Here is a 576,716-nt window from a genome sequence, read left to right on the forward strand (position 1 = left end):
TCCAAAAACATTTCTTTTGATAAGAAAATAGACCTGTTTTTTTTAAAAAAAAAAAAAAGGCAGAAGCATGGTGCTATTTATCAATAGTCCCAACTACTGGAGAGGCTGAGGCTGTAGGATCATCTGAGCCCAGGAGTTAAAGCAAGCCACCCCTCTTGAAAAAAAAAAAAAAGGAGGAGGAGGAGGAGGAGGAGTTTGTTTGGTACAGGGATTGAACCCAGAGGGGGGGGCTTGCCCACTGAGCCATACCTCCAGCCCTTTTTATCTTTTATTTTAAGACTGGGTCTCACTAAATTGCTTAGGGCTTCACTAAATTGCTGAAACTGGCTTTGAACTTAATCCTCCCGCCTCAGCCTCATAATCTCAGTCTCTGGGATTATAGGCATGTACCACCACACCCCACCCTAAAAAAAAAATTGGGATGGGAGAGGGTGGGGGGATACCGGGGATTGAACTCAGAGGGACTCTACCACTGAGCCATATCTCAGCCCAATTTTGTGTTTTATTTAGAGACGGGGGTCTCAGTGAGTTGCTTAGTGTCTCACCATTGCTGAGGCTGGCTTTGAACTCGAGATCCTCCTGCCTCAGCCTCCCAAACTGCCATTACAGGTGTGCACCACCATGCCCAGCTTCAAAAAAAAAAAACTTTTTTAAAATACAAAACTTACCCAAGTTCACACCAAAAGTCAACACTAGAACCCACATCATTACACAGGTCATGTGCCTCCTCTATCTCCATACATCGTTTTTCTAAAGAATGCACACAATATTTTTCAAAATGACTTTCTCCCACAAGACTATACTCTAGCCACTGGGGTCATATAGTTTCATGTGTGAAAACTAGAGAGGAAAAAGGAAAAGAAAGGTGGAGGAATCTCATGAGAAAAGAGATGGGGGGGGGGCAGGGAATACTGGGGAATGATATTGACCGAATTATATTGTTACTCTATGTACATGTGCGAATATGTAAAAGATCCCACAGTTATCATTACTATAATGCACCAATTAAATAAAACGGAAAATTTTTTAAAAGACAAATTCCAGAAAAGAAGCCATTGGAAAAAAAAATCTGCCTTCTACAAAACTGGAAATTCCAGCATCAGCCCTGCCTATTTGCATCTCTTTTCCAAAAATTATCTTTTTAAATGCCATTTTACTAGGAAGAGTTGCACAAATCATCAAACCTTGGTGGTAAGTCCTAATACAAAGGGCAAAAAAAAATCGGTCCAGGGTTAAGTACTAATATAAAATGCATGTTAGAATATTTAATAAAGAGATATATAAAACTTCCAACCGAAATAGTTTTATTTTAATAAAAGCAGAAAACAAAACATCTCAAGAAGTAAAATTGATGGTTTCAAATATATTTTGGTGTTATGGTCAATTAAAATAAAAACCTAGGGCCAGGTGTAGTGGTGTATGCCTATAATCCCAGAGACTACAGAAGCTGAGGCAAGAGGATTCTGAGTTCAAAGTCAGCCTCAGCAATTTAGTGAGGCCCTAAGCAACTTAGTGAGAACCTGCCTCAAAATAAAAAAAATTAAAAAGGACTTGGGATGTGACTCAATGGGTAAGCACCCCTGGGTTCAATCCCCTAGGGGTCGGGGGTAGCAACAAAGACTAACTTAGTTGGAGAATTTGAACTTCAAAATCTCATCATCTTTGTATTTTCCATAGCTGTTAATACTTTCTTAGGAAAACTGGAAGACTATAGATTGTTTATTCTCTTCCTACTTTCCCAGTCATGCTCTGGTTTCCCTAAGAATGGCTCACCATTCTAACAAATGTTGAAAAGCAACCCACTTTATGTGACAGATACCAAACCTTGTTTTCCCCTGTGATCTCTACAAGAATAGACATGAGGTATAATAACCCTAACAGTCATATAGTGAGAGCAGGTGGAAGCTACAAAGCTTTTCAAAGCACTTAGGTATGAATTATCTCATTTAAACCTCACAGTAACACTCTAAGGCAGACCTCCATTTTGCAGATAAAAAAAATTGATTCAAAGATAGTATTCTTTGGACAACTGGATATTAGATTTGGAACCGATCTTCTTAATTACTCTCAGTTTAATAAGTTTGACAGATATTTGTAAGTACCAGAAGCCAAAATAATGGGTAGAAAATCTCACATCTGTGCCTATCTATCCATTAGTGAGGCAATAAATGTTTATTGATAGAATAGGAGGTTTTTACTGTGTCCCTACTGGAGTACTGTGAAAAAAAAATTTTTTAAATATTTATTTTTTAGTTGTAAGTGGACACAATATTTTATTTTAACATGATGCTGAGGATCCAACCCAGTGCTTCACACATGCTAGGTGAGCACTCTATCACTGAGCCACAATCCCAGCCAAAAAAAAAAAAAGTTTTTCAAATACAAGATGTGGTGCTTTCAAGGAGTCTTCAGCCTCACTAAAAAAGACAAAACTAACAACAAATAAAAATAAATAAGACACTATATAATTAACTGCTAAATTCTGTATCCTGGGCTAACTGGAGTGGAATTTTAGAAAAGAGAAAATCCATAAGCCAGAGCTCACCAAGGAAAGCCTGATGAGGGGGGATCAGCATGGGTGTTGTATTTGAAATTGGGTGGGATTGGGGAGATTGAAAGACAGGACAGACAGGGAGGATCATGGGAGAAGGAGGAGCCCCAGAGACTTGACAAAGGAAATGATAAGTGAGGGAGGGCCAACAAACTGATTCAGGCAGGAGGGCAGTCTTTGAAGGTTTCTAGGATGCAACAGAAAAACTACTCAACAAAGAAGAGGGGCACAGTCAGAAGGAGTCCCATAGCAGTAATACTTAAACCCAGACCACAGCAGGAAAAAAATGGCATTTATAAAAATGTTCTGGGCTGGGGGTTGTAGCTCAGTGGTATGAGCTAGCATATGTGAAGCACTGGGTTTGATTCTCAGCACCGCATATAAATAAATAAATTAAATAAAGGTCTATCAACAACTAAAAAAGTATTTTTTAAAATTTTTTAATATTTATTTTTCGGTTTTCAGTGGACACAACATCTTCATTTTATTTTTTTTAATATTTTTTTTCTTAGTTCTCGGTGGATGCAACATCTTTTGTCTTTTGTTTGTATGTGGTGCTGAGGATCGAACCCAGGCCGCACCTATATACCAGGTGAGCGCTACCGCTTGAGCCACATCCCCAACCCCTTCGTTTTATTTTTATATGGTGCTGAGCATCGAACCCACTGCTCCGCGCATGCCAGGCGAGTGTGCTACCGCTTGAGCCACATCCCTAGCCCCTAAAAAACTATTTTAAAAAAATGTTCTGCTGGGCACGGTGGCGTATACCTATAATCCCAGTAGCATGGAAGGCTTAGGCAGGAGAATCACAAGTTCAAAGCCAGCCTCAGCAATTTATCAAGGCCCTGAGCAATTCAGTGAGACCCTGTCTCTAAATAAAATATAAAAAGGGCTGGGGATATGGCTCATATTAAGCACCCCTAGGGTCAATCCCCAGTACTAAAAAAAAAATGTTCTAATATCTAAGGAATGCCAAGTACTGTTCTTCATTTCTGCAACAGTTTTCTAAAGAGAAGAAAAACTTATCAGACTTGAAAATAAACACAGATAAGAATGTAGAAAGTAGAAACACTCATAGCCCTTCAGGCTGACAGTAAACAAGAACCCTTTAGAAGAGAATTTCTGTATACTTTTTGTAGTTGTACATTTGTATACTTGTTTGGGCTCCATCATGACCAGACAAGCAGATATTTTAAGGAACAGTCAAGAGAAGCGTTTCTTTTCTTCCATACTGGGGATTGATCCCAGGGGCACTTGACCCTTGAGCCACATCCGCAGCCCTTTTTATTTTTTATTTTAAGACAGGATCTTGTAAGTTGCTTAGGGCCTCACTAAATTGCTAACGGGACCTTGAACTTGTGATCCTCCTGCCTCAGCCTCCTGAGCCACTGGGATATAGGTGTGCTCCAGGCTGGGCTTCAGAATTTTTATGTGTAATATTAAAATACTAAAGAATATATCTCAAATAGTGATGAAAATTAAGGGACTGATTCCTGCAAACACTAAGTAGTCACCTGTTTGAATGATTTCAATTTTTTTTTTATTTTGCTAGTAGTGAAGAAAGGTAGCTATTGTAGGTGGGTGTGGTGATACATGCCTGTAAATCCAGTGACTTAGGAGGCTGAGGACAGAAGGATCACAACTTCTAGACCAGCCTTGGCAAATTAGCAAGGCTTTAAACAACTCAAAAGATCCTGCCTCAAAATAAAAATGATAAAAAAGTCTGGAGATGTGTCTCAGTGGTAAAGCACACCTGGCTTCAATACCCTGTGGGGGAAAAAAAGAAAGGTAGATATTTGACAGTGTGAGAGGAAATCCTATTCCCCTGGCCACATTTTTTTTTTTGGTACCAGGGATTGAACCCAGAGCTGCTTAACCACTAAGCCACATCCCCAGCCCTTTTTTATTTTATTTACAGACAGGGTCTTCCTGAGTTGCTCAGGGCTGATTTTGAACTCTTGATCCTCCCCTCTCAGCCTCCTTCTGTGATTACAGGCAGGGGCCACCAGGCTGGGCTGACACTTTTTTCTTGATAAAGCTTCATCTTTATTCCCCAGGAAGGAATATTGATGAAGTAATATTGGTGCTGGCCTGTAATCCCAGGTCAAAGCCAGGATTGGGAGGCTGAGGCAGGGCGATCCAAAAGTGAGGTGCTAAGCAATTCAGTGATACCCTGTCTCTAAATAAAATACAAAATAGGGCTGAGAATATGGCTCAGTTGTCCAGTGCCCCTGAGTTCAATCCCCAGTACCAAAAAAAAAAAAACAAACAAACAAACAAAGGGTAACATTGGCACTTCTCCCAGAAACTCTCACTTCTAAGGAAAAAGTGATGGAAAAGAGTATTTTCATGGGGTGCACTTTCTCTCCCATTTCCTCCCTCCCTCCACCCACCCCACTGCCCCCTGAGTTCTGCTGCCCTCAAAGGGAACAATTCTCCTTCCTCTCTCTCTCTCTCTCTCTCTCTCTCTCTCTCTCTCTCTCTCTCTCTCTCTCTCTCTCTCTCTTCCCTGATTCCACATAGAAAGCACACATAATTTGGAACCTCTCACTTTCACAAGTGCAGGTCGTTCCTTGCAGCTTCCCATGTAAAGAGTCTGTTTTGGAGACTGTCTCTGAGGTGGGGAAAGCAGGGGGTATTTTTACTAAATAAGTAAAAAGTAGCCTGATTTTGGTGACAAATCCATCCTGCATCTCCAACCCAGCTCAAGAAACAATGGAGTTGATGTGATCCACATGGATCTCTCCCAATTAGTTCTAAACTCATGGAGAAAAAGATGGGTTAGAATTATTGAACTCCTATATGCCCTATAAACTACTAATGACAATGGAATCATAAGTTTCTGTCTCCCATTGTTATGATTTGGATATGATTTCTCCCTCAAAGGTTTATGTGCCAGAAGCTTGGTTTCTAGTGTGGCAGCATTGAGGTGGTAGAACCTTTATTTATTTTTTTATTTTTTTTAATATATATTTTTTAGTTTTCGGCGGACACAACATCTTTTGTTTGTATGTGGTGCTGAGGATCGAACCTGGGCCGCATGCATGCCAGGCGAGTGCGCTACCGCTTGAGCCACATCCCCAGCCCCATGGTAGAACCTTTAAAGAGGTGCAGCCTACTAGATTACAATTAAGTCATGGAGGCTCCACCCTCATTAATGGATTAATATTAGTGTCCCAGAGTGGATTGGCCTTGCAGGAATTGATTCATTCGCACAAAAGCAAGTTGTTATTAAAAAAAAAAAAAAAAAGCAAGTCTGGCCAAGTGCAATGGCTCACACCTATACTCCCAGTGGCTCAGGAGGCAGAGACAGGAGGATCACAAGTTCAAGGCCAGCCTCAGCAACTTAGCCAGGCCCTATGCAACTTAGTGAGACCCTGTCTCAAAATAAAACTTAGAATGGGCTGGGTTTGTGACTCAGTGGTTAAGTACCCCTGGGTTCACCTCCTGGGCTGGCTCTTCCCTTCTCTCTTGCTTCCTGTCTTGTCACATGACCGGTGACTCCCTCTCAAACACTCTCCTGCAAGGATGCCATCCACCATGTTGTGATGTAGCCAGAAGACCTTCACCAGAAGCTAAACAGATGGGGCCACCCAGTCTTTGACTTTCAGCCTCCAAAACTATAAGCTAAATAAATGTCTTTTCTCTTTTGTTTTATATTTTTATGGTGCTGGTGATCAAAATTAGGTCCTCATCCAGACTGGTCAAGGACTCCACCACTGAGCTACATTCTCAACCCTCTCTTTTCTGTATAAAACTTTGTTGTAATACAGCAAAACAAAATGAACTAAGATACCAATAAGCTGGGCACAATGGCACACGCCTGTAATCCCAGCAGCTCGGAGGCTGAGGCTGGAGGATCGCGAGTTCAAAGCCTGCCTCTGCAACAGCGAGGTGCTAAGCAACCCAGTGAGACCCTGCTTCTAAATAAAGTACAAAAATAGGGCTGGGGATGTGGCTCAGTGGTCAAATGCCTCTGAGTTCAATCCCTGGTACCAAAAAAGAAAAAAAAAAGATACCAATAAAATCAATTCAAAACACTTGAGGAAATTATATCCTGCACACCCACGTGTGTGTGTATGTGTGTGTGTATGTGTGTGTGTGTGTGTGTGTGTGTATGATCCTGTACCCTTTTCCTTCCTATGCTAACTCCATTCTCTGAAGCAAAAGCTTGGAAAATTGAAAAGGTGGTGGTTCTCAAGCAACAAACAGTTGTTCCCAGAAGTCCTGCTTCCCGTTTATGAATCAGATAGTTCACCTCTCTCCATTTTTTGGTGGCCCTAAGAATGACTGAGCAGAGGTGCTAAAATATTTCTCTGGTAAAGCCCCATAGTTAGGTCAGACCAACTGAAGCCAACGGTTCTCATTGCTTGTTAACAATACCAAGCTGTCTAAACTTGAGAAAGTGTTTCCTGCTTTGTTTCCCTTTACAGGATTTTGGATAATAATTATCCTAACCACATAGTTTCACTGTGCTGTTTTCGAGTACCTGTAATACTCATGTACCATCAGAGCTTTAGTTTTAGACCCTTTTTCTATCTTTTAAAGAACCATGAAAAATTCTTACCTCCGTGATTCAGCACTTCAGTCACTGCAGAGTTGAGCAAGGATTATGATTGATTAAATTGGTAATATTCTGAAAATCAAATTTTCTGAAACTGTTCATGTATCTAAAAAACAGGACATTCATGGGATGTCAGGTACACTAACTACTGTAACAAACAACCCCAAAATCTCAATGGATTAACATGATAACTTTCTCTTGGTCACAACAAGGGTTTGTGGAGGAAGTGGTTCTCTTTGAATTTATTCAGGATCACTAATTATTGGCACCTCCATCGCCTAAGACCTCAGCATCTTTAACTAGATCCTCTGCGTCTAGCATTTGGAAACAGAAAGCAAGAGTGAACTCAGCAGACCAGGAAGGAGAGGATGTGAAAGACTTTGCACAGGATATTTTATGGGCCAGACCCTAAGAAGGCACAAATCAATTCTCCCTACTTTCCATTGGGTAGAAACAAGTCAAATGACTGTACCAAACTGCACAGAAGGCTGGGAAATGTAGTCAAGCAGTATACACAAGAAGAAGAAATGGGATTGGAGACTTTCTAACCAGATTCTGCCCTAATTACCATGAGAACATTTCAGACCTAGCCAGGCAGAGTGGCACATGCCTATAAAAATCCTAGCAACTCAGGAGGCTGAGGCAGGAGAATCACAACTTCAGCAGCTTAGTGAGACCCTAAGCAACTTAAAAAGACCCTATCTCCAAATAAAACATAAAAAATGGCTGGGGATGTGATTCAATGGTTAAGCTGCCATGGGTTCAATCCCCATAGTAAAAACAAAAACTGGAAATTTCAGACTTAGAATAAACACTGTTAGTTCACTGCCAAGGTTTCCCTTCATCAGGATATGCACCCTTCAGTGAGTGTTGCATGCTACTGCCTCATAGCTGGTCCCTTCTTCGGACACTTGACCTCAGACAAACTAGAGCTGTTTCCAGGTTACACCTCCACCATAATCATCTCCCCAGAAAGAACCTACAGGTGATGACTATCATGAAAGGCTAAAAGGTCAACCCCTTGCTTTAAACTGGGACCAACTCTGTGGTGCCAATCATGCTCCACTGGGATCAGATTGAGGCAGATCTCCCTCCACCTGAAACCACTTCTTTTGCTTAATTCTTTTCTCCAGTCCCATCCTGTTTCCTTCCTGGCCCCTTTTCTGAGAGCTCTCCCCAATTAAGTACTCACACAAAAATCACCATCTTGCTGGGCGCAACGGTGCATGCCTGTAATAACAGCAGCTCGGGAGGCTGAGGCAGGAGGGGATCACAAGTTCAAAGCCAGCCTCAGCAAAAGCGAGGTGTTAAGCAACTCAGTGGGACCCTGTCTCTAAATAAAATACAAAATAGGACTGCGGATGTGGTAAAGTGCCCCCGAGTTCAATCCTGGTACCAAAAAAAAAAAATCTCAGTTTCTGCTTCAGAGAGCCAAGATTTTACATCAGAAAGTACTATGACCCCATCTCACAGAAAAAGCATGTGCAGCACAAGTCAATCTGTAAATATTTAAGCACTCTCTGTAGAGTCTAGATAATCTTATACTCAATAAACAAAGGCTGTTACCCCAGCACTGCAAACAGAATCCTTTTATAATGAATATACATATGGCCTCCTTCTTGATTTTTGTTTCCTACCCTCTTCTTCTTTGACCAAGTTGATGTGGTTGCTGGGTCATCTGGGATTTGATTCTCAGCCTTGCAAGGGCAGAAATGCACTTATCACTTCTTTGGATGTGTCACAACGCACAGGGGAGTGCAGGTACATAAATCACAATACCAGTGAACTGATTTACATCCACAGTGATGCCTGCTCTGTGAACCATAACTATTGTTCATATGGCATGCCTCTTCCTGGTTCTCTCTGGAGAAGAATTTTAAATGAGAAATGTGTTTCTTAAATACAGATCAATAGAAATAAAGGAACCAAATAAGGACAATGAGACCAAAACACCCTTTTTCATGGTCAAGGATATTTCCAAGTAGTGCTTTTTTTTAACCTTTATTTCACTTATTTATTTTTATGTGGTGCTGAGGATCGAACCCAGGGTCTCACAAGAGCAAAGCGAGTGCTCTACTGCTGAGGCACAACCCCAGCCCCCGCCCCAAGTAGTGCTTTAAGGACAATGAACATATCTTAATTATCTGATGCTCAATAAATGATTGTTGACTTAAAGGAGGAAACAGAATTAACAGAAAATACTAGAACAGTGATTTCCATGATTTCCTCTCAGAAGAGGTATCTGTTTTCCTAGGCCACTAAATCCCCTTCTAGTTGAAACCTGAAAACTTTCTTTTTTTTTTTTGTATGTATCATTATTTATTTATTTATTTAAATTTTTTTATTGGTTGTTCAAAACATTACAAAGCTCTTGACATATCATATTTCATACATTTGATTCAAGTGGGTTATGAACTCCCATTTTTACCCCGTATACAGATTGCAGAATCACATCGTTTACACATCCACGTTTTTACATATTGCCATACTAGTGACTGTTGTATTCTGCTATCTTTCCTATCCTCTACTATCCCCCCTCCCCTCCCCTCCCATCTTCTCTCTCTACCCCATCTACTGTAATGAAACCTGAAAACTTTCATGATGTGATTTAATTCTCAACTTCATATCTTATTCAAATTTTACCCCTTTCTTTTATTATCATCTTTAGGAGTTCCAGCCAGTCACTGAAAACTTAAATTTTAGTTTATCTGCCTCTTGATGACTTTCAACCATGTACCATAATCTCATGAGTAATAGTTTCCAAAATAACAATGTGGATTTGGTTGTGTCTTGGTAAATTTTCCTCTATACAACTACTCTCATTTACAGGTTGTATCAAAACCTGATGGAAAAGATCGGTTTTACATTTAGGCAGCTGTTCTAGCAGCACGACTTCAAGGTGCTCGAGGTATGAAATTGTATTTACTATCCATTGCTGCATGCATAATAACAGCTTAAATAACAAACATTCATTCTATCACAGTTTCTGAGCCTTAGGAATCCAGGAGTGATTTAGCTGAGTGATTCTGGCTCAGTGTCTCTCATGATGCTATAGTCTAGCTGTTGATTAGGGCTACAGTCATCTAAAGACCTGACTGGGGCTGGAGGCACCATTTTCAAGATGGGTTACTGAAATGGCTGTTGGCATTTCCGCCTTATGTGGGCCTCTCCACAGAATGCCTGAGTAGCTTCATGACATGGTACCTGGCTTCTGAACCCAGAGCTAATGATCCAAGAGACAGTATTTCTTCAACCTTACTGTCTTTTATGACATAGTCTCAGAATTCACTTCTGTTACATTTTATTTGTTAAAATCAACTAAGTACAACTCACACTCAAGGGAAGGGAATTGAACTCTGTCTCTTGAAAGGAATGTCAAGGAATTTATGGACACATTTTAAACCACCACATGACTGTTCACATGACTCTTTCCTAATTTCTTCTTCTTTACAGAGTCCCTCTCAATTTTGCAAAGTATTTTTTAATATGGTTTTGAGTTCAAATTGATGCCAATCTATTTATAATTTTACAGTGAGACAGGATTTTTTTAAATTAACAGATTTTTTTTGCAGTGCTGAAAATCAAACCCAGGGGCTCATATATACCAAGAAAATGCTCTACAGTACCCCATCCACATTATTTGTTTTTATTAACTTTTTGCAGTAATTTAAAATTTATAAAAAAATACAAAAATACCATAAAGAATTCCTGCATATATTTAACCCAAAATTCCCAAATGTTACCACATATGCTTTATCACATTCTTGGTTTCTCACCCTCTGTCTCTCTCTTCATGAATATTTTTGAGTCATCTGAGCATAAGTTACAGGGGCTGAGGATGTAACTCAGGGATAAAGTGCTTGCCTAGCATGTGTGAAGCCCTGGGTTCCATCACCAGCACCACAAAAGAAAAAAAAAAGAGAGAGAATAAATTATATAGTATCCCTTTACTCTCAGAGTATGTATTTTATAAACAAAAGGATCTTCTCTTGTATAATTACCATATGACTATCAAAATCAGGAAAGTAACTATCATTAATATGTAAACTTTTGGGGGCTGCAGCTATGGCTCTGTGGTAGAGTGCTTAACTTGCATGAGTGAGAAACTGAGTTTGATCCTCAGCATCACATAAAAATAAATAAATAAATAAATTGTGTCCATCTACAACTAAAAAAAATAAAATAGATATATATATATAAACTTTTCCCAAAATACTATTATATCAACATGCTCAATATAAAAATTATTAATGAGATAGTATATATACCTTTCTTCATACTAAGTCTTTGAAATCTGGTATGTATTTTATACTTAGAACACACCTCTATTTGGACTAGTCACATCTTGGGTGCTTAATAACCACATGAAACCAGTGGCCACCAAATAGAATAGTGCAGGTCTAGCCAGAACTATTAAAGTGAAGGAAATACAGGACAGGAATGTATTGGACATCACAACAGAGAAACACTCACAGCCAGACTGTGGGATTCTCTACAAGACAATTTGATTTCTTCAACAAATTTCAAGCAAGGAAAAGGAGATGGAAGGGGAAAATATGTACCAAAAAAAAAAGTCTAAAGGAAAGTGTTTCAAAGAAGATGCAAATACTACATTCCAGTTGTGCCCTGATTGTGGGTGAGGGAGGGATCTCAGGTACAACCTGAGGGTGTACTGAAACTCACTTATTAATTTGGGAGTTAGTCACTTCCTAGATCTTCCAGCCACATCTCCTTCCTGTGGTGCTGAAGAAAAATAAACCTATCTCCCTAATCCTGTTAGGGAGGGGGAGAGAGGAGGGAAAAAAGTCCTTTTATTTATTTAATTAATTTATGTTAATTGGTATATATATTTTATTTATTTATTTAAGTGCATTTTGATTCATTGTACACAATTACAGCACAACTTTTCATTTCTCTGGTTGTACATGGTGTAGCATTGCACCATATGTGCAGTCATACATGTACCTAGGGTAATGATGTCCATCTCATTCCACCATCTTTCCTGCTCCCATACCCCTTCCCAACCCCTCCCTTCCTTTTGCCCCATCAAAGCTCCTCCATTTTTCCCATGTTCCCCACATTATGGATCAGCATCCACTTATAAGAGAGAACATTCAGCCTTTGATACTGGGGGATTGACTTACTTCACTTAGCATCTTCACCATCCATTTACCTGCAAAGCCAATAATTTTATTCTTTTAATGCTGAGTAATATTCCATTGTGTATATATACCATAGTTTCTTTATACATTCATCTACTGAAGGGCATCTAGGTTGGTTCCACAGTTTAGCTATTGTGAATTGTGCTGCTATAAACATTGATGTGGCTGTGTCCCTGTAGTATGCTGTTTTTAAGTCCTTTGGGTAGAAACTGAGGAGTGGGATAGTTGGGTCAAATGGTGGTTCCATTCCCAGTTTTCCAAGAAATCTCTATACCGCTTTCCAGATTGGTTGCACTAGGCTGTGTATATAGCTCAGATGGTAGAGTGTTTGCTTTCCATGCACAAGGACCTGGATTCGATCCCCAGCACCACAAAATGAAACAAAACAAAACAAAACCAAAAAAACAGATTGGTTGCACCAATCTGCAGTCCCACCAGCAATGTATGAGCGTGCTTTCCCCCCACATCCTCGCCAATATTTATTGTTGTCAGATTTCATAATAACTGCCATTCTGACTGGCAGGAGATGAAATCTTAGAATAGTTTTGATTTGCATTTCTCTTACTAGAGATGTTGAACACTTTTTATATATTTGTTGATTGATTGTATATCCTCTTCTCAGAAGTGTCTGTTCAGCTCCTTAGCCCATTTATTGATTGGGTTGTTTATTTTTTTGGTATTAAGTTTTTTGAGTTATTTATATATACTTAATATTGTCACATAAATAATATTGTCATATAAATAATATACTTAATTGCCGCAGTCTGGCTGGGCACAAATCACGAGCCACTGAAGCAGGAACAAACTTTATTTTTAAACTGCAGGAAAACACTTCACACAGCTCCCGGGGAATCCTCCCGAACACCACGAGGCTTGTCCAGGAACCCCCAGCCGGAAATATCTCTCCTGGAAATCCCTCCTCCTGCACTTCCCCAACCAATGGGAACTCTCGGGGAATCCCCGGAAATCCCCACGAGAACTCCAAAATAGTGCGAGAACTCAAAAGTTGCGGCAGAGGCGGATAGTAATGCCTCGCCTGTCAATCAATACTATTGGCAAAATGCCAGGGGCCATACAGACTGGGCCGTGGCTCTCAGCATCTCCCCCTTTTTGTTTAATTAAACAACAAGCAATGTGGCTTAGGGACCGTGCCTGTTAGGCAGTCCAATTCAACATATGGTCCTTACCCGTCATCGGATGAACTGACCTCTAGGCGTCAGCCTCCTGTCTTAGGTTGGTACCACTGCAATTGGATCATACCCGTCACTGACTACCGGTCCAGCATACAGCCATACTTATGGATAGGCCTTTGCACCAGTGGGGGGGTGAGGTTCTTTGCCTCACCTCTGTTGGCCCCCAAATTTTAGACCATCACTAGTAGAAGGGAGGAGGATGCAAAATGCCATGACACTAAGCCAATTGAGGGCTCCTTTGAAAAATTGTACCACCGGTGACACCATCAGCAAAAATACTCCAGCACTACCACAATTCGCTGTACCAACAGATAGTTCACAATGCATACAAGTGATACATAGTCCAGGCAAGGTCTGCAAGCAATTCAAAGCAGAGGAATCTGTCAATATGTCCATTTCCTCCCAAAGTAAATCGACTCCTTAATTGAGCATTACTTGTTGAGTTATTATTCATTGATGCATCAGTTTTTACAGTTTGTTGTGATAACTATCGAAGAAGCTGTAGTTTGGTTTTATCTTTGTCTTCACCGGCACTGGGATGAAGATAGGATCCATTTATTCATGAGTGCTCCTCATATATGATATATGGACATACGCACATACAGACATACAACACAAAACAGAAGTGTGCACACATAACATACAACACACAAGACAATAGTAAAGGCCTTGTAGCTTTACCTAGGTGAAATCTCCATTGCAATGTTTAAAAACTCCACAGTCAAAAAATAAAACTGATCAGAAAAACATTAACCTAGGTCTGTATGAGCTCAAAAATAAAATAGAACTTTATGATGTGGGAAAAGGCAAATAATAAAATAAATATTGAAAAAAGCATCCTGGTTAATCACTGTCGCAGATGTAAGAATAGCCAAACTGGAGTTCTGGATATCAGCTGTTATGGATTTGAGTCAAATCATCTTCCTTTTGGCCTGTAGAAATTGTTTTAGTTAATCTCTCTGGAATCCAAATCGGCTGCTGTTCTCCCTGTAGAAAAACACAAACAGAACCCCGACTCCAGACAATCACTGGGTCAGGACCTTAGTTAATCTCTCTGGAATCCAAATCAGCTGCTGTTCTCCCTGTGGAAACACACAAACAGAACCCCGACTCCAGACAATCACTGGGTCAGGACCTTTCCATTGTCTGTTAGAATATCCTTCCAAAGTACCTTAGGCTTATGTACATTTTTTGGACACATATGCCTTTCCGCAGCACTAAGCCCTGAGGAATCCAAATTTAAAAAGTTTAGAGTAAAAAGGGTTATTTTAAGTTTATCTTTGGGTGACATATACCCCTTTCCAATTCCCTCTTTTTGCTTTAGTAAGTACATTTTAATAGTTTGATGAGCTCTTTCAACTATGCCTTGTCCCTGTGGATTGTATGGGATTCCTGTTATATGAGTAATGCCAAATGATGAGCAAAATTGTTTAAAAGAGGTAGAAGTATAACCAGGACCATTATCTGTTTTTAACTGTTTTGGAACGCCCACAGTGGCAAAATTTTGTAAGCAATGAGCTATAACATCTTTAGTTTTTTCTCCGGAATGAAGGGAGCCCATCAAAAATCCGGAAGAAGTATCAACTGTAACATGCAAATATTTTAATTTTCCAAATTGTGGCAAGTGTGTGACGTCCATCTGCCAAATATGGTTAGGTATCAGTCCTCTAGGATTGACTCCAAGATTAACTTCTGGTAAAAAGGTCACACAATTTTGGCATTGTTTTATTATTTGTCTAGCTTGTTCCTTAGTTATTTTAAAACGCTTTTGTAAAGTATTAGCATTGACATGGAACCTTTTATGAAAATGTGTAGCTTCTTCTAGTGTAGAGAAAATATGTATGTCATGTGTAGTTTTATCTGCTAAATCGTTGCCCAAACTAAGGGCTCCAGGTAATCCTGTATGTGCTCTGATATGTCCTATAAAGAATGGATCTTTTCTGTCCCAGATTAGACTTTGTATAGCAGAAAACAAAGAGAAAACAGTAGAGGAAGGGGAAATCCTGCCAGCATCTTCAAGAGATACTATAGCATTAACTACATACTGACTATCAGAAAATAAATTAAATACAGAATCTTTAAACATCAAAAAAGCTTGTAAAACTGCATTAAGCTCTACCTTTTGAGCTGATTGTTTGGGTACTAAAAATGTAAAAGTTTGATCAGGGGTAACTACTGCTGCTGTACCATTATTTGACCCATCAGTGAATACATTTGGAGCATTCATGATAGGGGTTTTTCTTGTCATTTTTGGAAAAACTACAGGATGCTTAGAACAAAAAGACAACAAAGGATTAGATGGTAAGTGATTATCAAATGAAACATTAGATTTACACATGATTATTGCCCAAGTATTTAACTCATTAGCTAACTCATCAATTTGATCCATAGTATATGGAGTAATAATTTTATTGGGAGAAATTCCAAACACTCCCTTTGCTGCTTTTATTCCTTTGAGTATTAATTGTCCTACAGCCTCAGGATACCTAGTAAGAATAGTGTTAGGAGAATAAGATAAATGTATCCACAATAATGGACCTTCTTGCCAAAATACTCCTGTAGGAATATTTTTTGTTGGTAGTACAATAAATAATAAAGGCAAACTTATATCAATTCTATCCAAATGCATATTTTCCATATATGTTTCAATAATTTTTAATGCCTTTCTTGCTTTAGGAGTTAACATGCGGGGTGAATTTGGATCTGATGGACCTTTTAGAATATCAAATAAAGGTCCCAACTCTCCTGTTGGTATACCTAGATAAGGCCTTATCCAATTTATGTCTCCCAATAACTTTTGAAAGTCGTTAAGTGATTTGAGTTGATCTACTCGTATTTGAATTTTTGGTGGACGGACCATGGTTGAGGATAATAGAACTCCTAAATAATTAATTGGAAAATTTAATTGTACTTTATCTATTGCTATCTCTAGATTATAATTTTTTAATAAGTTTGTAAGTGTGGCATAACATTCCAGCAATATGTTTTTATCTTTATGTGCCAATAATACATCATCCATATAGTGAAATATTTGTAGTTCAGGATTTTGATTTCTAAGTGGCTGGATTGCTTTGTTAACATAAATTTGACACATAGTTGGGCTGTTAGCCATCCCTTGAGGGAGTACTTTCCATTCATATCTCTGATCAGGACCTTCATGATTCAGTGCAGGGATAGTAAATGCAAAATGTGGACTATCCTCAGGATGAATTGGAATTGAAAAAAAACAATCTTTAATATCTATAGCTAAAACGTACCAGGTTTTTGGCAAAGCAGACAATTGAGGAATCCCCGATTGAGCAGGTCCCATAATAACCATCTCATTATTAATGGCTCTTAAATCTTGCAATAATCTCCATTTACCAGATTTCTTTTTAATGACAAAAATGGGAGTATTGTAAGGAGATATGGAAGGTTGTATATGTCCCTCTGCTAATTGTTGTTTGACAAGGTCATGGGCTGCTTGTATCTTTTCTTTAGTCAGGGGCCACTGAGGAACCCATACTGGTCTGATTTCCAAGTAATTTTTATTGCCTCAGTGACCCCTTCTGAAAACCCAGTCCATGTCTATTTATTCCCTGATCTATTTGAATTGGTGCTGCTATGCCTTGTTCTCCTAATCTTTTTTCTTTCCTGAAACCTTGTCTAGCCCTAATAGTGGGCGCATTTGGATTGATGTTATTTGTTAATGTCAAACCTAATTGATCTAGGACATCTCGTCCCCATAAATTTATAGGAAGATGATCCAATACATATGGCTGTATAGTTCCTTCACATCCTTCAGGATCCTTCCAATCTAATACCATTGCACTTCTATGGGGATTAGTTGCCACTCCTAGGCCTCGAAGCGTTTGAGTGGCTTGTTGTAACGGCCAATGTTTTGGCCATTCTTGACGAGATATGATGCTAAAGTCTGCACCTGTATCCAGTAGCCCATTAAATTCATGTCCTTGAATATTTAGTTTTAGCATGGGGCGAGAATCTAAATTTAAAGACAGCATAGCCCAATCTACACCTGTGGAGCCTAATCCCCTGGAACCTCTTTCTATAGTACTACTGGAAAATTTATCATGTAGGCTGGGTATTATTAATAACTGTGCTATTCTATCTCCTGGTGAAATTACTGATATACCCTTTGGAGAACTAGCTATAATTTTTATTTCACCTTCATAATCGGGATCAATTACCCCGGGACTTATCATAAGTCCTTTTAGCGTAGAAGAACTGCGTCCTAACAATAAGCCTACTGTTCCTTGGGGAAGAGGTCCTTTTACTCCTGTGGGAATGATTTGAACTCCCATCTCTGGAGTTAGTACTGCTCTGGCGGAGGCGCAGATGTCCAACCCTGCGCTCCCTCTGGTTCGTCTGATGAGAGATCTGATGGATAATGTGTCCTGGGCACTACCCTGATGGTGTTGCTGGGTTCCTCCATGGTGTTTCTGGGTTCCTCCAGTGCCCCGTACATTTGTGGTCATGGGCCCCGGAGCATTGGGCCCCCCTGTCCGTTTTTTGGCAATGGAGCCCGATGCCTTTCTCCACGATATCGTGGGTAAACACTTGGTCCTTGTCTGTTTTTTGATAATGGAATACCCTCTATGGTGGTTTGAGAACGGCATTCATTAGCCCAATGTTTCCCTCTACGGCATCGTGGGCAAATACCCGGTATTCTATTCGTTTGATATCTAGCTTTGTTAAACCCTCCTCCTATGGGGCAACTCCTTTTAAAATGTCCTGTTTGATCACAATTATAGCATGTTTTTGGCCTGGCATCTAAAGCCTGTTGTACTGCTGCTAAGACTTGCCCTTGTTCATTAATGTCTCTACATAATTTAATATATGTGTTTAAATCTTCATGTCTCCATGGTCTAATGACCTCTCTGCAACAACGATTTGCTTGGTCATAAGCCAGTTGTTTTATAAATGGCATTGCCTGTTCTGTATCCCCAAAAATTCTGGAAGCTGCTTGAATAAGCCTATCTACAAATTCAGCATAAGGTTCATTAGTTCCTTGTATTACCTTAGATAATTGACCTTGTAAACCTCCATGCCCCTGTAAAGTTTTCCATGCCCTAACCGCATCTACAGCAATTTGTGCGTATACGCCAGGATCATATTCAATTTGTTGCCGTTGACCCTCATAAGGTCCTTTTCCTAACAACATATCTAGATTTCTTTGAGGGTAACCGGCTGCTGCATTTCGTCTAGCTGTCTCCCTGCAAAATTCCTCATTGGCAACCTTCCATAACAAATATTGTCCTCCATTTAGCACAGATTTACACATACTAGCCCAATCTGCTGGCGTCATGTCCAAGTTGGTAATGGATTCGACCATGCTTACAGTGAACGGTGCTTGAGGACCATAGGTTGTTACAGCCTCCTTTAACTGCTTCACTGTTTTGAAATCTAAAGAACGGTGAATTCGCTGCCCTCCTGCCTGCTCAAGTACAGGGCATGCTAATCTTTGAGGTCCTGCTCAGGATCCCATCTATCAACTACGGGGTTTGAGGGCCACTCAGCTATCTCCATAGGGGGAGCTGTTGGTTGAATTACACCCTCTGGTGATAGAACGGTGTTAGTAGCAGCCTCCTGTTGTAGCTTTTTCCCTAATAGCTGTTTCTCCTCTAAGCTTTCTTCCTTTAAATTTTCTTCCTCTGTCTGACTAGCTTGAGAGACCTTCTCTTTTGCTTGATCTAAAATGTCTTTCTCCATGGTCTGAACCTCTAACAATTTACTTAACACTCTTTCAGTTTGTTTTTTACTAATTTCTAATCTGTTATAAAGATAACGCAACCCAATAAGATAACACAAAACAAAACCGAAACAGAATGAAACAAAAACGGATCAAAAAATCGTTGTATCAATTTTCCTATTTTCTTGACATGTGCATTTGTGGTCTATTTCTATCTCTTCCTCAGGGGCGAACAACTTCAAACCTTGAGCCAACCATTTTTCCCAATCTGCCTGAGAAAATTCTAGGGATAGGCAGCTTGAAACAAACACAAAACAAATCAAAACAAGAACACATTGTTTTTTAAAATGGTCACCCATTCTCTCGCCTTCCCTTAGGGGCAAGCAATTTCACTTACCCCGAAGCTTCAGACGTTCCCCGTACGGGCCACCAAATGCTGCAGTCTGGCTGGGCACAAATCACGAGCCACTGAAGCAGGAACAAACTTTATTTTTAAACTGCAGGAAAACACTTCACACAGCTCCCGGGGAATCCTCCCGAAAGCCACGAGGCTTGTCCAGGAACCCCCAGCCGGAAATATCTCTCCCGGAAATCCCTCCTCCTGCACTTCCCCAACCAATGGGAACTCTCGGGGAATCCCCGGAAATCCCCACGAGAACTCCAAAATAGTGCGAGAACTCAAAAGTTGCGGCAGAGGCGGATAGTAATGCCTCGCCTGTCAATCAATACTGTTGGCAAAATGCCAGGGGCCATACAGACTCGGCCGTGGCTCTCAGCACTTAATATTGTCAAAATGGCCATGCAACACATATACAGATTCAATGCAATTCCAATTAAAATCCCATTGTCATTGCTTATAGAAATAGAAAAAGCAATCATGAAATTCACTTGGAAAAATAAGAAACCCAGAAGAGCCAAAGCAATACTTAGTAAGAAGAGTGAAGCAAGAGACACCACAATAATAGACCTTAAACTACTACAAAGCTATAGTAACAAAAACAGCATGGTAATGGCACCAAAATAGACATGTAGACCAATGGTACAGAACAGAAGACACAGAGACAAACCCATATAAATCTCATACTAGGTTCCATCCTCAGCATCACATAAAAATAAATAAAATAAAGCTATTGTGTCTAACTACAACTAAAAAAAATATTTAAAAAATTGTTATAATAGCCAGGCATGGAGGATTGCAAGTTGGAAGCCAACCTCAACAACTTAGCAAGGCCCTAAGGGCTTAGGGAGACCCTGTCTCAAAATAAAACATAAAGGTGCTATGAAAAAAAAATCATTAAAAAATAAATGATATGAATGAAAGGAAAAAATCTGCTGGGTTCACTGGCCTGCAATCCCAGCAACTAGAGAGGCTGAAGCAGGAAGATCACAAGCTCAAGGTGATCCTCAGCAACCAAATGACACATTGACTCAAAATAAAAAAGCACTGAGAATGTTGCTCAGTGGTGGAGCACCCTGGATTCTATTATGCTCGAGTTCGGGACCCCCAAAAGACCACCAGAGACCAAGATCGATGTAAGCAGCAAAGAGGTGTTTATTGCGAGCTAGCTCAGTCCTCCGCGTGCACACAGCAACTGGTGATGCTGAGAGGCCCCAAGCCCAGGGTTTGCAGCAGTTTTATACACTCTTTGGGGAAGGCAGGGACTTCACATACATCATAGCATCTCTTAGCAAATCATCACACACCACGGGAAAGTCATAAAACAACTCTGAAACATGATTAGCACATTCACTGGCGGGAACAAGTTGGGTAGGGGTGATTGGTTAGTACAAGAGGGGGATTCGTTTGAACTGATTGGTTTAATCCATGAGGGGTGTACATGCTGAATTACATGGTTTCCCAACATGTTATCAACCACCATAAACTACTGGGAGGGTCATCTGGCATCCCAGGTATTTTCCCTGTCTCATGCTGATTGGTGGTTGCTAGGGAGTTGCTATGGGTCCTCACCTAGTCTGACTGAGTCAGGGACATCTGGTGCAGCAGATCTCTCCTGTTATTTGTAGATAAACAACTCAGCAGGGTGGGTATGTGCCAAGGGTCACGCCCCCTTCCTTGGACAGTCTTTGCTCTGAGGTAGAGGCTGGTTTTTCAGATTCCATCCCCAGTACCAAAAGAATAATAAAGGAAAACATAAATAGCATTAACCAAGCATAGTGGTGCATTCCTCTAATCTCAGCTACTGTCAGGGGGAATCTCAAGTTCAAGGCCAAATTCTGCAAGTTAGGGAGACCCTGTCACAAAATAAAAATTAAAAGGGCTGGGGTGAAACTCAGTGCTTGAGGACCTAAGTTCAACACCCAGTACAGCCAGAAAAGGAGGTGGGGATCTATAAGGAGTATAGGAGCACATGGGTTATAGATGGATCAGTGAGTTTGAGTTGGTAATTATTAAAGGTGGGTAATAGGTATGTGTATCAAGAAAGAAGAGATGTCTCTTGAGAAGGGTCCAAAGAATTCCTAGAGGAGAGTGGAAATCAATTCTAGACCAGCAGGATTCTTGGCATACATGATGGAAAAGAAGTTCAACAATGAGCCAGACAAAGGCATAGATAGAGGTGTATTTAGGAAGGTAGATTCACATTCAAGGGAGAATGTGGGCTATCTAGAGTGTGAGAAACAGAGCAGACTTGAGGGTCTGATATTTATAGAATTGCTGTTACAGGGACTGGACTAGAAGTGGATCCAGGACAGAGCTATACAATTTCAGGCCAATTTTCCCTGTGCTTGAGTATTTCCCTTATTTTACAAGGACATGGGCCAAGGGCATGTTGCTCAAAATTGACAACTATACTTTCTATATCTCAATGGCTTGTGGGTGTTTCCTTTAAGATTGAGTATCTCTTTATCCTAAATCCCTATCTCACATGGAGGTTCGTTTCATTGTTCTCCTTATGTATTGTTCTCTTTTGTGTTTGTCTAAAGTTTCCCATAACAAGAAAAAATTTAAAACAAAGTGTATCACATGACGGAAATGTGAATATGGACTGAGCATTCTGTGATGTTAAAGGATGTTGTTTATTTTTAATGTACAATAATGACATAGTGTTTATGGAAAAAAATACCTTAGTCACCCACCAACTGCCACCATGGACCTCAGGACTTCCCTAATGCTAAACACCTGCTCCAGTTAGCCCTCTTAAACAGGAAGCAGCTTGGAGATAACTTCACCCATTTTCTATAAAAATGAAAGGTAGAAAATCACAGTGGGACAATGTTACAGTGGTCCACTTCATTTTTTGAATAGAGTCCTTGAGGCTCTGCCACAGAGGCTCAGTTTTTAAAGGGCAAGTTTGTATGTTTTCCTCTTCTCCCTCTCCCCATCCCTACCCTTGGGTGAAACAGGATTACCCTCCCTCCCCATCCTAGGCCGGGTTATGTCTTTAAGCACAAACCCATCACAGCAAGGAGTAATTCAGACTTCAGGGAAGGCAATAGGAGATCTCTCAAATTAACAAGTGAGTTACCATCCCAGCCAGCACCAGGAATGAACAAATCAATTCACCTCTTTAAAAACCCTTTTTTTCCCCCCTACAGGCAGAATCATAGCCTCAGGGCACAGGAGTCCCAGGTGTTCACCTTTGCTAGTAAAGCAGTAAAACTTCCTTTACCTTTCACTCCTTTTTTTCTGGTTTGTTTTTTATTTTTATTTTTTAATGTGGTGCTGGGGATCTAACATTGCCTCACCTGTGCTAAGCAAGCACTCTACCACTGAGCTACAGCCCCAACTCTTTTCCTTTTCCTCAAAAAAGGAAAAAGAAAACCTTACCATTTACCAATACATTCTGTGTTATTTATAGGTGAAAAGACAGGATATCCTGAATTTGCACTAAAACTCTCAAACACACACACACATAAACACACACACGATTTAGAAAATGGTGTCAACTGTTTTAGTACAGTTTGGGGTACAAGAGAGACTATATTATACCACTCTGAAAACTCTCAAGTTTTTTTGCATTTGAAACTTTCCATAATAAGAAATATTTTAAATATATCAACCCTTATTAGCACCCCTTTTGTAGTCACATTCCTTCACTCCAATATGTAAGGCCTCACTGTGACTCCTATAAGGAGTTATAAGTGGAGGACATATAAGTGGTTTTGAACTTTAACATTTTTAACATGAAGCAGAAATTAAAGTAACAGTATTAAGGCATGCTTTATTCTTTGAAAATAGTGAAGTATCTGGAAACTAATCAAGTTTTTTTGTTGTTGTGTTAGAATATGACTACATAAGAAAGTTCAGCATATCTGCCTGACAATGCCTGCTTTCCTTTTTGTGCTGGAAGAAATAGACATGTATGTTATTTTTTAAGAGGATGTTTATTTCACATTTGGCATATTATCTTTTTGAGACCCCACCTCTTAACTCAAATGGGAGCCAGGAACAGGAGCACAGGCTAGGAAGTTTCAGAATGTCTTGGGTAAGATGTTTGCAAACAGTTTCCATATTATTACACATGCCAATTCAGTAACTATGAAAATAATAATACAATTTTAAAAAGTGAGAGTTGATCACCTCTGTAATTATTTCCATTTTGGAACCAGAGCACTGTACTTTGCGTTGATAGAAAAAAACACAATGAGGCTTTAATTCAAAAACTTGTGCAATAGAAAAGTTGGAAACATTTTTGAGTTCATGAAACTCACTCTCAATTTTGACCCAAACCAGCTGTTTCATTTAAGCCAACAGAGATTTAAAAATATATATATTTCTATCGCTTCTCGGCCTTTTGGCTAGGATCAAGTGTAAAAAATATATATTTCTAGAGCCAGATCCTACCTAGCAATGCCCTGACATAACATCTGATCCTTTAGGAAAACAGTATTACAATGCTTACTCAAGCACATGACATCCCTACAGATTATTCTTAATAATTGGCTTAAAATTCATATTTAGTTATGTGTATAAAAGTTCATCGAGGCTTTTTCATTTGTACAGACCAGGAGGCTTACCTATGGGAACATTCCATCCAACTCCTTTGTCCCAGGGTTAATGAAAACTCCATCCTTGTCCCGGATGCCAGTTCAATAAGGAGGACACGGTTTGAGAAAAAGGGAGAAGTTTTATTGCTTTCCATAGCAAAGGAGAAGCAGAGGGGGCTCCTGTCCCAGAAGCTGTGATTCTGCCCAGAAGCTGTGATTCAAAGGCTCCATTCCACAGAGTTCTCTGTTGGAGTTGTAATTCATTTGTTAATTTGGGAAGAAGTCATTTGTGAGATCTTCTGGTGCCATTCCTCAAATCTGAATTACCTCGTTCCTGTTCCTGTGTGTTCCAGGACAGAAATCTAGGCCCGGGATGGAGAAGAAAGGTAATCCTGTTTCCCCTGAGATTAGGGAGGGGGGGAGAGATTATGGAGAAACTGTGAGAAATGAAGAGAAACAAGTCCATTTAAAAAATTAGTTGCAGGCGTGGGTTGTGGCTCAGTGGCAGAGCGTTCACCTGGCACATATGAAGCACTGGGTTTGATCCTCAGCACCACATAAAAATAAATAAATAAAGTAAAGGTGTTAAAAATAAATAAATTGCAGTGTAGGAGCAGCAAGGGCTATAATCAAAGCATAAAGTTACAACTGAGTAATGGAAGGTGGGGATGAATCTTGATGGGAGTTTCTGGAAGGATTAAAACTCAAAAGACTAAAAGACACAGTCACTGACTTTGGTACTTTTTTCTTTTTTTTCTTTCTTTTTTGTATCAGAGTCACATCCCCAGCCCTTTTTTGTGCTTTTATTTCGAGAGAGGATCTTGCTGATATGCTTAGGGCCTCACTAACTGAGGCTGGTTTTGAACTCAGGATCCTTCTGCCTCAGCCTCCCAGGTAGCTGGGATTACAAGTGTGCTCCACTACACCAGTTTTGATACTTTTTCAATCCCTGTTTTGTTGTTGTTGTTGTTGTTGTCATCAATGGAACTTTATTTATTTATTTACATGCAGTGCTGAGAATCGAACCCAGTGTCTCATATATGCCAGGCAAGTGATCTACCACTGAGCCACAACCCCAGCTTCTCAATGCCTGTTTAACATAGATTTTGATCAATGCTCACAGGTACAAAAAACCAAAACTAGATAAACCCCAATGCTAGCCACTCCAAAAAGGATTGTCCTGCTATCAGTTCCCCTCCCCCATTGCTGGAGTTCTAGCTCTTTTTTTTCAGTTAAATAAATCCTACTCCCTTTACTATACCCTTCCCTTATTGTCTATAGATTTTATTCTTCACATTTGCGAGATAAGAACCCAGAAAGAAATTGGTGAAGCAGAGAATCTGGTTTCTTCTCAAAACTTCCTTCAGCATGACCCACCAGGAAGGCTGTAATTAAAAAGAAAGTCAAGAGGATGCACAGAAACTGGAACTCACAAAGGGAATGTAAAATGGTGTACCCACTTAGGAAAGCAGTCTGGCAGTTCCTCAGAAAGTTAAACATAGAGGTCAGGCGAGGTTTCACACACCTGAAATCCCAGCTACCAGGGAGGCTGAGGCAGGAGGATCCTGAGTTCAAAACCAGCCTCAGCAATTTAGCAAGGTCCTAAGTAACTCAGCGAGACCCTGTCGCTAAATAAAATATTAAAAGGAGCTGGGGATATGGCCCAGTGGTTAAGTGCCCCTGGGTTCAATCCCTGGTGCCAAAAGAAAAAAAAAAAAAGTTAAACATAGACTTACCATGTGACCCAGAATTCCACTCCTAGGTATATACCCAAGAGAAATAAAAACACACATTTATGTAAAACTTTTCCACAAAAGTTCATAGCAGCATTGTTCATAACCACAAGGTGGAAACAACACAAATATCCACCAGCTGACCAATGGATAAACAAAATCTGGTAAATCAATACAATGGAATATTATTCAATGAAATACTGATACATGCTACAGTGTGTATAAACATTGAAACTATGTGAGATGAATCAGACACAAAGACCACATATTGTATGAATTTATGGAGAAATGTCCAGTTAGGCATGGTAGCACACACTTCCAATCCCAGAGACTCTGGAGGCGGAGGCAAGAAGATTGCAAATTTGAAGCCAGCCTCAGCAACTTAGTGAGGCCTTAAGCAACATAATGAGACCCTGTCTCAAAATAAAAAATTAAAAGGGCTGGGGATATTGCTCAGTGGTAAATTACCTCTGGGTTCAATCCCCAGTCCAAAAAAAGAAAAGAAAGAAACATCAAGAACAAGCAAATCCAGAGGGGTATGTTTGGAAGAAATGGAGAGTGACTGCTAAAGTGTACAAGGTTTCTTTTTGGGGTGATGAAAAATGTTCTAGTGAAGGCTGCACAACTTAATGAATATTCTAAAAACCACTGAATTATACACTTTAAAATGGGGGCTTTCACCAGGAGAGGTGGCACATGCCTGTAATCCCAGTGGCTGGGGAGGCTGAGGAAGAAGGATCAAGAATTCAAAGCCAGCCTTAGCAAAAGCAAGGTGCTAAACAGCTCAGTGAGACCCTGTCTCTAAGTAAAATACAAAACAGGGCTGGGATGTGGCTCAGTGGCTGAGTGTCCCTGAGTTCAATCCTTGGTAGCCAAAAAATAAAATAGAATGGGGAATATCATGATAAATGTCAAGAAAAATGTTTTTAAGTGCTTAGAGTATCACTACCATATCCCTATATATTTCCTTGTAGAAGCAAATGAAGAACATGATGTAGTGAGTTAGATAACAATCTAGTTCCTCTCCATTGCCCAAGTCATGCTTGGAATTTAACTCTCCAGACATACCAATCTATTCTGATCCAAACAGGCAACACTTCACACCGGGTGTTCCCATACTCTTGACACTTCATTACATTGTGCAAATGCCATGTTCCTCTTGGACTATGTCAATTAAAAGCAAACATACAAACTCTGCAGTGAGTTTACTGGAACTGAACCTTCTCAAATGGTGCCCTTTCTAAAAACTGCCTTTCCCTACTTCTTTCAGGATCCCCAACAGAATTCCATGACTCCATGGGTCCAAAGAGTGGGTCTAAAAGATCAGTCCTTGTCCCTAATGCCAATCCAATAAGGAGGACAAAGTTTTAAGAAAAAGGAAAAACTGTTATGGCTTTGCTAGCAAAGGAGAAAAACATGGGACTCCTTCCTGTCTCAGAGGCTGTAATTCTCCCAATTAGGGGGAACAGAGGGTTTTTAAAGGAGGTGATTCTAAGGCTACATTCCAGGTGTACCCTGTATTGGTGTGTGTGTGGGTGGGGGGGGGGATGTTGAATTTCACTTGCTAATTTGGGAGAGGGAGAAAAGGAAAAAAACATCCATTTGGGGGGGGGGGCTGCTAGGGATTGAACTCAGGGGCACACAACCACTGAGCCACAATCCCAGCCCTATTTTATATTTTATTTAGAGACAGGGTCTCATTGAGTTGCTTAGCACCTCACAGTTTCTGCGACTGGCTTTGAACTCCCAATCCTCCTGTCTCAGCCTCCAGGGCCACTGGGATTACAAACGTGTGCCACCACACCTGGCCAAAAATGTCCATTTTTATTAGAGCTTTATAGTTATAGATAGTAGTTGGGCTCATCCTGACAAACTCACACAAGCATGGAATTGATTTCAGTTCATGATCCCCACCCCCAAACGTGTCCATTTTAAAAGTAAGTCTCAGTGCAGAGCAGCAAGGACTATATTCAAAGCATGAAGTGGATTCCACTGTAACAGGACCACATGAGGCAGCTCCATCTGGATATCCAGTTGGAGAGGGCAATTCTGCAACCTTTCCCCAGGTTTCCTGACAGCCATTTATCTTTTCCACTTTGTGGTGGAAAAACAGTTTAATAACACAGTTATTACACTCAGTTATCCACTTGACACAGTGAATGTTTCAGATCTGTTTCTGAAAATGTCTGAATAAACCTGATTTTTATAAAAATAGGTGAAATTTGCACAAATTCAGGACAGAATTAAATAATAAATTTTAGACAGGTGTGGTGATGCACGCCTGTAATCCCAGTGGCTCAGGAAGCTGAGATGAGGATCATGAGTTCAAAGCCAGCCTCAGCAATTTATTGAGGCACTAAGCAAATCAGTGAGATCCTATCTCTAAATAAAATACAAAATAGGGCTGGGAGTGTGGCTCAGTGGTTGAGTGCCCCTGAGTTCAATTCCCAGTCGAACAACAACAACAACAGCAACAAATATATATATATTTTGTATTTTATTTTATTTAGAGACAAGGTCTCACTGAGTTGCTTAGTGTCTTGCTAAATTGCTGAGGCTGGCTTTGAACTTGTGATCCTCCTCCTGCCTCAGTCTCCTGAGCCTCTGGGATTACAAGCATGTGCCACTGTGCCCACCCAGCTAAACAATCCTTTGGAGCTAAATTAGCATCATGACTAATGTAGCCATTGCTGTCAGTCACCTTCAGACAAATAAAAAAATAATTTATTATTTTATTAAATGACTAATTACCTCTATTTCTTTGTTTTATATGTAATTTACTCAAAGCCCAGCAGACATATAGATCCTGTTATGGACACAGACACATTTATTCATATCTGGGTGTTTATTTATATCTGTAATTCATCAGAGAAAAACTTCCCAAGCCCAGAAAACAGGTAGATTCAAATTTTTAATTTTTTTTTTTTTTTTTTTTTGGTGCTGGGGATCCCTTGGGCATGTGAGGCAAGCATTCTGCCAACTGAGCTATATCTGCAGCCCCAAATTTTAAATTTTAAAGGTAATTTCAAGCATTATTTTTAGAGAGTTTCAAAACATACATCCAAACTTTACAAAAGGTAGCTCTCAATATACTTTGTTTTTGTTTTTTGCATTTGTTTGTTTTATTTGGTTGTGTTTTGAGACAGGGTCTTACTATGTTGTCCAAGCTGGGCCCAAACTCTCTCTTTTTTTTTTTTTTTTAGTACTGGGGATTGATTGAACCCAGGGACACTGAACCACCGAGCCACATCCTCAGCCCTATTTATTTATTTATATATTATTTTGAGACAGGGTCTTCCTAATTGCTTAAGGCCTCACTAAGTTGCTGAGACTGGGTTTGAATTTGTAATCTTCCTGTCTCAGCCTCTGGAGCCACTGTCGTTATAGGCCTGTGCCATTGCACCCAGCCAATAAAACTGTTTTTAAACATACTTCCCACCCAACTTGTAGACTGCTGATATTTTAGAAAATAATACTGTTGATGCCAGTGGTTCTCCCTCTTGATGTCAAGATTTTACTATGCCCAACTACCCTTTTAGTCTCCCTCCAACAAGTATCCTCTGGGAAGTGTTGGCCAAGTGCACTCCTCAGACCATTAGTGTTGCCTGGAGTTTACAAAAAGGTTCCAAACAGCTCATGAGTCTCAAGTACAATGAAACAATTATAACCACATACATTTAATAAATATGAAAGCTAAGATAAATTATGATTTTTACAGAAACTTCGTTATATCCTCAACCATAGTGACAATCTGAAAGCTTGTGTGTTCCTGATAATGACTTGATTAGTCAATTCCTTTCCCTAATATTCAGTTGCTAAAGTGCATTTGATCTTGGTTAATATAATTTATGTCATTTGCATATTATTACTTGCATTTCTCCAATTTGAAATTTTATTGTAACCATAGTGGTTCATTATATTTAGAATTTGTAAAAGTGGATTAGCAGTTCATTAAAGTATAAAAGCAGTTAAGAGAAGGTTATCAAGGCAGGCACAGTAGTGCACGCCTGCAATCTCAGTGGCTCAGGAGGCTGAGGCAGAAGGCTGAAGCAAGTTCAAAGCCAGCCTCAGCAACTTAGCAAGGCCCCAAGCAACAGAGCGAGACCCTATCTCAAAACAAAAAATTAAAAAGGAATGGGGATGGGTCTCAGTGGTAATGCGCCCTTGGGTTCAATCCCCAGTATCAAAAACAAGAAAAGAAAATGTTATCAAAAATACTGCAGTACAGAGTAAGTTCATAAATGCAAACAGTACATAAGAAATCAGTGTGAATGAGTGTGACTCTGTATTACTGATATAAGAGAGTATGTAGGAATGATAGGCAGATGAAAAAGAATAAGAGTAAAAACACAATAATTATATGAAAATTAGATGTTCTTTGTCTGTAGACCCCCTGTCTTTTGCCTTTCTGAAACTGTCACTTAGTGGCAGGAAAACACCAGAGCCTTTTTGTTTGTTTTATTTTATTTATTCTAATTTGTTATATATGACAGCAGAATGCAATTCAATTTATATTACACAAACAGAGTACAATTTCATGTCTCTGGTTGTACACAAAGAAGAGTCACACCATTCGTGTTTTCATACATGTACCTAGGGTAATGATGTCCATCTCATTCTATCAGCTTTCCTACCCCCCACGCCCCTCCCTTCCCCTCCCTCCCCTTTGCCCTATCTAAAGTTCCTCCATTCCTCCCACACTGCCCCCATCATCCCCATTATGAATCAGGATCCTTATATCAGAGAAAACATTCGGCATTTTTTTGGGGGGGATTGGCTAACTTCACTTAGCATTATATTCTCCAACTCCATCCATTTACCTGCAAATGACATGATTTTATTCTCCTTTAATGCTGGGTAATATTCCATTGTGTATATATACCACATTTTCTTTATCCCATTCATCTACTGAAGGTCATCTAGGTCAGTTCCACAATTTAGCTATTGTGAATTGTGCCGCTATAAACATTGATGTGGCTGTGTCCCTGTAGTATGCTGTTTTTAAGTCCTTTGGGTATAAGCCAAGGAGTGGGATAGCTGGGTCAAATGGTGGTTCCATTCCAAGTTTTCCAAGGAATCTCCATACTGCTTTCCAGATTGGCTGTACCAATTTGCAGTCCCACCAACAATGTATGAGTGTGCCTTTTCCCCCACATTCTTGCCAACACTTATTGTTTGTATTCTTAATAGCTGCCATTCTGACTGGAATGAGATGAAAAGAGTAGTTTTGATTTGCATTTCTCTAATTGCTAGAGATGTTGAACATTTTTTCACATATTTGTTGATTGATTGTATATCTTCTTATGAGAAGTGTCTGTCCAATTCCTTGGCCCATTTATTGATTGGGTTATTTGTGGTTTTTTGGTGTTAAGGTTTTTGATTGCTTTATATACCCTAGAGATTAGTGCCGTATCTGATGTGCTTGTGGTAAAAATTTGCTCCCATTCTGTAGGTTCTCTATTCACTTCACTGATTGTTTCTTTTGCTGAGAAGAAGCTTTTTAGTTTGAATCCATCTCATTTTTGATTCTTGATTTTTTTAAGTTTTAGGTGGACACAATATCTTTACTTTACATTTATGTGGTGCTGAGGATTGAACCCAGTGCCTTGTGCATGCTAGGCGAGCATGCTACCATTGAGCCACGACCCCAGCCCTTTGATTCTTGATTTTAATTCTTGCTCTATGGGAGTCTTATTAAGGAAATTGGGGCCTAATCTGATGTGATGGAGATTTGGGCCTACTTTTTCTCCTATTAGGCACAGGGTCTCTGGTTTAATTCTTAGGTCCCTGATCCACTTTGAGTTGAGTTTTGTGCATGGTGAGAGATAGGGGCTTAATTTCATTTTGCTGCATATGGATTTCCGGTTCTCCAAGCACCAACACCAGAGCCTTTTAATTCCTTTAAAAAAAATAAAAGACAATGACCTTTCTGGTGAACCAACTGAGATTTTCCAGAATAAGCTAGAAATTGTACTTTCTAGGATGCTAAAGATTCAAATTGTACCACTGCCAGGAAGTTTGTAAAGTACTCACAAAAGTTAATAGAAACATGCTAGGAAGGAAAATGAAACAGTTTGTTTCACAAAATTCTTTTATCAAATGACAGTGTGCATATCACCTAATGTTGATGGCATTCTGCACAAAGATATACTTATTATGGTGTTTATGTGAATAGATATTTCACATTATGGGTGCTATATATTTGCTCTTGGCCTATGTTATAAGCCAACGCAATTTCTTCTTTAGGTTAAAATTATTGTGAGAGCCACTTCTGGCATAGCACCAGTTATGCAAGCAGCATTGTGAGACTTTTTGAGGTGAGTCAGATTGGTGGCAAGTGACAGAAAAATAATTGCAACTGCCTCAAGTCACACAGCATGTATTGGCTCATACAGCTGAATTTAGACACCTAAGTAAAATCTACACAAGTGTTTTTGTCTCCATCTCTCCTCTACCTTCTGCCATGTTAGCTTCATTTTCAGACTCTGCAGAGTGTATCCCATTTGTCCCAATCCCATAAACTCTCAGGTTAAAGTCCAGAATACCAGGACTAGGGCTGGGGCTCAGTGGTAGAGTGCTTGCCTAGAATGCATGAGGCAATGGGTTTGATCCTCAGCACCACATAAAAATGAAATAAAGGTATTGTGTCCATCTACAATTAAAAAATAAATATTAAAAAATAGTCCAACATACTAGTCTTCTCCTAGCACCAATTAAAGTCTACTTGAATGTATTGGCTAATTCTGACTGTGTCACATGCCCATCTGTGAATCAAATTCTGTGGCCAAGGGAAACCAGTGCTTTGGCCACAACTGAGTTACTATCCATCCCTTGAGCTAGGGATGAATTCCACTCTCCCCAAAGCACACAGCATGATACACAAGAAAAGCTGGTGTTCCAAAGGAAAATCAGAGAATCTTACCAAGAAAAGGTTGAATGGTCACGGAGACAGGGTTAATGATAGATGCCAACTATATAGCATGAGGAAAAAAAACTATGAAATTTTTCACACTCCTTTATCCACTCAGGACAGCTGGATGTCAGCAATATGCTTCTTCATTCAATGTGGAAGCAATCTGGCTAAATTGCCACCATTCAGTGAATGTTTCTTTAGTACCCTGTGAAAAGTCATAGGCATCCTGTAAAAGATGGCTTTTCCATGATGAATTCATTAAAACTATCAAAAAGAAAGAAAGATGCTCATGCAAACATAACACTGATAATGCCAGTAAAGACCACATCTGTATATTCCAGTGCTTGCTACTTTCCAAGGTACAATTCATCGATTCAGATAATACATTGAATAGCCTAAATGTATCACTCAGGATCCAAAATGCCATGATTCTAATGTTCAGCAATATTGGGCATAAATAATTTTAAAACATATATTTTAAAGAAGATCAAATTGAAGTACAAATGACTCAATCACCAGGAGTTTGACCCTCTCTCAACCTTGGATGAATTTCTTCCTTTGATGGAAAAAGAAACCACTGCTGCATTGGGGAGTATATTTTAAAATCACATCCAGTTCCTGTTAAACAAAGCAGATTGATCTCAAACATATATGGGCCCCTCTTCAAACCCCATTAGAAAGGACATTTTTAAGGCATAAACTCACAAAGAAACAGAAAGCCCCAAAAAATATGACAGCAAATGAGATAATGACAAATTTTGAAAAATTTTAAAAGCTAGAAAGTAGATGGCCAAGTGCCAAATGACATAATGAAGCAGAAAAAGCTAAGTGCCTGCCAGGTGGGAAGCTAATAAGAAGCAAGATGATTCATGTCACAGAACTCCAGAAAGGCTTAGGAATTGGAGGGAGAGAGCACTCTGAAGGTGAGGTGTGGGGTGGAGCCAAAACCAAAGTTCATGAACATTATTTTAAAGGAACAGCAAGATCCCAGATCTTTATTCTGCCCCCACATGGTCCTAAATATATAATAAAAGTATGTAAGAAAATGTACTTAATTAGCAAAGAAATCTGCATCACAGCAAAGCTGATTTAAAAATCATTTAAGAAACAAATTTGGGGCTGGAGATGTGGCTCAACCGGTAGCGCGCTCGCCTGGCATGCATGTGGCCCGGGTTCGATCCTCAGCACCACATACAAACAAAGATGTTGTGTCTGCCAAATAAATAAATAATTAAATATAATTAAAAAAAAAAAAAAGAAACAAATTTATAGCTGGACATGGTGGTATGCTTCTATGATCTTAGCTACTTGAAAGGCCAAAGAAGAAGGATCTTTTGAGTCCAGGAGTTCTGGACCAGCCTGGGCTACTTTTTTTTAATATTTCCTTTTTAGTTGTAGTTGGACACAATATCTCTATTTTATTTATTTATTTTTATGTGGTGTTAAGGATCGAACCCAGGGCCTCGCATGAGCAAAGGCAAGTGCTCTACCACTGAGCCACAACCCCAGCCCAGCCTGGGCTACTTTTTAAGAGTACTTTTTAAGTACTTTTTAAGAGACTCCCATCTCTTAAAAAGAAAAAGGAAAAAGGGTGAAATTTGTATATTCAAGCAGGAAAAACATGCCACAATAAGTTTAAGTTAGCAACAAAACTGTTAATATCTTACAGGACAACAACACCATAACCTGTGGGGTTATCCTTTCTATTAGACACCTCTTTGAGTAAAAATCCACAAGTTAACATGTGCTGGGTCAGGCCCCAAATGGCTGTAGTTAGGCTCCCTCACTGAGACTTTGGCGGGCTATGGTATGTTTTCAGTTTGTAGCCAGGGCTAGGAACCAACTATGTTAGGGTTAGTCAAGGCCAGAAACACTGTGATTCAAGGTCATAAACATTAACTTGTAAGCAAGAGCCCCTCTTCCCATTATGTAACCTGCTGGCAATGTGCCTTCTTTATTTGGCTTGCATATAAAAATGGCTTATTTAAATAAGCTAAGGTGGCAGGGCTAAAATGGAACTGGATGGGGCCTGAAGCTGAAGTTGGGGGCTGACTAATGCCTGTGGTCATCACTGAATAAAATATCTCTATGGAGCTAGGGTTGTGGCTCAGTGGTAGAGTGCTCGCCTGGCATGCATGAGGCACTGGGTTCAATCCTCAGCACCACATAAATGTAAAATAAAGATATTGTGTCCACCTAAAACTTAAGAATAAATATTTTTTTAAAAAATCCCTACTATCCTACCTGCACCTGGCATCTTCTTCCACCTACCACACCCTGAATCTGTTTCCTGGGCCAGAGCCCCCACATGGCAACATGTAAGTCATAAAGAATATGAACTCCAATAACAGAAACTAGTATGTCAAATAAGGGTACATTCTCCTAGAGAATGAAATAATCTTTGGACAGCACTTTTGGACAATGCTGCCATATGATATTGGAAGGACATTTACCCTTTTGCCTTGTTTATATGTTTTGGATAATTCTTTTTTTGGGGGGGTACCATAGTTGAACTCAGGGGCACTTAACCACTGAGCCACCTCCCCAGTGCCGCGTCCGGCCAAGGGAGCCGAGTCCGGCGAGGGACGGCGAGGTTAAAAGACACACAGGACACCAAGGTTCTTCATCCAGGAGTCAATAATCTTTATTGCTAACACACCTTTTTTTATACCCCAAGCAGCAGAAGTGGAAAACTACCCAAAAGCAGGAGGGAGGGGGGAGAAATTTAGTTTCAACATCTATTATTGTCAGGTACCGAAACCTCCCTTAACAATAAGTCCATCAGACCAGAAAAGGTCAAGGCATTCCCGTGGGATACATATGTCTCAGACGGATAAGCAGGAACAGAAAAACCGCAAGTTCGCCATGGCCTTGTGAGCTGGCCACACTGGCATGCAGAACAAACTAGTGGAGGTAGGGCTCCAGGGGCCAAGGTGGACCTGTTGCCAACAAGTCCCCCTCTTTTGTTTTTTGCATGCCAGTGGGAATCAAGTAGCCCCTGTCTTAGGTCGTTCACAGCCCTTGCGATGCTTACCCGTCTCTGGGAAGGCCCCGATTCCCTGGCTTAGGTCGCACAGCAAGCGTGAAAGTTGCCCGTCACTGGGTACTACAAGATCAGCTCAAGGTGTTATGACCTATCAAGACATTATTGCGGTGAACGCTTAACCGTCTCCACCTACGGGACCCACGACCGTCACCGCCGAATGGCAGATGTGATTGGACCGAGAGATTAGACAGCAAAGATCCTAATACAGGAAGGCAAGAGGGAGAGGTATGCATAGAGAAAAGATATGGCAGGAGTTCTTCTTTTAAGGAGGACACTCATCTTCGGATCGGTCTGAAGTATATCTCAGAGGGGCGATCATCCATCTTCAAGCTTTGATAGTGAACCTGTATTGGCTTAGAGGCTAAGATATTAATTTGATCCTTAATGAATTGTACTATCTTATTTACAATGCAGGGTCCTATTGCCACTACTAGAAGGAGGCCTAACAATGGTCCCAATAAGGGAAGAAGATAAGGCAAAAATCCATTAAGTCCAGTCCAGAGAGGGTTCTCAAATAATTCCCTCCTCCTTTTTTTTAGGTCTTCTTGGAGTTGTTTAATTTTTGTGCGAACTATGCCAGATTTGTTAGCATAAAAACAGCACCTCTCCCCAAGGGCTAAACAAATTCCCCCTTGATTGGCAGTAAGCAAGTCTAAACCCTGCCTGTTCTGAAGAACTACTTCTGCTAGGGAGTCTATCTGGTCTTGTAGGTCCTGAAGAAGTCTCCACTTCCCAGACCCCTTTTGTATAACAAAAATAGGGGTATTCCAAGGGGAGGTAGAGGGCACCACGTGTCCTAACTTAAGCTGGTCTTGAACTAATAGGGAAGCGGCCTGTAATTTGTCCTTAGTTAGGGGCCACTGTTCTACCCACACAGGGTCATCTGATAACCAAGTAATGGACAGTGGAGGTGGCCGCACTTCAGTGGCCCCTAGGATAAATTTCCCAGTCCTCTCCGGTCTCTTCCCCGCCGGGTAACCTGTTCTGCTGGATCCACGGGTGATATTCTGCCCTCATGTCTCTTTCCTAGTCCCCTTCCAGGGATCCATCCCATGTCTAGCATTGCATCATTAACAAAGTCATTATTTCCTTTCAAAGTCTGGGTAGTGAGAATAGCCCCCATTTGATGAAGCAAGTCCCTCCCCCAAAGGTTCGTGGGGAGTCCAGTCACCACATAGGGCTGGAAATGGCCACTATGTCCTTCACCATCTCTCCATTTTAAAAAGGAGGCACTTCTTTTTGGTCGGGTCTGTCCTATCCCCTGTAATAGGGCTGAGGGACTCTGGAGGGGCCAGGCAGGTGGCCATTGTTTTTCAGAAATGACAGAGACATCCGCCCCCGTATCTAGTATTCCCTTGAAAGCCTTGTCCTGTATCTCAATGGTCAGGTTGGGACGCGAATCCAAATGAGCTACCCAAAAGGCCTGGGGAGTTCCAGTGGAGCCAAAGCTGCCGTCGCCCTGGGACCCCGGAGGGTGTGCCCAGGAATGGAAGCTAAGGGCAGCAGCAGCAATTGAGCTATACGCTCCCCGGGGGGAAGAATAACAATTCCTTGGGTAGCTTCTACTACTATTTTTATTTCTCCCTGATAATCAGCATCAACAACCCCCGTAAGAATCTTCAAGCCCCACTGAGTTGCGCTACCTCGTCCCAACACTAGTCCCACCGTCCTCTCTGGCAGGGGTCCAAAAACCCCAGTAGGCAGCGTCTGAGGTCCCATTTGGGGAGTTAATACCGCTCGGGAGGTGGAACTGAGGTCCAGTCCTGCGCTTCCTGGTGTTCCCCTGGGGAGTTCCCAGATAGAAAGGGGTTGGTCAGTGGGAGGCGGCGGAGACGCCCACTCCCTGGGGCACTGTTCTGTCCCTGCACTGCCCCGTACACTTTGGCTTCCGGGGCCCGGGGCGGGCCCCTGCTCCCGTTTCCCGACGGTATTGGGTTACCCTGGATGTCAAATTTTGACCTGCACTCACTGCTCCAATGATTTCCTTTATGACATCTAGGACAAAGTCCAGGCATCCCTCTGCCAGCACCCTCGCTCCTTTCCGGGCAGTTTCTCCTTATATGTCCCTCTTTCCCACACTTAAAACACCCCTTAGAGCGGGTTCCCCTGTTATCAGCTTTTTGCATTCCAGTCTTAAGGGCAGCAGCCAAAACCTGACCAGTAATATGAGGCCCATCTATATCTTTGCATGCTCGAATCATGTCATCTATACTTTTGGCCCGGGAGGACTTAATGGCATTTTGGCAGTAAGTGTTAGCGTTTTCATATGCCAGTTGTCTAATAAGTGGCATAGCCTGTTCCAGATTAGGGAATATTTTTCCAGCAGCCTGCATTAGGCGGGCTATAAAGTCTGAATAAGGTTCAGAGGGCCCTTGAGAGATCTTGGAAATTTTTGCTTCAGTCTTAGAAATGGGCAGGGCTTTCCAGGCATGGACTGCAGCTGAGGCTATTTGAGCATAAACACCTGGGTCGTAATTAATTTGTTGGCCTATGGTGGCATACTGCCCAGTTCCTGTCAACATTTCAGCATTTCGCCGTTGATGGCCCGCATTCAGGTTAATCTGAGCCAGCTCGCGGCACCTTTCATGATATTCACTTTTCCACAATAAGAAATCCCCTCCAGATAACACAGCCCTGCAAAGTTGCTGCCAATCATTGGGTATCAGTTGACTGGCTGAGAAGGACTCGAAGAGGGTCAATGTGAAAGGGGCATGAGGTCCATAATTAATGACTGCCTCCTTAAGCTGTTTTATGTCCTTGAAGGCTAGGGGGACATGGGCTCTGGCCGGCTGTCCATCAGCATCGGTGTTTTCAATCATTGGAAAAACCTGAGCCGCTCTAGAACCCCAGTGGACCCCCGCCCGTCTAGTAGGGGCGTCCTCATTCCAATCAGGATTATAGGGAGGAGGTGCGGCAACTGAGGGGGCCCTAGGCACCCTCACATTTGCCCTTTTAAGGCGATGTTCTAATTCCTCTATCTCCCTTTCTAATCCCTCCTCTTCCTCAGAGAGAGAACTGAGGTCCTCAGGATCCTTTTTGGGCTTAGAAATCTGGAGGCGTTTCCTACCCTCCGAGCCCGAGTCCTCAAGGGGACCCTCATCCTTTAAGGATTCTGCCATTTGCTCTTCCTGCACCTGATTAAGGGCCTGTTCACATTCAGCAAGCTGATCCTTGATCTTTACTTTATCTGTTAATAAAGCATCCTTTACCAACCTCCATAAGGAAAAGGTGGCAACTGGGACACTGTCCGAGCCCCGGTCCCTCAATAATTTCTGAAGGTCATGCCTCACCAGGTCCCAGTCACTATTATTAAGAAATCCTCCTGTCAGAAACCAAGGACAAGCCTGGGCAATAATTTCAACGAATTCGGTTGCAGTCTTAGTTTTTATTCCTGTTCCTTGTGTATTTAACAGCTCTTTCAGTTCGTTGGCCAGACGAACCTTCGCTGTTGAGTTACCCATGGTACGTACCCTGTCTCTTTAAATTATCTTTAAACCAATCCTCCCCCTTCTTTCTTAGAAGGTGAGCCCCGTCCGCTTACCCCTGCTTTCCGGATCTCGGTGAGAACCTCCAATTGCCGCGTCCGGCCAAGGGAGCCGAGTCCGGCGAGGGACGGCGAGGTTAAAAGACACACAGGACACCAAGGTTCTTCATCCAGGAGTCAATAATCTTTATTGCTAACACACCTTTTTTTATACCCCAAGCAGCAGAAGTGGAAAACTACCCAAAAGCAGGAGGGAGGGGGGAGAAATTTAGTTTCAACATCTATTATTGTCAGGTACCGAAACCTCCCTTAACAATAAGTCCATCAGACCAGAAAAGGTCAAGGCATTCCCGTGGGATACATATGTCTCAGACGGATAAGCAGGAACAGAAAAACCGCAAGTTCGCCATGGCCTTGTGAGCTGGCCACACTGGCATGCAGAACAAACTAGTGGAGGTAGGGCTCCAGGGGCCAAGGTGGACCTGTTGCCAACACCCCAGCCCTATTTTGTATTTTATTTAGTAACAGAGTCTCACTGAGTTGCTTTGGGCCTCGCTAAATTGCTGAGGCTGGCTATCAGCAATCTTACTTGCTATCTTCCTGCGTCAGCCTCCCAAGATGCTGGGATTATAGGCGTGGGTCACCGCACCCAGTTGTTTTAGATAATTTTTAAGAGAAATAAATATCTCTTTAAAAAGTCATTCTAGGGGCTGGGGTTGTGGCTCAGTGGTAGAGCACTTGTCTAACATATGTGAGATACTGTGTTCAATTCTCAGCCCTGCATATAAATAAATTAATTAAATAAAGGTCCATCAACAACTAAAATTTTGTTTTTTAAACAGTCATTCTATGGGTCTGGGGTTGTGGCTCAGCAGTAGAGCACTCACCTAGCATGTGTGAGGCCCTGGGTTCAATCCTCAGCACCACATAAAAATAAATAAATAAAGGTATTGTGTCCAACTACAACTAAAAAAATTAAAAATAAATAAATAAAAAGTCATTCTAATCATAGCCACTCAGGAGACTGAGGCAGGAGGATTGCAAGTTAGAGGCCAGCCTCAACAATTTAGTGAGACCTTGTTTCCAAAATAAAAGGACTGGAGATGTAGTGCTGGGAGCCATTAGCCAAGTAGGTATGACAATTTCCTTGCCAGCGTACCCCATGTTGCTGACATGTTGCAGTGACATTGAATGTAAGTGACCTTGCTCAAGGACCAAGGCAGATTAGGGTGTTCCCGGTTTTAAGATAATCTTGTTTAGGGCGTTCCCAGTTTAGGTTCCAGGTTTAAGGTTTAAGATTATTCCTGCTGGGAATAGGGCGTATCCTGCTGCCTGAGTTCCCCTTGAGTTCTCACGGGATTCAGAGTATATTTTGGAGATAGAAGCCCAGTGGAGGTGGATTTGGGCAGAGAACGTGGATTTCCCCAGAACGTGTTGGTAGACGGCTGGTGTGAGTTCGGGAATAAAGAGTTGCTGTTTGAATCTACAAGCTGTGTGGTGGCTCGTGATTGTGTGCCCAGCCAGACTGCGGCATTTGTGCCCAGCCAGACTGCGGCAATGTAGCCCCTGGATTTAATCCCCAGAAGAAAGAAAGAGGAAGGGAGGAAGAAAGAAAGAAAGAGGGAAAGAGGTTGGGGACAGAATTCAGTGATATAGTTCCCCTGGATTCAAACCCAGCACTACAAAAAAAATTTTTTTTTAATTAAAAAATAAAAAGTAATTTTTTGGGCTGAGGATGCAGCTTAGTAGTAGACCACCTACCTAACATGCATGAGGTCCTGGGTTCAATCCCCAGCACTGCAAAAAGAAAAAAAACATTCCTTGATTCTTTTTTTTCCCCTGTAGTTCACTGCTAAACACAATGACAACTATTAAGCCCTCCCTGTCACAGGGAGCAGGGTTACTGAGAGCTCCTGGATTTTAAATTGGATGACTCCACCACAAGTGATGGATTGATTTGGGCTCTCTGTAATCCAGAATTTAACAATTCTAGGGAAGGTTCTGATTTAGCTGATATAGTGCCATCTCTGTACCAACTCCCCATAGCCAGGCAGGCAAGATCTTTAAGAACCAGGTGGCTCTCAGTTCAAGCACATATCTGGGTAGAAGTAGATGCTGGGTCATCAACTTCATCTACTTCAGATTAAGAGCACCAGGCTCATTCCAAGGCACTGATGTGAGAGCTCTGGATGGGAAAATGTTAGTGTGAGGCATGGGGTCACTTTTTATGAGGAGGAACATATTCGATATTTCCTGAAGCATACACACTCACAAATACAACAACTTTTTTTGTGTGGTGGTGGGGATTGAACCCAGGGCCTATAGTGCATGTGAGGCAAGCACTCTACCAACTGAGCTGAATCCCCAGCCCAAATTGGGTAGCTTTTAAAGGAAGTGATAAACATAAATCATGACCCTAATAGTGGAGAGGGAAACAAGATGGCAGAAGCAGGGAGCAAAGTCCCTGGGAAAGATCAACAAGAAACTGGGGTTGGAAGTTTCAGTCCCTGCTCTTTAGGAATCCTAGCAATCATTTAATAGCTGGGGTGTTAGTGTTAGTTTGTTCTGCAGTCCTGGTAACTGAACACAGAGTTTCATGCATAAGTACGCAAGCACTTATACCACCAACCCACACCAGGTTTTGTTGTTGTTGTTTTGATACTGAGGATTGAACCCAGAGGCACTTTACTACTGAGTCACATCACCAGCACCCCCCCACACACACATTTTTAAAAAACTTTTTTTGGGTACCAGGCATTGAACTCAGGACGAATCAGCCACTGAGTCACATTCCCCGCCCCATTTTGTATTTTATTTAGACACAGGGTCTGAGTTGCTTAGCACCTCACTTTTGCTGAAGCTGGCTTTGAACTTGCGATCCTCCTGTCTCAGCCTCCCAGGCCACACCTGGCTCTTTAATTTTGATTCAGGGTCTCACTAAGTTGCTTAGGGCCTCACTAAAACTTGCGATCCACCTGCCTCAGCCTCCCAAGTGACTGGAGTTACAGGTGTGCAACTCAAAGAGCTGGTTTTAATAATAGATGTCTGAAACCTGCAGTTGGTTTAGCATGCTATCAGTGAGTGGATCCTAACCAATTGCCTGGCCACTCCTGCCTAAGTGCCATAATTTGAATGTTTACAAGCATTCTCCATATTACAATAGTAAGAATAACATTATCTCACATGAGTTTTTAACCTTTTCTACTTTGCTTCTTCCGCTTAGAACACTTGTTCTTAAAACTGAATGTGTAAAACATAACCTCGAAGTATTTGTTTTAAAAAGGCAGATTCACAATAATGGGTTGGTATCAAACTAAAAAGCTTCTTCACAGCAAAGGAAACAATCAAGAATGTGAGGAGAGAGCCTACAGAAAGGGAGAAAATCTTGGTCACCTGAACCTCAGATAGAGCATATCTCCAGGATATATAAAGAACTCAAAAATCTCAACACCAAAAAGCAAATAACCCAATCAATAAATGGACAAAGGAGCTGAATAGACAGAAGAAGAAATACAATCAGTCAACAAATATATGAAAAAATGTTCAAAATCATTAGCAATTAGAGAAATGCAAGTTAAAACTACACTGAGATTTCATCTTACTGTATTCAGAATGACAACTATCAAGAATATAAGTATGGGGCTGGGGCTGTGGATCAGTAGTAGCACACTTGCCTGGCATATGTGAAGCACTGGGTTCAATTCTCAGCACCACATATAAATAAATAAAATAAAGGTCTATCCACTAAAAAATAACAAAATCATGGCATTTGCAGGGAAATGGATGGCATTAGAGCAGATTATGCTGAGTGAAGCTAGCCAATCCCTCAAAAAAAAATGCAGAATGTCTTCTTTGATATAAGGAGGGCGACTCAAAACAGAGCAGGGAGGAAGAGCATGAGAAGATTACCATTAAATAGGGATGAGAGGTGTGTGGGAATGGGAGAGAGAAGGGGAATTACACAGAAGATGGTAGGAGACCCTCATTGTTATGCAAAATTACATATAAGATGGTGTGAGGGGGAAGAAAAAAGAGAGAGAGAAACGTGTCACAGTAGATTGGGTAGAAAGAGGTGATGGGAGGAGAGGGGAGGGGGGATAGGAAGGGTAGCAGAATACAATAGACACTAATATGGCCCTATGTATAAACGTGGCTGTATAACCAATGTGATCCTGCAATCTGTACACGTGGAAAAATAAGATTATGTACCCTATTTGAATCAAATGTATGATATGTCAAGATCATTGTAATGTTTTGAGCAACTAATGAATTTTTTTTTAAATAAAATAAAGGTCTATCAACAACTAAAAAAAAATTTTTAAAGAATACAAGTATGGAGGGCTAGGGATATAGCTCAGTTGGTAGAGTGCTTTCCTCGCATGCACAAGGCCCTGGGTTCAATCACCAGCACCACAAAAAAAAAAAAAAAAAAAAAAAAAAGAATACAAGTAAAAATAAATGTTGGCAAGGATATGGGGAAAAAGGTTTACTCATACTGCAAACTGGTGCAACCACTCTGGAAAGCAGTATGGAGATTCCTCAGAAAACTTGCAGGTAAATGGATGGAGTTGGAGAAGATAATGCTAACTGAAATTAGCCAATCCCAAATAATCAGAGAATATTTTCTCTGATATAAAGAGTCGGATTCATAGTGGGGTAGGGAGGGGAAGCATGGGAGGAATAGATGAACTCTAAACAGGGCAGAGGGGTGGGAGGGATAGGGAGGGGGCAGGGGGTTAGCAATGATGGAGGAATGTGATGGACATCATTATCCAAAGCACATGTATGAAGACATGAATTGGTGTGACTGTACTTTATATACAACCAGAGATATGAAAAAATGTGCTCCATATGTGTAATATGAATTGTAATGCATTCTGCTGTCATATGTAAAAAAATCAATTAAAAAATAACAGCAATACTGGATGTTGGATGACAATGAAGTCATAGTTAAAAACTGTCAACCAGTTTAAAAGAAGAAAATGGAACCCTTTGGAAATATTCAAGGGTAAGAAAAGTAGTTCCATTTAGCATTTATCAAAAGTTTATTGAGGAAGTATGCAGTATATAGAGGAGAGGAGGATATAAGATTTTGATCTCAGAAAATATCAAAGAAAATTCACAGATGAAAGATGATCCACAGTAGGTGCAAATCTGCAGGACACATCCATGGTTCCTCCAAAACCCTAGGTAACAAAATCATCTGTTGGTCATTAGAAGGACAAATGTAAAACTTGAAGGAAATATTCACTACTTGTCAGTGTTAAATATGCTTAATAAAGACCATGTTTGGGCTGGGGTTGTGGCTCAGCGGTAGAGCGTTTGCCTCACACGTGCAAGACCCTGGGTTTGATCCTCAGCACCACATAAAAATAAATAAGTGAAATAAAGGTATTGTGCACAACTACAACTAAAAGTAAATATTTTTTAAAAGACCATGTTTATTTTAATGTAAAAATAGAAGCAAACACCATCCAAGAAAAAAAAGACATAAATTGGGTTCACAAAAGAGGATATTCAAATGTTTACTAAATATGAAGTGTTAATGTTTATCAACTACTGAAAAAAACTTTAAATGAAACCACCATTTGACCCAGTTATCCCACTCCTTGGCATATACCCAGAGAACTTAAAATCAGCATACTATAGTGATACAGACACATCAATTTTTATAGCAGCTCAATTCACAATAGATAAGCTATGGAATCAATCTAGATGCCCTTCAACAGATGAATGTTGTATATATACACAATGGTATATATATGGTATATATACACAATGGTGTATTACTCAGCCATAAAGAAGAATGAAATTATGGCATTTGATGATAAATGGATGGAACTACAGACTATCACACTAAGTGAAATAAGCCAATTCCCCCAAAAACAAAGGCTCTGATATGCAGATGCTGACTCACAATAGGTGAGGGGTGTTGGGGGTGGTTATTCACCAGCTTAGACAGGGCAGAGTTGGGGGAAGGAAGGGGGTATGGGAATGGGGAAGACAGTAGAATGAATCAGACATAACTTTCCTATGTTCATATATGAATGCATGACCAGTATAACTCCACATCTGTACAACCACAAAAATAGGAAGTTATACTCCATATATGTATGATGTGTTAAAATACATTCTATTATCATGTGTAACTAAAAAGAACAACTTTTTTAAAAAAGGCAGATTCAGACCCAAATGATTCTGACCATATTCTTAGGAAACATGCTTTAGTGCAGAAAGGTTTCACAACTGCCCATGTGCTCCCTGACTCTGTCTGAAAGTCATCCAGACTCCCTTCTTCACATACACCTCCAGGGCCTCAAAGTCACACTATTGCCAAAAGCTCAGTCCTTGTCCCAGATGCCAATTCAATAACAAGGACAAGATTTTGAGAAAAACAATTTTTATCACTTTGCTCCTGTCCCTGAGGCTGTGATTCTGCCCATCAGAGTGTACAGATTTATTTTTGTTTTTGTTTTTTTTGGTACTGAGAATTGAACCCAGGGGCACTTAACCACTGAGCCACATCCCCAGCCCTTTTAATTTTTTAAATTTTGAGACAGGGTCTCACTAAGTTGCTGACACTAGCTTTGAACTTGGATCTTCCTGGGGCTGGGGTTGTGGCTCAGTAGTAGAGTGCTTGCCTAGCATGTATGAGGCCCTGGGTTCAATCCTCAGCACTGCTTATAAATACATAAAATAAAGATCCATCTACAACAACAAAAAATTTTTTTTTTAAATCTTGGATCTTCCTGCCTCCATCTCCTGAGACTATAATCCCAGTGGCTCAGGGGCTGAGGTAGGAGGATTGAAAGTACAAAGCCAGCCTCAGCAATTTAGCAAGGCTCCAAGCAACTTAGCGAGACCCTACCTAAATAAAAAATAAAAAGGGTTGGGGATGTGGCTCAGTGATTAAATACCCTTGAGTTCAATCCCTGCTACCGATAAATAAATAAATAAATAAAATTTTACAAAGGAATTTTCAGGCAGAATGAAAGATTATCCAGGAAGCACAACATCATAGAAGTCAACAAAAGAATTTTTAAAAGGAGGAAATGATCAATATTGTCAAATACAGCATGTAGATAAGGACCAAAAACCATGCTGTACTTTTTGGCAGGTAGGGGTTCATTTGTTTGGAGAGAAACTACAGCCACTTGGCATTGAACACTTCCTCCATGTTCTCCTTCTATCGTAGTTTCCATAATTCATCCATGGATTGTCACTGCAAATACAAGGAGGAGCCCACTCTCTGCACATCAAGGATAATGGTCATTATTATTGTTTTCTTGCTGATTCCAAGAAGTCTATATTAGTAGAACCTTGCTTCAAGTTATATTTAGTGTTGTTCTTGTTCTGTTATTTGCTTCCACCCTTCTGCTTTATATATATATATATATATATATATATTAGTTTTAGGAGGACACAATATCTTTATTTTTATGTGGTGCTGAGGATTGAACCCAGCGCCCCATGCATGCCAGGCGAGCGTGCTACCGCTTGAGCCACATCCCCAGCCCACTTCTGGGTTTTTTTTTTTTTTTTTTTTTTTGGTACCAGGGATTGAACCCAGGGACACTTAACCACTGAGCTGCATCCCTAGCCCTTTTTTGTTATTTTATTTAGAGACAGAGTGTCACTGAGTTGCTTAGGGCCTCACTAAATTGCTGAGGCTGGCTTTGAACTCACAATTCTCATGCCTTCAGCCTCCTAAGCCACTGGGATTAAAGGCGTGCACCACTTCACTTTCTGTATAGCAATATAACCATTGACTTTGTCAAAAACCCTCACAAAGTCCACCAGAGCCACTGTTTAATGACACAAAGATTGGGTCACTAAACTTGCTCAGTAAGGGAGAGGCCTGATTTTTAAAGTCTCCAAAATGACTTAAAAGAGAAAGTTAGGGAGGCTAAGGTTATAGCTCAGTTGGTAGAGTGCATGCACAAGTCACTGGGTTCAATCCACAGCATCACCAGAGAGAAAGAGAGAGAGAGAGAGAGAGAGAGAGAGAGAGAGAGAGAGAGAGAGAGAGAGAGAGAGAGAGAAAAGAGACAAAGTTACAGGGTTTAGCTCAGACTAGGGCTGGGCTAGGCAGGAATGAACACATGTCTGAATTTGTAAACCATATGAGTTGCTAAACCTTGCAACACATGGGTTGAATAGGCTGGTGCCAAAACTATTTGGGCTTAAGCAGTTTTTGTTGCAAGTTTGTGATCTGCCTTTCTGGGACAATTATGTTATTCATTATAGAAAATTATGCTATAAATAGTATTCTAATATGACATTGAAAGGATATGCAGCTGTTATTTTGTCAGTATCTAAGTTTTGTGTATTTTTGTCTTGAAAATAAGAGCTTCACATATAATGTCTGGGAGCAACATTATATGGTGCAGGGACAACAAATAGGTTTCAACCATTGATCCAACTCAGTGCCACTGATAGCACAGTACCACCAATGAGAAGGATTTTGAGGCTCTCAAGAGTCTTAAAGAAAGAATCCCAGGATGTATTGCAACATTCGTTGTGTGCTTCCTGTTCTACAGAAACAAGAAAGCTAAAAACAGCATTTCCTATATTCTAAAACTAAGGTTCCAGAGATGTTTGGGGTCTGCCAACCAATTGCCCTTGAGCCAGCATGACATGAAGCATCCCTTGATCATGTTCCCCAAACTGGAGCTGTATTGCTGGTGCCCTTTGGAGCATGGCTGTGCCTGTCTTCCTTGAATTCCATGAACCAAACCAAAACCCTGCCATCGAATCCCCTTTATTTATTTATTATGGGTACCAAGGATTGAACTCAGGGGCACTCAACCACTGAGACACATCCCCAGCCCAATTTTGTATTTTATGAAAGATAGGGTCTCAACTTCAGCCGTTGCTGAAGTTGGCTTTGAACTCGTGATCCTCCTGTCTCAGCCTCCCGAGCTGCTGGGATTACAGGCGTGTGCCACTGTGCCTGGCCAAATCTCCTTTCTTTCTTACTTAGGTAATTACTCTTATAATCAAGAGCCCTAGAGCCAGGTGTGGTGGTGCACACCTAAAAGCCCAGTAATTTGTGAGGCTGAGGCAGGAAAATTGCAAGTTCAAGGCCAACCTCAGCAATTTATCGAGGCCCTAAGCAATTTGGTGAGACTCTGTCTCAAAATTCAAAACAAAACAAAAAAAAAGGGCCTGGGGATGTGGCTCAGTTAGCTGAGTTCTGGATTCAATCCCCAGAACCCAAACAAAAAGAGTCCTGAATGATAAATCAATTTGTACACAAAATTTTGCATGAAATTTTAGGCCCTCACAAAACCCATCCATGAACTCTAGATTAAACAGGCTCTATTTTAAGAATGTACTAATATAGCAGGGTGTGGTGGTGCATGCCTATAATCCCAGTGGCTTGGAAGGCTGAGGCAGGAGGATCATGAGTTCAATTTAGTGAGGACCTAAGCAACTCAGTGAGACCCTGTCTCTAAATAAAACACAAAAATGGCTGCAGATGTGGCTCAGTGACTAAGCACCCCTGGGTTCAATCCCTAGTACCAAAACAAAAACAAAAACAAAAAAAGTCCTTACTAATTTACCATTCTACTCTGGGTGTGTCTTCTCAACACTGAAATATAACTTTGTGTGTGTGTGTGTGTGTGTGTGTGGTGCTGGGAATTGAACCCAGGGCCTTGTGCATGCAAGGCAAGCACTCTACCAACGGAATTATATCCCCAGCCATATAATATTGTTTTTTAAAGTTACTATTCATATACCTATAGTCAAGTGCTTATAATACCTTTCAAAGCTTTAGGAAAAAAAATAGTCTTTTTTCCTACTTTGGCTCACCAGAGTACCTGAAATCCAGTCTTAAAGATATATTTCTTTTTTTAATATTTATTTTTTAAGTGTACTTGGACACAATACCTTTATTTTATTTATTTTTATGTGGTGCTGAGGATTGAACCCAGGGTCTTGCACATGCTAGATGAGCGCTCTGCCGCTGAGCTACAACCCCAGCCCCTTAAAGATATATTTCTTGAGCCAGGTACAATGGTACACACCTGTAATCCCAGCAGCTTGGAAAACTGAGGCAGGAAAATGGCCAGGTTCAAGGGCAGCCTAGGCAACTAAGAGAGACCTTGTCTCAAGATAGAAAAATGAGCCCCGCATAGTGACACACCCATGTAATCCCAGCGATTCGGGAGGCTGAGGCAGGAGGATTGTGAGTTCAGAGCCAGCCTCAGCAATTTAATAAGGCCTTCTGCAACTCAATGAGACCCTGTCTCAAAATAAAACATTAAAAAGTGGGCTGGGGATGTGGCTAAGTGCCCCTGAATTCAGTCCCTGGTACCCCCACCAAAAAAAAAAAAAAAAAAAAAGAAGAGAAAAGAAAAGAAAGAAAAAAGATAAAAAATGAAAAGAGCTGGGGATGTTAGTAGTAGAGTGCTCCTGGGTTCAATCCCCAGTCTCTCTCTCTCTCTCTCTCTCTCTCTCTCTCTCTCTCTCTCTCTCTCTCTCACACACACACACACACCACACACACACACACACACACAAGATGTATTTCTCAGTGTTAAACTAAGACATCTCACTTTTACTTTTAGTTTCAACAAATAAGTTGAAATACCCTCCTACAACAGTTACTGGACTACATGAAAAAGAAAAAAAATGTGATTCATGACTTCATGGAGCTTGAAGTCAAGTATCTAAGAAAAAAAATAAGCAGGGAGGCTCTTATTTAAATGCCCTTGATGTGTCATTACCATGTATAAAACTACATAAAAAAATGTATTTCCAAATGCTCAATCAAGTTGGCCTTACCCACTAAAGCTAAACATATGTTGTCCCACGATCCAACAATTGCATTGCTAGGTAGAAACTCAAGAAAAATGGTGCATGTGCCCGCCAAAAGACTTAATGTTCAAAGCAACTTTGTTCATAATAGCCAAAACTGGAAACAACTCGCTGATTGACAGGACAATGGATAAACAAAATATGGTATATTCATACAAATAGAAAATTACATGGCAATAAAATAAAAATAAATTCCTGTTGCACTCAACCACATGGGTGAATCATAGGCATAATAAGTGAAAGAAGCCAGACACTAAGGAGTAAGTACCTGCCTGGCATAGTGGCAAATGCTTGAAATCCCCGAGACTCAGGAGGCTGAAGCAGAAGGATCACAAGTTTAAGGCCAACCTCAGCAACTTTAGCCAGACCCTGTCTTAAAATTAAAAAAAAAAAAAAGAGCCAGGTGCAGTGGTGCATACCTGTAATCCCAGCTGCTGGGGAGGCTGAGGCAGGGGATCGCGAGTTCAAAGCCAGCCTCAGCCAAAACAAGGCGCTAAGCAACTCAGTGAGATCCTATCTCTAAATAAAATACAAAATAGGGCTGGAGATGTGACTCAGTGATTGAGTGCCCTTGAGTTCAATTCCCAGCACTAAAATAAATAAATAAATAATAAAAAGAGAAGAGGATGTAGCTTAGTGGCAGAGTACTTACCTAGCATGCAGGGCCCTGTATTCAATCCTTACTACTGCAATATTATTATTATTATTACATAATTCTATTTATAAAAATTATTATTATTCTATTCTATAATTATTATTATTATTAATAATGCATAATTCTATTTAGCTGAGGTTCAAGAAGGGGCAAAACGAATTTGCAGTAATAGAATTCATGATAGTAGTTACCTCTGGGGTGAGCACCAATATTGCCTGAGAAAGGGATATGAGGGAACCTTCTAGGGTTGCTGAAAATGTTCTATAACTTGATCCAAGTGATCTTTATAGGTTTACATATGTAAACAAAATCATTGAGCTGTACACATCAATTAATGTATTTTGTACACTTTACTATTGTTTGGAGTATTTTTTGTTAATTTTTTTAGTTGTAGATGGACATAATACCTTTATTTTATTTTTTATGAGGTGCTGAGGATCGAACCCAGTGCCTCACATATGATAGGCAAGCGCTCTACCACTGAGCCACAATCACAGTCCCTATGTGGGTATCTATTATAGCATAACAAACCACCCAAAAACCTGTTAACTTGAACCAATGACAACCACTTATTATCACTCACAATTCTGTGGGTTGACTGAGCAGTCCATCATATGGCGGCTGTGCTGGAGTCATCTGGAGGCTCACCTGGGCTGCACGCTGGGCCTCAATCTTTCTCTATGTAGTCTCAGGACCTGTTGTCAACACATGGCCTCTCCAGTAGTAATATGTAGAATCCACACAAAGCATGCCACTTAGACCTCCCTTTAAGGGAGAACCTGCTGTGAAAAATGTAGTTACCTCACAACCTCTAAGTGCTGTAACTCTGGAATCCATTATAGCCTTTACTAAGGCCATATTCTCTCTGGCCTTCATATAGCCATTTATTTAACACAGTAGGGACACTAGAGACAAACCATTCCTGCCCATTAAGGGACTTCTCTGATGGGCAGTCTTTTTTCTGAAGCTCCTCATCAGCCTGGCCAAGAATTTTTCAGAGCTGCTTCCTATCCAACCCTCCTTTCTTCCTCTCACCCTTGGCAAGTATCAAATCCATAACAGAATCTGAATTCTTTCCCAGGGTACACCTGTTTTCTCTCTCCCCTTTTCCTTCATTAGCATTTCCCTTCATAAATCTCTCTCACATATAATTTGGTTTTAGTGTTTGCTTCTTGGAAGATCCAAACTGATGGGGCTCCCCAAAACAAATATTCCAAAAGAAAGGAAGAAAAACTAACCAGTGGTCATAAAAGCCAGGCCCAGTACTGACCCAGGGTTACTTCTGCTACATTCTATTATTTAACTCAAGTCACAAGTCAGCCTAACTTGATGTGGGAGGGGACTACCAGAGCATGAGTATTTGTGTCTGTGATGATGGGGATGGAACCCAGGGATTCAGGCACTCTGTCACTGAGCTACAGCCCGCCATGAATACTGAGGCCACCTTTAGAGACTAGCTACCTAAACTGTACATACGTTATACCTCAATTTTTAGTTTTTCTTAAAAAAATAAAGGCCTTGGGCTGGGGTTGTGGTTCAGTGGTAGAGCACTTGCTACCATGTGTGAGGTACTGGGTTTGATTATCAGCACCACATACAAATAAATAAAATAAAGGTCCATTGTCAACTAAAAAAATGTTTTAAAAAATAGAGGCCTTGCAGTCAAGCTGGAGATGAATGTACTGTGGAAGTCAACACCAGAGTGGAACTTCTGGAAAACACCACCTGGTTTGTGCCATGTGGTTGCATTAAAAAAGAGATTGGCGGTGGCTGGGGAAATAGCTCAGTTGGTAGAGTGCTTGCCTTGTGTGTACAAGGTCCTGGGTTCAATCTTTAGTACCGAGAGAGAGAGAGAGAGGGAGATTGGCAAGTAACACTGCTCATGTTTGGCTTTATATGTGGGCTCAGCTGTGAACTATATATACTTCATTCACTAGGGCCATTCATCTGTCAACTCATCCTGGTATACCTTTGGGTGATGGGAAAGCATACACAAAGACAGGTTAAGACAAGCATTGGCTGGTTTCCACTGATTTCACCTCTAAGCTCTTGTTATGAAATTTTTCAGTTTAATCAATACTTGAGTTTAATATAAACAGTAATCTGATCTAGTTAAGTAATTACACAGCATCAGACCTGAAAATTAGAAAAGTCAAACACTATTGTTTTTTCTTTAAAGAAAACAAGAGACTAAGATACAAAAGAAACAATTGTTTTCTTTTAATTTTCATACATATTGTGCCTCACCAACAAATGCTTGTACTCATAGGTCCAAGGAAAAGCTAAGACAAAGAAATAAAAATAAAAGTTGAGCTGGGCATGGTGGCGCACACCTGTAATCCCAGCGGCTCAGGAAGGTGAGGCAGGATTGTGAGTTCAAAGCCAGCCTTAGCAAAAGTGAGGTGCTAAACAACTCACTGAGACCCTGTCTCTAAATAAAATATGAAATAGGGCTGGGGATGTGGCTCAGTGATTGAGTGCCTGTGAGTTCAATCCCTCGTACCAAACAAAAACAAAAGTTGAGGTAGGCCAGGCATGGTGGTGCATGCCATCCCAGTAGCACTGGAGGCTAAGGCAGGAGGACTGCAAGTTCAAGGCCAGACTCAGCAATTTAGCAAGGCTCCAAGCAACTTAGTGAGAACATTTCAAAATAAAAAAATAAAAAATAACTGGTTCAGTGGGATGTGACTCAGTGGTTAGGCTCCCTTGGGTTCAATCCTTGGTACCAAAGGAGGGGAAAAAAGAATGTTTTTCATCAAAATGTTCATTCAGTTTTGCTTGTTCTAGAATTTCATTTATGGGATAGGGAGTTAGCTCAGGGGTAAAGCACTTGCCTCGAATGGCCCAGGATGTGGGTTCAATCCCCAGTACCACACTCAAAAAACAAAAAAAAAAGTTCTATATAGAATTTCATTTGGTATCCAAGAGAATAGCTCCTTCCATGCAACATAATGTTTCTGAGAGTCATTTATGTTGTTGCATGTGTCCTATTTGTTTCCTTTTTTATTACTCAACAGTATTCCACCGTACAATACACCTCAAGTCAATTATCCATTCTCTACTGATGGATATTTGGGTTGTTTCCAACTGGGGTTCTTATGAGGAAAGTTACTATTGAATACTTTTGTATAGTTTTTAGGTATGTGTGGACAAATGTTTTCATGACTCATAAGGAAATACCTAGACATGAGATTTGTGGCTACTAGGGCAGGTATATATGTAACTTGATAAGGAACTGACAAAAAGTTTTTCAAAGTTGTACCATTCCTACCACCAATTCAAGAAAATTATCCCACATTCTTGCCATTGTTGGTTTTTTAAAATTTCAGTTACCATAGTACTATTCTAATTGGGCTTTAATTCCCTTTCCATGATAACTTAATGATGTTGAGCACCTTTACATGTGCTGATTGGACATTCCTAAATCTTCTTTTGAGACTTGTCTGTTTTTAATGAATTAAGTATCCTCTTTTTACTGTCTGCTTTAATCTCCCTTAAAGAAGCTGTTATCCAAGTTTGCTGCCTAAAACAGTTCCATGATGAAACAGAACAATTCTAGCAGTATGCATAGCCAAAATAACTTTTTATACTGGTCCAGTTTCATGGTAAAAATTAAATGCCATTGGCCGGGCGTGGTGGCACACACCTGTAATCCCAGCGGCTTGGGAGGCTGAGACAGGAGGATCACAAGTTCAAAGCCAGCCTCAGCAAAAGCGAGGTGTTAGGGAGCTGAGGTTGTGACTCAGTGGTAAAGTGCTCACCTATCACATGTGGGGCACTGGGTTCAATCCTCAGTACCACATAAAAATAAACAAAGTAAGCATATTGTGTCTATCTATAACTAAAAAAAAAGAAAAACTTTTTTTTTTTTAAAGTGAGGTGCTAAACAACTCAGTGAGACCCTGTTTCTAAATAAAATACAAAAAACTAGGGCTGGTCAAGTACCTCTGAGTTCAATCCCCGGTATTACCCCCCCCAAAAAAAAAAAAAATAAATGCCCTTGCGGAAATAAATTTTGCATGTTACCTTCCCAAAGTAAAATGCTGACTCTAGCAGTTTTTTCCAACTTTAGTGTATAATCAGTTTTGCCACAAGCATGACAACTAGAGGCTATGATCTATTATAAATAAATTATGTTTTTCAAAAACTAATATATTTGCTTTTAAATGAACTCTGGCCTGGGGGAACACTGCAAATCATAGCCATTTCTATTCCCACAAAATGAGGCTGAGGTAACAAGTATATATATATTAATCAATGAATCTTCCAAATCTTTAGAATGGTTGTCATAAAATAAACTATACAATTTCATTAAAGGATGAGCAAGAAAACTTCATTTTGCCTACTACAAAGTATTTCAGTAAAGAATAAAACACTCATATATATTGCTGGGAGCCATTAGCCAAGTAGGTATGACAATTTCCTTGCCAGCGTACCCCATGTTGCTGACATGTTGCAGTGACATTGAATGTAGGTGACCTTGCTCAAGGACCAAGGCAGATTAGGGTGTTCCCGGTTTTAAGATAATCGTGTTTAGGGCGTTCCCAGTTTAGGTTCCAGGTTTAAGGTTTAAGATTATTCCTGCTGGGAATAGGGCGTATCCTGCTGCCTGAGTTCCCCTTGAGTTCTCACGGGATTCAGACAGTATATTTTGGAGATAGAAGCCCAGTGGAGGGGGATTTGGGCAGAGAACGTGGATTTGGGCAGAGAACGTGGATTTCCCCAGAACGTGATTGTAGACGGCTGGTGTGAGTTTGGGAATAAAGAGTTGCTGTTTGAATCTACAAGCTGTGTGGTGGCTCGTGATTGTGTGCCCAGCCAGACTGCGGCATTTGTGCCCAGCCAGACTGTGGCAATATATTTTGCAGTACAGAGATTGAACCCATGGATGCTCTACCACTAGATCTATATCCTGAGTTTTTTTTTTTTTTTAATTTTTTGATAGGTCTAGCTAAGTTGATCAGACTGGCCTCAAAATTGGGATTCTCCTACCTCAATCTCCCAAGTAGCTGAGATTACAAACATGCACTATCACAGGCAATAAGGATCAAAATCTTATACAAAGGAAGTCTTGGATTTCTGAGGTAGGATTATAGAAATTGAACTAACTTTAATGTTGGATCTCACTGGCTTCTCTGGATTCCTCTTCATACTTAAGGATTAGTCCGTTTGAATGCTTGATATTATTACATCTTTGCTGGTGATGGCTTATTAGTTGGTATTTCTATGTTCTGTAAGGAACTTAACATTACTGAATGTAGTCATAAATGTGATGCTAGAGGGTGGTATAGTGGCCATTAGATATGCCTGATTCCATTTAAACTTGACCCAAAAAAACTCTTATCTTCTTGTGTATCTATTGCATTATGCAGACATTATAACATTTCAACGTTTTCCAAGTTTTGCCTACCATTCTTATATTTGGACTTTCTGTTTGACTACTGATGACAATTCTTTCCTGCTTTACAGTAGCAACTTGTTTTTCTTAGTAGTTTAGGCAGATTTTACTGAGTCATCTAGACTAGTACGTCTTAAACCTTGAAATGTGCTGGGTGTGGTGGCACACACACCTGGAATTCCAAAGGCTCAGGAGGCTAAGGCAGGAAAATCACAAGTTCAAACCCAACCTTAGTAACTTAGTGAGGCCCTAAGCAACTTAGTGAGAGCCTGTCTCAAAATAAAAAATAAAAAGGGCTGGGGGTGTGGTTCGGTGGTTAAGTTGCCTTGGGTTCAAGCCCCAGTAAAAACAAAATAAAACAACAACAAAATACTTAAACTGTATAGAAATTACCTGGAGATCATGTTAAACTGCAAATTCTAATTCAGTAGATCTAAGGTAGAGCCTTAGAGTCTCCATTTTTAATAAATTTCTAGGGGATACCTAGTCTGCTTGCTCACAGATCCCACTTTAGTAGCAAGAGACTATAAAATAATCATTATCACCATTTCTATTGACATTCAAATGTAATTTATCATTCCATATTTTTAACTACATAAATATTACATTATGGCTGGAAAGAGTCTTTATCTACCTACAGTGCTGTGTTTTCCTTTACCTCCTTTACCCTCCCATCTTCTGTTTGTTAATAGACTCCTATTTTATTTTAGGCAGCAATAAAATGTGAGCTATTCTGCTTCTTTTTGCTAAGTATCCATTTTCCCAAACTTCTAGGCATCTAACAGTGGCCCTGTGACCCAACATTGCCCAATGGGATGGAAGGGAAGAAGTCTGCTAGGATGCTTCTGGGAAAGCTTTTATTTTCCTGCTAAGACTGTGATGCAAGCAACACTTATTGCTCCCTAACTCAAATTAAATCTCACAACCAAGCGCTTCATTGACACTGGTTGTACTAATTTCCTAGAGCTGCCATAACAAATTACCACAAATCTGGTAACAAACAAACAACAACAACAAAAACAAAAACACAGAAATTTATTCTCTCACAATTCTAGAAATCAGAAATTTGAAATCAATGTGCTGTCAGGCATGGTTTCTTTCTCCTAGTTTGTGGTGGTTTGCTGGTAATCCTGGGAATTCATTTGATTATAAACGTATCATCTCTGCCTCCAACTTCATATGGTCTTCTTTTGTGTGTGTCTTCTCCTTTTCTGTCTTCTATAAGGACATGGCTCTCATTGGATTTAGAACCCATGCTAGGCCAATATTTTAGTCAGCTTTTTAACCAGTGTGACCAAAAGACCTGACAAAAACAATTTTAGAGGAGGAAAAGTTTATTTGGGGCTCACTGTTTCGGAGGTCTCAGTCCATAGATGGCTGACTCCATTGCTCTGAGCCTAAGGTATAACAGAACATCAAGGCAGAAGAGTGTAAACAACTCAAAACATGGCAACCAGGAAGCAGAGAAATACAGACTCCCCTCAACACAGACATAACATATACCCCAAAGTCATTCCCCCAGTGACTCACCTCCTCCAGCCACACCCTATTGGTTTGCAGTTACCACCCAGTTAGGAGATTCATTCACTGATTAAGAGATTCATTCCCTGTTAGGAGATTCCTTCAGTGATTAGGTTAAAACTCTCATTAAACCAATCATTTCACCTCTTAGCTCTCTTGCACTGACACATGAACTTTTGGAAGATACCTCATATCTAAACCATAACAGGCAGTATAATCTCATTTTTATATTTCCATCTTAATTACATCTAAAAAGGGCAGGGCCAGGTGGTGCATGGCCGTAATCCCAGTGGTTCAAGAGGCTGAGGGAAGAGGATCTTAAGTTTAAAGCCAGCCTCAGCAATCTAATAAGGCTCCTATCAACTTATCAAGACCTTCTCTCTAAGTCAAAAAACAAAAAAGTCTGGGGATTAGGCTCAGTGTTTAAGTGCCCCTGGGTTCGATCTCTAGTACCAAAACCCAAAAAATTTAAAAGGCCATTATTCCAAATAAGGTCATATTTTGAGGGTCCAGGCAGACATATATTTGGGGGGGATCCCATTTCAAAAAGGCCTAATGTGTCTTTTTGAAGGGAGACCATCTTTTAGCTCACACTTGATCCCTGAAGCTTGTGAAATCTAGGACATTTAGGAAAGGGCTTCTTTTCAGTCCACCACAGTCACTATTCAAGCTCTTATGTCCCTATGAGAACAAGTAGTTCCTCTGGTCAATCTACTTTTCCATTACCCACCTGAGTTTTGGGGATCTTCACAGTGGATCCTAAGGCTGCATACACTATGAACTGTCCTCTAATATCCCATGGCCTCCCTATCAGAGAAGAAAGTCTTTACCACTGCTGTCTCTTACCATTTGGTCTTCCTAACAGTCTGGTGACATGATTTGTAGGTCCAGTGCAAAATGAAAATACAGGGCTCCTTATTTTAAAATTATGAAGAATTTCATGAGGGTAACAGCAGAGCATTAAATGAAGCATGGGGCCCTGTGCAACCACATGAATGACTCTCTCACAAAGCCAGCCTTTCTTCTCAAACCCCAAGAGGTTAACTAACCCTTTTGAGGTTTAGTCAAATCCATCCCCTCCACTCCTTGTCCCTCTGGAAAATGAACACAACATAGAAACCTTCACCTCCCTTTCGGGCTATTATAGTTTAGATCTGAAATGTCCCCCAAAGGATTCTAGCAAGCATGTCACCTCTAAAATGTGTTTACAGGTGAGGTTTTGGGAAGTGATTGGATAATGAGGACTCTGGTTTCATCAGTGGATTAGTTCACTGATGCCTAAATTGACTACTAGAATGTAGAACCTAGTTGAAAGAAGTAAGTCACCAGGGGGCATGCCTTGGAAAGGTCTATCTTCTCTCCATCTCCTTCTTCTCTCTCTCTCTCTTTCTCATTCCTTCTTTCTCTCTCTACTTCCTGGCTGCCATGAGCTGACAGCTTTTCCCTGCCATGCCCTTCCACCATGATGTTTCTGCCTTGGAACCAGCTGGCCATGGACTGAAAGCCCTGAAACTGCAGACCAAAATAAATCTTTCTTCCTTTAAGTTGTTCTCATCATGTATTTTGGTCACAGGGATGAAAACTAACATGGGAACCCAATGGTTGAAATTCAGACTGCAGAGCCCGGTTGGCCATAATGAGAGACAAGGAAAAGATCTTCCTAATCATATTTCTGAGGAGTCCACAGCATAAAAATCAGACAAAATAAAAATAAGCACATTTAAAATCTATCCATAAGTTACTTCATTACAAAAGAATGTTGTCAGTTATTTTAAAAACAAAAGGCCACTCTCACAAGTTCTGAGGATCCTAGAAAATATGAGGATAGGTCTAGAAGTAAAAAACAAACACACACACACAAAAACAAACAAACAAACAAACTAGCACTAAAATATCACATTACTTTTTCTTCTTACTCCAATTTAAATGCCATTATTTTAAGTTCTCAGATGTTCTATGGAATGAGGAAGCTACTGACCAAATTCTTCTGGCTTATGTTTTAAAAACTGACACCAAAAAAAAAAAAATGTTAGCTTTGCAAAGCCAACCACAGGCTGACATACAAAAAGAAATGAGAACTAAGCAATTTAGGGTGTTAAAAATAGAAATTAGAACTAGTAACAGTGTTATCCCGCTTCCTGGGTTTTTCAAATTTCTTTCTTTTAGAAATAAAAATATGAAAACTATTTAGGCTGTTTAATTTTTTCAAGATGACTGATTTTCTTAATTTAAGTATTGTAATAACTCTTTATTGGGGCGGGGAAGTAACCAGGGATTGAACCTCGAGGTGCATAGCCACTGAGCCACATCAACAGTTCTTTTTAATTAATTAATTAATTTATTTATTTTGGTACTCAGGGGTACTCAACCACTGAGGGGTACTCAACCACTGAGCCACATCCCTAGCCCTATTTTGTATTTTATTTAGAGACAGGGTCTCACTGAGTTGCTTAGTGCCTCACCATTGCTGAGGTTGCAATTCTCCTGTCTCAGCCTCCTAAGACACTGGGATTACAGGCATGTGCCAGTGTGCCTGGACTTTTTTTATTTTTGAGACAGGATCTTGCTAAGTTGCTGAGGCTGCATTTGAACTAGTGATCCTCCTGCCTCAGCCTCCTGAGTTGTTGGGAATACACGTGTTAGCCACAGAACCTGGCTAATAAATAAGTGCCCATTCTAAAGGAAATTGACAAAGTTTTTATTTTTTTCACCTAATGATTTCTACATTTAATCTTTTTGCATTTATTTATTTTTGGATACCGGGGATTTAACCCAAGGGCAATTTTACCACTGAGTCACATCCCCAGCCCAGTTGATTTTTTTTTTTTTACAGATAGGGTCTTACTAAGTTGCTGAGGGCCTTGCTACATTGCTGAGGCTGGCATCAATCTTGTGATCTTTCTGCCTCAACCTCCTGAGTTGCTGGGACTATAGGCATGTGCCACCACACCTGGATCACATTTAATATTTCATATCAAGCTCAATGTTCTTTTTTTTTTTTTTTGGTACTAGGGATTGAACTCAGGGGCACTCAACCACTAAGCCACATCCCCAGCCCTTTTTTATATTTTATTTAAGAGACAGGGTCTCACTGAGTTGCTTAGTGCCTCACCATTGCTGAGACTGGATTTGAACTTGAGATCCTCTTGCCTCAGCCTCCAGAGCCAATGGGATTACAGGTGTTTGCCACCATGCCCAACTTCAGTGTTCTTTCTGTTAGGGCTGCAGAGCTAATATATTTCTGTTTTCATCATAATAGCAGGTTTTTAAAATATTTTTATAGTAGATGGAATACCTTTATTTTATTTTTATGTGGTACTGAGGATTAAACCCAGTGCCTCCCATGTGATAGGCAAGCTCTCTACCAACTGAGCTACAGCCTCAGCCCAATAGCATGTTTTTTTCCAACAAAGTTTGCTATGTAGTTTTCATAATTTTAAGTCTGTTGTTTTACAAAGTAAATAAAACAAAATATATGTGATGTGAAAATGTAACACATACAATCCCACAATTATGTATAATTCAGTGAAATAAAAGTAAGCCTTCATCCCATGAGAAAGTATAGATATAAGTACATATATGAAAAAATGCTTCTCAAATTCATGAGTCATTAAATTATTTCATGGAAAGATGTACAAATAGTAAGTATGTATAAAAAATGCCTGATTTCACCAGAGATATAAAAATGTATATTAGCTGGGGATAGTGATGCACATCTGTAATCCCAGCTTCTTGGGAGACTGAGGCAGAAAGATTGCAAGTTCAAGGCCACACTGGGCAACTAACCAAGACTCTATCTCAAAATAAAATGGAAGGGCTGGGCACAGTGGTGCATGCTTGAAATCCCAGCTGCTCCGGAGACTGAGGCAGGAGAATCATGAGTTCAAAGCCAGCCTTTGCAACTTAGTAAGATCCTGTCTCTAAATAAAATATAAAAGGGCTGGGGGTATGACTCAAGGGCTAAGCAACCTGGGGTTCAATTTCCAGTACCAAAAAAAGAAGAAGAAGAAAAGAAAAGAAACGGAAGGGCTGGGAATGTAGCTCAGCCTGCATGAGACCAGTCGCTGCTACTCAGGAGGCTGAGGCAGGAAGCTCACTTGAGCCCAGGAATTGAAGGCTAGCATTGGCATCATAATGAGACCCAGCTAAAAAAATGGGGGTTGAGGAACTGTATCTCAGTGATACAACACTTGCCTAGCATGCTAAGGCCCTGAATTTGATCCCCAGGCTGCAAAAAAATGTATGTTATAATAACATCCCAATATTAACCATATAACAATTACCAACTGTCATACTCTAGAAATATAATTATAAGAAATATCCGTTCCATAACTATGGGAATCTTAGCATCTACAAAAAGGGAGAAGGGTGTGTTAGCAAATGAGTACTGATATTATTTAGGTGCTAATCAGAAATCTGTATGCAGTTCTACGTTCTAAAGAAAGGAATGTTCAGCCAGGTGCGGTGGTGTACACCTGATATCCCAGTGACTCAGGAGGCTGAGGCAGAAGGATCACAAGTTCAAATCCTATCTCAAGCAACTTAGCAAGACCCTGTCTCAAAATAAAAAATAAAAAGGGCTGGGGATATGACTCAGTGGCTAAGTGCCCCTGGGTTCAATTCCTGGTACAAAAACAAATAATCAAAGAAAGGAAGAAGAAGGGAATGTTTATTCTATCCAAACAGTAGGGTACGCTTCCTTCAGGAGGTAAACTTTGTTCTGTCTTGAAAAATGTTAAAAATATTCAATGGTCATTTGGTCTTTGGGACTTAGGATAGGTTACTATATTCCAAGTAAAGCAGCAGGAGCAGCCAGAATGCAGTGAAATGGTAAGGTGCAAAAAGCTCAGTATTCCTGGGATCTATGCGTTTGAGGCTGGGAAAGTAGTATCGTGAGATAGTATGTGTCAGACAGGCATTTGTAAGAACTAAGGACTTTGAACTTTATTTCATAAGGACTCAAAAGTCATGGAGTAGTCTTTTCTATTTATTTCCTACCCTGGATCATCCTGATTCAGAGAAGCTATTGTGATCAATGATTACTGTGACCAATTATTTGAAAAATGCTTTCTATCATTCATTTCCCTCTGTTCATGCCTTGGGTAGTCAGGCCCCTTCACTATGACTCTAGGCTTGGTCATGTGACTTGCTTTGGAGAATAGGACAATAATAAATAGGAGACTTGAGAAGTGCTTTCATGTTGAGGTTGTACCTGGGACCCGTGGAACCATCACCATGTAACCCAGTCACCTTCATCACCCCAGCCAACAGCCAGCTCCTATGCCAAATATGTGAGTAGTGCATACTAAACCAATCATTTCTATTAATGCATACTCATTAGGGAAAAGCAGAAAGATAGAAAGAAGGAAACATTTTATCCATAATCATACTATCTAATTATAACCATCATAAGCTTTTTTAGTTTATTTCCATTTTTCCCTCTGCAAAAATGTGTTTTCTTTAAGATTATAATCCTTCTAAAGGACACATTTATATCTTACTTTTCAATTTGTATTAAACAAGCATATTTTCTCATATATTACTCTTCAAATATTCCATGATTAATGGCTGAATAATAGTCTATCCAGTGAATGAAATATAATTTCTTTGCTGTTGTTGGGGAATGAGGTATATGATTCAATAAACCTTCATAAGCATAAAACTCTTTCTAAATTTAGGATTATTTCCTTATAATTTTCCCATCAAGCAGAGTAACTGGATCAAAAGGCATGAATATCTTGGGATTGGGGATTTGTTTCAGTGGCAGAGCACTTGCCTAGCACGTAAAAGGTTCTTCGATCCTGGAAAAGAAAAGACATGAATATCTTTCAGGATCAGTACATATTGGCAACTTTCATACAGGATTTCTTTCTTTCTTTCTTTTTTCCTTCCTCCCTCCCTCCCTTCCTTCCTTCCTTCCTTCCTTCCTTTTTTTGCTGCTGGGGATTGAACCCAGGGCTACTTAACCACTGAGCTACATCCCCAGCCCTTTTTAAATTTTTTATTTTGAGACAGGATCTCACTAAGCTGCTTGGGTCTTGCTAAATTGCTGAGGCTGGCTTTGTACTTGCCATCCTCCTGCCTTGGCCTCCCTAAATGCCGGGATTACAGGCCTGTACCACCACACCCAATTTGTTTTGTTATGTTTTAGTAGTATTGGGGATTGAACCCAGTGGTACTCTACCACTGAGCTACATCCCCAACCCTTTTTATTTTTTATTTTGAGATAGGATCTTGTCAAGTTGCTAAGGCTGACCTTAAAATTGTGATCCTCCTGCCTTAGCCTCCTAAATTGCTGGGATTTCAGGTACACCATGGCCCTGTGGGTTTTTCTGATGCTATTCATTTTGTTTTGTTTTTCATCTTGTTAATTTGTAAAAGAAGTAAATTCTGGTTCCCATTTCAATTGCTTCTCCAATATTAATGAGATTGATAGAATTGGAAAGTCACATATTCTCAGTCCCTATCAGAGTACCAGGCCAGTTGATCTCTTATATATCTCTTATATGTCTTTCTTCCTATAATCTACACAATAGCTTCCTCAAATCTTGTATACAGTAAGTGCCTAGAAATAGCTATCTATTTTATTCTGTGTTTGCACAGCAATTTACAAATACTGAGAAAACATCAGGGGCCAGGCATGGTGGCATATACTTGTAACCCAGTGGCTCAGCAGGGTGAGGCAGGAGGATTGCGAGTTCAAAGCCTGCCTCAATAAAAAGTGAGATGCTAAGCAACACAGAAAGACCCTGTCTCTAAATAAAATAGAAAATAGTACTGGGGATGTGGCTCAGTGGGAAAGTGCCCCTGAGTTCAATCCCTGGCACCCAAACAAAAATAAAAAGGAGAAAACATCAGCTGTCCATATCCAAGAATGGGCCTATCAACAAGAATTTTATTGCTAGGAGGCCCAAACTCCCCCAATACTACCCCTTGCCAGGAATCCATACCACAATATTTTTCTCACTTATAGATAAATACCCCAACTGTTGGCATTTTTAAGAATTTTGCTCAAAAAGTTCCATAGATATAAATATTAGATAATGTGAACAGACTCTTAGGGAGGAGGGAGGTTCTTGGTTCATAGAACAAAAAATCAAATGTAGTAGCAAGAATGGAAAAATGTTATTACCAGATTTTTCTTATACAATTATCTAAAAAAAAAAAAAAAAAAAAAAACCTTCCCACAACTTTACTGCCACCGTCCTATCTGAAACACATTTGTACTTACCTGAATTACTACAATGTCTTCTCAATTCCATCTGATCTCCTTTATAGTCAATGCTCCTGAAGACTTCAGAAATATTCCTTTCTCCTTTATTCATTTGACAGAGAAGGAAACTTGCATAGGTGACTTGGTCAGCCTCCTCTGACACATTTTTAGTTACACACCACCCCCTCAGTGGGAAAAATGTAAATGCATAAGCCCAAATCAACCCATTCCTTGTCTATAGGATTTGAGCCTTTCCCATGCCTAGATAGGAAAAGAACCTTGGTTATTGTCTAGGCAACCTTTAATAGCCTCCCTCACCTGTTCAATTCCCAGCCTACAACATGGAGGGAAAAAACCTTCCTTATATTTGTTCATTCCATAAATCTTGAATATCTGCTATGGGATGGGAAATGTGCTATGTACTAGGGAGAGGACAGTGAGGAGGAAATAAATGACCCTAGTATTTGGGCACTTACATTCTAGCCAGATATACTGACTAAAGTAAATAAACAAATGAAGAGAAAATTCATACAGTATGATAAGCGCTAGAAAGAAAACAGTGTTAGACTAGTCTAGAAAGTCATGGGAAGGGATAATTGACAAAGGCCTCCCTGAGAAAAATGACATTTAAACAGAGACTTGAAAAAAGAAAAGAAAAGGAAGGGTTGGGTATATAGAGAGGCTGAAAATGAACAATCAATTCAAAGGCTCTGAGGTGGAACAAAAAATTGGCAAATTGAGTGAACTGAAAAAAGACTAGAACATTCTTGGTGCACAGTGAGAAAGAGGAAGTTTAACATGAAATGTACCTGAGACGTAAGCAAGACTCCAACCATGCAAGGCCTTAGAGACTATGGTAAAAGACATTGGATTTTATTCATAGTAAATGAGAAAGCACTGATGAGTTAAATAAGGGAAGAGAAATCATTAAATATTCCTTGATGTTTTGTGGTAAATGAGTTGCAATGGGCAAGGGTGGTGGTGGAAAGCCCTGGTAGGAAGTTATGGCTCTAGTCAGGTGAAAGATTATGGTGATTGGGATTGGGTTGGTGGCATGAAGATGTTAAGAACTGAAGGGACCTAAGATACATTTTAAAGGAAAAATCAAAAGAAATGGCTTTGGTGTGGTGGTGCATGCCTGTAATCCCAGAGGATCAGGAGGCTGAGGCAGGAGGATCCTGAGTTCAAATTTATTGTTCATTTTCAGCCTCTCTATATACCCAACCCTTCCCCTTCTTTTCTTTTTTCAAGTCTCTGTTTAAATGTCATTTTTCTCAGGGAGGCCTTTGTCGACCATCCCTTCCCATGACTTTCTAAACTAGTCTAACACTGTTTTCTTTCTAACGCTTATCATACTGTATGAATTTTCTCTTCACTTGTTTTCCAGCCACAGCAGGAAAGCCCTAAGCAACTCATTGAGACCCTGTTTCTAAATAAATTATTTAAAAAAGGGCTGGGGAATGTGGCTCCCCTGGGTTCTATCTCCAGTACCAAAAGAAATGCTTTAAAAAATCTAATTTCACCAAATAGAAATAGACTGATTTGTTTCATGAATATTTTTTTTAAAAAAATTACATATATCATTAAATATCCCTAGATCAAAATTACAATAAGATAGGTGAAAATTTTCTAAAAGATAAGTTATACTGATGATATTTCTTAAATAATAAATTTCATTAAATATCTCTAGATTAAAATGGCAAAAAGATAGGTTAAAAGCATTCCAGAAATAAAAAGTAATTTATCCTGCCATTTGTGATTTACAGAAATTACTCTAAAAGACTTAGATGAAATTTATAATTGGATGACTGATGACTCACAGAATGTCTAATCTGGAAAAATAAACTTTTAAAAAGAAAATTGCTTATGGATTGAATGTAGAAAGTGGAATCGAGGATGACTCACCCAAGGTTTTGGTTGAGTAATTAGTTGATTGACACTGCCTTTTACTGGGATAAGGACAAGTGAGCAGGGCACAGGGTAAAGGCTGTGCACAGGGATTAAAGTTTCAGTTCTGGATAGGTTAGGTTTGAGATGGACTTAGTCTTCTTTACTCTGGATAAGGCAAACATAAGGTGGTTTTTATGAAAATAAATGTGGCCTAAATTGGCACAACAACAAGTTAATAACTAATAACAGTGGAGGAAGAGAGTGGAATTTGTAAAAGACCTCCCCAAAATAAAATCACCTGGAACTTGTTAATTAAACTGTGAGGTAGGCACAGGATTATTGCTCTATCGTAATAGATAAGTAAACAAAACTAGTAGAAACTTAAAAACTCATCCTAAACTACACAGGTAATTAAGAAAGAAGCTAGGGTTATATAAATTGCATAATTTATAATAAATGTGTATAAGATCACCTTATTTTCCTATGACCTTGTCTTCCAGCTCTGAATTGCTCCTTCTGTGTTTGGCTGATGAAGTCAGGGCTGAGAAACTACATTTTTGCTTTGCCAGCTGCTCGCTTTTAGGCTCTGCCACCAGAGGGAGCTAGACAGAAACTGTAAATATGGAGAAGAAATTTACTCTTACCCCTCTGCTTCCTACACCTTGGCTCTAGTAGTTCTTCCCAGAGAGAAAAATCTCCCACCCTTCCTCTGAGCTCTGGGTCCCAGGCCCCTCCTCTAAGTTTTGAAGTTTTAATAAGTAGAATCTTTTCTTTCTGTTCACTCAGCCATGACACTTTTGCATGCTTGTTTTATCCTTTCAGACTTAAAAGATATTTGGAGAGTCCTGGGAACTGAACCCAGCGGTGCTTTACTACTGGTGCTTTACCAACCCCAGCCCTTTTTATTTTTTATTTTGAGACAGGGTCTCTAAGTTTCCCAGGTTGCCTGTAACTTGTGATCTTCCTGCCTCAGCCTCCCAAGTACTTGGGATTACAGGTGTGCACCACCTGACTTGACTTCCTAAAGATTATATATATAATCTACATATATATATATATATATATATATATATATATATATATATATATATATATATCAGCAGTAGAGCACTAGCCCCCTAGCCCCGCACATGAGAGGCTCTGTGTTCGATCCTCAGCACCACATAAAAATAAATAAATACAATAAAGATATTGTGTCCAACTACAACTAAAAAAGTAAATATTTAAAAAAAGATTCTCTGCCCGGAGAACTGGCTGACCTGGTGCAGTCCGTGTGCCTTGTAGAGAGGGCACTGGGCTCTGCAATCAAGCAGCTGCTGCCCTGTGAGACGGCCTGCAATGAGAAGCTGGGCAAGTCAGTGGTGACCAAAGTGAAAATTCCAGAAGGCACCATTCTCACACTGGATATGCTTACTGTGAACGTTGGTGAGGCCAAATGGTATGTGCCCTTAATCTGGTGGGCAAGAAGGTTCTGGTCACTATTGAAGACAATGATACCATCTTGGATGAATCAATAGAAAATCATGGCAAAAAAATCAAGTCGTTAAAAAAAAGTGCCATTCTCTGAAGTTTTTTTAAAGAAGATTCTTTATATTAAATTCTATTTAAATGATAAATGTGTCATAAATGTGTCATCCATCTGATGACACCCATGGCTGATACAAGCCTGAAAAGTAGAAAATACCAGACAATATAACTTATAAATAGAGATGCTAAATCCTAAATAAAATTTTGTAAGCTCAGCAGCAAAATAGTTAAGGCACAGCCTGTGGCCATGACATAAACCATCCTGGTGGAGTAAGCCTAATTCACGAAATCGTTAATTTATTCACTAATTTAATATATTCCTATATATATATATATATATATGCATACCCATGTTTATAGCAGCACAATATAGCAGCCAGGAATAGGGAGGGTACCCTACCCCCCAAAATAAAATCAGAGTCTTTTCCTACTGGAGTTTACCATCTGAAAGGGAAATCTGATGTTGCTTAAACAATTACACGAGCACATACTCCATGACAGCTTTCAATAGGGTATGTGACAGGGTCAGGGAGGTCAGGGAAAGATTAACTGAAGAAGTAACACTTGAACTGAGATCTACAGCATGCACAGATAGTTTTCCAGGCAGAGAGAAGGGAAGAGAGGAAGTCATTTGCTAGGAAAGAGCATAGGTTAATAGGCGAAAGCGGAAGAGCCAAAGTGCCAAGAGTGGAAAGAGTGAAAGGGAGTGATCTGGAAGAGTCTGGAAAAGTAGGAAGGGGCCATGTCATGCCACAGTCTCTGGGCATGTCGAGGACTTTTACTTTCACTTGAAGCTATAGTAATCAAGGTAATGTGGCACTGGTATAAGGATAGGCATATATATCAATGGAAGAGAATCGAGACTCCAGAAATAAATCCAAACATCTGTGGCCAATTGATTTCTGACAAGATGTCAATACCACCAAATGGGGAAAGAATGGTCTCCATAATAAATGGTGCTGTGATAAATGGTGCTGTGACTGAAGTCAGGCCTTCACCTCACACCATATTAAAAAAATTAATACAAAATGGATCATGGACCTAAATGTTAAAGCTAAAACTTTAAAACTCTTACAAGAAAATAGAGGAGTGCATTTTTATGACCTTGAATTAGGCAAAGGGTTCTTAGACATAATACCAAAAGCACAAAAAACTATTAAACAAACAGTTGATCAACAAACTTTTCTCAAAAGAAGCACAAATGGCCAAAAACTATATGAAAAATAGTTTAACATCTTTAACTATCAGGGAAATGCAAATCAAAACCACACTGAGATTTCATCTCACTCTAGTTAGAAAGGCAAGCATTGAGAATACAAATAATATGCTGGGTGTGGTAGTGTATGCCTGTTATTCCATTGACTTGGGAGGCTGAGGCAGGAGGACCACAGGTTTGAGGCCAACCTGAGAAACTTAGCAAGACTCTGTCTCAAAATATTTTTTAATTAAAATTAAAGAATACAAATAAATGCTGGCAAATTGTGGGAAAAAGGAACTCATACACTATTGGTAGGGTTATAAATTATCACCACAATGGAAACCAGTCTGACATTTTCTTTTTTTATTTTAGTCTGGCATTTTCTTAAAAGACTAGGAATGAAACCAACATATGATCTAGCTATAACCACTCCTCAGTATTTATCCCAAAGTACTATAGTTAGCATACTTTAGCAATATATGCATACCCATGTTTATAGCAGCACAATTTGCAATAGTCAAGTTATGCAACCAAAGTATCTGTCAACAGATGAATAAAGAAAATGTTTTTTTATATATATTACACACATAACAGAGTTTTATTCAGCTATAAAGAAGAACAAAATTGTGTCATTTGCAGGAAACTGGCTAGAACTGGAGAACATCATGTTAAGTGATATAAGTCAGACTCAGAAAGTCAAAGGTCATGTTTTCTCTTACATGTAGAAGACAGGAAAAAAGGGAAAAAAGAAGATCCCATGAAAATAGAAGGGAGACCACTTGGGTAGAAGGACATTAGGGAGAGGGAGAAAGGAGGCAAGGGGAGTTACCGGGAAATGAAATTGCTCAAAGCATATCATGTGCCTGTACAAATACACCACAATGAAACCCACTATTCTATGTAACTATTATGGACCAATAAAAATTTTTATTATTTTTTTAGTTACAGATGGACACAATACCTTTATTTTATTTGTTTATTTTTATGTGATGCTGAGGATCTAACCCAGTGCCTCACATGTGTTAGGCAAGCGCTCTACCACTGAGCTACAACCCCAGCCCCACTAATAAAATTTTTTAAAATATTTATTTATTTTTAGTTGTAGTTGGACACAATACCTTTATTTCACTTATTTATTTTTATGTGGTGCTGAGGATGGAACCCAGGTTCTCGAACAATTGAGGTGAGCGCTCTACCGCTGAGCCACAACTCCAGCCCAATAAAAAAAATTTTAAGGGCTGGGGATGTGGCTCAAGCGGTAGCGAACTCACCTGGTATGCGTGCAGCCCGGCTTCGATCCTCAGCACCACATACAAACAAAGATGTTGTGTGCGCCGAAAACTAAAAAAATAAATAAATATTTAAAAAAAAGAAAGTAAGTGTATACCAAAATCAAACAACTAGAGTATCTACACTAAAAAAAAAAAAATTTTAAAGAATTGGCAAGTTGGACTTCATCAGAATTGAAAATTTTGCACTAAGGAAAGTGCAAAAGATAATCCAGACACAGGAAAAATATTTGCAAGTCATATATCAGAGAAAGAACTTATATCTAGAATATATAACTCTTTCAACTTAATATAACATGGAGCTGTAGCTCAGTAGTAGAGTGCTTGCCTAGCACGTGCGAGGCACTGGGTTCGGTCCTCAGTACCACATAAAAACAAATAAATAAATGAGATAAAGGTATTGTGTCCCTCTACAACTAAAAAAAATATTAAAAAATAATAATACAAAGTCACTGGGCGTGGAGTCCCATGCCTGTAATCCCAGCAACTCAGGAGGCTGAGGCAGGAGGATCAAGTTCTCATCAAGACTCCGCAACTTAGCCAGACGCTGTGTTAGTCAGCTTCATGTCACAGTGACCAAAACACCTGACAAGAACAACTTCGAGGAGGAAGAATTTATTTTTTATATTTGGTACTGGGTATTGAACTCAGGGGCACTTAACCACTGAGCCCCATCCTCAGCCCTTTTTTGTATTTTATTTAGACACAGGGTCTCACTGAATTGCTTAGGGCCTCACTAAATTGCTGAAGCAGGCTTTGAACTTGTGATTCCCCTGCTTCAGCCTCCTGAGCTGCTGGTATTACAGGTGTTCGCCACTACACTTAGTGGAATAGTTTATTTTGGCTCTTGGTTTCAGAGGTTCAGTTCATGGTCAGCCAACATCATTATCTTAGCCTGAGGTAAAGTAGAACATCATGGTGGAAAGGTGTGGCCTAGTAAAGCTGTATAGTTTTTCTGGGAAGCAGAGAGGGTTCAAGGTGCTAGGGACAAAATACAAACCCCAAAGGCATGCCCCCAGTGGCCTACTTCCTCCAGTCACACTCTACCTGCCTACTGTGACCACCCAGTTCAGTAATCCTTTCAAATTACTAATCTATCAAGTGAATTAGGTTATAGCTCTCATAATCTAATCATTTCACCTCTGAACATTGCTACATTGTATATGAGCTTTTAGGGGACACCTAAAACTCAAACCATAACCTTGTCTCAAAATAAAAATAAAAAGGCCTGGGGATATAGCTCAGTAGTAGAGCTCCCCTGTGCTCAATCCACAGTACCACAAAAAATGGAGGAGGGTAGTAGGTAGTCGGTGGTTAAGTGCCACTGGGTCCAATTCCCAGTACTGAAAGAAAAAAAAACAATGGAAGTATTGCTATGAATTAAAAAAAAAAGGGATGACAGCAAATTTTGGCAAGAATGTGAAGAAATTGGAAACCTCTTACTTTGCTGATGGGAAGATAAAGTGGTGCAGCTGCTTTGGAAAATGGTTTTCACTGTTTACTTTTAAATTAAACGAAAATTTACCATTCAACCTAGTGATTCCACTCCTAGATACATTCCCAAAGTGAAACAAAACATGTCACCAACTGGTGAATGGATAGACCAAATGCAGTATTTTGAAGTACCATTCACTGAGGAAAGCTGGATAAATGTTGTTTCTTTCCCTTTATTTTTACCAGCTTTAAAAATAATCATTTGGTTTCCCAACATCCACCAAAATGACCCATGGATTTAAAAAAAAATTTTTTTTCTGGTACTGGGGATTGAACCCAGGGGCACTTAACTACTGAGCCACATCCCTAGCTCTTTTTATTTTAAGACAGTGTCTCATTTGCTGCCTTTGAACTCAAGATCCTCCTGCCTCAGCTTCCCGAGATGCTGGGATTACAGGCTTGCACCACCACGCCCACCTCAATTGATTTTGAGTAATCATCATGACTTCATTAATTGAAGCATATTTAATTGTTGTGACCAGCATGGCCAAATTAGCAGGTTCCGACAAGGGGTGAGGGGAGATTAGAAAAAATAAAGAGTCACATACGCAGATCTTGAAGATAAAGCTGGGGTCAGGTACAGCACTGCTCTCTGATAGGGAAACAGGTCTAAAGAATTACACCAGCAATCTTTATTATTATATGTCTCATTAATTAGATTAAAGACTATGCAAGTATTATTCTTTGTATTCATGAAAGTTAGCAACAGTATGCAGGTATTTCCTCAGTTACATTCTACAGTTGCAATGTGCAACCTTAGGAGCATTGTGCAGCTCTCAAGAAGGCCCATTGTTTAAAGTTACTAATTCATGGGCAGATTCAGGAGCAGCGGAATTGGTGAAACATTGTGGTTATCTCAGCAAGGAAGTTCCTTCATTCCCAGGAACTGAGTGCCTGAGAGCAAGGTCAAAGCCGATAAAACTCTCCCAACAGAGTCACCCCATGGAGAGCATTGCCATAGCAACCGGGCATCCTACACCTTGGCACAGAAACTTTCCCAGTCACCAAGCATGCCACAGCCATGAAGTCATCAGGGACCCCAATCTCAGGCACTGGTCTCCCGATTAATCACTGTCACTGCTCTCCACATTTAATATTTAGCTTCTAGTCTTAAACACTTTTAAATTAATACATATTCATATAAAATGCTAAAATGAAAAAAAAAATCACCCATACTCCTATGCACCAGAGGTACCACTGTTAACATTTTGGTTTATTTTCTTCTAGTCTCTTGTAAACATTTTAGCATTTCTTCAACATATATGTGAACAACTACCGTGTACATGTACTCTAATATATTTTCAAGAAAAAGCTAAAAATGTACTAGAGAAAGAGCTAAAAGCCAGTGTCTGATCTCCCAAGACCTCAGAGTAGGGGTCCTTTTATCTTACTTAACAAAAATATAATTTTTCTATGAATACTGTGCTCCAGGAATGAGCAGTCTAGGAGGAAGAATGTATGAATAAAAAATAAATAAATTTCAAGGTAAAAAATAACATAAGAATTCTAATGCAAAAAAAGAGTCCATGTATAATGGCATAATTTGGCATGAACATTCTTTATATAGAGAGTTACAAAAATTGTACTGTGAATGGATAATTATGAATGTAGTGCATTCCACTATTGTCATGTATGTAAGAAATTTTTTAAAAGTACTAGGGAAATTGGGCTGGGGATGTGGCTCAAGCGGTAGCGCGCTCGCCTGGCATGCGTGCGGCCCGGGTTCGATCCTCAGCACCACATACAAAGATGTTGTGTCCGCTGAGAACTAAAAAAAATATTTAAAAAAAAAAAAAAAAAAGTACTAGGGAAAGAAAATTCTATGGAAGAGGAAGGAGAGGTGATCTTTGCTGACCATATCACCTTCCCAAGATGCTGCCTTCGCAGGCTGAGTCATCTCTGTTCTGCAACATCTTATGTTATTATGATTATCCAAAAAAGAAAAAGACTCTAGATCAGCTCTTCTCCTTGACCACACGTTAGAATCTCTGGGGTGCAATTCATGATCTTATGATGCACCATGGACCAATTAAGTAAAAATCTGGGAGCCAGGACTCAAGTGTCAGCATTTTTGAAACTTTCCTAGGTTTATGTTATATGCATATATGAATATGGCATAATGAATCCTGCTATTGTGTATAATTATAATGCACCAATAAAAAATAAATATAAAACATAAAAAGATGCACCAAACCTAACAGCAAAGAATTTCAGAAGATTGCCATGGCAACAGCAATAGGATTTGCTATAATGAGATTCACTGACTTCTTTGTGTAATTGATCCCTATCCCTATTAATAACATCATCTGTGTTGGCTGAATACTTTTCGGAAGCGTGTTTCATCTTGGGAATTACTGAGCAAGAGAGAGTTTGAGAAGCTCATAGAGCAAAAATTCACCTATAAGAAAAAAATCCCCCAGGTGATTCCAACAAGCAGCCATGGTTCAAAGTCAACCGACTACAATTGTATTCAAAGTCCTATGTATTCAGTGTCCTGGCATTGTGGCACACACCTGTAATCCCAGCAGCTTGGGAGGCTGAGACAGGAGGATCACGAGTTCAAAGCCAGCCTCAGCAAAAGTGAGGTGCTACGCAACTCAGTGACACCGTGTCTGTAAACAAAAAATACAAAATAGTGCTGGGGATGTGGCTCAGTGGTAAAGTGCCCATGAGTTCAATCCCTGGTACCAAAAAAAAAAAAAAAAAAAGTCCTATGCTAAATTCTAGCACTGTAAAAACACATAAATTGTGTGCCTGTATATGGAGGTACTTTGATTATTAATAACATGCTCCTCTTACATGAAGTAATTTTTCCTTGAAAATGTCTGTCCATTCAAACAATTAAACAGGTTGTTTGTCATTTGAACTTATAACTGTTTGTACCTTATTAATTGCCTACTCCATCAAAGCTAGTATATTTGAGATATAAATGGGAACTGCAAGTTCAAAGCAATCCAAAAGTTAATGATTTATTCTCCTCTTGTTATTGTAGAAAGATGACTATTTGATAACACTCATGTTTATTTCAAAAACAAAGGAGAGGGGGCCAGGGCTGTGGCTCAGTGGTAGAACGCTTGCCTAGCATGTGTGAGGCGTTGGGTTTGATCCCCGGCATCACATCAAAATAAACAAATAAATAAAGGTAAAAAAAAATCCTACTGTAAAAAAGAGTAAAGGAGATATCTGCTATAAAGATTCCAACTTCCATTTCCTTTATCTAGAATTCTAAAATTGTAGTTACCTTCTTCAGGGTTTTTATTTGTGAAATAATTTCAGACTTACAGAAAAGTTGTAAGAATAGTAGAAAGAATTCCCATATATCCCCTTTACTCAAATTCATTTAACATTTTGCCACATCTGCTTTATTATTCTCTAAGACAGATAGATAGTGTAGATCAAAGAGTATGGCATAATGAATCCTGCTATTGTGTATAATTATAATGCACCAATAAAAAAATAAATATAAAACATAAAAAGATGTCCCTTTACCCCCTAAATACCTCAGAGTGTACTTTTCAAAAATAAGAATCTTCTCTTACATAACCATAATTCAATTACAAGAATCAGGACATTTAATGTTGATATCATACTATTTAAAATCTACAGTTCATAGTCAACATTTTCCAACTATGCCAATAATGTCCGAGGCTGGACCCAATCCATTTGTATACATGGCATTTGGTTGTCATGTCTCTTCAATGTCTTTTCATCTGAAACAGTTTCTCAACCTTTCTGACCTTTCTTGACATTGATGGTTGTGAGGAATATGAGCCAGTTGTTCTACACTACAGAAGGTCCTTTAATATGGATTTGTATAATAATTTCTTTTGATCAGATTGAGTTGTGCATTTTTGATGGGGATATACATAAAAAACCTTGTATTCTTCTTGGGTTGTCACACGAGGAGGTTCTGGAAGTCAGAAGAAAATTCCTGGTGCTTTACAACCATCCAACGTACATACAGGCTTCTTAGCTTTGTCTGCTCCACCCCGCTAGAAATGTAAAGCCATGAGGATAGGCTTTTTTGTCAGTTTTGTTCACTTCTGGATCCCCAGTACCTAGAACACGCCTAGTACACAGAGCTCAGGAAATGTGTATATGTGTCTGTGTGATAGAGAACCAGCCAGACCCACAGAAGCAGAGGGTCAGAAACATAAATAAAAATGTATAAGGGTGAGATCAGATAAGGTTGAGAGGTAGGTTGAAACTAATTTCTCTCTGTGAAGCAGCTTTTTAGTTTTGATTACATTCCATTTATTGATTCTTGATTTTACTTCATGCACCTGGCTAAATTTTTTATATGTTCTTAAAGAGGGACCACAAACTTCATAAACTTCAGGGGCACTCGACCACTGAGCCACATCCACAGCCCTATTTTATTTAGAGACAGGGTCTCACTGAGTTGCTTAGCACCTTGCTTTTGCTGGCTTTGAACTCGTGATCCTCCTGCCTCAGCCTCCTGAGTTGCTGGGATTACAGGCGTGAGCCACTGAGGCTGGCTCAACCTCTGTTCTTTAATATCAAGATGGAGAAGTTGGATTTAACCTTGGAAACAACTAGGAACCATAATAGGATTCTGGTAGGAGAATGAAATAATCAGATCTGTACCAAGCGGTGGTTTGCTGGATGAAATAGGGGCATAACAACTCTTGAAAGCTAACTGAAATTTTAAGAAATTATACAAGGCTCTTGATGTTATGTCCATAGCTTGAAATCAGCCATTGTGGAACTATTTTTTTTTTCAACCCATGGGTGCTGTTCCACTGAGCTATATCCCCAGCCCTTTTATTTTTTATTTTGAGACAGGGTATAAATCACTCTCTGATAGATCAGAAGATGCTATATAGAACAGCAGAATAATGCATCTGCTAAAAAGTCCCCAAATCAAGCACTGGTTTCCATCATAGGTTTCCAGGGACTAGCTGATATATTTATTAGTAGTGTCAGTTCTCAATAAATGTTAGATGATTATATCTGGCTTAATGACTACCAGTGACTTTGGACCAGTTACTTCATCTCTCTGAGTTTGCTTCTTGGTTTACAAAGTGGGCATACTAATAACCATCTTTCAAGTACATCGTGCATTAAACAAGATGGGTATGTAAGTATGCCAGGCACGGAAACTAGCCAATAGTGGGAATATCAATGTTAGTCTCCTTCACGTCTTAAGTTATTGCTATTATTCATTTAGATGCCATCTTGGTAAAGCCTTTCAGAAAAACCACCTTGCTATAGAGTACAAAGTTCTAAGACTTGTGCAATTCAGTATGGTATCCACTAGTCTATGTGGCTATCTAAATTTGTAATAAAATTAAGTGAAATTAAAAATTTAGGGCTGGGGGTGTAGTTCAGTGGTAGGGAACTTGCTTAGCATGAGTGAGGTTCTGGGTTCTACCCCTAGCATGGAAAAAAAATTCATTTCCTCAGTCACAGTAGCTACATTTCAAGAGCTTAATATTCGGGCTAAGGTTGTAGCTCAGCAGTACAGCGCTTGCCTAGCACTAGGTTCAATTCTCATCACCACATATAAATAAAATAAAGGTACAGTGACAAATAAAAAATATTTTTAAAAAAGAACTTAATATTCATGCATGGCTGTGGCTAGTGATTGATATGCTGGGAAACAAAGGTACAGAACATTTCCATCGTCGCAGGAAGGTTCATTGGACAATGCTGCTCTAAACTAGTAAGAGTTTAACACTGCCCTTGTTTTTCTTTTCCTAGCTCAAGTATGTCCCAACATTTTATGCCACAAATACATCACTTGACTAATGTATTTGTGCGCCCTCCTGTGGCGAGAGGTAGGAACGAGTGTTCGTTTACTGGGGTGAAGCTGTACATTTATAAAAGGGACATCTTAGAAATCTTTAACAATCTCACACTGGAAAGAAAGGTGACATGATATAGTGTATGCATACCGAACTCTATAGAGATTACTAAGGAAAATATGTTTGAGAAGATTGTACCACGTAATGAAATTATTTCTATATCTCAATATTTTGTGAATTACCTACACTTGTACCGTAAAGACATTTAAACAAAGGATGGAACTATATAGCTCTTTAAAAGTGTGGCCAGACAAGGATTATTCAACAAATGACCCACGGTACCTGGTAGGTAGCTGATAAAAAAAAAACCCAAACGGGTACCTACGGCTCCCTCTATGGAGAGTAGAAGGGCTAAACTGAGACTCCACTTCCCGCTGCATGAAGGGGACCCCTGTTTTTTGGTGCTGGGCCCTCGGGCCTTACAGGCACTCCCTTAAACAGCTGACACCTAAACTCAGCCTGCCTGTTTTCTGAGCCCCAAGGTTTATGCTCCACCTCCCCCACCTCGTTTTCACGCCTGCGCAATAAAAATGGAGATCGTGGCGCAAGGCGGGGCTTCCCGCGGAGCAGTGGGCGCTGGAGTGCTGCTGTTGCCAAGCCTCTAGGCCACAGGATGCTGGGAGCCTGGGAGGCCCTGCGACAGCTGACGCTTCTGCCTGGCATTCCAGCCTCACTAAGGGCCCCTTGATATTGGCGGGGAGAGCTTAATCTCGTTGTAAAAGTTTATTTTCTTAAGACAATATCAATATGTCACTTACACATCCGCACACACACGCACGCGAAAAATCTTAAAACACAGAGAAATACAAAGAAAAAAAGATCACACATAATCCTGCACCCAAAGAGAAATCACTTAACTAATATAGCTAAATATCAGGCCCTCTTAAACATAGTGGTATTTCCGCCGACTCGGCTTCAAAAGACACGTAGTAATCAGTGCACATGGCCAAAAAGAAGCTTCCTCCTGGGGTCTGGCCCTGAGGTCAGGTGCAGCTTCCGGGTCCTTTCGTCACGCAGAGCTTGCTTAGTGCAACAGCTGGATTGAGCCCCTACGTGTGTACTAGGGTCAGTACATTGTCTGGGAGGAAGTGCCAAGTCACATCCCTCCTAATACAGCTGAAACTCATCAGTCAGGGGTTTCACAATGAATGTTTTTGGAAACCAGGTACACGCTGAACCACTAACTTTCTGAATTTATCTGAGCTCACTGCATTCCAGGGAGCAATTACAGTATTGCTTTTTCTCTCTTTTTTTTTTTCCCCTCTACTGAGCTATAATTCACATACTATACATTTCACCCATTTAAAGTGTAAAAGTGACTAGCTTTTTAGTATATTCAAAATCTAATTTTAAAACAGTTACATCCCCCTAAAAGAATCCTGGACAAATCACCAGTCACTGCCCAATTTCCCCCAAACCTCCCAACTCAGTCAATCACTTATCTACTTTGTGTCTCTGGATTTGATCTATTCTGGCCATTTCATATAAATGGAATCAGATAACGTGCTTTTTGTGTGCCTGGCTTCTTTCGTTTAGTATAACGTTTTCAAGATTCATCCAGGTTGTAGCATGTATTGGTACTTTCTTTTTATCACAAAATAATATTTCATTGTATGGATATACCACCTTTTATTTATCTGTTTATCAACTAATAGACACTTGGATTGTTTACAATTCTTAGCGACTGGGAACACTGCTGCTATAAACTTGTATAACTTTTTGTGTGAATTTGTTTTAGTTTCTCTTGGGAGAATTGCACTCAAAACTTTTTCAGGAATTGCTAAACTGTTTTCCAATTCTGCTACCCCATTTAACATTCCCATCAGCAAGGTATAAAGGTTCCAGTTTCTTCACATTCTCACCAAATTTATTATTGTCTGAATTTTCTTAAATATTTATTTTTTAGTTTTTAGGTGGACACAATATCTTTATTTCATTTTTTTATGTGGTGTTGAGGATCAAACCCAGCGCCCCGCGCATGCCAGGCGAGCGCACTACCGCTTGAGCCACAACCCCAGCCCTTGTCTGTATTTTTTAAATATATTTTTAGTTGTATTTGTACATAATACCTTTATTTTATTTATTTATTTTTATGTGGTGATGAGGATCATACCCATCGCCTTACATGTGCTAGGCGAGCACTCTACCACTGAGCCACAACCCAGCACTGTCTGTATTTTTTATTGTAGCTATCCTTGTGTGTGGGAAATAGCATCTCATTTTGGTTTGATTGACATTTTTCCTTTTTATGTGTTTTTTGGCCATTTGCATATCTTTTTTTCCACATTTTTAAACTGGCATATTACAGTTGTACACAATGGTGGATTTTGTTGTTATATCCATACATACACACATTATAACAATATAATTTCACTAATATATTTGTACACATTTATTGGAGAAATGTATATTCAGATCCTTTGCCCATTTTTATATTGAGTTATTGAAAATTTAGTTTGGTGACTGTCTTATATTATTGGGTATACAGAGATGAACCATATACATATTCACTTATACAAAACAGCTTTCACCTAGGAAGAGAATAAATCATGAATGTAAATTACTCCAAGTATGAGAGGTATAGATAAAATGTAGAGTGCTTGCGTTGCATGCAGGAGCCTTGGGAATTCAATCCCTAGTACCAAAAAGAAAAAAGAAAGAAAGAAAAAAGATTATTTACACATATAAAGCATGAGGCAAAGCTTCCACAGAGATATTGCCATTTGACCAAACTAAGGTTCTCAGCCTCAGCATTGTTGATATTTGGAGATTATTCTTTATCATGTATGTTGAAGGATATTTACTAGCATCCCTAACCTCTACCTCCTAGTTGCCAGTTGTTCCCAACCCCAGGTTATAACAACCCAAAATGTCTCCAGGCATTGCCAAATGTCCCCAGGGAAGCAAAATTTCCCCTAGTTGAGAACAATTGAGTTAAATCTTTATATGATTTTTTATACCAGTCTCACTAAATTGCTTTGACCTCAAATTTGCAATCCTCCTGCAACAGCCTCCTGAGTAGTTGGGATTACTGGTGTGAGCCACCACACCTGGCTCACATAGTCATTTTTATTGGTCACACAGTATATGCCATGAATAATTTACAAATTATGCACCTAATACCCTATAAATGCACATTCCTGCTATTCACAATTTTCACTATATTTTTATAAAACATAACTTTTAGAAGGGCTGGGGCTGTGGCTCAGTGGTAGAGAGCCTGCCTCTCACGTGTGGGGCACTGGGTTCAATCTTCAGCACCACATAAAAATGAATAAAGATATTGTGTCCATCTACAGCTAGAAAAATATTTTTTTAAAAACATAACTTTTAGAAAATACGACATCAGCTCCTTAAAGTAAATAGCTACATCCTGTTAGACTTTCTTTTTTTTTTTTAACTATAGAAGTTATACATGTGAAAAAAAATTCAAACAGCTTGGAATAAGCCTTTATCTTTCAATCCCACTACCCAGAAACAGTCTACGGTATACTGGTTTTAAATTTTTATATTGATGCAGAAGTGAAATGGCGAAAATCTCCTGTTAGTGCATTTTTATTCTACATGTGATAATTTGGTCTTTTTGCTGCAATATTTCATCTGGACCTCTTCAAGCCACATTTTTCAAACCACCAATATTGGCTCATTTGTGGAATCAAATTAAAAGGTCGTCATGGCAGCACTTTTAAAAAAATGAAATAGTACAAATCAGATCAGAGTGTATTAACATAAGGAAAAGTACTGCTTTATGAGAAATTTGTTTCAGTATCAGATAGATAGGATAGATAGGCAAATGTAAAATGTATGTTTACTGTGGTTTGCAACCAAGAAAACAATTTAAAACCCACTACTATAAGCTATCTATCTACACACACACACACACACACACACACCTCCTTTCTAGAATGGGAGTAAATTGGTACATGGGGAAGTCTCTTCTTTCTTGATTAAAATAGAAAAATTAATATAACATAAGCAAAAATACCTTATGTTAACAGTCACTCTGAGAAAAACAATACTAATTTTTATATAGTAATAAATAGTATTTAGTGTAAATTTAAGGTCAGTGTTCCATCTGAGCAAGTTGCCCTGACTCCTCATTAATTAATCTAAAAAGAATCAACCACAAGGGGCTGGGGGTGTATCTCAGCTGGTAGAGTGTTTGCCTTGCATGTGTGAGTCTCTGGGTTTGAACCTCAGTACCACGTAAAAGCAAACAAATAAAATAAAGGTATTGTGTCTGTCTACAACTAAAAAAATATTAAAAAAAAAAAAAAGAATCAAACACAAGCCAGGTAAGGTGGTGCACACCTATAATCCCAGCAGCTTGGGAGGCTGAGGCAGGAGGATTGCGAGTTCAAAGCCAGCCTTAGCAACTTAGTGAGACCCGGTCTCTAATAAAATACAAAAAGGAACTAGGGATGTGGCTCAGTGGTTAAGTGCCCCTGTGTTCAATTCCCGGTACCAAAAAAAAAAAAAAAAATCAACCACAATGCCTTTTCACATTTACAATTTAAAGAACATTTAAGTATACATTAAGGTATTTGCTAATGTGTTTCAGTCTATTGTCTTATACCTCTTTATCCACTCAGTTTTACTCATTAAACATCATCACCAAACATTTATGACTGTCAGGGGTCGAGGGCATAGCTCAGTGGTAGAATGTATGCCCAACATATACAAGGCCCTGGGTTCAATCCCCAGCACAGCAAAAATGAACAAACAAAAAACATTTATTATTATGACTATCTGTAGGGAACATTGGACATGGTGGCTTATAAAAATGTTGTACGTTCCCTCGCAACAGGAAGTTAGAGTGGCAGAGTTTATATGGCCATGATGCTCTTGAATAACTTTTTATTTCATATCAGGATAACACAACAAGGTCCCTGTGACCAATTTATATTATTATTTAAATTTGTGTTTTCAGTTAAGACTAAATTATTGAGCTGTTCAATTACAAGATATGGCTAATGAGTTCACTAAAATCATAATATAATTAAGATTTCCCCCAGAGTTAGCATATTTACTCTAACTTGAAATCATATTTTCTGGGCCACTGAAGCCCAAATCATAGATGAATATGCAAAATGACTTTCAAACTAACATGAACAGAAGCCATTTGATAGACATAAGAAACAGCTTTTCCCAAAAGTTTTTTACTTTTAAGAGCACCAAAAAGATTTGCTAAAGATAAAATGTTTTAAAATTTTGATTGAGTCTATTCTTTGCCAGAACACCCACAGCCAAATGATGCTAGCTTGGCCAATATATCAACGAAATCATTAAAAGTCTCATGGCAGGGACATAGAAAAATAATAAGGGATTGGGGTGGGGCTGTGTAGCTTAGTGGCAGAGCACTTGCCTTGTACGTGGGAGGCACTGGGTTCGATCCTTAGCACCACATTAAAAAATACACAAATAAAATAAAGGCATGCTGTTCATCTACAACTACAAAAAATTTTTAAAAAGAAAAATAACAAGAGATTAAAAGGCAATTTAAGGACTGGGGCAGTAGCTCAATGGCAGAACACTTGCCTCGCATGTGTGAGGCACTGGGTTTGATCCTTAGCACTACATAAAAATGAAACAAAATAAAGACATTCTGTCCATCTACTACTACAAAATTTTTTTAAAAAGACAATTTAATGCCTACTTTATAGGGAAAGGATTTCATTCCAAGATCTAGTCCTACTCCTCATTTCAGAGATGAGGAAAACAAGGCTTAGGCTTTTTATTTATTTATTTGTACCAGAGATTGAACCCAGAGGTGCTTAACCACTGAGCAAATCCCTAGCCCTTTTTTTGTATTTTATTTAGAGACAGGCTAAATTGCTTAATTCCTCGCTTTTGCAGAGGCTGGCTTTGAACTTGTGATCCTCTTGCCTTAGCCCTGCAAGTCACCAGGATTGCAGAGACATGCTAGCAGCCTGGCTTGGAGCATCTTTTCATATGCTTATTTGCCATCTCAATCTTCTTTAATAAGGCGTCTTTATCTTTTGTTTTTGGTTTTTGGTGCTGGGACTCTACCCCAGAGCCTTAGACAAGGTAGGTAAGCATTCTACCACTGAGCTATATCCCAGCCCCTCCTTTGCCCATTTTTTAAATAGGGTTGTTTATTTTCTTATTTAGTTATGAGAGTTGCTTATATATTTTGAACACCAGTCCTTTATTAGATAAGCGTTTTCCAAATATTTTTCCCAGTCTGTAGCTTGTTGTCTCATTCTCTCAACAATGTCTTTTGCAAAGCAAAAGTTTTTAACTTTGATGGAATCAAATTTATCAATTTTTTCATGGATTGTGCTTTTGTGTTATCTCTGAGGAGACATCATTGAACCCAAAGTCCTTCAGATTTTCTCCTATGTTATCTTCTAGGAATTTCATACTTTTAGGTTTTACATTCAGGTCTTTTATCCCTTTTGAGTTAATTTTGGTGAAAAGTTGTAAGGCCCACATCAAGATTCAACTTTTTAGTACTTGCCTAGCATACAGGAGGCCCCTGGCTGGATCCCCAGCAGTTGTATGTAAATGTGATTTGTTGAAAAAAAAAAAAACTTTCCTTCATTCATTGAGTTGTCTTTGCTTGCTTTTGTCAAAGAGGGTGATTTTTTTTTTTTTTTTTTTTTTTGTGGTGCTGGTGATTGAACCCAGGGCCTTATGCATGCAAGGCAAAACACTTTACCCAACAAAGCTATATCCCCAGTCCCAAAGAGGGTGAGCTTTTTAGCAACACATCCAGGTGTTCTTTTTTTTTTTTTAAAGAGAGAGAGAGAGAGAGAGAGAATTTTAATATTTATTTTTTAGTTTTTGGCAGACACAACATCTTTGTTTGTATGTGGTGCTGAAGATCGAACCCGGGCCGCACGCACGCCAGGCAAGCGCGCTACCGCTTGGGCCACATCCCCAGCCCAACATCCAGCTGTTCTTTTCATGTCAGTTCTTTCAGTTTAGTGTTAAAGGAAATTATCTCTGGAGTCACATGACCTGGTTGTTTAAGCATTTCAGAGACAGGCTATGAGATTGTGGGCAAGTTTCCAAGCCTCAATTCCCTCAACTGTATAATGGGTTTGATAATAATAATGATTAATAATGATCATATTATTATTAATATCCTGAGACAAATTAGTATAGTAAAGCATTTGGTACATAGTAAATGTTCAATAAATGTTAGCTCCCAAGTAGCTCAGACGACAGCCATGTGCCATGGTACCCAGCTTAAAGCATGTACCTTACCATGAAACTACATCCGCAGCCTAGCACACTTTTTTTTTTTCAGTACTAGGGATTGAACCAAGGGGTTCCCACATGCTAGGTAAGTACTCTAAAACTGAGCTATACCCCCACCCCGTTTTTATACTGATACAAGATCCTGCTAAATTGCCCACGCTGGCCTTGAACTTGTGGTCCTCCTGCTTCCCCAGTAGCTGGGATTACAGATGTGTGCCACCACACCTGGCCATACATACCATTTTTGGGGTGGGGGGAGGTTACCAGGGATTAAACTCAGGCACTCAACCACTGAGCCACATCCCCAGACCTATTCTGTATTTTACTTAGAGACAGGGTCTCCCTGAATTGCTTAGTGCCTTGCTTTTGCTGAGGCTGGCTTTGAACCTGAGATCTTCCTGCCTCAGCCTGGCATAACAGGTATGCACTACCACTCCTGGCTTAATCTTAATTTTGTGTGTGTGTGTGTGAAAAAGCTTTTTTATTCTAAATCAAATTAGTTCACCAATCTAATCATAACAATGCTCAACATTTCCCATTTTTGGCAATTTCTATCACTCTCAATTTTTGGTAAATCTGCCCTGTGTTCCCAGCATCATCGCACCCATGGCCCTCAGCAACCATTCCAGAAAACAAAGATGATCTAATTATACTACCTGTTCTTAATTTCATCTAGTAAGTTTAAAATTCTTTCTCTACTAAGAATCATTAATAAAGTGTTCATGCTTCTTATGAAAGGCTTGACATCATACAATGCTCCTGTTTGTTTGGAAGCAAGAACAGTTTTCCACTCTAGTCTTCATCATATAACTAATGTTAAAGGGGAAAAAAGGAAGATCCATATTTCTTGTTTTTTTTTTTTCCCAAACCCTGAATTTCTTCTCAATCTATAATGAATGAAACACAAATCCACATTTCTTAGTGGAACTATTTTTTCTTATTTGAGTTTTTTTTTTCAGATCCTGAATTTCTTCTAAATCTACAATGAAACAACCAGTGGATTGAAAACATTGGTTCTGAGATACACCCACTCGGTAATGAGAAAGTCCAATTCCAACTGGGGAAATTTACCTGAGTCCCAGCCTTTTCAGTTTAACATTACACCTACTACCTAGAAAAATAAATCCAAGTACCCATCTGGGTTGAGAAAAGAGTTACTTGTGAAATCTTAATTTTTAATTAAAAAATTTGAGGTGATTGTAGATTCATATGCAGTTTCAAGAAATATTATAGAGAAAGTATGCTTTCCACAGTTTCTCACAAGGTAACATCTTGCAAAACTATAGTATCATATAAAAATATTACAACCAGGTTATCAATATGATACAATCCATTTCATCTGATTCTGATTTCCCATTTTATTTGTACTCATTTGTGTGGGAGTGCTATACAATTTTACGACTTGTGTGGGTTCATGTATCTACCACAACAGGTCAAGATACTGAACAGTTCCAATACTAAAAGCAGAAGGATTTTTCAATTTTCCCTTTTATAACTACACCCACCTTACCACACTGTCCCAGCCAAACCCTAAAACCTGGCAGTACTAGTCTGTCCTCCATTTCTAAACTTTTGTCATTTCAGAAATGTTACATGGCCAGCAGTGGTGGCACACACCTGTAATCCCAGTGGCTCTGGAAACTGAGGCAGGAGGATCACAAGTACAAAGCCAGCCTCAGCAACTTAGTGCAACCCTGTCTCAAAATAAAACATGAAGAAAAGGGCTGGGGATGTGGCTCAGTGGTTAAGCACCCCTGGGTTCAATCCTGGTACCAAAAAAAAAAAAAAGTTGTATGAATGGAATCATAAAGTATATAAACCTTTGGAATCGGCTTTTTTTCTTACTTAGCATAATTCCTTGGAGTTGCATCCAAGTTGTTGTGTATCAAACAACAAAAAAGTTCCATCCTTTTAATTGTTGAGTAGTATTTTTGGCATATATGGATCACAGTTTGTTTAACCATTCACCAGTTGAAGGACAAGTTGATTTCACTTTTGGGCTACTACAAATAAAGGTGCTGTGAACATTCATAGATGTATTTGTCATTTTGTTTTGCTACTAGTATAATTTGCTATTAGTATAATTTTCCTTCTGATTGATTATTCTCATATGATTGGTAATTTTGCAAATTAAAAAAAATTAGTTGTAAGTGGACACAATACGTTTATTTTAATTATTTATATGTGGTGCTGAGGATTGAACCCAGAGCCTCACATGTGCTAGGTGAGCACTCTACTGCTGAGGCGCAACCCCAGCCCAATTTTGCAAATTTTTCAAATAAAATATGTTGGCTTAATAGATCTATACATTGGAAATATGTACAATTTCCCTTAAGAGATTTTGAAGTATTTTTTGAATTATATAATAAATTTCTAATTTCTCTTCTAATTCTTTTATTTTTGCACTGCTTGGAATTGAACTCAGGGCCTCACAGTACTCTCTCACTCAGCTATATCCTTAGCCCACTTCTAACTTACTCCAAAAAGCAATTCTCAGTAGGAATTTGTAAGTGACTTTACAATTACAGATCCTTTAATGACTATGATAGCTTTACATCAATGGCCATTTCCTCTTTGTAATAATCATACTGAACAATTTTGCTGTACCTCCTGTACCTCATAGATATGTACTGGGAGACAAATTTTCCAATCAATATACCCATATGCCATCACTAAGGGCCAGAGAACATGTTGTAGGTTTGAATTCTGTGCCTTTAGGTCTTTCAGCATAGTACAATAATGATGTAATTTACATTCAGCCATAGATACATTTAAATGTTCCAATTTACTAGGGAATTCTATTTTCAAAAACCATTCTTGAGGGCTGGGGATGTGGCTCAGTGGTTAAGCACCCCTGGGTTTATTCCCCAGTACCAAAATAAAAACAAAAAGCAAAAGACAAAATGTTGTTTCAAAAACCATTACTGATCCTCTTAAAAGTGAAGTGTGTTTTTGTGCTGGTTATTTACCTGCTGTCTATGCTGATCTTTTTTATTCCATTCTGTGGTGCTAAGGGTCACAAACTGCTTTTCCCAAACTCCCATGCAGAGAGTTTTCCTTTTAGGTCCTATCAATGGAGGGTTCTGTTGGGAGACTGGAAGAAGAGAGAAGGGACTACTTGTTGCCGGCTTCCCCCAACAGCCCCTGCCCTCATGGCTCCAGCCTCTACTTTTTTGCAGCCTTCCCAGCATTAGCACCAACCAGCTGTACCTTCCTTGGTGGTCTGAGCCTAAGCCTAACAGTATGGGCCTCAGACATGTGATCAGTGGCTATGGGGAGTGCCTCCAAAAGATTTATACACACCACCAGCCGGGTGAGGTAGCTGCTTTTTGCAGTTAGTATTAGTTCTAGGGGTATAGGAAGCAGTTACAAATGTCAAATATGTGAGTTTTCTATCTCTTCTTTCAGCTTTCTAATACCTAGGTACCCAATTCCTCATTCTCTTTGAAATACTTAGCATGGCTTCTGTTTCCCAGAGTAGCATAGTTTTTTTTATACAACTGCAAACCAAATTCTGCAATTTTTTAAAAATTTTATATTTTTTGGTACTGGAGATTGAACTCCAAGCACTTTACCTTGAGCTATATCCCCAGCCTATCTATCTATCTAGATATTTGAGATAGGGCCTCACTAAGTTGCTTAGGGCCTCACTAAATTGCTGAGGCTGGCCTGGAACTTTTGATCCTCCCGCATGAGCCTCCGGAATTGCTGGGATTACAGGCATGCAGCACCATGCCTGGCTGCAAATTTTTTTAGTATCTTATCTATATCCTCTCCAGCTAAGGGTCACGTCCCTTATTCAAGACTATCTGTGGCTGAGTTAATGACTTGGAGAGAGAATGGGATAAGGCTAGGCAAATATCAGAGTTATTTGGTAAAAAGCAACAAAGGGACTTGGGGTAACTTAAGCAAAATATGGCATCTTTGTAAGGATGTGATGAGCTTACAAAATCAAAGGAGCAAATTTGGAAAGTGTGGAAATCTGAATCATTCCAGAGGTCTAGGAAGCAGGAAACAGTGGGCTGCACCACTTGGGTGCTTCCCCAGCATACTTGTATGGAATCCATATTCCAGGAAAGGTGTGGCCTGCTGGGGTCAGGTCCCTACCCTTTGGCTGGCAGAGAGCAGGACATCCTGATGGACAGTGCTCCCAAACCATAACTGGTTGAAAAATAGTTCACCCAAAAGAAATGTAGCATACTGTTTCCTGGAGAAAGAAAAATTGGATGGTGACTAGGTATGATAACAAACTTTCACTATAGTGAACTTTAGAAGAGGTCTTCAGTTATAAATAAGAATGCATCAGGGCCTGGTACAGTGTTGCAGGCCTGTAATTCTGAGGGAAAGCTGAGGTAGGAGGATTGCATGTTCAAAGACAGCCTGGGCAATTTAGTGAGACTTTGTCTCAAAATAATAAATAAAAAGGGCTGAGGGTATAGCTTGGTAGTAGAGAGCCCCTGGGTTCAATCCTCAGTAATGCAAAAAAAAAGAATGAAAAGAATGCATTGGCCTGGGGGTGATGCTCTCAGTGGTAGAGTGTTTGCCTATCATACACAGAAGGTCTGGGTTTAATTCCCAGTCCCCCATACCCCACAAAAAAAGAGAAAACAGAGTGCAATGTAAATAATATGCTTAGGGTAAAGGCTCACAACAATGTTTTTAAAGGTTCTACAGTTAGGAGAAGTAAGCTTTAATGATATATTGCACAGAATAGTGACTAAAATAAATAATAATGCATCTTATATTTCAAAATTGCTATAAGAGCCAGATGTGGTGGCATATGCCTATAATCCCAGCAGCTTGGGAGGCTGAGACAGGAGAATCCTGAGTTCAAAGCTAGCCTCAGCAACTGCAAGATACTAAGCAACTTAGTGATACCTTGACTCTAAATAAAATACAAAATAGGGCTGGGGATGTGGCTCAGTGGTTGAGTACCCCTGAGTTCAATCCCCAGTACCAAAAAAAAAAAAAAAAGAAGAAGAAAAAATTGAAGAGTAGATTTTAAATGTTTTCATCATAAAAAAGGAAAGTATCTGATGTGATAAATTTGTTAACTAGCTTGATTTAAGCATAAACATATCAAAGCACCATGTTGTACTCCATGAATATATGAAATTATTTGTTAGTTAAAAATAAATTTAAGGAAGGTTTGTTTCAGAACTGGGAATTGAACTCAGGAGTGCCCTACCACTGAGTTACATTCCCAGCCCTTTTTATTTTTTATTTTGACACAGAGTCTCACTGAGTTACTGAAGGTGGCTTTGAATTTGCCATCTTCTTGCCTCAGCCTCAAGTAGCTGGGATTACAGGTGTACACCCACAGCAAAAGGAGGTTTTACATATAAAGCAATTTCATCTCTGCTTCTGGGTTGGGCCAAGCCCAAGAGGAGTTTCTTATTCATTAGATTTCATTTGACAAATATTTATTTACTACGCCCCAGTGACTCTAAGTCTAAGCCCCAGTGATTCTAGCCTAGGTCATTTCCTTTATTCACTGTCACCAATGTGGAGCTTGTGTGGCTTAACATTAACAGCTAGCACGAAGGGGTAAGTTGGCCTTTTAAAATCCAGAGGGACACTTCACAAAAGTTAAATATTAATGCATTTACAAATACAAAACAATTATTTCACTTTACTTAATATCACAATAGTAAATGAAAAAGTAAGTTCAAACAAGTACAGTGTATTTTCTATTATAGTATTTTCCTTTAACTCCTTGCACATTACATTAAACAGTATTTAAGTACTTAGTATTCAATCACACTAAGACAACTCTTCTCATTTGTATTACTCCTCTACCATTTCTTTATATATTTTTTTCTAAAATGTATGGCCATTTTGGTTTACAAAAGTAATGTGTTTCCACTGGATAAAAATTTAAATAGAGCAATATATGAAGAAATAATCATTTTCTATATATCAGTACCAAGAGACAATGGCTATTAACAATTTACTAAATTTTCATTTTCTCCTAATGATTTTGATGAAAAACAATTTGATAAGAAACAAAACTGATATTTTTTGGGTGGGGGGAGTACTGGGTATTGAACTCAAGGGCACTTGACTACTGAGCCACATCCCCAGCTCTATTTTGTACTTTATTTAGAGACAGGGTCTCACTGAGTTGCTAAGCACCTTGCCATTGCTGAGGCTGGCTTTGAACTCGCATTTCTCCTGTCTTAGCCTCCTGAGCTGCTGGGATTACAGGCACCACCATGCCTGGCTAAAACTGGTATTCTTTTTTAAAGTATTTTATTAGTTATTAATGGACCTTTATTTATTTATTTGTTTATATGCTGTGCTGAGAATCAGACCCAGTGCCTCATGCATGCGAGGCAAGCGCTCTACTACTGAGCTACAACCCCAGCCCCTAAAACTGGTATTCTTTATGCTCTTCTTTTGTGTGTATAATTTGCAGATTTTCTGTAATGAACTTTGTTTTTCTAGAAAAACAAAAAATAAAGAAATGTATCAGCTGGGCCTGGTGGCCCACGCCTGTAATCCTAGTGGCTCAGGAGGCTGAGGCAGGAGGATCAAAACTTCAAAGGCAGCCTCAGTAATTTAGCAACGCTCTAAACAACTTAGGGAGACTCTGTCTCTAAACAAAATATTTAAAAAGGGCTGGGAATGTGGCTCAAGGTTAAGCGCCCTGGGCTCAATCCCCACTATGAAAGAAAGAGAGAGAGAGAGAGAAAGAAAATGTATCCAATAGCAGGATCTCTGGATGTCTTATTCATCCATATGTCTCCAGTTCCCAGAACAGTGCTTAACACACAATAGATACTCCAGAAAAATCTTTTTTGAATGACAAAGATTTTTGCCCCAGAACTGGTGAGATATGGTTGCTAATGAACAGAGTCAATGTGCAGCTATGTACCAGTATTCTTTCTTTCTACAGTTAGGAGAAATAAGCTTTAATGATCCATTGCACAGAATAGTGACTAAAATAAATAATAGTAGTTTGTTCTAACACACATGCTATCTAAATACAAGACTGAATTCAAATTCCACTTCTAATACTCACTTGCTATGTGACGTTAGTAAGAAACATCACCACCCTGCCTCGGCTTCCTATCCGATAAGCACTGGTCCAGGCACTGTGGGCACAACAAAACTAAAATCTTGCCTGAAAACATTTGTAGTCCAGTATAGAGGAACAAACACTTGTCAGGTGGTGGTAAATGTTATGAAAAACAAAACAAAACAAAAATAACAAAATAAAGAGGATGGAAAGCAATTACGTGTAGAGGCAGATGAGGACATGTTATCTTATAAAGGGTGATGGGGGAGAGCTAGAGGTTTTAAAAATATCCTAATGTTTTTCGAACTAATGTTTTTCGAAGTTGTAACAAAATGTAATCATGAAATCAGTTTAGAGAATGGTCTGTATTTTTTAAAAATGGAATAAAATACCAGAGTGCATCACACAATTAAAGATCAGCACTTCTTTGTATAACTTGTTTCAATTTATATGCACTGTGCACTAATCTGCAAAACACCATCAGGCTTGGAACAAGCAACCTTGAGGTAAGCAGTCTTGGGCAAAGGTACCTCAACAGGGTTAAGGTACCTTGGTTAAGATAATCCATGCCTCTTGTGCACACATATTTGTGCCTTACTTAATAGACTTAGCAGAGTACAGGAGAGACAAAGAGACAAGCACAGAAAAAATGACCCCCCCCCAAAAAAAATAGAGAGACCAGAGCTGAAGAGAGAAATGCAAACAAAACTGAACCATTAAGTAATCCAAGAGAGAGATTTCTTATTATATTTTTACACAAAAAAGCACCTGATGGGGGCTGGAGCTGTAGCTCAGTGGGCAAAGTGCTTGCCTAGCCTATGTGAGGCACTGGGTTCAATCCTTAGCACCATATAAAAGTAAATAAAATAAAGGCATTCTGTCCATCTACAACTACAAATTTTTTTTAAAAAAGCACCTTAAGAGGAAAAAACTAAAAGTTATAGAAACAAAATTGACAAATTCAATAACAAAAAATCCAAAGCTAACAAAATATTCTGTACATGGTATTTTCAGATTAAGTATAAGACAGATAGTACATGAATCCTCTCATACATTCCCCAACTAGCTGGGCATGGTGGTGCATGCCTGTAATCCCAGTGGCTCAAGAGGCTGAGGCAGGAGGATCACAAACAAGTTCAAAGCTGGCTCCAGCAATTTAGAGTGCCCCTAAGCAACTTAGTGTGACCCTGTCTCTAGATAGATAAAATGTTAAAAGGGCTGGAGATGTGGCTCCATGCGGGTTCAATCCCTGGTATCCACCCCCGCCCTCCCTCTCCCCCCCAAAAAAAGAAATTCCCCAAATATCTGCTCCATGCATACTTTATTCTTTGGCCCTAAGTGAGGTAGACAATATAGAGAATCTAAAGCCATATTGTCTGGAATGATTTCTTTCTTCTCAGTCCTTTAAACGTTTAATATGTTTTGGAAATCATGTGTACCTATCAGAAATGAGTAAACTATATTAAAGGGAGACAGGAAATCATCTCCCAAGTCTTCTCTTGCTGAGTACATTAAGTTCTCTTTGAAGCAGAACTGTAGGACAATTATTCTAGAACAAGGTGGACAAACTGCAGAATTTCGGCCAAATTTAACCCACATGCTTTTGTATGGCCCTCGAGCTGAGAATGATTTGTACATTTTCAAGTGGTTGAAAAAAATCAAGAGAATATTTTGTGATCCGTGAAAAGTATATGAAGCTCAAATTTCAGTGTCTATACTTTTCCTGGAACAGGGCCAGGTTTTTCACATTGTCTATGGCTGCCTTTGCGCTATAACACAGCGGAATGAATTAGTTGCCCCCCAAACCTAAAATATTTCCTATCCAGTACCTTTTAGAAAAAGTTTGGCAACCAGTGTTCTAGAATATGAGGACTGTACGCTGAAACACCCTTGTAACTATTTTCCCTCTCCAGCCACCCCCTCAGCGTTAGTCACTAACAGGATTCCAGGACCTAACATGGAGGGAGGGTATTAGAATAATGAATTGTATTGAAGGGGAAACCAGAGACACAAGACAGTAAGGTTTCTTTGTTAAGGAACGTGACTAGTTGTGCCACAAACTAGGGAAAGGTCTAGGTTTGTTTCCCGATCACAAAAGTGGGCATCATAGCGGCATCTGCACAGCTGCTTTTATTTTTTTTTTTTTTTTTTTTTTTTTAATTTTATTGTGGGTTGTTCAAAACATTACAAATTTCTTGACATATCATATTCCACACTTTGATTCTAGTGGGTTATGTACTCCCACCTTCACCCCATACACAGATTGCAGATTCACATCAGTTACACATCCATTGATTTACAAATTGCCATACTAGTGTCTGTTGTGCTCCGCTGCCTTTCCCATCATCCCCCCTCCCCCCTCCCCACCTCTCCCCTCCCCTCCCCTCCTACAGCTGCTTTTAAAGAGCATGAAGGCACTTGGAAAAGTATCAAGGCAGCAAATGTTCCGGGGGTGCTTTTCCAAGGGGAGCCTGGATGCAGACTGCGGCTCCCTTTCCACGTAGACACCTCGGCCGCCTCCCACCACCTCATCCTGTATGGTCTGACCCTCGATTTCTTCTATTCCCCTTTTGGCCTTGCTGCCCCCTTTCTCCCCACCTCCCCCCACCCAGCCCCCCAGGAGCTAAGCTTCTGGGCTGAGCGGACTCAGGTAAACCGTCAGGGTCAGCCCAACCTTGTTCTTTCCAGCTTGGGGTGGGCTCGCCCTGGAACCCTTGCAGGTGACAAGAATGACTCAGCAGGGACCAGGGCCCTGGCCTACGGGAACACCAGTGCAGGAGCAAAATCCCTGAAGCCAAAAGGCCGCAAACCAACATTTTAAGGTCCAAACGTGAGAACAAATGAAAATGTAATTTAAGTCAGCTTCAGGCTATCAGCGGCCTGGAGGCCTGTACTATCATAGGCCTCACTTTGAGCCTAATGAGGGTGGCCAGGCGACCAAAGGCAGAAAACGCCCAAGGCCTCTGCAAAAGGTCCCCTTTGCCTCAGACAAACACGGCCTTGGCCTGACCGGGCCCCAGGAAAGGCTGGTCGTCTGGATGGGAACATTTGCGGGGTGCAGAGAGTTGCACGTCCGTGATTATGGGGAAGATTTTGAGAGCACAGTAATCTCTCGAGAATAGGAACCATTTTCCTCTCTTGCTTTGAGATTTTGCTTGGCTAAGCGGCTGCAGCCTCCCTGCCCCCTCCCAATCCCACCGCTGCTGTTGCTGCTTCGAGCAACCACGCCCCGCGGGCCCCAGGGCTCGCCAGCCCAGGGATAGCGGCCCCCGCGCAGCCTGCCCGCCGCGCCTCCATTCGCCCCACCCCCGCGCGCCCCCACCCGCCCCCGCGACCGGCCCTGGGAGCGCCGGGCGAGTCCTCGCGCCTGCGCCTCGCCAACTTCCTGCCGCGGAGCGCCCCACCTACCTCCGAAAGCCCACCTCCGAATGACGCGTGAAACCCGCCCGCCGCACACCATTGGTGGAGGCGGCCCAGCCGTTGGCTCCCAGGCCCGCCTCTCCACCGCCTCTCATTTTTCCCAGGGCGGATGCGCCTGCGCTCAGCTGCCTGGGCGGGCTGGGAGGCGCGGGTTGAAAAGTCTCGTTCCAAGTTTGGAGAGAGAGAGAAGAGCGCCTCAGACCTCGATACCCGCGAGCGGGGAAGAGGCGGGAGAGAGGGACGCAGCGTCTGGGGAGCACCCGGGCAGCAAGACGGAGCTCAGGCTTCCAGAGCTAGGAGTGCGTGACGCGCCTGGGAAAAGCAGGAGCGCCAGCAATCGGGCTGCTCTTGGCTAGCGAGAGGAGTCCGAGGAGGCAACGAGGGGCGAACGACCCGACGCAAGATGGCGAGTAAAGAGAGTAAGAGGCCCTGCGGGGCGGCGCGCGCCGTGGCTGCGGGGGACGGCGGGCGCGAGAGGCCGCTGCACGCGCCGGCGAAAGGCGCGAATTGGCGTGAGGAGCAGGGGGCGGGGCCGGGCGCGAGACTGGGCGCGCGCCTCGAGGGGCCTGCGCGGGACGGGGCCGCCATACGGAGGGCTCCGAGCACTTCCGGAGCCGGGCACGGGGACGAAGACTAGGCCCCCCTCTTTCCGCCCCCCCCCCAAGGCTTCGCTCCCTTCGGCGCTCTGGGTCTCGGGGCGGAGGCGGTCACCGCTGGGAAACGAGCGCGGCGGCTCCTTCCGTGCGTGCTCGTAGTCCGTCTTGGGGTCGCGGCCCTTATCCGGGGGGTTGTGGAGTCCGCCGGCCTATGGCTGCCAGAGATGGCGTTGTGTGAGCTGGGGCCTCTCCTGGAGGGGAATCCAGGAAGCGGGCCTATGGGTTTCTGCTACACGTGGATTTGTCCTTCCGAGTGGGTTGTGGAGCCCTCTGTACATACAGGTCGTCATCTTAGAACAGGTGTGAACAGCTGCAACATGCTAAACAATCTCGCAGTCCGTGCAATTAATGACCCAATTTGGTGTATGTCGTACGTATTGATCTCGAAAATGGAAAAAATGAGCTTCCTGGTTATTATTCTCTCCACATTGTGAAAGAGCAGTTAGTTGTCCACATTATAGGTAAAAAGGTAGAAGATAAGGTGTGGCCATCTCGAGGTGACCTCTAGTATTTGTGTATGGATTTGACTTCCATCCCTCTCAGCCACTTAATCGTGTGGGCTTTCTCCAAATTTCAGTGTTTGAAGATACTGTGGAGGAGCGTGTCATCAATGAAGAATATAAAATCTGGAAGAAGAATACACCGTTTCTGTATGACCTGGTTATGACCCATGCTCTTCAGTGGCCTAGTCTTACGGTTCAGTGGCTTCCTGAAGTGACTAAGTAAGGGTTTCTGGCAACTTTTGTTTTGCATAAATTTAACTGTCCTTTTGAATTTCCTAGTTTGGGCATTTTATACATAGAACATAAGCATACCCTTGGATAAGGTGGCAGGTGGTTTTTATTTTCAAAACTCTGATTTATTAGATGATTTCTAGCATAAAAGTGTGGTGTGGTAATGGGAGAGAAAACCTGTTGAGAGGAACATCTGAATATGGTTGACATTACTTGGACTTCAGTGATCAGCATCTCCCAATGCATTTCTTTAAAATTATTGAAAAATAGCGTACCTAATGAAAAGGGTTAGGGGTGTAGCTCAGAGGTAGAGCGCTTGCTTGGCATGTGAGCTATGGGGAAAAATAGCATAAAGTGCCCAAATTACAAGCATATGGCTTTCTAAATTTTTGCAAAATGAACACAAGTGTAAATGACACCTAAGGTGAATACATTTTAATTGGCAAAGGGAAAAACTTGACAGCAATTAACCAAAAGAAAATGTGTCATTGGCTTATAGCATGAAAGAGTTTAAGAATTGGTGATTTTTATTGAGCTCTTGGAACTGGACCAGATAAATTTTATGTTCTGTTATTTGGGTTTAATCTGCATAACAGTACTATGTGTATGTACTTTTTTCTTGGGGCGGGTTTACCTGGAATTGAACTCAGGGCAGGGGCACTCTGAGCCGCATCCCTAGCTCTGTTTTGTATTTTATTAGAGACAGGGTCTCCCTGAGTTGCTTGGCTCCTGGCTACATGGCTGAGGCTGCCTCCGCAGCTGCTGGGATTACAGGCATGCGCCACCACGCCCGGCTGTTAAGTACCATACCCCAAAACTTACAGCTAGTAAGTGGTTGCTCAGGCTTACAAACCTTGTTTTACACATCTGAGCCTAAAAACCTCCAGTTTACACTCTGGGCTTAACCAATCCAAACCGGTTGGCTCCAGAATTGAGGCAATGCCAGTATTTGACTACCTTTCTCATAGACTTGCAACTTTTCTAGTAGGAACTTGGACACATACCTTTAAAAGTGTATTGAATTGCGGGGTGTGGTGGCACACCCCTGTTATCCCAGCAACTCTGAGGCATGAGAAGACTAAAAGCTTGAGGCCAGCCTAAACAATTTAGCTAGACCTTGGATCAAAATAAAAAACAAAGGGCTGGACTGTAGCTCAGTGGTAAAGGGCCAGTACAAAAAAAAAGTATTGAATTTGGCATTGGGGGTGTGGCTCAGTGATAGAGTGCTGGCCTAGCATGTGGGAGGCCCTGGATTCTATCCCCAATGCTGGGGTGGGGAGATATTATTGGTTTGCATATTGTGAACCTATAATTTAATGAGGATTAAATCAGACTCTAATTCAAAAGAGGATTTTACGGCAAGTTATAAAAATAAGAGTAATCTAATTTTATATAAAATTACTCTTATAATGGCCAGATTCCATATGCAAACTTGACTTACATACAGATGGGCTTCCATTGGAGTTTTGAAAAATCTAAATGTACCTGTACAAATGTGGGAAGAGTCTTGAACTAAATAATGGAAACTTCTAGGCACTGATATTTTGGTGTTGGGCATCATACCCTGGGCCTTGTGCATGCCATGCTCTGCAGCTGAGCTATACCCCAGCACTGAGCATTGACTTTTACAACTGCTTGTTTGCTTGCTTGCTCGCTCTTTTTTTTTCTTTTTCCTCTTGGGGTACCAGGGATTGAATTCAGGTGTGCTTAACCACTGAGTCACATCGTTAGCCCTTTTTATGTTTTTTAATTTTGAGACAGGGTCTCCCTAAGTTGCTTAGGGCCTTGCTAGGTTCCTGAGACTAGCTTTGAACTTTGGATCCTCCTGCCTCAGCCTCCCAAGCTGCTGAGATTACAGGCCAGCGCCAGTATGCCTGGCTTTACAGCTACTTTAGAACAGATTTAAAAATAGATTAAAGTCCATTGCAGTGGTGTAGGCTTGTAATCCTAGCTACCTGGGAGATGGAGGCAGGAGGATTCCAACTCCCGAGGCCAGCAATTTAGTGAGATCCTATCTCAAAAAAAGAAAAGAGCTGGGGATGTAGTTCAGTGACAGAGCACCCCTGAGTTCAATCCCCAGACCTGAAGAGGTTGGGGGGGGGGGGGGGGCTGAGTATCTGATACTCGAGAGTATTCAGGTTCTGGTTTGGAAGTTTGTGTGTTTGCCTCTTTTTATCTTCCTGTTAAGTAGATTTAAAATTTGCTAGCAACTTGATTTATCTTTTTTTTTTAATCTTTTTTGACTTATTGTACCATAATAGAAAAAAACAGGAGCTTTGAAGTCAGACACCTGGGTTTGAATTCTGCCCCTACTTGTTACCTTTGTGAATTAGGGCAAGTTGTTCAGTCAATCTGTGAGTTGTCCGGTCTGTAAGTGGAGGTATTGATAGTACTGACTGCCTACACTAGAAGTAGTCAAATAAAATCTTGCATGTTAAAGTGCCTTCCACGGGCTGGGGATGTGGCTCAAGCGGTAGCACGCTCGCCTGGCATGCGTGCGGCCTGGGTTCGATCCTCAGCACCACATACAAAGATGTTGTGTCCGCCGAAAACTAAAAAAAAATAAATATTTAAAAAAATAAAACTAAAAAAATAAAGTGCCTTCCACAGCATAGGAACATTAAGTGGTGACTATTGATTCTCCCACCCCTTCCTGTTCAAAAATAATTTGTAAGAGTTGAAATAACTACTTGAATTTCAGTGAAAGGTGTTTACTGAAGTTTTTTTAAAGTATTTTTTTTAACATTTTTTTTTAGAAGTAGTTGGACACAATACCTTTGTTTTATTTATTTATTTTTATGTGGTGCTGAGGATTGAACCCAGGGCCTCACACGTGTTAGACGAGCACTCTACCACTGAGCCACAATCCCAGCCCTTTATTGAAGTTTTTTAAATGTGACCTAAAATATGTTGTACTTAAAGAATACTTGGCCTGCATTATCTTTTAAAACTTTATCTGAAATGCTTGGAACCAAAAATATTTGATTTTGGAATATTTGCATATATATTTAATGAGATACCCTGGGTGGGATCAAATCTGAACGTGAGATTGATTTGTATTTTATATACATGGAGCTGAAGATAATTTTTCTGACAATTTTTTTTGGTACCTGAGATTGAACTCAGGAGCACTCTACTACTGAGCCACATCCTCAGCCCTGTTTTGTATTTTATTTAGAGACAGGGTCTCACTGAGTTGCCTAACACCTTGCTTTTGCTGAGGCTGGCTTGGAATTTGGAATTCGGAATTCTTCAGTCTCAGCCTCCCAAGCCCGGCTCTTATTCTTTTTGTTGTTGTTGTTGTTGTTGTTTTGTTTTTAATGATAACAAGTTGTTCTTTATCTTCTTAGAGTGAATATTGAAGAGACTTTTCCCTGTCAACATGCTTAGCTATTACCTGTCCCCCCCAGCCTTTTTTTTTTTTTTGGTACTGGAGATTGAACCAGGGGCACTTAATCATTGTGCTACATCCCCAGCTCTTTTTATGTTTTGAGACAGGGTCTCCCTAAGTTGCTGAGGCCGGCTTTGAATTTGTGATCATACTGCCTCAGCCTCGTGAGCTGCTGGAATTACAGGCGAGTGCCACCATGCCCAGCTATACTCCCTTTATCTTTTTTTGTGGGGTGGGGTACTGGGGATTGAACTCAGAGAGGCACTCAGCCACTGAGCCACATCCCCAGCCCTATTTTGTATTTTATTTCGAGTTGCTTAGCACCTTGCTTTTGCTGAGGCTGGCTTTGAAATCACGATCTGCCTGCCTCAGCCTCCAGAGCTGCTGGGATTATAGGCATGGGCCAAAGCACCGGGCTACTCCCTTCTTCTTAAGGGCACCAAGAATTCTATTTATGGATATAGCTTTTGTCACTAGTTCCTTATTGATGTAGGTTGTTTTCAGTCTTTTGCTTCTCGAACAGTGCTGCTGAGAATAATCTTTTAAAAGAGCACATTTTTCTGATTATTGGGTGAATTTTCTAGTGGCAGTTACTGGGTCAAAGGATTCTAGTACTGGAGATGGATAAGATCTTTTACCATTAATGCTCCTGCAAACCTTTAAGGTATGTCCAGTATTAGAGAAAAATCATATCATTTTGATTATTTTAGGAAGGTAAGCTGTGTTTTAATAATAGAGGTGAAAAGGTTTGTAGTAAAAAGAAAAATTACTTATGATAAGTCAGGAGAAACTAGAATAATTGAGTAAAGAGGAATCTTTTAAAATCCTTCAGTCCACTTGAGACAGTGCTCCTTAGGTCCAATGATAAACTAGCCTATCTAGCTGACACTTTTACCTGTTGGTCTTAGTTTTCCTGCTTAAAATAACTTTTGTTATTTTCTCTCCTCACCCAATAAGTCATTTATGTCAGCCCTAACATTGCTCTGTGGTGCCTCCTGTCAAACATTCCTATTTCTTTTCAAATGTTTCTTAGGAGTTCTATATCTCCCTTTCATTTTAAACTGACATTCCTTGTAAAGGTTTCATTTTTGTCCAAGTCCTCCTAAAGTACTTTTTTAGAGCCTGATTTTCGGGCTTATGCACATTACCATCCCCCCCATATAATGACTATCTAAGATGGAATTAATTACCTTTGTTGATAGTCACATCATATTCTTGGCCTACTGTGCATGCATCAACTAAGTTCCATGTTGTTTGCCACCCCTCCCCCCCAAACAGATTGGTATTGCTTAGCCATGGCTACCTCTTTTGTTTTTGGTGCTGTGTGTGCTCTTTTTTTTTTTTTACCATAAGCCACATCATAACTTGGTAAAATTACATTTTGTAGTTCTTAACCTATTACTTTTTTTTCTCTCTTTTTTTTTTTTTGAGAGAGAATTTTTTTTTTAATATTTATTGTTTAGTTTTCAGCAGACACAACATCTTTGTTTGTATGTGGTGCTGAGGATCGAACCCGGGCCGCACGCCTGCTAGGCGAGCACGCTACCGCTTGAGCCACATCCCCAGCCCCTTAACCTATTACTAACTTACAGGCCTAGATGTAATCTCCAAACTTTTTTTTAAAAACTGTTTCCTTGTACAACTGAAATTAAGGACAGTAACTGGCTTGTCTAGTATTGGGGCCTAGAACCGTTGAAAGTTGCTATTCTAGATAATACAAATGGAAATGTATTATTGGTAGATACCAATGGAAAAATCACTGCTTGGACCAAGGTGCCAAGAGGCACTGGCAAGTTCTTCATCTTTAAGGTAAGTTTCCATAGAACAAGATAACAAAAACCTCTAGGTAAAACTGATAGAACTATAGGCATCATAAACACAAATGAGGGTTTTTTGACATACCATTTGCATTTATAACCTATTTTTTAGGTGAAGAAAGCAATTGTATGTTGCTAATTTTAGTATGACTCAGGATTTACACCCAGTTTTACTGACTCAACACTTTATTTTTTCTATTCTGCCTTGTTTCTTATTCGGAAATCAGAAACATTTAGTACATTAAAATAGGACTATAGGCAAGAAATCAGGATATAGAAGTATGGGGATCAGTGATGGACTACTATGTAGATATTTATTGTTGTTTACTGAATTGAAACTGCCTTCCCCAGAATGATGCTCTAAAAAAAGGTGGTATTCACCTTGACATTTGAGGAAGAGAAGGATGACTCTTTAAAAAAGAAGCAAGTCCAGTGCCGTGGTGCAAGCCTGTGATCCCAGCAACTTAGGAGGCTAAGGCAGGAGGGTTGCAAGTTTGAGGCCAGCCTTAGCAATTTTAGCCAGTCCCTAAACATCTTATGGAGACCCTGTCTCAAAATAAGGAAAAAAGAAAGAAAAGGAAAAAGAAACAAGTCCTGCTTGTTGTGGTTAGACTATTTCTTGCTAGGTTATGTGGCGCATGCCTGATAGGGAGGCTGAGACAGGAGGATCTTGAGTTCAAAGCCAGTCTTAGCAAAAAGCGAGGCACTAAACAACTCAGTGTAGATCCTGTTTCTAAATAAAATACAAAAAAATAGGGCTGGGGATGTGGCTCAGTGGTTGAGTGCCCCTGAGTCCTACGCTTAATCCCCAGGACCCAAATAAATAAATAAATAAAAGACTATTTCTTTACATTTGCAAATGTGGGGATTGTAAAGTTGATGTAGGGGGGAAGGAAGTACTTAGTGGATGTTTAGTGTATGTTCATTAAAGAAATTTTAATGTATTTTGTGGGAACTAGACTGAATTTCTTAGCAACTGAAGATTTCCTGTAGGATTAGTGTGATTAATTCTCTTTCTTGAACAGACCGGAAGGAAAAGATTATGCCCTTCATTGGCTAGTGTTGGGCACTCATACGTCTGATGAGCAGAATCATCTGGTGGTGGCTCGAGTTCATATTCCAAATGATGATGCACAATTTGATGCTTCCCATTGTGACAGTGACAAGGGTGGTAGGTATAACATTCTAATATTGTTGTCAAAGAGAGTTGTGCCTCTTTCAAAGCATGCTATTAAAAATTTATACTATCAGATTTTGTCTCAGCATTGTAATTTATATGACTTTGTCCTGTACAACCTAGCAAGCCAGATGTTGGTTTGTGGGAAACACATTATGGTATGTTTGAAATAATATTCAGCAATTAATAAGAGTAAGAAAAATTTACATACACTGGTATGGAATGTTATCTACGATAATAAAATGAATAACTGCTATGTGTAATTATACTATGTTGATGAAAGTAATGTGTTGATATGCGTAGGGAAAAAAAATCAGGCATATATACCAAAGAGTTAAAAGTGATGTTCTTTTTGTAGGGGGAGAGACACAGTAGTGGCAGGTTTAATTTGGGGTTCTTATAACCTTTTTTTTAAAGGAATGATTTATTTATTTTTTTTTTTTGTGCTGGGGTTCTAACGCAGGGGTCAGCTGTACTAGGTACACACTGTAACTTTCGCCCCTAACTTTTTTTGTTTTTAACAACACTTCCCTGTTTTGATATTCCCCCAACCACCTAAAGTTTGATAATTTTGCTGGAAGTACTCAGAAACCTCAATAGCACATTATACTTACTGCTGAAGTTTGTTACAGTAAAGAATACAGAACAAAAGCAGCAGGAACAAGATATGCATTGGTGAGTTCAAGGAGGTCTGGCACAAGTTTCATCCAAGGCCACACAGGATATGTTTTCTTTTTGGCAGCAAGCTATAGGGACATGTGTGGAATATCTCTGTCCGAGGAAGGCTATTTAGGTCTTGGTCTGAGGCTTTCTTGGAGGGCTGGTTGCATACGCATATCCTCCTGGCAACCAGCCATTACAACTAAAGGTCAGGACCCCGGTAATGAAAGCAAGTGTATATCATCAATCTTGACATTTGTGCAAAGTGTCCCTGACAAACTGGTACATCATGGTTCATTGCTCCAGGTGTACACCAAAAAAATCATCAATCTATCAATTACATAGAGAACATTCTGAGGTCCATGTTCCCAGGAGTTGGCCAAGGGTCAGTAATGGTCCTTGTGTCCCTCAGAGGTGTCCCTCAGGTGTGATGGCTAAGTAACCAAACCTGTTGGGTTAATTCTTCGATGCCTCAGACTTTTTATGATATAACATTTTTAAAATATTTGCTTTATGACTATTATTGAGCATAAAGTATTACATTATCTAGTATATTGAAATTGCTGGGTTGTGTGGCATATTCATTGTCAACTTAAAAGACTTTATTCTTTTAAGCTTTTACCCAGAATGATTTACCCAGGTTGTCTCACAATTGTAATTCATTCTCCTACACCCTCTGATGGATTATTATGTAAACAGCTAAAATCAGAAATTTTAATGTAGCTTTTACCCATGGAATACTAACTGGCCTTTCAGTTTAATCATTTGTCTCAGCCAGGCATGGTGGCACATACCTGTAATTGCAGCTATTCGAGAGGCCAAGACACGAGGATTGCAAGTCCAAGGCCAGCCTGGGTAACCTAGAGAGACCTTGTCTCAAAATAAAAGGTCTGGAGGTGAAGCTTAGGGTAGAGATTTAGCATGTGTTAAACCTTGGGTTCAATCATTATTTTTTAAATGGATATTATGATCATTGACAGTTTTTTAAAGCATGTTTATTGTTGTGGAAAACAAAGCTCTGTATTAAAAGAAAAACATACCTGAACACCTAAATTTATTTTATTTATATATATATATATATATTTTTTTTTTTTTTTTTTTTTTGAGACAGTCTTCTCTGTAGCCCAGGCTGATCTTCAACACGTGAGCTCAGGGGATCCTCCTGAGTGGCTTCCTGATTGGCTAGATATGCACCAATGTGTCCAGCTCTAATTTTTTTAAAGGAGAGTTGTTTTAAATAGGAATTGAGAGCCAGGCATGGTGGCATACACCTGTAATTCCAGTGACTAAAGCGTCTGAGACAGGAGCATCACCAAATGTAAGGCCAACCTCAGCAACTTAATGAGGCCTTAAGCAACTTAGGCCCCTTCTCAAAATTAAAAATGGGGGGGCTGGGGATGTAGCTCAGTGAATGGGGGAAGAGAAGAATTGGGGGACCTGAATGTCTTTGTAGCAGGAAGATTAAAGCCACTGGAATCCGTGTCGATGGGATGTTGAAAGTCAGGAAGGAGGGACATCTTTGGAGCAGAGACAGAGGAGGTAGGGATGGGGTTCATTGAATTCTCTTAATGGAGTTTCAAACTCCTAGGCTCAAGCAATTGTGCCTCAGCTTCCTGAATAGCTGGATTATGGGCGTGTATCACCATATCTATAAGTAGAAGGGGATAGTCAGGAAGGTTGAAGGACATTTCTTCCATTTACTGGGTGGAAGAGCTTTGGAGTAGTTGCCACTGAAGTAGCAAGCTGTGTTTGCCTCAGAGACAATTCACTAGATGCTGATATTAAGATGTAGGAGCCAGTGTTTATAAAGCATTCTCATAGCAAGAGCTGGCTAGCCAGGCACAGTGATGCACACCTGAAATCCCAGCTACTTGGGAGCCTAAGAGAGAATGATTGCAAGTTCAAGGCCAACCTGTGTAACTTAGCAAGACCCTGTCTCAAAATTAAATGTGAAAACAAGGACTGGGAATGTAGCTCTGGGGCAGAACAGTCCTGGGTTCAATCTCCAGTGCCAATGGGAAAAAAAAAGGAGAAGGAGAACTGGCTAGAACTGAGAAATGGCTTACTCCTTTTGTTTTTTTTCCCCAGGCCCCTGTCTCAATCCCCCCCCCCCACCCCCTGCCGTTGGGGTACCGGGGATTGAATTCAGAGGCACTCACCCACTGAGCCACGTCCCCAGCTCTGTTTTGCATTATATTTATAGACAGGGTCTCACTGAGTTGCTTAGCACTTTGCTTTAGATGAGGCTGGCTTTGAACTTGAAATCCTCCTGTCTCAGCCTCCTGAGCCATGGGGATTACGGGCGTGCACCACCACACCCAGCTGCCTTTCTCACTTCTTAACTGCATGATTCCATTAGACATTTGAGTTAGTGGTCCTTGACCCAAGACACAGGGTAAGCTAAAAAAGAATGTGCAAAGAAGCAATAACACCAGTCAGAAAGAAATAACAAAATTGTAATATAAAGCCTGCTAACTTTTGAAGTGTCAGCATGGAATTCAAGTTTTTATCTAGGAGCACAAAAAAGAAAATGTTCTTGTTATGCTTTATCTGCTTAGATGTCCTCTACTTGTATTCTTTCTGCTAACATCTTGCTACTTTTCAGAAGTTATCTTATTTTTTATGCAGTTTTGTTACTTTACAAGGCATTTTTCATGACTATAACACTAGTTCTATTTAAGTACTAGATGGAGAAGTTTACATGCTTTTTAAAAATATTTTTAACTTTATTTTTTATGTGGTGCTGAGGATCAAACCTATTGCCTCATACGTGCTAGGCAAGTGCTCTGCCACGGAGCCACAACCCCAGCCCTACCCCCTTGTTTTAATTTTGGCACTGCACGTGTAGATGAACCACATATATGTATGTGTCTTAAGGACAAGTGGGGATTAGTCAACATGGGTTTCTGATGTGAGAATGTTTCTGCCTTTAGATTGATTGAGTGTTCACATTCAGGTAAAACCTTTCCTGTTTTCTTTTTTGATTTAGTGCATTGTTATATGAAATACATTTTGACATTCATAAGTGCCTATGACATTTTGCTCCATTTCAGTTTTGTTTTGATGAATTGACAGTTCCAAGTGAGTTAAATTTGAATTAAAAAACTATTGGCCTGTTTAATATGTAGTTATTTAAAATTTTTGTGAATAACTATATAGTCTTCACAATTGAAAGAGGGTAGTTTTAATTGTTTTAAATCCAAGGTGGAACTGAATTAACTTACATCAGGCAGCTAGTGATATTTTCCAGTGTAAATGAACTTTCAGAATAAATTCAAGTAGCAAGTAGATGCATATTTTTGGGTTTTCTCTGTCTCATCAGTTTGCACTATAGTATTTTGTCATGGTAAAAATCTGTTGGGTTGATTAAACAGAGACTTGTGAGTTTTAATCCTAAGTGTATGTGTTTATTTCTCTCTATGCACATTAGAATTTGGTGGCTTTGGTTCTGTAACCGGAAAAATTGAATGTGAAATTAAAATTAATCATGAAGGAGAAGTAAACCGTGCTCGTTACATGCCACAGAACCCTCACATCATTGCTACAAAAACACCATCTTCTGATGTGTTGGTTTTTGACTATACAAAACATCCTGCTAAACCAGGTAAGTAATAACAAGGCCAGGCCATTACTTGAGCATTTTTCTTGATTCAAAATGATAATGTTTTTAAGATCAAAGTATTATGCTCTACAGTATTTATAAGGTTAAAAATTGTTTGAAGGTCCTGTAACCATCCTGAAGTTTGGTGATATGCCAAAAGGACCTAATAGCAAGTTATACTTACATCTAAGGTTTACTATGACAAAGGATCCAGAGCAAGGCAGGAATAAAAAGATACACATGAGGTGAAGTTCAGTGATCAAGGGCTTCTGAGTCCTTCCTCTCTGGGGCCACAAAGAACATGATTTTTCTTAGCAGCAAACCCCAATAACATATGTTAAATGACTGTGCCCAAGGAAGCCTGTTTTGAGCCTCAGAGTCTGGGGATTTTAATGGGGGTCTAGGCATATCGTGTTCTGTGACTGGCCATGGTAATGAAAATTCAGGACCCCAACAGTTAAGCCAGATACATCATGAATTCTTGCTGAACAGTCCTACAAGTTTTGACAAGTCACTACAGCATGCCCCAGTGCTCTGGGTATACACAACTTCATCACATTGACATAAAGAACTCTCCAAAGGTCACATTCTCAGGACTTAGCCAAGGGTCATTCATGGTTGCAGGGTACCATAGAGACATTCGAGGACTGAGTAACCAGACCTGCTGTGTTAGAAGTATTTCTAAAAATTGACTCAGATGCAAGGGGTGGGGTGTGGGTGTTGCCACTACACAAATTTATGGGCTAGATATACTACTATTCAGTATTTCCATGTTGGAGATAGTATCATATCAGGTAAGAAACTAGCCATTTAATTAACTGTCATGAGGCTCAGTTTGCATAGAATATTTAATATGAAGCAAGAGAGTAAATTTTCAAAGCAATTCCAGGTCAGACCAAGTCCTTGTTTATATGGAATTGCTATTATGGTTCACGAGCAAAAGAGCAAGAATTTGTTCTCACCACTTCTAATAAATAGATAATAATAATGTGGTTTTTTTTTTTGGTAGACCCAAGTGGAGAATGTAATCCTGATCTTAGGTTAAGAGGTCACCAAAAGGAAGGATATGGTCTATCCTGGAATTCAAATTTGAGTGGACATCTCCTAAGTGCATCTGATGACCATGTGAGAAATATATTCTTTCTAATCTGCTTATGTACAGAGAATTAGTGTCACAAGACACCTTTATACTGAAGGATCATTTTTTTTTTTTTTTTGGTGGAGCTGTGGTGAAGGATCACCTTTTTATAGATAAAAGATTTCCTAAGATAACACTTTATTATAACATTTCCCAGGTATTAAAGCATTGGTTTTCAGACATGAGCCTTAGGACTTCATAATCCCACCACCACTCAGACAGTGTCTTGCTAGCTGGTCCGAACTCCTGGGTACACACTGGCTAGTTCTTTTTTCTTTTTTCACTCCTGGGGATTAAACTCAGACCCTGACACATGCTACTCTACTACTAAGTTGAATCCCCAGCCCCTTGCAAAGCTCTTTTTTTAAAAAAATATTTTTAGATGTTGATGGACCTATATTTATTCATTTATTTGTATATGGTGCTGAGAATCAAACCCAATGCCTCACACATGCTAGGCAAGCACTGTACCACTGAGCCACAACCCCAGCCCCTGCAAAGCTCTTTTGAACTAGCCTTAGAATGGAGGAAAAATGGGAAGATCTCCCATTCTTTAAAAGAGGACCTCTAGGCCTTTATGATGGAAATTCTATTAGACATTTACAGGGTGGGATTAATGTAAGTATATTTAAACGTTGTGCAACCATTGACACTAATTTTCTGTGTCTATACTATGGTCTATTCTGTCTCCCAGCCCTGTTTGGTCTATTTTGAGTGATATGACCTTTTTTGTGCCAGTTCTGTGTGGATGTGCTTTCATTTTTCTTGGGTAATTACCTAGGAGTGGAATTGCTGGTTCTTATGGTAACACTATGTTTAACTTGGAAGAATTGCCAAACTTTTCCAGAATTGCTGCCCATTTTATATTTCCACCAACAACATATAAATGTCCCCTTTCTCCACATCCTTGCCAATACTTGGCTTTTGTTTTTCTTTCTTTCTTTATTTTTGTATGTGGTACCGAGGATTGAACTCAGTGCCTCATGCATGCGAGGCAAGCACTCGACCACTGAGCTGCAACCCCAGGCCCCCCCCCCCTTTTTTTTGTGGTGGTGGTGCTGGGGATTGAACCCAGGGCCTTGTGCATGTGAGGCAAGCACTCTACCAACTGAGCTATATCCCCAGACCCTATACTTTTTATTTATAGCCATCTCAGTAGATATGAAGTAGTATCTCATTTTGGTTTTGATTCGCATTTCTCTGATGACTAATGATGTTGAACATCTTTTCTTATGCTTATTGGCCATTTGTATCTCTCTTTTGGACAAAATGTTTTCAAATCCTTTTTTTTTTTTTTTTTGTACTGGGGATTGAACCCAGAGGTACTTACCACTGAGCAACATCCTCATCCCATTTTTATTTCTTATTTTGAGGCAGGATCTCACTAAGTTGCTGAGGCTGGCCTCTGACTTGCCATCTTCCTGCCTCCAGAGTCACTGAGATTACAGGTGTATGCCACGACACCTAGCTATAAAAGCTACTTTTTAATAATTAAAAGTATCACTCAAATGCAAAGTGATCTTGATAGTTTATCATAGATCAATGTATATAGCATTCTGAACACTAACAGCCCCCATATCTTTTCTGGTGGATCCCTGACAATAGGCAAAATGCATTTGGTATGATTCCAAGTAAGAGTTAAATTTCTGAGGCTTTTCAAAGTTCATATAACTTGGCCACACTTAGTGTTTTGTGTCAGCTTCAGGAGAGCAAGTTCTTTGCCACCTTCCTTAATACATCCCTGTGCCTAGAATGGCCTGTCATGTGTCAGACCTTTATATTTTTGTTGATCACCATTTTTCTCAAGCTGTTTTAAATATCAAAAATAGAGAATTGTCTCAAGTCAAGAGTTTTTAGTTTCATGCACCCAAAACCAACTGTGACTTTTTCAGCAGAAATGAATTTATCTAAAGAGCATTGGGTAGGGTAGCTCACAGAATTGCTGTAATAGCTAGAGAATGAGGTTTAGAAAGAGAGGAGAAGCCAGATCCACACTCTAAATCATGCCAGTAAGATCTCACTCTTGCTACCCTGGAAAGTGGCAGTTTCCACTTTCATCAGAACAGTGTCTTCATTGCTGTTCAAAGTCCTGGGGGACTGATGGCACCTGTGTCACATTCTTCCAGAAAAGCCACAAACAAGAATCTGCCTTAGTTTTCTGAAAGTAAGTTCTACTGCTTCCCTCTTAAGTGTATGTGGGGCAGTTCCCCAAATAGGAAAAGTGAGCCAAGTCAGTAATCTAATAACTAGTACTTTTTAAAGATACTGGACTGAGAATTTTTAGTAACAATAATAGTTTTCAATTACCAAGGGCTCCCCAAGTGCCTCACATAGTGTTAATCTTCATAGGCTCTTTCTGGTTTGGGGGTTTTTTTTGGTTAGGAATTGAACTCAGGGTTGCTTAGCCACTGAGCCACATCCCCAATCTTTTCTAGTTTTTATTTTAGGACAGGGTTCAGATTACCTAGGGCCTCATTAAGTTGCTGAAGGTGTCTTTGAATTTGCAGTCCTCCTGCCTCAGCCTCCCACGTCTCTGGGATTACAGGCATGTGCTACCACACCTGGCTTCCCAGGCTCTTTCTTAGGTAGGAAGCAGGAGTGGATGACAGGAGCTTTCTATACATTCCTTTTTCTTTGGTATATATAAATTATATGCTAGAGTACTCTAGTCTAGGTAACAGCAGATACTAAGGCACATGTATTATGTAAAGAAATGTTTTGTGGGGCTTGGGTTGTATCTCAGTGGTAGAGCACTTGCCTTGCATGCATGAGGCACTGGGTTCGATCCTCAGCACCACATAAAGATGAATAAAGAAAGATGTTGTGTTCATCTACAACTAAAAAAAATTTTTTTAATGTTTTTGTTAACTTTGAAAATACCTATGACTGGGAAACAGCTTTGTTACAGCAACCCTTTTATAAAAGAAGGTGGATTAAGAGGTTGGGGGCATAGCACAGTGGTAAAGCAATTACCTAGCATGCATGATTCTCAGCACTGCAAACCAAAACAATAAAAGCAGTTTAAAAAGGTGATGAAATGAAACTTAAAAAATAAATAAAATGAAATTTAAAAGATGAGATGCTGGATGCAGTGGCATGCACCAGTAATCCCAGAGACCCTGGAGGCTGAGGAAGGAGGATCTTAAGTTCAAGGCCAGCCTCAGCAACTTAGTAAGGCCCTAAGCAACTTAGTTTCTGTCTGTAAATAAAAAATTTATAAAAGGCCGGGGATGGGCCAGCACAGTGGCTCACGCCTATAATCTCAGTAGCTTGGGAAGCTGAGCAGGAGGATCGTGAGTTCAAAGCCAGTCTCAGCAATTTAGCAAGGCCCTAAGCAACTCAGTGAGATCCTGTCTCTAAATTTAAAAATATATATATAAAAATGGCTGGGGATGTGGTTTGGTGGTTAAGCACCTCTGGGTTCAATCCCCAGTGCCAAAAGACAGAGCATGCGTGCAATAGCAATAAGGCCTGCAGAGCTAGGTATTATACACCTGTAATCCCAGTTACACAGGAGGCTGAATTAAGAAGAGAATCACAAGTTGGAGGTCAGTTTGGGCAACCGTGCAAGACCTTATCTAAAAAAATCAAAAGGGATAGACATGGCTCAGAGGTAGTATACCCCTGGGTTCAATACCCAGTACAATAAAAAGAAAGAAAAAGAGATGAGGCCAATACCAGTATCAATAGAATTATAACTTAAAGGAATTACTTCTTGGGCTGGGGACTCGGTATGATAGTACTTGCCTAGCAGATGCTGAGATGATAGTTCTCCAGCACTGCAGAAAGAAAAAAAAATTACTTCCTATTTTAAACCATCAAGTGTGAATCATTGCCTTATAGCTTAAAATATTTTTTATAAAAACTGAATACATTGCTCTTAACTCTTTGTGATGAAATGTCAAGAGAAAACCTTGATCATGAAGACACAGAATTTTTGGGCTCTTGTGATCTTTAAGGCCTGAGGAAGGCCCCATGACTTCACTGTCACAACTCTTGATGCCTATGGTTGTTTCTGCCATGAAGTGAAAAACTTGTCCAAAAAGATTTATTTTTTGAGAGTCGTGTTTTAGTTTTAATTCTCAATCTTCCAATCCCAGTAGGAATTTTTAAGATGTGCACTCCTGCTCAACAGAACCATGTTCCTGGCTCTGATTTGTTGTGCCATTGCCATGAGTTGCAAATACTTGAATGTACATAGATAGAAACTACAACTTAAGTGTTCATTCCTTGCCTGCTATCATACTTAGCGCCCCCACCCCCAAATTCTTTAGTTTCTTTTCACTCAAACTCACATGGATTCTGCACCAACACACTCTTCTGTTTGTTTATTACCTCTCTCTTATGTGCATTTCTAACTTTTATTTATTAAGTAAATTTTGGTTTTAGTGAAGATTTTTAAATAAGATGTTAAACTTTAGAATCATTGTCTTATAGCTTTTCATTCCCCCTTTCTCCCTCAGACTGTCTGCCTGTGGGATATAAATGCAGGACCAAAGGAAGGCAAAATTGTGGATGCTAAAGCAATCTTTACTGGCCATTCAGCTGTTGTAGAGGATGTGGCCTGGCATCTCCTGCATGAGTCATTGTTTGGATCTGTCGCTGATGATCAGAAACTTATGATGTAAGATGGAAAGTTCAGTGGGACCTTGATAGGTGATCTGAATGACCATTAGTGATTGTGGTAGACTCATTTGGGTCTTTTTTTTTTTTTAAGCTTTAGGTGAGGTACAATAGATAATACAATGAATTACATGTCTATAATTGCCTTTTTAATAAGGTTTACTGTTCAATATGAATAAATAGCTTTTTGTTTAAATATGAAAGATAGTGTGAAAGAAAATGCTTATAGTAGTATTAGCACTACAAAAAATATATTAAAATTGGGACCCAGAATTACTTCAGTTGGAGGTCCGAGGAGAGAGTGATTCTGTGAGGGTTGTGGCCACAGGGCTGAATTCAACCACCTAGAATACCTTTATTTTATTTTATTTTATTTTTGGTGAGGGGCACAGTACTGGAGTTCGAACCCAAGGACTCACACATGATAGGAAAGTGCTTTTACCATTGATCTCTATCCTCAGTCCTAGAATACTGCTTGTCTCATGAACTGCTGTCATGAACTGAGACAAATATGGTAAAATACTGAAATTTGACAAGGCCAGTTGTAGGTATCAAATTATTATTCTTACAGTCTTATTTTGTGTGTGCTTGAAATAGTAATTAAGTCAGTAATCTAATAAAAGAAGATCCAGAAATAATAGCTCTAGGTTTAGAATGTGTGGTCAAAATCTAGATTGCCAGCTCTATGTAATGGTGTCTTTGCTCAGGATTGAGCAGATCTTACAGCAGAGTGGAATGGCTTTGACTGGATCTGGCATGAATGTGTGAGAGGTTTGGGAGGCTCAGCATACTCTTCGGGTGCTGTATGCCTTATACCTTTGTGTTTTAGATGGGACACCAGGTCCAATACCACTTCTAAACCGAGCCATTTGGTGGATGCGCATACCGCCGAGGTCAACTGCCTCTCATTCAATCCCTACAGCGAGTTCATTCTAGCAACCGGCTCTGCGGATAAGGTTTTAAAGTTTTTGTGTATTTGGTGTTTACAAAACTCAGTTGTTCTGTACATTAATCAGATATTTGAAAGGCCTTATGTAAAGCACAGAAATGAATTCACTTCTTTATTATTTTTTTAGACTGTAGCTTTGTGGGATCTGCGTAACTTAAAGTTAAAACTCCATACCTTCGAATCTCATAAGGATGAAATTTTCCAGGTATGTGATAGTTTTTTGGTGTCTGTATGTCAGGTTCTAGTGTTTGCATGCTTTGTAACATAAAAGTTTTCATTTTTTTCTTTTATATGGTGGGCGTGAGATACTTTTTCTTTTCAAAGCCACTTGATTCCACTGTATAATTATGTACACAAGTGGGAAATAACTGGGATATTTTTTTACAGGCCCTTAGTTCAGAAGTAGAAGAAAAAGGCTTGCAAGCAGGATTGGTTTAAAATGTGAAATCTGCTGGGTGCAGTGGTTCATGCCTGTAATCCCAGCAGCTTGGGAGGCTGAGATAGGAGGATCCCAGATTCAAAGCCAGCCTCATCAACAGGGAGGCGCTAAGCAACTCAGTGAGACCCTGTCTCTAAATAAAATACAAAATAGGGCTGGGGAGTTGGTTCAGTGTTTGAGTGCCCCTAAGTTCAATCCCTGGTACCAAAAAAAAAATGTGAAATCTAAGGATTTTCAGTTAGGTGTACTGGTATGGCAGGTCCAGTAGTAAAAAAAATATTATATACATGGTTTAACATAGAGATTTCCATAGCATACACTTTGTTGAAAAGTTTTAAGGCTTTTGGGGTGCTTCTGGAACTGAACAAGTTTAACGGGGCCCCCTAGCTGTGTTCTCAGTACTAAGGAAAGGCTGGGACAGGATGCAAGGGCTCTAGTCCAAGAAGTGGAAATATCATGAGATGGGAAAATACTGTGGATTAGAACAATAGCCACAAAACCAGGAACAGAGTGTCCTTTAAATACATTTTCATAATATCTATTTGTTAGGTCCACTGGTCTCCACATAATGAAACTATTCTGGCTTCAAGTGGTACTGATCGCCGCCTGAATGTGTGGGATTTAAGGTAATTTAGAATCTGGTGACAGGATACTGCATGACTGTGCTAATGTGGCAGGTTACAAAGTAACTTTTAAGTACTTTCCTGGTCTATAAAATAGAAGCAAAATCAGCAATTTATGATAAAGTAAATTTCTGTGAGTCATGTTATCAGCCATGAAGTGGTATTTTTTAAATATTTTTTTAGTTCTAGTCGGACACAGTACCTTTTATTTTATTATTTTTATGTGGTGCTGAGCATCGAACCCCGCGCCTTACATATGCTAGGTGAGTGCTCTACTGCTGAGCCACAATCCCAGCCTGTGCATCCAGATAATTTTATAAAACACTCTTACTATAGAAAGGAATAAAGGTGAGAGATAATCATTTCTCATTGGATTTCACAGTACACCAGCAAGGCTGTTCTTACAGTTGTGCCATTTTGCTCTTCTGAGCTTTTTTTTTTTATATTTTAGTTGTAGTTGGACACAACTACAACTGAGGATCAAACCCAGGGCCCCACCCGTGCCGACGAGCACTCTACTGCTGAGCCCACAACCCCAGCCCCTCTTCTGTGCTTTTTATTGACTCATTCCACAGATACGAGCTCCCAATGTAGGTTGTATAACCACTTGGGGAAACCTTTGTGAAGGAGACAGGGACAACCCTTGCTATCAGAGCTTATGTTCTCTTGGGACTCATTGTATAGTTTCTCCAGTTTTTAAGGTTTCTTGACTTCAGAGTTGCTTTCCTAAGAAATTTAGGCTGAACTCCATGTATATATGTCAAAATATACTCTACTGTCACGCATATCTAAAAAGAACAATAGAAATTTAAAAGGAGGGGCTGGGGGGATATATAGCTCAGTTGGTAGAGTACTTGCCTTGCGTGCACAAGCCCCTGGATTCAATTCCCAGTACCATTTTTTACACCATTTTATATGTTTCATAATGTTTTGTTGCTGATATCTTTAGACAGATCTGAAGTACTGATGTGTAATGTATTTCACTCCTAGAATGCAAAAGGTGTTAAGAATTCTGGCCATCCAGGCACTTGCTTGTAATCCTAGCACCTTGGGAGGCTGAGGCATGAAGATGGCAAGTTCAAAGTCAGCCTCAGCAACTTAGCAAGGCCCTATCTCAAAATAGATTAAAAGGGCTGGAGATGTAACTCAGTGGTAAAACGCCCTTGGCTTCAATCTCCATACAAAAAGAAGAATAAAGGGTTTAAGACCATAAAGAATGTGCATTCTTTGCTTGTAGATTTTTAAAACCTGTTTCACCTTTTAATTCTAATGTAGAGTCAAGTTTATTTTGAACAATTCCTCATTCTACAACTTCAGTTATGCATAGCTCTTACCTATTTCCAAAAGTAAACATTCTACCCTCCCACCAAAAATTAATATAAAATCCCTAATTGAGAGGGAGTGAGTAGTGTGTGCATGCTTTAAGATGAATTTTCTGGGCTGATACTGGTTTCATGTATATTTATGCTAAAAATTTTTCAATAATGAAAACATTATGTTCTTTTTTAATAGTAAAATTGGAGAAGAACAATCAGCAGAAGATGCAGAAGATGGGCCTCCAGAACTCCTGGTATGCATTAGCTTTCTTATACAAAATGTTATATACAGATTGGATTGTTTGTCTTTTATCCATTTATCTCATGGATAAAAGACAATTTCAGGGGCTGGGATTGTGGCTCAATGGTAAAGCGCTCACCTAGAACATGCGAGGCCATGGGTTTAATCCTCAGCACCACATACAAATAAATAAAACAAAGGTATTGTGTCCAGCTGCAACTTAAAAATATATTTTTAAAAAAGAATGAGTTCACAACTTCAAATTCTTGCTCTTGCAGATGATTTCAAAATGGAAGTCCTAGAGGTTATAGCCATTGAGCTTTGACATTTATTGAAAATAGTAAATAGAGGCCAGTAGGTTTTTATGAATATTTCAATGACATAGCAGTTTGAGCTCGTGTAAAATAGTGTATAGTAATTTCTCAATGGTTTAAGGTATATTTTCTAACAGTTTTTTGGGAGGGGTGATACCCCTGCTTTCCAGTTAGAAATACTTAATACTTTCTAAAAATATGGAAAAATTTTCCTGTGACGTATTGCCAGACTTAGCCATGGTACTTTGCCCTTGCTCTGAATTCAACATTTTTCTCCTCCAGTCATTTGGCAGATAATCATTCATCACTCTGTAGCATATGTTTTATTTAGTTCTTAAGCCAGTACTAATTTTTGGTATACTTGTGCTTCAACTTTGAAAAGTTAAAGCCCTTGAGAGTAAGCCTGACATACAGAAGATGCTCACTAAGTCCCAACTTACACCAATATCCCTTGCCCCTTTTCCTCCTCAACTAGCTGGTCCCCATGCCCTGGGATTCTGGGCAGAAATCAGCAAAGCACCAGAATAAGCCTCAGATGAACCAGTATATTTAGTGTTTGTACCACTGCTATATAACAAAGTATTTCTCAATAAATAAATTCCCTGGCCTGAGGGTAGCATCTAAATGCTTTATTCTATATGCGGTGACTTACTCTGAAAAGTCTTTTTTTTTTAAGGTATTGTCTTGAAAGAGCATTGTTCCCAATTATTTTTGTCTAGCAATTTTCACTTATTTGTTTTGGTAACAACTCTATTGAGATAATTCACATACTATACAATTCACATCTATAATGTATACTATTCACTGATTTTTTATATATTCAGAGTTGTACAACCACCACCACAAATCAATTCTAGAACATTTTTGTCCGTGAGCAAATAAAACAATGTAGCTGTCAACTTCCAATTCTTCCCCTGTCCCCCATCTGCCTTTTGTTGGTATAATTTTGGCTACATAAACAGAATATGGTCTTTTGTGACTGATTACTTAGCATGACCTTTTCAAGGTTTTAGCTTTTTTTTTTTGATACTGAGAGAAAAGTGTATTACTTTGTGTATTATGACTCTGCAACAGTTTTTCATGATCTTTTAAAGAAGTCTGCTAGGATTTTGCTCTTCTCAAGAAAGCCTGAATCACGGGGTACTTAAAAGTGATGTATTACATAAATATAATTTTAATATAACAGTATCTCTTATATATATTCCAAGTCAGTGGTCTTAAACTATTTTCACTTGTGTACCCCTTGAGTATTTTGAAAAGCTCTTTACCCTTTCACTTATGTGGATAAAATGAACAGGTAAAACAGTAGACAGAGATATCATTGTCAAAGTAGTCAATTTAAAAGTTTATCAGGGAAGACTGACTTCCCAGTTCAAAACATTGTATTTATATTTTTATCATTGCAAAGAACTGGTTCCTGTGAATCTTGTTTCAAAGATAATAAAAGGCACATTGCTTTCCCATAAGGTTGTCTCTTAAAGGAAATAAGACTTTGTTCCCCTTCAGCATTTTGTAGCAAAGCTGTTGTAGTTTGGACCTTTTGAGGGACCCTGGAGTTGGAAAGTGCCAAGAGTTTCTCTCCTTTGGCCCAGTGTACCTCGGGAAGATTGAGAAGGGTGAGAGCTATGCCTTTATTTTAGTTAAAGGAGAAGAGAGACAGGGAGCCGGAGAAGAATCAAGAGACTCTGGCAGGTGCGCTAGTATAGGAAAGAGTATGTGACCTGGCACACTGGAAAAATATCACCTTAGACATTTGCATTTAACTCTATATGCTGGATTTATGTTCATTGTATTTGGTATGAAAATGGCATTCTGGAAATGATATAGAAATGGTAATATAGAAAAATGTTCTTAGGGGACACATGCCAAAGAACATAGAAGTGAAGCATCCCGTCTACAACTTAGATATGCACACTATGCTGAGCCAGTTTGCAAAATATAGCTTATAAGGCCTGTACTGCCTACCCTCTAAACTGTGGGTCATTGCCCTTCCAAACTGGAAAGCTGGTGTTTTTGTTGTCGTTGTTCAGTGGTGCTGGTGATTGATCCCAGAACCTTGTGCATGCTAGGCAAGCTCTCTACCACTGAGCTGCATCTCTAGTGAAAGACTGTTAAAAATTATTTTAAAATCCAGTATTAGAATCAAAAGGAGAAGGTATGAAACCATGACACTTTTCTTATTAACAGTTCATTCATGGAGGACACACTGCCAAGATTTCGGACTTCAGTTGGAACCCCAATGAGCCTTGGGTCATTTGCTCAGTGTCTGAGGATAATATCATGCAGATATGGCAAATGGTAAGCTGAAATGTTTATTTTCCCTAGTGATGCAATGTAATAGAAATACTTCATATATTTAGGTGCATATTGTACAGTGATCTTGGTTCCATAGTGGTACTTTGTCTGCTACACCTGTCAGGTCAGGAGAAATCTCTGTATAAGATGCAGATGCAGACACATAAAGCATCTGTTGCTTTGCATTGTTGCTGTTTGTTTGTGCACTGGGGTCTTGGCATTGGCCTCACTGCTGTCTGCAGTGTCTGTGTGTCATGGGCATGAAGGATGTCAGAGAGAAATGTTGAGGTGTTCAAATGATACCAAGCTCTATGATGAGGAGTATTAAATATTTGCCATTTCTAAGATGCTGAGTTGTTAATCAAGCTTTTCATAAAAACATCAGGGTCATCACTCTTTAAGTGATGCTTAAAAGTGCTTTCAGAGGGCTGGGGATGTGGCTCAAGCGGTAGCGCGCTCGCCTGGCATGCGTGCGGCCCGGGTTCGATCCTCAGCACCACATACCAACGGAGATGTTGTGTCTGCCGAAAACTAAAAAAAGTAAATAAATAATTAAAAAAAGAAAAAAAAAGTGCTTTCAGAAAACACCTTTCATGAACAATGATTAAATAATGCCTGAGTGGCTAGTTGTGTTTTTGGAATTACCTACTGGTAATTAAGAATATTGGCCTGCCTTTTCCTTATCAGTCTTTTTGGAAAACACAAAAATGGAACTAATCAACAAATTACTATAAAAAAAGTGTCCTGTAATTTCCAACACTAAAACACATTGACAGTATATCCTAAAATTAGAATTGATGGATTAAATTCTATTTTTAGATGATTTTTGGAAACCCTTGGGGAGTTTTACCTGTGAATTTATTTGATTGTTATCCCCAGGCTGAAAATATTTACAATGACGAAGAGTCAGATGTCACAACATCGGAACTGGAGGGACAAGGATCTTAAACCCAAAGTATGAGAAATGTTTCTGTTGAATGTAATGCTACATGAATGCTTGATTTATCAAGCGCCAAAAAGGCATTGTATAGTAGGAAATGTTAAGTGGATGGCTTATGGCGTTCTTTACCTTCTGATTCTGATTCTAGCACTTTCAAGTGAGCTGTTGCGTACTGTATCATATTGTAGCTGTTAGGGAAGAAAAGAATGTTGCTTAAGAAAGAATATCACCATTGTTTTAAAATACAAGTAGCAGGGTACTGCCTTTGATTCAACTGTTTTAAGTCCTCATTTTCTCAACTAAGTGCTTGCTGTTCCTGAATATGCAAGGATAACTTTTACACTTTTTCCTTCCAACACTTCTTGATTGGCTTTGCAGAAATAAAGTTTTAAAATAAAAATTGTGTCATTCTTTTAGAAGCTTGAGGGTGGGTTCTTATGTATGCACATATCCCCTTCTTGAGTAGAAATGGGTAAGGTTGTATCTTTGGGATGTTCTTTAGAATGAAGAACATCCCAAACATTACAAAATTGGGTAACAGAATACACAGAAGCTGTTAAATTTATCATACATATTTACTTAATCTATACAGAATCGAGTAGATAAAATCAGATTCACATTAGTGAAAAATCTCTACAAAATGTCTTTGAAAAGCAAAACAAGACTGCCTCTTAACAATTCGTATCCTCATGAAAGACGTGGGCTGTAAAAATAAAGCAGTGTGTTTAGCACAAACTAGAAGATATCTGCATCATTTTTTCACAGTTATTTCCATCTACAGTCTGAAAGAGGTAGATTTTTCTGCAACACCTGAGAATTGAATTGTGATAACCAGGTGTAATAAAGGCAGTTGCATACATAACTAAAATACTGGTCTGAAGACCAAGAAATGTATTCCTACAAGTCTGAGGATGAAATGGTCCATTATCCAAGACCCAAGTTTTCGCTACACCTTGGGGTCTACTGCCACTATAAATAATATACATCAAGATTCCATGATGGTGCAACAAATGCAATTTAAGTGAATTCAACAGTTAAACCTTTTTCGGGCCAGCCTAGTAGCATTACAGTGTTCTAGAATATGATAGATACAGGGCGTGCTACAAAGCCACAACACTGGGCTGGTGAGGTGATCACTTTAGGGGAGGGTGTCCTCAGAGGGCCCCATTTTTTTATTCACAGGGTAATGGAAAGATTCTGAATGCATCCCAGACAGAATCCATATCCTTTAAACATAATGATAGCATCTAGCTAAATACATGTAAGCCAAAAGCAGCAGGCCAAGTACTGTTAATCACATTGCTTTATGAAGCCCTTGAAGATATGCAACAGGTCCAAGATTTACAGTCTTCCACACAGGACAAGCACCACAAAGAAACGTGGGCTACACACATGGCTTGATAAAATGTTAAGAGCTGTACATCCAGCGGAGTTCTTGTGAAATGTGATTGTTAGTACTAATTTTAAGTTAGATTATATTTCTGATATATGTCTTCATTTCCCCTGGGGGTAGGGGAATGAGTCCAGTATTTCACTTAACAGCTGAAGGGGGTATTTATAAGAGGCTGTTGTAGGGTGTTATTTGTACTTCGAACTCATTTTGACCACAGTAATTATAGATAACCTACTTGGTGGATTTCTTCTACTATATGGCCCCTTGATTAGCATAATTGATGGTAGAAGCTTATATGTAATTCTCTACTCCAGGCACCGTTTCGTATCTGTTGAACAATTTTCAATTCTTTCAACCCAGTTTAGACCACGAATGTGACAGGACTTTACAAGTAAAACTTTTAACAAAGAGAAAACCCTTTTAACTGGACAAAACGGAGTTTATTCAGTCCAGTAAGCAATTTAACAAGTGTCAGTTTGATAGTTTCACTCAGTGGAATGTGCTAACAGCAGTTCTAGTAGAACCTTTTTATTTCATAAAGTATTTCAATGCAAATTACACCAGTCAAGACTTGCGTCAGTGCAGCCTGATTAGTCATTTGCATAACTGAACCACATTCAACATTGAAGAAAACAAAGGGAAGTTAAAGAACTAAAGCAAAAGTTATGTGCTTAATTTCAAAATTTCCCCCATTCCAAGTGTAGATATCTTAATACTGTGTTTTTTTTTCTTTGGGAAAAAATGACAGTAACAAAGGAACAAGAAATGAGGGGAAGCATAAGTTACAGTCCTGACTATGTAACACTCTGCCAAGTTTTCCCAAGGTAAAAATGCTGGCTCCAGTGTTTGTTTTAGAAATAGAAATGGTGTTAGTTACTGCTATCCATTGTTTAAATTGTCTTTTAAAAAGACCTAGATAGAGTACCTTGCTGGTGGGACACCAACTTTCACATAGCCAGAAGGTAGTGAATGAACTTTTGCGTAGTGAAAGGACCACGTTAATTTACCCTTCTTGTCTTAGATCAATAAGGGCCTGTAAACGTGACCAGCAGTTTTCAAATAATTGGCTTTCTGAAGAAGTGGAGAATATGTACCTAAATCCCAAATCGAATAGAAACCACCATGCTCTATAGCGAGCACCAAGTGGTTCAAATCCACATGTGGGTTCTACCCTGAAATCAAAGCAGTATGACTTTAGTCACGTATACATTAAACCTGTTTGTCCGATGCTTTGCCTACATATTCTACTTTGTTCACAAATGATATCTCTATGTACATATTCTGCCAAAACCTAGAAGTAAAGGCTCACGGCCATCTCAGTTTGTCAAATGATATAAATATTATCAAAAAGCTAATCTCAATCAAGTATGCTATGCTTATTTCTGACCCAACACTAGTGATTTATTTTTTCACTTGGCATTTAAATGGGCTATTAGACAAAACTAATCATCTTGATATTTTTTAGTAGCATTAATGGGAGCCAAGATGTTTGAATGAATATTGTCTTCACATCAAGGAACCATTATCCAAATGGAGTTCCTTTGTAATGGTTGGCCCCGTCTTGAGTGAAATTTTAATTAGAAAAATTATGTGCAAGAAGCAGGGAAGAGAAAGGACAAGGCAATGAACACATGCATTCCAATGAAGGGGGAAAATGAGGCAGATGTGCAACACAGCTGAGGGAAATTTATAGAATAAAACTATTCAAAACTGCTAAGCAGCCTCCTGTACCACATAAGTCCAGTAGTTCTAAGAAAATACAGATATGGTAGAAAAAGTAAGAAAATTTTCACCACAAAACCAATAGTTACTACTAACAGAGAAAGTTATACACAAAATATATCTCTCAATACAGTAATCACACTTCACTTTAGTCAACTGACTCAATGCCTGGAGCAGAGCCTGGGGAAGAGGGCTTTTGTGCAGCGCTTCTCTCACTTGCCGCCTTGACCTCCACTTCCAGGCGCACTCTTGAGGAAGTGTTTGGCTCCTGGTGAGAATCGAGGGTGGTGCAAGGCTGCAGCACAGGTGGTACCAAGTCCCCGTCTGCAGCTCTGACAGAGACCTGCTCTTTCAGGACTTCCACCTTCTCGTTAAGCTCATTCCTTTCCGTCTGAAGAGCCCTACACAGCTTCTCTAAGCGTTCCAGTTTTATTTGAAAGGCCTTGTACTCTTTATCACGGACAGTTTTCTGTAAGGAAAAAAACAAATGAGAGTTCCATAACCTCATTAAATACAAATCAGGATATTGTATACACACACACACACACACCAAAAATGAACCGAGCCACACTGGAAACTGCCTGTTTTATCACCTATTAAACATGTTCACTTTCTTCAGGTACTTGCTGACATTCTAGCTGCTAACTTCACCGAATACATATCTAAGTATGTGAATTATATTTAGCAATACTGTTTTAAGATAAGCCTGTTTAGAATAGACAAAATCTCCTTTCTAAAACATTGATGAACTGTTAAAGAAATTTATGATATTCTTCACAAAGACTAGCAGAAAACTTAGGAGTCTAAGAACAGGAAATGCCTCACTTCTACTAATAAGACTTGTATTCATGTGCCAACATTCTATTTCCTCAGTCTAATGCTCTCCCCGCTGAGCTATCTTGGCCAACTCAACATTCAATTTCTTGTGAAATATTTTAAACTAGTCAAGTTTCTAAAATGTGAAATTTAGTGATTGCAAGCAATACGTTACCTTACAAAACTGGAAAAAAGTATTTTGTTACTTTTCTGAAAAGACTATATCAAGGCAGAAAGAGGCAGTTGGTGTTTTGCTTGCAGGCTCTCTACTGTTATTTCCCAAAGTGTAGGGTCCAGTCCCTAGACTGGCATCAGCATTGCCTAGATGCTTGTTAGAAAAACAGGTGTTCTGACCCACCAGAGACCTAGTAGGACAGGACCTCTGGCTGGGGCCTAGCCATCCTGATTTTATAACAGGGGTTTGTACAGGCTCAAGTTTAAGAAATCACTGCTATAGAAGAAAGCAAAAATCTAGATGCCTTGCAGCTATCTCTAACACAAGCCTTGGTGAATTAAATGCTGGTAAGAAGCTCAATCTCTCACTCAGGGCCCCATGTTTGTCCACCACTGTCAGGAAAGACAGAGTCTACTCAGCAAGTGTTCCAATATACGTCCCTTACCCTGATAGTCATTAAGTTCAGTTATCTAAGAATATACCTTAGTCACCAGATGTTGTGGTGCACACCTGTAATCCCATGGGCTTGGGAGGCTGAGGCAGAAGGATTGCCAGTTCAAAGCCAGCCTCAGCAACTTAATGAGGCCCTAAGAAACTCAGAGAGACCCTCTCTTCTAAATAAAATATAAAAAAGGGCTGGGGATGTGGCTCAGTGGTTAAGCACCAATGGATTCAATCATCCCCAGTACCAAAAAAAAAAAAAAACACCTTAGTCATAGGAAACCACCTCACCTCTTCAGCCATTTGCAGAAGTGCTTTATTATTGTTTTCCCATTTGGTACGCCATATTATTGTTTCTTTTTCCAGTTTTTTAATTTTCTTTGTCATCTGTGAATCAACACAATTGCAAATTTAAATTCTAAATTCCATTTCTTATATCTACTCCTTGTCACACAAGAAATGTTTTAATACTGCTCCCTCCCCCATCACTGCATCTGCCTTGCCCAGCAGACAGCTGTGTGTGCCTTTATAGAAATAGCTGTCAGTAGCAGAGCTGACCTCAGAAGCTCCTAGGATGGAAACAAAGTGGGGGTTTCATATGAGAAAAACAAACGTAATCTCCTAAATTTCAGAGGCAACAGCAAACTGAGGAAGTTGTTGAGCACCATGCTTTGAACTCTCAGTTCAGTACAACTTCCAATCCACTTCAGGAGAGCAAGAGACATGACTTCTTTTTCCCTAAGATATTTGTGTGTGGTGGGGGAGTCCATGTTTGTGGGTTTCCTGCCTTTAAATCAATTTCTCAGATTCTTGGAAGGACATAGATTTTTCAGCCCCACAAGAGGTTTAAGTATTGGTGCTCTGCTATAATATACAACATCACATCACTTTAGAACTATACCCAGCACAATTTAGGTAAGATTCCAGCAAAAACCAAAGTAATTCATCCTCACATCTTACAAGACTGTTTTACCTCAGATTTTGCTAAAGATAAATTGGGTCCAAAAATTAGAGGAATATTCTTAAACCTCTGCTACAAGAACTTGATATTCAGAAATAGAGAATGAAAATCTTTTCCTGTTAATCAGCCACATTCTCAATATTCCTTTACCTACTACTGACTGCACACCAGCTCCAATCCAAGTAAGGGCACTAAGCCAGGTGTTGTTAAGGGAAACAAGGATAAGACAGAGCCAGTGTGCTATGCCTTAGGTCATGACCCACAAAACAGTAACACAAGGCAAACTGGGACAAAGGCCATGGAAAGAGCTCATGGAAGATCTGGGTTAAGCACTGACTCACAGGATTCCCTATAGCCACTAACACTGCCAGAGTATTCTCCAGAAGGATAGCAAATTTGGGGAGTCTCTATTTTGAACTCTGTTCCACCTCAAGAGTGAACACGTGTTACAGCCCAAAAAATACTTTCACTTTGCCTGACAGGTCTCCCTCAATTAGAGCATCAACTGAAAGGACTGGCAGGCAGAACTTTGCTAGGTCTAAAAATATCTCAAGATGGTAATGTGAGCACCGTTAAGCTCAGGGTTACTAAGCACATGTTAATGCCAAACACTGTCTAAGATATTCTATTTTATGAAGGGCAGTATTATTTTTTTAACCATTTTTTTAAAAGTGAAGGAATAGAAAGGCAAAGGGTCAACTTGTCCACAGTTACACATTACATGATGCAACAGGAACATTAAGCCAGAGCACACCCACTCAACCCCGATGTAAGATCCAATAATCCTCATGACTAGCATCTGTTGAATGCTTACAAAGTGCCGTGTATCACTGTACTTCTAAATATTTTTAAAAATCCCCCAATGTAGGGGTTGGAGATGTAACTCAGTGGTAGAGCACTTGCATAGCATTTGCGAGGCCCTGGGTTCAATCCACAGCATCACAAAAATTTAAAAAATTAAAACCCCCCAAATTTAGCCGAGTATGGTAGTGTGCACTGGTAGCACCAGCTACCCAGAAGGTGGAGGCAGCAGGACTGTTTTCAGTTCAGGAATTCAAAGCTAGCCTGGGCTACATGGCAAACCATACCTTAAAAAAGAAAAATAACAAAAAACCCTCCCAATTTAAGGGAAACTTGCCAAAACGAGGATGTAGGGATATGGACATAGTTATTTAAATATACTAATCCTTAGTTTGATATCAAGGGTCTCTCTTTCCTTAATGCAGGCAGGACAATGCAATAGAAGCCAAAGAATTTGTTTGATCAGAGAAAGAATTAAAGTTAAGACAAAAAAAGAAGCTTAAAATAGAAAGACGTGTGTGTGTGTGTGTGTGTGTGTGAATTCTCAACAAACCAAAATACATAATTTCTTTTCTGGGCACAGATGTCTAATTTCTAAGGACAGAACTTTCCGCAAGGACCTGGGAGCAATCCTCTCAAGTGATAAAAACAAAGATCCCCCCTTATTTCTAATGACAAATTGTATTAATAGAGAAATTCATTGTAACCAAGAATTCCAAGAGTGGAGAGATCATTAGCTTCTTGGAGTACCACTGAGTGCAAAATGACCAAATATGCCACTGGAATATCAGGAAAGATAAAATGAAAAGAGTACCGCCGGGCATGGTGGCACACACCTGTAATGCCAGCAGCTTGGGAGGCTGAGACAGGAAGATTGGGAGTTCAAAGCCAGCCTCAACAATTTGGGGAGGCCCAAAGCAACTCAGTGAGACCCTGTCTTTAAATAAAATACAAAATAGGGCTGGGGATGTGGCTCAATGGTTGAGTGTCCCCGAGTTCAATCCCCAGTACCCCCGCCCCCCCTGCCAAAAGAGAGTACCATAATAACACAAACCCACCCAAGTAGTAGTACTCATGCTTCAAAGAGCTCATATAAATTCCATTTGATGTAACAGTCTACTAAAAATATACAAATACCTTTTCCATTTCCTGTCTGAAGGTTGTAAACAGTTCATTGCTTTTTGCCATAGTAGTCTGGAATTCTTCAAACTTATCCATATAAAGAGAAAGCTACAGAAAAATAAAATAAAATCAGGTAAATATGGTCCTAGGTAAAAAATACAAATCCTCAAACTTCTAAAACTATGTGGTTAAATGTCAAGTTACTTGTTACATGTGAATAAATGCACAGCCAATCCTTGGGTACTAGATATAGACAGCTAAAGCTCTAACAACTCTCAGAAATGCATTAAAACTCAAGAAATTGTGTTGACATTATTATAACTTGTTTAAAATACAGAAACATTTACTACCTCCATCCCATCAATGATAAAACCTACAGAATGTCATATAGCTATAAATTTCATACACCTGTAATGCTTTATGAATCCTCCTCTTCTGACATTTGAAAACTGTTTTTGAGAAAAGAGTCTTCTCTTAGAATACCACCTGCATAGTTTGTAGCTTGCTCTCAAGGATCTCTCTTTCCTGAATGCATGCAGGAAAATGCAACAAAAGTCCAAGAATTGGTTTGGTTGGAGTACAGTTAAGAGAAAAAGAAACCCAAGATTGAAACACCAATTTTTTTCTTTAACTCCTACCTTCAAAGAATTTGTATTCAAGCTGAGAAAAAGCAAGGAAGCAGAATATAAAATGCAGTCACCTTTTTCTCCCCCTAGAATAAGCATCCAGAGCTACGGGAAGGAAAGGTACACAGCAAACGTCAGAAAGAGAAGGAAAACCTCATGTGGAAGAGGCCTGGGCGAGGCCTCAAGGGTGCACTGAAGGACTTACTATAGACCAGAAGAGAACTCAAGACTGTCTAATGTCAATGCATCATTTTCAGGATGAGGAAACAGACCCAGAGGAATAGTGTTTTAATGAAGATCACAAAATACACATAAGAAAAGCAGAGAAATCAAAAAGTTCATCAGAGGCCAAGAAATCTCATAAGCAGCACTGTATTAGGAATACTAAAGAGCACCAACTCACAGGATGTGGGGGGCAGGCAGTAGAATATGACAGAACCCAGCACACCCACAGTTGCCAGGTAGGGTGGGCCACACGGGAAGCACTTGGAAGCAGGAGCTGCTGGATGTGGGAGGCAGCAGCAGACTTTGAAAACTTGGTTCTAGTATGGCTAAAGCTCCAAGAGGAAGACAAGCAAACCAGGCAGGCCTGTAAAAAGGCAAGTCCCTGGGCCCAGGAGGAGAGGAAGGAATGGAATGCAGAGCAGAGGTAAAAGAAGCAAACACTGAGACCTGGAGTCACAAATAACAGTGGTGCTCTTGCTAAGGAGCAGTACTGGCCTTGAAGGAGATTCAAAGCAGTATGGCCCATGATTTAAAGTGGAACATCCAGGTAATGGCTGTTCCAACCTAGAGTGCAATGCTGGCCCACAGTGAACAGTGAATAAACGGCAACTACCGTCACACCTGGGCTTACATGGCTAGATTCCAAAACAGTGGGCCAAAGCACAGCAACAAGACTGAGTGTCTTCAGCAAATGTCGTGAGATGACATGGTAAGAACAGAAAGACAGACGTGGGAAGGACAGTTATATTTAAGTAGCAAAAAGAAAAATGAAAAAGAAGGATGGCAAAAGAAAATAACAATTGGGAAAGAGGACTTCGAAACACAGATCACAGACAACAGAGGCTATACTGGTGACTATAAAAGAATCAGAGCTGGCCTATGGCCTTAGTGAAGGGGCCCTCAGGTGACTCAATATCTGTGACTCCTAAATTCAAGAACATCTTCGGAGGCCATACCTTTTCTCTACGTTACTTCTTGGCTCAATTTACAGACAACTAAAAGGACAGGGTTGGTAAATAAGGGGTTCCAATCTCTTGGCAGCATTCTGGCATGATCGTAACTGAGAACGAAATGTTCTAAAGACTTGTATCTGACACCTCTTGAATTTTTACTCTTAAAATATGTTAGCTTGCCGGGCACAGTGGCACACACCTGTAATCCCAGCAGCTTGGGAGGCTTAGACAGGAGGATCGTGAGTTCCAAGCCAGCCTCAGCATGGCAAGACGCTAAGCAACTCAGACCCTGTCTCTAAATAAAATACAAAATAGGGCTGGGGATATGGCTCACTGGTTGAGTGCCTCTGGGCTCAATCCCTGGTACCCCTCTCCCAAAAAAATGTTAGCTTGCTAGGTGCAGTGGCCCATATCTATAAACCTAGTGACTCAGGAAGCTGAACAGGAGGATCACCAAGTTTGAGGCTAACCTCATCAACTTTTAGTGGGGCCCTAAGCAGCTTGATGAGACCATGCTTCAAAATATGGCACTCCCCCCAAAAAATTTAGAGGAAGTTAATGCCACCAACATTATAAAATGTTCCCAAAGAAAAATACCACCTAAAAGAGATGGTCATGGACTTATCCCAGTTTTAATGATCAGTGTATTTTAGTACTAGAGTGTTACATCAAAGAAATCTATATAATAAACAATACTTTTTTCAACAGAATATAATCCAGTTAACAGAAAAGGGGTGAATTATAGATATACCTAATTTCAACTGTCTATGAAGACACAGAAAGCCTTACTTATTCCTCTTCTTGGGGTAAGGAGATGGCATCTGCTACTCTGATGCCACAAGACAACCACATAGAGTTTATAATAGAACACATTTACAGGGTCTGGACTGAAAAAGGAAGAAGGGCCCTGATTAAAACCACCACTGTAAGACTACCTGGGAGGGAACTACGTGGTTAGAAATGGTTTGTAAAACAGCATACATGCTCACTGCACAAAAAGATTAAAGTCTATGAAATTGACATTTTATAATTCAACTTGATACAAAAAAAGTAAAATATGGAAATTTATCAATATTTCTTTAGTGGGAAATTAGAAGGACACACATGGGAACAGACTGAGAAAGGGAGACAAGTATCTGGAATCTTGGAAAGGGGACACAAGATAGGGTGGCCAGCCATACCAGTTGACCTGAGATAGTGGGTATAGGTCAGGAGGTAATGAGACATGGGTTTTCAGGACTAAAACCAGGTAAGTCCTTAGTACTAGAGATGATCCTGGTAATCCTAAGTGAGGAGGAAAGTTTCAAGGACATGTGACCTCTTCCTCAGTTTTGGTAGCTCTGGCTAGGAACAAGCAAATGATCTTAGAGGAGATTCAAGGTATGTATGAAACAAACCACAGATTTTTCTTAGAAATCCTATCCCCTGCTGTCAAGTTACCTGCTGTTTCAGTTGTACTTCTTGCTGTTTCATTTGTTCATATTTGTGCCTCGATTCTGTTGCTTCTTTTAATAACTAGAAAACAGAAACATTCTGGCAAAACACTAATAGTAACTACAAATATAATTACAAATGACTATACTGGTCAGGCAGGTCTCATCCTTGTTCTCACATATTAGTACAAACCAACAAGGAACATTTTGTTCAATCAGTTGCCATTTACCTATATCTTCTATTTATTCCACTTGTTAGCTTTTACTGTATGAGTAGAAAAAGTACCTCAAGCCAGGCATGGTGGCATATGCCTGTAATCCCAGCAGCTTGGGAAGCTGAGGCAAGAGGATCACAAGTTCAAAGCCAGTCTTAGCAACAACAAGGCGCTGAACTACTCAGTGAGACCCTATCTCTAAATAAAACACAAAATAGAGCTGGGGCTGTGCCTCAGTGGCCGAGTGCCCCTTAGTTCAATCCCCAGTACCAAAAGAAAGAAAGAAAGAAAGAAAGAAAAAGTACCCTGGAGGCCTGAAAAGATTTACAAAACTCCAGGTTAAACTTTGTTTTAGGGGCTGGGGCTCAGTGGTGGAGCACTTGCCTAGCATGTGATAGAGACTGGGTTTGATCCTCAGCACCACATAAAAAATAAATAAAAATAAAGATACTGTGTCCATCTACAACTAAAAAAATATTATTAAAAAACCCTTTTGTTTTAGGTGAAAATAATTACATCTAATATTAGCAGAAAACACAACTAGGAGTTCTCAACATTATTCTCAAGATTAAGAAAGCCCACCTAATTCCAAGAGGAACAGATAGCACATACTTATAATATGTGTAAAATTTTACACTCCAACTTTGGAAACGATAAACATCTTCAACATAGAATTGGCTATACTATTGTCAATTAACATGGAAAAACCAAGCCATGTTAAAAATGTGTCTGTGAACCCTAGACTTGTGCTCAGCATTCCGTACTTAATGTCATGAGGGCCACTAGAGAAAGGTCTTCATAACACACTTACCTTTGGAGCCTGGGCTACTTGAGTGAATGCTGAATGCACAGTCCACATTTATTACTTTTTTGATAAGCACATTTTATTGAATTTGCATATGATCAATATACCCAATGAAATGCCACCATACTCAATATAAGTATTGACAGGCTACAATAATGTGAACATACACTCAGAATAATGGCAGGTCTATACTACTAAAATCTTATTTAAAATTTTTGGATGAGTAAGTAAACAAATGGTTTCTCTAGATTCAAACTGCTTATATAAAAACAAAATGTGACTGTAGACAGAAGACCTGTTTGATTTCAATAAAATTACAAATTTTCATGTGTTAAACATTACCACAATTCTTAAACCTGATAAGAAATGAAATAAAGGGGCTGGGGGTGTGGCTCAGGTGGTAGAGTGCTCATCTGGCATGGGTTCAATCTTCAACACCACATAAAAATAAAAATAAAGATATTGTGTCCACCTACAACTAAAAAATTTTTTTAAAAAATTTAAAAAAAGAAATGAAATAAATATTTTAAGTACAGAAAAATCAAACAAGTACAGGTCTTTCCAATAACTTAGTCTGATCTCTCTAGTATGTTTTTGGTATAAAAAGTGAAAAAGAAAGCAGATGCTTGTAATCCCACCTACTTGGAAGGTTGAGGCAAGAGAATCACAAGTTGGAGGCCAACCTCAGCAACTTAGTGAGATCTTTGCTCAAAATAAAAAATAAAAAGGGCTGGAGATGTGGCTCAGTGGTACAGCTCTTGCCTAGCATGTGTGAAGCCCTGGGTTAGAACCACAGTAACCACACACACACACACAAAATTTCTAGAAGAAAAAAAAAAAAAACAACTAGCATGGCCCAAGTACAACATTAAATGCATTGTTAAGTATAAATGTTTTAAATGGCTTTGGTTACAATTTTGGCAATGAGTTTTTTTAAGAAACAGAACTTACAAACTCTCTCTCTCTCTGATGCTTTTCATCAGCTTCTTTTATCAGCTGTGTTGTTTGCTGAAGTTTGGCGTCCACAAGCTGTTGTTGCAGTTCCTTATGTTTGAATACTTTATCAATATGCTACAGGAAAAGTAAAATTCCTTCTATCACTTCATGAAGAAATGAACACAATGAGGAGGACCTGTACCACCAGTTACAACACCCTGCTGTCTTCCTCATATGACCATAGAGGACTTTCAGTCCCTGTGCTTGAAGAAGCACTGCTCAACATACCTTGCAAATGGTCCCTCACCTACAGAAGCGCTGCCCCGTAGCCAGCCCTGTGGAACCTGGGCCATCCCCATCACCACCTTTGTACTTCCTGTTCTGCCCAACCCTGAAAATAAAACTTGGACTGCATCAAGACAAAGACAGATAAGGAGATCAAACTACTAAATCTATACATCATGCACATAATTCCTTTTTTATATCCATTAAGTTTTGCCAGATTTCTCAGCTGGAGGCAGCTGTATGGTCAAGGTCAAAGTCTGGGTGATGTGTGGCCCTGGGCAAATTCCTATTCCTCTGAATTTACCCACATCTGAGATTCAAGATAACCATGATCATCTTGCATAGCTGTGACAGTAACTGCAATGGTGAATCATATAACACGTTGGTGCCCAAAACATATTAGACATTTGGTTCAAGCTCATTAGCATTTCCAAACAGAACTGTCACTTAATATCATCTATCTACAACAAAGTCATCAAAAATAGTACTCTTTCAGTTGTAATACTCTATGCGAGAGAGGAAATGCTAGTTGGTAGTAAGGCAGCCTAAGTAATGAGAAGAGCACAGAAGATGATTTATCATCACCTACAAATGATTTAACCACTATTAATTATATCCCGAGCAAAGGAAGCATCTGATAATATTCAAAATAAATAAGACATAAAATATAATTTAAACATGTGATTTTAAAATTTTCTACAAGACTGTCATATTAAACAACAAAAAATTCATTTAAAATATATCATGGCATTCAGCAAGAGAAAATTTAACCTCTCAGACCAAAAAAAAATTATCTTCAATAAACACAATACATAAATAAAAAAGATATTTTAGAAACTTGAGACATATGAGCCAGTGAAATAGATGGACATTATTTAGATCTTGATTCAAATAATTTTGGGGGAATAATAAAAAAATAAGCAGAAAACTCTGAACAGTGACTAAATATATCGTATTAAATGACTGACAATTTTTTAGTTGTGAAAATAATATTGTGGCCAGGCGTGGTGGTACATGCCTATAATCCCAGTGGCTCAGGAGGCTGAGGCAGGAGGATCGTGAGTTCAAAGCCAGCCTCTGCAATGGCAAGGTACTCGGCAACTCAGTGAGACTCTGTCTCTAAATAAAATACAAAATAGGGCTGGGAATGTGGCTCAATGGGGCCCCTGAGTTCAATCCCTGGTACCAAAACAAAACAAAACAATATTGTGGTTATGCTTAAAAAGAATCCTAAGGTTGAGGATGTAGCTGAGTGGCAGAGTGCCTGCTCGGCATCACAAGACCCTCCCTGGGGCTGACCCCTAGTAGTCACACACACAAAATGAGCTACAAATAATGGTAAGACAACTTAGATTTGCTTCAGAACAACATAGGAGAGTAGTTCCATATGCTCAAGCCAGGTAATATATTCTGTCTTTTAAAGTTTTCAATTTTCCATAAGAGTATTTTTTTTAAAAAGTAAAATTTGGTGAGAATGATCAAAATGAAAATCTTTTTGTCAGATGTGGTAGTGCCTGCCTGTAATCCCAGATATGAGGGAGGATGAGGCAGGAAGATCACATGTTAAACACTAGCCTGGTCAAATAAGTGAGGCCCTGTCAAAAATAAAATGGGGGCCTGGGATTGTTGCTCAGTGGTAGAGCGTTGTCGGGCACTGGGTTCAAATCTCAGGACCACATATAAATAAATAAATAAATATCCATCAACAGTTAAAAATATATATGTTTTTAAAAAATGAGATGGGGACATAGCTTTAGTGTCAGAGTGCTTGCTTAGCATGTGCAAAGCCCTGGGTTCAATCCCTAATATGGCAAAACAATGAAAATAATAATAAAATCTTTTAACAAAACTAACAAGTTTTTGTGAGATTTTTTGTTTTGTTTCATTTGGTACTGGGATTTGAACTCAGGGGTACTTTACTGCTGAGCTACATCCCTAGCCCTATTTGTTTTATTTTAGATAAAGCAGCCAAGGCTGGCCTCGAACTTGTGATCCTTCTGCCTTCTGAGTCGCTGGGATAACAGGTGTGTGGCACCATGTCCAATTCCGCAACTAACAGTTTTTGAAAGGCTGAAGTAAAACTATAAATTAATATGAAATGTAGATCAAGACTGGAAAAAGTAACAGAGGTAACACAATCTTTATTTTTTCAATCTGAATCAGCTATTTGAATTTATTTGTGTAAAGGATATAACATATAAAGGCACATCATTTTACTAATTTTAAAAGCACAGAATGCACCATGAACTAATCTGGCTACCACCATGAACTTCTAGACTAACATAAAATGACTGCAAATGTCTTAAGTGGAAGTCAATGAGCAAGTTCTATAGCCTGGATCATTCCAGTAAACATTACTTCAATGAATGTATGTGTGAGGGCTTAGAAGTAGGTTCCCTTTTTCTCCCAAACAGTATAAAAACCCTCATTTAGGGGCTGGGGGTAGAGCTCTCGCCTACCATGTGTGAGGCACTAGGTTTGATCCTCAGCACCACATAAAAATAAATAAAGGTATATTGTGTCCAACTACTTATATATATAAAAACCCTCATTAAAAAAAATCATGAGGCTGGAGATAGAGATCAATGGTAAAGTACCTGCTTAGCATGCACAAAGCCCTGGGTAGGTCCTAGCACCAAAAATAAAAAAGTAAAATAAAGGGCTTGGGGGATAACTTAGTAGAAGAGTACTTCCCTAGTATATGCAAGGACTTGGGTTCAATCTCAAAAAAACACAAAAAAACAACCTAGAACTTTTTTTAAAAATCTGAAACTGGACATGGTGGTGCAGGCCTGTAGTCCCACCTAGTTGGGAGGCTAAGGAAGGAGGATCACTTGAGCCTGGGAGTTCAAGATCAGCCAAGCCAACATAGCAAGACCATGACTTGAAAAATAAAAAATCTGAAACGTGGGGCTGGGATTGTGGCTCAGGGGTAGAGCGCTCACCTAGCATACATGAGGCACTAGGTTCAATTCTCAGCACCACATACAAATAAATAAATAATTTTTTAAAAAAATTTCTGAAACATGGGACCACATACAGACAGTATACAGAATATCACAACTATCTGGGATACAGGCCATTTAGGGGGTCAAATATTTATTCATTATTCATTTGGATAAGGAAAATCATCTTTATGTGAAAATTGCCATCTTTCAGTATTATGTGGAAGATAAGTAGTATCTAATGTTTCCTTAAAAAAAAAAAAAATCACCAAATCCATGGGCTTCTGGGTATTGAGTAATCCCAATTAATCCTCCAGGCTGAATAATGCCTGATCTTTTACTAGTAAATAAATAACTTCCACTATAAGTCGTAAAACATTCTGTGACAGTAGTTTTGCTGTAGTTGTGAATGGTGATATTTGTGACAAGCTGTCTAAATAAACCAAGTGTGCCTTTTACCTCTTCCCTCAATGCGTACTGCTCAATGAGCTTCTTCAGCTTCTCTCCCAGTTCGATGTTCTCCTGGCGGAGTTTGGCATTGTGTATGTCATGTTGTTCCAGCTGGGCCTGGATTTCATTTAAAGTAATCTGGAAATGTGCCGTTGCTTCTTTACGTCGTTCTTCTTCCTCTCGTGCCTGCTGCATATTTTCCTCCTTAGTATTCAAAATAATTTCTGTTAATAGACTTATAGATAAAATACTCACAAAAAGCTGCTGATGTGGCTTCATTTTTGCTTCTCTGAAATGTTGCTACTGAGCTACAAGTCCACCCCCTTACTTATGACAAGAAGATTCTCATTTAAAAGCAAGATACACTGGGCACAGTGGAGCATGCCTGAAATCCCAGCAGCTTGAGAGGCTGAGGCAGGAAGATCACAAGTTCAAAACCAGCCTCAGCAACTTAGCAAAGCCCTAAAGCAACTTATCGAGACCCTGTCTCTAAATAAAATGTAAAAAAGGGCTGGGGACATGGCTCAGTGGTTAAGCACCCTGGGTTCTAAATCCCCACTACCCCCCCCCATAAAAAACAGGGCAAGATAATTTCACAAAGTAAATGGTAACATGAGATTCAAATCTGTCCTGTTATAAGTACAATATAACATCAAAAATCCACTGTGACAAAATATAAGAGAAGAGCTTCTCCTGCCTCACTGGGTATTTAGGGCATCATCTTACATCAACCTGGAGATAAGACCTCCTCTTGTAGCTTACTCACTGGGTCACACATTCTACTTCTGGAGGAGTTAAAAGGACAAATGGAATATTTTTAAAAGATTACTTATTGGGCTGGGGATGTGGCTTAAGCAGTAGCGTGCTCGCCTGGCATACGCGGGGTGCTGGGTTCGATCCTCAGCACCACATAAAAATAAAATAAAGATGTTGTGTCCACCAAAAACTAAAAAACAAATATTAAAAAACTCAAAAAAAGATTACTTATTGGGCTGGAGATGGGGCGCAGTGGTAGAGTGTGCAGGGCCCTGGGTTCAATCTCAACCATCAGCATAAAAAAAAAAAAAAAAAAAAGAGAAAAATGTGAAGAGAAAGCCTAGAGAATGGAAAAAACATCTTTGCCAGGACTCTTCTAAAAGGATTAATATCCAGAACATATAAAGAACTCAAGTTGAGCGTGGTAGCTTAGGAGGCAGGAGGATCACAAGTTTGAGCCACTATCAGCAACTAAGCAAGACCCTGTCTCAAAAAGGTGGGGGGCGGGGGTATACAGCTCAATGGTAAAGCATCCCTGGATTCAATCCCCACTACTCCACCTACACAAAAGTTAAAGCAAATAAAAAAAAGCCCAATCAATAAATGGGCAAATGAACCGAATCAACATTTCTCAAAAGAAATTCAAATGGCCAACAAATAAATGAAAAATGTTTGATCTCTCTAGGAATGAGGGAAATGCAAACAAAACTACACTAAGGTTTAATCTCACACCAGTAGAATGACAATCAACAAGAATACAAATAATCGCCAGGTGCTGTGGTCTATACCTGTAATCCCAGCAGCTAGGGATGCTGAAGCAGGAGGATCGCAAGTTCACAGCCAGCTTCAGCAACTTAGCAAGGCCCTAAGCAACTTAGTGAGACCCTGTTCCAATGTAAAAATATAAAATATAAAAAGGGCTCAGGGTGTGGCTCAGTAGTTTAGTGCCCCTGGGTTCAATGTCTGGTACCCTCTCCCCAAAAATAATACAAATAAATGCTGGTGAAGATGCAAGGGAAAAGAACATTTATACACTGCTGGTGGATTATAAATTAGTATAATTTATAAATTAGTATAACCACTATGGACTATAACCAGTATGGATGTTCCTCAAAATACTAGGCATGGTGTCATCATATGACCCAATTATACCACTCCTCAGTATTTACCCTAAATCTGAATTAAAGTCAGCATACTATAACATTACATGCATCCTGTGTTTACAGCAGCACAATTTACAATAGCTAAATTATGGAACCAAACTAGGTGCCCATCAACAGAAGACTGAATAAAGAAAATGTAGTACATATACACAGCTATAAAGAATGAAATGATGTTATTTGCAGGAAAATGGATGAAAGCAGAGAATATTATGCTAAGTGAGATTAGCCAGACTCGGAAAGCCAAGAGTTATAACTTTGTGTGTGAAAGCTAGCGAGAAAAAAGAAAAGGGACCTCATCAAAACAGCAAAGAGACTATTAGATGAGAAGAAGGGGATCTGGGGAAGGAGGAGGGGAGAGGAGAGGGGTAAGAAGGAATGAAATAGACCAAACTGTAAACTGTACATGTATAAATACATCACAATGAATCCTGTTATTATGTAAAACTATAATGAACACAAAAAATTAAAAATAAAGACTTCTTTAGAACTGGGGTTATGGTTCAGAGGTAGAGCACTTGTCTATCAACCCCAAGGCCCTGGGTTCAATCCCTCACACTGCAAAAAATAAAATAAAATAAAATAAAATAAATAATAGCTTACTTTCAACTCTTGGTAGGATACAAGTGTCAAAGACCTTTACATGCCTAAACAGTTACCAAAATGCTTTTGTTCTTTTTGTACTGGAGACTAAGCCCAGCGACCCTCTACCACTGAGCCACAGCCCCCATTTTAACTTTATTTTGAGACAAGGTCTTGCTAAGTTGCTGAGGCTGACCCCAACTCACCATTCTCCTGCTTCAGCCTCCCAGGTCACTGAGATTACAGGCAAACACCACCGTGCCCAGCTTCAAAATGATATGTTGTAGAGAAAAAGATACAACTTATCTTAATTAAGATCTAAATCCAGGGGTTTGAAAGCAAAGAAGAAATCAATGACTCCCACATCAGAAGATCCTCTCTTTTTTTTTTTTTTTTGGTACTGAGGATTGAACCCAGGGGCACTTAACCACTGAGCCACATCCCCAGCCCTTTTTTGTATTTTATTTAGAGACAGGGTCTCTTGAGTTGTTTAGGGCCTTGATAAGTTGCTGAGGCTGGCTTTGACCTTGGGATCCTCCTGCCTCAGCCTCCCAAGCCACTGGGATTACAGGCGTGCACCAAGGCCCCCAGTGGAAAGTCCATTTTTTGTGTGCTCCTATGCCTAGGGCCTTGGGGAGCTGCTGCAGAAAGGGGTATTTGACTGACCTCACACATGGCATCAGTCCAAGCAAAGCAGAAGGAAGGTAGTATTTCTATCTCCAAGCAGAAACCTGGACTTATTTCAAATAGGTACAATGTGATTATAAAACCAGCAGAGTTAAGTCCCTCCTGAAAGACAGGAAAATGAACCAACTAACCTTTAAGGTCTTATTGTGACGCTGAAGTTCCCTGCAAAGAGACTCCAGTTTGCTTCTTGCCAAGATAGCCTTGCTGTGTTCACTCTGCAAGTGAACTTTCTCTTTCACGATCTGGGCTTGCTTCTTCTGCAGAATCTTCATTTGCTTCTGAACATTCCTGCTTTCCTCCAGCTAAAATTAACAAAGACTTGATGTTTAGGAAGTATAGCAAAAAACCTTACCATTATGGCTTGGAGAATCATAGTGAGGGCTATATACTCTTCAAAAAGCCACATACGGGGGGCTGGGGATGTAGCTCAGCTGTAGAGCACCTGCCCAATGTGTGAAGCCCTAGGTTAGATCCCCAGTAATCCCCCACCCCAAAATGTCACAAACTGTAGTATAGTTATCTTATTTAAATTGTTTCATGCCACGCAACACTCCCAGCCTCATTTCTTTTCCAATTGCAATGGGAAAGTAAGCAAATTTAGATTGGTCAGAAAAAATGATCTTAATCTTTTTTTGCGGGGAGGAGGGCATTAGATATACTTAATTTTTACAATGACATTTTATTATCCTGTTCAGCTTTATTATCTAAGCTTTATAAAAAAATTACCTGAGCTGTCAGAGATATTAAATTGCCCCAAATTCCACCAGGCACAGTGGCACATACCTGTAATACCAGCAATTCTATAGAGGCTGAGGCAGGAGGATTGCAAGTCTTTTTTAAAATTTTTATTTCAGGGCAGGTAAGTTGGCCAGGCTGGCTTGGAACTTGCAATGTTTCTGCCTTAACCTCCTGAGTAGCCGGAATGACAGATGTGCAGCACCACACCAAGTTATCTCTTCATTCTTTTATTTTTTTTTAAAAAACTGATGTTTTAGGAACCAACACTGAGTTATTCTTCTAAAAGAATACCCACAGACTATTGTACTGAAATGATCATCAGAATTTAGAACTCGATAAAAGTGGCACTCTATGAGCGAGAAGAATTGCTGCAATTTTAGGTTTGAGGCAAATGAATCTATTTCAAGGTTAAATCAACACTAAGATGGCAGCCTCACTGACCTTTCTGTACAGCTTTTACTGAAGAAGGAAATGATGCTGAGTCACAATTTCAATGGCAAGAGTGCCATCTTGTGGTCTATCAAAACCTCTAGCATCTTCACCAGCATTAAGCTTACGGATATTAAAAACAACTTTGCTGAAATTTCTGTAGGAAAATCACTGCTCTTGAATAATAAAGGTGAAAAGTCATCTTCCCATGGACTGTGAGTGGAAGTGCAGGTTCAGCTCACAGTGCCTACAACGGCCCCTGGGTATGTAGCTCCCCAGCCCACCCTGAAAATGACACCCCAATCCTAAATACTATGTCATATTCCTTTGCTTCCTTTTTTTGTGGGGGGGATACTGGGGATTGAACTTAGGGGTACTCGACCACTGAGCCACATCCCCAGTCCTTTTTTTGTATGTTATTTAGAGACAGGGTCTCACTGAGTTGCTTAGCACCTCAAAATTGCTGAGGGCGTCTTTGAACTCACGATTCTCCTGTCTCAGCCTCCCAAGCCACTGGGATTTACAGGCGTGTGCCACAGCGCCGAGCTCCTTTGCTTCCCTTTTTAATGTTACTTCATTTTATCATATATACTATTAAAAAATATCTTTTTGGTTTTAGTTGTTTTGACTTTGTGGTGACTGGTAGAACTGAGGAACTGAATTTTATCATTCTTAATTTGTATTAAAGTTAAGTAGTCACACATGGCCAATGGTGACTGCCTTAGCACATGTCTCAACTACTTCTAAAACAGGTCCATATTGTTGGCATGTAGCTATAGACAGGGAATTAGCAATTTTTTTTACAAAGGGCCACAAAGCAAATATTTAAGGCAGGCCATATATTAAACACTTTAAAAATGCAAAATCAAGCCAGGCATAGTGGTGCACACCTATAATCCCAGTGACCTGGGAGGCTAAGACAGGAAGATTGCAAGTTCAAAGCCAGCCTCAGCAATTTAGCAAGGCCCTAAGCAATTCAGCAAAACCCTATCTCAAAACATAAAACCAGATGGGGATGTAGTTCAGTGATGGTTCAACACCCCTGGGTTCAACCTTCGATATCCCCCCCCAAATGTAAAACCATTCTTAACTTGTGGGTAGTGTAAAAACAGGCTTTGGGCTGGATTTGGCCCACAGGTTGTATAATCTCCACTTTTAGCTCATGGAAGAGCTCTTCCTAGAATGCACAAGGCCCTAGGTTCAATCCCCAGCACCACCACACACATATACACACAAAAAGCCACCCCCCCTCCCACCAGCACACACTTCATTACTTCATCGATCCTTCCTCTAATCAATGGGCATTAGTACTGTGTTCAGGTCACAGCAGTATGAACGCTCTCAGATGTGTTTCCTCATATACACATGCAGGAATTTCTTTTGGGTGCAAAACGAGAAGCAGGGTTGCTAGGCAATGATTTCTAAATGTTCAGTTTCACATGACATCACCAAATTATTTTCCAGAATGGCTGGCAAATTTATATTCCCCCAAGCAATATGTAAGATATCATGCAGATCTCTACATCCTATCCAAATCATAGTACCATCAGATTTTTAATTTATGCCACTACAATAAACATAAACTGGCATCTCATTGTGATCTTGATCTGCATCTCCCTGATCACTACAGAAGGTAAAACATTTCTTCATGTTTATTTGACTTTAAGTTATCTATGCATCTTTGTTTTTCCACTTTTATAAAATGCCTCTTTCATATCATCTGGGTTATTTGTGACTTTAATATTCATTTGTAGGTATCCTTTTGGGTATTCTTGATACTAAGTCTTCTGCTGGTATTATATTTATTGGAGATATGTTATCCTCACTTTGGAACTTCTTTATTAGGTGTCTTCTGATGAGAAGTCTTAATTTCTTTTTTTTTTTTCTGAGAAGTCTTAATTTCAATAAAGCCAATTTGTGCAATCTTTTCTCTGACAGTACTTTCCATGTAGTGAGGAATCATTTCCTTACCTAAGATTGGGAAAATATTTACCTACTAATAAATCTAAATAATATCTAAACTTTTAAAACCTTACTTTTAACATTTAAAATTGGAAATTGTAATATAGTACATAAGGAACCACTTTCATTTCCCCATAAGGATAATGCCTTTTAAATTTCTATTAACATCGTAAGGATCCCAGCTACTCAGGGGGCTAAGGAAGGAAGATCACAAGTTCAAAGACACCCTCAGCAATTTAGTGAGACCCCGTCTTGAAATTAAAAAGGGTTGGTTCAACCCCTACTACTGCCAATAAACAAAATAAAACAAACAAAAACCAGTTAGGGATGACAAGATTCCCCCAAAATGCATCTGCTGATCCCATGAAATGCTCTCCAAAATCCCAAATGGAAGATCACCTGAGCCCAGGAATTCAAAACAAGCCCCAGTCACATAGCAATACACCATCAGGAAAATAAAAATCCTCCAATGGAACTACTAAGATGAATTCAAACTTTACAGAGAGTAAAGGGCCAAGAATAGCAAAAATACTCTGACTAAAAGAGTAACAAAATGATATACCTACCCAATTTCATTTATTATTACACTATATTAATCTATATAAACTGTTGAATATAAAAGAATAGCATTACAAAGTACTTAGGGATCAAGTTAATGGTATCCACACTTAAAAGCAAAATAATGAGATTTCTGGAGCCCATGAAATCTGGTGAACATGGTTGGCCACCAGGTCCCCCCCCAATGGACTATCCCAATTATAGAGCAAAAACTCCATTTTAGCTGCTCCACAGAACAATTCTATGCACCAGTGTAATGAGCAGTGATGATACAAGATGACTCCATCACCAAAGGACAGGGATAGTCATGGCAAATGGGAAACTGTTGGAATAATCCTTGAGAAAAGGCTAATCCCTTAAGTGGTCTCACTACTATGTAACGTGTACACTCTACCTTTTAAATGAAGTGTTTTAAAAAATAAAGCTTTAGAGTTTTTCTGAAAATGGCACATATTCATCTTTCATACATTCAGCACAAACCTATGAGAAAAAGAAATTACTCACTAGGCAAGTCTTCAATGTGCCACATCCTAAAATGAATGCAGCAATTAATACCAGTGCTTAACAATAACCACATGCGCACAAATGATGACAACAGCCGAGCCGGTGGTGCATGCCTGTAATCTTACTGGCTTGGGAGGCTGAGGCAGGAAGATCACAAGTTCAAAGCCAGCCTCAGTAAAAGCAAGGCACTAAGCAACTCAGTGAGACTATGTCTCTAAATAAAATACAAAAAAGGGCTGGGAGCAGTCAGAGAAATGCAAATCAAAACCACCCTAAGATACCATCTCACTCCAGTTAGATTGGCAGCCATTATGAAGTCAAACAACAACAAGTGCTGGCAAGGATGTGGGGAAAAGGGTACACTTGTACATTGCTGGTGGGACTGCAAATTGGTGCAGCCAATTTGGAAAGCAGTATGGAGATTTCTTGGAAAGCTGGGAATGGAGCCACCATTTGACCCAGCTATTCCCCTTCTCGGTCTATTCCCTAAAGACCTAAAAAGAGCATGCTACAGGGACACTGCTACATCGATGTTCATAGCAGCACAATTCACAATAGCAAGACTGTGGAACCAACCTAGATGCCCTTCAATAGATGAATGGATAAAAAAATGTGGCATTTATACACAATGGAGTATTACTCTGCATTAAAAAATGACAAAATCATAGAATTTACAGGGAAATGGATGGCATTAGAGCAGATTATGCTAAGTGAAGCTAGCCAATCCCTAAAAAACAAATGCCAAATGTCTTCTTTGATATAAGGAGAGTAACTAAGAACAGAGTAGGGTCGAAGAGCATGAGAAGAAGATTAACATTAAACAGGGATGAGAGGTGGGAGGGAAAGGGAGAGAGACGGGAAATTGCATGGAAATGGAAGGAGACCCTCAGAGTTATACAAAAGTACATACAAGAGGAAGTGAGGGGAAAGGGAAAAATAATACAAGGGGGACAAATGAATGTCAGTAGAGGGGGCAGAGAGAGAAGAGGGGAGGGGAGGGGAGGGGGGATAGTAGAGGATAGGAAAGGCAGCAGAACACAACAGACACTAGTATGGCAATATGTAAATCAATGGATGTGTAACTGATGTGATTCTGCAATCTGTATATGGGGTAAAAATGGGAGCTCATAACCCACTTGAATCAAAGTGTGAAATATGATATATCAAGAACTATGTAATGTTTTGAACAACCAATAATAAAAAATTAAAAAAATAAATAAATTAAAAAAAAAAGGGCTGGGGATGGAGCTCAGGGGTCTGAGTGACCCTGAGTTCAATCCTTGGTACTTGCCCCCCTCCCAAAAAAAAGGGGTGACAACAAAAGCCACACACAAAAACACCCTAGGACCAGGATCTTGCTACTTAAGTTATGAGTCAAGGTCTGGCAGCATCACGTCACCCTGGAGCTTGTTACAGTGCAGATTCTCAGGCCTGACCCAGACCTAGTGAATCAGAGTGTGTATTTTAATGAAAATCCCAATGATTTGTGTGTATTGAAGGTGGTAAGGCTATAGACATTTGTGTGCACTTGCAAAGAAATATCCCAGCCAAGCATGGTGGTGCATACCTGTAATCTCAGTGGCTCAGGAGGCTGAGGCAGGAGGATCATGAGTTCAAAGCCAGCCTCAGTAACTTATCAACTCAGTGAGAACTTGCCTCTAGTTAAAATATTTTTTTAAATGGCTGGGGGTGTGGCTCAGTGCTTAAGTGCCCTGGGGTTCAATCCCTCATACTAAAAAGAAAAGAAATACCCTAGATGACTATCTGCTCTTTTTTCTCTGAATCCACTCATGGTTGTCTGCTACTCTCATGACAATGGGTCAAATAGCTACACTTCTATACTGCTTTTTCTGATTTTTATCCTTCTACCCATTTCTTTCTTTTGCCTTTTTTGTCTTTGCCTTTTTCTACCACTTCTTGCATGGTTCTTCTCATGTGAATGGTGATAATGGGGACTAGCTTCCACAGCAAATGGAAGCATTCCTTTCCTGAAGCCAGCAATCCACTACATTGTGTTTTCTGCCAACTTTGCAGGGTCACTTTCAATGATGCACAGGATTTCCTACTGCTCCAAATAGTAGAAGGTGCCAGACTACGGAATGTCAGCCAAGCAGAGTAGGCCTGGACCACTCTATAAACTAAGGGAAAGGAAGTCATTCTTTGAGTAATCAATAAACAGAATTCACTTCTTTAAGGTGGAAGGGGGAATCTCATGAAAATTGAAGGGAGACCAGTAGAATAGAGTAAAGGGACCAGGCGAGGGAGGAAGGAAGGAAAGGGGAAATATTGGGGAATGATGTTGGCCAAATCATATCATCATATGGTATGCATGTATGAATATATAACAACAAATCCCACCCTTATGTACAACTGTAATGTGCCAATAAAAAATAATTTCTTTGAGCTGGTCATTGACAAAAAGTAATAATTTATAATATGGAATAGCTGCTAACAAGAGATTAAAATACATAAAAATTTTTAATGATAATTCACCTAAATATTTCACAAAAGGCAACAATTTTACCATTTACATTCATTGTAAAAGTTTCCCACAACCCTTCTATCAAAGGACTCTATGCCTTTCCACTTCTTCAATTAAAATAGGATGGCAGGGTTTCCATGTTGAGACTGCTTTCACAATTCCAAAATGATATTAATGCTAATTAAAACAACATAAATGCAGAACAAACTCTTTGATGAGGTTGATTTCTTTGGAAGATGGAAAAATGAACAAGTGACACAGAGTAGATGCTAAATAAATTCCTTGAGATATTCCTGAGGCCATTTCATCTCAGAGATCATTTCATCTAACCCACAATTTCAATCCAAATGGTTATAGCCTTTGTCTCTAGAATTCCCTTAGGAAAAGTTAAATACAGGAACCACTATACCCCCAACTTCAACACAGCAATGAAAAGGCTGACTTAGAACTCTAAAACCGAGCTTTAAAAAATCTATGCCAGCTGGGTATGGTGACATAGATAGGCCTGTAGTCCCAGTTCTGTGGGAAGCTGAGGCAAAACAATCACTTAAGCCCAGGAATTTGAGACCCCCCCCCCCATCTCAACACAAACAAACAAACAAACCCCAGAAAATCTATGCCACAGCTCAGCACTATAATATTCTCCATCTATTACCTGGCAAATTGAAATTAAGCAATCAACAAAAAGCCCCAAGAAATCCAATTCTCCCCTTCCATTTTAGAATAAAATATAATTTAAAGCTAAAGCAAAATTATAGTTTAAAAATCGATATTATCAAGGCATACATTTTGCTGTATTTCATATGGCCCTCACATCCTTGATTTAATACTCACAAGATCAGCATATTTCTTACAGAGAGCTGCCAGCTTCTCCTCTGGGGTTGAAAGGGTGTTTAGGGCTTGCATCAGTAATAAAACTTCTTTTCCTGATAATTAACAAGATAAGAAATAAGTCCCAGAAGAAGAAGATGATTGAATCTAACCAGCTAATTCTAGTAACACTTGCCATGTTTTCATATTGAAAATAAAGTAACATATCTACAACTGGAAATAAGCTTAATTAAGAAAATTATTTTGGGGACTAGGGGTGTGGCTCAGTGGTTAAGCAATTGCCCAGCAAGCATGATACACTGGGTTTAAACCCTGGTACCAACACAAAAAGAAAAAGAAAGAAAAGCTATTTTTAAATTCTGGATTAGCAGGCTACCATCCACACCCCAAATTTCTTCACTCACTCATTAACACTGCTATTTCTAAGAACACTTGTTGAAAATTCCTTTGCCTACCATTGATGTCCAAGTTAAGATAAAGGGCAAATTACAAAGGGCACAGAATATTTTTAAAAGCTTCCTCCTAACCAAGTACAACTACAGAAACAAGTTCAAAGGGAGTTTCAGTTGGTACTATGCCTTGCCTATCCAAAATGTACACAATCACTGGTGACCTATATTTTTTCCTGTGAGCAATTAAATAACTTATCTTCTAGTGATGTACTAAGCATATTCCTTGTGTTAGCCAAGGTCAGTACAAATAAAAGCACAAGATAGCTCTTCCCTTGGGACAAAGAGCTTAACAAGAGTATTTTAAGGACTTTGGCAGGGAGAAGCAGTTAGCTGAGACAGGAGGGGACAAATGGTGTCTCAGAAGAGATCAGGCATGTTCAGGGTAGCATGGACACAGAAAAATGGTGCTTCAAGATAAGTGATAACATTTTATTTCTCAAGCTGAGTGGTAGGTACCATTTTCATTTTTTTAATGTTTATTTTTACATGTAATATATTTCATTAAAATATATATCTTAGGGCCAGGGTTGTGGCTCAGTGGTAGAGCGCTTGCCTAGCATGTATGAAGCACCAGGTTCAATCCCCGGCACCACATTAGAAAAATAAACAAAGTTAAAAAAAAAAAAAAAAAATATATATATATATATATATATATATATATATATATATATATCTTAAAATGACTTTGGTGCCATGCACAGTGGGGCACGCCTATAATCCCAGCAATTCCAGAGGCTGAGGAAGGAGGTTTGTAATAAGGCCAGCCTCAGCAATGTAGTGAGACCCTGTCTCCAAACAAAAAATGGGCTGGGGATGTAGATCAGCAATACACACTCATGGGTTCGATCCCCAGGACTGAGAAAGAAAGAACAAACAAACTAACTTTGGCATCTAGTATGGGGGAAAAGCAGGCTGATTTCAAGAAAGAATACTTCTGGGCTGGGGTATACATCAGTGGTATAGCACTGAACCACCATGCAGAAGTCCAGGTTTAATCCTCAGCATCACAAAAATAAATAAATAAATAAATAAATAAAGGGAAAGGAGGGGTTGGGGTTGTGGCTCAGAAGTAGAGTGCGTGAGGCGCTGGGTTCGATCCTCAGCACCACATAAAAATTAAATAAAGGTATTGTGTCCACTTACAACTAAAAAATAAATGTAAAAAAAAAAGAACGAATGAAAGGAAAAGGAAAAAAAGAATATTTTTCAGGCCAGGGGTGCTGGCAAGGGCTTATGATCCCAGCTAATCAGGAAGATGAGGTGGGAGGATTCCCTGAGCCCATTGAGGCAATAAAACATGACTATTGAGTATGATCAGAAATAATCATAATGTCATTTATACTATTATGAAGAATTGAAAATTCCATCTTTTTTAGATAAGTTGCATACCATAAAGTTCATTTTGTTTGTTTATTTATTTATTTTTAGAGATGAGATCTCTAAAGTTCCAGGCTAGCCTTGAACTCCCAGGCTTAAGCGATCCTCCTGCCTCGGCCTCCAGATTAGCTGGGACTACAGGCTCTTGCCACAGTGCCCAGATACAATTCACTTTTTAGGTGTACAATTTAATATATTCACAAGGTTGTATAACCATCTCCACTGTCTTAATTCCAGAACACTTTCATTACCCTAAAAAGAAACTTACACCTATTAGCAGTCACTCCTCATTCCTCTATCCTCCCTAGCTCTGGCAATCACAAATCTATTTTCCTGTCTCCATGGATTTGCCAATTCTGGACATTACATATAAAATGGAGTTACACAATTGTGGATTTTTTTGTGTGTCTGACTTACTTCACTTCACAAAATGTTTTTAAGTTCATTCGTGTAGTGTGATGTATCAATGCTTCATTCATTTTTATGGCTGAGTAATATTCCATAATGCAGACCAACCACATTTTGTTTATCTGTTTATTATTCGATATTTATTATTTATTTATATATTTATTATTCCCACTTCTTGGATGTTATGAATAATGCTGCTCTGAACATTTGTATAAAAGCTTGTATGCACGTTTTCAGTCCTCTTGGCTACATATCTAGATGCAGAATTGCTTGGTTATGATAACATTATCTGGAACTCTTACATGCTTTTACACATGTAATTAGGGCTATCAATTTAAGAAATTATGTCTTGTTTGTAAGGAATTAAAATTATTTTCATATTCCTGCCAGACAAAGTGGCACAAGCCTGTAATCCCAGCAACTCGGGAGTCTGAGGTAGGAGGATTCCAAGTTCAAGGCAAGACTTAGCAACTTAGCAAGACCCTTTGAGACTCTGTCTCAAAATAAAAAAGGACAAGGGATATAGGTCAGAGGTAAAGTACTCCTGGGTTCAAACAACAACAATAACTGAGGGACAACCAATAAGACTAAAATAAAATAGGTTTTCAAATTTCCTTCATGAGATTTAGCCTGTCACATTCTTGATCTAAACTGCAAGCTACATAGCAAAGGAGAGAAAATATACCCTGAAAGCTAGTCGACCAGCTTTCTGAACTACAAATAACATTATGTTGTCTCTTGAGTTTTGTTCCTTATCTTTAAAGAAACTGATCAAATAAATACATATTTTTGGTCGGACTACATTAAAGATGTAACAAGTCAAGTCAAATACCACTTCAGTCAAGGTGGCCCCTAATTTTTTCAAGAAAACTTTTTTATTGTTGTTGTTGTAGATGGACACAATACCTTCATTTTATTTATTTATTTTTATGTGGTGCTGAGGATGGAACCCAGTGCCTCACATGTGCTAGGCCAGCACTCTACCACTGAGCTACAACTGCAGCCCAAAAAAGTGAACTCTTGATTTTTTTTTTAATATTTTTTTTTAGTTGTAGTTGGACACAATACCTTTATTTATTTATTTTTATGTGGTGCTGAGGATCAAACTTGCTCGTGCTAGGTAAGCACCACAACCCAAGCCCGAACTCTTTGATTTTTTTAGAGAGAAATAACTACGCTTCCTCCTCTGCTATTTTTGCCTCCTAAACATAACTGCAGCAGACATGCAGACTGACCTCACCAGTAGGTATACTAGCTAAACACCCCCAAACAGGTCAAGTTCATGGCCACTGTGCTGCAGAAAATATGAGTAAAATGAGCAGTATGTGAAAATGTGCAACCACTGAGCAGAGATTATTACCTAAGGTTTTTTCTTTGTTCCTGGTGCACTCTGAATCTTGCTGACCATCAGGGGGATCTGTTCGAGCTTCTCGTCCAGGAATTTCCTCTCTTGACTCCTGGGCACGGTAGGCTGAGCTCACCAAATTCCTGTTCTTTGTTATAAAATCACTGCTACCTTCATCCTCTTCCAGTGAATGCTTGTTACTTGTGCCACCACATTTGGAGTCTTGATGTTGAAGAATATCATTTGATTGAGAGTTACACAACATATCAGGTTTCACCCCTAGCCCACAAATTCCAGTTTCTTCCATTGTGCTAATTTCAAACTAGAGGAAAGTGGACGGAGGAAAAAAAAGATGGAAAAAGTTAAATTAAATGCAATCCATATTTATAACCAATAACAGATACATCATAGCTTGACAGCTTTTTTTTTCTTAGTGGTTTATAAAATCAAAGTAAATAAGCACTTTCTAAGTTTCACTGAGATAAATTACAAGTTAAAAAAGGCCAGTTGTGGTGATACACAACTGTTATCCCAGTGACTCAGGAGACTGAGGCAGAAGAATCACAAGTTCAAGGCCAACCTTAGCAACTTAATGAGACCCTCAGTAAATGGTAAGAGACTGCTTCAAAATAAAAAAATAAAAAGGACTGGGCTAGGGTTGTGACTCAGTGCTAAGAATGCTTGCCTAGAATGCGTGAGGCCCTGGGTTTGATTCTCAGCACTGCATATAAATAAATAAATAAAAATAAAGGTTCATCGGGCTGGGGCTCAGTGGTAGAGTGCTTGCCTTAGCACCATATAAAAAAATAAAAATAAAGATATTGTGTCCATCTATAACTAAAATTAAAATATTTTTTTTAAAAAATTAAGGCTCATCCATAACTAAAAAATATTTTCTTTAAAAAAAAAAGGACTGAGGATGTAGCTCAGTGGTTAAGAGTCCCTGGGCTCAATCCTGAATATAAAAAATATTTAAAAAGGGATGGGGGTATATAGCTAAGTGATAAAGTGGATGTATAGCATGTCTTGGTTTGGATCCCTGACACCAGATTAAATTAAACAAAATAATAAAGTTAAAACAAATCATACAACTAAGTTGTACCAAAAGAGGTTTAAAAAATACCATTTGGTTATAAATCTTTAGTTATTTTACTATAAAAAGTCATTTAAAAATAACCAGAACAACAACAACAACAACAAAAACCAGAACACCTTAACAGAAGTGAAATTGTCTCCAAGTCAATGAACATTAATTATTCTGGTCTTATCCTTAAGACAGGATGGCAGAGATAACTAGCTAACTATCCACCAAAAGCTAGCTCCTATACCATCCTCTGGAGCTGCCACTGTGGGACACATACCAGCCACTCACATTCTAGATGGGGCTCCCGTGTGAAGCTCTCACTGAGAGAATGTGAACAAAGGCAATGACTGTCACTTGTGCCACCAGACTTTCATTCTCAAAAGCACATGTTCTTTCTCTACCATCCCTCCTTCCCTTCTCTGGCTGAATGCAGGTCTCCAACATGGTACAGGATGGCAGAGCCAGAAAATGAAAGCAGCGTGGACCCCTAAATCCCACACAGGAAAGTCAACCTCCCTGCAAAGAAAACCCACAACTGGACTAATAGGTGAACAAGTAATAAACTTCTCTCATGTTAAGCCATAGGAAAAAAATTGGGGGGGGGGTGTGCCAGGGATTGAACCCAGGGGCCCACAACCACTAAGCCACATTGCCAGCCTTTTTGGAGACAGATTCTCGCTAGATTGCTTAGGACTCCACTACATTGCTGAGGCTGGCTTTGAACTTGTGATCCTCCTGCCTCAGCCTCCTGAGTTGCTGGGATTACAGTTGTGCACCACTGTGCCTGGCCAGCCATAGAATTTTTGAGGCTGGTTGGGTGTGGTGCTGTGCACCTATAATCCTAGTTACTTGCAAGAGTATGGCAGGAGGACTGCAAATTCAAAGACAGCCTAGGCAACTTAGTGAGACCCTGTCTTAAAATTTTTTTAAAAAAAGGAGCTAGGTGTAGTAGCAGTGGCACACACCTGTAATCCCAGCAGATCAAGAGGCTGAGACAGAAAAATCACAAGTTCAAGACTAACCTCAGCAACTTAGCCAGGCCGTAAGCCGCTTAGTGAGATCCTGTCTCAAAACAAAAAGGGCTGGGGATGTGACTCAGTGGTAGAGTACACTGGGTTTAAACCCCACTATTTGGGATTAAAAACTGAAAGAAGGAAAAAATTTTAGGGGGTATTTCAATCCTCTTTCCCTGCCCTAAATAATACATACACATAATATGTAAAGATATCTTTATTCCAGTGGTTTTTTTCCCTCTTTGAATCAGTTATTTTACCTTATTCTCTAGTCTATCATATTGTCAACACTATTGGTTTATGTAGGCTTTCCCACTTGTTAGCACTCCTTGGTCATGTGATGTGGCACAAATGTAAATTCGGTACATTTCCTCCCTGAATGAGGGTTTCTTCCTTTCAGAATAATACCACTGAAGTAGTCGGTATCTAATATTCATCTCTTGCCAAAGCTGGACAAAAGTTATTTTCAACAATTAATGAGGGACTGGGGGGGGGGGTATAGCTCAGCTGGTAGAGTGCTTGCCTCACATGCACAAGGCCATGGGTTCAATGTCCAGCATCACAAATAAACAAAAATTAATGAGCTGGACATGGTGGTACACACCTGTAATCCAGCGGCTTAGGAGGTTGAGGCAGGAGGATCATGAGTTCAAAGCCAGCCTCAGCAATGGCGAGGTGCTAAGCAACTCGGTGAGACTCTGTCTCTAAGTAAAATACAAAATAGGGCTGGGGGTGTGGCTCAGTGGTTGAGTGTCCCTGAGTTCAATCCCCTGTACCAAAAATAATAATAGTAATAATAATAATAATAATAATAATAATAGCAGAGATTTGTTATTTCAAGTTGTAACATATCCAATTGAAGAACTAAAAATAATTTAAAGTATTAGAGTAGGAGGGGATAGAAAGAAGGGAGGGGTCAAAGAAACTAAAACCTTAACTTTCTTAGTTGATGAATCAAGTTCTATGCTTTTGGAAGAACAAACTGGCACCATCAACTGAAAAACTCTTAGGCAATATGAATACCTTCTAACCTATTTAACTTTACTCCCAGTATTCTACCCAAGTGTGTACATACGTGTGCCCAAAGGCCAACAATGTTTAAAGCAACACTATTCATAATGGCCCTAAGATGGAACCAACCCAAATTTCTATCAACAGAAAATGGATAAATTGCAATACATTTACACTATCCAGCAATGAGAATGAGCTTCAGTAACACATGAGTCTCACAGACCTAAAATTGTGAGAAAGGTAACAGAAGAGTACATTCTACAGAAAGCCACTTACATATAAAAATAGGCAGGGCCTTCTGGGTGCTTGGTAATATTCTATTTCTTTTTCTTTTCTTTTTTTTAAGTTGTCAATGGACCTTTATTTACTTATATGTGGTGCTGAGAATCGAACCCAGTGCCTCACACATGCTAGGCAAGCACTCCTCCACTGAACTACAACCCTGGCCCCCAATATTCGATTTCTTGATCTAGAGAGGAAACACACCTATTCAGCTATTCACATTATGAAAACTTATTAAGAAGCCCAAATATTTTTGATTTGTATGTTTTTCTGAATGTATGAATTGCAATTTACACACTAGTCAAGAGTACTACTGCCTACTTTTTAACTGGGTTATTATTTTGCTAGTGAGTTGTGAGAGTTCTTTATGTTACTAGTCTCTTATCAGACATATGGTTGGCAAATATTTTCTCCCATTACTGATTTTCCATCCCCTCAGAGAAAAGGCACGACATATACGCCTATCTCAAAATGTCTTAAGATTTAATTAAAAGCTACTCTTGATATCAGATTAAAGGTATATAAAGTTAGTTACTATTATCATATGGAGAATAAATAGTTTTAAAAGATTTGAGAAAGGCCCAAATGATCTAACTCAAAATTATACCTGGTGGCATTTAGCATAAATAAGAATATTAAGGGGTTGGGGTTATACCTCAGCAGTAGAGCACTTGCCTCACACATGTGAGGCACTGGCTTTGATCCTCAGCACCACATAAAAAATAAATTAAATAAATAAAGATATTGTGTCTATCTTTAAAAAAGGATATTAATCTGAACAGTGCACCAACATCACATTTCATGTTTTCTTTCTAACTTAATGTCACCATTTCCTGTTTATACTTAATATTTCTTACTGTTAAGTTTTTCCAGACATTCCTTCTACCTCTGAACCCCTAACACACATGTTATAGAAAACACCACTATTATTATTCTATCATTAATGCAAACAGTATTCTTTCCCATGCAACTAATTTTGATGCAGTAGTATTATGTGGTATTTTTTACATTTGCTAATGAAAGCCTTTGGCTCTATAAAAAAATCTTTGTTTTTGAATGAGCCCAATTCTAGCTGGGCTTGATTCAAACAGTAATGTACAAATATGTTTGAAATAGCAGGCCCCACCCAGGCATGGTGGTGCACACCTGTGATCATAGCAACTGTGAAGGCTGAGGCAGAAGAATCACAAGTTCAAGGCCAGCCTGGAAAACACACAAGACCCTGTCTCAAAATAAAAAATAAATAAATAAAAAAGACAGGGAAAGTGGTTCAGTGGTAAAGGACCCTTCAGTTCAATTCCTAGTACCAAGAAAGAAAGAAAGAAAGAAGGAAGGAAGGAAGGAACGAACGAACGAACGGGCTCCAATTTTTCTAATGCAAGGACTATTCATTTTTAATCTACTTGAGACCCTGTCCTGGGCTATTGGATATGAAGCAAATTTTTAGGCCAAAAACTTCATTAAATGTATTTAAATTAGAAATGATTTCTCAGCCCACATCTCTTCAGAGAATTCTGTGTCATATGGCCAATAAAATTTCCTACTTTGTCCTCCCTCTCCAATACGCATTCTATATGCCTTTTCTTCAGGACAATCTCATATGGACAACAGCAGTAGCAGCTAACGTTTGTGCAGCAAATACCACATACAGACAACCACTGTAAGCTTTTTCCTACATTAGCTAACGTAATTCTCAACGCCATGAAGTAGGTACTATTATGATCTCCACTTCACAAATAAACTATGGCAACATAAAGTGTACGGCCGAAGGTCACACTAAATTGTAGGGCAAAGATCTGAACCCTGACAATTTAAGCTTCCAAGTTCACACTCCTAACCACAACAATCTACTGCTTCATAACCACCCTTTGTCTACTTCTGTATAAACATCCTTGCCCTGGCCCAGCCATCTTATCAAAGTCTATTTAATAACAGGGAAAGATGCTTCCAAAATATGCATATAAGAATAAACACAATAGTATGTGTAATATATTTTATACACATACACAAGAAAAATGTTGGAAGGAAATATATCTAGATAATAATGGTTATCTTAAAATGGTATAATTTTATAGGTGGTACTTCCTTTTGCTTTGCTATATTTTCTAGTTTTATTACAATTAATTTTTATTATGCCTACAATAAAAAATCCAAAAGGAAAATTACTTGCACTAGTAACAAGCCACTTGAAAAGTATCATAGAACATATCATGTTTACATTTTATTGACAGTTCTAAGCATGTGGATAAAAATTAACCTTTTTATCCTAGTACTGAGGATTGAACCCAGGGCCTCATGTATCCTAGGCCTCATATATCCTAGGCCTCATGTATCCTACCACTGATATATACCTGCAGTCCTTCTTATTTTTTACTTTGAGACAGGATCTCTAAGTTGCCCATGCTGCTGCCTTCCAACTTGTGTTCCTTCTGCTTCAGCTTCCCCAGTGGCTGGGATTACAGGCATATGCCACTGTGTTCAGCTCTGAAATTAACTTTTTATTATCATAAATTGATACCCAAATGCAATAAAGAATGGTAATACCTACAACCTCCCCCAAATATGCAAAGGATATAAAGCAAGAATTCATAAAAATTAAATACAAACAACTTATAAACATGCCAAATTTTTCTCAAAATAAGAGAAATATCATTTTTCATACACCAAAAAAACTTGGGACAGTGTAGGCGAGGGTGTGCGACTCTCAAGCATTCCTGGTGGAAGGAAAAGTTGGCTTAACCACTTAAGGAGTCCAATAGGGGAGGGACTGTCTGGGAAAAGGCACAAGGGAATGTTCTGCGTTCTACAAGAGAATGTTCTATGTTCTACAAGGCAACGTTGGGTAATGATCTACATCTTTATAGTGGTATAGGTTACAGAACTCCATGTATTTGTAAACCTCAGCATTCATACACTTAAAATGTTTCTGGGTGAAGGGACAGACAGATGGATAACTGAAAAAGTACAGTAAAACATCAATGGTAGGGCTGGGGATGTGGCTCAAGTGGTAGTGCGCTTGCCTGGCATGCGCGCGGCGCTGGGTTCAATCCTCAGCACCACATACAAATAAAGATGTTGTGTCCGCCGAAAACTAAAAAATAAATATTAAAAAATTCTCTCTCTTTCTCTCAAAAAAAAAACATCAATGGTAGAATATGGGTGGTGGCAAAATGGATAATTACTATGGAATTCTTTCAACTTTGCTGTATGTCTGAAATTTTTTCATAATAATATGTTGTGGGAAAATCATCAAGTCACATATGCTTTGACAAAATAAATTCACTTCTTATCAATTTTTCCTACAGATTAGCCAGTATACTTGTAAAAGGATATAAGGATATATATGCAGCATTGTTTGTGATAGCAAAAAATCAGAAATACCCTAAATGTTAATTAATAATGTACTCAATGAGTAAATTGTGGTATATCCACCCAATGGAGTACTACAGCATCTGTTTAAAAAGAATGAAGCACTTGCGTAATTACTGGTGTGTAAGGACAGGATGAAAAGGAAAAAAGAAAAGTACCATAGGCACCATATGCCATGATTTTTGGGGTAGGTGCTGGTGGTGAACCAGCTGTATGTGGTTGTATGAATTTATGAGCAAAGAAGCACATAGAATCTCTTGCAGCGTACAAAGAGAAACATACTACTGGAGAGAAACTAAATGGGTGGCGGCCAGGAGCGGGAAGGACTTTCACAACATGCCTGACTTTACCTTTTAAGTTAGGTAATACCGGTTACCTTTACAAGAGCTTTTAAATTTTATTTACTTATTGTGTGGTACTGGGGATTAAGTCCAGAATCTTGAATACACCTGGTAAGCAATTCTGCCACAGAGCTGCATCCCCAGACCCTTTTTCTTAATTTTTTAAAAATTATTTTGGGCTGAGACTGTGGCTCAGTGGTAGAGCACTCGCCTAGCACGGGCGGGACCCAGGTTTGATCCTCAGCACCACATAAAAATAAAGGCATTGTGTTGTGTCCATCTACACCTAAAAAAATTATTTTATATTTTATTTATTCATTTATTTATTTTTATGTAGTACTAAGGATTGAACCCAGTGCCTCACACATGCTAGGCAAGTGCTCTGCCACTGAGCTATAGCCCCAACCTCCCCTTTTCTTAATTTTTATTTTGAGACAGGGTCTTGTCAAGTTGCTAAGGAAGACTTGCCATCCTCCTGCCTCAGTCTCCCGAGTAACTGGGATTATGGACAAGCAATGCCACAGTCCCCGGCCAGTTTGGATTTATTATAGAAACCTTTTGTAGACAAAATCATGAAACAGAACTATCAAATTTTTGTTTGTCAAGTCTGTACTTGTCAGTAGCAGAAGTTTTAAAAACACTAGAGAAAGACACCATTGCATTGTGTTTACTAGAGCCTTCAACACATCCCCAGCCCAGCTGCTACCTCTGGTCAAAGGATACATTTCACAATCTTCCTTCCACTCTCTCAATACTTGGAGGTAAAATGACTCACTATCTTACCAAGAAATGCCTTCAAAATGGGTAGCCACTAGTTTATCAACAATAAATTGTAGGAGCAAAGAGGAACTATCATGGAAACTTTTGCAAATAAACATAAAGAAGTATTCTATTCCTAGACTACTTGTAATATCTTCTCAAAACTAAGATTGCATGGAAATAAAAAGACTACAGGAGATAGATGTGGTGGCGCATGAATATAATCCCAGCAGCTTGGGAAGCTGATGCTGGAGGATTGCAAGTTCAAGGCCAACTTCAGCAATTTAGCAATGCTCTAAGCAACTTAGCAAGACCCTGTACCAAAATTAAAAAAATAAATAAATACATAAAAAGGGCTGGAAATGCAGGTTCAATCCCAGGTACCTGTTGAGAGCCACAGCCAAAGGGGCCCCAGCAAACTTCCAGCTGCCAGCAAACTTCCAGCTGCTGGCTGATGATTGGCTCACAGCGGCCCCAGCAACATCTAGCTGATTGGCTCCTCGGCCCCAGCAACATCTAGCTGATTGGCTCCTCTGCGGTGATGCTCATTGGGCTGTTTCCCTGCCCTTTCAGACCACGGAGCTGCTCATTGGGGGACTTTTTTGGCTCCGCCCACGTGACCCAGCCAATCGGCCTCAAGAGCAGGAGGATTGTGGGAGGTGAAGAGAAGCTTGTGTGGGAGAGAGAGGCTTGGGGAAAGCCGGTGGTGGCAGTTGAGGCTCTGAGGGTTTTTCCTGAGAGACTATTTTGTTTGGCGTGTGTGGTTCTAAAAATAAAGTTAGTTTCTTTTGACAAGTGGCTCCTGATTGTGCCCAGCCAGACTGCGGCATTTGGTGGCCCGTACGGGGGACGACTGAGGGTAAGTGAAACTGCTCGCCCCTGAGGGCAGGGCGAGAGGATGGGTAGCCATTTTAAGATTCCTCTTTTATTTTGCTTCACTTTTGTTTTAAGTTGCCTGTCCCTGGAGATGAGTGAGACGGAAGAAAAACCGCTCACATCTGAGGAAAAACTATTTACGTCTGAGGAACAGATAGGGAGAAAGGACGGATGCACATGTCAGGAGGATAGAAAGGCTATAATGACTTTTTGTTGTTCCCTTTTTATTTCATTCTGTCTCGGTTTTGTTTGGCGTCATCTTGTTGGGTTGTATTATAGTAGAAATATGGGATCAGAAATTAGTAAAAAACAAACTGAAAGAGTGTTAAGTAAATTGTTAGAGGAAGGAGGCATCCCAGTAAAATCAAGAGCAGTCAGGGCATACGTTGATACAATACAAAAATGTAGCCCATGGCTTTTTAAGGAGGAGTTGTTAAATATATCACAATGGAAGCATCATGGTGAAGATTTAGAAAGAATAGAAAAGAAAAGCCCAGGGACTCTGCCAGTTGGCACATTGCCATTGTGGACGTTCATATCTTGTTTGCTTAGTCCAAAGCCTTCAGTTCAGACAATGGTAGAGGAAGGAGAAGACATAATGATTCAAGTAAAAGAGAAGGTCTCTCAAGTTAGTCAGACAGAGGAAAATATTCAAGTAAAAGAGAAGGCCTCTCAAGCTAGTCAGACAGAGAAAGAAAGTGTAAAACAGAAAAAGCCATCAGGGGGAAAGTTACAACAGGAGACTGCTACTAACACCTTTCTATCACCAGAGGGCGTAAGTGTCCAACCAACAGCGCCACCTCCATATGCTGGGAGGCCCCCAACCCCCGCAGTTGATAGTTGGGATCCTGAGACAAGATCTCAAATATTAACATGCCCTGTATTTGAGGCAGGAGGGCAGCGATTTTACCAAGTTTTAAATTTCAAAACAGTGAAGCAGCTAAAAGAGGCTGTAACAACCTATGGTCCTCAAGCACCCTTCACTGTAAGCTTGGTCGAATCCATTAACAACTTGAACATGACGCCAGCAGATTGGGCTAATATGTGTAAAGCTGTGCTAAATGGAGGACAATACCTGTTATGGAAGGTTGCCAATGAGGAATTTTGCAAGGAGACGGCTAGGCGAAATGCAGCAGCTGGTTATCCTCAGAGAAATCTAGATATGTTGTTAGGAAAGGGACCTTATGAGGATCAGCAGCAACAAATTGCATATGATCCTGGCGTATACGCACAAATTGCTGCAGATGCAATTAAGGCATGGAAGACTTTACAAGGACATGGAGGTTTACAAGGTCAATTATCTAAGGTAATACAAGGAGCTAATGAACCTTATGCTGAATTTGTAGATAGGCTTATTCAAACAGCTACCAGAGTTTTTGGGAATACAGAACAAGCAATGCCATTACTAAAACACCTGGCTTATGAGCAAGCGAATCGTTGGTGCAGAGATATCATTAGACCATGGAAACATGAAGATTTAAACACATATATTAAATTATGTAGAGACATTAATGAACAAGAGCAAGTCGTGGCAGCTGCAGTAAAACAGGCTTTAGATGCCAGAGACATTAATGAACAAGGGCAAATTGTGGCAGCTGCAGTAAAACAGGCTTTAGATGCCAGGCCAAGAACATGCTACAATTGTGAACAAACAGGACATTTTAAAAGGAATTGCCCCATTGGAGGAGGGTTTAACAAAACTAGGTATCAAAGGAGTAGAATACCAGGTATTTGCCCACGATGCCGTAGAGGGAGACATTGGGCTAATGAATGCCGTTCTCAAACCACCATAGAGGGTACTCCATTATCAAAAAACGAACAAGAACCAGGTGTTTATCCACGATATCGTGGAGAAAGGCATCAGGCTCCATTGCCAAAAAATGGACAGGGGGGCCCAATGCTCCGGGGCCCAAAACCACAAATATACGGAGCACTGGAGGAACCCAGCAACCCCATCAGGGTAGTGCCCAGGACACATTGTCCATCAGATCCCTCATCAGACAAACCAGAGGGAGCGCAGGGTTGGACATCTGCGCCTCCGCCAGAGCAGTACTAACTCCAGAGATGGGAGTTCAAATCATTCCCACAGGGGTGAAAGGACCTCTTCCCAAAGGAACAGTAGGCTTATTATTGGGACGTAGCTCTTCTACTCTAAAAGGACTTATGATAAGTCCTGGGGTAATTGATCCCGATTATGAAGGTGAAATAAAAATTATAGCCAGTTCTCCAAAGGGTATATCAGTAATTTCACCAGGAGATAGAATAGCACAGTTACTAATAATACCCAGCCTACATGATAAATTTTCCAGTCGTACTGTAGAAAGAGGTTCCAAGGGATTAGGCTCCACAGGTGTAGATTGGGCTATGCTTTCTTTAAATTTAGATTCTCGCCCCATGCTAAAACTAAATATTCAAGGACATGAATTTAATGGGCTACTGGATACAGGTGCAGACCTTAGCATCATCTCTCGTCAAGAATGGCCAAAACATTGGCCATTACAACAAGCCACTCAAACGCTTCGAGGCCTAGGAGTGGCGACTAATCCCCATAGAAGTGCAATGGTATTAGATTGGAAGGATCCTGAAGGATGTGAAGGAACTATACAGCCATATGTATTGGATCATCTTCCCGTAAATTTATGGGGACGAGATGTCCTAGATCAATTAGGTTTGACATTAACAAATAACATCAACCAAAATGCACCCACTATTATGACTAGACAAGGTTTTAGGAAAGGAAAAAGATTAGAAAAACAAGAACAAGGTATAGCAGCACCAATACAAATAGATCAAGGAACAGACAGACATGGGTTGGATTTTCAGAAAGGGCCACTGAGACAATAAAAATTACTTGGAAATCAGAAAGACCAGTATGGGTTCCTCAGTGGCCCCTGAATAAAGAAAAGATACAAGCAGCCCATGACCTGGTCAAACAACAATTAGCAGAAGGACATATACAACCTTCTGTATCTCCCCATAATACTCCCATTTTTGTCATCAAAAAGAAATCTGGTAAATGGAGATTATTGCAAGATTTAAGAGCCATTAATAATGAGATGGTTATTATGGGACCTGCTCAATCAGGGATTCCTCAGTTGTCTGCTTTGCCAAAAACCTGGTATGTTTTAGTTATAGATATTAAAGATTGTTTTTTTTCAATTCCAATTCATCCTGAGGATAGTCCACGTTTTGTATTTACTATCCCTGCACTGAATCATGAAGGTCCTGATCAGAGATATGAATGGAAAGTACTCCCTCAAGGGATGGCTAACAGCCCAACTATGTGTCAAATTTATGTTAACAAAGTAATCCAGCCACTTAGAAATCAAAATCCTGAACTACAAATATTTCACTATATGGATGATGTATTATTAGCACACAAAGATAAAAACACATTGCTAGAATGTTATGCCACACTTACAAACTTATTAAAAAATTATAATCTAGAGATAGCAATAGATAAAGTACAATTAAATTTTCCAATTAATTATTTAGGAGTTCTATTATCCTCAACCATGGTCCGTCCACCAAAAATTCAAATACGAGTAGATCGACTCAAATCACTTAATGACTATCAAAAGTTATTAGGAGACATAAATTGGATAAGGCCTTATTTAGGTATACCAACAGGAGAGTTGGGACCTTTATTTGATATCCTAAAAGGCCCATCAGATCCAAATTCACCCCGAATGTTAACGCCTGAAGCAAGAAAGGCATTAAAAATCATTGAAACATATATGGAAAATATGCATTTGGATAGAATTGATATAAGTTTGCCTTTATTATTTATTGTACTACCAACAAAAAATATTCCTACAGGAGTATTTTGGCAAGAAGGTCCATTATTATGGATACATTTATCTTATTCTCCTAACACTATTCTTACTAGGTATCCTGAGGCTGTAGGACAATTAATACTCAAAGGAATAAAAGCAGCAAAGGGAGTGTTTGGAATTTCTCCCAATAAAATTATTACTCCGTATACTATGAATCAAATTGATGAGTTAGCTAATGAGTTAAATACTTGGGCAATAATCATGTGCAAATCTAATGTTTCATTTGATAACCACTTACCATCTAATCCTTTATTGTCTTTTTGGTCATCGCATCCTGTAATTTTTCCAAAAATGACAAGAAAAACACCTATCATGAATGCTCCAAATATATTCACTGATGGGTCAAATAATGGTACAGCAGCAGTAGTTACCCCTGATCAAACTTTTACATTTTTAGTACCCAAAAAATCAGCTCAAAAGGTAGAGCTTAATGCAGTTTTACAAGCTTTTGTGATGTTTAAAGATTCTGTATTTAATTTATTTTCTGATAGTCAGTATGTAGTTAATGCTATAGTATCTCTTGAAGATGCTGGTAGGATTTCCCCTTCTTCTACTGTTTTCTCTTTGCTTTCCACTATACAAAGTCTAATCTGGGACAGAAAAGATCCATTCTTTATAGGACATATCAGGGCACATACAGGATTGCCTGGAGCCCTTAGTTTGGGCAATGATTTAGCAGATAAAACTACACATGACATACATATTTTCTCTACACTAGAAGAAGCTATAAATTTTCATAAAAAGTTCCATGTCAATGCTAATACTTTACAAAAGCGTTTTAAAATAACTAAGGAACAAGCTAGACAAATAATAAAACAGTGTCAAAACTGTGTGACCTTTTTACCACAAGTTAATCTTGGAGTCAATCCTAGAGGATTGATACCTAACCATATTTGGCAGATGGACGTCACACACTTGCCAGAATTTGGAAAATTAAAATATTTGCATGTTACAGTTGATACTTCTTCTGGATTTTTGATGGGCTCCCTTCATGCCGGAGAAAAAACTAAAGATGTTATAGCTCATTGCTTACAAAATTTTGCCACTGTGGGTGTTCCAAAACAGTTAAAAACAGATAATGCCCCTGGTTATACTTCTACCTCTTTTAAACAATTTTGCTCAACATTTGGCATTACTCATATAACAGGAATCCCATACAATCCACAGGGACAAGGCATAGTTGAAAGAGCTCATCAAACTATTAAAATGTACTTATTAAAGCAAAAAGAAGGAATTGGAAAGGGGTATATATTCCCCAAAGATAAACTTAAAATAACCCTTTTTACTCTAAACTTTTTAAATTTGGATTCATCAGGACTTAGTGCTGCGGAAAGGCATATGTGTCCAAAAAATGTACATAAGCCCAAGGTACTTTGGAAGGATATTCTAACAGGACAATGGAAAGGTCCTGACCCAGTAATTGTCTGGAGTCGGGGGGCTGTTTGTGTGTTTCCACAGGGAGAACAGCAGCCGATTTGGATTCCAGAGAGATTAACCAAGGTCCTGACCCAGTGATTGTCTGGAGTCGGGGGTCTGTTTATGTGTTTCCACAGGGAGAACAGCAGCCGATTTGGATTCCAGAAAGATTAACTAAAGCGATTTCTACAGACCAAAAAGAAGATGATTTGGCTCAAATCCATAACAACTGATATCCAAAACTCCAGTTTGGCTATTCTTACATCTGCAACAGAACCAGGATGCTTTTTTCAATATCTATTTTATTATTGCCCTTTGCCATATCATGAAGTTCTATTTTGTTTTTTGAGCTCATACAGACCTAGGTTAATGTTTTGCTGATCAGTTCTATTTTTTGACTATAGAGTTTTTAAACATTGCAATGGAGATTTCACCTGTAAAAAGTTATAAGGCCTTTACTATAATGTTATGTGTTGTATGTATTATATTATGTGTGCACACTTGTGTTTTGTGTTATATGTTTGAATGTACGTATGTCCATATATCATATATGATGAGCGCTCATGATAAAATGGATCCAAATATTTTTTTTTTCACGTGATTTATATGGTTTAATTTAAATTGGGTAAACAACTGTTGAGGATTGTTTTAATATGTAAACAAAAAAGAAGGTTAACAGATCTGTTTGTTTACTTTCACCTTTCCTTTTCATTATATTTAATAATTCTCTTAAAGATAATGTAAATTGTTAAGAAAATTGTTTTCTTTTAGTGCCTTCTGTAGTGTTACATAATTTTTTCTTTAGCCATTATTGCCAGAATTCCTATCTTCATCCGAGTGCCGGTGAAGACAATGTAAATTGTTAAGAAAATTGTTTTCTTTTAGTGCCTTCTGGAATGTTACATAATTTTTTCTTTAGCCATTATTGCCAGAATTCCTATCTTCATCCCAGTGCTGGTGAAGTCAAAGATAAAACCAATCTACAGCTTCTACAATAGCCATCACTGAACTGCTTGCAAAACTTGCCTGGACACATTGTGAGCTCACCTGTATGCATTGTGAACTATCTGTTGGTGCAGCGACTTGTGGTAGTGTTGGGGTATTTTTGCTGATGATGTCACCGGTGGTACAATTTTTCAAAGGAGCCCTCAATTGGCTTAATGTCATGGCATTTTGCATCCTCCTCTACTAGTGATGGTCTAAAATTTGGGGGCCAACAGAGGTGAGGCAAAGAACCTCACCCCCCCCACAGGTGCAAAGGCCTATCCACAAGTATGGCTGTATGCTGGACCGGTAGTCAGTGACAGGTATGATCCAATTGCAGTGGTACCAACCTAAGACAGGAGGCTGACGCCTAGAGGTCAGTTCATCCGATGACGGGTAAGGACCATATGTTGAATTGGACTGCCTAACAGGCACGGTCCCTAAGCCACATGCTTGTTGTTTAAACAGAGAGGGGGAGATGTTGAGAGCCACAGCCAAAGGGGCCCCAGCAAACTTCCAGCTGCCAGCAAACTTCCAGCTGCTGGCTGATGATTGGCTCACAGCGGCCCCAGCAACATCTAGCTGATTGGCTCCTCGGCCCCAGCAACATCTAGCTGATTGGCTCCTCTGCGGTGATGCTCATTGGGCTGTTTCCCTGCCCTTTCAGACCACGGAGCTGCTCATTGGGGGACTTTTTTGGCTCCGCCCACGTGACCCAGCCAATCGGCCTCAAGAGCAGGAGGATTGTGGGAGGTGAAGAGAAGCTTGTGTGGGAGAGAGAGGCTTGGGGAAAGCCGGTGGTGGCAGTTGAGGCTCTGAGGGTTTTTCCTGAGAGACTATTTTGTTTGGCGTGTGTGGTTCTAAAAATAAAGTTAGTTTCTTTTGACAAGTGGCTCCTGATTGTGCCCAGCCAGACTGCGCCAGGTACCAAAAAAAAAAGCCTTGGAAAATGAAAGTACAAAGTCTAACAGATCACTCATGCAGTTACAAAATAAATCTAAGAAATGAAATGTCTAAAAATATATGGCATGCTATATATACCAGTATACATTTAGAAAATAATTGGGGAATTACTGTAGAATTTTTAGCAGTGATTAACTCTGGGAGATTTAAGGAGGCAAGACAGGCCTAATTTTGGGGTAGGAATGTCTTTAAATAATTTGAAGTAATTATTTAAAGGATTGAGGGGCTTTTTAAAAATTTGTGTTTTAGGATAAACTAAATTATCTCTAAAAACTCCTCCAACCCTGTTTCAAGTAATTTACCGTAACAGCTGTTAACAACTAACTGGGAAAGTAAAGACAAGAACATATGTGCAACCATATTTGCATGCCTGTTGTGGGCCAGAGAAGGCAGAACCAGACCAGGAAATAGTGAAAGATACCAAAAATACCCTATAATCCTCAGGTCTTATTATTTTTTTTTAATATTTTTTAGTTGTCAATGGACCTTTATTCAATTAATTTATTTATTTATATGTGGTGCTGAGAATTGAACCCAATGTCTCACACATGCTGAGTGCTCTACCGAGCCACAACCCCAGCCCTTATTACTATTATTTTTAATATAAACCTCCCCCCAAACTCTTCCAGAACGTTGAAAGTTTTATAAACAATCCTATTAAGAAAATTACATTCTCATGTACTTAAATTAGAAAAATGACTAGCTTTATATGTCATTTAGAAGTTTATATAATAAAGCTATTTTAATCTTACAAAGAATTATTCTAGACAGTAAAGTTTTCCCCAGTTAATACTTTATCAATCATTAATCTCAAAATCTTTTTTAACCATTTTAGATCAAAGTCTTTAAAATGCTTATTATGCATCCTTAAATAGTAGACTATTTTACTGTGTTAGAACAAAGGAATAAAACGAAATTAAAGGGTTTTTATTTTTAACAGATAAAATGATACATTACTGTAAAGTAACATATAATTAGATTCTGGTGTACATGTTTCTACAATATGCCTATATTCTTTAAGATAAATTCTTCATGTCTTAAAATATGAACTCCCAAAGGTGAGATCTTATTTATTCTCAGTCATGAAATACTTGTCTGAGACATCCTAATTATACAGCACTGTTTTCAAAAGCAGACCGCACAGACCCATTCATGGGAATTTTCTACATCAAAAATGGTGACATTTCAAATCTGTATAGGAAACAAATGATTTGCAGTATCTACTAAAGCATAGGAGAGAGGAAAAAATGGTACCCTATCTGTCTCACCCCTCCAAAATGTATCAAGATTGAAAAATGAAAATGAAAATCACAAAGAACTAGAAGTAATACTAAATAGACAGGCATGGTGGTACACACTGATAATTCCAGCTACTCAGGAGGCTGAGGCAGAAGGAAATGTCCCAAGGTCGAGGGCAGCCTCAGCAACTTAGTGAGGCTCTCCACTGTCTCAAAATTAAAAATAAAAAGGGCTGGGGATGTCACTCAGTAGTAAAGCACCCTTGGGTTCAATCCCCAGTACCTAAAAAAATAAATTAGAATTTTAAATGGGTTTGGGGTATAGCTCAGTGGTAGAGTGCTTCCTAGCATGTGGGAGGCCCTGGGTTCAATCCCCAGTATTGCAAAAAAAAAGAAAAAATAAATAAATTTTCCACAAACTTGGCATGGGAAGGGCCTCTCTAAGGAAAGCAAAATGTGAGGAACTATAATGAGAAAAAAGAAAAGGAGAGAAAGATCGATGGTAAATAATAACTGAAAACTCCAGACTAGCCCAAATAGCACAGGAAGCCCTGACAAATGAGACAGAGACCCCATTTTCAAGGGTTTGTGAACAAGCAAGTCACAATTAAAGAACTAAAGATGCCCAATATAGAAAAACATTTTCAACCTTGCTCATAATGAAAACAATACAAATTAAAATCAAATTAAGGTATCATCTTTTACCTGCCAGATTTTAAAAGAAATTAAAATAACAACCATAGCTGGGAGAAGTAGTGCACACCTGTAATCCCATCTACTGGAGAGGCAGGAGTATCACAAATTTGAGACAAGCCGTCACAGCTCTAAAGATGACATTATCTTTGGGGAAAAGGTGGGCTGCCTATAAATTAGTTAGCTGGCTGGGCACAGTGGCACGTGACTATAATCCCACTAAGTTGCTCAGGGCCTCTAAATTGCTGAGGCTGACCTCCAACTTGCAATTCTCCAGTCTCAGCCTCCTGAGTCACTGGGATTACAGGCATGAACCACCACACCTTGCACAAGACTGAGGTGGGTTTTTTTTCAATTTTATTTATTTTTTAAACTATTGATAGACCTTTATTTTTTTTTATTTATATGTGGTGCTGAGAATTGAACCCAGTGCCTCATACATTCAAGGCAAATGCTCTATCACTGAGCCACAACCCCAGCCCAAGACTTAAGCTTTGAGTGAAAGAAAAAAAGGAAAACAAAACCTAACATCACTAATTGCTATTTACCAGATATTTTAAATACATTAATTTAGCCTTACAATTCCAAGATGGTGAGAATATGACCTTGCTATGTAGACAAAGATACTAGGGGCTGAACGCAGTGGCACACGCCTGTAATACCAGCAGCTCGGGAGGCTGAGGCATGAAGATCACACGTTCAAAGCCAGCATCCGCAAAATCGAGTTACCAAGCCACTCGATCAGACCCTGTCTCTAAATAAAATACAAAATAGGGCTGGGAATGTGGCTCAGTGGTTGAGTGCCCCTGAGTTCAATCTCTAGTACCACCCCCCCAAAAAATAACTAGGGAGCAGAGTAGGAAATAAGAGGAAAAAGACATTGAGACCTATATTCATGGAGCCTTGCATGGAGATAGATGCTTCTACAGGGGATGTCCTAAAGAACCACATTTTAAAGTTAAAAACAAGTGTTGAATAGGTCCAAGAAAAATCAGCCTATTCTATAATAAAATAGCCTATGGAAGGAGAAAGCAGGGAAAAGCAGACCCCACTTCTGAAAAAACCTAGGGGACATGGGGACCTGACAGTGGTTCTCAAAGTATTGTTGCTGGACTCTTCCAGGTATTCTTCAAGATCAAAAACTATTTTTATAATAATAATAAAATGTGGGCTGGGGTTGTGGCTCAGTGGCAAAGCACTTGCCTAGCCCACGAGAGGTACTAGGTTCGATCCTTAGCACCACATAAAAATAAATAAATAAAGCAAAGGTATTGTGTCCACCTACAACTAATAATAGAATAATAATAATAAATATCACTTGTATTTTTCAGTGTTGAGAATTGCACTGATGGTACAAAAGTTGTAATGAGAAACCTGCCGGCTCCTTAGAACAAATCATGGCAGTGGCACTAAACTACAATAAAAGTACTGGTCTTCCCCACAACCATGTACTCACAGGGAGAAAAAGTCATTTTCACTTTAAAATGCCCATGATTAAGCCACATAAAAGTATTATGGATGATGGAGCACACCTATAATCCCAGCAACTCAGGACGCTGAGGCAAGAGGATTACAAGTTGGAGTCCAGCCTCAGCAACTTAGTGAAACCCTATCTCAAAATAAAAAACAAAAAGGACTGGGAATGTGGCTCAGTGCTCAAGTACCCCTGGGTTTAATCCCCAATGCTATAAATAAATACACACATAAATTAAAACCTCAGCCCTTAAGTAGCCATGTTTTAGTTCTGTGTGAAGGAATAGAAATACACACAAATTCTATTTTTTTAGAGAGAGAATTTTAATATTTATTTATTTTTTTAGTTTTTGGCGGACACAACATCTTTGTATGTGGTACTGAGGATCAAACCCAGGCTGCATGCATGCCAGGCGAGCACGCTACCGCTTGAGCCACATCCCAAGCCCCCCCACACACACACAAATTCTATTGTACACCAAAGTACGCTGGTGGTCTGTAGGAAAGGCACGAGTGCAATTGGTTGAATGAGGAGCCAACTAGCCACTCTTCACGTTAACATCTTGTGCTTTTGTTGTTATGTTTTAAAGACACACTATGGTTGTTTGTTCAGGCTTGGGCATTTGGCAGACATTTTCTCCAAAGTATACAAAGAGAGCCTATCACTTTGAGGCAACCAACCAACCATATTTGTTGCCAATAATAAAATTTTAGCTTTCAAGAAAAAAAAAACACAATTTTTGAAAACTATGTTCTACCAGGTGCTTGATGACATCCTTTATTTTTCATGGCAGTATAGGTTGAACCCAGGTATGCTCTACCACTGAGTTACACTGCCAGTCCTTTTCTTTAGTTTTATGTTGAGATAGGGTCTAAGTTGCTCAGACTGGCCTTTAATTTGTGATCCTCCTGCTTCAGCCTGCCACATCACTAGATTACAGGCCTGCACCACCATGCCTGGCTAGCTTCCCAATTCTTAAAAACACTTTTCTGATGAGATCAGTGATTAATGTGATTTTTTTAATACTGTTTAACAAAATGTGTTAACATTTGGAAGATCAACACAATTCAGTACACTAGTATTTTCCAAATGACTAATGAGTATTACAAAATAATACATGGAAAAAAAGACCCATTAAATGTACAAGACAGGGCTGGGGGTGTATCTCAGTGGTTGAGCACATGCTTGGCATACATGAGGTCCTGGGTTCCATCTCCAGCAATACAAAATAAGGAACTGTACAAGAGAAACCAATCAAAGAATTCCCACAATTATGAAAAAATGCTATTACAATAATGCTCCCTATTTCGACTACATATACACTTGAGTCTAGATTGTCTTCATATACTTTAATGGCATATTACAACAGATTAAATGCAGATACAGATATGAGAATTCAGCTATCTTCTATTAAAGAGAACTACAAAAATGTAAAAGAACACTACTTTTATTTTGGAATATTTGCTGTTTTATTTTTTTTTAAAATATTTATTTTTTAGGGGCTGGGGTTGTGGCTCAGTGGTAGAACGCTTGCCTAGCATGCGTGAGGCACTGGGTTCGATCCCTGGTACCACATAAAAATAAAACAAAATAAAGGTCTTCTGTTCATCTACAACTAAAAAAAATTTAAAAATAAATAAATAAAATAAAATAAAAATGTTTATTTTTTAGTTATAGGTGAATACAATATCTTTATTTTACTTTATGTGGTGCTGAGGATTGAACCCAGTGCCTCACACATGCTAGGTGAGCGCTCTACCTCTGAGCCACAACCCCAGCCCTTGCTGTTTTATTTTTAAAGTTACTTATGGTAACATGTATGGTAGGCAGCTTCTGTCATGGCACTCAATGATCTCAATGATCCTCCTTTCCCTTGAATGCGGTCTGAACATAATAAGTGTTTTCCAATGAAGAAAGAATTAGCTGGGTATGGTGACACATGCCTATAAATCCCAGCTACTTGGGAAGTTGAGGCAGAAGGATCACAAAATCCAGGCCAGCTTGTGCAACATGAGGAGGCTATCTCAAAAACAACAACAACAAATGAAAACAGAGAATTAGGCAAAAGTAAAGGGATATCATACTTTTGTGATTATAATATAAAAGACTGCCAGGTGCAATATTGCAGGCCTGTAATCCTAGCAGCTCTAAAGGCTGAGGTAGGAAGATCCCAAGTTCAAGGCCAGCCTGGGCAAACTTAACAAGACCCCCGTTTCAAAATAAAAAAAGGGCTGAGGAAGTAGCTCAGTGGTAAAGTCCTGGGTTCAATCCCAGTACGAAAAAAGAAAAGACTGTAACTTCCTCCTCTGTTCATGCTGGCGCTCTCTTGCTTACTCTATTGAAGTCATTTGCCATGTTGTGAGAGGCTTATGGAAAGGTCCATGTGGCAAAGAACCAAGGAAGGCCTCTGGCCAACAGCTCATGAAGAACTGAGGCCTCAGTCCAATAGACCACAGGGAACTGGATCCTGCCAACAACCACATGAGTGAGCTAGGAAGTGGATCCTTCCCAGACAAGCCTTCAGATGACTACAGCCCATGAGACCCCCCGAAGCAGAGAACCCAAGCAAGCCATACCCATATTCCTGAGCTATGGAAACTCAGATCACACATGTTTCAAGCCACTATGTTTTGGAGTGATTTGTTACATAGCAATAGATAACTATTCAACATCAGTTTCTTTTAAATATGAATAACAATTTTGAATTTTTTGCCTTGATTTCTAAAATGGCATACATTATTAGGCTTAGCCCACAGGAACAGAAGTTCCTCAGGATTCTCAATAATTTTTAGTTTATAAAATGATCCCCAAACCAAAAAGTTTGGGAATTGCTATCCTAGTTGTGGGGGGAACAAGGATGGAAACTAGAAGCCCAGCATGACCACAGAGGAGTCCTCATCATGACAGCAATAACCAGGCAGATCCATCCCTAGGGTATGTGCCCTAGGACCACTGTATACTTTAAATGGGAGAACAGGGAGAAGAGTGTCACTTCCTTACTCCCCAACTACATTTAATGAACAAACCTCCTTAAGTGACAGGTGTACCAATCAGTGTAATGAGGGAGAACTGGTATAAACATTATCCTCCACCTACATTTCTCTGGCTCATCCAGAAGCCTCTGTAACAAAGCTTGATATACTTCCTCGATCCTCAAAACTACCTTCTAGGCAAGTATGATAGCCTCAGCTGTCAGGTAGTTTTAAATACTATACTATGTCTCATCGTCATGGACCCAAAATAGGGAAAATAGAGACTGAATTTTCATCTTTCAGAGAATGATCTTCCACAAGTTACGTTAAAAATAAGTGTACCAGGTGTGGTGGTGCATTCCTGTAATCCCAGCTAGCTACTCAAGAGGCTAGGGCAGGAGGATTCCAACTTTGAAGCCAGCCTGGACATCTGGTCTTTTTTTTAATATTTTATTTATTTATATTTGGTGCCAAAAATCGAACCCAGTACCTCACACATGCTAGGCAAGCACTCTACCACTGAGCCACAGCCCCAGCCCCAACAAATGGTCTTTTTTTTATAGACCCTATCTTTAAAAAAAAATAACCAGGTGTGATGGCACATGCCTATAATCCCAGCGGCTGGGGAGGCTGAGATCACAAATTCAAGGCCAGCCTCAACAACTTAGCAAGGCCCTTAGTGAGACTCTGTCTCAAAATAAAACATAAAAAGGGTTGGGGATATAGCTCAGTGGTAAATTGCCCTTGGGTTAAATCCTCAGGAACCCCCACCCCAAAAAATAAAAAAATAAAAAATTTAAATTTGAAATGGCTGAGGAGGTAGAGCACCCCTGGGGTTTAATCCACAGTACAGAAAAAATAAAAATAAAAACCATTGAATGATATTCTTTCAGTGAGTCAACTGTATGGTATATGAATTATTTCTCAAAAAAAATTGTTACTATAAAAATAAACAAATGAATGAAGCCGGGATGGAGTTGTGGCTTAGCGGTAGAGCACTCACCTAGCATGTGCAAGACCCTGGGTTCAATCCCCAGCACCACACAAATAAATAAAATATTGTGTACAACTAAAAAATATATTTTAAAAAATGAGTGATGCCAACACAATGATGGAATTTCTGAGGAGGGGCCTAAACTGGAGGCAAGATAAGTTCTAGTGGTCCCAGAACTGTTGGCAGCAAAGGGTCCAAAAACATGGGAGGAAGTATTAACGGGTAAATAAGAAAAGAGGAGCAAATCAGTACTAAAGCAACGAATGAGGGAACCTAATTTCCCCTACTAGTGAAGAAGGCAAGAAGGAGCAACAGTCTGGAAAAGGTCTAGTCAGGACACTGCTTCTTGATTCTCATGATCTCTCTGGTAGTAGCAGGTGCTAATATTCTGGGTTTGCTGGTAATATCTATATTAGACTGCATACATCATTTGCCTTTTAATAAGAGGATGACTACATTAACTTCACATTTAACTTCTGTGGCTATTTCTTTTTTGAAATTAAGGGTGCTGGACTCTGTGAATTGAGAAATCACTTTCTAGCTCTAAAATTGTAATCTGATGATTCTCTGCAAACTGGGAGATAGCTGTTTTAGTCTAAACACCTATCCTGACAGCAAAAGGAACAGGAAATCCAAAGATTTGAATGTCCAAATATGCTTGGGCCTGACCTATTTTGCAGAGGGGCTGGGGCTGAGTCACACAAGTAGCATCTTCAAGTCACAGACTCCTAGATGTAAAATGGTCCTTTACTTTTATGGGTTACCTAAATGGAACATCCTTGTCCCAATGTTATGAAGTCACACTTCTCCAGCTCCACGTGGGCCAATCCCAATGCATGTTTGAAACAAACACCAAGCCTTCTTTTTTTTTAATATTTTTTAGTTGTAGATGGACACAATACCTTTATCTTATTTATTTATTTTTATGTGGTGCTGAGAATTGAACCCAGTGCCTTACACATGCCAGGCAAGCACTCTACCACTGAGCCATAACCCCCAGCTCCCAAACCTTCTTTTTACTTATTCTACTTACCCAGACCACTTCAACTCTTTGTTAACACCAGGCTATGTAGACTTTGGAGAGGTTAAAAAGGGTCTTTTAACCTTTTAATTTATCTAAATTACATTTGAAGGTACCTTTGCAGGAAGTTACCTGCAAAGCAGATCTGGTCAACCTAGGTTCTAGGTGAATGGAACAAGAGGTATGAAGCCTATTAGGCTCAAAATTTCCCTGGTCTCTGGATCACAACAGATGTTCCATACCCCCAATCACCCAACCCCACCCTTCATAATTTCTTTTCATTTACCAAAAACTTACTTGTTTTACCTACCACAAAGTTTTGCCCACATGAAAAAGTTTGACCTTTACTATCTTCAATAAATGTGTTGGGCTGGGGACACAGTTTAGTGGCAGACACACACACACACACACACACACACACACACACACAGGAGGCCCTGGGTTCCATCCCCAGCACCATTAAAAAAAAGTGTGAAGAGAGCATAAAATATAAGGAATATGGATGATACCTTTAAAGACCGAAGAACCCAAACTTTAATATATCACTTATCACTACCTGTGTAGCCACAGGAAGTCAACTTCTTAAGTTTCTTTACCCGTAAACTAGGGATATACAGTAGCTACGTTCTATAGTTGCAAGAAGATCAGACATAATGAATATACACTACAGCTGCACCAAAGATCTATTACGATATTTTAATACAGATATTTTTAAAAAGACATCTTTTTTTTAACTTTTAACATGGCCCACATTTCAGTCCAAAAGATCCTATTAAGGAAATGTCTATCTAGGGACTGGGGTTGTAGCTCAGTGCTAGAGCACCTGCCTGGCACGTGGGAAGCACTGAGTTTGATTCTCAGCACCACATTAAAATAAATAAATACAGGTATTGTGTTCATCTACAACTAAATTTTTTTTTAAAAAAGAAATGTTCATCTAAACTATTAGCATATCTTCTCACCAAGTCATTCTACCTTGACCTTTCTAAGAGTAGAGAAACAATAAAAATGAAAAAGTGGTGGTTTTAAAAGTAAACATTACCCATAGCAGACTAAAGGGTGTGAAGTGGAGGATAATGAAGGTCATTCTGGGGACACTTAGAAAATGAAACAGAATACAAATCAACAGGGACTGAGGGTGCTTAGCTCAGTGGCAGAGTGCTTGCCTAGCATGTACACAGCCCTGGGTTCAATCCTAGCACCGCCCAAAAGAGAAAATACAAATCAACACTCAAAGCAATAAAAGCTAATAAATTATTTTAATAGTATAGAAGGACATCACTGGTCATTTTATTTATCTTTTTCTTCAAGTAATAAAATTTAAGTAGTTCTAAGTGCCAAGAGAATTTCAACTAGTAAGTAAATAAAATCATAAAAATACACTCTCTGTGTCTGAATGGATCTTAAAGGTCACTGACCTATTTTTAGCTTCTTCTGGAAATGTCCCACCTGGAAAAACTTAAATGTATCTAATTCTCAATGTTGATGAATACTACATTAAACTTGGGCTGGGGGTGTGGCCCAGCGGTAGAGCCATGACCTACCATGTGCAAGGCTCTGGGTTCCATTCCCAGCACCACCAACAAATAAATAACTTATATATTATACTTGTATATATTACACATTTTTTGTTTGTTTTTGTGGGGCTGGGGATGGAACCCAGGCTTCATGGAAGCTAGCTAAGTACTCTACCACTGGGCCACATAGCCAGCTCAGTTTCACAAATTTTAAAATATGGACACATTCATTATATATCATATTAGAACCTAACAAAACAAGAAACTGGGAAAGAGTCAGGAAGAAAAAGAAGAGGCAAAGGGATTTCTTGGGACTATTTGATTGAAACTTACTAGGTAGGCAGAAACTGCCCTTGCAGGAGGGGCTGTCTATTGCACTATCAATTACACAATTATACATCAACTTCACTGACTATGAACTATTATTTTTTTTTAAAGAGAGAATTTTTTAATATTTATTTTTTAGTTTTCGGCAGACACAACATCTTTGTTTGTATGTGGTGTGCTACCGCTCGAGCCACATCCCCAGCCCTATGAACTATTATTTAAGCAAATCTGCTTTTGGCTGAGCTTCAAATGCCTTATCTATACCCGGAGTACCACCTACTCTGCCAAGTTAGGCACATTTAAATTGCCTAACAGTGCATGAAACAAATGAAATTTGAGCAAATTTCTTTCCTTTGAAATATAAATCTGAAAAGTATAAAACATGAACAGTATAACTATTTAAAAGAAACCTCTTATAGTGAATCCTGTAAAGAATCCCACAAAAGGGGCTGGGGATTTAGGTCAGTGATAGAGTAATTGCCCAGCATGTGCGACACCCTCAGTCCAATCTCCAGCGGGGAAGGGGGGGAAGACAAAGAAATTCCATAAAAGCAAATCATATACACCATTTTATGTCATCTGTATTTGGCATACAGTTTCCTAAATAAAACTTCTCTAGTCAAGTCCGATATTAATGATAAAAAATTTCCAATAACATAACAAATAAATATGACATTATTACAATACAAAGATGTTTTATTACTAGAAGACTTGCTGTATCTGGTCTCTTTGCTTTTCCAGTTGGAATCCTATAAAAAATGAAATTTACCAAAGCTTGGTAATACAGTTATAAACAATGTTGTAAATAGAAGGTCACTTTACTTCTTATTACTTAATATTTGTGCCAGAAAAGTGGAAGTTCATCAAGTTGACAAATGAGGAAAAAAACAAGATTAATAAAATGGTTTCTTCCTACCTCGTATTCTTGTCCAACCCTAATTTCTCCTCATTATGTTAATCATACAGAGATTCTAGGAAGAGGGAAGAATACAAAGGTTAGAAGATGAATTTACAAAATTAACAGCACCCTGAGAGAAAGAAACCTTTCATATATTTTCCCCTCCAAACCATGCAAAAGTCTACATGCCCTGCACTGTGCCAAATGTCAGATCAACTCTTATTATTCACAAAAAGGGGGCTGGGGTGTAGTTCCATAGATAGCACTTGCCTGCACAAGGCCCTGGGTTCAATCCCCAATACATGGGGGGTGGGGGAGATGACTTATTCTTTAAAATAATCTTAATGTGGGGGCTGGGGTTGTGACTCAGTGGTAGAGCGCTTGCCTGGCATGTGTAAGGCACTGGGTTCGATTCTCAGCACCACATAAAAAATAAATAAAGGGCCACCAACAACTAATAAAATATAAAAAAAAATCTTAATGTGGTAGATATTAGCATCATCCCCACTTTATAGATGATACAAATGAGGCTTACAGATTGAGCAACCTGCCCAAGGTTGCACAGCTAGTAAGTGGCAGAGAGCCAAGAGTCTTGACTCTAAAATCCATACTATTTACCCACTGCTACACTACTTATTACTGTGGTGTAGATGAAAGGGTATTGGGTTCCAGACTCGGCTTTACCCCTTGGGCAAATCACTTGACCTTGCTGAGCAGTTTGTCATCAGTAAATGAGGGCAATGACAGCTGCCCAGCCTTCTCCATAGCATCTGAGTGATGCTTAAAGAGTTAATGTGGTGCCGGACATGGTGGCACATGCCTGTAATCCCAGATACTCAGGAGACTGAGACAAGAGGACCATGAGTTCAAGGCCAGCCTGAGCAACTTGAGATCTTTTATCAAAATTTAAAAAAAATAAGAACAACTAAAAAAATAAAAACAGTTCAGGATGTAGTTCATTGGTACGATGCCCCTGGGTTCAATCCCCAGAACTGCAAAAAATAAAAACAATAAGCCAGGTGCATGCCTGTAATCCCAGTGTCTCAGGAGGCTGAGGCAGGAGGATCACAAGTTCAAAGTCAGCCTTAGCAAAAGCGAGGCACTAAGCAACTCAGTGAGACCCTATCTCTAAATAAAATACAAAATAGGGCTGGGGATGTGGCTTAGTGGTTAAGTGCCCCTGAGTTCAATCCCCAGTGCCAAAAAATAAAAATAAAAATAAAAATAAATTAAAACTAAATAAATAAAATGCCTGCAATGCTCGATAACGTACACCCATTCTTTTTACATCAATGCTGCCCAACAGAACTTAATTGGATGGAAATTATTCTAGATCTGCTCTAATACAATAGCTACTAGCCACACTGGCTACTGGAACACCTGAAATTTGACTAGTATGACTGAGGAACACAATTTTTAAATTTTATTTAACTAACAAATTTAAATAGTCACATGTGGCTAGCAGCTACCATACCAGCATAGTTTAAGACAATTCCTCAATAAACCCCTAGTTATATCAAGAGACCATTCAAATAGATGTAGTTATGAAACAATGCCAAAATTAACTGCCCGGGTCAAGAGTGAATAGGCACTGGAACCCAGCAGTTCAAGGCTGTCCTAGCAACACCAAACTGCCCCCACCACCACCACCAAAAAAAAGTGAGCAGGTAAAGGGTTCAAACTACCAGGAATCAATAAAGCCCATGTCCAATTTTTCTCATTTCAAGACGTAACCAAATAATGACAAAACAATCATTTTTCTTTTCATTTCTTCAGTGTTTTAAAACAACTCAATTCATTTCTGCTTCCTGAAAAAGAGGGTAGAGGTTAAATCAGAATTAAGGAATATTTTCCCAAGTTAGTGACCTAGAGAAAAATTTTTTAAAGGATCATAAGGACTAACTAAAAATGATTTCTGCAGACAAAAGATAGTCACACATTTTTTATGAAAATTAATATTTAACCATGAATCTCAATTCCACATTATAGTCAGATGAAAAAACGAAAAGGACAAGTTTCCCAGAAAAGCATGAGCAAAGAAAGGACTACGAGCAAAACAAAAATAAGACAGTAGAAATACATGACTTTTCATATCTAGCTGTTAACCAGAGCTCAGAACCTCAAAGAGTCATTACCTCCTATCTTTGTCGTTTAATAACGCTAGTTGATTAAGTCTCAGTTCCTAATTCAATGACTTTTTGTCCTTAACCTAGTGGTATAAAAGGGCACTTATGTCCTCAATTGCAGTGGCTTTTTATCAGAATTCTCCCCTGGGAACCTATGAAATCAAACACTGAGACTGGCTTCCCACCCTCAGGGAATAAATCAAGTGTCCAAAGTGACAGTGTAGAATCCCTAAAGTACACTGAATCCACAGCTTCATTCTCAATCCTACAAGCCAAGCACTGGATCTTTCTTTTAGAATACAAAGAGAGAGGAAATTGAGAAGGAGTAACACCCTCACGCAAAGACATGAAAATAACCGACCTTAGAAAACAGGTCCCAAAAAGCCAATCCTCGACACTCTGCTCAAATGTAAACCGGACCTTTGTTCTCCCTTTTGAAGTTCATGAATCGCATTAGAAAAATATTATTACGAAATTTCATAGAGGAGTGATTTTTAAGATTAGTCAAATACATAATTATGTCATATTAAATAGCCCTGAGTGATCAAGCAGGACGTCCAACAAGTTGAACGTTTCAATATGTTCACCTGCATAGAAAAAGAGACGGGGTTTCCACCTTCCCAGCCCCATTCCACGCAATTCTCCGTTCCTAGGTCCTGAAAGCCCTGTACCCTATTCGTTGTGCAATGTTTTTCAAACTCCACCCACTAAGCTCCAGAACAAGTGGAATTCTCCCATTCTGAAAGAGGTCTAGATTTTCTTGTATCCAGGGAGACATTGAAAACTCCTTGACGTGAGTCAAGTAAGGCAAGAACGGTCCAGCCTGTCTCCCAGATTAAGAAAGACCGAAGGCCAGGGTCAGGGAGGCGCTCAAGTTTCCGCTTACCAAATTAAAAGAAAAGAAAAAAAGAAACCGGGGTTGGGGGGGGGGGCGGAATAGCAGGGCTGGGAAGGCTATCAGACGATGCTTGCTTCCAACTCCGCAGGACCCAGGTCCTCTAGCATCATCTCCCCATTTTTGCCCCCACGTGCAGCCTCCAGGCCGGTGGTGCCCAGAGGCTAGCCCCGTGCCCTGGGTCCCAGAGACCAGACGCCCCCCTTCCTCACAAGCCCCGCGGTACTCACCGCCCGCCCGCCCGCCCGCGCAGTGGGGCGGGGGAAGGGGGGCGAAGCGCAGCCCCGGCTCCCGCGCGGTTATCTTACTGCGCAACAGCCTCGCTTGAGCGGCCCGAGAACACCCCGCAGCGCGCCCCTGCGCACCTGCCGGACGCAAAGAGGGCGAGCCCCGCAACCACACAGAGCCCCCGGACAGCGGCGCCCAGAGCTAGGAGCACTATGACCGCAAGGGCTGGGAGAGAAAACACCTGGCGCTTGGGGCCCCGGGGTGCCGGCCGCACGTGGCTGTCACACCTGGCGCGCCCCCGCCTCGCACCCCTTCCCCTTCAGACCCGGGTGAACCCTGTCCTCCCTCATCCCTCCCGCGGTGCGTCCCCAAATCCCAACCATCGTCTCTTCCCACCCCATCCATCCCGGTCCCACCCCCCCACCTGCTCCCACTGTCGTCACCCCCAAGAGGGAAAAGAGCCGGATGTTCGTCCCATGGCTAAAGGTAACCAAGGAGAGTGAAGCGGTAGACCCAAATAACCGAGGATCCCCCTGGCCCATCAACAACGAGGGCGTCCCCCTGACTGACCTTCTGCCGCGGGCTACGTCGCCGTCCGCCCCGTCCGGCCTCAATAGCCTCCTCGGCGCCTCCGCCTCTTCCCCGCGCTGCCTCCTCTAACCGCGTCGCCATGAGGTGACGGCAGCAGCCAAACAAGCGGCCCGACAACGGGCACGGAACCTCGCAGGGCCTTGAGCCCCGCCCCCGAACGCCACGGCCAATTGCCGCGTGGGAAGGTTGCCACGTGACCGGAGGAGGTTGGCCCCCGAGGGAAAGCGGTGAGATGGGGGTGGGGTGCACCGAATCCTGGGCTGGGCTTCTGCTAGGGCCGAAGGGCGGACGGAGGCCGCGCGCGTCTGCGCGGACTGGAAAAGGGACTTCGCAGCCGACTACGAGTCTTAGCAAGCTGCGCGGCCACGGCTGTCAGGCCTGGATCGCGATTGGAGCATAATGCGGTGTTCTGAGAAGAAAGGAACGCCCACTCTGCTCCATGTGCAGCCTCCTGGGACTTGTAGTTTCTAGGGGTAATGTCTCGGTACCGGAAAGTATACGTTATTATCCTACAGGAAAAGTTTTAAAATATTCCAGTGTTGAGAAGGGATAGAGTCAGGGACACCTGGTTGTGTTTTTTATTTTGTTGCTATTCTTCGAAATTGAGTGCGAATGATTTGGGGATAAGGGGGATACTTCGCGATTTTCAAGGCGGGAGATGTAATGGCTTCAGAATTAGAGGCTCTAGACTCGGATATTTGCTGCGAGCCCAGCCCCTCCACCAGAGTTCTCACGACGGTTTACCAGTACCGAGCTCCTTTGGGGTGGGAGCACGTTCTGTACACCTTGACTGAACCGCCCCTACTTCTAGCATAGTTCCTGTACTTCGATGCAGCTTAATTCATGTTGAATGCATTCTGCTTTCTCCGCCATTCGTTTCATTTCTTAATTTCTCAACAGACTCGGTTTGCTGAATCAGTTATTTTTATTGATATGATGGGGGGGGATGTACCTCAGGAATATTCCGTTTCCCTCTGATGGAACAAGGTCTCCAATGGCTGAGCTGAAAGTCACTGATCATCATGAGATCCTGACATATTGTCTCAAATAATTCATTATGAAAATTTGTGTAAATCCTATGCCATTTTTTATTAGAGTTGAACACAAGACAGTGGTAGCAGGCGTCAAAAATTTAATAACATGCATGAGAGTAAATGTAAATTTGGGAAAATTCCATTCATTAATTTAAATTGTTTTTTAATTTGAAATAAGGACCATTATTTCATTTCACGAGCAGAACAGCTCAGTTCAGCTTTGAGATTTCAAAACGAAAGCTTACTTTGAGACATAAGTGCCAGCTGAAAATGAACCCATTTTCAGACTATATAAAGCTGATGGCCTCAGCCACCCTGTCTCATCTTCTTAAGGAAAAAGCCCCAGGGAGAAACAGAATAAATGTATCAGCAGTGCAATTCTCCAGGGAACTGAGGGACAAATGCACTGTAGTTAAATTACAGTACAATAGAATACCGGGTAGCTACTAAAATTATAAGCATTATTTAAAATTACCTTAGAACGCTGGGCAGGCTAGCACATGACTGTAATCTCAGTTACCCAGGAGGCTGAGGTAGGAGGATAGCAAGTTCGAGGCCAGTCTCAGCAAGGTAGCAAGGCCCTGTCTCAAAATAAAAATTTTAAAAAGGACTAGGGATATGGCTCAGTGGTAAGTGCCTCTGGGTTCAATCCCCAGTACAAAAAAGAAAACAACACATAAGGAAGCAATTAGAAGGCCCAGGTATATACACAGAATACTATTTTCTGTAGTCCTTATAGTCATGGTTAAATTATTTTAACTGTATTCTGAGTGCAGAGATGTATGGACTCCGTCAGATTTGGGGAAACATTCTGCACCCTGTAAGCTAGATATTTTTCAGTTTTCACACATACACCATTTTGCTGCACCTTTCTGAACTATTTTGTTGTCCTGGAGTCAGCCTTTGCAATATGTTAGAGATGTGTTGTCTGCTGCATTTTGCACAACCTTTCCCTTTTCATTTTGGTTAATAATATGTATGAATTATTCCTTTTATTACCTATTTGTAAGACAAGAATATTTCATTCCAAATAAAGAATTCAGGGCTGGGGATATAGGTCAGTTGATAAAGTGTTTGCCTTGTAGTCACAAGGCCCTGGGTTCGATCCCCAGCACTACAAAAAAAAAAAAAAAAAGAATTCAGTCTTTAATTTCACATATATATGTATATGTATATAAGTATATGTATATATAATTTCACATATGTATATTATATGTATATATATAAACCTATGTCAGTGACCTCAAGTCTTAAGCAAAATTAAAAGTTTTTCATTGTTTCATTGTATTTATTTACACACATTCTCATCTCAGAAGGGATGTGGTGTGAATCACATGCATAATATACTATAACATATGTAGATGTATTGATAGAAATTCTGCCATATGTATGATGTGTAAATACACACACAGAAATGATACTAAAATGAAAGAATAGGAAAATAAGGTGAGGTCATAGTGAGTTGAATCTGTAAAACACATGCCAAACATCTTTGTTTCTTGCATTCCTTCCACAAAAGCCTGAGCCAGGTATAGTGGTACACATCTATAATCTCAGCAACTTGGGAGGCTGAGGCAGGAGGATCACAGGTTCAAGGCCAGCCTTTGCAACTTAGTGAGACCCCTGTCTCAAAAAATAAAAAAAGACTGGGAATGTAGCTCAAAGGTAAACCCACCCCTGGGTTCAATCACCAGTACAAAAAAAAAAAAAGACTTTTACACAAGTGGGAGGTGAGCCAAATTTTTATTTTGAGCTTCTCAACAGCTGAGAAAAACAAAATTTACAGATTGATTCACAACATCACAAAATGAAAACAAACTGGTTGCTCAAGAGAAACATAGCTATTACTGGTCCTGCCAGAAATATGAAGACTATTTCTCAAACATCTTTAACGTACGCTCTGGTGGTTTTTCGATCTGCCCACAAGTTTTTCCAACTTCCAAAGGTGCAATGTGAGTCTCTTCCTCTCTTGAATGTGGGTGGAACTTAGTGATTTTTCTTCTAAAGAATATTCAGGCAGAAATGAGATGTACCCTGGGTACTGCCTGGCTCTCTAGTCTTAGATCACTCTCTTCTTTCCCAGGACAGACTGTCAGACTAAACTGATTTTTGATAGACCAACCCACTTTTCTTTAGATTTTTTTGGGGGGTGGGTTATTTATTTATTTTTATGTGGTGCTGAGGATGGAACCCAGTGCCTCACACAGGCCAGGCAAGTGCTCTACAGCTGAGTTACAGACCCAGCCCTACATTTTTTGTGTGCACTGAGAATTTAATCACTTAATCCAGGGGCACTTTACCACTAAGCTACATCCTCAGCCCTTCTTTATTTTGAGACAAGGTCTCACTAATTTTCTTTAGATTTTTATCTCAAGTGCCTTCAGAGAGATTAGGCATTCTAACAAACTTTAGCCCAAGGCTTTGTAAAGCACTTTGTTTATCTATGCTGGGATCCATTGTTGGGGTTGCTTTTTAGGTCTTGAATGGCTACCACTTTAAAAAAATTTTTTTTTTAGTTGTTGATGGACCTTTATTTCATTTATTTGTTTTTATACGTGGTGCCTCAGCCACTGTGTCTCATCTTCTTAAGGAAAAAGACCCATCAAGAAACAGTATAAATCTATCAGCAGTGCAATTCTCCAGGGAACTGGAGCCACAACCCCAGCCCAAAAGGCTACCTTTTTTTAAAAAAAAAAAAAATTTCCAAGTCTTTAAAGGAAACTGTGTTCTGTCCACACTGATTATTCTCACCTTTGCTCCAGGAAGTCCTTATTATCTGTTAAGAATTGCCCTTGCCAGTAGGGTAAAGGCCACTAGAACAACAGTTCCTCATTGGGTAGCGGGCATTCTCTCCAGGCTCCCTAAGAGCTATGGGTAGGGGTCTGAATATCCGTTCATATGCTCAGATGTTTACTAAAGTCTTGAGCAAATAGGCACAAAGTAATTTGTGTGAATAAAAGCCCAGTGATGTCCCAGCTCTCTGGCCTTTTATTTATTTATTTGGTATTATGGATTGAACCCAGGGGCGCTTCACCACTCAGCCATATCCCCAGCCCCTTTTTTATATTTTATTAGAGACAGGGTCTCACTGAGTTGCTTAGGGCCTTGTTAAGTTGCTAAGGCTGGCTTTGAACTCAGATCCTCCTGCCTCCGCTTCCTGAGCCAATGGGATTACAGGTGTGCACCACCACACGGAGCTTCTTTGGCCTTTTAGATGGTCTAACCATCATTTTAATAAAATACAAGGCACTCATGAGAGACTCACCAATATTACAGAGAAAAGATTCTGTGGCCTTTTGGCCAGTATTGGGGAAATGTAAACCACAGAAATGAAACCTGGACACAGGACCATTGAAAGCTTTAGTTTAGAATATTAGCCCAAAGGGAACAGGCTTCAAACTTTCTAGGCTCTTACACCTTATTAAAGCAAGGGTAAGTGACATAATCTTGAATATCACCAATTTCATCAATATGAGCCCATTTCTTATGCCCAGTTTACTGGCCAACAAGCTAATTATTTCACCAATGAAAACCCATTTCTTCGCAGGCTTAGTGGAGCATACCTGTAATCCCAATGACTCAGTAGGCTGAAGCAGGAGGATGGCAAGTTTGAGGCCAGCCTCAGCAATGTGGTAAGACCCTGTTTCAAAATAAAAAGGACTGGGGGTACTGGGGCTGTAGCTCAGTGGCAGAGAACTTGCCAAGCATGTGTGAGGCACTGAGTTGCTAAGCACCTCACTGTTGCTAAGGCTGGCTTTGAACTCGCAATCCTCCTGCCTCCACCTCCCTGCTGGGATTGCAGGCTTGCACCACTTCGCCTGGCTATTTATATTATTTTGAGACAGGTACTTGCAAAATTACCCATGCTGTCCTCGATCTTGCAATCTCCTGCCTCAGCCTCCTGAGTAGCTGGGATTATGGGAGTGGGAGTGTGCCACCACACCAGGCTGTAACCCTCAACACAACACACTGCTCTTCACCCTCTTATTCTGTCTTTGCTGGCAGTAAATTATAGACCTCATCATATCCTAGAATATGATCAAAGAGTTTGGCATATCTAAAGAAGCAATATGGCCATCAAAAGAGAAGAAATCTAGAAACATACCAAGACAGGGAGGCCAGGCTGCCAGAGTCCATCCAAACATTGTTTGGAAAATAGATAACATTGGTCAAAAAGAGAACATCAAAAAATAATGGCCTCAACTGGTCACTGTGGGGCACACCTGTAATCCCAGTGCCTCAGGAGACTAAGGCAGTAGAATCCCAAATTCAAAGCCAGACTCAGCAAAAAGCAAGGTGCTAGGCAACTGAGTGAGACTCTGTTTCTAAGCAAAATACAAACAGGGCTAGGGATGTGCTCAGTGGTCGAGTGCCTCTAAATTCAATCCCCAGTACCCCCCCACAAAAAAATGGCCTCAACTAATTAGAACAATTTAAAAAAATAAAAAGGATAATAGTCATGGCCTCATTTGCAAAGGTATCCCTAGTGTCGGGGTGGGGGATCTGGTTATACTAATTGAATGCCTTTGATCAATAAAATTTGTTTTGATTTTGTACTTATCAATCTGTGCATTACCATCAGGCTCCCTGTGTGGATTTGACCATAGAAAATGTAGAGATGAGTGTGTTTATTTTGTGAGACAGTTACATTGATCATTGTTTTTGTTTGTTTGTTTGTTGTTTTTGTTTTTGTTTCTTTGGTACTGGGAATTGAACCCAGGGACATTTAACCACTGAGCCATATCCCCAGACCTTTTTATTTGTTATTTTGAGACAGGGTCTTACTAAGTTAGAGCCTCACTAAGTTGCTGAGGCTGGCCTTGAACTTGTGATCCTCCTGTTTCAGGGTCTCTGAGACCCTGGGACACTGGGATGCTGGGATTACAGGTGTGTACTGGCTACATTGCTCTTTGTTACTAAAGGAACATTTTGACTTTATATGTCAGGCCTGAGTGTGTGGGTAATGAACACCTGCTCTTGGGAGACAGCATAACCTGAATTTCTCCTCTAAGAAGCCCCACAGGCCCCCAAAGTACCCTATGTTATGCATACTGAGCATACTGTACTTCTTGTACCAGGCCAATCCCACTCCTCAATACAGTGGCTTGTCTAATTGACTCTGTCCCCAGCCATGTGGTAAACAAAGTGAGGACTGGAACACAGGTGCTTAGCAAAATGCCAGGCACAGAGAAAGCTCTGTGAAAGAGGAAAGATCCACCAAAGAGATAAAATGCACTGGTAATCTGTTTTCTGAGTCTGTTCAGGTGAGGACCAAACCCTCAATTCCCCAAGGTGATATCCCTTCCTGTGACCTCTTGAAGAACCTCCTGGAAGTGAAGTTGAGAGCAGGCTGTGCCCTGCCCTGAGTTACTCCATGATGAATAGAACAGCAGTTATCAGACTGTGCCTAGCTCTGAGTTATTTCATTCTGTGAAGCAGTAGTTTGCCATGACTTATTCCATTTTGAGTTCAAGTACCAAGGTTGAATGGCTCTATACCTTGTTTGTACAAGTAAACAACCACCATCTGCACAGAACAACCATAAGGCGCACATTGATAAATTAATTGTGCGCTTACCAAATTAAATCAGAAGCACGTGGCTGTGTGGGTGTGTTGGTCCATGTCAGAGAAACCAGGCTGGTGGTGGGTTTAGCAACCTCTCCGGATGTTCCCCCCTCATCTGAAACCCGTAAGAGGAGAAGCACCCCAAGACTTTACAGAGACACACCAACCTGTCATCAGACTATCCTGTGAAGGAGGTCATCAGACCATGCTGTGAAGGGGGTTGACAAGGGATGAACCTCTGAACTCTTCCAACTCTCTGTCTCCCCATTCTAGCCTAGAATAAATTCTGAGCTCTGACAACTGCACATCCTGAACAAGTTCTTTGACTGGTTCTTATTTTGTATGTGTGGTTCTGGGGACTGAACCCAGGGCGCTCTACCATTGAGCTACATCTCCAGCCCTTTTTGAGCAAGAATCTTCCTAAATTGCAGAGGCTGGTCTGGAACTCTATGCTCTTGCCTCAGCCTCCTGAGTCCCTGGGATTACAGGCCTGCTTCACAGCACCAGCACTTGGCAGGTTCTAAACCCTCATCTGACCACCTGCAGAGACTCTTTTGCATTTCTATCTGCTCTCCCCAGGGCTCTCCAATCAACCTTCAGAATCCCTCAGGCTTCCTTAACCCTTTCTTAGCCTTTCTATAATATATATACATAAATGTATAATATAAATAACAAACATATTATTTATAAATAATGTTAAGATATTATTTATATATAATAAATATATAAATATAAATGCATATATTACAGAAAGGCTAAGAAAGGGTTAATATATAATATGTATATATAGATATGCAAATATAAACTTATGTAAAGCAGGACCTGTGACTTGAGTATTATAGATATTAGTAGTTAAGACTGAAATAAAAGAACTTATGATTGCCCAGTTTATGATCCACCAGTACTCAAGTGATTTACAGCTGATGAAAGTGATACAGTTTGTAAATTTATTGTTAATTGATTAATCAATTCTAACATTGTGAAAAGACAAAAGTGTTTGGTCTGTGTTAATGTCATAGCTTGCTCAGGACAGATGGACCTCTGCAACACTGTGAAGAGTTCAGGCAGCCTGCGGACCAAGATTAACCCAGGTTAAACTTAGTGGAATCAGAGTTTTAGTTCATCAATTAAAGTTTTACTGAGCGCTGGGACATGGCTCAGGGGTTTAGCTTGCACAAGGTCCTTGGGACCATAAAAACAGAACATTTACTGAGCACCTACTGAGCATTTTATTAAAAATGGAGCATATAACTGGATGTGATAATGCATGCCTGTAATCCCAGCTACAGGGGAGATTGAAGCAAGAGGATGCCAAGTTCAAAGCCAATCTCAGCAATTTGGCAAGACCCTGTCTCAAAATTAAAAAATAAAATCAAAAAAGGGCTGGGGATATGGCTTAGTGGTTAAAAGGCCCTGGGTTGTAACCTCAGTACCAAAAAAAAAAAAAAAGTTGAATTTTATTTTTGTTATGTTATACTACTGGGGTTGTAGATAATGAAAGGACTATTAGCCTTTTCATACAACAAAGAGCTTATTGTTTGATTACCCAATGTTATTTTTCCTATTTTTACTCCTTATAGGAATTTGGCCAATTGCTATAGATGTCCACATTTCTGACAGACATGGAAAGATTTAGAAAATGATTGTACTTTATGCACAGATTACTTAGGCATATTGATTGCAGGCTGTGGAATACATTCCTAGATTGGCATACATTTGAGTGTATGCTCTAACAGGAAGAAAACATCTAAAAACTCTTTTCAGGTACAAATACTGGTACAAAGATATATATATATATATATATATATATATATATATATATATATATGATTTTAAAAAAAGAGAAAACATTCACTGCAAAAATTAAAATACCACACATATAGAGGGCTAGGGATGTAGTTCAGTGATACTTGCCTAGCATGCACAAGGCCTTGGGTTTGAGTCTCAGCACTGAAAAAAAAGAAGAAGCCGGTGCAGTGGTGAATGCCTGTAATCCCAGCCTCTTAGGAGGCCGAGGCAGGAAGATCACAAATTTGAGGCTAGCCTCAGAAATTTAGTGAGTCCCTAAACAATTTATTGAGACCCTGTCTCAAAATTTAAAAAACATAAAAAGGGGCCGAGGGATTGTGCTCATCTGTTAAGTGCCCCTGTGTTCAATCCCTGGTACCAAAAACAAAAAGTGAAAAGTAAAAATACTCCATATGTATTGCATATTTCAGAGTATTGGCATTGATTAATTTTGTTCTAGTTAATTCCCTCAAGCCTTGGCTGTAATTACCAACGTTTGAGGAAATGGAAACTATATTTGTATATAAAGACAATGACAGAGTGGCACAAATGTGTAATCCCAGTGACTTGGGAGGCTGAAGCAGGAGGATCACAATTCTTTAAAAATTTTTCCTTTAGTTGTAGATGGAAAGAATACCTTTATTTTATTTACTTATTGAAATGTGGTGGTGCTAAGGAGGTGAACCCAGAGCCTCACACAAGCTAGGTAAGCACTCTACCACTAAATAAAAACCTCAGTCCAGAAGGATCATAATTTTGAGGCCAGCCCCTGGACAATTCAGTGAGACCTGTCTCAAAAATAAAAAAGTAAAAAGAACTGGGAATATAACTCACTGGTGGAGCACCACTGAGTTCAATCGCCAATATTGTATAATGATAATAATGATTTTAAAATAATAAAAATAAAGATGTGGAAAAGAAATACACAAAATATTTTAGGCTTTATTGAAAATCACAATATAGAACATCCAAGTTTTCCTTGACAAAATATTTCCAACTTGAAATATTATCCTTCTTCAGTTTCTTTCTACAGTGGTCTGAGAACAATTTCAAATTATCCTTACAAAATACAGACTCCAGGGCCTGCCAGGTACAGGAGAGCATGCCTGTAACCTTAGGAACTCTGGAGGCTGAGGCAGGAGAAACCCAAGTTCAAGTCTGAGACCAGCCTCAGCAACTTAGTGAGCCCCTTCCTCAAAATAAAAAAGGGGCTGGGGAAGTAGCTCAGTGGTAAAGTGCCTCTGGTTCAATCCCCTGTATTGAAAAATAAAACAAAAAAACAGATTCCAGGACCTTTTCCAAGATCTCATTTGGAAAGAACTGGCATCTTTTTTTAATATTTATTTTTAGTTGTAGTTGGACACAATACCTTTGTTTTATTTGTTTATTTTTATGTGGTGGTGAGGCTCGAACCCAGGGCCTTGCCCACGCTAGGGGAGTACTTTACCGATGAGCCACAACCCCAGCCCAGAAAGAACTGGCATCTTGAGGGCTATTTTTTTCTTTCCATCAATGAATACAATATATATCTTTCCATTTATTTAGGTGCTTTTTAATGTCTCCGTACATTGCATATATATGTTTTGTCAGATTTATTCCTAGAAACACATTTTTGCTGGTAGATAAAATGATACAGGCAGGCATGGTGGTGCATGCCTGTAATCTCAGGGACTCAGGAGGTTGAGGCAGGAGGATCACAAGTTCAAAGCCAGCCTCAGAACTTTAGCAGACCTTAAGCAATTTATCGAGGCCTTGTCTCAAAATAAAAATAAAAACGGGGCTGAGATGTGGCTCAGTGGTTTAAGCACTGGGATTTAACCAGGGTTAAATCCCTGGTTATAAATATAAAAATAAATAAATAAATAAAATAAAAATGACGTAGCTCAGTGCTAGAATACTTACCTAGCATGTGAAAGGCCCTGGATTCCAACCCTAGCACCAAAAAAATTAAAGTGAATATATTAGAATGAAATATTTAAGACATACAAAAACTCATAAAGCAAATATAATGAATAACTCTCTCTATAGGAGATGCATCAGTCAAGGTCCTGTCAAAGGACAATGACAGGGCCTGAGGTTGAGGTTCAGTGGTGGAGCGCATGGGAGGCACTGGGTTCAATCCTCAGCACCACATAAAAATAATAAATAAAATAAAGTTAAGAAAAAAAGTACAAAACAAAACAAAAAAAAAGGGACAATGACACTTATTTTTACAGATAATATTTAGTACAAAAAAAATGCACAATGTCTATAATCCCAGGGACTCAGGAGGCTGAGGCAGGAGAATCACCAGTTTGAAGCCAGCCCCAGCAACTTAGCAAGACTGTAACTTAGTGAGACTCTGACTTAAAATAAAAAAAAAAATAAATAAAAACAAACTGGGATGTAGCTCAATAGTAAAAGTGCCCCTGTACCAAAGAAAAGGAAGGGCTGGGAATGTAGTTCAAGGTAGAGTGCCCCTGGGTTCAATCCCCAGTAGTGGGAAAAAATTAACTTATATATTGAAAAGGCAAACAGGAACACTAAAATAGCAATTGCTAGAAACAATTATCATCTTTAGGACTGGAGGAAAAATGAAGAGAAGTTGCAATGATTCAGACAGACAAGCTTGAAGGAGGAACCTGTCTGGGACCCAGACCTCTGAGAACAAGGTACTGTCAACTCTGGGGTCTCTGAGGACAGTAGGAGGTGGAGGGAAAGCTGCAAATGGGAATCCACTGCTACCACAGAAACCAACTATGGATAGCTGAAGACAGTTACTGAGTTGTGCTGAGGAAACCCAGAAACAAGTTCCATGTCCCTCTTCCTGCCTTCCTGTCTGTCTCTAGTGTCTCATAATAGCGGAACCTAAACTGGTAGCTGCTAACAAAGAGAGGAAGACAGTCCCAGTCCTGACTTTACAGGCAGAGCATGGAGAACAACAGCTAGCCTTTGAGGCCGAGACAGAAGCTTCCTGACCAGCACCTTCTATTCTAATCAGAGGAGGTCCTAGAATCTTCTCAGTCCAGGCCAGGCTTTAGTGTCAGTGGCTGGATCATGAAGTAATCTAGGGAGAAGTTCTAGTCTCTCTCTCTCTCTCATATTTTTTTAGTTGTCAGGGGACCTTCATTTTATTTATTTATTTATCTATCTATCTATTTATTTATTTATATGCGGTGCTGAGGATTGAACCCAGTGCCTCACCTGTGCAAAGCAAGCGCTCTACCACTGAGCTATAGCCCCAGTCCCCCAGAAGAGGTTTCTGAATGGCCCAAGTGAGAAAGGGACATATTTAAAATGTCACCATTGGCTGGGTGCAGTGGCGCACTCCTATAATCCCAGCCGGTCTGGAAGCTGAGACAGGAGGATCAAGAGTTCAAAGACAGCCTCAGCAACAGTGGGGCACTAAGCAATTCAGTGAGACCCTGTCTCTAAATAAAATACAAAATTGGGCTAAGGATGTGGCTCAGTGATGGAGTGTCCCTGAGTTCAATCCCCAGTACCCCCCACTAAATAAATAAATAAAATGTCAGCATCAATGCTGTTTCTTTTAACGTTTTTTTTCAGAGTGTGTGTGCGTGTGTGTGCGTGTGTGTGTGTGTGTGTGTGCGTGTGTATGTGTGCGTGTGCATGCGCTGGGGATGGAACCCAGGGTTTTGTACATGTTCTGTCGCTGGGCAACACCACATTCCACCAATGTTATTCAAAGAATAATTTCATAATATTATCCAATATCCAGTTCATTTTAAAATTTACCCTATTATCTCAAGAATATCTAGAGTATATACATATGTATTTATTTATGATTTTAGATATATACTTATATATGAAATATATATGAAATCATATCCAGTTTTAAATTTATTGAGTTGGAATTCATATAACACAAAACTAACCATTTTACAGTGAACAATTCGGTGGCATTTAGTACATTCAGAATGTGTCACTACCACCTCTGTCTAGTTCCAAAACATTTCCATCATTCCAAAATAAAACTCATTAAGCAGTTTCTTCCACTCCCCCTCCCCCCAGCCCCTGGCAACCACCAATCATCATTCTGTCTCTATGGATTTACCTATTCTGAATATTTCATATAAATGGAATCATGCAATATGTGACCTTTTGTGTCTGGCTTCTTTCACTCAGCATAATGTTATGGAGATATACAGAGATAATATCATTAATATTGGAAAGGCAGTCAGCAGTGACAGTGACATTTATTATTCCCAATATTATTAAACCTTCTTTCTCTTCTGTCTTGACCAGTCCTTCCTTGATTCACTGAGGCTAATTTTGGCTTCTGTTCATTAATTCATTTCTGCCATCATTTTTATTTTCTTCTGTCTACTTGTTTTTATCTGTCATAAAATTGCCTCACTAGCTGGTCGTGGTGGCATATGCCTATAACCCCAGTGACTCACGGAGGCTGAAGTAGTATGATCACAAGTTCAAGGCCAGCCTCGGCAATTTAGCAAAACTCTGTCTTAAAAAATTAAAGGGGTTGGGATGTGGCTCGATAGTAAATCACCCCTGTGTTCAATCCCCAGTGCCAGAAAAAAAAATGAACAAAATCAACCAAACAAAAAAATAACTGCCTTTCTGATGTTTCATATTATAAAAGTAATCTATTCTAAATAAAAATCTCTCAGATAGATATAAAAAGTCAAAAACGATCACCTAACCCACAAAGGCAGTCATTATTAACACTTCCTGGTATTACCTTGCAGTTTTGTTTGCTACATACACCAATGGATAGCATGTATGCATAAATATACATTTTTAATCTTTTCTTGTGGTAAAATTTATCATTTCATTTTATTTAAAAAAATTTTTTTGGTACTAGAAATTGAACCCAGAGGGACTTCATGACTAAGCCACATCCCCAGTCCTTTTTATTTTTTGAGACAGAGTCTCGTTAAATTGATTAGGGCCTCCCTTAGATTCTGTCGCGGGTCTCAAATTTGTGATCCTCCTGCCTCAGCCTCTGGAGTCGCTGGGATTATAGGCATGTACCACCATTCCTGGAAAATTTATCATTTTAACCACTTAGAATTAGAATATTTCAACATGGCTTTCCCCATAATCCAAGATAGTTGGGAGGTTGAGGCAGGAGTATATCAAGTTCAAAGCCAACCTCAGCATTTAGCGAGACCCTCAGCCACTTAGTGAAATTCTGGCTCTAAATAAAAAGTTAAAAGCACTGGAGATGTAGGTCAGTGGTAAAGCACCTCTGGGTTCAATCTTTGGTACCAATAAAAAAATAAAAGTGGCCGAGTGCTAGCGACTCGGGAGGCTGAGATAGGAGAATTGTGAGTTCAAAGCCTTATGGCTGGGGTTGTGGCTCAGCAGTAGAGCGATCACCTCCCATGTGTGAAGCCCTGGGTTCGATCCTCAGCACCACATAGAAATAAATAAATAAAATAAGTGTATTCAATCCAACTATAACTAAAAAATAAATATTTTTTAAGAAAGCCAGCCTTAGCAAAAGTGAGACCTCTAAATAAAATACAAAATAGGGCTGGGGATGTGGCTCAGTGGTTGAGTACCCTTGAGTTCAATCCCTAGTACCAAAATAAATAAATGAAAGTAAAAAGGACTGGGGATGTAGCTCAGTGCCTTCAGGTTCAATGCCCTCCCTGTACCAAAATAAATAGCTGGGCACAGTGGCCAGTCCTGAAATCCCAGCTATTTAGCCAGATTGTATTTCAAAATAACAACAACAAAAAATAAACTCTGGTATGCACACCTCTAATTCCAGGGACTGAGGAGGCTGAGGCAGGAGGATCAAAAGTTCTAGGCCAGCCACAGCAATTTAGTGAGGATCTAAGCAAGACCCTGTCTTAAAATAAAAAAAGGAGGGGGCTGCAGTTGTAGCTCCGTGGTAGAGTGCTTGCCTAGCATGTGTGAGGCACTGGCTTCAATCCTTAGCACCCCATAAAAATAAATAAATAAATAAATAAATAAATAAATAAAATAAAAGGTAGTGTGCCCATTTACAACAAAATTTTTTTAAATAAAAAGGGCTGGGGGTGTGGCTCAATGGTAAAGCAGTCCTGGGTTTAATCCCCAGTTCCAAATTTTTTTTTTAAATAAATATAATAAAAAGGGTTGGTTGTACAGTGCTTGCCTGGCATGTACAAGACTCTAGGCTCAATCCCCAGTACCACCAGAAAAAAAAATCAGATTATCACAATTTTCCAACCCTCAGCCCCCATGAATGAATGAATATGGAGCTGAGCAACAAAGTACCTGCTAGCATTCAAACAGGGAAACCAACTGCCATTTTATGTCTACAGATGGAGGAATTGTAGAGTCTAGCCTTGGACTACCACTCACATGTGCTTGTGCAGAAGCAATCAAAACTTGAGTTGGGGGGCGCTGGGGTTGTGGCTCAGTGGTAGAGTGCTCGCCTAGCATGCTTGAGGCACTGAGTTGGATCCTTAGCAACACATAAATGTGAAATAAAGATGTTTAAAAAAAAAGTGGGTTGGGGCTGGGCGCAGTGGTGCATGCCTATAATCCTAGTGGCTTGGGAGGCTGAGGCAGGAGGATTTTGAGTTCAAAGTCAGGCTCAGCAATTTAGCAAGGCCCTAAGCAACTCAGTTAAACCCTGTCTCTATATAAAATACAAAAAAAGGGGGTCTGGGGATGTGGCTCAGTGGTCAAGGGCCCCTGAGTTCAATTCCCAGTACCCCAAACTCCTGCAAAAAATACTGACTTGGTCAGGGTACAGTGGCCCACACCTATAATCTCAGTGGCTCTAGAGGCTGAGGCAGGAGGATTGTGATAAAAGCCAGCCTCAACAATTTAGCAAGACCCTAAACAACTTAGCAAGACCATGTCTCTAAATAAAATACAAAAAAAGGGCTGGGATGTGGCTCAGTGGTAGAGCACCCCTGGGTTCAATTTCTGGTAACCACCCCCCCAAAAAAAAGAAAGAGAAAAGGAAAACACAAGGAAGTGAGACTGTATAAATCAGGGTAGCCTTTGTGGGAAGTGAGGGAGCTGTGAGTGGGACAGACTTTGCAAGTGTGGGAATTCTGGGGATGACTGAGAAAGTTGTATTTTTCAGTACCGTGGCTAGAAGTCAGGTGGGCTCTACTACTGAATCACATTTTCAGGGTTTTTTGTTTGTTTGTTTGTTTTGCTGTCAGGATTGATCTCAGGGCCTTGCACATGAAAATATATTTCTAATTTTTATTACTTTGGTGCTGGGGATTGAACCCAGGGCACTTTACCACTGAGCCACATCCCCAGTTCTATTTATTTCTTTGAGTCAGGGTGTCCTAAATTGCTGAGGGTTCCGCTGAATTGTAGAGACTGGCTTTGAACTTGTGATCCTCCTGCCTAAACCCAGAGCTGCTGGGATTACAGGTGTGCACCATCACACCCTGGTAGAGACTTCTAGTTTTCAACTCCGAGATCAGTTCCTTAGTAAAAAGCTTCCAAAATATTACTTGGACACATGGATGTCCTGAATAAGACTATATTTCCCATTCTTCCCTGGCTGGAGCTGTATTAGCTAAGTGGCAAAGTCCTGGCCAAGGGGAGGCAAATGGAAGTATAGTGACTGCTTCCTCCTTACAGGACAGCAGATGGTGCCATTTGCCTCTTGGGCATTTCCTCCATTTTGCTGCTGGGTAGGCAGATAAATAGCACCCTTAGGGAGCTGAGGAAGAGAAGGCACCAGAATCCCTAGTTACTTCTTGGAGCAGCTCAATCAGGCCTGCTGCACCTTCCTCTGGACTTTATTAATGTGAGATGGAATAAGCATCCACTTTAGACCACTGTCATGTTAGATTTTCTGTCACACACCATCAAACTTATTCTGAAATCATAGAAAACTATTTATATAGCCAGGCATCCTGGTGCATGCCTATAATCCCAGCAATGTGGGAGACTGAGGCAGAAGGATTCCAAATTTGAGGCCAGCCTCAGCAATTTACCAGGGTCCAAAGCAATTTAGCGAGACACTGTCTGAAAATAAAAGCAAAACAAACAAATAAAAACAAAAAAGAAAGAAAGCAATGAGGAAAAAGCTCTGATGCTTTTATGTTGGCCCTCACATCACACCCATGTATGTGTACACACACACACACACACACACACACACTTCACCCTTGCTGTGATTCTTTTCTTTTTTTAATTACTTTTATTTGGTGCTAGGATTGAACCCAGGGTTTTGCACATGCAATCTACCACTGAGTTACATCCCAAACCCACACATTATTTCTGTGTCAATATTATCCACAACTTAGTCATATAGTGTCTTATGTATACATTCTTTTTCTTATTTAACTAGTGTGTGTATGTGTGGTGCTGGAGATGGAACCCAGGGCTTCATGCATGCTAGGCAACTGCTCTGCCACTGAGCTACATCCCCAGCCCAAGAATATACAGTTTAAAATAAGGCCAGACGTGGTGGTGCATGCCTGCAATCTCAGCGATTTGGGAAACTGATCACAAATTCCAGGCCAGTCTCAGCAATTTAGCGAGGGGCCCCAAGAAACTTGGCAAAACCCTGTCTCAAAAAATAAAAAGGGGCTGGGCGCAGTGGCGCAAGCCTGTAATCCCAGCGGCTTGGGAGACTGAGACAGGAGGATTTCAAGTTCAAAACCAGCCTCAGCAATGTCGAGGTGCTAAGCAACTCAGTAGGACCCTGTTTCCAAATAAAATACGAAATAGGGCTTGGGATGTGGCTCAGTGGTTGAGTGCCCCTGAGTCCCTGAGTTCAATCCCCAGTACCAAAAAAAAAAAAAAAGAAGAAAAAAAGATATAACTGCTGTTAACATTTTGGTGTAAGCCTTCCACATCTGTTTTTCTATGCATATACATGCCCAACACATGCATATATACATGTGCATATTTGGAGGAATAATATAATTAAGTATAATAATATTAAATATTTTCATAACTTGCCTTTTATATTTAATTCAACATTATGTGATGAATCTTCTCATGTCAAAAGAAGAGCTTCATCTTTTCATCTTTTCTTTTCTTTCTTTTTTTTTTTTGGTTGTGGGCATTGAACCAGGGGTCCTGTGCATGCTAAGCACATGCTCTGCCACTTAATGACACCCCCAGCCCCAGAGCCCCATCGTTTTAAGCGCTCAACAAAATCCCTTATTCAAAAGAAATCACAAGCAGGCCTGTGCAAAGAAACAAATCGACTCAGTTGCCCAGATAGACTCAGAACTAGGCCTTTCCCTTCCCCATAGGCCTCAGGCTTGCTGGGATCTACAGCGTTAATCTGAAGGGCAATGACTCAGCTTCTCATTTGCATAACCATGGAGCACTGCATGCAATTGATTTTCAAGTTAAAAGCTGTATGTTTCTTTTAATGTATTATTTTGAAGAATGAGACCTTTCTTTACACATGCCTCAAAGAACTGCTGCAAGCATTTGAGCTGGGATTCACCCTCAGTGTGCCAGTAGCCATCACCTGGCACTTGTCTTTCCAGAAGCATAGCTTTTTCTTTCTTTTCTTTTTTTCTGTTGCCAATTATTGCAGGTTTTTGTGGAAATGAATAAAAATTTGAAAGCCTTCTTTTTGGAGGGTTTATCTTTTCATTATTTTATGTCCCTGTTAGTTTTTTTTTTTTTTTTCTTTTCGTTTTCCTTGGTCTCTGATACAGTTTCTCCTATTTTTTTCCTAGCTATGTGGTATCACAGGTTGATGGTAATTTTCTCTTTTGGTTAAATTTTTCACGTAGCTTAGTTTACCCTGTATTTAAATTTTATGTAGGTGGGATCATTCTGTCTTACTTTTTCTGCTTAACCTTTTATTTGTGAGTCTTAGGTTCATTCACATCACTGTGTGTAGCTGGGTTTTTTTGTTTGTTTGTTGTTGTTTGTTTGTTTGTTTAGGTACCAGGAATTGAATCCAGGGGTGCTTAACTACCAAGTCACATCCCCAGCCCTTTTTATTTTTTATTTTGATACAGGGTCTCACTAAGTTGCTTAGGGCCTTCATAAATTGCTGAGGCTGGCTTTGAACTTGTGATCCTCCTGCCTCAGCCTCCCCCACCCCCAGCTGCTGGGATAACAGGCATTTGCCACTGCTCCTGGCTTAGCTGTTATTTTTTCATGCTCTTTGTTTCTCACTATGGTACCATAGTATAATTCCAATCTGCTGTTGTTGGACATTTGGGTTGGGTACAGCCTGAGGTCATTAGAACACCAGTATTATGGATATTATTGCACAGTTTACCTAATGGCCCATGACTTAGGATATATTTCTCTTCCTCTTTACTAAGTAACGGTAATTATTTTCATAAGTGGTTATTCCATTTTGTGCTCCCTAGGACAAGTCAGAGAGAGGGACATAGTCAACTTTTCATTTAAGTAATGTCAGTTTTGGCTTGTCCCAAAGAGACTGTGACTATGCCAGCCTACACTTTCTCCAACTTTTCTATTGTTTCACATGCTTAACTTTTGCTAGTTTTAGACTTTTATATGTTTGACCATTGGTGGGTATGAAATCCATTACTTAGGGGCTGGCATTGTGGCTCAGTGGTAGAGTGCTCGCCTAGCATAGAGCGGGGCCCAGGTTCCATCCTCAGTGTCAGATCAGGCGAGGCAGGCAGCGACCAAAGGAGGCAGATTTAAAAGGGCCACTGAACAGGCTTTATTGAGATATCACTCCGGGGTGGAACTCAGACCCACAGAGGGGACAGAGGAAGGGTCTGAGGAGAAACCGCGTGGAAGCTCGACCGGACTGGACTTTTATGGGGCTTACAGCAGGAAGGGAAGGGCTCAGGACAGGAAAAGATGTTTTTAGGGTCCCTTGCCCCCTTGGAGTTGGTCAGGGAAATTGGCTGAACTCCAGGATTGGCCAGAGGGTCCTGCTGATTGACAGGCGTTAGTCAGGAGATCTGGCTGATTGACAGGCATTTCCGCCAGCATCTGATTGATGTTCTTTTCCGGCGAGGGCTTCTTTGTTCTAAATTGCCACTAAATCGCCACCACCGACCTAACACTCAGCACCATATAAAAGTAAAAAAGGTATTGTGTTGTGTCCATCTACATCTAAAAAAATAAATATAAAAAAAGATATCCATTACTTAAAATATTTGTATACAATTTTATTATATGAGTCATCATTTGTTCAAATCAAGCTTATGGCAGCCAGGTGAGGTGGCATACACCTGTAATCCCGGCAGTCTGGGAGACTGATGCAGGAGGATCACAAGTTCAAAGCCAGCCTCAGTGACTTAGTGAGGCCTAAGCAATGTTGTGAGATCCTGTCTCTAAATAAAAACTAAAAAGAGCTGGGGATGTGGCTCAGTGGTTAAGTACCCCTGGATTCGATCCCTGGTACAAAAAAAAAATTATGGCATAAGATATGTGCTTAGTTCCCAATTTTTCTATTTTACAATCGAAGCAATGTTTGTTCAATTACTTCCTTTGAATAAATTCCAAGAGTAAAACTGCTGGATTAAATGTTCTCTGTATTTAAATTTTGATCCAAATTACCCAACTGCCATTTGGAAATATTTAACAATTTTACATCCCCGTGGACAATGTTTTATATACCATTTCCCCTACACACCTGTCAAAAGTAGGTATTCCTTCTCATGTGTGGTAGTACACTCCTGTAATCCTAGCAACTTGGGAGGCTGAAGCAGGAGAATCACAAGTTTAGGCCAGCTTGGGCAACTGAAGGAGACACTGTTTTAAAATACAAAATAAAAATGACTGGGGTGAGGGGCTGGGGTTGTGGCTCAGTGGTAGAGCGCTCGCCTAGCACGTATGAGGCCCTGACTTCGATCCTCAGCACCACACACAAAAAATAAAAAAGTAAAATAAAGGTCTTGTGTCCAACTACAAGTAAAAAAAAAATAATTAAAAAAAAGAAAACGGCTAGAGTGTAGTTCAGTGGTGGAGGACCCCTGGTTTCAATCTCCAGTACTGCCAAAAAAAAAAAAAAAAAAAGTTGATGTTTCTTCAAAAAACACCTGAGTGAGGCATGCATTTAGAAGTCAAATTACAAAGTTGGAGAATTCTAGCTGGGCCTGGTGGCACAGGCCTGCAATGAAAGTGGCTTCGGAGACTGAGTCAAGAGGATCGAGAGTTCAAAGCCAGCCTCAGCAATTTAGCGAGGCACTAAGTAACTCAGTGAGACCCTGTCTCTAGATAAAATACAAAATAGGGCTGGGGATGTGGTTCAGTGGTTAAGCATCCCTGAGTTCAATCCCTGGTACTAAAAGAAAAAAAAAATCAAATTACAGAAGGCTTTTAAAACAACAAAGATCCTATAATCTGCCCTTCCTTGGGTTTCCTACTTCCCAGGAATCACCATTTAAAACTCTTTGTCAGTTTCTTTTATTTGCTCCTATATCTTATAATAATATGCTTATACCATTCAACCTTGATTTTCATTTTTAGATAGTGGCAGAAACTGCAAGTTGCTTACCATGCTACCAGTTTTTCCTTAGGCTTCAGAAGTAGCTGCCTGTAGAATTCCCAAGCCTTTCCTGGCTTCTGAAGCATGAAAATGTTCTTGTCATCACTTGGCTGCTGTTGCAAGCTCTTCTATTTTTGTCATTTATGAATTTATACCTTTTCCTCTTCATCTTCCCCCCCACTCCCCCTTGTGTACTGGGGATTGAATGCAGATGTTCTTTACCATTACTGCAAAACAAACAAAAAATTGCAGAGTGACTTGGTCATTTTGGTGTATCCAGGTTTTGCATTGTCTAAGTGCAGCAATGGTAGAGGGTATTATATACTTAATGAGTATTATCAGGATTACAGTGTATTACTATAGTAGGAGTCAACAAAATCTTCTATTTTGATTAATTGATCCATTTTTTTCTATATAAATGTCATAGAAGAGGGTAAACTTTGGAGTTTTAGCTCTTGCTAGCAGAAAGCATAGTTACCCATAGCTCATCAAGATATCAGAAAAGAACAAGACAGAGCACTGCATATTATCATTGTTGACATGAGAAATCACACCATAGCCTTACAGTACAAGATCCATTGAGTCTGTGGGGTAGAATGATTTTTTTGGTAGGGAGGAGGTGATATTGGGTATTGAACCCAGGAAGAGACTTTCTGAGCCACATCCCTAGTCCTTTTTTTTTTTTTTAACTTTAAGACAGGGTCTTGCTTAATTTTAAGTTGTTAAGGGTGTTGAGGTTGGCCATAAACTTGGGATCCTCCTGCCTCTGCCTCCTGAGCTGCTTGGGATTACAGGTGTAAGCCAGATGTCTCTGTGTGTGTGTGTGTGTGTGCATTGCAGTACTGAGGATAACCTCAAGCAAGGCAAGTGGTCTGTCTACCACTGAGCTACATCCTCAGCCTAAGGATGATGTTTTATTATGAAGGACAATTCATTGGACTGGAGTAAAAGGCTACATTGAAAGTAAAATGTGTTATTAAAACTCCATATTATCTCAATCTAACATTGGAGCCTCCTGTGCACATCTGGCTGTGCCCTGCCCTGAGTTACTCCATGATGAATAGAACAGCAGTTATCAGACTGTGCCTAGCTCTGAGTTATTTCATTCTGTGAAGCAGTAGTTTGCCATGACTTATTCCATTTTGAGTTCAAGTACCAAGGTTGAATGGCTCTATACCTTGTTTGTACAAGTAAACAACCACCATCTGCACAGAACAACCATAAGGCGCACATTGATAAATTAATTGTGCGCTTACCAAATTAAATCAGAAGCACGTGGCTGTGTGGGTGTGTTGGTCCATGTCAGAGAAAACAGGCTGGTGGTGGGTTTAGCAACCTCTCCGGATGTTCCCCCCTCATCTGAAACCCGTAAGAGGAGAAGCACCCCAAGACTTTACAGAGACACACCAACCTGTCATCAGACTATCCTGTGAAGGAGGTCATCAGACCATGCTGTGAAGGGGGTTGACAAGGGATGAACCTCTGAACTCTTCCAACTCTCTGTCTCCCCATTCTAGCCTAGAATAAATTCTGAGCTCTGACAACTGCACATCCTGAACAAGTTCTTTGACTGGTTCTTATTTTGTATGTGTGGTTCTGGGGACTGAACCCAGGGCGCTCTACCTTTGAGCTACATCCCCAGCCCTTTTTGAGCAAGGGTCTCCCTAAATTGCAGAGGCTAGCCTGGAACTCTCTATGCTCCTGCCTCAGCCTCCAGACTCCCTGGAATTATAGGCAGGTACCACTGCTTTGGCAGGTTCTAAACCTTCATCTGACCATCTGTAGTGACTCTTTTGCATTTGTATTTGTTCTTGGCTTTGGCTCTCAGTGTGGCCTCCAAAACCCCTGTGACTGACTTAACCCTTACCTCACCTTTCTGTGTTAAAATATGTGTGTGTATGTGTATACACACAAACATAAGTATATATATATATATATACATTTGTGTAACATATGATATAGGACTTGAGTGTTATACATATTAGTGGTTACGATTAGAATAAAAGAACCTGTGATCACTGGCCTTATGATTATCAGGTAACCCATGAATATTTGCTAAGCTGTCACTGCATATGTAGCCTGTGAATTTATTGTTATCCCATAAATTCTTATATTGTGGAAAGACACAAATGTGTTTGGTCTATATTCATTGAATATCTCACCCATGATATCTGCCTACAAGGTACCTTTGAAATATATTTACAGGTTCTCTCTTCCAAAATAGAAGTTTTATCTATTCAGGAACAACCATTATAACTTACATTTACCACTAAAAGCAATGTTTGCTTATTCAGGACAAAGTGTAACATCATTTTCATTTTGAAAATAAATTAGGATTGAACAAATACTGTAAAAAATAATAATTTAACCACTGAAATTATACATGGCTTACTTCTTTAGTGTGAAAACCAGATAAATAATTTGGTGTGAGGCAGACAGTGGCTGAGGGTTGGGCTTGGAAAAAAATTCTTATTTTTCAGCCCAGGAGGAGTTTATTACATTTTTGTTGATTTCATTTTCTATGCTCACATCATTTTTACATAATTTTTCCTGCCTGACAGACATCTTCACATATTCACAGCAACCCATCAAGATAATGTTACAACAGCACAGGGAACCAGGTTAGCAGTTTACAAGTAATGGTGCTAATAAGTCAGATTTGTTCCTGAGATACAAAATCAAGGGTAAATGGTTTATCCATGCGTGTGTGAAGCACATCTATAGGAAAAAAAAATGTTATGATTGTTGAGAACTTCATAATGACTTGTGATTAAAGTTTCATATATGTATATCATCTGTCATGACTCTTTTTTTTTTTTTTGGTGGTACTAGGGATTGAACCCAGGGCCAATGCATGCAAGGCAAGAACTTTACCAACTGAGCCACATTCCCAGCCCTGTCATGACTCTTTAGTTTTCTTTTTTCAGTAATGGGGATTGAACCCAGGGATGTTTTATACTGAGCTATATCCCAAGCCCTTTTTATATGTTTTTGTGGTGCTGGGGATTGAATTTTGGGCCTCCTGAACACTAGGTAATTACTCTACCATTGAGCCATAATGCCCAGCCTGCCCTTTTCATTTTTGAGAAACGTACTCACTAAATTGTAAAGGGCCTTGCTAAATTGCTGAGGCTGTCCTTCAATTTGTGATCTTCCTGCCTCAGCCTCCTGAGTCGCTGGGATTTACAGGTGTGCACCAAGGCTCCCAGCTGCCTCCTCAGTTTTCTAAGCACCATCATTTTGTGGTACTATAACATATATTTTGAAATTTTCTATTTTGTTTTGTGGTTTTGGGAATGGAATCTTGGGCTTCAACATGCTAAGCTCTACCACTGAGCCATGTCTCCAGCCCTTATTTTTTTTTTTTTTATATAAACAGTTTGTGGAAGTAATCATTTACTAAAATGGCCCACGTTTCCCTTAACAAAACTGATTGTAGGGCTGGGGCTGCAGCTCAGTGGCAGAACACTTGCCTAGCATGTCTGAGGCCCTGGGTTCAATCCTTAGCACAACATGGAAGTACATAAAGGCCTGCTGTTCATATACAACTAGAAAAAAAATTGAAAAAAAATACCTGTAAACTATAAGCTGTATAAAAATTTCTACCAGTTTATATATATATAGAGGTCCTGGGGATTTAATCCCGGACTTTGGAAAATGCTAGGTAAATCCTGTACCATTGAGCTACATCACCACTCTTTTTTGTTTTTGAGACAGGATCCTGCTCAATCCATGACACTGGCCTTGGAATTTGTAATCCTTTTGCTTCAGTCTTCAGAGTAGCTGGGATAACAGCCCTGTGCCTCCATGCCTGCCTGGCTTCAGTTGTATTTTTAAAAGCTGAAAAGCAAATTTGCTAAGACTGAATATACCTCATTTTCATAATTGAAAAATGTTTCTTTACTTAAGAATGGGTGGGGAATCTCATTAACAGAAAGAACAACCACATCCAATTTAAATTATAGAAACACACTCAGAGCCCTGGTTTTAAAAATTCTTTTGGTACTAGGGATTGAACCCAGGGGCACTTAACCACTGAACCACATCCCCAGCCCTTTGAGACAGGGTCTTGTTAAGTTGCCCAGGCTGGCCTCAAATTTGTGATCTTCCTGCCCAGTCTCTGAAGTTACTTGGATTACTGGTATGCTGGGGTCAGAACCCTGTTTTGTTTTTTTTTTTTTTTGTTAGATGGACACAATACCCTTATTTTATTTTTCTGTGGTTCTGATTCGACCAGTGCCTCACCGTGGTAGGCAAGTGCTCTACCACTGAGTCACACCCGCAGCCCTATTTTGCATTTTATTTAGAGACTGAGTTGCTAAGCACCTGGCCATTGCTGAGGCTGGCTTTGAACTCGCGATCCTCCTGTCCCAGCCTCCTGAGCCCTAGGGATTATAGGCGTGCACCACCATGCCTGGCCTAGAGCCCTGGTTTTTTAATACCAAAGCAGTCAAAGGAGGCAAATCAAATATTCCTAGTTAGATATGATCTTATTTTTTTTGATAAGTGTCTTAACATTCATCAGTAAGCTTTTTTTAGTGTGTACACTAAGAGTCAGGCGGTGTCATGACCAGATGTGCTTGTATCTAGGATTTTTTTTCAGCTGCTTAAAAACATGTAACATGTTTCTTTTCTTCCAGTAAATTGTAAAAAAAAAAAAAAAATTAAAATTCTCCCTTCAATAGGGTTATTTCAGAAGTTGCCAGTCATCTATGAATCCAAACTCAGAAATAAACAACTGTGGCACTACAAGTAGAAATTTTTCTTTTTTTTTTTTTTTTTTGAAACCAGGGATTGAACTCAGGGGCACTCGACGAGTGAGCCACACCCCCAGCCCTATTTATCTATTTTTTTTAAATATATTTTTTAGGGGCTGGGGTTGTGGCTCAGTGGTGGGCGCTTGCCTCGCATGCCTGAGACACTGGATTCAATCCTTAGCACCACATTAAAAAAAATTAGATAAAATAAAGACATCATGTCTATCTACAACTAAAAAATTTTTTAAAAACACATTTTTAGATGTTTATGACCTTTACTTATTCATTTATTTATATGTGGTGCTGAGAAATGAACCCAGTGTCATCCATGTGCTAGGCAAGTGCTCTAACACTGAGCCACAACCCCAGCCCTGTTTTTTGTATTTTTATTTAGAGACACTTAAGGCCTCACTTTTGCTAAGGCTGGCTTTGAACTTGAGATCCTCCTGCCTCAGCCTCCTGAGTTGCTGGGTTTGCAGGAGTGTGCCACCATGCCTGGCAACAAGTGGAAATCTTTTGATAATGAGGCTGATGTTTCATAGCATACATGAGTTTATTGCTATAACCCAAATAACACTATCTGAAGCAGCCTGGCTCATTCACATGTGCCCATCTACAAACACAAGGGTTGACTTATTGACTATGACTTTGCCAGAGGACCAGAGACTAAGTTTTATGAGTCCAAGAATATCAATATGTACGTTTTTCTTATAAATAAATGTCTTGATTTTATTCCCCTTTATGAAATTAAAGGTTGCTTGAAAAATACAGAAGGTTTGGGAAAACAAATGCTTAGCAAGTTCCTAATGTTCAACCACCTTGCTCCTTTAAAAAAAATCATATTCTACAAACATGGGCCTGCTGGTATAGCAGAATACAAGTTTTAATCAATAAGTTCTAGAGTTGTACTCAAGAACACAATTCCATAAAGACTGACAGTTTAATTAAGACAAAGCTAGAACATGTACATGTAGTGACCATTAAAAGAACAATAGACATTAATAGGTGAATGGGCTTCTGAATGTGATTAATACAAAAAAGGACAGAGGAAAGAAGGCTCCACTGTCTACAAAAACTATGAAAACCATGAAGTGAAATTTGTGGTATAGTTTTTTTTTTTTTAAGAGGAGGCCCAAGGGAATTTTTTTTTTTTTTTGGTACCAGGGATTGAACCTGGAGATGCTTAATCATTGAGCCACATTCCCAGACCTTTTTCTTTTGAGACAGGGTCTCGATAAGTTGCTGAGGCTGGCTTTGAACTTATGATCCTCCTGTCTCAGACTTTCGAGTCGAGCCACTGAAATTACAGGTGTGCACCACAGTGCCACAGAAAGACACATTTTTTACAAACACGTTTGCACAGTTTTTTTTTTTTTTGTTGTTTTGGTTCTGGGTATTGAACCCAGGGACTCACACATGATAGGCAATCACTCCACCACTGAACTTACACCTCTAGTCCTTTTTATGTTGAGAGAAGATCTCACTAAGTTGCTCAGGCTGGCTTCAAACTTGCATCCCTATTATCTCAGTTTCCCAAGTAATTGGAATTACAGGGGCTCCCCACCATGCCCAGATATTTTTTTTAAAATTGCTTTGCTGGTGATCAAACTCAGAGCCTAGAGAGTCTATCACTGAGCTACATCCCCAGCCCTTTTTATTTTTTGAGACGGGGTATTGCTACATTGCCCAGGCTGGCCTCAAACTTGAGGTTCTCCTGGCTTGCTCTCCTCAGTTGCTGGAACTACAGGAGTGCCCCCTGTGCCAGGCTATAGCTTATCTTAATGTCAAATTGTGTGATGTTTATATAATTAAAATCAACTTCACTATTTTACCTTTTGGCTTTCAGATGGAATTTTAGAAAATACCTTGCAAGGAAATAGTCCTGAAAGTGCTTCCTCTTAAGTTCTTTGGTATAATTTGGTCATTTTGATAGTAATCAATCCATTAAGTACTTTAACATCATGTATCAACAAAAATGCAATGAGGAATATGAATGTTTTGAAAACCACGACTGAAAACATAACCTAAAATTTTACCTGTGTTTCTGTGGCAAAGATATTCCCTACTGCCTATAAGAACATCTCTAATTCAATTTATATTAAAGAAATGCTACCCATAAAACATCCCTTTTCTTGATTATTAGAATAACCGTTCTATATACTTTTTTAAAGTAGAAGAGGCAAGTTTTAGCTGGAAAAAAGAATAATTTGGAATTTCATAAAGTTACACTCTTGTGCCTTGTGACTCATCGAGCGAACGCTTAACATTTAGAATTTCATGTCACTTTGTAGAACGTTAAGGATTATTATTATTATTTTAATTTCAGGAGGCAGCTAGTTTTCTTCCTGGAGCATCTTCTCTATTTCTTTATCCCAATTTTCATCCCGCTTCTCTGATTCTGTCACCACTTCATATTCTTGAAGCTCCTGTTGCAGCTCCTTTTCCCAATCAGCAGAATCTTCTGCAAGGAACAAAGGAAAAGGAAAAGAAAGATTTTTCACTGAATTCAATGCTGGCAGTAGTAACAATTTAGGCAACTTTAATTACCTATGCAAGTCCTAGCCATGGTAATTTATTTTTGTGGCTCTGGGGATAGAACCCAAGGGCCTCACATAAGCTAAGCAAGCTCCCCACCACTGAGCTAGCTCCCCAAGCCCAATGTCTCAAGCTTCTTTATGCACTAAGAAAAAAAAAATAAAGTGATCAAGGAACAATATAATTAGAACAATTTATTAATATGGAAACAAAGATGTCAGCCCCTGCTTGCCTCCTCAGGGGTCTCTGCTACTAGTGTCATTACCCATTAAAGGAAGCCGTGGAAAGTTTTCTCTTGCTATTGCCTACAACACACGGGCTCATGCACTCCTTCCTTCTGTGGTGGCCAGAACCTACCCTTCTCTTATCAAAAAACAGACAGAAAGTGGGTGGGCTCTGGAGTGTAGGTTTTCACTTGCCCACTTATTTCTCTTGGCCATGCCCTACACCCTTCTTTCTTAATTCTGTCCTCAGAGGAACTCTGAGATGGTAAGCAAAATAGAGTTCAGGTTCACCTTTCTAGGCCACTTTTCTGAACAACTGTAGGAACTGCTGGTTTGCTGGATGTCCTGTAAATCTGAAAAAGGTTTCAGGAAACTGTTCACTCGCTTTTTTTTTTTTTTTCCTTTTGGGTATTGGAGATTGAACCCAGGGGCACTTTACCACCGAGCTACATTTAGTGTCCTTTTAATTTTTTTTTCCTTAAATATTTTTTTTAGGTGTAGATGGACACAACACAATGCCTTTATTTTTTTTTTTAATGTGGTGCTGAGGATCAAACCCGGGTCCCGCCCATGCTAGGTGAGCGCTCTACCGCTGAGCCACAATCCCAGCCTCTTAATTTTTTATTTTGAGAAAGGGTCTTGCTAAGTTGCTGAGGCTGGTCTTGAACTTACCATCCTCCGGTGTGAGCCAGTGACTTGGGATTATAGGTATGCAACACTGCACTCAGCTAAACTCTTCATTTGATAATGATTAACTCAATCTTTTTTTTTTTTTTGGTGGTACTGGGAATTGAATGCAGGAGGAGCACTTTACCACAGAGCTACATCTCCAGCCCTTTATGTTTTTTATTTTGAGATAGAGTTCAAAATAAGTTGACGAGCTGGGTGGCACATGCCTATAATCTCAGTGTCTCCGGAGACTGAGGCAGGAGGACTACGAATTCAAAGTCAACTCAGCAAAAGCTTCACACTCAGCAACTCAGTGAGACCCTGTCTCTAAATAAAATATAAAATAGGGCTGGGGTGTGGCTTAGTGATCAAGTGCCTCTGAGTTCAATCCCAAGTACCCCATCCCCAAAAATAAGTTGGCAAGCCTGGTCCTGAACTTGGGGGTTTTACCAGGGGAGCTTTAATATCAAACCAAACTCCCAAATCTTTTGGGAGTGCTTAAGATAGAGGAACATAAGGTCTGATCATGCTTGCTAGCATCTACCTTCTAGTAGGAACAGAAATATATACTTTTTTGCAGTGCTGGGCATTAAACCCAGGGCTTCATGCAAGCTAGGCAAGTGCTATACCCCTAACCTCTTTTCTGCAGATTTTAATTGGCTTTATTTACAATTCTTGAATTGGGGCAGCAAGTCCTGATGACAAGGGGTACAGAATGCCAATGAGAATCAAATTTTTTTTCTTTCTTTTTTTTTTTTTGTGGTGCTGGGAATGGAAGCCAGGGCTTTGCACATGCCAGGCAAGTGCTCTACCACTGAGCCACAGCCCCAGCCCTCCAAAAATCAACTTTGATGCCAAATTTACATTGCAATTTTATATACTGGCTTTCCCTCTCTCTTTCGGTTTCTTGTTTTTCCATTGTATTTTTGGTACCAAGGATTGAACCCAGAGGCTTTAACCACTGAGCTACATCATCAGCCCCCTTAATATATATAATATTATAATATATTATATAATTAACATAATATATAATCATATTATTATATAATTTTGTTACATTAATTATATATTACATTAATAATATATAATATAATATTATATATAATTAATATAATTTATATATACAATATGTATATAAATAATCTTTTTGAGATGGGGTATAACTATGTTACCCAGGCTGCCTGCCTTTGAACCAATTTTTCTGCCACGTATCTGGGATTACAAGTGCATGTCACCATACCTGGCTGTATATCAGCTTAAAGATAACATTTTTATGCAATCAATGTTGGATTTAAGGAAAAGAACAAGTTTTTTCTTTTTTATTCATTTTTTTTTTACCTTCGAGTCCAGCTGCCTCATTTTCCTTTTTGTCAAGCACAAGTTGCTCCATTTCCTTCCTTAAATCCTCCTGATTTAAGTTACAAGCATCGAAAGCATCACTGACAAACTCAGAAACGCCTGGGCTAGTAGAAATCTCCTCCTCATCCTGAAATGCAACACAAGAGTTCTTGACATGACTTCCTCGGTGACATTTATGCGCTAGAATTCTGGCCTACAGTTGTCTCAGTGGAATACAGCCTGGTTTTTGTTCTCTCCTCTGCTAGCTGGAAGACAGTGACCACTGCTCTCCAACCGTCTAACTTGCACAGTTGCTTGGTAACTAAATGAGTTACCACCCGAGGCTATTATTTGTTCTCACAGTCTGGATCACTCTCACCATTTCTTCTAATCCCTGCTGAGCACATCTACAATGATTTATGCCAGCAAGTCACCTAGTGGCTGTCGGTCCTTGACTATTCAAATACTGGACTCCTTATCTTAGAAACAGATAAGACCCACACTCCTAAGCAGTCTTAAGCGGTATCAGAGATTGTTAACTCAGTTACTTCATTTTCAGACATCAACTACTAGGTACAACATAAAACTGTATTACCTCTTGAGTTTTAAGCTGAGATTTGATTACGACAGGTGGCGTTTTGGGCCGTACTGCCTCTAAGAAGTGAGAATAAAAGAGAATAATTGCTTGATTCAGTTCTGAATACATATTACAATAACTGCTAAAATATCCACAAGTATAATGATACTAAATAATTTTCAGAAATGATATTCTATATTTTCAGCTTTTTGTTAAGTTATTACAAGAAACAGCCATGAGCAACCATCTCAAACTCTTGCTTTTGGGGATATTTTAATGTTACCATATTGAATGCCCCCCTTTTCTGAGGGGGGTACCAGGGATTATCTCAGGGGGCACTCAGCCACTGAGCCACATCCCCAACCCTATTTTGTATTTTATTTAGAGCCTCACTGTTGCTGAGGCTGCCTTTGAACTCACCATCCTCCTGCCTCAGCTTCCTGAGCTGCTGGGATTACAGGCATGCAGCACTATGCCCAGCTCTTGAATGCCCTTTATATAAAAATTTCTAGCAGGAAATAATTTTTGACTTCAGTGTTAGCAAAATTAATTCTGATCTTTGAGGATAATGAGAATGGAGTTGTTTAGCAAAGTTTCCCTGTTGTCAATACTCAGTCACAGTATTCTCTTTCTCATGGGCCTCATATTTCTATCTTAATAAACTTAAAGATTGACAGTCTTTACCAAATACTGTCTTAAGTCCATTTTGTTACACAGGCAGGATTTGGCAAAATGGTTATTTTTCAGTAAAAGTAATATTAAAAAAAAAGGATAGCCCATTGGGATGCAATATTAACATCTATAGGCCAAACGACAAATCACCCTGTGGGGAGGAACTTCATTATATTTACCTGACCCTAATGCAGTTTTGGAGTCTTTTCAACAGTCTATACAACCCTAATCTTAGGTCATGCTGTTTTCCTTAATCATCTAAAATTCTGCAAACTAAAATTACCCCACTTACTGTGGGATGAATGTCCAGGTGCAATTAGTACCTACCTATACACAGCGGGTACTCATACAAAATTAAAAATATTGCACAAAATACATTTTTTGGGGGCTGAGGATATAGCTCAGTTGGTAGAGTGCTTGCCTTTCATGCACAAGGCCCTGGGTTCAATTCCCAGTACCACAAACAAACAAACAAACAAATAAACAAACTACAGTTTATTTTGTATTACTCAATCAAACCCAAGGCCTCATGCATGCTAGGCAAGTGTTGTACCACTGAGCCACATCCCCAGCACCCACATTCCTTATTTTAATTAGTATAAGATATTTAATAGGTGCAAATAGTTGCTGATATCATAAAAGTCTTTCTCTCACAACCAGGGCTACCATATCACAAGAAGAAAGCATCAAATGTTTAACTGAATAGAACTGAGCTTGGAGCGGGACACTTGTAATTTGGGGCACAACGGAGCTTGCTCTACTCCACAGACCACACATACAGAGGAAACAAGGTTGAATGACAGTCCGAGAAACAAAGGGAAGGAGAGTGACTGAATGACAGTGGAGGTCAGGAAGTAGAACATGGTAAAGGGAAAGAATAGAGATGTGGGGAGGATGATTGGTGTTGGAGAAAGAAAAAAAAAAAAAAAAAAAACACCAAGAATAGCATAGTAATGGAAGGCCTGGGGAAGATATGGGTGAGCTGGGTCAGAGAGAGGGCAACAAGAATGAAAATTTCCTCTGGAAAGAAAAAGAATTTTTCTCTATAGTGATGTCAACATTTCTGGTACATACAAGATGACAAGCTCATTAGCATCTCTAAGAAATTTTTTTTTACAGTAATTCTCTTTTTCTGGAGTTGAAGTCTTATCCCCAGAACATACCTGTCAGAGGCAAATCATTCTCTCTATTGTTGCTTTTCTCCTCCTTTCCTGAGGCCTGCTGCTGGGCGGCCAGGGCAGTAAGCTGAGCTGACTGCTTAATCAGGGAGACACGGTAAAAGTAGTTCCTCCAAAACACTTCTTCTTTCACCCTTTTAAAGATAGACAAAGGTGCAGGTGAGAATGAATGTGCATGCAGGGGCTATCTGTTGCAGAGGAGACCTGAATAAATGATTTTTTTTTTTTTGCAGTACTAGGAGTTGAAGCTAGGGCCTTATGCATGCCTGGCAACTGCTCTACCGCTGAGTTACACCACAGATGCTGGAATAGATGAGTTTTAGGAGAATTTTTATTTTATTTTATTTGAAATTAGCTTTATATAGTTATATATAATATTTGGGTTCATCCTGACAAATTCATACATGCATGGAATTCGATTTCAGTTCATGACCCCCCCACTTCCTCCTCTCCCCCGTTCTCCTTCCTCTATTCTAATAGATTTTCTTTCACTCATCTATTTATATTTGATTGGTTCTCTCTACCTATACATAAAGTTGAAATTCCCTATGTATATTTATATATACACATGTTTTTTTAGATGTTGATGGACCTTTATTTTTTTATTTTTTTTTTTTTTAAACACTTCTATTTATTTATTTATTTTTAGTTTTTCGGCAGACACAACATCTTTGTTTGTATGTGGTGCTGAGGATCGAACCCGGGCCGCACGCATGCCAGGCGAGCGCGCTACCGCTTGAGCCACATCCCCAGCCCGGACCTTTATTTTTTTAAAAACATTTATTTTTTAGTTGGAGGTGGACCCAATACCATTATTATTTTTTTTTAATGTGGTGCTGAGGATCGAACCCAGTGCCTGACGCATGCTAGGCAAGCACTCTACTTCTGAGCCACAACTCCAGCCCCACATAACATGATTTTTAAGACTCCATTCTGAGCCGGGCGCGGTGGAGGACACCTGTAATCCTAGCGGCTCCGGAGGTGAAGGCAGGAGGATTGCAAGTTCAAAGCGGCCTCAGCAATTTAGTGAGACACTAAGCAACTCAGTAAGATCTTGTCTCTAATAAAGTACAAAATAAGGCTAGGGATGTGGCTCAGTGCTCAACTGTCCCTGAATTCAGTCCCTGGTACAAAAAAAAAAAAAAAAAAAAAAAAAAAAAAAGACTTCATCTGCATTGCCTTCCCTTCCTTATCCCTCCACTCTGTCTCTTGGTCTCCTTCTTCTATGTTTCTATGTTACTGATCCTCCCTTCATCTTTATGTTATCCTATCCTTCCCTCCCCCTCTTTAGGAGCATTTTTAAATCTGAATGTGGTTCAAAGGAAATTCTCATTTGCTTTACAACTCAAAGCTGAACAACAGAATAAACAGAACAGCTATCTCCTCCTTAGTGGCAAAAAAAAAAAAAAAAAAAAAAAACAAACAAACAAGTTATATAACACCAATGAAAGTGCAGCATTTTTAGCATTTTTTAGGTACTGGGGATGGAGCCCAGGGCCTAGTGCATGCTAGGCAAGTGTTCTACCACTGAGCTACATCATCCATCCATTTCATTTTTAAATTTTATTTTGAGACAGGGTCTTACGAAGTTGCCAAGGCTTGCCTTGAACTTATGATTCTCCTGAATCAGCTTTTCAAGTTGCTGAGATTACAGGCATGACCCATCATGCCTGACTTCTTGGTATTTTAGTCTATTCTGTCCCACTGTCCCAGATGTGCAACATGTACAAAAACTTAATTTGAGCAACACATATTAACCTATTTTAATGCACCTGTGCGGTTGAAACATTTACAGAGTTGAAATCTTGGGACTTAATGGGTTAAGGAGACCAACACTGGCCTTGGGAGAGGGAAACAGAATTGTTGTGAGGCAGTGTGACCAAGGCAGGGGACTGGAAGCAGAGCCAGGACTCCACCAATCATTAGCTGTTTCCTAGAGGATTAAATGCTTTCAAACAGTAAGAAAGCATTGTGGGTGTTGTTCCTTATGAAAGAAAGGGGTGGGCAGCTTGCTAATTAACTAGCAACTGGTAAGAGTTAGTGATGTGGCAGGGGATGATTACAGAGCTTACTGCCCCCCTTGCCAGCTCCTGGTGCTGGGGACCAAACCCAGGGCCTCACCCATGATAGGCAAATGCTCAACCACTGAACTATACCCCCAGGCCTTTCAGGAAGTGGTTGATAAAATGAGTGAAGTGCAGTTCAACTTGAGAACTGTCGCTGGTTCTCAAACTTGGCTGCATATGAGAACTGCCTGGCATGGGGTGTTGGCATCCAAGTGGGTTAAGCTAAGTGCCTATGATGAGTGACCTGGAATGGAGTAAGAACCAAGGAGAGGAGGGGGTGAAGGCGAAAATAGAAGCTTGGTCACATGCGGGATTTAGCTCGGTGGCAGAGTGCTTGCCTAGCATGTACAAACCCTGAGTTCAATCCTCAGCACTGAAAAAAAAAATTGCAATGATATCATGGTCATCACAACTGTAAATAGTGGAGCTGGGCCAGGAAACTAGTTTTTTTAGTGTCGGGGACAAAATGCAAATAATCTACACAAGCTAGGCCAGGCAACAAGATGGAATCTGCTGCAAGATATGGCCCATCTTTTCTTTTATGAATTCCACTAATATTTATAAAGTGTCACATGTGTCAAGCATCATGTTAGGTGCTGGAGGGATGCAGGGATGGATAAAACAAGTTGTCTGCCATCACAGATAGTCAGTCACAGGCATAGTAACCTCTCACTTGTTAAACTCTTTTTGGTACTGGAAATTGAACCCAGGGGCACTTTACACTGAGTTACACCCCTAGTCCTTTTTTTAATTTTTATTTTGAGACAGGGTCTTGCCAAGTTGCCCAGGCTGGCCTTGAACTTGCAATCTTCCTGCCTCAGCCTCCTAAGTCACTGGGTTATAAGCAAGCGCCACCCTGCCCAGCTTATTAAGTTCTTACTATGTACCAAGCATTTCCCGAACCCATGTGGTTACATGTCTCTTTTTCTCTTTCTCTGTTACTCTTTTGCAGTGTGGTGATTGAACCCAGGGCCTTATGCATGTTAGGGCAAGTGCTCTACCACTGAGCTATATCTCTAGTTTTATTTATTTATTTGGTACCAGGGATTGAACTCAGGAGCACTCAACCACCGAGGCACATCCCCAGTCCTATTTTGTATTTTATTTAGAGACTGGGTCTTGCTGAGTTGCTTAGTGCCTCACTTTTGCTGAGGCTGACTATTAACTCAGCAATCCTCCTGCCTCAGCCTCCCAAGCCGCTGGGATTACAGCCATATGTCACTGTGCCCGGCTATTCATTTATTTTTAAGAGAGGCTAGTCTCACTAAGTTGCCCAAGCTGGCCTTAAACTTTAAGCCATCAAACTGCCTCTATCTTTTGAGCAGCTAGGACGACAGGCATGTACCACAGTGCCTGGCTCACAATTCCCTTTTTCTCATAACATCTTTTGGAAGTAGTTTTGCAAAATGGAGAGCTGGCTTACCAGCAGTTTATAATTGGTTATAGCTGACCGCGAGTTTAACTGAGCAAGCAACAGTATATTACAGCTGCCAAAAGAGCTAATGAAGCAGGCACAGTGGTGCAGACCTGTAATCCCAGCAACTCACAAGGCTAAGGCTGAGACAGGAGGATCACAAGTATGAGGTCAGCCTGGGCAACTGAAAAAGATCCTGTCTGAAAATAAAAAAATAAAAGGGTTGGGGTATAGCTCAGTAGTAAAGTGTTCCTTAATCCTCAGAACCAAAGCAGGGGCAGGGTGTGGGGAGAGGTAATGAAATCTTCACCTACATTAAAAATTGCACAAGAGAAGTCTCCTGCAAGTAGGAAACATCACATTCACTCCTGAGAACTCATTTTAATGGGGACACTGACAATTCAAAAGGTATCTAGAGCTGGGTGTGGTGACACATGCCTGTAATCCCAGCAACTATAGAAGCTGAGGCAGGGGGATTGCAAGTTTGAGGCCAGCCTCAGCAACTTAATGAGGCCCTAAGCAACTTAGTGAGACCCTGTCTCAAAAATAAGAAGGGCTGGGGATGTGACTCAGTGGTAAAGCACCTCTGGGTTCAATCCCTAGTAGCAAAAAAACCCCTAAAAAACAAAACAATAACAACAAAAAAAATCAACAATGATATTTGGAGGCAAATCACCTATATAGTAAGGAGGATACAGAGGTAAAGAGAGGGGCTGGGTGTGATGGCACACACCTGTAATCCCCGTGACTTGAGAGGCTGAGGCAGGAGGATCACGAGTTCAAAGCCAGCCTCAGCAACTTAACGAGGCCTTAAGCACTCAACAAGACCTTGTCTCTAAATAAAACACAAAATAGGGCTGGAGATGTGGCTCAGTAGTCAAGTGCCCCTGAGTTCAATCCCTGATACCCCCACTCCAAAAGAAGACCCCCGAGGAACTAAGCATTGGGCCTGTTTAACCTGACAAGCTCTAGGATCTTAAACCATATAACATCGGAACCATACAAAAATGAACTGGCCCTTCCCAGGAGGTAGTGGGTTGCCTAAATCCCTCTTAATTCTAAGCTCCATGAAATGCCCAACATGAACCGTGGGTGTACTTATGTCTCCATGGTGACTCATGGGCACAGTTTGCTCTTCAGATTAACAAAAACAACCATTCAGCCAGGCATGTCTTTAATCCCAGCAACTTGAAGTCTGAGGCATGAGGATCACAAGTTCAAGACAAGCCTGGGCAACTTAGTGACACCCTGTTTCAAAATAAAAACTAAAAAGGGGCTTGGTGGTGGAGTACTCTTGGGTTCAATCCCCAGTACCATAAACAAAGAGAAAAATTAAAATTATCAGCAGAGAGGATCCAAAATAGTCAAGAACCAAAATTGTGGATATTCCTGCCCTAAGTACCTTGGGCTATAGGTACCACCAACTCAGTGCTTGATGATACTTGACATGAGTTATGGCAGGGAGCCTAGCACATGGCCCAGAGTGATTTGAATGATCCTGAGGTTGATGGAGTCTAAAGGTCATGAAGCCCACCTGGACCCCACAGCCTTGCTACTCTTCCCTCGGAGGCAGTTATACAGACTAGGCATGATCTCAAATTATAAGATGAAAGAGCTTCAAACAGATACGCACTCATACACACATTATATATATAAAGGGTTTAAAAGTCAATGCCTGGGGCTGGGGTTGTGGCTCAGTGGTAGAGTGCTTGCCTCATACATGTGAGGCACTGGGTTTGATCCTCAGCACCACGTAATGATAAACAAAATAAAAATTAAAAAACAGTCAATGCCTGCTGGGCGCAGTGGCACACGCCTGTAATGCCAGCTACTTGGGGGTCTGAGGCAAGAGTATTGCAAGTTCAAGGCCAGCCTGGGCAACACAGCAAGACCTTGTATCAAAATAAAATTAGAAAAGGGCTGGGCATATACTTTGGTGATAGAAGCCCTGGATTCAATCCCCAGAACCACAAAAACAAAAAAGCCCCCCCCCCAAAAAAAAGCAAATTTCTAAAGTTTTATGAGCATATGCAATGAAACATTAGATGGGGGCTGAAGTTGTGGCTCAGTGGTAGAGCACTTGCCTGGCATGTGTGAGGTCCTGGGTTCGATTCTCAGCACCATATAAAAAAAAATAAGTAAAATAAAGGTATTGTGTCCATCTACAACTAAAAGAAATATTTTTCAAAAATTAGATGGTACATTTTCTTTATATCATTGACTTTTAAAAGGAGCTATTTTTAGACAGATCTATAGATGAGATCTGTAATGAAATTTTAGCCATAAAACATGTTTTTGGGGGCTGGGGCTGGGGCTCAGTGGCAGAGTGCTTGCCTAGCATATGTGAGGCACTGGGTTCGATTCTCAGCACTGAATATCAATAAATAAAATAAAGGACAATTGACAAATTAAAAAAAAACATGTTTTTCTTTGGGGAGGGTAGGTAAAGCTGTAGAAATTTACCACCAATATGTTAATAATGGTGGAGAGAAGAGTTTCACTATAAAGAAAAAAAAACAGAAAGAAAGGATTCTATATAACTGGTTTTTCACGTCTGGTAGATCATTTCAAAAGAGGTGCTTTCATAGACACAAAGACCTGTGCTCCTGTGTGGACCCAAAGGCTAGGCAATATTTGTCAAAATCCCTATGTGGCCAGCTAAACATAGCAAAACAAACATGTGCTCATCTCAACTCCCTCGGAAAATGCCACGGAAATAACAGAAAAGGAATTAAACAGATTAATCCCACAAGGACGATGAGAACAGGAGAGCGAGGGACGGTGGAAGCTGAAAAGTCAACAGGCAAATAGTAACCTACTTTGTTGACCAGAGAAAGCTGCGCCGGGCTGCCTGCAGAAGTGGGGGTGTGCAGCCAGAGAGAAGCAGGCCCTTTTCTGTTTCCTATCTATAGCCAGCCAGGAGGCTGAGGAGACTTCTATGGGGAAGCTACTCTTTTTTTTAAATTTATACATGACAGTGAAATGCATTACAATTCTTATTACACATATGGAGCATGATCTTTCATATCTCTGGTTGTATATGGGAAGCTACTCTTTTATAGCTACTGAGCTACCACAATCCAAAAGGCCTGTCCCAACATGGAGTGTCCAAGTACCCTTTAAGCACAGCACCATTACTGCAGAAGAATGGGTAAGCAGGGTCTGCAACACAAACAACAGAGTCCAAAATAAACAAAGAGATTCTGAGAAAACCACATAGGAGGTAGGCGTGGTGGTGCATGCCTGTAATCCCAGCGGTTTGGGAGGCTGAGGCAAGAGGATCACAAGTGCAAGGTGAGCCTCAGCAACTTAGTGAGGCACTTAGCAACTCAGCAAGACCCTGTCTCTAAATAAAATATAAAAAAGGGCTGGGGATATGGCTCAGTGGTTAAGTACCCCAGGGTTCAATCCTCAGTGCCAAAGAAACAAAAAACCAAACAATCCACATAGGAAAAAAATGTATGTCAAGAAAATTATAATCCATGTCTCAGGGAAGAGGAAGATCATGTATCCAAGAACAAGAGTAAGAGTGCTAAAAGTGCCTGTGATGCCACCTACTCAGGAGACTGAAGTAGGAAGAGTGCAAGGTTCAAGGCCAGGCTCAGCAACTTAGTGATATCCTGTCTTCCTGTCTTAAAAAATGAAAAGAGCTGGAGGTGTTGCTCAGTGGTAGAGCATCCCTGGGTTCAATCCCAAGTATTCTCAAAATAAATAAATAAATAAATAAACAAATAAACAAACAACAAAAAACCCAGTATTATTAAACATGATAGAAACTGGGTGTGGTGGAGCATGTCTGAAATCTCAGTGGCACGGGAGGCTGAGACAGGAAAATCACAAGTTCAAAGTTAGCTTCAGCAACTTAGTGAGGCCCTAAGCAACTTAGTGAGACCCTGTCTCAAAAAATAAAAAAGGGCTGGGGATATGGCTCAGTGGTTAACTGCCCCTGGGTTTAATTTCTGATGCCAAAAACAAAAACAAAAACCCAAACAAACAAAAAAACAACAAATGCACACGACAAATTCAACACAAGGGAATGAACTAGAAAAGGATGAGGAAAGGAACACAAAAGCCAAAGGAAGCAGCAGAGGAGAAGGGTGCCCCCTGCTGGCAAAGCCAGGTCTGAGAGCACATGCTTATTTGTGATGGAGCTAAAGGGACAGCAGGGATTTTCTTTTTTCTTTTTTTTTTTTTTAAAGAGAGAGTGAGAGAGAGAGAGAGAGAGAATTTTTTTTAATATTTATTTTTTAGTTTTCAGCGGACACAACATCTTTGTTTGTATGTGGTGCTGAGGCTCGAACCCGGGCCGCACGCATGCCAGGAGAGCGTGCTACCGCTTCAGCCACATCCCCAGCCCCCAGCAGGGATTTTCTGAGTGGGGAAAGGCCTTCGGGTGGAGGAAAGACTACAAGAACAAGAACAAAACACAGCTGCTGGAGAGCACAGCCTGAATAGAGAACATCCTTGGCTTGAAAAAAGGCAGGAGCCTGTTCTAAAATGGCAATGGTCTTAATGAGCTCTGTAGGCCTGACTTTTATTTGAGGAGACACAGGAATATTTGTTGTTTCTGAAAGAAAACGTGTTCCACCTTCTAACTGGGATAAGAGCACATCCTATCCTCACCACAAACTTCCTGCCAAGTCGGTCCTGGGTTTGGAGTCGATGGCACCCTGCCAGCTGGGAACTGTGAAGGGCTGCAGGGCCCATTTTTATGGGTGGATAGTCTTGAGACTATTCTGGCCCTCTCTTTGATGATTCTTCCCTGTCACTGTGCACATAACCATGGCCATCAGGAAATGGAAGTCAGAGCTGTGTGAGCAGTGCCACTCCAGCTTGGGAACAGTGCTTACAGTTTAGGAACCAGGGCGAATCTCATCTTGCTCAGTAACTCGTCCTCTTGGAGCATGACCAGGGCAATGTGGTACATCTGGTCAAAGTCAAAATTAAATTGCACACCAGCCGGAGGGTCGCGAAGGAAATTCCGCTTGTCCTTTGATGAAAAGGGAGAAAAACATGGGGGGGGGGAACCACAAACTGCAATTAATAGGTCACAATGTTCATAGATTGGACAAGTATTGAATTCCACTTAGAGCCTTCAACCACAAAGTCCACTAAGCTATCACTGACCTACCCACTTTAAGAGAGACTAGAGAACAACAGATCCTTTCATGGATTTTTTAACACTCACCTGGAGAGAGCCTCTTGGGAGGCCAGGCAATTCAATCATGTGACTGGCTGAAAGCACATATTTTGAAATCATACAGATACACGTTTGTTTTAGTGGGCACCATTAGGTATGTGAAAAACGAATGTAAATCCTCTTAGAAACATTCTAACCCAAAGTTGAAGAGTCAGTGAGCCGTGTGGTCATGTGGGAAAAACCCATCTCATTTCTTTTTTCTTTTTTGCAGTGCTGTGGATCAAACCCAGGGCCTCACACATCCCAGAAAAGTGCTAGGTGCTTGCCTATCACTTTTGAGCTACACCCCCAACCCTTTTTCTTTCTTTCTTTCTTTTTTTTTGTATGGTGCTGGGGATTGAACCTTCTTGTGCATGCAAGGCAAGTACTCTACCAACTGAGCTATATCTATAGCCCTTTATTTCTTTTTTTAGAAAATGTTTTCATTTATTATTATTTTTTTAAATTTCCAGCCCTTTTTAACCAGTAAGGGAGACAGTGGTTCTTCTCAGAGTGGGTACAAATTATTGCTCAATACTTACCCACTATTCTGGCCTATTTGCTAAGGATTCCAGGAAGCAAACACCTCTATTCTTATTTTACACATGAGGAAAAAGGGTTAGGGAAGCAAAAATGGCCTGTCCAAGGTCAGGCATGTGGTCTATTGAGGGGCACAGCCAGAACTCCAAGTCTGCCCCTCCCAGGTACAGTTCTGCTTTAGCAGAGTTTCAAACTCAGTGTGCTATCTTACACATCATGTAGGTTTTCTGGACACTTTAATCCAGAACAATCACTTGACTCTGCAAGATGAACACTGCCACAGGGTGGGATACTACCCACAGGGATGGTGACACAGCAAGATCCTGCCACCTTAGGATTATGAACTTGAAAGTTAGTTGCTTCTAACTTTTTCACACAATCCTTTCAACAGATCACTCCTGCACACCTGGTGCCTCTTGCTAATTTCTTTTTATTTAAAATTTTTTGGTGCAGGCGATCAAACACAGGGCCTTGAGCATGCTAGGCACATGCTCTACCACCGAGCTACACCCCCAGCCCTCCTTTTGCAAGTTTCTGATGCAAAAGGCATTGTGCTAGGATGCATACAACAGAGAGAGGAGAGGAGAATAACTGGCTCCCCTCAACTTTCCCTTGCCCTGTTATAAACCAACCTTTTTTTCTTTTAGTACCCAGGGATTGAACTCAGGGGCAGTCGATCACTGACTCTGCAGCCCTATTTTATATTTTATTTAGAGACAAGTTCTCAATGAGTTGCTTAGCGCCTCAAAGTTGCTGAGGCTGGCTTTGAACTTGTGATTCTCCTGTCTCAGCCTCCCAAGCTGCTGGGATTACATGCCTATACCACTGGCCCAGCAATCTTTTTTTTTTTTTTTTAATTGGGGATTGAACCCAACCAGGGGTATTTAACCACTGAGCCACATCCCTAGCCCTTATTATTTTTTATTTTGAGACAGGGTCTTGCTTAGGACCCTTTCTAAATTGCCAAGGCTGGCTTTGAATTTGTGATCCTCTTGCCTCAGCTTCCCAAAATGCTCGGATTATAGGTGTGCACCACAGCATCTGGCCTAAATTACTTTTTATTTTGAGATAGGGTCTCATTAAGTCTTTGAGGCTGGTCTTAAACTTGGGATCCTCCTTGCATCAGTTTTCTAGTCACCGTCTCCCAAGTCACTGGGATTATAGGCATGTGCCACCATGCCTGGCCAAAAGTATCCTTTTAAGGCTGAAAGAATTTTCACATAATAGGCTATACTTTTACATTATGAAAAAAACAAAATACCTTAAGGATAAACTAATTGAAAATAAGAAGGGCTGACAATGTAGTTCAGTAGCAGAGCACTTATCTAGCATGTAGTAGCCCTGGATTCAATCCCAAGCATGGCCCAACAACAACTAAAAAGCCCAAATCTAGAAAGTTAATAAAAAATAACAATAACAGTTGATGTGGACATTTCTAACATCTCAAAATGTTTAAGAAAAACTATAGAAGAAAAAATTCAGTTAAGGACAAAGTTATATCTACAGAGATGTACAAGGATAGGAAGTAAGTACTTTATATTCAGGATATCTCAAGAAACTTACAGCAGATAAGGCCAAGATTTGTTGTTGAATTGTTTCTTCATCATGACTGTCGACCCACGGGGGCACAGCTGCTTCTGTATAGTTTTTAATGGCAAAGAAGAAAGGAGAATAAAATAGGTTATAATGGTTCCACTGTAATCTATGGTTTCAAAGAATGAGAAAGTTTCTACATGACCACTTAAAATGGCAATTTAGTAGTAAGTTCCCAGACATGAACATTCATTGTAATATCCAGACTTAATTTATGAATTTGATACATTTGGTAAAACTTTATGAATTTGGTAAAAAATAACTCTACTTGAATGATACGATGGAGAACTGGATAATACCTTAACCAGGTGATCAAAATCAATGTCACCGACAAGGTGGGAGAACAACACTGTAGACCTCCAGATGTGATATCCTGAGGACACACCACCACCTATATGATACACTGGCCAAGAATTCATAATATGAATCTAATGATGAGGAAGCATCAGACAAAGCCTGAATGTAAAAGGAGGAGGAGGAGTATTTTTCAAAAACATTAATGTCATAAAAGAAAAAGAAAGGCTACTGGAATGTTCCATATTAAAGGAAGTTAAGTAACATGTCCAATATCTTGTCCTTGATTAGATTCTGTACTCAGGGGGGAAATGTTATAAAGGCTGTCACTGGGTCAACTGACAAAATTAATGGATAAATGATACAGCATTATATGAATGTTAAGTTTCCTAATGCCATTAACTATATTATAATTATGAAAGAGAATAAGCCTAGGTTCTTTTGGAAGTGCATACTGAATGGATCAGGAGAAAAAGACACACAGACACAGCAAGAGCAAGGAGACACTACACAAATGAACAAAACTTTAATGTTCTAGGTACTGGCAATTGGGTGTTCTTTGTGTTATTTTTATTCTTGCAACCTTTCTGTAAATTGAAATAATTTTCCAAACAAAAATATTTTTAGGAAGTTACTGTAATTGATTTATGACAAAAGTGATGAGGATTGGTTCTAAGTGAGTGATCAGGCAGGGCAGTGCATGCCTGTTGTCCCAGATACTCAGAAAGCTGAGGCAGGAGGATCCAGGAGTTTGAGGCCAGCCTGGGCAACTTGGAAAAACCCCATCTCAAAATCAAAACCAAAACCAAAGCAAGATGTGTGACTGGGGGGCTGGGATTGTAGCTCAGTGATAGAGCACTTGCCTCACACTCATGAGGCCCTGGGTTCGATCCTTGGCACCACATAATAAAAATAAATAAAAATAAAGATATTGTATCCATCTACAACTAAAAAAAAATTTAAAAAAATATGTGTTGGGCTGGGATTGTGGCTCAGCGGTAGAGCACTCGCCTAGCATGGCGGGACCCGGGTTTGATTTTCAGCACCACATAAAAATAAAGGCATTGTTATTGTGTCCATCTACAAAAAAAAAAAAAGATTTTCTCTCTCTAAAAAAATTATAATAATTTATATATATATATGCCGGGGAATGAGAAAGGATTTTTGGGAGTGAATGTAAATGAAAAAAGACAAATCAAAGGCAATAAATAATAGGACTGGGATCAAATCCTCACTAAGCAGTTAGAACCTAAACACTGGGAATACCCAAATGACACAAATGTAGCCCAAGTGTTTTGGGGCCTACAAAACAGAGATGATTAGAATTCAGCTCTGTAAATTCCATGTCAGACAGCAAATGACAATCCCTTGGAGAGGTGTGTCCTGTAAGGTTTCCTGGGTGTTCCCTAAGGTGACCTGGTATTCTTTTTTTGTGGGGCGGGGGGAATTGAACTCAGGGGCACTTAACCACTGAGCCACATCCCCAGCCCTATTTTGTATTTTATTTAGAGACAGGTTCTCACTGAGTTGCTTAGTGCCTTGCCGTTGCTGAGGCTGGCTTTGAACTCGTGATCCTCCTGCCTCAGCCTGCCAAGCTGCTGGGATTACAGGTGTGCGCCACTGCACCTGGTCCATAAGGTGACCCGGGAGCCCTGTCTTAGACTAGGAGGAGAAGGAGGTCCATGATAGATGGGGTGGGGTATTCAGAGTGGAGAGGAAAGCAATGAGGGGGACGCTTTTTTCCCACCTGAGCAGTGTGCAGCTGGAGAAGGTCAGTATATACTACAAAGAAGTCAGGAGCAGGGCGAGGAGAAAGAGGGAATGGTGTGGAATTGGGAGACCAGAATAGAAGATATACATACAGGTGTTGGGGGGGAGTCTTTAATACTCTGCATTCAGCAGCCCCCAACAGCAAGACTAGGATGGGAACTGCTTAGAGCACAAATTCCACATAATCACCCCTCCAGCGGGTATCAGATTCTAGCACTACCAATTGCGTGACACGTGTCGGACCCAGGGAAATCCATTTCAAGGTGAAAAGGCAATTGTGCGCTGGAGTGCCTGCTTCTACTCTGCCCTCATTCTGCACTCCAATGAGGTGACCGTCATGGAGGATCGCTCAAAGCCCTCATTAAAGCAGCTGCTATAAATGTTGAACCTTTTCAGCCTGGCTTGTTTGCAAAGACTCTGGCCAATGTCAACATCAGGAGCCTCGTCTGCAATGCGGGGGCTGGCAGACCTGCTCCAGCAGCTGGTGCTGCAGCAACAGGAGGTCCCGCCCTTCTGCTGCTGCTGCTGCCTTTCTGGGCAGAAGCAAGAAGTAAAAAAGGAATCTGGTCTGATGATCCTTCTTTATTAAAGAAGGGGCTTTACTAAACCCCTACTGTAGCTGTTCAATAAAAAAGGTGAGCTTTTATTTTTTTTTAAAAAGTGGGGGGAGGGTAAATTTTGCAAAATGCACAGTCAGAAAAGTGACTCTGGAGAAAACTGCCTGCATTACCACAAAGCCACTAACAAAGAGGACCGGGCAGTTAGGGCAGCGATAGCTGAAGGAAACATAAGTCTGGTGACCTAGCAGATACTTCAAAAGAGCTTTTGAAGACCAAGGGGTGATCATGACAGGCTCTTGGGAGAATGAATACTGTCTTGGAATATTTTTGTAGAAATAACCCTTTTATCGCAATAGTCAAACGGAAGGCACATCCTTATCGTGTACCAAGTGTGAGAAAAGTTATGCGTAAGTGTGGATGGACACACGGATGGCTGGAGAGATAAGCACATAGTTCTTTCTTTGGTTCATCCTAAACCAGCAAATGGTAGCAATTATTGTGGGGAGCCACATTGAGTTACCACGCTTTCCAGCCCTGATGCACCATGGGGATCTGAAAGATCACTGTACTCTGGCGCAGTAGTGCCATGACTGGTCACTCGGTCTTTTCCCCCTGCTCAGATAGCAAGGTCAGTCTTCTGAGTAGGCATACCCCTAGGGGTGAGCTACACTCACTTATTCTTTTGTAATCCTAGCCCTTTGTCCTGTTTGGGATAGAGTGTTCCATGGAAACTCCCTTTGTATGTCCCCTTCTCTTGCTCTGCCTTTGGGTGTGGCCTTCCTAGATGTTAGTCAATCTGCGGACTGAAATCTGACCCCTTGCTTCATTTGAATGGCTTCTCCCCAATAAAAGGGTTCAGCATGTGCTCTCTCTCACTCTCTTTCTGCAGATCCCTAAGGTCAGAGGAGCGGTCACAGGACCCAAAGAAAAAGGTATCTCTGTCTCTGTGTGGTTATTTTATGTAGCCCAGTTCACCTGGAGTGACCCTGAGTGTTTAGTCGTGGAATGTGACACATTCTGCTAATTTTTTTGGTACCAGGGTTGGAACCCAGGGGCACTTAACAATGAAGCCACATTCCCAGCCCTTTTTATACTTTACTTAGAGACAGGATCTTGTTAAATTGTTCAGGGCCTCACTGTATTGTTGAGGCTGGCTTTGAACTCACAATCCTCCTGCCTCAACCTCCCAGGCCTCTGGGAATTACTGGTGTGCACCACCACACATGGCTACATTTTAATATAAACATATTTTCATACTTTAGAGAAAAAAATTAGAGTACAGCACCCCAAGACTTTTTCCCCCACACACTTTACTAAACATTTGGTGCCTATTTTAAGTCCTTTACCTTGGGTCACCTCTCCCAGCACTGCTTATCTTCAGATGAGGTCCCTCCCAAGGCCCAGGTTATTGGGTATGAAGGAGACTGCCCCTCCCACTCCTGATTCTTCTGAAATTGCTCTTTGTAGGGTGGCCAATAACCTCCTGGTTACCTAAACTCCTAAGGATACTTAATTCTTTTTTTTTTCTACAGCAGGTTTCCTTATTTGCAAATTGATAAGGAAAGTACTTCCCTGGGTGCTATGACCATGAGAACAAATGCAGGAGAAACATTCCTCCTGCCCCAGTGCTTTTTGTTGGTGGTGTTGGGGACAGAACCCAGGGCTTTTCCCATGCTAGACAAGTACTCTATCACTGAGCTACCTGCCAGCCCTGCACGGTGCCTTTTTTCATGGTCACTGTAACTGCACCTCTCAGCCTATTCCTGGAAATTCTCCCCCTCTGGGCTTTCATTATTTGTCTTGCCTAGGGGTCTTCTCTCTTGGGTAAATGGGCATTGGAATTATTTTTTGTAGTGCTGGGCAATCAGACCCAGGACTCTATGCATGCTAAGCATGCATCCAATCACTAAGCTACACCCCTAGCTCCTGGGATTGTTTTTTGTGAGGGGGGCAGTACTAGCGACTCAACCGAGGGGCACTTTGCCACTAAGCTGTATCCCTAGCCCTTTTAATTTTGAAACAAGAGTCTGGCAAAGTTCCTAAGGCTGGCCTTGAACTTGCAATCTTCCTGTCTTATCCTCTTTCAGTCACTCAGATTACAGGTGTGCACACCATCATGCCTGGTTGGGCACTGCTTTTTTTTTTTTTTAATATTTTTTAGTTGTTGATGGACCTTTATTTTATTTATTTATATGTGGTGCTGAGAATCGACTCCAGTGCCTCACATATGCTAGGCAAGCGCTACTCCACTGAGCCACAACTCCAGCCCCTTGGGCATTGGCTTTAATAGTAGATTTCAGTTTTGTCACTTATCAATTGGGTGACTTTCAGCAAATTTCTAATTTTGCTGACTGCATCTTTTATTAAATGAGATGCTGTATACAAAATGTCTGTTACTTAGCAGGCACCGGATAGCTGTCAATTCTTCCATTCCTCTGTTCCCTAAATACTGTGAATCTTCTCATCTCCCTTTATGCTTGACACACTCTTATGGAGGAGCTCATCTATTTTTATGTGACTTGACTATTAATCTGTATCACTACACTGAATTCTGTTATATGCTTTAGACAGGAGCAAATGACTACAGGAACCAGATAATTTATTTAAAGCTGAAGTGATGAACATGACTTTCTATAATGATGGAAATGACTTTCTATAATGATGGAAATGTTCTATAATGATGGAAATGTTCTATATGTGCAGGGTCTACACAGAAGTCATTAGCCTTCTGCTGGTTGGGGTGGTGCATGCTTGTAATTCCAGTGACTTGAGAGGCTGAGACAAGAAGATCTTAATTCAAGGCCAGCCTTACCAATTTAGTGAGACCCTATCTTTTTTTTTTTTTTAAAGAGAGAGAGAGGAGAGAGAGAGAGAGAGAGAGAAATTTTTTAAATATTTATTTTTCAGTTTTTGGTGGACACAACATTTTTATTTTATTTTATGTGGTGCTGAGGATCAAACCCAGTGCCCCATGCATGCCAGGTGAGCACGTTACCGCTTGAGCTACATCCCCAGCCCAAGACCCTATCTTAAAATTAAAAAAATAAAATAAAAAAGGGCTCAGTGGTAAAGTGCCCCTGGGTTAAAACTCTAGTACCAAAAATAAATGAATAAGTAAATAAATAAATTTTAAAATAATAATAATAATAAAAAGGAAGTCATTAACCATGTGTGGTTATTGAGCACTAAAAAAGGTGGCTAGTGCAACTAAGGGACTACATTTTCTCCAGATAAACCACCTGTGTTCCTTTCTGTCTCTGTACCCCCTCCTCTCACCAGGATGTCTAATGGGTACCTCAAAACTAAAATCGCCTCCAAGTTTTTCAGTCCCACTCCCTCACAATTCCTAACGCAGAGGCACCTACAGCAAGCAGCCCACCAGATCAGCTTTATTGCTTCCATTTAATCACAAAATTATGCTAACTTGTATAGTTTGTCCAAAAGAGCTCTTCATATTTTTTTTTTTTTTTTGGTCCTAGGGATTGAACCCAAGGGCATTTAACCAATGAGCCACATCCTCAGCCCTTTTTATGTTTTATTTAGGACAGGGTCTTGCTAAATTCATTAGGCCCTTGCTAAACTGCTGAGACTGGCTTTGAACTTATGATCCTCCTGCCTCAGTCTCCTGACCAATCCCAGGGATTATAGGTATGTGCCACTGTGCCCCCAGCTACTTCACACTTTTTAATTTTTTTTTTCTTTTTCTTTTTGGGTACTGGGTTGATTGAAGTCAGGGGCACTTGACCACTGAGCCCCATACCCAGCCCTATTTTGTATTTTATTTAGAGACAGGGTGTCATGGAGTTGCTTAGGCCTCACTTTTGCTGAAGCTGGCTTTGAACTCGAGAACCTCCTGCTTCAGCTTCCCGAGCTGCTGGGATTATAGGTGTGTGCCACAGTGCCTGGCTGCTTCACATTTTTAAAAGTTTTTTTTTTTAATATATATTTTTTAGTTGTAGATAGATACAATATCTTTATCACATTTAAAAAACTTTATTCTTCTTTTAATTATTTTTATGCAGTTCCGATGTTTGAACAGTGCCTCAGACATGCTAGGCAAGTGCTCTACCACTGAGCTACAGCCCCAGCCCCTGCTTCACACTTTTGAATTCACCTAGGCACAATAATACCTGGTGGGAACTTATCATTGGCTGAATTATGGCACAGCTCAAACTGAATCTATGCTACTTTTGCCAAATTCAAATACAGGAGGTTGGTTTTAGGTATGCATATCATCAAATGGTAAAAGTAGGCATTTTTGAGTCCTTATAACTGCAAACATTTAAGCAGGCATTTGTCAGTAAAGAAACCCCATGACTTTTCATGGTGATGTCACTTGCAGGTGTCCTGGCTCCCCCAGAAAGCTACTCCGTTTCTTTTAAAGAAAACAGGAAGGGCACTAAGACTTAATAAGTGCCCTTTAGGTACACAGTGTTCACTGCGCTGGGCATGTGGTATGAAATGAGCAATGAAAGCTTACTCGCCCTTTCAGAGCCAACTCCCTAGAGGGGCTGTTACAGGCTTGACCTACACACTGTCCCAGTCACTGGGAACAATTTACTCCCTTTCTTTAAACCACAAATGTTTATCAGTATGTCTTCCCCACTAGTCTTAGTGCAATCCGAAGGATGGGGGCTGTTACATACACTTTTTTTTTTTTTTTTAATGCTGGAATGGAACCCAGGGCACTGTATGTGCTAAGCACACATTTTACCACTGAGCTACATCCCCAGCCTCATACACGTTTAAAAAAAATTTTTTTAAGTTGTTGATGGACATTTATTTCATTTATTTTATTTATTTATATGTGGTGCTGAGGATCGAACCCAGTGCCTCACACATGCTAAGCAAGTGCTCTACCACTGAGCCACAACCCCAGCCCTCATACACATTTTTTTAAATATCATAGCCTGGGGCCCAGGATGTGGCTCAAGCGGTAACGCATTCGCCTGGCATGCGTGGGGCGCTGGGTTCGATCCTCAGCACCACATAAAAATAAAATAAAGATGTTGTGTCCACCGAAAACTAAAAAATAAATATTAAAAAATTCTCTCTCTTTAAAAAAAAAAAGCAGAGGGGGAAGCGGTGCCCTTCTGAGTTAAAAACAACTTTAATAAATACATAAATAAATATCATAGCCTTAGTATCATTCCAGCACATAACAGGTATTTAAGATAAAACTATACCGTACCAGACTTCTTTGTGTGCTGTTCCTCGACAAATTTTTTCTGCTCCTTCTGAAAATCTCCTATAATTGTCTGTTAAAAAGAATACATAAAGAATCAAATTACATTTCTTTCTTTCTTTCTTTTTGGTACTAGGGATTGAACCCAGAGGATCTTTACCACTGAGCCACAACCCAGCCCGTTTTTATTTTGAGAAAGGATCTCACTAGGGCATCTAGATTGCTGAGGTTGGCCTTGAACTTGCTATCCTCTTGCCTCAGCCTCCTGAATCCCTGGGATTACAGGTGTGCACCACTGCACCCGGCTCAAATTACTTTGAAAAGTTTACTACTAGATAACAATTTACATTCAAGATTTTGAAGTCTAATGGAGATATTTTATCCATTTCCTTTGAATAAAAAGGCTAAAAATGCGATACATCTCCATTTCCTCAACAAGAATGGATCCTTCAGTGTTTTTCAATTTTGAGTATAAAACTTCCTTTATGACACATGATCTTTTCAAATTCAAAAATGAAACCCAGGGCTGGGTGGCTCAGTGATGGAGCTCTTGCTAGCACATATGAGGCACTGGGTTCGATCCTCAGCACCACATATAAATAAACAATAAATAAAGTTATAAAAAGTGAAACCCAATTTTAAACAATAAAGGAAGCTGGGCACAGTGGTGCACACCTGTAATCCCAGCAGCTTGGGAGGCTGAGGCAGGAGGATCACAAGTTCAAAGCCAGCCTCAGCAAAAAGCGAGGCACTAAGCAACTCGGTGAGACCCTGTCTCTAAATAAAATACAAAACAGGGCTGGGGATGGGGCTCAGTAGTCGAGTGCCCCCGAGTTCAATTCCTGGGACCAAAACCAAAAACAATAAAGGACATGTTGAATCTCATTATCTAATAGAGTATACACAACAAAAACATCTAATAACATATCTAAGTCTGAACTAATGACCTCTTTAGTTCAAATCATTATCAACATAAATGAAATTCCCTAGGCTTGCACATTAACACTGGAAAAAAATGAACAAACTTTCTCCTTAAGAGTCTTAACAGAGTTGTTCCTAATGGGCTTGGACTTTAAAAAACTTAACCAAATTACACAAAGATATAAATAGACCCTGAGATAGCCATAGTTTATAACTAAACTCACAACATGAAAAGTTTACTTATATAATTCAACAGTATAAAGGCATTTCAACTATATTAAAATAAAAACCAAAGCTATTTATAACCAAAGTAATTAATATCTCAGTCACTTACTGTACAGGGAGAAGGAAAAAAAAACCCAAGAGTCTCAACAATCTAGATTTTTATTAGAATATGATACCCTACTTGCATTTTAAAAAAGTTCCTAAGAGGGGACTGATTGTATTAGCTGTTAATAAATTTCATATACTTCTACTTCCAAAAGATATTTAAGTGTACCTTTTCAATGATGTCATCTATTTTTCCTTCTTCTACAGATCTCTTTATTGTCTGTGCCGTTTCAGCAACTGATTCAGTTATCTTTTTTGTGGCAGCACTTGCGAAATTATATAGATAGTCTGTAAAGGATAAAGAGAATCAATGTTTCATTCCAGTATAATGACTACAGGTGTCCCTCGGTATCTGGGAGAGGGTTTGTTCCAGGACCTGCTTGGATATCAAAATCTGTGGATGATAAAGTCCCTCATATTGTTATAATTATTATTATTTTGGGTACTGAGGGTTGAACCCAGGGGTGCTAATAACTGAGCTACATTCCCAGCCCTTCTCTTACATTTAGAGACAGGGTCTCACTGAATTGCTTAGGGCCTTGCCAAGTTGCTGAGGTTGGCCTTGAACTTACAATCCTCCTGCCTCAGGCTCCTGAGCTGCTAGGATTACACATCATACATTTTTTTTTTCTTTCTTGGTGATACTGGGGGTTGAACCCAGGGCCTTGTGCACGCTAGGCAAGCACTCTACCAACTGAGCTATATCCCCAGCTGCTGCTGGAATTATATATAGTTGGGCACCACATGGCATTCACATGATAACTTATGCACATCCTTCTCCCATATAATTCTGTTATATCTCTAGATTACTTATAATACCTAATACAATATAAATGCTATATAAACAGTTGTTATACTATATTGTTTAGGGAATAATGACAAGAAAAGACTATACATGTTTAGTATAGACACAATTTCAAATATTTCAATCCATGGCTGGTTTAACCAACAGATATGGAACCCATGGATATTATGTTTCTCCCTTAAATAGAGATTTTATAAGAGCCAAGTGCAGTGGTGCATGCCTGTAATCCCAGCATCTTGGGAAGCTGAGACAGGAGGATCACAAGTTTGAGGCCAGCACTAGAAACTTAGTGAGAACCTAAGCAACTTAGCAATAAAAAATAAGATGGGGGCTGGGGATATAGCTTAGTTGGTAAAGTGCTTGCCTCACATGCACAAGGCCTTGGGTTCAATCCCTAGTACAACACATACACACATAAAAAAGAGATAGGGATATAGCTCAATTGTAAAGCACCCCGGGTTCCACCCTCAGTACAAAAAGAAAAAAAAAAAAAAGTAGATGCCCCTGAGATGTGTTCCGTTGGCATATTTTGGGGATGGGGACAACAATATCTATAATTCTCTACTGATAACTTGGTGAATGTCTTCTTAGCTAAAGGCCTATCCTAAGCCCCATTAGGGCAGGGATTAAAGCTGTCTGATTCACTACTATATCCCCACTGGGTGACCAGTAAGTATTTGTTGAATGGATGGACCTAATTAATGCTGAGTTTTAGAAAGAGCATCATTTCTTTAGTTATAACTATTCACTCCTTTGGTTACAAATAGTTTAATGTGCAATGTGGTATGATAAAATGTATAAACAAACAGTCATGCTATTATGTAAAACTATTCTTTGCAGATAAAGAAACAAAGTTTTGAAAGAAGAGTATTCCTTTTATGGTTTTCTCATAGCTGGGTGAGGTGGTGCATTCCTGTAATCCCAGCAATTTTGGAGGCTGAAGAAGGACGATTGCAAATTCAAGGTCAGCTTCAGCAATTTAGCCAGACCCTGTCTCAAAATAAAAAAGCTGGGGTTGTAGCTCAGTGGTAAAGCACCCCTGGATCCAATCCGCAGTATCAAAAAAAATTTTTTTTCCTTCAGAAATCCATTTTGAATTTAAACTGTCATTTTAATCTAAGGGAGAAATTTTAAAAATACCTTTATTTTATTTGTTTATATGTGGTGCTGAGGATTGAACCCAGGGCCTTGCGCATGCTAGGCAAGTGCTCTACTGCTGAGCCATAACCCCAGCCCCTAAGGGAGAAATTTCATTGAAAAAGTGGTCTTTTAGCATAATAATCTCAATTCTTACATTTTAGTGACTACCTGGGCATTTTACTGATCACACCGAGGCTTGAAAAAGCTTAATTCTCACCTTCTAGGAATTTATTAGCCTAAATAAATAAAGGAATCAAAGACAACAAGAGTATTCATTCAACTGGGCAGGCCCAAGACTGCTATCTTTGGAATGGCCTGTGTGTGTGTGTGTGTTTCTAGGGATCAAATCCAGCACCTTGCATGTGTTAGGTAAGTGCTCACTCTACCACTGAGTTATACCTCACCCCCTAAAAGGCCTGCTTTCAAGATTGGCTATTGGCTAGTGTTTGGCAACTTGGATTTCAGTAGGGTTTCTACCACTCCCCAAACTGTGAGAGTGGCTCACTAAACTGTGTGTGAATATTATGGTTCATAGTCAACACCTGCTTTCCTTCTGGAGTCTGGAATTACAGTACATTGTAGACATAGGGTGCCTGTGTGACCTGCCATCCATAAAAATCCTGGGCACTCATTTTCTAAAGAGCTTCCCTGGTAGAGAACATTTCACATGCATTGTCGCAACTCACTGCTGGACGAATTAAGCATGTCCTGTGACTCCACTGGCTTCCTCTGGACTTTGCCTCATGCACCTTTTCCTTTTGCTAACTTTGCCATCTTCATTGTGATAAATCAGAGCTGTGAGTCCTCCTAACCAATCATTGAACTGAGGTGGTTTTGGGGACTTTGAAGGGCAGAAAATTATTACTTTTACCCACATCTAATTAGAAATTTCTTTTCACTTCTCATATGACACTTTCACCTGTCAATTTTAGGTCTGACATCTCACAAAATGAAAATCATTTCTAAAGCAATGTCCCTAAGATATTTCTTTTTTGAACTAAAACCCCCAGTTCTAAAGGATATTGTGCATAAGCCATGGGATTCAAGCTCATGACCATTTGTACTGTGTATCTGACTCTGTCATCAAAACTGCGGTCACTGGAACTCAATTAGATAGTCTACTTCTACATGAAAGCAGACACATTACTTTTCCTATGTACACACTAATTTTTGGAGTCTTCTTAGTTTCTAAGTCAGGCATCTGGAACTTGAGATGGATTTTCTCTATAGGGAAAAAAAGGGAGGATGCCTTTATTCACAAAGTCCCACTGCAGTAGCAATCCTCAAAAGAGCAATTAGAAGAGGTGGCCAGACCTCTATTCCTGGGCACAGGCTGGTCTTATAGGGACTATGCTGAAAAAGCCATAACTTGAAAATATTGGCTACCTTCCCAAGAGTATAAACTGTGTGAATGGGCTGAAGTTGTGGCTCAGTGATAGAGGGTTGCCTAGCATGTGTGAGGAACTGGGTTTGAGTCTCAGCACCACATATAAATAAATAAATAAAATATAGGTCCATCAACAACTAAAAAAAAAAAAATTAAAAAGCTGTGTGAATGACTCAGAGTCTTAAAACTCCCAGAAATACAGGGTATTTTTTTGTTGTTTTGCTTTTTAAGAGTCCAGATAATGCTCTGATTTGGTTGACTAACAAACACCAACCGATCTGTAGTGAATAGAAGTTATTTTGGGGCATGGTGCCTTTAAGGGGAAAGGAGAATTTTTTTTTTTTTTTTGTATCAGGGATTGAACCCAGGGGCACTTAATCACTGAGCCACATCCTCAGCCCTTTTTATATTTTGTTTAGAGAGAGGGTCTCACTAAGTTGCTTAGTTGCTAAGTTGCTGAGGCTGGCTCTGAACTCAAGACTCTCCTGCCTCAGCATCCCAAGTCACTGGGTTTACAGGTGTGTGCCACCAGCAGAAAGGAGGAATTCTTGAGTTCCTGTACTATTCCCTCTTTGAAGACAGTGACCATAGGACATCATAAACTTATGGGGGTGGGAAAGATCCAAGGATCAGGTTTGGTTTTGGGTGAGAGAGAGGAATGTAGCCTGGATGTCCACCATTGGTAACTGGTGAAAGGCCTAAATTCATAAATAGATCACTATCAACAGAAAGCATCTAAGGTCCAGTTGAGGCAGGCACTCAACAAAGGTGTGCAGAACAAAGGAGGTTCCTAGGAGAATCCATGTAGATTTCAAAAAATTAAAGAAACCAATCTACTCACGGGGAATTAGACTCAGAGATGTTTAATTTCAGTTTTCAAACTATCTGATCATCTGTCTTATTTCTCTCAAAGTTTGTGTATATACCTGACCCTTTACACAGTCCTAGAACCACATAAATTTTAGAAGCAAGAGCTTTCATTTATTCTGAAACTTTCAAATTACAAACAATGTGTGAGTGGGCAGGAACTTCCGTCTAACCCCAGTCTCCTCAAATATCAAAAGAGAACCTGGTGAGGAAAGAAAGATGGCAACATTAGCTCCAAAGTAGTCAACCCTATCAAAACTACATTTTTTCCTCTTTGTGATGCTGGCGATTGACCTCATAACCCATGATGTCATAAATGCTAGGCATGTGCTCCACCCTAAGCCACACCCCCAGCCATCCAGAAGACATTTATTAAAAACTGTTCAGAGGTCTTTATTACTAAATTGAAATACAAGATTTCAAATCAACAGTAAAGCCCTAAGTTTTAAGAAACCAACTTTGATTCTCTCCTTATGACATGAAAATGGTTCTATTTAATCATGTAAATACCTACACGTTATAGTTCACAGTTCATAACTTTATCCCACTTTCATCTATCTCAACCACCTAATAGACCCTCTCTGCTTTAGCTAGGCCTATGTTTCTTGAAGGTTTCTTCAGAATCAGAATCACTACAGCATGCATTTATATTTTTCATGCGTATTGTACTGCCTGTGCCCCCATAACTAAACTGTAAATTCAAAACAGAGAGGTGGCACATGCCTGTAATCCCAGCAGCTCAAGAGGCTGACAGGAGGATTGCTAGTTCAAAGCCAGCCTCAGCATTTTATCGAGGTGCTCAGCAACTCAGAGAGACTCTGTCTCTAAATAAAATATAGGGTTGGGGATATGGGTCAGTGGTCAAGTGCCCCCAAGTTCAATCCCCAATACCGCCCTCTAAAAAAAAAAGCACCGCTTTGAAATTAGACAGATTAAAATACCACCTCTACCATTTACTATCAGCATAACTTCAATCCAGTAGCTCAGGCTTGTTCCCCCAAATCACGAGGATGTTAAACCCATTTTGTCCCACCATCCCAGATGTGGATCACCTGTAAAAACTTAAATTGAGAAACAAACATATCACTTATGGTAACTTCAAAATAGTATTTGAACATCTGTGTTCAAAGAATTGAAAACTGGGGACTTAACGGGTTAACAGATGAAATGAGACATGGTTCATAAAACATCTAAGTAATTTGACAATTGACCGCTCTTTTTCCACATCAAGAAAAAGGTCCTATTGCACTCAAGATGACCAACCAGGACTGAGGAATTCAGGAACTATCTATTTACTTGAGATAACACGTTCTACCCTAAGGGCAAAAAAGCATTTTTTCCAAGGACTCCAGCCCACTGTGGGGTGATTGGGTAAAGGTGACCTGTTGAACAAAGCAGATTATTTGTAAAACCCGAAGACAAATGGGACCAGACCCACTGTGGCCCTGCTGCCAATGATTAAAAAACTTTGCAGAGGGGCTGGGGTTGTGGCTCACTGGTAGAGCACTTGCCTTGAATGTGTGAGGCAATGGATTCCATTCTCAGCACCATATATAAATAAAAAGTAAAGGTTTGTCAACAACTAAAATGAATAAAATAAATAAAATTAAAAAAAAAAACTTTGCAGAGAGCTGGAGTTGCAGCTCAGTAGTAGAGTGCTTGCCTAGCTTGCACAAGGACAGATCTATGTTCGATGCCAAGCACAGCCAAAAAAAAAAAAAAAAAAAAAAAAAAAACCTACAACAAACAACAACAACAACAACAAAAAACTAAGTAAAAGAAAAGTGTGATTAAAAAAAAAAAAATTCAGGATGGCATGTCACCAGGAACTTCAGGGACAGGATTTGACTGCTAGACGAAACTTTGGCTTTGCTCAGATTCTCACCAATCTCTCATCTCTAGAGGACTGATCCGCAAGTCCACCTTCCTCCCAGGCCCCCGCTCCTGCCAGCCAGCCTGGCTCGCAATCCAGGGACACCCCCCACCCCCTTTCAATCCCGGATCGCGAGAGACTCACTGCTGAGGCCTCTGGCCTGGTGGAGGAACTCTTGGTCCTCCGTAGAGTGCTGCTCTTCCTCGGTGGACTCTGCCACCGTCTCCGAGGGCTGCTCAGGTGGACTGTCTCCCGCTGACTGCCCGTCTCCTTGGGATGGCTCGTCCACCGCCGCCGGCTGCTGAAAGCCAAACCAACTACTCAGCCCTCGGAACATCCCGCCCGCCGGGCCGCCGCCGCAGTCCGGATCCCCCTAGACCCCTGTGGGAACTGCCTAGTAGCTACTCGACTCTGCGAGACTCGGTAGGAAATGGCCGGAAGTAGCAGAGACGCTGGTGCCGCCCATCTACCATCTACCCCCTTCTGTGACGACGCTACCGGTGGACGCGCATGCCTCATTTCCGTCCAAAGGCTCCACCCCGCCCCCTCCGCAGCGATTGTGACAGATTGGTTGGTTGCAAGCGTGGAAAAAGGACAAAGGGCTTTCCCCAGAAGCTCAGCCCCACTCCGCCCCTTTCCCTCCTTCCCAGATTTGTAGGTGATTTACCTGAGTGTTTGGACAGCTTTTTTGTCACATTCATACCTAGTTTCATTTTATGATTGCCTCTAAGAGCTGGGCTGGTGACATAGCCTCACCTTTTTAGGTCCAGCTAGACCTGCCCCCCCCCCACCCCCGAGCGCGGAAATTAACCTCCACTGAGCCCAAGTCAAAACTAACCCAAGGCTGCGGCTGCTGCTGCTGCTTCTTTTTTAGCTTTTCAAAGATTTTTTTTTATTTTATTTTTTCTAAGCAGTTATACGTGGTAGTAGAATGTATTTTCACATATTATACATATATGGAGTATAACTTCTCATTCTTTTGATGGTACATGATGTACCACACATTGGTCGCATGGCAAATGGGAATAAAAGATAGTAGAATGAATTGGGGCATTACTATGCTAACCCAAGTCTTCTAAATCCAATTTACAGGTGAAGTGGCACCCCCTTTCTCCACAGAAAAGTCTTAACTGGGCTTCTCCAGAAGTCTGCACCATGGCTGATTTTAGGACTGCCAGCAAGAGTCTCTGCAAAAGAGTTTAATGTAGATAAACTTCCTATTTTCCTGTAGCCCTGCTTTATTTGGCCACTGGCCAAGAAGATACCAGCACTCCAGGTGCTGGACACCCCTTACTAGTTTTCACAAACGTATCTAGTATAGTACTTTGTAGAACTGTGCAAACAAGGCCTCTGGCCTTGAGCTGGGCTTCACAGAGATGTCTACATTTTTAAGATAAGTTAGCAATTGGACTCCATGGTAACAGCTGGCAGGGGGAGGAAAGAAAGGAAGAAGAAGCTCTCCCCTTCCCAGGTGTTGTCCTTGAAGGGTTAACTTGCTCAAAACAGTGAAAGAGAAAGCTGCTGCTTCTGCAGACTGTGAACTTGAGCCCCTCCCTTTACATGCTGGGTATAAAACTACCTGAACTCGGGGTTCAGGGGATTAATTGATTACAGCAAAAGCTATGCCCTCTGAACCTGGCTGCAGCCAAATAAAACTGTTCCTGCTGTCTTTGGTGCCTTGCCTCGTTTGTCCCTAGAACACAGGGAGAAAAGAGGCTACTTGTGCATTTTATTAGGATCCTAATTCAGCAGAAACTTTGAAAAAAATTATGATGCTTATAATTGGAAATTTGGACACTGAATAATTGTGAAATTAAGGAATTGTGAAAATTTGAAAAGTTTTAGTGGAGCACACCTGTAATCCCATCTACTCCAGAGGCTGGGGGAGGATGACAAATTCAAGGCCAGCCCCTCTACAACTTGGAGAGGTCCTCAGCAACTTAGACTCTGTCTTTTTTTTTTTTAAATTTTATTTATTTATTTTTATGTGGTGCTGAGGATCAAACCCAGCGCCTTATAAGTGCAAGGCGAGCGCCCTACCGCTGAGCCACAACCGCTGAGCCACAACCGCAGCCCCATAGACCCTGTCTTAAAATAAAAAATAAAAGGACCAAGATGTGTTAAATGCCCCTAAGTTCAATCCCCAGTACAAAAAAAAAGTGGTGATGGTATTATATATGTATGTTCTTAAAGTTTTATATTTTAAATATAAACTGTACTGTACTGAGGAATTGACCAAAGAAATGATACCATGTATGGAATTTGCTTCAAATTAATATAAGATGGGGGTAAATTGGGGGCAAATGGACAGGTAATAGATTAGACAACTCTGGCCATGTGTTGGTAATTATTGACGCTGGATGATTATGTCTATTACATATACACATATACATATATACACACACACACACACACACATATATACATACACACACAAACAACTCCAGCAATCTATTCTGGATGGTTGCCAATGATTCCAAACTGAACTATATTTACATTTTATTCAGGTTCAGGACTTTATCTTAACAAGCCTGACCTGTTTTTTTCCCCGTCTCAGCTTTACTGACATGTTTAAAAGTGTATAATTCAATGGTAAATGTGTGTATGTGTATATGTATATGTGTGTGTGTGTGTGTGTGTATGGCTTTTTTTTGGGGGGGGTACAGGGGATTGAACCCAGGGGCACTTAACCACTGAGCCACACCCTAGCCTTTTTGTATTTCTTGTTGAGAAGGTCTCACTGAGTCACGTAGTGCCTGGATAAATTGCTGAGGCAGGCTCTGAATTCACGATCCTCTTGCCTCAGTCTCCCAAGCAGCTGGGAATACAGGTGTGCCCCCCACGCCGGCTTCTTTTTTTTAAAAAAATCAGATTGAGGGTCCAGTACAATGTCATGTGGGTAGTAGTCCATGAATAGACACCTACTGAATGAGGACACATCTTTATCATGTACAATTCAGTCAATCTGCCCCCCCCCCATTTTTTTCCATCACTGGGAATTGAACCCAGGGGCACTCTGTCATTGAGCTACATCCCCAGCCCAGGCCTCGAGAGTCTCTGGTATTACAGGTGAGTGCCATTGTACCTGATCAATCTGCTCTTTCTTTTTTTTTCACCCTAACCAAGGCTTTTACCACTGAGCCACATCCCCAGCCCCTCAATATGCACTCTTATCAAAAATTTTTTTTCTGTTTATGTTTTTCATGAGCAGACGCTCATGAACTGTGCCCTGTGCCCAGGTCATAGTTAAATTTCCAAACTCCAGATGCAATATTTACCATAATAGCCCCCTTCCTTTGTATTTGCAAAATATGTTTCATCCACTAGCCTCATAGAATAATAGAATAAGATAACTGGATCAGGTCCTGTATCCCGTGATGAAGAGTCTGGCTGTGGGGCCAGACATTTGATATTGATGCCCCTGGCTTTGCTACTCATATTAACTAATTGTCTTTGGTCAAGACCTTTCCATCACTGGGAATTGAACCCAGGGGCACTCTATCATTGAGCTACATCCCCAGCCCGGGCCTCGAGAGTCTCTGGTATTACAGGTGAGTGTAATACCAGAGCCTCGGGTTCCTCATTCCAAAAAGGGTAAACGGAAAGTGAAGTTCTGAAATGTGCAAGGGAACCTTACAAACACCCCAGGTGTAAAGTATTATTATCTACATCAATCCCTTTAAAAGCATCCCTTCCACTCTGCCCTCTGTAAGAAGACTTGTTTCATTAACAAGCTTCTCTGTGCTTCCAGCCTTTTTACAAGGTAATCTTATTTTATTCTCCCCCACTGGGGCAGGATTGGGGGGAGACCTGGGGTCTTCTGCAAGGATACCCTGCTAAGTGATGTCTCTGCTTATTTTCCCAAAAGAACTCAGTATCCCCAGCTCCTCCTGTTTCTTCCATAACACTACTCTTTAATCTGTGGCGGGGAAAGATCTGCTTAGCTTAGAAATTCATTAGCTTTTCAGTATGGAGATTTCTTGGAAAATTGGGAATGGAACCACCATTTGACCCAGCTATCCCACTCCTTCGTCTATACCCAAAGGACTTAAAAACAGCATACTAGACAGGGTCTCACTGAGTTGCTTAGGGCCTTACTTTTTGCTTAGGCTGGCTTTGAACTGGTGATCTTCCTGACTCAGCCTCCCAAGCCACAGGGATTACAGGCATTAGCAACCCTCCCCCGGCACCAGGCAACCTTCTTAGTTGCAGTCATCTGTCAGCTTCGGGGACACTCCCCTGCTGGCAGCTGGAAGTTTGCTGGGGCCAAGCTGCCAGCACTCCCCCACATTCCCGGGAAGTTCCTTGGTCTCAATGGAGTAAGCTCTGTTCACCATCCTTCTGCCCCCTTCCACCATGTTCAAAAAGAGGGCTTCCAGGCACTAGACCCTAGTCCTGGCATCCCCATCTCACTTTTCTATTCCATTTCAGCAGCCATCTCTTTGTTTCATCTTCTGGAATTGCTTTGTGTGTGTGTGTGTGTGTGTGTGTGTAATTTTATTTTTTGTACCAGGGATTGAAACCAGGGGCACTCAATCACTGAGCTCCCCAGCCCTATTTTTTATTTTATTTAGACACAGGATCTCACAAGTTGCTTAGTACCTCGCTAAATTGCTGAGGCTGGCTTTGAACTCCCAATGCTACTGTCTCAGCCTCCTGAGCTGCTGGGATTACAGGCATGTGCCACAGTGCCCAGCCTTTTTATATCTTTTGGTACCAGGGATTGAACCCATGGGCGCTTTACCACTGAGCTACATCCCCAGCCCCATTTATCTATCTATCTCTCTCTCTCTCTCTATCTATATTTAAAGACAGGGTCTTGCAGTCAGGCGTGGCGGCACACGCCTATAATCCCAGCAGCTCGGGCGACTGAGACTGGAGGATCGTGAGTTCAAAGTGAGCTTCAGCAATTTAGTGAGGCGCTAAGCAAGTCAGTGAGACCGTCTCTAAATAAAATACAAAATAGGGCTAGGATGTGGCTCAGTGGTTGAGTGCCCCTGACTTCAATTCCCAGTGTGTATGGGGGAGACAGGGTCTTGCTCAAATGCTGAGGCTGGTTTGGAACTTGGGAGCCCCCTGAATTGCTGGGACTACAGGTCTGTGCTACCGCAACTAGCTCCTGAATTGCTTCAGCTTTGAAATCTTTGCCTCCAATATCACACTGCTGCCAACTGGCCAGTCCTCTAGTACTCTCTTTGGGCCTTTCTCTTTCCTTTCTCTCAGCCTATCAGTTCTCTGCTGGTTTCAGTTCCTGTCCTCTAGGACTAGACCGGTCATCCATTACTACAATTGCATCCTTCTAGCACTGTCCACTTCTGCACCTTCCTCTTGCCCTACTGGACTCCACCAGCAAACTCTGGTCTTACCAATCAGATCTTTATCTACTGATAGATATAGATATGTTGCAAAATTATAACTGGACAGCACTACACAATTATTATTCCTGTTGTGCCCTTGCTGGGGATAGAACCCAGGGGCTTGCAAGTAGGTCAGGTCTCTACCACTTAAGTATATGTCAAGTCCTATTTAAAGTTCATTTCTAGACAGGGTCTTGATGAGTTGTTCAGACTAGCCTGGAATTTGATCCTCTTGCCTCAGCCTCCCTACTTCAACCTCTGAGAGTTGCTGGGATTACAGGCATGCACCCCCACCTCGCCCCCCAACTCACAATTATAATGTCTAAACTCCACTAGGTGTAACTTGTCGCGCTAGTGTCTCACACTGGTAATTAAAAATTTTACGACTATCCTGAATCTTTGGTTTACTTCAACTCTTTCTATTCAGTTAGTCTTTCTCCTTCAGAGGTTTGTTTACAGTTTTGTGTTCGCCTAAACAACCTTCCAGGTCCCTTCCTAGTACCAACCATCCTACAAACCCTTTAAAAAAAAAAAGTCACTCTGTAAAGTCTTAGTTGCGCCCCCGCCCCGCGTCGTCCCTGATGCGCAGTAGCAAGTATTGTTCTATGGAAATTCACTGCTTCCCATAGATAGATATGTAAACCTCCCACCAGACCTGAGCTCAACTAGGGCAGAAATACCCTTTTGTTTTCCTCCTAAATCTTCTTAGGAGGAAAGAGAATCCCCGCATTCTAGTGATCCACAAACGACTGTGACGAGTGAAGTTCGCGGGGGACCCGATTGAAGGTCTCGGTTGGCCGGGAAACCAGATCTCGGCGGGAACCGTGGAATTCACTGCACACCCGAAGTGTCTGTGCAAAGTGAGCCACGAGAGGGAGGGAGGAGCAGGCCTGGGCTGAGCGAGGCCTGAGGCCAAGGGCGGCCAGAGCAGGGGGTGTCGGGAGCTGCCTGTGTCCGGAGGAATCACTTTTTAGGCGCTTGTTTTGGACGATCGCACAAAACACGGTTGCAAACCCAAGCTCACTAGCGTGAGTCAGCGAGGCCAGTAGCCAAGCGGAGAGGGGAAGGTGGGCGAGGAGGGCTCCGCGGTGCGGGCGGCAGGAAGGACCCGGTGGCGACTCCGGACAACCCCAGAGGCGGCCCCCTTCTCAGCTCGACAGGTGAGCGCCAGGCTGGCCGCGGGGCGGAGCCCGCACCAGCCTCCCTGCAAGGCGCCAGCACCACTGCGCAGGTAACTCCCCTGCTGGGCCTTCCCCCGACCCCCAGGGCCGCGGCGCCTGGGCCATCCCGAGCCCCCTGGGCCTCCCTGCCCCCGTCCTACTCCCCTAGTCCCTATGCACTGGAGAGCTAGGAGCCTTTGTCCCCTCGCGATGGCGCCCGCGCCTTCCCTGGCGCAGAGTCCGAGTCCCGCTGGCAGCGGAGTGCGTCCTGCACTTCGCGCTTGCAGACCTTCGCGGCCGGGCTGGACGCCCACTCTTGCCCAGGGCGATCAGAGACAGTCCTGAGGCTGCCGGTGGTCCGGGGTTGGGAGCGGCACGTCCCTGGGGCGCACTCCCGCGCCATCCGCGCCCCCAGCCCCATTTCTCCTGCCCCCCCCCCCCCCAGCGCCGAGATGGCGTTGGCGGAAGTGAAGCCCCGCGCGGGAATCCGGCGAGGCTGGTGATCAGCTTAAGGAACAAGGTCTTTCTGTTCTCTCCTGGCCCTACTGCCTCCGTTAAACAACGACCCTCGCATTCCTGGTGTATTAGCTGGTTACTGCTCAGAGTGCAGAACTACGCTATTGCTACAAAATAGCTTTTTTTTGGGAAAAATTAAACAACAAAAATCAATGCATAGTTTATATACAATAAAATGCCACGTTTTAAGTCTGCAGATCGATGGGACTGACAAATTATACATCCATTAACTACCACCCATCATAGACTTAAGACCATTTATATCACCCCAGAAAGTTCCCTTGTGCCCCTTTCCAGTAACTCCACCTTCCCACCCCCGCACTGTTTTGATTGCTGTTCTTGGCTTAGTTTTGCCTGTAAATTTTGAACTTCATAAAATGGGCTCTTTCAGAAAGTACTCTGTTGTGTTTGACTTACATTGGTTTGTAAATGGCGGTTATTGAGAAGGTGTACCTTGGTGCCTCTGGGTGCTTTTAGTTGCTCTTTGCTTTTCTGATCTAATGTAGGAATCACTGGCCACATGTGGCCATTGAACACCTGAAAGTTGGCAAATCTGAATAGAGATATGCTTAAGTAAAAGCACCTGATTAGTAAAAGGTGGTAACATGAGGGGCGCCGTGGTGCTGGCTTGTAAGCCCAGTGACTGGGGAGGCTGAGGCAGGAGGATTGCAAGTTCCAGGCCAGACCTGGCAACTTAATGTGACCCTGTCTCAAAAAAATAAAGAAAGGGTCAGAATTGTAGCTCAGTAATAAAGCACCATTGGATTGGATCCCCAGTGCTGCCAAACAAAACAAAAAAGGAACAATCTTACACCTGAATTATTTTATTAATTATAATTGTGAATACATTGAGTTAGATATGTTATTAAAATTAACCTAATTTCTCTTTATTTTTAAAATATATTTTTTTAGTTGTAGATGGACACAATATCTGTATTTTATTTATTTATTTTTATGTGATGCTAAGGATTGAACCCAGTGCCTCACACATGCCAGGCAAGTGCTCTACCACTGAGCCACAACCCCAGCCCTCTCTTTATTTTTTAAACGTGGCTACTAGAAAATTTTAAATTACTAACCTGACTTACTGTGTAGTATTTTTATCAGGCAGCTCTGCTAACACTGTTCTATTTCCTATTTTATAAACACTTGGTTGTGTTCACCACATTTGAGTAAATGAAAAACTTGGATCTTCAAACCAGAAATCATCCTTATTGGAGGAAGTGATTTCAAACAGCCTACCTTGCAGTTTTAAAACTTCTTTCAAACTTACTTGTTTGTTGAGATGAGGTAGAATTAGGCCCACCTTTTACTATTAAGTTATATTTTTCAAAAAGGACTCTTGTACCTTAAAAGGGAATCTTGTGTTTTTGAAATACTGAAAACTAATAATTGTCTAAAACCCAATCACCTAAGTATATTAAAATTTAACATGGTGTATTTTAAAAATTTTTTAATTTGTTCTAATTAGTTAGACATGACAGAATGCATTTTGACCCATCATACATAAATGGAGTATAACTTCTTGTTTGTCTGGTTGTACATGATGTAGAATTACACAGGAACATGGTGTATTATTTTCTATCAAATTAAGATCTTGACAGTTACGACTTTGATCTTAATTTTATGTGTGTGTGTGTATATATATAAATTTATTTATTTGGTACTGGGAATTGAACCTAGGGTCTCTCTACCACTGAGTTATATCCCCAGTGCTTTTATTTATTTATTTATTTTCTCTGTCTCTCCCCTTCCCCCTCCCCCTGTTGTTCTTTCCTTTTTGAGGTACTGAGGATTGAACCCATGGTGTACTGTACCTGAGCTACATCCCCAGCCCTTTTTATTTTATTTTGAGACAGGGTCTAACTAAATTTCCCAATCTAGCCTGGAACTTGCAATCCTCCTGCGTGGTGGGACTTACAGGCATGTGCTACCATGCCTGACTTATCTTAATTTTAAAAAGCATATTTGAGATATTTTTATTCAATTTTATACCTGCATTTTTTCCACATAAAATAAGCATTTTCTTATATGAAAAATTATCTGGCATCTTGTGACTTCACATGATTGTCTTCCAGTTTTCTTGACCATTACTTTCATGGCACACTTTGATTTTTGCTGACTTTAACAAACAGGAAGTCATTTGAACAGTATGACAGTTTACTTGCCCCTTAATCTCACAAGAAAAGTAAACTCCAAGAGGGCAGAACCTTGACTTTTTGTTCATCCCTCATCCCTAGGACCTGGGAACACATCAAGCATGAAATAAGTGTTCAATAAACACTTGTGAGCTCACTGATGGAATCAATAAATAGGTGGATGTGAAGAATAACAGCTGGACGCCATTTTGCCCTTAGGCACCCTGTTTGTAAATTCTTGCACAGCTCTCTAAGGTAGCTACTGTCTTTAGCCCTGTATATTGCATGAATTGAGGAAGATAAGGTTTTGAAAAGTTAAAGAATTTGTTTAGGATCAAAGATGTAAGTGAATCTAGTTTGTCTGACTATAGATCAATAGTGGGATAAGTAAGATATGGAGCAATAAAAGTGGAAAGATATGAATATCAATTACATTTGGGATCTACAAGAGAATTCTGGGTTTGGATTGAGAATCATTTAGGCTATAAATATATAGATCAGATTAGTAGGAAGAAATGTAGTGATTCTGAATGTGACCATACCATGGTAGAGTAAGGCAGGCCCAGGGATTTAGGGAGGACATTTGGGATGGAACAAGTATGTTGAGAGCCACAGCCGAAGGGGCCCCAGCAAACTTCCAGCTGCCGGCTGATGATTGGCTCACAGCGGCCCCAGCAACATCTAGCTGATTGGCTCCTCGGCCCCAGCAACATCTAGCTGATTGGCTCCTCTGCGGTGATGCTCATTGGGCTGTTTCCCTGCCCTTTCAGACCACGGAGCTGCTCATTGGGGGACTTTTTTGGCTCCGCCCACGTGACCCAGCCAATCGGCCTCAAGAGCAGGAGGATTGTGGGAGGTGGAGAGAAGCTTGTGTGGGAGAGAGAGGCTTGTGGAAAGCCGGTGGTGGCAGTTGAGGCTCTGAGGGTTTTTCCTGAGAGACTATTTTGTTTGTCGTGTGTGGTTCTACAAATAAAGTTACTTTCTTTTGACAAGTGGCTCCTGATTGTGCCCAGCCAGACTGCGGCATTTGGTGGCTCGCACGGGGAGCGACTGAGGGTAAGCGAAACTGCTCGCCCCTGAGGGCAGGGCGAGAGGATGGGTAGCCATTTTAAGATTCCTCTTTTATTTTGCTTCACTTTTGTTTTAAGTTGCCTGTCCCTGGAGATGAGTGAGACGGAAGAAAAACCACTCACATCTGAGGTAAAACTATTTACGTCTGAGGAACAGATAGGGAGAAAGGACGGATGCATATGTCAGGAGGATAGAAAGGCTATAATGACTTTTTGTTGTTCCCTTTTTATTTCATTCTGTCTCGGTTTTGTTTGGCGTCATCTTGTTGGGTTGTATTATAGTAGAAATACGGGATCAGAAATTAGTAAAAAACAAACTGAAAGAGTGTTAAGTAAATTGTTAGAGGAAGGAGGCATCCCAGTAAAATCAAGAGCAGTCAGGGCATACGTTGATACAATACAAAAATGTAGCCCATGGCTTTTTAAGGAGGAGTTGTTAAATATATCACAATGGAACCATCATGGTGAAGATTTAAAAAGAATAGAAAAGAAAAGCCCAGGGACTCTGCCAGATGGCACATTGCCATTGTGGACGTTCATATCTTGTTTGCTTAGTCCAAAGCCTTCAGTTCAGACAATGGTAGAGGAAGGAGAAGACATAATGATTCAAGTAAAAGAGAAGGTCTCTCAAGTTAGTCAGACAGAGGAAAAGATTCAAGTAAAAGAGAAGGCCTCTCAAGCTAGTCAGACAGAGAAAGAAAGTGTAAAACAGAAAAAGCCATCAGGGGGAAAGTTACAACAGGAGACTGCTACTAACACCTTTCTATCACCAGAGGGTGTAAGTGTCCAACCAACAGCACCACCTCTACAGGAGACTGCTACTAACGCCTTTCTATCACCAGAGGGCGTAAGTGTCCAACCAACAGCACCACCTCTACAGGAGACTGCTACTAACACCTTTCTATCACCAGAGGGCGTAAGTGTCCAACCAACAGCGCCACCTCCATATGCTGGGAGGCCCCCAACCCCCGCAGTTGATAGTTGGGATCCTGAGACAGGATCTCAAATATTAACATGCCCTGTATTTGAGGCAGGAGGGCAGCGAGTTTACCATGTTTTAAATTTCAAAACAGTGAAGCAGCTAAAAGAGGCTGTAACAACCTATGGTCCTCAAGCACCCTTCACTGTAAGCTTGGTCGAATCCATTAACAACTTGAACATGACGCCAGCAGATTGGGCTAATATGTGTAAAGCTGTGCTAAATGGAGGACAATACCTGTTATGGAAGGTTGCCAATGAGGAATTTTGCAAGGAGACGGCTAGGCGAAATGCAGCAGCTGGTTATCCTCAGAGAAATCTAGATATGTTGTTAGGAAAGGGACCTTATGAGGATCAGCAGCAACAAATTGCATATGATCCTGGCGTATACGCACAAATTGCTGCAGATGCAATTAAGGCATGGAAGACTTTACAAGGACATGGAGGTTTACAAGGTCAATTATCTAAGGTAATACAAGGAGCTAATGAACCTTATGCTGAATTTGTAGATAGGCTTATTCAAACAGCTACCAGAGTTTTTGGGAATACAGAACAAGCAATGCCATTACTAAAACACCTGGCTTATGAGCAAGCGAATCGTTGGTGCAGAGATATCATTAGACCATGGAAACATGAAGATTTAAACACATATATTAAATTATGTAGAGACATTAATGAACAAGAGCAAGTCGTGGCAGCTGCAGTAAAACAGGCTTTAGATGCCAGAGACATTAATGAACAAGGGCAAATTGTGGCAGCTGCAGTAAAACAGGCTTTAGATGCCAGGCCAAGAACATGCTACAATTGTGAACAAACAGGACATTTTAAAAGGAATTGCCCCATTGGAGGAGGGTTTAACAAAACTAGGTATCAAAGGAGTAGAATACCAGGTATTTGCCCACGATGCCGTAGAGGGAGACATTGGGCTAATGAATGCCGTTCTCAAACCACCATAGAGGGTACTCCATTATCAAAAAACGAACAAGGACCAGGTGTTTATCCACGATATCGTGGAGAAAGGCATCGGGCTCCATTGCCAAAAAATGGACAGGGGGGCCCAATGCTCCGGGGCCCAAAACCACAAATATACGGAGCACTGGAGGAACCCAGCAACCCCATCAGGGTAGTGCCCAGGACACATTGTCCATCAGATCCCTCATCAGACAAACCAGAGGGAGCGCAGGGTTGGACATCTGCGCCTCCGCCAGAGCAGTACTAACTCCAGAGATGGGAGTTCAAATCATTCCCACAGGGGTGAAAGGACCTCTTCCCAAAGGAACAGTAGGCTTATTATTAATGGGGTCTGGAATCAGGGGAGAGAGATTGGGCTCAACTCCAAATATAGCATGGAAAAGGGGGAATTTATACCTGAGGAGCAGGGTGTTGGGGCATAGTGGCCAGGGGATGGGAAAAAGAATATAACAGCAGTAAGAGGGACAGACTAGGATCACACATCACATGGGAGATGGCGCAGAATGAGGACTCTGATCAGATATCAATGATGATCAAATATTGAGGGTGCAGTGTTCTTGCTAAATGGACTTAGCAGGGTTCTTTGCTAAAACTGGCTTTACATGAAAGTGTACAGGATATTCAGAAGTTTGGCCAAGCAAAGAATCTTTGTCATGACAAATGTGTAATGCCATGTGTTCACCATTATCATATCATACAGAGAATAGTGTCACTGCCTTTAAAATCCCTCATGTTTTGCCTATTCATCCGTATCTCCCTCCTACTCCCTGGCAACCACTGATCTTTTTTACTGTTGCTGTAGTTCTGCCTGTTCCAAAATGTCATATAGTTGAAGTCATACAGTATGTAGCTTTTTTGATTGGCTTCTTTCACTTTGTAACATGCATTTAAAATTCCTCCATGTCTTCCTGGCTCATTTTTCTTTCTTTCTTTCTTTCTTTTTTTTTAAAAAAAAACCAGGATAAGTTTGCAAGAGAGAGAAGAATTATTCTATTTATTTATTTTAGTTGTAGGTAGATACAATATCTTTATTTTTATGTGGTGCTGAGGATCGAACCCATTGCCTCACACATGCAAGGCAAATGCTCTACCACTGAGCTACAGCCCCAGCCCAATAACTCATTTCTTTTTAGCATCAAATAATATTCCAAGCATTTGGTATCATTATTCCATTTTACAGATGAAGAAGCAGGCATGGGGGCTTGGGCTGTGGCTCAGTGGTAGAGCACTTGCCTGGCATGTGTGAGGCACTGGGTTCGGTCCTCAGCACCACATAAAAATATATTGTGTCCATATACAACTAATTTTTTTTTAAAAGAAGCAGGCATGGAAAGGACAAGTACTTGCCTATGTGTAGGTTGTATACATCTGTCTGACTTTAGAGTCTGAACTTGTAAACATTTTACTATGCCTCTGATTCCCAGGGAAATTTGATTTCTTGTGATACATTTGGCCAAGGTATAGAGCCAGCCACTTTGCTTTCTGACTTATTATTTTTTTTTAATTTTTAGGTGATACTGGGAATTGAACCCAGGGCTTTGTGCATGCAAGGCAAGCACTCTACCAACTGAGCTATATCCCCAGTCCTCAGCTTTCTGTATAGTGACAACAATTAAAAGCCCACTAGATTACACAAAAGTTTCGGGTATTTAGTTCAAGTAGAAAAATGCAATGCTATGTGTTTTTGAAATTCTAGTTTAATGCACTTTGATGCTTTGAGAAAATGTTTCTCTTCCTTGACTATTAATTTTATTGCCTGTCAGATTATACCTGGGTGCTGGCAACCAGCCACTCTTTCACCAATGAAGTATATCCTGGTTACTGGTGGGGTCATCTCCGGCATTGGTAAAGGAATCATTGCCAGCAGCATTGGGAGGATTCTCAAATCATGTGGACTCCGAGTTACTGCCATCAAAATCGACCCCTATATTAACATAGATGCCGGGACTTTTTCACCTTACGAACACGGTATGAAAGGATCATTTCCTTCTTTATAAAGCACTTCTCTAAACTGCATTTCTTTCTTGTATTTTGATCTGTTTCTTTAGGACAGAGTTCCAGAAGTAGGCTTGCTGGGTCAGGCCTTAGGAATGTGTCAATGTGCTTATGGTCATTGATAGTATTTCAGATTACTGATAACATTCCAAGTTAGCCAACCCTTTTAGAACATTGTGTCTTCTGCTATGGATTTTGTTTTGTTTTATTTTATCGTAAAGGTTATATATTTCTGTTAACATTTCCCACTGCTTGGGGTAACTATTATTAATGTTGACATTTTGATGTATATATTAATTACCAAAAAAGGTATGAGCCTTTACATAGTTTTTTTTTCATGTTTTCATTAGTGCATTATAGTTATACATAATATTTGAGTTCATTTTGACATAATCATACATGCATGGAATATAATTTGTTCCATTTCAGTCCCCACCATCTCTCCCTCCCCTCCTTCTCTTCCTCTGCTGTACTGGTATTCCTTATATTTATCTATTTATTTATTTATTTTGGCACTGGGATTGAACTCAGGGGCACTTGACCACTGAGCCCCAGCCCTATTTTGTATTTTTTTTTTTTTTTGGTGGTGCTAGGGATTGAACCCAGGGCCTTGTGCATGCGAGGCAAGCATTCTACCAACTGAGCTATATCCCCAGCCCCTCTATTTTGTATTTTATTTAGAGACAGGGGTCAGGGTCTCAATGAATTGCTTAGCACCTTGCTTTCTGCTGGCTTTGAACTCGCAGTCCTCCTGCCTCAGCCTCTTAAGCTGCTGGGATTACAGGTGTGTGCCACCACACCTGTCTTTATTCTACTGATCTCCTTTATTCCTTTATTCCACTGATCTCCCTTCTGTCTTCATGGGGTGCCCCGCCTTTTACCCCTTATTTTGCTCTAGTTTCTGCATATGAGAGAAAACATTTTTTTTTTTTTTTTAGGTGGTGCTGGGGACTGAACCCAGGGCCTTGTGAATGTTACTCAGGCACTCTACCAACTGGGCTATATCCCCAGCCCGAGAAAACATTTTTTAAAAAACGTTTTTTTACATATAAGCAGAAAAGTGCATAATCATAAGTCCTGATTTGATGAATATTCACTAAATGAACCTATTATATAACCAGCCTCTGATCAAGGAACAGAAATCCTGTTTGTGTCCTTTTTTTCTCAATCCCAAACTCCCAAGAAAACTGCTATCATGTCTTCTGACACTGTGCGTTAGTTTTGCTTTTTTGGGGGTGGGGTGGGGGCGGAGACAGGGTCTTGTTATGTTGTCCAGGTTGGTCTTGAACTCCTGGGTTGAAGCAATCTTCCTGCCTCAGCTTCCTAAATAGCTGGGGCTACAAGTGCACCACCACGCCCAGCTAATTTTACTTGGTTTTGAACTTTCATTTAAACTTTGAATTTAGTTGAATTTTACAGTTATAATATCTTTTTTGTGTCTTTTTTTTCTTTTTCTTGTGGTACTGGGGATTGAATCCAGGCCTCATGCATGCTAGGCAGTGTTCTACCGCTGGGCTACATCCCCAGCCCTTTTTATTTTACTTTGAGACAGGGTCTTGCTAAATTGCTTAGACTAACTTTGAGCTTGTGTTCTTCCTACCTTGGCCTTTCTAGTAGCTGGGATTAAAGGTGTGGGCTACTGTGCCCAGCCGCAATACTTTTTAATCTAATTTTTAAAATTTAATATACTATGGACATATTTATATATTCTACACTGCACAGAACCTATATAATAACAGAAAATGATTTCTAATTCATTGACATTGTAAACAACACCATGCTAGAAATCTATAAGATTTAATTTTTTAAGCATGAATTTCTAGGTGCATAAAGTTCTGATTTGAAAAGTAAGGATGTTTTTCAGTCTTTTAATACATAATGCCTATTTTGTTCTTTTTTCCAGTGCAGGGGATGGAACCCAGGGCCTCGTGCATGCTAGGCAAGTCTCCATCACTGAGTTACAGCCCCAGCCCACAGAATGTATATTGCTAAAGGTTTTTAGGTTCACTATCCCTTGTCTTCAACTCTGAAGTCTGAAAAGTTCTGAAAATTTAAAATACTTTGTAATTTTATGGATATTTGTAGTGGGTTTTTTTTTTTTATACCAGGGATTAAACCCAGAGCATTCAACCACTGAGCCATATCCCCAGCCCTTTTTTTGTGTTTTATTTAGAGACAGGGTCTTGCTGAGTTTCTTAGTGCCTTGCTAAGTTGCTGAGGCTGGCTTTGAACTTGTGATTCTCCTGCCTCAGCCTCTAGAGTGGCTGGGATTATAGGTATGCACTACCATGCCTGGCAGTCAAAATTTCTGAAAACTCTTTATTTGTTTGTGGCTATAGATTTTTTTCTTTTCTTTTTTTTTTTTTTTTGTGGTGCTGGGGTTCAAACCCAGGGCCTTGTTGCAATCGAGGCAAGCACTCTAACAACTGAGCTATATTACCAGCCTTATAGATTTTATTTCACTTTATTTCATTTGTAATGTATTTGATTATGGGGGTATTATTATTTTTTCTTTCTTTCTTTCTTTTTTGGCAGTGCCTGGGATGGAACTCAGGGCCTTGAGCATGGAGGCAAGCACTGTACCACTGAGCTACACCCATAGCCCATTGGGTATTTTTCTTTCTTTCTTTTTGGTACTAGGGATTGAATCTAGGGGCCCTTGACCACTGAGCCAAATCTCTGGCCCTTTTTACTTTTTTATTTTGAGACAGGGTCTCACTAAATTGCTGAAGACCTTGCTAAGTTGCTGAGGCTGGGTTTGAACTTGCAATTCTCCTGTCTCAGCCTCCTGAGTTGCTGGGATTTCAGGCATGTGCCACCACACTCAGCAACTATGGAGTATTTTCTAATATATGGGACATGTTCTATATTACATTCTATAATCCCAAAAAGTTCAAATTCCAACATCCATCTTGTTCCCAAGGATTTTCTGATGAGGACTGTGAATCTGCACCATACGTGAAACAATGTCAATTTCCTTATCTCCTTGCTGAATATTATTTTTAAACTTTATTAACCTGACAGTAAAACAAACAAAAAATATTTTGTTGTTTTAATTTAGATTTCTTTGATTTTGATCTTGTGAATGACTTACTCAAGTCTAGAGATTGTATTTTTGTTTGAATAGATCACCCAACATCCTTCTGTGGAGTATGTTCCCCACCTCTAGACGTTAGACTTTGGCCACTTGGGGTGGCTAGCTTCTCCTGTTTTGTTTGGAACCTTCCAGGCTTTAAAACTGAAACTCCCTTAGTCCTAGGCTAATGGAAGAGATTGGTCATTCTCTTTGGCAATGTGATTTATTTTGCCCTTTGAGACATTAGCAAATGTGACATGCCTTGTCGAAGGAGAAATGTTAAATGCAGATGCACGATTTGGTTCAGTTTCTCTTGTGCTTCTGCCATCTGCCATGAGAACAGCTTGCTCTGTATAGGGATTTCTTATTCATCAGGGGTCTTGGAAAGAGGAGACATAAAGAATAGACTCTCAACTAACCCACAGTCCCTCATGAGGGAGAAATAAATATGTTTTCTAAGTTGGGAGACTTGGAGGTTACTTGTTTTCTTTTTCTTTCTTTTTTTGGATACTGGGGATGGAACCCAGGGGTGCCCAATCACTGAGCAACAATTCCCCAAGGGGGGGCATTTTTAAGGGAATATCATACTTCAAACATTCTTTATTTTATTTATTTATTTATTTTGTGATGCTGAGGATTGAACACAGTGCCTCACACATGCTAGGCAAGTGATCTACCACTGAACTACAACCCCAGCCCAACGACCCTTTTTAATTTTTATTTAGAAAAAGGGCCTTGCTGCCATGACTGTGTGAGTAGATTAATGTAAAAAATAAGTAAGTAAATAAATAAATAAAAAAGAAAAAGCGTCTTGCTAAGTTGCTGAAGGCTGGCTTTGAATTTGGGATCCTCTTGCCTCAACCTCCCAAGTTGCTAGGATTATAGGAGTGAATCACCATGCCTGGTGCTTATTTTTAATTTTGAGACAGGATTTTGCTAAATGCCCAAGTTGGCCTAGAATTTTCCATCCTCCTGCCTCAGCTTCCTGAGCTGCTGGGATTACAGGTGTGTGCCACTTTGTCCATCCTCACTAGGATTCTTTATAGGGTATATTCATTTTTTTTTTTTTTGGTTTTGGTAATCTCACCTATTTTTCTTCCAAATTAACTTCAGTGTCTTTGTCAAGATAAAATCTACTGGAATTTTATTATATGACATATCTAAAAAACTGTTTTTATAGTTCATTTTTCTTTTCTAAGAATATAATATGTGCATATTTTTAACATTTGGTAATTTGGACATTTGAGACTTTGACATATACATGGAGTTTTGCCAACCTGGATTTAACGTGAAGTAATTGAAGAAATTTCAGAGGTTGTGCACTCCCACCCCCATCCCCCAAAGAATGTGTTGGAAGTTAAGAACACAGATCAAAGGGGGAATACTTTTCCATCGATTGGTGATTCCTGATGAATATGAGAGAGTAGAACTTGAATTTGAACTGGAATTTGGAAAATATAAAAATATTTAAATTTCATGTTGTGTTCTTTGATCCTTAAGTTCATCTTCCCAGTCACACTTATGTATTTTATGAAGAAGATGTAAATGAAGTTTTTGATTAGGTTCCTAAACTAGGCAGCCTTCATTTTTTGTTGTGAACATCTAGCAGTAGGAGTAAAGGAGAGTTTCTTGATTAGGGAGAGGTTCAGTTCTTACAAGATGGCTTTAGAACATCTAACTCCCAATTAGTACCCTCAAGTGACAGTGGAGATCCAGAGACTACCCAGTAGTAAAGGCAGTGTGACAAAGTCCATATCTAGATTCTTTGTCACAATGCTGTTGTGCAGGTGGCTTATTGTACACACACTGGTCTTTTTCCTAATTTCACAAAGTTTTCCCATGGGCTAGCCATGGACCTTTGTGAGTTTGTTGTCTACCATCTAATAGTGGCTTTAACCAGATGACAATCAAGGAGAATATCCTTATGCCAATTCCAGAGACCAGGATATGGTTGCCTTGAAGTAAATTGCTATTTGTTTTCAAAATTGCTGTTTTAAAATTCTCTTTTCAAGTGGTACCTGAGGAGTTTGGAAAAGCTAAATCTCGAAGACAGAATTTCAGTGCGACTAAAAAGATACTATGATAGAATACCAGAATTTTTCTAATGCATTTTCATAGATATAATTGAAATTTTAAATTTCCCCATCAAAATAAGAATATGATAGTAGAATACGGCTAATAAATACAGTTTTTACCAGCTTTTTAATAAAAATGTGTCCATCTTGGAAAAGTAATCAATTTCTACATTGCCTTTTATCCTAGGTGAAGTATTTGTCTTAAATGATGGTGGAGAAGTTGATTTAGATCTTGGAAATTATGAAAGATTCTTGGATATTAACCTTTATAAAGACAACAACATCACCACCGGGAAGATATATCAGCATGTGATCAATAAAGAGAGGCGTGGTGATTACTTGGGGAGAACAGTTCAAGGTATTCCATACACAATATGGAACCCTGTGTGTCAAGAACCAGCAGGCTGCTCAAAAATAGAGCAAAAATGTCTTGGGCCCCAAGCTCCATAAATTCAAATCCTTTTGAAGTCTCTATTTTTTTTCCCTTTTCCATAAAAATGTAGTTTACCCCTCCCCCCATGTTACTGATTTTATTTTCATCAGTGTTTCTTTTCTCCTCCTCCTCCTCTTTCTTCTTTTTTCAAAAATAATGTCATTGTTCCCCTTAGCCCATCCCTTCTTCCCTCTTTCAGCTTTGGTTCAGAAAATCTACAGAGAACCATTTAATTATTTTTTAATTGGAAAGCTTATTTTTGTCTTTTATTTAATGTATCTGTATTTAATATATTCTTCTTCATTTTTCTTATAATTTGCATGGGTGGTGATCACGCCTGTTTGAAGAGGAGTAGCACTGGGGAGGGATAGAAGGATTGAACTGGAGTGTCAGGCAGCACCATCTGCAGATTCCTGACATTTTTTTTCTACTAACCTTTTTCCTGGGTGGGATGATTCTATTTTGTCTTAGAAGGAACCCTTTTGGTACCGTCTAGAGTTTTTTTTTTTTTTTTAATCTTTATTTACTTATTTATATGCAGTGCGGAGAATCGAACCCAGTGCCTCACATGTGCTAGGCAAGCGCTCTATCACTGAGCCACAGCCCCAGCCCCCCTCTGGAGTTTTGTATCCTTATTTTCCTATGGAGGTGAAAATTCCCATCCCCTTTAAATCATCTTCAAGTTGGAGCCAGTTGAGCAGTAGACAGTTGGAGATCAGAAGATCAGCTGTGAAACAGGGCAGTGTGCTTAGACCTCAGCTAAATTGTGCTTCTGAGGTGATTTTTTTTTTTTTTCCTCAAGTGACGGTCTTGGGAAGATCCATTGGAGGTGGAGTTGCTGCCTCACACTTGCCACATCCCAAAGATGAGAGAGAGCAAGGCTCCTAACTTGGGCCCTGTGAGCTCTGACTTCTTAGCCCCCAGGTGGAGGCCCACTGCGCACGTGCGCAGTGGATGGTTCCGAGTTCACCAATCAGGCAACTTTCTCATTCAATGTAGCCTAAGGGCTAGTTGGAACTCCTTGTTCCTTCATTTCAGCCTCCCAGATTCCATCGTTTCTACTTCCTGCATCAAGTTAGGAGGTTGAGTCTCTGTGAACCTGTGCACAGGTCACCTTTTTGTTTCTTCAAAGCTGAGACCAGCAACTTTAGGCCTTTCACCTCCTATGGGACCCCTGGTTTTTAAGTGTAGGTGAACATGCACCCTTTGACCTCTTCCTCTGACATTAACAGTCATGGGCCTCTTCACCCCTGCAGGGGTTCCTGGTCAGTGGGTAGGCTTCCCTCATGCTCTTGAAGTGGACCTTGGTGGCCTCCCCTGGTGCCCCAGCTGGGTGTCCCTCCCAGTGGAGTATAGCGTTCAGCTTGCTTGGCATCCCTCCTTGCATGGTTCTTAGTAGGCATTATAGGTGTTTTCATCACAGATGCCACTTGTACTTTCTGTGTCTTGTTCTTTTGTGACTGGTCAGTTTCAAAAGAAAAGGCCTAACATTTAGGTGACTCAACCTAAATTACATCAGTACCTGCTCATTTCAGTAAAGGAAGCATGAGACCTGCAGCTTGTCTAATTTGACAGATGACTTTCAGATCACCTGAGAGTTCTAAAGTACTTCCCTTTCTCTTGAGTGTGAAATAAGCTGTTATTACTTCTTTTTGCAGTTGTCCCCCACATTACTGATGCTATCCAAGAATGGGTTATGAACCAAGCCAAGGTGCCTGTGGATGGTAATAAGGAAGAGCCCCAAATATGCGTTATTGAGGTAAGCATGGAACTTTTCTTTAAAAACTTACACCCTGCTGGGTCTTTAAGCATCTGATCTTTGTTCATTCAACATATGTGTACAGGTGGCTTCCTGGGTGCTGAACACTAGGCCAGGAGGTAGGGAGGAACAACATAGAGGGTCCCTGCCCTTGTGGTCACAAGTCAGTGCACAAGATTGTCATTAGACAAACAGTGGCATGCATTCCTGTGGTGGGTGTGCAGTGATCTGCATGTAGAGACAGATCTTTAACTGATCAAGTCAGTGTTAGGGCCAGGGCCTGGAATGGGCACAGTCTCTGTCCTTGAGGAGCTTGCAGACAGCCTGTTCCATGCACAACAGAATGTATCCTAGTACATATTATTTGAAAAAATATTTGTAAAGTGCTTTGGAAGTCGACTGAATTAGGCAAGCTAGACCGTAGAGGTGAGAAGTAAGTATCAACTGATAAAGAAAGAAAGGGAGGTAGAAGAAAGAAAGTAGTATCTGAATTGGGCACTTGGCATGGCTTTCACCTTCTTCCCCTCCTTTTCATGTGCAGAGTGAGAATTACATTTATGTCCATCTCATCTAAATGTCAGTTAATCTAATTATCAGGCATGGGAATAGAATGTTGGATAGTATTGTTCCTAGAGTCAGACTGCTCAGGTTCAAATTTCTGCTGTGACCCCCCTACCCCCCCAAGTGACGTTTTTTGGTGCTGGGGATTGAACCCAGGGGTGCTTTACCATTGAGCCACATCCCAGCCCTTTTTAGTTTGTATTTTGAGACAGTCTCACTAAGTTGCTTAGAGTCTTGCTAATTTGCTGAGGCTGGCCTCAAACTTGTGATCTTCTTGCTTCAGCCTCCTGAGTCACTGGGTTTACATGTGTGCACCACCACACCAGCCCCAGGTGATATATTCTAGTGGTTGAGAGTCTGGTGCTGGACTACTTGGGTTAGCCCAGGTGGGTCTTTTGCCAGCTGTGTGATCTTGGACAAGTTCGCTTAACTTCTCTGTCTCAGTTCACTCATTTCCTAAATGGGCATAATAATAAAAATAACACTTATTGTTTTCATAATTAAGTCACTATACCTAGTGCTTAGAATGGTGTCAGAGATATAGGAAGTGCTCAAAATTATTAGCTAGTATTAGGATGCCTATATAATTTTTAGCACATTACTTATTGATAATAATATGATAATATGTAATACTGTAATAGCAAGGTGATAATGAAAGGATTGTTGAAGATTAAATGCAATAGTATAAAGCACTTGGCCTTATCTGGCATTTAGGAAGTGCTCAGTAAACACACATTAACCAGGCCAGGTGCAATGGTACATACCTATAATCCTAGCTATTCAGGAGGCTGAGGCAGGAGGATTACAAACTTGAGGCCAGCCTGGACAACTTTGCAAGACCCTGTTTCAAAATGAAAAATAAAAAAAGGACTGGGGATGTAGCTCAGTGGTAGAACACTCCTGGTTTCAATCCCTAGTAACACATGCACACACACACACAAACACACACAGACACAAAATATTCTAGCCAGCTGGGCGCATGCTTATAATCTCAGCTACCTGAGATCTGAGGCAGGCTTGTGAGTTCAAGGTGAGCCTGAGCAACATTGTGAGATACCATCTCAGAAACAAAATATATATATGAATATATTGGCTGTTATTATCGTTATATAAGCCTTTGCAGATTGATAATACGCTATGTAGAAGATCCGCTGTTAGTAGTACAGCTGATAAACTTAATATATGACATAGTACATTCATTTATACTATCTATATATTATACTATTGTAATAATATGACTGATCAATATAATATGAATACATAATGTAGAGTGTTACACAAAATTTTCTCTCATTGGGTATTTCTTTCTTCCTAATTTTCCCTGAGGAAAGATAAAATTCTTCCTTTCTAATTTTATATTATTTATTTTGCAGTACTGGGGATAAACCCAGAGCCTTGTGAATGTTAGGCAAGCATGCTATCAATGAATAACAAACAATAGCATGAACAAACAATAGCCCGAACCCCTGGCTATTGTTTTTGAGAATCTTCTTTGAACTAAACTTTTATGTTTCATTCTGGGGCCAGTGTACCTCACTCTTTTTGTCATCTTTTTATAAAGAAGTATACTGTAGATTTAGACTTTTAATTGTTGACATTTCCACTTGCATAATAGAATTAAGAATTCTTGGGGGCTGGGGATGTGGCTCAAGCAGTAGCGCGCTCGCCTGGCACGTGTGTGGCCCGGGTTCGATCCTCAGCACCACATACCAACAAAGATGTTGTGTCTGCCGAGTACTAAAAATAAATAAATAAATAAATATTTAAAAAAAAAAAGAATTCTCAGTGACAGCTGGGTGCAGTGGTGCAGGCCTGTAACCCCAGTGTTTTGGGAGGCTGAGGCAGGAGGATTGCAAGCTCAAGGCCAGCCTCAGCAATTTAGTGAGGCCCTCAATAACTTAGACCCTGTCTCAAAATTAAAACTAAAAAGGCTTGGGGATGTGGCTCAGTGGTTAAGTTCCCCAGGGCTTAATCTCTAATATAAAAAAAAAATTAAAAATTAAAAGAAAGAATTCTTACTGACAAAGCTGGGTGTGGTGGCAAGTGCCTGTAATCCCAGCTGCTCTGGAGGCTAAGGCCAGAGGGTTGTCTGAGCTCAGTAGCTGGCGACCAGCCTAGGCAATATAGACAAACCCCATCCCTGCACCCACCCCAAAAGAATCCTCAGGGACATCTCAAATTAAACTGAAGTTTCCATCTCAACAAGCAGCAAGCATTTTTAGGCCTGTACCTGGCACATTATTCCTTTTTTTGTCATTTCTAGGTTCTTTATTATTTATTTTTTTCTTATTCTGCCCTTGAATTTACTTTTTCAGTTTAGCAACCATTCATTTAGCACGTAATATGTACTAGCCTGGTGACAGCTGCCAGGGATGCAAGGATGGATGTGACTTCTTCAATGAAGAGAAGACCAACCTTGCACATCCATAAATTTGCTGCTGCTTTGGTTTTTAATCTAAGAGCAGGGTGTGGTGGTGCATGCCTGTAATCCCAGCAACTTGGTAGGATGAGACGGGAGGACCACAAGTTTGAGGCCAGCCTCAGCAATTTAGTAAAATCCTAAGCAACTTAGCGAGTTCCTGCCTCAAAATGAAAAAATTAAAAAAAGGGCTGGGGTTGTGCTTAGTGGTGAAGCACCCCTAGGTTCAATCCCCAGTACCAAAAAAAAAAAAAAAAAAAACAACAACAATTTTTAATCTAGTAGTCTCCCTTTATGTGTGGCAGATTCTTAGCTTGGATGTGTAAAACCTCAGATAGTATCAACTCTGTATGTACTATGTATTTTCCTACACATATATACTTAAAGTTAAAGGTTCATCAACATCTAAAAAATTTTTTTATTTTATTCATTTATTTATATGCAGTGCTGAGAATTGAATTGAGTGCCTCACACATGCTACGCAATTGCTCTACCACTGAGCCACAGCATCAGCCCTATAATAAAGTTTTAATGTATAAATTAGATGCAGTAAAAGGTCGAGTGATAACTAATAATAAATAGAAAATTATAACAACATATTATAATAAAAATTTAAACTTACGAACTGTTTATTTCTGGAGTTTTTCATTTAATATTTTTGAGCTGTGGCTGACTAGAGGTAATAAACTGTGGAAAGTGAAACCCTGCAGAAGAGGAACTGAAGGTTTCTGAACAGTGGTGACCTTGACCCAGAGGCACAGGAAAGGGAACTGCCCAGTTGGTGGAGAGAATGCTGTACCAGCAATGGCCACTTGAGGGCAGGCGTGGATAATGTTTGAAGTTTTAAAGTTTTGGCCTCTTCGCATTCTCTCCTAGAGTACTCCCACTAACAATCAGAAAAGGGATGGGAGTGTAGCTTAGTGATAGAATTCTTGCCTAGCATATGTGAGGTCCCGGGTGCCTCCTCCAGCACTTCAGAAAAAAAGAAGAAAGAAGAAGAAAAAAACCCCCAAGATATCTGCACATGGTTTCAGTTCAAGTGCAGACCTCTTCTCAAAAAATATCGTTTTTATTAAAATCTGGTGTGTTGTAGTGAGTGAGCTCTTACACTCTCCATCCCCACCAAATTCTTGCCTGCATGTGATATGTTTTTGCTACTTGGAGTTTCATAATTGTGTGATTCTCTTACAGAAAGGTCATATCATATATTCCTATTCCTTTTTGTTTGTTTGTTTGGTACTGGGGATCTAATCCAGGGGTGCTTTGCCATTGAGCTACATCCTCAACCTTTTTTTTAATTTTAAAATATTGTTTTAGTTGTAGGTGGACGTAACACCTTTATTTTATTTATTATTTATTTTTATGTGGTGCTGAGGATCAAACCCAGTGCCTCACAGGTGCTAGGGAAGTGCTCTACCACTGAGCCACAACCCCAGCCCAATCCCCAACCATTTTTATTTTCTTTAATTCTGAGATAGGGTGTCACTAAGTTGCTTTAATGCCTTGCTAAGTTGCTGAGGCTGGCTTTGAACTTGTGGTCCTCCTGTCTCAGCCTCCTGAGTTGCTGGGATTACAGGTGTGTGCCATTGCACCTGACCATATATTCTTATTCTTTCCATACTCAGGAATTTTGAATTTTAATTATGTTTTGTTATTTGAATTAAAGTTAGTAAGGAATAATCTCTTCCACATCAGGGTGGTCTTAGACTTCTTAGTTTGATTCTGTTGTAGTTTTGGTAACAGTTCACTAGAACACTTACTTAGAATTTATGTTACATCTCAATCACTAATCTCTCAGTGCACCATGCTGGGTGCTAGGCATGTGGCCTTGTGGGGATGCAGGTTGCTTTTGGTGGGTGTTCAGGGTCAGCTTTACTGAGGGATGCATCTCTCTTCTGGCTGAAGAAAAAAAAAAGAGCAAGCTGTAGATGAAGAAGGACACTGGGGGACCTTAAGGGCAGAAAGAGTGTGGCTCATTTTGGAGCAGACAGTAGGGCTAGGGGAACAGGTAAGATTAGAGACTTGGGCCGGATCATGAAGGGCCTGGAGGTGTTGAGATTTTAAATATTTTTTGGTGTAGATGGACACAACACAATGCATTTCTTTTTATGTGGTGCTCAGGGTTGAACCCGGGTACCGCCCATGCTAGGCAAGCACTCTACCACTGAGCCACAACCCCAGCCCCAGGAGTTGAGATTTTATTTTTTAGTGAAGCAGCGAGCTGAGGTACTAATAAGCTCAGGAGAGACATTTTGAATCTTTTTTTTTTTTGCTGTGCTGGGAATGGAACCGAGGACCTTGCATATACTCTAATGGTGGGAGCTATACTCCTAGCTCCATATTTTAAATTTTTAAAAGTTTCTCTGGGGGCTGGGGTTTGGCTTAGTAGTAGAGTGCTTGCCTAGCATGTGTGAGGTACTGGGTTCGATTCTCAGCACCACATAAAAATAAATGGAATAAAGGTCCATTGACAACTAAAGAATATTTAAAAAAAATAGTTACTCTGCTGGTGTGAGACAAATGCTTTCATTGTAGGATGGGACAGGGTGGAAGTTGGAAGACCATTTAGATTGGAGGTCTGCAACCTTTTTCTATGAAGGACATGATACTAAATATTTACAGCTTTGCAGGTCAGAGAATCTGTGTCACAACCTCTCAATTCTGTCATTAAGTGTGAAACAGCCTTAGACAATATGTAAGGGAATGGGCAGGGATGGGGGTGTACTTGACTGACAAAGCATTTGTGTATTTGTAAGGATCTCTTGATCTCTAGCACTGCAAAAACAAAAATAATGGGCATAGCTGTGTGCCACTCAGGCTTTATTTATAAAAGCAGGCACTGGGCCTTAGTTTACCCATCCCCTGGTTTAGATTATTACAATTATCCTGGCAAAAGACAATACTAGCTGGGTGCATCTAGGATGGTAGTGGTAGAGAGATTCTCAGGAGATTTTGAACTATGACCCACTAGACTAGGTTGGGTGAAGAGAAGACCATTCAGTCAGTAGAGGGAGATGCTCTTTGCTGTGATGTAGAAGCACCAAGGAATGCAGGCTTTGGTGGGGGGGTTGATGGGGGACAAGAGTTTACTTTGGGAAGCATTAAGCTAGAGTAATTGTTGAGCCACCTAAGGTCTCAAGGACACAATGGCTCCAAAACTCAATGCTGTAGGGAGAGGGTAGGGTTACAAGATTTCAGATCCATCCAGGTAGCTGAAGCCAGAGACGATGGTGAAATCTGGAACTGGGCTCACTATGATCCCTCCTCCTTCAACATCTGCATCATTCCACTGAGTACTCAAGTTTATTATGATAATTTTTTTCTCTTTTGTGGTACTGGGGATTGAATCCAGAGGTGCCCTACCACTGAGCTACATCCACAGACTTCTAAATTTTATTTTGAGAAAGGTGCTAAGAGAGGCCTTGAACTTGCCATCCTCCTGCCTCAGCTTCCTGAGTTGCTGGGATTACAGGCGTGTGCCACTGCACCCAGCAAGTTTTACTCTTGAGCCCTGTCTTGCTTTTCTTGTTAAATTCTGATCTCCTTAGGAACATGTCTCAAATTCTTCCCAACACCTTGCTTATAGTGTTGAGCATGTAGTAGAGGCTCAAATACTGGAGAATACATTTTCAAATCCATGTGATAGTCTTTAAGTATTTAATATAAAGAGGATGAATGAGTTAATGTGAATTTTATCTTGGTCTAAGTGAAATGCTTTAAGTAACTTTATTGGAACCACATTGTAAATTAAGTTGACATTTATCAAAGGATTACACTGTAAGGAACATTCATAGGGCTTTTGGTACTATTTGTTTCAGAAAGCCAGCATGTTTTAATAAGATGATTCAATTTTTATAGGCAACACCGTAAGGAGTCGTGTAGGCATGTGTATGTGAGTGTGTATAGAATGTGGGAGAAAGAGAGAGAGGGAATGCTCATTTTTAAATTCAGACAGAACCAGGTGATTCTCACCTTTCTCATATTGTCACTGGATTTGAATTTTTCTTCCTATTGGAACCACTGGTAGAAAGTAGCTTACCTTGCCCCCTCTGTGGTCCTATTGCTCTTTCTTTTTTGGGGGGGGGGGTACCTGGGATTGAACCCAGGGGCACTTAACCACTGAGCCACATCCCCAGCCCTCCTTATTATATTTTATTTTATTTTGAGACCAGGCCTCACTAAGTTGCTGAGGCTGGCCTTGAACTTGTGATCTTCCTGCCTCAGCCTTATGAGCCGCTGGGTTAGGCACGCACCACCACACCCAGCATTGTGCTCAGATTATTAAGAATTATTCTGTTAGCTTCTGGACTAATGGAAAATGTTGAGTCCTTTGTGTCTTATTTTTGTTTTCCATTCCCAGCTGGGAGGCACCATCGGAGACATCGAGGGAATGCCATTTGTGGAAGCATTCAGACAATTCCAGTTTAAGGCAAAAAGAGAGAATTTCTATAATATCCATGTCAGTCTTGTCCCACAGGTAGGCTTTCCAGATAAGTATATGGACAGCAACTTTGCTCAATATTTCTATGATATATGTGTCCTATATTTGAAACTGGGGAGCCATTAATTGTCCAAAAGGCTACTTGTCTGGTGTATTGACAGACTCATTTCTTTTTAGCCCAGTGCTACTGGAGAACAAAAAACTAAACCCACACAAAACAGTGTCCGTGCGCTGAGGGGATTGGGTTTGTCTCCAGATCTGGTGAGTTAACCACAGTGGGTAAGTTTATCCCTAAAATCTCTTGGAGTAGGACCTCCATATCTTTTTTTTTTTCTGGTGCTGGGGATTGAACCCAGGACCTTGCACATGCTAAGCACGTGCTCTGTCTCTAAACTACACTCCCAGCCCTTAATCTGTTACCTCATCCAAGTTCTTTGTAGTTATCCAATGGTTCCTTATGACAATGAGCTTTTTGTATCTGGGAACCAGGAAAGGCTTATTTCCTTATGTTTAAATTGACCATTTATTCTTCTCCAGGCCCTCATTTGATTGGCCACATTGACAGCTGGGCAAGTGCAATGGTCTTGCCATTTGTGTGGTTCCTGGATCCTTTAGATTGAAGGTGGGATCCTGGGATTTTTCTGTGACCCTGATAAAGATGGACTATCACTGCAATTGTTATTATTATTACTATTTTTGGTGGTGCTGGGGATTGAACCCAGGGCCTTGTGAATGTGAGGCAAGCGCTCTACCAACTGAGCTGTATCCCCAGCCCCACTACTGTTATTTTAGTCTAAAGAGCGGTGTGGCCTTGTAGCACATAATCTGGTTATCACCAATAATCTAGATCAGGGATCTGCAAATAATAGTTCTCAATTTAGCTGCCTATTTTTGTAAATAAAGTTTTTTTTTTTTAATCAGGGATCCAACCCAGGGGTGCTTAACCACAGAGCCACATCCCCAACCCTTTTTATATTTTATTTATTTAATTTATTTTTTTTAAAGAGAGTGAGAGAGAGAGAATTTTTTTTAATATTTATTTTTTTTTAGTTTTCGGCGGACACAACATCTTTGTTTGTATGTGGTGCTGAGGATCGAACCCGGGCCGCACGCATGCCAGGCGAGCGCGCTACCGCTTGAGCCACATCCCCAGCCCTTTATATTTTATTTTGAGACGGGGTCTCACTAAGTTGCTGAGGCTGGCTTCTTTTTTTTTTTTTTTCATATGGGGGATTGAACTCGGGGGCACTGGACCACTGAGCCACATCCCCAGCCCTATTTTGTATTTTATTTAGAGACAGGGTCTCTCTGAGTTGCTTACTGCCTTGAAGTTGCTGAGGCGGCTTTCAACTTGTGATCCTCCTATCTCAGCCTCCCCAGCTGCTGGGATTACAAGCACGAGCTACTGCGCCCAACTTGGAGATAAAGTTTTATTGGCATGCACTCAGTTATTTCCATATTGTCTATAGCTCCTTCTGCACCGCAGCAGCACAGCTGAGGATCAGGACAGTGACTGACCTGTCAATTTAAAATAGTTCCCAACTGGGCTTTTGGAGAAAAGGTTCATCAACCCCTGATCTAGCTCTTTTCTTGTATTTAATGAAGCAACACTTGTGAGCCTTGCCTCTGTTCATCAGAGATGTGCTGACATTTTGAGCTCTTTCTGGTAGATTTGTATTGAATTTGATTGTTTCCTTATATTAGTGCTGAGCCCAATATGTAGTAGTCTAGTGGACTGCTTTAAACTGAGCAATCGCATACCTGGCCAAATCTCTTGTACTGTAAAGAAATGAATATAGTGTTATGCTAAAAATCAGTGCAACATGAACATCCCAGTTCCCACTTGCTGACCTGTGCATAACTGGCCTTGACAGATTGTCTGCCGAAGTTCAACACCCATTGAGATGGCCGTGAAGGAGAAGATTTCTATGTTCTGTCACGTAAACCCTGAACAGGTTGGTGCTGCCCTTCAGATTTTATTGTCTTGCACGAGCTTCTTCTGAAGCCAGAGTTTAGTACCTCTTCAATATTGTATTGTTTTGGGGGGCACTTACATAAGGTTTGGGGGCATCTTATCCAGCTATGGCTCCCTAACTCTTAAGTGAACAATCTTGAGTCTCCTGATTCCTTAGACATCATTCCTTAATTTATAGGCACAAACCCACTGTGAGCTTTTTAACTCACAAACTTCACATAGGTCTCTCACTATTTTGAGACAGGGTCAGCCAATAAACCTGAGAGACTTGCTAAATTACCGAGGCTGGCCTGGAACTTGTAATCCTCATGCCTCAGCCTCTTGAGTTTGTTGGGATTGCAGGTGTGTGGCACCACACCCAGCTTCTCCTAATTGTCTTTTTAATCATATCTTTCCTTCTGGACACTTAACTGCTTTCATTTGTTTCTCCTTTGTACAGCTTAACTCACCCCAAGCCACACCAGTACAGTAACACTTGTTCTCTCTCTGCTAATCACAACAGTGGCCTCAGTTCGTAGCATTACTATAGAAACTGTACTATGACTTGGGCTCAGGCCCTAAGTTCTGCAGAACTTTTCACCTGAGTATTGTGATAAATTAGTTTTTCTTTTTCTTTCCTTCTCCTATTTATTGTCTTTTGTTTCCAAGGGCTGGGACTTGGCTATAGTTTATAAAGTGGCATAATGGTGCTCAGGCAAAGGATGAGGTTTGGCAGAAACCTTTTCTACATATGAACCCTGAGTTCTCTGAAGTCTAAAAACCATTTAATGGGGTTTTTAATATCTTGGGAGGCAGGCTGATGAAGAGCCTCCTGCCTGATGCTTCAAAGTCAGTAAATGAGTTGGAACTACTTTGAAAAAATAGAGAACTCTTTTGTCTTTGTCTTTTGTCATACCATTTTTGTTTTCTTTCAGTCGTTTGGAGTACCCATCCTATTGGTGTAGATAGTACTTTGTGTATATATTTTGAGATAGGGTCTTGCTAAGTTGGTAAAGCTGGTCTCAAACTTGCAATCCTCCTGTCTCAGCCTCCTGAGGCCACTGGAATTATAGATGTATGTCACCACACCTAACTAGTCTCCCCACTTCTTAATTGCAGCCTTTTCATGAGTAGTGGTGAATCTGCATTTCAAGTTGTTTTCATCTGTATCTCTGAGGAGGTGATGAAGAGGGCCACAGGCATCTCTGTGGATGGCCCATCACCATATTTGAAAAATGTCTCTCTCTGGCCTGGAGGATAAATGAGTAAATAGTTCCACATTTCATGCCTTCCACTTTTGGGAGTTGCAGCTGGGCAGAGATTTCATTAGCAATTGGGGTGGAGCCCCATACTGGTGATATCTTGTGTCTTGGAATTGCATTGGTGCATGCACAAGAGAGGCTCTGTAATCTGAGTATCAAGTTGATGATATTCAAACAGCTTAAGAACACTTGACTTAGAGCTATGGGCTTGGGTAGACTGAACACAGAGTTGGCAGAACATTTCTTGGCATTTATTTAGGATGTGACAGATCCTTAAATGACTACAAGTAGCCCCTTGGATGTATTTGAGAGGCTGTTGAAAGCTCATTAGGGTAAATGTGAAAAACAACCACAGCCAGATATCAGCTGCTATTTAAAAGTATTCTTCTCTTCTAACAGGTATAATTAATTTTACTGTGGTCAATGTGCACCAGCAAATGTACCCAAATGAAGGGAGCAGGGGACAAGATTACAGACAGAAGCAACTATAGTAGCAGTGACAATAAACGAAGGGACAAATAAACTATATACTCACACTTAGAAGACAAGGTGCATGTGTTCAGTGCGACTGCTTTAACTCACACGTAAAAGATGGTGGCTTGGACAGTGCATCTTGGATATTGATCTATAAAGCATCTACATTCTAATACCAAGTCTCTGACAACAGTACAGGGTCACTTCTGATACTAATTACCCAGAGTGAGCATCCAATGCCACAGATTTAAGGACTCACTTTCTTATAAGACCCCCCCACCCCACTTCATGCAAGTTTCCATTGTTCCCAAGCCACCCGAGCTTCTGCCAGCTAACTACAAGTTTGGGGCTTCCGTGATCCCCTTCTTTGATAGTGCACTAGAATAACTCACAGAACTCAGAAAATGCTGTATTTATAGTTCCTATTTTATTATAAAAGTGCAAATGAACAGCTAGATGAAGAGATGCAAAGGGTAAGGTCTAGGAAAGTTCTAGGCACAGGACTTGCTGAATCAGGGTGTGTGTCCCTCTTGGTACCTTTATATAGTTTCCCACTGGGAAGTTCCCCTACAAGCTTTGCTCTTCCAAAGTTTTTATTGGGGTATTATATGTAGGCATGATTGAATATCTGGCCACGTGTTTGAACTCAATCCCCATCCCCCCACTTCTTCCCCCCCCCCACTTCTTCCCCCCCCCCCACTTCTTCCCTCCCCACAGGTTAGGCTGGTGGCTGAAAGTTCCAGTCCTCTAATCACTTGGTTTATTTTTCTGGTCACCATTCTCATCCTGAAGCTATCTAGGGGCACCGGGAGTCACCTCAGCTGCATAATAAAGATACTCTATTACTCAGGAAACTCTGAAGATTTTTCAAGTGCTGTACCAGGAACTGGGGACAAATATCAGTCAGTTGTCTTTCATCATTTTCAAGTGATTGGTTTTAGGACCCCTCTGGATACCAAATTCTGTGGGGCTCAAGTTCTATTTTAATATAAAATGGTGCCCATAACTTACATATATCCTCTTTTTTTAATTAAATTTTTTTTGTACCAGGGATTGAACCCAGGGATGCTTAACCACTGAGCTACATTCCCAGTTCTTTAAATTTTTTCTTTTGAGGCAGGGTCTTACTAAGTTGCTGAGGCTGGCTTTGAACTTCAGATCCTCCTGCCTCAGCCTCTGGAGCTGTTGGGATTATAGACATGAGCCACCTTTGTGCCTGGTCACATCCTCCTGTATACTTTTATTTATCTTTAGGTTGCTTATAATGTCAAATACAATGCAAATACTATGTAAATCGTTGTTATGCAATACTGTTTAGGAATAATGACAAGAAAAAAGTCTGTACGTGTTCAATACAGATGCAGATATTATTTTCTGAGTATTTTTGATCCATGGTTGGTTATATCCATCAGATATGTGGAATCCGTGGATATTGCTGTATATTTACTTTTTATTTTAACATGATACCCATTGTTCTGGAAGTAGAGTAATGAACTCAAAGAGTTTTGTTATTAAATCAAACTCACCTTGTATTAATTCTGACTCTCATTTAGGTTACTGCATTTTCTTATATCAATATAAATAAACTGCCAGTCTCTTGAGTTTTGTCTCATTTCTGTGGCACATTTGAGGCGATCTATCTAAGAGTGGTGTTTTATTATTATTGATTAGGTCATATGTATCCATGATGTTTCTTCTACCTACCGAGTGCCTGTGCTTTTGGAAGAACAAGGCATTGTTAAATACTTTAAAGAGCGATTGGACCTGCCCATTGGTGATTCTTCAAGCAATTTGCTTTTCAAGTGGAAGAATATGGCTGACAGGTATGTGAAAGGAATTACTTATAGAATCTTTAATAATTCCTGTACTCTGAAAATGTCTGGAGCCTTTGATTTTTGCATTACTTAAACCAAAGTGAATTGAAGGAATTTTTACCTAGAAGGAATATTTTTAATTCTGGAAGGATTTTAAAATTTTTATTTATTTTTATTTTTTAAATTTTTGTAGCTGTAGATGGGCAGCATGCCTTTATTTTATTAGTCTATTTTTATGTGGTGCTGAGGATCGAACCCAGTGCCTCATATGTGCAAGGCAAGTACTCTTCCACTGAGCTACAGCCCCAGGAAGGATTTTTTTTATATTTAATTTTTTTAGTTAGTGGTGGACACAGTGTCTTTATTTTACTTTATGTGGTGCTGAGGATTGAACCTAGTGCCTCACACATGCAAGGCAAGCACTCTACCTCTGAGCCACAACCCCACCCCTAGGATTTTATTTATTTGTTTTTCTCTCTCTTTCTCCCTTTTTTCTCTCTCTCTCTTTTCTCTCTTTCAGTACTGGTGATTGATCCCAAGAACACTCTACCACTGAGCCATATCCCCAGCCCATTTTTATTTTATATTTTGAGACAGGATCTTGCTAAATTGCTGAGGCTGGCCTTGAACTTGTGATCCTTTTGCCTCGCCTCCCCAATAGCTGGGATTACATGCATGTACCACCATGCCGGGCTAGTTTATTCCTTATGAAGTTTTACACTTTTTAAATGTTGCAAGCTTTTTGTTCTGTTTTGTTTGTTTTTAAGACTTGGCTAACATTTCCTGAAGAAAATCCTGTTGAGTGGGAAGTTTCAGCTATTACCATTAATGTTCAATTCTGCAGCTATTAACTAGTTAATATCATTATTAAAATTCCTGACAGGTTTTAGCTTTAATATAACTATTTTAATTTAAGCCAAGTTTGCTTAAATTTCAAGTCCTAAAAATAAATCCCAGAACCCTGTTTTCTTTTCTTCAATGCAGTTGAGGTGTGACTCTACAAGTCACAGGCTATCTGATTGCTTATGCAGCTTAGGTCAGTAGATTCTGGATTCAGACTCTGGCTGTCTTACTAACTGTAAATCTGGGTAGATTACTTCACTTCTCTTGGCTCATCATATTATCTATACATATCAGGGGCCTACCAGTACCCACCTAGTGGGAATTAACGAGAGAAAACACAGGACTTCACATTGAGTCAGGCACCAAGTATTGGTTGCTGATGTTGGCAACCATAATTAAAATTATTTGACTGTGACAAAATCACTGAGTATGGTAGACTGAAATACTCTTGCCCTTTCACTTAAATATTTTTTTTTTTCGTTTTTTGGTTCTGTGCTAAGCAGGTGCTCTGCCACTGAGTTATACCCCCACACCACTTTCACTTAAACAACAACAACAACAAACAGCCCCGAAACTGCTTTAGACTTTCTGGGGCAAGTAGAATCAAGAATAATGCAAAATTTCTGACTTAGGTACTCTAATAAATAATGATATAATCAAGCCTCTGCCCTCTAGAAAGCTTTAAAGAATCTGTCATTTTGTAGGAATTTTCTGAGTAGCTTGGAGCTGATCCTCTTTAGCACTAGGATTTTTAGTATTTAACTCTTTTATTGAAAATAGCTTTATGCTTCTAAACTTTCTTTTATTATTATTATAATATTTTTAAATATTTATTTTTCAGTTGTTGTTGGACACAATACTTTTATGTGGTGCTGAGTATCGAACCCAGGTCCTGACAAGTGCTAAGCGAGTGCTCTACAGCTGAGCCACAACCCCAGCCTGATTTCTATTATTATTACCATTATTATTATTGGTACTGGGGATTGAACTCAGCATTTCTTTCCCACTGAACTACACCCCCAGGCCAACCCCCACTTTAAAATCTTTTACTTTGAGAAAGGCTCTCACTAAGTTGCTGAGGCTGGCCTCAAACTTGTGATTCTCCTGCCTTAGCCTCCTGAGTTGCTGGGATTACAGGCATGTGCCACCATGCCTGGGTGCTTATATGCTTTCTAAAGCCAAATGTTTGGTCTTTGTATTAGTTTACTGTAGCTGCTGTAACAAAGTACCATAACCTGTGTGGCTTTAAACAATAGAAATTTATTCTCTCATAGTCCTGGAGACCAGAAGTTCCAAATCAAGATATCCATAGGGTTAGTTCCTTCTGGAAACTCTGGAGTATCTGTCCCATGCCCCTCTTCTACTTTCTAGTGGCTTCCTGCAATCCTTGATGTTCCTTGGCATATGGTCCTAACACTCTAATCTCTGCCTCTGTGTTTATATCACCCTTTCCCTTGTGTCTTCTCCCATTCTCTTCTTTTGGAAGTATGCTTGTCGTTGGATTTATGGCCCACCCTAATCCAAGATGATTTCATCTGGAGATCCCTAACTTAGTTGTATCAACAAAAACCCTTTTTCCACATAAGGGGGACATATTATTTAGGTGGGCACCATTAGCTTTATCATAGTCTTTACTCAAAGGAGATGTTGATAATTCCACATGGGCTGTGATATTGGTTAACTGATAATGGTGATGTAGGATATCCACTTTTTTTGTGGTGCTGGAGATGGAACCCAGGGCCTCACACATGCTAGGCAAGTGCTCTACCATTGAGTTCCACCACCAGTTCCTATTCTTTCTTTCTTTTTTTTTTTTTTTGGTACTGGGTATTGAACTCAGAGACACTTTACCACTGAGCCACATCCCCAGCCCTATTTTGTATTTTATTTAGAGACAGGGTCTCACTGAGTTGCTTAGCACCTTGATGTTGCTGAGGCTGGCTTTGTACTTGAGATCCTCCTGCCTCAGCCTCCCAAGCTGCTGGGATTACAGGCATGCGGCCCTGTGCCTAGCCATATTCTTTCTTTTTTTTTTTGAGAGATGGGTCTCACTATGTTGCCAGGCTGGCCCTGAACTCCTGGGCTCAAGTGATCCTCCTGCCTCAGCCTCCCAAGTAGCTGAGACTATAGGCATGAGCCAGTGCACCTGACTAGAATGTCCATTCTTTAGATGTTGTTCCCTGACTACTCTTATTCAAAGGAGCAGCCTCAATGATGGAAGCCTAGTGATGCCTGGTGCCAGGGGTCCTTGGTTAAACTGGAAGGAAAGCTCGTGGAGCACCCCTCTTGGCTTTGGGACCTGCCTGGGGATAGGCTTGCAAAGTGGATTCCCTCTTCTGTTCCTGCAGCAGCTTATAGTTTTACCCAAAGCTTGCCTGTACCCCCTGGTGTTAGCTTTGTGGAGCACACCAGGCTGTTCTGGGAAGGGCGAGTCAAGAGGGAAAAAGGGCACAAGGGATTGCCTGCACAGCAGCCCCCTTTCTGGGAGGTGTGACCCATGGACTCACCCGTTCCAGCCACCACTAAGTGATTCCTCCTTCTTTGGGAAGCCCAGACATGAAAGAGCCAAAGGAGGAGTCAGCTGGAGCAGCTTCCTTCCCAGGGCAGAGCTGATGCCCCTCCTCTCTTTGGAGGAGGGAGGAGGAGTAAGGCCCAGCCAACCTGCTGTGCAGAGGCAGCTGTGATTGCCAGGACCCAGGTGTGGGTCACCTGCCTCTGAAGTCATCATCATTGCTGATACTTGGCTTCCTATCAACTAGCTTTCTGTTATCTGAATCCCTTAGGGAGAGATGGCATGAGATGTGTGTAGCTATGGAATCTCCAGAGCAACATAAACTTTAGCAGGGAGGTCAAGGTTTAGCAGCTTTCTGTAGGTACTTCAGTCACCTTCCTAGAAAGTACTTTCCTAAATTGGGCACGGTGCCACATGCCTGTGATCCTGGCAGCTGTGGAACCTGAGGCAGCAGGATCACAGGTTCAAGGCTAGCCTTAGCAATTTAGCAAGGCCCCTAAGCAACTTAGTGAGGCCCTGTCTATAAATAAAAAATTAAAAAAAGGGCTGGAGATATGGCTCAGTGGTTAAGCACCCCCTGGGTTCAATCCCTGGTACCAAAAAACAAAACAAAAAACCCCCACCAAAACCAAAACAAACAAAAGGAAGTATTTTTCTGGAAGTTTTGACCTCTTATTGAGCATTTTTCTCCACCCAACCTGTTTTTGGCCCTGGTATTCTTGTATAGAAGAAAGATATTTCTCACCATGGAATTTTTGGGAGGTGTTAGTGCAAGGGCCACATCAAAGACCCCAAACATCTTCAGCCCCAAGATGACATTTCCACCTACTTAATACCAGGTCACATGTTTTTCTTGTTCTTTGAACAGATTTCTTGATGAAAGCCACATGAAGGATTATGTCTCTAATGGTGAATTGTGATTGAGCATCTTCTATAGAATGGAACTTTCTCATAAAAATGATCTAAATGGCTTGTAATATTTTAAATAGTTCTCTTAGCACCATTCTTCAGGCATGGCATGAATACACAGACATTTGTGAGCCAGCTGGGAATGCAAGAATTTAAAATGGAGACATTTTGAATGCACTTTCTTATACAATGTCACCTTATGAAATTAATATAGGAATGTTTTCTATTGACAAGCAGAATGCTTTTTCGTATTCAATGTCACCTTATAAACTAATTTATGAACAGCTCTTGTTTATGAGATAGCTTTTTAAATGTCTTGTTTTGAATGCTTTTAAATTTTCACAGATTTATATCTGCACCTGCTTATACAAGCCAACATTGGCATTTATTAGGATTTTGAAACCTGGTGAGGAGATTTTGGTGCTTTGGAGGGGAGATTTGACTCGGGTTCATCAAGCATGAGCCTTATCTGCTCCTAAGATTTTTTTTTTTTTTATTTGGTGCTGGGGATTGAACCCAGGGCCTTGTGCCTTGTGTATGCAAGACAAGCACTCTACCAACTGAGCTAAATCCCCAGCCCTGCTCCTAAGATTTTATTAAGTACTAAGTGCCTTGAAATTGGAGCAGTGCTGTTTTTTTTTTTTTTTGGTACTAGGGATTGAACTCAGCGGGACTTGACTACTGAGCCACATCTTCAGCCCTTTTTTGTATTTTATTAGAGACAGGGTCTCACTGAGTTGCTTAGCATCTTGCTTTTGCTGAGGCTGGGCTTGAACATGAGATTCTCCTGCCTCAGCCTCCTGAGCTGCTGGGATTACAGGCGTATGCCACCACACCTAGCCTGTTTTTTTTTTTTTTTTTTTTGTTTTTTTTTAATGATGTTCCATGACATGCATATAAACTTTGAGCTTGTCTTTCTTCTCAGGTATGAAAGATTACAGAAAACATGTTCCATAGCCCTGGTTGGTAAATATACCAAACTCAGAGACTGCTACGCTTCCGTGTTTAAGGCCCTGGAACACTCAGCCTTGGCCATCAATCACAAGTTGAATCTGATGGTGAGTCCAGACCAGGTCTCCTAGATATGTTAGCCTTTAGTCCAATACCTTGCATTCCAAAGGGGCAGGTTGTGCCAAAGAGTCCCTGCAACCACACTCAGATGGACCAGGACTCACAGGACTTAGCGTAAGGTCATACTGATGGCTAAGATGTACTGCCAAAGAATATAAAGCAAAATTGGCAAAGGGAGAGGTCTGGGGAAACCAGGTGCAAGCCTCCCCCAGTGGAGTCTCACAGATTGAGCGAATTTTTAATTCCCCCAGCAATGACTTGTGACAACATGTGTGAAATGTTCTCTACCAGAGATGCTCATTAGAAACTTAGTGCCCAGGTTTTTTTCTTTTTTTCTGGGATGCTAGGGGTTGAACCCAGGGTCTCTTGTATGCTAGGCAAGTGCTTTACCCTTGAGCTAGCACCCCCAGCCTGTGCCCAGGGTTTTTATTGAGGGTTGGTTATGTAAGTACTCTCTGCTTACTATGTACCTGAATTCCAGCCCTGTAGGAGGGAACCATGTACTCAGAGTAAATCTTGTTGTTTGTAACAAACACTTTAGGTACAAAGAGCCACTCTTATCAGTTCTTGGAATGATGGGAACCCTTCTGAAATCCACGCTTCCAGATGCCAACCAAGGGTCAATCTTTTAAGTAGTCCTCTCCAAGGATAATGGTTATGTCTTCTGTGCTAGCTTTTTTATGCATACAGGTTTAAGGCACATTTCTGAAATTAGACTTTGCATAGCCAGTTAAACATGTATTTCATGCTCATTTAAGCACATTTTATTTACCTAACAAGAAAATAATAGAACATTCCTTTCTCTTTAGCATTAGGTAGGATAGAATACAGATTTTTAAAATATTTTCCTTTTTTCATACTGGGGATTGAACCCAGGGGCACTTTCCCACTGAGCTACATCCCTAGCCCTTCTTATTTTATTTTACTTTGAGACAGAGTCTTGGTAAGTTGCTGAGGGCCTCACTAAGTTGCTGGGTTGTTCTTGAATTTGTAATCATCCTGCCTCAGCCTCCTGAATTGCTGGGATTATAGGCCTGTGCCACCCTGTCTGGCCTGTATTGCCCTTTCTGATTTGAAGGAATAGTCCCTGGTAAACAATGGTTATTTGTTTTAAAAATCATTATTATGGAATAGCAGAAGTGTGGTTATTATATATAGCCTGAATATCTTCCCCACTGGCTTCTAAACACCAGTCTTCCCTCTCTTTTCCATGCTGTACCAGTGATCTTTCTAAATTCTCTTCTTTTTGTTCCTGTCATCCTCTTACTTAAGACTCTTCAGTGGTATCTGAGTCTGTTTGGGCTGCTATAACAAAATACCACAGACTAGGTGGCTTATGAACAATAGAAATATATTTCTCAGTGTTCTGGAGGCTGAGAGTTGAGATCAGGACCCTAGCAGAGTCAGGTTCTGGTGAGGGGCCTCTTCCAGGTTGTAGATGGTAATATCCTGTTCTGGTAATATCCTCATTTGGTGGAAGGGGTGAGGGAGCTCTCTAGGGCCTCTTTTATATGGGCACTAATCCTTTTCATGAGGGCTCTACTCTCATGACCTAGTTACCTCCCAAAGATATCTACTACTATCATATTGGGAGTTAGGATTTCAACATATGAAATTTGGTCTTTTTTTTTTTTTGGTACTGGGGATTGAACCCAGGGGCCTTAACCACTGAGCCGTATCCCTAGCCCTTTTTATTTTTTCATTTTGAGATAGTCTCCCTAAGTTGCTTAGGGCTTCGCTAAATTGCTGGGATTGGCCTGAAATTTGTGATCCTTCTGTCTCAGGCTTCCCCGCCGCTGGGATTACAGGTGTGTGCCATTGCACCTGTCTCAACATATGAATTCTGGGGACACATATTCAGTCCATTGCAAGTAATTTCATGTGTAAAACACTGTCATGGCTTCTCAGCTTCATCATTTACTTCCCTCTGACCAATCAGATCTTTCCTCTGGCTAGGCAGAGCCTCTTTTGAGGGTCTTAGAGTGCAGAGTGAGTGATCAGCACTTTTTCTTTTCTGTGAGAATTCATAGCCTTCTCCCTTCCTTCCTTCATCTCCTGAACACCTTCTTGGTCACCTCCTAGCGTGCGCGCGCGCACACACACACACACACACATGCTTATTCTTGGTGCTTAGCTTTTTAGATATCATCTCTCCAGAAATTTTTTTTTTTTTTTTTTTTTTGGTACCAGGGAATTGGATTGAATCTAGGGGCACTTAATCATTGAGCCCTAGCCCTATTTTATTTATTTATTTATTTATTTATTTATTATTTTTTTAGTTGTAGTTGGACACAATACCTTTATTTTATTTATTTTTATGTAGTGCTGAGGATCAAACCCAGGGCCTTGTACGTGCTAGATGAGCACTCTACCGCTGAGCCATAACCCCAGCCTGAGCCCCAGCCCTTTTAAAAATATTTTTTTATTAGTTGTTGATGGACCTTTATTTTATTTATTTATATGTGGTGCTGAGAATTGAACCCAGTGCCTCACACATGTTAGGCAAGTGCTCTACCACTGAGCCAGAACCCTAGCACCATCCCCAGCCCTTTTTATTTTTTATATTGAGACAAGGTCTCACTAAGTTGCTTAGGGCCTCTCTAAGTTGCTGAGGCTGACCTTGAACTCTCATCCTCCTGCCTCAGTCTCTGGAGTTATTGGGACTCGCTACTGTGCAGGCTTTCCTTTTTTTCTTACAGTGTTCGCCTATATGTTAGGTGTGGTTCCTATTTGAAGCATTTTCTTCTTTGCCTCTCCTAGCCATGATCCCACCACAGTACAGATGTCTGTTTATTTGGCTTTGTAATCTTTGCAAAGATTACGAGCCACAAAACACTGAGCATCTTTTTCCAGCCCCAGTGCTGTGGTTGCATAATGAGTACACAGTCTCTGATTTATGATGATTCCACTTATAATTTTTCAGCTTTATGATGGGGTGAAAGCATACCCATATGACTACCCTGTTTTTCATTTTCAGAACGGTGTTTGATAAAAAGCTATTAAATGCTTTATTATAAAATGGCTTTGTGTTAGATGATTTTGCCTATAGATGACTATAGGCTAATGTAAATATTCTAAGCTTGTTTAAGGAAGGCGGGGCTGAGCTATGATGTTTGATAGGTCAGGTGCAGTTTTGATTTATGATATTTTCAGCTTGCAATGGGTTTATCAGGCTGTAACCCCATCACAAGTTGAGCAGCATCTGGAATTATTGAATAATTGTGTCATAATGTTAGACAGTTCTAGTATTTTTGAGTGCTTATTTTTCTTAAAGCTTCCTTTCATCTGTTGGATTTTTTTTAGTACATAGACTCCATCGATTTGGAACAGATCACCAAAATCGAGGACCCTGTGAAATTCCATGAAGCTTGGCAGAAGCTATGCAAAGCTGAGTGAGTACCAGGGCTGTTCGCACAATGGCTTTTCCTTTAATTATTCCATTTACTCCAATTACTAATTTTTGTGCATTTTGAAAGGTAATTTAAAATAGCTGTCTTCACAGGTGGCTGTGCTGCATCCAATATTGCTTTGAAATGCGCCAGATTAATGTTGGCGGAGTGTGCAACAGAAATAGTTTTATTTGGGGAGGATGGGGAGACTGTAATAGAGGGAAGGTGTGTTGATTCTACCAAAAGATACAGAGATGAATAGTACATACACAAAGCTACAGGACAAGAATGACAACCTTTTTCCCTTGATTTTTCTTTGCTTTTCTGCATGTTTTGCTTCTAGGTTTTATTTCACAAGTAATGGACAGAACTCTTGGGGGCAGCATTGTATCATGAGGTAGCATGACCTTGCCGGTTTTTGTCTTGAATGCTTCTAGTCTTTTCACCTGAATGACTAGATGGCCTCCAGCCAGGATATTTTCATTATAACTATTTAATTAGCAATTGAAATCTTATGCTGATTTTACCAGTTTAGCTCTTTCTGGTTATGCAGGAGAGCTTAACATTTTTACAACAGGGCTTTGAAAAGAACCTTACCGTTTTCATTCATATTCTTCTTCCAGTGATTTTTTTTTGTCTTTTTTTTTTTTTTTTGAGGGGGGGGGTGTGGGGCAGTACTTAGCCTTAGAATCCGGTTAACCCTGGCCTTCAGTGGCATTCTTTATTGGATTGAGTTTCCCAGTTATTACGTTCAGATGCCACAAAGAGCTATCAGAAAAAATATATATCAAGGTCACTGGTGTGAAATTGTCATAACTTCTTCATAGCATTGAGAGGATTTCAAGAAGAAAGTCCAGGATATGAAATCATGTAATCGATTCTGAAAATAGAACTTGAGTATAGTTTTTTGGATTTGGAACTAGTAAGCACGAATGGCTGAAAACACAAGGTTTAAAGATAAAAATAATGGGTGGTCAACTTTACCCTCCTCTTATGTTGATTTCAGTGGTATTCTTGTGCCTGGGGGCTTTGGAATCAGAGGAACATTGGGAAAACTCCAAGCAATTTCTTGGGCAAGGACAAAGAAGATTCCCTTTCTAGGTAAAACTCATATTTATTGATCCTGACTATGACTTAATTAGATTTTTTTGACACCTATTAGGGGTAACACTCGATAAGGTTATCGTGAAGATGTGAACTTAGGTTTGAATATTCAGGCACCAAATAGTCTGCTATAGGGGTTAGCAAACTCTTATTTTGCAGGCCAAATCTGGCTCATAGCCTATCTTTGTTTTGTTTTGGTACTGGGGATTGAACTCAGGGGTGCTTTACCATTGAGCTATATCCCTAGACCTTTTAATTTTTTATTTTGAGACAGAGTCTCACTAAATTGCTGAGGGTGGCCTTGAATTTGTAATCCTCTTACTTCAGCCTCCCGAATTGTTGGGATTATATGGGAGTCCCTGGGATTATAGGCGTGGGCCACCACACTTGGCTCTATTTTTGTAAATAAAATTTTATTGGAACACTACTATACCAGTTTGTTTTACATATTGTCCATGGCTGCTTTTGTGGTAGAATGACAGTTTGAGACCCTATGGCTTGCAAAGCCCAGAATCTTACTGTCTGGTACTTTACAGAAAGAGTTTGTCCCCCTTAGGAGAACTTGCCACTGTTCTAGCAAGTTCTGGGTAGCAAGAGGCTGGGAGAAGTCTGTCTGTGCTTGCTCTGACCTCTGATTCCCACTCCAACCTGTTCTCTTGCCACATCAAGCAAAGAGCCATTCAGTGGAACTCTATAGTAATCTTCCTGTTTAGAAAGGAAGTATGTTTCAGTTGAAATGTATATGCTTATTTCTAGAAAAGATAATAGAGAAAGGGCAACCAGTGTCATAGGAACAACTCTTAAAATTTGGTGGTCAGGTTCTTTTTTTTTTTGGTGCTGGGGATTGAACTCAGGGCTTTGCACGTGCTAGGCAAGTACTCTACCTCTGACCCACACCTCTGGCCTTTTGTTTATTTGTTTATTTGGTGCCCAGGATTGAAAGCAGGGGCAGTTAACCACTGAGCCACATCATCCCCCACTTTTTATTTTTTATTTTGAGATGTGGTCTCACTGGAGTGCTTCACTGAGCCTATTCAGTCTTTTTTTTTTTTTTTTTTTTAAGAGACAAGATTTTACTATGTTACCCAGGCTGGCCTTAAACTCCAGGGCTCAAGTGATCTGCCTTGTCCTCCCAAGTAGCTGGGACTAGAGATGCTCGACGCCATGTCTAGTATAGTGTTGGGTGTTTTTAATGGTCTTGTTCAAATTAGAAAGCATGGCTCTGTACCAGGAAGCCAGATGAAATGGGAAGTTGATGTGCTTAAAGGCAACCCTGCGGCTGGGGATTCTGGTTGGAGGCGTCGGATGTGGTGGGGGGGTGTGGGTGGAGAAGCCTAGTTTCCATTGTACTTTGGATGACAGATTTATGAGCTGATTGGACAGACTTTGCTGCCTTTTACTATCAGCAGACTATTTTTCCCATTGCAAATTCTGTGATTAGCTTCCTAGGCTCTCTGCTCTTGGGATCCCTTTTCAAAAGAGAAGACAGGATCAGTTATCTTGATACCTGTTTCGTTTTACCTTGGTCTAAGCTCATCTGGGCCTTTGTTTTCTTTTGATGTTTCTATTTAAACTTGGTTTCCAGCTAAACATGATTAATATTTCTAAGATAAGTTTCACCGAACAGAATGATTTGTGAGTCTTTTTAGGTTTCTCTTGAACACAGCAGCTCTTTATGTTCCAGCCATATGGAACTTTCTGGAGTCCCCCGAGCACTCAGCTGTTTCCTGCTTATCGACTTTTGTTCTGGCATGCCCCGTGTATTGATTTCTTCCTGCTTTCCATCCCCTGGATACCTTGTATGTGTCTATAACAGCATCTGCAGTGCTTCTTGGCATTTTATTTATTTATTTATTTCAGTGCTGGGGATGCAGTCCAGGCCTTACCACAGTGCTCTTCCACTGAGCCATATCCCCAGCCTTTGGTGTTTGTTTAATGGAGAGAATTGGTGGACTGTAGTAAATGTGGAGATGGATTTGGGGGGCATCCAGTGGCAACAGGCCTTGGGTGACACAGGTCTCAGCCTTATGCCATCATCGAGTTCCTGTTCAGTTCCATTTTGTGTCTCCTTCCCTACCGTCTGCCATGCTCACACCCACAGGACAGGTGCCAGTCCCCACAACTGCTCTGCAGATTAGCAGCCTGAGGTTCCTTAAATACTAGCCCTTTGGCTGGCCTGAGGCTGCCCTCAGGCCACACCTGTATTTTGGCTATGAAATCTTGTGAAGTCCCAGCCCAGGGAACCTCCCTCTTAAATCACTGTTGTTAAATATTCTCTGAAGAAATCAGGCCCTCTGAGGTGGCTCTGCAACCCACACACCTACCTTGATTTAGGTGGAGATGTGGAAAGCTTCTAGAACTTTGCCCTCTTTTCTGTTCTCCAATGCTTTCTTGTGTACACCTAAGGTAGATCCTTAGTAGTTTAACCCCCTTCCTGGTTCTGCTAGGGACTTTTCTGAGCACTGAGGGGACAGTAGGGAACAGCAGGGAACAAAACAGGGAGTCTTACTCTCTTGGAGTCTGCATTCTAGATGGAGGAGATAAGCAGATACAAATGAGCGGAAAATGTGAATAAATACAAAATGTGTTCATTTTCTGTATATATGTGCATTTTAAACTAGGAGTTTGCCTTGGGATGCAACTAGCAGTGATAGAGTTTGCAAGAAACTGCCTTGATTTGAAAGGTAAGTCTAATAAACATTTATTTAAAAAGTTATCACTTAAATATTTTTAGCAATATTGGTAAATTACTGAACTCTTTTCTTAATTTTCAGATGCTAATTCCACAGAGTTTGAACCAAATGCCCTAGTTCCTATGGTAAGTGACTTGTTTATCTTTCTGGAATATTCTCTGGGATATTTTATTTTATTTTTGTGGATGGATCCCAGGGCCTCACACCTGCTAGGCAAGCACTCTACCATTGAGCTACATTCCATTTTCAGCCTGTTGATCTTTCTGGGTCCAGTCATTGTCATTTCATTTCTGGCTCTTGCCTAAGCTCATAAGGGGCAATTATTATTTTTTCCTTACAGTGCCAGAACATTTAAATTTTTATATGAATTTATTATTATCTATTATTTTTATATCAAACGGCTTTGTTCACAGTTGTCTATCTTGTCAGCTGTGCCTTGAAGAAAAGATACAGTCCTGGACTGATTTCTCTTTGTAGTAGCTTTCAAGCTTAATGTTTAGGAAAGGATTAAATTGGCTGTGACAACAATTTATAACAGTTAATATAAATAAATGAGCTGTCCTGTCTCTAGACTCATCCCCGGTCTGTCTATTTTCCACATTGGTGGCCATCTATCTTTCTAAAACAAAAGTGACAACCATTCTGCTGCTGGGCCTCATGTTCTGCCAATTCCTTTCCCCCTAAAATATTCAGTGCAGAATTGTTGGCTGGGCCCCAAAGGCTGTTGTGATCTGTCACACGCTGCTTTGTTCATTTGTCCCATAGCATCCCAATTCCTCCCATGCTTTGGGTTTCATGTTTGAACACATGTAGCCTGAGATGTCCCCCATCTTTTGATCTCAATAAAACCAATGAAGAATTTAGCTAAAGCAACAATTTGGTTATCAGAAACTTTCTATTCACCCTGAGAAGCTTCTCCTGACCTCGTGTCTTTCCCTGCCTCTGCCTTCTTTGGCCACGCTCACTGCTAATAAATAAGACAAGCTCTTCACGATTGTGCTTGGCCTGAGTTTGCCTGCTCACCAGTTACCTGTGTGCACACAATTGTGTCCTGGCTGCTTAGCACCCACCTCTAATAGAACAAGCGACTCACCAATAGTTGTGATTGTGTTTTTTTTTTTTTAAATAAATTTTCTTAATATGTTATAATTAGTTATACATGATGATGGGATACATTTTGATACATTATACAAAAAATGGAGCATAACTTTCTCATTCTTCTCTGGTTGTGTGTGATGTAGAACTACACCAAATATGATTTTTTAAAATATTTTTTTTAGTTGTCAATGGATCTTTATTTCATTTATTTTTATGTGGTGCTGAGGATCGAACCCTGTGCCTCACACATGCTAGGCAAGTGTTCTGCTGAACCACAAACCCAGTTCATGACTGTTTTTTTTTTTTTAACAATTTATTGAGATATCATCACATACAACGAAATTCATCTCTTTGAAATATGCCATCCAAAGTCTTTTTAAAAATTTTTTAGTTTTAAGTGGACACAATATCTTTATTTTATTTTTATGTGGTACTGAGGATCGAACCCAGCGCCCCGTGCTCGCCAGGCGAGTGTGCTACCGTTTGAGCCACATACCCAGCCCCAATGTCTTTTTTCTTTTTTGGTACTGGGAATTCAACCCAGGGGTGCTTAACCACTGAACCACATTCCCAGCCCTTTTTATTTTTTTTAATTTTGAGCCAAAGTCTTGCTATTTTGCTTAGGGCCTCATTAAGTTGCTGAAGCTGGCTGAGAGCTTGTGATCCTCCTGTCTCAACCTCCTCTGAGTTGCGGGGATTACAGGCATGCACTGTCTGCCCAGCTCCAGTGTCTGTCTTTTAGCATATTCACAGATCTGTGTCACTATCACAGCATCAATTTGGGACCATTTTCATTACATCAAAAAGAAACTCTCCTACCCCATAGTTGATATCCCCAAGCCTCCTGTCCTCCACCACTCCCCACCATGGGCAAACATTAATCTACTTCCTATGTTTATAGATTTGCCTATTCTAGTCCTTTCATATAAATGGAATAATAAAATATGTGACCTTTCGTGACTGGCTTCTTTCACTTAGCCTAATGCTTTCAATATTTGGCTATATAGTAGCATGTATCAGCACTTCTTTTCTTTTTATGGGTAATGAATATTCCATTGTATGGACATATGCATTTTATTTTTCCATTCATCTGTTGATGGACATTTGGGTTGCTATTGCAAATAATGCTGCTGTGAACATTTATGTACAAGTTGTTGTGTGGATATATTTTCATGACACTTAGCAGTGGAATTGCTGGGTCATATGGCATCTCTATATTTATTCCTTTGAGGAGCTTCCAGAGTTCTCCAAAGAGGCTACAACATTTTACCTTCCCGCCAGCAATGAACAAGGGTCTCAATTTCTCCACATCCTTGGGAACACTTGTTACTATCTGTCTTTTTGATCATAACCATCCCAGTCCAGATGAAGTGGCATTTCTTTGTGCCTTTGATTTGCATTTCCCTGATGGCCAGGGATGTAGAGCATCTTTTCAGATACTTATTGGCCACTTGTATGAATTCTTTGGATATTCATATCCTTGGCCCATTTTCAAATTGGGCTATTTTTGTTTTTATTGCTGAGTTGTAAGTTGTTCTTTATGTATTCTAGACACAAGTTCCTTATCAGATATATGATTTGTTCTGTGGACATTTTGGATCAGATCATTCTTTGTTGTATGTGAGACGCTAGATGCCAGTAGGACCCCATCCCCCAACTCTGAAAATACCTCCAGTTTCCTGGGGGCAGGTGCAGAATTGCCCTATTGAGAAGTGCTGACTTAAAGAAATCTACTTCTGTTCCTGTTCCCTCCTTTCTCTGATGATAACCATTTGTTCTTTTGTTTTTCTTGGTTTATCTTTCCATTTAAAAAATATGAGTAAGGGGGACTGGGGTTGTGGCTCAGTGGTAGAGCACTTGCCTGGCACATGTGAGGCACTGGGTTTGATCCTCAGCACCACATAAAAATAAAATAAAGGTATTGTGTCCACCTACAACTAATACACACACACACACACACGTAAGACCCGTATCTCTCTCTGACCTTTCCCCTTCTTAGGTAAGTGATACAAACTCTCCATGTTTTTTTTCCTGCTTTGATCTTTCCACAACATTATATGCTATAGATAATCCCATGGTAGGATACAGATTCTTCATGCCTTTTTTTTTTTGGTATTGGGGATTGATTCCAGGGGCACTTAACCACTGAGTCACATCCTGAGCCCTTTTTATTTTTATTTTGAGACATGGTCTTGCTAAGTTGCTTAGGGCCTCACTAAGTTGCTGAGGCTGGCCTTGAACTTGCAGTCCTCGTGCCTCAGTCTCTCTGGTGGCTGGGATTATAGGCATGTGCCACCACACCCAGCTCTTCATGCCTTTTTATAGCTTTGAATCAAACCATAATGAACCATAGCTTCCTAGCCAGATGGTACTTTCAAATCTTATGCTCAGAAGTCCTAATACCAGCAAAGAGTTCCTTATGAGGTTTTAATATAAACTCATTTCCTGACTAATAGTTGAGATAGCTATACCAGGAAAATAATGGGTTTTCTTAAAGGTATACTTTGAGATAGGATGTGATTTTACCAGTAGGTGCCACTGTTACATAACTTTGGCATAGCTCATTCTTTGATGACTTTTCTTTCTTCTTTTTATGGTACTAGGAATTGAACCCAGGGGCACTTAACCACTAAGCTACATCCCCAGCCCACCTCCTCCTTTTAAAAAATATTTTTAGGTGGCAATGGACCTTTATTTGATTAATTTATTTATGTATTTTTATGTGGTGCTGAGGATCAAACCCAGTGCATCACACATGCTAGGAAAGCACTCTACCACTGAACCACACCCCCACACCCCCAGCCCTTTTTGTTTTTTGTTTTGAGACAGTGTCTTGCTAGATTGCTGAGGCCAGCCTCGACCTTGTGATTCTCTTACCCCAGCCTCCTGAATAGCTGGAATTACAGGTGTGTGCTACCACACTCGGCATTGATGACTATTCTTTATTCTCTGTGCGTGTGTGCATGTGCACATGTGTATACACTCATTAAATAAATTTGTAAACTCAGGGTAAACAAAAAAGGTTAATCCCTGGGGCTGGGATTGTGGCTCAGTGGTAGAGTGCTTGCCTAGCACCACATAAAAATAAATAAATAAAATAAAGGTATTGTGTTCAACTACAACTAAAAAAAAAAAAAAGTTAAGCCCTGGTGTAAAAATATTTCTTATTTGCTCCCACGTCATCTCAGTTTCCTTTCCTAGAGGCAACTGCCTTTATCTATTTCTTTTGTTATTGGTTCAGAAGCTCTGTGTGTGTGTGTGTGTGTGTGTGTGTGTGTATAGATGTATTTTTTTTTCTTTTTGGCTGTGCTGGGAATGGAACCCAGGGCTTTGTGCATACTGGGCAATTGCCCTACCACTGAGCGACACTCTTGATCCCTGTCCTCCCTTTTAAAAACTGACACATGCTAGTAAGCTTGAGACATTGTTCTCACCTTGCTTTTTGTACCAGTTGCCCCACATCAATGGATCTTTCCCTGCTTGCTCTTATTTAGCTGTATGTTCTATGGATACGTCAGTTTTTATTTAATTCATCTTGTATTCAGGTTGTGCCCTTTGCTTTGTTAATCTTAAATCATGCTGCCAATTAGTCTCCGGGTACATATGTCCTGCACCCACATGTGAACACATCTACAGGATGAATTCCTCGAAGGGGAATTGCTAAGTTGGAGGCGATGTGCATTTTACATTTCGATGGCTCTTATACACATAAGTGAGATGAGAACAATAAAACCTAATTGCTATTGAACATCTTTATAGCCTGCAATCAGTTTGCTGGAGAAAAATAGCCATAAGAACCAGCGTTTGTACTAATGGTGAGAAGGTTATTAAAGAAAAAGACTAAGGTGGCAGAATCACAAGGCAGCCAATGAATGAAGCCTAGGAAGCCACTTTACTTGAGCAAATCACAATAACCTAGTGGTCCATGGTCATTCTGCCATTCTAGCTAAAAAAGTAAGCAATTTGGAGGCTCTTGTAGGGTTTATTTGCTGCTAAAATCTGTTTTGTAGGCATCATGATCCTCCTTTGGTATGCATGATAAATGTTATGGTTGCTTATGGAATCAGTGGAGACCCTGGCACCCAGAACAGATATAAGAGGAGGTGACTCTTACACATAAAAGAAGGAACATAATGTTCTCTAAGGGTTAAGGTAGACTCTGAATCTTAGAGTAAGTAAAATCTATCTTATAGTGTCATTTCTCTGCTTGATCCACAAGGTGTAATAGCAGGCTCTGGGATATTACAGTGTATTTAGGGTTCTATATCAACTCTGGTGTTTTGGATTGTTTCAAAGTAGTCTCTGCCTTCTAGATGATGATTATGAAGAACATAGCTGACTTACATTATGTATGTCAATCCCATGTCAGCTGCTGACATTGTTGACCTTGACTTTGGCTTAAGATCTCTTTTGTTCATCTGTAGGGTAGTGTATAACATTGTGGACTTGTGGCACTGAGGCACATACATAAGGAGTGATCTCAATCTAATGTTTAGACATGTGAGCTCCGTGAGGATAAGTAACTCTGAGGAGACGGGGGAAAAAAATAGACATGTGGATCTGCTTAACTGAAACCATTTCATTTTCATTTGTTGAAAAAGATAACCAAAACCACAATAAATAAACAGAACAAAATAAACAAAGAAAACTCAAGCCAGATGCAGTTGCATAAACCTGTAATCCCAGTGACTGAGGCAGGAGGATTACAAGTTTGAGGCCAGCCTGAGCAATTTAGCAAGTCCCTAAGCAGCTTAGTGAGACCTTGTCTCAAAACAAAAAATAAAAATTAAGGGGCTGGGGTTATGGCTCAGTTGTAAAGTGCTTGCCTAGCACGTGTGAGACACTGGGTTCAAACCTCAGAAATTGTGTCCACCTACAACTAAAAAATAAATATTAAAAAAAATTAAAACAAAACAAAAAGGACTGGGTATGTAGCTCAGTAATAGTATTCCTGGGTTCAATTCCCAGTGCTGCAACAGACAAACCCCCAAACAAAAACAAAACCCCCCTGAATTTGCATAACACCCTGGAAACAGAATGTCTGTTCCAACTGCAAAACACAGCAACACACATGTGCCCACCAGGATGGTAGTATTGGTAAGAAAAAGCAAGAAATTTGAAGTACTTTATTAAGATGCAGATAGAGATTTGAGACTGGATAGTTGATATTGTTTCACTTTTGGTTATCATTAGTATGACTTAACTTTCAAAGTTAATTTAATTTTATATCTCATGGTTGATTTGTGAAATAGTCACTTATAATTAAAAGTTAATTCAGGTGAAGAGTAATTTATGTCATACATTAAGCATAATGAATGCATTACATTTTTTGCCTTTATTTAAAACCGTGTTTGAAATATTTTCCCTTCCTTAATTTTCAACAACTTTATGTGGTATGCAAATTGAGATGTTTTTAAAAAACCAGACAGCCCATTTAGAGTTACCTTTTAGGCGACTTTTATTACTTTGGGGACTAATTTGCCTTGTGAACATTAAAATATTTCTCAACTGACAAAAGATCTTATAGAAGTTATTTTGAAGTGAGCTGGGCTAAACCCCCTCCCTATAAAAGCAGTTATTAAGAATTCAGCTCTAATGTGGTGAAATAGCTTTTTATGGACCTGTCCTGCAACCTAATAGTCGTTTGATCCTGTCTCTAAAGAGATGTTAGGTTCTGAGTTGATAGCAGACTGAGATAGCGACCTTCTACCTGGACAAAGAAAAATTCTCAAAGGGAAACCTTGCACACTGTTGATGGAAATGTAAGTTGGTACAGCCATTATAGGAAAGAGTGTAGAGATTCCTCAAAACACTGAAAATAGCTGGGTGTGGTAGTCCACTCCTGTAATCCCAGCCATTTGGGAGGCAGAGGCAGGACTAAGACAAGTTCAAGGCCAGCTTCCGCAATTTATCTTGGCCCTGTCTCAAATAAAAAATAAGAAGGACTTGGGATGTGGTTCAGTAGTAGAGTGCCCTGGGGTTCAATCCCTAGTGCCCCCCTACAATCCCCCCAACAACAAAAAAACAAACAAAAAAAATGGAACTAAAACTGCCCTAGGGATATAGCTCAATTGGTAGAGTGCTTGCCTCACATGCACGCCCTGGGTTCAATCCCCAACACCACACACGTGCACACACGCGCGCGCACGCACACACACACACACAAATAAAATGGAACTAAAACTAAAAACTACCATATGATCTAGCAATCTTCCTTCTGGGTATATATCCAAAAGATGTGAGCTTAGTATGTTCAAGAGATGTCTGTACTTCCATGTTCATTGCAGCATCAATCACAAGAGCCAAGATGTAGAATTGACCTAAGTGTCCCTCAATGGATAAAGAAAATGTGGTATATATACACAATGGAATTTCATTAAGCCTTTAAAAAGAAGGAAATCCTGCCATTTGTAATAATGTATATGGACCTGGAGGACATTATGTTAAGTGAAATACCCCAGACACAGAGACAAACACTGCATGATCTCATTTATATGTGGAACATAAAAAAAAAAATGGAACCTATAAAAACAAAGAGTGGAAGAGCAGTTACCAGGGCCTGAGGGTGGGAGAAATAGGGAGATGTTGGTCAAAGGGTACAAACTTGCAGTTATTAGATGAATCATTCTGGAGACCTAATGCACAGGCCTAGTGACTGTTGTTAATAGATCTCAAGTGTTCTTGCCACACATGCACACACACATATAAATGGTCACTATGTGAGATAATGGATATTAGCTTGATTTTAATAATCTTTTCACAATGTATGCATATATGAAAACTCATATTGTACATTTTGAATATATATAATTTTTGTCAATCATTTCCTAAAAGAGCTCTTTTAAAAAAAAAAAAAAAATCTCCTTTCCAGGGTGAGGGCCTCTGCCTAATGACTCAGGGCATCTTTTCCTGGCCTTTATCCCTGTGTCTTCTCTTGGAAAGGAGACAGTGCAGCTTGGAGTGAGCACCCATTAGTGAATCACAAGGGTAATCCATTATGTTAACAAAAAAATGAGTGACAAAATGAGTACTTCAAATCTAAAGTAGTTTAAAGCTTTTGTACCTTGAGTTCAATAGGAAATGCCTTAGAAATAAGTATTTCAACCTCTTTAAAGACTTTTTTTTGGCAGTAGGAATGATTGAATGTTAGTGGAAAGGGATTACTTAAAAAAAATCACTGTGTTTAGAGCTTGTCCACTTCATTGAAGTCCCAAATACAGTGTATTACAAATCAACTGAGTTCATGATTTCTCTTGCAGTCTAGCTGAGGATTCAAGCCAGACTGGAGAAACATAACCAAATACATGGGCAGTATATGAGGGTGCCCTCATTAATGTTAATGATATTGTCCACTAGAACTCTCTGCCATGATGGAATGTTCTATATCTGTGTCATCCAATATAGTAGCTACTAGCCACATAGAAAGCACTTGATATGTAGCTAGTTTGGCTGAGGAATTGAATTTTAAATTTTATTTAATTTTCATTGATTTATACATCAATAACCATATGTGTCTAGTGGCCACAGTATTGGACAGTGCAGGTAGGTCATTCTTTCTACTTTGTCAGCCAGAGTGTGACCATTTATGTCACTCTCAAGAATTCAGAGTCAAGAAAAAATACTGTGGGTTGGAGTAAGAAGGGAAGATTATTGAAGGCTTGGGGACTTTATTTTTTTAAAATATATTTTTAGTTGTAGACAGACACAATACCTTTATTTTATTTATTTATTTTTATGTGATGCTGAGGATCGAACCCAGTGCCTCACATGTGGAAGGCAAGTGCTCTACCACTGAGCCATAACCCCAGCCCAGGCTTGGGGACTTTATAAAAAAGAGAGGAGACATGTGCTAGGCTGGGATATCCAAGATCTGGTCATGAAACAGTGCGTAGCTTGGCAGAAGCACATAGCTCCTGTAGGGAGTATAAAGAATTCAGGGAGATTGGTGCTGATTTGTGAAAGTCCAGGAGTATCAGTGTGAAAATTAACTTGAAGCCCAAAAGGAGCTAATAGGATAATTCCTGTCATCTAGGACATCTTATACAAATACCATGCTCATTCCGGGCTTTTCTATAGAATGGATAGTTTAGGAAGATTCACCTGGCATGGGAGCTTGAGGAGAGGAGAGAAAAGACTACAGGCAGGGCACATGGGTGAGGATTCTGGGAGCTTCCAACTTCAAGTTAAGGAGCTGGGCCAGAGCAGGAGTCACAGTAACTGCTGATTTGACTGGGAAAGTGGAACAGTCAACAAGATTTAGTGACTAGATAGTCAAGAATCAACCAGCAAATACCTATTGAGCCCTTCTACATACCAGGTCCCAGTCTAGACTTGAGGATACATCAGTGAAAGAGCAGATCAAACCCTTGCCCTGGTAGAACTTGTAGTCTAGTGAGGAGTGGAGGTAGGGGGCTGTTAAAAAGCTGGACTGTTGATCTGAGGGGAAATGTAGGTGAACTCTGGTGACGTGGGAGATCAGATCAATGTTGTGGAATCGAGGCCAAGAAGGCTAACAACATGAACATATGCACACACGCCACTCCACTCATTTCCACCTTTTCTTTTTGGTACTGGGGATTGAACCCAGGGGCACTTTACCACTGAGCTATAGCTCCAGCCCTTTTTAAAGTTTGAGATGGGGTCTTACTAATTTGCTGAGGCTGGTCTGGAACTTGCAATTCTCCTGCCTTGGCCTCCCAGATTGCTGAAATTACAGGCATGTGCCACTGCGCCCAGCTTCATTTTTACCCTTTATGAAGGTTAAACCTCAAACAATAATTTGTCCATGCCAGCCAATCAGAGGTATCTCTCCTGTCTGTTTGCTATATCTTGTCCCTGTTCTTGCCCTGCTTGCTGTGGAGGCCCCCTGCATGGCCCTGGCTTTCACTGTGTGTCCTCCACACCCTTGTAGGCTCTTAGATGGCATTTACCTCATCTTAAAGCACATTCATGCCATTCTGTGACTCCTACACCTTCTGTTCCCTTTCTGGCCTTGGGCTGGCTCTTCAGCATGACAGCCAAGGACTTTGATGGTCTGAAGCCAGTGTGCCCTGCATTCCTCACACCTGGATTTCCATCCAAGACACAGTGTGTATGTACATGGACACGATGTGCTTATTTGGGGTATTTTCTTTTCTTTTGAATAGCCACTGCTGCCTCTTCCTTGTGTACTCCCCTCTGGTGCTTCTTACAAATCCCAGGTGAAATGCTACTCAGAAGGGGCTAAATGATACCTTTACCATAGGCTAAAATGGGAAGCTAGAGTGCCCTGGATACTACACCTAATGAAGCACAGGCAGCAAATAATAAGCATTCAGACTATTGACTAATGTTGGTTAGGAATGAAGCTGTAAAATCTTAAAATATTAGAGTGGCTAATTTAACAGCATTAGAGAATAATCAATCATGACTGGATACTGTGTTATTGTGGGAATTGAATCAATTAACACATATTGACTGAACAAAACATAGAGACCCCATAGATGCTCCAAAGACAGTTTATAATATCCACACCCTGGTGATCTCAGTCTCTCAGTCTCATAACAAACTAAGAAGACATTGGTACTTTTTTATTTTTATTTTTTGGTACTGGAGATTGAATCCAGGGGTGCTTAACCACTGAGCCACATCCCCAGTATTTTTATTTTTTCTTTTGAGACAGGGTCTCATTAAGTTCTTAGGGCCTCACTGAGTTGCTGAGCTGGTGTTGAATTTGCAATCCTTCTGCCTTGCCCTCCTGAACCACTGGGAATATGGGTGTGCGTCATGAGTCACACCTGGCTAGACTAATACTTCTTTTTTTCAGGGTTGAGTCCAAAGACCAAATTCGGGGCCTTATGCTCTGCAACTGAGCTAAATCTCAAATGCCTGATCATTCTTTTTTTTTTTTGGTACTGAGGATTGAACCCAGGGGTGCTCAACCACTGAGCCACATCCTCAGCCCTGTTTTTTTTTTTTTGTATTTTATTTAGAGATAGGGTCTCACTGAATTGCTAAATGCCTCACTAAGTTGCTGAGGCTGGTTTTGAACTTGTGATCTTCCAGCCTCAGCCTCCTGAGCCGCTGGACCTGATAATTCTTAAACAAGGGAACGAGTATTCTCCCCCCCCTTTTTTTTTTCTTAAAATTTCTGCACAGGAGATTGAACTCGGGTCCTTGCACCTACAAGACAAGTGCTCTACCACTGAGCTACATCCACAGCCCTTTTAAAATTTTATTTTGAGACAGGGTCTCATTAAGTTTGCCCAGGCTGTCCTTAAACTTGGATGGGGATGGGAGCCTGGGCTTTTGCTCCACTGGCTGCCTTTGAGGGTCTTTAAGCTACTGGGGCTGTATGTGTGTGAGTGTGTGTAAATGACAGCAGCCACCTTGACTGACACACCCAGTATACACTTAAGTTCATTAGGTTAAAAAGAAAACCCCTGGAGTCTCAGTTTAGGGTAGGATAATACAGCGATCTTTTGAAGGGCTTATACAGTTGAAAAACATTCATTATTACTATTTTCTACATTTTGAAGGGGAAATGGTTCCATAGCATTCTGATGTGTTCTACAGAAAGTAAAGCTTGGCAATTTTGGCTCCCAGCATGAGTTAAAAATAAAAAAGATTGAAAAACATTGTTCAGAATGTTGTTTTCTAGAACCAAGATGTTAGGCCGGTAGACCTGAGGCCACCCCTCAGTTAGGAGCAGAGCGACTGACTCTTGGTCCTGTGTTCCTTCTGTTCCCTCGAGGGTCATTCCTTCAAAAGGCACAGTGAGTGCTGGGAGGTGACTTAAAGACAAGTGTCTGCTTTTGAAGTCTGTTCCTCACTGGTTATTGAATAACATGAAATAAGGGTTGAAATTGGAAATGACGCCAGGACTGAGTAGTTGGGGGGAGAAAACAAGGAACTGAGTTATTCTTCTGGAAAAGTGGAGTGATGGCCTTGCTTTGACACTCCAGGATTCTTTTCAAGTCCCTGACACCATCTTTGTGGTCTTGGGTGTACTCACACAGTTATTTGGGGTCTCTCTCTTTTTTTGTATGGTGTTGGACTTTGCATATGCTAAGCAAATGCTCTACCACTAGCCCCATCTCCAGCCCCATTTTTAAAAATCTTAAAATCAGATGAGTCAGGAATTTAAAGTAATTTTAAATATACTCAGTGAAGAGAGTCAGTACTCAAAGAGGGGAGACATGTCTAAGAATTTCTTTATTGACAATAAGTGGATCTCACAGCCAGATCATTATAATTGTGAAGAATTCAACCGGAAATCTGAGGATTCCATGTGAGTTAGAACCAGGTGCTCTTCGTTCAGGGCTCAGGATGCTGTTTTGTTTGCTCCTTCATTGGGATATCTTTTTTACTAACACTTGGAATTCTTCGAAACTAACTTCTCCATCTCCATTCTTGTCCAGCTCTTTAAAGAGGTCGTCGATAGTGCTTGAACCCTGGTTTCAGACAAAAAGGAAGACATGTTGGGGGGGGGGGGAGATGAATCAGATACTGCTACACATTCTCTGAAATTAGCGAGACTGAGTGTTCTTTTCAAGAAGGCTGCCTGAGTTTCCAGTCATGTGCTATTGATGGTTAGGTGTGGAAAAACCAGCTTTAGGTTGGTCCATGTCACAGTACCTTTCTTTTTTTTAACTGTATCACATTTAATATTTAATAGAATAATGTGTATTTTATGTACTTTAAAAAAATGTGATCTTATGACATTTTCTTTGTGCCCCAAAAATATTCCTCAGAAAAGGGGTCCATGGGCTTTACCAGACTACCCCTGACCCACAAACATTTGAGGACCTCTGCTTCAAGCTTTTTCTGGGAGCTGGTTTTGTCTCTGGCTCTAAGCCTGTGGTTGCCATATAACCAGAGGCAGCAGGCAGTGAGGACTAGCTGGCCCATATTGCCTCTGGGTCAAGTGAGGCTTTTAGTAGCCTGTGTTATCCTCTCAGCCACTCTATAGGGGAGACCTACTTTATAGGTGAGGAACCTGAGGTTCAGAGACAGCTGCTAATTTGCTCCAGCATGCACAGTAGTTAGCAGAGGGCTTGGGCTAATTTAGAAAAAGATAGGAAGATTAATAGTAAGTTTTGAAAGTCTGCTTACATATACCTGATTATATTTACTAAGATTTTCCATCTATACTCTGTATTATTATCAACTTATATGGTTTGGAATTTAGTAAATGCTTTGCATTTATAAAGCAGATGTTGAATAACTAACTTAAGAGTTTGGCCTTGTGATTCCCCAAAGGGTCAAGTGTCTTTGTAGGACTCTTAAGGATTAAAATATACCCAGCCTGGAGAGATCTGTTGTATAGCAAAGTAAATAAACTCAGCACTACTGACCTGTCCATTTAAAAATAGTTAATACGGTAAATTAAATGTTGTTTATTTTTTTATTTATTATTTTTTTTTAAAATAGATCTGAGTTTTCTTTTTTTTAAGAGAGAGTTTTTTTAATATTTTTTATTTTTTGGCAGACACAACATCTTTGTTTGTATGTGGTGCTGAGGATTGAACCTGGGCCGCACGCATGCCAGGCGATCACGCTACCACTTGAGCCACATCCCCAGCCCCAAATGTTGTTTATTTTAACCACTATTTTGTGTATACATACCTATAGATATAGAGAGACAGCCAATGTCATTTGAAGTTGACACAAACTTAACAGTTATTTCAATAGGCTTTCTAAGTATTATTTGGCCACAAATAGACTCCCACCTAAAATTCCAAGTAGTAAATGGTTTTAGGATTTGAGCTTTATGGCAGAGACAAAAAAAAATAAGTCTGCTTAGGATACAGGAATACCAGTAGTCACAAAGCCTGAACATAAGCTCATGGGGCATCTCAAGCAGCAGTTATCAAGCCTGGTCCTGGACCAGCAGCATCAGCCCCACCTAGGGACCTGTTGAAAATACAGATGTTAGGCCTTCCACAGGACTAGTGAATGATAAACTCTGACCCCCATGAAGCTAGCCATCCATCTGTGCCTACTAAGGTCAGGAAGCCCATCAGGCAACTCTGATGCATGCTAAAGCATGTCAGCCTGAAGCCGGGTTTTCTTAACACATTCCCAAGGAAGTGTTGGTTTTGTTGAGGGCACTACATTAAAAAAAATGAAGCACATTCCAGGCCAGTAAATATTATTTTGCAGTCCTCTTTGTATTCCTAAAGCCTGGCACAGAGGTGCTGAAACCAGGCTGAAGGCCTTAGTGGATCTGCATGGTGACTTGTGGGTCTTGCAGGCATAGCTTGGCCAAAGCCATTTACCATAGAGAGTTCTGTGCTGAGGCCGTGGGAGGGGTAGAAGGCTGGGCCCCTGTTTTCAGGGAGTTTGCCTGACTTTAGGGAAAGTGCCTGCACTGGGCTCCTTTTCCTCCTCCGCCCCTCCCACCATCTGAAGATCATTCAACAGCTCTGTAGACCTGTACTCACTTTGAGCAGAGTAGGGAATTCAGTCTGAATCAATAGCTTCAGTTCATCCTTCGACAGTTGGTCCGGATCACCTTCTTTGGCTGCATATTTTTCAAAAATGCTCTTTAGTTCTTCGGGAGACTTTTTACAACTCATTTTGGAGTCCTGGAAATTTGGAAGGAAATTAACTTACCAAAAAATTCAAATGGAGTTTTATGCTGAGTGTTATCAGCAGAATTTTAGTTCTACTGGGGCTTTTCCTTGGCCCAGATGGGAGAATAAGAAGAAAGAGAGGAGAAGAGAGGGTCAGGGTGGGAATATGGGAATGGCACTAGTAATCATCAATTTTTTTTTAAATACATGTTAGTTGTAGATGGACACAATACTTTTATCTTATATACTTATTTTTATGTGGTACTGAGGATTGAACCCAATGCCTCACGTCTGCCAGGCAAGTGCTCTACCACTGAGCTACAACCCTAGCCCCTGTCAATGGATTTTAAAAATAATCTTTGGGCTGGGATTGTGGCTCAGCGGTAGAGCGCTTGCCTAGCACGGGCGGGACCCGGGTTTGATTCTCAGCACCACATAAAAAAAAAGGCTGGCTCGCGCTCACGCTCTCTCTCTCTCTCTCTCAAAAAATAATAATCTTAGAGCTAGGGATGTAGCTCAGTGGTAAAATACTTGCAAATTTAAGTGCATAACAGAAATTAGCACAAGTTTAAATGCTTTTGAAATATAAATGGGTACAAGGCCCTGTTTTTGATCCCCAGCACTGCATAAAACAAACTTAGATAGTATGTTAAATGTCTGTTCTTAGAATACATTTGTTAGGAAATGATCTCTGGAGATAAACATTTTTCTTAGTAATTAATAACATTCCCCTCTCATGTCCACGGTCTGTGCTCTAGGCTGCAGTCTTGAAGAATCTCTGACCATAGCTTCTAGCCTCTAAGTTACTGGTAATATCCTTAGATGGCAAAAACCCACTTTCTCTCCAGCTTACTTACTTGAACACCATTCTTAAAGGAAGCAAAGTATTCCTGTAAGCAGAAGGAGCTCTAGATGGGACTAAAATCACACTAACCTGGTCGCCTGACTGCAGCTGCTGGAAGAATCAGAGATGCGTGAAGAGTTGGGAAGGATCCTGTGACTTTTATAGTCTTTAAAGACACACCACCCTGATTATGAAATTTTCCTTTTGTTTGCCATTTAAGGGTAATTATTAATGGTTTTTGAAACCCAAGCTTAAGTCTGCATAAACCTGTTAATTAAGGGCAAGATCCAATAAAGGGCCACCTCAACAGTTAATTGATTAATGGTTCAGAGTCCCAAGAGCAAACTTGGATTTTTGTCTTCCTTAGGTTGTATTTTCCCTCCAATGTAAAATTAAGATATTTGCTCACAGTTCACATTTCAGATTGAGTTAAATGTGGACGATTGTTTTCAATTTAGTTGCATTCTTGGGCTTGGAAAAAAAAATCACTTTTTTCATATCCAGGAAAAAAAAAATGCTATCACAGAAGGAAAATGTTACATAGTTGTTTTTTTTTTTTAAAGAGAGAGAGAGAGAGAATTTTTTTTTTTTTAATATTTTTGGTTTTCGGCAGACACAGCATCTTTGTATGTGGTGCTGAGGATAGAACCGCACGCATGCCAGGCGAGAGCGCTACTGCTTGAGCCACATCCCCAGTCCCTGTTACATAGTTTTAAAAATTTTAGCAGGGCTGGCGTTGTGGCAGTGGTAGTGTGCCTCAGTGGTAGTGTGCCTCGCCTAGCAAGCATGAGGCCCTGGGTTCGATCCTCAGCACCACATAAAAGCAAATAAAGGTATTGTGTCCAACTACAACTAAAAAATAAATATTAAAAAAAATTTTAGCAGGGCCATTCACCATTAAGCTCTAATAAAAAAAAATTTAGTATGGCCCTTGAAGTCTCCACTTATGTCTTGGACAAGACAGTTACTTAAATATTTCAATACATGAATGAATGAATGGAAGTATTGCTTCAGAAGCACTTTTAAGATATGGGAAGAAGATACCTAATAATTTGGGGTTTCATTTGGCAAAGCAAGATTACTGAGTAACATGGTCATTTTTCAACTTTTCCATTATTTGTTGATCCCATTGTCTGCTTTATTTTTCTCATTAGCCTTTTCCTTATCAAGTATATTTTGGGAATCATTCTACAAACTTACAGAAATACTCAGCCTACCCTAATACAATTGGAAATCCTTCAAACTTTTTTGGAACTGCCAGGATTTAAAATTGTAGACAAAATTGATTTATATTGGAAAGAGTTCCATGAAATAACTAGGCCATTTCCAGGGGACATTGATCTAATACTGATCATAAGTCACAGGAAGGGGTTCCGGGTCGACTTTAAAAGCACTTAACAGCTTTTAAACACTTGTACACTTCCACACTGGTATAATTTTCTCTGACCTGCATTATATCACCTACAAATTGAGGCTTGAACTATCAGATTGTATTTCTCCCTGATGCTTTTCAGCTGTAAAAATCTAGAGCTGTCTTTACATTGGAGAACAAACGTGAAATCTTAAAGAGTTCCTTAAAAGCTTCCTACCAGTCTTGAGTATTTATCATTCCATGTGTCTTCTCTGTCTTGCATGTATTATTATTTTTATTACAGATTATTGAAGTCTGGTTTGCACCAGTATAGAATATGTGTTCATTCACTGGTTGGAGTTAAGACAGGCATTGTGTTTTTAGTGCATTTTGTTTTTAGTTGTAAGATTTTACACAAAAATATTCTGATTTTGACAGTGCTTTTTAAATTGAAATTTTAGAAAATTTCTGATGTTTTTATGTGTAGGTTCTGTTCTCTTAGGAAGAAGTCGGCTTTTGTGAATAACCATATCAAGAGCTATCTTTTTTCTCCAACATCTTTTAAAAATATTTTGAGTCTATAAAAAAGTACAAGAATAGTACAGCGAACTCTAGTCTACCTTTTGACTAGATTCATTAATTGCTAATATTTTCATGTTTGCTTTCTCTTTCTCTGGACCAACCCCTCTCCACCATGAGCCATTTGAGAATCAGTTGTGAACATTTACGTACTTACCCCTAAATGCCTCAGCATGTGTCCCCCCCACCCCCGCCACAAGGACATGCTCCCACATAGTTGCAATGCCATTATCACAGACTATATTCAAATCTCTCCAATTATTGAAACAGAATCTTAAGATTATCTGTCCCCTCAAATGATCACTGTGAGCTACAGTTAGTTGATGGGGTGGTTATTATATTTCTCTTCTAGTATGTATATTGAAGAATATGATTGTAATAATTATCTAACTTTTTTTGTGGTTGTGGGAGTTGAGCCCAGGGCTTCATGGATGCTGGGCAAGTGTTCTACCCCTGACCTACACCACTAGCCCAATAAATATAGAATCTTTTTTTTTTTTTTTCGTGGTCCTGGGGATTGAACTCAGGGCCTTGTTCATGCAAGGCAGGCACTCTACCAACTGAGCTATATCCCTAGCCCCTATAATCTTAATAGAAATAGATTATATGACAGATAACATTTTATATAAAGAACACATATAACACATGACACATGGTGTATGACATGTACATATATGTGTGTGTGTGTATAAATACATTCTAAGAAGCACTTTTATCAGTTAACAGTCTTTCAGGTTACAACTTCTCATTTCAAGGAAAGATCCCCAATTAAAATGGGCCCAATGCTGCTTGTCAGAACTTATACAGCAGCAAATGCTAACAGAAATTGAAAAACAACCTGTGGGTCTTTTCAGTTTTGCTTGCTCATTTCCTCCAGTGACACCTCTTTACCCATAGACTTAAATCCATGAGGGTAAGCCTGCAGTCAGAAACACTAAATCCACTAATAGATAGTCTCATGAAACATTAACTAGAAATATATGAAGACAAGCGATAAATGCAGGGTGTGTTCACAAGAGTGCATTTTGAAATGTGAGAAGGGGAAAGAATGACAGGTACAAGATTGGTAATGGAAAAATGGAGAGGCAAAGGTTATTTATCATCTTGCTGCTCAATTGCTTGATCTTTGAACAGACTTAACTTTTCCTTAGGAAAACCAAGAGTAATTTATTTTAAAAGCTCAGGGTGCCACAAACTTCCATAGCCATGTTATTCTGCTCCAAGTGAACAGTATGCAGTGCCTGAAAAAGCCCTTTGAGAAAGAGGGTACAGTGTTAGTACCCAGTCTTTGCAAAGCAGAACACGTGTGGAATGCTATCATGTAATCTTGAAGTTTAAAAGAAACCTTGAATACTAAATTATAGCTATTCCTAAAATCATCTGTCTTCTCAAAAGATCACTTGTGAGCTACAGTTGATGGGGTGGTTATTATATTTTATTATGATAACCACCCCATCAAATGATAAATACTCAAAAGACTGGTTATTATATTATAGTTTGCCTGTCTCCTTATCTGGTGCCTGCCTTCCCTGGACCCTCAGACAGAGTTCACTTTCTTTTCTACTTTTAACCTTTCCCTGGGTTGTGAGTCTGTTGCCTTTGGGCCTGTCTGTGTTCATGCTCAGTGATTGAGTTTTAGAGGCCTCCTGATTATAGCCAATGCTTACTGAGAGTTTATTTTTACCATGGGCACTCCTTTGTCCTAAGCACCCGACTTCTGTGACATCATGAAATCCTCACAGCAATGCTATGAAATGGATGTCTACAGAAACATCTAAATAATGTATTAGCTTCTTATTGCTGCTGTAACAAATTACCACAAACACAGTGGCTTGAAACAATAAAAATTTCTTTAAAAAAAATTTTTTTTGTGGTGCTGGGGACTGAACCCAGGGCCTCATGCATGTGAAGCAAGCACTCTACCAACTGAGCTATATTCCCAGCCCTACAGTACAAATTCTTTCAGTCGTGGAGGTCAGAAGTATAAAGTGGGTTGGTTGGCAGAGCTGTGTTCTTTCTGGATGTTCTATGGGGGAATCTGTTTGCTTTTTTTTTTTTTTTAAAGCTTCTAGAGGCTACTTAGTCTTGGCCCACCCCCCATCTTCCAATCTCTGTATGATTCTGTCATTAAGTTACCTTCTCTGATTATTACCTTTGTGCCTCCTCCTTTTTAGGGCCTACTCGGTTATGTTGAGTTCACCCTCATAATCCAGGATAATTTTCTATTTCATGGATGGGTTCCTTATAAAGGCTGAGTTTAGCCTGTCTCTGTCTCTTTCTCTCCTGTGATGCCTTCTGCCATGTTATGACACAGCATGAGGGCTCTCAAGAGTCTTAACTTATCTGCAAAGTCTTTTGCCATGTAAGGTCATGGATTCTTGGGTTCCAAGGAATAAGATATGGACATCTTTGTGGGGAGGCATTATTCAGCCATCTCCAGGGACTAACTGAAAATGAGTTAACAATGTATAGATTATTTATTTGGGAGGGTGGGCAGAGCAATGGTATTAATTATGGGGCAAAAAGGTGGACTGGATGATATCCCTAAGGCATGGGCTCTTGTGGAATGGGAGGGAGAAGGTGCCTTCAGAAAAGTGTTAAAGGGGTGGTCTTGTGAATCACAGGGTAGTGGGAGGAAGTGGAGGAGCCCTTGGTATTAGACCAGTGTAGCTGAGGTAGACAGCAGGTTAGAATCCATAAGGAGAGCACAGCTAGCTGGGCTCATGCATGAGGTGCTACCTGAGTGCCCCCAGCAGTTTAGATCTGATCTGTAGTGACGGAGGCTGCTGGAGCTAGCTGTGTAAAACAGTATTAGGTAAGTACCATTGACAATAAAGCTAGCCCGTATATTTTTGTACAACTTGAATATGGACCTGTAAAGAATCAAAATCAGAGTAAAGAAGAGAAGGAAGAGAAAAACCAAAGAGTGCTAGGAAAGGAATGGGTTGGGGAATCCTTGTAAATATACTCAGAGAATACTCTAAAATACCTGAGCAAATTGCTTTGCATGTTGCCTGAGATACTGAAGATGGTCTGCTAGACGTGAAGCTTTCCCATTGTCCCCCAGTGAAATATCCAAAGGCAAAGAAAGGAAGGAAGGACAAGAGCTCCATCAGACAGGCCCCATGCACACTGCCATTAGGGGTTGTATCATTAGTAAGAGAATTGAACGTCCTTACACTTTGCTGTTGAAGGTACCTGAGTGCAATAAGGACTTGAACCCATTATACTTTTATTGTGGTTTGAAGAAAAGTTTAGTAAAGGTTAATTAGTATCATATTTATCCTCATGAGGTGCTTTTACATCTCCTAAAGCTTTATTACTTATTGATCCTTTTTTATTCTTTTTATGTCTATGGCTCAATTCCAAGAATGGACAGATCTGGGGAACAGATGACAGCCAGTATTCTGGCCAAATTAGAGGGGCCAAGGCAGTCCTTTTGCAATGGAAGAGGAATTTGCTTTTAGATGCGAAGTCTGGGTTAGTTTGAAAATGTTGGCAACAAATCTATAGCATATTTCAGGTTCTTTTCTTTGATCACCCAGCAATAATAAAATAGTTAGGAGAATGTTCTCCTATCTCTCAGGCTTTTTTTTTTTTTTTTTTTTTTTTTTAATATGAGGGATTGACTCAGGGGCGCTCTTCTACTGAGCTACATCCCCAGCCATTTTGTTATTTTGAGACAGGGTCTTGCTAAGTTGCTTAGGGTCTTGCTGAGTTGCTGAGGCAGGCTTTGAACTTGCAATCCTCCTGCCTCAGCAGCCTGAGCTGCTGGGTTTCAGGCATGTACCACCACACCCAGCTGAGGCTTGTTTTGGAAGGAATGCAAGGAACAAAGATGTTTGGGTTCTTTTTTTTTTTTGCTGAATCAGGTTGCTTATGACCCAAGAGGCTGTCAGGCACATCTTTCGAGCAAATAGTGTTGTTTGATAACTGTGAGGTTCTTTGCCTGAGTAAGACTTGAAAAACAAAAAGGAACAGAAAAACCTAATGGACAGCAGGAAAGAAAGGGGTTGGGGAATTGTTAAGAGTATTGAGGAACACATGAGAAATTCTGAGCAAGTCCTGGGCATCCCTGGATGAGCCTCCTAGAGACACCCAGAGAGACCTGTCCTGTTCCCTCCTTCCCTGGTACCTTTCCTATTGATCCTCTCTGATTTTCCCCTTTCACTGCTGTCCAAGGCATCGTCTGGAGTGGTGGGGGGACTGTTTCCTTTGCTCTCCAATCTCTTTGCACTTTTTCCTTCTCCACTGGTTCCAGTGTTAGCACACTGCAGTCAGAGCAGCACTGTAGATGTTACCCTTTGGGATTTCTTTCTTTGCTCTCATTTTAGGGAAAGGTCATGTTTATTACTTCTGAACACACTGTAGAGAGTGTGAACTAATACCCTCATGTAAGGCCTTAGTAATACATTTCACTCTTTGTGCCTTAAACTTTTATTTTCATTAAAATAATATTATGGGCAAAGCCAACAGTTCTAAAGAACTGTTTCTTCTATAATGAAAGAGTCAGTACTCTTTCCTCACCCTCTCAACCCTTCTAGATGTTTCTCCTGGTATTTGCCTCCAGGTTTCTTTCTTTTTTTTTTTTTTTCCCAATACCCATCTGGGTGTTGTTTTTTTTTTTTTTTTTTTTAAGTTGTTGATGGATCTTTATTTTATTTATTTTTATGTGGTGCTGAGGATTGAACCCAGTGCCTCACACATGCCAGGCAAGTGCTACAGCCCCAGCCCCTTTCTCCTCCAGGTTTTTAAATAACATCCTCACATTTTTCTTTTAGGAATTTAAACATTTTCCCATGTTAGGTGAGTATTTAATGGCCTTAGTATTTAACAGCCTCCATGTCCACTACATTTTCCTTCTTTCCCTCACCACCTCCATACTTTAGTTTTGAAAATGTTTGCTTGTCTGGAGATATCTGTTAACTTCATCCTAAATAAGCACAAAGACAGGTTTCCTCATCTTAGTTGGGTAATTTTATCTATTCTCAATGGTTCAGATCAGAGCATTCTTGAATATCAAATTCACCAATAACGGAACATACTACATTGAAAGACTGTGTGTTCTTGGACTCGGCTAAGTCAGTAAGGTGGGTGAATTGAATGGAGAATTACAGGATCTTTTTTTTTTTTTTTGGTAGTTCTGGGGATTGAACCTAGGGTTACTTTACCAGTGAGTCACATCCCAAGCCCTTTTTAAATTCTTTTTTAATATTTATTTTTTAGTTTTAGGTGGACACAATATCTTTATTTTACATATATGTGGTGCTAAGGATCGAATCCAGTGCCTCATGCATGCTAGGCGAGCATTCTACCACTGAGCCACAACCCCAGTAATTTTTTTCTTTTTGAGATAGCATTTCACCAAGTGGCTTAGGGCCTTGCTAAATTGCTGAGTCTGGACTCAAACTTGCGATCCTCCTGCCTCAGCCTCCCGAGCTGCTGGGATTACAGGCATGTGCCACACAAGTTTAACAGGATGTTAGTAGAGTTTATTGTTGTGGTCTGCCAAGATGGTTTAGATTGTCTTAACTTAAATGGAAGTTAAATGAGATTGAGGCTCTGAATACACTTAGGACTTCCTGTGAGTCCATGACAGGTGGTGTGGTCTTATCTGCCCTTTCCTAGAAAATACTTAGAAAGGCCAGGTGTTCATAAGCAGCTCAGCTTCATAAACTGGAAGCCAATGCCCTCTCTCACCTCACTCCAGTAATACTTAATCTAGCCATAATTAGCCCAGCAAAGAAGATAGGGAAAACATGCCAAGGCCAAGAGCAGTTCCGAATGGAGCACTCCATCCAATGAGGGATATAATCCAGATTTTTCTCCACCCCTTCCCCTCAGTGACTCTTGGAGCTTGCTTGGGACACAGAGTTCAAATGGTTCTAAAAGTTCTGGAGCACTGATAAGATCAGTTGTTTTCTTAGAAAATTCTTACCTCAGGAAATTCTGGTTGTCAGGGATGCCAGTGGAGCAATCAATATGTGACGGTTAGGGTGTGGGGGGAAAAAAGGAAAGGAAGTTTCTATGAGGGAAGCCCAAGCAATTCCATCAGCACAGGTCAATTTACCCAACTGTAATCTGTTATAACAACTTAAAAAAAAGAGATGAACCAAAACCATGAGATCATAGTGAACCCAGAAAACACATGAATTACCAGATTAACAAGAAGAGGTGAAAAACTTAAAAGTCACTTGTTTCTGAATTTCTGTGGTATAACCATAAAGATGAATTTGAAATTTTTCTTTTGAGTTCATTCATTCATTCAGTGTATACCATGTGCTAGATCCACACATGCCAGGGACTAGGAATGCAATGGTGAGAAAAAACAAAACCACCCCAGTCTCACACTCAAAACACCCATCAGACAGACTGAGAAGGGCAGGGACAAGGGAAGAACTTGGGTCTGTGAGGCCATAGAGAGAAGGCCCTCATTAGGCTACAGCTCCTTAATTGGACAAGAGGGTCTGTAGGTGATAAATCAACAGGACTTGACAGATTGGATAGGAGAAAGAGGGAGAGATCAAGGGTGCTACTTAGGTTCCTGATCCACAGAATGTTCTAGAATGGATATTACTTTTTGATTTTTAAGGAATTCTTCTAATGGTTTTCTATAGATAAGATACTTCTGATTTACCTTTCTACAAGGACTGACAGATTTACTTATGGAAAATCTTTAGAGAATGTCTTGCAATGGGTGGCAAGAAGTTTATCCTGGGAGAGACATGAATACCAAAATAGAAGGTCTCAGAAGCCCAGAACTTGAAAAGTGAACATTGCTTGGAACTGACAGATTGAGAAATGATAGGAAAAGGGTCATAAAGATGCTCCTGATAATTTTTTAACAAGTGATTTGAATGAAAGATGAGAAGTAGAGATGAAATGGAAGCGCAGTGTGAGGTGAGTATGAAGGATGGCTGCTTTTGGACAGGAACATCAAGGAACTGATCAGATATTATACGTTGGGGAACATGCTGACCCAATGACCATTTCTCTAAAAGTACAGCTTGAAATTTGGGAAATGATAATTTTACAAAATGGTAAAACTGAATCTGTTTTGTTTCCTAAGGTGATTGACATGCCTGAACACAACCCTGGCAATTTGGGAGGAACAATGAGACTGGGACTAAGAAGAACTGTTTTCAAAACGGAAAATTCAATATTGAGTAAGTTTCCCAGATGGTTTATTTTACAAGACTTCTGGCTGTTCACGTGGCCATGACAGGAACCCAGCCCATTTTGGAGGCTCAGCCCCATCCCTTCCAGCAGCTTCAGGACTTTCGACTCTATCTCTTGCTTGTCCCTTCTCTCTCTCTCTCTCTCTCTCTTTTTTGAGAGAGAGAGAATCTTTTTTTTTTTTTTTTTGTAGATGGACACAACACAATGCCTTTTTTTTTTTTTTTTTTAATGTGGTGCTGAGAATTGAACCCGGGTCCCGCCCATGCTATGTGAGCGCTCTGCCGCTGAGCCACAATCCCAGCCCTGTCCCTTTTCTCTTGCTGGCCCCTCTGCTTTGGGCATTCTTCTCCCTGGCAGGACTTGGTAGAACACAGCATAAATGCTCCTTCTCATTTGAACTGCAAGACACTTTGTTCAGCAAGCTGTTTTGTGAGTTTACCAATGTGCTTGGAGATGAACTTGGACTGGGGGAGAGCGCTCTGATTCAAACTCAATTCTTTTGAATCCACAGTTCTCTCTACTACATTTGTTGCAGTCTGACTGGCCTTGGGTGCCTCATTAATGAACTTCCTAAGGAGGAAGGCTCAGAAGTATATGTCTCAGAAGTATTTTTCTTCTGGGCTGAGGGTATGCCTCAGTGGTACAGAGAATGCTTGCCTATTATGCCCAAGGCCTTGGGTTCCATTCTCCCACACCAGACAAAATAAGGAAGTGATGGCTGTAGAGGGCCCTTTTGTGGGGCAGGCAGTGGGGGAGGAAACATTGATTAGGACAGCCACACAGGGGATTCTGGGATGATTGGCAAAAAGTTCTGTTTATTTGTTTTGTAGTACTGAGATTTGAACTCAGGAGGAGCTCTACCACTGAGCCACATCCTCAGCCCCTTTTTAAAAATTTTAAATATATGTTCCATTGTTCTCTCAGTATCCCAGAGAAGAAAGTTTGCTATTTCTTTGTTCCCTCACTATCCCCAGCAAGGGGGGAGGAGAGTTTGCCCAAGGATCTCGGACACCTAGAGTCATTCCTGTGAAGTTATAAGAATACCTTAGGGGCCTGGTGCTCCGTGGTAGAGTGCTTGCCTAGCATGTGAAAGGCCCTGCTTTGGATCCCCAACCCCACAAAACCAACCAAACAAAAAGAAAATACCTTAGACAAATGCCTTCTTAGCTAATAGGATAAGTAAGACCAGAAATATGAGCTTCTGCTTTAAAAATGAATATAATAGTTCTAAGGAATATAGTTCTTCCTAGCAAGAATGAAATTGAAAACGTTTTGAAATGAATACATTTCTTTCTTTGGCTAAGAAGCATTGTTCTTTAAGTGACTAGCATTTTTCTTTATAAACATAAGATGCTTCCTCTTTATGGGTATTAGCAATGATTTGGCTTTCAGATGTTTTCAGATACTTTGGAACTTTCTACAAATAGTTGCCTAAGTGACAAAAAAGGGTTAGTGAAAAAAAAATTAATGTTCTAAAATTATATCCACTATAAAAGATTCAGTGATAATTTGCCGGCAGCAAAATAACCGGGGGGTGACAAGCAACTTTCCTGATTGATACAGCAGGAGTGGGAGCCGTTTATTGTAGGACAGGAGGGGTATATATACATTCCACACAGCTTATCTTAATTAACATAAACTAGATACAGCAGTCAACCAATAAGGAATCTCCACACTTAATGGCTCGCTGGCGTTACTTCACAAACCACTCCCTCTGCAAAATGCCAGGCGCCATCCTGACTTGTTTATAGACCCTAACAATAATTGTACTAGGCTTTTTAAAAAGAGCAGCGTACTCAATGTATTTAAAGATAATGAAAATAAGACTGATTTGTTTTTCTTTACAGTAGACATGAAAATAATGTTTACGATTTTTGTGAATCTTAAATACAGCACCAAAGCTTGTTTAAAACATTTCTAAAAAACAGCTTTATTGAGATACAATTCACATCCCATCAATTCATCTGTTAGTAGTGTACAATTCACTGGATTTTATTGTATTCTTATTTTATTGCAACCATTACCACTGTCAATTTTAGAATAGTTTCATCACCTCTACTAGACAACCTGAACCCCCTCGTCATCACCACCCCTACTCTATCAGCCTCTGGCAGCCACTGATCCACTTTCTGTCTATAGATTTGCCCATTCTGGATATTTCATATAAATGGAACCATATGCTAGATCTTCTTTTGTGTCTGGCTCTTTCAATTACAATGTATTCACGATACATCCACAGTATAGCATGTATCATTCCTTTTAATGGCTGAATAATATTCCATTCTATGGATACATAACATTTTGTTTATTCATTCATCAGCTTATAGACATTTGGGTTTTCAGGCAATAATTTGTTGAATTTTGTTGCCTTATATTTAGATTGTGCTTCTTAGTTTGCAAAAGGCAAGTGATATGTGAACCTATGGTCCTCAAAAAGCATAAGATTTTGCCTTCCCACCTGTGTGAGACTGGCTTACATGGGTCTCCAGAAAAGATTATGTTGGGGATAAGAATATGAACACTGTGCATAGCTCTATTAGGTATCATAAACATATAAAAACAAATAGCACCATGGTGTTTTATGGGCTTCCTCTGCCTCCAGTTGGCATATTTCGTTTGTGGCATCTTATTATTTTTTCATAAGCTGACACATTTCTCTTGTAGGACCTCCCCCACTCCCAATTTGGCACATTTCCTTGGGTAGGCATTTTTTCCAGTAAGCACATTTTTACAAGGACGGTATGAGCAAAATACATTTGCCTACATTGCTTGTAGAAATGTAGAACAGTTTTGATGGAAAGCTTTTTGAGGCTTTTTTTAAAATTTAAATTTGATTTATGGGGGGCTGGGGTTGTGGCTCAGTGATAGAGCACTTGCCTAGCATGTGTGAGACACTGGGTTTGATCCTCAGCACCACATGAAAATAAGTAAATAAGATAAAGATATTAAAATTTTTTATTTATAGGCCAGTACTTACAATGTTGTGGATTAAATGAAAAAAAATAAGAAAAGAGTTGTTTAGTAAAAGAGACTGCCTTAAGATAGAACCCTTGGTTGTCAGGGATGCCAGTGGAGCAATCAATATGTGACGGTTAGGGTGTGGCACATGCTGGACATAAAGGGTGGATTACCAGGAGGCTGAGGCAAAGAAGATAGGGAAAACATGCCAAGGCCAAGAGCAGTTTTTCACCTCTTCTTGTTAATCTGGTAATTCATGTTTTCTGGGTTCACTATTTTTATGTTCAGGAGTAATTCCTACTTTGTTCAGTCATCTGTTAGTCCCTTAAGGGTTATGAAAACATGAAGTCACTTTTTCTGAGGTGGAGATGATAAGTATAAATTGATTTGAACAAAAGTACTGGTAGTTATCATTTGCTTTGTTTATAAGAAATGTGTTCCTGGAAGCTCACTCCTGTTCTGTGTTCCATTTGTGTGTTTTTGTCTTTGTTTGCAAAGCCTTTTTCTTATAAAAAGATTAATGACAGTGTGTGTGGAATTGTCAAAGCTGGCTTAAGGGCCTTTAGAAATTAGGTATTTTAGCTGTGTATGGTGGTGAACATCTGTAATCCCAGGTACTCAGGAGGCTGAGGCAGGAGGGTTGCAAGTTCAAGACCAGTCTGGGCAACTGAGTGAGACCCTGTCTCAAAATGAAATTTAATAGAAAGGCTGGGGGTACAGCTTAGTGGTAAAGCACTTGCTTAGCATGTGCTAGGTTCTGGGTTCAACCCCTGGTACTGAAAACAAACAAACAAAAAGGAATCAGGTAATTTTCTAAATGTATATGTATGACCCTTTACCTAAGTTGGTATATCCATGATCTTTTCTAAACTTTATATTATGTTTGGTTTTTACATAGTCTTATTGTAGCATATCTTTTTCATATGATGGAGTTCATGTCCATTATTTGGGCATATACTATTTTCATGTATTGGGAATCGAATCAAGGGCCTTGCACATACTAGGCAAGTGCTGTACCACTGAGCCACATAGCAAGTCCTCTTTTTTTGTATGTGATGGAGGCTTGCTATGTTGCCCAGGCTGGCCTGCAATGCATGGGGCCCAAGTGGTCCTCCTGCATAAGCCTCCTGAGTAGCTGGGATTTCAGATGTGTGCCTAGCTCTGGGCATATAGTATTTAATTGAGTTAAGGACTCCTAACTTGCTGATTCATTTCCTGTTGATAAACATTTCAGATTGGTTCCAGCATTTTATTAGAAAAACGCTGATTCAAACATCTCAACATGGTGTTTTTGTTCCTTTGAATGTTTCCTTAAGCTAGATTTCCAGGAGTTGGATTATTAGGTTGAAAGGTATGAACACTTTTATGACTGGTCATTCTGCCAGATTGTTTGAAAGAAGGGGCGAGTCAGTTCCTAATGACGTTAACTGTGCTAAGGTGCTTGCTTTGCCTAGTCTTTCTTGGGTCATTAATATTTTTCTTCCTGTTCTGTTAGCAAGAGCGAAAGGAGCCCTTTATGATTGTGCTTTATCTTGCTTTTCTTTTCATTGCCACAGAGTGAAACTTTATACCCTCAAATGTTGATTTACTCGTGTGTAGACTACCCAGGTCTAGGGTCTTCATCGGCACTTAAACATGGCAAGGGAGAGATCTACTTGCCCAAAGCCCATTATCTAAATCACCTAAACCTGGGATTTACTACCCAGGGTGGTAAACATTTTTGGCTCTGAGGCTATTGTGGTGTGAGAGCAGCCATAGATGATTTGTAAATGAATGAGCATGGTTATGTGTCAATAAAACTTTATTTATGACCACTGACATTTAATGTCTAATTTTCTGGATTGTTTGACGTTTTCCAACTATTTGAAATGTAAAAACTATTCTTAGTTCAAGGGCCAAACAAAAACGGGGGAACTGTATTTGGTGGTGGGCTGGGCCATAGGTTGCTGAATCCTGGTCTAAACAAGAACCAGCACATGGTGAAGGACAGCAAGGTTACTGCTTGTCTATTCACCAGCATAAATATTCCGTTTAGTGACAGAGAATAAGACAAGAGGGCTTCCAGAAACCATTTGATCCAAAAATCTTTATATTTTGGCTGAGCAAGTAGAAAGTTGAGAAGGGGCACCTGATGTTTGGAAGAGTCAAGAACAGGACTCAGGATACTGTATCCCATTCGTTTCTAGCTTTCCACTGAGCCACACCTCCTGGCTCCACAGTCCCACCATTATAATCACTCTCCAAAATGTAACTCTTTTTTTTTTTTTTTTTTTATGAGAGAGAGAGAGAGAGAGAGAGAAATTTTTTTTTAAATATTCATTTTTTAGTTTTTGGTCCAAAATGTAACTCTTAACATGCATGTCTTACAATTGTTAGACTCGCTGAATGCCCTCCTCTTTATTGCATAGATATTATACCACAATTAAAACAACATTTTATCTGGGCCGGATGCAGTAGTGCATGCCTATAATCTCAAAGACTTGGGAGACTGAGGCAGGAGGATTATAAATTCAAAGCCAGCCTCAGTAATTTAGCGAGACCTTGTCTGAAAATAAAAAATAAAAAGGGCTGGGGATGTATCTTAATGGTTAAGTGCCCCTGGGTTGAATCTCCAGTACCCCCCTCCAAAAGAAAAAGAAAGAAAAAAAAAAAGAAAAAGAAAGAAAGGCAAAACCCCCCACATTTTATCAGGGAATTTAGGCACTAGGACCTGTCTTCTTATAGTGACACCAGTAGTCGATTGATTCATTAGATAATTTTTGAAAAGCGGGGAGAATGGCACAGAGCAGTTCATTATGAACTGGGATACTTTGAAGAATAAGAAATCAAGATGGAGGGGCTTAGGCTCAGGTGAGAGGAACTGGAGGTGCACTGAGGAACTTGGTTTTTAAACTTCATCATTTTTGCTTGTGGCTCTCAACTGAGCACAAGAAATGGGAACATAGTAAAGCACAAAGAAATTTAGGCAAGGTTCAGAGTTCATTCAGGGCATGTTTGACAATATGTTTGATGGTGCCTCCGAAATGTTACAGACCTCAGTCTTCATTTGTTCTAGAAAGAACATGGCTTCTGGACCATTCAGTTAAAAGGTTTGAATACTGCACAATCTGGTTTATGTGCATTAAGTATGGATGCTGGTTAACATCAACCTAACTTAAGCTCCCAAATACTTATGCCCTCCAAACTAACACCCAAATGCTAGGGTCTCTTTAACCTTTAGAATAGGGGACTGTCATGGGGTGGAAGGGTGCAGAGAGGTATAGAGAGGGCCTAAGGGCTCTGGGGGCCATAGGAGGGCCACTCCTTGAGTGCAGTGCTGGGTTATGGGGTCTTTAAAAGTGAGGTGGACGCCATTTTCCCCTCCATGGGTGTCCAGTGCAGTTTATGCAACTGGAGACTAAGACCTGATGATTTTCTGTCAGAGTTCTGAGAAGGTGGTCCTTATCTTCAGGGCAGATACCCAGGACCAGGCAGAAACTTGACGTAGGCAGGTGACAGCTAGCAAAAGGGGACAAGGAGAGTTCTTCAGGGTGATACCAGCAGGAGTATGACACCAGCAAAGCCATCTGGACAAGGCATGTGTCAATCAAATGCTTTAAGAAAAGACTTCATTCGTTTCAGGAACCTCCTCTGCATTTCCTCATTTTAAGGAGAAGAACTTGACTAAAATGGTTGATTCTGCTTTACTATAAGAAAAAAAAAAGGTTTTCTTTCTTAAAGAACAGAGGCAAGAGCCAATTAGGAAGGTATTGCATGAATCCCAGTGTTAAGGGTCTGGGGAACATTCATGGCACTGGAAAGGCAAAGTGGTCAAATCTAACATTTGAAAGAGTTGAAAGAAATGTGGTTAGGTAGAACATATTTTCAGGGGCTAGAAAAGTTACTTTTGCTTTCTTTCCTCTTATCAAAGCACTGCTACAGATAAACTGCTTTGAATTTCTAGTGTGATTAGAAAGTTAAAACACACATACACACTCACACACACACACACATAACCTTTGCCTGGTTATTGAGGTGGTTTACAAAATGGTTTAGATGCCCATGCTATGGTAATTTGTCACCGTGCTGACACATGAATTAGGAACGAGTGTGGTGGGACCTGTGAGAGACTATGCACAGACCCCAGGCCCACCCCACAGAGTGGCTCTCTTCCTTGCTTCTTGCCTTTTCCTGGGGAAACCATTTGCTAAAGTGTATTTGTTAATATGGAGGCTCAGGGGTCTGGGACAGAGCTCCTTTGAGCCTACTGGTAGGTGATATTTATGTCCCCCTGACCAGATTGGCACTTCCTAATCAATTCACCAATGGCAACTAGTACAGTGGTTCTGAGTTCAGCCCCTGAGGCCACATTGCTTACCAGAGGTCTCTTGGGCCCAGTTCTTGGTCACTGGCTGTGCATAGCTACTTACTCTTACTGCACCTCAGTTTCTGCATCTGAAAAATGGGATAACAAGAGTGCCTGCCTCACTGAGGTTCTTGTGAGTGTTAACGTGTGAATCCTTATACTGTTGTCTGGCACAGAGAAGGCACAACTCTTATGTGGCCGATGGGATCGTAAATGTGAAGGACTTATATTGACCTGTGATCCTCTCAAAGCTCAGGGCGAACTTGCTTATAATCTGGCACTAAGGGGATCAGTCAGGTTGGGAGTGTAGCTCAGTGATAAGTGCTTGCCTAGCATGTGTGAGGCCCTGGGTTTGGTACCCAGGACCACAAAAAAGAGGGGAGGTTATCCTAAGGTCGTGGGAGGGGAGAAGTGAGTGGTGTGAGGAGGGGCACAGGGATCCCCTGAGTTTTGCAGGTTCTCTCTCTTCCCTCTATTCCTATCTCTTGGCTCCCCTTCTTGCCAATATACCCTATCAGAAGAATTAATAAAAGCTAAGAAAAGAGATGCTAAATATGAGTTAAGAATACTAAGCCAGGTGTGGTGGTGCATGCCTGTAATTCCAGCGACTTGGGAGGCTGAGGCAGGAGGATCTTCAGTTCAAGGCCAGCCTCAAAAATTTAGCAAGGCGCTAACCAACTCAGTGAGACCCTGTCTCTAAATAAAGTACAAAAAAGGGCTGGGGTTGTGACTCAGTGGTTAAGCACCTCTGGATTGAATTCCTGGTACCAAAAGAAAAAAAAATATCCATCTGCCAACACTTTGCAAATCAAATACACCAAATACCTGCACCTAAGGCAGCCTCTTAGGATCTCTGAATTAGACACACAGCAGCAAATTCTTGCAGGTGAATAGAAAGTTCCTAAAATGCCTAATTGCATAGGGCATTATTTTGGGCAGTCCTGAAAGAGAATTGAATTAAGACACTGGATGAAGCAGTCACAAGATGTTTATGCAACTTGGTAATGAAGCCCATTAGGTAGTGATTTTGTCTTTTGTAGAGGACATGGGTTATTTCCCCGCAGCCTCTCTGGAAACAGGAAATGTGGAACCAGTTGAAAGATGGCTCAGAAGGTGTAGATGGGAATTGACAACATGTGGGTGACAGCTCCAAGGGCATGAATGTGGGAGAGGAAGTGGGGGATTCTGTCTTGGGCAGGGGGCCTTTGTTAAAGATGAAGAGCAGGTAAATGGGCAAGGGATCCCAGAGGGGGTGGGGATGTCACTCAGATTGCACCTGCAGAAAGCAGTACTGTAACATAACAGGGAAAAAAGCCAGGGGTAAGAGTGAAGCTATATAACTTGCATTTTAAAAAATTTTAATTATAGTAAAATTTACTATATTAACTTTTGTTTTGTTTGTACTGGGGATTGAGCCTAGGGGTGCTTTACACTGAACCATATCCCCAGTCCATTTTAAATTATTTTTTTATTTTTGAGACATGGCCTCTTCACTAAGTTGCTAAGGCTGGCTTTGAACTTGTGATCCTCGTGCCTCAGCTTCCCAAGCTGCTGGGATTACCAGCATGTGCCATCATTCCTGGTGCTATACCACATTTGTTTATCCATTCATCCATGATGGACATTTGGACTGTTTCCACTTCTAAATTTGCACAGCTTTTTCTTGGGAAAAATTTTAGTTCTTAAAAGGAGATAGCATTGGGTGTGGTGGTGCACACCTGTCTTCCAGGTAACTCCGGAGGCTGAAGTAGGAGGATCACAAGTTCAAAGCCAGCCTCAGCAACTTAGTGAGGCTCTAAGCAACTTAGTGAGATTCTGTCTTAAAATAAAATATAAAGAGGCTGGGGATGTGGCTCAGTGGTTAAATGCCCCTGGGTTCAATCCCTGGTACCAAAATAAATAAATAAATGAATAAAAAGGGCTGGGATGTGGCTCAGTGGTAAGTACCTTTGGAGTCAATCCCTGGCACCCCCACCTCCAAATAAAAATAAAAAAATAAAAAGGAGAGAGCAATAAATTAGGTTGAGTTGCTTAGGATTACTAACATGAGGGTGAGGATAGGCAGGGCCATTAATGTGTTAAAAATATATTAAGTATGAGACAGATGCTAGCCAGTAGCAAATTAGAGAAAAAGATGGTATATATAGTTTGGCAAAGTGCTTTTGTTTCTGATAACCCTCTTATGCACATCATTGGTGTCTTGCTGCCTGCGTTTGGAGCATTTTAGAGGTCCTAAGGCTTCTATCAATTGTCTTTCTCTAAAGCCTTGCTGACACTTCTTAAGTGAACCTTAAGCTTATGTGCAGTTAATCTCTGCTGTACTTTATTTTGTCTCCAAAAAGACTGGGAGAGAAGACTATGTCATTTTGTTGAGATTTTCCCCCCACGCCTAGGGACATTGTATGGCACTTGAGCTCAACAAATCTGTCTGTAGGACCACTCATAACAACATGGTGTATTGTTATCTATTTCTGCTAGATGCTTTTGAGTGTGTGTGGTGCCAGGGATCAAACTCAGGGCCTTGCAAATACTTTAGGCAAGTGCTCTACCATTGAGCAGCACCCCAGCCCAGAAGCCAAATTTTAGGGTCAAAGGTAACTATATATTTTTAAAAATAAGATCTCTTTCTTTTTAAAAATTTTTTTTTTTAGTATTTGATGGACCTTTATTTTATTTTATTTATGTGTGGTGCTGAGACTCAAACCCAGTGCCTCACACATGCTAGGCAAGCTGTGCTACCACTAAGCCACAGGATAAGTATGTTTCTAATGTGGGGTATAGACTAATGTGGCCAGTACTGTGTGAAAACACAGAAGTGGCTGGTGTTGGGGAGAAAGCATTGGGCCAGATGTGCCGAGGCCTCTGCTCCAGAATCGACTGTGCTGTCCAGAAGGGCAGGATGGGGTAGGGGGAGGTTGGGGCAAGTCCTTTGCTTTCATTTTGTTCTTTTATAAGATGGGCCTTGTGGTGAGTGCACACAGAAGCAATGGTATGGAGGTTACTCGATTTTTCAGTCCTTCAGGCAGGTGTATTAAAGGAGGATCCATGGTCGATCCTCTAGGATCTATCGGATTCCATGGTGGGCTTGTATCCTGGCATTGTACAGGCTTCCCTGATGTAATGCAGTGGTGATGGTTTACTTAATAACTGTTTCAGGGTTTTGAGGAGGGGGTGAGTGGGCATGGGGGCAGGAAAGATGGTGGAATGAGATGGACATCATTACCCTAGGTACATGTACGACTGCACATATGGTGAGACACATCATGTATAACCAGAGAAATGAAAAGTTGTGCTGCAATTGTGTACTATAGTGAATCAAAATGCATCCTGCTGTCATATGTACCTAATTAAAATAAATTAATTAATTAAAAAAAGAACTGTTTCAGGGTTTTGAATTAGCTAACACCATCTTCCACTAGAAGAGAAGAAAATCTAGATTCCTACTTGGAGTGTGATCATTTGGGGGCTTCTGCTAGAGATCACAGAGGCTTCTTTCACACATGTGCCAATGAATGTGCTTCTGAAGCTGATTACACCAATGTTAATCTCACTGTTGTATCTCTACAGGGAAACTTTATGGCAATGTTCCTTTTATAGAAGAAAGACACAGACATCGGTATGAGGTATGCCTTTCACACAGAATCACTATGGAATGTGGATGCTTAGTGTGAGGAACCCCAGTGATTATAAGCAGGCCCTCTGGAGAAAGTTTCTAGCCCCATAGCATCCAGAGGGACAGGGAAGACATGCCAGATTTCCCACAGCTTTCAGATGAGGTGGGTGGGGGTAGGAGATTCTTCTCTCCTTGGCTTTCCAGAGGCAAAAGCTTTCAGTGTCTGCACACGGGCATATCAGGGTTCTCTGTTAACTCCAACCACCATCTTCCAGAGCAAGATAAGCCCTGCATTCCCCTTCCTTAACCCCTGCCCTTTATTTTCCAGGTTTGAGAAAATGGCAGTAGCTCCAAAGAGAGACCAAATGCCTCTTGGGATAGGGATGAGTTCCTACATATTATATGGTGGATTCTAGATTTAGGAAACCTCTTTGGCAGCTTACATTGAGCTTGACGTTTAGTGTCACATGGTTAAGAGTGGTTAGGAGTTGAGATTGCCACATGAGAAGCACAGGTGCCCAGAACTGCAGATTGTCTGTACCAAAATTAATTAATATATCAATTATGATGCTTTTGGTTGTAATGAACAGAAATCTCTATTAGTCATTCAAATAAGTCTAAACAATAATGAAATTTATTATCTCAAGTAACAGGTAGTCCAGAGCCTGGGTAGACTCCAGGCATGGAATAGTTAGGGCTTCTGTCACCTCTGTGGTTTTCTTGGTCCTACCCTTTTCTGTGTGTGTCTGCTTTGCCCTCTGACTAGTCTCTCTCACAGTTGCAGAATGGCTGCCGGCAGCAACTGAGGTGACATGCAGTTTTTCTTCAGTCTGATTGGGTTACCTTAGTTTACTTTACCAGTCTGTGTATTAGTAACCATTTTAACCTTTTGGTGGGTTTAAATCTGGGTTTTGTTTGTTTGTTTTTTTGGTACTACGGATTGAACCCAGGGATGCTTAACCACTAAGCTGACAAGGTATTAGTTAAGTTGCGTAGGGTCTTGCTAAGTTGCCCAGTCTGGCCTTGAACTTGTGATCCTCCTGCCTCAGCCTCCCAAGTTGCTGGGATTATAGGAGTGCACAACTGCACCTGGCTTAAACCTGGGTTTTTGCAACATTCATCTACCAAGAGGGATTGGTTTATCTTATTTGGTTTAGACCAATTGAGGTCAACCTCTGAAGTGGGACAGACAGAGTTCCAAGTCCAAGGAAAAGAACAGTTTCAATCCTCAAACAAATTTATTCTTTGGAGAAAGATAGTTAAGTACACACCACTCAAGGAAGAAGCAAGTACAGGTTGTAACTAGCTAGTCTCAAAGTTCCAAGTCAGAATATCTGTGTCATAGTTCTACTTTTTTGAATCTCATCTTTGGGTGATAGAAGGTGGACCTCTCACATTGAAGTGATGGGTTTAGACTTAATGTCTTAAGTTCATTATGAGTTTAAAATTAGACTTTGGGTATTAAGTAGAGAAATTAAGTACTAGTTAGAGAATCCCTGAAATGGAAAAATCCACCCAAATAAAGGATTGTTTCACAAGCTCATATGTCTGTATTGCACTGCAGCTCAAAAACACTTTCCTAGCTGGATATGGTGGTGCACGCCTGTAATCCCAGGAGCTTTGGAGGCTGGGGCAGGAAGATCATGAGTTTAAAGGCAGCCACAGCAAAAGCAAGGTGCTAAGCAACTCGGTCTCTAAATAAAATACAAAATAGGGCTGGGGATGTGGTTCAGTGGTTGAGTGCCCCTGAGTTCAATCCCCGGTAGCAATAACAACAAACCCAAAAACGAAACCACTCACTTTCTTGTATTTCCAGGTGAACCCGAACCTGATCAACCATTTTGAGCAGAAAGACCTAAGTTTTGTTGGTCAGGATGTTGATGGGGAGAGGATGGAAATCATCGAACTGGCGAGTAAGTGAGCTCTTTGTTTTTGAAAAGCCTTGTGTCAACCACAGACTAATTTGAGATCTAGGTTTTCGCTCTTCCTATTCCTCTTGCCTTTGAAAGAAATATGAAATTATGGGGTGTCGGAAAAACAGATGGCTTCTAGTCCTAATCATTTGGGGGTCTATTAGTCTGAATCTACTATAAAATAATGGCTTTTCCCAACTCTACCAGTTCTACAAGTAGTAGGCTTCTTTTCTCTCCCCATCTTCCTATTCTGGGGTTTCTCCTGTATGTCAGCCTCTAGGTTAGATGCTCTGCAGAAGGCAGACAGCTCACTGTTAACTGACACTAAGCTTGTTTTCCTTCTTTGAGGATGAATGGCCACCTTGCCATTGGTGACTGCTGTTGATGTCTGTTGTGTGAAGAGCCTGGCTCCTCTCCTGTCCTTTCCCTTCTGCTCATGCTCAATGGTGAAGCTCAGGCCAGTCATTTTACTTCCAAACTTGAATCACTGCACCCAGACTTCTTTGTAAGACCAAAGAGAGCACAAAGGGATTGTATTTTTTTTTAAATTTTTAAATTTGTTTTAATTAGTTGTACATGACAGTTGAATGCATTTATGTACTTTGATATATAATACACAGATGGGATATAATTTCTCATTTTTCTGAGTGTACATGTTGCAGAATCATATTGGTCATGTAGTCACAAATATACATACAGTAACAATATCTGTTTCTTCTGCTATCTTTCCTATCCCCACATCCCCTCCCCTGCCATCACTTCCTTCTACCTAATTTTAGGTAATGCTATTCTTCTCTAGTGCCTCCCCGCCTATTGTGAATGAGCATCCGCATATTAGAGAAAACATCCAGTCTTTGGTTTTGTGAGATTGGTTTATTTCACTTAGCAGATATTCTCCGACTCTAATCACTTACTAGCAAATGCCATGAGTTCACTATTCTTTAAAGCTGAGTAATATTCCATTGAGTATGAATTCCACATTTTCTTTATCCATTCATCTGTTGAGGAACACCTAGGTTGGTTCCATAGTCTAGCTATTGTGAATTGAGCTACTATAAACATTGATGTGGCTGTGTCACTGTAGTATGCTGATTTTAAGTCCTTTGGGTCTAAACTGAGGAGTGGAATAGTTGGGTCAAATGGTGCTTCCATTTCAAGCTTTCTGAGGAATCTCCATACTGCTTTCCATAGTGGTTGCATCAATTTGCAGTCTCACCAGCAATGTATGAGTGTACCTTTTCCACCACATCCTCGCCAGCATTTATTGTTGCCTGTATTCTTGATGATTGCCATTCTGACAGGAATGAGATGAAATCTTGGAGTAGTTTTGATTTGCATTTCTCTAATTACTAGAGATGTTAAACACCTTTTCATATATTTGTTGATCAATTATATTTCTTCTTCTGTGAAGTGTCTGTTCAGTTCCTTAGCCCATTTATTGATTGGGTTATTTGTTTTTTTGGTATTACGTTTTTTGAGTTCTTTATATATCCTAGAGATTAATGCTTTATTGGAGGTGCATATGTTAAAAAATTTCTCTCCTCACATTATTGTTTCCTTTGCTGGGAAGAAGCTTTTTAATTTGAATCCATCCAATTAAATGATGAATAGATAGTAGAAGAAATCAAGGATTAAATAAAAAAATTCTTAGAGATAAATGAGAACACTGATACGACATAACAAAATCTCTGGGACACTATGAAGGCAGTACTAAGAGGAAACTTTATTGTATTGAGTGCATTCATTAAAAGAATAAAAAAATCAACAAATAAGTGACCTAACACTACATCTAAAAGCCCTAGAAAAAGAAGAACAAATCAACACCAAAAGCAGTACAAGACAGGAAATAATTAAAATCAGAGCTGAAATTAATGAAATCAAAACAAAAGAAACAATTGAAAAAATTGACAAAACAAAAAGTTAGTTCTTTGAAAAAATAAATAAGATAGATAAACCCCTGGCCATGCTAATGAAGAGAAAAAAAGAAAACTCAAATTACTAAAATAGAAGATGAAGAAGGAAATATCACAACGGACACATCTGAAATACAGAAGATAATTAGAAACTATTTTGAAAATTTATAGTCTAATAAAATAGAAAATATAGAAGAAATTGACAAATTTCTAGAGACATATGACCTACCCAAACTGAATGAGGAGGTCATACATGATTTACTTTTATTTATTTATTTTTGCATTGGTTATTCTTTTTTTAAAAAAAATTATTTTTGTATTAGAATTCTTAATACACCATTATACCATTATTTATCATATCTCTGAATATATATAAGGTATGTGTAAGGTATATGAAAGGAGACCCTCATCATACATGATTTAAACAGATCAATTTCAAGTAATGAAATAGAAAATGCCATCAAAAGCTGCCGCAGTCTGGCTGGGCACAAATGCCGCAGTCTGGCTGGGCACACAATCAGGAGCCACCACACAGCTTGTAGATTCAAACAGCAACTCTTTATTCCCGAACTCACACCAGCCGTCTACCAACACGTTCTGGGGAAATCCACGTTCTCTGCCCAAATCCACCTCCACTGGGCTTCTATCTCCAAAATATACTCTGAATCCCGTGAGAACTCAAGGGGAACTCAGGCAGCAGGATACGCCCTATTCCCAGCAGGAATAATCTTAAACCTTAAACCTGGAACCTAAACTGGGAACGCCCTAAACACGATTATCTTAAACCGGGAACACCCTAATCCGCCTTGGTCCTTGAGCAAGGTCACCTACATTCAATGTCACTGCAACATGGGGTACGCTGGCAAGGAAATTGTCATACCTACTTGGCTAATGGCTCCCAGCAAAAAGCCTACCAACCAAGAAAAAACCAGGACCCGATGGATTATTAGCTGAGTTCTACAAGACTTTCAAAGAAAAATTAACACCAGTTCTCCTCAAAGTATACCATGAAATAGAACAGAGAACCCTTCCAAACTCATCCTTTGAAGCTAGTATCACCCTGATACCAAAACCAGACAAAGACACATCAAGGAAAGAAAACTTCAGCCCAATATCCCTGATGAACATAGACGCAAAAATTCTCAATAAAATTCTGGCAAATCACATATAAAAACATATTAAAAAGATAGTGCACCACAATCAAGTGAGATCCATCCCAGAGATGCAGGATTGGTTCAACATATGGAAATCAATAAATGTAATTCATCATATTAATAGAGTTAAAAACAAGAATCATATGATCATCTCAATCGATGCAGAAAAGGTATTTGACAAAATACAGCACATCTTCATGTTTAAAACACTGGAAAAACTAGGGATAGTAGGAATATACCTCAACATTGTAAAGGCTATATATGTTAAATCCAAGGCCGGTTAGGGTTAAGGTTAGGGTTGAAAATTGAAAGCATTCCTGCTAAAAGCTGGAACAAGACAAGGATGTCCTCTTTCACCCCTTCTATTCAATATCATCCTTGAAATTCTAGCCAAGGATTGGATTTCTATTGTGGAAGAGCACTGAAATTGTTTGTTGCTGGGCTGGGCCACCCCTGAGAACACAGGCACAAAGCATTCATTTATTATTGATAAAACATTCAGGTCTTCAAGGACATGGTAAGCCCATGGTCATAGCTGGCCTTGGCTCTTTGACATTCGAGCCCACATAGGCCAAATCCAGCCTGCTGACTATTTTGTGTGGCTAATGAGCTGAGAATGTTTTTTTTACATTTTTAATGGGCTAAAAGAAGAAATGGAAGAATAATATTTGTGACACATGAAAATTATATAATTACGTGGCATTCAATTTCAGTGTCCATAAATAGTTTTATTGGAGTATAGCATGGGGCAGAAAGGTGTTACCTTTTCCTCACCCACTGTGAGGGTCATGGTGGACACTCCTCTGACAAAAGGTTAATGAGAGAAAAGCATAACAAATTTATTTAATGAAACTTGTACATGACATAGGAACCTTCAGAAAGAAAGACCCGAGGGTCCAGGGAAAACTGTCTATTTTTATGCTTAGGTTCAGTGATGCATGGACAGCTGTGCAAATTTGATTGGATAAGAGGTTTTGGTCTAAGGCCTGTCTTCAGATTCTTCTTGGCCTCTCTGTGTATCATTCCTTCTCAAGAGATGTAGGGCAGGATCCTTCTGGAATGAGAGTCTCAGACCTACTTTCACACAAGGTAACAGAGAGGCAGAGATTTTATGAGATTTTATGACCAGAAGGTCAGAGTGACCTTCTTGCTTCTGGGCCCGCCCCATCTCCTTCCATTCAGAGTACTTCTTGGTAGGGTTTTTTGAGTCTTGACAATAGCCACACTCCTTCGTAATGTTTTGTCTGCCAGTGGCAGAGATGAGCAGTTGGGAAAGAGACCTTGTGGCTTGCATAGCCTCAAATATTTATTATTTACTGATATATTTGCCAACCTCTGGTGTAGACCTGCCTGGGTGCACTTCATTTAACACACTTGAATTCAACATTTTCAGGTGCCTCCTTGCCCCATTTGTCTATCTGGATGTTCTCTTGGCACTTCCATCTCAACTTATTTAAAACTAAATTCACACCCTCTCTGACTATTCCTGTGAAGGTGTCTTATTGTCTGGAATTTCTTCTGCTGACCACCAGGGACTTTTGAAGCATGATCACCTTTGTTTCTGAGCTGTCCTATGTGTTGTAGTGGATTTAACAACATCCCTGGCCTCTAAAACTCGATGACAATAGTAGATCTCTTCCCCTCCCTCTTACTTATGACATTCTAAAATATATACAGACATTGTTAAATATCCCTGGGAGGCACATTTACCCCTGGTTGGACCATTAGTTCTTCTTCCCCTTTACAAATTGTGATCAGTTGTTGAGTCCTGTAGGTCTGTCTCTGGAAAGAAAGATGATGTTTGAGATTGCATTTCCATTTGTGCCACCATAGTCCCAGTGCATGGTGACTCCAGCTCTGTGTCCTCAAGCCCCTCCCTTCCTCTAGTTTCTTTCCTCTCTCGTAACTCCTAATAAGGAGGACAAGGCTCTGACAAATGCAGTGCCTTTGACACTAATTTGTTGGAGTAACTTCTCTTATTTATTGAGTGCTAAGGATGTATGGGATACTCTAAAAATGGTAGCATGAGACTCTAGAGTTTACCTTTCGACCTCTATGCTTTAGGTCCCAAACTGTCTGTGTAACTTTGCTACTTCTTTCTCCATCTTAGCCCATGTCACTGTTCTCTACATCAAGTGCCTTTCTGTTCTTTGCCCTTTCTGTCTCTAATCTGTTCAAGTACTTCAAGATTCCCAAGAGGAGGGGAACTGATGTCAGAGAAGGCTCCTTTGAACATGGTAGCATTTTACCTGGACCCTGGAAGAAGGAAAGTCATGCACTCATTACATGTGTGTTACTGGACCCTTTACTGAGGACTCCACATGCCTGTGTAATTTACAAAGCAGGGATGCTTGTCTCAGTTTATAGAGGAGGCTGGAGTGAAGAGAGGTTAAGTAATATGCCCACAGGCACTGGTGGGGCTGGAGTAAGACCAGGCCCTTGCCTCCACTGCCTCCACCTTCATCTTCATTCACTACTCAGCCTAAGATTATCAATCTCTGCCTAGAGTTTTTTTTTTTTTGTACCAGGGATTGAACCCAGGGTCACTTAACCACTTAGCCACATCCCCAGCCCTTTTTAAATTTTTAAGAAAATTTTGAGATAGGGTCTCACTAAGTTGCTTAGGGCCTTGCTAAGTTGCTGAGGTTGCCTTTGAACTTGTGATCTTCTTGCCTCAGCCTCCCAAACTGGGATTATAGGTGTGCTGCCACCATGCCCAGCTCTGCCCAGAGTTTTGAGTTGGAATAGTAAGGATATATTCTAGGGATCTTTCTGATTAAAAATGCCCATCATTTAGAATTAAAGCATGGATCACTGTTTGGTGTGGAAGCCTCTTAAGTCCTTCTAGCATGTGAGAGGGCAGAGAATTTCTTAAATTACTCTTTGTTTACTTTGCTCAATTACTCATTCTCTTTTAATTCACCGGGTTCCCATTATTGTCTGCAAATACTGAGAGTCCTCTTTCATCATGAAGATTTAGATTCCCATCAATGCTTTCAAATTTTATGCAGGTTGGAAAGAAAATGAGAGCCACTGTAAAACCTTACCATTTTTAAAAACCAACTGCAAGGAAATTTATTTTATGAAGGAAGATTCCCCAGATGAAGCACATTCAGGGATCTCCACTGTCCTGAAAGGGTTCGAAGAAGAACAACAAAGCTTGAGATTCTTACAATGTCAGAATTTGGCCGGGTGCAGTGGCGAACACCTGTAATCCTAGTGGCTTGGGAAGCTGAGACAGGAGGATCATGAGTTTAAAGGCAGCCTCAGCAAAGGCAAGGTGCTAAGCAACTCAGTGAGATCCTGTCTCTAAATAAAATACAAAATAGGGCTGGGGATGTGGCTCAGTGGTCAAGTGCCCCTGAGTTATGGCCCAAGCACTACCACTGTACCCCCACTCCCCGCCCCCACAAAAGAATTTGGCTTAAAGCCAAAGTAGTGATTTTGCGTGCTGGGGATGGAGCCCAGGGCCTTGCTCGTGCTAGGCAAGTGCTTTACCACTAAGCTACCCTCCACCTTGCAGCCCCTGAGAACATTGTTTTAAAGTTACTTTATCTGACTGATAGAGGATCATCAAAATTTAAAACTTTTTAGTCTTTCCTCATATTGGTGTAGAGAATTTTTTGGATAGAGTGATTCAGAACAATGATTCATTCATTCAGATATTCTATCCCTGGCTTTTACATGATCCATTTCTGAGCTTCTGTCTGTTAGCGCCACAAAAACACAATTACTGTCTGCTTTCTTTCCAAGACTATGCTATAAGATTTACCCTGACTTAAATTTAAAGCTACATTGCTTAATTTCTTCTCTAAGTGTGGATGATTTCTCTTCTTTTCTTAAAGGGATGAATTCCTGGGACAAGGAAACTTTCATACCTAAGTATCCTTCTAATTCAAGGAGGCTGCTTCTTACATACAGAGGATTTCTGCACCGGATTTTTCTGGGATCAGAGCTGCTACGATAGAACTATTCTGCCCTGTTTAGTATGGTGGCTACTAGCCATATGTGGCTACAGAGCACTTGAAATGTGCTCGATTAATTCTAGTGAGTTCAAATAGCCACATGTTACTAGAAACTACCATTTTGTAGGCTAAATGATAACGTTAGGAAGTAGAAATTTTTTGTTCAATCATCATTTCCTTATTGCTATACAGTACCTTTGGGTCTCTAGGGGTGACAGGAATTGGTGATTTTTATTCTGTACTAGATTTTTAGACCACTTGATAAAACATCTTATTGAAAGCTTTGAAGATATTTTCTTTCCCCCATAAAGCATTTTATTTAATTATATTCAGCTTGATACATATAGCAATTATTTTTCAAATTTGGAAATACAGCATAATAACCATGCTCTGTACTATGATAATGATAGGATTAGAGAGACATGCTCAATCTATGTGCTCCATGATCTAGGAGTACACATAGCTTTATAGAGTTGTGATTGGTGGTGGTGGTGAGGAATATGGAATTTCTACCCAGATTTGGAAGTGTCACCCTTTTAATTCTTTTTATTTTAAAACAAGATTCTGGATATCTGGGAAAAGCTACTTTTCTGTTCCTATTACCTGAGGGAGAATTTGAATTCATCATATAGGGGGTTCTTATAACCTTTGATATGAAAATAGCTTAATTTTTCTTCATGATAATGTAACACATGCTCATCATGAAGGTTCACCCAATATAGAAACACATAAGGAAGAAGAAAAGAGCTTGAACTCTTGCCACCTTGAGATGTAGCTACTGTGAACATGTTGAAAGCCTATCTTTTCATCACTCAGAGACAAGTTGGCATAGACTGAAATATGAGTACCAATTCCATTTTATGGTGTTATGATTAATACCTAACAAAGCTGTGACTAGAAAAGCAGTTGTCCTTGTTGTTTCCCAGGGGCAGCCCACTGGGTCAGCATTGTGTTTGTTTATCCCTGGGGACCCTTCCCTCAGGGACAGAGAAGACTTTACAGGAAATGGCCTGAAGCCATCTCAGAAAAAGAATGATCCTGGGTTAGCCTGCAGTCTGAGGGATACCATGGAAACAGAGCCAACACAAATCTGCAAAGGGCCTTCTAGAAGCAGGCTGACTTTGGGAATGTACGATTCATCATGGCACTCACAAACTATCGCTTAGTTTTGCTAACACCTTCCACAGATAAAATCCTGAATTAAGTGAGATGTGCTTTATATTTAGAATTCTACTCCAGAAACGGATCATGAAAGTAACTGTGACGACAAGTTAAAAAATCATCTTAGCATTTAATGAGTTTTCTTATTCAATGAAGACCTTTCAAGCAGTTCTTATATTTGTCTGCTTCAATCACATCCTGATTGCTCTCATTTCAGATCATCCTTATTTTGTCGGTGTCCAATTCCATCCTGAGTTTTCTTCTAGGCCGATGAAGCCTTCCCCTCCATACTTGGGGCTCTTACTTGCAGCAACTGGGAACCTGAATACCTACCTGCAACAGGGATGCAAACTGTCCTCCAGGTAACCAGCTCACTACTCCTAGCAATGACCCGAGATGTGCATTTACTAGCATCTTATGTTTCTAAAATCGAATATTATCATAGCATTTTTTTAAAAGGATCAGTTTTTCACCCTTAACAAAGTTTTCTCTCCCTCAAATAACTTAATCATGTTTACAGCAATAATGTGCTAGTTCTGCAGATCATGATGACACTGGGTATTGTTTCATATAATTTTTTTTTTCATTTTGATAAGTAAAAAATACTTTCTTTTGTTGATCTTTGATTAATAATTATATATGAATATCATAGTTCTCTTGGCTCTTTGTTTTATGAAAAGATTTTCTGTTCTTTTGCTCCCTTTTCCCTTTTGTATTCTTTTTCATACTGACTAGTAACTTCTTTAGCTATAAGGAAAATTAATCCTTTGTTAGATTGTATGCAAATTTTTTTCAAAATGATTTTGTTTTTCTTCTGGCTTGTTAATGGAAATTTTCATCCTTCCTAAGGCATTTTGGATAAGGACTTTATGTAGTCTCTATGTTTTTTTTTTTTTTTTTTTTTGGTGGAACCGGGGAAAATGAACCCAGGAGTGCTTAACCACTGAGCCACATCTACAGCCCTTTTTTTAAATTTTAATTTTTAAGATAGGGTCTCACTAAGCTGTTTAGAGCCTTGCTAAGTTGCTGAGGTTGCCTTTAAACTTGTGAGCCTCCTGAGTCACTGAGATTATAAGCATACACCACCGCACCTGGCTTTATGTATGTTTTGTAAAAGTTTATGTAAAAAATTTTTGTTTTTTTTTGTACTGGGGATTGAATCCAGAGGTGCTCTACCATTGAGCTACATCCCCAACCCTTTTTTATTTTTTAATTTTGAGACAGCATCTTGATAAGTTGCTGAGGCTGGCTTCCAATTTGGAATCCTCCTGCCTCAACCCCACCCCCCCAAGTCACTGGGATTACAAGCATGTGCCACCATGCCTAGCTATTTTATAAAAAATTGTGTAGTCAATTTTTTTTACTTTTCTGGTTTCTACCTTTAGGATCATGCCTAAAGTCTTTTCCTATGCAAAGACTATTTAAATAATAACCAGGATATCTTCATCTTGCACTATTATGGTTTTGATTTTTTGGTTTAAATCTATAATCTATATGGACTTTCTTTTTAGCACAGCATTCAAGGTAGGGATCTGGCTCCCCCTCAGCTCCCTATGAATTGTAAGTTGGGCAATTTAGTTTCATTGCAGAGATTTATCTTTTGTTCAATTGATGATTTTCTCTTTCATACCTGAACCTTCACTATTCTTTTCACTGTCAGAGCATTACTGTAAAGGAAGACCTCATGTACTCTATTCCTGTTGTTCAGTTTTTAAAAATGTATTTTACTATTCTTCCAGATGAACTGTACAATGACTGTTAGATCAGGTTCAAGTAAAAACTCCTGAGGGATTTTCATGAGAACTTCATTACATTTAAATATCACTTTGGGGAGAATTTATCTCTTTATTTCTTTTTATCCAAGAATAAAGTATGCCAAAAATTTAAAAGTGGAAGGAACTCAGAATATCAGAGATTAGGAAAGGTCATTACCACAACAATCCTCTGTGCAGTTTAGAAGATTGCCATTGCCAGCCCTCTTCCTAGACAACAACTCTTGAGGGCTGCCTGGCTCTATACATGGGTGTATGTGTGAGATCGTGTCACAAAAGCCTGCTTATTAATGCCATTGCTTGCTGGGAGAAGCTCACAGCTCTCTAGTATTTCCTTTAGCTGTGTATTTATATGGGAATGGTTTACATATTTTGCATGATGTGCACCTTACTGAATTAACTATTGCTACTTGCATTCTTTCAAACTTTGCCCACAGAGCTGAAGTCTGGGCGTGGGGTGAAGGCACCCTGGGCTCTTCTCTGCTTCAGCCAAGTGGCTCCACACTCTTTGGCTCATGTGCTGTGGTTCTGCATGAGAGATTTCATATGAAGAAGACCTTCCTGGGTTGTCAGGATATATAGCTGATACAGCAGATTGAAAATTCCAGGGTCATATGTGTGACATGTGTCATATGTGTGCCGTGACCCTTCACAGCCAATCATCTCTGTTATTTCACGTTCTCACACTTGAAAGGGGCGGGGTTGACAGTGGAGCGAAGTAGATGGCTGGGAGAAATTATTCACTAATAACCATCTAATTGTTTGCAAGCATTAACTAATATATGGATGTTGTCTGGTGTGTGTGGGTTGCCCACCTACATGCTGTGTGTCCTGCCAATTCCTTCTTGGAGGTTCGCCGTCTTCAATGGAAGCTTCTTGGCAGTTTCTGCTTGCTAGTGACTCCTGAGCAGGATGCAATATGTCTTGGAGAATCAGAATTCCAGCTGATTGCAGACTTCCTTGGTTGTAAGAGAATTCCTACGAATCAGCTACAAACTGGCTCATTCCTTAGAGGCAACTGGCATCTTATTTATCTTTGTCTCCCTGGCTCCCTAGCACAAGGGATTGTTTATTACCTGTTAAAGTAGTAAATACAGGTGTCAGGAAAGGATGGATGTTGTCTAGTCTGGTCTTGACACATTGCAGGGGGTTTCCCAACTAAGAATGGTGACTGTGAATTAATCCAGAGACAGATACCAGAGTGACTTCAGCTCCTCTCTGCCCAGTTCCATGGGATTAGTGCACTTTGAAAAGTAAATAACTGCTTTGATGGCCAGACTCTAATGTGAGCTGAGTTGGAGCTGAATTTCTTTCAGACAAGATTACTGCTTCTAATTGACCCTAGAACAAATGCTAGAATAATGACTTCCTTTCCCAGAAATTGGCTGATGATATTCAACTGTATGGCACATGGACAGCTGATATCTCTAAGATACAGAGTGTAAAAATCCTTGGCTTTCAGTAAGAATACCTGAGCTGTAACCTCTGCATTCTGCTTAGTGGAAGATATTTATCTTTGAGCACAAGGGAAGTTGTAGTAAGAATATTTTTTGGGGTATTTAGAGCTGGTGAGTTAACTTGTCAACCATTCCATTATCTCCAGAAAGACAGGAGTTATGAAGACCAGTTCTACTTGATTTTAGATGGATAGTGGTCTGTTCAAGGACATGAAATTTTTAGGGTAGTATTTTTTTATGTTTTTTTTTTTTTTTGTGTGTGTGTGTGTGTGTGTGTGTGAGCTACTCAAAAAGTATATGCAAAATCAAACTGAGAGTCTGGTTTTTGGGGTCTCCCAAGACCACTTGCACAGTGATGATTCTCAAGAAGGAATAAGAATACAGTTGAACTCACAGCTAATATTTATTACAGTGACACAGTAAATATATACAGCAGGCTCAGTAAGGGAAAAGATGGAAGTGGAGTCTGGAAACATCCATTTGCAGGTTTTCAGTGCTTTCTCCCTTCTGTGATAAGTCACACGGAGCTCACCCTCCTTCTAGCAGTGAATGCAAAATGTGCATGATATTTCTGCCCAGAGAAGTCTGTCTGTCTTTAGGGATTTTGTTGAGGACTGATCACGCAGAGGTTCTCTGCCTAGCAACCCCCAAATTCCAGACTCCTAGAAGGACAACTGTGTTCACTATAAATCACATTGTTTGTACAAACAACCTGGGCCCAGCAAAAGGATTTTAATCAGTTAGTAATGGAGCATACATTCTGAAAGGCACATGTATAGACACCAGCCGAGAACCAACCCTGTTGCCCTTTCTAAAGATGGCTGCCTCAGGCCTGCTATGCTATCTTCTTTGTACAAGTATAACTCTAAAATATATATATACACACACACACACACACACATATATATATATATATATATATATATATATATATATTAAGTTGTACTGAGACATAATACCTTTATTTTATTTATTTTTATGTGGTGCTGAGGATTGAATCTAGTGCCTCGCACATGCTAGGCGAGAGCTCTACCACTGAGCCACAACTCCAGTCTTACAAGTGTAACTTATTAATTACATCATTAAACCTTTTTTTTTGGGGGGGGGGTACCAGGGATTGAACCCAGCAGCACTCAACTACTGAGCTACATCCCCATTCCATTTTCTTTTTTTTTTAAAGACAGGGGTCTCACTAAGTTGCTGAGGCTGGCTTTGAATATGCAATCTTCCTGCCTCAGCCTTCTGAGCTGCTGGGATTACAGGTGTGTGCCACTGTACTTGGTTAGACCATTTTTAGAATGAATAAATCTATGGGAAATTGTGGTCCATTAAATAAAGCTTCTAATTCTTTGGTGATGTCTCTCCTCTTGTGTCTAAGTATAATTTGTCCCATGTATAAAAGGGTGGTCTTGCTGGTATAGTGGAGGGAGACTGTCTCATGTAATTGTAAGAAAACAATTTAGACTAGTCTATGGTAGGAACTTAAATAGGAATGATGATGCTATTATTATTCTTTTACCTTAATTCCAATTTCCTTCATCGCCTGCCTACTGCATAGCCTCCTACCTGGTCTTGTGCTTCTAGCTTTCCTCCTCCTAATCCATCTTCTGCCCTCAGAGTGATCTTCCCACATTATTTTGGAGCTTAAAACCCACCCTCAGTGTCTTCCCTGGGCATATAGGATAAATCCATGTGAAACAGTTTGTAGTCCTCTGAACTCCCCAGAGGGTTTTAATGTCTTTGCTTCTTGGCTTTTGATATGTATTTCTGAACTGCTTAGTGAGCTGGGAAGACCAATCTCTATCCTATCAGTATGCCAGCCCACGGGAATGGATAAGGTGGGGCATGGAGGTGAGAGTAGCCCTCTGTTTTTGGCAGAGTGGTCATTTCTCCCTCTGAGGCATGCTTACTCCATTTAGGCTGAGTCAGAGTAAGATGCTGTTTTCCCCTGCATGAATTGATATTCAATGTCCACCACCATTTCAGACTTGGAATCCTCTTGCTTTTTGACTTTTTTTTGGCTGCAAGGTTGATGTTGCCTGGGGTTGTTATTATAATATATGGTGCAAATTTTTTATTTCTGTGGGGACAGTATCAACACATAGAGTAAGTACTATGCATTTGACCTCTGGCTGTATCACTTACTGGGAAATTTTGTCCAAGTTACCACTCTTCATTCTTAGGGTTGCTATGAGGAATAGTTGAGATGGTGCTTTATGAACCATTATCAAAATACTACTTTCTCCCCTTTTTGTATTTCAAGCATAAAGGAATTGAAAATTAGAAAAAAGAGCTTGCTTCTTTTTTGCTATCTTTTTAAAATATTTATTTTTTAGTTTTAGGTGGAAACAATACCTTTATTTTTATGTGGTGCTGAGGATAGAACCCAGTGCCTCACACATGTTAGGTGAGCACTCTACTACTGAGCCACAACCCCAGTCCTTTTTTGCTATCTTTTGAGCAGCTGTTTTAAACATTTTAAATCTGTTTCCCTGCTCTGTGACTAACTTCAACTCCATGCCTGGAGATTCTTTTTTTCTGATAAATTATTATTAAAGAAATCACATTTGAGTGCACCTTACCTTGGGGGTTATATAGGGCTAAAAAGACGTTCTTTATTGATGTTGATTAACTCTAGTGTTGATGATGTGGGGTCAGCCAGAGTGGAGTTCAAAGTAATACAGAATTCTGTGCTTTTAATGCCTTGCCTGGGTCGATTCTACTGTTTACTATGAAATGCAAAACTCATTCAAAGCATACTAAGTTTTTATTCCATTGCTCTTATATTTTATGGCTTCCAGGGGCCCTTTGAGAAGGAAGTAAGTATAGCAGTAACAATGCTTTGGGGAAAACTGTGTGCATGGCAACGTGTTTTAAGACATGCTTTTTCACATGAAATGGATTCTGATAGAAAGTATTGTAGGAACTCATGCATGCTGGGAATCCTAACTATGCCATTAAAATATTTTAAATTCCAACCACCTCCTTCCGTTAATGAAGAAGTGATTTAATGGTTGCCTTGAGGTTGCATAAAAGGTGGGTTATATGAGGCATTACTATACCCTTTCTCTGGAGCCTTGGAATATGTTTTCTTATAATGGGAATTTATTAGGAGCCAGGACAGATACGCTTGACTATGATAAGCCTTTTGTCTCTCAACCACATGGAGACCATTGTGGTCAAGTTTTTTAAGTCAGGCTAGTGTCCTGAGGATAGGGATTTCCATGAGTCGCTGCTGCTGATTTTCATTTTGTCTTGAAGAAATGGTCCTGTGAGATACTTTCTTAAAAGAAGAGTTTCTACTATTTGGGGAGGGCACATGTATGCATGAGAGATATTTGCTGTGATTTTTAACTATAGGTATCCAGACCTTTAAAAACACTGAGGACCATTGCATGTTGATTGTAGTTTGTTTTTTAAAAACTCATTATTCATTTCTTTGTAAATCAGCACTATCCATTAAAACTTTCTGGAATGATTGAAATGCTTAATAATTGGCATTATTAAATATTGCCATCACTAGCCACACCTGGCTATCGAGCAATTGAATAGGGCAAATGAGGAATGGAATTTTTAATATTATTTGATCTAAATTTAGATAGCCACTGTGGCTTGTAGCTACTGTATTAAACAGTTCAGGTTTAAAACCTTCCCCTTCTCAAATGTAACAAGGCACACTGAATGTGTCTGTACTTTGTGGTACTTCATAGAATTTAAATCTAATATCTGATAATTCTTCCCATTGAGAAGCTCTCTCTGTGTGTGTATGGAGATTACTCAAAAAGATGGGTTAGTTTTAAGATGGAGCTGATATATATTAAATTAAGTGAAAATTCACCCAGATAAATTTAGCTTATGACTTCTTTTAAGTTTGTTCTGTGTGCCTCATGCATGCCAGGCAAATGCTCTGCCATTGAGCTACAGAACAGTAGTTCTGTTCTTGAGTGTCATGGCTTATCTCTCAACCTATACAAAAGAAAATTGGTGAACCCAGTCATTAGCATTGCAGATGCATAAACTCAAGCTAAGCCTCATTTTGTCATATCAGTTTGGGCCATTTCGATGTATTAGCAGAGTTCAGGGCAGACACCCTTTGGATAGAATCAAGACCCAGTATATTCAAAACAGACCCACACAAGTCCACTGGCTAATGTGGGTAGGGAATTACACTTGGTACCAGAAACAATTCTGAAAAACATGCACTTAACAGTTTTCAACTGATTCTTTATATTTCACGAGTTTTGCAGGTGATATCAGTATGAATATGTAACCCTCATAAATAGTAGCAACTTATGTTTTTATGTAACTTTCAGAGCAAGTTTATGTATATTCTGTTTTGGCCCTCATAACATTGTGGTGAAGTTGTAATTTATTATTGCCACGTTTTCTTGGGTCTCAGGAGTCAAGTGACCTTGTCCAAAGATACATGGTTAATACATAATACTTATTTATGTAAATAAATAAATACTATTAATAGTGTGAGGGGAATATGAGAGGAAAAATGTGAGCCCACCCTACTCCTTTCAGGGCTTAGAAATAGGGAAGGAAGTGTGTGTACCATGTGATACCTGAGGAAATGGAGGTCCCTTGGTCCTTGGCCCCTTCTCACTTGTAGTGTCAGGTGACATGCCCTGGTGGGCTTGGCTGCCCCATTGCAGCCCAACTTAGAGATGAATTTGTGGCCTGGGTTAGTATGATGGGAATTCTAGCCCCATCTCAAACAAGTTGTGTGCTAGGTAGGTCACTTGAACACCCTTGACCTTCATTTCTTCTCCTATAGGGAGTTGAGTACAACTTCTGAATTCCCTTCCTTTGCTAATTCTCTGACAACAAAATGAAGCATGGAACCAGCAAGGATTGAGCATTTGAGTAGGGAGAGGTTATATCCAATTTTTGGCCAAGTTTTTAAAGAATATTTATTTTTTAATAAATTTATTTTTTTTCCTTTTAAATGATTATTTCTGTGTGACAGAAATGATTTTTCCTGAACTAAAGTCTAACTAGGTGGCATTTTCTACTTTATTGAATTTAAGGATATATTTTTATATGCTTATTTAACATATCTTGTTTTTTCTGCCAACAATTTCTTTTTCTTTTTGGTACTGGGGATTGAACCCAGGGGCTCTTTACCACTGAGCTCCACATCCTCAGCACTTTTTACTTTTTATTTTGAGATAAGGTCTCACTAAGTTTCTCAGGCTGGCCTTGAATTTGAGATCCTTTTGCCTCAGCCTCCAGGGTAGCTAGGATTACAGGTGTGTGCCACCAACTCTGGGTTTTTATACCTGTTCTTAATCTTCTATCTCCTCTCCCTGCTGTAGTGCCCCAGTACCTCTGCTGTTTGTCCAAAAGTCAGGGAGGACAGTGAGAATGAAAACCAGAAAAGATAGATGGTCTTTTATGATTTGGTTTATCTATTTATTGATTTTCACTCAATAGGTAGAGAATAAACTCTTTGTTTTCTAGCCCGTCAACACAGAGTTTCTCCAACTGTTCCATTTAAGAAAAAGGCAGGTGGTGGTGGTGATTTCACCTGTTATGAAATTCAGACATTGTTACTACTCAGCAAAAGCTTGGCCAAGGTTAGGGATGGGTCACGCATGGAACGCTTCCTGGCAGTGTGTCTCCACAGATCAGTAGAACTCTAGTGGAGTTCATCGATGTGCTGATTTATTTTAAACCAAGCAAAAGGAAACCCAAACAGAGCCCATGGCTCAGAGCAAAAGTTCAATTGCAGAGGTAACTGACGGTGAAGATGTATTTCTAAGGGAACCCAGCATGGTGACAGGTGTCAATAATCGGTCCTATTCTGAAGGCTATATGTGACTCAAAACCTTGGATTAATGAGAATGTTTGTTGGAATGGAAAACTTTCATGCTGCTGACATATAAATCATTGTGAAAATATGATCTGAAGTGGATAAGATTTCAAGGTGAGTTTAGAGAGTGCATTAGCACTCTGGTGCACTGCTGGTGTTCCCTGGGTCTTGAGCCAACACGCATGTCTAGTCCTAATGACCACCAAGTTCAAGCTCCCTGTGGAATGTGCTGACCATAGATGACAGGTTCCCATGTAATGAGGAGCTGCTGTTATCTCAAGCACAGAGGCAAGCAGAATTTTGTATCTAAGGAGGAGCCATAGTTCTTAAACAGAGGCAAAAGCCAACCTGCAGCTGACTAACAGAATCAGGGACACACAGCTGTGTTTACTGTTCTCTAATCCTTTCACGTGGCCAGTGAGGAGGAAAAACCATCTTTTCCTCTAACCATCTTAGTTTCTGGCTGAGGCCCCTATAACAAAAGATAGATCAACAACAGAAAAGCACACACGTTTATTTGTGTTTTATGTGACATGGAGTCTTTATAAGGAAATGAAGACCCAAACAAACAGATAAACACTAGTGTTTTTTTCTTTTGGTACTGGGGATTGAACCCAGGGGCACTCGACCATTGAGCCACATCCCCAGCCCTTTTTTATATTTTATTTAGAGACAGGGTCTCGCTGAGTTGCTTAGGGCCTTGCTAAGTTGATGAGGTTGGCTTTGAACTTGCTATCCTCCTGCCTCAGCCTCCCCAGCCACTGAGATTACAGGCATGCACCACCGTGCTCAGCAACCCTAGTGTTTTCTATAGCAGGTAATGAAGAGTGGGGAGTCATGGAGAAATAGAATAGAGCAGTGAGTATAGTGTCATGGTAATGAACCAGGGGAAACTTAGCAAGGTCATTTTATTCAGATTATTCTTTTCTGTGTCTCAGTGTTTTCTGAGAGAAGAATACTCCTTTCCATTGGGGTTTAGGGAGACTACCTCTCAACTGAGGTTCTTATTATCTGCTTCAGGGCCAGAGGGCAGGGGAAGGTCCAGGAGACCTTCTAGCACATACTGTCTCTCAGCATCCTATGGCTTAATATTGTCACTCTGCTGAGGTGCTGTATTCTGGAGTAGTGTGTCCTGGACTCCCTTCATTGCCCAAAGAAACAGTTGTCATCAGAAGGGCAAAAAGTGAAAGAGCTCTAAATAGCCATGTAATATTTTGTGCACTTGAGAAAATTGTGGTCAGTCGGAATAGGTCTAAATGTGGCTCAAACTCAGATGGACTGAGCTTTATTTAGCCCTTAGTTGGACAAGAGTAGATTCACAGAGAATAAAAAGGGTGCATCAACTCAGGCTTTTATTTAAATCAATTTACTAATAGAACACCTCCAGTAGACAGCAAACAATAGGTAAGGTTGGCAGGTGGGAAATCAAGGCTTTTGTTGAAATATACAAGTGATCAGTGGTCTTCAGAAAATTATAGATTTCAACTTAAATTGAAATGCTTTTCTAAATTTTCTGAAGAAGTAACTTCCAATTTTCAATGAAAGCACGCCATCAATTTCTCTGGCCAAAGAAGTCAGCTGTTACTTGTGGTTGGACTGACCTCTTTCTGTAGTGACTAGAACGTGATAATAGAATATTTCCTAATATTTTCTCTGAGTAGAGGTTAATTATGGAACATGTTTGGAATGGAAAATTGAATCATTGCCTAGGTTTTTGTTTGTTTGTTTGTGTTTTATGCCTTGTTAAATTAGTTCCTCTTTTGATCTAGTGATAGATACAGTGATGCCAGTGATGACAGCTTTTCAGAGCCAAGGATAGCTGAGTTGGAAATCAGCTGAAGCTAATACATGTCTCGGAATAACGGGGACTGCCTAAAAGGGTAAGATGGAATCTTTGAGTGTTTTTGTCTTATAAGCTTATGGGAGTGTTATAGGACTTGTGTCTCAGGATCCTTCTCCCTTGGGATGCTCCTATTTGACCGGTACAGTTAGTAGGATAGACTGAACCCAAATGGAATGCATCTGAGGTCAACAATTTACAGGTACACCTATAAATGGGTACCTGAAGGATGGAGGGCGTAGAGTTATAAATGGTCTAGGTTTAGAGTTGACAGTTTTTTTTTTTTTTTCCCTGTAAGGCCAGTCCAGATAGTAAGTCTCTTAGGATTTGTGGATCTTATAGTCTCTGTCACAACTACTCAATTCTGCCATTGTAGTAGGAATCCAGCCACAGGCAATACAGAAATAAATGCACATGGCTGTGTGCTAATAAAACTTTATTTACAAAAGTCATTTTGCTGACTCTTAGTCAGGGCCACTCCTCCCAAAGCATATTTTCTTGGATTTGTATAAAATAAAATAGCATTTTATTTCTTTGTAGGGAAGTGCCAGAGATAGGTTTGGTGTCCAAGGGCAGCTTATTTTCCCCGTGGCTCTATTATGCATTATGAGAGAGGATAGCTGCCAGGATAGCATTATTAAATTTATATTCAGAGGTGGATATGGTTTGGGAGTACCCTAGGGGTTATGGCTGGCCTCAAATTGGATAAGCTTCTCTTTAGTAGGGACAATAGCTTTTGGAAAACTTGTCATGAGTTTATTGTTCTAGTGTGAGCTCCCTTCATATTTGTATGAGGGGCAGACTATGAATGTTCATTGGGGGGAGGAAGCTAAACTGTATCCATTTAGGTTTGCTTCAAATGTGTTGGCTTTTAGGAGCAAGTTAAAATGGTGTAAAGACTATCTAGAGGTATTTTAAGGACATGTATTATTTTATTTTGATGTGGCTAATACTTGTGTTTTTTTTTTAAGCCTCTGAAGTAGTTGTAGTGAAGATGAAGGAATTATCTGAAGAAATCACCACACTCATAAAGAATCGCTTTGTTCTCCAAATATGGGATATAAAGGCTCAAAGGGAATTTGGCAATGTTTACTTCCATGAACCAGAATCAAAGGGGGTAGTTTTCTTCTCCTTCCATAGGTGGCCTTTGGTATTCACAAATTTCCATAGTTAATTAAACTTTCCCTAGCAACAATAATGGGGGAGAAAGTATGTCTGTGTTTTGTCCAGTGCAACATGATGTCAAGGTGGTGAGCAGGGATTCAGGTAATTGGGCCTTCCTGGTGTTATGTGGCAGGGCACATGCCGTAATTAATTTTGAGTAAAAAATGATTTGTTTTGTTACCTGGAACTCATCCTCAGGTTCATGTGTGGATGAAGATTATTTCAATTTCTCACCCTGCTTATTTCCAGTTAAAAGTGAAATTTAGCAGGTTGAAGACTTGGAGTGGCAAATAAGGGTCTCACCTTAGACACAATATCCAAAAAACTCAGGAATCAAGATCAGTAATATATACAAATTTTTAAATTGAGGTAAAATTCACATAACATAGAATTAACCATTTAAAAGTGAATGATACAGTAGCATGCACCGATGTGCAACCACCACCTTTATCTAGCTCCAAACATTGTCAATAATCCATAATAAATCCCTGTACCCATGAGCAGCTCCTCCTCATCCCCCCTCTTCGTATCCCCTGGCAATCACAAATCTCTCTTTGATTTGTATAAATTTTCCTATCCTGTATTTCCTATCCATATATTTCATACATGTGGAATCATATAGCGTGTGACCTTTTGTGACTGATTTCTTTCATATATTGTAATGTTGGTGAGGCTTGTCCATGTTGTAGCATGTATCAGAACTTCATTTCTTTTTATGGCTGAATAAAATTCCACTGTATATTTCTACCACAATTTATTGATTCATTTGTTGATGGACATTTGGCTTTGGGCTATTGTGAATAATGCTGCTATGAACATTCACTTGCATATACATTTTGGAACACCTGTTTTTTTTTTTTTTTTTTTTGTACCAGGGGTTGAACTAAGGGGCATTCTGAGTCACATCCCCAGTCCTTTTTTTTATATGTTATTTAGATTTAGAGACAGGGTCTCACTGAGTTGCTTAGGGCCTCACTAAGTCGCTGAGGCTGGCTTTGACCTCAAGATTTTCCTGCATTAGCCTCCCAAGCCACTGGGATTACAGGCCTGAGCCACTGTGCCTGGTTGTTTTTTAATTCTTGGGGGTTTATACCAGGAATCACTGTGTTATATGGTATTTCTGTTTAACTTTTGAGGAACAATCACTAATATTTTCATGCAATATTTTTTAAAAATCAAAATCAATTTAAAAAATTAGGGCTAGCTATAGAGTGCTTGCCCAGCATGTCCAAGGCCTTGGATTTGATACTCGGCACTGAAGGAAAAAAAATCCACAGTGAACAAAATATCAAATTTTAAAATAATTGAAAAATTAAAAAATATAAAAATATAAAAACAGTCCTGCACATTTCTCACTTCCTTCGGTCCTGGCCCTGATACACAACATTCTCACCTAGTATACTTCCTGTTTTTACATTTTAACTTTCTAATAGTAATTTAAATATTTTAACTGCTCTATTATTTTCTTTTTTTGGTAGGTTTTTTTGTTGGCCTTTCAATTTTTTTTAATACTACAAGATGTTACAGCATTATTTTGTAAGACGTTACAGGAAATTCATCTACCAAATACATGCAGAAATGAAATGAACAATTGTGGTAAACAAAAAAGAGCTTCAGGGCCCCATTCGTGAAAATTACAGCTCAAAGATCATAAGGGGTTCCGAATGAAAAGCCCAGGTTAAAAGCTGGAATAGGTCTCAGAGAGAGAGGGATAGAAACACAGAGGGGGATACTTTTAATATCACAAAGGGGTAGTCTGACTTAAATGGAAGTTTTCAATTTTAATGATTAGGACTTCTAAAGTCACTTATAACAAAGTGCTTTTGCTTTGGACCAATGGTGTATGTAAATAGGACCAGAACAGAGAGCACTTACAAAACAATAAGCTAGCCTCTTTGTTGTTGGTACATGAGGTTTTTCTCTTTTGGACACTCTCCTTGAACTTTGATTCTAGCGAAGCACAGAACAGTCGTGGCATGGCTGCTTAGAATACCAGAGCAACTGAGGGACAAGAGCTCCTAGGAAGTCACTATGAATCATTCATTCAACAAATCTGTCTTAAGCCCCCAGCATGAGCCAGGCATGGTGTCAGGTACAGGATATAGAGGGAGTCACTTACCTCTTGCACTTGCCTGTCTCTTGGGGCAGGCAGGTTTTAAATCTATAGAGAAATAAGTACATAATTATAATTGTATGTTCAGGGAGCTGAGGGTGTCAAAGAACAAGAACAAAAGGGCTTGTGAGAGAGAATAAAATGGGGTCCTGTGACAAGCTGGAGAGTCAAGGAAGGCTATTTGGGCAAAGTGAGTAAATAGTTTACCCAGATGTGTGCCTGGCCACATAGTGTTTCAAGATGGTGGACCCAGACCTAGGAGACCTAGTGGGGATGGCTTTCCCTGATGATGCAGTTGGTTGGATGTTGATACTGTTTTAGTGACCGTGTTGTCATCCACTTGCTGTCAGCCTCAGCCTATACTTCATTTGGATTGAAGTATAGTTTGGATTGAAGCTGAAGAGATTTTAAAATTTTTTTCTTCATAAGCCATCTAGTGCCAATCTTTTTTTGGGGGGGAATATGGGGATTGAACTCAGGGGCGCTTGACCACTGAGCCTCATCCCCAGCCCTATTTTGTATTTTATTTAGAGACAGGGTTTCACTGAGTGGGTTAGTGCCTCACTTTTGCTGAGGCTGGCTTTGAACTCGCAATTCTCCTGCCTCAGCCTCCTGAGCTGCTGGGATGACAGGCGTGTGCCACTGTGCCTGGCTTAGCACCAATCTTTTTTTTTTAAAGAGAAGAGAGAGAGAGAGAGAGAGAATTTTTAATATTTATTTTTTAGTTATTGGCGGACATAACATCTTTGTATGTGGTGCTGAGGATCGAACCCGGGCCGCACGCATGGCAGGCGAGCGCGCTACTGCTTGAGCCACATCCCCAGCCCCAGCCCCAATCTTAATGATCACTTTTGCTACTTTATTTCTTACTTTGCACTGTTTTTTTTTTTTTAAATAGGTCCTAGTTCCATGCAGATCTAGCCTCTGTTAAGGTCAGTGCTAGACATTGGCACTCACCAGCATTGCCTCCAGCACCGAGGTTCTGCAGCTATAGGTGCTGTACAAAGTGAGGGGAGATAAGCAGAAATGAGGAAGGGAGAAAAAATACTTAGGTTTGTGATTGAGGCTCCTATAACAAATGACAGATTAACAAGAGAATAGCACACTGACTTATTTAATCTAAACTGTATGATATGGGACCGTTTATAAGCTCTGTGTTTTGGGTGAAACCTGTATAGTGGGGCCATGTAAGAGGCCTGCTGTTTCGTTTGGTAATCTGTCATCTTGCTTCAAGTCATACCACAGGTTCCCTAGTCCTATCACACTACCTTTGGTTTTTGAGAGAGGGCTTGCTTCTCTTTTCTTTAGAATTTAGAAGCCAAACTGTTTTTGTTTTGTTTTGTTTTTGTACTGGGGATTGAACACAGGGGTGTTTTGACCACTGAGCTACATACACCCCCAGTCCTTTTTTAAAAATTTGTAAAACAATTTTAAGAGAGGCTCTTGCTAGGGCTAGAGTTGTAGCTCAGTGGTAGAGTGCCTGCCTAGCATGTGTGAGGCACTGGGTTTGATTCTTGGCACCACATATAAATAAATAAAGGTTCATTAACAACTAACTTGCTAAGTTGCTAAGGGTCTCACTAAGTTGCTGAATACTGGCCTTGAACTTGGATCTTCCTGCCTCAGCCTCCTCCAATAGCTGGTATTATAGGCATGCGCCACCATGCCCAGCCTCAAATAGTGTTCTCGAAGGGAGCAAACATACTGCTTGGTTGGATTTGCTATTCTAACATCTACCATTCTCTACCTATGATAGTTAAAGTTCATTCAGAAACCCCTTAAGAACATTTTCAGGTAATGGGTACTTTCTGCATTTAAAGGAGAAAAAACAAATCAAATCACTAGTGTTTTACTTCAATATCTTGTCTTTAATTCAGGCATAGTTTAGAAAACACCCAGATTCCCTGACAAGTAGCAGATAAAAGCTACTGTTGATCAGAAAATTTGTCCCTTCTAGTCATTAGGACTAAACAAAATGAAACCTTTAAATTAAGAAGTGTTGAAACCCATGGATAATTCAATTCACCACCACCACCACCACCACCATCATCATCATCATTGTCATTATTTGCAGTGCGGGGGACTGAACCCGGGGCCTTGCACATACTAGACTAACACTTTATAGCTGAGCTATGCCTGCAGCCCTATTCACAATTTTTTGAGTCGACCTTTTTGTGGATACAAAGGTAACTTATAGCCCTGTCTGCGTTCAGAGAAATTCAGTCTGGCATGAGGGACAGGTAGAGATTCAAACATGAGTGGCATCTGTTTCTCAAGAGTGCTTCAGTAGAGAGATAGAATAATGACATGGCGTCTTACTGAAGAAGTGACCACATGGACGTCAGGTTTTCTGTTACTGAGGGAAGCAGTGCACAAGCGTGATTGGCTTCAACCAAGGATATAACTGGGTAGACTGGTGGAATTGTGACATGTTTCATGAAAGGATTCTATAAAAATAATAGCAGGACTTTCAGCTGTGGAACAAACAATAGGAAATGCAGTCCTGATCTGAAACTGGGAACTTTTAAAATTTTCAGATTGCACTACAACACTTTTTTATACCTCTCTTGATTCCTGGCTATTTTTGGCTTGATAGTAAATAACTATACATTAGTATGATTCTTTTCTAATCCGAAACAGAATGAAGGTAACCTAGGAAGCCTGTAGCAGGCTGGGATTCTCTGATGTTAATGACCCAATCAAAGTTGTTTTAAAATGTCAGTTAAGGCAAACCGTAAATGTGGAGCAGAAAATCCTTCAAGTGTCTATGTAAATGATGTGCTTCTTAATTTAGAAGTGATATTTAATGTCTGTTGAAAGTTTGTTTTACATTTGACATGTAGTCTGGGTTGCTTGGAGCAAAAAAAAAAAAAAGCTCACTCTCTCTTATTCCATACTCCATATTTTGTAGCTGGTCCCATGAAGTAGGAAGCTTGGTGTCTGCTATGGACTTGAATATGTGTGTCCTCACCCCCAATTTGTATGTTGAATCCTAATCTCCATTGTGATGGTATTTGGAGGTGTGACTTTTGAAAGTAATTAGTGGTGAGTGTGAGGCATTAGTGCCTTTATAAGAAGAGAAATGAGAACGATTGCTCTCGCTACCATGTGGAGGATACAGGGAGAAGGTGGCCATCTGCAAACCTGGATGAGAGTCCTCACCAGACACTAGATCTGTTAGCGTTTTGATTTTGGACTTCAGAGCCTCCAGAACTGTGAGAAATAAATTTCTGTTGTTTAAGCTACCTAGTCTCTGGTATTTTTTTGTTACAACAGCCCAAAGTAAGACAGTATCCAATCCAGAATACATTGTTAGTAACAGTATGGTGTGTGTGTGTGTGTGTGTGTGTGTGTGTGTGTGTGTGTATATATATATATATATATATATATATATATGATGTAACTTCTCTTTATTGGTTAGAAGAATACAACGTCAAGAATAACCTTAACTTCTGTTTTGTAAACGGAAAACTCACCAAAAAGCTAGTAACCAAAGCCCCCCTTAATGGAGAATAGACACCTTTACGTTTGAGAGAGATAGGGTTTCATCTTCAAATAGGATAACACTGTTCCAGACAAAGGCCAACTGCCTGGCCAAGATGACTGTTGTTATGGTTTGGATGTGAGGAGTCCCCCAGAAGCTCACATGTGAGATACCGCAAGAAGGTTTGGAGGAGAAATGATTGGGTGATAGCCTTAACTGAATCAGTGAATCAATCCCTGATGGGATTAATTTAGTGGTAACTGGAGGCAGGTGGGGTATAACTGGAGGAAGTGGTTAATTGGAGACATGGCTATGGGGTATTTATTTATTTATTTTATTTTTAATTTTTTTTAAGTTGTAGATGGACACAATACCTTTATTTTATTTACTTTTCTTTATGTGGTGCTGAGGATTGAACCCAGGGCCTCACATGTGTTAGGTGAGCACTCTACCATGGAGCCACAACCCCAGCAGGGGTATTTATCTTGTATCTGGCAAGTGGAGTCTCTCTCTTTCTGCTTTCTGAGCATGATGTGAGCTGCTTCCCTCTGCCACACTCTTCTGCTATGATGTTCTGCCTCACCCTGGGCCCCAAGGAATGGAGCCTGCTGACTGTGGATTGAGACCTCTGAAACTGTGAGCCTTCAAATAAACTTTTCCTCCTCTACACTTGTTCTGGTTGAGCCCTTAGTCAAAGCAGAGAAAAAGCTGACTAAAACAGCTGCCCTGGAAAAATACTTAACTGAATTAGGTAGAAAGTAGCCTCTAATATGACAGCTGCTACTCAGTCAGGGTGTGGTGGTATTTCTCTGAGTTCATTTTCTCTTTCTCTTTGTTCAATCTGAAGCCACACAATATGGATCAGCTAATTTTGGAGTAGCAATTATTTGGTCTTGGTGTCTTTCTGGTCTCGTACAAACAGCCTAACTTAAAACCCAGTTCTCCTCTAAGCAGAAATAAGAATTCAGAAAGAGCCTCCAAGGAAAAGTGACATGTAACCTAAATTACCACATAGCTGCACAGTGTAAGTCTGGTAAACTCAACAGTATTTTTGTTTTCTTTTCTTTGCTTCCTCGATTGTAGAAACTTAGGAAGGCAGCCATGAGAGCACTTTATGGGTTAAACTATGGAGAATTTAAGCTCTAGGAAAATGGTTTATTTTGAAGGCGAAGCTGCTATTGGGATTCCACAGCTGTGAGAAAATGCAGAATGCCTACAAATTCGGAACCCATCCAATCAAGTTGTTTTATTTATTGTCTGCACCTGAAGTTTTCTTTAGCTTTACATCATTTGAGGTGCAAAAACAATAGTGAAGGAGGTAAATAAGGTGGCATATACTCATTACATAACTGAAAATGCCTTTTTTTCCCCTAATAAGGCATCTTTTTTTCCCCTCCAAGAGACACACCTAGAAGTGACCTTACACAAGGGACCGAATCCATCTGTTGAAAACTTTTAAAGCCCCTTTGCCATAGCTTATTTAACCTTAAGAAATACTATTTTATGATACTGATCAAAGACAAAGTGATAAAAGTGTAAATCATTTATATGTAAAATAGTTATATGAAATAAATTAAAAATAATTTTGCAGAGAAATATCTAGTGGGCTTTTCCAACTTATTCTTTCACTGAAGGTCACCATTTAATTTCGTTCTTGTTTGTGTGTTGGAATGGGATGACCTTGGTTTCAACCCCAACCCATGTTTCCTGTTTCTATGAGGAATATTTCTGGTGCCTTAAGACTCGAGATCTCTTGGGGACTGGCACCAACCATTTATTTGCTCTCACTTCCCACTCTGAAAAGTAGTTGCAGCATTATCTCATGTTATCTATCTATCTATCTATCTATCTATCTATCTATCTATCTATCTACCTACCTATCAATACTGGGATTGAACATAGGGGCACTTAACCACTGAACTATTTCCCCAGCCCTTTTCATTTTTAATTTAGAGACGGAATCTTACCAAGTTGCTTAGGGCCTCACTAAATTGCTGAGACTGGCCTTGAACTTGCGATCCTCCTGTCTCAGCCTCCTGAGCTGCTGGGATTACAGGCATGTGCCACCATGCCCAGTTTGTTCTTACTTTTTGAGTTTTTAGTTCATTTTCTGTTTGCGGCCTTGGGGCTTTATTTTCTTGCAAGCCAAGAAACTCATTTACAAGGATGGTTGTAATATTTTATTCAGCATTTCATAATATTTTGTAGTGGATTTTCAAAAAATCCTGTTGCCAGAAAGGGAACCATCTGCACAATCAAATTATTGTGTTTTACTTTTTAATTTTTTTTTTGCTGGGCTTGCATAATTCGAATCAAGCTATGTAAAAGGAAATGAGATAGTTTATTGAAAAGTATGTAAATACCATCATCACAAACAATTGTCACAAAAAAATCACTTACAAACTTAGGCATTTTCTCCCTCCTGTAGAAGACTTCCCTCACAGTCCCCTAATGCAGTCAAGGCTGAACTGGGTGCTACATCCTTTAGGGTCTAGTTCATTGTATGACCTCATCAAAGCTGTTTATACTGTTTGTGACCATGTCCCCATTGTTGGGAACAATGGCTGACACACAGTAGGTGCTCCATCAATATTGCTTGAGATAAAAATGAATAGCTCCTTTTTTCTCTGAAAAGCATGCATTTTTAAAAAACCTCTGGTACAACCTATCACTGAGCTACATTCCTAGTCCTTTCTGTTTTGAGATAGGGTCTCACTAAGTTGTTGAGGCTGGCTTTGAACTTGAGATCCTCCTGCCTCAGCCTCCTGAGTAGCTGAGATTATAGTTATGTACCAATGCACCTGACTGAAAAGCATACAATTCTTTTTTTTTTCTTGTGGTAAGTACATTTTAATCATAAAATATAATCTTATTTCTTATACATAGGGCATTTAATTTATATGTTTTTTCAACTTTTTAGATGTAAATTTGCTCTAGATTTTTTTTTTACCATCTTTGGTTTTTATACCAACATTAGACCATATTCATTAAACAAGTTGAAGTGTTCTCTCTTTTTGTATTTTCTGGCACAGCTTTAGAATTATGTGTATGCTTAAGGAAAACTCTCTTTGAAAGCCAGCTGGGTCTGGTGTTTTCTTTGTGGGAAGATTTTCAAGAGTTTATTAAGCTCTATAATGTTCAGGATATCATTGTACTCCCCACCCCATTTTGAGCCTGTTTTGATAACATATTATCCTAAGAGTGTTTCCAGATAGTTGAAACCTTCTAGCTAGTAGCATAAAGTTATGTATAGTATTCTCTTTTTTTTTAAATTTTTTATTGTGGGTTGTTCAAAATATTACAAATTTCTTGACATATCATATTCCACACTTTGATTCAAGTGGGTTATGAACTCCCACCTTCACCCCATACACAGATTGCAGAATCACATCAGTTACACATCCATTGATTTACATATTGCCATACTAGTGTCTGTTGTGCTTTGCTGCCCTTCCCATCCTCCACCCTCCCCCCTCCCCACCTCTCCCCTCCCCTCCCCTCCTCTCTCTCTACCCCCTCCACTGTATAACCCTGAGGGTCTCCTTCCATTACCATGCAATTTCCCTTCTCTCTCCCTTTCCCTCCCACCTCTCATCCCTGTTAAATGTTAATCTTCTTCTCCTGCTCTTCGTCCCTACTCTGATCTTAGTTACTCTCCTTATATCAAAGAAGACATTTGGCATTTGTTTTTTAGGGATTGGCTAGCTTCACTTAGCATAATCTGCTCTAATGCCATCCATTTCCCAGCAAATTCTATGATTTTGTCATTTTTTAATGCAGAGTAATACTCCATTGTGTATAAATGCCACATTTTTTTTATCCATTCGTCTATTGAAGGGCATCTAGGTTGGTTCCACAGTCTTGCTATTGTGAACTGTGCTGCTATGAACATCGATGTAGCAGTGTCCCTGTAGCATGCTCTTTTTAGGTCTTTAGGGAATAGACCAAGAAGGGGAATAGCTGGGTCAAATGGTGGCTCCATTCCCAGCTTTCCAAGAAATCTCCATACTGCTTTCCAAATTGGCCACACCAATTTGCAGTCCCACCAGCAATGTACAAGTGTACCCTTTTCCCCACATCCTCGCCAGCACTTGTTGTTGTTTGACTTCATAATGGCTGCCAATCTTACTGGAGTGAGATGGTATCTTAGGGTGGTTTTGATTTGCATTTCTCTGACAGCTAGAGATGGTGAGCATTTTTTCATGTACTTGTTGATTGACTGTATGTCCTCCTCTGAGAAGTGTCTGTTCAGGTCCTTGGCCCATTTGTTGATTGGGTTGTTTGTTCTCTTATTGTCTAATTTTGTGAGTTCTTTGTATACTCTGAATATTAGGGCTCTATCTGAAGTGTGAGGAGTAAAGATTTGTTCCCAGGGTGTAGGCTCCCTATTTACCTCTCTTATTGTTTCTTTTGCTGAGAAAAAACTTTTTAGTTTGAGTAAGTCCCATTTGTTGATTCTAGTTATTAACTTTTGTGCTATGGGTGTCCTATTGAGGAATTTGGAGCCCGACCCCACCGACTGTAGATCGTAGCCAACTTTTTCTTCTATCAGACGGCGCGTCTCTGATTTGATATCAAGCTCCTTGATCCATTTTGAATTAACTTTTGTGCATGGCGAGAGAAAGGGATTCAGTTTCATTTTGTTGCATATGGATTTCCAGTTTTCCCAGCACCATTTGTTGAAGATGCTATCCTTCCTCCATTGCATGCTTTTAGCCCCTTTATCAAATATAAGATAGTTGTAGTTTTGTGGATTGGTCTCTGTGTCCTCTATTTTGTACCATTGGTCCACCCGCCTGTTTTGGTACCAGTACCATGCTGTTTTTGTTACTATTGCTCTGTAGTATAGTTTGAAGTCTGGTATCGCTATACCGCCTGATTCACATTTCCTGCTTAGCATTGTTTTTGCTGTTCTGGGTCTTTTATTTTTCCATATGAATTTCATGATTGCTTTCTCTATTTCTACAAGAAATGCCGTTGGGATTTTGATTGGCATTGCATTAAACCTATAGAGAACTTTTGGTAATATCGCCATTTTGATGATGTTAGTTCTGCCTATCCATGAACAGGGTATATTTTTCCATCTTCTAAGATCTTCTTCTATTTCTCTCTTTAGGGTTCTGTAGTTTTCATTGTATAAGTCTTTCACCTCTTTTGTTAGGTTGATTCCCAAGTATTTTATTTTTTTTGAAGATATTTTGAATGGAGTGGTTGTCCTCATTTCCATTTCAGAGGATTTGTCGCTGATATACAGGAATGCCTTTGATTTATGCGTGTTGATTTTATATCCTGCCACTTTGCTGAATTCATTTATTAGCTCTAATAGTTTCTTTGTAGAGTCTTTTGGGTCTGCTAGGTATAGAATCATATCATCTGCAAATAGTGATCATTTAAGTTCTTCTTTTCCTATTTTTATGCCTTTAATTTCTTTCGTCTGTCTAATTGCTCTGGCCAGTGTTTCGAGAACTATGTTGAACAGAAGTGGAGAGAGAGGGCATCCCTGTCTTGTTCCAGATTTTAGAGGGAATGCCTTCAGTTTTTCTCCATTCAGAATGATGCTAGCCTGAGGCTTAGCATAGATTGCTTTTACAATATTGAGGTATGTTCCTGTTATCCCTAGTTTTTCTAGAGTTTTGAACATAAAGGGATGCTGTACTTTGTCGAATGCTTTTTCCGCATCTATCGAGATGATCATATGGTTCTTGTTTTTAAGTCTATTGATGTGGTGAATAACATTTATTGATTTCCGTATATTGAACCAGCCTTGTATCCCAGGGATGAATCCTACTTGATCATGGTGTACAATCTTTTTGATATGTTTTTGTATCCAATTCGCCAGAATTTTGTTGAGGATTTTTGCATCTAGGTTCATTAGAGATATTGGTCTGTAGTTTTCTTTCTTTGAAGTGTCTTTGTCTGGTTTAGGTATCAGGGTGATGTTGGCCTCATAGAATGAATTTGGAAGTTCTCCCTCTTTTTCTATTTCCTGAAGTAGCTTGAAAAGTATTGGTATTAGTTCTTCTTTAAAGGTTTTGTAAAATTCTGCTGTATACCCATCTGGTCCTGGGCTTTTCTTAGTTGGTAGTCTTTTTATGGTTTCTTCTATTTCCTCAATTGATATTGGTCTGTTTAGGTTTTCTATATCCTCCTGACTCAATCTGGGCAGATCATATGACTTAAGAAATTTATCTATGCCTTCACTATCTTCTAATTTATTGGAGTATAAGGATTCAAAATAGTTTTTGATTATCTTCTGTATTTCTGAAGTGTCTGTTGTGATATTGCCTTTTTCATCCCGTATGCTAGTAATTTGAGTTCTCTCTCTTCTTCTCTTCGCTAGCATCACTAAGTGTCTGTCGATTTTGTTTATTTTTTCAAAGAACCAACTTTTAGTTTTGTCAATTTTTTCAATTGTTTCTTTTGTTTCGATTTCATTAATTTCAGCTCTGATTTTCATTATTTCTTGCCTTCTACTTCTTTTGCTGTTGTTTTGCTCTTCTTTTTCTAGGATTTTGAGATGAAGTATGAGATCATTTATTTGTTGGTTTTTTCTTTTTTTAAGGAATGAACTCCAAGCAATGAATTTTCCTCTTAGAACTGCTTTCAATGTGTCCCATAGATTCCGATATGTTGTGTCTGTGTTTTCATTAATCTCTAAGAATTTTTTTTTAAAGGAGCTAATCATTTCTTTTTTTTTAATTTTTTTTTTAATATTTATTTTTTAGTTCTCGGCGGACACAACATCTTTCTTTGTATGTGGTGCTGAGGATCGAACCCGGGCCGCACGCATGCTAGGCGAGCGCGCTACCACTTGAGCCACATCCCCAGCCCCTCTAAGAATTTTTTAATTTCCTCCTTGATGTCTTCTATAACCCATTGATCATTCAGTAACCTATTGTTCATTCTCCAAGTGATGTATGCTTTTTCCTTCCTTCTTTTATCGTTGATTTTCAGTTTCATTCCATTATGATCAGATAAGATGCATGGTATTATCTCTACTCCTTTATATTGTCTAAGAGTTGCCTTGTGACACAATATATGATCTATTTTTGAGAAGGATCCATGTGCTGCTGAGAAAAAAGTGTAACTGCTTGATGTTGGGTGGTATACTCTATATATGTCAATTAGGTCTAGGTTATTAATTGTGTTATTGAGTTCTATAGTTTCCTTATTCAACTTTTGTTTGGAAGATCTGTCCAGTGGCGAGAGAGGTGTGTTGAAGTCTCCCATGATTATGGTATGGTGGTCTATTAGACTCTTGAACTTGAGAAGAGTTTGTTTGACGAACATAGCTGCACCATTGTTTGGGGCATAAATATTTATGATTGTTATGTCTTGTTGGTGTATGGTTCTCTTAAGCAGTATGTAGTGTCCCTCTTTATCCCTTTTGATTAACTTTGGCTTGAAATCTATTTTATTTGATATGAGTATGGACACTCCTGCTTGTTTCCGAAGTCCATATGAGTGATATGATTTTTCCCAACCTTTCACCGTCAGCCTATGTAAGTCTTTTCCTATCAAATGCGTCTCCTGTAGGCAGCATATTGTTGGGTCTTGTTTTGTGATCCATTCTACTAGCCTGTGTCTCTTGATTGGTGAGTTTAAGCCATTAACATTTAGGGTTATTATTGAGATATGGGTTGTTCTTCCAGCCATATGTGTTTATTTCTGTTACTAAACATGGTTTGTTTTCCTCTTTGATTATTTCCCCCCCTTTACTGTCCTACCTCCCACTGTTGGTTTTCATTGTTATTTTCCATTTCCTCTTCCTGTAATGTTTTGCCAAGGATGTTTTGAAGAGATGGTTTTCTAGCTGCAAATTCTTTAAACTTTTGTTTATCGTGGAAGGTTTTAATTTCATCTTCCATCCTGAAGCTTAATTTCGCTGGATACACAATTCTTGGTTGGAACCCATTTTCTTTCAGTGTTTGAAATATGTTATTCCAGGATCTTCTAGCTTTCAGAGTCTGTGTTGAAAGATCAGCTGTTATCCTGATTGGCTTACCCCTAAATGTAATCTGTTTCCTTTCTCTTGTAGCTTTTAAAATTCTCTCCTTATTCTGTATGTTGGGCATCTTCATTATAATGTGTCTAGGTGTGGATCTCTTATGATTTTGCACATTCGGCGTCCTGTAGGCTTCTAGGATTTGGGATTCTGTCTCATTCTTCAAGTCTGGGAAGTTTTCTCGTATTATTTCATTGAATAGACTACTCATTCCTTTGGTTTGGAGCTCTGTACCTTCCTGTATCCCAATGACTCTTAAGTTTGGTCTCTTGATGTTATCCCATATTTCTTGGATGTTCTGCTCATGGTTTCTTAACAGTCTTGCTGAGCTGTCTATGTTCTTTTCCAGTTGAAATACTTTGTCTTCATTGTCTGATGGTCTATCTTCTAAGTGTTCTACTCTGCTGGTAGTATTCTCCATTGAGTTTTTAAGTTGGTTTATTGCTTCCTGCATTTCTAGGATTTCTGTTTGTTTGTTTTTTATAACCTCTATCTCCCTGTATAGTTGATCCTTTGCTTCCTGGATTTGTTTGCGTAATTCATTGTCAAGGTGATCTTTCATTGTCTGATTTTGCTGTTTAATGTCTTCCTTGATACTCCAGATCATCTGAAGCATGTATATCCTGAATTCTTTATCTGACATTCCATCTGCTGCAGCTGTTACCTCTTCTAAAGTTGCGTTGACCTGCATTGCTTGTGGTCCTTTCTTTCCTTGTCTTTTCATACTGTTTGCGTATCTTTCCTGCAGGCGCGGGCGGCGGCTCTGCTCTCTCCTTATTCCAATTGGGGTGTCGTGGCTACCACGCCGGCAGGTCACTGGGCCTGTTCTGGGCGCTGGCGGCGGCTCTGTTCTGCCCCTACTCCAATTGGGGTGACGAGTGTACCACGCCGGCAGGCCACCGGGCCTGATCCGCCGGTCGGTTGCAGGTTTGCCTACCCTGCAGGCGCAGGCGGCGGCTCTACTCTGCCCCTACTCCAAATGGGGTGACGTGTCTCTCGTACCGGCAGGCCACTGGGCCTGTCCCGCTGGTCGGTTGCAGATCTGCCCACCTTTCGGGCACGGGTGGAGGCTCTGCTCTGTCCCTACTCCAATTGGGGTGTCGTGACTACCCAGCCTGCAGGTCGCTGGGCCTGTTCCTGGCACGGGCGGCGACTCTGCTCTGCCCCTACTCCAATTAGGGTGGTGTGTGTACCATGCAGGCAGGCTCCTGGGCCTGATCCGCCGGTCTGTCGCAGGTCTGCCTACCTTGGAGGCGCGGGCGGCGGATCTGCCCTGCCCCTCCTACCACGCCTGCGGACCCCTGGGCCTGATCTGCAGGTTGGTCACAGGTTTGCTCACCCTGCGGGCACAGGTGGCGGTTCCGCTCCGCCCCCACTCCAATTGGGGTCACGTGGCCACCACCCTGGCAGGGCCTGATCCGGGCGTGGGAGAAGGATCTGCTCTGCCCCTACTCCAGTTGGGGTGACGTGTGTACCACACTGGCAGGCCACTGGGCCTGACCCGCCAGGCTGTCACAGGTCTGTTTACCTTGCAAGCGCAGGCGGCGGCTCTGCCCTGCCCCTCCTACCACGCCCAAGTACCACTGGGTCACGGGTCTGCCCACCTTGTGGGTGCGGGTGGCGGCTCCGCTCCGCCCCCTCTCCAATTGGGGTCATGCGGTCACCACGCTGGCGAGCCGCTGGGCCTGCTCCGGGCGCTGGCGGCAGCCCAGCTCCTCCCCTCTGGGTAGACGACAAATTGAGGAGACTCGGGTGTCTGTGCCTCACCCCCCCTACCAGGAGACCAACTGTTTCTGTCACACTGGTATTGATGAAGTTCTCTCCTCCGCCGCTTTCTGATGACATCAGATCTCTGCCATGTTGGTATCCTATGCGAATGGCAGCATTTCGTTCCCCTTGCTGGGCAACCCAAGCAACGGGTGAGTCCTGACCGGCCCTCAGCAGGACCCGGACCGAGAAGCAGTTTCCGTGGGCTCCTAGCCCTGGGCCAGGGCAGTTCCGGGAGCCGGAACTCGGCCGCTCCGTGCTCGGTGTAAGCTCCTATAAGTGTAGGCTCCAAGAAGCAGTCCCCGCGGGCTCAGTTCCAGGAGCCGGAATTCGGCCGCTTAGTGCTTGGTGTATGCTCTGATAGGAGCAGGGTCCAAGAAGCAGCCTCCGCAGGCTCCGCAGCCCTGGGCCAGGGCGGTTCCGGTAGCCGGAACTCGGCCGCCCCGCGCTCGGTGTTCGCTCCGATAAGATCAGGTTCTAAGAAGCCCCCAGGCACTGAACCCTAGCAATCTGTCTGCCAGCCGCAGGCGAATGGCAGCCTGAAATTACCTGTTCTATGGCTGAATGAGCTGCGGTCAGTCGAAAACAGGGATGGTGACGTCAGCTCTCCAACATGGTGGCTGCTGGCCTCCTCTGTGGTCTGACCGGTGTGGAGAACCGAAATGGACCGCTTCCTTCCCCCGTCTCGAACCCAGAATTCAGCCCTGAGTACGGTGCTTGCACGGCTGGCAGAAACTGCAGCGCTGTATCCCTGCGTCGCTATCTCCTCGTTTCCCAGGGCGTGCTGCAGACTCTAGCCGCGGGGCGATTTGCTGAATAAGCAGTGTTACCCTCCGTGCGACAAACATCTAGCGTTTGAGTCCCCGTAGCCGATCCTCGTGCGATGGAAATCCTTCCTCCAGGTTCCGGAGCACCCCACTATTGCTGGAAATTCCCAACAAGATAGCCTTTAGCCGTCCTGACTTGTCATACTCCCACACAGTGAAGCAGCACATGGGGGCAATGCACTCCCCTCGCCGCCATCTTCCTAATTACAATTCTTTTTTTAAAAAAAAATATTTATTTTTTTAGTTGTAGGCGGACACACAATATCTTTATTTCATTGTTATATGGTGCTGAGGATAGAATCCTGAGCTTCATGTGAGCTAGGCACACACTCTACCACTGAGCCACAACCCCAGCCCAAGCTTTCTGTCCCTAGCACAGTGTACTTGATCCAGAAGATTCTCAGTGTTTGCTTGAAGAATAGATGCAAGGATTTTTCTTCTTTGGTTACCCCTTTCCATGTACTTGAGTACATCATTACTCCTAGTAGAGAGGACTAGCAGGGCCGCCATCACTTGGAAACTAATTGGAAAAGCAAATACTGAGAGTTAGTGAATTGGAATTTCCAGGGGCACGGCTTGGATACCCTTGTTTTAATAAGGTGATTCTTATGTACACTAGAGTTTGAGATTTAACTTCTCAGTGCACAATATGAACTCTGAAATCTACGTTGACTCACTTTTAACAATTACTGAAGCAATCTTGCAAGAGTTAAATGAACTTACAATTCTTTTCTCTGAAATAACACCAGTAAAGAGGAAGTCACCCAAGGAAATGAAAATTTCTTTGAATTACTCTGCATGTCTGGAACGAAAATGTATAATCAAATAGGTAATTGCAGCAATTTCTTAATCATACATTATTTCGAGAGAACAAAATTGAACTAGGAATTCTAACATTTGTTGAGTATTTATAATTGCTAATTTCTGAGGTTATAAGTATGCAAAACAAACATGCTGGTTTTTTAGGTGACCAAACTGGTAAAGTTGAAACAAAAGAAAAAGGAAACAATGTATAAATTCTAGAACATCTCTACAATATTAGGAAAAAATAAAAAAATATTAACTGCAGTATATGTAATATTAACTCATTTATATAATATATAATACAATACATAATATATATGTTATTAACTCATATGTGCATAAAACAAAGGACCACTTAAAAGAAAATGTTATTAGTGCTTATGTCTGAGTGATAACATTAGGAGTGATTTCTTTATTTTTGTGTTTGTACAGGTTTCTGCACAAACCTGTATTTTTTCAACAAAGAAAAAATTTTTACCTAGAAAAGGGCTTTAGTAAGCAACAGACAGTAGAATGTGGAATTGCTTGAGTTGTAGTGAATGTTAGAGCCATCCATTTTGTTATAATAAAGCACAGCAAAAATATTAACCAGACTATGGTTTATTTCCTAATGTTACCACCTGTAAAAAGGTCAGGATGTTCCTGGCCACAGTGGCACACACTGTAATCCTGGCAACTCAAGAGGCCAAGGAAGGAGGATCACAAGTTCAAAGTTGGCCTCAGCATCTTAGCGAGACCCTGTCTTAAAATAAAAAATAAAAATGGGCCGGGAATGAGGCTCAATGGTTGAGCTTCTTTGGATTCAATCCCCAGTACAAAAAAAAAAAAAAAAAAAAGAATGGGCTACTTCTTTCTGTTTTTCTCAAAGTGCTTCATGAAAAAGAACTAAGTTTTGGTTTAAGATGGTTCACGTGAATGCAGAGAACCAGACTGAGGTATAATTTCATTAACCAACTATATGCTGGCCAATGATCTTATATACAAAGAACCTGTCAGTCCTAATCCCTTAGGAAATGGGCTGCTAAGGTGGTATAGTACCCAGGCCTTAGAGGACTCTAGGAAAAGGAAATTCAATGGACACAACCTGAGTTGAATGAGGACCTTTCTCCATTGCCAGAGAAGTAGTCAACAACATGTTTGAGGTGTTTTGTTTCTTTTTTCTTTAATCGCACTTTTTGGTCTCCTATCCTCACTTTGTATATCAGATATTATTCAGTCCACAAATTGCAAAACCATATGAAGTGATGTCTTCTCCTGCCTGAGTCATGGACATCACCAAAGAGATACTTGAGTTGGGAGTTGGCCAGGAGACTGGCTGTGATTTGGGTTATCTCCAAATAGAGAGAGCTGTTCATTTTTGGCTGTCTGTGGGAACAGTGCTGTTAGATAATGGCATTTTCAAAATATGTGCAGAAGGGTAATGGTGTATGTATGTGTGTGTACACTGAACTACCAAGGAGAGATTATTGTATACTCTTATTATTTTGTCTATTCAGAGCAGGGAAGAAACCTGTATTATTCAGGTTTCTGCTGTAATAATGGCACATAACTAATTCCTCAAATCTCAATGACTTGCAAAAGCAAGCATTTATTTTTTAACTTAATTAAACAAATTTTTTTTAGTGCTGGGGATTGAACCCAGGGCCCTGCACATGCTGTACCACTGAGCCACATCCCCAACCTGGTGTTTCTTACTTAGGGATCTGCAGGTGGTTTTTGCCCTGTAGGACATGGCTGCTGGCTGCAGGTTGGTTTCTGTTCTGCTCCATTTATCACAAGTGCCACCCATGGCATATCCTTCTTGAGGCCAGTGGCAGAAGGGCAAAATGAGGTCAAGCCAGACCATGTGAACACAATTAAAGCTTCTGCTTTAATTCCATTAAGTAAAACAAGTCACAGTGTCCAAGCCCCAAATAAATGAGGATTGCCTATGTAAACCGTGGTAAAGGAGGGAAAGGAAGGAAGAATTGAGAACAAATAATCCATTCCATCCTACTCTCCATTTTGAGAAATTAACTTGTGACTTAAATGTGGTTTCCTCTCTCATATGATTATATCATTATCCAAGTAGCTGCTCCTGTTAGGAGTCTAGGATACAAGAGAGCATCCAGATTGGGAAGAAAAGAGCATTTGTTCAATTTTAGGTATACTGAGTTCAAGGAGTCTGGGAGGTAATCAAAGAGATAAGGAGACTGTTGGCCATATAGATCCATTTTGGTTATTATTTTCCCAGTCAAGCTTGTATAGGTTTTGTGAGTGGGGCTGATGGCAAATGTTATTAGTTTCTTAGGGTCGTCTCCATGAATGTGTCCTCATGATATAACTTTATGAAGTTACTTTAGATTCAGAACCATGACTGGTCCTGTTTCCTTTCATGTATACATGAAAGGAAATTTTTTTGGGGGGAGAGTACCAGGTATTGAACTCAGGGGCACTCAACCACTGAGCTACATCCCCAGCCCTCTTTTGTATTTTATTTAGAGACAGAGTCTCACAGAGTTGCTTAACACCTCACTTTTGCTGAGGCTGGCTTTGAACTTATGCTCCTCCTGCCTCAGCCTCCCAAGCCGCTGCAATTATAGGCATGCATCACAGAGCCTGGCCTAACTGTACATTCTTAAAAGTCAACATCAAGGTTCTCTGTGTGAAATTCTCATGCAGGTTTTTATTATAAGAAATTATGTGACTGAAGGGCACGGGCAGGCTCTTTTAATATTTTAATCTAGGCCTGTTTCAGCCCATGGTTTGTAAAGAGGCTCCTGAGAAAGGAATTTCTGTGTTTGTGTAAATACACTTGAGTCATCATATCTCACACCAACTGTCTGTATTGATTAATGATCTCTTGTTTGCTTCCTTTTGCTTGTTGTATTTATAGCTCACATTACTTATAATTGTTGGATGACATAATATGGACCAGATGGCTTCATTATTCTGAGTTTCACATTTTGAATTTTAAATGTTGTATTGTCAGTGGCCATCTGTGTCCTGGAGGAGACACTGAGGCCAGACTATAGTTCAAAGATTCTGGGCAAGATACCATGGCTGTTGAGGTGTTAGCAATTGAAGTTTCCTCTGGCCTCTTGTTCTTGGTTTCACTTGGACATTCATCCTGGAGGACAAGAGAGGGACAGACTGTGTACTGAAGGCCTTCCCTATTACTCAACTAGCCTATGATTGCATTGTATTTGAAAAAGCTCTTTGCCAACAAGCTTATAGAGTTTTATGATGTTAGGAATTTTAACCATAGCTAATAATTAAAAATGAGTACCAGTCAGGGGCCCATCAGGAAACAGGTGTCATCATACTTAAGTGGGACAATAGAGTACTGTTACTTATGGGACTATTTATAATGATATAGGTTCAGGAAAACAAGGCACAGTGAAGTAATGTATTCATCAGCTTTGCATGACTACAGTGAAATACCTGAGGCAATGATCTTGTAAAGGAAAACGTTTTATTTGGCTCGCAGTTTGGAGGTTTGTTGTTTTGGCCTCTGGTAAGGGCAATGGATGGCAATGGTAAGAGCTCATTTCAGAACCAGGAAGCAGAGACAGATGGAGAGATGGGGCTCTCCCTCTTCCCTTAAGGGTATGTCACCAGTGACCTAAGGACCCCCACCACTAGGCCCTGCCTCTTAAAAGTTCACAGAATCTCTGAATATTGTTCTGGGGACCAAACATTTAGCATGCAAAATATTAGCAAGTAGCATTTTAGATTTGAATGGGTTAGGGGAAGGAATGGTTACCAGAACCCAGAGAGTATATATATATATATATATATATATAGGAGAGGGTGATTGGACCACATGGTGCCCAGACATTTGGCCAAATGTTATCTCTGTGTGTCTGTGAGGGTATTTCTAAATGAAATTGACATTTGAATTGGTAAACTGAATAAAGCAGATTGTCCTAATTTGGGTAGGCCTCATCCAATCAATAGAAGACCTGAATAGAACAAAAAGACTAGGTAAAAGGGAATTCCTTCTGCCTGCGTGCATGAGCTGGCTTTCAGGCTGAAATTCACAGCATTGATTCTGGTTTTTGGGTCTTCAGATGCAGATTGGAAACATACAATGGCTTTTCTGGGTCTCCAGCTTGACTACTGAAGATCTTGGAACTTCTCTGTAATCATGGGAGCTAATGCCTTATAATAAATCTCTCTCTGTGTCTTTGTGTCACTGTTTGTTTCTCTCTCTCTCTCTTTTTCATACACACACACACACACACACACAATCTCCTATGCTTCTGTTTTTCTGGAGAATACTAATATAGAGGGTGAGACAACAGGTGCCATGGTTTTTCTTAGAGGGACATATAGATAATCCTGGGCACCAGACAGAGAAGCTGGGGCAATAAATGCCTCTATGTCACCTTTCTCCCTGATGCCTCTAATTGGCTGAACTCACTTGGAAATTATAAGACATAGGAACCAGTTGATTCAGTCTGTGAAAGGTCTGGGATAGAGCAAGTTGAAGAAGAATGAAAAGTGGACCTAGAGTGACCAATGGAGACTTTCCAGATAACTAGTTTCTATAACAACCATTGTTACCACTTTCTTATATCTCCTTCCAGAGACATTCTATGTGTACTAACGCATATATGGAAATCTTGGTAATTTTCATGATATTTCAAACTCTTCCATCACTGTTATGGCTGCATAATATTAAAGAATATTTTATTATGAGGGAGGAGAGAAGGGCAAGGGGAGATACTGGTGGTTGAAATTGATCAAATTATGTTATGTGCATGTGTGAGTGTCACAACGAATCTCACTACTCTGTGTAATTATTACGCACCGAATAAGATTTTTGAAAAACTCAAGTCAATGAGAAAAATATAGACATCTCAATTTTTAAAAGTGCACAAAAGACTCGAATAGGCACTTCATAAAAGAAGCTCTCTGTTGCTAATAAACATAATAAGTTTAAATTTCCCCATTAGTTCATGAAGAAATTTAAGACATCAGGAGAAGACACTATACACTACTTAAATCCTAGCACTAGGAAAACTGACAATGCTAAATGCTGGCAATGATGTAAAATACCAAGAACTCTTATTCTCTGCTGGTGGTACATGGTTGGAAATTGGTGCAATCATATTGGAAAATTTGTAACATCTACTAAAAACCGAATCCGGACATAGCTATAATACTTGATGCCATTCCCAGGTACATACCCAGAAGAAGTAACTATTAAATATTAATAACAGCACTATTCATAATAATCAAACATTAAAATGGCCTAAATATCTATCAAGAGTTGTATATCTATGTCACAAAATAGATAATTCTCACAAATACGGTGGAGTCAAAAGTGCTAGATACAAAAGAGAACACACCATATGATTCTGTTTATATAAAATCTAAAAGTAGAAAAAAACTAATTGGTGATTATGGAAGTAAGGATAGTTGGTTACCCTTGGGGAAGATGATGACTTGGAGTGGACATAGTGGAGGACTTTGGGACTAATAACTTTTTTTTTCTTTTGGTACCAAGGATTTAACCCAGGTGTGCTTAACTACTGAGTCACATCCTCAGCCCATTTTTATATTTTATTTTGATACAGGGTCTTGCTAAGTTGCTTAGGCCCTCACTAAGTTGCTGAGGTTGGTCTTGAACTTGTGATCCTCCTGCCTCAGCCTCCTAAGCTGCTGGGATTACAGGAATACGTCATCGTACCTGGGTCTCCTAATTTTTTAAAAAAATATCTTTGAGATTTTTATACTTACAACTACAATCCACATTTAGAATTTAAAAAAATATATAGTGTGAGATAGGTTTTCACTTGAAAAAAATTAACTATCTATTTACTTTGTTTAAAAATTAATTGCAATAGCACTCTTACAAGCTTCTATGTTTAGTTGAATCTATGTCTGAAGTCTCCATTATTCATTCTACCATCTATTTTTCTCTTCTTACAGATACTGTATAACAGATTTTATAGTTAAGTCTTAATATCTGAAAAGATAAATTACCTTTTCATATTTTTCTTTAATTTTTTCCTTGGATGATTTTCTTTCTTTCTCTCTTTCTTTCATTCTTTTTCTGGTACTGGGGATCAAACCCAGGGCCCTCACATATGCTAGACAAGTGTTCTACCACTGAGCCACCCCCCCTTCCCTTGGTATTTTCTTACATTTATTCTTTCATATGAACTTTAAAATTGTTTCATGTGTTAAAAAAATTCCCAATTCATGCTGATTATAATGGCATTTATATATTTGGTTTAGAAGAATTGACAATTGTCTTCCCTTCCAGAATTATATTCTACTTTATTGTTTGGGTTACCTTTACTTTCCATGATTATAGATAATCTAAACTTGACCACAATTATTTTCAGTGTTTATATCTTTTATTTAAATATATGAAAGTATTATTCATTTTACACTATGTGATTAACAGGCAAATACTGTTCATTTGTATAATCACTTAATATTCTAAACATTTCCAACATTTTAAGTGTATCATTTTAAATATGGAAATTCTTCTTGCTCTGTGATTACTGAAAACCTCTGATTCAGGATTAGGTTGGAGAGAAGGAAATGTACTAAAATTAGATTAATCAATTTTATGTAACTTAATAGGCACTCATGTATAACTTTTGAATTGGTTATGCACAGTGTCTGGTATGTGGATACCATTTTCCAGTTTTGATCTTCTCATGTAGCAAAGAAACAGGGGAGCAGGTTTGGGATTTGAATCAGATTATGTCCATATTTTCTAGATGAATCTTCTAGAATTACTCAACAATCAATAATGAAACTACTTGGAATTCTAACATTGTCCCCTCACCCTCACCCCAACCACCACCTTGTTGCTTTGAGAGGAAAAAGGCCACTTGCAAATCAAATAGTCAAACTTGTGGTGAATGTGGATGATCAAAAATGATCAACATCAATATTTATTTTCCTTTCATGTTTTAGTGAGATTTTTGTCTGGCAGGGTAATAGACAAATGTATCCCCAATTTATTGCTTGAGTTTCCCCACAGAAATGATTCTGGAAACACTCAGGCACTGGATGCTCCAAGATGGTTGAGGTTGGGGGGGTAAATGGAAGGGAAGATGAGAGTTGATTAGTTCTATCTCCAGTCAAGGAAAAGTATCACCTGCTCTTTTACCTTGTTCTAATGCTTCCTCTCTCCTGCCAAGGACAAATAATTTTTTTCATTTTTGTTCTTTGGTACTGGGGATTGAACTCAGGGCCTTGCACATACCAGGCAAGTGCTCTACCACTGAACTGCATCCCCAGCCCTATTTTTTTTTTAATTTAGAGAAGATTTTAGTCAAACTGGAAAGTGCAAAGCTGTAAAAAGGAAATATTTTAGGAAAACATTTTTCTTGATCCCTTTATCTAAAATGAAGCCAGCATGAGAATGTGAGGGAAAAATCTAAATATGGTACATTTGGGAGAAAGTGATGACATGATTAACTTGTACATTTTAATTTAAGTCTGTTCTGGGCACATCAGAGTGGGGCACATTTATAGCTGTGCAACACACCCTATGCTACACGTTAGAATCATCTGGGGTGATATGGAAAATGTTAGAGGTTTTTATATTAAGACCAGTTGATGATCTGGGATTGGGCCTGAGAAAGGGTCATTTTGAAAGGCTAGTTATTCTCATGTGTAGTCAAGTTTGAGAACACTGTTATGGGGAAATTACAAAGGGTCTTGGAGGGTCCGGCTTTCTTTAACAATGTGTGAGACAAAAATCACAGGATGATTTGGCAGGGATTGCAAAATGACATGTTAATAGTAAGTGGGAGAGCTAATTCTAGTGGCTCAGGAGGCTGAGGCAGGAGGATTGAGTCTTCAAAGCCAGGCTCAGCAAAAGTGAGGTGCTAAGCAACCTTGTCTCTAAATAAAAAACAAAATAGGGCTGGCGATGTTGCTTAGTGGTTGAGTGCCCCTGAGTTCAATCCCCGCTACTTCCCCCCACCACAAAAAAAGAAAAAAAAAGTAAGTGGGAGACTTAAAAAAAATAATTTAAACCATTTTCAGATAAAGTTATTAGAACAAATGAATTTACCAATGTAATAGGGTTCAGTTTCAGTATGAAAAACTGTTTCTTTTAAAAAACTATTATATATAATTATTAGCACATATTAACTGCACAAATGGATGGAATTCACTGTGATATGACCATACATCCATACATTGTGTCTTAGCATCCTTCCCAGTCCCTAGAAGCCCCTCTTAATTGCTTTCTGTCCTCCTTCTTCTTCCCCTTCTGCAGGGAGACCCCTTTTTTGACTTATCTTATTGGGGAACAGCTAGTGTCTTGCTAGTTATGTTTGTGGGCCTATTTTTCTAATATGGCCTTTTCATACTGAAAAATTTTCATCAATTGCAAAAGAATGTCATTTCCTCACATTTGTCATTATTTGAAATCATATCTCATAGAACTATGACTGCCTGCCACTGTTTTAAAGTGATTTCAACAAACACAATCTCAAAAATCATGAATTTTAGGTCTTTTGTTCTTAAAATATACAAGACCATATTAATTGCTTTATGAAAAATGTTTTGAGTCTGAAAATTATAATTTATATTGGAATACAAGGTCATTAAACCTATTATTTATCCAATTGCTTCTAAAAGAGTTCTTTTAAATAATGTGCAGCTAAAGCCTGGATTAAATGCAGGAGTTTGATTATTCTTTATTATTATTTTTTAATTAACCAGTTATCATGTTGGCTATGTTCTTGTCACTTTACTCAGATGCTCCACTCAAAGCCATCAAAAATCATAATGAAATGACAAGAGAGAAGAATATTAAAAAACCATTTGGATCATATCAGGGTATTGACATATGTAAGAAAATTAAGTCTTCATTCTGGGAATATGCCTGCAGGATGCATAGGTCATTTTTTTCCTACAAGAAGTTGACTTACATGTTTAATTTTAAAATAAGGAGAATGCTGAATCAGAATTATTTTGGCTGTAATAGAAACTCCCAGAAGTTACACTTCTCACTTTGAAGTCTGAAGGAACTCCGTGATGCACTTGGAGGCTCGGGCTACTTTTTGCTCTCCTCTCTGCCATCCCTGGGGTCTACCCACATCTCAATGGTCCAAATGAAGCTAGAATGATCCCATTAACATGTTAAGTATCAGGATGAAGGAAGAGGGAGTAAAGAGAAGGGGGAAAATGTGAACTCTTGCTATTAAGAAAGGTCCTCAGATGAGACCACTAGATGAGATCATATTTATAGCCCATTGGCTTGAATTTAGTCACATGGACACTTAGCTGAAGAGGAGACTGGGAAATGTAGTCTTCACCTGTTGGCCATATCCCTAGCAGAAAATCAGGGATTATAAGAGGATGCAATTATAATGGATGTGAGGAAACAATTAACAGTCTATGCCTTAGCATGTGATGAATAGTCAGTCTCAGGGGAATTATTTTTCTGAAGCTGAATTCTGTTCCAAAAACTTATTTTCTATTGGTAATTCCTTCACACACACAATTACTATTTAATTACTTTTCAGAATTCCTTCTCTGTGTGTTTTTCTCCCTCTGAGACCACCATGGGATAAATAAATAGAACTCTGTAGAAATCAAATTTAATAGGGAGCATCCCATAGAGAAAAGTCTTTACATTCTAATTTATCTGTTCTTCACATAGGTGATTCATTTTGTTTTATGACATTTTTATGCAGACCCCTCTAGAATGAGATGGAAAAGGTGGCCACCCAAACAGAAGGATTTGAAAGATATAATTAAAGGCTTTCCTATAGAAAAAAAAGCATTTCCACAGCCTTTTCTATACATCATCTAAGATTCCACCACTAAGAACACATTGCTTTTTAAATGCCAAGTGTCTTGGGGGAATTATACAGCATTAAACTCTTTTTAATATATTTATGCCATAATATAAATTAGTTTGTTAGATACACACAAGTTAGTTGGAATAAGGACTTTGAGAGGTGAGACCAAAGGAAAATATAAATTAGGAACATGATAGGATGCCTGGGTGGAGCTACAAATGTGCCCCACCCATATCTCCTAGGTGCCCCCTCATTTCATTATCAAACATTGCTTTCTATTGAAATATCAGAACATTGGATGGAATGTTTACCAAAAGAATGGGAGATGGGACACAGTGAGAAATAGAAACAATAAACCTCAAATATTCCCACTTTAGGCTTCAGCTGAAAAGGAGACCATTTTTAAATTTTACTTGGAAAAAATAATCATTTTACCTTCTAACATTCATTATATCATTCATATAATCAAATAAGAGTAAGTTGCTGTTATGGTTTGGATATAGGTATCCCCCCAAAGCCCCTGTTTTAATGAAGGAATGTTTGGAGTTGAAATGATTAGACTATGAGAGCTGTTACCTAATCAACCCATCCTAGTTTGAATGGACTGACTGGGTGGTAACTATAAGCAAGTGGGGTATGGTTACAGGAGGCGAACCACATGGGGTGTGCCTTGGAAGGGTTCATCTTCTTTGTAAGCCCTTCCCCTTGCTTGCTTTGCTTCCTGAAAAGAGCAGCATTCCTCTACTATGCCCTCCCACCATGATGTTCTGCCTCATCTTGGGCCCAGAGCTATGGATTCATCTGACCATGGACTAAACACCTCTGAAACCCTAAAACAAAATAAACTTTTCCTCCTCTAAGTTGTTCTGGTCAGGTATTTTGTTTATACTGATGAAAAGATGACTAACACAATCACATTTTGAGGTCAAGACTTTATGACAAAAAATAATCAAACAATCAGGGTTTCTGGATCCAATATTATTTTTACAGACATTTTCTTTCTTGCTTATGGATTTTTCCTTTACTTTTACTGATTAATGGGAATTTGCTTATAAATCCAGAGTAACATTGATAAAATTCATTGGGATAAGGAAGCTGTTAAAATGGTGGGAAGAAGCATTGGAATTAAATGTCATCACCACATCAGCAAACAATGGTGAATACAACTCATATTCGTTGACTTGTTTATTTTTGTCTTCTCTGCTTATGCTCACTAGGTTATAAGGTTCCTTCTGAAATGGTTACTTGAGAACAGAAGAGGTCAAGCCAACCTCTTGGGGGACTGGAGTACAAGTGGGTTGTGTTATATCAGTTGGATAGCATATAGGAAGAACAACAACAGGAATTAACGCAGGAGATCAGTCTAGTCCAGGTGTAGGGTACTCATCATGGTGGAAGAAACTCATGCCCATCTACACTTACCACTCACCATTCCTGTACCCACAAGTACCAATGGCTTCTTACTGGATGCATTTGAAACTCTGACTGAGGGCTTTTTCTGTCTATAAGTGGGCTTGTGCTTTAGCCCTATGTAAGTGTAGGGACTAAAGACTCCTGGGAGCTACACTCAACCAATGACAGAAGGCTTGGTGAATAAATAGCTCAGTTTCCTTGCCTATCCAGTGGCCTGTTCAACATCATCTCCCAAAGAACCAGCAGAGTTGAGATCCGTTTGCCTATAGTGCTAACTTGCTGATGAATGCATTCTCTATTACTTCTTCTTGTTTTCTATTTCATGTTCCCACTCCTGGAATCACCTCCCAAATTAGCTACTTGCATCTAAAATTCTATCTCAGTGCCTGCTGCTTGGGGAATCTTACCTGAGGGTTAGAGTTAGGGTTAGGGCATAGGAAATAAAAGTAATAGAAAACACAACAGTGGTAGAAACGGGACTTCAGTATGTAAAACTCAAGTGTGTTTTACGTAACTTAGTTCTCAAGAACTTTGTGAAGGATTGTGAGAAAAGTACTAAGTTCAGAAATGATCCTACCTTGATGAACTGAGATAGAGAATTCCATGCATCAAAATTTTATGTTTGAAATAGTCACTGGAGGGGATATCAGGATACCAGCTATGGCCTCCTTCTCCCTCGTGGGAGAAGTCTATGTTAACCCTTTTTAAATAAACCCTGTTTCATATGCTTGCCTCGGCATGCTTCTCTAATGTTCAAACTTCAACATGTAGGGAAGCAGGACTCATCACCAATAACTGGCGGTATCATTTTTGGAGGTTCCACCGAGGTCTACACTGAGGTATACAAGTCTTTAAGGTAGAAAGAGCATTATATCAAGCTGGTGTTCTCCAAACTAAAGTTGTATGAAGCACCCATCCCCAGATGACTTACAACCTGTTCTTCCCCAACCAGACTTCAAACCATACCTGACATCTAAAAGGGAACTCCAAAGCTGCTTGCCCCCTTATGTCACCCCCTCTCAGCTTTGAAGCAGCCAGAACGAACCGCCGCCCCTTCTCCTTACAGCAGTAAGGAGTTCCTAAAATTAGAGGGGGGGAATGAAGCCAGAATTAGACAGGCAGTCAGTGTAGATAGGTAAATCGAGTCAAGTCGGTCAAGGAGGCCAATTTTGAGTGAGTCTGGGAAGTTGGAGACTGTCCCCTGAGGGATCTTATCAAGAACCTGCCCACCCCTCCAACCTGTTGCCAAGGTAATCTGTTCCAGGAATTTCCCCTCCCTACAGGGAGCTATAAGGTTGTTAATGTGTCCTTGTCTACTCCATCCTGCCCTTCTCCCTTCAGCCCACCTATTTCCCACCTTTTGGCCATCCTACCAGCATTCCTGGCCTAGTCCCATACACAGGAAGGAGAAAGATAAGTGGGGAAAAGCAGGAGAACAGAGGAAGCCTAGGGCATATAAAAAAGGCAGAACACCTCGCTTCTTGGGATACCAGGATACCAGCTATGGCCCCCCTTCTCCCTTGCAGGAGAAGTCTATGTTACCCCTTTCTAAATAAACCCTGCTTCATAAAAAAAAAGAAAAGAAAGAAATAGTCATTGGAACATGCTTTACTGGGCATGAAAAAGAAAGAAAGAGAGAGGTAGAGAGAGATATTTATATGAATAAATGAAAATTTTGAGTTAGGGACTGGGGAGATCATCCATTCAGGATGAAGAGGAGACACTAAGGTGTGAAAGACAGAAAGAGATGGGAGAGGTCCTCACACTCTCACATGTGACCTCTCCCTGAAAACTCTTAGACATTGTAAATGTTATATTTAAATCCAAGGGCTGAGGTTGTGGCTCAGTGGCAGAGTGCTTATCCTGCACACATGAGGCACTGGGTTCAATCCTCAGCACCATGTAAAAATAAATAAACAAAATAAAGATATTGTGTTCAGGTATAACTAAAAATATTTTTAAAAACTCAAAAAATGCTCAGTATGAGTGAGTTTCTTGTGGGAAGTGGTGAGTGAATTAATTTTTGCATCTTCAGGGACTTGGGACAGAAAAAAAATGGAATAGGTAGACATCACAGCCTGAGTACCTGCAGGGCAACTCTGGGAAGAAGCAGAGAGGACAGAGAGAATTTAAGGCTTGTCCAAGTCATGGCAGTGGCTGGAGTCTGTGTCCCTTTTTCTCTGGCCTCCTAGGTACCAAGGAGTCATGGCTTGCATCTCTGAGATAGGTTGAGCATCAGAAAAGGGAACCCATGAGGAGGCAGGAGTTCCTTCAGAATGCCTTTAAATTTTTCTTTTGAGTTAGTCAAATGTTGTTACTTTCTAGACACACATAATTGATTTAAATGGTTTTTGGATGTTCTCTGGCTTGATTGACAATTGTGAAAGGAACCTGAAATTGTGTAGCAGGTGGGTACTTCAAAAATTTTCTTGGAAAATTCTAAGAAAATAGGCAGAAGATTTTCTATGACTTGGGGTTCTGTCTTTAGTAGCTCATCAAATAATTGCCCTAATTCTATCTTCTGTATTATATTTTCTTTATTTTGGTGGTGCTGGGAATTGAACTCAGAGCATTGTGTATGCCAGGCAAGTGCTCTACCACTGAGCTACATCTCCAGTTCTCTGTATAATAATAATTTTTTTGATGGGGCCTTGCTATGTTGCCCAAGCTGTTCTTGAACTTGTGGGCTCAAGCGATCCTTCTATCTCAGCCTCCCAAGAAGCTGGAACTACAAGTGTGCACCACTCCACCTGGCTCTTCCTGTATAATTGTTACATATTTTCTTCATGTATCTGTAATTCATGGGTCATATTCTTTTCTTTTACATTTTGCATGGTTGATCCTTCTTTTCAACCCAAAGAGTCTTTCTTTTCCTTTCTTATTTTTAATTTTCCAAAAATCTTTTTAGAACCCAAGGACTTACAGGCTGGGGGTGTAGCTCAGAATCTGCCTAGCATATGCTAAGCCCTGGGTTTGATTCCCAGTACTACTACACGAACAAATAAACTCAAAAGATTCCATGGTGTTCTTTGCTGGTACTGTTTTTACTCGATTTGATTCTCTAATCCTAAAAAGAGCATTTCTGCCCCCAAATTTGGGGATTTCTTGCTGTTTTATCATTTCAGGTTTTTACCTGCCATAGGGCAGGGAAGTTCTAGGTCCTTCAATGTGGCAAAATGTCTAGAGAGCAGGCCTTTTCTCAATTCTGAGTTGCAGGTTGCCCCAGAGCTTGAACAGGGATATATAAGAAAAGAAAAAAACCTTAGAAACTCTCTTCCAGTTTGTCTCTCAAGACCTGAGTTCCTTACCTAGCCTGCCTGTTCTGTCCTTTATCTACTATGGTGGACAGAATCATGCCCCTCCTCAGAGGTGACTATGTCCAAATCCCTGATATCTGTGAATTTTGTGAACTTATATGGCAGAAAGGACTTTTAAACCTGATTACATTAAAAATCTTGAGATGGGGTCTTTATTCTAGACTATGTGGGTAGGCTCAATATAAATATAAGGGCTTTTATAAGAGAGAGGCAGGCCAGAGAAGATGTGACATTAGGAACAGAAGTTGGGAGTGATGTGAGGAAAGTGCCACAAATTGAGGCTTAGTGAAAGATCACCTGGATGGAAGTAGCTAGGGTGGGAGGTAGAGCCAAAGCCTGCCCCTAAGCTTCCAGCATGTCTCAGACCCAGAACAATGTTTGGCCCACAGAAGGGGCTAAAGGGACATGGTGTTTCATCAAAATTAATGGTTCACAACCAGCTGTTTAAAAATGCACAGATGTTGCAGAGATTAAGGGGGAATACTATTTAAGTAAGCAAAAAGTCTTGAAGGGAGCAAAACCAGTCAGGCAGTCATGGTAAACAAATGGCTCTTTCAACATGGCTCCCTGACTTCAGACCCTGCCCAGTGAGGTGTTGTCAATTCTATGGAGTGAAGACACAAAGATGGTAGCATGGTAGTACACGCCTATAATCCCAGCAACTCAGGAGGTTGAGACAGGAGGATTGCGAGTTCAAAGCCAGCCCCAGCAAAGGTGAGACACTAAGCAACTCAGTGAGACCCTGTTGAGGTGGCAGAAACATGAAGGCAGTTCAGAATGACAACCAGAGCATATATATAATCCTTGAAAGTATTCTGAAATATTCTGGAGATACCTGAATCTCCACCAATGGCCAAGTGATAAATTACCTGACCCAACATGTCTTCTACATAAAGATGAAAGAGAAATAATGAAGGCAAATTTGTGACAGTAAGGGGCTGGGGATGTGGCTCAAGCGGTAGCGCACTCGCCTGGCATGCGCGGGGCACTGGGTTGGATCCTCGGCACCACATAAAAATAAAATAAAGATGTTGTGTCTACCGAAAACTAAAAAAAGTAAATATTAAAAAAAAAGTTTTGGCAGTATGTACGTCAGCACTGCTGAGGAGAAATATACTTGAGCCACTTACGTATTTAAATTTTTTATATTAGTCACATTAAAAAAGTAAAAAGAGAGCTGGGGATGTAACTTGGCTGGGAGTGCTTGCCTAGCATGTGAGAGGCCCTGGGTTCAATCCCAGGCCTCCCCTGCAAAAAATTTTTTAAAAATACATAATTTTTTTGAAACTTATTTCATTTAACCCAAGAGATTCAAATTATGATTATTGAATATTTAATCAACATAAAATATTACTAATGAGGTAATTTACATTTTTTATGTTAAAATTTTGAAATCTGATGTACATTTTACATTTAAAGCACATTTCAGCTCAGACTGACCCACTTAAAGTGCTCAATAGCTCCATGTGACTAGTGGCTGCCATGTTGGAGAGTATAGGTCTAATTCTATATACTCTGGTTACTAAAATAACTCCAAAGCTTTTTGTTAAAAAGAAAAAAACCAAGCAGAACTTGCTGTAAAAGCCTGCTTATCTCACTGACTACATTTACCTTTTCCATAACAAACAAAAATGAAAATCAATTATAGCATGCACAGTCTCTTTATTTTGGAAGACTGTGTATACAAAAGGCTCCTGAACTGCTTATGGGCAAGAGTGACTTTTGAGATGAAAAATACATCAGAGTTATCAATGATGAATCAAAAAATAAAAAAATATTACAGCTATGTCAGTATAATGACTACTTAGGTGATAAATCTCTGCAGGAGCTAGCTTAAAAATGCAACTACTGCTTAATTCATTTTCAGGAGTCCTCTGAAAAAAAATTCTATGCTGTAAGAAATGAGGTATTTGTTTATTGGAAGGAAAGGAAATGGCTCTTTTTTCATTGTTTGGAATGGCTATATTTGACTCATCAACCTTTTTTTCCTCTGATGCTTATATAAGCCCAAAATTCCAGCCACACCATCCTAGAGTTTGAATAGGTCAACTCATAAACCTTGTGTATTTCAAAACCCACACAAGTCAGGTGAATATTCTAATAGGAACGCTATTTCTGTTTCATAGCTGATATAGTTGTGCCACGTGACAACTGGATAGACTCAATATGAAATTTGCTTGGTCATGCAGCTTTGGAATTATGGGTTCTAGAATTTTCAAAGTTATGAATTTTCTCACATTTTGCATATAAAGTGAGACTTTGTTAATCTTCTCATACAAAATGACAAACGTAAATTGGCAGAAAATGAACACATGCTGAAATTCCTGGGCTCAGCCTCCATGTCCTGCATGCTATTGAAACTCTCATGTCTGATTCTTTCCAGATGGTCTTGGGAGGCTCAAGGAGTATCTCACGAAGGTTCCATGAACTAGCTCCTTTGGCCAAACTGTGGAAACCATGTCTGTCTCCCTTCCTGCTCAAGAACTCTGTGGGAAAATCTCTTCATACTGTTAATGCTCCAAATGGCAGCCAGTTTACTGTTGGTGACTTTCAACAATGAAGCCAGAACTGATGTTTGTCTTGAAGCTGCCCAGGTCCCATGCTGAGGGCCAAGGCTTGCTTGGAAGGTGTGGTTTCTTTTGCTGTAAGAGCTGTGGGTCCTGTTGCCCATGAATGAAACTGCCGCAATTGACACCTGGCATTATAGCTCTTATGGGTTTTGCTTGCTTCTTTCTTTCAGCCCTTTGCTTCTGGGACTTCATCATAAATCCAGATGATCTGAAGACCTATCTCCTTTTCTGCTCTTGTTCACTGTTCTGGTGCTCAATTTTTTTTTCTTTATGAGCCTCTTTCCTAAGGCACATTTTAATAAATTCCTGAGGACCCCCTGTTCCACCTCCAAAGCCCTTGAATGTACTTGATTTCTGGGATGAATAAAATTTAGGTTGAAACTGAATTCCTTGCTCTGCTTAAGGAGAATATTCTAAATTATAGTTTTCCTTCCTTTTCATTCTCCTTAGTAGAGTGCTAAGTTATCCAGTGAGTAGCATCTTTTTCAATTTAAATTTAATAATCAGAAGAAAATCTGGCACACAATAGGTATTTGATGAATATTTGTTGAGTGAATGAGAGCTTTTATTTGTAAGATTTTGAGAACAAGACTGAGTCTTTTTTTTTCTGGTGTGCTCATCAAGGTCAATTTCAATCTTTATTCAGAGCACCTGATCCTTTTAGTATTAGTGTCAGGTGTCTGTGTAGAGGCATGGGTGTGGACTTTTTCTTCATAGCATTGTAGCTAGTGGGGGTTGAGGGTGAAAAATAACAGAACTCAGAAAACTACATTGCTTCTGCATCCTTTTTATTCTTTTGGGGGATGGTGGTGATGAAGTGGGGTGGTTCCTACCTGAATTAATTTTATTTGAAATACAAGCATAGGGAAGAACTTCAGGGAGATTAGAGGTAGTTTCAGATTCTTTGTGCAGTCAGCCATTTCGGAAAGTTCATGCGGACTTTTCATGTTGGAGTGAGGGGAGAAGGATCAGTGTTTCCTTGAAGAAAACAAAACAGCATTGTATACAATGGGAAAAAAATATGTTGGATAAAATGAAAGAGTGATTGTGCTTTCAATCAGAGGTGATATTCAAAAAATAAGTAGCCTCCCCTTACCTAGGGGGGATATTGCAAGACCCCTAGTGGTTGCCTGAAATGAAAGATAGTACCCTATATGTACTATGTTTCTTCCTATATGTACATACCTATGATAAGGTTTAATTTATAAATTAAGCACAGTAAGAGATTAAAAATGCTAACTAATAATAAAATAGGACAATTATAACAATATACTGCAATATATATAATATATATATATATATGGTCTGTCTCTCTCAAAATGTCCTGATTTCTGTAGAGAGATAACAATTAGCACAAAGAGACATTGATAAATAGAAGGTCAAGGGGATTAGAGGTCAGGGGACAATACATAGAGTTAGGCACCAAGGTAGAGCTCCAAAATATTTCCTACAGATGGCAGCTTACCCCAGTGCTTCTCATAACCTCACCCCCTCCTTCAATTAGTTTGGTTTCTCTGTGTTTTTTTTTGGTCTGGACATTTTGACATATCTCCTCACTCTCAAATTCCTTTGCTTCTACAGAAGATTTAAATTCCCTTTCAGGGAGCAAAAACGCCCACTAACCAAGATAAATTGTAGTTGTAAGCAGAAGTATGAGTCATTTAGTGTTAGCCTTCAAGGGAGGTGGCCATGAAAAATTGTCTGAAAAACTAATTTATGTAAAAGGATAAATTTCTTTCAGCTGATTATGTTTTCAGAGCTAACACTTTGGAAAACAAGACCATGATTCTGCAAATGCTCAGTAGAAGATATTTTGCTCCAAATAAAAGAGTTCCTGGTTTCAAACAGGCAATGAAAAGCAGTGCTTCTTATCATACATCATGAAAATTGGCTAATGGACATAGTAGAATAGAATTGGATTTAAACTCTCCAAGACTTATTCTTTAACATGGAATTGTCTGCCTCTTGAAGTTTGTACCAAATGGGCAATTATTTAAGTTGGCAAGACATCACAGTTCAACTAAGCTCCAAAATTCATGCAAGAGGGTGAGACACAAAAATAGAATTAGACTGAGAGCCACAACCCCTTAATCCAGCTTGGCCATCAGGTAATTATGGATGTTGTGGTCTTTGTATTTCAGGAAAAATCAAAGTGACCTTGTACACCTACTACACTTACTTTCTTGACCTGCCTGGGCTTTTCTGAGTTACTTGGCACAGGATTTCCAAGTTAAAAGTCTGAAAATTATTTGAGATAGAAAAATTACTACCTACGTGGGTTTTACTGTTGATGGTAGAGACTAGCATGTCTCAAACATGTCATTTTTTTCAAATGACTTTCTCCTTTCAGTAACTGCAGAGACACCAGGATGGTGGTGGGGAATCATAAATCAATGGATATGCATCTCAATGTTCATTGATTGAAGTATTATAATTCTAAAATACCATGACTGCAAGATGTTTCACTGCCTACTACAGAGTCAGCCAGACAACCTTCCCTGAATTAATTCAATTTTGATGAAGCTAAATAGTAATCTGTAACTCAAAATCAAGAACTATAGCAATTGAAAATTCTCACCAACCCCAAGACACTTTGATAATGCACCAAAACAAAGTATCCTTCCTCAAAATTGGGAGAATGTCATTAGAACATACAAACATGCACATACAAACATGCAAACAACTCAGCAGTATTCAAAAACTTGTCCCCATGAAAATACATCAGGGAGGGAAGCCACATCAGGCAGCCTGTCTCCTGAGCTCTCCTGATCTGTAGTACTGCTTTCAGGGGTTCCTAGACCAGACTTTGGTAAACACTGAATTAAATAAAATTTTCAGGGTGACTGTGAGGATTGAAAGTGTTTTGCTCAAGACTGGAAGGCAAGGTGGTAGATGGAAGAATCTGAAACATTACTTTTGAGGATCAAATTCCAACTGGTTTTGCCTATTTTCCACATTAGTAATCCTTTCTATGGTTGCAAGGCCTCCTGGAAATGATCCTTGTAATGAGGATGCTTCATCATCTGTCCTCTGAGCACAATCTCCTGACTTTCCTATTCTTACACTTTCATTTCTAGAACATCTACTCTACTACCTTATTGGCTCAATTCCTTTGCCGCTCTCTTTCTCCTAGGCTTTTAGCCCCTTCCTGGGCTCCCTTTCCTTTCTGGTGGAGATTTCATAATACATAACTTCAACATCCTTCTGACACTATCTTCCAGTCCTCTCCCCTTTCCATCTTGCCTATACTACAAAGCCCAGACAAGGCTAAATACAACCCTTGCTCTTGCCATCTTTCCATCTGGGTTGCTGAAGCCTGCTGAAGAAAATCATCCAGCTCTGAAGATTTGTACCATAAAGGGACCAGCAACAAGGCAGAGTGAGCCAATGTGGCCCCAATATCTGCCCCACTTGAGTGTCGGTTTAAATGGAAATAAGAAAAAGAAGTCATCAGGTGCCCAGAAGAAAGAAGAGATTCATAGTACCTAAGCTGATTTTCTGTGGCCTGAAGAACTAGATGTAACCATCAGGTATGGGGACTAAAGGTTTAACATCTACAACTGTAACACATGTGGATTCTTTATCTCATGAATTTGAAGAATAAAATCCACAAACACAAGAGTGAGAGCAAAGTAACAGGGTTTATTAGAGTAATAGAAATAGCAGAGGTTCTGAAGAGGGAGGGGTCCCAAGAGGGGGTTGCCAATGGGTGTCTGTTGTCTAGGGGTTTTTATGGACTTATTCTGTCCCTGTGGGTGATTGGTGGGATGACATATACATATTGGATTCAGAAAGGGGGGGTCGATCAGCTCTATCTTGTCTTCTTCAGCAAATCTGGAGAAGAATGCTTTCTAAGCTTTTGTTAGCAGAAGGGTCGGGTGAAGTTTTGTTGGCACAAGAGGAACTATCCTTTGTGATTGGTCATGTCTAGAAGCTATTAAGAAACTGTTCTTGCCAGACATGGTGGTGTACTCCTGTAAATCCCAGCAGCTCAGAGGGCTGAGGCAAGAGGATCAGGAGTTCAAAGCCACCCTCAGCAACTTAGGTCGTAAGCAATTTAGTGAGACCCTGTCTCAAAATAAAAAATAATAAAAAAAAAAGGGGGCTTGGGATGTGGCTCAGTGCTTAAGCACCTCTGGGTTCAATTCCTGGTGCCAAAAAGAAAACGAAGAAAGAAAGAGAGAAAGAAACTAACCTGGTGGCTACGACCATGTAGGGTCAGAAACTTGATTTCCTAATCCTCTTTTCATCCTTTTCTTCTCTGAGACCCTTTTCCTGAGCGCTTATGGGTGGTCTATATTCTGATTCATAACCTAGAAAAATACTCAGGTTACTAAGCCCTTTTTGCCACGACAAAGAATATGGATAATCCTAGGCTAGGACCACAGGAAGACTGCAGGAGGATAGGACCATCCACTTAAAAGAGGTGTCCTTGGTTTTGTGTGATGTGTGGAGATGGAGTCGAGATCCTTTGAAAGGCTGGCTGTTGTGTAAGGGTAACTGGAAAAGTCTGTCATGGGTCTAGGAAAGAAGCAATCTGGTGGCAGCTGTAGTTTGGTATGAGGAAAAATTAGTCTCCTGTGAGAAACTGAGACCCTAAATCTGCACCATACAAGGCGTAGAGGCTGAATTTATAGTTTCTGTGTGAATTAATGTAGCTGATGCCATAAGGCAAGTAAAAGAGATAAGAAGCACAACTTTTCTAAAAGAAGAAATAAAACTGTGATCACTTCTAGGCCCCATGATTATCTATCTAGAAAATCCAAAAGAATCCTCAAACTATTATAATGCATGAGTGGATTTAGCAAGGTACTGTGTGTTTATGTGCAAAACCGAAAACAGGGCTAGACACCATGGCTCATGCCTATAATTACAGTGTCTTGGGAGGCTGAGGCAGGAGGCTTGCGAGTTCAAAGACAGCCTAAGCAATAGAGAGGCTCCAAGCAACCCAGTGGGACCCTGTCTCTAAATAAAATACAAAATGGGGCTGGGGATGTGGCTCAGTGGTCGAGTGCCCCTGATTTCAATCCTGGGTACCAAAAAAAAAAATCCCCCCAAACCAAAAAAACTGAAAACAGTTAAATAAATTAAAATCTTGGCCTCATGCCTCAAACCACCATCCATGTCATCACTTGGCAGAGAAGAAGGAGGTCCTAAGGTTTGGGTTCCTACAACTTCCTGACCTTGTGACCTCAAACTTACCTAAGTTGGCTCCCACCCATCTTTCCTGTATTCATAGGGGGACAACTTTTCCCTTGTCTTTTTACAAACCAATCTCTTTCCCTTTACTTTTAAGTCTCTTTTCTCTCAATTCCACCTATCACAAAGACCTGGCTTTCTCTGATGTTTCTTTTTCTTATGTGTTCAACCTAGTCCTTCCTTATAGCCTTTAAAGATACTCAAGTTGCTGTTATCTCTGGGGACACCCCTCTGCCCAAATCCCCAAAGTTTAACAAGCCTTGGCAGACCCCTAAATCATTTCTAGCAATCACATTTTTTAAAAAACAGGCTAAGGTCACTGTATCCATTTCTTACTATTTAAATGCTCTTTAGCCTATTTCAATCAGATTTCCTTTTCTATCACACTTCTAAAATGGCTTTTATGAAAGTGACTGATGACCTCCTTATCTGCTCAATCTGATGGACTCTTTCCAATCCTTTGGCACACATTCCTGGATTGCTCATCCAGCTCAAGACCCCTCTTTATACTTTGACTATGAACTTCTGAGCCCTTGGAAGGGCCTCTGGGGCCTTTACACTCCATGCTTTATATTCAGTCTTGGTTTAGCTCTTATAGTTCTAACATAGGGTTGTCTACATTCCTCATGATGGTACCAAGGGTCTAGGCAACTGGGTATCTTTCTAGGTGAAGGTGTGGAGTCAAGGTAGGCAAAAGTCTGAGATGCAGCCTGTAATTTCAGTGTCTCAGGATGCTGAGGCAGGAAGATTGCAAGTTTAAAACCAGCCTTAGCAACTTAGGGAGGCCCTAAGCAACTCAGTGAGACCTGTCTCTAAATATAAAATGAAAAGGCCTGGGGATATGACTCAGTGGTTAAGCGCCCCTAGGTTCAACCCCCAGTATCAAAATCAAAACAAAACAAGACAAAAGGTTTGAGATGCAAGATACGAGTTAGAACAAGACCATGATAATTTCATTGAGGCAGTTCCCAAGGCAAAGACAGTTTTCTGGTGGCTTCTTTGTTTTGCTTCTTGATGACTATATTTCACAGGAAGCAGGAAATTTTGTAATTCATAGGTTGCTATACTTTTTTTTGGCTATAAACACTATAGACTAATGGTTTGAGATTGGTTTGGTGGCTGAGACATTTTACAGGCAGGGGGAAGGGAGAGGATTTGGGTTTAGAGGAACTGGGTTCAGTGTTTGTTTTGGGTTGACTTAAAGACAACAAAGAAATGTGGCCTTTCTTGCACAGTTATTTGTTAGCTGAGATTCACACCTGTTTCTTATTAAAAATGTCCAACAAATGGTACCTTTTTATATGGAGAATAATTATCTAGCTCCCTGAATCTGCCACAGGCAGCTGTTGAAGCAGCTATAGCTTGGTGCACCGGATTCCGAAGGTGGGCCTGCCCACTTCTTACTGCAGGGCCAGCTGAGAAAGAAAGATTGTTGTACAGACAAGGTCAACTTGTAGCATTATTTGACCTAAAGAGGGGCACCTGAGAGACTTGAGATTTTATAATGGGTAGAGGCTGAAGAAAAGACATTTGGCTCTTAAAGCACTGAAATAAATTTATTCTAAGCAATGTTTTAGTCCAAATGCATCAACTAATGCAAGAGCAAAATTTGAAACTTCAGCTCATTATTGTTCTGGTTGTGGCAGCGTGATTTTCCCTGAGGCCTTTTAATTCTTTCTTTGGAGGCCTCTATATTAACTCGGAATCTTTGATGTGTTTTCAAATATTGGCTTAAAGCATCACGGGTTGTTATTTTATTTAAGTGAATGAATCGGCTGTCTGAATGTATCCTATTTCATATACCAATGCATATTTTCATACAAATAAGACAAAATTCCATAGGAAGGTGTTCATGACATAAGGTGTCACAGGAAGGTCATGCATATTTATTGATTCTCTGAGTTCTGGTTTCCTGATTACATTATCATTAAAATAGTTTTGTTTATATCATTACTTTGTTAGTAGGGGAGTAAATGTCCCAAAGCATTCCTTTTATTATTTCCATCATTCCCTATATCACACACAAACAGACTTTAAAAAGAAAACCCTGCTGATGTGAATATATAGCAAGAATTTTTGCAGCTTTAATTATCCCAATGATAAAAGATCCTCTTGCATGCTTTCATTTTACTCATCTTTGTCTTTTGTCTTCCAAATCTCCATCTGCTGCACCTTCTGAGCCTTTATCATATTGTAAATGACCTTCCCTTACCTTCAGGCAATCCCAGAATTGAAATCCAGATGATACTTTAGAGATTTAATATTCAAAGTGTGGACCATTTTGCCCCGTCTCTGTTAATGACTGAACCTTGAACTCTATTTTTTTTTAGTACTGGGCACTAACCCAGGGCTGCTCTAACATGGATCCTCACTCCCAGTCCTTTTTCTTTCTTTTTTAAAAGTTAAGACAAGATCTCACTAAGATAATAAGGCTGGCCTCAAACTTGTGATCCTCCTGCCTCATCTGCTAGAGTAGCTGGGATTACAGGCATGTCCAATAGCAATTGTCAAATGGTACGAGGACAGCACTTCTCCATTTTAGACAAAACAAACACTTTGAGTTGTTAGTGCCCATGTGGTACAGCAACCTGATGATAGCATTTTATTTGTTGCATTAAATCTATCTTTCAAAGACATAGTGCCAAAATTACCGTGAGTGGGATATCCTGATAGAATTGGTGGAAAAATTTTCAAATTTTATCAATGTCTTTGAAGTCTCAGCTTTCTGCTGTCATGTAGGGGGCCAAGAAAAATTCATTTACTAACATGTTGATATACCACATGTATTCCACCAAATGGGAATAATGGTATTGTACAATTATACTGTCTTCAGTTGTGCAATAGTGAGACATCCTGTTTAAATTTTTAGCTCTTTTCTTCCTCCTTCACTCTCTTCCTTGTATCTCTTCCTTTTTTCTCTCCCACTTACTTGCTTTCCTTCCTGTGTCTCTTTCCCTCCCTCCCTGTATTACTCACCTTTGCATTTCTGTAACAAAATACCTGAGACAATCAACTTAAAAAGAAGAAAGGTTCACTTTGGCTTACAGTTTTGGAGGTTTCAGTCCATGATTAGTTTGTTCCATTACTTTTGAGTCTGCAGTGAAGCAACACATCATGATGGGGAGCACGTGATGGAACAAGTTGCTTACCTCGTGGCAGCCAAGGAAGCAAAGAGAAACAGAAGGTAGTGTCCCAGTATTACTCCCTTTCCAGGGCATGCCTCCATCTGGCCAGAAAACTTTCAACTAGCTCCTATCTTCTAAAGATTCTATATGGGCATTCTGATGAGGTAACTGTCCCTTAAATTAGCCAAGTGGACTGTCCCTTGAATTAGCCAAATGGAAGTTCTGTCTTTGTTACCAGCTTTTTTGAGGTACAATTTACACACTATAACATTCATCCATTTTAAGCGTGCAATTTACTGATTTTAGTAAATTTATGGAGTGTGCAACCAACACTACAATCCTGTTTTAGAACATTTCCATGACCCCCAACACACCTGCACTGGCTGAATATTTGAAATCTATTTTTACCTATTTTCTCTTGTTATAAAAACAATACAAAGTTACTTTAGATAATTTAGAAAACATATAAGAACAGGAAAGAAGAAAACAAAAACCTATCTTCATTCCACAATCTATAGATAACCACTGCTATTTTGGTATATTTAATCCTTCTCTCTTCCTCTTTATTCCTCTAAACCTACTATTTAAGGGATGCTGAGAAGCTGATTAGATCTAGGGACCTAGCAGCTACATATTAATAACTTAAAAATATCAGGAGGACTTCTTTTTGTATTACTGATATTAAAAAATTTGAATGGATTTTTGACTGTTGAACTACCATATTAGATATTTATGTGCAAAGGTAAGAAGTCAATTAAGGCAACGTATAGGTCATTGTATACTGGGATTGAAATATGGTTTTACTGGGATTGGAAGTGTGGGTTTGAGGTGAGGGTGGTGAAGGAGGGGATTTAGTGATAGCTGCTTTCAGGCCTCATGGAGGTGGATATTGGGCTGTGGGATTCTCCATCCCTACCTGGAAATCGACAGTTTCTGTGTGGTATTACAAAGAATCTGGTTAAACTGTCACCCATGGCATCTTGGGATTCAGACCTTATGTCCACTGAGGCTGAAGCTTTGGGGGAATTGGCAGGAAAACAAGTGAAGGTGCTGGAATATACTGGTGACTTTTTGTGGTCTCTGGTAGTTTTTACAAGAAAGAAAAGCATCACAACTTGAGGATATTTGAAGGCTTTACTGTTAGCAGTCCTTTGGCTTACAACCAGTAATCCAAGTTTTCTGACAGAAAGTCAAGAAATCATGACCCATGCAGATCTAGAAAAGGTGAATTTTCTTTGAGAGGCTAAAATGAAAACAAAGTAGGTAATAATATTGGGGCCTGGGGAAACCTTCACATTCTTGCTTCTGTCTCTCTTGGAATCTTCCATATGTTCCCTGACTAACAAAGGTATAGAATGTACAGCTTGAGGATATATACAGAGTAGCTGTGCCTCCTGGGTCCTCTTATTATTTTGCATTTGTCTGAATCAGATGTCAAGATGACAGTCATTAAGCTGAAGGTTGGAGGCTAGGCAGAGCACTGAGATTGGTTACTGAAAGATGGTAATTCTTAAATTAGTGTCTGAATTCATATACTATGACTTGACAAAATCTCTGACTTTAGTTCTTGGCTTACAGAATTGACTGAATATAAGCAAAACTCATCAAGCTTTTAAGCAAGTTGCATGTTAAGAGAAACCCTAAGTCCAATGGGCAAAGGTCTATGATCTCCTGTTTAACTAAAAAATGTTATTTTTAGGCTCCTAAACCTGCAACAGAGGGGATTAAGTTGCTAATATGTGCAGCCCCATAATAGGACATCCCCCATCTCAGGTGTAGAGGTGGTAAACTGCTGGGAGCCATTAGCCAAGTAGGTATGACAATTTCCTTGCCAGCGTACCCCATGTTGCTTAGTGGAAGGACTCGTGGAAATAGGACATTTTGCAGTGACATTGCATGTAGGTGACCTTGCTCAAGGACGAAGGCGGATCCGGGTTTAGGGTGTTCCCGGTTTAGGATAATCCGGGTTTAGGGCGTTCCTGGTTTAGGACTATCTGGGTTTAGGGCGTTCAAGGTTTAAGATTATTCCTGCTGGGAATAGGGCGTATCCTGCTGCCTGAGTTCCCCTTGAGTTCTCACGGGATTCAGACAGTATTTTTTGGGAGACAGAAGCCCAGTGGGGGTGGATTTGGGCAGAGAACGTGGATTTCCCCAGAACGTGATTGTAGACGGCTGGTGTGAGTTCGGGAATAAAGAGTTGCTGTTTGAATCTACAAGCTGTGTGGTGGCTTGTGATTTTGTGCCCAGCCAGACTGCGGCAGTAAACAATGACCAAGGGAGCTTCTCCCAAAGAAGAAAACCAGATGCAGCTGGGGTTTTGGGGGAGATTTTTGTTGTTGTTGAATATCCTGACAAGAAGGATGTATTCTTGCTCTTTATATTGTGTTTCCCCATTTTTTTCTTTCTTCAAGCAGGAGTTGTTTTTCTAATAGTGATCTGTTTTTCTGCCGTCCCCAAGTTTTGTACACTGGGTCTACTTACTGTTGGTAGTAAACTAGCCCATCCATAGACTTCCAGAAAATAAGAAACCACATTTAGACTTGTCTTGGAGACATCGGCCAGGTATCTTGAGTAAAATAAGTTAATCACAGTTAGCATTGGGGTAGGAGGTAGCATTTGGGAAGGGGGTAGGTACAATTTTGGCAGTTCATGAAACTAAACAGTTCCATAATAGTTCAAAGGATACATCTAAAAAACTTTAAGTATGGAAAGAAAGGTGTATATATGTTATGAAATCAAGGGGTAGACTGTAGGTCTGATAACATTGTTTGATAGAAATGTGACTGAAACTATAATTCCTTTACTGTACTTTTCCATTAATTATTAATGAATTCCCTTTTGGTCTGCGTTTGAGTTGATTTTATTATCACATGTACCAAAACTATATCTGTCTAATCAATATTATCACATAGTCTCAAGTGCAGATAATACATAGGGGCAAATGGTGTTAGCAAATAAGAAAGTAGACATATTTGTAAGTAAATCAATTTATTTTCTAGAATATAGTTACTTTCTACTAAAGTTGTTCTTTGAAAAGAGGGAATATTTCCTGCTTTGTTTGTATCCAGGCTTCTGTTAAATTGATTCATGGATAGTGTATCTTTCAGATTTTAGTCAATGGCCATGACTATATGTGGACTTTGAACACAAGAGGATCAGATAGTTAAGGTATTTAAAAATTATACTTTAATTATTAGTGGATATATTTAGAGGTTAGAATCTAGTCTTTGTGGTTATTTGCTGCTGAACATAGTAGATTATCAGATCAAATCCTTGGCTAAAGAAATTATACAAATAATTTCCTAAACTATAAACCATGTCTGTGCGATTCACAAATGTCTAAAGATAACTGGAAGATGTATTAATACCAAGAGAAAGATAATTACTTTCACTCATAATTAAACTAATGTTTCCTTGTAAGTCATTAAATATTACTTCGCAGTCCAATCATTAAAGACTTTGTTCCACAGTGCGATGGTCTGGATGTGGTTTGTCTCCCAAGAATTCATGTGTTGGAAGCTTGTTTTTCAGTGTGGTGATGTTGAGAAATGGTGGATCCTTTAAGAGGTGGGGTCTAGTGAGAGGTGGCGAGGTTCATTAAAGGTACTGCCTTTTGTTGCAGCCCTCTCATCTCTCAGCCATGGCCATTAATTCAGAAATTGGACAAGGATTGATGGGGAATGAAGAAAAGACAGACAGACACACATAGAGAATAAAAGGTGGGGCCAGGTGGTTCAGCCAATCCCTGATGGGGGAAGACTGACCCAGAGCTAGCTCAGCATGTTTGTTATATAGGTTTCATCAAAAGGTTATTTGTAGGAAAGTTTCAGCAAAGCAGGCAATCTGAAGGATACAGAACTGGTGAGACATTAGGGTCATCTTGTTTTGCTCAGAATTCTCTATTCCTGGGAGTTGGTGTCTGAACTCAAGGCTTCGACTGATAACTACTGTGTGCCTTTGCAAGTAGCCTCCCTGGGCCAGTGTCACCATAGCAACTGGGCCATCTCAGTCTGCACTTTGCACAGGCAGTTTTCAGTGCAAATGCAGCCATGAGGGAGTCAGAAGGGCAATGATTCAAACCATAACTCTCCACAGCCTTTGGAAAGGATTAATATAATTTTCCAGGGATCCCAGTTAGTTCCCACAAGAGCAGGTTGTTATAAAAAGATCAAGCCTCACTCCTGATTCTCTCTGGCTTTCTGTCTTGCCATGTGATCTCTTCTTGCATGCATTCCTGCTACAGTGTTGTGACATAGTCAGAAGGTCCTCAGTACATCCAGTAGATGATGGTGCCATACTTTTGAACTACCAATAGTGTGAGCTAAATAGACCTCTTTTTAAAATAAAGTAATTAGCCTCAGATATTTTGTTAGAGTGATGGAAAATGGCTAAAACACACACTACAGATCATTTCAATGCAAGTGAAATCTGAAATGAAAAAAAAATAGGTTATTTAGCCTGTACACTAAAATTCATTATTAATAGCATTATTTTCAAAGAGTTTCTCCAGTACTTTGTCTGATATTTCCTCCATGTTCCAGAATTTTGTTATTGCTTTCCCTTGTTGACAGTTTTAGTGTCGTTGGGGAAATAAACAATTTGTCATTTTAAGTTGGATGATACCATTATATATTTAAAGTGGCATATTTAAGTCCACAATAAATGAAAACAGTTATTTTTGTGGGGAGGAAGATGGTGGGGTTTTAAAAATAAACTAATTCTATGTATTTCATTTATTTTTCTGTCTTTCTTTTTTTGGTGCTGGGGATTGAACCCAGGGCCTTGCACATGGTAAGGCCTGGGTTCTACTGAACTACACTACCAGTCCAAGATTGGACTTTTGATAAATTTAGATGAAAGTATTTTATCCAGCACATGTGAAATACATACAATTCTTAATTTTTAATGGATTTTTGGTTTCTTTTGTTTCCTGTTAGTTTTGTAATGCATATTTAATTTGAAAATTCTGAGCTTATTTTGACTGAAATACAAGGAAGCAGGATCTCCTCAAACATTGTTGTGATTGTTAGGATAATCTTTGTGGTACCACAGCTGGTCACTACCATTACTTATGACTTCATATCAGTAGAGTTCTCATCTTAGTTGTACATTTGTATGTTATTTCCAATTCCTTTTATATTGATTTTTGTTTTAGTGAATTAATTTCATTATTGTTCCTTCATGCCATGATAAAAATATTGCCTGTGGTGCTGGAGGAAGCCTTGGTTTTAGTGGACAACACATCTTATCAAATTCTGTAGCCATTTATTGTCCGCCATCTTGCAAATACAAGCTCCTGCATTAGAAATATCACTATGAAGATGAAAACCACATCCTCTGCATCTAAAATTTAGTAGAAAGGCTAAGATAAAATGTACAGGTAATTAAAGTGATGCAGAAAATAGCAAATTACTTACCATTACATAAAGTGCTTACTTTGTGCTAATTGCTTTTCTTTTGTTGTTGTTTTTGGTACTAGGGATTGATCCCAGGGGCACTTAACAATTGAGCCACATCCCCAGCTCTAATTGCGCTTTTAAGCACTTTAAAAATAGTTAATCAATTAAAACCTTAAACTATGATTATTTTCTCCATTTTCATATGGAAAAAATAAGGCACATAGCAATTTTTCCAAGTAACAAGTGGCAGATCTGTTTTTTGTTTGTGAGTGAAACATAGGGCCTTGCACATGCAAACACATCAGTGAGCTATATCCCCAGTAGAAGGCTGCTTTTAATTTAATTATTTATTTTGAGACAGGCCAGACTCAGCTTGTGATCTTCTTGCTTTAGCCTCCCAAGTAATTGGGATTACAGGCATGTGCCACCAAACCTGGCCAAATCTGGGATTTGATTCACTTGTTCTAAGAAGTCAAATTGCAGAAATGGCATGCTATACTTATGTTAAGTCAAGTTCTATGTGCCTACTCAAATGAGCAAGTGAATCTGTGTACTCATGCATGCCTGTGCATGGAACAGAAGGGGACTTAAAAGAGAATATGGCATTTAAGCTACCTTTCTAGTTTCATGAACTTCTATGTTCAACTCATTACATCTTGATCTTCTCTTAACATCCCAATTATACTCTGCATGAAACACTTCAAAACTCCTAAATCTCTGGTTTCTCCCATTAGCTATCTAAATTTAATCAGGTTAGAACTTTATGAGTGTGGACCAAAAAGCCTTTGCAAAATTCCCAGGGAGAAGAGAACGTACATTATGCTCTTTAAAAGGTTATAGGGTTTCAGACAGAACAGACCGAAAGTCACTGAGTCTATGTCCACACATTACAGAGTTGATTTTATGATGGGAATTATTAGGACAGTTCATTACTGTGTTCAATTGACACAGTTCATCACTTTGGTTCTGATTTTTGAGATTGGCTGAGTAAAGATAGTGTAGAAAATGTCTCAGCAAAAGAAACAACCTGTGAGGTGAATAGAGAGCCTAAATCTTGGGAGCAAATCTTTACCCCTCACACATCAGATAGAGCACTAATCTCTAGGGAATATAAAGACCTAAAAAAGCTAAGCACCAAATAAATAAATAAATAAATGACCCAATCAATAAATGGGCCAAGGACCTGAACAGACACTTCTCAGAAGATGATATACAACCAATCAACAAATATATGAAAAAAATGTTCAACATCTCTAGCAATTAGAGAAATGCAAATCAAAACTACTCTAAGATTTCATCTCACTCCAGTCACAATGGCATCTATTAAGAACACAAACAACAATAAGTGTTGGCGAGGATGTGGGGAAAAATGTACACTCATATATTGCTGGTGGGACTGCAAATTGGTACAGCCAATATGGAAATCAGTATGGAGATTTCTTGGAAAATTGGAAATGGAACCACCATTTGATCCAGCTATTCCTCTCCTCGATCTATACCCAAAGTACTTTTTTTTTATTGGTTGTTCAAAACATTTCAAAGCTCTTGACATATCATATTTCATACATTAGATTCAAGTGGGTTATGAACTCCCATTTTTACCCCAATTACAGATTGCAGAATCACATCGGTTATACATTCACATTTTTACATGATGCCATATTCATGACTGTTGTATTCTGCTACCTTTCCTATCCTCTATTATCCCCCCTCCCCTCCCCTCCCATCTTCTCTCTCTACCCCATCTACTACAATTCATTTCTCTCCTTGTTTTTTTCCCCATTCCCCTCACAACCTCTTATATGTAATTTTGTGTAACAATGAGGGTCTCCTTTCATTTCCATGCAATTTCCCTTTTCTCTCCCTTTCCCTCCCACCTCATGTCTCTGTTTAATGTTAGTCTTTTCCTTCTGCTCTTCCTCCCTGCTCTGTGCTTAGTTGCTCTCATTATATCAAAGAAGACATTTGGCATTTGTTTTTTAGGGATTGGCTTGCTTCACTTAGCATAATCTGCTCTAATGTCATCCATTTCCCTGCAAATTCCATGATTTTGTCATTTTTTAGTGCTGCGTAATACTCCATTGTGTATAAATGCCACATTTTTTTTGTATCCATTCATCTATTGAAGGGCATCTGGGTTGCTTTCACAGTCTAGCTATTGTGAATTGTGCTGCTATGAACATCGATGTGGCAGTATCCCTGTAGTACGCTCTTTTAAGGTCTTCAGGGAATAGTCCGAGAAGGGCAATAGCTGGGTCAAATGGTGGTTCCATTCCAAGCTTTCCCAGGAATCTCCATACTGCTTTCCAAATTGGCCACACCAATTTGCAGTCCCACCAGCAATGTACAAGTGTACCCTTTTCCCCACATCCTCACCAGCACTTGTTGTTTGACTTCAAAATGGCTGCCAATCTTACTGGAGTGAGATGGTATCTTAGGGTGGTTTTGATTTGCATTTCTCTGACTGCTAGAGATGGTGAGCATTTTTTCATGTACTTGTTGATTGATTGTATGTCCTCCTCTGAGAAGTTTCTGTTCAGGTCTTTGGCCCATTTGTTGATTGAGTTATTTGTTTTCTTATTGTTTAATTTTTTGAGTTCTTTGTGTACTCTGGATATTAGGGCTCTATCTGAAGTGTGAGGAGTAAAAATTTGTTCCCAGGATGTAGGCTCCCTATTTACCTCTCTTATTGTTTCTCTTGCTGAGAAAAAACTTTTTAGTTTGAGTAAGTCCCATTTGTTGATTCTAGTTGTTAACTCTTGTGCTATGGGTGTCCTATTAAGGAATTTGGAGCCCGCCCCAACAATATGTAGATCGGAGCCAACTTTTTCTTTTATCAGGCACAGAGTCTCTGATTTGATATCAAGCTCTTTGATCCATTTTGAGTTAACTTTGTGCATGGCGAGAGGAGGGGATTCAGTTTCATTTTGTTGCATATGGATTTCCAGTTTTCCCAGCACCATTTGTTGAAGATACTATCCTTCCTCCATTGCATGCTTTTAGCCCCTTTATCAAATATGAGAAAGTTGTAATTTTGTGGATTGGTCTCTGTGTCCTCTATTCTGTACCATTGGTCCACCCGCCTGTTTTGGTACCAGTACCATGCTGTTTTTGTTACTATTGCTCTGTAGTATAGTTTGAAGTCTGGTATTGCTATACTGCCTGATTCACACTTCTTGCTTAGCATTGTTTTTGCTATTCTGGGTCTTTTATTTTTCCATATGAATTTCATGATTGCTTTATCCATTTCTACAAGAAATGCCGTTGGGATTTTGATTGGCATTGCATTAAACCTATAGAGAACTTTTGGTAATATCGCCATTTTGATGATGTTAGTTCTGCCTATCCATGAACAGGGTATATTTTTCCATCTTCTAAGATCTTCTTCTACTTCTCTTTTTAGGGTTTTGTAGTTTTCATTGTATAAATCCTTCACCTCTTTTGTTAGGTTGATTCCCAAGTATTTTATTTTTTTTTGAGGATATTGTGAATGGAGTGTTTTTCCTCATTTCCGTTTCAGAAGTTTTGTCGCTGATATACAGAAATGCCTTTGATTTATGCGTGTTGATTTTATATCCTGCCACTTTGCTGAATTCATTTATTAGCTCTAATAGTTTCTTTGTAGACCCTTTTGGGTCTGCTAGGTATAGAATCATGTCATCTGCAAATAGTGATAATTTCAGTTCTTCTTTTCCTATTTTTATGCCTTTAATTTCTTTCGTCTGTCTAATTGCTCTGGCCAGTGTTTTGAGAACTATGTTGAACAGAAGTGGTGAGAGAGGGCATCCCTGTCTTGTTCTAGATTTTAGAGGGAATGCCTTCAGTTTTTCTCCATTCAGAATAATGCTAGCCTGAGGCTTAGCATATATAGCTTTTACGATGTTGAGGTAAGATCCTGTTATCCCTAGTTTTTCTAGTATTTTGAACATAAAGGATGTTGTACTTTGTCGAATGCTTTTTCTGCATCTATCGAGATGATCATGTGGTTCTTAATCTTTAAGTCTATTGATGTGGTGAATAACATTTATTAATTTCCGTATATTGAACCAGCCTTGCATCCCAGGGATGAATCCTACTTGATCATGGTGCACTAATTTTTTTATATGCTTTTGTATTCGATTTGCCAGGATTTTATTGAGGATTTTTGCATCTATGTTCATTAGAGATATTGGTCTGTAGTTTTCTTTCTTTGAAGTGTCTTTGTCTGGTTTCCGGATCAGGGTGATGTTGGCCTCATAGAATGAATTTGGGAGATCTACTTCTTTTTCTATTTCTTGAAATAACTTGAAAAGTATTGGTATTAATTCTTCTTTGAAGGTTTTTTAAAACTCCGCTGTATATCCATCCGGTCCAGGGCTTTTCTTGGTTGGTAGTCTTTTGATGGCTTCTTCTATTTTCTCCTTTTTATTGGTCTGTTTAAATTGTGTGTATCTTCCTGACTCAATCTGGGCAAATCATATGACTTAAGAAATTTATTGATATCTTCACTATCTTCTATTTTATTGGAATATAGGGTTTCAAAATAATTTCTAATTATCTTCTGTATTTCTGTAGTGTCCATTGTGATATTGCCTTTTTCATCCCGTATCTTGGTAATTTGAGTTCTCTCTCTTCTTCTCTTCATTAGCATGGCTAAGGGTCTGTCGATCTTATTTATTTTTTCGAAGAACCAACTTTTAGTTTTATCAAATTTTTCAATGGTTTTTTTTGTTTCAATTTCATTGATTTCTGCTCTGATTTTAATTATTTCTTGCCTTCTACTACATTTGCTGTTGTTTTGCTCTTCCTTTTCTAGGGTTTTGAGATGAAGTGTGAGTTCATTTATTTGTTGGTTTTTTTTTTTTTTTTTATTGAGGAATGAACTCCAGGCAATGAATTTCCCTCTTAAAACTGCTTTCATTGTGTCCCATAGATTCCGATATGTTGTGTCTGTATTTTCATTTATCTCTAAGAATTTTTTGATTTCCTCCTTTGTGTCTTCTGTAACCCATTGATCATTCAGTAACATATTGTTCATTTTCTAGGTGATGTAGGATTTTTCCTTCCTTCTTTTATCATTGATTTCCAGTTTCATTCCATTATGATCAGATATGGTGCATGGTATTATCTCCACACCTTTATATTTACTAAGAGTTGCCCTATGGCATAATATATGGTCTATCTTTGAGAAGGATCCATGTGCTGCTGAGAAGAACGTGTATCCACTTGATGATGGTTGATATATTCTATATATGTCGGTTAAGTCTAGGTTATTAATTGTGTTATTGAGTTCTATAGTTTCTTTATTCAGTTTTTGTCTGGTGGATCTGTCCAATGGAGAGAGCGGTGTGTTGAAGTCACCGATAATTATTGTGTTGTGGTCTATTTGACTCTTGAACTTGAGGAGAGTTTGTTTTATGAAAGTTGCAGCACCATTATTTGGTGCATACATATTGATAATTGTTATGTCTTGTTGGTGGATGGTTCCTTTTAACAGTATATAGTGGCCTTCTTTATCCCTTTTGATTAACTTAGGTTTGAAGTTGATTTTATTCGATATGAGTATGGCCACTCCTGCTTGCTTCCGAGGACCATGTGAGTGGTATGATTTTTCCCAGCCTTTCACTTTCAACCTGTGTATGTCTTTTCCTATCATATGAGTCTCCTGAAGGCAGCATATTGTTGGATTTGTTTTTTTAATCCAGGTTACTAGCCTTTTCTCTTGATTGGTGAATTTAAGCCATTAACGTTTAAGGTTACTATTGATATATTGTTTGTACTTCCAGTCATGCTTATTTATTTATTTATTTTAATATGGCTCGTTTTTCCTTTTTGGTTATATTTTTTGTTCTTCCCTTTACTGAGTTACCTCCCAATGTTAGTTTTGGGTGCTGTTTTTCAATTCCTCTTCTTGTAGTGTTTTGCTCAAAATGCCTTGCAGTGCTGGTTTTCTGGCTGTGAATTCTTTTAACTTTTGTTTATCGTGAAATATTTTAATTTCATTGTCAAATCTGAAGCTTAATTTTGCTGGATACAGTATTCTTGGTTGGAATCCATTATTTTTCAGCGTTTGAAATACGTTGTTCCAGGATCTTCTTGCTTTCAACGTCTGTGATGAAAAATCAGCCATTAACCTAATTGGTTTACCCCTGAATGTAATCTGCCTTCTTTCTTTCATAGCTTTTAATATTCTCTCCTTGTTCTGTATGTTGGATATCTTCATAATTATGTGTCTTGGAGTTGGTCTATTATGGTTTTGTATGTTTGGGGTCCTGTAGGCTTCCAGGATTTGGCAATCCATTCCATCTTTCATATATGGGAAGTTTTCTAGGATTATTTCATTCAATAGATTGTTCATTCCTTTGGTTTGAACCTCTATACCTTCTTCTTTCCTGATGACTCTCAAGTTTGTTCTTTTTTATAACATCCCATATCTCTTGGATAGATTGCTGGTGATTTCTTAGCATCCTTTCTGTGTTGACTATATTCTTTTCAAGTTGATACACTTTGTCTTCATTATCTGATGTTCTGACTTCTATTTGATCTAGTCTATTTGTAATATTCTTGTTTGAGTTTTTAATTTGGTTTATGGTTTCTTGCATTTCTAGGATTACTGTTTGATTGTTTTTTTTTAAATCTCTATCTCCTGGTATAGCTCATTCTTTGCCATTTGAATTTGCCTATTTAATTCGTTTTCAAAGTATACTTTCATTGTTTGGACTTGCTGTCTAATGTCTTCTCTAAGATTCCGTTCCATCTGAGTTAGGTATGCCTTGAGTTCTTTCTCTGTCCAGTTTTCTGAAGCCTCTAGGTTCTCCTGTGAATTTAAGTTGTCCTGCATTGTTTGTAATCCTTTTTCCCCTTGTTTTTTCATGGTGCTCAAGTTACTTTCCAACTCTGTTTAACTGCTGTGTTTCTGTTTTCTTCTTTAAATTTGTTTTGGTTTTTATAGTTCCAATATCTCTCCTTTATGTTGGGAGACAATGTTTAGAGATGTTGGATTTAATTGTGAATTAAGGTAAATTCATTAGTTTCATTAGAGGCCTACAGAATTTGATGGCATGTATAGAATTGAGGTTTGAATTTAGAATTTTATGTTGAGGTCGGGTGCTTTGATGGTATGGAGGTTAGTATATGTTAGCTTCTTTTGGGGGTTGCTCCAATGCAGGCAGATATTAACAAGAGAATAGACAGGAGTACTTGGGGGTAGTTAAGGGCTTAGGCAGACTATGGACCAATTCGTAGTATTCATCTATTTGCATTTAGTAAGTTGTACGTAATCTGGGTGGTCATGCTTAAGAGGAAAGATGGGGAAAAAGTAAGGAAGCAAACCAAGAAAGAGAGAGAGGGGGAGAGGAAAGAAAGAGGAAAGAATAGAAAAGAAAAGGAAATGATAATAAAAAATAATAATAAAATGCAGTAAAATAAAAATTGCATTTAAAAAAATAATAGTATAATTGTAGAAAAGAAAAAAAATTAAAATTAAAAAAAAATTAAAAGGAAAAAGGGATACTGTTAGGCTTCTATTTTCTTCACTTCCAGTAGGTGGTGCTGTGCCTTCCGGGCCAAGGTTTTGCCCTCCGGCTGTAGGAAACAATCCGTGTGAGGCTGCTCCCTCCTCCCCCCACTGGTGTCTCTCAAAACCTGTTAGCTTAGGTTTATTCCTGGTTTCTAGTCCCCTGGCTTCTCCTGTCAGCCAGGCCTTTCCAGTGTAACACCTCTCGGCAGTTCAAACTACACTCTGTGCCTGCAGTTTCCTGGACGTGGAGCACGGCTTTTGGGAACCGGCACCTTATTGTTTTGATTCCCTCCGCTAGCCCCTCCTCCTAGAGCTGGCGAAACAGGTTTCATTCTGGCCGCTGGTGGGAGGGAGGAGTTGGGGGTCAGGTGCCTTTACCTTTCCCCCACGCCTCTACTCACGCTCACTCTGTTAATCACGCCCCCGGAAATCCGGGGAGAGATTTTATGTGCTTTCCCCGCTGTATGGGGGATGGTCAAGATGTCACAGACCTGTTCTATCGCTGAATGAGCTGCGATCAGTAGAAAACTGGCGATGGTGACATCAGCTCTCCAAGATGGTGGCCGCTGGCTTCCTCGGTGGTCTGACCCATGTGGAGGACAGAACTGGACCGCTTCCTTCGCCGTCTCAAACCCAGAATTCAGCACTGAGCACAGTGAGGGCACAGCCGGCAGGAGCCCACAGAATCAGCAGCGCCGTATCTCTGCGTTGCTAGCTCGAGCTCGCCGTTTCTAGGGACGCCGTTTCCCGGTGCGCGCCGCAGTCTCTAGCAGCGGGGCGAACCGCTGAATAAGCAGCTTGAATCTCCGGGCGGACAAGTCTCTCGCGGTTGAGCCCCAGTAACCGATCCTCGGGCGATGGAAATCCTTCCTCTAGGTTTCGGTGCACCCCAATTTTGCTGGAAATTCCTAACAAGATATCTTTTGGCCGTTCTAACTCGTCATTCACCCGCGCAGTGACGCGGTACACAGGGGTGATGCACTCCATTCGCCGCCGTCTTCTGAGTGACAAAGTACTTAAAAACTGCATACTACAGGGACACAGCCACATCAATGTTTATAGCAGCACAATTCACAATAGCTAAACTGTAGAAGCAACCTAAATACCCTTCAATAGATGAATGGATAAAAAATGTAGTATATATACACAATGGAATATTACTCAGCAATAAAACAGAATAAAATCATGGCATTTGTGGGTAATAGATGGAGTTAGAGAAGACAGTGTTAAGTGAAGGTATCCAATCCCCCAAAATGCTGAATGTTTTCTCTGATATAAGAAGGCTAATTCATAGTGGGGTAGGGAGAGGGAGCTTGGGAGGAATAGACGAACTCTAGATAGGGCAGAGGAGTAGGAGGAGAAGAGTGGAGGCATGGGGTTAGAAATGATGGTGGAACGTGATGGACATTATTATCCAAAGTACATGTATGAAGATACAAATTGGTGTGAATATACTTTGTATACAACCAGAGATATGAAAATTGTGATAATAAGTGTGAAAAATTGTGATAATAAAATGTGTCATAAGAATTATAATGCATTCTGCTGTCATATAAATAAAAAAATTAATTAAAAAAAGAAAGAAAATGTGAATGTGTCTGTGTTGAGTAAGTGAAGTGAGAATCCTTGCTTGGGCCTAAGCTGTGCCAATTCACTTATACATGGGAAGGAATGCCTAATGTAGTGCCAAAGGTCTGTAGGCAGGAGGGTTTAGGGAAGAATAACAAGGAAGCACAAGTATGATTATGGGAAAAGACTCTGGAAAGGATAGCTTGGTGTCCATCTTGGAGCTGCTCTCCAAGATGGCCCCATGGGCTTATGGTTGAGCTTTGTGGTTGGAGGCTATAGACAGCAGGTGCAAGAGAGGCTGTTCCACAGAGGGTTCATGTTACTTGGAGGCACACACACACAATAAAAATCATGTGGGTGCCTGTTGTGAGGAATCATGACCAAAGAGGTAAGGGGTATTTTCCATTCTTGTGGAGCTCAGAGTAACTTCAGTGTGGTAAGAATCCCAAAGAAGGGATGGGGACCCTCACTGGACGCTGTGAATGGGGGACAAGACAGCTCAACTGACAGAGATATGATTGACTTGTTTACAGATTTTGTGAGTTGTATTTGGGGATTCCTCAAAATAACTTAGAGGGACCTTGAATGTAGAGATAGAAGAGAATAGGGTGTGCCTCATGTTTGATAGAGTACCTACTAGCTAGTGCAGCTTGGGAAATGGGTTAAGAGGTAATTGTTCTTTTGCAAACTACCTTTTGAACAGATAATATTACATTAATTTGTTGGAGTTAAATATTTCTAAACACAAGTTTGTCATTGTTCTAAATTTGCAAGGTAAGCTGCTTTCTTAGTGAAGTTCCCCCTGAAGACTTTGAGATAAGAGTCTATGCAAATAACTTACTGTTGACTTAGTCCCAAGAAACACTGGTAAGGAAGTGGGGACATGAAAAAAGGATAAGAAGTCAGTTGATAAAAGGCAAATTATTACACCAATTGCTACTGTGGGCAACTAGGATGTAATCTTGGGAGAATACGCAGAACACATACCTCAGAGTCATGGCACTTGAGATGCAGGGAAGCTGGTGTGCGTTAGTCAGTTTGTTGCTGTGACCAAACTGCCTGACAAGAACAAGTTAGGGGAGGAAAAGTTTATTTTGGTTCATGTTTCAGAGGTCTCAGTTCACAGTTGGCCAACTCCATTGCTCTGGGCCCAAGGTGAGGCAGAATACCATGGCAGAAAGGTATGGCAGAGCAAGGCTTCTCGGCTCATGGCAATCAGGAAACAAAGGAAAGAGAAAGAGAAAGAGAGAAAAAGAGAGGGGGGGGAGAGAGAATATTTGAGAAGCCAAGGACAAGATATATAATCCCCAAGAGCACACCCCCAGTGACCTACCTCTTATAGCCACACCCCACCAGACTAAGGTTACCACCCAGTAATCCATTCGAATATTAATCCAACAAATGGATCAATCCACTGACTAGGTTATAGTCATAATCTCATAATCTAATCATTTTACCTCTAAACATTCCTGCATTGTTCCTGACTTCTTCTGGGGGACACCTCATATCCAAACTGTAACATGGATCATATATTCACCCACTCTTGTTGGTTATTGACTGAGGGCTATTCCTGGAGGGGTGTTGTTAATCCACCAACACTTGCAGCAGACAGAACTACTCTCACAGCCAGAGAAAGCTCAAGGGAAGAGAATTGCAGGTGCTGGTTTTTGGAAGTCAGGTTGGTATGCATGGAAAAGATTGAGTGGGGAGCATATGGATGGGGTGCAGACAATGTCTGGTACTATTAGGACCCGGAAAGTCTACCACCTTGTTAGTGCTGCTGTTTAACTTTGTCTTGGTCATGTAATGGATTTCCCTGTTGACTAACCCTTGAAAACTTCCAGTGCCACCTGTGTTCCTGGTTTCATTCTTGCTCTTTGTTACCCTTGCTCTTTGTCTTTCCAGTTCACTGTTCAGCACCATTTTGCTTTGGTTTTGGCGTCAAAGACCTGGGGAAAGCTACTTCCTTCTTTGAATCTCAATTTTTCTGATATCAAAGGTAGTAATAACAATAATATCATTTAAAGACTGTTGAGGAATGAATTAACATATATAAAAGCATGCATCCTGTGATTGAGAAGGGGTAGTTCTCTTTGTATTGCCATACAGTTTTTTTCCCTGGCAAAGCCAAAAAATCTTGAGGATCTTATCTTTCCCAAAAAGCTGAGCTGTGTAGATAAAGGCTCAGATTGCCCTCTAAAAGAAAATTATGTGTTTTATTATTTTTCTAGTATTTTATCTGAATTAATTGATTACATGGTAAAATTTGATATTTAGTAGAACAATGCAAAACACACCTCACTGAGATCTAAGCATATTACGTTATTTTGCTGTCTTCCATCACTTCATGTATCCCACAGATAATTATGGTAGGAAATACTGATTCGGTTTCATGAAGCCACAGACATAGCTTTGCCCTAAAGTTAGACCAATTTCAGTGCCATTCACGGGCCTCAGGAGACTGTGTCTTTTGTATTCCTGGCCTTCTGTGTCCTGTGGAGTCTATGTTGACTGTTGATTCCACGGATTGCTGATTTTTGTTCTGAATTATTTAGGATGGAGGGAGAGAGAGGGAAAAAGGAGAAATGGAGGAGGGGAGTGATCAGGGAAGAGCGCTACTATTGTTGGCTTCTGAATAACCTGTAATTATTATAATGACACTTTCCTAGATATGCTCGTGTTGTACATGATTACAAAGTCTTTTTACATACATTTGAAAATTTAATCCTCCTAACTATCCCATAAAATAAGCAGGAAGAAAAGGATCTATCAAGAATAGGTTTGTATTAATCCTTCAGAGGAGGCAACTGTGAAGAAAAGGAGACTCAGAAAAATAAGATGCCAGATACCACTCCAGTGGAGTTGTGCCTTTTATTTGCTTACAGAAGAAAAATATTCCCCTGGGGTTTATATGAAGGTCTTCATTGGTTTTTGTGCCAGCCCAGCCCAGTGTATTCGGAAGTATTGAGGCTTGAACCAGTCTCAGCCCTGGCAATTCTGAGGTGAGTCATTCTGAGAAAGGCTTCTGATGGATGTGAGTCCTAGTTTACTCATCTGTAAAATGGACATAAAAATACTTGCGTGAGAGCTGAGCATGGTGTTGCATACTTGTAATCCCAGCAACTGGGGAGGCTAAGGCAGGAGAATCACAAGTTCAAAGTCAGCTTCAGCAACTTAGTGAGACCCTGTCTCAAGATAAAAAAATTTTTAAAAAAGGCTGGGGATATGGCTCAGTGGTTAAGCACCCTGCGTTCAATCCTTGGTACCCCAAACAAAACCAAAACAAACAAACAAACAATAAAACTCCCTCAAAACCCCTTTCATGATGGACCATAATATGGGGCTGACTGCAGGAACTTAAAGAGTGCATAAAAGTACTGTGTAAGCTGTAAAGTACTATAGAGGATACTGCACACACTTCACTGACAGTGAAGAGACAATCCTGTAGAATTGGGAAAGTATAGCTGGCTGTGTTGGCACACATCTGTAAACCCTGGGATTCCAGAGGCAGAGAGAGGAGGATCATAAGTTCAAGGTCAGTTTCAGCAATTTAGTGAGGCCCTGAGCCCCTGAGCAACTTGGTGAGACCCTGTTTCAAAATAAAACAACAACAACAACAAAAAAAAAAGGGCTGGGAATGTGACTCAGTGGTAAAGTGCTATTGGGTTCAATCCCCAGTAGCAAAATAAAACCAAACCAACCAAAAAAAAAGGGTTGAGGGGCTGGGGTTATGGAGGTAGAGTGCTTGCCTAGGATGATTGAGACCTTAAGTTGGATCCTTAGCACCACATAAAAAACAAATAAACAACAACAAATAAATAAAGGTTAAATTCTTTAAAAAATTCTTAAAAAAAAAGAATTTGGAGAGTATAAAATGCCAAACTAAGAGTTGACTGCTTAATAGCATTGTTGGGACTCAAACTTTTATTTTGTTGTTGTTTTGAGGTTGAAAACATGTCTGGTAGAAGATTGCTTAATTAGTTGTATGTATGTATTTTTTTTTTTCTTTTTTGGTATCAGGGATTGAACCCAGGGGTGTTTAACCACTGGGCCACATCCCCAGCCCTTTTTATTTTTTACTTTGAGACAGGGTCTTACTAAATTGCTGAGGGCCTCACTAAGTTGCTGAGACTGGTCTCAAACTTGTGATCTTCCTGCCTCAGCCTCCTGAGCCACGGGGATTACAGGCATGAGCCACTGTGCCTGGCTATTTTTAAGAGTAGGATATGAACACTGATTTATTTGTTCAGTACTTGTATTAACAGTGGAGGGGTAATATCAGAATATTTTGGAGGCACTTTTATCCATATATTTTTAAATAATGCTTATACAATGTGAATTTGCCATGGATTTGCCAGGTAATGGCATAAACTTTTATATTGTTGGGTTGATGGGTTTTGAAAAATCTGGGTTCAAGTTTATGTTTATCTGTATAGTAGCTACATGACTGGGACTAGTTATTTTGCTTTCTCCTTTGTAAAAAAAAGGGTAAAAGTTTTCTTGGGGGTCTTTTTGAGGATAAAGTGAAACATTGGGTGAGAAAAATTCTAAAAACTCCTAAAATATAAGGTAACATAATTAGTGTCATTATTCATGTTTAAAGAAATGAAACCAACAAGCAAATATTCAATGACACAATTTAGAGAGAATCAAGTCAGAAATTAATGAGGTGTAGTCAATAAGGAGATGCAGATTGCTTTTTGATAATGATTTCTTTCCATATGGCTTTGATATGGGATGCTTATGGGTGATAAATGGGAACTATGTAAATGTGATGCATATGCACACATTTATTTCAAGATTCATAGCTAGCCTTGTTGGCAAGCTACAAACTTCTAGGAGCTTCATTTGAACTTGCTCATTCCACTGCCTGTTTAGACTTGGAAGACTTAAGTCAGATTCAGCCTCCAGAAATTCTATAAAGAAGGCATGGACTCCAGGTATCAGAGGGCAGTGTAGGAGTTCCAACTATGCAGAGGGGCTCACTTGGGCAGGCCAGGTGGCTATACAGATGGGGTCTCCATAGGATACCCTTCCTGTGGTGAATTTGCCACAGCCTGCACTCTGGGTGTCAGCATTGTAGCATATGAAATCCAATTTTGTCAACATATGGAGAGTGGATCTTTCTGGAATGGACTCACCTTATTTCTACTCATCACCAGAAGTTTAAGACCTTAATGTCCATCAACTAATTTTCAATAAGAAACAGTTACCAGGAAGCTCAGATTTTCTAGTTAACATATGAGAAGACAAATTATTATTGGAAAAATTACTTAGCTTGGAATCTGGGCAGGCATATCAGTCATCTAATGGGAAAGTTCAAGGGCTTATTGGGTACAGTCAGGCAACAAAATTCTCTGCTGATTTGCCTATGCAAAAGAGGAGTTCATTGAAACTTCTTGAGCAGCTCCCAGAAATGATGGGCAAACTGCAGATCCAAGCTCAGAAAACAATGGGAACCAAGAGAGGCAATGAATGGAAGGGTATGGTATAGTTAGTCTGTTCAGCGGACCACTCGTCTCCCTACTCTGAACAGTTCATGTTGCTGCTACCTGTGAACTCCTAATGTTGCTGCTATTGCTGCTGCTGGTCTTTCGAATAGTCACACCACCAGCTATAGCTTCTTAATTGTCTCCACATCTTTGCTTTTCTCCATCAGTGTCCAAAGACCTAGGTAGGAACATCTGGTTTCTGAGTTTGGGTCATGTGTATCTATGTAACAATCAGGATGATAGGAGAGGGAACACATAGCCCCTAGATGGGGCTTCTGAAAGTGGAGTCTGCAGGCTAATGCCAGGCCTTAGAATGATAATTTTTATTTTATAATGCAGCAAGGGACTTGTGATAGCATATCAATCAATTTAATGCTTTATGAACTCCTTATTATGGATAAAGTGTCACCTTAATTAAAGAGCATGCTACTAAATAGAACAGCACTTTCTTAAGACATTGAGGTGGGAGGCTAGGGCCTTCCATGAGAGCGTCCCCCCAAAAGGAAGAATATTTGGAAACTGTATAGTAAAAATCACAACAAATATCCACCATGAATGAGATCATGGTAAGTAAGCATGATGCCTACCTCACCACAGGGACATTCCTGCCATCAGTAATATGTGAGTTACGTGGCTCTGGACATACCTTCACCTGGGTGGTACTTGGTTAGGTATGATGATTTAGACTCTTTCAGTACTTTTCTTTTCCACAGGGCAGATCTGTAGGCAATGCAGTTTACCCCTTTGGTCAGGGAAAGGTAAGGGAGAAAGTTTTATGCCCAGGACAGGTGGCTGCTTGAGTACCACTCACTATGATGGGAACCACTGACCCTCAGATCACCTTAGAGCAGGGTCAATCATCTGTCCATTCTGAGTCCTGACCTTTCTGTCTTCCATAAGCCAAATATATAGTGCCTTGATAGAGATGTGAGCCGTTCTTTAACCAGGAACTTTGATTTGGCTCCTTTACCCCTTTGTATTATAGAGACAAAATCCTCACTGTCTAAACCTTGGGCTTAGGTCTTCTATGGATGTCCCCTAGTATCTAATTCTTCTACATCTTCATTCTTCTGAGAACTTCCCCATTGAGTGCCCTATCCCAGCACCTCTCCAGGATTCACTAACCTATCCTATAGAATAATAAAATCCCTATCTCTTCTTGAGACTTGAATTTAGACTTCTCAGTAGTCTGTGGGTTAAAAAGAGCTTTTTCTGGGGAAGGGAGGGAGCATGGAGTTAGAAATGATGGTGGAATATGATGGACATTAATATCCAAAGTGCATGTATGAAGACATGAATTGCTGTGACTCTACTTTGTGTACAACCAGATATGAAAAATTGTGCTCTATATGTTTAATATGATTTGTAATGCATTCCACTGTCATATATAAATAAAAAAATTAATAAAAACACTTAAAAATAAAGTGCTTTTTCCTCTGTGTTAGCAGGTACTACAGTATGGGGAACTAGTGTCCTATGAATAAGGTGGAGAAAAGATGGTGGTTACAAAGGATTTCTTTCTTAGGTTCTTAAAAAATGGAATCACCATGTACTATCTAGAGGACTCATTGCCTTCCAAAGACTACTTGAAAATTGCATAGCAGTAATGGCTTTGGAGTTATTCTTTTTTTTTCAACCAAGAGATTATATTGGAGGACTGCCTGAAGGGGAAGAAAAAGAGAGGCAGAGAGCAGAGAGGAAAGAGGAAGAGGGAAGAGAGCAGAGAGAGGAGAGAAAGAAGATAAAGAGGGCAGAGAGACTAGAGTTATTCTTTATTGTGCTAATTCTGCATTCATTGCTAATATATCTTAAAGTTCTATTTACAACTTCCTTGAGATAGTGGTCCGTGAAGTTGCTCTTCTCCAAAATTCAATGTTTTTCTAGCCTCTAACTCTAATTGTGGAAGAAGGCAATGTCAGGGAAGTTTTAGTTCAGCCTACTTAAGCCTATTTTTGCTATAACTGACAAAACTCCAGTTCTCATAGACAAACTAACCATCTATTGGTTATAGACATAGTTTGTGGTTTGAGAGTGATTCTGCACCTTTAAGGAAACCTAGAATTTCTGATGTTATAGATTTATCTGAGATGCTTACCACTTACCATGTTGCCCACCTAAAAAAAACTGTGAAAATGCATTTAGTCCTGTGGACTTGAACACACACAAACACACACGTGCGAGAGGGGGAGAGAGAGAGAGAGAGAAGAAAGCAATGGAAAAAGAAAAATAAGAAAAAGAAGGTAGGGAGGAAAGGGAGAGGAGAAAAATAACTTATATTTAGGGAACATGAGGTTATTTTCAGGTTGGTTCTGATGAGATGCTTCAAACTAGTATTAAAAAATCCTGGATCCTCATAAAGCCCTACTATACCTAGATTTATCAGGAGAGGTAGATGGGAATGGGGTTGATGAACTTCATTGTTTATAAAATCAGGACTGCTGATAAAAGAAGTAAAGCTTTGAAAGGTTTGTGTCCTGTGCTTGCTTGTGGTCTTGTTTGAATACAGAAAAGACAGTCTGCCTATGAATTTAAGCCAGCCATCTTAGATGGGAACATGGAATGTCACCATACCTGGTGTAAGTACCACTCACTATGTGGCTTAAATAAATGTATCTGTGTGATGCACCACTAAAAAAAAAGATTTTCATATCTTTCAAATGTTAAGCAGAGGGTAGGGTAAAGTAGTTGGAATTTTCTGGTGTAATTACTTGCAGTGGAATAGTAAATATTCTGTGCCTGTCAAGGAAATCATGCCATTATTAATTTTTTCTAATGAAGAAAAGAATGAGAAATCTGTTAACTTTAGTATGTTAGCAGCCTCATTCTAAAGGGATTTGCACTGGAGAGAAAGGAAGAATTTTGTTTTTAACCCTAGATGATCTGAAGACAAATGTGCTTTGGGCTTTTTTCGATTTCATTAAAAATTATCTTCTTTAGCTGTCTTCATCCTATACCTCCAAAGTATAGGATTTGATTTCACTGAGATGATCTAGTTTAGTGTTATGAAGGCGAAAGTATTATAAGTGACAATAGGAGACAGAGAAATTAAGGGAGAGTAGGAATGGAGAAGAAAGACAATGTATGCGAGGAGGAAGGAGGCGCATATATTATTGTCACAGTTGAAGGTGGGAAGGGGATCAGGTAGGACTGTCTTCACCTGGCATCAATGTTCTCTGAATTTCACATGTATGAGACAAAAATCAATGAGTTTCTTAGCAAACATTTTAATGAATATTATACACGGAGCAGTGGGAGAATTAGAGATGTTAAAAATGTGGAAACATCCAAAATTATAACAAAATATTATGTATGGCAAATGCTAAAGGCTGAGTGGAATAAAAGTGTTGAGATCTCTGAGAGGTTAGCAAAGGTGCCTTGGAGGTGCTGGACCTTGATTAGGCATCAAAGGATTGGATGATGATATCAAGAATTGTGGAAAGTCTCCGATTTGACCCTTACAAGCTAACAAGTTAGCCTGCCACAGTTTCATAGATAACTGGCGGAAGATATAAGAAGCCTGGATCAGAGATAAAGGATTTTATTGCTCACAGTACAGCAAGCAGAATGAGCCAGGTTTTTTTTTTTTTTTTTTTTCTTGTTTTGAAAGAGAAATTTTATAGCAAGAATAATAAGGGAAAATAAAGAGATCAGGAAGTGCAACTTGTTCCTGACACAGTAGCAAGTAAGAATCCAAATTGGGTTTTGACACAGCAGATGTGGCTGAGACAGTAGGGCTGGCTACACATACAATTATCTCTAAGAAGAGGGCTGGCTTCCGGCTCATTCCTTATTTCTCTTCCACGGCTCACTCCTGCTGGCCTTGGTCTCTGATTTCTGTGGAGAGCTTAGCAGAGAGTTCAACTGCTAACTGAAACATAGTGAACAAAAAGGTCATTATTCAAGGTCTGTTTTCTTTCAGGGTTACCTTCCCTTGTTCCTGTGCCATCTAATACTGTCCCCATAAGCTACATGCAGTGTGGCTAGTCTAAACTGAAGTGAGTTGTGAGAATTACATACTGGATTTCAAAGATTTAATTTAAAAAAGGAAAATGCCTCAAAAAATACTTTTTCTCCATGTTAAAAGGATAATATTTTGGATAGATTATTTAAATAAAATATGTCATTAAATTAATTTTACCTGTTTCATTTTGCTTTTTTAATATGAAGCTACAAGGAATTTAAAATTACTTATGTGGTTCATATTTGTGGCTCATGTTATATTTCTTTTGGATAGTGTGACTCAGGTACATTTGAATAAGAGGGAAGGCTCTGTATGTCTCTCCTTATTATCCTCCAAAGGCTGTGTTACTGATTTCCTGTGTTATCATGGACCACAGGTGGGCACATTGTGAGCCACTGACCAGCTGTCTCTAACCAGAGTGTCTTCAAAAGAGAAGAAGGAGATGGTCAGGATCCACTTCCGTTCATGATCTCATTGCTCATTTCCCTTCATAGCACCCTCACAAAGTTTTGTAGGTGATTCAGGATTTACTTAAGGGTTGAAGAATACTAAAAGGAAATTACAACCTATCAGGGAAGGAATTTTAAGTTGTGTATTGATTTTGCTTTATTTCCATAGTTCATGGAAAATGTATTCAAGGATTTAAGCCTTTGCAGTAGAGTTCTTTGGGGATGCAACATAGTTGAATTTTTAAAACCTTGCTCTCCTGGCTTTGAGTCTCTACTCACTGGGGAGACCATCTCCTCCAATATCTGCCATGAGAGTCATGACATTCGGCTACTTACCTTTTACAAAACTCTGCCATCTACTCATAAGGAATAGTCCTTATCCAAGGATGTCTCCATCCTGTTCCCTGCTCCCTTTAAATCTGGATTCTTTTTTTTAAGTATATATTTTTAGTTGTTGATTAAATCTGGCTTCTTGAGAATGCCACCAAAAAAAATCTTGTTGAGAAGACAAAGTTGAGTTTGTTCTTACTGTAGTAAGGGTGAGCATTGCAGAAGCCTCTGAGAAGTGTAGTCTTTGAGAGGGAATGACTTTGCTAGGGTCTGGCCCCCATTTCAGGACCATGGGTTTTAAGAAGTTGAATACCAGCACCATGGTGGCCACTGTCAAGCTGAGGAGAGCCTGCAACATCAGAATAGAATTCCCGGAAGCCTCTGGGGCTACAGGCTGCAAATCCACCTGAGCACCCTGGGGATTCTGGGTGGTATAGTTCATTCTACCAGCACAACCTCCACTGTGAAGGCTTCTGGGAACCGAGAACTTAAGCTTATCTGGGTTCCTCTGAGGATTATGGTAGTGGAATTTCAGCATTCTGCCTATGCAGCCCTCACTGCAGAAAGTCGTGGAAGTTGAGGTCCCCAAGGATTCTGGGTAATGAAATCTGAACTTGAACCTGAACTTGACCTTGAACTTGAAACTTAACTTGACATGACTTTTCAAAATAACTTGAACTCGAGCTTAAACCTGAGCCTGAACCTGACCCTGACCTTGAACTTGATGGTAGCACATCCTGTGAGATGGGGATCCTGGGTGGCTGGTGCCAGTAACCTCTTCCAGGCCCAGAACTGCCAAGGACATGGCAGGCTATGGGTGAGCTGTATGATAGCTTTCTGGAAGCTGAACTTTGAGGCTCCTTGTAGGGTGTTGACACAGTCCTGAGTTGGCTGCGGATTGGTTCTTTGAGTACCCTGTTCAGGACTGAAACAGAGCATAGGGAATGGGGAAAGGCTCTGGGAGCCATAACCTCCTTCTCAGTAGGCCCAGCCTTCCTCCTCCTTCCAGAGGCTGTTTTTTTTTTTTTAATTTAATTATCATATGTAAAGTACAAGCAGCACTATTCCTAAAACATTTTGTCTCCCCCCCTTTGTGCCAGCCTGACTTCAGCATGGGATCCTGAGTCCCTTCAGGCCCCTCACTGTTCCCTGTCCTAGGGTCTCATGCTCACAGCAGCCTGAACCAAGGTACAGATGACAATAGGTGTAAAGGACAAAATAACCCCCTGACAGCATGCTTCTCAGGGCCTTCCAGCAACTACATAGATCGGACATCCCCACCCTGAATTCTTCTACCCACTTGCAAGATTGGAGGTGCAATCAGGACCCTTGGTGGGGCCATAGGAGGTCCCCACCTCCAAAAGGAAGATGTACCCTTGGTGGGACCAGGAGCCTCCCATCAAAGTTACATACTCCTGCCATGTGCTGCTTTCTGAAGAGCCAACCCCTAGCATCTGATCACACCCCTTCCCAAGGTCTGAATAACCCCTGACAAGTGCCTGCAACCAGGACAACACAGTCCAGGGGACAATCAATGCTTGTCCTGCTTAGCCTTTGTCCTCAGCTGCCTGGGCTCTTGAGAGTCACACTTACTGCCTGGGAGGAAAGGGTGGACTTTGTCAAAAACCAAGTGCCAGTTTTGAGCTTCAAATAATGTTTTTGGACAACAATCTTGAAAGCTAGGCTTCTTGTTGAGAGAGGAAAAAGATTTTTTTTTCTGCATCCTAGGCAGTAGACACAATACAAAAGGGATATCCTTACCCTCAGAGTGGAGGGAAACCCTGGGATGCCAGAAGGTGAGACCCTGAGAAAAGCAGGAACAGCTTGGCCCTGAGGAGGAATCCATCACTGAGTGTGTGTGTGTCGGGGAACCAGAGACTGCCCAGGAGAGCTCCCCCCAACCCAGGGAGCATGAGCTGCCAGCCCAACAGAGAGGGTGTCTACACAGATGGTATGATATCATCCTCTAGGCTGCTCTCACCCACCTGTGGCTTGTAGGACTCCAACAGGCTGACAAAATGGGACCCATGAAGAGTCACTCCCCATCCCCCACCCAACTCCATCCCCAGCCCTAAGAAATCACTAATCTATACTATCCCCATTATAGTTATACAAAGTAGCTTGGTTCATCCCCACAAAATCATACATGCATGAAATTTGATTTCAGTTCATGTTTTCTCCCTTTCCTCCTCCTCCTTCTTCTATTCTATTGGTCTTTCTTTCACTCATTTATATATTTATTATTATTTTTTGTAATGGAGAATGAACAGAGGGGCACTCTACCACTGAGGCACATCCCAGCCCTTTTTGTTTGTTCTTTTGAGATAGGTGGCTTGCTAAGTTGCTGAGGCTGGCCTAGAATTTGCAATCCTCCTGCCTCAGACTCCTGAGTTGCTGGAATTACAGTTGTGTGCCACCACACCTATTTATTTATTTATTTATTTTTAATTTTTTTTCTTAGTTGTTGATAAATCTTTATTTTATTTATTTATACGTGGTGCTGAGAATCGGACCCAATGCCTCACACATGCCAGGCAAGTGCGCTACTGCTGAGCCACAGTCCCAGCCCTATTTATTTATTTTTGATTTTTTTTCTACTTATACATAAAAATGAAATTCCCCATGGTATATATTATATATGTATATAGCATAATTTTAAAAATATTCATCCCTCATCTCCTTCCTTTTCTCATTCCTCCCCTCTCCCTCTCAATCTCTTTCTTCTACTTTACTGATCTTCTCTATGTCTTCGTAATATCTAATCCTCCCCTCCCTCTTTCTTTTATTTTGCTCTAGATTCCACATATAAGAATAAATATTCAACTCTTGATGTTCTGAGTCTGGCTTATAGAGCATGATGTTCTCCATTTCCCTCCATTTATCAGCAAATGCCATAATTTCACATTGTGAATATATACCACAGTTTCTTAATCTATTCATCTATCTATGGGAATCTGGGTTTGTTCCATAATTTGGCTATTCTGAATTGTGCTTCAATAAACATTGAAGTGACCATATCACTATTGTATGCTGATTTTAATTCTTTTGAATAAATACCAAGGAGTGGGATAATTGAGTCATCTGGTGGTTTGACTCCTAGCTCTTTGGGGACTCTCCATGCTGCTTTCCAGAGTGGTTGCACTAATTTGCAGTCCTACCAACAATGTATGAGTGTACCTTTTCCCTACAATGTCATCAGCATTTATTATTATTCATATTCTTGGTCATTACTGTTCTGACTGGAGTGAGATGAAATCTTAGTGTAGTTTTGATTTGCATTTCATAAGGTTTATTTCTTGACTCACAATCCTCTTCCATTGGCTCATGTGTCCACCCTTAAGCCAGTACCACACTATCTTACTACTTTGGAGTACGTTTTGAAATTGGGAAATGTGAGTTCTACAGCTTTGTTCTTCTTTTCTAGATTATTTTGACTATAATGAATCTTCTGCATTTCTATTGGCATTTTAGGATCAACTTGTCAATTTCTGGAAAAAAAAGGCAGCTGGGATTTTCATATGGATTGCATTGAATCTATAGATCCAAAGATTACTTTTAGAATTCAATGCAAAAAGTTGCTAAACTGAATTGTTGTTTTCAAGCACTTGAGTTTTTTTCCATTCTCATGTAAACTGTTAATAGTTTATTTTACCTTATCAATAAAGTAGATCTGAGCTGGGCTTGGTGGTGCATGCCTGCAATCCCAGGGACTAGGAGGCTGAGGCAGGAGGATCACAAGTTCAAGGCCAGACTCAGCAATTTAATGAGGTCTTCTAAGTAACTTAGCAGGACTCTATCTCAAATATATATATATATAGAAAAAAAAGGGCTGGGAATGCTACTTAGTGGTTAAGCACCCAGTACCAAAATCAATCAATCAAGTAGATCTGTTAAGACCTTTGCTGATAGTGCTTTGACACTGATTTATTTATAACCCCACAACTTACTAATGTCTTAAATCATTCACCTGCCAGTTAATTAAATTTATAATAGGGTACGTGTATTAGCTGTGTATAGAGAGACAAAGGAGAGGAAGAGGCTGATAAAAATTTGTTGAAGTAGTATAACTCACTCTTTTGACTGTAGAAGCACATTCTAATGTGCTTCATCCAGCACAGGAAGTTAAATAGATTGGTAGTTTCATTGAGCTTTCCTCATCATTATGTAAATAGATAAATGAATCTTAATGCCAAAATGTTCTCAGGGAGATTGAATTGCTTTTTTATTCAGATGTTATGAAATTGGAAAGTATTGTTTTAATAAAAAGCATTTTGAATGAACCATTACAATCACCCCAAACTCCAGAAAAGCAAGTGTATTTAAATGAAAAAAAAAAGGTAGAGTTACTTTTAAGGGTGTAGAATTATAAACCCAGAGGGTATTTCATGTATATATATATGGTTTTGTGCTTGATTTCATAAAGAAGTTGCTAGGTCAAATAATTTTAAGATGTTATAAATTAATCTGGGATACCAAAAAACGTTATTGCAGACATAAATCTTTAAAATGTTGTTCACAAAGCTGTCAGTCATGATCATACCAAGAGAATAAAAGACACTTAGGTTACAAAGAAACTCCAAATTCCCATGACTCAGTCTAGCTTGACTTTGAAGTAGGCTGGACCTCTAGAGCAACCCAGAGAGGAACTGGGACACAATGAACCAGGCAGGACTTGGGTTTGCATATATGTCTCAATAATAAAGAGGAATTAACATTCACAACACAGTGTCTTAAAGGAGCTGCAGATTTGAGCTGAGTTGACCTTGAACTACTTGGACCTGGCTGGAATTTTACAATTAAAGAAAAAATGTTAAAAGCTTGTTTCCCAGAAGGTAGGGCCATTTGATGTAGTATATCTGTGAATTACAGGAATACCTTGGGGGCTGGCAGCATGAATGACCCATAAGAGGTCTTATTCTTGAAAAGAGTAAGGTGAGATGCTTTGTTCAGAGCTGGGCTCAGGGCCAGCCGGGACTCAGGAACTGAGACAATGGGTCCATCATACAGCCTGTTCAAATGAACCTAAGTCTTGGTACGGAAGGCTGTACATGATATGTAGGTCAAGGCCAAGATCTGAGCACATGTAGCCTGTGGTTGCCCATTTTGTTCCCTATTTTCCCACTAATGTTAACAAAATTCCTCATGAATTCTTGCCTTAAACAAGACTAGATGTTGCTGAAAGTATTGGTACATTTAGTCAAGTTAGAGAAGGGCTCATATTTCTCATTGGTTTAACAAGAACCTCACGGTTCTTTTCATCATTAGTTTTTTTTTTTTAAAAAAAAACAGTGAACATTACTTTATACTAGGTCCTATACTAGGATTTGGGAATATGGAGATGGAGGGGACCTACAACTTCTGACGGAGGCCTATTATGCCAGATTTTTGGGTGGATCCTACTATCATTTTCCAGATGCTAATTGAAGTCATTGACATTGATAAAGTCACACAGATTCTGTAAAGTAAGGAAGAGAGAAGCATTAGTGTTGAAACCCTGGAGAATCTTTACAGCACAGCAGTGAGAACTAATGAATGCTATTGTCTTAATACACATTGCTGTCACATCAGTGAATTTACATTTGAAAAGCACGAGTAAACTTGCAAAACATATTCAAAAGAAAATTATCACAGGAAATACAGCCACAGAACATTTTGAAACTAGAAATTTAGAATTTGGGCCAATCATAAAATCCAAAGTACTTCAGAATCAAAGAGGAAGTTCAGGTATGAGCTATATTAAGGGAGTAATATAGATAAAGTGTTCCAAGTTTCTGAGCCCAAAGCAGGCTCTAATAACTTTGTTCTTCTGGGAACCATGGGGCATAATATTTAAAATGGAAACTGTCTGAAATGCTTGATTGAGATCAATACAGAACACTCAAGTCACAGAAAGACTGTTCAGACATTAAAGCTATGCAACTAAGAGAAATAAGGGAGCAAGATAGTTAGACAGCATGGACCAGAGTATAACTTCCCTGGTAGGATAGGGAAAAACTCCTGGAAATTTTGGGATGCTTGGAAATTGTAGATGAAAGCAGGTTTTAGTAAGAGTTATGTGCTCTATGTAATTGGATTCCTTTGTGGAGGGATGGTGCTTTTTTTTTTTTTTTAACAGTTGCACCTGCTTCGATGACATTGCTTATCTTAGGGAATTTTGGACTCCAAAACTTTACTTGGGAGAATTGACTCTTTTTGTGTTATTCTTATCTTCTTGGTTTATTTTTCTGGGAAGTTGATAGACTCTGTCTGGACTCTGCCATGGAAACACCAAGAAAAATATTTTTTGAGTAGTTCAGCTAGAGGATGAAGGAAAGGGTACCCTGGGGAAAAACACCAAGGCCATCAAAATGAGAGAACAGAAAGGTGACTCCAAAGCTCAAGGGTGCGAAGGTTGGTTTCTTGCCACAGTTATCACTTTGCTACGGTTAAATTCCAGTCAAGAGCTTTTCTCTGCCTTGGAGGTTTTATTTAGTGCTATTTTCTTGTGGCAATGGCTCTCAGCTGTAACAGGGGAGCCCACTGTATGGGTTGGAAGAGTTCCATGTGTGACACTGATATTCTCTTCTTCCCCGTCTCCTTTCACATCCAAATGTGAAGTATTGTCCCAGGGGTTCTCCACCAACTACCAAATAACATTTACTCTTACCTTAAACATTCACAGACCGTCTTAACATGACATTAGACACTCACAGAACTTCTGAATGTGGTTTCCTCTGTCCATCCCTCTCACTTTCTTCCCAGCTGGAATCCATTCCTGAGGCCAGGTCAGAGTGTCCCAGACCTCAGTGCATCTCACAGTCCTCAGCTCCACTGTTTAACACTAGCATACTGGACCCTTCTTCATCTGCCTGCCTACTGAAGATTTTCTCATTCTTTAAGACCCCACTCAGTTCTTTCTTATTTTATAGCACTTTCCATAAATGCTGCAGTCACATTGATTGGACCTTGTTTCTGGAACGGGAGTTGAGTAGTGGGGAGAGGAGCCTGTGATTGCAGAGACAGATTATTGTGGGGCACAGTGGCACATGCCTATAATTCCAGTGACTTAGGGGGCTGAGGTAGGAACATTGCAAGTTCAAGGCCAGGCTGAACAACTTAGTGAGACCCTGTCTCCAAAAAAAAAAAAAAAAAAAAAAAGAAAAAAGAAAAACAACCAGGTTATTTATATGAAGTCTGCTGACAACTTCCTATAGTTGAGTTAATCTAATGATCAATGCTTTGACCAGAGGTTTCCAGTGGTTTGAGCATTTTTTTCCCCCAAAAAGGCTTTTAAAATCCCTTCTGCCCTCCTATCGTATCACAATGTTTCGAAGTTTCTTAATGAATGTGATGCTGTACAAGTTGACCATGTGATTACCACAGCCAACAAGCAACTTACTGAAATATGTATATTTGAAAATCACTAAGAGATTGGCTTTGCCAACTTGAAAATGGTGGAGATTGGTTGGGGCAGGGGGAGGAGAGGAAAATATCATCCAGATAAGAGGAGCATCAAGGACAGGAAAGGGAGTAGAATCCTATATTAGAGCAAGTAATGTTAAGACACTATTCTTTCCTAGAAACTCTTTACTCAAATTATACTATAATAAGTCTTCAAATAGTTGCAAAGTATTTCCCTGTTTCAATGTACTATAAAGTCCCCTACCATTCCCCTATTGGATATTTAATTTTTTTCTTTTTTTTTTAAAGAGAGAGAGAGAGAGAGAGAGAGAGAGAGAGAGAGAGAGAGAATTTTTTAATATTTATTTTTTAGTTTTCGGTGGGCACAACATCTTTATTTTTATGTGATGTGAGGATTGAACCCAGTGCCCCGCGCATGCCAGGTGAGCACGTTACCGCTTGAGCCACATCCCCAGCCCTTTTTTCTATTTTTTTTTTTTTTTGATGCTAGGGATGGAACCCAAAGCCTTGCCCATGATAGGCAAGTGCTCTACCACTCAACAATATCCTCAGTCCTATCTCTAATGTTTTTATTAGCATGAAGAACACTTTAGTGACCGTCCTTCCTCATCTATATGTATGCTTTTTTCTATAGTTCATGATTTTTTTCCTTAATTGCTTGACTCCATGAATATAAGCAAGCTGTTCAGAACTTTTAAGGCCATACCTGCATAAAAAAGTCCGCATAGCCAGGTGTAGTGGCACACATCTATAATCCCAGTGACTCGGGAGGCCAAGACAGGATGATCCTAAGTTTGAGTTCAGTCTCAGCAACTTAGCCAGACCCTGTCTCAAAATAAAAAATAAAAAGGACTAGGGATGTAGCTCAGTGGTAAAGTGCCCCTGGGTTCAATCCCAAGTATGAAAAGAAGGAAGGAAGAAATGAAAGAAGAAAAGGTCTCATCAACATTTAAATTATGGATTTTAACAAAGTATCTGATAAAAGTGGGAGTTGTGTGAATGCATATATTCTCTTCAAAAAAAAAAACATAATTCATGGAATTGTGCATGTTTTTTAAAAGGATTAAGCGGGGGTGGGGTGGGGTATAGCTCAGTGGTAAAGTGCCCCTGGGTTCAACCCTGGTAAAAAAAAAAAAAAAAGTCCCCATAGTTTCATGCTTCATAAATCAATAAATACCATGGCTGATCAACAAGAATCACTAACTTTACTGATTGATAAGGAGTTATTGCACTTATACAGCCATCTCATTATAAGTCTACTAAATGTTTCAGCATTTTAAAAATGTGCCAGACTTTTTCAAGAAGTCAACTTGAAACCACTGGGATAAATCAGAAGCAGGTGTGGGAAGGGCAAGCAAGAAATAGCTGAGTAGGTAGAAAAAGAGGATGAGAGAACACAGTAGATAAAGGGTAATAGTTAATAGCAATTAGTAAATATCAAAAGCAAATAAGGATAAGACGTGGCTAATGATTGTGCTACAAGTAGGGTGGGCAAAACGAAAATATAGGATCCAATAATTCTTCAAAGGCTGCTTGGTCAAGTTAACTGGAAAATATGACAAGAGTTTGCTCTATGAGCTACATGATGAAGACAAAGGTCAAAGATGAAAGCTGTGTTTCAAATTCCCATCAGCTGTGTGACCAGCAGAGGATGAATGATCAAATGAACCACCTTGGGCAGTTGAACAGCTTTACTTGTCAAAACCATTAGCCATGAACCTTTCTTTAGCAAGCTGCCTTTCTAAAAGTAAAGCCAACCCCAGATGGCCACTGATTAACTTGAGCAGTACTTTTCTCACAGTTGCAAGACAAAATTCGTGGAAAATAGATAAAACCTTACTCCACAGTTTATTAGTCCAATAGCCAGTGGTTCTGGAATATATGATATAAAAAGTCCTGAACTCTCATTTCAGTATCTAAAACATCAAGAGATCATACTGGGGTGGTCAGACATATCTATTCATCCAATATCATTTTGTTAGGAGTTCAGTGATGATAAGATGGCAGAAACAGTGTTTAAAAAAATACCACTGGAGGACAAAACAGAGAGAGGAATCATTATGTCCCTGTCCCATCACCATGACAACTCCCGCCACTGAGGGCTTATCACCTTGACTACTCCCACTACAATTTTGGTATTTTAAAATGACCAATGGGAGTAAAGTGGGCAGTATTGCCACTAGATTTTCTAAAGTAACCAATGTAGGAAAATTAGACAATATTCTAATTAGGCATCATAAAGTAACCAAAAGGAGCAAATGGGGTAAGGTCTTCAATCTGGTCCATATAGGAAAAAGACCACCTCACAGCTTGGCATATGACACTAATTTCTAGTCCTTGGGGCCTTGAGCCTTTCTCTCTTGGTTGGCCCATTCCTCTCTACCTTAAGGAGTGCTACTTCCACCTTCAGCTTCAATAAATCTGTACTTTGCTTGTTACTTCTGTGTGTCTTACTCAATTCTTTGTTTGAGACACCAGGGACCTGGACCCCAACTGGACACCCCAATGGTAACAATTTCAGAATTTCTGTAACTATCAGATAAATACAACTCATTATACATTATAGGCAGTATATATAATTTTTCTAATTATAAAAATATGACTTGATTATTGGAAAAAGATGAAAGGTATAGCAAAAATCAAAGCAGCAGGATTACTGTCTACACCACCATAATTAATCCACTTATTCAGGCCATTTCAGAATGTTTTCTTCCTATCTTAAAATGCATTTTTAGAACAGAGTTGAGACCATACAACATACAAGATCTATATTCATACTAGCTATTTTAATTTACCCATTTAAGAGCAACCATATATTCTGAAAACTGATTTGAACCAAAGAAATGAAGACTTTGATAAGCAATCAGGCAGAATAAATGAATAAATAAGTAAAATCAGGCCAGTACCTTCTTACTTTCACCAATCAGAAACTCACCCTTTCACTTCCTCATCCTGTTTATTGAATATCCTTTACTCTTACCTTTCCTTTCTAATCTTCTCCTCCTTGAAGATACTTATTTCTATTTATTTTTTGTTTCTCTATTATGCACTAAATTTGAGAACTGATGTCTTGTTTTCTAATTTTTTAAAAAATATTTTTAGTTGTCTATGAACCTTTATTTTATTTATTTATATTCAGTGCTGAGAATCAAACCCAGGGCCTCAAACATGTAGGAAAGCACTCTACTACTGAGCCACAACCCCAGCCCCTTGATTTCTAATTTTTAAAAGATTATATCTTACCTCACTTTTACTCTTTGAGAGTAGGGGACATCAATTATAGCTTTTATACCTGTTTTATTAAGTAGTTAACAGCCAGGCATATAGTAGGTGTTAAAGAAATACCTAGGGATAACACCAAAAGTGTTTTAATAAATAGAAGAGATGTAATAAATTATCCATACCCATATGGATAAATAAAAGCCATAGCTGTAGTATACAATATGGCAACCATTAGCCAAATGTGGCTATTAAGCATGTGAGTTGTGACTAGTATGAATTGAGATGTGCTGTGAGTATGAAGTACACTGGATTTCAAAGACTTGTATACATAAAAAAAGAATATAAAATATCCTAAATATATTTTACATTGGATGCTTGTTGAAATAATATTGTATATATATTGAGTTAAATAAAATTTATCATTCAAATAATTTTTTCTCTTTTTACCCTTTTTAATGTGCTACTAGTAAATGTAAAATCACATTGTACATATATTTTATGGGACATTGCTATTCTGTATGACAATAAAATGTAATGTTTGAGGTGATTCTTTCTATAGGGGAGAAATTTATTCTATTTCCAGATAAAATACATATGCTTTTCAATGGATAATAATCATTTGCATTTCTAACCATTTTCTACAACTTAATTTCTCTACCCTTTACAGAGTTATAAAATAGCCTAAACAATGCAGGACAATCAAAGATGCACACTTGTATAGATTCAGATAACCAGGCAGGGTTGATATCCAAATGATAATAATCTTTTGCACATTTCTGAGTTTTTGAAGATTGTTTTCCCTAGGAGCATCTTTCCATATTCTTTTGTTACTTTTCTAAGTGAATAAGACAAGACCACTTTTTCTTTTCTAGTTTATATGGACAAAATATATTTCAAAATGCACATAGACCAAAATCATTGCTTTGGTAACTATGATGTTCCCAGTAATAAGGGTAAAATTGTTGGGAGTGATGCTAATGTTTAATCATATAGAATAAAATCAAGCACATTTAAAATAATTAAAAACAGTAAAATCAAGTAATTACATTTTGTTGTTATTCCTTAGCTCATCATACTGTTGTCCAAAATGGATGGAAACCAAGTTCTTTTCTACTTTTTAATTATCTGGAAACAAAACCTGGCTGTTGGTTGACTAAATCTAGTATCCCCTCAACCCCACCTGCCAATTTTTAATTAATTAATCTGCTATTTCTTATTTATTTTAATTGACAAATAAAATCATGCATGTATTTATGGTATGCAACATGATGTTTTTAAATATGTATACATTATATGGAATGGCTCAATGAAGATAATTAACATGGATTATTTCACATACTTATCATTTGTAGTGAGTATACTAAAAATCTACTCTTAGTGATTTTCCAGTGTACAATATACTGTCATTAACTGTAGTCACCATGTTACATGACAGATCTCTTGAACTTATTCTTCCCATCTAACTTGGAAGCCTTTGATGCCCCCATCCCCACATCTACCCTCAGCCCCAGGTGAAATCATTCAGTATTTGTCTTTGATATATTTTAAAGGAAATTAATTTTTCTGTTTAAATAAAAGTTCTCTGGAGACAAAAGCAATTCTGGGTCTGATCACTCTGCTATGGAGATTAACAAATATTAATTAGCTGATGCCTGCTGTGCAGTGGAATTCGCAATCAATGAAGTATATAATAAAAGTGGAACTTTTTGGTGTTACCATTTCTAACACTTTAGAAAAATATATGTAAAGGAAAAAGCTTTTTATGAAAGTTATCCATTTAAACACCCCTTTTAGTCCAAAAAATATTAAAAATGGCTGAGATTACAGTGACATGTTTTGTTTCAAATGTTTTTAACACATCCAAAAATTTAAATAGACAACTGTATGTGAAAGTTAGCTGCTCCAAGCTTGGTTTGATACTTGGGATGTTTCCTCTCCTGCTCTGGCTCAGATCAGGGAGTTCTTAGTGGTTGTGTGGAAGAGTAGGGGAGGGAGAGGAAGAAAGATCCAGCTATGGTTCCACTTTCACCCTAAGATTCCACTTTCAGTGTGTCCTGGACTTCAGATTTCAGGGTCAGTTTCTCTGGCCCAGACTGGCTGTGGAGTTGAGGTAGGTGTTTGTGTTATTAATGAGGCTTCAAAGGACTACAGACGCCTCAAACCTCAGTCTTTTCACTTAGCTCTATAGGAGCAGGCTTTCTTGCAGAAATGAGCCAGGAAGTTCCTCACTGTGTTTGATATTGGTGATGTTTTTGAGGCATTGTTTGAATAATAAAAAGTCAAATACAATTCTTAAAGCTTACTTTTTGAATGTTAGGATTGAGAGGGCACTGAATAATTTCACAAAAAATTAGAAACGCACACACACACACACACACACACACAGTGTTGTGGGATTCTTGCCCAGAGAGATAGGGCACCAGTGCATTCAACAGGAAGAGGTATTAGTGCCAGCACTGGCCCAGTGGGTTTGTATCCAAAGGCTGAGCCCTGACCGCAGGAAGCATTACTTAATATATTTCTTGTTAGTTCTTCTATACATGCTTATTCTTTGTCTCCCATATAGGTGACAGACATTCTGATCGGGCATTCTATTTCTATAATATAGAGTTACAACAGTGTTACAACAGAGTTGTGGAATGTGTACATTGATACTGATGGTAGCCATGGTTCCTTTATTCTGAGAAAGTCCCTATCACAATTGTAATCACTAAAATTTCATTATATTAATGGGGATAAGAATTATAAGGTTTTCCTTATAAGTATCTCTTAACTGTCAGTTTTGCTGTCATTTTCTTTCCCTATTCTATTATTTGGAATTTTAACATAAAAGTAATAGTATTAATAATCACCATCATTATTTTATAAGATTTCACTCTTACACTAATATATAATTTTGTGGAAATGTCTATTCAAATCCTTCACCTGTTCTTTGATGAACATGTCTTTAAATTGAGTTCTCTACATATTCCAGATACCAGTCCCTTACTATGTGCATGATTTGTACAGAATATCCTCCCATTCTGTAGTTTGTCATTTAACTTTCTTGATGGTAATATTTATAGCACAAAATGTTTAATTTTTTAAAGTCAAATTTATTTATTTGGGGGGTTGGGTGTATAGCTCAGTGGTAGAGCATGTCCCTAACAGGCATAAGGCCCTGGATTCATTCCCCAGTACTGAAAAACAACAACAACAACAAGAAAAAAAACATGAAGTTACATATTTTTTGTCAGATCTAAGAAACCATTGTATAATTAGGTAATTAGCATTTATGTTTCCTTAAAAAGGAGGGCCATAGAAAAGGCTGAATAAATACTTGTGGTATATGATTGCACAGGTGTTTTGAATAGACTTTATTTATTAGAGCATTTTTAAATTCACAGCAAAACTGACTGTATAGAGGTTTCCTGTCTACCTCCTGCCTCCCCATACCTAGCCTTCCCCACTACCAGCATCCTCCACAGTAGTGGTGCAGTTTTTTACAATTGATGAACCTACATTAATCCTTTATCATCCAAAGTCCATAGTTTATATCAGGGTTCATTTTTGGTGTTGTATTTTCTATGGGTTTAGGCAAATACATAATAAGATGCATCCACTATGGCTATTTAGGATATTTAGGGCAGTGAAAGGATTCTGTATGATACTGCCATAGTGGATGCAAAAAAAAGATGTAACTTCATGTTTATTATAATTGGAAAGCCTTTCCTTTCAGATATAGTTTAAAAGGTTTTTTCAATTTCTTTGTGAGATATGTTGAGCTGCCGGAAAATCCTGTCTAAATTGCTTACATTGTGATGCCCACTTTTTAGGGGTTATCTATTTGCATCTTATTTTTCATTTTCCTTTAGTGTCTCTATGCTAAGAGATGTGTGTGTGTGTGTGTGTACATGTCATATATCACATAACAATGCTTCTGTCGATGATGGACTGCATTTTTTTTTTTTTTGGTACTGGGGATTGAACTCAGGCGTACTTGATCCCTGAGCCACATCCCCAGCCCTATTTTGTATTTTATTTAGAGACAGGGTCTCACTGAATTGCTTAGTGCCTCGCAGTTGCTGAGGCTGGCTTTGAACTTGCAATCCTCCTGTCTCAGCCTCCCAAGCCACTGGGATTACAGGCATGCACCACTGCTCCTGGCTGGACTGCATATTTGATGTAGTCTCATAAAATTATATGAAGGGGTTGGGGATATATCTCAGTTGGTAGAATGCTTGCCTTCCATGCACAAGGCCCTGTGTTTGATCCCCAGCACCAGCCACCCCCCCCCCCAATTATATGACCTAGTGACATTGTAGCCATCTTGGTTTGTGCACATACAGTGTGTTGTTTGCACAACAACAAAATCAAGTAATGGCCTGGGGTAAGCCTAGGCTCCTTTAGTCTATCCAAGGTAATGGTGGTACCCAGGCTCTGGAGTGTTGGGTAGGAACTTGTGCTAGGCTGATGGTAAAGTTTTTTTTTTTTTCTATATGATTAGATTCAATGGTGTGTGGGCTTCTGTTTGAATTCTGGCTCCAGTCTCAGTAAATGACACTTTTTAAATCTGTTGTAGTAGTTTTGTGTGCTTTAGGATCATTGCCGTAAATGTTTTGGATTCCTCCTGTGGGTTACTTTCTATTATGGGTTGAATTGGAGGCCCCCAAAAGATAGGTTGAAGTCCTAACCCCCAGTACCTGTGACCTTTTTTGGAAATAAAATCTTTGAAGATGCAATCAAGTTGAAATGAGGTCATCAGGGTACACACTAATCCAATATTACTGATGTGTTTATTTTTGGTTCTGGAGATTGGACCTAGGGCCTTGCTCATACTAAGCACATGCTCTACTACCGAGCTACACCCTGAGTCCTGATGTATTTATAAAATGAGAGGATAATTCTCCATGAAGACAGAAGACACACAGGGAGGAGGCCATATAAAGATGGGACCAGAACTTCTGGGGCTACCAGAAGCTAGAAGAGGCCTGGAAGGATCCTCCCAATAGGGGTTGTGGAGGGAGTATGGCTCTGTCAACACTTGGATTTTACATTTATGGATTTTTTGATCTTCCAGAGAGAACAGGGTGAAAATAAATTTCTGTTGTATAAAGCTACCAAGTTTGTGGTTTTTTGTTATAGCAGCTAATACACCTTCACAGATGGTTCTGGAACCACAGAAAGACAATCTCATTCTTTGGCTATCTTCTTTTGAAGTGTTTGTCAATAATAAATATAGTCCTTACCATGCTGCAAACTGGTTTCCAGAAAGGAAACCTCAAATGGCTTTAAAGAGCATGACTGAGATGACAATATTGTCTTCAAAGTGTCCAGTTCTAACGTCACAGACAGAAACACCATGACCAACATGTATTTTACTGATGCATATTAAAGTGGCCATGAGTTCAGTATAGTGACATATTCAGTTTCAGAAACAGAACTGGAACAGATGTGGTTGCTAATAAAAGCCCAGGGTGGTTTTTTTTTTTTCCCCTTGTGGTTTAACTAATTAACTCACTAAGAAATATGCTGATGATTTGCCTTTCCAAGTTGAAGTTGCTAAACTGTTTTGGGTGAACAAATTTCTTCAGCACATGAGGTTACAGGTTGATGTTAGAGGCAGCGTGTCTCTGCATATGCATCTGTTGCCTCCAGAGCATTTGAATGTTTAAAGAAGATTTTAAAATTCCAATTCAGCCCTTCCAAAGTCATTTTGAATCCTAGGAAGTGGAAATGTAGCTCGCACCTGTATTTCCCAAGGGATTGATGCAATGCAATTTGTATAAAATAATCATAGTGAGAGAGAGGAAAGAGTAGGTCTTTGCATTAAAATAAAATCAGCCCCCAAATCGCCCTTTTCAGGGTCTGCCTTTCAAAACCCCATTTAGCTTTTAAAGAGACTTCTCTTTGCAGACTTGCTTTGATGAGCTGCTCTCATCTCAGTGATTACTTCTGACATTTAGCTGCACGTACAATTAACCAGAGCCATTCTTTCCTCTTGGAGAAGGACTGTGTGCAGCTAATATGCGTTTGTAAAGTGTTCCCTTGACTTGCAAGAGTGGCTATGGAGAAGTAGTTACAATGACGCCTGGAGTAATTTCAAGTTTGTGATGGAGAACCCAACCACTCACCCCGAGGAAAGCTAGGTGTGGTTATTGGCACATGCCTGCTCTGCCTCCTTTCTATTCCTACATTAAAGCTCCTTCAGTTACCAGGTAAGCTGGTACTTCTTATCTCAGGGAAGGAAAAAGAAAATCAGATAAGCTTCTCCAGGGATTAAGAACTCTATATGCCGCCCCTACAGGTGACTGCATTTTTGTCTGAGGTGCTAAATAAAACACAAGGAAACGACTCAGTAAAAGGATTGAAATTTTTGTGATGGGATTGTAAATATCAAAGTGGGAAACATTTGTTCTTCTTGGCATGACCTCGCTGGGGCTTAAATCTGACCCAGCAGTAGAACAGGCAGAGAAGGAATAAATCAATGTGAGTGTAGCAAGGATCCTAGGGTAGAGATATTGTTGGAGGTTACATTTCCCAGATCTCTTTGCAGGGCAATGGGGCCACATAACATTTCATTGTTGTGGCTTGTGAGTGGAAGGGATGAGTCGCTCATGACTGGAGGTGATTGAGAAGCCCTCTTCCTCCCTTTCTCATCTACTGAGTCCTTGAGAAGTGGAGCCACACATGAATTTGAATGACCACAAGGAGGGAGACTGCCCTGGACTATTTTGAAAACCAGAAATAAAGTTTGATTGATCTGAGTCATTGTTTTGTTTGACCTCCTTTAGTTGTGCTTACTCCATAGCACACACCACATTGCTGCTTGTTTCTCCTTCACTAGTGTAACACAGAGTTGTTACATGAATTCTGTGTCTCATGAATTCAAACAATGAGATTCACAGACTTCAGAAGGTGAAGGCAAAGTATGAGAACTTATTAAAGCAAAGTACAGTAAAGCTGTCACAGCTGGGAGGAGACCTGAGAGGGTTGCCAGTGAACGGCTATTGTCTAGGACTTTATATAGATCTGTAGGTTTTAGGACATCAGCTCCCAGCCCAATCCTGGGTAAGGCACTCAGCATCCACGAGGCATGCATGCAGCTTTTAGTCAAATTGAAATATTGATCAAGACCCTTTCCTTCTTTGGAGAGGCTGTGGACTCCAGGTCACATATGTTCCAATTTAAAAATAACCTTTTTGCAATTTTCTCAGCAAAAGCCTGCAGCTGGTGTTTGCACTCTGCTGCTCTGGAAGTTGCCCAGGAGCCCATTTCTCTATTCACCTAGCCTTATTTCTTCCTTCTGACTTCACTAGTATGTAAGTTCCATAAGGGCAGAGACTTTAGTCTGTCTTGTTTGTTGCTGCATCCAGGCAACAAACAAGTTTCCAGAATATTGCCCGATACTAAGTGCTTGATTGTGTTTGTTGAATGAATGAATGAATGAGTGCAAGGCATATAGTTATGATTTGATGGAACTTAGAGATCTTAATTTTGGTTTAGCCAGATACCATGACTAGAGCATTTCATTTGAAGTTATTTTTGTGTCTGTACGGAAAAAGGGGATGGAATCCCAGTTCAGAATAATTTACTGAGAATTACATTTTGAAAATCTGCATTAGTTATCTATTGCTTGTAACAAATCACCCTCCAAATATCATAGCTTATAAACCAAAAAGTTATTATTTCATAATTTCTGAGGGCCAAGTCCTAGGAGTGGTTCTGAATTAGAGTCTTTTATGAGGTTGCCGCCAACTGTCTCCTGGGGATGAAGTCATCCAAAGGCTTGACCGGGGTTGTTTCCAAGATGGCTACTCACCTGACTATTGTCAGGAAGCCTTACATCCACATGGCTATTGGCCATAGGCCTCCTTCAGTGCCTTCCCACATGGCCTCTCCATAGGCTAGCTCACAGTTAGCTACTGGCTTGCCTTATAGCATAATTAATTTATTTTGCAGTTTTGGGGAAGGAAGCCAGGGCCTTGTGCATGCTAGCAAGTGCTTTACCCCTGAACTCTGCCCTATGTCTCATCACATTCTCTTTGTTAAGAGCTTGTCCCGACCAGCAGGACACATCAACGAGGGCCGCGAACCTAGGTGGGGAGGAATGAAGGAACAAGAGACACGAGGGATGACAGCAAGACAGGAGTTCTGATCAAGCTGCAAACTTTTATTGTTCACACAGGGGTATTTATATGCTGGGGATGGGGAAGCTCTCTTATCGGCAGTTGCTGGATGTCTTCACAAGGTGAGATAACCTCAGGATGTTTCAGGAAGACAGATGGCCGCAGGATGTCTCAGGGAGATAGATGGCTGCAGGATGTCTCCTAGGCAGGATGTCTCCCAGGGGGCTGTTTCTTGTAAGTGTCAGGCTATTCTTTGAAGGAGAATTTCCTTCTAGCCCCTGGCAAGAGCTGACTCACCAAGTCTAGTCCATATTCAACGAGGGTCAGGCTCTACAACTCGAAGGGAGGCATAGCAAAGGCTTTGTGGACATATTTTAAAAACTACCACAAAATCTTATTTCGAGGTTGTCATTTTTAACAGACAACAGTCATTGAAACAAGTACCTGATGCCAATTAATTTATCGTTTAAGAGATTATAAAATGTTTGTTTAAATGCACATTTCAGTTGCTATGAAATTTAGAAGCAGTTTTCTTTCTGAGGTGTAAGAAAATATCAATATTTTGTTAAAAATGAATATTTTATGTACTTAAATCCTCTTTAATATACTATTATATCAAAACACCAAACATGTATCAGGGTTTAGAATATCAAACTTTTTTTTGAGGGGGGGACCAGAGATTGAACCCAGGAATGCTTAACCACTGAGACACATCCCTAGCCCTTTTTTATATTTTATTTAGAGACAGGGTCTCACTGAGATGCTTAGGGCTTCACTAAGTTGCTGAGGGTGGCTTTAAACTCATGATCCTCCTTCCTCAGCCTCCCAGGCCACTGGGATTTAGAAAATCAAACTTCTAAAGATTACATTGCAAAGATTGAGTATAAGATTAATGAAGATCATGAGTATGTACGGTATATGGAAATGTATTTTTTTTTAAAAATACAGAAGGACATTGTTTTTATTTACTATTTGTTAAGTAAAAAAAACTCTCAAGGTTTAGAGAGGCATGTGTATATCCTCCAAAATATACACCAAAATATCTGATAATTGTGTTATTAGCCTCTGTATATGTCATTGCCCTTGAAAATCATCTCTAATTGACAAAGATATGATTGCAGGCTTGGGATGAGTACAATAAAGAACTCACATTGCAAAGCATTTTCATTGACAGTATTACATTTGACACAGCAACTCTGCAAGCTACATATCATCACTGACATTTTACATATGCAACAACCTGAGGTTCAGATGTTAAAGACCTTGGCCAGGACCACATAGCCAGCAAGTGGCACGATTTTCTTTTTTCAAACTTGGAATAATACATTTACATGGTTCAAAACTAAAATGATATTTTGAAAGTACAGACTGATAAGTTTGCTTCTACTTATTCCCATCTGCCTGGTCCCTCCTTGCCTCCTATGATAACCTCTTTTGTCAGTTTGGTCTATTTTTCCAAATGCAAGCAAATATGAGGATGTTTTCTTATTTTCCCTCCTTTTTACATAAAAAGAGTATAGGATAGATTGATGATTGCTTTGATTTTTTTCACTTAGTATTTCCTGGGATTCTCTTGGTACCACTAGATGGAGATCTTTCTCATTCTCTTTTTATGGCTACATAGTTTTCCTTTGCATATTTATTCAGTCAGTCCCCTTTTGATGAATTCTTGGGTTGTTTCCATTCTCTTGCTATTAATAGCTTTGCTTTCAATGACTAACATAGATATACTGATGTTTTATTTTGTATAGGAGCAGTTGGATTTGGAGGCTCATTGTCAAGAAATGGAAGGAATGGGTTTTGAATCCAAGACTGGATGGATGTAGGATGCTCTCCCCACACAGCTTACCTGAGCTTCTGTTTTTCTTGGCTGCATTTTAGCCATACCAGTGCAGATAATAAATAATCATTTTGATTCTCATCTGTTATTTTTGTGCTTCTAATCCCCTTAGGAGTCCCCAAACGGCAAATGGAGTGACCAGGCAAGATTATGGCATCCCAAAGCCATTGACACTACTATCATCAATTCCAGTTTTAAAATCTCATTCTCTTTCTGGGCTGGGATTGTGGCTCAGTGGTAGAGCGCTTGCCTTGCATGTGTGAGGCACTGGGTTTGATCCTCAGCACTGTATAAAAATAAATAAAATAAATGCTTATCAACAACTAAAAAGAAAAAAAAACTCATCTTCTTTCCATTATACCATCCATGGGGTAATTTAGAGCAGGGCTTCGGCACACAGGAGGAGTTGGGAAATGCAGCAATGGCCAAATGCCATTTGGGCGATATTTTTAGTTACCTAAATAAACTGTATTTCCACAGTGTCTGCAGAGCTTATGGTTTGTGTGCAGTAAATAAAATGATGGAATGCCACAAGGGAGCCCAGCCAGATGACTCCATTTGTGTGCATTCTGTTCCAGAGGAATCCCTTAAACAGCAGACGGGCTCAGTGTGATTCAGCGAAGGCGCACAAGCTGCTCTCCAACCACTGAGGTTTCTTTCTTGTTCCTGTTATTGTGTGCCAGTCTCACCACAACACGCAGAGAGCAGTTTCCCAGCTAAAATGGGGACATTAAATATCTGGAGATCTGTGAGCAAGTGAGTTTTGAAAATGCTACTTTGGACACAGTTGAATAAGGTTTGTTTCCATAGAATGTGTTAGCACTGCTAATAATATTATGAGGGTGCTATGTTAAATTGTTATCCAAAATCATTTGAACACAAACTCTTTTCTTCATCACCCTCCCTCTGATCATAGCAGGAAAAGTTCTCTATCCGCCCCCTTTCCTCACTGCCTGGCTGCCCCCCAATACAGGGTACTGGGGATTGAACCCAGAGTCTCCCACATGCACACATACACTTTTCTTATTTAAAACAACAAATGTTAGTTAATGCCTGTGCCCATTGTCTATCTCTTGTCTCTTAGCTCCAAATCTGCTATTTGCTGTCTTGGTTGAATGCTGGAAGGTTAGCCTTACCCACCTGCACGATGTTAAGCTTCATTAGTGGAGGGAGCTGAGGAGGCTCTGGAGGAGGAAGGGTCTCCCTGCTCTTGATCTGCTTTGCTTGTCTTGCTCCTGTGGCACTGGGCTGGGCATGTGGGATGCCCAGTGGAGCTCACCCTGGCGAATTTCAGTAGAACTCCCAGAGGTAGCTTCATGGTCAGTTTTGCGGAGGCCACAACTATGGTGGGCTTGGTGACAACACTTTCCATGGGTGTCGTGGCAGGCTTCCTCATGAGTTTGGTTGCACCTCCTGCAGGTGGTGCCCTAGTGGCTTTCTGGAGAGGTCAGTCAATGCGCTCACCACTTTCCCAGGAAATTCAATAGCATTTCCCAAGGAAGCTTCTCAGTAAATTTCATCAGTACAGAACAATGATCAGTTTCCTTTCCATCAACCTTGGCCTACTGGTCACCTATATGGGGATTCCCAGCTTGCCACTCTGACCCACTGTTCTGGTCATGAATCTCAGTGTACAGACCAAACCTAGTCCAGGGCAATCCCAGAATAACTGGCAAACTTCTTTGCCAACCAGGAGGCTGCAGCCACACCCTCTCTAGCAAGGGCTGAAAGCCAGCATTTGGGGGCCCTCCTCTCTAATCCCAGTCTAAGTTTGCTTCTTCCTTGATATTCTCCCTTAGTGGGCTTCCTCTCTCCCTCCCTTCCTTCTATTCTCCTTCTCTTCCTCCCTATTTTTAAAATTTAAGATGTTATTCACATACTATAACATTTACCCTTTCAAAATTTATAATTCTGTTTTCCACTATATTCACAAAGATGGGCAATTATCACCATAATATAATCCAAAAGATTTTCATCACCCCCAAAAGAAACCCTATATCCATTAACAGTCACTCTTTGTTTCTCATTTTCCGTCCCTATAACTCCTGATAAGCACAAATCCACTTTTAATCTCTATAGATCTGTCTTTTCTGGACTGTTCACATAAATGTAGTCATATAAACTGTTTTTTTTTTTTTAGCATAAGCATCGTTCACTTAGCATACTATTTTCAGGATTCATCTATGTCATGGTGTTACAAAGCTAGGGCCTTCCAGGAAACTGAAGCATTCAGAGACCCCCCCCCCCGCCTTCTTCAAACCCCAAGTTTTGCAATCATGCCAGAAAGATTTCAGACATATTGCTCAGAGTAACAGGCATGAGTTGATTAAAGGGATAGGAAAAAGGAAAAGGGGACACTCTCAAGGGACAGTCCTTTCAGAGAGGAGATGGACAGTGTGTGTCTTCTGTTCTCTAGCTTTATTGAGGGTCCCAGAGAAATCTCACCCAGGTCTACCTCTTGAGTTTTGACTGACAGCAGAATGACATCAGACTTTCAAGTCTCCACTGCCATGACCAGTCTAGGACACTTTGACCCATTGTGACTGCTTCTAACTGGAACCAGTTCTTACGGATTTTATGGTTGGGGGAATTATCCTCAGATCTCCCTGAGTTTTGGGATCTAGTCTGTGTAATGGTCACAAAATCTCACTCTTACTTCAGGGTAACTTGTGTTCTTATTGGCATTTTGGGCCTGCAGATAACAGGTAATTTACTGAGAAATATAACATTCCTGTCAGCTTAAGTCAGTCAGGGTCACAGGTAAGTTGCTTTTTAAAAAAAGAAAGATTTTGGGAGTCATCACAGTGAGCCCAGTTTGCAGAATTATTCCCTTAACCTAATGTTCTCAAGTCTGTCTGTTCCCTGTCAGTGGGATGCATGAGAATTCCATTCATAGCTGAATAATATTCCATTGTATGGAAATAAACATTCTGTTTATCCATCAACTGATGGACATTTGTGTTGTTTCCACATTTTGGTTGAATAATAAATAATGCTGCTATGAACATTCATGTACAAGTGTTTATGTGAACATATATTTTCATTTCTCTTGGGTATATACCTAGGACTGGAATTGCTGGGTCATGTGGTGACCAAGTTCAACTTTGGATTTGACCAGTAAAGTATCAGGTGATTCATTGCCTTAATAAAAGATTGACCCACATTATTTTAATTAGCAAACAAACAGCCTTGGTATATTTAAAATACAATCTGGCCTGGCGTGGTGGTGCATGCCTGTAATCCCAGCTACGAGGGAGGCCCAGGTAGGAGTTCAAGGCCAACCTGGGCAATTTAGTGAGACCCTGTCTTAAAATTAAAAAAAATACAAAGGGCTGGAGATGTAGGTTAGTGGTAGAATACCCCTGGGTCCAATCCCCAGTACCATAAGCACACACAAAATAACAATAACAATAACCCAAAAATATAATCTGAGGCATCGTCATGAATAGCCGATAATATGGGTTTTGGCAACAGGCAGGCTGAAGTCGGACTCCACCTCCATCATTGATACCTGAGATGTGAATGATGGGCCTGGATCAAGTCCCCCCTCTATAACTGTTTGCTGGATTAAGGCACATTCCATAAAAGAAAGAGCTGAGGATGATTTTCCCTACTCTGGTATGGAATCAGAACAATACTTTTAGTGACTTGACGTACTAAACTTTGTTATGTTATATGTGGAAATGAAGTCTTCTGTTTAGTTAAATATTCTGGCTGAGAGAAAAATATTACAGACTCACCACAGATAGATGCAAATTATTTTGCAAATAATTTGATTACAAGAAGTACCCACTCCACACTAAAAGTCCATCAATAGCCCTTTGTGATGGTTTGAAGTGGATTTCCAGAAATCAAAAATGATGTTGCATGTCACAACTTGAGGGATCAGGAAGTAAAGCCAGACACCACCAGATAATGAGATGGCAGTTCAGCTGAGGTGGGGCAGAGAGGAACTTTCTCAGCTACTCCAAGACCAGACACATGTGCGATTGAGTGTTTTGAATATTTGTGACTTTAAGGTAATCAGAACTGGTTCCTATATCTTCTTGTTAAAATATACATGAATAAATTGTGCATGTGTTATGTAGAGGTACATTCTAGTCATTCATTACTTGTGATTGAGATCAAGCTAGTAAAAGTTTTAGTAGTAACTGTGAAGAGCATTTAGCCTTTGGAAATTCTCAGCAATTTCCTTCCTCTCAATCAAAGGGCTTTCTAATGGTGAAAGCATTTCATACAGTAAATGTATTAAATGCTTTCTCGGATTTTACTATTCCAGTTAATGATTCTATTTTCTTCACAGAGCTATTGACTGAAATGAGAGTGATTTTCATACGGGAGGCATGATTATACACTTAATATCTGAGGGCTTCCAGCAGCCTCTCTTGGTGCTGTCCTCTGAAACTGCAAGCTATTAGAACTGGAGCAAGTCTGTGATTGAAGCGGGTCCACTTTCTGATGTGGTTTCTCTGGCTGCAGAGATTTTGGGGGCTTATCAACATCCCATGGAAAAATGAGTCTCTAAGAAAGCCTACATTAACTGCATACGCAATGGAGAAAAAAATAATAATAATTCACCTGGGGTGGAGGGCCATGCATATGGATGACACAAAATTATAAATACTCAGGCCATGTATAATCCATGTGTATCTAATACACTTGCAGCAGATCATGCTGAATGATCTCAGAAATTCAGATTATTGTGCAATGAGAGAAAAATCTAGCGCAAGGCAAGTGGGGGTGGATACTTTTTGCAAACATCTTTCCATATATTCTTCATGTCTAAAACTTCAGAGAAATGTGGGTTTATTTTAGAGCTCATTTTCCATGGATCATTGATCATAAGCTTTAGAAACACCCGCAGAGTGAAATTCCCAAATGCCCAAAAGACAGGGCAGCAGCACCAATATCTACCTCAGAGACATATATTGCATATTATAGAATATAGTCTCTATTAAATAGCATTATATATCAAATATTGCATGTTATATGTGATAATCTGAAGTTGTAATAGCTTGCAGGTTCAGAGAATGGGTAGGAAACTTGACTGCATGCAATATGTTGAATGCTCAGATAAGAAATATTCAAACATATAAAACACACTCATTTTGGTCAATAATCTGATGTAGGTGACAATTATTAAATGCTGTTGTAGGCAACACTGAAAGGTTTTCTATTATGTACATTCATACATCAGAATCAAACTTATTACTTCTCCTCTTTAGCATGGTGATAGGTGATATTGCAAAAGTATTGCCAGGCTTTCTTAAATGATAACAGGAAGTAAGGACAGGGTCCAGGAGAATAGTATGTGGGAAAGTCCAACCAGTAAAAACAACAACCAAGATCAATGGTGCCTCGAGTTTTTAAGAGAGAGGTCATGAATTCCCCAAATTATAGACCAGTGAATTTGATATTGACTGCAAATCAAAGGTCAGCAAACTTTTTCTCTAAGAGTACACAGAGTGACTATTTTAGGCTGTATGGGCCACATGGTCTCCATCATGACTCTTCCATATTGCTACTGAAGCTCAGAAGCAGCCACAGACAACATGTACATGAGTGAGCACAGTTACGTGTCAATAAAACTTGATTTTCAAAAATGGGTGGAAGGAAGAGGAGGAAGAGGAGGAAGAAGAGGAGGAGGAGGAAGAGGAGGAATGGATTCTGGACCCTTAAAAACAGATGTGTTGATCCCCAGGAATTTGCATAAATGCAATGGTCCTCGGCCATGACTATACATTAGAATCACCTGGGGGAAACTTGAAAAACCTTGATTCTCAGCATACATCTCAGACCAATTAAATCATAATTTTGGGGGGCAGGGCTCCAGGAATCCATCTTTTTTAGAGAGTCCCTAAGTGATTCCAGTGTGAAGTCAAGGTTGAGAAATATTGCATGAAGTCATGAAGTAGTGCCAGGTTAACCTCATTCCCATCCCCCCAGCCCCCAAGCATCAAATTGTGATTCTTTGGTACTTTTTGCATTTGTTGTTTTTAATATTTGTATCTTTCCACCTTTTATCCCGCACACTTCTTCCCTCCCTCCCTCCTTCCTTCCTGCATTATTTTGTTCCTTCCTTTCTCTCCTCCTTCTCCTTTTGGATAAGATACTCAGACAGCAATATTGAGACAAAATAGTAGCCACCTTCTATAATAGTTTTTTTTCAGGTATCAACTTGACTGGATTAAGGAATACTGTTATGGTTTGAATCTGGAATGTCCCCCAGAAGCTCATGTATTGAAGACAATGGCATAATGTCCAGAGGTAGCTGTTTTAGAAAATGATTGGATCATAAGGGTTCTAATCTCATCAGTGGATTAATCCATTTGATGGATTAATAATTTAAATGAAGTGCTGGGTGTTAACTGTAGGCAGTTGGGGCATGGTTGGAGGGAGTAGTTCACAGGACGGGGTGTGACTTCTAGAACTATATCCTGTCCCTGGCCCCTTCCTCTCTGTGCTTCCCAGCTGCCATGAATTGAAAAGCTTTCCACCATGATGTGCTCCCTTACCTGAGGCCTAAAGCAATGGAACTGACCAACTATGGACTGAAATCTCTGAAATTATGAACCAAAATAAACCTTTCTTACTTTAAGTTGTTTTCTCAGGTATTTGTCATGTTGATGCAAAACTGAAAAAACACTCAGGAACCCAGAAAATTATTATTTTGAGTGTGTCATTGAGGGTGTTTCCAGAGGAGATTCATATGAGAGTCTGAATGGACTAGATTGGGACAACCTGCCCTTAGTGTGGAAGGGCACAGTCCAATTGGCTGTGTACCTGAGACAATAAATACAGAAGGCAACTTAGTATCTCCTGCTGTGATCCAGAACACATCTCCGGCCTTGGATATAAACACTACAGCTTTACAGTCTTTTGGATGCCAAGAATTATACTAATAGTCCTTTCCCTGTTAATCAGACTTTCAGCCTCAAACTGAGAATTACACTACTGGCTTCCCTGGTCTGAGGCCTCAGACTTGGATGGAACCATGCTACAGACAATGTGTTGTGGGATTTCTCAGCTTCCATAATTTCATGAGCCAATTTCCCTAATAAATTCCCTCATATATCTATATACATATACTAGTGGTTCTGTCTTTCCAGAAAACTCTGCTAAAACACAATTCATCTGGATTGCTGCTAACCATTACTAAAGGCTTTCAAAACTATCTCAGTGGACAAATTAGAACAATGTAGGTGGATGACAGAGCTGGGCTCTGAAGAATAGAGTAGATATCACCTCCAGAAGTCTTTGAGAGTCCCATCCCTGCATGCTGGTGACTGCAACAATAGCTATCTAATAAATCTTTGTTGAGGGGACTGGAAATCCACCTTATAAAAAATGATTGAATGAACCAGAAATGTTAAACTTGGCACACAAGAAACTTGTGGTGAGGGTAGGGGATGTGTAAACATGATAGTGGTTTTAAAATACTTGTTGGGCTGTTATACTGAGGGAAAACAGGTTCCTTTCAAATTTTTCAAAGGAAAAATAGATCCATCTTGAGAAGCCACTGAGAGGTACTCATTCATTCGACAAATCGTTTTTGAGCAAATACTCTTTACCAGGTCCTATTTAGGCACTGGAGACATGTCAGTGAAAAACATAGGCTAAGACCATTCCCTAGAGACTTATTTTCACATGTTTGATGATTGAAATGGTCAGTACTTAGAATTGGATACTTTAGAAGGTGCTGGTTGTAGGTTGGATAACCTCTCATTCAAGGTCATTATGAGCCACAAAACTCTTTTAGCTTCTAGTGTCCCTGAGTCTAGGAAAGTACCCTGTTCCTCTTTGGATTCAGGCTCCTTCCTTGGTAGTCCTCTAATCCCACCACTCATTTCTAAGCTAACAATGCCAGAAGTTTATAGTTCAATCCAGTAATGCTGAGGCTCCAGGCAGGAGAATCCCAGAGAGTGTGGACAAACTGTGTCAGTGAGGAGGCAGAGAGGGGCTTGGCTTCTGCTTTGGGTTTTTGGGAGCTGTTTCATGTACAGTGCTACCATGCACATTCCATATAACGAGAGTTGACAACCTAGTATTTGGGGCCATAAGAATTTGAATTATGCGTTTTGGGGCCTTGGGGTTTCATAGCCCACTGACTGGTTGTTTGATAAATGGTGCTGGAGCAAGATGCTTTGTTTGTGTGTATACGTCTGTTCCTTCCAAGTCTTTGTAACAACTACACTAGTATGGGTTGCAATAATGAGAAAGCCACAGGAGGAATGAGCCTCTATCTTCTTTCTCTGATCTCAGTGGTACACATACATATACACATACACATATCTTTATAGTCATCCCTGGGTATCCTCCAGTGATTGCTTCAAGGACTTCCTGTAGATAACAAAATATACAGATGTTCAAGTTCCTTATAAAAATAGTGTAGTGTTAGCATATAAACTATACACATCTTCTTTTATCCTTTAAATGGTCTCTACATTACATGTAATACCCAGCACAACGTTAATGCTCTATAGATAATTGTTATACTATATTGTTTAGGGAATAATGAAAAGGAAAAATTCTATAGATTTTCAGGACAGACTTTATCTTTAAAAGTATTTTTCATCTGAGGTTAGTTCCATCTGCAGAGCTGAAAGCTACAGATACTGAGCCAAAAGCTACAGACACTGAGCACTGACTGTACTCGTATGTGTGTATATATGTGTATCTCTACAAATATTTATTGAGTGTTCTGTGGTGAGTAGGCAAGAGATTGAACACAATGAGACAGTGGAGGTGACAGAGTGGCCCCATGAAATGTGGCACATCCCCTATTTCAAATGCCAAGTGCTGATCTCCTAAAAAGAACAGGATAGGACATTTCACCATTTGGGAAGAATGAGATTAAATCAGAGGGCAGGAGAACCAGAAGCATATTAGGCAGCAAGGCCTCAGGCTGGACTCAAGGCTGAGGGACAAGGAATATGAAATAAAAGATTGAAGGTCTTGGGACTCCAAGTTTTAGGGACAAGGAGGGTCACAAGGTTTTGTTTTTCTCTCTTAAGCACATAGATCATATTATATTTGATGTAATATTTGTCATTTTGAGGATTCATATCCCACAAGAAAGTAAAGGCACTGTTGTACTTTGTTACCAACTGAATCGAAGTTTTAGAAACATCTGGACAATGTAAAAACTATTTAAATGTTGTAGAGAGTTTCCATGACACAATTAAAATAGATGAATTAAGACATCTTTAAGTCTCTCTCCTAATGCCACCTATATCATATGAAGCTAAAGCTAACTGAAAAATAGTTTCAGTTTCACCATTTAGGGTTATGTTTGTTCATGGTCTTTGCCCAGAATCTTCCTGAAAATACAGGCTGGGAGCTTGGCCCCAGAGCCAAAGTCAGCAGTGGATGGTGTAGAAAAATCAATGTTAAGACATGGCCATTCAGTGAAGTCTTTTCTGTTTTCAACATCAATTGAGAAGTAATTTAATAATGTTTTAAATTAGGTCAGAGGACAGCAGGGCTTCCCTGCAGAATTACAGATCATATGGATTTTTTTCTCTAGAAGCAAGATAGTGTTGTCGGAAATTTTAACCAATTCCCATGCTGCTCTGTGATTCTTTTGATAGGAGGAAGATTCTGTGTGTCTATCTCACTCTAGAAGCGTGGCTGGTCCCTCAGAGAGACTATGCTGTGCCTTCTTGTTTGTGGATACAGATGTCTTGCTCACACCTCAGTCCTCTGTGTGGTGCCTGCATTCTCTGAACCTGGTGCTCTTTCTTGCTCTTGCCAGCCCCTTGAGGAACTGCTGCCTGGCCTAGGCATGTGATAGCAAGAGGCATGCCACCTTTTAACACAGTGGTTCCCAACTCTGGCCACACTTTAGAACTGAATGCTGACATCCAGGCCTGCTCCCAGAGATCTGAATTAATTTGTCCTGGAGAGGGCACTGGGGATTCTGAGATGCAGTCAGGATTGAAAATATTGCTTTTATAAGTTGTAATTTTGGCCCAGATCTTTAACTATTCACCAAATGTTAGGATAAACTTTAAGGAAAAATCCTATAGTAGGGAGTGTGTGACTAGATCAGGTCAACAGGTTTGGGAATATTAAATGATACTTTCAATGGTCCAACAATGGAAGTTGAGGAATGATTTCTTCCAAAGGGGATTTAGAGTTTTTAAAATAACATTTGCATACTTCTATGAATGATGTGCTTGCTTTTTAGCTTATACTAGGCTTAATGAGTAACATTAATATATAATCTTAAGTTTTGTCCCCTATGACTCTGGATTTGGGGGGGCTGTTTTGAATTGGCATGAACCAGCCAGGATTATAAGCTGTGAAATAGTATAAAAAAGAATGAAATATGACAGCTTGCCACATTCACTCAAATTCTGTGAAAATGCTTATATAGGGAAGTACTGAGCCAATATCTGCAGAATACATTTTTTCCTGATAAATGACTGATTTCCTTAAATTTTTAAAATCCTGTTGGCAGAGAGGAGTCAGTCACATTTTTTGAGTAGAGCTATGACATGATGAAACCTGTGTTTAAGGATTACTTCCCCAATAATAGAAGTAGCTGGAAGGCAGGAGAGGGAGAACCCCAGGAGAGCAGTTCAACAATATACCTCAGATCTGTAAATTGTGAAGGGAACTGCCATTGTGGCCAGAAGCTCTGACAAGTCTTCAGGGAGGGGAAGGAAATTGATCTGATCCTTGAAAGACACAAAGGGTATTTGGAGGAAGGTCAGAGTCATCCCAGGGTGGGAGACATTTATTAATTGCTGTCTAGTCACATTAAAAATGAAAATTTTAACATCTTATTTCAGAATACTCTTTGCTACCACCCTTCCTTATCATTTGCATTGCCATTTGCATTTTGGGCAATTATTATCACTCCTACAGCCTTCCTTCAATCTGCACTCCATGCCAGGGCCTTGGGTATGCTGTGACACACTCATATATCTGAGATCTTTTTAAATGTCTCTTCTTGTTTCTCCTCTCAGCCATTCAATTCTCTGTCTCCAGCCCAGATACCACCACCCACCTCACTCTTCCCTCCAGGATCCTCCACTTCTCCCCTGTCCTTTTTTTCTTCAGTCTCATGTACTCCCACTCAACACTTAGTGCTCCTTAGGTAAGGAAAAGCCATTTTTTTCTGGGGGGGCACCTCCCATTCTCTCCACCACCCTCCCCAGCCTACCGTTAAGAAGAGAATGGATTATTCTTTATTCTTTCTTACATCGGTGCATTCTAATTACATGTAATAGCAGGATTCATTGTGACACTTTCCTATTGCACATAACCTACTTTGGTTAATTTTCATTTAGTATGCTCCCCTCCCCCCCCCACGACAGTCCCTTTCCTGTACTCTACAGATCTCCTTTCTAATTTCATTAAGTTCCCCCACACCTTTATTTCTCACTAGCTTCCACATTTGAGAGAAAACATGACCCTTGACTTTCTGAATCTGGTTGATTTCACTTAACGTCGTATTCTCCAGCTCTATCTATTTCCCTGCAAATGACATAATTTCATTCTTCTTTATGGCTGAGTAAAACTCCATTGTGCCTATGTACCACATTTTGTTTATAGAATGGAAGATTTTGATAAAGGTGCTTTTTATTGTGCTACTGTAGTATAAAACATGAGCCCCTGTCTTCAAGGAGTTTGTGATTGTCACAGGAGAGTGGGGAGCTGTATCTCTAAACTTTGGTTCTTTGCTGATGAAACAAAATTTAAAATCAGACATGAAAATCCAAGCAAGAGAATTTTTATTATGAATGAAAGGAAAGTAAGGCTAAAGCAGAGAGCACTCTCCAGAGAGAGTGGGGCATCTCTTAGCAGAGAATGACAAAGGAGACAATGCTGCTTCCATATTTATTACTGTTGGATGTTTGCTGGGAGGACTGGGGTTCACCTTCTGCAGCCAATCAGGAGACTGACTCCTCCTTCACTTCGGGTGGGGGAGTTTTTGACCCTAGCTGGTCCTCTCCAGAAGTGAACATCCTGTTAAGGGGAGCTTCATCTATAAGTCAATCCTATATTAATGTAGGTGCTGGGGTCAATGACCTGCTAAAGAAATTTTCCTTCTGAAATAACATTGAGGAACTTATGACCATAAATCCTAACTTTACAATGACCTCAGTAGACCTTGTCAGGAGTTAGCCCCATCTATGTTTCCTTCTTGACGTATTTCTTAATTAGCTTCCTTTGTTTGCAAGTGTTTATTCTCAGGGTTAGTGTGCCTGTTATTTTTCTACATGTTTCTAGATTATTCATTAGCCTTAAAAGCAATTTAAAGAAAACCTGAGACCCTACCATGTTATTGGTTTATATTCCACTGCTCATTGCTAACTACTCCCTAATGTGATCTCTCTATCACAAGACTGAAGAAAGCAGCTAGCACTGGGCTAAAATATTGGGCATAAATGCGGTAGGTGTGGTGTCTGAGCTGGAGGGAAAAGATAAGCCAGGAATTGCAGACCTCAGAGAAAAGACTTGGGGAGGGAGAGATACTTAGAGGAAATCTTTTGAGACATGTGAGCAATATATATTCCTTATTCATCTTCTCGGGAGGTTCAGTAAATTTTCACTAATTCTTTAGCGAAAATGGGCTCTTTTTGGTGTCTGCAAAGATTACTCAGTCCTTCTTGAGGTGAGAGGACAGAGGCTGCCATCTGTAAGGTGGACACAGGGACTAATCTTGTTTGTTTCCTCTTGGTCCAGTGTGGTGGGGCACAGGCCAGATGCTCACTAATTAATTTTCATTTGAATGTATTTTTATTTTAACAACTTTCCTTTGAGGCTTGCAATTTTATCCATGTTATCCAGATAAGACAACTGGGAGCCTGAAGTACCAGGTATTTTGCTTCCCAGATTCTTGCATATTGTAGGAGAGATATTATATTTTATGCCAGTTACCATATTCTATTTTATACATTATAACTGAAAGCACAAGTCTAATTTAGGAAGCTGGGTTCGTACAGGAAACTGGATTCATAAGACAAAGGTCTAGGGACAGACTTCTGGCTCTTCCGTGTGTTATAGGACTGGGGGCATGCTGGGTTGAGCCGGGGCAGCCACTGCAGGCCTTGGGTGCTGGCTCTTGTGACCCTCTTGGAAAGAATTCAAGCACAACACACAATAGTAAGCAGAAGTTTAATAGAGTGAAAAGCGAGGGTTCCGTACAGCATAGGAACTACACCGACTGCCTCAAAGAGAGGACAGTATGGTGCCTTGATGTCCCTGTCCTCCTTAATTGGTTTATTCCCCTTTGGATAACCCTCAGCAAACTTTGTGAGGGTCTCAAGATTCTGGTTGACAGGGTTATTTTATGACATAGTTTTGGTAATAAGGGAGGGTTTCAGCAACTTGGTTGCAAGAAATGATGATGACATTGTCTGGAAACCATAGTGCCCCTTGAGTTATAATTAGCTGTAGCTAGTGGGGAAAGTCTTGACTTACCAGACCCCACTTCTCTAACAGTTATTTGTTTCAGTTAGGGTCCCCTGGATATTAAGTAATAATTCCCTCCAGGGATTATAATTCTCTACAGTTTGGGAGAAGGAAGCACAATCCAAATACTCATTTCCAAATACTCACCTGTTCAGATAAAGTTCCCCACTGTTTCAGTTTTATGACTCCTGGATTCTTCTTGGTGCATAGGCCTGATGTCTGTCTTTCCTTGTCCTTTCTCTCTATCCACATGTTCATGGCTAATTAACCTACCTAACACTTACATGGGTCCAAATCCCAGAACTGAATCATGAGAATGATGAGAGCAGAGGGCCAAGTCCTGTTGTGAGCCACACCTCAAACATGGGGATGTGGAGGGAGGATGCAACTTTCTCCTCAAAGCTCGCCATATTTTCTTACCATGACTAGGGCTCCTGACATTGCCATTGTCTGCCATTGTCTGTTTCCCCCAAGGGCTCTGGGGTGCAGCAGCAGGGGTGAGGAAAACAGGAGGAAAAGAGAGGAGATGGAAATGTAGGACAGGGAGTGTGGGGTGTTCAGAGTAAAGCAAGGAGCAGCAGGACCCTCCTGCCTCACTCTTCAATGAGGAACTCTAAGTAATGAACAGGGAGGGTTTTCCTAACGACTAGCATAAAAAAGCATAAGAAAGTTGAAGAGGCAAGGAATAAAGTCCAGGGTTAATAAAAAGCACCTTTACTATTGAATTCTTCTGAGAAAATTTCAGAAGTAAATTTCCTGGGCAAATTTTAGTTTATCTCTCATAATAGGGAAATGTCAGCCACTCTCCTCTAATTAGCATTACTAAAAGCCAAGGTAAGACTTGAGTTAAGGCTTTCATTTCCTGTTGCTTTTGTACCTGGCAGCTGCCATCACAATCAATGTCCCCATAGCTTTCATTCTCTCAACTCTTGGTGTTTTCTCTGACATTAAGAGAGTCTCTTTCTCTATAGAACAAGTGTCATTTTGTTAAAACTGGATTATTCCTTGCAACTAATGTGCATTTCATCAAAGGGTTCTGATGGTTCACACAGCAGTCCCATAATGCAATTCTCCATTGGAAGCCATTTTTATTTCCTGGGTCTATTAATTGGCTTACGATAAAAACTATTAAGCTCTCCTCTTTCCTGAGAAAACTGCTCTCAGAGTCAGCAGGATTGAGCATAGATAATAGGAAGACACAATAAACTCCTCTTGCATGTAACTAAGCTATCTTTTCAAGTTTAGTTTGTCTGCCTGACTTGGGGAATTGTGAGATGCCCCAGGTACTGTTCCTAAGATTTAAGTTGCATGTTGTGAATTTAGGGTTGTTGCCCAGAGATTGACTCTTTTTAGAGAGGGTGACCTGTTCATGTAGCAACCTTGGGTGGGCCTGTGGGTGCATCCTTAAGACAAATGAGGGCTCACACTGAATTTAAGGCAGGGTTTCACAACTGGGACACATACTGACATTTTGGACTGAACAACTGTGTCATGGTATATGTAGGGTGTTGCTCTGTGCATTGGAGGTCATTTAGCAACATCTCTGACCTTTACCCACTGGATGCTAACATCCTCCCCAAAGTATGACAATTCAAAATGTCTTCAAACAGGGCCGAATATCCATTGTGAGAACATATCATATTCCTAAGTAACAGTCATTAGGAAAACCCTCCCTGTTCATATCACCCCCTGTTGAAAAACCATTGCTGTAAAGCAGACACAATTGTCTCTTCTGGGCAGTTGGAGAAGGCCTGAAACACTTTTCTTCAAAGGGTTTCACAGTCTTAAGAAACCACTAGAGGGCGATCAGGGCTTCTAATTTGAGCTGCTCCATGAGGGTATCACTAAGGGACCTGGCAGAAACTGGGGAGAACTCCCTTTGGGAGTTTGGTGGAACCATTGATAAGATCAAGTCCTGGGCTTCTAAGAGCTTTAAGGAGCAGCCACCATTATGGACACACTCTATACCCCAGAAACTGAGAAGACTCTGGGTTAGGAGGTGACTGTCAAGCTACAGGCTCCATCACCAGAATGAGGTATCCTTCTGTGATTATTGGTCTTGATAGTGAAAGCTCCATCTTTGTCCCCTATGCTGATCCAATAATGAGGACAAAGTTTTGAAAAAAAGGGAAGAAGTTTTATTGCTTTGCTGGCAAAGGAGAAAGGCAACAGACTTACTTCAGGGAAGCTGCCATAGTAAATGCCAGGGGGAAAAGAGGTCTTTAAAAAGGGGAACCCAAGGGCTCTTTTCCAGATAGTATCAGTAGATGTAATTAATGTTCAACTTTATCCTTAAGAGAGCTGTTTTCCCATTGCTAAGTGTGAATTTCTTTGTTCAGGTAGGCAGTAAATGGAAGGACAGATACTCAGCCTAGAACAAGAAGAATGTCAATCTTGTTTCCCCCACAGTTAGGGAAGGGAAGAGGGAGAAGAGGAAAGAAAAATCCAACCAAACTAAATCATGTCAATTTAAAAATAAGCCACCACTGGTTCAACAGCAAAGTTTATATTCAAATTCTAAAGTTACTCCTGTTACATGAAAGGGACCCCTGTTACAGTCCTATTATTTTTCATAAAGGGGAGTCAGGACTCAGTTCAATAAACACCTATTTCATATCTACCATTTTACTCATTTCTATGTTTGGTTATGGGGACATTAGTAGATTACATAAATAGCCACTGTTATGGTTTGGATAAGTGTTCTCTTAAGGCCCATGTGTTGAAGACATGGTCCTCAATGTGATGTTATTGGAAGGTAGTAGAACGTTCAAGTGGTGGGGCCTACTGGGAGGAAATTAGGTCATTGGTGGTGTACTCTTGGAGGGGATGGTGGGATGCTGTCCCTTCTTCTCTCTCTTTTTGCTTTTGCTGCCATGAAGTGAGAGGCTTCATTTGCCATGTATTCCCACTATGATGTACTACTTTGCCCCAAAGCAATGGGACCTACTGATCATGGACCAAAATCTCCAAAACTGTGAGCCAAAAATAAACTTTTCCTCTTTTGAAAGTCAATTAACTCAGGCATTTTGTTACTGTAACAAAGTTTACAAACATAGCCACAAATTATTTATCATGCCTTTGAATGGTTCCTTCCCTTAATAATTCTGGACATACCCATGTGATTTGCTTTTGCTAATGGGTCAATAGCAAATGTGGAGCAAACAGAGACCTGAAAAGCTCTTGCTCATTTAGGCTAATTCACTATTGAGGCTCTTCAGATTCTGCTATTGCTGTCATGTAAATGATGAGAGACTGGTGGCTTCCTATTGTCACAGCTGAAAGATGGTCAACTTCCAGAAGCTAGGATGCCTTGCTGATCAGCAGGTAACTGGTATGGCTTAGCTAAGTACAGCAGAAGATCATCAAAAGAGAGGCCCAACCCAGATTGCCAACCTACAGAACTGTGAATGACATAGATGGCTGTAGTTCTTAGGTCACTTAGTTTTAGGGAAGTTTGTTATATAGCAAAAGCTAACAGAAACACAGATGGATAAGATATGGTTCTTGCTTTCAGGACTTCACAGTTTAATAGAATAATTTGCTTCCAAGGGAACCTCCTTGTGTAGTTGGATCCTTAGAGCTATACCAGACAGTAATACTAGTCTCTGAAATTCTTCCCCCATCCCCTACCCCCAGAATACTAGTTAAAAGCATGAGCTTGGAAGCCAAAGTGCTTAGATTCAAATCTAAGCTTCCTCATTTACTAGCAGTATGACTTAGATTGCCTGATCTTTGGGTCTCTATTTCTACAGACAGGGGGTAATAATAGGACCTTCTTCATAGAGTTATTGAGGGGATTAAAGATAAACATTTCTTATAGTAGAGCCTACAAGTGAATGTTTTAAAAGTATTAGCAACATATAGTTGGTCTAAAATAGAATCAGGACAGGCTGCTCTGAAAAGCCATCTTTGCATTGTTCCTGGTCTAGCTCCCCCACTCTCTGCAACTACCTCCACCTTTATTAATTGATTGATTGATTGATTGATTGCAGTGCTAGGGGTTGAACTGGGCCTCATGCATGCTAGGCAAGCACAGATTTCTTTTTAACTTGCTGCATTGATCACCTGCATGCCCCACCTTGTTAGACACTAGCTCTGATATCACCAAGGACTTAAAGGAGAAAAAGGAAGTTATGGAGGATGCAGAGGATGGAAGAGATGCTCCCGATAATGGGAATGATAATGAGGAAAATGGGGATCAGGAGGCTGACAACAAGGTATATGAAGTAGAAGAAGAGGGTGATGAGGAGGAGAAGGAGGAGGAGGAGGAGAAGGAGGAGAGGGTGATAAGGAGGAGGAGGATGAAGATGAAGATCAGGAGGTTGAGGCAGCTATAGGAACATGGGCAGCTAAAGATGATGAGGATGACATTGTTGACACCAAGAAGCAGAAGATTGATGAGGATGACACACTCTCCACTACCCAACCAAAACCACAACATGAATTTGCAACAGGGAAGGGAAAAAGAAACCCAAACTTCCAAGGCACTGCTTTTTATCTTAAAAGTACTTTGGGGCTGTGGATGTGGCTCAAGCAGTAATGCGCTCGCCTGGCATGCGCAGGGCGCTGGGTTAGATCCTCAGCACCACATAAAAATAAAATAAACATGTTGTGTCCATGGAAAACTAAACAAAATAAATATTAAAAAATTCTCTCTCTGTTTCTCTCTTTTTAAAAAAAGTACTTTAAAAAGGGGAAATTGGTTTGCATGTTTTATTTACATTTTACAATTTTGCACCTATTGTTAGAGGTCAGCCATTTTTAATGATTTCAGATGACCAATCAGCCTTCTGATTGTTCTCTGGCCTACTTCTGACTTTACTTGTGGTGTGACCATGTTTGCTATAATCTCAAAGAAGAAGAAAAACTCGTGTAATTAAAGCAAACACAGAAACAACAACTACAAAAAACCCCCGATCATTTCCAACATTCCAGTAATTTTTGTTTGTGTGTATGTACTTTAGCTGTACTATAAGTAGTTGGTTTGTATTAATTAGATGGTTAAAGAGGCCAAAGATAAAAGGTTTCTTTTTTTCCTTTTTTTTTTGGTTTATGAAGTTGATGTTTATTTATTTATTTTTTGGCTTGTTTGATATATATGTGAAATAATGCTGTCTACCAATAGACCAGAATTTTAAAAAATAGAATAAGCATTAAAAAAGTCTTTTTCTTTTTGAACTGCACTTTCCCCTAATGCAAAAGTAATGTATGTTCTTTGTGGAAAATTGAAAAAAAACAAAAAACCCACTAACAACAGGAAAGCTGAAAAGAAGAAAACAAAGTTCATCCCTTAGATTTTGCTCCAACTTTAGCAATAATACCTTTTATTTTAAGTCAAGCTACTATGATCAGCTATTGGAGAAAGGTCATTCAAGATACTCAGGGAATAAATGTATCAAGTGCTTAGCCAAGTGGAGCCCTTTATAAATACTCTACTGAGTGTAGATTTCTTCATTTGGATTGAAGAGGATCCAATAGTTCCTTTCCTACAGCAACTGGGAGATAATTTGTAGACCCCCATGGACTAAATGAGACATTTGTGGCTATGTTAGTCACTTACATTGCTGCAACAAAATAGCTGACAAAATCAATCTAAAGGGGGAAATATTTCTTTTGGCTCATGGTTTCAGTGCATGGTGGTTTGGCCCAGTTGCTCTGAAGCCTGTGGTGAGGCAGTATATCACAACAGAGGCATGTGGCACAGAAGAACTGCTGAGTTCATGGCAGCCAGGAAGCAGAGGGAGAGAAAGAGAGCTCACTTTATAATGTAGGCTCCCCAATCCCATTAAAGTATGAGTCCATCAATGAGTTAATCCATTGATGATGTTAGAGCCCTCATGATACAATCACCAAAGTCCCCACCTCTGAATACTACTGTATTGGAGACCAAACCTTCAATATATAAGCTTTGGGGGACATTTAAGATCCAAACCATAATATTATTTCCCTGGCTCCAATTCTCATATCCATCTCATAATGCAAAATTATTTTAGTTCATCTCCAAGTGTCTCCAAAGTTCCAGAATTGCTCAAAAGTCCAAGTCCACAGTCTACCCTGAGATTCAAGGCAAATTCTTAGTTGTAAACCCTTGTGAAAAAGATTACATACTTTCAAAGTTAAATTGCCCAAAGAAAACATTCCCATTCCAAAGGAAGGAATAGGAGAAAATCAAGGAAGGATGAGACCAAAGTAAGAGTGAAACCCATCAGGGAAAACAGTAAATCCTGTAGCTCATATCTGGCATCTACAGCACAAATTGATGTGATATAAGCACGAGAGGGGATTGAGTGGCCCCGTAGCTATAGCCCTGCCAGACATACCCACATAGCCACTCTTTTGGGCTTGCTCTGTCTGCTGCCTGCGGCTTCCGTTGGCGGGTGTTCACATCATTGCCATCTCTAATATTCTGGCATCTCCATCACAGCTTTGGCTTCAGAGACTGCCAGCAGGAATTCTGACCCCATAATAAACTGTCTGGCCTCACAGGCTTTCCTTTGAAATTTCAGTGGAAACTTCCATGACCCTATAACTATTAAATCCTGTATGCCTGAGAAATCAACACTAGGTGGACGATCCAAAGTCTGCTGTTATGGTTTGGATGTGAGATGTCTTCCCCAAATTCCTGTGAATGCAGCAAAATTCATTAGAAAAATTAGATTAGCAATATTCATTGGTGAAATTAGATTATGAGAGATGTGACCTAATCAGTCCATCTTGGTTTGAAAGGACTGGATGGTAACTGTAGGCAGGTGGGGCGTGATTGCAAGTGGTGGGTCACTGGAGGTGTGCCCTGGAAGAATGCATCTTTCTTGTGTCTCCTTCCCTCTCTCGCCTCTTGGCTTCCTTGCTGTTATGAGGGAGCAGATTCCCTCCACATACCCTTCCCCCATGATGTACTGCCTTACCAGAGCAGTGGAGTTAGCTGTCTATGAATTGAAACCACTGATACCATGTGCCAAAATAAACCTTTCCTCCTCTAAATTGTTCTTGTCAGTTATTTTGGTAACAGTGACACAAAAGCTGACTAAAACATCTGTCCTCAGTGGGAGCAGTATCCAGGTCTCCTTGAACCATGGCTGTGGTAGCTTCTGAGCGCCTAGAGAGCTGAACACAGGGAAATGAATCCTGGGGAAACAGCTTCCTAGGTGGCTCTGTGGGAAGAGGGCACCTAGGGACTCTTGCCTCAAATGAAAGGTTTACACTTTTACACTTTCAAACTTGCAGGTGGAAGGGGTCTTGTTCATTTTTAATATGCTTTCAAAGCACCTTTCCTATTGTTCCAGTGCAAAGTAAGAGGCTACTTTTTTTTTTTTTTTTTTTTTTTTAAGTACCAAGGATTGAATGCAGGGATGCTTAACCACTGAGCCTCATCCCCAGCCCCTTTTTTATATTTTATTTTGAGACAGGGTCTTGCTAAGTTGCTTTGAGCTTTGCTAAGTTGCTGAGGCTGGCTTTGATTTCCCAATCCTTCTGCCTCAGCCTCCTGCGCTGCTGGAAAATGGCTTTATTTTTAAATAGTGCTAATCTCTTCAGCGACTACCCTTTTCCTTGGCTATAACTTTACATGTCCTCCTTTTCTGACCAAATGGCAAATTCTTCAAATCTTGCCACTATTTTTGTTGTTATTGTTGTTCCTAATTTTCACTGTAAATCTGGCTAAAAGCAGACATCAATACGCATGCCTTGAAATTTCCTTCATCTGATTAATTTAAGTTCAGTGTCACAAAAAATTTCAGGGTATGAACAAAATGTAGATGAGTTCTTTGCCAGAATGCAATACCAATGACCTCTAGTCCAATTCCCAATAGAGTCCCCATTTCTATCTGAAATCTCATGAGCAGAACCTTTACTCTTCACATTCTTATCAGCATTCTGGTCTTCTGAGCTCCCAACAGAATCAGCTATTAAGCTCTGCTTGTAACTATTGGCATGAAACAATAATTCTGTTTTAAAGGAAACAAGAAGATAGTTTGTTGTGAGCCAAATATAAGTACTATGGTCCTGGAACACAGACACAAGTTACCCTGAGTGACATGTTCTATTGTGGAAGAGGTTATATGAACTTTTATAGTTACAGGGGGAAAAAGTCACAAATCAATACATTTACCAATTACATTGGTGGGAATTACATTGTCAGGTACAGTCACAGCAATAAGCCCACTTTTTGGTACAAATTTTCTGTGTTAGACAGCTTTTCATCTATAACAAAATATAGACTATAACAAATACCTCAGAATATCAACTTAAAAGGCTATAGCTAGGTGCAGAAATCTCTTCTATAGTTTTCAGAAGTTATAACATTCTTAATTTTAGTGTTGGAGGAGGCTATAGATCTGCTACACTTAATGATACATTCTGAGAAGTTCACATCGGAGTCAAAAGAATGTTAGATCAGCTATAAAAGGTAACATATATGGCTGTTAAAGGGCTTAAGGTATCCCAAGATACTTTTGGCTCTTGGCCTACAATCTTCCATCTCTCTATAACCATGATGTCCTACTCAGTCAAGGTCAAACAGTCCATAGGATCTTTGATATAGATGCAGCTTCTTCAAAAACTTCAGTTCACATAGCTTTCTAAGTTGTTTTCTAGCCTGCTCCCCTAAACTCTTCCAATTTTCTACAAACCCATCAGGTACAGTCATAGCAATGACCCCATTTTTTTGTACCAATTTTCTGATAGCCAACTTTTCATCACTGTGACAAAATCTCTGAGAACATCAACTTTAAAAGGACTGGGGACAAAATATACTTTTTCAAAAGCATGCTCCCAGTGACCTACTTCCTTCAACTAGGCTTCCAAACAGGCTATTAGGCTATGAATCTATCAATGGATTAATCCTTGATGAAGTCAGAGCACTTATGCTCAAGTCACCTCTCAAAAGACCCCTACCTCTGAACACTACTCCATTGGGGACCAGGCCTTAAACACATGAACTTTTGGGGGACACTTAAGACCCAGACCATAATAGGGACAACTTGAAAAAGAAGGCCAGCAAGAAAGATCTGGACTTGTGGATCATTTTAAACTAAAGGGTATGTTCTTTAATTTTTTTCTTAATTTTTAAAATTAATATTTTAAATTGACAAATCATAATTATATACATGTATTAGGTACAATGAAATGCTTTGATATATGCATACAATGCAGAATGATTACACTAAGCTAATTAATATATCTATCACTTTGTTTACTTATCATATTTTTGTGATGAAATGTTTGAAATTTACTCATTTCAAAATGTACAATATGTTATTGACTACAGTCACCCTGCCATGAAGATCACAGAGCATATTTCTTCTGTATTTGAAATTTTGTATGCTTTGACCAACAACTCCACACCTCCCCCCAGCATCTGGCAACCATTGCTCTACTCTCTTCTTTTATGAATTCAACTCTTAGATTCCACATATAAGTGAGAATGTGTGGTATTTGTCTTTTTGTGTCTGGTTTATTTCACTTAATGTCCTCTAGGTTCATCCATATTCTTGAAAATGACAAAAGTTCCTTCTTTTTAAAGGCTGAATATTACTTCATTGTATATTACTTCATTGTATATGTATACCACATTTTAAAAATCCATCCAACCATTTAGGTTCACTCCATAGCTTGACTATTGTGAATCATGCTATACACATGATTTGAAAATTTGAAAGAAAAATAACCAAATCATATATCTATATATACCTTTGATTTGTTGATTTCATTTTCTTTGGTAGTATATTCAGAAGGGAGAGGGCTAGATCAAATGGCAATTTTATTATTTAGATTTTTAGGAACTTCCATATGTTTTCCATAATGGCTATATTAATTTACATTCTCCTCAACAATACTCTTTTCTCCATATCTTCACCAACACTTGCTATCTTATATCATTTTTTTAAAATAAAAGTCATTTAAAGAGCCACCTCTTGATGTACAGGGCTGTTTGTTAAGTTTGAAAGGGTGGTTGTTATTAGACTGACTTTTGAAGAAGCAGAAGCTGCATTTAGAATGGTACGACAGCTTATTAAGGTCATATAGGTAGTGACTGGCAGAGGTGGGCTTATGCCAGTGGTCTCTGATGTCCGGCATCTTTCACTTAGCCAAATGTTTTTGAGGTTCATCTATATTATAGCATGTGCTAGTACTTTGTTCCTTTTTATTGCAGAATGGTATTGCATCATATGGATATATCATATTTTGTTTATCCACTGATGGACATTTGGGCTGCTTCTACACGTCTTGAAAATATGTCTTGATCTGGGATTGTGGCTCTGCTGTAGAGTGCTCACCTAGCACTTGGGAGGCCCTGGGTTTGATTCTCAGCACCACATAAAAATAAATAAATAAAATAAAGATATTGTGTCCAGTTACAACCAAAAAATAAATATTAAAAAAATAAAAAAAAGAAAAACATATGTCCTTGGGCTGAGGTTGTGGCTCAGTGGTAGAGCGCTTGCCTAGCATGTGTAAGGCACTGGGTTCGATTCTCAGCACCACATATAAATAAATAGATAAATAAAGGTCCATCAACAACTAAAAAAAAATTCTTAAAAAAACCATATGTTTTAGGTACACATACACCTTCATTGATTTCTCTTAGATAGATACCTAGGATAGAATTGTTGGGTCATGTCTGAGAATCTGCAAGATTGTTTCCCATAGCAGGAAATACACAGGACTTCCATTTTTTCATATACTCATCTACACTTATTATTGTGTGCTTTTTTAATTATAACTATTTCAGTGGGTGCAAAGTGCTATTTCATTTTGGTTTTGATATGCATTTTCCTAATGATGAATGTTGTTGAATATCTTCTCATCTTCCTATAGCTACTAATATCTCGTCTTTGATGAAATGTTTGTTTGAATCTTTTGCCCATTGAAAAATTTGGTTATTTTTCTTCTTTCAAATTACTTCTTACATGAAAACTCGCATGTATAAAGAACTAGAAATAAAGAATGGCAACTTGGAGGACCTGAAGGTTAAATATGTCCATAGCATGGGTCTTAGGAGAAAGCTGAACAGGTAGTGTAGTCCTGATCTTGTGAAACTGCACTATCTAATACAATGACCCCAGCCACATAAGTCTATGGAACATATCAAAGTTGGCTAATCCAGGCTGGGTTTGTGACTCAGCAGTAGAGCGCTTGCCTAGCACGTGCAAGGCCCTGGGTTTGATCCTCAGCACCCCATAAAAAATAAATAAATAAAATAAAGGTATTGTGTCCAACTACAACTAAAAAATAAATATTATTTTAAAAAGTTGGCTAATCCAATTTGAGATGGGTTATAAGGATAAAATACATACCAGGTTTCAAGATTATGAAAAATTGAATGTAAAGTATCTCATTTACTAAATAACTAATTAAATACTAAGATGATATTTTGGATATACTGACTAAAATGAAATATGTAATTAAAAATAATTCTAAACAGGGCGTGGTGGTACATACCAATAATCCCAGTGACTTGGAAGGGTGAGGTCGGAAGATCCCAAGTTCAAAGCTAGCCTCAGCAACTTAGTGAGGCCCTAAGCAACTTAGACACTATCTCAAAATAAAATACAAATAAATGGCTGGGTTGTGGCTCACTGGTTAAGCATCCCTGGGTTCAATCCTCAGTATCCCTTTGAAAATATTAATTCTCACTTTTAAAATAAAAAAATATGGCTACTATAAAATTTCAAAGTACCATGTGGCTCTCAATCTTTAAGTATATAGTACTATTCTAGAACCTTGACCATTAGTAATTTGGATACCAATATGTAGAGAAATGGGAAGGTATTTGTTTTATTTATTTATTTATTTATTTTCTTGTGGTACTGGGTATTGAACCAAGGGGCATTCTTCCACTGAGCTATATCCATAGCCTTTTTTATTTTTTATTTTGAGACAAGGTTTTTAAATAATTCTTCATTGTTAGGAATTTTCATTGTTTCCAACTTTCTCTAATTTTAAATAAGAGTAATCAATGTTGTTCATTTTTTTATTACGACTTTCATTTATTTTCTTAAGATAAATTCTAAAAAGAGTTTAAGTCTTGGTCAATGGACCATCTGTTATTATGGCTCTTAATATATATTGCCAAATTGACTTCCAGAAAGTTGGATCCACCTCATATTACTGCCAGCTGTGGATAAGAGTGCCTGTACCATCTACCTGTGCCAGCCCTTGGCAGTATTACTCTTTCTCATACTTAATTGAGCAGGAGTTCCAAGTTTGCCTTTAAAATAATTCTTATATGAATCAGCCCATTTTTTTCCTCCAAGAAACACTTCTCTCCACTGTCCTGTAATTCATCTTCTCCTTCAAACCTGATAAATTGCATATTCAATCATTTCTGGTTAGTGCTGACAATTTATTATTTTTTTTTCCTTTCCTAAAAGTGGGAGGATCTTGTCAAACTGGCACATAATTTGATTTCCACTTTAATTTTTTTTTAAAGGAATGAAATGATGAGCTCCAAATAAGTACAGCAAAACAAGCTCTGAGTATGTTTTTGAACTTCTTGGATATTTGGTGAATTCATAATCAGTAATCTCTCATAATTGCTAAAACAAAAAGGAAAACTCATTACTAGTTAGTTTGTTATAGGGCAGAGTAAACTTTATATTTTTTGTGAATATTTTTTGGACATATCTTAAGATTGGGCACTAATCCTTGAGTTCTTCAGGCTGAAGCCTTGTCTTCTTCTTATAACCTTAGGTACATGTATGATTGCACTAACAGTGTGACTCTGCATCATGTACAGAGAAATGAGAAGTTATGCTCCATTTGTGTACAATGAGTTGAAATGCATTCTGCTGTCATGTATAACTAATAGAACAAATAAAAATACAAAACAAAAAAATTTTAAGAGCTTAAAGCCTTATTATAAAATCTAGAATTATTTGTTGGGAGAAAAAGCATAAAGGTAAATAAACTCTATGTGTATAAATGTGCATGCATATATTTAAGTATAAATGTATTTCTCTATTCCTTGGAGAGGCACTGGATGAAATTAACTTTAAGAGAATAGGTTCCTCAAAGGTTAAATGAAATTGAGGATTGCTATCGCAATTTGATGTTTTCATCTTTTTGGATTAATCATCTCATACAGATTGAAGTCCTATTTTCATACATCTCTATAGGTCACCTAAATGGCTTATTCAAAATTCTAATTTTTTCCCTCATCAATAATTTCCCTCAAAAGGTAACCTTTCTCATCTGTGGGCATAATAGAAGTGTTTATGTAGAAATAACAAAGGAAAATGGATTATAGTTTGTAACATATTGAGTTGTAAAACAGAATCATGCTTCTGTACTCTGCAACTGCTCTTTTCTTTTCCCAAACGTGGAGGTCCAAAGAGGATTGTCCTGCTCTCACAGTTGTATGGAGCGGAAGGGATCAGGCTCCCATTACAGGGAGGAGGATGGGATGATAGATAGCCATGGTTAGGTTGAGCACCAGTCAAAAACCAAAAAGAGTATTTCTGTCATAAATCTGGCCCTGGTATTTCACATTTCTGATAATATCTCTCATCAATTCTTTAATTGCTCCTCACTGATTCTTCCAGAAATTTCTTTCTCCCTTCTTAAATCCCCCAGCCTTGCCTTTCATGCCATGAATTTTCTTACCTCTACTGTTTCTTATTGCAGTCATCTCTGAGTCCTGGGTCACTCTTCTTCCTTGGGGAAAAAAATGTATCTTCAGGCTTCCTGTTATTTATTTATTTATTTATTTTTCGGTGCTGGGGATTGAAGCCAGGGCCTTGTACATGTGAGGCATGCACTGTACCAACTGAGCTCTATCCCCAGCCCCCCTGTTATTCTTTTCAGCACCTTTCCTGCATAATTCTTGGTGATTTAAATGTAATTAATTCTCATTATTTGGGGTAGTTATGTTCTATATACTTATGAACACTGAATTGGTTAGTACTAAAGCACTGTTCCTAGGGGAAATACAAGGTTAGGTTTCTATGAGCTTTTAGCTAGGTACTTCCCTTTGCCCAAAAACTGTTTCCTTGGTAAATATTCACAACTCTTGGGGCTGGGATTGTGGCTCAGTGATAGAGTGCTTGTCTACCACATACGAGGCCCTGGGTTTGATCCTCAGCACCACATAAAAATAAACAAATAAAATAAAGGTATTGTTTCCAACTACTTCCAAAAAATAAAAAAAATGTTTAAAAAAATATTCACAACTCTCTTTGGCACATGACAGGAGGAAGATTTCCAGTATATTTTTGTGAAATAATTTTAGGATACTTCTTTAAGGTCCCTCTGATTTCCCCTTTATTATGGGGCTCAGGGCCTGGGAATCAATATAGTCTTCCTTGTTCAAGGTAACTCTAGCAAGGAAAGAGTCTTCTCATAAGGTGTGAACTTCCTTATCAGATGGAGGAAATATGGCTTGAGCTAAAAGCTGAAGTTCATTTGAGTTTGGGTATTTGGGTGTCTGACAGCCACTCACTTCATATCACTGCAATTCTCTGGGTCTGCTCTTTCTTTATTAAGAGTCTTGATGAGGCTACGAATCAACTGCTGTTATAAATTAGCCCCCCCAATCAAAGTAGAGATTGGATTTTGAGTAGTTTTATTTCCTGCTACACCACCACCACCACCACAAACAATAAAAACAAACAAACAAAATGACACTCTTTTTAGCACAGTGATAGAAAATCCCTAATTTGTTTTTTGCTCTCAGCAAAGAACTAGGAATTTAAGGGTGTTATCCTCTTTCTTTAAGCTTTTCAATATTAGCTACATCAATCTTCAGTATTGGTGTCTCATGCTGTTGTATGTGGTACTGCCAAAGTGATCCCTAAAAGCTTGCTTTTTAAATAGGTAGTATATAAATGATCATTTGACTCATTATTTTTTTTTTTTAAATTTTTTATTGTGGGTTGTTGACTCATTATTTTTAACTCTGGGCCATAGGGTGCCAGATTTCCTTTCCTGAATGCTCATTTTTTTTAAATAATTTTTTAGTTATACATGGACATGATATCTTTATTTTATTTATTTTTATGTGGTGCTGAGGATTGAACCCAGTGCCTCACATGTGTGAGGCAAGCGCTCTGCCACTGAGCCACAACCCCAGCTCTGCTCACTGTTTTTATCCCAACCAAGTAATAGAATCAACCCTAGATTCCCCTTAATTCTAGAAGATCTGCTATCTGAAGCCCCCACCTGATAAGCATTTCTGATCCAATTTAGGTTCATGAGATTAACTGACTTTATCTTAAGCAGAAAAGGAATTGAGGGCTGAGGATGTGGCTCAAGCAGTAGTGTGCTCGCCTGGCATGCGTGCGGCCCGGGTTCGAGCCTCAGCACCACATACAAACAAAGATGTTGTGTCCGCTGAAAACCAAAAAAAAAGAAATAAATAAAAATTCTTTCTCTCTCTCTCCCCCCCCCGCCTCTCTCCCCCTCTCTCTTAAAAAAAAAAAAGGAATTGATTGGTGGGATCTCAAGTATCTCATGAGACTAATGGCAAAGCAATTGAAATAGGATCATAGAACAAACACAAACTAAGAATCCTGTGGTCCCGTGGGCAGGAGGAACAGCAGAAAATGTCATGAGCCACACTTTTTGGGTTCCACTGCTCCCTCATTGGGCATTGAAAGCTATAGTAATCACCAGTATTGGAAGAAATTCCAAACTTTCTTCTTGACATCTTGATTGACAGAGCTTAAGTCATGTACATGACCTTCCTAGACGTCTGGGTCCAGGGATAGCAAGTACTTGGACTTCTGTGGGGAAGGAGCCCTCCTTGCACTGAAGATTCAAACAAAGATAGATTCTTCAAATTTATAATATGCATATATATTATGACATTGGGATCACAATAGTGAACAAAGGATGAAGCTCAATATTGGGCTGATCTAGGCCTGCCTGGGAGAATGACTGCACAGTCCTCTTTCTTTGGAAGTTGCAAGAATTAATAAATGTGGAACATTGGCTTGCTCTGTTAGCTGGGAAGCCTTATACCATGGAGTTATTTCTGGAATGCAGCTACAGTGGGGCTAACATGCAGGTTTTGGCCTGTGTCACTGGAACCATATAAAAGATTATTAGAAAGCTCTGACTGTGGTTTCTTTATATCAAGATGATCTCCTAACACCTTGGATGTCATTTGGTGGTAGCCTTGCATTTCTTATATGGCTGTGGGGGCAAAAGAAGCTGTTTACTTGAGTGTCCATTGGGTATTGTGTTAGTTTCCTTTCATTGCTGTAAGAAATCACCATAAACTTAGTGGTTTGAAACAACATAAATATATGACTTTATATAGGTCTGCAGGTCTGAAGTCTGGCCTGGACCTCACCAAGCTATGATCAAGGCTCTCATGTGGGCTCTGCTTCTTTATGCAAACTCTAGGGAAGAATCTGTTCCCTTGCATTTTCCAGCTTCTAGAGGATGCCTGCATTCTTTGGCTGGTAGCCCATTCCTCCATCTTCAAAGCCAGCATGGATTGAGCCCTTCTCATGTTACATCACTCTGATCTCTTCTGACTCTCTCTTCCACTTTTAAAGACTCTTGTGATTATGTTAGGCTCATCTGGATAATCCAGAATAATCCTGCTATTTTAATGTCATCTGATTTATCAACAATAATTCCATCTATAACCTCAATTCTCCTTTTCTATTATGCTGAGGAATTACAATGTGGAAATATTTGAGGCACCATGATTCTGCATGCCCCAGATATTCTGAAGAAGTGAAAATGTTGTCCATGTTATTTGCCATTCTCTGTTCTTTTACAAAACCAAATAAATACAGATTAAAAGCCTGTAATAAGTCTTGAATATGATTGCCAATTTGAATGTGCCACTACTGCTGGTCAACGACATTATAACACAATTTTGAGAAAGCAGATATTTTATTGGGGCATTTTCATATCATCAAGCACAATTTGTTAAGTCTTTACAGAGGTATTCTGTTGTTCTGAAAATGGACTAATTTCTTAATTGTATAGTTCCTCAAATTTCTTTCCTCTCCAAAAATCTCTGAAAGTAATTATAAGATGCTGGGCATTCTGGAACTCTCTCAACTGTCAAAAGCTCCAAAGTTTTAGGGTTTTTCTTGGCCAACTGGAAGAGTTGAAAGCTATTGTTTTCCTTTAGAGGAAAGTGTTTTTAAAAAAAACCTTCTCTGATACCAATTTTAAACGGAGCCAATATGCGAGGCTGGGTTGCTATAAAATTATTTTCATCACACATTCATTGTGTCAACCAGATCTTTGGCTCCAAATATGCTATCCTTGTAAAAATTTCATTTCAGCTGTCAGAATAATCAAAATGGTTTCAAAAGCTTTCCTTGAATATGGAATTGAAATAAAATAATAAAATATACTATCAAATGCCACAGTCTGTAGAAGGAAGATACCAGATATGGGCCGACTTTGCATTTTAAAAAAAGTCAATTTTATTAAATTCCTTACTTTGATATAACTTTGGAGTGACTGTTCCTGAAATATACAATTTCAGAATAAATTAAGTGGATTTTAAATCCAAAATCAGATTTGTACTGCTGCATAATTAAATGCACAAAATGCGGAACAATGTTTCATTTATTTAAATTATCATTTGATGGCACAGTTTGTGTTGTATAATGGTGTTTTTATAATGTCATATTGCATAGACAGTAATAAAATATTGTCTACAAGTGTTATCTTTTAAAATTTTGACACCTCAGGTCTGTATTTCTAAAAACCATGAACTACAGATGTCTGTAAACTACATGGTCTTATTATTCTTTTTCAGAACGAAAATGTCATTAAGATTGGGGTGACACAAATTTGGATATGTGAAATTTCAGAGTATACTCACTGACTAGTCAAAGGGCTATGTAAAATATTGTTCGAAAGAATCTTATGTTTTAAAACATTGCCCTTAACCAACCCAAAAACAGAAAGCAAGACTTTTTCCAAGGCGTTGTGGGGCTAGAAGTACCAGTTTTGCTATTGTGTGAGTATCAGAAGAGCAAGGCTGGAAATTTCCATCTTCCCCACGCTTCCTCTTCAACAAAAGTCTCTTGACAATTTTCCCCCTCTCTTTCTAGTTTTCTACCTGACTGCTGCTGTATTTGCATCTCAGAGTCCCTTCCTGTTCTTGGTGTTCATCTATCCATCCATCCTTCCATTCAGCAACCATCATTGATCACCACTGCTGTGGTTGATCTCCAATGCAACAGCATTGAGAGAAGGGACCTTTAAGAAGTGATTAGGCCCTCATGAATGGATTAATGCCATTATCACAGGAGTGGGTTTGTTATTGTTGGAGTGGGTTCCTGATTAAGGATGAGGTGGACTCTTTCCCCCTCTTCTTTCTTTCCCTTGTTCTCTTCTATCTTCCACCAGGGATGACACAATAAGAAGCTTCTTTCCAGATGCAGTACCCTTGGCTTTGGACTTCCTAGTCTCCAGAACTGTAAGAAATAAACCTCTGTTCTTTATAAATTACCCATTCTCAGGCATTCTGTTATAGCAACATAAAATGGACTAAGACAACTGTTTATAGGAAGAAATGATAAAATTAGAAATGATATTGATCTGCATTACTTAGTCACTCAGAAGGGGAAAAGGGGAATCAATTGACTTACCAATTTTAAAGGTCTGGGTCTTGTTATCACTCATTCTTACTGACTAGAGCCATGAATTGGTCACTGTGTTAGCCACTGATAAGGTATAAAGATAAATAAGTCATCAACTAGCAAATTGCAAGTGGGAAGCAATCAACTGGAACAGGATGGGAGTTTTGGAAGTGAGAGGACAGCCTAGGAAAAAAGTTATGAGGTGATGAGGTCCTCCATTACCATTTCATATGCCTAGAATTTGTTAGTAGTTGCTTTCTCAAATTTCTAGGATGTTTTATTGCTTTGTTACTAGAGAAGGGTCTCCTTGCTTTCCATTCCAACTCCCTACTGATTATGACTGCTTCTGTCCTAAACTCTGAATTCAACTCTCCTAACATCTTTCATGAACATGGCTTTGATCCACCATGTTATGGAAGAGTCCTATTGTAAAGGTGAATATTCCCATTTGATTAGCCATCTAATGAAAATATATCCTCATTTTTTTTTTCATCTAAACTCTTCCCTCACCACCGTGGTACTTCTTCATTCACTTCTTCTGAATCCCTGTATTGCTCAGGTTTAGTGATCCACTCCTAAAAGTTAGTGCTTCCTGCAACTGACTCTATATAAAGGGAACATTCTTCCTGGAGGCAATGCAGAAGCCCTGGTAGCTCTAGTGGAATTTAGCAGATTCAACACCAAACACTTCACACCATGTAAATGGTTACCTATTAGTGGTTTTGATATGAGTTTTGCCAAAATACTGTTCCTAATTCAGAAGCAGCTAGTAAATAGCTTTTGCCCAATTCCTCTTATAATAAATGGTAAGAAGAGTGCATGAAACTTCAACTACAGGTGTCATTTTCTCTGGGGTAGGAGGCAGTGATTTTAGATATATCAATAAAAGAATACTTTGCAGATCTTTCCATTCAACAGAATCCATTTTCCTATCCAGGCATAGAATCTGGCCTTGAGAATATGGTGGATATGACATTGAGTTCTAAACCTAGGCATCAAGAAGCCTTGAGTCTTCTGCTCCCCCCTCCTTGGGACCCCCTGATCAATGTGTGAAAGACACCAGGCAATCCCATTGGATGATGAAAGACACATGGTCTTGTTGTTTCAGCATGCCAACTGCCACACATATGAATGAGACTACCTTAGATCACCCTGTTACCAGCTGCCTGCCAACTGACCACAGATGCATGTTCTGGTGCAGCAGGCATCAACTGAGCTGGCACAGATTAGAAGAACAACCAGCCAATCTTTAGAATTATGAGCCAAACAAAGAATGTTCATTTAAGCCATTAGGTTTTAGGGTGGTTGGATACACAGTAAAAGCTGATATGTGCATTCATATAAGATGATTTTCATCCATTTTAAAAGTGAGCATGGGCCAGGTGCAGTTGCATATGCCTGTAATCCCAGAGACTCAGGAGGCCAAGGAAATAGGATTGCTAGTTCAAAGCCAGCCTCAGGAATTTAGTGAGACCCTTGGCAACTTAGATCTGTTTCAAAATAAAAAACAAAGAACTGGGGATGTAGCTTGGTGGTAGGTACCCCCAGTTCCAATACTAAGTATCAAAAATAAATAAATTAATTAATTAAAAGGCAGGATGGGATGGATTCATCAACAGTATGGAGTTAGGTCTAGAAAATTTGGTTTTTTAGCCTAAAGGAGAAAATAAGGGAAAGAAAAAAGAATATAAAGATATGGATACGTAAACCTGTCCAGAAAACTCAAATATGTTTTTTCTAGTACTTGCTTTGAAAAATCCACAGAGTATTTTAAAAGGTCTGGTTATCTTAAACATGCCACGAGTATGAACGAAGACAGCCCTGATTCTAGTGAGTACTCAACTTTTGTAGCATATGCCCCAGTTCAGCTCCAAATAAGATTCAGAAGTTGGTGGCCTTGCCAGGTATCTATTGTGTGATATGCCTGAGGACTATTGTTTTCCTAAGTTTTTTGTTACTTCGTATAACCCTAATGCATCTGGGGGTACCATATGGCTTAGTCTCTGAGCTTGTTCTCAATGAAATAGCATCCTTGCAACCATTACATCTGCATTCAATTTCTGGGGAAAAAATTGCCGATGAAAGAGTGTATTACTAACAGAGCTTAAAAGAGCATCCTTTTTAGACATCATTATCATTCTCCATCTTTATAGTGTGTCCTGCAGTGGTACTTCTCTTTTTGGAAGTGGTTCATGAAAAGAGAAAATGTTTTCTCCTTACTTTCCCTTTAGTTTTTAAAAACTCTTTTCTGAAACCAAAATGCATGGCTCTTTTGTCTCTTGACCTTGAATTTCTACTCAAGCATTTAGCTAAGACTCCTTTCCTTTCATCTGAAGTCTCTTCTTCCCACTGCATCACTGTTTAGTTCACTTTCTCTTTTCTCTCCCTGTGCTATTCATGCATGGCGAGCCCCCTCTAAAAGCAAGGGTATCCTGTATCTCCCCTGCATGATGCATTCAGCTCTCTAGGGCGGGTGATTTGGGTTTTATTTCCCTGAGAATCATCTCATCATCCAAACTCCACACACCACAGGAGAAACGAGGTGCTTAACTCTCAAGTAAGTTTCCTTCTTCTTTAGAAATGTGGGGAGAGTGAGAATGTGGAAGTATTCACATACAAATTTGAGCTTATGAGAATTTGGATTATGTGAAAATATAGAGCAATGTGATATAAATATACTAACGAAGTCCCATTTCTGAAACAAGATTTGAAACAATGGGAAACTTCTGCAAACTAGAAAAAAAATCCACAATTACATGCATTCAAAGCCAGTGGCCTGAGGAACTGAGTGAATTAAAAACTCTCTCTAACTATTGCAGTGGTAGCTGATAAACAGAACTAACAGCTATTATCCTTTGTCAGTCCTATGGGAAGATTATTCTTGAATTATGTGAGTGAATTATGAAAGGTGTTCCAGAAAACACTCTGGCAAAAACCAATTTTGACTTTTATTCTGTTGTTTGATTTGGAACTCTTGTTACTCCTTTGCACACCAGGGTCAGAAGCTGCCACATAGGAACCGAGAGCCTTTTAGCCTTGAGCGATGAGAATGTGGAGATGTGGCAAGCCAGCCAATGGCTGTGTGTGTGTGAACTATGAGCATCGAGCGCACAGGGCCTCACTTTGCCAGTGATCCCTACACAGATCATGAGATGGGTGTGGCCTTCCTAGATGTCAATCAATCTGCTAACAGCAGACATCACAAAGCTAGACTCAACCCCCTGAAACCTGACCCCTTGCCTCATTTGAATGGCTTCTCCCCAATTAAAGGGTTCAACATGTGCTCCTCGCTCTCTTTCCACGGACCCCTTAGGTCAGAGGAGCTGAAGAAAAAGGTATTTCTCTGTCTCTGTGTAATTATTTCATGCCAGCCCAGTTCACCTGGAGTAACCTTGAGTGTTTAGTCGTGGGACACAACACACCAGTGTGGTGGTTTTGCTCCTTCTTTTTTTCTGGGCTCATCTATTTATTAAATCCCAAATTTCTGATTTCTCTTGTAGAGCAAGGTGGCTAATAGCAGTTAGCTGATGATTTTTTTTTGTGTGTGTGCGGGTTCAATGAACTCATGCAGAGAAGGAGTTTAGCATGGTGCCTAGCCTATATTATAAGTGCTCAATAAATGCAAGCTATAATTGTGTCAATGTCACATCTGTAGTCTTTGAAGCATACACTCTCAATTTCACAGAATCCTTGGAGTTGTTAACATGGTTCACCGACCAAGACTACTTTGATATTATAAGTAATTTCTGGGTTTTGGATTCCTCCTAATCTCTAAGAACTGATGTGGCAGGAGGACATGGTTAATGATTCCTTATTAATCTCAAGCCCTCTGGAAAGGGAACTGCTATTGCAGCCAGTGGTTTTTAATTTTCTGTCACATCTTTTGGGAAAAGAGTAACTCCTAACACAGGAGAGATGATATTTTATCAGACAAGACCAAGCCATTCCAAGACAGGAGAATTACCCATATGTTCTCATTCCCTGACCTTTTGGGAAAATTACTGCCATTTGCTTTCTTCTTCATTAAATGGCAGAAAATTTCTTCTATAAAAGCAATTAATGAAAAGCTAACTATATTAAAGCCATATTTTCCATCTTTATTACAGTCAAAATGGCAGGTTTAATGAATCCTTGACAGTATGCCTAGGGGTTTCCATGGTAACCAGATGGGGGATGAGGAAGGAGGCCAAGTTCTGGGCTCTTGGTGCTTTTCTCCCACTCCTCTGGGACCCTGTAGTGTCCCATGTTTGTAGTTCAGGGATGGAGTTGGACTAAGGTGGGGTGGAAGGAGGTTGAAATGACTGCTTCTATGAACAATAACTCCATAGATTGGGTATTTTCCAGTCCACAAAATGTTTTCATTTCCATCATTTTACTGAGTCTTGTTAACTTTGCCCTAAGATAATTTGTCTCCATTTTAAAAGTGAGAAAGCAGATTCAGAAAGGTGAAATGGTTTGCTAGTCAAGTGGTAAGGCCAGAGCCTGGGTCATTCAACTCCAAGACCATGTCCATTCCTTTGCACCATGGTCTGTGTTAGAAGGTCTGCTATGTCTACTATGAGAAGTGAGTGGTTGGAGGAAATGAGGTTTTACAACTGCATTCCAGTTGGAGGCTGTGATGAAGAACAGGACACAGCTTTATATGTTTCCATGAAAGGCTCAGTTGCCAAGATGGGAGACCAACATTTTGTGGAAAAAAATAAAGATTGTATTTCTTCTCTGATTCCCAGTTCTTTGCCTACTGAAGTGTGTAGCTTCTCATTGGTCGTGTATTTAAAGACATCCATTTATAGCATCTATTAACACAAGCCTTCTACAGTTTTCTACAATGACATTGCTTATTTCCCATTATGAATTTTTTCTTTTGTGAACTTCCCCACTAACCCCCAAGAAAATTCTGCCATTTTTATTTCCAATTATTATATTGTTCTAAGAAGTGGCACAATGGAATGGATGGGATTTGTGTCATTTCGACCTCTCACATAAAGCATCCTGTAATTTTGGTTTGAAATGAAAGAGTTGGTTGCTGATTGGAGTTGGATGAGTATCCTAGATCTTTAATTATGATGAAATAACATTGTAATTATTTCCCAACTTTAGAATCATTATTCTCTATTACTTTCTACTTTCAGCTTGTCACTAAGAATTTCTTCCTCTGCAACATTTCTTGGCTCTCCTGCTTGCTTTTTAGTCCCACACTAATCTCATAATAATTAGTGGCCATCTTGAGTCCACCATGTATCACCTGCCTCCTTGCTGGCATCTCTGTTTCTCAACTTTGTTGCAAAACATCCTACACATAGAAGCATGAATACTTTCTTCAACTATTATTTGGATTAGGATACTCCCCTTTTAAGAAGCCCTGAATAACTCTCAATTACCTCTTGAATAAAATTAAAACTTCTAATCATATACTGAAAGGTCCTCAGCCTGTAAGCTCCTCTACTTAATGGCCCCCTCTCCTGCCCCACTCCACTTGGACATCCTACTCCAACCACATAAGCCCATTTACACTTCCCACCTGTAGTGTGCACACTTATACCCATCAGTTAACCTGAAAGCTTTGAACATCCCATCTCTCCTGTTCAGAATGCTTCTCCTCTTCATTTTATCAGGAAAGTTATTGGCTTAGCTTTGCTTAACCCATTATTTCTCAAATTTCTTTGCTATGCAATGCTTTTGCTCACAAGAGAGTTATGACAACTCTCTCAGGTAGCTTCTGTCTTCTCTTTGCTCCACCCTCAATCCGCCTCTGGTCTGCTATGTGCCTTGTAAGGGAGGCAGACCTGTGTGGACCACATCAACAGTTTTCCCTTGACCTCTGTCATGGTTAGTTTAATGTGTCAACTTGGCGAGGCTATATTAACCAGTTTAATTTTTATTTTTTAGTTGTAGATGGGCACAATACCTTTATTTTATTTATTTATTTTTATGTGGTGCTGAGGATGGAACCCAGTGTCTCATACATGCGAGGCAAGTGCTCTGCTACCAAGCCACAACCCCAGCCCTATTAACTGGTTTCTTAATCAAATGCTAATTTGGATGTCACCGTGAAGGTATTTTGTAAATATGATTAACATCTATTATCAGTCCACTTTAAGTAAAGCAGAATACTCTCCATAATGTGAATGGGACATATCCAACCACTTGTAAGCCTTAAGAACAAAAACTGAGGTTTCCTGAAGAAATTCTACCTCAAGATGCAACATGAACTTCTGCCAGTGTTTCCAGCCTGCTGGCTTATCCTATGGATAGCCAATTTCTTAAAGTGTCTCTCTTTTCCCTTCCTTCCACCTTTATCTCTTCAAATATTGGTTCTATTTTTCTGAAGAACCCTGAATAATAAACTCTTTAACTTCTGGGTTGGTGAGGGAATTTATTTTCTGGTACATCTATAGTTGGCTGCATCTGGGGATAGAAGTCACATTTCCTATCTGGAGTCTCTTCTTGATGACTTTGTGTGTGTGTGTGTGTGCATGTGTGTGTAATCCTGGGGATGGAACACAGGGCCTTGCACCTGTTAAGCAAGCACTCTGCCACTGAGCTACACTACCAACCTTCCCCATGACTCTTTCCTTCTTGGTTTTGGCTTCAGTAAACTATCTCATCCACTTTGCCCTTTAAGCCTAGGGATGGTAACAGCTAGTAATAGCTCCCTGCTGGTATGATCTCTTGTGGTTTCTCTACATTCTGCCCACATCTTTGTAAAGAGCTCATTGTTAAACTTTCCTCAACTTGCCGAATTCAGATGTATCAGTTTCCAATCATGACTGATTGATTAAATACCACATAACACTAAAATTCCAAGGAAACTGTACTTGAACTTTAACTTTTCTCTTATTAGGATGGCAAAGTTGTAGTGTTCACTGCTTTCCAAAATAGCCTGGGGGTAGGAGGTGGTGTGGGTGTCAAGACAATCTTCAGAGGAAAAGATTATACATTAGGAGTTGAATCAGGGGCCAGGCATGGTGGCACATGCCTATAATCCCGGTGGCTCAGGAGGCTGAGGCAGGAGGATCACGAGTTCAAAGCCAGCCTCCCCAACAATTTAGTGAGGTACTATGCAACTTAGTGAGACCCTGTCTCAAAATAAAAAGGGCTGGGGATGAGGTTCAGTGGTAAAGCACCCCTGGGTTCCATCCCTGAAGTTGAATCATGGATAAATTTAGTTCCCCTGGAGAGAAGGTGGGCAAGGCAACAGAGTGAAAATGAGCATTTGTTGGCTTGGCAGTTATAAAATGCATCTGCACATTTTATCTCATTGGATCCTCTCAACAGTCCTGTGAGGTGGTCAAGGGTATATTTAGGGATGCAGGAGAAATTGATCTAATTAGAGTGGAGAGTTCTTGATGAGAAGTAGGGAAGATAAAGGTTTTCATAGATCAGATAGGGCCAAATTCTGTGAGATCCCTAGAGTGGAGGTGAGGAGTTGAATGCAATGCAAGAGGCTGCAGAGAGATTTTGAAGGATTATTTCAACACATTTTAAATTGACTATACAAATTACACATGCTCATGGTAGAATATTTAGGAAAGCAAAGTATCAAAAAGAAAATAAACAGCATTCACAATTTTATTACCAAGGAATATCCTTGGTTTTCCCTCATGGAGGTCAATCAGCATTCTTAATGTTATGCCCTGTTTTATTCACTTGATTCAGTTTTCCAACCATGGTGCTATTGACATTGGGAGGGGATAAACTGTTTGTGGTGGGCATTGTCCTGTGCATTGTATGATATTTAGCAGCATCCTTGACCTTGACCCACTAGATGCCAATAGCAACCAAATATGTCTCCAGACATTTTTGTCAAATGCCCCTTGGTGGAGACCATTGTTTATGGCTGAGAATCTCTGATTTAACTTTATGTCATGAGCACTTTCTCTGTATCATTAAGTAGTCACAAACAACAAGAAGAACAAAAATGATAAATATACCTTACAAATATATTTACTTGTGGCTTTTTTTCATTTTTAGAAGACCTTTATTTTGAATTGAATCACACAGAGTAAATAGCACCTTAGATTTTGCTTTTCAAATGCTCTACAGCTTCTGCCAAATAGTTCATTGTCCATGAGTATTAAAATGCATGAAAAGGATGAAGAAAAAGAAGGCTGAAAAATAGAAAATGAGTTTAAAATAGCCAAGCATTCCTCTCCCAACCTTTTTTCTTTTTCCATTTACTTATTTGTTTGTTTGTTTGTTTATTTTCAGTAAAGGTGAGTGAGTCCAGGACCTCATGTATCCTAGGTAGGTGGTACTCTACTGAGCAACATCCCCAGTTCTTTTTTATTTGGAGATAAAATCTTGCTAAGTTTTCCATGCTGGTCTCAAACTTGCCCCACCCTCCCTATTAGGTGGATAACAGGCATTTGTCACCATGCCTGCAACCTCTCCTGTTAACATTATGCAATGCACACCTGTCACTTCCTCAGCATCTTTAGGCAGCTAGAACAGTATAGGTAGTTTTGATTGGTGGCTCAGGGAAAAGTGCCCCTGGATTCAGTGTGGCTACAGATGCCTAGTGCTATGGCAGGTGGTGGGTATTGCAGACTCTCACTGTCTCTGCCCAGCTTCAGCCTTGGCTTAACCTAGGGTGGAATATCAGGATGGAAGTTTGGAGATTGAGATGCTCTGAAAGGTAGTGACCACCAAGGCCTCTACTCATCATCACCTCCGTTCCCCTCTTGCTCCCAGCTCCAGGCACCCAGAACCTCCTCCAGATCTCGCACCCTCATCAGACCCTTTCCCCATCTTTCAGACACCCTCCCCAAATCTCCACCTTTCTCCATATCTTATTCCTCCTCCAGATCCCGCCCCCATCCTCCAGGCCCTACCACTTCTTTAGACCCCACTTCTTCTGCTGATCCTCTCCACTCTTTCATATTCACCTTTTATTATGATCCTGTCAAATTTTCAGTCCCTGTCCTTCTCCCAGACCCCAGCCCTCCTCAATTTCCTACACCACCTCAGTCATATTTGAAATATTTAAGACTTGTATCTCCTTAAGACTAATTCCTAGAAGTGTGTGTGTGTGTGTGTGTGTGTGAGTGTTTGGTTTAAGAAGTGTGTTTTGGAGTCAAAAAATATGAATATTAGAGGGCTCTTGGAATATTTTTTGAAAAAATGATTTCAGAATGTTTGTAGAAACATACATGCCCACTAGTTGGTAATACATGAGTGTGTCTACCTTATCAATTCTCATAAGCATTGAGGATTATCATTAGTAAAGCTCCTAGTACATATATAGGTTTTTTAAAAATGGCATCTTGAAATTTTAATTTGTCCTTTTTGATCCTTAGTAAAGTTTTCTCATGTATTGCTGGAAAATTTGGATTTCTTTTGTTCATTTGCTCTCACCTAAATTGTAGACAGTTGGGATGTTAATATAGTTTGGATGGGATGTCTCCTCAAAAAGCTCATGTTAGACATTACAGGAATGTTCAGAGGTAAAATGATCAGATTATAAGACCTATAACCTAATCAGTAGATGGATCCATTTGATGGATTAGTAATTTGAATGGATTACTGAGCAGGCGGGGCATGGCTGGAGAAAGTAGGTCACTGGGGGCATGCTCTGGAGGGTTACATAAAATGTCCATAGTTCCACCCTGCTACTATGACCTGAGCAGCTTTCTTCTGCCATGATGTTCTGCCTCACCTGGGCCCAGAAAATAGAGTCCGTTGACCATGGACTGAACCTCTGGAACCAGGATCCCAAAATAAATTTTCCTCCTCTAAGTTGTTCTTGTCAGGTATTTTGATCAAAGTAGCCAAAAAGCTGACTAAGTTAGATATTTTAATTATTATAAAAAGCACGTTTAAAAAGATATCAGCTGGCCTGTGTTTAGGTGACCATAGTGATTTGAATTTCTTTTTTTTAGGTGTCTTGTTTTTACCAATTTTCAGCGCAGCTTTAGCTTCCTAAATATGTTATAAGGAAAAAAATCTTCATGAAGAATATCTTAACTTCTTCCTTAAAAGAAGCCTGGCGAGAATGAAGGAAAAGAAAAGGACTCGCAAATAGACTTCTCAACTTTTTAGTTTCCAACCTCAAAGTTGTACTTCAAATAGTCAAGTTTGCCAGGGTTTTCTCTTTGTTATTATAAAACGTGTGTTTTCACTGTTGCACTCTCTTGGGAATGCAAAACTCCCAACTGGAATCCAGTCCTAGCTACTTCTGTAATCTTGGGTAAACCACTTCATCTCTCTGAAGTTAACTCTCCTCATTTATAAAATATAGTGGTCAGAGAAGATGATCTCTCAGGGTCTTTAGAATTCTAAAAAAATTGTTTTCATATAATAGGAATAAAAACTCAATAGCATCAAGCTGGGATCCTAGAGTCTTGTTTTGGGTAATTTAATGTTAAAAAATATGATGAAGCAAAATATAGCACTTGGATTTGTATTCCAATCACTAATGAGCTTTGCCTCTCTTACCTTTTACTATTCTACAGCCCTTTTGAAGTGACAAATGCTACAAGGGCCATGGTAGAATGTGGGGGTTTACATAGAGCTGCTGTTGAGGCAAGAAAAGTCAAGAATATCAACTTTTGCTAGTAATATAATATATATTTGTCTGTTTTGCTGAATGTGTTCTCTATTAGAATGGAAGTTCAATGAGGGGACTGATTATATCTTGTCTATCATGGACTCCTCAGTACTGAAGATAGTACCTAAGTAATAAAGTATATGCTCAATAAGTATGTGAAGAATGCACACATGAAATGAATGGACTATAATATCTCTATAGCACATGGAAGTGTAGTTCATGCATAGAACTTATTCAAAGAGTGGAACTTGAACCCTAAACATGTTTCTCAAAATATACCCTCTGCAAAGAACCCCAGTGTATGTAGCTATTTTTAAGTTAACTAGAACAAAATTAGTCATATTTGAAAATGTTTGACTGAAAGACTGAATGGAGAATGAAAAAAAAAGAAGGAACAAATGAGGTAACATGCAGATAAAATGAATGTGGCTAAAATTAATTTTAAAGGAGAGTTTGGATTATGTGTGGTTCCTTTGCCATCATTTAAAGCTTTTATGAAGATAATTCTGGAGATATGCTTTATTGATAAGATTATAATTTATTAGAAAAGAAATTCATGGAAACATATGCTATCAATTATTTTTACCATTTAGAAGGTATATTAATATATATTCACACATAGTTAACAACACAGGCAATGAAACTAGAGATACAGATTCAGGGGAGGCTGGTCAGTGCAGGACTTCAAAATAATCCTTTGAGAAACTTTGAGCTCTGGTCTGTTGATGCCTCACTTGCAACATGAGGCTAGTAACTCTGGCAAAGATGGTGAGGGAATAGCTATGCTTGCAAGGCATTTGCAAAATACAAATAGATTTTGTTAAATTATCATTGTAGTAGCAGTTTCAAAATTATGTTAGAAAACTCCATTTTGCGGTGAGAATGTAGACATGCAATTCAAAAAAGCATCAGATTTTGACTCTATGTAATTTTGTGATATATTTGTTCCAGAAGTTCAGCAAGGCTGAAATGTAGGGCCATAAGTTTGCCAATTGTTTTCTAATAGGAAATCAAGGTATATAGGCCAGCCAAATAAATACCTAAAAGGAGTCAGATAAAGAGCCAATTTGAATCACATTCTTTTCAGAGACAAACTTCTTCAATCTCTCAACATAATCTGCAACTTATGTTACCACTTTTTAAAGAAGAATTACCATTTTCTCTGGCAATCGAAGGTAATTTGAAACATCTAACAAGCACTCACAATGTGCATTTGGCAGGGAGCTTATACTTTCAGATTTATTTCTCTGAAAGTTTTCATTCAGCCTGCTCTGAGCTTCCACTGACTACAGTGATCATGTCTAATTAGTTTGTGATGGAGACTACTGGGCTATTTCACCATATTTTTTTTCCTTCCTGGACACACAGCTGGACTACATTTCCCAGCTTTCCTTGCGTTAGGTAGTTAGGTAGGGCTGAGCACTGACTATCTGATAGAATGTAGATGGAAGCCATGTGGGCCACTTTCAGGCCTGAACCATTACAACTATCCACTTGATCCTTTAAAGTGGCAAAGTCTTAGCCTGGGTCCTTGGGATACTATGTGGACCAGAGATGCAACCCACTCCCCAAACACCCCGACTTACTGGATGTTATTTTAGAGGGTGATCAATTTTGATTGTTTAAACCATTGAAATTTCAGGGCAGCTAACACTGCTCTAACTCATACAGAGGATAGAGAATGGAAACACTCTAGAACAGAAGCCATAAAAACACATCAATGATCATTACAACTGTAAAAATAGAAATATTAAAAGTACAAAGGTATGCCTGGCCCCTCCTGTTGCAGTGATCTGGGACAGTTCATTCCAACCTATTATTATGCAGCAGCTGCCCATGTGCTGGGAATTAACTGAAGTGGGGCCTTAATAAGAACAAAGAATAAAAAAAACCAATCTGACTGCAAACAACAACAACAACAACAACAAACAGTTCAAAAACCATTAGATATTAAGGACACTTCTCTATATTTCAGTGATGGAAAGTCTTTGTTGCTAGTTTACTTACTGGGGTAGGTAAGTGGTTAAAAGGGATTGTTATGCTCGAATTTGGGACCCCCAAAGACCACTAGAGACCCAAGATTGATGTAAGCAGCAAAGAGGTGTTCATTGCGAGCTAGCTCTGTCCTCCGTGCGCGCGCGCACACACACACAGCAACTAGTGACACTGAGAGGCCCCGGGCCCAGGGTTTGCAGCATTTTTATACATTCTTTGGAGAGGGCAGGGACTTCACATACATCATAGGCTCTTTTAGCAAATCATCACACATCGCGGGAAAATCAAATAACAACTCTAAAACATGATTAGCACATTCACTGGCGGGAACAAGTTAGGCAGGGGTGATTGGTCAGTACAAAAGGGGTATTTGTTTGAACTGATTGGTTTGAGCCAAGAGGGGTGTACGTGCTGAACTACATGGTTTCCCAACTTATTATCAACCACCATAAACCACTGGCATCCCAGGTATTTCCCTGTCTCATGCTGATTGGTGGCTGCTAGGGGGCTGCTATGGATCCCCACCTAGCCTGACTGAGTCAGGGACACCTGGCAGCAGATCTCTCCTGTTATTTGTAGATAAACAACTCAGCAGGGTGGGAATGTGCTTTGGAGTGCTCTGTGGGTCTTTCCAAGGACTAAGGTGATGTCCCTTCCTTGGACAGGCTTTGCTCTGAGGTAGATGCTGGTTTTTCAGGATAAGAGTGGGGAGCAGGAAGACAAAGAAAGGAGAAATTTAAGGGAAAAGTACTGGTTTTCTCTAACTGGTTTTCTGGTACAAGGCTTAATCCAAATGATCAGGATGAGAGGGTTGTACTGGGTGCTTGTGAAAAGAATATTGTAGCTGCAGGGTTTTAGGAAATTCAAGGGCAAGTATCCTTAGCAACCCTTATAAGCAAAGTCCTTAGGAACTCAGGAGTTAGGAACCTTCCTTGGGCATCATTAAAACGGAGCTCAGTGGGAAGGAATGAGAAATATAATTAACACAGGGACAGCAACCAGGCAAAAGAGAGAGCAAAATGAAAAGATCTTTGTGCTGAGTGAAAATTGAGCATCTGCTCTGCCTGTCTTATGATGGCATCAAAGTGTCTGTTCTTTTAATATAATTATATTAGCCTAGTGGAAACATAAGTTACACAATTAAAATTAGGTTAGCCATGTGACTCGTAGTTGAAGCCAAGATACTTTCAAAGCAAAAGAGGGGAAGGCCTAAAATAAATGGAATATTTATTGACCAGCAATTTGATTTTGTTATACCGATGGATCTAAAAATAATTTGGTTAGAATTAAAATCTTTCAATAATTAAAACAACTTATATGTATATATAGTAAACCAAAATCAAAACATTTGATATTGATAATCAACATTAAAAATAACAGAAGCAGAACTTGATTTTTGTAAATATTTATGCATTTTGATTAGTTTTTAAGCTATATTTCTCTGTAACCTGTCCCTGGATAGATTTTAATATAGCAGGCAGGTATTTATCTGAAGAATGCATTTTAATATGACTTTATTGTTTTAAATTATTCTTTCACAAAATTAGTTGAAATTTCCTTTAAGGTGGCATTTTTGTGGTTTCTACTTTGAAATTGTTGATATGTTTAATCAGTTATTTATCCCTAAACTGCGTGTGTGTGTGTGTGTGTGTGTACACAAGCCTTTTGGCATTTAATTTATAAATTATGAAGAATTACCATCTTCTTTTTCTTCTAGACCATATTATTAATTGAGAGTTCATTCATTATAGATTCTGAATAAATTCTGCTAACTGGAAGGTATTCTTATCATGTTTTTTTGTGGATATTAAAATGTGTAAGTATTTAAGCCTCAATAATTTTTATAAGTGGTATAATTTTGCCTCCAGGTATCTTTCTTTAACAAACATTTTCACAAGACAAAACTCACCCCAAATTTAGGTGTTGAAAAATTAGAGTCTTTTTCAGGTTTAACCCATTTCGTGAAGAACATATGAATTTACCCAAATAATGATAAAAATACCATCCCAAGGTTCTTTTCCTGTGTCAGGACATCCCAAAACACAACATTAGAATGTCAAAATTCAATCATGTACTTGATATGAGTTCTCTTTATTTATTTATTTTGATTTTGCTCTTAAGTTTATATGGATTTTTTGGGGGGTGGTGGTACAGGAGGATAAAGCCAGGGGTACTTAACCATTGAGCCACATCCCCAGAAGTTTTTATTTTTTATTTTGAGACAGAGTCTCACTACGTTGCTGAGGGTCTCTCTAAGTTTCTGAGGCTAGCTTTGAACTTGGAATCCTCCTGCCTCAGCCTCCCTAGTTGCTGGGATTACAGGCAAATGCCACTGTGCCTGGCTGGATATGTTTTAATGACATGTTTTCTTTATGCACTCATACATGTTCCATTAAGCAGTGATGATGGACACTGACATTACTATTAATATTGGGTTGGTAGGTCATCAAAACATACATTTGGTGAAAATAAACAAGCTGGAGACATCAGTTGGGTACACAAAGCAACTATTCAACTTAGTTCCAAAAAAGCCTTAATTGTGGCTTAAAAAGAGTTGTTTAATATTTTTCACAAAACAATTAATCTCAAGGTCAGGCCCAGCAACCTACGGAGGGGCAGCGCCGCCCCACGCACCTGCAAGGTAGGCGGACCTGCGACCCACTGGCAGGTCAGGCCCAGCAACCCACGGAGGGGCAGAGCCGCCCCCGTGCCTGCAAGGTAGGAGGATCAGCGACCCACCGGCAGAACAGGCCCAGCGGCCTGCTGAGGGGCAGAGCCGCCCCCTCCCCCCACGCCTGCAAGGTAGGTGGAACTGTGACCACCGACAGAACAGGCCCAGCGGCCGCGGAGGGGCAGAGCCGCCAACCGCGTCTGCAAGGTAGGCGGACCCGCTACCGACCAGCAGAACAGGCCCAGCGGCCTGCCGGCGTGGTAGGCACATTGCCCCAATTGAAGGAGGGGCAGAGCCACCGCCTGCGCCTGCGAGAGAGACTTTGCAACTATACAAGAGCAATATAAATATATAGGGGGAAAATTCAATAACACAACAGTTTCACCAAGCAGAAAGAAACGTGAACAGTATGAAGAGACAAGGAAAGAAAGGACCACAAGCAATGCAGGTCAACTCAACGTTAGAAGAGGTAATATCTGCAGCAGATGGAATGTCAGATAAAGAATTCAGGATATACATGCTTCAGATGATCTGGAGTCTCAAGGAAGACATCAGACAGCAAAATCAGACAATGAAAGATCACTTCAACAATGAATTACATAAACAAATCCAAGAAGCAAAAGATCAACTGTACAGGGAGATAGAGGTTATAAAAAACAAACAAACAGAAATCCTAGAAATGCAGGAAGCAATAAACCAACTTAAAAACTCAATTGAGAATACTACCAGCAGAGTAGAACACTTAGAAGATAGAGCATCAGACAATGAAGACAAAGTATTTCAACTTGAAAAGAACATAGACAGCTCAGCAAGACTGTTAAGAAACCATGAGCAGAACATCCAAGAAATATGGGATAACATCAAGAGACCAAACTTAAGAGTCATTGGGATACAGGAAGGTATAGAGGTCCAAACCAAAGGAATGAGCAATCTATTCAATGAAATAATACGAGAAAACTTCCCAGACTTGAAGAATGAGACAGAATCCCAAATCCTAGAAGCCTACAGGATGCCGAATGTGCAAAATCATAAGAGATCCACACCTAGACACATTATAATGAAGATGCCCAACATACAGAATAAGGAGAGAATTTTAAAAGCTACAAGAGAAAGGAAGCAGATTACATTTAGGGGTAAACCAATCAGGATAACAGCTGATCTTTCAACACAGACTCTGAAAGCTAGAAGATCCTGGAACAACATATTTCAAACACTGAAAGAAAATGGGTTCCAACCAAGAACTGTGTATCCAGCGAAATTAAGCTTCAGGATGGAAGATGAAATTAAAACCTTCCATGATAAACAAAAGTTAAAAGAATTTGCAGCTAGAAAACCATCTTTCCAAAAAATCCTCGGCAAAACATTACAGGAAGAGGAAATGGAAAATAACAATGAAAACCAACAGTGGGAGGTAGTACAGTAAAGGGGGGGGGGAATAATCAAAGAGGAAAACAAACCATGTTTAGTAACAGAAATAAACAAATATGGCTGGAAGAACAACCCATATCTCAATAATAACCCTAAATGTTAATGGCTTAAACTCACCAATCAAGAGACACAGGCTAGTAGAATGGATCACAAAACATGACCCAACAATATGCTGCCTACAGGAGATGCATTTTATAGGAAAAGACATACATAGGCTGACGGTGAAAGGTTGGGAAAAATCATATCACTCATATGGACTTCGGAAACAAGCAGGAGTGTCCATACTCATATCAAATAAAATAGATTTCAAGCCAAAGTTAATCAAAAGGGATAAAGAGGGACACTACATACTGCTCAAGGGAACCATACACCAACAAGACATAACAATCATAAATATATATGCCCCAAACAATGGTGCAGCTATGTTCATCAAACAAACTCTTCTCAAGTTCAAGAATCTAATAGACCACCATACAATAATCATGGGAGACTTCAACACACCTCTCTCACCACTGGACAGATCTTCCAAACAAAAGTTGAATAAGGAAACTATAGAACTCAATAACACAATTAATAACCTAGACTTAATTGACATATATAGAATATACTACCCAACATCAAGCAGTTACACTTTTTTCTCAGCAGCACATGGATCCTTCTCAAAAATAGATCACATATTATGTCACAGGGCAACTCTTAGACAATATAAAGGAGTAGAGATAATACCATGCATCTTATCTGATCATAATGGAATGAAACTGAAAATCAACGATAAAAGAAGGAAGGAAAAAGCATACATCACTTGGAGAATGAACAATAGGTTACTGAATGATCAATGGGTTATAGAAGACATTAAGGAGGAAATTAAAAAATTCTTAGAGATAAATGAAAACACAGACACAACATATCGGAATCTATGGGACACATTGAAAGCAGTTCTAAGAGGAAAATTCATTGCTTGGAGTTCATTCCTTAAAAAAAGAAAAAACCAACAAATAAATGATCTCATACTTCATCTCAAAATCCTAGAAAAAGAAGAGCAAAACAACAGCAAAAGAAGTAGAAGGCAAGAAATAATTAAAATCAGAGCTGAAATTAATGAAATCGAAACAAAAGAAACAATTGAAAAAATTGACAAAACTAAAAGTTGGTTCTTTGAAAAAATAAACAAAATCGACAGACCCTTAGCCATGCTAGCAAAGAGAAGAAGAGAGAGAACTCAAATTACTAGCATACGGGATGAAAAAGGCAATATCACAACAGACACTTCAGATTTACAGAAGATAATCAAAAATTATTTTGAATCCTTATACTCCAATACATTAGAAGATAGTGAAGGCATCGATAAATTTCTTAAGTCATATGATCTGCCCAGATTGAGTCAGGAGGATATAGACAACCTAAACAGACCAATATCAATTGAGGAAATAGAAGAAACCATCAAAAGACTACCAACTAAGAAAAGCCCAGGACCGGATGGGTATACAGCAGAGTTTTAGAAAACCTTTAAAGAGGAACTAATACCAATACTTTTCAAGCTACTTCAGGAAATAGAAAAAGAGGGAGAACTTCCAAATTCATTCTACGAGGCCAACATCACCCTGATACCTAAACCAAAGACACTTCAAAGAAAGAAAACTACAGACCAACATCTCTAATGAACCTAGATGCAAAAATCCTCAATAAAATTCTGGCGAATCGGATACAAAAACATATCAAAAAAATTGTGCACCATGATCAAGTAGGATTCATCCCTGGGATGCAAGGCTGTTTCAATATACGGAAATCAATAAATGTTATTCACCACATCAATAGACTTAAAAATAAGAACCATATGATCATCTCGATAGATGCGGAAAAAGCATTCGACAAAGTACAGCATCCCTTTATGTTCAAAACTCTAGAAAATCTAGGGATAACAGGAACATACCTCAATATTATAAAAGCAATCTATGCTAAGCCTCAGGCTAGCATCATTCTGAATGGAGAAAAATTGAAGGCATTCCCTCTAAAATCTGGAACAAGACAGGGATGCCCTCTCTCACCACTTCTGTTCAACATAGTTTCTCGAAACACTGGCCAGAGCAATTAGACAGACGAAAGAAATTAAAGGCATAAAAATAGGAAAAGAAGAACTTAAATTATCACTATTTGCAGGGACATGATTCTATACCTAGCAGATCCAAAAGGGTCTACAAAGAAACTATTAGAGCTAATAAATGAAGTCAGCAAAGTGGCAGGCTATAAAATCAACACGCATAAATCAAAGGCATTCTTGTATATCAGTGACAAATCCTCTGAAATGGAAATGAGGACAACCACTCCATTCACAATATCTTCAAAAAAAATAAAATACTTGGGAATCAACCTAACAAAAGAGGTGAAAGACTTATACAATGAAAACTACAGAACCCTAAAGAGAGAAATAGAAGAAGATCTTAGAAGATGGAAAAATATACCCTGTTCATGGATAGGCACAACTAACATCATCAAAATGGCGATATTACCAAAAGTTCTCTATAGGTTTAATGCAATGCCAATCAAAATCCTAATGGCATTTCTTGTAGAAATAGAGAAAGCAATCATGAAATTCATATGGAAAAATAAACGACCCAGAATAGCAAAAACAATGCTAAGCAGGAAGTGTGAATCAGGTGGTATAGCGATACCAGACTTCAAACTATACTACAGAGCAATAGTAACAAAAACAGCATGGTACTGGTACCAAAACAGGCGGGTGGACCAATGGTACAGAAGAGAGGACACAGAAACCAATCCACAAAACTACAACTATCTTATATTTGATAAAGGGGCTAAAAGCATGCAATGGAGGAATGATAGCATCTTCAACAAATGGTGCTGGGAAAACTGGAAATCCATATGCAACAAAATGAAACTGAATCCCTTTCTCTCGCCATGCACAAAAGTGAATTCAAAATGGATCAAGGAGCTTGATATCAAATCAGAGACACGCCGTCTGATAGAAGAAAAAGTTGGCTACGATCTACAGTCGGTGGGGTCGGGCTCCAAATTCCTCAATAGGACACCCATAGCACAAAAATTAATAACTAGAATCAACAAATGGGACTTACTCAAACTAAAAAGTTTTTTCTCAGCAAAAGAAACAATAAGAGAGGTAAATAGAGAGCCTACATCCTGGGAACAAATCTTTACTCCTCACACTTCAGATAGAGCCCTAATATCCAGAGTATACAAAGAACTCAAAAAATTAGACAATAAGAGAACAAACAACCCAATCAACAAATGGGCCAAGGACCTGAACAGACGCTTCTCAGAGGAGGACATACAATCAATCAACAAGTACATGAAAAAATGCTCACCATCTCTAGCAGTCAGAGAAATGGAAATCAAAACCACCCTAAGATACCATCTCACTCCAGTTAGATTGGCAGCCATTATGAAGTCAAACAACAACAAGTGCTGGCGAGGATGTGGGGAAAAGGGTACACTTGTACATTGCTGGTGGGACTGCAAATTGGTGTGGCCAATTTGGAAAGCAGTATGGAGATTTCTTGGAAAGCTGGGAATGGAGCCACCATTTGACCCAGCTATTCCCCTTCTCGGTCTATTCCCTAAAGACCTAAAAAGAGCATGCTACAGGGACACTGCTACATCGATGTTCATAGCAGCACAATTCACAATAGAAAAACTGTGGAACCAACCTAGATGCCCTTCAATAGATGAATGGATAAAATAATGTGGCATTTATACACAATGGAGTATTACTCTGCATTAAAAAAATGACAAAATCATAGAATTTACAGGGAAATGGATGGCATTAGAGCAGATTATGCTAAGTGAAGCTAGCCAATCCCTAAAAAACAAATGCCAAATGTCTTCTTTGATATAAGGAGAGTAACTAAGAACAGAGTAGGGTCGAAGAGCATGAGAAGAAGATTAACATTAAACAGGGATGAGAGGTGGGAGGGAAAGGGAGAGAGAAGGGAAATTGCATGGAAATGGAAGGAGACCCTCAGAGTTATACAAAAGTACATACAAGAGGAAGTGAGGGGAAAGGGAAAAATAATACAAGGGGGACAAATGAATGTCAGTAGAGGGGGCAGAGAGAGAAGAGGGGAGGGGAGGGGAGGGGAGGGGGGATAGTAGAGGATAGGAAAGGCAGCAGAATACAACAGACACTAGTATGGCAACATGTAAATCAGTGGATGTGTAACTGATGTGATTCTGCAATCTGTATATGGGGTAAAAATGGGAGTTCATAACCCACTTGAATCAAAGTGTGAAATATGATATATCAAGAAGTATGTAATGTTTTGAACAACCAACAATAAAAATTAAAGAAAAAAAATTAATCTCTGGAAAGTCTAGGACTAATGGCTCCCTAACAACACCAGGGCCATAGGCTCCATCTTTCCTCAGCTGTCCTCTGAGTGTGGTTGTTGTTCAGGTTACTTCTCTTCAGCACTAGGCTTGTATTTCTGGCAGGAAGAAAGGCAAGGCAGAGGTCCCAGGGTGGAGGGTACCATAGCTGAGCCTGTCCTGATATCCTCTTTAAGGGGCTCTCTTAGAGACCCTGTCAGTCAACAACTTCCGTCTATGCTTCATTGGCCTGAGCTGGGTCATGTGATCATTGCATATGCAAGAGAGACCAGGGAATAGTTTTTACCTGGGCTTATTGCCTTCTCCAGCAATAGCAGAGTTTTTTTTTTTTTTAGTAAGAAAAAAAGAGGAATAGATATTGGATTACTAAAGATAGAATTCTGTTCCTTGCCTTAAGGTGTCCTTTGCTATCATTATGGTGAAACTGGAATTACAAAGTAGGTGTCTGTTTAACCCACCTCAGTCAACTCTGCCATGCATCATGTTTTTCATTTTTCCTCCAGTTGTCATGAAGTCACATTAATACACTAATTAAGGGAATGGAGGAATTTATAAGTATCTGGGGGACCCATCTCTGAAAATATTTATTTGAAAAACGATTTACCAATTCAAGAGACTGCACCATGAACAATTTGTGTTTTTAGAGAGGCGTGGGGAGAGTCAAGCCATAATGCTTTATTTTGGGAAATTTATATCAACCCGTCTCTGGATAGATTTTAACACCACAGGCAGGAAATAAAACCAAGATTTTCTCTTGTTCTCAGAGCATTTCAGGGACAATAATATCTTTGAGACCAGGTTTGGTTTGGTTTTCCTTAGATCCTCTGTTAGCAAAAACCTATTGTGATAATGCACCTATCTCCATGAGAAAAAAGTTCACAAAACAGCAGGACAGTACCCTGTGGAGAAGCAGTGGTATGGTTCCCCTCCCCCAGTAAAACCCAGCCACAGAATTCCTCCCTCCCTTCCCTCGTTTGTCTATTCTCTGTCTCACAGTTGCTCTGCCTTCTCTTAGTTACTTTTGGTATGATTCCTTTTCTCCATTTCTTTCTCTACTATACAAAAATAATCTTCAAGGTCAGAGATGAAGACATTCATCTTTTTATCCCTTATTGTCCCTAGATCAGCTCTTCCCAGTAGAAATAGAAGGTGAGTTCATTAAATTTTTTTCACAATAAATGTTCTCATGGCTACTTCAAAAAAAAAAAAAAAAAAAGAAATAGGTAAAATTAACTTTGTATTGTGTTTTATTTAGACCAATATATCCCAAATATGACCTTTCCAATATAACACAATTATCAAAATATTTTACATTTTTTTATATTAAATGTGCAGAATTCAGAGTGTATTTTTCCACATGCCTTACATCTCAGTTTGGACTAGGTACATTTCAAGGGCCTGACAGCCACATGGGATGAGGGCCTGTCATATTGAACAGCATAGTCTAGACAATGCTACTGGTGATTATTATGTACCCTCATTGCCCAAGGGCTAGAGATGTACCTTAGTAGTAGAGTGCTTGCCTAGTGCATGTGAGGCCCTGAAATGTGGGAAGGCTATGGGTTGCCCACTTACATACTGCCTTCAAGTTCCCAAATGGAAAACTATGCAGTATTAAATGTACAACTTCTCTCCAATTTTGAATATAGTCAGAGAATTTCCTTTGATATATTTGGAACACATCTTTGCTTGTGTTTCCCTAAAAGCAGACCTTCTGACAAACACTTATATGCAAATCACTTAATTGGGAGATTCACCACAGGATTTTCAAGACAGGTAGAAGGAAAGTGAGTGAAAGAAGACAGAAAAGACAACACAGGGTGAATTTAGTATCTGGATTACAATGGTGGACAACTGGGACTTGATTCTATTGGGAATATTGGGAGACAACGCAGAATGGACTTCAGAATTGTCCCAGCCTGTGAAGAGGAGACTGAGGCATTTATACACTGACTCCTGTTTCTCCTTAGTTTATTGAATCCTGCAGTATTATATCTAGGTTCCCCAGTGCACGACTTTAGGAACAAGCTCCTTCTGCAGAGGAACACAGGTGCTTAAGGCAGAGTATGGTTAGGAGGCCCAGGAACCATCCACTGTAGCTGCAGGTGGGCCCTGAAATAGGTTGAGGGAATCAAAAATATCTGCCAAGGGGACTGTTTTATCCTTAATTATTCAGAATCAATGTTATGCCTTGATAGCTTACATGCAGCAATGTTTTCTTCTAGCATATCTTCAAGTTTAGTGTTTGCCCCGGTTGTCTGGTTCCCCCTCTGCAATGCCTATTTTCAGAAGCTTGCATCTTTGTCCCCATAGTTATGATCTCTTTTTTGTCATTTTCATGCTTTTCTTATTTCCTCTCAGTTTTGAAGTGTTGTGCAACTTCGCCTTATACACTTTGGATTTGTTGGTTCTCCAGTGCAGATTCTAGACTTCTGTAAGCTTCAATGAGTACTTTACTTCTGCTCTTGTTTGTAGCTTCCTTAGATTCTTTTTAATTAATCCCAGCTCCTTCTTCACCTTTGCCTTCTTCTCATTTGCTGTTTTCGTGGCAGCCTTTCATGCTTCCATTTCACTTTTCATTTGCTACTTCAGAGAGTTCACATTTTCTATGTGTTTGTTGAGAGCCTAATTTCCTCCTATTTTCCCACAGGTATATATTTCCTTAACCTGTGCTTCTCAAACTGAGTTCTGAGCATCAGCAGCCTCAATGTTACCCGCTTGCTAGAAATGTAGTTTTCAGCTTTTACTCCAGACTTACTGAATTGGGATTTGCTTTTAACATGCCCTATCCCCCTGCTTCAGGGGGCAGGGATGGGGATGAAGGTTTGTGTTTTATGGGAATTGAGAAGCACAGGCCCCTGATTTCCTGGGAAGCAATCTGGGGATGTGATTAGAAGCACACTCATGTATCTTAGCCTTGCCAACAAGCAGCCATGAGACTTTGGGAGAGTCTCACACTTCAATTTCCTGTCTCCAGAAAGAGAACAATAATGATGATCTCATTAGATGGCTCTAAAAATTAAATTAAAAAAGAACGTAAAGTGCTAAGCAGAGTACCTGGAACATCAGTATAAGAAAAAAAACTGCCATGTGATCAGTTTCTAAAGTTGTGTTATAGGGCTGGGGTCTTCTGGGAAACTGAGGCAGCATGATGACTCCCCCCTTCAAACTCTGATTTCAGACATATTGCCTAGAGTAACAGGCATAAGTTGATTGAACGGATAGGAAAAGGGAAAGTGCACACTCTCAAGGGGGAGAGTGGATCCTCTCAGAGAGGAGAAAGACAGTCTGAGTCTTCTGCTCTGCAGTTTTATTGGGGATCCCAGAGAAGTTTCCAGAAAGTCCTGCCCAGGTCCACCTCTTGACTTTTGACTAACAGCAAGATGTCATCAGACTTTCAAGTCCCCACTGCCATGATAACTCTAGGTCACTTTGGCTCATGCTGACTGGTTCTAATTGAAATATTAATCAAAAATTATTTCTACAGATTTTACAGTTAGGAGGAATTATTCTTGCCTCTCTGAGTTTCAGGATCTGGTCTGTGAAAAGGGTCACAAAATTCTCCCCCATCAGGGTAACTTGGGTTCCTCTTACTGACATTATTTCCTGCCTGCATTTTTCCTGCAGTTAACAGGAATGTGGCATATCCTGTCTACTTAAGCCAGGCAGGGCTGCAGGTAAATCACTTCTTGGAAAAGAAAGCATGTGGGGCTCAGCAGAGTGGACCTGTTTTATAGAATTATTCCCTTAACCTCCTGTTCTCATCACTTGCATCTGTCTGCCCCTATCAGTTGCAAAGTATTTTTTTTCTTGGTCCTTCCATGTACAATTCATTTTTCTCCTCTTTTGTTCGTTTGTGCTCACCAGAAAGTGATCTAGCCAAAACTGAGTTTTGCCATACACAAGGTGATGCTACTCCCCCGGTAATGTTCATGGACCAACTGGGGATTGCCACAATTTCTGGTTCAGATCTTAATCTGGGGGAGTGGGTTGATGGGTACAGCCCTTAGCCAAATTTCTGGTATCTAAAACCCTAAGTGTCTCAGTTGTTCTGCTGCAGAAAAGGTGGGTGTGACTCAACCTGTTTTCTTTGAGGTAGGGTGCATATTGGGGGGTCAGTCATGCCCATTCCCACCTGTTTCATCTCTGACTCTGTCCTGTTTCCATGGATTAGGAAGTGGATAGTTTCTCAGTCAATCTCATCTCTCCTACAGCCACTAGAATTTCTTTCAGGGGGTGGCCAGTCATTGATTGCTTTGCGCAGCTTTGAGTGTTGCTGTGAAATGAAATTTTCTTTGCATCTATGGATGTTATGCTGAGATAATGGAAACCAAGACCCATACACCATGAGCTAGCTACCATTACGCCTGGGAGGTTCAGAAGTCTTTTACATTCAGGCTGTGCTGACCTTTGTAATTGAGTTTTATACATCCTACATATGAATACATTATTCATTAGGAAATCCTCATACTGCTTTTCCCCAACCAAATTGAAACTTATGTACATGAGCTGATGATTGAGAATTACAAGCCATCACATATTGTTGCAAACTGTCATTCAGTAGTCACATTTGGAAGCATCTCGTTTATTGCATAATAGTGCTTGTGCCATTATTTGAATGTTTTATTACATTTTGTCTTTATTATTTTGTAAAAATATCAGTAAGAAAAGTCTAGGTTTCATATTGCAATATAGATCTGTAAGCATGGTAAAAGCTGATAATCTTTAACTGTATTGGAATGCTTATCAGATTTTGCAGGTAATCTATATTAATTATGAAGAAAATCAATAAAAATAATAAACATCTCCCAAATGTTGAAAATGGAAGTGTGTCAGTGTGGTAGATTTCTTTTGGATTTTTCTAATATTTTTAAATATGTCTAGGAATTTAATTCTTTCATGTAATGTTGTTGACTTCCCACACTGGGATTTGTAAACATTGTTAGGAGGATATTTTGCAAAAAATCATGAGGTTATTATAGAATAATATTTATGAATCAAACACAATTATGATTTATTTCCTATATTTTTTCTCTAAGTTTAAAAACTGAAAGGATTGATATTTCTACTAATTGATAAACAATTCTTTCTTTTTTCTTTTCATGGATATGTGGGTTGGTATAAATAATTGCTTGTGGATTTTTTTTCCTGGGATATTGCTGACACTAAAAAATTGATCAAAGGCCACAGGTAACTTTCTGAAGTTATCTATTTTTTTTTACATTAAGGGCTTTTATCTATTTATTTATTTTATTTGTTTATTTTAGATACACATGACAATAGATTGCATTTTTCTAATTCGGTGCTGAGGATTGAACCCAGTGCCTCACATATGCTAGGCAAGCACTCTACCACTGAGCCACAATCCCAGTCCCAGTAGATTGTATTTTGACATTATACATACATGGGTATTACTTCCCATTCTTGTAGTTGTACATGATGTTGAGATTCACTGTGGTGTATTCATTTATGAACATAGGAAAGTTATGTCTGATTCTTTCTACTGTCTTTCCTATTCTCATCCCTCCTCCTCCTTTCCCTTCATTCCCTTTGACTAATCCAATGAACTTCTATTCCCCCTCTCCCTGCTTATTGTGTGATAGCATCCATGTATCAGAGAGAAGATTCAGTCTTTGGTTTTTTGGGATTGGCTTATTTCACTTACCATGATAGTCTCCAGCTCCATCCATTTACTGGCAAATGCCATAATTTCATTCTTCTTTATGGCTGAGTAATATCCCATTATATTATATATACCACATTTTGTTTATCCATTCATTTATTGAAGGGTATCTACATTTGTTCCATAGCTTAGCTATTGTGAATTGAGCTGCTATAAATATTGTTGTGGCTGCATCATTATAGTATGCTGATTTTAAGTCCTTTGGGTATAGACTGAGGAGTTGGATGAGTGGGTCAAATGGTGGTTCCATTCCAACTTTTCTGAGGAATCTCCATACTACTTTCTAGAGTGGTTGCACCAATTTGCAGTCCTACCAGCAATGTATGAGTGTACCCTTTTCCCCACATCCTCACCAATATTTATTGCTACTTGTATTCTTGATTGTTGCCATTGTGACTGGAGTGAGATGGAATCTCAGTGTAGTTTTAATTTTCATTTCTCTAATTGCTAGAGATGTTGAACATTTTTTCATATGTTTGTTGATCAACCATATTTCTTCTTCTGTGAAGTGCCTGTTCAGTTCCTTTGCCCATTTATTGATTGGGTTATCTGTTTTTTTTTGGTGCTAAGGCTTTTTGAAAATTATTTTTTAAAATTTATATATGACAACAGAATACATTATTTGGTGTTAAGTTTTTTGAGTTCTTTATATATCCTGGAGATTAATGCTCTGAGGGGCAGGTGGCAAAGATTTTCTCCCATTCTATAGGCCCTTTCTTCATGTTCTTGATTGCTTCCTTTGCTGTGAAGAAGTTTTTTAGTTTGATGTCATCCCATTTATTGATTCTTGATATTATTTCTTGCACTTTAGGAGTCTTGTTGAGGAAGTCAGTTCCTAAGCCAACATGATGAAAAGTTGGGCCTACATTTTCTTCTAGTAGGTGCAGGGTCTCTCATCTAATGCCTAGGTCCTTGATCCACTTTGAGTTGAGTTTTGTGCAGGGTGAGTTCATTCTACTACATAAAGATTCAGTTTTCCCAGTGCCATTTGTTGAAGAAGCTATCTTTTCTCCAATGTATGTTTATGATGCCTTTGTCCAGTATGAAATATCTTTATTTATGTGTGTTTGTTTCTGTGTCCTTTATTGTGTACCATTGGTCTACATGTCTATTTTGGTGTCAATACCATGCCATTTTTGTTACTATAGCTTTGCAGTATAGTTTAAGGTCTAGTATTGTGATGCCTCCTGCTTCACTTTTGCTAAGTATTGCTTTGGTTATTCTGGGCCTCTTATTTTTCCAAATGAATTTCATGACTGCTTTTTCTGTTTCTTTGAAGAACATCATTGGAATTTTAATAGGAATTGCATCAAATCTGTATAATGCTTTTGATAGTATGGCCATTTTGACAATATTAATTCTGTCTATCCAAGAATAAGGGAGATCTTTCCATCTTCTAAGGTCTTCTTTAATTTCTTTCTTTAGTGTTCTATAATTTTCATTATAGAAGTCTTTCATCTCTTTTGTTAGATTGATTTTATTTTTTTTGAGGCTATTGTGAATGGGATAGTTTTCCTTATTTCTCTCTCAATTGATTCATCACTGATGTATAGGAATGCAATTGATTTATGGGTGTTAATTTTATATCTTGCTACTTAGCTGAATTCATTCATGAGTTTTAGAAGCTCGGAAGTTATTATTATTATTTTTTAAAATATTTTTGTAGTTGTCGATAGACCTTTATTTTATATTTTTATATGTGGTGCTGAGAATTGAACACAGTGTCTCATGCAAGCTAGGCAAGTGCGCTATCGCTGAGCCACAGTCCCAGCCCCTGAAGTTATTATTAATCTCACAACAATCAGAGAACTACCATACATGATAATCTAGAGGCTAATTCATCATTGACCAGATCTTATAAATGCCACAGCTTAGTTTTTAACCCCTTCCATTTAAGAAAAAGCTTTTCAGGTCCAAAATTCCTGGTTGGAGAATGGTTTATTTTAGTAAAAACATTATAATATTATCATGTTATGGGCTCGGATTCCAAGTCCAAGACTCTCTTCCAATGAACCTAGTTTACAAGAGTGTTTTAATATGCTAAAAGTGATCATTTCATGTGGTGTGAGATGGATTTTTTTCCCATCACCCTGCCCTATGATCTTGGGATACTTAATTTGTGGGAAACTGGGTTTCCTCTCCTGTTAAGAGAAACTTAATAGGTTAACAAATATAAACCTAATAGGTTGAAGATTGAACTAAACCAGTTGCACCTGGCCTCTGATGGTCTTTTTTAGCAACTTTTCATAGTTATTGATAATGTATTGAAATGTTTAAGTTAAACTTCATCATTAACACCATTAATAACTTCATTCTTTTCAGAAAACCCACTTGAATAGTTCAATGACTGAACACTTGAGAGCTCAACGATAGGATGCTCATGACTAAATATAGATTGTGGTGGGTATAAGTAGGTTCTATTAAAACCTTTTTTTGTATCAGGCTCTGAAGGGTACTCAGTGCTTATTATGAATATTTTTGCTCATCAAGTTCTCTTAAAAAATAAGTGAACCATTTTTTTTTATGTAGGTCATGGAGATTCTATGATGGCTTTCAAAATGGTTAAGTAATTTGAAGCTTAGACATATGTACAATTTTAATTTCAGCTGCTATGTTTATACTTACCTGAGAATGCTAGAGTGATCCTATGAAAACCTTTCTGGATCATTTGTTGAGAGATAATTCTCTGTGGGTATATTGCATTTACACATCTGAACAAATGCATGAGCATATTTTGTGTTCCAGAATATCTTTTCAAAGATATTTGAGTAATAATAGAGGAGGGGGGAAGGGAGAGAGAAAGAGAGAGAGAGAGAGAGAGAGAGAGAGAGAGAGAGAGAGAGAGAGAGAGAGAGAGAGGCTCTCTCCTCAGGGCAGAGCAGAGGACAGATTTGTTTGCTGTCCAGGATGATAAAGATCATGTCCTTCTTCCAGGGCAAGTTTATTTGCACCCCTCCTATAAAAGACTGGCATTTCTTAGACTTTGGAGTTCCTCTTCTGTAATACATGCTCAGGCATCACTTGATCCTCCTTGCAATACTCTGTGGCAATCAGAGCTTGGGGAGCCCATGCAAATGATGTTAGTTTGTCTACCACTATTGTTTTCCTTTGTCTCTTACCAGGAGTCCGCTCATTTCATGTGCAAAGAAAATAGGCATGCTTCTGGGCTCTGAGAGATTTTATACAATTACTTTCAGCCTTTGTATCATCCCTCCCCTTCCAGGCAGGTGGAGAGACAGAGAGGATCAAAGGCTAATGATAGAACTTACTTCTTAGAGTTGCTTGTAGGTTAAAAGACATAATGCTTACAAAGCAGTAAGTGTAGTGTCTGGCACAGAGTAAATGTTCAGTAACTCATAGCTATTTAATTTTCCTTCTATTTATTAAAGGACATTGGATATAGTTTCCCAAGTTTCATCTGAATGTGACTTTGGTTTTCTCTTATTTGGTGAATGCTTGTATCTCCATTGGTTGGAGATGCCACTTGAGAATCAAGCCTAATTAACCCTTGAGGAATTATACCTAAATATTATATGTATATATAGGTGATATAGTATGTACTGGTGTAGTGCATAGTATAAGGCAGGCATTCAATATTAGAGATGATGACCATGATGTTAGTGTTATTTTCCCCTTCATCAAACTCACTTATTTCATATTTTCTTCTCATTTTTGTTGGTGCATATTAATTATAATGGGTTTCATGTTAATTATAGAGGATAATGGGTTGCATGGTGGCATATTCATACATGCATATAACATAATTTGGTCAATTTCACTCCCCATGCCTCTCCTTAATCTCCCCTCCTCCCTCCCTGTGGCCCCTTCCTCTACCTTAGTGGTCTCCCTTCCGTTCTCGTGAGATCCCCTTTCCCCATTCTAGTGCATTTTATTCTATTGTTCAGCCCAGTTCTCTACCTGCTGGTTATATGTGCAATTTAAAGCTGTCTAAATAAAAACCATTCAAGGAGTTTAAAGATTCAAAATGGAAGATTCTATGCATGTGGGGGGGGCATAGATATTTTTTCTTATGTTCATTGCTTTATCTGATTATGTCCAATAAGAAAGAAAATGAGAGATAGAAATCCAATGATCTTCATTTAAGTTTCAGCTCCTACCCTCTAATTAGTTATTAATTTTTTGCATGTTTCCTTAATGTCTCTGTGCCTGTCTCCTCATCTGCAAAATGAAGAAATTGATCAAATTATGTCAATAATAGTATGGACTTCAAGGAATTATTGGGAATATTGAGTGAATTAATACTTGTAAAGCACTTAGAATGGTGCTTGGCATGTGGTAAGCATTCAAAAAATGTTAAGTATCATTAACACACTATTGTCTACTGTTAAGAAATACAGGAAGAGACTTTTTGTTGTTTCTGGTCTTGATGTCAGCAAAAACCATATCTCAATAATTCACGGAATTCAGGGGATGTATTAGAGAGAAGCTCTTCCTTATTTCTTTTGAAAATAGTCACTTTCTATGATATTATATCAATTAGGTTTGAGTTTGGCTATGAGTAATAGAAAATGCAACTTTTATAACATATAGAATCATATCTCTCTGGAGTCAAGAAGCTCCTGACACTGATTTGGTAGTTCAATTATGTCAAGGTCAGTGTTTCTTAATTGCTTAGACATTTCCCTTATGGCTACAAGATGGCAGCTGTAGGCATTGGGCAGAAAGCAAGGTGAAAGAGTGGTGTCAGCCATATTTGTCTATTTAAAAAAAATTTTTTTTTAGTTGTATATGGACTCAATGCCTTTATTTATTTTTATGTGGTGGTACAATTGAACCCAGTGCCTCACACTTGTGAGGCAAGTACTCTACCACTGAGCTGCAACTCCAGCCCAATATTTGCCTATTTTATCAGGAAAACAAAACCTTTTCTGGAAAACCTTTAAGCAAATTCCTGTTTCTGTCTCATTGGCCAGCATTATGTTATGCCTACCACTGGTAGCTAGGGAGACTGGGAAAGCCAATGAGTAGAGTTTCTAATGTCCAAGTTTGAAAATAACAAGGGATGAGGGAATTATTGCTGGGTCAGCTAATCAATGGTATTGGTTTCAGGTAGTATTTGTACTTTTTTTTTTCTCAAACTATGAGTTAAAATAAACTTTTTATTTTTATAAGTTGATTGTCTCAGGTATTTGATACAGTAACAAAAAGCTGACCAACAACAAAGACAAAGAGGGATCTTCTGTTACTACAAAACAGACGATCCAATGAGGAAAATAAGGGACTTAGGACTGTGTGCCTAAAAGAAGATCTACAAATTTTATGCATGAAAAGCTGACAAAATTCAAAGCAAATAGACAAAGCCACATGCCTTCCTGAGGAATTAATGAAACTATTAAATGAACAAACAAACAAAACCCAATAAAAATGGAATATCTGAAGAACATTATCAACCATCCTAACCTATTTGACATTTATAGAACACTACACCAAACTACTGTAGAATAGATGTTATTTTTTAAGTACAAATAGTTGTTCACCAAGTAGATCATATCCTGTGCTGTAAAACAAATTTCTTTTTTTAAAAATTTTTATTGTTGGTTGTTCAAAACATTACATAGTTCTTGACATATCATATTCTTTTTTTTTAATGGGCACTAACCACTGAGCAATATCCCCAGCCGTTTTTTATATTTTATTTTGAGACAAGGTCTTGCTGAGTTTCTTAGGGCCTCCTTAAGATACTGAGGCTGGCTTTGAACTCATGATCCTCCTGCCTCAGCCTCTAGAGCCCCTGGATCACAGGTGTTCACCACCATGCTGGGCTGGACTTTTTCTTAAAATATTTGAGCTAATAAATTGCAGGTTCTATTGTCATTCCTGAAAGTAATAGTCTAACTTTCTCATTTTAATATTAGGCAGTAAATATTTGTTGGCCAAAAAAACAAAAATAAAAGCAAAACAGTTAAGAAATGGAAACAACATGGCTATCCCTACCGAGTAAGAAGATAGATCACTAATACCAGTAATGATGCCATAAGTTACCCCAAACTTAGTGTCTTAAAAGAATAAATTTTTATTATGTCAGAGTTTTTGTGGGTTAGGAATTTGGGATCTGCTTAGGTGGCGATTCTGGTACAGTGTCTTCACAATGTCAGTCATGACTGCAATCCCCAAAGGCTTGACTGAAGCTGTAAGTTCTTCCAAGCTCACTGAAGTGAACGTTGGCTACTCTTTCTCACCATATGTACCTCTTCATATGGCTGCTTGACTTTCCACTTTCCTCACAGCATGACACCTGGGTCCCTTGGAAATTAATGAGCCGGGGGAGGGGTGGGGGGGGGAGAGAGAGAGAGAGAGACCACAATGTCTTTTATGATCTAGCTTCAGAAGTCATATAGCATCACTTTTGCCATGTTTTATTGGTCACACAGACCTACCCTCATATACTGTGAGAGGGAACTCCATAAGGACATGAATTACCAGAGGAAGAGATCATTGGATGCCATCTTGGAGGTTGACTACCAATTCACAAGCACAGAACCAGATAGCAGTGAAATGAGAACTGAAAGGCCAGCTTTTTCTGATTGTCAACCTATGCCCCTTATCACTTTCTTATCTTAATTTTAATATTGTTTCTAAAGTTAGAAATGACAATCTATAGAGGGCATTTTTTTTTGTTGTTGAAAACAGTTTAAATGATCCCAGAGCTTCTCCTGTGTTTTGTTCATGCACACACAAACACATTCATAGACATAAACACAGATATTTTACTGTGACTCTATATCTGTCAGTCTACTTTAGAGAGGACAGAAACTACAGAACTCTTGCCTCATGTAGCTAAACCCCATAACTGGAAAATTAAGATAGCTATGTCATCAACAGGGTAGAGATCTAACAAGAATTATGCAGTTGGTTTCCTCTTCCATGAGTGGAATGGAAAACAACCAAGAAAGAAAAAAAGAAACTATGTGTAAGATAGAAGGGAATGAAGCAAAAGGCAATTGAAGGATTTTTAAATGAAAAGAGCAGCTTTTATTTTTTTGTTGTGTAGCAAACTGCATCATTGAGCTATTCTTTCATGTGCCTTCATTTATATAGTAGCAGAGATTGGTAGAAAATTGCTTGCACTACTTGGGTCCTACAGGGAAAGTAGCACACATTGAATTTCAACTTAACACAGTGATATTATTTTCTAGCTATATTTTAAAGTGAGTGTAAATTTGTTTTCAGGATGACAAATCCTCAATAACCTGTAGAAGTAAGCACTTTTCAGTTTTATTCACTCTAGTTTTGAAACGAAATAATAGTGGACATTTGCTTTATTTCAATAGTGTCTCTTTGTTCCCATTCCTCCGAAGTCCATCAGAATCACTTTCTGGGTGGACATCAATAACTTGACACCTCTTGGAATAATGAAAGGGGAACAAAGAAAGGGTTTTCAGCCTGGCTTTTCTTGTTTATGGAAATGTGTATTTCAATTATCTTCAGTTAAAATTGAAATGGATTCCTCTGTGGCCCATATATTTATATTTTAAAAACAACTCTGAATCTAATTGAATACAGCCACTCATTGATTTAATGTGAGTGTATGAAATGAATTACACTCCAGAGCCATTTTCTTTTTATTCATTGACAATACCAGGTTTTGAAAAAGGAAAAAAAAAAAAGACTAATATTAATGGAGCAGCAACTATTCAGTAAAAGACCATGCCAGGCAATGCTAATATGTCTTCAGTTTGAGCCATCTTCAAACTGCGCTAAGTATTGTCCTAATTATGGTGGAGAGAACTAAAGCTCAGAGAGGTTAACTTTCTCATTCATCCAATGACTATTCCCTGAATTCTTGCTCTAAGTGATACATACCATACTAGGTGGTGGAGGTGTAGTGGTAAACAGGACAAGACCACATAGCCAGTGAATGGAAAACGTATGGGTAGGATCTACATGGTTCTATTATGCAACATCTCTTAATTTTACCTCTGTGCACATATACACAAATAGCTATGACTTGAGGAAAAATTGTAGTCAGTCACCGAGAGGTGCATACTAACATTTATTGAGTGCCAACTATTTGCGAGACATTGTGCAAGATGCTTCCTTGGTTTTAGTGCATATGATGCTTGAAAGTATTCTGAATTGAGTTAATATTCAATTAATTGATCACTGTCAATGAAACATTGAGGTACAGAGGAGTTCAGATAGTTGCTAATGGTTGCTCAGCTATTCAGGAGTGGAAAATTATTTGAGTCAAAGGGGAAAATTTTATTTTTAGTAGGCGTCGTCCAGTAAGTTGCCTTGTGTTTAAGTCAGCCGGGGTTGGTTTCTGTTGCTTACAGCTAAAGAGTCCTAACTGATACATCATTTTGTCTGGTTTATTATATTTGCTGGTCCTGGGAACTCTGCTATTTCATCATCTGAAAGTCAAAAAGAAGCAGTAACAGCAACACTCTTCTCTTGAAGCAGCCTGTTTACTCAAGTTCAATTCATACTGTCAATTTAAATTTTGTGCTGTTGAGATAATTTCAGGGACAATCCAGGAATCTTGGTGCCTGAAATAAATACATGCCTATCTGGGTGCACTACTGTAGATGGGTTCCCAGAAAACAACTCTAATGGATACTCTGACTTCTCCAGGTCATCTGACTATGAACCAAAGCCTTTTAAAACACTTTTAAATTTTGATTTTTTTTTTAACTAAGAAAATGCACAGGGCTGGCTTTCAACCTTGAGACCTCAAGCCATTTTCAAAGCAACAGTGTAGTTTAGTGGCAAGAAGCTGCACTGGCCTCGCTGGTGCTCAGAAGGGTCTAATGTTTGGTTTTCTGTCCTGCTGTCACTGTTTTACAATTCTTCATAGTTTTTCAAAAGAGTCCCACATTTTTATTTGCACCAGGACCTACAAAATATGTAGCTGGTCCTGGTGACAAACTCGCTCTAATAATGTTCCAATATATCCAGTGTATGGAGTTAGGAGGTAATTAATTTAGTAGCACAATTTGGGTTTCATACTATGTAGTTTCACATTACCCAAGTTATAGTTGAGTGGTATACTTTTTATCATTATTTTAGAGTGTACTTTTTGTACTTATAAGAATATGTTTAGTGTAAAACAGTATGCCACGTTACATAGGCAGTATCTCATTGTTCACGGAGTCCCTTGATTGCATCAAGAGGCCACAAGGAGCCATTGACCTAAATATCATCTAGGTTTGTGTAAGTACACTCTATGATGTTTGCACATTGATGAGGTCACATAATGGTGCATTTCTCAGAACAGTGTCCCATTGTTCAGTGACAAATAACTGTATAAAACAACGAGGAACTCTCACTCCAAGTCCTTGAAGTTGTTATGATTATATGGTGCTGAAGAGTACTATATAGCTGGCAAGAGTGTAGCACATTACCAGAAGTATCAACGTCATCACAACCAGAGAGTATCTTGTCACCTACTGCCAGAATAACTGCCCTAAAACACTATCTCTCTTATGTGATTCTTTTGCTCAAAACCCTATAAAAGCTTTCTATGGTTTTGAGGAATAAGTCAAATTCCAATTTTAAGGCAAGTGATCTCTGAAAGATAGATTTGATCCAGAGAGCAAGTTAAATCAAGCAATCTCTCAAAGGACACCCTCAAATGGACTGGTATGTCCTTATTCAGTTTCCCTCAGAAAGCGACCCACTCAGGATCATTAAAGATGGTTTCATAAAAGAAAAGACATGGAAACTGGTTCTTTTTTTTTTCAACTTATTTAATTTATTTTAAAAATTTTTTATTGGTTCATAATAGTTATACAAACATTAGAATTTATTTTGACATAATTATGAATTCATGAAATATACTTCTCTTACACTTCCCCTTCACCCTTCCATTGGGGAACTGGTTCTTTTTTCTTATTTTGGTGCCAGGGGTTGAACCCAGGGACACTTCTATTTTATTTTGGGATAGGTTCTTGCTAAACTGCTTAAGGCCTTGCTAAATTACTGAGGCTGGCCTCGAACTTGTGATCTGCTGGGATTATAGGCATGTACCACAGCGCCAGGCTGGGCACTGGTTCTTAATGCTACCAGGATAAGATTTTGCTAGGCTGCTAGACAAGAGGTGAGGGAGATAGGGGAGGCAGGAAAAATGTTCTAGGTAGAAGGAATAGCATATGACAAAGAGAAATGGTGAGTAATGGCCTATTCTGGAAATAATGAATATTCTTATATAATTGAAGCTCAAAGAACAGGCAAGAACAGGGTGTGATGGCAATTAACAATGAAAGCTAATGTTGAAACCAGGTCATAAAAGCCTTTTTTGCTATAGACTTGGAATCACTTTTTCTTTTGCAAATAAATTTCCAAGAAAAATTTTAATAGACTTCAATTCGAGTTGACAGGTAAGAGTGATTTCCGTTCATAAAAGAGAAATGACTAAACATTAAAGTTAACAATATTATGGGGCTTAGATTATATGATTAGGTTTATAAAGGAAAGTCTACGTGTTTTCCATAAAAGAATTGTATTGTTTATAACAGAATTTTATTTGATGGTTTGCCTTGCCTATGTGAATGGTATGAGTTCCTTTCTGTCTTAATTACCATGATAATTTGACACCATTGCCTTAAAAATAATATAACTCAAACTCTAGCCAGGATAATTTTCATGCATGGATGTTAGTTTTGATTTTTAAATTATTTTATTTTATTTATTATATTACTCTGCCAAAGGTTATCAAATATCTTTCTGAGATCCAGGCAAATTGCCTTGGTGGCTTTGCCAGTGTTTATGATCCTTTTCTTACAATCTAAAAACAATCTGATATTTTTCGAAAAAAAGATTTATCCCTTAGAAATATTTGTTGATGGCCACTTGATTCATTCCACTCTTCAACTTGCATTTATCTCATTCTTTAGTAAAAGTGAATAGAGTGCTCTGTGGCTTTGTGAAAAGAACCACAGAGAAACCTCTTCATTCATGAAGTTTTACCCATTTTTAAGGTGTTATTTGACACAGATAATTAATTAGCAGTTCAGAGACTGAGCTACCTATTTTAGAGTTAATTCCAAGGCTGGACATGGTGGCACATACCTGTAATCCTAGTGGCTGGGTAGGCTGAGGCAGGAGGATCACTAGTTCAAGGCCAGCCTCAGCAACTTCGGTGAGCTCCTAAGGAACTTAGTAAGACCCTATCCTCAAAATAAAAATTAAAAAGTGATGGGGATGTGGCTCAGTGGTAAAGCACCCTGGGTTCAATCCTAGATACCAGAGAAAGAAAGAAAGAAAGAAAGAAAGAAAGAAAGAAAGAAAGAAAGAAAGAAAGAAAGAAAGTTAATTGTAGGTTTTGTTTAGATCAGTTTTCACATGAAGTGCAGGTGTTTGGATTATTCTGATCTGTCTGTAATAAGATTATAATCTTTTTTAGTCAAAAAGTTGTATTTTTGAACAATGTCTCCTTTTCCTCTGTTGTAGCACATTTTAGTCATTTGTGCTTACTTAGAGGATATATTATGGCCTTGGGAAAGGACCGACACAGACTGAAGAGGGATATTGCACTTTTTGGCTGTGTACTTAAGTAAACCTGCTACTTTTCCCAAAAGATGTCTTAGTCATAAATAAAGGTTATTCATTTTCAGTAAAAGAGGGACTGAAAAATGGCCTTAGGTTTAACGATGTCAAAGTATGTGATGAATGAAGAGCACAAAGCCAGAGAAAAATTCATTTAGGAGGACATTTTAGACCTGATTGATAAAATCTGACAAGTCCTTACTCTAGAGATTGGCTTTGAGACCTCTGTGCAGGAGGAGAAAGTTACTTAGCCAAACCTAGAAAGGACTTTGCTAAATTTGAAATGGTAAAATGGTATCAAGTGCTCCTGACAATTTCCAAAACATCTTTTTTTGGGTCAGATACCCCAAAGGGGCTTATTTTTAATACTTGTTTATTAGGTAAGATCCTTCTACAAATGCCTGAGATCTTTTTAGGACATTCCACTTTATCTAGTCTAAGCCCCCACTTAGCAACTCTCTTGGGAAAACATGACATAAAGACAGATCAATACTTTTGGTGGGGAAACTGGTTTTAAAACGAAGGCATTGGTATTCATGTGAAGCAGAGCTCCAACCTGTGTGCTTGAATGGTTAGGCCTGTGCCCATTCACTCCTCTATTTCATGTAGAGATGAAGAAAGGGACTGCAAAAGGCAACTGCTTATTCCCGGAGTCCATTCTTTCCTTCCCAGGGCACTTAGAATTTCTATTTCCAGCTGTTCTTGGAATCAGGTACGTCTTAATGACCTAGTTCTCTTCAAGGCCATTTGATGATGTGCAGCTTCCAACTCTTTTGCTCAGTTCCCCTTCTTCCTATCCATAACATCAGACTTGCCAGTATCCTTACTTTGATCATGGAGAGAACTATGCCCTTGGGGTCTTGTAGCCATAAATGGAGGGACCCAGGCCCTGTGAATGACATCTTGAAGTGCCAAATATTCCCAGAACCAGGGCTTCCTTCCCAGCAGTGTGGACCATTGGAAAACTGTGATAGTTTAAAAAAAAATAGGTCAATGACCAATTAATGGGAAAGTCAGAAACTTGATTTAATCAGTAGACTGCAAGGGTTCCACATAATAATTTAATCGAGTGTGAGTTCTTTATGGAGACTTACAGAGTGCCCAAAAATCTTCCAAAGCATCCTAGCATTAGACAATGTCTTTCACAGTGTGTCATAGTGAGGCTGGAGGAACACATAGGGATATGTGATAATCAGACCAATGTAGCAAACGATGACTCTGTCATCTTCTCTTTGTATACTCTTGGCACCTTATGATCTTCAGCATATGAAGAATCTGGACTAGTGGAGCTATACTGGCTAAATAGTATTACAATGCATGTATATACCACACTTTCTTTTCTTTTTAAATGTATTTTTTAGTTGTAGATGGACACAATGCCTTTGTTTTATTTATTTATTTTTATGTGGTGCTGAGGATTGAGCCCTGTGCCTCACACATGATAGGCAAGCCCTCTACCACTGAGCCACAACCCCAGCCCGCAACAACTGTTTTGATTACTGTCATTTTGTAATGTTTTGAAATTAGGAGGTATGAACCTAATTTGTTTTTCCTTCTCAAGATTGCTTTAGCTACTCAAGGCCCTTTGAGATTCTATTTCAATTTCAACATTTTTTTCTATTTGCATAAAATTGTCATTGGGATCTTGCATTAAATCTGTAGGTCGCATTGGGTAATATGAACATTTAAACAAGATTAAGTGTTACAATCTATGAACATGGGATGTCTTTTTATTTATTTGTGTCTCCTTTAATTTCTTTCTGCAGTGTTTAATTTCCTTTTTGGAAATTAAAAATCAGCACAACTTATTTTTAAGCGTTAATTTTGTATCCTGCAATTCGAGCCTATGACTAAAGTGCTTGCTTGGGAGACACATTGCCTCTGCTGGGGTGGGAAAGCCACTTCTGCTATGTGAGGAAGCCATAGGCTATACTGCTGGCATTGGAACTAGACTGCCTCAGCTATGATTTGCACCCACAAGATGGATTTCTAACCTCTCTTAATTTGGTTCCAAGCTTAAATATTAGGACCCATGTGAGATAGAATGTAGATCTCATCTACAATCCTAGCTGAAAGGGAACTTGGGGAAAAATAGTTTGTTGTTTTTAAGTCTCTGTAATCCAGGAAGGCACAGAAGGACGTTGGAACAGAGTTGAGCAAGCCAGTTCCCAAGACCCATTATAACCATGTGCTAACAACAATATTAGAAAAACAAGGAAAAAAAATGTTCTGCTTAGTCTCCCTTGGAATAGAAAACTGCATTAACTATAATAACTCATTCCAGGCAATTGAGATTAATACTATATAATTACTAGACTTCTTAAGTAGAAATATTAGTTCTCATTTGCTTATGCCAATGTTTTGGTAAGCTATTGTGAGCTCATTTTTAAAATAAGCTGACTCAGATCACACTGCCACTTCCTTCTAACCACAGTGTTTTGGAACCAGGGGTGTTGGATAATAGCTTTTGCTGATAATCTTGAACCTTTATTCCATAATCAGAGGGGAAAGTTTTTGAATTAGAGAAATGATTTTGTTGAATTAGATCCTGGAGCTAGGCATACGATCCTGAACAATGCTAAACTACAGTAATTTTTAGTTGAATGCTGTTGTGTTACGAACATCCAGAATCCATGTGCAAGAGGAAGAAGAAGTCAAGGGGTATGTTGTGAAAAGACTTCTTGGTGAAGTCTTATTTTATTTTAAGCAGAGGAGTTTTGATGAATGCAGTCAGTACTTTCCTTCTTTCTCATTTCATAGTGCTTCATTTGCTAAGAGTTCCAGTGGTCTTTGATGCTCTGTGAGAGATGGGCGAAAGCAGCAAGACTGCTGGCAGAATTGTTTTGTCTTTGCTCCCTGCGGAGAACTTTCAGAGATGTCTGATAAATTAGCTTTGTGAATGTGGCATGTTAAAGACAGGTGATTGTCGGCTTCTATTATTTAATCCCTGGGTTTTTATGTAGGGCACCTTCAAAAACTTTCGGGTTGCAATGAAAAAACATGAATTTATGAAGATGGTTAACCCATGAAGTGGTTTTGAAAATACAAACTGTGAAACTGGGCTCTTTGAAATATCTCTAAAAGCAAGATGCTTTTCAGAGAGCATCATCAAAGTTTGTATATTGCAGTAATTTGAATAATGATAGAGGATTTTGGGAAACCAGTTGCAAAATATGAGAACATCTGGGAATGTTGGCAGGTGTGAGTTGTAAGGACACCTCGTGACTGGCAGGTGTGCAGAGTCAATGGTGGGGGGTGAGTTGGCATTAAGTGATAATAGTTCTCATAGGTGGTAGGACTCAAGGCAGCAAGATGAGAAATTGAAGTTTTCTGAATTTGTTACCAAAATGGATGACCAGGACACTAGTCATTGTTTTGTGGTTTGTATTGCATGTTATGCTTTTCTTTCTAGAAATATATTGGATTTGTATTAAACAAATTCAATACTTGATATTCTTAATCCTGCATAAGATTCTTTCTTTCCCTTGGTACCTATTTGACCCCAAGTAAAGAACATTGTTATAAATCAATATTATTTTCACTTCTAAAATAATTATGTAAAAGGCCTCTACCATTGATTTAAAACTTGTTTTTTTTCAGCTATAAATTGTACACATTAAAATCAGCCTTGATTTCAATTAAGCTTTTTCCTTCTTTCATTTCCCTTTAGATTAGTAATTCTTTTTTTCTTTTTCTTTCTTTTTTTGTTACCGCAGATTGAACCCAGTGGTGCTTAACTGCTGAGCCATATCCCCAGCCCCTTATAATTTTTTTTTATTGTGAGACAGGGTCTCACTAAGTTGCTTAGGGCCTTGCTAAGTTACTGAGGCTGGCTTTGAACTTGTGATCCTCTTGCCTCAGCCTCCTGATTCTTAAAAAGAGAGATCCTAAGACCAGCAGCAGCAGCATCACCTGAGAACTTAGAAATGCAGGTTCTTGGGTCTAATTGCAGATCCATTGATCAGAACATTGGTGGTAAGACACAAATATTCGTGTTTACCGAGGCCTATTGGTGATCTAGACGCATGCCCAAGTGTGACAACCACTGCTAGTCTAGGTTGGAAACATTAGAGGGAGTAGGATATGGTCATCTCAACTCAAACTTTTTAAAATATGTGTTTCTTTCCATGTCATATAATAATTTTTGTATTGTTAATTTAGATTAGAAAACAATGTTACTAGAAGAAAATGTTGCCAAAATAATCCTAAACAGAGCTGGGATTAACTTCATGTGACAAGGTAGGAAGAGGAAGAAATGGTCTCTAGCTCATTTATTCCCAGGTCTGTATTATTCAAGAATAATCATCTCTTTTTTGTTTTTAATTTATATATTAATTTTTGAAAAAAAATTAAAATAAAAAGTGAAGCTAGGCTCATGCCAGTAGTCCCAGCAGTGGCTCTGGAGGCTGAGGCAGGAGGATGGCAAGTTTAAGGTCAGCCTCAGCAATTTAGCAAGACCTTGTCTCAAAATAAAAAATGAAAAGTAAAAAGAGCTGAGGATGTAACTCAGTGGTAAAGTGACCCCTGGGTTTGATCCCTAGTACAAAAAAACCCCCCACAAAACCCAAAAGGCAAACATACAAAAAAACCCCAACTAACCAGCCAACCAAATAAACAAACAAAAAAACCAGAAATGATTGCAGATTTTGTGACAAACATTACTTAGAATAAAGAAATATCAACATTTCGCACATTTTCCTTAATTTTTTAAAAAATGAAATTGAACCTCTCCCTTTCTCTCTCTTTCCCTTTCCCTCTCTTCTTCCTGGAAGAATCTGCACTATGCAGAAAGCATGGAGCCATTTCCAGTGTCATCCCATTCTCTTGCCATAAACCACTGATTAAATATTCAGTCCATGGATGTATGGGTGTTTGTTGGGACTAAATTATGGTGCCCACCAATGGGAAGTGTTAAGGATTGAATTGTGTCCCCTAAAAGATATATTGATGTCCTAACTTCTAGTACCTTATTTGGAAATTGTGGCATTGTAGATATAATTAGTTGAGATGAGTTATAATGGAGTGCGGTGGCCCCTTAATTCAATTTGACTGATGTCCCTATAGGAAGAGGAGAAAACATAGATATGAGACACATAAGAGGAACCCCATGAGATGACAGAGGCAGAGATTGGAGTGAAGCAACTATAAACTAAGGAAGACTAAGGATTGCTGGTGACCTTCCCTAGAGCTCTCAGAGGGACCATTGTCTTGATAATACCTTGATTTCAGACTTCTAGACTCTGGCACAGTGAGACAATGAACTTCTGTTGTATTAAGCTACCCAGTTTCTGAACTAATACAGAAGGCAAATGAAGAGTCAGTTTAGCTCAACTCAACATGTTTAAGAGAGCACCCAGAGACCCATAACATGTAGCTAAAGATGGGAAATTAGATAGGCCAGTTAACTGAATTTTCTGATTTGAGCATCAACCAGTTTGCTTCCTCAATACTTAATTGAAACCAGTAGTATTACATATTTTAAACTTCTGGGTTGTCAATTGTAATCACAGCATGGTAGCACACACCTGTAATCCCAGTGACTGGGGAGGCTGAGGCAGGAGGATTGCAAGTTTGAGACCAGCCTCAGCAACTTAGCGAGACCCTGAGCAACTTAGCATGACCCTGTCTCTAAATTTAAAAAAAAAAATTGAAAAGGGCTGGGAATATGGCTCAGTGGTTAAGTATCCCCAGGTTCAATCCCCACTACCAATAAATAAATAAATAATCACTAAACCCAACTCTAGGTGACTCAATATATCATATTTTACATTTCCTTGTAGAACACATACAAATAAAATACAAAATAGTTTTTAAAAAAAGAAAAAAGAAAAAAAAAAGCAGGAAAGAAACCCCAAATCACTAGCTTTACTCTTTAGAATGCACAGGAGAGATGGTGTTCTCTCTTAGTTTGAGAATTCTTCCCCTCAAGGGAGAAAAGACAGAAGGCAAGGTTGTTTTATTATTAATTTATTTGGCAAGTATTCATTGGGTGTGTATTCGGAAAGGTGCTCCTGGGACTGTAGGAAGCAAAGATGAATCAACCATGATCCTTTCTGTTTTGGGCTCACAGTCTAGCGAGGGAGTCAGACATGATAAATAATTACGATACAAAATGATGAATGCTGTAAGAAAGAGAAGAAAAAGTGCTGTGGGAGCAACAGCAGCAGCACCAAGTGGGTGAGTCTGCCCAAGGCCTTTTTAAAAATTAGGCACTATAACTGAGAGAAGATATTTATGGAAAGAAGTCATGTTGAAATAAAAATTGCCGATGAGCTGTATCACTCATTCTGGGCAAACGAGGAGGGTGAATGAACATCTGTCTAATTCAAAGCCCAAACAAAATATTTAGGCCCAAGAGTATTACTCTATCTTATCTTCTCTTGCCCCAGGGATCTAACTTGATGCAGCTACATTTGGTTTTTGAATTCTGAGCTATTCAGACTTTTCTAGTGGATCATTTGATACTTCATGAAAATGAAATCTGCATCTTATTGTCATAGGCATGCTGTATAGAAGCAAGATTTAGTTTTCTCTTCTGATTTGCCATAGGTTTAGTACATAATAGAAGCCTATCCGTCTGTAAAATGTGTTGAAAAAGAAAGAGATTATTCATACATGTGAATGGAGGGAGATGAAAAACCACGCACTTTACTTCCAGCAAGTAGAGTTTTGATTTTCATCGCAGATCCATTCACGTTACCTGTTTTGGAGACTGCTCTGTGTCATTAGTATTGCTCAGATATGGAAGAGAATGTGAAGACAGGTGACATGACAGTCATCCATAAAATAGAAAATTCAGGTTCATATTACATTTTCTTTATGGCTTCTGTTTGTTCCCAGAGATGACCCTTCTGCTCTGTTTTATGAACGGAAATGCTGATCTGCATGCATACCAGGAATGGGCTTCCTACCCTCTGGGTTTCTGACTGGGCTCTGCCAATGGGAAGGTGGGGCAGATTGCAGAAGAGAACTCAGTAAGGTTCAAAGAATTACTCTGCCAGCTTCTTCCGGTCAGGTCATCAGCTACATCCCTCAACAAGTAGCCAGTTTCACTCAAATCTCAACCTTTAGTGTCTAAAGGTTCCAGCAACTGCCTTCCCCTTGGCCCTTGGGGTTCCTGTTGTTACCAGCTTCAAGGTACTTTGCCACTCCTTGTGATTTCCCTATGGCCTCCCACACATTTTTCAATAGCTTCTTTATTAAACTCGCTTCATATTATCCTCGCTGACTGTGCTGTGCCCGGGAACCAAGGGATTTGGTGTATTCCTGTAAGGTTGTTTTGCAAATCAAAAAATTTTAAATGCCTACGGCAAATTACTATTAAAAGAACACTGAGGTGAATCCCTTTATAAAGGCAAGAATTTCTCAGCAAATGTATTTTTAATTAATTTTTTATTGCTGCATTATAATTACACATAATAGCAGGATTCATTGGGACACATTCATATATGTACATTGTATAATTTGGTCAATTTTATTCCCTAGTACCTCTCCTATCCCTCCCACCCTCCCTTTCCCTGGTCTCCTTCCTCTACTTCTGTTTTCATGAGATTCCTACTCCCCCACTCACTTTTTTTTTTCCTTGCTTCCACATATGAGAGAAAACATACAAACCTTGATTTTCTGAGTCTGCTTGATTTTGCTTAATATAATGTCTTCTAAGTGGGCATCCCTTATTAATTTTTTTAATATCTAGATATTCATACATTAAAGTTACATGGAATCATTTTTTTCCCCTGTGTCATTTCAAGTTCAGAATTCTCAGGTTCCATTTGGACTACATCTCATTCCTCTTCCTCATGAGAGTTCCACAAATATTTGCAGCCATCTACTATTTTGTCCCCTGAGTTTTCTCTTCATTGTGGTGAGCCAGTCTCTTCCCACTCAAATTCAGCAAATGATCCTTATGGGATATAATTTTAAATTTGTTCACCATCCTGATTTATCTCCTCTGATTATACTTTGTTAGAAGCATCCAGATTGCCTGGCCTAGATCTAGTCCACCTGAGAAATATAGACAGAAATAAAAACCTTAGCTAAATTTGCTAGCACCCATGGACTACTAAGGTACAATAAAATTCTCATAAGGTATTTGGGAAGTCCTGTTGAAGAAATACTGCGAAATGAAGGTACCATTTATGGTCTGAATAGGACAGAAAGACTTTAGTGCAGCCATCACAGTCCTCATTCAACATACATGGCACACTTTAGAACTGTTTTTTCTCCCTCCCCCAGTTACAGCACATTATTGAGTTATATTAATCTTCTAGTCAAACAGAAATCTTTAAGTCTTTCACTCATGTGCTAGAATTCCCCTATTCTGTATGTGTAGGGTTTTATTAGGGTTTTCTTTCAGTAAAAGGGTGCTTGTGGCATTCACCCTTGCTTCACTGCTTATTAGCTGGACAACCTCACCTTAAACCTCTTATTAAAACGAAGACCTAGAAAACAAGAAGAAACTCACCATATAATGGCTTGTATTTCATAAGGCAGTTCTGATGTGAGCAGTCCAAGTTGCCAGAGACGCTGTGTATGATATGGTCATCCAGCTCCTCTCCATCATAGAGCTCAGTCATTCTCCCAAAGGATGTCTTCATCTGCATCCTTGATGCTGGCCACTTTCCAAACTGTGCCAGTTCCAGCCAGTGGGAAAAAGAAAAAATATATATAAGAGCTATCTTGATATCTCAAGAAAGACCTGAGTGAGAACTCAGTCACATGGCTACATCTAACTGCGAAGGAGACTGAAAATATAATCTAGATGAACAATCATGTGCCCAGCCACCACTCTATTTCTATGTAAGAAGGAAAGGACATATTTTGGCCATTGACTGTCAGTTTCCATAATTAACCTTATCCTCTAAGAACTTTTTTATCATTAATTTATTAACTCATTCATTCTTTCATAAAACATTTTCATAAAACATTCATTGGGGACTTAGTGTCATGAACTAATAGGTAGGTAGGAGGAATGCAAAGATTGATGACATAGGGACCATACAATGAAATAGCTGAAAATCTAATCTTCTGAAGCTTCTTCGGAATTATGCCACCAAGTGTATTACTTAATATGCTCAGCTTCCTTTCATTTACATGTTTGTTTACTGTGTTAGTTTTTGTCACTGTGACCAAAAAAACTGACAAGAACAATTTTGAGGATGGCAAGTATATTTTGGCTCACAGTTTCAGAGGTTCAGTCCATGGCTGGCTGGCTCCATGGCTCTGGGCCTGAGGTGAGGAACAACCTCATGGTGGAGGAAAGCAGCTCAGGACTCAGCAACATGAGAGAGAAAGAGAGAGGATGGGAAGAGAGGCGAGATGGAGGTAGTGCTCTGCTCACCAGAGACAAACTATAAACCTCAAAGGTATGCCTCCAGTGACTTATCTCCTTTAGCCACTCCCTACCTGCCTACAGTCACCATCCAATTAATCCATTCAAGTGGATTAATCCACCAATTAGGTTTCAGCCCTCATAATCTAATGATTTTACCTCTGAAAATTCTTGCATTGACTCATGTGAACTTTTGGAGGACACCTCATATCTACAATCAGTATACCACCATATTCTCTTCCATATCTATGATCAGTATTTTGAATAGTTAGAGGTAAGGGTAGAGCCTTTTGGAAGCCACTAGGAACTTCTGCCTAGGTTGACTTGACTAGCAATGAGATTCTATGAGGTAAGGATGTCCAGTCATTAAAAATCCATCCAACTAGAGATGTTGAACATTTTTTTATATATTTGTTGATCGAATGTATATCTTCTGAGAAGTGTCTGTTCAGCTCTTTGACCCATTTATTGATTGGGTTGTTTGTTTTTTGGTGTTAAGTTTTTTGAGTTCTTTATAGATCCTGGAGATTAGTGCTCTATCTGACATGCATGTGGCAAAAATTTGCTCCTCAAATGTAGACTCTCTCTTCACCTCATTGATTGTTTCTTTTGTGGAAAAGAAGCATCTCCAGTAATTAGAGAAATGCAAATCAAAGCCACCCTAAGATTTCATCTCATGCCAGTCAGCATGTCAGTTATCAAGAATACAAACAACACTAAGTGTTGGCAAGGATGTAGGGGAAAAGGCACACTCTTAAATTGCTGATGGGACTGCAAACTAGAGCAATTACTCTGGAAAGCAGTATGGAGATTCCTTAGAAAACTTAGAATGGAACCACCATTGACCCAGCTATCCCACTTCTTGGTCTATACCCAAAGGACTTAAAATCAACATACTATAATAACACAGCCACATCAGTGTTTATAGCAGCTCAATTCTCAAAAGCTAATCTGTAGAACCAACCACATTCATCTTTAGATGAATGGATAAAGAAACTGGTATATATATACAATGCAATATTATTCAGCATTAAAAGAGAATAAAATTATGGCATTCGCAGGTAAATGGATGGAGTTGGAGAATATCATGCCAATACCCAAAAAACCAAAGGCCAAATGTTTTCTCTGATAAGTGGATGCTGATCCATAATGGGGGGTGGGACAGGGGAAAAATGGAGGAACTGTGATTGGACAAAGGGGAGGAAGAGGTGGGGAGGGGGCATGGGGATAGGAAAGATGGTAGAATGAGAAGGACATGTATGACTAGGTACATGTATGACTGCACAGATGATGTGATGCTACATAGTGTACAACCAGAGAAATGAAAAGTTGTGCTGCAATTGTGTACAATGAATCAAAATGCATTCTGCTGTCATACATACCTAATTAGAATAAATAAATAAATAAATAAATAATCCATCCAAGTTGCATTCAACGTAACCCTAAGGATATCTTTACAGACTTTGTTAATTACCTTGTTAATTTTCAGTTCTTTCAGACTACCATATTCTTTGATCTACTACTGCTTAGATGTCCCCTGAGAAATGAGAATCAAATGGCCAGATGTTACTGGTCTTGATGAGCAAATCTTTTTTTTTAAAATTTTTTTATAGTTGTAGATGAACAGCAAGCCTTTATTTGTTTAGTTTTTTTTTAATGCAGTGCTAAGGATAGAACCCAGTGCCTCACACCTGCTAGGCAAGCACTCTGCCACTGAGCTACAGCCCCAGCAAATCTTTCTCTTTCATTCGCATCACTTCAACCTTTCAATCACCTGCTCTAGCATCTTGTTCTACAAATTGCTCATTAGTCTATAAAAACAGGATTCTCCTTTACCCTTTTAAGAACTAGGATCATTTGGCCTGTGCATGCTTTTAGCATTTCTCACATATTCCATGATTTTTCAGACTTATTCAATATAATCTCATGTCCAAGTTTTTCCAGAGTCCTGGGATATAACTGGTTCAAGCTAAAGAAAACCAAATGTTGTTACCTTCTTATGGTCTTCTCACCCATGCTTGTCTCCAGTTCACTTTTAACTCTTGTCCAAACATCATACTTCTAAGTAGAGAAGAATAAGAAAATGGCTTCGGGATGAGTAGAGTTACTTTCTCTATTATCTACTAACATTACATTATCTGTCCCAATTAACATTTTCCTCCCCATATGAGAAATATTTGTGCAATCTCTCATACTTTGTCCTTCGTATCCCCGTTCAATAATCTATCCTTTTCTCCCCTCTCATCTTGGAGTAACCTAATCTTCTAAGTTCATTTTTTTTTCCAGTGTCTTCTAGCTCCTTGCCTTCTTCCCTGGCTAGATTTATGAGAATTAGGGTTAAACTATGCATGGTGTGTGTGTGTGTGTGTGTGTGTGTGTGTGTGTGTATGTGTTATAAGGTAGTTTAATGTCTAGGAAATGTTTACATTCAGGATTTATGTAAAAAAGACTTTGCCAAATTGATTTTGTCCTTTTTATTAGATGCTAAGGAAGAAATAAACAGATATGAGCCACAGTCCCAGCCTTTATGGAGCTTACAACTTAACCAGGATAAGCAAACCTATATGGGTGATAATTAAAAATATTAGAATATAATGAATGATCATAGATTGAGAACATGGACCTACTTTGTGGTAGAGAAAGTTATATAATGCATATCTTTTCATATGTAATTTTATTACTTTGAACTAAACTACCTTCTAAGCAATAACATTTTAATGAATAGCAAATTCCTGAAATAGGCACATCTTTTGATTTTTATCACGGAAGAAAGAGGGTTAAATGAACGTACAAATGTGGGTTAGAACTGCTATAAGGTGCTTCATTTACTTGCTAAGGTTATCTTGGTTAACGCTGCCCTTCTGTTAGGCATCAGGGAATGTAATCTTAGCTTCTTATTTTAGAAACTAACCTTGCCTGCAATTCTTAGGTAGCGTTCACCCATTCCTCCTGCATATATGTCTGTAACAGATGGTGGTTCTTAATATCTACAATTTATGAAAACTTTAAAAGGATTAATTAGAAATTATTTCTGTTCCAAAATTATAGAACAAGTTTGGACAATTTACATATGATCATTTGTTTAAAAAAAAAGAAAGAAAAAAATGAAACCAAAAAAACTACATGTGACATATGATGAGGTTTTGTTGTTCATTTCCCATGATTTTTTTTTTTCACTAAGGGATGGGTAATAATCCCTACTCAGATGTGACTAAGGCATTTTCCCTACTTGCTTCTTTTCTTATTTTAAGGGGGGGGTGAGTATTCTGCTGATTTTCTTTTAATGTCCTATGTCAGGGGCTAGGAAACTTTTTCTGTAAAGGCCTAGATAGTAAATATATTAGGTTTTGTGAGCACTATAGTTGTGTTACAATGACTCCACTCTGATATTGTAGAGAGAAAACAACCTTAGATAATATTCAAATGAGTGGGTGTGGCTGTTTTTCAATAAAACCTAATTTACAAAAACAAGCAATGAGCCAGACTTGGTCCATGGGCCATAGTCTGCCAAACTCAGTCCTACACTATTTGATTTTTCTCCATGGAGGTCCTTGCTGAGATTCTGTTTTCTAATTTTACATCTCTTGTTAAACTTAGTGGAAAATTATCAGTCTATTTATCCATAATTTCTGAAGCTTATATTGCCAGTTGATTTCTAATGAGGCTGTTCCATTTAATACCTGTTGAATACATGTCAGAAAGCCTACTGTGGATTTTTCTCTCCTACACAATTTTCTCTAGCTTTCTTAGTTTGAACTTCCTGGACTGTAGCTAGATGCCTGTGGCTTATTTCTCATGTTTTTTGCTGAACTGCAGAGAAGTGAGTTTAGTTGTATTCATTCTGTCTGAAAGAGTAATTTACAGATTGAGGCTGGAGCTGAAGACATATTCCTCCAGTGGGAGAAGCGAGGAAACCATGACACTTCCTGCCACATTGTCTTTCTCTTCCACAGCTCAAATGTTCTGAAAATTTCATTATTTCTCACCCACAATTAAATGGACTGTCAAAGGATAGAAGAGTGAATTAAATATTTCCAAATGAAGTATTACACGAAAACCTGGAAAAATGAGTAATAACCAGGTACCTTGGAAAGAGCATATTCACTAAATGTCTCCTTCATGCTGAAATGTGAATAATTAACTTAAACATCTCACTGTGTATGGAGCTAACATGTATCTCCTGAGGGTGGGGACAATGCCTGTATCTTGCTTATTTATGTCTTCCTCTATCATGGTTGGTATCTTGGTTTGCAGACAGTTGCCTTCTTGCTATAACTTCATGCAGTAGATAGATAGATAGATAGATAGACAGAAGAATGAGAACAAGCTCCCTGACATCTTTTCCAAGGGTTTAATTCCATCAGACCAAGGCCTAATCACCTCCCAGAGACCCTGTCTCCAAATACTGTTACAGTATGGGTTAGAGCTTCCACATAGGAATTTCAAGGGGACAAAAACATTCAGTGCATAGCACCAGCCCTCAGATAAATTGTAATCAAAGTATGTAACAAATAAGAAAAATGTTTCTATGACCAGCTAAAAAGCTAGTGCCATTCCAGTTTCTGGCTCTGCATGGGAAGGATTTGAAAATCACCACTCTAACCCACAACAAGTACAAAATTGATAAAATTGAAAAATCAACAACTCTTCTTTTTTCTTAGACCTGCAAAAGAAATCACAGGGCCAATTGCTGTCCCCAAAGTTGAAGAGACAGGCAGATAAAGAGCATCACAACTTACTGGAACAGAGACCTCCATAGGAACCAGTGCCAGAGTAGGAAAACTTGATCTGTGACTATCAATTGCTGGAAACCAGTTGTGGACCTAACGGAGAGTTAAAAAGTCCAGGAGGACCCAGTTGTGGAAGAGGCATGCTTTTGTGAATTTTACTTCCAGGAGTTTGACCAGGTTCTCATGGTAAATACTGAAGAAAAATCCCCTCATGCATCTGGAATAGGAAGAAGAAAAGAACCATTTTGAATTATGCTAAGATCATTCTGTTCTTCTTAATATAGTTTGAACTCAGGACAAACTACTTCTGGGGTTTATATCAGAATCTAACTGGCCTAAGGTAAGGGAAATACCTAACTTCAATCCACTCTACCCATCTTCCATCTCGTCCCACTGAGGAGAGAGAAGCAAGTGTGAAATTCATAGTCCAGAAACATAGGTTCACTAAAAGACTGAGATCTAATCATAGGACCATGGGCTCTGCACCCCCTGCACAAACTTTTCTACTATGTTATTAAAGGTCCATTTACAAGCATTGAGAAAACAAAAATTGAGAAAATGGGTTGCCCATAGACAACATGTTAAAAGAAATTTTTAAGTGAAGAAAATGGTACAGGTCACAAACTTGGATACATGTAGTGAAAGGGATAGCTTTGAAGAAGGAATAAAACACCTGTTATTTTTCTTTTTTTTTAAAGCATTTTTTAAGTTGTGGATAGACGTTTATTTTATTTATTTATATGTGATGCTGAGAATCAAACCCAGTGCCTCACACATGCCAGGCAAGTGAGCTACCACTGAGTCCCAGCCCCAGCCCATATTTTTCTTATTCTTAATTAATCTAATGATAATAATTTGTTCAAAATAGTAATAGCAACAAGGTATCCAATTATATATTTGCATATACATATATCACATATATTACATATATACATGCATGCATGCCTATGTATGTTTACACATAAGTGAAACCAATGACAGCAATGACACAAATGACAGAAAGGAGGAATTAATATTATATTATTATTATAAAATACTTTCATTACCAGTGAAGGAGTATAGATAGCATTATTTGAAAATGTACTTGGATTAGTTGTAAATGTATACTGTAAATTTTAGGGCAACCACTACAAAAGGTAACAAAAAATTTTATGCTAATAAAGAAGAGGAAATGGAATCATATAAAATGCTAAATTAAGCCAAGCATGGTGGTGAGCACCTGTAATCCCAGTGATTTGGGAGGCTGAGAATCACAAGTTCAAAGCCAGCCTCAGCAATTTAACAAGGCTCTAGGCAACATAGCAAGAGCCTGTTTCAAAATAAAAAAATAAAAAGGGCTGGGGATGTAGCTCAGTGGTGGAATGCTCCTGGTACCAAAATAATAAATACATACATATATAAATTAATTAAATTGCTCAGTTAAAACCACAATGGGGAGGCTGGGGTCATGGCTCAGTGGTAGAGCGCTTGCCTAGCACGTGTGAGGCACTGGGTTTGATCCCTGGCACCACATATAAATAAATAAATAAATTAATTAATTAAAGGTATTTTAAAAACCCACAATGGCAGAAAATGAGTGGAAAACAAAAATAGGAACAAAGAACAATAGTAACACATAGAAAATAGTAACCAATATGGTAGATACTCATTTGGCTATATTAATAATCACTTTGAATACCAATGGCTTAAATGCACCAATTAAAAGAGCATGCCAGAGTGGATCAAAAAGCAAGACCCAAATATATATTGTTCATAAGAAAACCCATTTAAAATATAAAGACATATAACGATTTAAATGAATGGAGAAATATATACCATGTTAACACTAATCAAAAGAAAGCAGGAATAGCTGTATTAATTTTAGTCAGAACAGGAAGGAAGGTTATCAGGAATAAAGGGGAGCATTATATATTGTAAAGGGGTCAATTCTTCAAGAAGATGTAACAATCCTTACCATGTATGAACCTGAAAGTACAGCATGAAAATATGTCAGGCAAAAGCTGGTAGAACTGCAAGGAGAAATAGATGTATTCACTAACATAATGGGAGATTTTAACACTTCTTTTTCAGATATGAACAGTTTCCACAGGTGGATAATCAGTAAGGACGTAGTTGAACTTAACAGTATCATTGACCAATAGGATATATTTGACCTACATAGACTAGTTCATCTAACAGCAGTAGGTTATACATTCTTCTCAATTTCATATGGAATATTTACCAAGATATACCATGTTCTGGGCTATAAAACACAACGTAACAAGTTGAAAAAAATAGCAATCATATAACATCTGTTCTCAGGTCACAATGGAATTAAACTGAAAATCAATAACAGAAAGATCACAAGAAAAACCCAAATACATGGACATTAAACAAAAGTAGTACACACAGAAGATGGACTCTTTTTTTAGTAGAAAGAATAGAGAAAATAGTAGATAAAAAAAAGTAGACAAGGGGCTGGGGATGTGGCTCAAGTGGTAGCGCGCTCACCTGGCATGCGTGCGGCCCAGGTTCGATCCTCAGCACCACATATAAAGATGTTGTGTCTGCCGAAAACTAAAAAATAAATATTAAAAATTCTCTCTCTTTCTCTCTCTCTTTTAAAAAAAAAAAGTAGACAAGATGTGTTGATCTTCAGCAATCCCCTAGCATGAGGATTTTCTTCTCTTAGATAAAATAGAAAATGTGCTTAAATGTTTATCAAGTGTTTAATGTTTATCAGACTCAATGCTAAGTTTCTAATTTGTATCATTTTATATAACCATGATAACATCTCCATGAAGTAGATATCATTATTTTTTTAATTTTTATTTGTTCTTTTTAGCTATACATGACAGTAGAGTATACTTTGACATATCATACATACATGGAGTATAGCTTATTCTAATTAGCATCTCATTCTTGTGGTTGGACATGATGTGGATTTTCACTGGTTGCATATTCATATATGAACATAGGAAAGACAATAGAATAAATCAGATATAACTTTCCTATGTTCATTATTAATTTTTTCTAGATAAGAAGGAGAGACATAAGAGGTTTGTGACAGTGTTAGTTTCTGGTTCATAGCAAGTGCTCAGTAAGTAGGAGCTACTATGATTGCTATTATTATTCGTTTCTTATTAGGAAAGTATCCCAAAGGAGGTGTAGAGAAAATGTCTTTGTACTTCAGAGAATATGATAATGAATTACCACATGCAGTCATGGCACTAGAAATTGAGAGTATAAAAGAATGATCAAGATAGTCTTCATTTTCAGAGAGTTAAGTGTGTGTGTGTGTGTGTATGTGTGTGTGTGTGCGCCTGCGCTCACATATGTCTTTGTAGCAGAAGTCAAGTAAAATGTCGTAAAAATTATCATAGAGACAAAAGGAAGCACAGAGGAGGGAAGATTACTACCAACCCCATGAAGGTGGTACCATTTTAAGTGAACCTGTAAGAAGAGTTAGAATTTGCTATGTATGCAAAGGCAGAGAGTACAGGGCATATCTGGAGAATAGAGGAGTGTCAGGTGGCTATGCTTTCCTGTTCCCTCCAATATTTGGTCTTAGTTTTAAGCTCTGACCCCCTCCACTTCTAGTCTGTTAAGATGACCCCCACCCCCACTCACAGGCACACACCACTAGAACTTCTGGCTTTCATCTCAAACTTCTCCCTTGAGATAGGAGAAACCTCACCTCTAATTCTAGTGCTTGCTCACCTAACCTCTTCTTTCCTCCCAATACCTCTCCTCATGCTCTCTCACCTCTATATAAAGACTTTTTATGGATGTGGAGGAGGAAAATGGAATAGATCACTTTTACCTCCACCTCAGATTTGGACATGATTTGAAGCAGCTTTCCATTCCTTCTTCTTTTCCAAGCCAAACATTTTCAGTCATTAATTTTCCCATGACATGATTTGCAGCTACATTATCATCAGCCTCTTTATCTTGTGAATAACTTCAGTCTCTAACACCTGCCCCTCACCAAACCTGAAGTTTACAATAAAAACAGTTAAAATCCCCAAGTATGAATCATTTCAGGGAAAAAAAATCCTTACTAATTAATGGGCTTTTTTTAGGGGGGGTACCAGGGATTGAACTCAGGGGCACTGAACCATTGAGCCACATCCCCAGCCCTATTTTGTATTTTATTTAGAGACAGGGTCTCTCACTGAGTTGCTTAGCACCTCACTTTTGCTGAGGCTGGCTTTGAACTCCTGATCCTCCTGCCTCAGCCTCCCAAGCTGCTGGGGTTACAGGTGTGCACCACAGCACCCAGCTAAATTAATGGGGTTTTGAGAAGGCAAAAATTATGCTTCAAATAAGGCAGGGAATATAGCCTATTCATCCGTTGATACTTATTTATCAACATGATAACTTGAAATTTGGGAGGTCATATTAAAGAATTTCTTTGTTTGAAAACCCAAGAGTAATTACAAAGGGACAGGGGAGGTCATGAATGTTTAATGACTCAATATAATGCTTTAGTGGAAACCTTTGGTTATTTCTTTTGGTTTTCATCTCTGTCTCTTTCTCCCCCATCTCCTGCTTTAATTATTGCAAGTTATTTTCTTCAGGAACGACTCTCCAGACTCCCAGAAGCATATTTAAAAAGTCTGAGTTTCTTTTTCTCTGTACTTTCTATCACCATAACTTAGGGTGGTAAGATTGTTGCTGCTACTGCTTCCATATCCTCTTAACCTTCATCCTTGGTCCAGTAGTGGGATAGAAAGAAGTACCAGAAAGCTGATGCTTCTAGAAGTACTTGGGGTAAATTTGAGGCATAATCTGTACTGTCTTCTAGAATTTAGTGGAATTAATTCTAGTTGTCCACAGTGATACTAGTTTGATAACATACTTTATTGACTTCTATCCTTTTTATTCTTCATGTATCCACTCCACTACTGATATTTCCTAGGACAAGCTATCAAATAAACTCTTTATACTAAAATCCTTGATTCAGGGTCTGCTTCTGAGGGACAATCCAAACCAAGACTGTCCTGACCGGCAGGACACATCAACGTGGGCAGCGAACCTAGATGGGGAGGAATGAAGGGACAAGAGACATGAAAGGTGACAAAGTCGCTATAAGGCTCATCAGGCGCTTGTAGAATTTTTGCCAGGGAAGTGGTAGCCGAGCCCTTTTGAGGGAGGCGTCTCCAAGCATGTAAGCCAGCCGTCTGAATCTGCGCCAAAAGTCCAGCAGGGAAATGCGCCTGTTTAGGGTTAGTGTCAAAAGGCGCATTGCCCACTAGCTTAACATAAGTCCAGGATTTAGAGGAGGCCTTAGTTAAATTTTTTTGAGCAGTTTCCCGACAGTGCTGTTTGAAATCTGCATTCCATAACAGGAAGTCTCTGGCACTGAGGGTAGCTCGGGCTAAAAATTTCCGATCATTAGGAGTAAGCCATTGTGCGCTGTGGCTTTCTAATAAGCCAATGTGTAAGGCGCAGTGGGGCCATAGTGAGCACAAGCCTTTTTAAGTTTTTCAAGAAAACGCAGGCTTAATTTTTTTGTAGACACTCTGGGTTCCTTCCTGCTTAGGGGTGAACTCCTCATCCTCTGAGTCCTGATCTTCCTCTTGCCATTCCCCCGCTTCCTCTCCTGGATCCGTTTCCCCGGCTTCCTCCTCTTGATCCTCCTCTTTGTCCTCAGCCTGGGCGGGCTTATCTATCTGACTGTGGGTGACTGGGAAGGCGAGAACAGGCCGATGGCGCGGCTTAGCCTTTGTATTAGACCGCCTTGGGCCAGCTTGGGTTGACTCTGTGCCTAAGGCTAATGAGCGAAGCTCAGAGTCAAGGGATCTTAATTCTTTTAAAAGTTGGATCTGTTCCCATCTATGTTGGAGAGACTCTCGCAAGGGAGCCAGGTTAGGCAAGGGAAGTGGAGAAAAAATATCTGAGGGGGCAGTTGGCCCCTGAAGGGCCGGAGCACAAAAGGCAGGAGGGATATAGGAGGGAGGTGGATGTGTAAGTCCTATAGGCTGTGGCAGGGTCCTGAGAGGTGGCGGGTCTTCTGAATGGTAGCGAGCTGCTTCCTTCTCCAAGGTAGCCTCCTCCCCAGGGGTCAGTGTGTCTCCGGGATTTAAAACTGGATAAAGGCAGTTGGTAACCGTTGGAGCCTTATTCATTAGGGTGGGATTTTGAGGGGGACCAAGAAGGTTCCCAGGGTCCTGGGGAGACTGAGAAGTATCTATGTCTATACTAACTGAAGGGCATGCCGAGGGGGGACGAGAGGGACGACGAGAGGGACGAGAGGTCTTTTGCATAGCCTCTTCCCCAATCCTGACAAGTTTTAAGGTACCATTGTCAAAGGGTGAACTTTTAAGAATTTCATTAATTAAGTTCCAGTAAGGAAAGGTGGGAACAGGCACCTTTTCTGGGCCAAAGGATTCATAATAATCTTTTAAACAGTCTCCTACTCTAAGCCATCTTTTACCATCAATGGTCCCTTCAAGGGGAAACCATGGACACAATTCTCCTATGTATGAAAAGAATAATTTTAAGTCCTTTTTCTTAACACGCGGCCCCCCCCCCTCGTGTCTTGAGGGCCTCCTTAAGGCCTGACAAAAACAAATCATGTGACAAAACTGCTTGTCCCATGGTGAGTCACTCACCTTGCGTCGTCCTCTCTCTCCTCCTGGATCTGTCTCTTGGTCGTGTCTGCCGAGGCGATCTCAAGCTCCGCTTGGCCAAGTCTTCCTGGAGGACGGCGTTCCCCCTCAGTCAAAGGCTAGAGCCCCATTTTTGGGCGCCAAATGTCCCGACCGGCAGGACACATCAACGTGGGCAGCAAACCTAGATGGGGAGGAATGAAGGGACAAGAGACAGAACCTAGATGGGGAGGAATGAAGGGACAAGAGACACGAAAGGATGACAGCAAGACAGGAATTCTGATCAAGCTGCAAACTTTTATTGTTCACACAGGGGTATTTATATGCTGGGGATGGGGAAGCTCTCTAATCAGCAATTGCTGGATGTGGGTGGTAAAACTGCCAGCTGCAAGATGTCTGATGATCCTGATAACCGCAGGATGTTCCAGGGAGATAGGTAGCTGCAGGATGTCTCCCAGGGGGCTGTCAGGCTATTCTTTGAAGGAAAGGAAGTAAAACACTTCACATTCTTTGAAGGAGAATTTCCTTCTAGTCCCTTCTAGTCCCTGACACAAGACAGTATTTTCTATGGATTGGTCATGTTTCACAAAGCTAGAACTATTAGCTCATTTTTTCTATTTTATACACACACACACACACATTTGTGGTGACCAATTTGTCTACATTCGTTTTTTTTTTTATTTATTAATTGAAACATTAGAAATGAAAAATAATATCTAAAAATTATAATCATCAAAGTCTTTAGTTGATGCAATAAATTTCCCCATACTATGGTCTAAGGGCATATTCAAAATTAAACATGGTGCTTGTTGCTCAAGGAGTTTTTAGGCTACAGAGTTTGGACATCTCAGGGCAATAAAGCATTGGAATAGAACTGCAATTTTATGATCAGTGAGAATATCTGGGGAATGGTTTCTCACACTAGTTCTTTGAGAACTACTTTGAAAACTTCGTGTCTGGAAGTACACTACAAATGCCCATCTCCCTAATTATAATTTCAAAAATCATTTTCAAAAATCAATGAATGCATTTTTGATTAATTGAAATGAAGATCAGTGCAAGGGAAAAGTTTGCCCATTTTATGAGGAGTTTCCACATTTAAAAGAGAAGATCAGATTAAAGATCAGGAAAATAGACAAAATCCTAGAAGATGGTAAAGGAAACTTGACTTTTGACCATTTAGACTGATCTTGTGGGGTATTTGGTCTTGAGTGAAAAGCACACAAACAAAGCTTATAACTAACAGGTTAATGAGTAAACAACTTTGATTGTAGACACAACAGGAAGTAACAGTTTGTTTGGCAGTAGGTTTTTGAGAAACCAACTCCAGGACTGACAGATGCATTATACGGTATGAGTCTAGATAGGGCAAAGGGGAAAGGGGGAGGGAGGACAAGGGAGGGGGCATGGGGTAGAAAAGACAGTGGAATGAGATGGACATCGTTACTGTAAGTACATGTATGAAGACACGAATGGTGTGACTCTACTCTATGTACAACCAAAAATTGTGCTCTATGTGTGTACTATGAATTGAATTGCTTTCTGCTGTCATGTATAACAAATTAAAATTTAAAAAATAGAAAAAAAAGAAATGATACTGATGTAAGAAGATAGATATGTTTGACCCAATTTAAACATTACATACACCCATGGATCAGCACATTCCATGGTACTCTATATATCATGTATAATGTTTATGTTTTCTGTATGTTTAAAAATGAATTTATTTTTTTTAAATAAAAGAAAATACATGGAAACTTTCAAAATAAAAAAAAGAATTTTCAAGGATAGTAAACACTTTCTTTGTTAGGGAAACAGCTGAGATACATTCTCCTAGAGAAAAGCCTGCTATGCAAACTTCAAAAGCCAGACTTACATTTCAAAATTCTTAAACACATGCTCAAATGATGAGAAAGATTAATCACCCTCATTCAACAATACCAAGACAAAGTTGGAGGGGGACAGTGAGAAAAATTGTAATGCACTCTCATGTGTCTTACCCAGCTCATTTTGCAGCATTGCCTTTCCTTACTGTTCCTTATACCCTAGACACCTCTAAACACTTTCCAGGCCCCAAACAGATCCATATGCAACAGGAATAACACCAAGGACTAAAACTTTCACCCTTGGAAGTGTAGGACTTTCAGTGCTTTGTTGATGTCATAAGGCAGGTACCAGGCCACCTACAGAAGGCTTGTACCTGGGAGAACTGAAACACCTGGGATCTCTGGGGGAAGGAATGTAGCAAATGAATATTCATGAGGGGTATTTTGGACTAGTTGATGGGCAAAGCTAATTGTAGGTAACTAATGGGAGCAATAAAATGCTCTGGACTGTCAAGGCCTTGAGTCTATGCTTAAAGAAGAAAATCTAAGCAAAGGACAGGCATCCATGATGAAAAACACTCCATATGGATGTCAGTGCCAAAAATTCCTCCAATGAATCAAATTTCTATCATCCTTTTTTTTTTAAACTGGGGATTAAACCCAGGGGTGCATAATCACTGAGCAACACCCCCAGACCTTTTTAATTATTTTTAAATTTTGATACAGGGTCTTACTAAGTTGCTTAGAGCCTTACTAAATTGCTGAGGCTGGCTTTGAACTTATGATCCTCCTGCCTCAGCCTCCCAAGTCGCTGGGATTGCAGGAGGTATGCCACCATGGCTGGCTCAAAGTTCTACCATTATTTTTAAAAAGAAAGAAAGAAAAGAAGAAAACATGAGTGAATTCCTTTAGAACCATAAAGTAATGAAAGTCTTTCTAATTATTACTCAAAATCCAAAAGCCACATAAGAAAAAATTAGATTACATATTAGATTATATTTTAAAAGACCCAGACTTTTTCATGGCTAAAAATACAATTAAAAAAATAAGACAAATGAAAAAAATGGAAAAAGTTTTGCAATTTATATTACAAAACAAAAGTTAATATCCTTTGTAAAACTTACATGAAAAAGACCAAGGTCAAAGCAGAAAAATGGGCAATACATCAAAATACATGTAAATAGGGTTTTAAACATCTAAAAAGATAACCAAATTTACCAAATAATAATAGAAAGGCAAATTAAAATGCACGAGGCCCCTTTGCTCACCCATCAGATGGACAAATATTTCAAAGCTTAACAGCAGCCTCTGTAGACAAGGCTGAGAGAAAACAAGGCTCATAAAACATTGCTAGTAGGAAGGCCAAACTATAACTTCCACAGGACGGCATTTTATAACCTTTCATGAAATCACAAATGCATTTACTGTTTGACCCAATAATTCCTCCTTTAGGAATCTATCTAAAAGATATTTCTGCACATTTATGAAATGATAGAGGCACAAGGTTATTTCTTGCAGCATTATTTATAATCACAAAAGAATGGGGGAAATCCAATCACATAGATATAGGACTAGTGAAAATAATCAATGGTATGTTCATGTCATGCCATGGAGTTGTATGCAGCTATAAAAATGAACAGAGAAAGATAATGTTGTAGAGTAGATTTAGGCTATTTTTGTGTGACTAAAGCACAAGATGCAGGATAGTGTCTGCAATAGGATGTATTGGTGCAACAAGGTGAGAGATGAGAACACATCTACATATTTGCTTCTATTTGCAGAAAGGTACACTGGAAAGATAAATAAAATCTTATTAAAATGGCTGCCTCTAGAGGGTGGAAAGAGGAAGGGAAGAGAACAGAGGGAGAAAGCAAGACTTTTCTGAATTAATATTTTCATATAGTTTCTACTTTTAAAATGTGGATATTTTATATATTCAAAAATAAAATGGAGGGCGGGGCTGGTGTTGTAGCTCACTGGTAGAACATTTGCCTAGCATGTATGAAGTAATGGTTGGATTCTCAGCACTGCATATAAATAAATAAATAATAAAGGTTCATAGACAACTTAAAAATATTAAAAATAAATAAATAAAATGAATTCGGAATGTCAACAAATGCCTAACTTGAAAATAAGAGGAAATAGATGCTCTCACTCTGTATCAAATTGGTAACATACAGAAAGAAAATATATTTCAGGAGACTTTAAAACACAGAACTTTGCGTCTTCTAGGTGTCCCTGTCATATTGGTGAAAGCAAGGAGATGACAGAGGAACTGAACTGTCATGTGGGGGGATGATATATAAGGGAGATGGGATCCTGTTAACTTGTGGCGTCTAAGCAAGAGTACAATGAATGTCTATGCACCATATGTCTAAGAATTTAAAAGCTGTAAGTCAAGCTAACAAACTGTTAAGTACTTTCTTTCCCATGAACTTGACAGATATACCTCCAGCATGATCAAGAAGGCCAGGTTTGATTTGGCTTCTTGGTTTCCTCGGGCTCCATATCTCATTCTGGTAGCATAGAAGCTTGCTCTCCTTTTCTTCCTGCTTGAGCACCTGTCCCACACTGTGAGAAGACTCCCAAGCACGTGTCCAGAAATTCCAACTCACAGATTAAAGCTCCCTGCAGCCCCTCCCCAGCACAGAGCAGTTCTTCTGTGTCCCCTCGAGCCTAGCAAAGTGCACACTAGCTGGGGAATCTTAGGGAAGCTTACTTGCTCTGGTTCACATATTCTCTTCCTCCCCTTAAGTCGTCCATTGGATCTAAGTCAATATCAGGGGAGAATATGGCAAGATAATTTATTACAGTTTGAACATGTACTGGTTAGCCATGTTACCCATTTCCTTTTTTTAAAAAAATAAGTCCCAGTATCTGTTTTTTGTTTTGTTTTGTTTTTTTTTTTTTGTTTTTTGAAGACCAGAAAGTATCACTTTGCTTGTGTGAGGTGAAGTGAAGAAACAGGAAAAAAGCAAATATTTCTGAGGACAACAAAAGGGAGGAAAGACAGATTTATTGTAGACTGGAAAATTATTGGAAATTGTCCATTCTGGAGGACTGAGGGGCCCTTAAGAAGAACTGGAGACAGATGTGGGCTCAGGCTACCATTCTGAACCTTCTGGCAATGGTCTTCAAGGTTGTTTAGAAGGCTCATGGAATATGTTTTGAATTTGGTTCATTTGATGATGCAAATCAAACCAATAGGCTGTGGCTTTGAGATTTGGTTATTAAGAGGAAAAAGTCATAACCACCTGTGGTAAGAGGTTTCGGTGTTTTGTGTGCCCAAATTTTAGTGATTTTTAATCAATATTGCTTATCTAATTTGACCATCACCTCACCATCTGGACAGAGTTCCACAGGCCATACATGCAGGAAGGTAAACTACAAGAAGAGATTCTCCTTTTCTGCTGATAGTATCCCTGGGGCAGATGGCCTTGTCTATTAAATGAGTGACTCTCCTTTTTTTGGTGAAGTCCAGTCCTTCCCAGATTTTAAATGGGGGATAATGTCTAATAAAATATTTTTCTGGCTACATAATAGCTTAGAGGCATGCCATTCAAAGTGTGGTCTCAAAGCAATCTGTGGATTATATTGGCTCACAAATTGTAAGGTAACACTCCCCACAAATAAGAACAGAGATTGGAAGTCAGTATCTGAGAAGCATTTAAAAAACTACAACATGAATGAACCGAGGAACAAGAAGACAAATACCATAGGGTTTTCATTATATGACCTACCTAGAATAGGCAAATTCAGAGACAGAAAGTCAAATGGTGGCTACTAGGGTCTGGTGGGGGAGGGAGAAATAAAGAGTTATTGTGTAATGGGCCTGGAGTTCCTGTTTGGGCTGGTGAAAAAGTTCTGGGAATGGCTAGTAGTGAGGACTGTACAACATTATGAACATACTTAATGCTACTGAATAATACATATAGAAATGGTGAGAAGGGTAATCTTCCTATAATAATAGTATTTTTGAAAAGTCATTTATGGAATAATTTTTGTATTTATTGAATCTAATAATAAAAAAGGAAATCAGTCTTATATCTCTCATGTTTTTAGGTTTTACCCCTGTTCCTTATTCTAGGGTCTCATTTCTGTTAGTTCGTATAAAAGTATTGGTTTACCATGAAATGAGACTTAGCAAAGTGAAGAAAACTGTTCTGACCCTTCAGTACAGATATTTAAGATGCACTGTGACATGGACTGAACTATGTCCCCCACTCAAAATTGTGGTCCCTAACAGTCAGTGTACCTGTATTTGAAGTAAGGAAGCAAAGTTAAGTGAGATTGTAAACGTGCAGCCCTGATCCTATAGGATCAGTGTTTTTGTAAGAGGGGACACCAGAACACTCACACACTCTCTCTCTCTCTCTCTGTCTCTTTCTCAGTCTTATTCATACGTGAGGATACAATGAGGAGGTGGCAGTCTATAGACACCTTAATCTTGGACTAGGAAGTCTCTAAAACTATGAGCCAATAAATGTCTACTGTTTAAGTTCATCAACTTTGTGATATTTGGTTTTGGCAGCCCAGGGTGACTAATACTCACTGACTTGAAGGATGAGCATGAAGTCACCTCTGCTGGCCTGTGATCTGCTTTCAAGTCAGGGAAGACATGTTAGAGTTTGTGTGTGGGAGAATAAAAGAGCAACTCAATTTTCTAAGATCAAAAAAAGAAGTGTCTCTGGGGTGTTTTGATGATGTTCTGGGTCTTAACTTCAGCTTCCAGAGGGCAATATACTAGGACTAATTAAGTATGTTCACAATGTTATAAACAAGGAAAAGTTTGCTGGTCCATAATAATGTCAAGGCTAACTAGAAGATGCTAACAAATCGTAATCTTTTAAAAGGCTTGTGACCCTCAGATGAACCGGTGTTCATAAAGGTTGAAACAGTGAGCTTTTATTTAGGTTGAATAGAAAGCAAAATTATTATTGAAAAATTGGCTGCAATTCTAACATAAGACATATTCTATTATGTATCACAATGAAAGAAGAAAAGAACCACTTCTATTTTGATCAAAAGACTTGGGGCACTAAGAAGAGATTTAATCTAACTCTATACTTTGTGCATTTGATACAAAATTGAATGAGAAAGCTTCTTCTTTAGGACTCATTTTATAGTGATAAATTCAAACACTAGAGAAGTGAGACACTGTTGACCCAGGGAAATAAAAATGTGAAGTCCTTTGTCTGTGAGGTTGTCATCAGAGTATGCTTCCTGAGTTGCTCCAATGTTTTGGGTACTGTTGATCAGTTTCTTCTTCCAGCTTGATCCTCCCTGTGACCTGTCTCAAGCACTCCTATGACATTGTCTAGGATCAGGATTAGAGTCTGCAGACAGGAGACTGAGCATTTATCTCACTATTGAATACCATTCTATTTTATGTACATACATACAATGATTTATGTATCTACTGCTGATGGATGTTTGGATTGATTTCTTTATTCCTTTATTTATTGCTAATACAAGCATGGCTCTATTCTTACGATCATAACTGTCTTCAGTGCACATGGACAAGACTTTTCCAGGCTATATTTCTAAAATTAGAATAAATTGATGATGGTATATTATGTGTTTTAGTATTTTAGTAGATAATGCTGAAGAATTTCCTCAAGTGGGTATTCAATAGAATGACCATTAATCCTATTATTAGTGTGCATTATTTTAAATTGTTTTGTGAGTAATAATAGTTTTCTCAATCCTTAGATCTTTGAATTTTTTTGCCTTGCCTTCCTATGTTGGTTAAGTACCACATCAAAGAAGTAGTAATGACAGATCCTGGTGTTCCTAATAGTAAAGGCAATATTTTCATCATTTTGCCATTAAATGTGTTTCTGTAGGTTTATCTTTTTGCAGAGATCTATTATCTAAATAAATCAACTTCTTTCTATTCTTAGTTTGCTTAAAATACATTGTCTTATATTTTAAAACAATAACCTTATTGTTTTGTACAAATGATATATGATTCATATCTAAAATGTCAACCACACAGAGGAATATAAAGAGTAATTTTTAAAACCACATCATTCCCCGTCACCAAGATTCCTCTATTAACGACTTTTTTTTTTGTATTTTACTTTATAGTATGAAAATCTTACATGCATAGAAAAGTTGAGAGAACAGTATTACCTTATATACCAGTCATTGGATTTGCTTGCCATTTTGCAAAATTAAAAAACAATATAACCCTTGCATTCTTTTTTTTTTTTTTTTGGTACTGGGGATTGAACTCATGGGCAGTCAACCACTGAGCCATATCCCCAGCCCTATTTTGTATTTTATTTAGAGACAGGGTCTCACTGAATTGCTTAGTGTCTCACTTTTTGCTGAGGCTGGCTTTGAACTTGTGATCCTCCTGTCTCTGCCTCCCAAGCCACTGGGATTACAAGTGTGCACAACCCTTGCATTCTTGACAAATGAACTTTGTTTTCTTGGGGATACATGTTTAAAAAAAATCATCATTTTTACATTAAAAGCACAGATATACATATTGTAAATAAATAGATGTACAGAACATGGTTGAGAAACAGTAATATAATCTAATACATAGTCCTTATCCAAATCCCTCTCAAAGATACTTTCAGTTAATATTTATATGCCGTTTATTTGTCTTTAGTAAGGCACATATATTCTAAATATTTTTATTTTTCCAATGTTATATTTTAGAAAGCAAATCATTTAAATTTCAATGATGTTATGGGAGATGGTGGTGCACACCTGTAATCCCAGCAATTTGGGAGGCTGAGGCAAGGGGATTGCAAGTTCGGGACCAGCCTGAACAACTTGGTGAGGCCCTAAGCAACTTTGTGAGAACCTCTCTCAAAACAAAAAATAGAAATACTGGGTATGTGGCTCAGTGGTTAAACATCTCTGAGTTTAACCCCAAGTATACCTCCACCCCAAGTTTTTGAAATGAAGTGCAATTTATTAGTGTGTGTGTGTGTGTGTGTGTGTGTTGGAGATTGAACCCAGGGCCTTGTGCATGCAAGGCAAGCACTCTACCAACTATGTTATTAAGAAACCCTTGTTTGGTCTGGGATTGTGGCTCAGTGGTAGAGCGCTCGCCTACCACAGGTGGGACCCAGTTTGATCCTCAACACCACATAAAAATAAAGGCATTGTGTTGTGTCCATCTACACCTAAAAATAAACATTTTTTTTAAAAAAGAAACCTTTGTTTACCTTAAGCTGGCAAATGTTTTCTTCTAGGAATCTTACCGTTTTAGCTTTTACATTTAGGTCTATAATTCATTTTGAGTTACTTTTGTGTCTGATATGAGGCAAGGGTCAAAGTTTATGTTTTCCAATTGAATGTCAGGTTATTCTATCACCATTTGTTGAAAAGTCTTTCCTTTCCTCCTTGAATTGCCTTGACACATTTGTTGAAAGTCAATCGACATAGGCGTGGGTCATTTTCTATATTTTGTTCTATTGACCTGTGTGTCTATCCTTATGTAAACGTTGTACTTTTTTTTGATTGCTAGAACTTTATAGTAAGTGTTAGAATTAGATAATGAGAGGCCTCCAATTTTTCTCTTTTTCAAAATTGTTTGTCTATTTAAGATCCTATGCATTTCTTTAGAAATTTTAGAAACAGGGGAAAGTGCTAGGGAGTCACATTGGCCAAATTATATTGCTATATTGTGTATTATATGCATGTACAAATATGTAACAACAAATCCCATCAGTATGTACAACTATAATACTCCAATAAAAATGTAGGAAAATATAAATTTTAGAATCATCTCATTCATTCCTATGAAAATAATTGATGATATTTTGATTAATATAAAATTGAGGGGCTGGGGATGTGGCTCAAGTGGTAGCGTGCTCGCCTGGTATGCATGCAGCGCAGGTTCAATCCTCAGCGCCACAAACAAAGATGTTGTGTCCGCCGAAAACTAAAAAAAAATATTAAAATTCTCTCTCTCTCTCTCTCAAAAAAATAAATAAAAATTTTAAAAAAATAAAATTGATTAATTGGGGGATCAATTGAGATCTTAATAATATTGAGTCTTCCATATATTTTATGTAGTATATGTTCCACTTTTACTTTTTCTGGTCAAACAAGCAAAAATCCCAGTATATTTTCCCTCAGCCAGTGGCAAAGATACATATCTTATGTTGGGTCTATCTGGTTCTGGAAATTCTGCAGTGGTTTTGAGGGCAAGCAAAACATCAGTGTGGGGTTTTTCCCTCCCACCATCTACCCTAATCCATCATGCTGACAGGTTGGCACTTAGAAAGAACCAGAGTTGAGGATTTACCTACAGTGTCTGCCAGCTTAGATTTCACAGACTTTGGAGATTCAATTAAAGTAATTTTGAGTGTCATGAAGAATCCCCTTAGTACTAACTTTACCCAGAGCTATTGATTCTGCTGTTCATATAAAATAATGTTATGAAATATCCACTTGCAGCCAAGCAGGTGATAAGAAATGTGCCATATTTATCAGGATGTGTTTTTCTCTCTCTTAAGGTGCAGAGGACGGGAATTTGGAAATAAGACTTGTTTGGAAGTTTGATCAAATTCTATGTAATCTACCACTGGGAACACACTTATCTTCCACTCGGAGGCACAGGTTATCTTCAAAATTTAAGACACCAATTAAAATTTATTCCTTTCCCCTGAGAAGCACCTAATTGCATAATATTGAAATGTCAGTCGGAACACAGCTGAGCATTCATTCATTGATGTTGCTGTTTTTGTCCCTTCCAACCGACAGTGAAACAGTAGCTGCTCATTTACTTTTTACCCTTGTTCTTTATATGTAATCAACAAACCTAACATTAGTCATTAGTCTTTGACTTTACTCCAAATATAATTGTTCTGCAGGACCCTGGGTTCCATCCCTGTTACCACCAGTAACTAAAATAAAATAAAACAAAATAAAATGATTCATCCTTCATAATGTGATGGGTTTCAGTCTTGAATTATTATTATTATTATTATTTGGTATTGGGGATTAAACCCAGGGGTGCTTAACCATTGAGCCACATCCACAGCCCTTTTTATTTTTTATTTTGAGACAGAGTCTCACTAAGTTATTGAGGGCTCACTAAATTGCTGAGGCTGGCCTTGAGCTTGCAATCCTCCTGCCTCAGCCTCCCAAGCTGCTCGGATTATAGGTGTGTGCCACTGTGCCTGGCTGGAATTATATTTTAAATAAAGAAGAACAGACTTTCTTTTTTCCATAGATAAGAAAAGTGCTATTTGAGCTATGGCATTAAAAGTTGTGAAATTATAGGGAAAGTGAAAAATGAGTGAAGGACTCTGTGTGTGTGTGTGTGTGTGTATACACATATATTTATATATTTGCTGTTGTTTGGTTGGTTTTGGTACTAGGGATTGAACTCAGGGGTGCTTAATTGATGAGCCACATCCCCAGTCCTTTTTTATTTTGAGACAGGGTCTCTCTAAATTGCTTAGGGTCTTGCTAAATTGGTGAGGCTGGCTTTGAACTCACAATCCTCCCACCTGGGCTTCCGGAGCCGCTGGGATTACAGATGTGTGCCATCACTCCAGGCAGGACCAGATATATTTGAGAATCCTCACATGCTAGATGCTAAGGATACACTGGTGAACAAGACAGATGTGGCCTTCCTTAATGAAGGTTATAGCTCACAGGGAAGATGAACAATGAACAAGGGTGAGGAAGGCTAAAAGGGAACTTGAGGGAGCTTTGCTGAATGGCTTACAGGAAGTCAGGAATAATCTCCTCTAGCTTCCAGTAGTCCAGTTTGCACTTAAACTCATCCCATTAGTAAATGTCTAGGTTTGAGTCACAGTAACTCACTCGCTGAGCTAAATGAATCAAATTACTCCTATTCTCCTTGCCTTAGCCCTGTCCTCTCTAAAACAAGGGCAAGTGCTTTCTGGTCTATAAAGCACATATGTCAGTGAAGATCACATTCTTTCTTGCTAGAATTATAACATTGAGTCAGTTATGGGCCATCAAGTTAATATCAAGGAGTGTGGATGTTGCTCAGTCTAAAGTTGTCACATGAATGCTATCTGCTATGGAGTAGGAAGGAATCTGAGCCTTTGGGTGTGTGGGTGTCATCTGAAGTAGGTTGACCCTGGCTTTACAATGAGATCATCAAGGGAGCCTTTTAAAAACAATTCTGATGCCCAGTGACATCTCAGACTAATTAAATTGAAACCTACTGGGCTGAGCCCCAGGCAAAAGTATTTTTCAAAATCACAGTGATTCTAATGTACGGCTTGGCTCCTGGTGAAGAATCTGTGCCATGAGTAATAAAGTCATCTCTGATTCATCCCTGGACCTGGGTGGGTGGTGGACTGTGCCAGACCATGGGGCTCATTTTTTTCATATATTTTAGATTAATCTAGAACAGAATCAGACCACTGGCTAAAGTTAAAGCTAAAGCTAAAGTCAGCCATTGCTTAGGCTCGAATTGTGGTATTCTGTTTTTCTTCTGTTATTTTCTGCCTCCTAAAGTGAAAAACTGGTGGGTGGGTGGTGGTGGGTGTTGCTCTCTGTGGATCCACATCATGGTCATCTTTATCCAATTTGCCCTCTTCATTCTTCCCATGGACTTCTATGTTTGTGGTTTGCATGTCAATATGCAACACATTGGGTAGATGAATTAATAATGTCTTAGTTTATCTTCATGCAAGGAAACTCAGCTCTTGCTCCACTGTTAGATCTGGTGTGTCTTCATATGTAGAAAGCAGTGTGGCTCAGTGTTAGAGCACTTGCCTTGCGTGCATGAGGCCCTGGGTTTCATCCTTAGCATATGAAAAGAAAAAGTAGAAAATAGTTCAGCGAAAAGAGTTTCTGGTCATGTCAAATAATGCCTGGGGATTTTTCCTGGAATATTATTAGACATAAATAAATGGCTATATGTCAACTACTTGCATATTGTAACCCAACTCCTTATGACAGCTCTGTAGAATAGACAGTACTGCTGCTATTTTCCAAATGAGGTTGTTACCTCTCTGTGGTCACATGACTTGAATCGGGATGACACATTCTAGCCCAATAACTAAAGTGTATATGAAGTGCAACTTTATTTTATACCCATATCTTTATTTGTATTATGGTATTATGAGCTTTAGATTCTCATAGGTAGTGAAAAATGCAATCTCAGTTACTTTGGAGATTCTCCCTTTTTTCAAGGTGGCATTTTACTGGAGGAAGTTGCTCTGTGATGGCAAAGGCACTCATGGGAAGGGAATATGACCCTCCCGTCATCATCTATTCCTGCTGGGTCTGCTGAGATATGCTGTGTCTCCTTGGTCTTCAGTCATTGGTCTATGCAGACTATTGCATGTGGGGTGTCCTGTCCCTACTTCATAGTAAAGAACAAGATCTCAATGCCATGTCTAGCTGTTCTTAGTTGCAAAGGAAATATTCTGTTGTCCTTGCAGCACTGCCCACACATCTCATGCAGCCTTTTTGCTCTGAACTCTTGCCATTCCATGTGGTTTTGCCTGGGAAAGGAAGGCAAGGTCCACTTTTTTTCCCACACCCCCTAAAACTATCTTGTGGTTTCCATCCTCCCTCTTCCTCAGGGAGGGAAAGGTTCAAGACTTAGAGATGTTCCCTGTGTCCTCCTCGGAGAAAAGGAGAACAGTTAAACACAGTGTCCCTGAAGTAGCCTTCTGTTCCCAATAGCCTAGCCAAGTCAAGGGAACAATAAGAGCAAATCTGGGCCAGAATGGCCAGATAAATATTATTTATGGCTTTTTCTCAGGTATGCTGGGAATAAGAGCAAGTTAGTTTTATCTGTAGAAAGCCACTTTCTTGCATGCACACCAAATTTGTTGAGGTGTTGGCCATACAGTGGGACAAAGCATGCTAAGCTGATGCTGCTTCTGCAATCTAGATTACTTATAAAACCCCACCCCTTGGTAAATGGTGTGGAGCAGACACCATGAGAGGGGAGTGCTCTCGAAGCCAGCTGCCACTGGACCAAGTGTCATGGGAGAATGGAGGTGTTCTTTTTTGGCAAAGCACTACCTGAAATGAAAGTGTGCCTGTCCGGCTGGTCATCATTGAACATTTTGGTTCTTCCCTGTAAGCATTTCTCAACAAGTCTCATGGCCCTCATCCCATCTCCGATGTCTTCTTTGGTCTCTTGGCAACCTACCCCCTGCCCTGTCACAACTGGGCTGTGCACATTACATTCCTCTTTTCAGAAAACACAACCATACCCAGCATTGAAGCTGCATTTGCTTCCTGATTCTTTCTTTATCCACGTCTAAAGGCATCTTTTATTTAAAAATTTTTTTCTTTGGTACTGGGGATTGAACCCAGGGGCATTCTACCACTGAGCTACATCCCCAGCCCTTTTAGAAAAGAAGGATTTTTTTTTTTTTGGTTTTGTTTTGAGAGAGGGACTTTCGAGTTGCTGAGGCTGGCCTTGAACTTGTAATCCTCCTGATGCAGTCTCCTGTGAAAATTGCTTATTGAGATATAATTTATACATATTAAAATACAGACTTCTTGAGTATACAGGTCAACAAATTTGGGGCAATGTTTACAGTTGTTTAAATCACACACAGGGGGGTGAAGATGTGGTTCAAGTGGTAGTGCGCTCGCCTAGCATGCATGAAGCACTGGGTTTGATTCTCAGCACCACATAAAAATAAAATAAAGATATTGTGTCCACCTGAAACTAAAAAATAAATATTTAAAAAAATCAATAAATCACACACAGTTCTGTCACCTCAAAAAATGCCTTCATAGAGCTGTATAGGTTGCTCAATGGTTAGAGTGCTAGCCTAGCATATGTAAGGCGCTGGATTCGATTCTCAGCACCACATATAAATGGATAAAAGTCCATTGACAACTGAAAAAGATATATATATATATATATATATATATTTTCTTTTAATTCCTCATGCCCCGTAACCACTTTTTTTTTCTTTTTTTGGGGAACTGGTGATTGAACTCAGGGGCACTCGACCACTGAGCCACATCCCCATCCCTTTTTATTTTTTATTTAGAACAGTGCCTCACTAAGTTACCAAGGCTGGCTTTGAATTTGTGATCCTCCTGCCTCAGTCTCCTGAGCTGCTGGGATTATAGGAGTGCACCACTGTGCCCGGTCCCCAACCACTTTTTTGATTTATTACTATTTATCAGTTTTGGTCTGATTTGAAGTTTCCCCATCAGTGGAATCATGGAATATACATTCTTGCCTCTGGATTTTTTTTTTCCACTTAACATCAGGTTTTTGAGATGCTAGGAGTATTTTTCAACTCACTCTTAAATTATCATGCTTTATCTATTTCTTAAGGCCCCTCAAAGCTGCCTAGGGTTCTGCAGCCCCAGTGCTTAAACTTCTACAATTCAAAAGCTTTTCTTTGCTCTTTGGCTATATTATCTCTTCCCCTTTGACCAAAATTTATCTATTTATGTGGGTAAAATGTTAAGAAATACCGAGAAATGTTGGGGGAACTTTAGCCAACAGCTTTAAGAATTAGTCTACTATCAAGCCAAGAGCAGAATAGAGATTTCAGTCTAGACTTCTCTGACCCTGGAATATTTGCTCTTAACAACTGATCCCAAGTTTTCCTGGAAGATTTAAAGAATTGACTGCTGAAAAGAGGGAGAAAAAATGGAGTTTTAGCTTGGAGTTTTATTTTGATGATTTGCTATTCATTAGATAAGCCGTGGCAGATATCCTCACCTAAGCCACAGGCAGATAAGTTATAAACAGTGAAATGAGCGCTAAGCAAGAACTTAAAAATAATAGTGAAATTTCTCACTGCTGAGATAAAAACTGAAGAATAGCCACAAATAAAAATGGATGGTTGAATTTAGAAGACAAATGGCAGACTCGTTTGCCAAGTGGCTTTTCCCTTGTGGATTTTAGGATTACTTGAGTTGGGCTCTGCCACTAAGTAGCTGTGTAACTTTTTGGCAAGTCTCATTATTTGTTTGACCCTCAGTTCCTGCAATGTTAAAATGAGAGGTTTACATGAAATGGTCACTTCCTTCTAACTCTAACTCAAAATAACAAAGAATCAATGCTTGTAGTTTCTAGCAAATGAGCAAAACATGTTTATATAACCCAAAGATCCTTGCCAAAGACTGAAGACATGCTAGCTGTATGAACCACATAGAAGGTTCTGATCATGTTTTCCATTCTCATAAGGAATGACATATTCACTCTTTGGATCTTTTTGGATTCACCATATAAGTGTGAAATGAAAAGAGATAAAAAATGCATCTACATATTTTTATTAGTACTAGCTACAGACTGAAAGAAATTAATCTTTGGTCCTTTTCTATGGAAATACAATAATATGACTTTTGAAATGAATTCAGTTTTGGTAACAGAAAAAAAAGATAGTTTATAGTGTCATGAGATGGCCTAATTTTTCCAAAGAAAATGGGTACATTCTAGTTTAATTTTTTTAGTTATACGTGGACCTAATATCTTTATTTTGTTTATTTATTTTTATGTGGTGCTGAGGATCAAACCCAGTGCCCCACATATGCGAGGCAAGCACTCTACCACTGAATCACAACCCCAGCCCCACATTCTAGTTTAATTTTGAAGTTACATAAATGATAATATCATGGCTCTCTGAGCTCTGATAACAACAACAAGCCAATATGTAAACAGAACATCTGTACTGCATTTTAGAACACTTCAAAAAATCATTATTATTCTATTACAATGAATATTCCATTAGTCCCCAGTAAAGATAAGTATCTTACTCAAGGTCAGAAAACTGATTAGTGAAATATTTTTTTTAACTTTTTCACATGGGAATTCACATAGATGTTGTTTCAGGATTTATTTTTATTCTTTTCTTAATTTATTTTTTATTAGTTCTAATCAGTTATACATAACAACAGAAAGCTTTTCGATTCATTGTACACAAACGGAGCACAACTTTTAATTTCTCTGGTTGTACACTATGTAGAGTCACATCACATGTGCAGTCACACATGTACCTAGGGTAATGATGTTCGTCTCATTCTACCATCTTTCCTATCCCCATGCCTCATCTCCACTCCTCCCTCCTCTTGGCCCAATCAAAGTTCTTTCATTCCCCACCCCCATTATGGATTAGCATCCACTTATCAGAAAGAACATATTCGGCCTTTGGTTATTTAGGATTGGCTTACTTCGCTTAGCATGATATTCTCCAACTCCATTCAGGATTTATTTTTATATGCTTTACTGCTTCTAAATTTAGCTTTTAATTTTTGCTTGCTTTGTTTATTCAATTATAAGATTTTTGTTTGACAGAATTATTTATTCTACTGCTAATTGTTTTGTAAAACTTTCAAAGTTTAAAATCGTCCATAAAAAGAATTGTGGAAAGAGAACAGAAATGGTTTTGCTTTATGGAGTCTTTGGAAAAAAATTGAATCAGTTTATGCTGAAATCCTACCTTTGATGTCTGGAAGAATGATATGAATAATAGAATTGTTTAAAAGTTAATGATTCCCTGGTATTCTGTAGGGATGAGTATCAGTATGTTTGAGCTGCTATAACAAAATGTCTTCAACTAGGTAATTTAAAAACAATTGAAGTTTATTTCTCACAGTGCTGGAGGCTGGGAAGTCCAAGATCAAGGTGCCATATTTGCTACCTGCCTTAAAGATGGTGCCTTCTGACTGTGTCCTTATATGGCAGAAGGGGCAAACAACCTCTCCTGGACCTCATTTTTAGGACACTAATCCCATTCATAAGGCTCTGCCCTTACAGAGTAATCATCTCCCTAATGTTTGACCTCTTACATAATTCAACATTGGGGATTAAGTTTTAATGTATGGATTTTGGGGAGACATAAACATTGAAATCATAGATGATGATGAAGAAAATGTACTGAGATAGTCCCCAAAGTTTCTTTTGTTCATTTGAGCCATTACTTTGCCACCTGTTCAGTGCAGTCTCATGATGTTGTTTGTGAAATATTTTTCTCCAGAGAGGGGTCCCTAGAGCACAGTGATCTGGTGAGGCACATGGCATATAGGACTTCTCATTGGAAAGAACTCTTTGCCATTGTCTTTTATTTTGACACTAGAGAAGCTCTAGGCAGACAGAGTTTTGTTCCGAAGCTGTCTTTATAGTAACCATCAACAGGAACAATCCATAGGTTTCAAAATAAAGGCCAATCCAGGGGCACATGGTACAACCCTCTTCCCCTTACTGTGTCCCAGCAGGTGGGCCTTCCCTGCAATAACATAAAAACCTGAATAGAGTGACTCACCCGAAACAGTTTGCAATAATAGCACCTAAAGAGCCTTCTAGAAATGTCTGAAGTTCCAAGAGAGATGTTGTCCTAGGCTTGTAGAGGATAACTTTGGAGAAGATTGAGCTAGTTACTTAAATAAAGTAAGACCAGGTCTTTTGCAGTTGAGAGTTCAGGCTTACAAAGGAGATGGATTAGCAGAATAACTTGGGGTTTGTGTTCAGAAACATTAAGATTATTCGATATGATAATTGTTCTTATTTTGTCTTATCAAGGTAGAGACCAAAACATGATTACTTCTCAGTGCCAAAGAAATACGTTGAGAACAAGTCAAGAGGAAAGAGATAAAACTATAGGTTGATATGGTAGGAGAGAATTTCTTAGTTTATTTTTAAATCAACATTTAAAGGATTTTATAAGACACAATTTTTCTAACAATTATTATTATCAAAGCCTTTTTGTTATAATCTTGGCATAATACAAAATAAATACTTTCAACTATGACTTTCCCCCAAAAATGGCGAATGAACCAGTATTTTTCTAGCCATTTGATATAACTGAAAAAGTGTTGAACTTGGAAATTAGAAGAGCTGGATTTGTTGCAAGTTAATTATGAGAACTTGGATGTGTCACTGAGCTCAGTGGATTTCAAACTTGGGTGATTCTGAAAGAATCACATGGAAAACTTGTTAAAATCCAGATTACTGAATCCCATCCCTGGAAAGTCAGTTCGCTAGGGCCTGAGACTCTTATTTCTAACAAACTGCCAGGGGATGCTGATGTTCCTGGTCTGGGAGCTATACTTTGAGAAGCAAGGCTGTCTTAAACCAGACTGTCCTTATTTTTAAAGGGAGTCTACTATATTAGATAATTACTTAAGTTTCTTCTGGCCCCATAAAATTCTCTGAGACCTGATTTTGTTCCACTTGCCCTTCTGAAAGTGCCTGTAATTTTTCTTTTTAATGGAGATGGCTAATGGTAGGGTATAAATTAGATCACCAAGGGAGAAGCTGTTGTACTGAAAATTTGTTGCTGTAAAGGTATTAGCCATTGATAGCAGGTGCCTACTTCAGTATTTTACATTCAATTTTATGTTTGAGTCTCCCAAGTGAAATGGAAACAGTCCATTGGAAGTCTTGAATTTGAGTCTTGAGTCTGCCTCATGACCTTAACCTTTCTTAGGTTCTTCCTCTATAGGTTGGGAAAAGCAATTCCAAGACCTTCCTATATTGATAGTCCCTACAATATGTGCCTTGTAGGTTGTAAAGAGCAATACAAATGCAAGGGATGTCTGTTTGCAAGGCATAGTAAGAAGAATCACGGCACAGAGGTATTGATCTGGTTTCAGGGTGATTCTCTAGAGGCCATGAGGTTGCCTAACACCAGTCTGCAAGCAGCAAGGATCTTTTCCCAGCTCTATACCTTAGTTTGTCCACAGGAATGTCTGTTATATGCTTTGTAAGGCCTGGCATTGAAAGTAGAAATTGGAAGCTGATAATTGTATATGAGTCATGATACAAGAGCTGCTATGCCTATTTTGGAAGAAGAAATTTATTATGAGAATTAGATCTTATCAATGGAGAAGGAGCTAGGGAAGCAATGGGAGGTGGGAGCTGAGGGGTCAGATGCCCTGACATGGGTGAATAAGAAAGAGCTTCCAAGGAAACCCTGGGTCCTGGAACCTCAGTGGCTGCAGTCAGATCACAAAGAGGAGCTGGTAGAATTGGTCATGGGTAGTTGTTGGCTATTTGTAGCCATTGCTTCTGAAATTTTGCAGAGACGTATCTGGTGGTGGGCCTGGGTTTGCTGTTTATCAATAGGAGCTAGGGTACTAGATGTGGAGACAAGAAGAATGAGGGTCAATTGGAAGTGGCTGAGACTTTTGCATGGATCTCACCACCTCTAACCAACTATGACCTTCAGAATATGATGGCTACTGCTTCTCTTCTGCCACCCAAATTTTGTATAACCTCACTTTTGCCTACTTTAACAGAGCCATACAGGAAAGGGGATTCTGGTACAAAAATTAATCACAAAATAAGCCAGCACAATATTTGACAGCATGTCTGAAGCACATACTGACTGAATAGAGATATTGCCTTATACTTGGGGGAGAAGCCGTTCATCTCTAAAAGAGATTGAAAATTGCACTGTATATAAAGAACAAGATACATTCAATCCCTTGAATAATAAGCTGTAGTCATTTAAGCATCTTGGAAATGCACATTGATATGTAAAATGAATCTGTAAGACTTTATTTATGTGGGTATACACACTCTTACACAATAAAAAAATGCAAGCAATCTCCAAAAGTGACCAATATATTATAGGACTGGCATCTACTCAAGATGTACTAGCAGGATCTGGGATGCAGGGAATAGCAGTACGTGCTAGTAGAAGTGGGAACATCTACATGTGGTTCCTGGAGAGTGTTGACTCAGTGTGAAAATCGCAGATGAAGCAGAAAGGTAAACAATATGTTGTGCTTATGTATTCGGTCCTCATTACCTGTGGATTCCATATTTGCAAAGTTACATTTTCTAAAATGTACATTTTCTAAAAAAATACATTTTCTAAAATGTATTTGTGCTGGGCACGGTGGCACACAGCTATAATCCCAGCAACTCAGGAGGCTGAGGCAGAAAGATCCGCAAATTCAAAGCCAGCCTCAGCAACTTAGCGAGGCCTAGAGCCTCTTAGTGAGACCCTGTCTCAAAATTAAAATAAATAAATGAATAAATAAAAAGGGCTGGGGATGTGGCTCAGTGGTTAAGCGCCCCTGGGTTCAATCCCCAACACACACAACCCCAACCACCAAAATAAATAAATAAATAACATGAAATGTATTTTTAACCCCAAATCAATACTCAAGGTGCTTTCTCAGTTGTTTACAGACAAGCATGGGGTGCAGAACAATTATAGCCACACATGGCACACACTCCCACTTGAGGTTAAACTGGTTACACTCTGCCTTTCTACTTCAGTTCTTAGACTATAAACAAGTGTCTTTTTCATGGTTGTTTAGTGTCATATTTTTTACATTTTTGTGCTTGTTGTGGATGGTTTTGCTGTTAAGAGTAGTTCCCAAGCCTAGTGACAAAGTGCTCTCTAGCATTCCTAAGCATAATAAGGCTATGATGTGCTGTACAGAGTTAATACTTGTGTTAGATAAGCTTCATTCAAGCCTAAGTCATCGTGCTTTTGGCCAGAAGTTCAATGTTAATCAATCAACAACATATATTAAGCAAGGCATCTTTAAACAGAAACACACATAAAACAAGGTTATGTATTAATTGGTTGATGAAAATGTTATGACCAGAAGCTTGCAGGAACAGCACTCTCTATTTTCCCTGGAGCCATGCTTCAGAATTCGGTACTGGAGAATTCAAGGATTCATGCTGACTTATCGCTACTGTAAATAATGGGACTCAATTATACATCTGAAAGGAATGAAGGATAGATTCCTTCTACCTCTCAAAAAGGCTTACATATAATGAGAATAGGAAGATCCCAATCTGTCACCCTTCAGTTGATGCCTGAATGATATTCTTAGTTTAGTGTTTCATCATCCATTGCAATATACATGGCCCTTCGGGGCTTGCCATTTAAGATTTATCAGCTAATTCCAATTTACTAGGAATGAACCCCAGGTATTTTCTAGAGACAGTCTCTTGTAGAGATTAGAAAGTAGGGAAGAGAGTCTGAACTTGGCTGGTTGAAATAAGTAGAGAGAAGATTCCACATAGATGGGAAGAGGCTGAAGCAAAAATAGCTAGGGACCCACAGACATTTAAAATATAAAATTTAAATTTAAATTTAAAATTTAGTATTTTAGATTTATTGGTGAATACCTTATTCTCCTCTGTTCCACAGCAGATTGTAAACTCCTCAAGAATCAGGCATTAAAAGGTCTCAAGTAAGCCAGGCGCGGTGGAGCATGCCTATAATTGGGAGGCTAAAGCAGGAAGATCACAAGTTTGAGGCCAGCCTCAGAAACTTAGCAAGACTGTAACTTAGTGAGACCCTGACTTAACATAAAAAATTAAAAGGGGTCGGTGTGGTGGCACACATCTGTAATTGCAGCAGCTCGGGAGGCTGAGGCAGAAGGATCCCAAGTTCAAAGCCAGCCTCAGCAACAACTAACAACTAACAACTCAGTAAAATACAAAATAGAGCTGGGGATGTGGCTCAGTGGTCCAGTGCCCCTGAATTCAATCCCCAGTACCAAAAATAAAAAAGTCTCAAGTATGTCAAACTTTATTACATATTGTTATTTTTAAAGAAAATTATCTTTGAGCTAATATTTGCTTACATTATTTGCATAATATCCATATATTTCACATTCTCTTTCTGTAGGTCAGTGCTCTCTGATATCTGAGTAAAAATTTGGGGGCAGAGTATTGCATAAACAAGGATGGTCCTGAAAAAAAAATGTGCTTCCTATACCAAAAGCATAATGTTTTGCTCTTCACAGAAAAAATTTCAGGAAAAAAGAAGCAATAATTATTTTAAGACTATTTTCTTTTTTCCTTCCCTCATTTCTCTCTCTCTCTCTCATTCCACCATTTCTTTTCTTCAGATATAACGATATTTTAAATTTTCCAATATGCCATATATTCCCTTATCTCTGGATCCTGCAAAGCTGGCCCTTGGTCAGGACATAGGCTTTACCAATCTCTTAACTGCTCTTCATTTTCAGGTCTCAACTTAGACTTCTTACTCAGATTTACTAGGCTCCCTAGATCTTCGTTAGGTATGAAAGTACGTGCTTCTTAAAATATCCTCCTGTGGAACTGTGTTTCTTACATCATAGGACTCCCTATGTTGGATTAAAACGTCCTGCTTGATGTCTGAATTCTTTACTGGATTAAAGCTTCAATAAAATTTTGCAAATGATTCATCTTCCTTACCACTGAAAGCAGCAGTCATATGATAGGCATGGGTACATTATAGTTGAATAGATAAATAGCTAGAATGTCTTTTCCAATTTTGCAACATAAATAAAAGAAAGATTTCTTAGCCTTTCTTCCCATACCTGGAATCTATGCATATTAATTTAAACATCATAGCTATATTTAGCTAATAGCTATAACTTTGTAACAATCACAAAAATCTTAGTGACATACGCTATTTTTCTCATGGATCTGTAAGGGTAAAAGAAATTGAAGTTAAAGTGTAAAAGTTAAAGTGTAAAAGACCGGGCATTGTAAAGTTTCTAAGCTGCAAGGCCTGAGTTAAAATGTAAAGGACCAGGTATTGTTAAGTTCCTATGCTACATGCAAAACCTGAAATTCCTGCAGCTGTTAAGACAATACTTGAACTGCCCAGTAAATATTCCCCCTGACCGCCTGGTTGTTTAATAACTTAGGGCCCTGTGTGGCCTTGCACGTAGGCATCGCAGGGCCTGGACCAATCAGTTTGAATGTGTACCCCACTTTAGAACTGACCTATCACCCCCGCCCGACCTGTTCCCGCCAATGAATGTACTAATCATGTCTCAGAGTTGTTGTTTGATTTTCCCGCGGTGTATGATGATTTGTTAAAGGAGACTGTGATGTATGTAAAGTCCCTGCCCTCCCCAAGAAGTGTACTTAAGCAGTGCTCAGCCCCTGCTCTGGGCTCTGGGCTGCTCTCCCTTCTTGAGTGGGCACGGAGCCCCAGCATGCTGGATCAATAAATCCCCTTCTGCCAATTGCATGAGTGGTCTCTTGGTGGTCTCTCCCTCCGACGCTTCGCTGGTCCCTTACAGATCTATGGGTCAGCTAGGACAATTCTCCTTTATGCTTTTGTTCTGAGAGTTAGCTGGAGTATTTCTCCTTGTGGTTCATTTTGGGATCTAAGTTACAGGGTTAACAGTTTTTCAGAAGAATGCTACTTATGGCAATGACAAAGACAAACTCAACCATGTCAACAAATCTCTTGTGTCATGTGCACTAGCGTCATATTGGTTATAACAAAGAGGAAAAGAGAAGAATGAGGACTAGTCTAACCCCCTGTGCAAATGTTGGTAAGTTTTTTTTTCTTCTGGAGCAAGGGCACAACATTTTCCAGTCTAACAATTTTGCATTACATCTTGAGAGACAGTGAAAGAGGATGTCATATGTTTTGTAATGACAGCATCAGGAACTGGGTGGGGTCTGTCTCACCTTAAAATTTCCAGGATGTGTCTTCTCTGGGAAAGTAAAATGTCCCTAAGCAAGTCCCTTCAGAGAAATAGAGTCATTAAAACACAGAAACAGTGAAGGACTACTTTGGATTGAGAGCAACCTCTGAAATTAGCTCACCAAACTATTTAATTGAAAGGATGACTGGCACCGTAAGGAGATGGACATCCTCCTATGGCCATGGTAATATGGATGGCAAGGCTTTGTGAAGGAGTTTTGAAATTGCGGATGAGATCAATGGTATTAATGTCCATCAGGAAACTTTTATTATATGAATTTTTTTGTTTATTTTTAAAATTTAAATCTTTAATCGATCTGGAACTTAGTTTGGAATGTGGTATGAACTAGGCATTCCATTTCTTTTTCTTCAATATATATAGACAGATGTGGCAATAGCATCTATCAAACTACTCTTTTCCTACTTAATTCAAATATGACCTCTATTCCACGTTATATTTTATTTTATTTAAAAAAAATATTTATTTATGATTTTTTTTAGTTTTAGGTGGGCACATTATTTTGTGCCGCAGTCTGGCTGGGCACAAAATAACCGAGCCGCCACCAAGCCTTGTAGGTTCAAACAGCAACTCTTTATTCCTGAACTCTCACTAGCACTCTACACACACTTCCTGGGAACACACTCCCTCCACCGGGGCTCCCCACGCCAATTCTCCTGGAACCCCCAGAGAACTCAAGGGGAACTCCAAAGTAGCGGGCACCTGAGGCAGCAGGATCCGCCCTAATCCCAGAGCTGCCCTATTCCCCACCCCAGGATCCGCCCTAATCCCGGAGCAGGGTCACCTTTCAACCATTCCCTCTAGCAAAATGCCAGGCGTCATTCCATCATTCCGACTAAACTGTGGCTCTCAACATTTTGTTTTTATGTGGTGCTGAGGATGGAACCCAACGCCTCTCGCATGCTAGGCAAGCACTCTACCACTGAGCCACAACCCCAGCCCCTCCATGTTATATTTTAATGTATATTTGCCAGAATCTATTTCTTGGATCTCTCTTGTACTCCACTGCTTTATTTGTACAGCTTTGTGCCAGTGCTATATTATTATTATTATTTTAATTTCTTATTCTAATTTGTTATACATGACAGCAGAATGCATTACAATTCATATTACAGATATAGAGGACAATTTTTCATGTCTCTGGTTGTACACTGAATTATATATTGATTTTAAGAGAATGACTTCTTCTGATATCAAATTTTTTCATTGAAGAACATGCATGTCTTTCTAACCAGATATTGTTTTATACTTTCCATGAAGGATGGAAGACCTAAGTTTGACATAGGGTAGACAGAAGGCCATTGTAGCTGGAACAAAGATCCTAGGTGAAAAGGGTGAAGATTACTGACCATAACCTGAAGGTAATTCTCACCCTTCAATTTGACTTTGTTGAAAATTCATTATGCATTAATATTAAAATTTAATTTTAAGGGTATTGTTTATATCTTCCTTATTTTCATGTTCTGGAGGAGGCCATACTCTGTATTTCTCACTGCAAAAGAATTCATGTTTTCATAACTTGATCACCACTCAATAAAGACAGAACCTCCTGATAGAATTTATTATGGGTAGATTTCTCCAACTGAAAAAAACACAAACCTCTCATTCTTTGGTTGTTCATTCAGTGTTGCCTCAAAGTGAACCTTGACCACTTGATCTTTCAAAATAAGTGATTACTGTAGAGCACCTACCCATGGACCTTTCCATACACACTTCCGTGTTTTAAATTTTGATCCTAATAAGAATCCAGACGCAGTGATTTTTTTAAAATATTTTTTTAGTTGTTGATAGACTTTTTAAAATTATTATTTATATGCGGTGGTGCTGAGAATCAAACCCAGTGTCTCACACATGCCAGGAAAATTCGCTACTGCTGAGTCCCAGCCCCAGTCCCCATACCTGGTGATTTTTAAGGTTGCAAAACAACCACATCTTCAGCTTTGTATTTTATAATCCTGATATGAATTACATTTTCTTCAATGATATAACATTTTTATTTTATTTTTTCAGTATTCACTTCCAAAAACAGCTACAAAACTCATTGAGATTTCTTTTCATTTCCTTCCATGGAAAAGGTGAAAGTGAAGAGGCAAGGAAGCCACATAGATTTTTTTCATTTCTTTGCTTACTTGGAATTATGTCATCTGAAGGTGGTTTGCTACACTGAAATCATTAAATATTGAATTTCTACTGTGTGCAGGAGAGAATTGTGAAAGTTGGGGGAGTTTTATGGAAATGTAGGCAGTATGTCCTCTGCTCCAAGTTGTTTATAATCACTGGTAGGTCAGAAATCCATAAGAAAGGATACTTCGAGACAAGATGGTGACAACAGGAGGAAGGCACAGAACAGGACCCAGAAGAGAGCACCCTAACCCCCTGAGGCTATTCAACGTTTCTGATCAAGTTCACAGAAAAGCAGCAGGCTTCTTATTACCTCTATTGAGAGGATATAGAGTTATAGAAAGCCCTCAGTCTACCTGGCCTCGGAAACATATCTTTCAAAAAATTTGTTCTTTTTAGTTATACATGACAGTCGAGTCTATTTTGATATATTTATACAAACATGGAGTATATCTTATTCTAACTAGGATCCCAGTCTGTGGATGTACACAACATTGAGATTCGCTGTGGTGGATTCACACACGTACGTAGGAAACTCAATGGCAGATCCATTCCACTGTCTTTGCTATTCCTATCCCCACTTCCTTCCTTCATTCCCCTTTGTTTAATCCACTGAACTTCTATTCCTCTCCTCCCCACCAGAAGCATATTTTTTTATCCTCAATGTGTCCCCTCCTTGCACATTGTTGACCCTACTGTCCTGTGGCTCCATCCAATCTGTGCAGTTGCAAAAGAAGCTGGACCCTGCCAAGTGATCAGAGGAGCCAAAGGCAAATTTTCCTCACCAGGTAGCCTACACAGCATTCCAGAAGTCAGTGAAGTGTTGGCTGCCTTCCCCCTGAATGACCCTTTGCTGGTATCTACAGAAAGTCACCCTGCAAAGGGTGACATTCACAAGTGGATCAGTGACCATGCAGCTTTGGTTTCTGACTTCAAGCCCTGAGGGTTGAGTGGACACAGTCATGGTGGCTCTGACCAGAAGATAGCTGAGGAAGAGGCTAAGGCCATGGAGGAAGAGGGAGTCCCTGATGAGGAGGACAGGGTAAAAGTGTTTCCTTGGATTAGGGTAGGCCGCATGCAGATGCTGGAGAGAGGGAATCAGAAACGCGCTGACCAGGACCTGCTCAACTTTTCCATCTGGCAGCATGGAAAGACCAAGATGGAACATCCCGCACAGCTGCTCATGAAGTTCAAGGAGGATAAGCAGAGGATGCAACTAATGGTGGGCTTAAGGCCAATTCCAACCTTACTAAGTTGTGCTAGCTGTGGCCTGTTGAGAGCCACAGCCGAAGGGGCCACAGCCGAAGGGGCCCCAGCAAACTTCCAGCTGCCAGCAAACTTCCAGCTGCCGGCTGATGATTGGCTCACAGCGGCCCCAGCAACATCTAGCTGATTGGCTCCTCTGCGGTGATGCTCATTGGGCTGTTTCCCTGCCCTTTCAGACCACGGAGCTGCTCATTGGGGGACTTTTTTGGCTCCGCCCACATGACCCAGCCAATCGGCCTCAAGAGCAGGAGGATTGTGGGAGGTGGAGAGAGAGGCTTGGGTTGGAGAGAGAGGCTTGGGTTGGAGAGAGAGGCTTGTGGAAAGCCGGTGGTGGCAGTTGGGGCTCTGAGGGTTTTTCCTGAGAGGCTGTTTTGTTTGGCGTGTGTGGTTCTAAAAATAAAGTTAGTTTGTTTTGACAAGTGGCTCCTGATTGTGCCCAGCCAGACTGCGGCAGTGGCCCATGGACAACAAGCAGTCAGTGACAGTGGAGTGGGGACCAGGGGAACACAAGAGCCATCTGGGCCTGTACCTGGTTTCTGAAAGGCCATGCTTTTTGGAGCAAGTACAGGCCAAGGGACTGCTGCACAGAACAGTCCCATTTCTGAGTCCACATGGGCTGAGAGTAAAGGATGGGGTCACCTTTGGTTCTCTGTGCTTCAGTATCCTGGGGCACAGCTCTGGCAAGATCTGCTCTGCAGGAGGATTTGGCCCTTAGGAAGGGATTCCCTCCCTCTCCTGCTTGTAGACACTCCTCTAAGGAAACCACTTAACCATCTAACTGCTCCCTTCTCCCCTTTCTCTCAATGGGGTAGCCCCTGCAATGGAACATCCCCTAATGCAGCAAGAAGGCAAGAATGCTTTATTTTCCATTCAGGCTGGCCATAGGGAAGGCCTCCAGAAGCTGCTGAGCTACATGTTATTAGGTAGATAACAGACAGATCTAGAAGCCACAGGCATTAAAATAAAAATCTTTTCCCCTTGCCCAAGTTCTGTCCCAGGATTCTCTGCCATCCATCTCAGTTTTTAAGGCCAGTGAGGTTCAACCCCACCCCATCTGGTCTTCTTGAGGGGCTGAGGAGCTCAGAGACACAGCTGGGCTGGGCTCATGTTAGCTCTATAGAAAAAAGCTAATGATACTGGCTACAAGGTTGGGTTCATTTGTGTGGACAAGGTGATTGCTTGGGACTTCCACAAGCTGAAACTGCTGGAGAAGGGCGTGTGTGGTGAGGTGTGGACAGGGTACTGTTCCTCTGTGGCCAGACAAGCACAGAAGAAGCTCTCCCATGGCCTGTTGTCTCCCAGTGGTCAAGGGCACCCCTTTACAGGCCTCAGACTGTTTATAGTGCCCTGGAGGTGTTAAACCCTGGGGAATAGGGGGCTACCTCAGGAATCTGGGCCACCAGAGTGGCAAAACTATAGCACTAAACTGAGGAGAATACCTGTCAGGTTGAGGCTGATTCTGACATGTAGTTGAGATCCCCTTGAAGAAAGGAGGAGGTGGGGGCACAGTAAGTCTCAGACTTTCTCCCTTTTTTGAAGTGAACAGCACCCAGGAAGGCCTTGCCTCAGCTCCTATCCACCAGCCAGTGAGCCACAGGAGAGCTTCTCTTTTGTGAGGACACCAAGAAGGGATAAAGAGGCTCAGACTGAGGTATTTCTGAGTAGATAGAGACTATGAAGTGCCAGGTGCTCCCAGGAACCCAAGCAGGGATTGAGGTCACAGCATAAGCCCCACCGCCACCCTGCAGCCTGCATATGCACTGATGTGACTGGGGCTGGGAATTTGTGGAGACAAGTGTGGGACTACCTGGTAGATGGGCCACTGAGTTGTGCCTGGACCAGGGGGACATGTAAACTGTAAGATTCTGTCCACAAAAAGATACTAAAATACAAACTTTTACTGTAGGGTTATTATCAGTCATCTTATAGCTGCAAAGTTAAGACTCAGAAACATAAAGATGCAGAGTGGAGAGCTATGGTTCAAGTCTGGGTAGTGATTTCTATTATCTTATTTAAAAAAAAATTTAAATTCTTTTTAAAATTTTGAGACAGGGTTTTGCTAAGTTGCTGAGGCTGGCTTTGAACTTGTGATCCTCCTACTTCAGCCTCCTCAGCCACTGGGATTACAGAGGTGCGCCTTTACCTGAAGTTTTAATTACTCTGCAACAATGTCTTTAAAAAAGAAGCAAAAATCTAAAACAACAACAATGATCCTGATGACAAAAAGAAGTCAATAACTGAAATATAATCAATATCTCATTCTGAAATGGGCTGGGAATTAGCCCATTTGCAATTGAACTTCATGTCCTTTATAATGTCAGTTCAGGGAGAAATGGAAAACACCAGCTTGTCAAGTTGTCCCATGGCTGGGCACTTAAATAACTGTTTATTGATGAACAGACTTTACATATGAGAACCATAGCTCAGAGTAAATTATGTGCCTAGGGTCAAAATTAAATTAAATTGTAGATTTATAAGAGATCTGAGAAATGTTCTAGAAAATCTGCCAAGCACAGCTGGAACAGAATCTTTCCTTGAAATTTTTCCAGGGATTAGGCTTTCCTTTTAAATAAAAGTTAATACCACAAGAATGATAATATAGTCATGCACAGGGTGAGGGGAAAAAAAGAGAAAATGCATAGAGTGGTAGGCCTTTAGCCATAATAACCAAATACAATACTCCTTATGAATCATTATTTCCATTTTACCATTGAGAAAGTTCAAGTTCAAGGGGATCATTTAGCTGGGGCATAGGATAAATTCATACAAAGCCAATGTTCATTTTCCTATACCTCTCTCTTCCATTTAGTAAGAATCCTTTTCGAATGGAGATCAAATTAATAATGAATGTAATAAAACTGGTGCTGTCCTACCTGGATCCTCTTATCTGGCCAGAGCACCCATAAATCAACTGCTGTTAGTGCTGGCTAAAGCCTATAGCTGCCCCCTACTCCTGAGAACTGTCATCTATAACAGGAAGCTCACAGCCTGGGAGATTATGTCCTTCCCCTTCCCAAGGGCAGCCAAAGACAGATGATGTGAGGCACAAAATGCCAGTCCTTGCATCAGGATGTGACAAGTCTGTACTGATGTTAATGTTCCAGACTCTTCTTTGGATCAGTCCAAAGGCTAGGCTCTATCTGAAAACAGATCTGCACTCATCTCTTCCTATATCCCAGTCCTGCTTCACTCCATTTCCATTTCCTCCAGTTTTTTCCACATAAGAACATGCCCTTAACAAATCACATTCATCCAAAGACCTGAAGATTTGCCACATTTGATTGAAACTTACCAGAATATTTATAACTTGCCTGCCTTGTGGACCAGCACACCAAACCAGTCTCGACTTTGCTTAAAGTAGTATTGTGACATCATCAAAGAAAGTGAAAGTGCACTGGGCAGCTTGTTTTGTACTGAGTTTCTCTTCTGCTTTGCTCTCTCCTCTAGCAACCATTTCTCAGAGCTTTGGAGTCCAGCAGCCCTTGTCTCCAAGATCAAATCTATGATACACCTGTTTTTTTAAAAACGATAATTTAACATCTTTGAAATTGGGATGTGATATATATTTGCTGCTGGCCTAGACTGAATTCAAAATTTTCCTTTCATTTTCTTCTGGTTGTGCTAGGGATGGAAACCAGAGCTTTGTGCACACTGGGCAAACACTCCACTAGTGAGCTTCATCCCTAGTCCTGAAATCAAATTTTTCAAGAGAGAAATTGTGTTTGTTTCAGTTCAGTGATTTGGGGAACTGTTCATCTGACATCTCTTTAAATCACATTCTCACATTTTTATTTTTTAAAATTGTGATAGTAGTATAAGTTCAGTCTGCAAACTTGCTTGAATAACAGTTTGTGATTCAAATTCCCAGGGGAGATTTTGTTTGTTTGTTTTCTCTAATTAGAGGCGAGATTGAGACCTGCAGTATTTTTCTATTTTTTTCCCCCTGTGTGCTGCAGGGACTGACTGATCCAGTATATAGAAGAATTGCTAGTCCTGAATTAGGCGAGGGCAGATGGAACCTTATGCACACGTCAAGGACCATGGACAGTTCATCAGTGGTAACAAACAGGTTAGCAGAGTACATATAGATACAGTAGTGACAGTCTGAGGAAGTTCTTTTCTGATTCCTTCCATTCACCCAATGAAGTAGGAAGTCAGATCAGCTGAATTGAAGAGGAGGTTTTCAGAGAGAGAACATATGCAATGTTCATCAAGGGGAGGGAGAGAGTGAATGGGTAGGAGTGCAATTGCTAGCAATACTCAGGTTCACTACTCAGGTTCAATACTCAGGTTTTGGTTCTGAATGTAGAGGAAGCTCCCTGTCACTTTGTTTTCTACAGGCATGGAGTAGGCTGAGAGGTGAATTTAACTGGGGCTGTGTTTTTTCAGGCAATGTGGATTGAACTGAATGTACTGAGAAACAAGGGAGTTGAGGAAGGGATTATAGTGATTGTTCATGGACTTCAACCTGGAATGAGAGGTATTATGAATTGGGTGAAGAGATGGAAAGATCCAACAGTACTGCTACTATATTGGTACTAGAACATCTGAGATACAGAAATGAGAGATGATGGTCAGAGAGGGGAATTCAAGAGGATGAGAATATGACAAGATTCTCTCAACTGATGACAAAGTCCATAGTGTGACTAGGGGCATGAGGGACTGAGGTAAGTTGGAGGACAATCTTGCTGTAAAAAAAGGAGCTCAAGGGTCTTGGAGAAGATAAGTGGGAAAGATCATCTGCCCATCTCTTTATCTATCTATCTTATCTATCTATCTATGTCTATCTACCTAGCCTCTATTTATCTATCTGTCCATCCAGCCACCACTTATTTCTAGCTGGCTAACTAGATTGCTCCAAGAATTAAAGATAGGAAGCTGGGTGAAGTGACACATATCTGTATCCCAGTGGCTCAGGAGGCTGAGGCAGGAGAATCGTGAGTTCAAGGCCAGTCCAGCAGCATAGTGAGGCCTTTTCTAAAGTAAAAAATAAAAAATAGCTGGGATGTGGTTCAGTGGTTGAGTACCCATGGGTTCAATATTTGGTACCAAAAAAAGAGAGAATTAAAGACAGGAGTAGTGTTGGAGATGGTCACAATAAGTAAAGCAAGGTGTTAAAAAAGTTATAGGGAATAGGGACTGAGGTTGTAGCTCAGTGGCAGATCACTTGCCTTGCATGCATGAAGCACTGGGTTCAAATCTCAGCACCACATAAAAATAAATAAATAAAGATAGTGTGTCCATCTACAACTAAAAAAAAAATTTTTTTTTTTAAAGTTGTAGGGAATGACTCATGGAGCTTACATTACTATTGAGGAAGACAGATAATAAACAACAATCATGCTAAGAAAGCAAATTAGATGGCCTGATAGAAGATGAGGGACACTGGATGTGCCAGGACACTGTTAGACCAATAAACAGGGTGGTGAATGGAGGCCGAATTGAGAAAGGTAACATTTAAAGAGGGTCTTGAATGTGATGATAGAGAGGCCAGGTGGATATCTGGGAAAAGAACATTTCAGAAAGAACAGCCAGTGCAAATGTCATGAAGTGGTAGGGTGCCTGGTCTGTTTTAACGAATGGCAAGGAGGCCAATGTGGCTAGAGTGGAGAGGATGGGATGGACATCAGTGTCCATCATAGAGGTATTACCTGTGTGGAGGACATGAGAGTGTGAGGGTGGTGGCACAAGGATTCAGATTTCACTGTGACTGGTAAGTCATCCACTGGAAGTTTAGAGCAGAGAAGTGACATGATCAGACTTATGGCTGCTGTGTTGAAAATAGACAGTGTGTGGCAGGTGGCAAAGGTAGAAGCAAGAATGAAAGATTAGAACATTCAAAAAATAAGGAGACTGGAAATTGGGAGAGGATTTATAAAAATTTCAGGTTTTTATAACTTACATTATAAGTGCCTCTTATCTACAATCTACCCCTTGAAAAAGGAAGAGAAAGGGACATGTTTTCACCTTTAGTCAAAATCAAAAGACCACTCAGATTTTGATACATAGCTTCTTTTATTAGTCAGATTTTCATTGCTATAATGAAATACCCGAGGCACATTATTTTATAGAGAAAAGAGAAACCTCAAGCTACTTTATAGAGGAAACTAGAAACCTCGGTTTTGGAGGCTTGAAGTCCAAATAGCCTTGCACAAACTCTTGCAAGGGTCCTCCTTGGCTTCATTATATTATGGTGGGAGTATGTAACTGTGTATCTTTTTCCCTCTCCATATAAAGTCACCAAGATTCAATCATGAAGGCTCCACCTGAAACACCTTATCTAATTTAATCACTTTCCAAAGGTCCTACCTCTAAACGCCATAGTGGGACTAAATTGAACCATTGGTTTTTTTTTTGGTGTTGAGTATGCAGTAGAATGGAGTTTAGCTATAAGCTAAGGTATCTAAGAGCTGGAAACAGTGACTGGTGGTATCTTGATGGCAGAGTGAAGGAGAGATGCTGAGCTAAAGATCTGACTGAACTTCTAGAGTTGAGGCCTATGTCATGTGAGTTCTTATCATATACCAAATAGACTATGCTTATAAGAGAGCTGGAGTAGGGTTGTGTTAGGTCTTGCCTGGAAACTGTAAATAAGGGGTTTAGAGTGATTTTTGATAAGAAATTCTTCAGGAATTCCATGATGCTGTGCACATGTACATGCAAGTGGTTTTGCAACAGTACCAGTCAGTTAAGGACTTTCCTGATCCTATCAACAACTTCTCTCTGTGTCTCATTCAGTATCTTAAAAGAATAGGGGCTACTACAGTGAGCAAGCTGAACAAAATGACAAAAGTCACAAGAGGAGAAAGAGAGAATAAGCCAATAATATGCTTTCTCTGATAGTGGACGCCCTGCTTGTGACATAAGTTGAATGAGAAGCCCAACTTGAAAATAAAATTGAAATATTGATTTTTACAAATAAACATCCTTTCTAGTTATTACACTGAGACTGCTTGAATTTCCTGAGCACAACTTGAAAATCTATGAAGTTGTTTTCATATGAGGACAGGGAAAGAACTAGCCCAGCTAAGCAAATATAAGGGTGAAGAAAGAGGTTCTCAACCTCAGTGCTACTGATATTTTGAGCAGATAATTCTTTGTTGTGTTGGGCTGTCCCATGCACTGTAAGCTTCTACCCTTAGGGGCTGGGAGCACTCTCCTCCAGTATAACAACCAAAAATGTCTCCAGACCTTGTCAAATGTTTTCTGGAAGGCAAAATTGACTGTTGAAAACCACTGGACTAATGGGAAACAATAATAAAAAAAATAATAATAACACTGCCTCAGGATTCTACACTGTTGTTACACAGTTAAAATGGCTTGTAAAAGTCCTCTCTTCTCCTCAATCTCCTTGAGCTCCTACTAAGATGCCCAGAACCTCTGTCCTTAGATGCTCTATTCTGTCTCAGCCCCCTACAACCTTCTTCTAGTGGTCTTCCCAGAAACTCAAGGTTTTTTCTTACTTTATAATGCACTGCAATTTAGCTTTCTCTTTTTCTCTTAGGAGCCCAGGAGTTTAGGGATGTGTGCATCTGCAAGTGCAGTGTGTGTATATGTGATGTGGGAATATGGGGATGTGGGGTGCTATTTGTTTACTCAAAGTACCTCAAGTTGTTTCTCAAAATAGAGGGTCCTATCTGTTGGAAAGCAATCATGCCAATCTTTAAATCGAAGCCACTGGAAAGGTTTTAAACAGGAATTTCTCCTCTAGCAACTCCCTCTTTCCAGATATACAAGAAATTATGGGAAATGAGAAGGCAAATTCTAGATCAGAGGACCAATACTCTGCTTTTAGAGGCATCGTCTACAAATGTTATAATCAATTAAAACTTTTACTTCTTATTGACAAATTGTGTATATCAGTCAGACATAAAATGATGTAAACTTATGATGATGATGATTTAGGTACTGGGATTGAACCCAGGGATGCTTTACCACTGACCTACATCCCCAGCCCTTTTGATTTTGAGACAGGGTCTCACTAAATTGTTTAGGGCCTCACTGAGTTGCTAAGGCTGGCTTTGGACTTGTGGTCCTCCAGCCTCAACCTCTTGAGCCGCTAGGATTACAGGTGTGTGCCACTATGCCTGGATAGGGATGTAAATTTTCTAAAGTACAAATTAATAGACTTAAATTAGCCAGTCAAATAAAATTATACCAAATATATTTCCTTGTGCTGATGTATAGTATATAGTTTGTTTGATTCTACCTTATTTTGATTTCTGCAAGTAAGACAAAGGAAAAGATTTAAAGATTTAAGTATATGGCATTAAAATGACAGGCATTTTTTTTTAATGACAGGCATTTTTGAGGAAAGGGTGTGTGGGTTTTTTAATCACTTATTCAGAAATTATTGACAGTTGTTGGTTTCAGCTGCCTTCTTTGTGTCGTTAGAAATTTCTCTATTGATAGCATGGATAACAGGGGAAAAAAATATCAGTCATCAAACTATGACCAGAAAATCAGGAAAACGTTCTCTTTCTTAAACTTCCATCTAAATAATTTTAATAATTTCATTTTACGTTCTAATATGAGTCATAATTGCCTTTAAAATGTACAAACATCCTCTTTGTATTTTTTATGGATTTTTCTGTCCTCTGATTTTTCCCTTAATCCTTTGAGGTAAAAACCTCAAAGAAAGATCTATAAAACTCCAGGCTACCACACTATGCTGAAATTTATTTTAAATATCTTCAAATGACTTTTCAATTTTAATCACACAATCCATTCTCTTTCTTATGACAGTGGATTTCATCCATCATAAGAATGCTATTTGTTTGCTTACTATCTACCCATTTTAAAGGATATTTTTAATGGCTGAATTGAATGGTCAACCATATGTCAAAAACAGTGGCATGTGTGTATGTGAATATGTGTGCTATTATTTTGTAACTTAACAGCTTCTTTTTGATGTCATCAATCTGAAGTGGAAACAATAATAGTTCAGAGTCTTATCCTAAAGTATAGCAGTTGGACTCATACCCCCTAGGAAGTTCAATCTGTTCCCTTTCCCCCTCTGGCAAACTCTTCAGAGACAAAATGAAAATTTTCTATTCATCAAAAGATATCTTAAATAAAGTGTGAAAATAAAAATTAAAACTGGTTGAGATAATTGCCACACATAAAATGGATAAAGAATTGATACCCAGTATATTTGAAGAACTTATATATATATCAGTAAAAGACAAATAACCCAGTAGAAAAATGGGTTAAGAATACTAAGGGGCTTTACAGAAAAGGAAATACATATGGTCAACAAACATATGAAGAGATGTACAACCTGATTAACAATCAGGCAGATGCAAATCAAGGCTAGTTTTCATTACTTTTGAACTTCATATACCACAAATAAATGTGATAAAACTACACAACTACATACATATTTATGACATGGGAAGGGAAAAGGCAATATTCTAAATTATGTTTATTTGAAGAGGATGCAATGTTCTAGGATTTGGGAGGAGTGCATAGTTTAGCCATAAATTATTTGTAATATTCTAGGTTTTTAATTTATTGGTGGGTTCATTTGCACTCGTTACATTATTTCTAAAAATAGACGATGATTAGATATCTAAAGTATGTTTGGACCAAAGATTTTGGTGAATTATAAGCCAATGATAATGATGGTTCTAATTTTGTGAAACTGGAGTCCTTAATGTGAGTTGGGAGTTGGGCAGGAGGATTAACACCTTTCTTAAAGCAATTTCAAAAACTTGCACAGGTGAGGAGGTTTGTAAGCTAACAGAGCTTATGTTAGGATGGAGATGGTTATGCTGCAATAACAAATAAACCTCAAGTCTCCAAATCCTAGTGACTCAGAACTATTATTGTTTTCACTTCAGATTGATAAAGTCAAAAAGAAGCTGTTAAGCTACAAAAATAACAACACACATATTCCTCATACCTATTGTGGATCAATATTCAGAGATCTAAGTTGGTGGAGGCTCTACCATCTTGTAGCTACACTATCTAAAAAACACTGACTCCTTGATTATCACAGTAGAAGGAGAAAGCACTGGAAAGTCTCAAACATAAAATTAAGTGCCTCAGTTTGAAAATTATCTGGGTGATTTATGCCCCCCAGCCCCTGATTACAATTAGTCTTATGACCTTGACTAACTGCAGGGGAAGTACAATTCACCAGCGTGTCCAGAAGGAGAAAACCAAATATATGTAACTTCTTCAAGTCTTTACGATAGAGCTATTTTCAATAAAGGCATAATGGCAAAAATTTCATGTCTAAATGACAAAATACAGGAGACTGGGGCAGGGAGCATGTTCTCCACATCTGCGTTGGATGGTTTTTATACATTGAGGGCTGTTTTAGTCAGTGTTTTCATCCCTGTGACCAAAAGACCTGACAAGAACAATGTAGACGTGGAAAAGTTTATTTTGGCTCACAGTGTCAGAGGTTCAGTCCATGGTCAGCCAACTCCACAGCTCTGGGTCCAAGGTGAGGCAAAACATTATAGCAGAAGAGCATGGTGAAGGGAAGAGGCTCAGAACATGGCAACCAGGAAGCAGAGACAGAGAGCTCTGCTTACCAGGGACAATATGTAAACAACAAAGGCACACCCCCAGTGATCTACCTCCTCCAGCTACACCTGCCTCCAGTCACCACCCAGTTAATCCATATCAGTGCATCAATCAACTGATTAAGCCACACCTATCACAATACAGTCCTTTCACCTCTGCAAATGCCCATATTATCTTGCACATGAGCTTTTGAGAGGCAGCTCATCTAAACTATAACAAGGGCCTCAGAGAACATCATTTAGTGGTGCACTCTGAAGAGTTTGAAACTTTGGATATTCATGCAATATACATAGAGGGATTCCCAGGAACATTTGGCCTAGGCATTGAATTGAAAAGGAGATGTTCTTGCATTGACATCCAGAAGCAAGAATTAGAGAGAATTGAGGATTATTATGCCTGATGTGAGCACATTTGTATCATGGGCAAGTAAAACTCAAATACCTATTACATTCAGAATATTGCAAGTTAGCTAAGTACCATTGTTTGCTTTGACTCACATTTCTCTCATCTTTTCCCAGGAACAAATATTAAATCAGAGCTACCTCTGAAGTAACCAGGGTATGTGCAATTCCTGAAACTTTTAAGGGCCCAAATAGGACCCATGTTAGGAATTCATTGTGAAATTAGGACCCTTTTATCATGCACATTTTTTTTTTCAAGAATCCTTTGACATTTGCAATTGTGATACTCCTTACTTTAACATTCTTAGAGCTGGACATAAACTATAACAGTGTATTCTGGCATCAGACTCCAGCCAGCAAAATCTGTTGGAAATATTTATTTGGCTTCTTTCTGGATGTACTGATCTGAAAGTCTTATTCATCAGTTCTCTTCCTGCTTCTTTGGCAACTGGCTTCTAGACAGAGCATAAGCTATGATCACATGTGAGGCAGCTCAGAACATAGTAAAAGAAATACCTGGGGGGGGGGGGCTGGGGTTGTGGCTCAGTGGTAGAGTGCTCACCTAGCATGCACGGGGCACGGGGTTCGATCCTCAGCACTGCATAAAAATAAAATAACGATACTGTGTACACCTAAAAACTAAAAAATAAATATTAAAAAAAGAAAGAAATACCTCAGTATTGATGACTCATGTGAGTCTTCTATAAACTAAACCCCTAGAATCATTCAATATAGGCCAGTCCTTGCTGTCTTCAGGATTTCTTTTCTTTTTAAAATATTTTTCAAATTGTAGATGGACACAATTCCTTTATTTATTCATTTATTCATTGATTTTTAATTCTAATTTGTTATATATGACAGCAGAATGCATTACAATTCATATTACACATATAGAGCACAATTTTTCATATCTCTGGTATAAAGGTCAATGTAAAGGTCAGGCGAACGTGGAGGAAAAGACCACCAAGAGACTGTCTCATGCAACAGCAAAGGGTTTATTGGGGGTCCAGCATGCTGGGGCTCCAAGCCTACCTGAAGAGGTAAAGAGCAAAGAGCCCCGAGAACACCTTGAGCAGAGCTTATATACATTCTTTGAAAAGGGCAGGGACTTCACATACAGCATAACAAATCACCTCACGCAGCGGGAAAATCAAACAACAACTCTAAAACATGATTAGTACATTCACTGGCGGGAACAAGTTGGGTAGGGGTGATTGGTCAATACAAAAGGGGTATTCGTTTGAACTGATTGGTTTAAGCCAAGAGGAGTGTACGTGCTGAACTACATAGTTTCCCAACAGGTTATCAACTACCATAAACTACTGGGAGGGTCATCTGGCATCCCAGGTATTTCCCTGTCTCATGCTGATTGGTGGCTGCTAGGGGGCTGCTATGGATCCCCACCTAGCCTGACTGAGTCAGGGACACCTGGCACAGCAGATCTCTCCTGTAGATAAACAACTTAGCAGGGTGGGAATGTGCCTAGGAGTGCTCTGTGGGTTTTTCCAAGGACAAAGGCCATGTCCCTTCCTTGGACAGGCTTTGCTCTGAGATAGAGGCTGGTTTTTCACTGGTTGTATACAAAGAATATTTATTTATTTTTATGTGGTGCTGAGGATCGAACCCAGTGCCTCCCATGTGCTAGGCGAGCACTCTACCACTGAGCCACAACCTCAGCCCTCGAGATTTCTTCTTATTGCCTCCACAGCATATTCTACATTGAGAGAAGGTCTAGAGGGTGGAATAGTGTCTCCCAGGAAATCACAATATTAAAAATTGCCACTTAAACATTGTAGAGCATATCATTTCAGGAAAAGAGATCAGTGATACAGAAAATAATAAATATTGGGAGGTTACAAGAATTGATGTGGTATCAGTCAGTTTTCATTCAGAGACATAGAATCACTAGGAAGGAGATTATATATTATGTACATAGTTTATACACAAACTGTATATATATATATATATACATTTACATATTATACACACATACATGTATATACACACACATATATTTGATTTATTAATCGCAGTAACTTGACATAAATGTGAGGGCTGATTGAATAGTCCTCGTAGTCTACCATTTTTGTCCCTGATGTTAGCTCTTGTTGTCTCTAGGGTAGGCAGTTGGGAAGGAAAGACAGATGTTAAGTTTGGGGTGATTGTGAGGAGGTTGAAATCTACAACCATGAGCTGGAATCTCACAAGGACAGATGAAAATCCATGTCAGTTCTTGTACCTGACCTTAGTGGTGTGTGTGTCCTGAAAAGGCTAGGTTCCTTTGTCACAGAGTTAAATACACATACCTGGCCCAGAAATTGGAGAAGCTGAAAGAGGATCCAAGGGAAAGTAGAGCAGTTGCAGCTAAAGAAGTGAATTAGCTGGCGAGAGACAACGTGTGTGAGCTACAAAATGGCTACTACTTCTCTTCTGCCCTATAACTCTCCCAAGACTTTCTCTCATGGTGCACTCTAACTAGAAGCATACAGTGGACATATAACTTTACAGATACATTAGTTCACTAGCCAGGTTTGCAAATTACAATGCCAACACAAATGCATTTTCTGATATCAAATCTTGGACTTTATTGATGAAAAGCATCAAAAAGAAACTATATCACCAAGATCTCTTTTCTTCCTCCTGGAGGACCTCAGAAAACATTCTTGAAGCTTCCGGGCCACCTAGACTTTTTTGTTTATAGGATTATACTTCCAAGCCTCAAAGGATGGTTAGAACTACACAATAGGATGTTCCTGTAGCTTGGAACAGGTGACTCTCTTCTAAGCTGACCCCATGTCATATATAAGGAAGACCACCTTTAGTTCATATTAGTTCAACCAACATCTGTTAAGCTTGACAAGCACTGTGCTGTGTGCTGTGGGGTTGGTGATGAACCAGTCCCTTGAGAAACTTCTTGTCTAGTGGGAGAGAGAGACACATAGACATAAATAGTCATGCAATTTGGCCAATGGCAAGGTAGAGGAATTCAGAGTGCACTATGATAGTCAGGAAAAGGAGAAATCCAGGGCTTTCGATAGTCTTAAAGGATGAGTAGGAGTGAGCTACACAAAGAAAAGTACATAGTGCATAGAAGGCAGAGAGATATCATATGCAAAGACCCTGAGGTTTGAATTGATAGGTATGTGATGGATGTTCTTAGAAATTCTAGTATTATAAAAGCATGAAGGAGGTAATAGGGGGTGGCAAAGGATAAAACCAAGTCACAGGAACTGCATTTGCTATGCTTAGGAACTTGAATTTTATCCTTTGGAGACAAAAAATGATTATACATTTGTCAGACATATATTCAACAGAAAGTCCTACTACTATAGTCTAAACAGAAAAGTTTATTGGTTTTCTGCAACAAAAATCTCGAGAGTAGAAAACTCAGATTTGGTATGGTAGCAAGACCATGTCATCCATGATGTGGGTTCTTTCCATTTTCCTGCTCTGAACTCTTTAGTATCATTCTCATTGTCCCAGGATGGCAGTTGCTATACCTCCAACGTTCATATCCACATTCTAGGAAGGCTAAAAAGAGGAGAAAGGACATAGTACTTTGGGGAGGCTCTGCCTTTATATATGGAAAGATAATTCCTCTCCATGGATTCTGGCCAGAATTTTATCCTATGGCCTATCTTTGCTGATGGGGAGCTTGCATATGAGATATCTGTGGAGTCCTAATGCTCACCTGTACTTTCTTTCTCATGCAACATCACATTCTTACCTTGATGTAAAAGTTGTTAAGCTTCTGGGTCACCTAGACTGTGCTCTGGTGAATTCTTTCATGTGTTTAAAGTTGAGGAATATTTGCAAAATCTGAAGTTCTTATTATAGCTCAGCAAACCTTCATGACTTGGCCCTCTACTATCTCCCCTTGTCATTCTGCTCCAGTCATCCCAGGGCCCTCATGGTACTGAAACATCCTCAGTGCACTCTAGCTTCATGCCTTGGCATTTTCTGCTTCCTCTATTTAGAACTGTCTCATTTAAATATCCACAGGGATCCATTCCATGTCTTATGAAAAGTCAAAAAGAACTTTCCAGAATACACTTCAACTGTAACCTCACCCCTGTTATTTTGTTACCCATAACTTATTGTTTTATTTCCCTTTGTCTTCCAGACTACCACATAAGATGCACAAGAGATTTTGCCTACAGCTAGAACAATGTCTGGCTTATATTAAATGTTCCATAAATGATTGCTGAAGAAATAGAAAAGTAACGACAGAGGTGTAGGTTTGGCTAATAAGGAGGAGCAAACAGCCCTTTTATTACCTGGGAAAGATTTAAAAAAAAAAAAGTAGGATATTAGGAGTTACCATAAATGTATAAAAAGGAAATGTAGTGAGCCAGGAATGGGAAGAGATGGTTCAAAAGTACAAAGTATTGAATGCCCCAGGAGAAGGCTTAGATCAGTAAACAGAGCTTTAGGTTGAATGTAAGCCGACAGGTTAAATCAACTCCCAGCTGGGTTTTCTCAAGTTTACTGAACACCTTGGTATATTTTTAATTAGTCAGAAATGTTGTTAATGATGTGTGTGTGTGTTACATTCACTTTTTTTAAATTTAACATTAGATTTGGTTATGAACTTGGTCTTTCCTTTCAAATAATCCCTTTCCATGTAGCCTAAAAATTGATTTTGTAATGGAAGTCTCGGCCAAAAATGTGGATTGAGAAACTTAGATCAATACAGATCACTGTGTTACCTGTTATTCACAAAGGGAGTCTTTGTTATCTTTTGCTAGGAGGGGAGAATGTGTGTGTGTGTGTGTGTGTGTGTGTGTGTGTGTGGGCACATGTGCGTTTATTGAAGAACAATATGTTGAGAATGGGGAAGATAAAAAATATATATAAAGTAATGAAAGCATATAAAAATAAGCACACTCTCTTACAGATAAAAGATACAACTTTGTAAAAAGGAAATCTTCTTCCACTTAAAAAATATCAGATCCATGTCAACAGGGCACAACCAAAGCACAATTGTAAAATAGTTTATCCACACATTCTCAGAGGTCTTAAGATGACCTGATAAGGTCAAATGGGGAATCAAACAAGTTAAGAAAATAATTTCCACCAAATATCAGGTACCTCTGGAGGTTTTTTCCTGTTTGGCTTAGGAAGGAACATTTTTTTGTATTGCTTCTTTACTTGTTTATTTAAACTTATTTGTCTTTGAATTGCACATAATATATGCATGTGACAAAAAATTCAAGATGTACAGAACAGCAAAGTGAAAAGGCAGACTCCTTACCATGGTCTCCCCAAATCATACACTCACAGATCCCCTCTCTGAAGAGTGCATTGTGTTAATTGAAATGCATTCTACTGTCATATAAAACAAATTAGAACATTTTTTTAAAGAGAGAGAGAGAGAGAGAGAGAGAGAATTTTTTTAATATTTATTTTTCAGTTTTTGGTGGGCACAACATCTTTATTTTATTTTATGTGGTGCTGAGGATTGAACACAGCCCCCCGTGCATGCCAGGCAAGTGTGTTACTGCTTGAGCCACATCCCAAGCCCCAAGAATATTTTTTTTAAAAGAGTGCATGTGTTCCAGAATTTTGTTTTTTTCACTTGATTTTTTTTGTTTGGATAATTGCATGTCAGAGCATATAGAATCATGTCTTCTTTTTAAGAATTGCATACAGGATAATGACTTAATAAATTTTCATAGTACTCTAGGAAAAGTTCAATGCTTAACTGAACAAAGATAGAACCATCAGCTGGAAAAATTAAGATATTTAAGTGTCTTACCTTCTCGGAAGCCTTTCAAACTCCATCCACGAGGAGGATTGCTAGATAAAATACATCATCCAGTTAAATGTGAATTTCAGATAAACAATATACATTTTTAGTATAAGTATGCGCATACAATATTTGGGAAATACTTATACAAAAAAATTGTTGTTTATCTGAAATTCAAATTTAACCAGGACCTCTGTATTTCAAGTTGCTAAATCTGGCAACCCTGTCCGAAAACCACCTGTTTCATTTGCAGTAAAGCTTAACCTCAAACTCCATAATGATGAGTTAGTGTCTATTTAAGCAGAAAAATATTGCTTCTTAAATATCATGGCTATGAAAAGAACCTCAAACTTCAAGCTTCAATATTCCCCTTAATTGCTTTTCATAATCCACAAGAAAAGTAATGCCTTCCTTAAGTGTTTTAGATAATGCTTCAAACTATGACTGTTTAACATAGAGTCCCCAGCAATAAAAAATGGTAATGTATTTCAGATGTATCCCAAATATTATAAGCATACACTTGAACCTTGAGATAAATTAAATTTCAGGGGAAACTTTGCATGTATTTCTTATAAGACTTTTTTCAAAATGAAGTATTGCTGTTAAAATAATGAAATCAGGTTGTAATTAAACAAACTAAATGTCTTGTAGGAAAGTTAAATATCAACCATGTAAGATTCATATTTGTTTTCTTATGAAGCCCTTTGGGGAAATAAAAATCAGTGCAATGTGGTTCAGAATGGACTACTTCAGTGTGTTTTTTTCCCAGACTCAAGCAGATTCACAACCTTCTCCATTGTCAAGAGCCTGGCTTCCCACTTCATTCCTACTGGCTGTGTTGTCCCAAGGTAACCCTTATACTAGCCTGCTGCTCCTTCTCATGTAAATCCCAGAACACCCCAGGATGACTGGTCTTTGACCCAGAAATGCCTTCTGAAAAGAATTTGGAGCTTACAGATAATATGTTTATCCTTCATTTATGTGTCTATTGGCAGCAATTTATTTATCTTCATCTTAGTAGAAACAAGATCCCAAGGATCTTGAAAGTTATTATCTAATTTGGAAAGACATATACTGGAGAAAAGTAGCTTTTACATTTTTTTTCATATACTGTTTTAAATAAAAGGCATGTACACCACTCAGTCAATCATAGTTTGCAGAGGGAGGAGCACGGTCATTCTTTCCATATCAATATTGTCTTTTTAAAAAATTAATATTGTCTTTTAACATCAAAATTTTGGCTTTAGGAGGCTGAGGCAGGAGAATTGCAAGTTCAAAGGCAGCTTCAGCACCTTAGCAAGACTCTGCCTCAAAATAAAAAAAAAATAAAAAAAGGGCTGGGGATGTGGCTCAGTGGTTAAGTACCCCTGGATTCAATCTCCAGTACCACCCCCCCAAAAAAGTTGAGGAACAAGTTAATGATATTCATGCTTAAGTATGGACAGGTGAAAATGTAATGGTGCCTACAATTTCCTTTGAATTGAATCATAAACAAAAATAAGACAGATCAATGAATGGATAGATATGTAATAAATAAAATAAATGGTGGAATATAGGTAGTGGATGTGCATGTGTTCACATCAATGTTCTTTCAACTTTTTTTATATGTTTGAAACTTTTCACAATAAATTGTTAAGGGAAAAATGTTTGAGGAATGCACACCAAAGCACTAGAGAGCAGTTCCCTGAAGGTGTATTTATATAGAACCATCTTGGGATAGGACCTCACCTCTCTGTGTCTTGGTTTCTCCATCTGCAAAAGCCTACTGCATAGAATCATGTATTCTTTAAGATAATTTCCACAAACTACCACAGTGCCTAGTACATATTAGTTATTATTACTAGTAGTATGGAAAGGTTGATGTCTTAGTTTCTTGGGGCTGCTATAACAAAATACCTTAGACTGAGTAATTTGTAAACAACACAAATTTATTGCTTACAATCCGGAGCCTGGAAAGTTCAAGATCAAGTGTCTGGTAACGCTTTGTTTTCTGCTTCCCAGATGGTACCTTGCTGCATCCTCACATGGTAGAAGGGGCAAGGCAACTTCTTGGCATCTCTTTTATATAGACACTAATCACATTAATTCATAATCATCCCCTAAAGGCCCCACATCTTAACACTATCATTGGGAATTCAGTTTCAAAGTATGAATTTGGCAGGGAGGATACACAAGCATGCAGAACATAGCATTTAATCATCATGGCCCAAATTTGGACAAAAATGAATCAGCAAAGACTTCCAAATAAGGTGACTTGGCTTTGGTCTTGAAGGACGTTGTAGAAATGTGTTAATGGAAAGAAATTCAGTATAAGCAGTAAATGACAGGAGAAAAATGGAAATAAGAGAATGAGAGGACAGAGCACAGAAGCGAGATTTGCATCAGAGTCATGGAAAAGGCTAACTTACCTGGTGTCTTGAAGTATAGGACTAGACTCTATGAATTCATTTGGGTCTTAAGAAGTTCTGCCATATTCCTTTTCATATTAGACTCAAAGGCTCAAACTTGGTAAGAAAAGAAACAGCAAATTTAACTGGAAAACACCTTGGTTTTTGAAGCCAAGAGGTGGAACTTTTGAATAAGTTCTTTCTCTGTCTCTAGTCCAAGGATAAAAAGAAGGCAAACAAGAATAAGCATAAGAATAAACGTATGCTGGCTGGAAATCAGTTTGGTGATTTTATAATCAGTTTGAAAACTCAGATTTTCCCCCAATTTTAAAGTTTCTTAAAAAAATTGTTTGTTTCATTTTTCTATGCCTTGTTCAGCAATGTCCTTCTCTCTCTATTTTCTCCCACTTTGACTTCTTACAGTTACTAGGTACTGAACACAAAGCTCCCATTTGGGGCAAAGTTAACTTAAAATATTAACTCTCTCTACAGAGAAGAATTAATTTTTTTTTTTTTTTGAGAGAGAGAGAGAGAGAGAGAGAGAGAATTTTTTAATATTTATTTTTCAGTTTCCGGTGGACACAACATCTTTATTTTTTATTTTATGGGGTGCTGAGGATTGAACCCAGCGCCCCATGCATGCCAGGCGAGCACATTACCGCTTGAGCCACATCCCCAGCCCAAGAATTAATGCTTTAAAAACTCCCTGTAATGCCATGAGATCACTGGAGATGGAAAGAACTAGAAGTGCATAATACGTGGGCAGAGAAGCTTTCTAATGCTTTAAAGCCCCATCCACCTTCCTCTCTAGAATAGTCCAGGGAGGTGGTGGGAGGAAATGACAGTGATGGCAGAGTTGCACCAACCCTTTGTTGCCCAAATCAGATTCTATTCACTATTTCAACCAGAGCAAACATTTTGAAAATACAGTTTCTATTTGAGGTTTATCTTCTAGAATCCAAATATTATAATAGATCCTGAAAATAAGATGACTTTGCTATTAAAAAATATACACGTTCTCTCTCTTGGAAGCTTTTGCAGCTCAGCATACCTAGGCAGATTTCTGTCATTGCTGTTCCATTATTACAATGGGAGACTCATTCACATGTCCTCTGTGGCACTCTAGCAAGGTGTTATGGGCCTTGTGACTGTAGAGAGCATGATGCTCTTGGGTCTGTGAATGCTCAGTTTTATAATGAAGTACAAAACTTTATCCTTTTATTGTGTGTGGGGAGGAATTGGTAAACATAACCTTGGGCTTCTTACACAATAGGTCTAAGAAAAAAAAGTATAAATAAATAAGTGCTTCCATCTACTATATCAAGAGGCACACTATGTATATACATGCATATTTTTTGCCCCAGATTGACAGTGAGATCTAGATACACCCAGAGAAAAAACAAAGACTATCACTGTTCGAAGAATTTTTAAAAATACCTTGATGCTATAGCCAAAATCCTTTCTAGAAATTATGTCATCCAGAAAGTCTATATTACATTATGAAATAGATAAATATGGGAATTTACTGTGCTTTTTCATGAAGCACTCCTTAATACATCAAAATAGAGCGATCCACTGGGATTTGACAAACTAAGGTCAGTGTTAGGTTCTTATATAGAAGAAGTCTTATTTTCCTACTTCTAGCAAATTCTGGAAAATTGGACCGATGAAGCCCAAATTGCCAAAATAGAGCAACTAAAAAACTACAAACACAAACAAAATAAAGCAAAACAGAGAAGATAGTGATCCTAATTCCCAGCACTCAAAATGCAACTGTGAAGGAATTTCCATCTTCTATAAGGTCTGGGGTTGAGTGGAGACTTCCAGTTGTGCAGGTAAGCTATGTGGATCCCTCAAAATTCCAAGGAGAGAACAGTCAAGTACTAGCTTTGTGGTGTTGCTCCACTTCATTCCAAAACAATGATCAATAATGATGACTGAGTGGTGCAGAACTAGAATTCTTTTGATCCAGGTTGTAGAGGATCTTTGGAAGGAGATCTTTAGTCCTTTCCTCTGATTCAAGCTTCTTTCCAAACATTACCTATTTGTTTTGGGTGTGAGAATTTGTAGAATGTTACTTTTAATTTTGAGTGGTAGTGTGTAAATTAGTTGGGTGAAGAACCAATCAAAGAACGACTCAGGGTCTTTCTGCATAAACATGAAGCAGGGCTAATCCTGACCTTTAGTCAATGTCAGGAAATTCATGACTGAATTGTCAGATCCAAATGACAACCACCTGGATCTGGGGTTATGTTTCAATACTGGATTGGAGCCAGTGAGATCGAGATTCAGTGTAAAGAAGAGGAACTGAGGTCATGAGCATAAAAAAATAGCAAGAAGGTACTTTATTTAGCAATGAAGAGAATACAGAACAACTAGGATTTTTATTTGGAAGAGACTGTTCGAACACAATAGCTAGTAGAGTATTTGTAGTCTGCTCATAAAGCTTAAAAGGCTCATTTAGTTTCAGGTCTACTGAGAATTTCACAATGTTTAACTCTAGTTATTGGATTTGGAACACTGGAAAAGTAGGCATTTGATATACAAGTTGTTTATCAAATATGCCAGACATCTCTTATGTGCCATTTCAGACCCTTTCTTGTTTTCCTTTTTCTTTTTTGGAGGGGAGGTTCTTTTATTTTATTATTATTTTTTTAATGTCTTTTCTCTTTTGGATCTGGAATCAAACCCAAGGCTTCATGTATGTGAGGTGAGCATTTTGCTACTGAACTACTCCTAGCCCTCATTTCAGATGCTTTCTGTCTTCAGGACCTCTGGGCACTTGTTCTTCCCAACCACTGCCACATTGATCAACTTTTCATTAACACAATCTGAAAAGCCCTCGCTTCATGTTCGGTGTGCCCCTATTGACATGTACCTGGAGCTTCCTCTTTGCTATAGAAGTAAATGTGCCATATATACACAATGGAATTTTACTCAGCAATAAAAGAGAATAAAATCATGGCATTTGCAGGTAAATGGATGGCATTGGAGAAGATAATGCAAAGTGAAGTTAGCCAATCCCCAAAAAAACAAATGCCGAATGTTTTCTCTGATATAAGGAGGCTGATTCATAGTGAGGTAGGGAGGGGGAGCATAAGAGGAATAGATGAATTCTAGATAGGGCAGAGGGGTGGGAGGGGAAGGGAGGGGGCAGGGGGTTAGCAAGGATGGTGGAATGTGATGGACATCATTATCCAAAGTACATGTATGAAGACACAAATTGTATGTCAACATACTTTATATACAACCAGAGATATGAAAAATTGTGGTGTATATATGTAATAAGAATTGTGATGCATTCCACTGTCATGTATTTAAAAAATAAAAGCAATTAAAAAACAAACAAACAAACAACAACAACGACAAAAGGAAGTGGGAGGCACTGCAAGACATGGATTAAGCATGATATGGTGCCCACTTAACATGCAATCTGAAATTCTGGGAAAGTTAGCACTTCATAGGCCCAATTTGCCCAACATGAAACACTGAAACTGGTAAATTAATTCTTCTCCCTTTGTGCCCGCAAAGGGTCTCCCTGAAGATTGCCCTGAAAGATGAAGCATCCATTAGCACTCGATTCAGAGGAACAGCCTGATTGATAAAGCACACTCATATTGATTCCCTCATGCCTGGCCCCTCTCTCTTATTACCTCATTCTTACTTCTTCAAGACTGAATTCCTAATAAATAATATCATGTATACCTTTTCTCTACAGAAAGGTAGAACCCTTGCTTTATGTGGAACCCTTATCAAAACACATGTCAGAGATCCCCAGATGATATAAACTGCAGGATTCCTCAGCTGGGCATTTCTTTCCAAAATATTAAATGTTCTTGCTGGAGTCTCTTCTTTTCCCCCACTTCAGAACTAACTGGGGTTATGTAATTCAATCTCTTTTTATGTATTGAAAATAGGAGAGCTAGTTTAGGCATAAAACAATCACCAAAAGACAAACTTGAACCCTTCTCAGTAACTGATACAGGTGAATTGGGAGAAAAGGGAGGTAATTGTGGTTTGCACAAAGGAGTAGTCTCTAATTTGCTTATGTCCATGTTATATAATCAGACACATACATACATACATACATACATACATACATGGCTCTGAGTTCAAAAGAAAACATGCACTAGAAAGAATTTAGTTTCTATAGTCAGTCAAAAGATAACAAGGTAGTATAAAGAACCATGGAGCAGAAATACAGGTAAATTTTGAAAATGCATTCATATTCATCCTAAAGAGGCTATTTGTGTGAATGAGGATAAATATATTGAGAGAAGCTTAATTAGCTTTGAAGGATTTGAAGTAGCAGAGATGCTTAATGAGTGTTTTGCCATACTCAGAATTGATTGAGGAAGTCTTCTCTCATGAAAATTTCTTGGGAAATCATAGTGTATCCTTAACAAATAAATGAAATACCAAGGAAAAGAATCATGTAATGATTGAGATTCTCAGTGCAATTTATTGAGTAACAGTATGTGAGGGCTTTGGGAGAAATATTATCTCTGTCTAACGACAAATGTATCTTGTCATTTCCAAAAAACCCTGGGAATGGAGTTTCTACCCTCAGACTACCCCACCTTCGTGGAAGAAGAGATAACATGAGTAAAGGGTCAACTAAAACAACACAGCAACAATGACATTTAACTTGAAACCATTTACATTAATTACAAAAGTGGAATATAGCATTATAAGCTTGAGTAAAAGAGAAAAGTCCTCTGGAAAACAATGTGGATGTGATCTACTTTTGAATTTTATATCTTTTAACATAGATTGGTAAACAAGACCAAGATTTTCTGCTAAAATGCCAAAGGGAAAAATATATTACATATATATATATACACACACACACACACACACATATTAATTGGCTCCCAATAGTTTCCCAATTCAAAACCTTACATTGGTCTTGCTACTGAATTCAGAAGAAATGTGAACATTTGGCATGGAATATAATGCCCTGGCTGTTTGAGTTCCTGCCTAACTCTCATCATTTCTTCCTCACATTGGATCTTCTTGCCATGTTGAACACTGAGCATGTTTCTGTGGCTTGGGTTGCTCTTATTATATGGAACTTTTTTTTTTTTGGTATGGAAAATTGAACCCAGGAGTACTTAACCACTAAGTCACATCCCCAGTCATTTTTTGTCTTTATTTTATTATCTTTTATTTAGAGACAAGGCCTCACTGAGTTGCTTAGGGCCTTGCTAAGTTGTTGAGGCTGGCTTTGAACTTGCAATCCCTCAGCTTCAGCTTCCTGAGCAGAAGTACAGGTATGTGCCACCACACCTGACTATATGGAATATTTTATGTTGTCTTTTCTCCTCATGAACTTTCTTTCACCTTCAATATTCATCTTACCCTGTAGATTTTGAGGATCTTGGTTTTGAATTGACTACTAAATTGTTTTTCTTTTGAACCATTTAAAAATATATATTTTCCAGTTTATAAGAAGTTAGATACTTTTGATTTGTTTGAACTTACACTATTGCTTTCTATTTATTAAATTTTTATTCCAATAAAATGTTATTCTGTGATTAGTCTATTTTTTTAAGGAGAGAGAGAGAGAGAGAGAGAGAGAGAAAGAGAGAGAATTTTAATATTTATTTTTTAGTTTTCGGCGGACACAACATCTTTGTTTGTATGTGGTGCTGAGGATCGAACTCTGGCCGCACGCATGCCAGGCGAGCATGCTACCGCTTGAGCCACATCCCCAGCCCCTGTGATTAGTCTATTTTTAATTTTGAAACTACATAATAAAAATCATTTTGAGCTGGGGTTGTGGCTCAGTGGTAGAGCGCTTGCCTTGCATGTGCAAGGCCCTGGTTCGGTCCTCAGCACCACATAAAAATAAATAAATAAATAAAGGTATTGTGTCCAGCTACAACTAAAAATAAATATTAAAAAAGAATCATTTTTAAAGTATTATAAAAATGCATTTATTAGAGTTATGACTTAGAATAATATTCTCAGGCAAAAAAGATCTTGGGATCATTCTTGACTCTTCATTTCTCCCTCTTACACCTTGCATATCTGATACTCCTGGAATCCCATTATTTTGACTTTAAAAATACCTAAA

The 576,716-nt window shown here is 39.6% G+C and overlaps 5 protein-coding genes and 4 non-coding genes across 19 annotated transcripts; 3 read left to right on the top strand and 6 right to left on the bottom strand.

Moving 5' to 3' along the window:
- The first annotated feature begins 95,891 nt into the window (after window positions 1-95,891).
- On the top strand, window positions 95,892-121,101 carry Rbbp7 (RB binding protein 7, chromatin remodeling factor). 2 transcript variants are annotated; one of them, XM_046424229.2, is made up of 12 exons: window positions 95,892-96,206; window positions 97,021-97,165; window positions 103,411-103,556; window positions 107,653-107,826; window positions 108,833-108,948; window positions 113,425-113,585; window positions 114,414-114,540; window positions 114,661-114,738; window positions 115,522-115,598; window positions 117,108-117,165; window positions 119,654-119,764; window positions 120,641-121,101. In XM_046424229.2, exons 1-12 carry the CDS (start codon window positions 96,191-96,193, stop codon window positions 120,707-120,709), a joined length of 1,278 nt encoding a protein of 425 aa, XP_046280185.1. In that variant the 5' UTR covers window positions 95,892-96,190; the 3' UTR covers window positions 120,710-121,101. The 2 variants fall into 2 exon arrangements, with proteins under 2 accessions (XP_046280185.1, XP_046280184.1); XM_046424228.1 differs by lacking the exon at window positions 95,892-96,206 and adding an exon at window positions 96,593-96,743.
- Trnav-cac (transfer RNA valine (anticodon CAC)) lies at window positions 110,012-110,084 on the bottom strand. Its single transcript has one exon. It is a non-coding gene; the product is annotated as a tRNA-Val (tRNA).
- A 156-nt stretch (window positions 121,102-121,257) lies between the features above and the next one.
- Txlng (taxilin gamma) lies at window positions 121,258-182,408 on the bottom strand. 3 transcript variants are annotated; one of them, XM_046424226.2, is made up of 11 exons: window positions 182,164-182,289; window positions 178,363-178,417; window positions 151,292-151,598; window positions 147,698-147,789; window positions 140,322-140,492; window positions 137,015-137,209; window positions 133,341-133,460; window positions 131,377-131,451; window positions 128,148-128,240; window positions 125,540-125,635; window positions 121,258-124,285 (listed from the first exon to the last, which is right to left on the bottom strand). In XM_046424226.2, exons 3-11 carry the CDS (start codon window positions 151,581-151,583, stop codon window positions 123,965-123,967), a joined length of 1,455 nt encoding a protein of 484 aa, XP_046280182.1. In that variant the 5' UTR covers window positions 151,584-151,598; window positions 178,363-178,417; window positions 182,164-182,289; the 3' UTR covers window positions 121,258-123,964. The 3 variants fall into 3 exon arrangements, with proteins under 3 accessions (XP_046280182.1, XP_046280183.1, XP_046280181.1); XM_046424227.1 differs by lacking the exon at window positions 182,164-182,289 and adding an exon at window positions 180,030-180,152; XM_046424225.2 differs by lacking the exon at window positions 178,363-178,417 and having other exon boundaries at window positions 182,164-182,408.
- Window positions 182,409-208,572: 26,164 nt separating this feature from the next.
- On the bottom strand, window positions 208,573-241,302 carry Syap1 (synapse associated protein 1). The gene is made up of 9 exons (XM_046424286.2): window positions 240,975-241,302; window positions 234,928-235,046; window positions 233,514-233,580; window positions 225,669-225,742; window positions 223,237-223,376; window positions 214,892-215,040; window positions 213,075-213,133; window positions 212,480-212,627; window positions 208,573-210,174 (listed from the first exon to the last, which is right to left on the bottom strand). Exons 1-9 carry the CDS (start codon window positions 241,165-241,167, stop codon window positions 210,047-210,049), a joined length of 1,077 nt encoding a protein of 358 aa, XP_046280242.1. The 5' UTR covers window positions 241,168-241,302; the 3' UTR covers window positions 208,573-210,046.
- Window positions 214,118-214,191, top strand: Trnae-uuc (transfer RNA glutamic acid (anticodon UUC)). Its single transcript has one exon. It is a non-coding gene; the product is annotated as a tRNA-Glu (tRNA).
- On the bottom strand, window positions 235,395-235,467 carry Trnaa-agc (transfer RNA alanine (anticodon AGC)). The gene has a single exon. It is a non-coding gene; the product is annotated as a tRNA-Ala (tRNA).
- Window positions 241,303-246,950: 5,648 nt separating the features above from the next.
- On the top strand, window positions 246,951-346,238 carry Ctps2 (CTP synthase 2). 7 transcript variants are annotated; one of them, XM_058572564.1, is made up of 22 exons: window positions 246,951-247,418; window positions 250,104-250,256; window positions 251,845-251,987; window positions 254,785-254,989; window positions 256,920-256,955; window positions 260,355-260,525; window positions 262,259-262,359; window positions 269,700-269,816; window positions 269,958-270,041; window positions 271,655-271,735; window positions 275,142-275,293; window positions 280,474-280,606; window positions 283,923-284,011; window positions 285,015-285,109; window positions 287,734-287,796; window positions 287,887-287,930; window positions 312,303-312,399; window positions 323,283-323,338; window positions 325,145-325,241; window positions 333,652-333,796; window positions 344,251-344,361; window positions 345,293-346,238. In XM_058572564.1, the coding sequence occupies exons 4-21, from the start codon at window positions 254,824-254,826 to the stop codon at window positions 344,318-344,320; spliced, it is 1,797 nt and encodes a 598-aa protein (XP_058428547.1). In that variant the 5' UTR covers window positions 246,951-247,418; window positions 250,104-250,256; window positions 251,845-251,987; window positions 254,785-254,823; the 3' UTR covers window positions 344,321-344,361; window positions 345,293-346,238. The 7 variants fall into 7 exon arrangements, with proteins under 7 accessions (XP_058428547.1, XP_058428548.1, XP_046280253.1 ...); XM_058572565.1 differs by lacking the exon at window positions 251,845-251,987; XM_046424297.2 differs by lacking the exons at window positions 250,104-250,256; window positions 251,845-251,987 and having other exon boundaries at window positions 246,951-247,347.
- On the bottom strand, window positions 254,531-254,603 carry Trnaa-ugc (transfer RNA alanine (anticodon UGC)). Its single transcript has one exon. It is a non-coding gene; the product is annotated as a tRNA-Ala (tRNA).
- Window positions 300,078-303,505, bottom strand: S100g (S100 calcium binding protein G). 2 transcript variants are annotated; one of them, XM_046424301.1, is made up of 3 exons: window positions 303,394-303,505; window positions 302,328-302,471; window positions 300,078-300,335 (listed from the first exon to the last, which is right to left on the bottom strand). In XM_046424301.1, the coding sequence occupies exons 2-3, from the start codon at window positions 302,460-302,462 to the stop codon at window positions 300,231-300,233; spliced, it is 240 nt and encodes a 79-aa protein (XP_046280257.1). In that variant the 5' UTR covers window positions 302,463-302,471; window positions 303,394-303,505; the 3' UTR covers window positions 300,078-300,230. The 2 variants fall into 2 exon arrangements, with proteins under 2 accessions (XP_046280257.1, XP_046280258.1); XM_046424302.1 differs by having other exon boundaries at window positions 303,317-303,394.
- Window positions 346,239-576,716: the final 230,478 nt, after the last annotated feature.

Source organism: Marmota monax, unplaced genomic scaffold (assembly GCF_021218885.2).
Source record: "Marmota monax isolate L192 unplaced genomic scaffold, Marmota_monax_Labrador192_F-V1.1 WCK01_AAM20220418_F8-fsc00089, whole genome shotgun sequence".
NCBI classification, from domain to species: Eukaryota; Metazoa; Chordata; class Mammalia; order Rodentia; family Sciuridae; genus Marmota; species Marmota monax.

Bases quoted from the DNA above. Each gene is read 5' to 3' on its own strand.
- Txlng (XM_046424225.2), bottom strand. From the start codon at position 182,265: ATGGCGACGCGGTTAGAGGAGGCAGCGCGGGGAAGAGGCGGAGGCGCC. The intron at 133,461-137,014 runs GTAAAAGGCACA...CTTTTCCTGTAG, and splicing joins AGTACGCATTGAGGGAAGAG to CATATTGATAAAGTATTCAA. The intron at 131,452-133,340 runs GTAAGTTCTGTT...TCTGTTTTCTAG, and splicing joins ATCAGAGAGAGAGAGAGTTT to TTATTAAAAGAAGCAACAGA.
- Rbbp7 (XM_046424228.1), top strand. From the start codon at position 96,608: ATGGCGTTGTGTGAGCTGGGGCCTCTCCTGGAGGGGAATCCAGGAAGC. The intron at 96,744-97,020 runs GTGTGAACAGCT...TCCAAATTTCAG, and splicing joins AGGTCGTCATCTTAGAACAG to TGTTTGAAGATACTGTGGAG. The intron at 107,827-108,832 runs GTAAGTAATAAC...TTTTTTTGGTAG, and splicing joins AAAACATCCTGCTAAACCAG to ACCCAAGTGGAGAATGTAAT.
- Syap1 (XM_046424286.2), bottom strand. From the start codon at position 241,167: ATGTTCCGAGGGCTGAGTAGTTGGTTTGGCTTTCAGCAGCCGGCGGCG. The intron at 215,041-223,236 runs GTAAGCACTGTT...TATCTTTAAAAG, and splicing joins TTCGCCCTGGTTCCTAAACT to GGTGAAAGAAGAAGTGTTTT. The intron at 213,134-214,891 runs GTATGTTCTGGG...CTCACTTCTTAG, and splicing joins GAATGATTTGCCTCTGACAG to AGGCAGTACGGCCCAAAACG.
- S100g (XM_046424301.1), bottom strand. From the start codon at position 302,462: ATGAGTTGTAAAAAGTCTCCCGAAGAACTAAAGAGCATTTTTGAAAAA. The intron at 300,336-302,327 runs GTGAGTACAGGT...GTCTGAAACCAG, and splicing joins AATTCCCTACTCTGCTCAAA to GGTTCAAGCACTATCGACGA.
- Ctps2 (XM_046424296.2), top strand. From the start codon at position 251,649: ATGGTAGAGGAAGGAGAAGACATAATGATTCAAGTAAAAGAGAAGGTC. The intron at 251,988-254,784 runs GTAAGTGTCCAA...ATTGCCTGTCAG, and splicing joins CCTTTCTATCACCAGAGGGC to ATTATACCTGGGTGCTGGCA. The intron at 269,817-269,957 runs GTAGGCTTTCCA...ATTTCTTTTTAG, and splicing joins ATGTCAGTCTTGTCCCACAG to CCCAGTGCTACTGGAGAACA.